This window comes from Bos grunniens, chromosome 6 (assembly GCF_055505025.1).
Source record: "Bos grunniens cultivar Pamir isolate PY7600 chromosome 6, Bosgru_T2T1.0, whole genome shotgun sequence".
Lineage (NCBI taxonomy): Eukaryota > Metazoa > Chordata > Mammalia > Artiodactyla > Bovidae > Bos > Bos grunniens.
Window position 1 is genome coordinate 57,795,014 of NC_141170.1, and position 487,587 is coordinate 58,282,600.

A 487,587-nucleotide genomic window follows, 5' to 3' on the forward strand; every position below is an offset into this window, starting at 1 on the left:
ATTGAGAGGCGAATCCTTTACCACTGAGCCACCAGGGAAGCCCTCCCCTTGCTTTTTGACATTTCCATATCTCTATCTAATGAGTTCTGAATTTTACCATGACCAAAACAGAACTCTTGATTTCCTGCCACCAGTCTTACTCCCATGACAGCGGTCTCCAACTCGATGAGTGGAACCACCATCACCCCAGCTGTTCAAGCCAAAAGTAGAGGGGTCATTCTCAATTTCTCTCTTTCCTGAAACCCCCACCTTCAGCCTCTTGAAAAGTCTGACTGATTCTAGGTTCAGAACATTCTAAACATGTCTACTTCCTGCCCTTGACGCAGATACCACCCTACTTGGAGCTATCATCATTTTTCACTTGTTCTCTCTCTCCCCCATGGCAGCCAGTGTGATATTCAAAGCATACAAATCAGATTGAGAAGCTCTTATTCTTAAAACCCTTCAGTGACTTTCCATCTCAGTCAAAATCAGATCCAGACTTGTCAGGGCTAACAAGTTTCTACATGAAGTTGGCCCCTGTCTATCTCTGACTTCATCTGATACTACTTGGCCTGCTTTATTTTCCCTCAGCCACTCTGACCTTCTCTCTGCTTCTTGACGATGCTAAATTCATTCCTGGATTAAGACATTTGCATTTGTTGTTCCCTCTGCCTGGAATACTCCTTTTCAGACATCTGTGTGGCTATAACCTTCTTGTCATTGTGGTCTCATACAAATGTCATTTTCTCGGAGAGCCCTTCCCCGAGTTCTAAATCTGAATCTCCTTCCGGTCACATCTTGTCATTTCATTCTTTTTGGTTTTCTTCAGAGCACTTACCTTCTGAAAGTATCCAGTCCGTTTATTCATTTACTTATTTATTTTCAGTCTTCTTATCCCTGGACACCCTGACCTTAACCTTAATCCTAACCCTCATCTCTCTTATTCATTACCATATGTATCCTCAGCTCCTATCACATCAGGCACATTGCAGGTATTTGCTAAATAACTGTTGAATGTATGTATGCATGAATAAATAAATGATCGGACAAAGAAAAATATACCCATTGACTTTTCCATCACCGTCTGAACTCGAGGTGGGACAGGTAAAGGGGACCTTCTCAGCTTTACCCGTCTTCACTTGCCTCTCAGCCTTTGCACCTTGACTTCACATACTTGGCTCCCTCCTTCCCTCAGATGTCTGCTCAGATGTCATCTTAAAAGGGAGGCCTACCCTGACCTCTCTTAATCAAATAGATCCCTCTGACATTAATTTCTAGAGATTTGGGGAAATAATTCATCTCCATTTTCCCCTCCAATTAAAATATTGGAATGGTTTTTCACTAAGTTGATGAAAATGTTAACTATGGTGATAACTCTTTAAACTTTGGGCTTCTCAGGTGGTGCTAGTGCTAGAGAACCCACCAGCCAATGCAGGAGATGAGAGAAGGTGGGGAAGATCCCCGCAGGAGGACTTGGCAACCCTCTCCAGTATTCTTGCCTGGAGAATCCCATGGACAGAGGAGCCTGGCGGATTACAGTCATGGGGTTGCAAATAGTCAGACATGACTCAAGTGACTTAGGACTCTTTTAAACTTAGTGCTTGAGTGAGCTTTTATTGCTTTAAAACAAAGAGCCCCGAAACATAGTGGTTTAAAACAGCAATTTATTTTCTCCTGACTCTATGGTTTGGGCCGAATGCTATGAAGTCTCCCCCAAGGGGCGGCCGTGAGCTTGATTATAAGCTGGGAGCTCAGCTGGGGCTATAAGCATGCCTTAGTTCCCCTCCACTGGCCTCTTCATGTGGTTCAGATTTTTCATAGTTTGGCAGCTGGGTTTTTAAAGGAAATAAACGAAGAAACTGCAGGTTGCTTGAGACCTAGCTTAGGAAGCTGTACTGTATCACCTGAAGTCAGTCACAGAGGCACACCTGAATCAAAGGGGATAGCAGTAGACTCTGCCTCTCAGTGGAGGAGCAGGAAAGAATTTATGATCTTCAAGCCATCATCTTTAGTCAACTCAGAAAGGCAATCATTTTTATTTCAATGTTTGTTGATGAAAATGTTTCTAAAATATATTAGTTCTGCAAGTAGATTATAATGGACATAGTCTCCTCAATGATTAAAAGTCTTTCAGAAACTCAGGGTCACTGTTCTTCATTTCCATTATTATCAAGTTTGGGTCCTAGCCCCAGCTCTGTCACAAGCTAACTAGTTTTGTTATCTTGGGGAAATCATAGAGGATTTTGGTGTTGGTTTTCTCATCCACAAAATGATGGAATAGAGTTATGGCTTCTATTTTCATTTCCACCTCTGAGACACTATGACTTTATAGTTTCATTTAAGAAGTACAGGAGGTTAGACTACATCTATAACAAATTCAATTCATATCCATTATACATAAATTTCTTGTATGAACTTGTGTTTGCTTGTGGTTATGCTGTTTCTTTTCTTTTTCTAAGAAGATATAATCCATAATTCCACCACTGAGAGTTTACCTCCCTTAACTCCCAAATTTTGGGGCCTTTATATTTGAGGTCAGCTCAAATATGGATATTTGTGTGTGGCTTTTGGACAACATTTGCATTGCCCTCTCATTTCTGAGCTTTTATAGGTGGAAAGACTAACCAACTAAAGATCAGCTAGTTAGTCAATCTTCCATGTTTAGAGAAGGGCGGGAAACCAGAGACAGAGGATGGAAGAGAAAATCCAGAGACAGAGGATGGAAGGAGAAAATCCAGAGACAGAGGATGGAAGAAAAAATCCAGAGACAGAGGATGGAAGAGAAAATCCAGAGACAGAGGATGGAGGAGAAAATCCAGAGACAGAGGATGGAGGAGAAAATCCAGAGACAGAGGATGGAGGAGAAAATCCAGAGACAGAGGATGGAGGAGAAAATCCAGAGACAGAGGATGGAAGAGAAAATCCAGAGACAGAGGATGGAGGAGAAAATCCAGAGACAGAGGATGGAGGAGAAAATCCAGAGACAGAGGATGGAAGAGAAAATCCAGAGACAGAGGATGGAGGAGAAAATCCAGAGACAGAGGATGGAAGAGAAAATCCAGAGACAGAGGATGGAAGAGAAAATCCAGAGACAGAGGATGGAAGAGAAAATCCAGAGACAGAGGATGGAAGAGAAAATCCAGAGACAGAGGATGGAGGAGAAAATCCAGAGACAGAGGATGGAAGAGAAAATCCACCTCCTTGATGTCTTTTTCCTTCACCTCAACATGCTAATTTCCCCTCATTCTTCACCTTCGAAATTTACCTTAACTCAAACTTCATCCTTCCCCTCCCTCTTCCTCAGGACACTTCCATCTTCCCTATGGGCATAGAAGAAGAGCAATAAGAACCATCCCAAGAGCTAGTATTCACTGAGATAACTTAATTCTCTCAATGATATTGAGTATTGCAATTAGCCCATATGTCAGATGAAGAAGCTGAAGTACAGAGAGTTAGTAACTTGGCCAAGATCTCTCAGATAGGAAATGGTTAGATCTTGGATATGAGTCTAGACTCTGTAATTCCAGAGTCTTGATCCAAACACTATGCCATCTGACCATGTAACTAACCAGAAAACAAAGTTCTGGATCCTACTGACTAGGTTTGTGCTGAAGCAGAGCCTGCATATACCAAAAGTATGAAAATCATAAGTATATAGATAGCTTAATGAATTATCCAAAGGGAACACACCTGATAAGCAGAACATACGAGGAATAGACCATTTCAGGATCCCTGTCATGTATCCGTTCCAAATCATTGCCCTCTCTTCCCAAAGAGTAACAATCCTTCTAACTTCTGAATTAGTTTTGCTTATTTTTAAACTTTCTATAAATTGAATCATATAGAAAGTACTCTTTTTTAAAAAAAAGTTTATTCTTTTTTAAATTGAGGTATAATTGACATATAATGTTTTCTTAGTTTCAGGTGTACAACATAATGATTTGATAGTGGCATAGTTTGTGGAATGACTATTTTAATCCTTATGGAATGAAGGAATAGAATATTTGTTAGATAGTTGAAGGAAGGTGCTTGTTAAATTCAGCTAATCAATTTATGGGAGAGACCTCTAGGTGTTCTCCAAAGCCCCTTTTCTCATCTTCCTAGAAAATAAAACTGTATTTTCCCAGCCTCCCTTGGAATTCACTGTTGCCTTGAGACTGTGCTGTCACTAACCAGCGGAAAAGTACTGTATATCCCTTTCTCCTTTCAGTAGCCTGGGTGGAGACAGCCTGCAGAGTGACTGGAAATCCCTTCTTAAAGATAGCGGAGCCTCCATCAGCATGAGTCCCTGGGTGACTGTTCACCCTATAATAAATGAACTTCACTGTGTTTGAGTCATTTTATATATATATATATATATATATATATATATATATATATACACACACACACACACACACACATACATACATATATATTATTATATATAATGTAGTTGCATATAATTATATATTGGCTAGTCTATTTACTGTGTTTTTCAAGATGCTTCAAACTAGTTTAATGCCATTCTATTAGCTATAGAAAACAACTAAGTTCTTTTCTGTTGAAACATCTTCAACATTAAGAGGATATCTGCAGTATCTTATGTGTCTGGTCCTAACCTGTCCCCAGAGTCTACCTGGATGGTTCTCTTTATATCTATCCTCGTCTCTGCCCTTAGACTTCCCATCAGCCTTCAGTTATTAATTAAACAAATATCACTTTGGGCATCAGTTATGTACCACCAGTGTCATAGGTATCACTGGAAGGCAATGTACAAGATGGAGCAAGCCCTGCCTTCACACAGCTGGGAGGAGTTAGTGGCCTCCGGAAGTCCCTAGGTCAGCCACGGTAACTCAGTGCAGGCCAGAACCTCCCATGGACAATAAACTTGTGATAACTGAGTTTACTGTATAATGGAGAAGTCCCACTGAAAGTTAAGAAAATTATTTCTCAAACGGCCTACAATGCTCCATCTTTTTCTAGACTCACAGTACAGAACACAGTTTTACCTTGTTATCATTATAACTGCATTATGTGGTCATGCAGCAGTAAGCCAAGAGCCAATGAAGTGTAGAGAACGACTTGCTGTACTCAACATGGCTTCAGGTTGTTATGCCTTTGGAATTCTCACGTTTACCTTCGATAGTTTTTCTATTTCCTTCATCCCAGACGGCTTGTTTTTACTCACCACCAGAATCCATTTTCACCTTGCAGTTTGCTCCTTGTAGCTAAGAGAACTGAGAACTCGAATTTTCTCAAACAGAGTTCTAATGAGAGGGATGAAATGAGAGGGCACACAGCCACTGGAACCTTGCTTTTGCAGTGCTATTTTGGCTGCTTAGAAACTTGACTGATCATTTGTTGCTTCCTTGCTGAGTTGTAGGTAGCTGAGGTAGATGGACATTTGATTTTTGTACCTGAGCCAAAACTTTCCCTGATGTTTCCTTCATAATTCTATTTTCATCCTTTTGTAGAAATGTTCACACTTTGGGAAAAGGGAAATAAAGAGATTAATTGCGAGAAACTCTGTTAGACCTTGGGCTTTTAATAAAAACAGATTTTGGACATATTTGGAGAGGTTTTATTGTGGGGAAAGAATAAGAGTTCTGTGCACCATGAAAGCTGGTGATCAGGGAGCTGGCCTGGGAAAGGAGGTTTAGCGGGAGAAGCCCTGGGGCTCACACAGAAGGGTTCAGGGGAGTGAGTCTCAGTTGACTCTGAGGAGGGCAGTTTCGCCTTGGATTTCTTTAAATTTAATTTTTATTGGAGTATAGCTGCTTTATCGGAGAAGGTAATGGCACCCCACTCCAGTACTCTTGCCTGGAAAATCCCATGGACGGAGGAGCCTGGTGGGCTGCAATCCATGGGGTCGCTAAGAGTCGGGCACGACTGAATGACTTCACTTTCACTTTTCACTTTCATGCATTGGAGAAGGAAATGGCAACCCACTCCAGTGTTCTTGCCTGGAGAATCCCAGGGATGGGGGAGCCTGGTGGGCTGCTGTCTATGGGGTTGCACAGAGTCGGACACAACTGAAGTGACTTAGCAGCATAGCTGCTTTACAATGTTGTAAAGTTTCTACTGTTTCTAGTTTGCTGGTTTCTACTGTACTAGCAAAGTGAATCAGATATATATATATATATATATATATATATATCTCCACTCTTTTTGGATTTCCTTCCCATTTATTGCCTTGGAACTTTAAGTGGGCTTGAAGTCCAGACAGAAAGGATTTTGCTTTCTCCAAGAAACTGTGATAAATAACCATGGAATTGACTTAGGTGGACATTAGTAGTTGAACTAGAAAGTGGAACTGCAGTTGACTCTAAAAATCTAATTTATGGATTTACTGGTACCCAGTCAAAATAACTAATAATTCTGGAACTCTAATTACCCACCTGTAGACTTTCTATTTTTTGCTCCAACTCTCTACTTTTCTGTATTTTACAAATGTTTAATAATGAGCACACATTCCTTTTATAATAAAAAATCCAATTAACTTAATTAGAAAAAAATTACCCACCAGGTGATGGGAGATTTCTCATTAATTTATCATTGGGCATCAGAGTCTGCCTTCAAGATCTTTGCTCGCTGAGGAACAGTTACTCTTGCGCTCTCAATGGCTGATTCCAGGGGTGTAGGAGAGAAGGGAGGTGATAGGAAGAGTGAAGAGAAAGACTATTTCCGAGACAGACCGTTCTGGGAAGAGAGAGCCAGGGCAGCTCCCTCTGAGTAGGAGCAGCACACATCAGTGCGTGGCTTTGGTAGTTTCAAAAGGAGGGGAGAGGGATGGAAGCAGAGGTTCCAATGAGGGTGGGAAGACCTCTCTGAGTGTCTGACTTTGTTATACTATGTCCACCATCACTGATGATGTTACATTTGGAAATCTCGGTTTGGTCCAAAGGGGGCCTAGAAGAGAAATCTGCCTCTAGGCTGAGTGGTTCTTGCAAGGGACCAGGGATGGAGTAGCCAGCTAGCCTCCCTCCTACTTGGAGCCACGACCTAGCTCCCGCTGACGCGCTGGTTAGGTAGGCTTGTTGACTGCCTCTGCATTTATACTGCCTGAAAGGTTATAAAATCATCAGCGTTTCTCTAGGTTAGATCTGAGGCTGGTGTTTGGGTGACCTATTCAGGAAACTTGGGAAGACCTGAAGTGATTTACTCAACGTAAATGGCACCATTAATTTCACTTTTATCTGAGAGAGTCAACATCATCTAATGAGCAGTCACTCTAAGCTCATTAAGGAAATAAAGGATGCAATCCTCGCTAGCTCAGGCTCCAAACTGAAGAATCTTCATTTCTCTGAAGTGCAGTGCCACCCAGAGATTCCAACATCATCATCCCCAACCCAGTCCCACTTGTGGGGAAAGCAGGAATTTAGTCACAGTTTGCAACAAGGTTCAGAGGACTGCAAACGAGAATTAAGAGCACAATAGAAAATGAAAATGTGTCATCACGAAAGAAAAAAAAAGTGCATTTGGAATTGGAAAGGATGTTTATACTCTGAAAGAAGCACTCAAGCAGTAGGTATAGTTAATGCATGACAGCTTTGTAATAATCATTCCATTATCAATTAACTTCATATTGTTCTGCTGTTACTTAATTGCAGCCTTTTCCTGTTTTTGGCTCTGGTGTTTAAAGGCAAAATAGGCTCTTTGTTACACTCTCAGAAGAACTATTTACACATTTTGATTTGGCAAAGAACAGCTCATTTTTTCTGGTCCCTTCTGGCTGTTTTATTCCACATGGAATATGCAAGCAAAACTGGCTGAACTTTCAAACATCAGCTAAATCCTAATAATCACTAGAGTGTTCCTTGCCTTGCTCTCCTCAGATGGCTATATTTATTATAAACCAAGTCAACATTCTGCAGCAGAAAGGTCAGTCTAACGGGCCCATCTGTCTGCTGTGCTAATACTTCCAGAGCCAGAGGCCCTGTGACACTGCTCGTTCAGCTTTGCAGGCAGCCGCATCTGGAATGTGGTTCTCTCCCCAGGGAGGGGTCCCGTGGCACCATGTGGGGGAGGGGAGGTTGTAAGCATAGTCCTCAGCCCCTTGGAAGACATCCTGACCTCCCTGGGACTGAACTTTCAACCTCTTGAGCTGACAGTTAGTGGTGGATGCACAAATTTTGTTTGCGACTAATTGCAGCTTATAAATGGAGCATTGTGGTCCTGGAAAAGAGTCTCTCTCCCCAGGGTCACCCAAGTGGAATCTGGACACAAGAAAGCCTGTCCCTTAATAGGCCTCCTCTCCGAGCCCTTCACAACCTCTTGGGCTCTGGTCTTGTCCCCTTCATCAAGTTGAGAGCTAGAGGGCACAGCAGGAGACTCCTCTGCAAAACTTCTCTTCCAAATGCCAGGCTATTCATAGCAACTTGCAGCTCCCTCAGGAATTCCCACAGGAATAGTAGCTGACTATTGTCTTCCCACCCAGCAGCAGCGAGGCCTCTCAAAGACCCAAGGACATACACGCCATCTCAAAGCACGTAATGCTTTGCTAACCATCCATTGGGGTTTGCCAAGGAAACTCCTGGAAGTTGAGAGGAGGCAGAAGCAAGTTGGGAGGGTAGAGGGTAGATAAGATTTTCCAGCAGATTGACTGCTTCTTGTTAGTTTCACAAGGCCGATGCAGTTTGTAAGGGACGCGAAAGTGATGGCGTGGTTTGGAACAAGAAGCCACATTTCCGTCTATTGGAGGCGGCACTAGGGATGTGCCCAGCCTCTCTCTGATAGCGCAGCTGGCTGCACGTGTGAATCACAAGCCTCATTCACCGAAACCTTCGGCCAGAAGACAAAAGGGGTAGCCAAGGGTGACGCTCTTTGTTTTCTCTGAGGGTCTCATTGGACTGAAGAAATAGCTAATATCATCCTGTATCCTTAGACCATGAAAAGAACATAAGGGACTCTGTGAAAGTGTAGACCGAGCTTCCTAGGCCAGCATCATATTGTTCTCAGTTAATCAAATTTGTCAAATTGTTCCCAGTGCCTTAGAGCTAAAGGGTGATACTTAGGACTATGGTAAACAAATCTCCAGCCATCTGCTCTGACAGCTGTTGGACCTTGAGCAAGAACTTGTACCCTTAGAGTCTTCTGAGAGCCCCAGGCATGGGGATGGACTAGAATGGTTCAATCATCAAGTGGCCAAAGGTTAAAACTACTAACGGCCCCTGGGATGTGTATACCCAGCTAGAGGTACTCCCAGGAAGGCCTCACAGGAGCAAAATTTCTCCTTTGCCCATCAACCTCCAAACACCCCAGTTTCTGTGTCCCCTGGATATTTTCTCAATACCTTTAGCCTAGCCTTAAAAATCAATGCAGTTAGTGAACTGCTTAGCTGAAACTGAACACATCTATTGATGCTGAAACAAGAGCTGTGCACTTCCAGCCAATTTAAGGAAATCTGCTCGGATGATCTGTTCGATTCTGTGGCTTTCAAGTGTGAGGGCTCAGAGAATTAGCTTGCAGTTACAGTAAATTATTTCTATGAAGGTTGCTTGTTTCTAACAAGTTAGTTTTCCTGTGCCAATTTCATTAGGCCAATTGGGTTTCATAAACGATGTTAGAATAGGATGACTAACCATCCCAGTTATTCTGAGACTTCCTTATTTTAAAACTGAAATCCCCACATCCCTGGGGGAAAATATCCCTCATTCCTGGACAAACTGGGATGGTTTGTCGTTGTACCAAGTCCTTTGCTTTCCAAGAAGTCAAGATGTCCTGCTGAGTCTGACAGTGAGGCAGTGTCATTAATGCTGAGTTTCTGTGTTTAAAATCTTAATGGGGTAACATTGGCCGGGGGGCTTCTGAAAGTGGGAGGGGCTTCTCTCCTGGAGGACTGTTTACTTTGTAATTATCCAAGAGCTAGGGGACTCTGTGACATCTGGCAAGGGGGGAGTTCAACATCCGGGCATGCCACCCTGAATTACCACATGCGGACATTTATAGGGCTGGCCAAAAAGTCGTTTTTCTGGAAAAACCCCAATGAAATTTTTGGCCAACCAATGTTGTCTAGTGTTTTAATCTTTCTTCTGCATCCTTAGTTTCTGATAAGGAAACAAAAATACATACAGATTTTTATGAATGTTTTCTTGGAACATTTTATATTTCCATCTGTATACCTTGAAGACTTGCATGAAAAAGATAGGAACAAATGTTTAAACCTCAAAAACAAGTGGTGTAAACCTTACTTTTACTGCATTCTTAGAAGATAAAGGACTTCTCTGGTGGCTCAGACAGTAAAGAATCTGCCTTCAACGCAGGAAACTCAGGTTCAATCCCTGGGTTGGGAAGATCCCTTGGAGAAAGAAATGGCTCCAGCATTCTTGCCTGGAAAATTCCATGGACAGGGGAGCTTGGCAGACTACAGTCCATGGGGTCTCAAAGACTCGGACACTACTGAGCAACTTTCACTTCACTAGGAGATCAAATTAATTTTGTGTGTTATTATCTATCCATATCTAAACTTTTATGCTTGACTTTTATTCATTCCATTAGATTTGACCTAAGTCAGTGCTTTTATTTAATTATTTAAAATTTTTACTTTTTATACAATTTTATAAAATTTTAAAAGGTTACTTTCCATTTATAGTTATTGGAAAATATTGGCTGTGTTCCCAGTGTTGTACAATATCTATCTTACACCGAATACTTTGTACTTCGCAGTCTTCCACCCCTATATTGCCCTTCCCTCCCAGTTGGTAACCATTAGTTTGTTCTCTCTTTACCTGTGAGTCTGCTTCTTTTTATTATATTCACTAGTTTGTCGCTATTTTTCAGATTCCACACGTAAGTGGATATCATCCAGTGTTTGTCTTTTTCTAAGTCAGTGCTTTTTAAACTTGAATGTGCCCACACATCTCCTTGGGGGTCCTGTTAAAAACGCAGGTTGTGGTTCAGTAGTTCTGGGATGGAGCCCAGGATTCTGCATTTCTAACAAGCTCCAGAGGTTGCTGGTGGTCTGAGGCCCCATTTTAAGCAGCAAGATCTCAGGGAACTGTACCTAAGCTTTCTTTACCTTTAGGACATTTCTAAAGAGAGAGAGGAAAGTATATTTTAAAGCGAGTAGTGGAAGAAAATTGCACTTTATACCCTCAAAAATAATGTCTGTTGAGAAAGAATCCTGTGTGCTTTAGTGTGCAACACAAATGCAATTAGAATTGAACCAAAACATCGGCGCACCTAGGAGAGGAAAGCAGATGGGAGGAAGGAGAAGGAAACAAGGAGGGGTGGCAATTACATTGTCTGTGGCTGGAGGGAAGCCACTCTTCTTCAAAGTACAAACACTTGCCTTTTTCTCCATCACTCCCTTTCCCGAATGTCAGGCCTTTCCCTTCCAAAGGTTGCCTCAAGTGGAAGCAGTACTTTGGGTGCAAGGCAAGGAAATGTTTTAGTCTCTTTTGATTGGTTGCAAGAACCCTACAAATAGACCCACTACAGATGAAAATTGAAATATGTTCTGAAAAATGCACCAATCTTTTCCTGTTGGTTATCGTTTATTGTGTTTCTGAAGACACAAAAACAGATAATGAAATGCATAAGTAAGTAGAAGAGGAAATATCATTAAGTCAAATGCCTGACAGAAAATGGATTATAATAAATCACATACAGTTCCGATATTGTTTTACAATAACAATTGTTAATGCAATTCAATGAAATGCTATTGCTCACACAGTCCTGGTTAATTGAGATGACACATTTAGGGGCAGAAAAGGAATTCTGGGATGAAAAGTTTTAATTATTTAAGAACAAAATCTATGTGCCTCAGATATGGATAGGATGTTTTTGCTTCCCAAACTGCATCAGCTATGACCTCGGAAGTGTTAACGTCCCTTTCTCTGAAGAGGAGCATCAAACGTGGCTGACTGAACTGTCACTAAGCACCAAAAAAGTCCCCCAGTGTAGGTTTATGTTCCATGAAAAATGTGCTCCATCCAGTGTGACTTTTACTTACTGCTCTTTCAGGGGCTTTGGAATCAAACAGAAAACGCTTTTTTTTTTTTTTTTTCTTTAAAGAACATCAAAGTAGAAGTGGCTCAAATTATGCTCCATACTTCTTTACATTTCCACAAAGGAGGAGGATGGAACTGGAATAAATAGATTTCATTTTCCCTCACCTAGGAGTCTGCCTCTGTTCAATTGTCTCCGGTGTTTTTGTTTTGAACAGCCAGCTGCTCATAAATGTTCCTTCTGATCTGATGTCCTCAGATGCCCTTTCAGACTGTGCCATCCTGGTGCGTGAGGCTGCCTACTGGCTGATCACCAACCCAGGTGGTTTCTCAGTCCAGGGCACAGTTCCAGTTCTTTAGAGAACGCTGGTGCTGCTCCTTTGGCTTCACATGGTTGAAGATATCTCTGTTCCTTTTCCTTGATATGGGTGTGTGTGGGGGTTGGTGGGGTGAGGGACAGAAGAGGGATAATGAAGGAGGACCAATCGTATTCTGCTTCTGCAGCCCTTCATGTCCAGGAACACAGCCTCTGCTGGGACCCATGCACAAACCCCTGGAATGTCATCCCAGTTCCTCGGGTCTCCACACCTCGGACTCTTGCCAGCGGCAAGTCACAGCTCGCAGGCAATGGTCTGTTTAAAATGTCCTTCCTTGCCTCCTTTTCTTTAATTTGCTCAGTCACTAGCACAGAGTTACACAATCATTCCATTTATATACAGTTTTGGCATTTAATCTTATAACTCTCTCTCTCTCCTGATATATATATATATATAGAGAGAGAGAGAGAGTTTAGTCATTAAGTTGTGTCCGACTGTTTGCGACCCTGTGGACTGTAGCCCACTAGGCTCCTCTGTCCATGGTATTTCCCAGGCACAAATACTGGAATGGGTTGCCATTTCCTTCACCAGAGGATCTTCCCCACTCAAGGATTGAAACTGCGTCTCTCCTGCATTGGCAGGTAGATTCTTTACCACTGAGACACCAGGGAAGCTATCAGATTCACAGAGGGTTTCGGAGCCCACTGTAGAGGCTTTGTCTTTTACTTGAGTGGAAACAGGAAGTAGGCAGAAGGTTTTGAACTGAGGAGTGATGTGACTTGATTTACATATTTCAAGAGTCACTCTGAAATGTGGAGGTTTGATATTGGGGACAAGAGCACCAGATGACAATAATGAGATTACTGCAATTCACCAGGTAAAAGAAGATGGTGGTTTGACCCAAGGTGGTGGAAGTGGAAGTGGTAGAGAATATTCATTCTGGATATGTTTTTGGAAGAAGCCTTTCATTCACATGTTATTCCTGAGATCCACTGACTTCTTACACATTGTGATGAGACTCCTTTTCTTGCACACCAGGTCTATTTCACCAGTCAATATTTTACAAAAGGTTGGGCACCCTTGGAGTTGGAAGGGTTCTTAGAGGCAGGCCGGCTAGTGGAGAAAGAATGAGAACAGAGACATTTGCCTTAGTCTTCAAGCTGGTGGGCTCTTGGATTTTGATGGAGGTGGGTTAAAATGAGATTGATGCCTCATAATAAATTGATTCATTTCCCAGTGGCCCCCACTAGTGAACTGAAGGTGGAGGCTGGATCCTACTGTAGGAAAGCACAAGATCTGAAATCTCCCAGTCTCACTGAATTTTCTTCTGAGGCTGTCTATTCTAACCTCTTTCACACAATGCAAAGACTCTTAGCTCAGAATTCCAAAGCATGTAAACCTGGCTATGTCTATACTTCCTGGCACAGTGCTTATTATTTAAAGGTGATTCACCATGCTGTGGGACATCCCCAAGGTTCTGGAAGTTTTTTCTTGTATGAGGCTGAAACCCTTCTCTTTTCTACCCTTCTGCCCTTTGAATTTATGCTGGCCAGGAAAGACAATCAGCTGTATTGGTTAAGAGCCAGGCTCTGGAGCCAGACAGTCTAGGTTAGAATCTAGGTGCTTTGTAAACTTGAGCAAGCTACCTAACCCATCTGTGTCCCAGTTTCTGTCAACAAGGTATCACATCTAAAGCACTTATAAGAGGACATGTTACAGACGCCTTATTGCCAAATTCAGACTTAAGTTGAAGAAAGTAGGGAAAACCACTAGACCATTCAGGTATGTCTTAAATAAAATCCCTTATGATTATACAGTGGAAGTGACAAATAGATCCAAGGGATTAGATCTGATAGAGAGACTGCCTAAAGAACTATGGACGGAGGTTCATGACATTGTACAGGAGGCAGTGATCAAGACCATCCCCAAGAAAAAGAAATGCAAAAAGGCAAAATGGTTGTCTGAGGAGGCTTTACAAATTACTGAGAAAAGAAAAGAAGCTAAAGCAAAGGAGAAAAGGAAAGATATACCCTTTTGAATGCAGAGTTCTAAGGAGACATAAGAAAACTTTCCTCAGTGATCAATGCAAAGAAATAGAGGAAAATGATAGAATGGGAAAAACCAGAGATCTCTTCAAGAAAATTAGAGATACCAAGGGAACATTTCATGCAAAGATGGGCTCAATAAAGGACAAAAATGGTATGGACCTAACAGAAGTAGAAGACATTAAGAAGAGATGGCAAGAATACACAGAAGAACTGTACAAAAAAGATTTTCATGACCCAGATAATCACAATGGTGTGATCACTCACCTAGAGCCAGACATCCTGGAATGTGAAGTCAAGTGAGTCTTAGGAAGCATCACTACGAACAAAGCTACTAGAGGTGATGGAATTCCAGTTGAGCTATTCCAAATCCTGAAAGATGATGCTGTGAAAGTGCTGCACTCAATATGCCAGCAAATTTGGAAAACTCAGCAGTGGCCACAGGACTGGAAAAGGTCAGTTTTCATTCTAATCCCAAAGAAGGGCAATACCAAAGAATGTTCAAACTACTCTCTAGCAAAGTAATGCTCAAAATTCTCCAAGCCAGGCTTCAACAGTATGTGAACCATGAACTTCCTGATGTTCAAGCTGGATTTAGAAGAGGCAGAGGAACCAGAGATCAAATTGTCAACATTCGTTGGATCATGGAAAAAGCAAGAGAGTTCCAGGAAAACATCTACTTCTGTTTTATTGATTACACCAAAGTCTTTGACTGTGTAGATCACAACAAACTGTGGAAAATTCTGAAAGAGACAAAAATTCCAGACCACCTGACCTGCTTCCTGAGAAATCTGTATGCAGGTCAAGAAGCAACAATTAGTACTGGACATGAAACAACAGACTGGTTCCAAAGTGGGAAAGGAACGTCAAGTTCCTTCAAGTGAGAAAGTACGTCAAGGCTGTGTATTGTCATCCTGGGTGTTTAACTTATATGCAGAGTACATCATGCAAAATGCTGGGCTGGATGAAGCACAAGCTAGAATCAAGATTGTCAGGAGAAATATCAATAACCTCAGATATGCAAATGACAACACCCTGATGGCAGAAAGTGAAGAGGAACTAAAGAACCTCTTGATGAAAGTGAAACAGGAGAGTGAAACAGCTGGCTTAAAACTCAACATTCAAAAAACAAAAATCATGGCATTGGCCCCATCACTTCATGGCAAATAGATGGGGAAACAATGGAAACAGTGACAGACTTTATTTTTTGGGCTCCAAAATCACTGTTGATGGTGACTGCAGCCATGAAATTAAAAGACGCTTATTCCTTGGAAGAAAAACTATGACCAACCTGGACTGCATATTAAAAAGCAGAGACATTACTTTGCCAACAAAGGTCCGTCTAGTCAAAGCTATGGTTTTTCCAGTAGTCATGTATGGATATGAAAGTTGGACTATGGAGAAAGCTGCTGTTGCTGCTGCTAAGTCACTTCAGTCGTGTCCAACTCTGTGCGACGCCATAGACAGCAGCCCACCAGGCTCCACCGTGCCTGGGATTCTCCAGGCAAGAACACTGGAGTGGGTTGCCATTTCCTTCTCCAATGCATGCAAGTGAGAAGTGAAAGTGAAGTCGCTCAGTCGTGTCTGACTCTTAGCGACCCCATGGACTGCAGCCTACCAGGCTCCTCCATCCATGGGATTTTCCAGGCAAGAGTACTGGAGTGGGTGCCATTGCCTTCTCCAGAGAAAGCTGAGCACCGAAGAATCAATGCTTTTGAACTGTGGTGTTGGAGAAGACTCTTGAGAGTCTCTTGGACTGCAAGGAGATCAAACAAGTCAATCCTAAAGGAAATCAGTCCTGAATATTCATTGGAAGAACTGATGCTGAAGCTGAAACTCCAATACTTTGGCCACCTGATGCAGAGAACTGACTCATTGGAAAAGACCCTGATGCTAGGAAAGATTGAAGGCAGGAGAAGGGGACGACAGAGGATGAGATGGTTGGATGGCATCATCGACTCGATGGACGTGAGTTTAAGCAAGCTCCGGGAGTTGGTGATAGACAGGGAAGCCTGGCGTGCTGTAGTCCACGGGGTCGGAAAGAGTCGGACACAACTCAGCAACTGAATTGAACTAATACAGACTATGTGCTCAAAAAAACGATTTTTTTTTTTTGGCATATTGATATGAACGTGAGAAACTGTTCCATATTTGAACATAGATCTCAAGAAGCTGTACTCCCCTGTTATTTACCAATTCTCATTAAGTTTTGTAACTCCACATGATTCCTGGTAGCAATTATCAATGTAGTCTTATAAAAGCAAAGGGTCTGGGTTTGCCTGGGGCAGCGAGGAAAGGGGACTTACTCATTACTGGTTTGAAGTTCAAGTAGCAAGAAATGTATTATTGGTTCTCCAGCATTTAGAAGTTGACTCCAACTCAAATATTGATTCCCAAACCCCATTTCACTTGGGAAGCAGTTTTTCAGGATGTGATATAGTGGTGTGGAAGAAAACCCAGGTTTTGGACTCTAATTTTTGGCATTTGAATCTGGCTCCGTTACTTCTTATTCTATAATCACGGACAACTTATTTAATGAGAATGCAAGTGAAAGTGTTACCGTTCACTCGTTCGATTCTTTGCGACACCACACGGACTGTGGTCTGCTAGGTTTCTCTGTCCATGGAATTCTCCAGGCAAGAATACTGGAGTGGGTTGCCATTCTCTTCTCCAGGGATCTTCTCGACCCAGGAATCAAACACAGGTCTCCTGCATTGCAGGCAGATTATTTACAGTCTTAGCCACCAATAATACTGCTTTACATTCCTCAGGTTTGTTGTGAAGATTAAAAGAGACATTGCATACAAAGTGCTTAGAACAATGTAGCTGATCCAGAGATGCTAGCAATAATTTTATTTATTTTTTGCTAGTAATAATTTTAAATTCTAGAAATGAATTTCTGAAATCAAGTTGCTTCTTAAAAATGACCCTGTTTGAAACTAATTTAGTGCAATTTATGTAGAGGAAGATGGGAAAAACCAAGACTTGTTCCTACCTGCCTGCCAAGTGTAGGCTCCCAGGGCTCAAGGAGGTTCCTGGTTGGAACCATATGGAGCTGAGCTCACAGTCAAAGAAATGCAGGAAATGTTGAAGCCAACTGTCTACAGCCATACCACCCTGAACCTGCACGATTTCATCTGAAGCCAACTTACCCAATACCCACCCAGCAACTGAAAATTCGAAATTTGCTTGAATTGGTTACTTGGTAGAGGGTAGTTTTTGATAGTAGGATATATATAAGTAAGTAAGGTTGCTCAGTCGTGCCCGACTCTTTGCGACCCCATGGACTGTAGTCCACCAGGCTCCTCTGTCCATGGGATTCTCCAGGCAAGAGTACTGGAGTGGGTTGCAGTTTCCTTCTCCAGGATATATATATATGCTGCTAAGTCCCTTCAGTCGTGTCCGACTCTGTATGACCCCATAGACGGCAGCCCACCAGGCTCCCCCCTCCCTGGGATTCTCCAGGCAAGAACACTGGAGTGGGTTGCCATTTCCTTCTCCAATGCATGAAAGTGAAAAGTGAAAGTGAAGTCGCTCAGTCGTGTCTGACTCTTCGAGACCCCATGGACTGCAGCCTACCAGGCTCCTCCATCCATGGGATTTTCCAGACAAGAGTACTGGAGTGGGGTCCCATTTCCTTCTCTGATATATATATATATATATATAACTATATAACTATATATATAATAACTGAGGTACCATTGATTTATAATATTGTATTAGTTTCAGATGTGTAACATAGAAGTTAAAAATTTGTGATTACATTCCATTTATAGTTATTATAAAATATTGGCTGTATTCCTGTGCTTTATAATATATTCTTGCAGCTTATTTATTTTTTAGTTTTTAATTATTATTATTTTAATTGAAGTATAGTTGATTTACAATGTGGTGTTAGTTTCAAGTGTATAGCAAAGTGATTCAGTTATATATACATACAGACACATACACACAAATATATGCACACACATATATATATTCTTTCTCAGGTTCTTTTCCATTTTAATTTATGCCAAGATATTGAATATATGTCCCTGAGTTATACAGTAGGACCTTGTTGTTTATCTAGCTTATTTATTTTATGCATAGTATTTAATATCTTTTAATCCCCTGCCCCTATTTTGCCCCTCCCCTCTCCTCACTGGTAAACACTAATTTATTCTCTATATCTGTGAATCTGTTTCTTTTTTGTTACATTCTCTATTTGGTTTTTAGATTTAGCAGGTAGATTTTTAATAACATTTCCCCCCCAAAAAAACAATACAAATTTGTAGTAGAAACATAGGAAAGCATAGAATAACCTGAAGAAGCAAAAAAAATATTTATTTCCACTGCTCAGAAGTTGCACCTTACAAGGTTTTCTGCACAGCACAGAAGGTGAGTGAGCGGCAAAAGGCAGGGCAAGTCTGACTGATCCACTTCCAAGACCTTCACAGGTAGAGTGCCTGGTACAGAAGAGTCCTAGGTAAAGGGTTGTCAGATGAATGACATATAATCTGGTGTATAGATATGTTTTGGTCCCCACTGGGGATCATCATTGTCATGTAGATTTCTTTTCATGTTTCTTCCACTCAATTGGGCCCTCTAAAATAATGAATTTAAAGCCAACAGTCCAGGTTCAGTGCACGATGCTGGATGCTTGGGGCTGGTGCACTGGGACGACCCAGAGGGATGGTAAGGGGAGGGAGGAGGGAGGAGGGTTTAGGATGGGGAACAAATTTTGAAATTATTTATTAAAAATCAAAAAAAAAAAAAAAAGAAAAAAAAATAAAGCCAACAGTGACTATAAGTGGATCCTGAATGTGTCAAGCGGAGAAGGCAATGGCACTCCACTCCAGTACTCTTGCCTGGAAAATCCCATGGATGGAGGAGCCTGGTAGGCTGTAGTCCATGGGGTCGCTAAGAGTCGGACACGACTGAGCGACTTCCCTTTCATTTTTCACTTTCATGCATTGGAGAAGGAAATGGCAACCCACTCCAGTGTTCTTGCCTGGAGAATCCCAGGGACAGGGGAGCCTGGTGGGCTTCCGTCTATGGGGTCGCACAGAGTCGGACATGACTGAAGCGACTTAGCAGCAGCAGCAGCAAATGTGTCAAGAATCATAGGCTCCTGTTTTGTCCATCTGTTGATGCACAGCCCAAGAAGTGCTCATATGAATGGATCCTAAGGCTGAGTTGGCTGATCCCAAGTGAGTAAACCCTGCCCAGGCTTCTCTTCTCTAGGCTCCAAGGGTCAGTGGGTCCCTTAGCTTGGTCCCACTCAGAAATCAATCTTCCTAAGCTTTTTCAAATTGCACTTTCAGTTATTTGGAGAACTTTGTAAACATTTTACAGGATTTCCTTCCACATCTCAATTCAACATTTCTGCTAATTACAATAGGTACCATATATTAAATGCTTACAACAGGCATGGTTCTATGCTAAGCCTCAAACAGGTGTTATCTCATTTAATCTTTAGAACAATTCTTTGTGTTGGTTATCACCACTGTTATTTTATAGCTGAAAGAATTAGAGGCTTAGGAAGGTGAAATGACTTCCCCCAAATCACACAGCTTATAAGTGGAAGATTCTAGTCAAGGTCTGTCTGACTCTGAATTCCATGCTTCAGCTACCTTGATTGTTATCATCTGAGTTTATGTGTAATTTTGCATTTTGTCCCCTATACTTAGTTTTGTTTGAAGAGCATTTACCCAAATTATTCTACTACCTTCAGCAGCACCATTTGAAATGTCAAAATAATTTTCTGAGTAGATTGTCAGAGCAGAGGTGTCCAACATTGGAAATTCAGAGAATCTGGAAGAGCATCCTGTTGTGGACCCCCAAGGAGTGAGATGGGAGCAAAACAAAAGCCTGCAAGCAGAAAGGGGTTGGGTGCTAGGAGACCCTCAGCTTGGCAGGACCCAACGTTAGACTCTCAGGAAATGATAGGAACACTGAACAAAGGGGCCGCAGAAAGGCAAAAGGAAGGTTCTAGACTTCACATGTAGCTCTATTTTTCACTGGGCTGAATTCTCATTACCCAGATTACATGAGATATTATGGGGTTTGGGGGCGGCAGGATGGGCGTAGGTGGGAAATACGCTCGAATTCTGATCTGCTGCTATGATCTCTCATTCGAGGAATCTGGAGGACGACCAGCAAAGTAAAAAATAGGCTCCTCTTCCTCTCTCCCCGCCCCTCCCGGGGCTGAGTCCTTCTGCCCTCGGAAACCTCGGCGGGCGGCGCTGTCAGTGATTGTTAGCGAGGCTCTGCTGGCGGCTTCAGACACTGCCCGGGGGCAGACCGCTGCCCCACCTCCCCACCCCCCGCAGCCCAGCCCTGCTTCCCCGCACAATGAGGACTCTTCAGCTTCTCCCCCAGCTGTCTCGGGGCCACCCCTGGTGGGGTGGTGGTGGGCGATCAAGAGAAAGAGGTGGAAGGGCACGGTTAAAATCAGTTTTTTCAAACTTTGGGTTAAAATCCCAGTTCTGCCATTAATCTGTGTGACTTCGATTTGTGTTACTTCACCTCGCGGAACCTCGGTTTTCCTGTCTATAAAATGGTGATGATGGTCCCTATCTTACAGAATTGCTGAAAGTATTAAATAAAATGGAAGAATTATGCTTGCGGACCCATACACGTTCACTGGTTGTGATGCTGTCAGCCTTAGCAGCACAAGGAACTATATTCTTCTATTTTTAAAGCACTCCTATTTTGGTGACATCTTCTACTTAGTTAAATTGTTCATTTATGCCTGGATGAATTAATTTACTAACCTTCCCTTCCCTCCCCCAAAGTTTTTGTTCTTCTAGGTTCAAGGCTTGGAGAAAGGGGGTATCAGGTCCTTTTTGTTTTGGAGGATACTGGGGCCTGAGGTGACCCTCAGGTGACCTTCTAATCTCGTCAGAGAATCTAGCTGGGAGTGGAGTGTGGCATGTGGGCGGCACAGAAACCATTTGTGATTTTTGGTTCAAGAGTATTTAAAGGCATGTGTTATACTTTGTAGGGTGTATACAGAAGTTATCCTAACATTTGTAGGTAAGATAGTAAAATACTCCTTTCTCTGGAAAAGAAATTCTGTTGATGTTATCTTTTTCCCATAATTAAAAAAATATTATTTATGTATTTTTTGAATATATTTTTTAAATTGGAGGATAATTGCCTTACAATATTGTGTTGGTATTTGCCATATATCAACATGAATCAGCCGTAAGTATACCTATGTCCCCTCCCTCTTGAAGCTCCCTCCCATCTCCCACCCCATCCCACTCCTCTAGGTAATTTTTTTTTAGCCTTGGGAACCCAGAGGAAGAAAGTGTGTGACCCTGGGAGAAAAGTGTGAGTAGCAGTTCCTGATCGGAATCAGCAGTACTCCGTGATCTGTGTGTTTGCCATTTGTAATACATTATGATTGCAGAGAGTTTAGAACAATGAGATGAAAGAAAAAAGGAAGAAAGAGAAAGAAAAGGAAGGAGGAAAGCAGTGTCTTGTCTTTCAAGAAAACATGTTATTATGGAAGAAAAAAATTTATTTTGCAAAAATAGGAAGGGATTTTAGAGTTAAATGGTGCCTGTTTACTAAGTATCTGCATCATCTTTATATTCCTTTAAGAAGTTCCTTAATTCCTAGGCACTTCTCTGTATTTCTTCCTTCAAGGGTAAACATTGTCATTTTTCCAGTGACTATAGCAAGTCATCATTTCTTCTTCTAAAATGTGGGTTTAGAAAACAATAATTGTTAACAATTCTGCCAGAGAATCTTAGCACAAAACTGAAAAAAAAAAACCCAAAAACTAAAATAATGATTATTTCTAGAAACTATTTGATTTAGGGGATTTTAATTACCAGTAATAGTCACAGTTAATTATTCTAGAAGCCACTGTATTTACCCAAATCTCAAAATTAACTGTGTGTGCTGTTTGCTTGATTGATATGTTGCTGTTGTTTACCACAAATAATCCCTCAAATTGCAGGATCTATTTTTAACTTTTCCCCCAAATTAGAATTTAGCTTTTGAACAAAACTTGTTTATAGTTACTTAAAATTCCATGTAAATATATGAACTCCAACTTGCTCTTATTTCATTTCTCTGCCATTTTCATAGGCAATTTTTATATGAAAATCATGTCATCCTTAACAACCTAGACTTATTTTCTCATTTCCCTTTAATGATTCTGTGTTCTGAGTTTAAGAATGGATTGCTTACATTTCACTTACAAATCTCCCTTCTAATCACTGTTATTAATATCACAATTTTGTTGTAATATCTATAAAAGCACAAACTGTGTCTTCTTAAAGATGCATTTACCAACCCCTGAATTGCATACATTTCAATTACAACACTCTCCCATAATTATTATTATTAATATCACAATTACCATTGTAATATCCATAAGACTGCAGAAGGTGTCCTGTCATGGGTGCCTTTACAAACAGCTTTTCCAGTTTCCTCTTAAGAAAAATGTGCCAGATTTTATCTAAATTCAACTTCCCCCTGTAATTTACATTAGACAACACACTCCATCAATAAAACCATCAAAATGATCTACTGCATTGTAGACAAAAGTTATTGTGTCAAGTTGACACTAATCAGTTAATTCCAGCAAACCTTCAGATAAACAAAAGCTTGTTGTCTATTACTGATGTGTGTGATGGGCTCCTTGTATGTCCTATGGTTCTGCCCAACTATAGAGATGTATCTGGCAGACACTTGCCCTGAGGCATCTATATGGAAACCGAGACAAGATCTATAGTTAATGATGTTGACCCTGACTCCCCCAACAGAGATTGAATTCAAGTCCTCATAATATCTCAACAGCTGATATGTATACTGTGCTAATAATATTAACAATTACTCTGCCACTGGGATTCCCCAGGCTCTGACTTTAAAAAGCAACTTTAAAGCTTCTTCCCTTATATAAACTGATTTCCCTGTTTATACCCACCATCAGCATGGTCTCCCCTTAAGATAAGGATGGGTTTCTGAATAAAGAAAGGCTTTTATTAATGTAGGTGTCCTATATTTCTAAGAAATTCTGTGGGAGTTAACTTCTGGATAAACTGATGGTAGGAGTGATGGTCTCAGGAAATGTTTTTAGTCACTATTTCCTTGGCAGGCTGGGCCAGTAGGGACTGGGGAGAGAGCCAGCTTCACATTGCTACTGTTGACGTGGTTCAGAAAGCATTCCGAATCTCCTCTGCTGTGACCCCTCCTTTGGACATGAAAGGGCAGCCTGCCAATCCCTGCTTGGTGTGGCCGGGGGGTTGAGGAGTCAGAAATCACCCTTAGGTCTCTTCAACTGACGCTGAGACTTGGAGGAAAGTGAAGGAGCTGAACCAGACCTCTCTTCCTGACCTGTTCTCTCCTTTCCTTCCTGCTTCTCTTTCTTCTGCAAAGACTGAGTGGGAAAGGCTACTGCTGGCTCCCAGGCCACAGAGAAGCTGAGGATGAATTGTTGACAGGGGGCACTGTTAGAAATTAAATTCTGCCCTATTTTGTGTACCATTCTTGTGAGTCACATTCGTGAATAGTAGCGAGAGATTTAATGATCGCATATTTTTTATCTTATTTCCCTTCGGTCGATGGCAATTTTTTTCTGTTAATGTCAACTTAGAGCTCAAAGTAATTTAGTAATTGATTCTAAGCACAGCAGTTCGCCAATGGCAGCTCTCCATTTGTGGGGAATATCTTTGCTAATTTTATCCATCAGAATGAGATTACCATGCTAATCTCTCCTATCCTTATCTCTTGGTCATTTGGGACATGCTGATGCAAATGACTTATTAGACACGGGCCTTCGTCCATCCCCGGGATCAGGGGAAGATGAAAGGGAGCCAAGATAAGGATGTTATAATACCCTAACACACACACAGATGCTACACATATCTAATACTAAAATGATAAGACCTTAAACTGGAAACTGGTGTAAAAACTGGTTTTAACAAATGAAAAATACAATGCATCACAATATATTAAATACATTGAAAAAAAAGAAAAGAAAGAAGGCAGAACAAATACATCTGGAGATACATAATTGGAAACCTAAACATTCATTGGCTCAGGGAAACCTAGAAAGTCGTAAGTCAGGTGGAAGGAGGGGGGCGCCCTTAATGAGATTAAGTGGAGAAAACCAAAATGGCTGTGTTAACAAAAAGATTGAGGCTATATCTACAGACACAATCTGTCTGACTGTTTTCAGTGAATGGTTACTGACTAAGTTAGTGATTGGTTGTTGGTCTGATTTAATTAAAATGCTCAAACCAGTGTGAGCGTGTGTGGTAAAAATAGCCTGAGACTAGTTTGGGTTACACACACACAATAGGGTATTGTATCATACAATGGGCTGAAAGGGCTTCCAGAGACATTTCTAGTAAATGGACACATTCTAAAATGCTGTGCTTTATGAAACAGCAAAATACTTAGAGGGAGTTCGGAAAAGATCTGTTTAAATAATTCAGGTAAAAGGGAATTTCAGGAAAGAAAAATTAGCTAATATAGTAGCTGGGCGAGGGTTTATGAAGGCAGAAAACCCCCCAGAGAGAGAAAAGATATTTAGCATTTAAGATGCCTGATGTGAGATCAAAAGAGGAAAATCTAGATATTAAGCAAATAAATAAATCCTGTCTTTATTTTCCTCAACAGAAGAGAGGAGAAACTGACATTATGGTCATTTTTATCTTCAAAAAGCCAAAACCTTATTACCAAAATAACAAAAATATATCATGAAAATCTAAAACAAAATGATTTCCAAGTTCCAATCATTGGCCCAATTATTTCAAATGTTTTGTGCTCTAATGCTGCTACACAACAATGTCAGTAGCCTAACAACAGGACAAAACAACTCCAGCGCTCTCTTGGCTGTCACATACCCCTAACCACGATCCCTCCCAAACCAGGATATTCTCTTGACTTCCCCATCCTGACTAAAAAGGCACAGTTCTAAAACTTCAGGGTTATCTTTAACTCCTCTAACCTATGGTGTTGTCTTAGGGTCTTTGCCCTGTTCTTCTCACAATGTAGTCAGTCGCTGAGTCATATAGACTCTAACTCTGAAAATAGTCTCACCATGTTTTCTATCTTCACTCCCAATTCCCTCATTTGGGTCTTGATTTTTATTTAAGAGATAAAGCAAATGTTTTCATCTTGGTTACTTGTAGCAGTGGATATAGCCCAGGAATTGAAACTGGGCCTCCTGCAGTAGAATCCTGGAGTCCCAACCACTGGATTACCAGGGAATTCCCATTTAATGGAGTATTTTTTTTTTAATCAAATTAATACCAAAGAAATCCAGGAGGAGCAAAATATCAAAATTTAAAATTAAGAACAGGATTCAACCCTGTACTTGCATAACCCTGTGTCCTGTGCTGTGCTTAGTTGCGTCCGACTCTTTGTGACCCTGTGGACTGTTAGCCCTCCAGGCTCCTCTGTCCATAGGGATTTTCCAGGCAAGAATACTGGAGTGGGTTGCCATGCCCTTCTCCATGGGATTGTCTCATTCCAGGGATCAAACCTAGGTCTCCCACATTGTAGGTGTATTCTTTACCTATTGAGCCACTGGGGAAGCCAGCTGCTGCTGCTGGTAAGTCGCTTCAGTCGTGTCCAACTCTGTGCGACCCCATAGACAGCAGCCCACCAGGCTCCACCGTCCCTGGGATTCTCCAGGCAAGAACAGTGGAGTGGGTTGCCATTTCCTTCTCCAATGCATGAAAGTGAAAAGTGAAAGTGAAGTCGCTCAGTCGTGTCCAACTCTTCGCCACCCCATGGACTGCAGCCCACCAGGCTCCTCCGTCCATGGGATTTTCCAGGCAAAAGCACTGGAGTGGGGTGCCATTGCCTTCTCCGGGGGAAGCCAGTGAGCTAGCCAGTCCTAAATATAACCAGAAACAAATTCTGGCTCTGATGCTCACAAGCTGTAGCCTGCTTGGGTAAGTGACTTCATCCTTTGGCCTCTTACTCTCCTCCTCTGTAAATGAGGATTAAATACTGTTTACAGAAGACATCCTATTTTCCAGGCTTACCAATCCACTGCTGCAAAAATGCACAGTTCTTTACAAAGTGTTTTGTGTAATACATTTTCTGACTTAAGTCTAATAATAACCATGTTAGTGAGCTTCCCTGATAGCTCAGTTGGTAAAGAATCCACCTGCAATGCAGGGTTCCTGGGTCAGGAAGATCCGCTGGAAGAGGTATAGGCTACCCACTCCAGTATTCTTGGACTTCCTTTGTGGCTCAGCTGGTAAAGAATCTGCTTGCAATGCAGGAGACCTGGGTTCAATCCCTGGGTTGGGAAGATCCCCTGGAGAAGGGAAAGGCTACCCACTCCAGTATTCTGGCCTGGAGAATTCCGCAGACTTTAAAGTCCATGGGGTCCCAAAAAGTGGGACGCAGCTGAGCAACTTTCACTTTCACTTCAGGGAGACTTGATGCTGCTTCCTCCAATTGAATCTCCTTCCCCATCAACTCTGCAGTTAAAAACCACAGCCCTGTAGCCAACTTTCAAAGCCAGCTTCTAAATGATCACTTGCACGAATACTTTCTAAGTCCTGCAACTGTGCAACCATAACAAACACAAATTGAGGGCCTCTGATGTGGCAGTCGTTCGGGATCAGTGCTGAATATGACAGAGATAAAGCCCATCTTCATGGAGCTGGAATCTAATGAAAATGGACAAATAAACTACCAAACAAAAAATAAATAATTTTAATAAATAAATGCACTTATCATTATAACTAATAAAATCAATGATTATTTTAAATTAAATTAAAGCAATTAAATTAATTCTAATATACTTAAAAATAATTCCAGGCAGAGGAAATAGCGATGCAAAGGTCCTGAGCCACAAGCACTCGGTTTTTGTGTTGAAAGTGCTTGAAGAACTGGAAGAAGGTTAATCCAAGCTGAAGGAGGATGGCAAGATTCAATTTTCTATAAACATTCAGGTAACTTTTAATGTATATTTCCTATAACTATTATCTCTCCCCACTTTATGTTCTGGTCAACTGTACTCTCGTATGGTTCCAGTATGTGAGAGAGTTAAAAGAGCGTGGATTTAACTAGATTGTCTGGCTTAAATCATGGCTCAATTGCTTATTAGTTGGAAGACCATGGACAAGTTTTAGTCATTCTAAACACTGTTTTCCTGATTTGTAAAATGGGAGTGGTAGTCATAGGCTTGTTGTGAGGACTGCATTCATGGAAAGCATTTAGAACACTGGTACATAGCAAGTACCATGTAGGGGTTAGTTTCTGCGATTACCTTAACTAGTCTGTAAACTCCATTAGGATTTCTTGTCTTTACATTATGCAGCAATGTTGCACACTGCTTTGCAAATATCTCAGAATATGTGTATTGAATCTAGTCATAGAGGGAAAAATGTTAATATACTGATAATTTTTTTATAAACACAAATGATGAGATGATTATAAATTGAGGCATAGATTCTTTATTTGGTATCTTCTTTTCTGTGCTTTGACTTCTTACTGACTGAAAGAAACCATCAGTCCATAAGGAGTACTCAGGCTGACACAGCATTTAGGAAGGGCCATTAGCATACCGGCTTCTAATATGTACCCAAAACCAACACTGCTCAACTTTTGCATCATTCTTTCTTTCTTCAACAGGGACTGGTTTAGAATTTAGGTTATGTCAAGTGATGAGTTTTCAAAAATTCTATGTTCAATAACACTGCTGATGAATCTGGACTGAGCTTTTTATATTCATTTCCTCTAGGAGGCTGTAAAAATTTCCCACCATCAGGAGTGGTTTTTTCTTGGCCAGGAGGGTTAATTGTTGTAGAGCAGCTCTTACCATGGCCATTGGTATAGGCATGTCGGTATATGTGATGCACTGTAGATTAAGTAGACTTGGTCAACTTCTCAGATAATTTGGGATCTTATAGAATATACCTTCAAGGGTTTTGAAATTCCTTTTATAAATAAAACTCCAATAATCGTCTAAAATTTATCCTGAAATGCTCATCCAAACTCACTTTAAGGGTATTAATGACTCCTCAGGGAGGGGGCTTGGTGGAGTGGATGGAGTACAGAGCAGGACTCAAACCCCAGTTCTGCTGTATAATTGCTGTGTGATTTCAATCTGTGTTTGTAACCTCTTTAAGCTTCTCTTCCTTCATCTGTAAACATAAAATATTTCATATTATTAGTGTGAGGAACAAAGAACACACACACACACACCTTACACAGGGCATGATACATGAATTAGTTTCTTAGGTCTGCTGTAAAAAATTACCACAAACTTGGCGTCTTGAAAAAACAGAAATTCATTCTCTCACAGTTCTGGAGGTCAGAGGTTGGGAACCATTATCATTGGGCCAAAATCAAGGTGACAGCAGAGTTGCACCCTTTCTAGGGGCTTCAGAGGAGACAGTTCCTTGCCTTTTCCAGCTCCTGGCGGCTGTTAGTGTTCTTTCTGGCTTGTGGCTGAATTATGCTAGTCTCTGCCTCCATGGTCATGTTGCCTTCTCTTCTGCCTAATTTCCCCTGCCTCTCTCCTACAGGAGTCTCTGGGACTCAGACAGAGAGAGGAAACTAGTGGTTACCAGTAGGGACAAGGAAGAGGGGAGGGGGGCGATGGAGGAGTCAGGGCTTAAGGGGCACAAATGATTAGGTATCAAGTAAGCTATATGGATATATTGTACAACATGGAGAATATAGCAAATATTGTGCAATAACTATAAATGGAGTATAACTTCTAAAAACTGTGAATCACTATATTGTACTCTTGTAACATATATATTGTACACCAACATCAAGACTCTTATCTAATCATATTTTCAAAGATACCTTTTCCATATAAATTGTTGCAGAGATTAAGATCTGATATCTTCAAAGGAAATTATTATTTTATTTTTAAAATAATTTTATTGGTATATAGTTTATTTATAATGTGTTCATTTCAGGTGTATAGCAAAGCGAATCAGTTACATATACACACACGTGTGTGTGTGTGTGTGTGTGTGTGTGTGCATGTGCGCTCAGTCATGTCTGACTCTTCGTGACCCTATGGACTGTAGCCAGGTGCCTCTGTCCATAGAATTTTAGGCAAGAATACTGGAGTGGATTACCATTTCCTTGTCCACTGTTTTTCAGATTCTTTTCCCATATAGCAAAAGCCATTTTTTTTAGACTACTTTAGTACACAGTGTATATTTAATAAATTGCCTATTATTGTGCTAATTATTAATGAATCTTTAATTTTTAAAAATAAGAATTTGATAAAAAATATATTAGTGGCACAAAATAAAAATATAAATATATTTAGAATTTCTTTTTAATCTCAAAAGGTGACCAATAGGCGAATTAAAATATTTTACTCTGCTTTGTGCAGTAAAATGTGACACCCTTAGTGACTAAACAACAGCCTAGTAAAATGTAATAGTGAGGTACTAGGCTATTAAATGCCCCCTTCCCATATGACTTTGGGATATTATATAGTCTTTCTGAGTCTCAGCTTCTTGTTTTGTTAACAAAGGACAACCAAGGCATAGAGCTGTCACAAGGATTAAATGAAGTAAGCCTGGCAAAAGGAAATACTCTCCAAATGGTAGGTTTCATCGATTCCAAAAATAAACGTACAAGCAAAAGTCTGGCCCCATCTCTCTCACTTTTCCCTGTGTCACTATGAAGATGTATTACAAGACGTAAATGTCCCCTGCCTGAGGAATCATTTCAGTTTGCATCTATATTGACCTCATTTTTAATCTCGGTTTGACCAAATTTCTCTCAGAGTTAAAATCTCAGATCCTGTTTTTAATTTGCTTGAAGACCACTGAGCTTTCAGGAGTGGAAGTGCAGCTTCCTCTTTATATGAACTATTTCAGCTTCAAACCCTTAAGGGGCTGAGTATGCTCTCAGTTCTTATAGCAAAGTGGACATCAGTTGAATGTTGGACTCTGTAATTAACTTCTGCATCCACCTGATGATGAAATAATCAGCCAATTCAAAATCAGATTGCAAAATGTTGCAACAAGAAGTCTTGGGGATCATGTGTGTGTAGATGTTCTAAGTTTCGCATTGTTAGAAGTCTTCCTGAACCAATTCATGTCTTACAAAGGAGAACTATTAGAAATGGCTGGTCCAGGGCATGCAGCTTATTGGGGGTACCCTTGTTGGGGGTACTTTAAGAATGGGGCATTTTCTACCCTCCAGGGAGCTGCCTCTAATACTTTTCTTTTTTTTTTTGTCCTTATATCATCTTTCTTTGTCGGCTCCTGGCCGTGAGCCAGATGGGTCTATGGCCTCAGCAGCCAGGTGATGGGAAAATGAATTCTCCCTACGCTGTGTCATCATATACCCAATATACAAAAGAGGGAAAGTGGGAACAAAGCAGGGTTTGAGTAGTTAATTATATAGACATCTCTTGGGTTTAGTAATATTGTTTGTACAGAGCATTCCATGTGGTATGACTACACGGAATGCTCTGTACAAACAATATTTTTTTCTCCTTTTATAAAATACTATTATTGGGTTGAATTTTTGTTCAGTCCTGATCCAGTGCATATAAAAGGACTCCTAAAGACATCCAAGAGGGAATAAATCTTCAAATAGCATTCTAAAGAGAATGGAATGGACTGATTTTATATCATGCCATACTGGTGATAAAATTTCAAAAATTCTTGGAGTGAGATTTTGGAGAATATTACAACAATAAAATGTAGCAATAAGTAATCTACAATATAAGTGTGCAAACATGTTTGTGCATGCATTTAATTTAATCTACAAGATTTCATTCTATTTATGATTTTACCCACTAACATCCTCTGAGAAGGGGCTTAAAATCAAAACAACAAATAGCTACTATTTATTAAGCACCTATCATATGCTAAGGCCTTGATTTTGTTGACTCTCACAATAATCTATGAGGCTATTTCTTTATTTTTAATAAACTTTTAGCTCCTTTTTGCAGGTGAAGAAACTGAGGCTTTGAGAGATGAAGCAACGCACTAAAAGTCCTGGTGGAACTGGAGTTCGAACCTGAGTTTGGCTTTAAAACCTGTGTTCTTGACACTGCACAGGCCACCATCCCCTGGTGGCCCCCCAAAACCAGTGTTGTTGACTCTCTCTGTTAGCCATACTTGAGTCATTCAATGTTCATTGACGTAGGCATTGGATTTTTTTAAATTTATCTCTTTATTTGCTTGTTTATTTATTTGCTGTGCTGGGTCTTCGTTGCTTCACCTGGACTTTTTCTAGTTGTGATGCAAGGGCTTCTCATCGCAGTGGCTCCTCTTGAGGAGCATGGGCTCTAGGCATGTGGGCCCAGTAGTTGTGGCAAATGGGCTTAGTTGCTCCTCGGCATGTGGGATCTTCCTGGGCCAGGGCTCGAGCCCGTGTCCTCTGCATTGGCAGGCAGATTCTTAACCACTGGACCACCAAGGAAGTCCCCAGGCACTTCTAATATACCTTCTCCAAAGTGTGTAGTGAAAACACAGCATGAGTTTCATGATGTCATGACCAAGCATTATATCAGAAGGCAAGTGGTCAAGGGCCCAGGGCAGAAGAGCAGTTCTGTTTCCTTGCACACAGGGCACTTAAGGCCTTTTCTGCTTCTGACTGGCCAGACCACATCTGCTATCATCAACTTGCCACCCTGCATAGTTCTTTCATTAAGTCTTAAAGAGCTGAGAAATCAGGGAAATTACTGATAAATATAGAAGAGGGCAGGAGGACATTTTTATTGTTATTTTAAAATGCTTTATTGAGTTCATACCAACAGAGGAATATTTTATTTATGAATTTAATATAAATGTCATGAAATATATGCAAAAATACATGAAACCTATGAACAAAACATTAACACTACTCAAGTTTAATTTTACCAATATCCCCTGGGTTCCATGGGAAGAATTTCAGCATAACCTAATTATTTTCCGCTCAATGCAAAAAAATATTGACTGAGCTTCGACTATGTGCTAGCACTGAATCTACAAGCATTCAGGAGGCTGATGCTTGCCCTCTTCTTTCTCTGAATACACATGATATGGTCCTTACTAATCTTTCTAATATGGATTGAAAGGTAGTTCTATATTTTAATAACTTTCCAGCCCAAAGTTAAGTGAAAGAGCTTTCTAAGTAACCTTGTGTACTAGATTTTATTATAGAAGAACTCAAGGGTGTAAAGGCATTCCTAATGAACATGGCACTAATTCTTGAAGGGTTAAGACTTAGCCTCAGAATCCTTCTTAACACAGCACTCCAAGTCATCACTACTGGACTTGGCATGTGAACTGCCATCCCTCTTCTAAGATTTTTCACTAAATATGTGAAAAGCCATCCATTTTGTGTTGTTACTACTGAATCTTTTCTAACATTCAACATTCATTCCACAAAGATTTATTGAGGAATATAATAGCTAATATAATAGTTAATGTTATGGAGCTCTTGCAATGTGCCAGGCACTGGGCCAGGTGCTCTCCTTGCATTATTATTTAATTCTCATAAAAACTCAATGAGGTAGAAGTAGATGTTGTTATCCACTGTAGCAGACAGTTATAGATTAGTTGTGTTTTATTTTTAGTCTTGCCTGTACTTACAGTCCCTTCATCTACAAGCAGCAACTCAATTTTTCTTCTAAGAACCGTCTAAGAACTATCTCCATCTGTGTAGTCAGGTGAGATTGATCCCACCCTCAACTCCAGCAGTAGGTTTATGACCCAAGCCTTGCTAAAGAAAACAAGCATTTTCCTGGCCACAGCGATTGGTTTAAAGATGGGCTTGGACCCAAGCTGGGCAAATCAAAGGCAATAACAGCCACTCTGGAACTATACATTGGAGGACTGATGCTGAAGCTGAAACTCCAATACTTTGGCCACCTGATGCAAAGAGCTGACTCATTGGAAAAGACCCTGATGCTGGGAAAGATTGAAGGCAGGAGGAGAAGGGAATGACAGAGGATGAGATGGTTGGATGGCATCACCAATGCGATGGACATGAGTTTGAGTCGACTCATGGAGTTGGTGATCGACAGGGAAGCCTGGTGCGCTGGTGCTGCAGTCCATGGGGTCACAAAGAGTTGGAAACAACTGAGCGACTGAACTGAACTGAACTGGGACTTCGGCTGGGACTCTTGGCAAAGAGGCATTTCCTTTACTGGATTTGTTAAAGCTGTTTCAATGGAAACTGGGAGCTATTGTGGCCATCTTACCCTTTCTATGAAGATCTTGGCTGAGAATATGGCCAACACAGAAGAAAGCAGTACTCAGATGTGGAGAAAAAGTCCCTATGCCAGAATTTGAGAACCTCAGTTGGCCACATTTGAAACAAGCTCTTCAGTTTTCTGCTTCTGCGGTTATGCTGTTATGGTCACTAATAAATCCAGTGTGTGGACATGTGTGTGTTTAATAAGCCAGCTTGATTTCCGTTTTATGTTTCTTACAATCAAAAGACTAACACCATCTCATTTTATACATGAAAATTCTTAAACTTATGGAAGCTACACAATTTGTCCATGGTTACATAACTAGTTAGTGAGGAAGTGGCCTTGGGGTCAGACTTCAAAATTGGTTCTTTAAACTGGCGTACTCTACTATTCATTCCGGTGCTAACATTGAATTCTCTGTTAGTACTCAAGACCAAAGAATAAGGCATCAAAGTGTACTGCTGGTATTGAACATGATAGCTGGTGCTGGATTTGAGGACTTATTTCTGGACAGGGCTCAGATGGTAAAGAATCTGCGTCCAATGCAGGAGACGCACGTTTGATCCAGGGGTCAGGAAGATCCCTTGGAGGAGAGAATGGCTATCCACTCCAGTATTCTTGCCTGGAGAATTCTATGGACAGAGGAGCCTAGTGGGCTACAGTCCCCTGGGTCACAAAGAGTCAGACACGACTGAGTGATTAACACTTTCACTTTCCAGACAGTAAAGGTTTAGCTGTAACTTTCAAAATTGACCATAGTGAGTGGGAATGGGGGCTGGAAAGAGATGGTCCCTGAATATCCAGGGTTTAGACAAAGATCTCTGTCATGCTAAAGGAGAGAAGGTACGTACTACCATCTTGGATGGTGGAAAAACTGTGAAAACAGAAGTGCTTTGCCTTTTTTGTGGCTTTTGGGCCAGAGCTTAATTTATAGACTATCAAAGAAGGAATTATATTGTAAGTTTCAGAGCCTGTGGAGAGCCCTCCAAAAGATCATTTTCTTATTTTGAGAGTTCTTGATAACCCAGGAACTATGATTTTAAAAAATCTCATAAAACCAAATTTCAAAGACATCATCTGACATTTGACTTTTTCGCATAAGTCATTTAATTTTAAGAGTAAGAAAATATTCAATACTACATAAATGTTTGATCATCCTAGTAATTTTCCAGGTAAGTATTAGCTAACTTATATAGTCTATTTGCATGTGTGTTCTTAGTCGTTCTGACTCTTTACAACCCCATGGACTGTAGCTCACCAGTCACTGTCCATGGAATTTTCCAGGCAAAAATAGTGGAGCGGGTGACCATTTCCTACTCCAGGGGATCTTCCCGACCCAGGGATCAAACCCTTGTCTCTTGCGTCTCCTTCACTGACAGGCAGATTTTTACCACTGTACCACCTGGGAAGACCCCTTAAACAGTCTATTCAGTTCAGTTCAGTCGCTCAGTCATGTCCAACTCTTTGCGACCCCATGGACTGCAGCACACTGGCCTCCCCGTCCATCACCAACTCCCAGAGTTTACTCAAACTCATGTCCATTGAGTTGGTGATGCCATCCAACCTTCTCCTCCAGACTTCAATCTTTCCCAGCATCAGGGTCTTCTCAAATAAGTCAGTTCTTCACATCAGGTGGCCAAAGTATTGGAGTTTCAGCTTCAGCATCAGTTCTTCCAATGAATATTCAGGACTGATTTCCTTTAGGATGGACTGGTTGGATCTCCTTGCAGTCCAAGGGACTCTCAAGAGTCTTCTCCAACCCCACAGTGCAAAAGCATCAATTCTTTGGCGCTCAGCTTTCTTTATAGTCCAGCTCTCACATTCATATATTACTACTGGAAAAACCATAGCCTTGACTAGACAGACCTTTGTTGGCAAACTAATGTCTCTGCTTTTTAATATGCTGTCTAGGCTGGTCATAACTTTCCTGCCAAGGAGTAAGTGTCTTTTAATTTCATGGTTGCAGTCACCATCTGCAGTGAGTTTGGAGCCCCCCAAAATAAAGTCTGCCACTGTTTCCACTGTTCCCAATCTATTTGCCATGAAGTGATGGGACCAGATGCCATGATCTTAATTTTCTGAATGTTGAGCTTTAAGCCAACTTTTTCACTCTCCTGTTTCACTTTCATCAAGAGGCTCCTTAGTCCTTCTTTGCTTTCTGCCATAAGGGTGGTGTCATCTGCATATCTGAGGTTATTGATATTTCTCCCAGCAATCTTGATTCCAGCATGTGCTTCATCCAGCCCAGCATTTCTCATGATGTACATTGCATATAAGTTAAATAAGCAGGGTAACAATATACAGCTTGACGTACTCCTTTTCCTATTTGGAACCAGTCTGTTGTTCCATGTCCAGTGCTAACTGTTGCTTCTTGACCTGCATTACAGATTCCCATCTCTTTCAGAATTTTCCACAGTTTGTGGTGATCCACACAGTCAAAGGCTTTGGCATAGTCAATAAAGCAGAAGTAGATGTTTTTCTGGAACTCTTGCTCTTTTGATGATCCAACAGATTTGGCAATTTGATCTCTGGTTCCTCTGCCTTTTCTAAATGCAGCTTGAACATCTGAAAGTTCATGGTTCAGGTGCTGTTGAAGCCTGGCTTGGAGAATTTTGAGCATTACTTTGCTAGCGTGTGAGATGAGTGCAATTGTGTGGTAGTTTGAGCATTCTTTGGCATTGCCTTTCTTTGGGATTGGAGTGAAAACAGACTTTTTCCAGTCCTGTGGCCACTACTGAGTTTTCCAAATTTGCTGGCATATTGAGTGCAGCACTTTCACAGCATCATCTTTTAGGATTTGAAATAGCTCAACTGGAACTCCATCACCTCCACTACCTTTGTTCGTAGTGATGCTTCCTAAAGTCCACTTGACCTCACATTGCAGGATGTCTGGCTCTAGGTGAGTGATCACACCATTGTGATTTTCTGGGTCGTGATTTTTGTACAGTTCTTCTGTGTATTCTTGCCACTTCTTAATATCATCTGCTTCTGTTGGGTCCATACCATTTCTGTCCTTTATTGTGCTCATCTTTGCATGAAATGTTCCCTTGGTATCTCCAATTTTCTTGAAGAGATCTCTAGTCTTTCCCATTTTGTTGTTTTCCTCTATTTCTTTGCACTGACCACTGAGGAAGGCTTTCTTATCTCTCCTTGCTATTCTTTGGAACTCTGCATTCAAACAGGTATATCTTTCCATTCCTCCTTTGCTTTTTGCTTCTCTTCTTTTCACAGCTATTTGTAAGGCCTCCTCAGATAGCCATTTTGCTTTTTTGCATTTCTTTTTCTTGGGGATTGTCTTGATATCTGTCTCCTGTACAGTGTCATGAACCTCCATCCATAGTTCATAAGGCACTCCGTCTATCAGATCTAGTCCCTTAAATCTATTTCTCACTTCCACTATTATATAATTGTAAAGGATTTGATTTAGGTCATACCTGAATGGTCTAGTGATTTTCCCTACTTTCTTCAATTTAAGTCTGAATTTGACAATAAGGAGTTCATGATCTGAGCCACAGTCCACTCCCAGTCTTGTTTTTGCTGACTGTATAGAGCTTCTCCATCTTTGGCTGCAAAGAATATAAATATAATCAATCTAATTTCGGTGTTGGCCATCTGGTGATGTCCATGTGTAAAGTCTTCTCTTGTGTTGTTGGAAGAGGGTGTTTGCTATGATCAGTGTGTTCTCTTGGCAAAACTCTATTAGCCTTTGCCCTGCTTTATCCTGTACACCAAGGCCAAATTTGCCTGTTACTCCAGGTGTTTCTTGACTTCCTACTTTTGCATTCCAGTCCCCTATAATGAAATGGACATCTTTTGGGGGTGTTAGTTCTAGAAGGTCTTGTAGGTCTTCATAGAACTGTTCAACTTCAGCTTCTACAGCATTACTGGTCAGGGCATGGACTTGGATTACCATGATATGGAATGGTTTGCCTTTCTGTTGTTTTTGAGATTGCATCCAAGTACTGCATTTCAGACTGTTTTGTTGACTATGATGGCTACTCCTTTTCTTCTAAGGGATTCTTGCCCACAGTAGTAGATATAATGGCCATCTGAGTTAAATTCACCCATTCCAGTCTATTTTAGTTCACTGATTCCTAAAATGTTGACATTCACTCTTTCCGTCTCCTGTTTGACCCCTTTCTACTTGCCTTGATTCATGGACCTAACATTCCAGGTTCCTATGCAATATTGCTCTTTACAGCATCAGGCTTTGCTTCCATCACCAGTCACATCCACAACTGGGTGTTGTTTTTGCTTTGGCTCTGTCTCTTCATTCTTTCTGGAGTTATTTCTCCACTGATCTCCAGTAGCATATTGGGCACCTACCAACCTGGGGAGTTCATCTTTTAGTGTCCTATCTTTTCACCTTTTCATACTGTTCATGGGGTTCTCAAGGCAAGAATACTGAAGTGGTTTGCCATTCCCTTCTCCAGTGGACCAGATTTTGTCAGAACTCTCCACCATGACCTGTCTGTCTTGGGTGGCCCCACAGAGCATGGCTCATAGTTTCACTGAGTTAGACAAGGCGGTGGTCCATGTGATTAGAATGGTTAGTGTTCTGTGATTGTGGTTTTCAGTCTGTCTGCCCTCTGATGGAGAAGAATTCAGTCTATACAGCTTTTCAAATCCCCAAACTTTTAAATGCATCAAAACATATTTGACTTCTACTGGAACTAGATGGAAAATGTTCAATTAATCATTTATTATAACTTGGTTGTTATCAATATATACAAATAAAATCCTTTAACCCAGCCCTCAAATAACTCAAATCAAATTCAATACGTACAGACTCAGTAGGTCTTACATGTAAAATATATTCATTGCCTCATTTATAGAAAAAAGGAGATCCATTAAATATTTTCCTTTGAACAAACTTGTACAGTATCTTGATCTTTTTTAATGTTTTCTGAAATAACTTGAATTAACTGACATTTTCTTTTCTGGACTAGGATATCTGAAAAAAAAATATAAAGGAGGTAGGTAGAAGTAATCCAATGTAGAACATATTTTTTGATGTTATTTCTGCTGAGACTTGATCAGATGATAAAGCATGCCTGGAGGCAGAGGGGTGGGTTTGATGCCTTCTTGGAGTCCTTGGCAACTGAGTATGTCTAGGATTATGATTATGTTTATTTATTAACATTTATACTGGGCCATTTTAGTTGATTAGCAGAATGCAATTACTAAAAATCTTCAGCTAAAAGTTCTGGGAAATGTCTACATTGCTAGGAAAGTCTAGATATGATATCATTCCTGATTTTCAATAATTTAATTAAATAAACAAGCATATTACCTCCATGTTACAGCAGTCTCTCAGCATAGTTTCCAATATGATGAAGAACTCAGTCTAATTGCTTAATGTGAGGGCAATGAGAGTTACTAATCTTAAATTCTTTGCTAATTACTCATAGAACCCTTCTCTGTCCATAAAACAAGAAACAGTCTTAAAAGAGAAGAAGCCATGGATGACCCAAACATGATTGTATACTTGCTCTCCTCTTGTCTCTGATAGATCTAGTCTTGTGGCCACGGCTTCTCCCTATCCAGGGCCAGACTCTATGGAGGCTGAGAGGGCAGAGTCCTGTGAAGTGGACAAGAACAGGGAGCCCTTAAGCAAAGACCTCTATGTTTTTGAAATGCTGCCACTAGAGATTGATTCTTCTGAGGAAGACTTCCTTCCTTGTTAAAATACAAATTACTTGAAAAATCTGAACCTGTTAAGAATTATCAGCTACAAGTAAATGAACATGGGGATTAATTTTGTACATCATTTCCTTAGAGCAGTGTTTCCCCAACATTCATTTGGTGTGTGTTGGGGTGGGTCTGTGAGGTCAAAACTATTCCCATAGAAATACTAATACATGGTCCACCTCAGGCAGGCTCATTTTCTCCCAAGTATGCAGTGAAATTTTCTAGAGGTTAAATAACATGTGATATTGCAACATCTCAGTGCCAAAGCAAATGTGAGAAACCCAGGTTGTCTTCTATAAAGCTAGGTATAAAAAAAATTTGCAAAAATGTCAAACAATGCCACTCTTTCAGTAATTTTTTTGTTTTGAAAAATATTTCATCAAAAGTATTTTGCTTGTGTTAATATTTAGTAGATTTTTTAAACATGTTTTTTATTGTGGTACAAGTCAGATAATATAAAACATACTATTTTAACCATATTTAATAGTTCAGTGGGCTTCCCAGGTGGCCCTACTAGTAAAGAACCCATCTGCCAATGCAGGAGACATAAGAGATGTGGGTTCGATCCTTGGGTTGGGAAGATCCCCTGGAGGAGGGCATGGCAACCCACTCCAGTTGTTTTGCCTGGAGAATCCCATGGACAGGGAGCCTGGCAGTCAATAGGGTCAAAGAGTCAGCACGACTAAAGCAATTTAACACACACCCAATAGTTCATTGGCACGAAGTACATTCACATTGCTGAGCAACTCTTAACCATCGTCCACCTCCTAAATTTTTCACCTTCCTAAACTGAAAGTCTGTCCCCATTAAACACTAACTCCCCATTCCTCCTCCTCATCCGCCCACCTTCCCAGCCCCTTGAAACTACCAATGTGTTTTCTGATTTTGTGAATTCGACTATTGTTGGTATCTCATATAAGTGGAATCAAACAGTATTTGTCTGCACCTAATGTATATTGAAATGCACTTTTAAGATGAATAAATTAGGCTTTTATTATTTTTGCATAAAATAATAAGTAAATATTTTGCAATTTCTCAGCTTTAATTTCCAATGTGATGAATATCAATAGGTATAACCCACATACATGAAAGTTCTTTGGGATCCTCAATGATTTTAAAGAGTGTAAAGAGTATGTCAACGATATCTCAATAAAGCTGGAAGAAAAATAAATAAAATAAGTGGTTATTAAAAACTGGGTAAAGGCATGCTGGGACCACAAAGGTTAGCTGTTGACAGTGTCAAAGTGGAAGAGGACCTTAGAAAGTATTAGGTTCTTTCACTCCATTTACACATTGAAAATTGACTTCCAAAGAATTAGGATGACTTTTAAGATATTCTGGTTACCTACTGCTGTGCTATACACCATGCCAAAGCTTAGTGTCTGAAAATATAATAATTATTCCTTTTTTCTGGAATATGAAATTTGGACTGGACTTGGAGGGATGGCATCTCTGCCCCACCTGATGTCTGAGGCTTCAACTGGGGTGGTTCCAGCATCAGAGGGCTGCAGCAACTGGGCTTGCTGGACATCTCTCTCTCTCTCTCTCCCCCTGGCCTTCCCTAGTGACAACTGGGGCTTCCTTACAGACTGAGCATTCCAAGAAGCTGGGTAACAACAGCAAGGCTTCCTGTGACCTAGCCTCAGAAGCTCCACAGTTCCCACCACATTCTATCAGTTAAGCAAGTCACTGAGACCGGCCCAAGTTCAAGTGGAGAGGAGTTGGACTCCATCTCTCAGTGGGGGAACATCAAAGACTTTTTGGTCATCTTTAACCTACCACACCTGAGGTCCTGGAATTAGCATGAGAAGAACTAAGACTAGAACCCATCTCTCCTGAGTCTTTGTGCCATACGGTGACATCTCCAGTGGTACCTTGGAGGAGGATGAAAAGATAAGACCAAAGTGTGGGGGCACCCTGTGAATGAAGAACATTTCAGGGAGGAGTCTAAGCAGCCATGTCAGCAGCATGCGCAGTTGGGAGCCTGAAAGGGACGCTGCTAAGGATAACAGGGCTCATGGATTCTCTGATATAGAAGAGAACTCAATTCCTTCTTAAGATGACTGATTTTCCTCAATGACTTCCCTGCTAATTATCTCTGTCTTTATAATGGTAGGTTTGATTTGAGGGGCAGCCTATTCTGCTTCTGAGAACTCTATTATAACGTTTTCCACAGAGCCTACATCTGTTTCCCTCTGACTTCTGCCCAATGGTTCCAGTTGTATACTTACATTGTTTTAGGGTAATAGAGCGAAAAGCTTCTCCATGCAGCTCTATGCCTATTAGAGCACTTGTAGTCCCTGTGAATTCCTTGACTCCAGGTTTCTGACACTTCATTATAATGTTTAAAATTCCTCTACCAATTGAGACACTCTGGTATAAGCTCCCCGAGTTGGCCAATGGCTCTTTCTAAGTACTCTCCAATAGGGAGCTGGGTAGCCCACTGTCAACAGGACATATACTGTGTACCCTGCTGTTATCCACACACGCTAATGATACGTGAGGCAGATCCAAATCCTTACATCTTTTCCATGTACGATCTACTAACCATGCTTCTTCCAGGAGGTTGTGTGCATGTGTGTGTCTGTGTGTGCCTATTTTGTGTGTGTGTTGTTTACTCAGCTGTGGAAATTTACATTCATCATCAGAAATTTTATCTCAATAGATCCAACCTGAGGATATATTTTTGAATTAGACTCAATCACTAAGACTACTCATTATCTCCTATAGCTCCCTATAACCTGCAGATCTGTTATGTAGTTTTTCTATTACTTTTATTTAAATCATTGATAAATCATGTTGAACTAGATTGAGCCCTATGTCACTCCGTTAGAGACCGTCCTCTATGCTGATGTCAATCCACTAATCAGCATCCTTTGGGTTCATTTATTCACCTAACTGCTGTTACTTCACCTCACCCTCCTATCAGTTAGTCTGTATTTCTCCATCTTGTCCACAATAATATCATGAGAGGCCTGGATACATGCCCTGCTGAAGTCCACACACATGTCGAATGCAGTTGGCTTCTCCCTCCATCCACTATCCCTGTCAGAGGAGATGAAGCAAATCTGACTCTTCTTCAAACACGCCATGCACTTTGTTGATTGCAGGGCTTTGCTCCTGTTCTTTTCTCTGTCCAAGTCTTCCATCCCACCTCAGCTGCCTGCCTATTCCCATTGCTCAGATATCACCTCCTCACTGTAGCTTTATTCCTTAACTCCAAGCGTAATTATTTCCCCAAAGCTCTTTATACACAGTATCATGCTCCAGTTGTTTGTTTAGGACTGTTCTCCCCTCTCTCATCTAGAATGTGCGTGTGTACGTGCTAAGTCACTTCAGTCATGTCCGACTCTTTGTGACCCCATGGACTGTAGCCCTCCAGGCTCCTCTATCCATGGGATTCTCCAGGCAAGAATACTGGAGTGGGTTGTCATGGCCTCCTCAGGGGGATCTTCCCAACCCAGGGATCAAATCCTTGTCCCTCATCTGTCTCCTGCATTGTCAGGCGGGGTTCTTGACCACTAGCGCCACCTGGGAAACGAGCTATGCCTTATTTAATAGATGTGTGACGACTTTAAGTTTACTAGACCATGGTGTCTAGTGATTATCACTTCCTTTCCAAAATACTCATAAATCACTCATGCCAGAATCCAATCTAAGAGTCTCAATACCAATTCCAATTCTCTAAATACCAATTCCCACTAAAAAGAACCATGGGTCCTTGGAAAAATAGTTGACTCCAGGTCTAGGTAAAAAGTATAAAAGAGGAGTCTGGGCTTTCTTGTTGTACCAGCTACAAGGACAATTAGGGTCCTAATCAGAAGAACTGAGAAGCCAAATGGATGAGGCTTTCATTGGTCTAATTTTGGATAATTTGAGCATAAATAAGAATAAATACTGCAATAAAAGAAAATACACAAAATATATTTACCCATGAGTTCATAACGCTGCAAAACAAAACAAACCCACAAAACAAAACACAAAAATCCACTGATGGTCTCTGAAGGACACCATGGAACAAACTCATTCTTCTGAAAACTGGTAAACAAAGAGAAAGAACTCAGCATTTTCCTTGTCACACCTCACCATACTTTAGATACCTAATAATTGATAGACGAAGTTTTTTTTCTCTTTATAGAAATATTCTAGCTAAAAAACTAACAAAAATGATGTAATTAGAATATTATCATTTGAAACCCCTAAATGAATAAAATCTTATAATCTAGGCAATGCTAATCAGAGTTTCCTGAAATCATTAGGTAAAAAGCTCATGGGGAACTTTTTAATGGATGGTTCCAGCCGATAATACCTCAACCCCGCAGATCATATCTGACATTGTAAGGAGAGAGACAGGCGGTGGTGCAACAGGAAGTACACAGACCACCTCTGATAGATCCTCGCTGGAAATAGAGCCTAAACCTGATGAAGCCTCGAAATTCAACTCCCACTTTACAGAAATAAAAAGGGTTAGGATTAAATAACATCATAGGGAGGCTATAAGCTAAATCCAGAATATGGGTACTTCTACAGTACATATGATCCATTTTCCTCTAAAATAAATTGTAAGGAGGAAAAAAAAGGTCAGGAGTTGGGGAATGGACTTGTAGAGCAGAAGAGACTTTGGAGACATGAAAACCAAATGCAAAGGGCAGAACTTGCTTGGATTCTGAGTCAAACAAAACAACCTAACAAATACTTTTTGTGAGACAATCAGGGAAAATGGAACACCAGTTATTTGAAGATATTAAGAAATTATAGTTGATATTTTGGCAGTGTGGTTAGGTATTTTTAGAGGGGAAAGTTCTTATCTATTAGGGATAATATTGAAATATTTAGGGAGGAAATTATATGATGTGTTGCTGCTGCTGCTGCTTCTAAGTCGCTTCAGTCGTGTCCGACTCTGTGCGACCCCATAGACGGAAGCCCACCAGGCTCCCCTGTCCCTGGGATTCTCCAGGCAAGAACACTGGAGTGGGTTGCCATTTCCTTCTCCAATGCATGAAAGTGAAAAGTGAAAGTGAAGTCGCTCAATTGTAGCGACCCCATGGACTGCAGCCCACCAGGCTCCCCCGTCCCTGGGATTTTCCAGGCAAGAGGACTGGAGTGGGTTTGGGTTACCTCAAAATCACCTAGTCAGGGAGTCAGTGGTGACCAGAATGGTGGGGTTGGGGATGAGTTGGGGATGGAAAAACAAGGTTGTCCATGAGTGGGTACTTGCGTCTAGATGAGAGGTTCACGGTGCTTGATTTTTTTATTTTTAAAAATTTTGGCCTCACCCCATGGCATGTGGGACCTTACTTCCTGACCAGGAATTGAATCTGTGTCCCCTGCTTTGGAAGGCAGAGTCTTAACTCCTGGACCACAGGGGAAAATGCCTATGATGGTTTCTTTATATTGTTCTCTTTCCTTCACACGTGGGGAATTTTCATAATACTGTTAAAATCCAACCTAGAATTTTATCTGAAATGGTTGTTGAGTTCACCCGTCTGTTACTTTCAGAACCTGCATTCCTTCTTTTGGTTAATATTTACGGGTTTGCCAGAAGAGCAGTCTTTTCATTCCTCTTTCATCCTTCATGATTCCACGGAAACCACCAACCACCCTTTGGTGATGCCCTCAGGACAGAGACCTTGCAGAATTCATTAAAGTGGGCAAGACCCCTCACAGTCACTCAAACCATGTGGGGCTCTGGTCCCAGTCACTAACGTTCATGCTAATCCTTTCTGTTCTGAAGCGCATTCTCTTTGACAGAAAAGATACAAATAAAAGTGGAGTTTTATTCAATTTTCTTTATAGTTTCTCAACATTAATATAAACCTAAGGGCTTCTCTGGTGGCTCAGGGGTAAAGAATCCACCTACCAATGCAGAAAACACTGGTTTGATCGCTGATCGGGGAAGATCCCACATGCCCGTACACCACAGCTATTGAACCTGTGCTCTAGAGCCCAGGAGCAGCAACTTCTGAAGCCCGTGTACCCTAGAGCCTGTGCTCCGCAGCAAGAGAAGCCACTGCAATAAGTCCAAACACAGCAACTAAGAGTAACTCCCACTGGCGGTAACTAGAGAAAAGCCCGTGAAGCAGTGAAGATAGAGCACAGCCATAAATAAATAATAAACATTAAAAACAAACAAACAAACAACTTATTCCCAAGTAGGGAATTTACCCTTTAAAAAAAATCATCTAGTTCTTTGTCATCATTAGAGTTTTATTTTTTTAAATAAAGCTAGACTTTGGCATTTTGACTCTATTCTTACAGGTCCCTATTATCCTTAAAAATGACCTCTCTCTGCTTGCCTTCTTTTGCACACAAAACAGCACAGTAAGAAAAGCGTAGGCAAAACTTTTTTTCCCCTGGGACTCCACAGCGCTGGTAAGGATTGGAAAGCAGATACTAACATATTTTGCCCTGAAAATATAAACCAATACTACCTTCCTGGAAGACACTTTCGCAATATGTGTTGAAGGCGTTCTAAATAATCTGTACTTTTTGATCCAGAAATTCCACTTTCAGGGTTTAATTCTAAGCAAGTCATGTGGATATGCACAGAGATTTAGCTACTAGAGTGTCTGGAGCAGTCCTTTTAATATAGTTTTAATAATTAGAAGCAAACTAAACATCCAGCAGGACAGAGCTGACTAAATCTATGACTTCTCATGCAGTATAGTACCACACAGCCAAAAAAATGTTAGAATGTTTCATGAAATGGGAAGGTGTTCATGATACTTAATTTACAGGGAAAAGGAAATTAAAAAGCAGTCCATAGAGAGTGCTTCTTACTTAAAAATATTTATGTTTACAGATGGGAAAAAAAAAAGACTGAAAAGTTATATTAAAAAGTTAAATTTTTTTCTCATCTTAAGAAATATATGCCATATCATTTTCTATAATGGATACTAGGTACTTTGGAATAAAAAAAAAGTCCTTAACAATAAAAAGAAGAAGAGAGCACCCAGGGCCAGCTCTGGCCACTCTGCATCCCTCTGAGGGGTGCAGTCAGCTCTGGTCTGACCATTGCCTGCGAACAGGCATGAACCTCCCTTGAAGGGTTTTTGCTGTCCCCTCCCGATGCACAGAGATGAGGGGGCAGAATCAATGACTCCCCTGGATAAAAGGTGAGAGGCTTGCTGTCCAATAACTACTAAACAAGGAATCTGCCCCAGAAACCCGGGCCTGGCCAAGGCAAGGCCAAGGAGCCCCATCTGGCCTCAGCTCGGTCTCTGGAAGGGCACGGGCTGGCCCCACCCCGGGGCTGTTCGGAGCGTTGTGGCTCACCTCTCAGCAGTTAGCACTGTTCATTCAAGAGGTTTCCCTGGGGTCTGGGTTAAAGCTGTTGGCCTCTGCTGTGTAGTCTCTTGTGTAGACTCACTGTGCTGTTTTGTCCATTATTATGTACCAGTTCCCTCCTAGCAGCCTCCCTGCCTCTTCTTTAAAATGTCTCTTCCTCCTCTTTTTCCTCAAGTCCAGTCTCAAATGGGGAAGGTTTATGAATAAGCAACTGAGTTAGCAGTCAGCTTGTGATTACAGCCCTCAGCTCCCCCACTGTAACTGAGCCCAGTAAACAAGGGAGAGAGAGAAACAATGTTGTGTGTTTTAAGAGAAAATTAATATTCTCCATTATATCTAACTGGGGAAATACTACTAACATGCATCACTTTAACCATTTTACTGTCTTCTGGCTCCTGCGGTCTAGGACACGTGGTGCCTGTCCCTGACGACTGGATTGCATTTGCTTCTAAATTCTGAATCAGCTGAAACTCACATTAAAATGTATGATGCTGCAGCATATTACTGGCAAACTCCACAAACTTTCCTAAATAAAACAAAATCACATAAACAAACAACAATAGGATCCTTGGAAAACCCACAAAGGGAAATATTTTTAGAAGTTTTAGGATTCTCAAGCATTTTTATATTTATTTCAAGGCTGAGCAGTTTAAGATAGAGAATGACTCCAGAGTTCCTGCCATGGCTCTCACGTGGCTCCCTGGATTGACTCAGGTGAAGAGTATATTGTTGACCCTAATTCTGTGTATGGCAGAGGCAGCATAGAGCCCTTTACTACCAAGTGCTAGGCAAGCTTCTTTGCGGGTGGAGGATCCGGATACCCACTAGGAGTGATAACAGTCACAGAGGGAAACGCTGCCTAAAAGAGCTGCCCCCACTTCTAGAATGCTTATTATTCCACCGTCAGTGCTTCTTTCCTCTGTGATACCTTGTTCTTGGCATCTTTATTTGAAAATACCACCAGGAGTCAACTCTTAGGAAAATACCTTGGTGCTGGGAAAGATTGAGATCGGGAGGAGAAGGGGGCAACAGAGGATGAGATGGTTGGATGACATCACTGACTCAGTGGACATAAGTTTGAACAAACTCTGGCAGATAGTGAAGGACAGGGAAGACTGGCGTGCTGCAGTCCATGGGATCACAGAGTCAGACACGACTTAGCAACCGAACTACCATCACCAGGAGAGAAACACAAAATCCTACGACCTTAACATAAAGGATGAGGAATGGAGGACAACCACTCTCCTCTCTCTCCACACTGCACCTTCACTCCACTGGGGTCTCCACCTTCACTCCACTGCCTCCACCACCACTCAGAAACTCGCAAACCTTGGGTCTGCTCCATCTTAAAAGTCTGCTTTTCAGACAATGTCGGAACCACTTCTACTCTAAAGTGCTGATTTCTACAACATAGTAGACATTTGATAAATATGGGTTGAACGAGTGAATGAGTGAATGGTTGACAGTACCACATGTTACAAAACCCAGAGAAGTAATGAGGGATTTTAGGCCTGAGTTACAGAAGTGAAGATCTTGCCAGCAGATATGGGAGAGAGGTTTTGTTCTGAGGTATGCTCTTGGACCCTCTAAAATCCTGGCATTGGGCAGAATAGTATATTCTGCCTGCCCTAAGGCTCCATGTCAGTAACCTCTCTTGAGGTCCTTTATTTCTCCTTATCCTACACTGCTATTCTCTCGGCTTAGGAAGTCATCGTTTCTTGCCTTGAAAGGAGACACAGCCTCCTAATTTATCTCTAAGCTTCCCTGTTCCTTCATTCCTTCCATCTCAAATCACACTTCACTGCATCCCTAGTGCTGCAGGACCTGATTCCAGCCTTTCTTTCCTACTTCCTCTCGTCATACCTTTCTTTGTGTGCACCCCCCTCCACCTCTCCTCTCCTAACAGAAAACTGAACTGAACTATTTCTAGATTCCCAAGCACACCATGCTCTCTCTGGCTTTGGAGTCTGACCAGCACTGATTCCTTTGCCTGCAACTGCCTCCTTTTTCACATTACTGTCATCCTCTTTACTTCCTCCTAGTCACCCTTTAGTAGCCAGCACAGAGGAATCACCTCTTCCAGAATCCTTCTCTGAGGCTTTGAGAAACTACATGTTTCCTATGTGGGTCTTCTGGGACCTCTCCTCCATGCATCCTCACCAGAACTCAGGCTGACCAAGCAGCCACCATCTGAAGCCCTGTCAGCTTCCATTAAACAGGGCAAAAGGGAGAAGGTAGAGATGTGAACACCAGCTTTTACGGCTCAGCCAGAAGTCACACTTTACACTTCCATTCAAACATTTATAGAATGGCTGTATCTAATTTCTAGGGGGCAAGGAAGTGAAGTCTTAACTATGTGCGTAGAGGTGGGGAGAATTGGAAATTTTTATTAAACAGCCTTAGCAACTAAAATATTCAAAAAAGATAAAGCTAAGAAAATACTCAGTGGATATGGTGATCTTAATAAGAAATATTCAAATTGTGTGAAGGTGATGGAAGCCAAATTAGAGGAAGCTAAGGAGTGATTGAGAAGTAATGGAATAAAGACAGTAAGAAGAGATAACTTCCTTCAAGATCTCTGGCTGTAAGGACATGGAAGCAACCTATATGTCCATCAGCAGACAAATGGATAAGAAAGCTGTGATACATATACACAATGGAGTATTACTCAGCCATTACAAAGAATACATTTGAATCAGTTCTAACGAGGTGGATGAAACTGGAGCCTATTATATAAAGTGAAATAAGCCAGAAAGAAAAACACCAATACAGTATACTAACGCATATAAATGGAATTTAGAAAGATGGTAACGATAACCCTGTATGCAAGACAGCAAAAGAGACACAGATGTATAGAACAGTCTTACGGACTCCGTGGGAGAAGGCGAAGGTGGGATGGTTTGGGAGAATGGCATTGAAACATGTATATTATCATATGTGAAACGAAACACCAGTCCAGGTTCGATGCATGAGACAGGGTGCTCAGGGCTGGTGCACTGGGATGACCCAGAGGGATGGGATGGGGAGGGAGGTGGGAGTGGGGTTCAGGATGGGGAGCACATGTACACCCATGGCGGATTCATGTCAATGTATGGCAAAACCAATACAATATTGTAAAGTAATTAGCCTCCAAAAAATTAATTAGTTAATTAAAAAGTTATAATACAGTCATTAAAAAAAAGATCTCTGGCTGTAAAGCGGAGAAGAAAGTGAAGTGGTGGTGGTAGGAAGCATAGGCAAGAAAAAAAATAGTGTTCATTGGTTGGTTATTATTATGAATGTAGTTTGAGCATGTTTAGATGACAAGGAAATGTATCCAGATGAGCATGAGAGTTTGAAGATCCAAGACAGGAAGAACTGGGTAAGGTCCTGAGCCAGCAGAAGAGATAGGACTCCAAAGCACTGTGGAGGGATTGGCTTTAGATCAGAATGGGCCTTCCTCTTGCATGCAGCAGGGACAAGAGAGGCGCAAGTGTATACAGATGTCAACTCATTTATAGACAGAGAAGTAGAAAGTTGAGGTAATCTTGTCCAGTGGTTTCTGTTATCACTGTGGAATCAATTTACATAGAGCTATTGAAATCTGTTTCACTTGGAGAAATTTAGGAGATCATTACTGGGGGGGATGCCCCTTTGTATCACTTGTGGTTTATAGGTACAGTGGTTGGGAGGGTGTGGAGTACGTTTTTTCTATACCACTCTCCTCTTCTGATTGAGTCCTATTTCAAGCGTGTATGTTTTAACGGCCAAATACAATCCTTTAAGCCCAGTAAAAAGTGGCTCATTCTTAGTTGTTGGCAGTAGTTTTAACACAGCTATCAAATGAAAATCTATTTCTCTCCAAACTTACCATGAAATATTCTGCACTATTATCAACCCAAGAGGTTTCATCCTTATCTTCTTCCTGTCTTCAACATGAAAATGATTTCTCAACCTATACTATACTCAAACAGGTCAAGACATTCTCAGCTGAAAAGGACAATCTTACCTGACTGTTTTTCTTCGGAGCATAAAAAGGTGTCTATAAGGTCTAAGGACACTGCTCCCTTAGGATGTTGCTGCTCCAGTTACTCTGACAGCTGCTGGTCCTAAAACTCATGATCCTCTCGGTAAGTGCTCTTCTGCACCCTGCAAGCCTGGTTAGGGCTCATGATTATTTTTTCCCTCCTTTTCAAATAGGTTTTTTTTTTTTTTCTTTCTTTTTTTGGTTCACAGAGGCCTCTCTGCCTAATTTAATTTTGCTTCTCCTTTCTTTGTTGCAAGCAGATGTCACTTTTACATCTGTGACTCTGATCAAATACCCCATGTCTCCTCCACCACCAGTCCAGCAGATGTTACCACTATTAGCTAAACTCCAGCCAAAAAAAAAAAAAAAAAAAAAGGTAACAGGCAGCCCCTTCTGCTAATCATAGTATGGGAGGAGGTGGAGGAGAGGAGAAGAGCTGGGCTCTTCCATGATGATGTCCTTAAAAGGATGGGTGCTGGGGATCTGTATAGAGGTAATACAGAGGGATCTGTATATAGTTACCCCATCATCTATATAGAGGACAGCACTTACACGTGGAGTGTCTCCAAAGTTAATTCAAATACAGAAACACCATCTATGAATTATTCTAACCCAAACTCACAATATTTACATACAAGAGTAAAGCACCACCTTAATCATGCACAATTAGTGTGCATAATGTAAAACAAAACACAGAATTAACTTAAATACATACATGCCTCCTGGTGAATTCCTAAAAGATGGAAGGTTTCTACCTTGTTGCCTTATTTTCTCCTATTTGATATACTAGAGCATGCTCTGTGATTTGTCCACTTTCTTCCACATACATTATAAATATACAATAGAAAAGACATTGTCCATGCACCACCTAAATCCCAAAGTCATGAATTCAATATGAAGTTCAAGGAAACTCTATCACCATCAGCATCGCAATACTGGTGGGTGACATTCATTGGATTCTTTCCAGGTGCCAGGCATTGTGTTAACTGCTTTGCACACAAGTGTTGTTAATCAGTTAATAATTGTCTTACAGTGCTAGGAGGTTAGTTACCAGAAATACAAAGAGGTTCTGTTATGAAACATGTATACTATGGCTGCTAGGCACATGGAAAATGTGGTAAAATTTCTAAAATGCTAGCAGAATATCGGTGGAGCTTCATGCTTGGGGATGCTGTGGCTGGTTTCTTTCTATATTCTGAGGAAGTAAATCCTGTCTAGGTGCAGGTGAGTGGGAAAGAATGCTGCCTGCAGAACTCTTCTTGGAGAAATCCAAAGACAAATTGGTCCTTCTATTCTCTGATTGAGAGAAGTGTTGGTTCTGAGTTGAGCCTTCGGCAGCCTCCCTGTGCTGGAATCATTTGGATGCAGCATCAAATAAAGCAATCAAAAAGAAAATTCCTCTGAAACTCTCACTGGTATTTAATATTTTATTCATCCCCATGTTATTGTGCTTCGCCTGTGGTAAAACAGCCTCCAAACAGCCTCCTAGGAGTGAAGTGTTAGAGGCTGACAAGCGTTTTCCCATGAATCGCTCCTACAATACAATGGCATTTTGTTTGCTGTTTTGTTTCCTTGTCTTCTAACATTCTTTCTGACTTTCAAGGAAAAAAAAGAAACCCTCCTATGAATGGCAAAGAAAAGGAAAGAAAAGTTCCTTTTAAACTTTCAACCTTTTTTCATTTGGCACTGGGTAGCATGTAAACATTTTTTTCTCATGGTATATATGCTCGTAGTCTCTTCCCTTTTTTGTGCTTTAAATAGCCTTTCTCCCCCCTTTTACCACATAGCATTGCCTTTCCATTATTGATTCAGAAAATCAGCAGGGGAAAAAAAAATCAACCGTGTACACATATTAAGAAAGAGAAGTCAGAGGAAGATGGATCAAACCATCCATCTATCCATGTGGCCATTTATCTATCAATCTATCTCGCTACCCACCGCCTCTATTGAAATAAATAGCGGGCACTGTACACATTGCTGGTTGGCTGAAGTTGTGATCTGGACAAAAGGTCTGTTTGGGAAAAGGATGCTGAAGCTCTAATTCTATTTGTGCCGGTTGAAAATCAGGAGGGGTTTTTCTACACTTCACTTTTATTAGATTATTTCTTATAGATGGTTTCTTTTTTCCTCCCAGACGCGTGGTGGAGGCTGCTGAAGCAGTTGGTCTATAGTTGGAATAATTAAATTAACCATTTGGTACAACTTTTAGGGGAGAGCTCGCGTGTAGAAAGCACAACTCGAACAAAACAGGGCGCTGGGGCTGGGGCTCTGGCCTGGCCCAGCCCCGAATGCCTTTCATCTTCGGAGCAGAAGCAGGGCCCCCGGGCCACAAAAGACCCGCAGAGGGGACGATGGGCCAGGGATGGTGGGGGTGGGGTGAAGAGAGGGACGGCGACACTAAACAAAATAAACCTACAAGGCCTACAAAGGGGAAAATGAAGTCAAGCGCGTTTGTTCACCGGACCGTGCGGTGCTGGCGCAGAAAGGTCTCCTGGTGTAGAGGAGGCGCACAGCTTCCCTACCCGGCGAGGCGGGCACCAGGGGGCGCCCGGAGAGAGGCCGGGGCTGGGGCCCGCACCTGGGAGAGGGCTGGCGCGGTGGGTCTGAAGAGGCGGGGAGTCGAGGCCGGTGGGAGCCTCGAACCTCAGGGCGGGGAGTGACCGGACCCGGGGCGGGCCGTGGGGCCGCGTGGAGCGCGAGCCCGTGCCCTGCTTTGGCAGCGGCTGGGCCTGGCCCTCCGCGGCTCCCTTGCGCGCCCCCCGCGGCCTCGCACGTCCCTCGCCCTCGCCCTCGTCCCTTGGCAGGGTCCTCCCCTCCCGCTCCTCGGCTTCCTCCCGGGTCACCCTCCGACTCCTCGTCAACACCCAGCTCCCCCGAGCTGCACACCGCTCTTCCCACGCCAACATCCGCGGCGCCCAGGAACTGCTTCCAGGCACCGACTAGATCCCAGAGTTCTACGTTTTCGCCGAAGAGTCATTCTCCAAAGCCGCCGAAACAACCCTGCTCCTCCCAGCTCCTCGCACACCAGGATCGCGGTTTGCCTCGGCCCCCAGTGGGGCCTGGGGCTGTCTGCAAATTAGGACCGAGGAATTGCCGGGCTTTCGGGTCAGGCGTAGGGCCGGGCCCGGGCGCGAAGCGGCGGCGTGGGGCTCGGCTGGAGCTCCCTGCTCCGAGCGCGCGCGCACTAGAGCCAGCGGAGACAAAACCCCGAGTGCACCCAGGCCCGGGTGCCAAGACGGATGTGAGCCTGGTTATTGCCAAACGTGGACTTTGGAGCCAAAAAGTATCCCCTCACGGACGCCTCATGTCACTTTCATCCACAGAAGTGCTTAAAACCCCATATAAGCGGGCTAGCTGGGTGCCACGCAGGTCTGAGCTCCCCGCATCCGCACCCCCAGAGCGTGGGCCCGGGGCGGCGGTGTGGCGTTGGGAGTGCCAGGAAGCTCCCCTGAGAAGTCCAAGGGACTCGAGAAACTTGGACAATTGCAGCCTTGTGTTTGACAACCTATCCCCCGCCTCGGAGAGGGGGTTAGTAAGTTAGGGTGGGGAAAGTCTGTGTGTAGGGTCCAAAGGCGGGTGAGCACAGCCACCTCCCGGTCCAAATGTAGATTCATATTCATGAGAGCGGGATAAATAAAGACAAATCCCCACTGTAATAACACTTGGATTCGCATCCGTCTTTGCTGGCCTTTAGGTTTAGGGGACTGGAGACAGATGTTTGCATCTCTTTTCTCCTCTTGTCTGGTGACCATAAAGGAAAACCATTTAGAGCATTGCAATTTGTTTCCCGCCGCAGTAAAACCTTGTACACATTTATTTTCATTTCACCTCCGTGCACAAAAAAGTGCACAGTGGTCACCAAGGACCCTTCTTTATCAAATACGCATTGTACAACATACAACTGCAATAAAACTATCAGCCCTCCCCATAAAACTATCACCAGGCTACTCGGCGGGTCCCGCTGCCTGCACTCTCGAGAGACTTTAGTGATTCCTCACGTCCAGAGGACGCGCCATCACCTGAAACCAGCCTGAAACTCACCCAGCGGAGAAGCAGGAGGCTGGGGGACCGCTGTCCCTGTTTAATCCATTACGGCGTCCGCTGCAGTTTAGTGCGCAATAAAACACAGTGGCAGTGGAGAGCGGGCGCCCATCCACTCCCCGGCACTAGCATCGAATTAAACCACTTAGTTTGGCAAACACTGAACGCCTAAATGCCCCTATAAAGACTTTATGAGTTTGTTACTTTAATTACTGACTTGTTACAGAGCACATAAAGGGGGTAATGAATGCAATAAAACTAATTATCTACACATTTAATTCATATAAAATATCCAGGGTTTGTTTACACCACACGGCGATTCAACTAAGCATTCCTCCTCTTGTCCACCAAGAGGAAGGATTTAATGAAATAGTTTCCCTTATTCTGCTAGAGCCTAACAAACCAAATGAAAATTACCCTCCACTTAAATCATGGGGCCACCGAGGTCCACAAATCATGGCTCATTTCTTTGTCTGTGCCTCGCTGCCAGCACCCAAGAGCCTGGGGAGCTGGACAAGAAAAGTCCCCGACCTGGAGCCTGGGCATTTTAAGAGCAAGGATTTCGTTCACTGCAATCGGCAAACCTAAAGGCCAAGCAGATAGCAATCATTTTTTGGAAGCTTCCGGTCTCTAGGGAATTGTGGGCACCTGAAAAAAGTGGAGGTGGGGAGGGGGGAAGAGGCAGAGGGAGAAGACCCAAGAGGGATGGAAGAGGAGGCACATTTGGGGACACTTCATGCCCACTTGCCAGTTACACAGCGTAATGAAAACCAACAACAACACAGACCAGCAAAATGCAAACCTCACACTACTGCAGAAACACCCAGAAGTGAGCGCAAAGAAGCCATCAGTTGAGAATCCAGATGTTTCACATTCAAGAGCTTTACTCGGATGTTCTTTTGTTTTTTAAATGGCTGTGTAAGCAGAGTCTCTAGAAAAGCACATTAAACCGCGACAAGAAATGCAATTTATAAGATGCTTTCCCCCCCTTTACCAGGTGTATTTTAAAGAAATCCACTTAGCGTTCACAGAAACCCCCTTGGCCCACTTACTCTATGTTACAGGGCGCCTGAGTCTTGCCAATGTCCCAGTCTTTTATAACATTTCATGCACTTCAGGGGGTAGACTTGTTGTTAAATTGAGCGTGTAACGCTCTTACAAAACAGGTTTTCTATGACATCAAGGTTTCTTCTCCCTAACTGAGAAAGAGAGACAGAGAGAGGGAGAAGGAAGGGGGAAAACACACACACTATCTCAATTTATGCCTAAGGTATATGATCAGTTAAAAAGGCTTAAAAGCTCGGGGAAATTGGATCAGGGAGAATCGTCACCCAACTTTCATTATTTCCAAGTAGTGTGATTGAATTAAAGGGCAGGGAGCTGGTTAGAAGGGAGGATCAGGGGCTCAGTGCGTAATGGTGTGGTATTAAATTCTAATTAGAGATGCAGGAATCAATGATAGGGAGGTTGGACAGCTCAGTTCCCCAGTGCCAGCCCAATAGACGGATGAGTTATTGTCATGTAAAAAGCGCCAGCAATAAGACCAACCGCTTTGCTATTGTCCAAGTGGAAAGAGCCAAGTTTATTATGAGGACTATATGCTCTAGAGACCTCAGACAAGGCATCTCATAGGAGGCTTTTTCATAAAACTAGGCTCTGCTGGTAGTAAGGAGGCCAGTTTGGAGGCAGGCGTTGAGCTGTGCACATCTCCCCACTCCAGCCACCTTCTCCATACCCATCTTTTATTTCATTTTTCCACTTGGCTGAGCCATCCAGAGCCTTTTCAATGTATAAAATGGAATATTCTTACCTCAATTCCTCTGCCTACGAGTCCTGTATGGCCGGGATGGACACCTCGAGCTTGGCTTCAGCCTATGCTGACTTCAGTTCCTGCAGCCAGGCCAGTGGCTTCCAGTATAACCCGATAAGGACCACTTTTGGGGCCACGTCCGGCTGCCCGTCCCTCACGCCGGGATCCTGCAGCCTGGGCACCCTCAGGGACCACCAGAGCAGTCCGTACGCCGCAGGTAAGGACCGCCAGCTTTCTCCGCGGAGGAAGCTGCCTTTCCGCTTGTATATAGGAAGCCTTGATTGCATTTGAAAATGGAAATGTGTTTAGTATTTACCAAACGAAATTTGCTTACACAAATGAAAGAATTTATCACGTTAGAAGCGATTGCAGGGAGGGGTAATTCACTTACAGGGTTACACTATCCTAGTCACACCCGAACCGCCAACAAAATTATCTTAAGCTGCCAAAATGATAGGCATAATTTATTTACTTTGCGATGAGACGTAAAGCTTAGAAAATAATTAAATAACAAAGAGTAAAGCTCATTACTGGCAGTGTCTCTCTCTCTTTTTTAAAGAACCGACAGCGGCTCACACCTCTTTGCTGGTCATTTTTCTGATGATTTCTTTAATTCATTATTATTATTATTATTATTTTGCAGCGCTTTCCCCCAACTTTTGGGCCGGGTCAACTTTTGAGAATTAAAAAGTTTCCACAGTGGGAGTGTTTGGTAACTTCATCCCTGGCTTCCTAGTATTCCGATGGATGTTTTCGGAACTTTTTGCTCTCTAGCTTTCCCTCATCACAGTATTTCCCCGTCCCCGGACCTCAGCCGTCTCCAGCGCTCTATGGCAACCCACCCAAAGGCCGCTTGTGCGCGGGGGGACCCCACCTAAGCCTGGAGTTTGTGCCCCTGTTTTGGTGTATAACTAATTTGTTCGGGTCATCTCGCCAGCTCCTCTCGGCCACTCTCCCGCCCCGGTGTCGGCGGCGGCACCAGTGCCACCTGACCTTGGAGTCCCCACATTCCGACTCCAGGGTCCGCACATTCCAGACCTTTTTGCTTATACTCTGTCCCTTTTGGTGTCCTCCAGTTCCTTACAAACTCTTCACGGACCACGGCGGCCTCAACGAGAAGCGCAAGCAGCGGCGCATCCGCACCACTTTCACGAGTGCGCAGCTCAAAGAGCTGGAGAGGGTCTTCGCGGAGACGCATTACCCTGACATCTACACCCGGGAGGAGCTAGCGCTGAAGATCGACCTCACCGAGGCGCGAGTCCAGGTACGCGCTCCCGGAAACCCACCCGGCTCTGCAGCACCGCGCGGGGCAGGGGTGCAGTGCGGGAGTGTGGGCGATCCTATTGAAGGCTTGCGTTCCCGGGCCTCCTCCGAGAGGCCAAGTTCGGAGGGTCTGTGTGCGCGAGGAAGGGCTAGGGAGCGCGTTCTTGGCTATAAATTCACGGCGTCAAAGTGTTTCTCACCCCATCTAGGGCTGTACCGGCATTCAGGAGCTATGGGAGAGGCATTTCGGGGGGTAGGAAGTGCCTTGGGGGAGGAATGCAGACTTGGCTCCGTATTATAAGTATTCCGCCCCCTTCCCCCCAAATACCTCCGAACTCAAGAGCTTTTAACGGAGAGCTGTTGGCGCATAGGTATAAATTTTCCTGTGAACTGTGATTGCAGAAGATCCGCAAAGGGACTGGGATTCCATATAGTTTAAGATCCGCGCCTTACTCTAACCTTTCAGGGACGCAGGTGCACCCAAGAGCCGGCCGTGGTGCCTCTCCTGGTGAACCTACCTCCGCCCCCGCCACGTTAGCACCTCCAGGCTCAAAGGCCAGGATGGACAGCAGGCGCCAAACCCAGAGACCCCCTCACCTGTCTACCAATCAGAGTTTAACTTGAGACCTGAGGCCTAGAGGTGATGGCGAATTTGGGATGGCTCAGAAAGTAGACTGAGCAAGGGTACTTTGCCAAAATAAGGTACCATCAAAATAAGGGCTTCTATTATAGGGCCTTTCGCGGACGTGCATCCTCTTTACCCCTCCTACAAGCTACTATTTCCAGGAAGTGCCCAAGTGGTCCTAAGAGTTTCTCGAAAGATGCACCAGTCAACCAGAGGGACAGCTTCAGTGGGCTGGATGTGCGCGGGAGTATCCACGGCGCGTGCAGTTTAAAACAATCTAGAATGGAACGTGGGCTGCCTTAACTGCTTTTCTTTTCTTCTTTTTCCCCCTGTTTCACTGTCTGTCTTCTCTTCTCGGGCCAGGTGTGGTTCCAGAACCGCCGCGCCAAGTTCCGCAAGCAAGAGCGCGCGGCAGCGGCGGCAGCGGCCGCGGCCAAGAACGGCTCTTCAGGAAAGAAGTCTGACTCTTCCCGGGACGACGAGAGCAAAGAGGCCAAGAGCACCGATCCGGACAGCACTGGGGGCCCAGGCCCCAACCCCAACCCCACTCCCAGCTGCGGGGCGAGTGGCGGCGGCGGCGGCGGCGGGCCCAGCCCCGCCGGAGCCCCGGGGGCGGCGGGACCAGGGGGTCCAGGAGGCGAGCCGGGCAAGAGCGGTGCGGCGGCGGCGGCAGCGGCGGCGGCGGCGGCAGCAGCGGCGGCGGCGGCGGCAGCGGCCGGAGGCCTGGCTGCGGCCGGGGGCCCTGGACAAGGCTGGGCTCCGGGCCCCGGCCCCATCACCTCCATCCCGGATTCGCTCGGGGGTCCCTTCGCCAGCGTCCTGTCTTCGCTCCAAAGACCCAACGGTGCCAAAGCCGCCTTAGTGAAGAGCAGTATGTTCTGATCTGGGATCTGCAGCGGCGGCGGCGGCGGGAGAGCCGGGTCCCCGCGGGCGAGTGGGTGAGCTGGGTAGGCCCAAGGCTATTGTCGCTGCTGCCGTGGCTTTTCCTTTGAGAGCCTAAAGTAATCTCGATAAAAATAAAGAGAAAACGGCGTCGCCCCCATTTCAAGCCCACTCCTACTCCCTTCCTTCACCCCCAAACAAAACGAAACACCTCCCTGGCTTCGCACCTGCCTCGGGGCTGCGCGCACGGACCAGGGGGCCCCGCTTGCTGCCCGGGAGGTGTGAGCGACGCGGCTTGGACTCGGGGAGGTGGGTGGAATCTCAGGGGGCTATGTCTGCGTGTCGGTGTGTGTCCGTCTCGGGGAGTGTGTGTCTGTGGCCCGAGCAGGTGACAGGGAGAAAGACGGCTGGGAGGCCACAACCAACTCAGTGGCTTGCTTAGGGAAAGAGAAAAGTGAACAGAATTCCCCCAAATTAAAAAAAGAACGAAACAGGGAGGCAGTGACAATTAAAACAAAAACAAAAAAACCGAAAGGCTTTAAAATCCAAGGGAAAGAATACAAGGGGGAAAAGGGAAGCGGCAGCTGGCCCCATCTGAGGGCTCTGTCTCCTGAATTCCTAAATTCATCCGCACCCTCTGGACAGCACTGACTCCCCTGGGGCTCCTCTTCAGGGAGAGTAGGAAGGCCTTCCAGTCGACCCGTTTCCCCTCTTGTCCTTGGGTTCGGGCCGCTGCGGTGACGACTCGTGCAGACTGTTCCCGCGGCCAAGGTGACTGCCTCGCGCCCGCTTGCCTGCCCCAACCTCGTCAAACACCATCCCGCCAACTGCGCATCTGAACCCCTCAGCGTTCCAGTTCTCCTGAGTCTCTGCAGCCTCTCGGCCCTGAAAGATGCCCTATCCATGAAATGCCTTTTCATCCGCGAACTCCGCAAACTTTGTCACGTATCTTTCAACTCTTCCCTTTTTTTCTCTCCTGACACCCCCGCCGGCATTTTCTTCCACCAGCTTTTACTGAACTTTTTGGCACTGCTTTGGATTGGAGTCAATTGCAGTCCACTCAGCTGGCTGCAGAGAAATCTACCCAGCAAGGAAAAGAGGCGCACACAAGTTTGCAGAAGTGTCTCTGCATTTCTGTTTGATCCGAAATGGACTCACATCCTGTATGGTGGATGGACTGTATATTGATGATTCCATTCTTCGCGCAGTTTAGACATCTCTGTTGGGATTTTTAGTTTATTTTTTAAATTTTATTTTAAAAGGCACAAACTATAGATATTAGTTGAATGTTGAGGCTTTAACTTTTTTGGTGTCTTTCTACAACTGTGTTCTGTGACTCAATTGTATCGTGTTAATATCAGTACAGCCCGTCTCCTCTATGTGACCGTATAATGTTTTTCTCTTCTTGTAGTCTCTATGGTGTGTCTTTATTGAATAATAAGGTTCTCACGGGTTCAATTCCTTTGTGTTTAGAGAGACCACGGTTCAGCCAATGGTATATATTTTTGTTATCAGGTGCATGTCTGTCTGATTTCTTTTTTCTTCTTGTTGGACTATGTTTGTGAACATAAGCGTCATAAGTTATGTTTCAGATTTTCAAATTTATTTATATGTGTTATAATGAATGCTTCTATTTAAAAGGGAAATATTTCTACATGTGCATATAGTTTTCCAAGAGTGTACCATTAACTTGATTGTTGATAATAAAAACAAAAAGCAAGTCTAGCAATTGAACTATTCTGACTTCTTCTTGATTCATTTTTGTTTGTGTTTAATTAATTTAAAATTATATTATAATGATAAGGGAGGGCAGATGAAATTGTAGAAAATATCTAGAAGCCTCTGCAGCTCTGGAAACCTAGGTAGGTTGGAGAATCTAAATTCATATGGCTAAATTCAGCCATTATAAAATTTAGTGCTTGGGATAGCAGGCAGGATTCTCCTGGTCCATTTTTCTTTCTTTCCCAGCCACAGAGCACAACAGAACAGGAGGGCATTGATAGAAGTATTCAGATTAGCGCCTGGACTGATATTCTGCGGACTCTGGTAGCAGAGAAGGCAGGGCTAAGCAGGATTCTGATTCTCAACTTTGAGAAGGACTTGAAAGCGCACTGCGCAGGCGCCTTCAGGACCAGTGGCATCTGGGGAGGGCCAGGTGGTCCCCAGGTGGCCCAGCCACCTTAAGCCCTGAAAACCAAACCACTGGCAACCAGGAATACCAGAGGGTCTTTGTGTGAGCGGGGAGAGCAGCTCTGCAATGTTAGTGTGTTTGGGGAATCTACAACAACTGGAATTAGCGAGCACTTGCCTGTACCAGATTGTGTTTTCTATGTGTTATCTCACCTACCTCTCAAAATAATATCAGGAAGCAGGTGTAACTCCTATCCTTAGTTTCTTTTAGACAGGCGAGGAAGCTGAGGTGACAGAAAGGTTAACTTGCTCACGTGGTCCTAGTATACGAGTGATGGGGCCGGTCTTTGAACCCAGGATATCTGATTCCAGAGCCTGTCCATTAAACTACACCAGTGGTTCCCAAAGTGTGGTCCCTGGACCAGCAGACTCAGCATCACCTGGGAATTTATCAGATACACAAATTCTTAGATCCTATCTGAGACCTACAGAATCAGAAACCCAGCCATCTGTATTTTACAAGCCCTATAGAGAATGTGAGAACAACTGAACTACAGTATAATAAATCCAAATGGGAAGTTTCTAGAATCAGAACTACATTGGAAACAGGCCTGTTTGTGTGTAGACACTTCAATGACTCCCTTTTGGAAGGATATAATCGTCATCACAGATTCCAGATAGAATCTTGTCTCCTCTTTGGACTGTTTGGCTGGGCCGCCTTCTTCAAGTAGATGCTTGTGTGGATTTCTGGCAATTACCTTTCTGGCTGGACTTTATCAATAGATGAGTCAGCTCCCCCACATTTGATGGGAGGCCACAGTCTGCCTTCTCTGAGGATTAGCAGCTGATCTGGTTTGAATTTATCAGGGCCTCTCACCTCAGGCATCTAAATATGGTTTGCATCAGATCAGGCAGGTTTCACTTAAAAATTTGAAACCTTTGGGTCTTACTGCACTTCTAACAGTTTTTCTAAAAGACTTTTGAATAGTCCTTTTTTTAAAATTTGAATCTTAATGACCTTCAGTAAATTCTCCTAGACATCATTACATAAACAGTGGCATTAATTTTGATGGTCTAAAATGCCAGCATTTGCCAGACGCCTTAAATCCCAGTCTTTGATTGTAAATACACCTTAGAAGTTCTGGGAGAGGCCAAAAGAAGGGCCAAAATATGCTGACAAAAACCATATTTGAGACCCAGGTAACACAGTTCTGGACTTGGCCAGAGGAAAATTGGCCTTCCTCTGGCATTGAGGGACAGCAGGTGAGCCTCTGTGAGCTGATGGGCAGATCAGTGGGACAGGCATTCTGCAGCAAGACCAGGAGGGAGGAAGAAAACAAGCAGCAGAGAGAAGAAAGAAGAGAGATAGGGAAACAAGAGAAATAACAAATAACCAAATAAGATATTTTGGAAACCCCAGGGAGGGTCCTGGAAACCATTTCAGCTTTGAATAAACTTGGTAAATTTCCCCAAATTCCCTTCTCCTGGCCTTGACCTGCTTTAAGCACCATATGTCAAGGACCAGGGAAACTTTGGAAAATGGCGAGGAGAACACGCTTCCATCTCTCCACCCCTACTCCGCACCAGTTTCCCAGAAGATTGTATTTTAAGTGTCCGGAGGCACCCAGCTTTTAGTATTTAAGATATCAGCTTCTTTTTTACTTTGGGTCACCTCTGCCTCTGGTCAAAGAAGCAGACTGTTGGGAGGCAAGTTTGTGATCAAATGCAGAATAATGCTCCTGTAATATGAAGGAGTCCAGTGGCAGGACACCGTGTCTCTTGCATTGTGTCATTTCCTTGAAGCCATGCACAGTGTGAACAAGCTCACTCTCACTTTTCCTCTCCTAAGGAATTTGCATTTTGGCTCATCAAGGCATCCTTTTTCCTGGCAACTCTGGGACCACATGTGACTTCACAAAACCTGCGTGAACCACTGCCAGACGGCCACCTCTGTGCCAAGTCTCCTTCACCATGGCCAAGTACTGGCAACCAGAGAGTGGTTTCAGAGGGGAGCCAATAACCCAGCAAAAAGTAGCTATTACCCAGATGCTTCTCTATGGCCACCTCTTGTCCTTAGGAAGATGGCCTCTGGGTAGATAGAGATGGTTCTCAATTCAGGAATTGAGGAACTCTGTGATCTTGGATAGCAAATAATTAATCCCTCTGAGTCTGATTCCTCAATCAGAAGTGTGAATAATAGTACAGATTTGTGAAGTTGTTGGGGGATTAAATAAGATAACCAATAAGTGTCTGGCATAACAGGAAGTTTTCAGTAAATGTTAGGCATTATTTTTAAAATTATTTTATTATGTAACTCCTAGATTCTGTCTTGATCTCCCTAGCTCAGGCCTTAGCAGACTAAAAAGCATTCTCTGCTGTCTCTTAATTCAATGGCCCAGAATGCGAGAGAATATGCAAAGATTGGAATTGGAGAACTTTGCTGAGGGTGACAGTTAACAGCCTAGAATCAGCCAAAGGCTGACAAGTAATAACTACTAATATTTATTGAGTGCTTATTATATGCCAGGCACTTTTAAGTTTTAAAGCACTCACTCCTCATATTCGATCCTACTGGAAAAGTGCTATTTCCATTTTTTTTCCTTAGGAGGAAACTGAGGCAAAGAGGGGTGAGGTAACATGCCCAGGTCACACAGCTGGTAGTAGCACAGCAGGAGTTCAGCCCCTCCTGAACCTTTGCAGGCTCTGCAAGGGGAAGAATTCATTTTAGCCCCAAGGTCCTATACCGCTGGAGCCAGAAGGTGATCGCCTCTTGCAAAAGACTCCAAAGGGTAGATGAGAGTTAGAAAGGACATCAGGGGGAGCAGGATTGGGAGGAGAATCCCAACCAGATTCAGAATGAAGTCCAGGGCCTAAAAGGGAGCAGGCTTTAGGATCCCCAGGAGGAGAGAGAATGTTTTCTGCAAGGCAGAATAGCTTATAGTCCCTTTCTGGTAAGTAAATAAGGCAAGGAGTGGCCAGAGGCATGGCATATGAAAGGGGAAAGAACAGTTATATTGATGAACTGGGGAATTGTTGGTCAATGGATAGAATGGATGTCAGGAATAAATGTCAACCTCTAGGCTTATTTATCACCACCATGACAGACGGATGGTAAAAGTGGTAAAAGCCCACCTGAATCCTTGATTTTTGGAAAGCAAGTACAGTGTGAAGACCTGTGACTTCCTCAGGCCAAAGGCAGGTTAGCTGAAAATAGTCTGTGACCATGTCCCCATCACCACAGTAGACATTTTGGATCATGCTGGTCTTGGCTTAACTCAGGAGTTCTTAACCTTAGGTTCATGGATAGAATTCAAGGAAGATGAGAAAGGAATACATTTATATTTTCACTAATCTCTACCTGAAATTTATCATTTTTTTGATGATGAATGTAGGCAACAAAGCCACAGTATTATCAGTAATGGTACCTATGACTGCCACCAGTGAAATCACAGGTACTTTCATTTTGCATTAGACTTTTGGAGACTATCTCAATATGTCATTTGCATTCATCATTAATTTGAAATTATGGTAATTATTAAACCAACACCTAAAACTTTGTTATTTAATGTATTAATGAAGACACACATACATGCTTATACATTTTCATAATTTTATTTTAATTGGCTTCTTTGGTAATCCTATGCATTCTATTTTTTTTTTTTTTGCATTTAAAAATGCTATCTTGAGAGGGGTTCATGGGCATCATCAGCTGCCAAGGGTTTTATGGCAAGTGCACACACATGTACACGTGCACACACATGTACACTTACACACACACAAGCCAGAAGTTCCTGGCTAATTACTGACAGCAGGGTGTCCCATCCCTCTGCAAAACTCTGACTTTAAGAACCTCTTCTCAAGACCACACTGATCATAGCACACACCCTCTTCCAACAACACAGAGATGACTCTGCAAATGGACATCACCAGATGGTCAATATCAAAATCAGATTGATTATATTCTTTGCAGCTAAAAATGGAGAAGCTCTATACAGTCAGCAAAAACATGACATGGAGGTGACTGTGACTCAGATCATGAGTTCCTTGTTGCAAAATTCAGGCTTAAATTGAAGAAAGTAGGAAGAAGAAAACACTTGACCATTTAGTTATGACCTAAATTAAATCCCTTATGATTATACAGTGGAGGTGATTAACAGATTCAAGGGATTAGATCTGGTAGACAGAGTGCCTGAAGAACTATGGACGGAAGTTCATAACATTGTACAGGAGGCAGTGACCAAAACCATCCCCAAGGAAAAGAAATGCAAGAAGGCAAAGTGGTTGTCTGAGGAGGGCTTACAAAGAGCTGAGAAAAGAAGAGAAGTAAAAGGCAAAGGAGAAAGGGAAAGACACACTCAACTGAATGCAGAATTCCAGAGAATAGCAAGGAGAGATAAGAAAGCCTTCTTAAATGAACAGTGCAAAGAAATAGAGGAAAAGAATAGAATGGGAAAGACTAGAGATCTCTTCAAGAAAATTAGAGAGACCAAGGGAACATTCATGCAAAGATGGGCACAATAAAGGACAGAAATAGCAAGGACCTAACAGAAGCAGAAGAGATTAAGAAGAGATGGCAAGACTACACAGAAAGACTGTACAAAACAGGTCTTAATGACCCGGATAACTATGGTGGTCTGGTCACTCACCTAGAGCCAGGCATTCTGGAGTGTGAAGTCAAGAGGGCCTTAGGAAGCATTACTACGAACAAAGCTAGTGGAGGTGATAGAATTCCCAATGAGCTCCTTCAAATCCTAAAAGATGATGCTGTTAGGAAAATTCAGCAGTGGCCTGAATTGGCCTAGAGGTCTAGAAAAGGTGAGTTTTCACTCCAATCTCAAAGAAAGGAAATGACAAAGAATGTTCAAGCTACCCTACAATTGGGCTTATTCCATATGCTGGCAAAGTAATGCTCAAATACCTACCAGCTAGCCTTCAACAGTGTGTGAACCAAGAGCTTCCAGATATACAAGCTGAATTTAGAAATGGCAGAGGAACCAGAGATCAAATTGCCAACATCTGTTGGATCATAGAAAAAGCAAGGAAATTCTAGAAGAAAATCTATTTCTGTTTCATTGACTATGCTAAAGCTTTTATCTGTGTGGATCACAGCAAACTCTGGAAAATTCTTAAGGAGATGGGAATAACAGACCAGCTTACCTGCCTCCTGAGAAACCTGTATGCAGGTCAAGAAGAAACAGAACTGGACATGGAACAATGGACTGGTTCAAAATTGGGAAAGGAGTATGTCAAGGCTGTATATTGTCACCCTGCTTATTTAACTTATATGCAGAGTACATCATGCAAAATGCTGGGCTGGGTGAATCTCAAGCTGGAATCAAGACTTCCAGGAGAAATATCAATAACTTCAGATATGCAGATGATGGCAGGGCTTCCCTGATGGCTCTGATGGTAAAGAATCTGCCTGCAATGCAGCATACCCGGGTTCAATCCCTAGGTCGGGAAGATCTCCTGGAGAAGGGCATGGCAACCCACTCCAGTATTCTTGCCTGGAGAATTCCATGGATAGAGGAGCCTGGCGGGCTCTAGTCCATTGGGTCACAAACAGGTGGGCATGACTGAGCAACTAAGCAGTGGCGAGCCGATGACACCACCCTTACGGCAGAAAGCGAAGAGGAACTGAAGAGCCTCTTGATGAGGGCAAAAGAGGAGAGTGAAAAAGCTGGCTTAAAACTCAACATCAAAAAATAAGATTATGGCCTCCAGTCCCATCGTGTCATGGTGAATAGATGGGATAAAAGTGAAAACTGTGGCAGATTTTATTTTCTTAGGCTCCAAAATCACTGCGGGAGCTGACTGCAGCCTTGAAATTAAAAGATGCTTGCTTCCTGGAAGGAAAGCTATGACAAACCTAGACAGCATATTGAAAAGCAGAGACATCACTTTACTAACAAAAGTCCATATAGTCCAGGCTATGGTTTTTCCAGTAGTCATGTACAGATGAGACAGTTGGATCATAAAGAAAGCTGAGAGCTTCCAATAATTGATGCTTTTGAATTGTGGTGCTGGAGAAGACTGTTGAGAATCCCTTGGACAGCAAGGAGACCAAACCAGTTATTCCTAAAGGAAATCAATCCTAAATATTCATTGGAAGGCATTGATGCTGAAGCTGAAGCTCCAATACTTTGGCCACCTGATTCGAAGAGACCCTGATGCTGGGAAAGACTGAAGGCAGGAGGAGGAAGGGCTGACAGAGGATGAAATGGTTGGATGGCATCATCGACTCGATGGACATGAGTTTGAGCAAACTCCAGGACCAGTGAAGGACAGGGATGCCTGGTATGCTGCAGCCCATGGGGTCTCAAAGAGTCAGACATGACTTAGCGGCTGAACAATAACAACCTCAAGACCAGAGCATCAGATGCCCCTTCAAGGGACAAAATAGAATAAAACAAGCCCCCAGAGCTGAACAAAGAAAGTTCCAGAATTTTACCAACCGCTGCTGGATGGGTGTGGCAGCATGAGAGAGTAGGAGGTGATTCAAAGTTTTCAGCAGGACCTGAATATCCTCATAATATGTACTATCTGCATGGGCCAGGTACTGTTCTGAGTACACCACAGAGCAGCCACCATTTTAAAAATGGTGCTTTCCTTCCATTACACTATTGAAATCCAAAGCCATTTGGTCACATGTTCAAGTCACTGGTGGCTCAGATGGTAAAGTGTCTGCCTGCAATGCAGGAGACCTGGGTTCAGTCCCTGGGTTGGGAAGATCCCCTGCAGAAGGAAATGGCAACCCACTCCAGTACTCTTGCCTGGAAAATCCCATGGACAGAGGAGCCTGGTAGGCTACAGTCCATGGGGTCACAAAGAGTGGGACACGACTAAGAGACTCCACTTTCACTTTCGCTTTCAAGTCACACTACTAATAATGGTAGAATCAGGATTCAACCCACAGACCTATCTCTTAGCCAATATGCTAAAAAAAACTCTTTAAAAAATGAGAAAAGGAATTCTTCATTTGCCCAGTTATCACTCACTGCATCTTATGTCTGAACCTGAAGCTATTTAGTTTGTTAAAATACCCCAAGGCCAAGTGATTGAACAAGGATGTTACTTTAGCCTCATGTTTTATGTCAAAGACCTCCCTCTGGGGAAAGTCAGACATCAAGGGGGAAATAAAGGTTTCTTACCTGGACATAATTTCATTAGGGAACTGGATCCTGGATGGCTGTTTGCTATTTGTTCTCCAATGATTTAAGCGGCGATTCTCAGAACAGGAAGAGCCTGAGTGTAAAACTTAATTTCTTTAAGGCCCTAGTGGCATGGCCACCTCGGGCAAAAGTGTAGTGTAAACCTGGTTTGTCTGAGACAGATGATATTGTGCTTTTGGAGTATTTAGTACGTGCTAGATATTTGGCTGTTTTGCATTTACTATGTGTTACAGTCTTTCAAAATTCCTAAGCTAGATATTATTATTCTCATTTTATAGGTAAAAAAATCCAAGTAACAGAGAGGCCAAGCAACTTGCTTAGGACCTCAGAGCTGGTAAGTGCCAGACCTGAGCTCTAAATCCATGTCTCTGATCCCAAAGCCCCAGTCTATCTCTAAGAGGTCCCAGAGTCCAGAAAAGTCACTGAGGCAACAGCCTAGAACGCAGCACTGCCCTTAGCCTGCCTGCTGACAGCCTAAGCCAATCTTAAGGATAGAGGGGGTTATGAAAATATTCTGGAATTTATAGTGGTGAGGGCTCTAGAAATTTGTGAATATACTAAACGCCACCAAATTGTATACTTTAAAAGAGTGAATTTTATATGAATCATATCTCAATTTTTTACTGAATAGATTTGACATGTAGCATTGCATTAATTTAAGGTATACAGCTGTGTTACTTTGATGCATTTATATATTGTACTATAATTGCTGATGCAGCAAAATTTATTGCTTTCTATAATTACAGTACATTATTATCTATATCCATTATACGATGCATTAGATCTCTATGACTCATTTACTATTCTTTACAAGTTTGTACACTTAAATAGTATGACTCTTATCTGCCCCCATTCCCTTGTAACCACCATTTCACTCTGTTTTTAACAGCTTTTACTTTTTTAGATTCCATATACAACACTGGAGTGGGTTGCCATTTCCTTCTCCAATGCATGAAAGTGAGAAGTGAAAGTGAAGTCGTGTCCGACTCTTAGCGACCCCATGGACTGCAGCCCACCAGGCTCCTCCGTCCATGGGATTTTCTGTTTTTTCTGTACTGGAGTGGGATGCCATTGCCTTCTCTGTGGTATCACACAGTACTTGTCTTTTTCTGTCTGACTTGTTTTGCTTAGCACAAAGTACTTAAGGTCCATCCATGTTGTCACAAATGGGGGGATATACTCTTTTCTCATAGCTGAATAATCTGTTGCATGTATGTCCCACATCTTTTTTGTACATTTACCCATTGATGGACATTTGGGTTTTTTCTTTATCATAGCTATTGTGAATAATGCTGCAATAAACATAAGAGTGCATCAGTCAGTCAGTTCAGTTGCTCAGTCGTGTCCGACTCTTTGGGACCCCATGAATCGCAGTACACCAGGCCTCCCTGTCCATCACCAACTCCCGGAGTTCACTCAAACTCACATCCATCGAGTCGGTGATGCCATCCAGCCATCTCATCCTCTGTCGTCCCCTTCTCCTCCTGCCCCCAATCTCTTCCAGCATCAGGGTCTTTTCCAATGAGTCAACTCTTCACATGAGGTGGCCAAAGTATTGGAGTTTCAGCTTCAACATCAGTCCTTCCAATGAACACCCAGGACTGATCTCCTTTAGGATGGAATGGTTGGATCTCCTTGTAGTCCAAGGGACTCTCAAGAGTCTTCTCCAGCACCACAGTTCAAAAGCATCAATTCTTTGGCGCTCAGCTTTCTTCACAGTCCAACTCTCACATCCATACATGACCACTGGAAAAACCAGAGCCTTGACTAGACGGACCTTTGTTGGCAAAGTAATGTCTCTGCTTTTTAGGAGTGCATATATCTGGTCAAAATTCTGTTTTAATTTCTTGGGTGTATGCCTAGAAGTATAACTTCTAGATCATATGGTAGACCTATTTTTAATTTTTGAGACCCCTCCATATTTTCAATGCGTCCCCACTGAACATTTTCCTTTTCACCGCATCTTTGCTAGCACTTGCTGTCTCATGTCTTCTTAATGATAGCCATTCTAACAGTATGAGGTAATATCTCATGGTGGTTTTGATTTGCATTTCTCTGATGTTTGGAGATCTTGAGCATCTTTTCACATATCTATTGTCTATTTTGATGTCTTCTTTGGGAAAAAGAAAGCATTTTTAGTTATTCTGCCCTTAGTAAAATCAGATTGTTTGGAGTTTTTTGTTTATTTGTTATTAAGTTGACTGAGTTCTTTATGTATTTTAGATAATAACCCTTTATCTGATATATGATTTACAAAAAAATTTTCCCAGTCTATTGATTGTGTTTTCATTCTGTTAACTGTTTCCTTTGCTGTGTGGAAGATTCTGAGTTTGACGTAGTCCCATTTTTTTGACTTTTGCTTTAGTTGCTTGTGCTCTGGCCATCAGGTTCACCAAAACCAGTATGGGTGAGTTTCTTTCCTACATTTTCTTCTAGGAGTTTTGTGGTATCAGGCCTTATGCTAAAGTCCTTGATCCATTTGAGTTAAGGTTTGTGAATGGTGTGAGAAAGGGATCCAGTTTCATTGTTCTGCATGTGTTTCTCCAATTTCCCCAGCACAGTTTGTTGAAGAGACTACTCTCTCTCTCAGGCATTCCTGGCTCCCTTGTCAAATATTAGTGGATTATATATGTTGAGACTTAATTCTGGTTGATGTGTCTACTTTTGTGTTGGTACCAAACTGTTTTTATTATTATGGTTTTGTAGTGTAGTTTGAAATCCTGAAGCATGATACCTCTGGCTTTTTCTTTCCTCAAAAAAAATTTTTTTTAAGCAGAGAGTAATACAGGAAACCCATGTCATGTCTCCCTCTATGATGTCCTTGATTTTTTGCAGGTATAATTCGTATACATCTTTATCATAGTATACATCATAGTCTTAAACCACATCTTTATCATAGTATACATCATAGTCTTAAACCACAGCAACATAAATTAACAGAAGAGGGGAGAGAGTGAAAAATATTGCCATTTTCTTAAGCAATTATCCTTTTTCTAGGCTAATGAATGTATGTTCTCCAATACTGATTTTAAAACAAAGTGGACAAAAGATCCTTAAGGTGAAGCTTTACATTGTAATATTTTAAAAATTGTAATTAAATTAACTTGTTATTTATTTTTGGCTGTGCTGGGTCTTTGTTGCTGAGCATGGGCTTTCTCTGGTTGCAGCAGCGGGGGCTGCTCTTCATGTGGCAGTGCACAGGCTCCAGGTGTGGGGGCTCAGTAGTTGCAGCACGCAGCTTAGTGTCCCACCACATGTGGAATTTTCCCACAACAGGAATCGAACCTGTGTCCCCTGCATTGCAGGCAACCATCCCTATATTTAACTGTTTATTCAAAAAATCATGCATGGAAAGTTCTTTCTAGGGGCACTCTTGCCTGCTATTGAAGGAAAAGAAGTCAAATATAGAGGATATTTGAAAATGTCTGAGGGCATTCATTCACTTATGCTGAGATTTTCTTCAAGTTCATGGAAACACTTTAAACAAGTAATTTCTTGAAAATTCTCAAAAGCCCAAATTTTAGGTATACATTTATTAGCAGAAGTCAGGGTAGTTCGCCTAGAAAGTTGTTTCACGTTTTGTTGTAACATCTTTTGAGAAGTATTGACAATGCTAATGTATGAGTTTGCAAGAAGACATAAGTTGCATTTTGAGGGCTTGATTTTCTGGTTTTAAGACATTTGGGTCTTTTTGTCAACCCAGGATTCTCCTGCTCAGAAAGTGTCTACTTAAAACGAAAGAACCAAATCTAGATGATAGTCTTGTAGTTACTTTTTTTTTTTTTTGGTGGGACTTCCTACAGCACTGTTAAGACTAGGATTGTCTAGGACTGGTTTCCATGTCATTCACACCTACTTGTTGAGAAAGTAGTCTGTGATAAGTAATAGAACCATATCTGAATAATTCAGTGATCTCAAAGTTTTAAAAAATTTCACAAGTAATACAACACGCACAAGGTAGAAAATCAGATGAGTTAAGCCTTAGTCAATGAAAAGTTTATCTTCTTCCTACCTCTGTCCCCTCAAAGTAACCAAACTTAGTAGTTTAATTTGTATCTTTCTTAAGAAGGTCAATATCCATAAGCACACAAAAGCTATTCCATTATACTTAATTTGTGTACTTTTTTTAAACTTAAGGTATATCCTGAAGGTCGTTCCCTATCAAACCTGTTGATCTGCTCTATTTTTAATGGCTTCATAGTATTTGATTTCCAAAAAGGAATGCAACATGGTTCCTACACTCCTAATGTCACCTTGAATGGAAAGAAAGAATGTGACAATAGACTGCTAATGGCTGCTCATAAACATTTTTCTCTTCTTCCAGTTAATGAAAGAATCCCCTTGACTTTTTGACTGGCTGGGACATGGTCATTCAGATTGAAACTCCATTTTCCAGCCCTCTTGAACTTTGGCATGGCCATATACCTAAGTTCTAGTCAATGAGATGAGATTAGAAGGGATCTGTGCCAAAGCTGCTTGCTCTCAACTTCTTTCCCTTTTGCTGTGGGGATAGAACGTAGATATGGTGGAGAAACAGAAGGTGCCTGAGCCCAAGGACCACTTCTTAGAGTAGAACCCATCCTATCATCCTCTACCAACTCTTACAGAGAAACTATTCCACCAGCTATTGTTTGATCTGTGTTAAACAACTGAACCACTCTCTTGACAAATACGAGTTGTCCTTGAAGAGTTGCTATTTTGTGCTAAATGTTGAGTAGTATAATGTAGTGTAGTGTTAGTTGCTCAGTCGTGTCCGACTCTGCGGCCCCACGGACTATAGCCCACCAAGCTCCTCTGTCCATGGGATTTCCCAGGTAAGAATACTGGAATGGGTTGCCATTCCCTTCTCCAGGGAATCTTCCAGACCCAGGGATCAAACCCAGGTCTCTTGCATAGGAGGCAGATTCTTTACCGTCTGAGCCAATAGGGAAGCCAGGATTCACCAAATGGACTGTGGTGTGAGAATGGCATTCCAGGCTGTTACATGTACAAGGTTGGAGAAATATATGCTTTTTAAAAAGAGCCAGGAAATGGCAGATGGATTAGGTAATCCAGGTTTGCTGTCATCAAAGTCCATAATTGTTTCATAGTACCATTAGTATGATATTCATTTAAGGTTTTTATCCTCCTGGAAACTGTTGATGGACTTGGGTATTATCCACATGTGTTGCCTAATTTGTCATTTGCAGGGAAGTCCAAGAACAGGTTTTTCCAATGGAATGACATGAAAACCAATCGTAACCAATCCTAGTGCTAATCGTGCTGAAGGACAGTCCTCTAAAGGGAAAGTAACCACAGGGCTATTATCTAGGTATGGTTCCCTCCTTCTATGTAGAAACATTTTGAGCAAAACGTCCTGAATTGTTTTAAGGCTAAAAATCAGTTCCTCAAAATGCAACTCGTGTCTTCTTGCAAAAACATATATACAAGCATCATCTATACATCTCAAAACATCTTACATGGAAACATGAAACTACCTTCCCAAGAACTTGATTAGGTACCCAGTAAATAACCTCCTTGCAGCAGGTCTAGAAACATGCTTTACCTTCATGAAAAAGGAACCCTACTACTAACAGCCAATAATAATAATAGTAATAATAAAACAGCTTCTATTCAGGGCTTATCATATGCAGGAAACTGTGCTAAGCACTTTACATGCATTATCTCATTTATCTTGACAATAACCTCATGAGATGAGTACTATGATTATCCACATTTTAGAGATAAGGAAACCAGGACTCAAAAGAGGTTAAATATCTTGCTCAAGTTCCCACAGCTGGTAAGCAGCAGAACTGGAATTTGATTCAAGGAAGATCCCCTGGAGAAGGAAATGACAACTCACTCCATTTGTCTTGCCTGGGAAATTTCACGGACAGAGGAGCTGGTGGGCTATAGTCCATGGGGTTGCAAAAGATTTGGACACAATTTAGCGACTAAACAACAAAATAACAGGTCAGCCTGACTCCAGAGACCACTCTGCTTTACTGCACTGGATTATGCGCAGCACGCTTGTGTTCACTCATGCAGTAGAGCATAAAAGATTCCTCTCAAAGGACCCTCCTTCTGTAACGGTCTTAGCTGGACACAAGTCTGTATTTGTGCAGTTTTCTGTGTGATTAAATATTCGAGAGCATTTTTGTCCTGTGTATTCTAAACTACATCCTTCTGCCAGCTACTGTTTACTGAGTGCTGACCTCTGCCAGGGGCCTACTGGACCCAAGGAGCTGGAGGAGGAAGGCTTCCATGATGCTCTGGAAGTGGACAAGAGCCCATGGGGTCTGCCTCGGATGCTCCTCTCCTTGACCATCACTTCTCTTTCAGGCAGCCTTCCTCAGAGTCCAATTCACAAGAGCATCACCAGAAGCAGCCATTTGAGTTTAGGAGGTGGCCCCCAAAAGACAAAGATTGCATCATTAGGTCTTCCTTTATGACTTTCTTCTAGGAGTAGAGGGTCAGTGCCTCTTCCCCAGCTCAGTGCCCGTCTTGTCATTTCATTTTGCTAAATATGCAGTGGGTTGACTCAGGGTTGCGAGTACTCTAATCTGAGCCTGAGGATGTGTTGCAGTTGATAAAGGGATTGTATTTAACCAAAGCCCAACAGTGTCCCAAGAAACTAAATGATGCCAGAATCTGCTGTTCTGCCCAATTGCATCAGAGAATGGGTTATTTCATTTAGTTCTCACAGCAACCTTAGCATGAGTGCTAAGTTGCTTCACTTGGGTCCCACTCTTTGTGACCCTATGAACTGTAGCCTGCCAGGCTCCTTTGTCCATGGGATTCTCCAGGCAAGAACACTGGAGTGGGTTGCCATGCCCTCCTCCAGGGGACCTTCTTGACCTAGGGATCGAACCAGCATCTCTTAACAGCTCCTGGATCGACAGGTCGGCTCTTACCACTAGCACCACCTTGCTGTTATTGCTCAGTTGCTCAGTCGTGTCTGACTTTGCGACCCCAGGACTCCATGCAGCACACCAGGCTTCCCTTCACTGTTTCCTGGAGTTTGCTCAGACTCATGTCCACTGAGTCGATGATGCTGTCCAATCATTTCATCCTCTGTCAACTCTCTTCTCCTCATGTGCTCAATCTTTCCCAGCATCAGGATCTTTTCCAATGAGTCAGCTCTTTGCATCAGGTGGCCAAAGCATTGGAGCTTCAGTTTCAGCATCAGTGCTTCCACTGAATATTCTGGGTTGATTTCCTTTAGGATTGCCACTTGGGGAGCCTTATAGACAGGTTTTATTACTTCCATTTTCCAGATGTATAAACACAGGCTTGGAGGGGCATGCAAATTCTGCAGAAGATTGCTTCAGGAACAAGTGGTGAAAACTTAGCATTCAAAACCCCATGCCCTTTATTCAGTGTTTCTGCTGCCTCCATTGAACCTAGGTTACTGGAGGAATATACGACATTCTTTGCCCCACTCCCTTTGACTATTTTAAGGAAAAGTGAAACTGAAAGTTGCTTAGTCCTGTCCGACTCTTTGCGACCCCGTGGACTACACAGTCCATGGAATTCTCCAGGCCAGAATACTGGAGTGGGTAGCCTTTCCTTTCTCCAGGGGATCTTCCCAACCCAGCGACTGAACCCAGGTCTCCTGCATTGCAGGTGGATTCTTTCCCAGCTGAGCCACCAGGGAAGCCCATTTTAAGGAAGGAAAACATGAAAATACCCTTGGCCTCCAGCCCCAGGTACTGCTGGGTGCAGAAACACATTCTGAGACTGGTTGTTACTGCTTGTTGCTGAACAAGAGCCCTGCAGGAGTTAAACTTCAGCTTGGAGGCTGCTCAGACCTGGAGGAGCCAGGCCAGACCCCAGAGTGTCAGAACGATCGGCCTTTTCTCTGCAGCAGGATCATTTCCAACCACAGTCAGGGGCGGCCCGGCCGAGGCATTAGCAAGCCTGCAACATCAGAATGGCCAGATCAATTCGCAGAAGCACTTCTAAGAGAAACAAATCAATAAGTTCCTTCCCCTAAAGATTGATAACATCATCAGGAAGCAACAGATGCATTTTAGGGCACAATACATGGTGCAGGGGAGGTGAGCTCCCTGTGCTACCCTTCTGTCTCTACAAGAGCAATTGTAAATCAGCAGCTGAACATCAGTGCCCGCGGCACCTGTCACAACAATAAAAGCTGACGGTCTCAATGCACTTGGCAGGTTTCAAGGTGCCATCACATGCTTTGTCTCTTTCGATTAAGACCCTATAAGGGAAATGTTACCGTCTCCATTTCACGGATGACATTCAGTAAAACTAAACTGCCTAACCGGCTTAGAACTGAGTATTTATGACCAAGCCAAGACTTGAAGAATCTTCTGCCTTGCAACCTCATGTTCTGCATATTTGCCTAATGTTCTCCAAACTTCAATCACTTTTTACCACTTTCATGATGTTTTGAAACATCAGAGAACCTCCTGTGTAATTTTTCTGTGTCTTTTCACTAACCTAGTTTTCTTTATCTAAATAAACTTATAGTAAAAGGAAATTTCCTATCACTATTTTAAATAATAACAGTATGACTTACTAGAAATAGAAATCATTAAAAACTGCAAGATTTTTAAAGGAAAAAAACCACAACTGCTTGTGTCTCAGCTTCACCAGTGGCACACAGACCTTACTTTGAGAATACAATATTATGCTTTAGACTTTTATGAGAAATATGCAGGGAATAATTTTAAGTTTGAAGGTCCTATAACATGAACTCTATTCAGATGAGCTGTGTTATTTTTTTGTCAAAATTGATAGAATAAAGTTCACTTTATCTCTAGAGTGATAAAAGATTTGAGGTTTTAGGGCAAAGAAAAGTTTTGTCTCCTCTTTCGCTTCCAGAGGGCTTACCCCTGGTCACTGACCAGGGGAATGGAGGTGTCAAAAAGGGTAAATAAACCAAGGTGGGTTTCCTGAAGCCAGAAGAATGGAGATGAAAAATTCCAAATAATACTACGTAAAGAAGTAAAAATCAGGTCAGTGTTTCAGTGTTCTGCGTATACAAAAGAGGAATTAACTAACCTTCCAATTAAAGTATCAAGAAAAGAGCAAGAATTAAATGGAAAACTATCTAACTTCTCCCCAGATATTACCCTATCATTTAAATTTGTTTAAGATCCATTTAAATCCTATTGTCTGTCCTGACTCCTAAGTGCTCTCCCCTACCTGTCCTCAGAAATGTATTAATTCCCACCCCTCGCACTATCTGGACCTGCCTTTAATTTAAAGGACCTGGCTTTAATCCTCACTGAAGTGGTTTGAGGCTCATTACCCTCCCCCAAGACCCCAGTGATGACCTGAGCCACCTAATTTGGTGCCTCCCTTCCAGGCTGGGCTTCCCTGGTGGCTCAGATGGTAAAGAATCTACCTGTAATGCGGGAGACCCAGATTTGAATCCTAGGTTTGAATCCTAGGTCAGGGAGACCCCCTGGAGAAGGGAAGGGTGACACAGTCCAGTGTGCTTACCTGGAGAATTCCATGGACAGAGGAGCCTGGAGGGCTACAGTCCATGGAGTTGTAAAGAGTTGGATATGACTCTCTTTTCCCCTAATCTTCTAAATGTTACTCCCCAAAACATCTAATTTAAGAGGACATGTTTTATTTGTAACATTAGAACTTAACACTTGATTACATCCCTCCTTTTTCTCTAATGATTTCTTTCCACCACATTAGACTTCTCTGACAAAGTCCAGAAGACACTCAATGAACACTTGCTGATGGATCTGTAGAGTAGAGGGATATTTTGCACCTCTGAGCAATACTAAAGAAATGCAGAAAAATTGTTTGCTGATTCATGAATTATGTATGGATTTCTACTTCTCTTCTGAAAGGTAATTCTTCAAAAACAAAGCTTACTCATCGATTACTTCCTTTTAGTAAGTGAGAATGTTGACTGAAATTTGGTTCTTGGTGTGAAACACAAGACTTTAGAAATTCAAATATACATTTAGGAAAGCATATATTTTCATCTATTAGCTGACAATGACTAAAGCAGAAGGCTCTTCTTAGAGCAATTACCAGTTTTGAAGAGTTTAAACTTCAGCATAATTCATGAGCAGGTTCATTTTTCTTCAAACATCAGTCTGGTTTTGGTATGAAATCAGCCCACACATGCCTTAAGTACATTCTACTTTACACTGCCTTTGCCTCACAAAGTCCGTATTTCATTGCAAATCCACTCTTTTACTCCACAAATGCTAAGTGTCGCTGACTCCACGACTCGGGGCCAGGCATATTCTGAAAGACTGGGTCATTCGACACAAATGGTTGGCATCTCCAGTATCACAGATCTTTGCTTTAATTCAGGCATAATCTGAAATGTTTAGTGTAGATGATTTTGTAAATTATATTACAGAATCTATGCAATATGCATCAAAAATTATGTACATCTGTCAGCTTTTGTTCCTCTTGACTTCAAATAGCAGTCCTCCACATCTGTATCTTGCTTCACATTAATAATTTCTTTCATGCAAGAAATCCTGCTGAATTCCTGCTTTTCGTGTGGAAAGCTGATTTGTGTATATATATATATATATATATATATATATTTACAAAATCACTGCAGATGGTGACTGCAGCCATGAAATTAAAAGACGCTTGCTCCTTGGAAGAAAAGCTGTGACCAACCTAGACAGCATACTAAAAAGAAGAGACATTACTTGACCAACAAAGGTCCATCTAGTCAAAGCTATGATTTTTCCAGTAGTCATGTATGGATGTGAAAGTGACTATGAAGAAAGCTGAGTGCCAAAGAATTGATGCTTTTGAACTGTGGTGTTGGAGAAGACTCTTGAGAGTCCCTTGGACTGCAAGGAGATCAAACCAGTCCACCCTAAAGGAAATCAGTCCTGAATATTCATTGGAAGGACTGATGCTGAAGCTGAAACTCCAATACTTTGGCCACCTGATAAAAAGAACTGACTCGTTTGGAAAGACCCTGATACTGGGAAAGATCGAAGGCGGAAGCAGAAGGGGATGACAGAGGATGAGATGGTTGGATGGCATCATCAACTCAATGGACATGAGTTTGAGTAAGTTCTGGGAGCTGGTGATGGACAGGGAGGCCTGGCATGCTGCAGTCCATGGGGTTGCAAATAGTCGGACATGACTGAGCGACTGAATTGAAATGAACTGTATATTAATATAACCTGATGGTGGTCCCACTACAAATTCCTGTGCAAGTGAGTACAGGGTTGGGGAGATGACTAGGTATAGAAGCATGGTGAAGATAGAGAACAAGAGGAGAAGAAATGAAAGAAACATGGGGACTTCCCTAATGGTGCAGTTCCTAAGACTCCACACTCCAAAGACAGAAGGCCCGGGTTTGATCCCTGGTCAGGGAACTAGTCCCACATGCTGCAACTAAAGTTCTCGAATGCCACAACTGAAAAAAAATCCCACATGTTTCACAAAGATCAAAGATCCCGCATGCTGCAATGAAGACCCAGTGCAGCCAAATAAATAAATAAATTTTTTTTTAATTAAAAAAGAAACATGAATTTGCTTTTCTTCATGCCTGCTGCATGCCTGGCATCCAGCATACCCTAGTTCACTCACCCCTCATAGTACTTTGTGGTAAATATTACCTCTCATTTTACAGCTGTGGAGATGGACTATACAGATTGTAATAAGGGAAGCAGTTTACAAACCTGTTTTTCCCACTATTCCAAGCGAGTACCAGGACCTTCTGGCCCCAAATCCAGTGTTCGTCCCACTCTTTCATACCTGTAACCCATCAGGAAAAAGGATTTGATGGTTGGAAGATGTCTTTGGGTGGGCTGTCAATTAGATGAATTCTGGCTTTTCCAGTTCTTGGTTTCTTAAAGTCTTGTCTGCATTGTTTAGGACACATAACTTGGGCCTGTCTTCCCATGAGCTCAGATTCTTTCTCCTCTGGCAAAATGATCATCGCCCACAGGAGTCATATTCACTCATATTATGGGTCATGGAAATCTGACTCAACCTCAGGTTTTCTGTCCCTAAAGCAAGATTTCCAAAGTAAAATAAAGATGAGGTTCAGTAACCTCTGTCTATTGCAGAGGTTTTTATTTTGGAGTGGATTCAGTGACTGAAAAAGGCCACTGGATGTTAGACTTCTGGTCAGGGGTAATATTCAAATTATCAACAATCAGCCTCGGTTAAATGGGTTATCCAACAGACAGGGTCCCAACACTTCATGGCAAACAAATGGAGAAAAAGTGGAAACAGTGACAGATTTTCTTTTCTTGGGCTCTAAAATCACTGCGGACAGTGACTGTAGCCATGAAAATAAAAGACGCTTGCTCCTTGGAAGAAAAGTTATGACCAACCTAGACAGCGTATTAAAAGGCAGAGATATCACTTTGCTGACAAAGGTCCATATAGTCAAAGTTACGGTTTTTCCAGCAGTCGTGTACAGATGTGAAAGTTGGACGACAGAGAAGGCTGAGTGCCAAAGAACTGTTGCTTTCAAATTGTGATGCTAAAGAAGACTCTTGGGAGTCCCATTGGACAAGAAGGAGATCAAACCAGTGAAGCCTCAAGGAATTCAACCCTGAATATGCACTGGAAGGACTGATGCTGAAGCTGAAGCTCCAGTATTTTGGCCACCTGATGCAAAAAGCCAATTCATTGGAAAATACCCTGATACTGGGAAAGACTGAAGGCAGGATGAGAAGGGGGTGACAGAGGTTGAGATGGTTGGTGACATCACGACTCAATGGACATGAGTTTGAGCAAACTCTGGGAGATAGTGTAGGACAGGGAAGCCTGGCGTGCTGCAGTCCATTGGATCATGAACAGTCAGACATGACTTAGGACTAAACAACAAAAAAAGCAGATAGAGTCTCATCTCTTGGGTCCCTCTCTGTGCCAGACATTAATCCTTTAGCTGCTGGATCATGGAAGAAGTCCGAGGGTCCCAGAAGAGGAGTTGGGATGGCCATATATGCAGGCAGGCATATAGGAGATCTTAGAGGACTGATTCTTTGCCAAATTGTACAGCTATATTTTGATACTTTAATAACCAGTGCAGACATATTGGTGCTTACTGAGTAATGGCCCTGCTTCTGGCCCTTGTCCCCACCTCAGAACTCCTGATCCCACTTCCCTCAGCAAATGACTTCACAGTACTGGGTTGGTGTTGCTTCTGAATAGAGAGAAAGAAGGGATTACATATAATCTTGAAAAGTTGTCCAGTTTTTTTAGTCAGGTATATGTCTGCCAGCTACACACTACATTTCCCATAATTCCTTGAATCTTGGTGCACTCATTTGTATTTTCTAGCCAATGGGATTGCCCCACTTCCCAGCTGTAACTTTAGAAGAAATGAGTGAGCTGTCTTTGCCCCTTTGCTCTTTCTGATGACTGCAATACATGCAAAAGAGAAAACAGCCAGAGAGGAGCTCCGGTTGAAGATGGCCGATCTGCTCTGCTAGCCTGGGCTCTTTACCTCCGGATCATTACATGGGCAAGAAATGTCAAGTCCTTCTTGTTTTAGCTTGTCAGACTCTGCCCTAACAAATTCTGCTTGTTGGTTGTATCATAAGTTGATTGCGTTTGTATAACTTGCCACGTTTGAAAACAGAGGAGGGGGAGAGTGGGTACAAGAGACACAGCTTATACAAAGGCTGTAAGGTTTAAAAAAAAAAACCCACAAAATGCAAATCACCTTAAGAGAACTGAAAGACACTCTGTGGCTAAAGGATGGATTGTACCAGGAAACTGCTAAAAGAAGAGGCTGCAGAGATCAGCCTGAGAGGCCATGTTCAGTAACTTTATTTTGAGTCCAGGCAGACTCACTGATGTTTTAAGTAAGAGGGTAATTTCTATTTTAGAAAGATTACCCTGGAGAGTTGAGAATGATTAGAGTTGTGAAGTTGGCAATGGGGAGGCAGAATTAGAGCTTGGAACACCAGGTCTGGGGCTGTGGTGGTAAACTATGTGAAAAATAATGATGGTCTAAATGAAACAAGAGACAAGTAGACCAAAGGAGAGGCATTAGGAAGTGAAATCCTTAAGATTAGAGGTAAATGATGGGGTGGGTTGGTAAGGGAGAGGAGTTTAGGATGATACCTGGTTTTCAGTCTGAGTGGTAGGTCTGAGGTGTTCAGAAGAGGGCATCCTGGCAAGCAATAGAAATGGATAAAGCTATTTTAGAAATGGAGACACCTGCAGTGTCTCCCTCATCCCTTTCCATTTATCTTATACCCTCTCCCCTTCAGTCACTTCTCCCCCATGCTCTTGGCTGTGGATCCTATCTATTTCTGCTCTTTTCCAGTCATGCCTTTCAAAAGTCGTTTTCCAGTTTTTCACTAAGGACTCCTTTGAGTCAATTCCATCTGTACCTCCCATTTGGACATACTTTTTTCTTAGAAAAAAGAGAATATCTGTTATTTGTGTCCGTCAATTTAAACCCATTTCCAAGGACAATTGTAAACCAAATACCACTATTATTTCAGAAACTGCAGCTATCAGATGAGGCTGTTTGTATTGCCCACCACCTTCAGAAATGTCCTGGTTGCTCAAAAGCCAAGGAGAGCTTTTGATTCACAATATCATCCCAATAGTTGATACAATTCAAGTGAAAAAGGGGAAGGTGACATCTTGGATAGTCTGTGTCACTGGAAGTCAGATATATGTGGGATTCTGCTGAGAGTTTTGAAATAGTAAACATTAGAGAGTGTTCATTACTAACTTTTTTACTCCTAGGACTGTGCTTTGCCATGGATTCTCAACTTTTTCCCCCCTCTCCAGTAAGGAATAAGAGTTTTAGGTCTCTTTTAACTCAAGTAATATTTTCCTTTTCCTTTGTGAAAATTCTTATTCTACCTCGTGGCATTCTGCTGGGGTTTTCATCATGGCATCCTTCTCCAGCCACAGGGTCAAACACAAAGTCCCAGACTGAACCAACTCTAGTGCCCCTTCATCTTGACAGCAGTGGTTGGTCCAAGGAGTAGGGATGTGACTCTTTGAGCCACTCATAGTTTTTCCTGGAATTGGATGCTAGATGAAAGAAGGAATCTCTCTTTTGTTGGTGTTGGTAAACTAGGATAATGCAAGTGTAGTCCTGTCCATATGGAGAAAGCTCATCTTCAGTAATAGAATATTATATCAACACCCAGAGAGAAATAGAATTGGGAGAAGGACTGAGTGAATTCTGGTGCTGTTTGAGTGGTTGGTTCCAGACCTCATGGTCTTATTCCTGAAGCTCTCCCCTGAATCCCGTCAGTTCAGTTCAGTCACTCAGTTGTGTTCAACTCTTTGTGACCCCATGGACTGCAGCATGCCAGGCATCCCTGTCCATCACCAACTCCCGGAGCCTACTCAAATCATGTCCATCGAGTAGGTGATGCCATCCAACCATCTCATCCTCTGCTGTCCCCTTCTCCTCCTGCCTTCAATCTTTCCCAGCATCAGGGTCTTTTCACATGAGTCAGTGGCCAAAGTATTGGAGTTTCAGGTTCAGCATCAGTCCTTCCAGTGAATATTCGGACTGATTTCCTTTAGGATGGATTGGTTGGATCTCCTTGCCGTCCAAGGGACTCTCAAAAGTCTTCTCCAACACCACAGTTCAAAAGCATCAATTCTTCGGCACTCAGCTTTCTTTATAGTCCAACTCTCACATCCATACATGACCAGGGGAAAAAATCATAGCTTTGACTAGATGGACCCTTGTCGGTAATGTCTCTGCTTTTTAATATGCTGTCTAGGTTGGTCATAGCTTTTCTTCCAAGGAGCAAGCATCTTTTAATTTCATCTGCAGTGATTTTGGAGCCCACCAAAATAAAATCTGTCACTGTTTCCATTGTTTCCTCATCTATTTGCCATGAAGTGATGGGACTGGAGGCCATGATTTTAGTTTTCTGAATCCCGTGGACCACCTCAGATTCCTTCTCAGCTCTGTGAACCAATGAGTTCCTTATTTGCTTAACCTAGTTTGAATTGAGCTTTTGTTACTGGCAGGGTTCTAATAATACATGGTCAGTTCCTGAAGCTTATTTACAACAAAATTACTACTTAATATACAAGCACTCACAGATTCACATGAATTATTATTAATATGCTCCTCATCTGGTTTCACATTTGCATTTAACCAAGGGCCTTCTAGAACTAATACTTTCTTGCCAAGGAGTCTTTTCTGAGGAGGGAACAAGTTTTAGGCAGTTTAGCAAGCCAAAGGGAGAGAGATTTGCTGAGGGCACCTGGGCTGTCTGTATAGTCTCAAGTCATCTGAGACCGTGAGGCAGTATTCTTCACCTGCAGCCTCTATGCCCTCTCTAGATCCACTCTGAGGTAACTGGGGGGCAGGGATTGAAGCTAATGGATGTCAAAAGTTTATTTTAGTGAGCTCTCTTCTGGGCCCTGGTCCTACCATGCCGGTCCTCCCACCATTCGTCTGCAACAAGACGTGGGTTGGTTGTCTAGTAGGCAATTCACCACCAAATAACAATTGCCACCAATATGGCCACGCTTAGGGGAAGGACAGTTTGCAACTAATTACTTCCCATAAAAATACCAAACATAATTTTGCTCATTATTAAAATTTTCCAATAATAGATTTATCTTCCCCATTAAGTAATACAGTATTCTCCTACAAAGTACAGCAAACTAGAATTACTAGGCACTGCTTATATTAAATTGTTGGTTAATAAATTAAAACTCCTATGGTTATGAATAAACTGGGTCATCTGCACATTTTGTAAATTAGTAGTTTCTTGTAGTTATTCTCTCCTGGTCAAAACCTAAAAGAGGGGGAGAGGAAAAATGATTATCATTATTACTTTATTGTTCTCAAGCAAACAACTTCTCTTTGCACTGTGGTTTAAAATAAACTGCTCAATCTAATACAGTAGAATCAATGCTGTTGAGTATCCATCAATAAGAATGGATTTTAAAGGCTATGGTCTGTAAATGTTTAAAGTCACTTTAGAAGCTATATATACCAGATATAAGACCTGATGAATATCCAACCTCAGATAATATGTGAAGATTCTTGATGCAACAGGCACTGTCCAAAGTGATTTCAATTACTGGACAAAATGTTTTCCCATTTCAATTTTTGGGTGGGTTGAGAGGTTTTTCTTTCTGATTTCACAATGTCAACTTCTCTGACATCTTTTCAATTTGAGATGATTAATAGAAATTTTCCATAATCATATCCAAAATGGTTAACACTATTAAAGAATCAGCTACAAAGACTCCTCAAGTTGTAAAATCCATACTTACAGGATTGTTTACAGCAGATAGATTGCAATTTCCTTAGCCGCTCAAAGGTTCACGAGAGACAGCAACCAAGCCATATTAAGACAATTGCTCCACCTTCTGGCTCAACTGTGGAATTGTTTGAACCTATGGGTCACCCAATCATGTTTCTTTTTTTTTTTTAATTGGAGGCTAATTACTTTACAATATTGTGGTGGTTTCTGCCATACATTCACATGAATCAGCCATGGGTGTACATGTGTTCCCCATCCTGACCCTCCCTCCCACCTCCCTCCCCATCCCATCCCTCAGGGTCATCCCAGTGCACCAGCCCTGAGCACCCTGCCTCATGCATTGAACCTGGACTGGCGATCTATTTCACATATGATAATATACATGTTTCAATGCTATTCTCTCAAATAATCCCACCCTCACCTTCTCGCACAGAATCCAACAGTCTGTTCTTTACATCTGTGTCTCTTTTGCTGTCTTGCATATAGGGTCATTGTTACCATCTTTCTAAATTCCACATATACTGTATTGGTGTTTTTATTTCTGACTTACTTTGCTCTGTATAATAGGCTCCAGTTTCATCCACCTCATTAAAACTGATTCAAATGCATTCTTTTTAATAGCTGAGTAATATTCCATTGTATATATGTACCACAGCTTTCTTATCCATTTGTCTGCCGATGGACATCTAGGTTGCTTCCATGTCCAGCTATTGTTAACAGTGCTGTGATCAACATTGGGGTACATGTGTCTCTTTCAATTCTGGTTTCCTCAATGTGTATGCCCAGCAGTGGGATTGCTGGATCATATAGCAGTCCTATTTCCAGTTTTTTAAGGCCAACCATGTTTCTTAATAATGTGAAATTAAAAGATGCTTGCTCTTTGGAAGAAAAGTTATGACCAACCTAGACAGCATATTAAAAAGGAGAGACATTACTTTGCCAACAAAGGTCCATCTAGTCAAAGCTATGGTTTTTCCAGTGGTCATGTATGGATGTGAGAGTTGGACTATAAAGAAAGCTGAGCCCCAAAGAATTGATGCTTTAGAACTGTGGTGTTGGGGAAGACTCTTGAGAGTCCTTTGGACTGCAAGGAGATACAACCAGTCCATCCTAAAGGAAATCAGTCCTGAATATTCATTGGAGGGACTGATGCTGAAGCTGAAACTCCAATACTTTGGCCACCTCATGTGAAGAGCTGACTCATTGGAAAAGACCCTGACGCTGGGAAAGATTGAAGGCGGGAGGAGAAGGGGACAACAGAGGATGAGATGGTTGGATGGCATCACTGACGCAATGGACGTGAGTTTGAGTAAACTCTGTAAGTTGGCGATGGACAGGGAAGCCTGGTGTGCTGCAGTCCATGGGGTCTCAAAGAGTTGGACACAACTGAGCGACTGAACTGAACTGAGCTGAACATAATGTACTGGGTCTGCATTGCCTCCTAATTCTTGTTTTTCTACAGCTATGGCTCAGTTATTTCTGTTGGGCTAATTTCCCCACTCAGATCTATAGACATATTCTTTATGCACATTCCTCTTTTTTGTCTCTTAAACTATTGCCAGTTACTAGGAAAATCTCTTCCCCAAGTGATTCCCACCTGCTCTTCTACATAACTTTCTCTGCTTCCTCTCTCTTTTTCTGGCAAAAAACCCCACAAAAAAACCAAAAGCTTTATCTTAACATATGTAAGAATAGTGCTGGTAGTAATAAGGAAAACTCAAGTCAAATGTTGGAACCATACATAACATAAGGAGGAATCATTGTCACCAGGCGCTTTGCTACACCAACTTCCTTCAGAATCACCACAGTAAATCCTAGGCTTCTCCACTTCTAATTATGCCACTTAAAGTTATACTTACTTCACATCCAATTTTTTTTTCCCTTGAAACATAATTTTTAAAATGAATATTTTCTTCTCTATTTAGTTCTCAATATATGTTTCTTGTCACCGTTTTAGTCGCTAAGTCATGTCTGACACTTTGCGACCCCACGGGCTGTAGCCCCTAGGCTCCTCTGTCGGTGGGAGTTCCCAGGCAAGAATACTAGAGTGGGTTGCTATTTCTTTCTCCAGGGGGCCTTCCTGACCCAGGGATCGAACTCGTATCTCCTGCATTGGCAGGAGGATTCTTTACTGCTGAGCCACCAGGGAAGACCATATGGCAGTTCAGCTATGTTAAAATAGGTTATCATTATTTCTGCGTATGCTGTGGGTTATAAACAGCTAACTTTTAGTCACAACGTTTAGGAAGTTAAAGCCATCTTGTATTGAAAAAATTTGTTTTTCTTATTTATTTATACTGAGACACAATTGGTATATAACATAGTGTACAATGCATTGATTTGATACATTTTTATATTGCGATATGATTACCGTTAGAGTGTTAGCTAACCCTTCTATCATGTCACATAATTGTCACTTCTTTTTTGTGGTGGGAACAGTTAGGATCTAGTCTCTTAGCAACTTTGAAGTTTATAATACGATATCATTGACTATGATCACTATGCTGTGCATTAGAGCTCCAGGACTTATTAATCGAATGGTTTCAAGTTTAGTTTGTCTTTCAGAGATACTTCTTCGCTGTTCCCCTGGCCTCAACTACCATGGTTAAGTATCTTTATTTAAGAAAATTAAGTGCTTAAGCCATTACCAAGGTAGTAATTCTATTCATAAGGAAAACACAAAACAGTAATAAAATGAGTAAAATAAAAAAATGAAAGTCGCATCCTTTGCACCCTTGGCCATCTCTCATCAGAAATAGTCAAGAGTGTGAAGTATTCCCTTTAGGAATCTTTTTTCTTTTTTTTCTTTTCTGAGATTTATCTGTGTATGGCTGTGATGGGTCTTTATTGCTCACGTGTGCTTTCTCTAGTGGCAGTGCACAGGCTTCTCATTGCAGTGGTTCCTCTTGTTGCAGAGCACAGACTCTAGGCAAGTGGGCTCAGTAGTTGCAGCTCACCGGCTCTAGAGTGCTGGCTCCGTAATTGTGGTGCATGGGCTCGGTTGCTCCATGGCATGTGCGATCTTCCTGGACCAGGGATTGAAACTGTGTCCTCTGCATTGGCAGGTGGATTCTTTACAACTGAGCTGCCAGGGGAGCCCCCAGGAATCTTTTTTCTATGCAGTCACAAACGTGTTTCTCTTTTTTGGAGAGAGGGAATCGATCTATCTTTTATCTATCTATACATCAATCATCTATTTAGTAACTTTTCCCCCTACTCATTTTGGCCATCTTTTGGTGTATAGAGACAACAAAAAGTTTAGAAATCTTTCCATCATGTTAACTACTTAAACAATTACTACTGCTAAAAAAAAATTAGAAGGTATATATAATGCCAGTCCCTCTGAGATCAGAAAGTGGGAGGGTAGATGAAAGTTCATTTACCTCTGCAGGCAAGAATTCACTTGTCTAGAGCAGAAGAAAGAAGCAGAAGAAAGTACTTTTCATCGTGGTTCAAAGAATTCTCTGAAGTTGGAAGGTAGGTTTCACTAAACGTTAAAGGAATAACATCTTCTTTTAAAAAGTACTTCTTTTTAACAGAAACAGACTCACGGTTTTACAGAACAGACTTGTGGTTGCCAGAGGGGGTGGGAGTGGGGTGGATTGGGAGTTTGGGATTAGCAGATGCAAACTGTTTTATATATATATATATAGAATGGATGAACAACAAGGTCCTACTATATAGCATAGGGAACAGTATTCAATATCCTATGATAAACCAAATGGAAAAGAATATATATGTATATACACACACATATATATAACTGAAACACTTTGCTTTACAGTAGAAGTGAATCAGATCAGATCAGATCAGTTGCTCAGTCATGTCTGACTCTTTGCGACCCCATGAATCGCAGCATGCCAGGCCTCCCTGTCCATCACCAACTCCTGGAGTTCACTCAGACTCACGTCCATCGACTCAGTGATGCCATCCAGCCATCTCATCCTCTGTCGTCCCCTTCTCCTCCTGCCCTCAATCCCTCCCAGCATCAGAGTCTTTTCCAATGAGTCAACTCTTCGCATGAGGTGGCCAAAGTACTGGACTTTCAGCTTTAGCATCATTCCTTCCAAAGAAATCCCAGGGTTTGATCTCCTTCAGAATGGACTGGTTGGATCTCCTTGCAGTCCAAGGGACTCTCAAGAGCCTTCTCCAACACCACAGTTCAAAAGCATCAATTCTTCGGCACTCAGCCTTCTTCACAGGCCAACTCTCACATCCATACATGACCACAGGAAAAACCATAGCCTTGACTAGACGAACCTTTGTTGGCAAAGTAATGTCTCTGCTTTTGAATATGCTATCTAGGTTGGTCATAACTTTCCTTCCAAGGAGTAAGCGTCTTTTAATTTCATGGCTGCAGTCACCATCTGTAGTGATTTTGGAGCCCAGAAAAATAAAGTCTGCCACTGTTTCCACTGTTTCCCCATCTATTTCCCATGAAGTGGTGGGACCGGATGCCATGATCTTTGTTTTCTGAATGTTGAGCTTTAAGCCAACTTTTTCACTCTCCTCTTTCACTTTCATTAAGAGGCTTTTTAGTTCCTCTTCACTTTCTGCCATAAGGGTGGTGTCATCTGCATATCTGAGGTTATTGATATTTCTCCCCGCACTCTTGATTCCAGCTTGTGCTTCTTCCAGTCCAGCATTTCTCATGATGTTAAATGTTAAATGTTAACTTATATGAGCATTTCTCATATAAGTTAAATAAGCAGGGTGACAATATACAGCCTTGACGTACTCCTTTTCCTATTTGGAACCAGTCTGTTGTTCCATGTCCAGTTCTAATTGTTGCTTCCTGACCTGCATACAGATTTCTCAAGAGGCAGATCAGGTGGTCTGGTATTCCCATCTCTTTCAGAATTTTCCACAGTTTATTGTGATCCACACAGTCAAAGGCTTTGGCATAGTCAATAAAGCAGAAATAGATGTTTTTCTGGAACTCTCTTGCTTTTTCCATGATCCAGCGGATGTTGGCAATTTGATCTCTGGTTCCTCTGCCTTTTCTAAAACCAGCTTGAACATCAGGAAGTTCACAGTTCACATATTGCTGAAGCCTGGCTTGGAGAATTTTGAGCATTACTTTACTAGCGTGTGAGATGAGTGCAATTGTGCGGTAGTTTGAGCATTCTTTGGCATTTCCTTTCTTTGGGATTGGAATGAAAACTGACGTTTTCCAGTCCTGTGGCCACTGCTGAGTTTTCCAAATTTGCTGGCATATTGAGTGCAGCACTTTCACAGCATCATCTTTCAGGATTTGGAATAGCTCAACAGAAATGCCATCACCTCCCCTAGCTTTGTTCGTAGTGATGCTTTCTAAGGCCCACTTGCCTTCACATTGCAGGATGTCTGGCTCTAGGTCAGTGATCACACCATCGTGATTATCTGGGTCATGAAGATCTTTTTTATACAGTTCTTCTGTGTATTCTTGCCATCTCTTCTTAATATGTTCTGCTTCTGTTAGGTCCATACCATTTCTGTCCTTTATCGAGCTCATCTTTGCATGAAATGTTCCTTTGGTATCTCTGATTTTCTTGAAGAGATCCCTAGTCTTTCCCATTCTGTTGTTTTCCTCTATTTCTTTGCATTGATCGCTGAAGAAGGCTTTCTTATCTCTTCTTGCTATTCTTTGGAACTCTGCATTCAGATGTTTATATCTTTCCTTTTCTCCTTTGCTTTTCGGAAATCGACTATACTTCAATAAAATAAAATTTTAAAAAGCACTTCCTTTTTTAAAGAACATAGTCAACCATGTTCATAAAATAAATAATATATGCACATTTTCATGTATACTGTGGCTTATCCTTTTGAATCCTCTGATATATTTTCACATTTTGCAAACCTACCCTCTTGAACCTCTGTCAAAGAAAGACCAAAGCAGAGGTCACAGTTGACTGTTTTCCTAAGTCAACCACTCATAGCCTTCTAACCAAAATTTAAACTCTTCTGGTTTTCCTCAAATGCTGATTCTGACCTTAAAACAAAATTTAAGCTTTCTTCCAGTTAGTGTGATCTTGCAGCTTCCTAATTAATCAGCTCAAACAAGTAGGCTCAGGTGGTGCTGTTACCCCCATGAGGAAGGTAAGTTTCTAGTAATCAATCACAGATTTTTAAAAATGAACTTTCTCATTCTTGTTTATTATCTGAGCTGACACTGCTGAAAGCCACTTGTGATTTTGAAGTCTCCCTGATCATAGTTTGTTTCTTGCAAACAAAATATTCATATCAACTAGAACTCTCTGAATTTTATTTTGACATCAGTTTATGTTAAATGTTATTCATGGGGTCTAGAAACAATGGAGACTATAGATAACTAAAGGTAGCTTTCTTGGTCATTCATACAGTCTTTTTTATGCATAAATAACAAAAGACAAATGCATTTTTCTTTTCTTTTTTTTTAAGATTTCATTGGAAGCCAAGTAAACACAATGTTGAAGAAAACCTACGTAGGACTTCCCTGGTGGCCCAGTAGTTAAGAATCTGCCTACTGATTCAGGGGACACGGGCTCGATCCCTGGTCCGGGAGGATTCCACATGCCACAGGGCAGCTAAGCCCATGCACCACAGATGATGAACCCAGCACCCTAGAGCTTGTGCTCTGTAACAAAGATGCCACCACAAGGAGAAGCCTGCCCACCGCAACCAGAGAGTAGTCGTTGCTTGCTGCAACTACAGAAAGCCTGTGCACAGCAACGATGACCCAGCGCAGCCCAAAATAGAGAAATAAATATTTTTAAAATGCTTCTAAAAAAAGACAGCCATGACTGAGTTTATTTTCCTCAAACTGAGGGAGCTGAGTTGTGGCCTGACTTTTTTGTGACATTTCTAATCATCCACCTTATCACAGAAACTGACAGTGTAAGCATGATTTTGTCAATCAGAAGAGACTCAAAAAAAAAAAAAAAAAAGTGACTCAAAACTCCAACGTACTTGTTTAGTCACCCCACCTTTGCAGATCTCTATTATACCACCAATGTCATTCTTAAGATGCTGATACATTTCTTATCCAAGAGAAAACCATTTCCTTCGTTGGTTGTTTTTTACAATTCCACTTTTATATTGCCCCAGTAATCACAAATTATGATATGCTTACAGTGATGGTTTATGACCACCAGCCGGACATCTGCAAGCCCTTTTTTTGTGGTAGCAGAGTGTCTGGATGTACCTGCCTCTCCTTGTATGCCGCTCCATATACATATATATATATATTTGCAAATAGTATGCACAGAGCATTCTGATGTTGTGTCTGTCTCTCTACAGACCCGATGAGATCCGCACAGTTTTACTGTGCGGACACTTCTCCCTTAGTTCTCATTTGCTCAGATATCTATGTCAAAGAAATTGTCATGTTTGTGAAACCATACTGTCTTTCTAAATGGGAATATATTTTCCGTGGCATTAAACAAAAATATTGGAATTGTAAGCTTTTAACTCATGTTTCTTCCTTGGAGATATGTAATGAAGGCAGCAGAAGGCATTATCCTGTTAGTGGCAATAAGTCTTAGTTACAACTATGAGGAATATGTCCTGTGAAAAGTTTCTCTGCATCGTATGCTCCTATTACTTGAACATTATCATTTTTCTAACTTAGATTGATTTTTGCCAGAGGGAGAACTGAACTGTAATTTGAAGGCATCTTTTACTCTCCACGTTAATATTTTTAAAATAATTGATTCTTTCCCATAATTAGGGGAAACGGTGCTACAAGAAAATGTGATGTTTACCCACCACCCTAAAATAGTTTTCTTGGGCTGGTTTTCTCCAGGCCTCTTTCTTTTTCATTTACTGATTATTAAAATTCTTCCTCCCTGGTGAAGGGGGTGGTTTCACCCTCGGTGCTAACTGATCATTTCTCTTTGTTGGAAACAGAATATTCTTTCTTGTTCATCACTACCTCACCTTGTTAGTTTCATGGGCTTGCCCTGTGGCTCAGGGGCTTTCCTGGTGCTTCAGATGGTAAAGAATCCACCTGCAATGTGGGAGACCTGGGTTCTGTCCCTGGGTTGGGAAGATCCCCCGGAGGAAGGCACGGCAACCCACTCCAGTATTCTTGCCTGGAGAATCCCCATGGACAGAGGAGCCTGGTGGGCTACAGTCCATAGTGTCGCAAAGAGTCGGACACCACTGAGTGACTAAGCACAGCACATCGGTGTCTCAGAGGTAAAGAATCTGCCAGCAGTGCAGGAGACACAAGAGACACTGGTTAGATCCCTGGGTCAGGAAGATCCTCTGGAGGAAGGCATGGCAACCGGCTCCAGAATTCTTGCCTGGAGAATCCCATGGACAGAGGAGCCTGGCAGGCTACAATCCATAGGGTCGCACCAGAGTTGGACTTGACTGAAGCAACTGAGCATGCAAGGAGGAGAGCTGATTTTAAAAGGAGATTTTTCTGAACATTGGCAAACCAACATTCTCAGAACTACTCCCTGAAAAACTCCAAAGTGGGATTTTCATGGAACATTTAGTCCCTCCCAATTGGCCTCTTCCTTGTGACTAAAGTTGACTCTGAAATCTGAAAAACAGCTCCTTTTTGACCACTTTCTCCAATAATTCATGTATTTTTAATAATACCACAGTCTTGCAATGCCAAGCAGCCAGTGAATGTTGAAGGGAAATAATTATCTTATAATGCAGACTGGTAGGAAACAGTCATTTCTAATTACTTGTCATAAGAGAAGACAATGCGATTAAAGATTCTGGCTTAGACTAGAGCATCCACATAGACACTGTCTCTGCTGATTCATATTTTTGACTGTCTGAAGAGAAAAGTCAGACAGATGGACCATACACTCATCCAAATTGGCTTTTACCATGATGGAAGACACCTTACAGATGTTTCATATTTTTGGTAGACTGGAAGAGCTAAGTATTGAAAGACAGGGTCTAGAAGAGTTATTAGAGATTATTTCAGAATGAGTTTGAGCACATTTAAACATGCAGTGGGTGCTTAAACATCTCAATAAACATCTTTTTTGAAGACTCATTATAGTGAGTTGGGCTTCCCTGGTGGCTCAGACGATAAAGAATCTGCCTGCAATGAGGGAGACCAGGGTTTGATCCCAGAATCAGGACTATCCCCTGGAGAAGGGCATGGCTACCCACTCAGTATTCTTGCCTGGAGAATTCCATGGACAGAGGAGCCTGGCTGGTTAGGCCCATGGGATCGCAAAGAGTGGGACACCACCGAGTGACTAACACTTTCACTTTCACTACGGTGAGTTACTTAGGGCACAAACATAATTCTGTTAGTTTATTCAAGATGCTTTTTTGTTCTCACCCTTCTTGATCTTTGCGGCAAAAACTGTATTATGCATTCACTGGATTCTATGTTATTTTCTTCTTCTTGGATGCATTTTCTTTCTTTTTAAAAAAAGTTTTATTTTTTATAATACAAATATTTGTTGACTTTTAAAAAGAATTAACTCTTACTTTTGGCTTTGCTGGGTCTTCATTGCTGCACACCGGCTTTCTCTAGTTGCGGCGAGCAGGGGCTACTCTGCAGACGCTGTGCATGGGCTTCTCATTGTGATGGCTTGTCTTGCAGAGCACAGGCTCTACGGCGTGAGGGCTTCAGTAGTTGTGGCACACAGGCTTAATTGTCCTGAGGCGTGTGGCAGTTCCCTGATCAGGTATCAAACCCATGTCCCCTGCATTGGCAGGCAGATTCTTTACCACTGGACCGCCAGGGCAGTCTCTTCTTGCATTTTCCAGTCTCCACTATAGTAAGTTTGAAACCTACCTCTGGCCAAAAGCTCTTCAGGAGACTGATGTGAGCTCTTCATGCTCTCACTCTGTTTTGACTTAACTTCAGGTGGCAGAGACTCAGGATGGAGCCAGGCTGGACCCTTGGGTCACTTCTGAGGGTGAGCTTCCTCCAAGTTCTGCAGCAGACTGAGTGTGAGGAGGCAATAAACTGATAGTGTAAAGCCTCTGTGATATGGGGGGTTAGCTTGTTACTGCAGCATCCCCTAGCTTATTCTGATAGCCTCTTTGAAGGCATCCAACTCCACCAATCTTCCTTGGATTATACCACTCATCTCTCCTGATTTTCTTGCTACACCTTTGACTTCACCTTCTCAGTCTGACTTTAAGGTTCTTCTACACAGTCCCAGTCTTTAAATGTTGAAGTTTCTTAGTTTCCTAACCTGGGGTCTCTTGTCCTGTCAATGGTCTCAGTCTTCTTGCCTTAATTACCATACGATGAGGACTCTCAAATTTATATCTGTAGCACAGTCTTCCATCCTAAGTTATAGATTCTTATAAGTGTCTGCTGACCTACTGGATATCTTAAATGCATCTCAAGCTCAGTTTACCCAAAATTCAACTTAAAAGCTCCCCTTCCCTCAAAGATATTCCTTCTCTAGTTTTTCTATCCTTAGCTAATGGTATCGGCATGTTATAGCTGTTTACCAAAGACAGCCCACTAAACCATAGCTTTTCATATTCATACTTGTATTTAGACCCTCCTACGTTGAATCTGCCTGGCTCAGTGACCCAGTGTAACCAGTAGAATATGGCAGAAGTGAGACACGACACTGGCAGCTTCCACCTTTGCACTTTTGGGAGCCTTGAACTAGGACCTAAGATATCCAGCTACCCTTCTGTAGAGTCCTTATGAGTCTACATGGAAAGAAGAGAGATGCCCAGCTGTCCCAACATTTCAACTGAGCCAGTTTCCCAGTCGTTTGCACCAAGGTCCTAGACATGTTCTTTTTTTTATTTTTATTTATTTATTTATTTTTAGACATGTTCTTGAAGACGTGTTCTTAGATGGCCTAACTCCAGCTGACTGCAAACATGTGAAAGAGCACAAGCAAGATCAGCAGAAGGACCACCGAATGGAACACCATCTACTGACAAAATCATGAGAAATAAGAAAGCAGTCATTTGTTTAGCCACTAAATGATAAGTGGTTTGCTATACCATGATGTAGATAACTAAAACATCACATCCCCAGAAACCTGAAGATGATCTTTCATTTCTCTGCCTTTTCCTCCATGTCTAGTTCCCAGTCTCTTTGACTATACCTCCTAAATATTTCTGGAAGTGAAGTGAAGTGAAGTGAAGTCGCTTAGTCGTGTCTGACTCTTTGTGACCCCGTGGACTGTAGCCTACCAGGCTCCTCCGTCCATGGGATTGTCCAGGTAAGAGTACTGGAGTGGGGTGCCATTGCCTTCTCCAATATTTCTGGAAGAGTGCCTTTATTTTCCTACATGCCATTTTCCAGTCCAGACCACTATCATTCCTTCCTCTATTATTAGATCCCTCCTGTAGCAAGAATGATCATCCAAATGCAAATTTGGTTATAATCTTGGTCAACCACCTAAAACTCTCCATGGGTCTCTGTTGTGTTTAAGATAAAATTCAATCTTCTTGACATTGCTTCCAAATCCGTGCAAGCTCTGGTCCTTGCTTATTTTCTAGACTTATCTTATGTGACTCTACATTTCAATCATCCTAGCTTTGTTTCAATTTCTCCAGGGTGGCACATTGTCTTTTTAACTCCTGCTTTTTAATTTGCTCTTCCTTCTACTTAAAATTTTTGCCTTTCATACTGTTCATGGGGTCCTCAAGGCAAGAATACTGAAGTGGTTTGCCATTCCCTTCTCCAGTTGGAAGGACTGATGCTGAAGCTGAAGCTCCAATACTTTGGCCACCTGGTGTGAAGAACTGACTCACTGGAAAAGACCCCGATGCTGGGAAAGATTGAAGGCAGGAGGAGAAGGGGATGACAGAGGATGAGATGGTTGGATGGCATCACCGACTCAATGGACTTGAGTTTGAGCAAGCTCCGGGAGTTGGTGATGGACAGGGAAGCCTGGTGTGCTGCAGTCCATGGGGTCTCAAAGAGTCAGACATGACTGAGTGACTGAACTGAACTGAATTACTTAAAATACTTTCTCCTGTGGCCATCCCTTCTCTCTCTCCATTTTAAAATTTCTACTCATTCTTCAGGTCTCAGTTTGGATATAATTTCTTCCTTGAAGGCTTCTCTGATCCTCCAAGCCTGAATTAGTTATCCTGGTCAAGCGCTCCCATGCAACTCTTTAATTCTTTCATTCATCAAAATTTTAGTGAGCTTATACTATGAGTTCATAGACTGTGTTACACTTCCCCTGTAATAACCTCATCACACTCTTCTGTAATTATATTTTGTCTAGCTCTGTTCCTAGCCTGTAGGCTCTTCAAGGAAGAAGGCTATGTTTACTAATTTCACTTTGGATCTCCAGTGTTTAGCATATGATAGATGTGCCAGCAACTTTGATTCTGGAGGAGGAAATGGCAACCCATGCCAGTATTCTTGCCTGGAGAATCCCATGGACAGAGGCAGGCTACAGTCCTTGGGGTTGCAAAGAGTCGGAGATGACTAACTTAGCACTTAGCACCTTTGATTCTGAACAGTTGCACACATCAGGTTAAAGAAGAAAGTGTGGCTCAGTGGTAGAGAATCCATCTGCAATGCAGGAGACAAGAGTTTGATCCCTAGGTGGGGAAGATCCCCTGGAGAAGGAAATGGCAGCCCACTCCAGTATTCTTCACTGGAAATCCCGTGGACAGAGGAGCCTGGTGGGCTACAGTCCATAGGGTCACAAAAGAGATGGACACGACTTAGTGACTAAACAAAAACAACACCTCAAAGTCACTACATCATTTATTTCACAGAGAGTGCTAGTAGTGTGTGAGTACTCTGAAAAGAGCTTGAATATATTTGTTTCACGGAGACACGGTGCTACGAATAACCTCATCTATTCAGGAAGACCTAATATGCCTCAAAGGTGAGTGGTTTCCAAGGTGCTGAGACCTTGTAATTGTGGTCATCTCCAGCAATGACTGCCCCTGGTTGACTGCAATAGGAAGCCTTGAAAATGGTAGGTAGATCAGTTTCCTCAAATAACTTATCATCTTCAAAGCTTTCAAATAACTGCCCCTGATTCTTGGTCCCATTTTAGGGAAATTTCTTCAAGAAACTTGGAGTGACCACCAAAGGACATAGAGGCAGACAAACAGGCAAAGTTCTGCTCTCTTGAAATACATACTGGGGATCATCCTCAGCTATTTTTTTAAAAATTATTTTTGGCTATGCTGGGTCTTCATTGCCTTGTGGGCTTTTCTCTAGTTGTGGCAAGTAGGGGCTGCTTTCCAGCTGCGGTGCACAAGCTTCTCATTGAGGTGGCATGTCTGCACGGGCCCTAGATAGAGCCCAGGCCCAAGAGTTGTGTCACATGTGCTTAGCTGCTCTGAGGCATGTAGGATCTTCCCAGACCAGGGCTTGAACCTGTGTCTTCTGCACTGGCAGGTGGATTCTTTACCACTGAGCCACCAAGGAAGCCTCTTCAGCCATTCTTGTTAGCATCCTTATATTTGGGCAAAGAGGTCCTTGTATTCATTACATAGCCCTACAACATTTAGCCTAGTATCGGTAGTCTTTTTGAATATTAGGAATTTCTGGGAAGCCACCTCAAATGCTTTTAAAAAATATGTTGAATGCAAATAAACATTTCACGCATTAGCTGTTTATTGAATTAAGATTCAGGCTATATTCCAAAGAGTGGTTTCTCTGGGAGCTGGAAATATGTGTGAACATTTTTTAAGATTTCTGATTTTTTTAATTGAGAATATTATTTTACAATAAGAAATTACATTATAATAATTAATAGGTTACAGAAGTAGAAGAGTCCTTCATAGTTATTTTGTCTAGGCCTCTCATCATACACTTGAGGAAGATACCACCCAGAGAAGACATGCTTTACTTGATATCTGAGGATATATGCAAACATTCACCACTGGTGAGGTTTTGTTCAGTATTTTCAATTAAATGTCAATGATAGCTTTATTCTCAAGAATAGAGGAGAACTTTGGCTCTCTGGCCATACTGTTTTTATCTCTTTCCTCTTCCCTAAACATGACAGATGTTTAGCTCATCACTAAAGATAAACATATCTGCCATCAGTATCTGGATGGAGTATTCATGGTTCTATTGGAGTATTTGAATGCAAGAGTTTGGGTTAGTGTAGTAATTTGCTAGGGCTGTCATAGCAAACTAGGTGGCTCAAAAAACAGAAATTTATTGTCTCACAGTTTTGGTGCCTAGGAGTCTGGGATCAAGATGGTTGGTTACATCCACTGGTTTTGAGAGAAAATCTGTTTCATACCTTTCCCCTAACTTCTGGTGGTTTGCTGACAATCTTTGGTGAAAACTTTGGCTTGTGAAAGCACCCCAGTCTCTGCCTTCATTTTCCCAAGGTGTTCTCTCTGTGTGCCTATGTCTGTGTCCAAAATTTCCCTTTTATGAGGACTTCCGGAGAAGGTGATAGCACCCCACTCCAGTGTTCTTGCCTGGAGAATCCCATGGATGGAAGAGCCTGGTAGGCTGCGGTCCATGGGGTCTTGAAGAGTCGGACACGACTGAGCGACTTCACTTTCACTTTTCACTTTCATGCATTGGAGAAGGCAATGGCACCCCACTCCAGTGTTCTTGCCTGGAGAATCCCAGGGACGGGGGAGCCTGCTGGGCTGCCATCTATGGGGTCACACAGAGTCGGACACGACGGAAGCAACTTAGTAGCAGCAGCAGCAGCATGAGGACTTCAGTCATATTGGATTGAGAGTCCGACCTACTGAAATATGACCTCATGTTAACTAACTACATCTGCCATCACCTTATTTCCAAAGACATGTACTGGGCATTAGGAATTCAACATATAAATTTGGGAGGACACAATTCAACCTATAAAAGTTAGTATTACAGAAAATGTCATGGGATAAATGGATTGCAAAAACTGTTAGTGGCTGATCTATTTTGAGGGATGAGATCTGGATCAAGATAGCTGTGAGGAGTTTGCTTGAAGTTTAGACCTAGTTCTCAGGACGCCTGGGGATCAGTTCCTACTAGAGCATCCCCAAACCTGGGCCAGTGTCTGCCTATGCATGTGTGCTCAGTCGGGTCCGACTCTGTGACCCCATGGACTGCAGCTCACCAGGCTCTTCTGTCCATGGGAATTCTCCAGGAAAGAATCCTGGAGGGGGTTACCATTTCCTCCTCTGGGGGACGTCTGTCTACGACCTCCTGGCAATTTTGTGGCCGCCATGCCTCAAGTCCAGACTACATTATTTGGGCGTCTCAAGTGAAGCACAGTATATCTGATCCCTTTAGTTTGTAAGAGGTAGATCGTGGTCATTGGTGTGCTATTTTAGGGCACCAGAATGATGAATGAATTCATATTTTATTTTGACTAATTGGAAAAGTCTAAGGGCATCACTGACTCAATGGACGTGAGTCTCAGTGAACTCCGGGAGTTGGTGATGGACACGGAGGCCTGGCGTGCTGCGATTCATGGGGTCGCAAAGAGTCGGACACGACTGAGCGACTGATCTGATCTGATCTGATCATGTCTAGAAATTTAAAAAGTAAAATGACTATTATGACAAAATGTTAATTAGTCGCAAAACTCCAAATAGCAAAATTCAAGAATATTCCTCTCCCCTGAGTCCTCTTATTTCTAGAGAACAGGTCACCCTTCAAGACTGTGGCTGTGAAACTATTCAGAATAAGGAGAAAAATGAGCTATAGAGCTTAGCCTCAAAGTTTTCTAAATGCACAAAACAAGAGAAGTAAATGAACACTTGTGTGCTAGAATTTGCTGAAATTTCCTGTTTTTCTATATTGCACCATTCATCACTCTTATTTTATAGACAAATATGAACTACCTGTAGTCAACATTGGAGACATGTACTTCCCATAAATAGATGCATAAATAAGTCTTTAAAAATGTTGTTACGAAGTTTTAAATGTTTTAGTGAATGCCTTTGAAATATTGAGATATATTTTTCCTGGCTGATTGAATATTATTCAGCTGGGAGTCATTCCTCCAACCAGATGGCTTGTGCTCCAGCCTAGCGCTAACTTGGAGATGGTGACTTCAGGCACCAACTAAGAATCTGAAACATGACATCATGTAAGAGAAATTTTTCTCAGCGTGCCTTCAAAAGAGGAAACTAAGCAGACAGCCTTGTTAATTTAGCATATAGACTTGGAATACAGTACAACATCTATCATCTCATCAAAATTCAATTAAAACGTGGCTTACTGGCCAAAGAGAAGGAGCCAGTTTTCTCTCTCTCTTTCTGGGGAAGAGTTTTTGGAACAGCACTCATCCCTTAATGGTTCTTTTATTATGGGAGCCAATTTGAAAAAATACTTTAAGTGTTTGAATGACTTCTTACATTAAAAATTAGAATTGTGCAGTTATATAATTGCTATTAATTTAAAGCATGCTGGTGTTAGCAACGGTGGGCAGGTAAGAAGGTTATTTTGAGGTTTTCTTTTTTAAAGCACTTCTAATCAATTTTAAAACTTTTTCGATCCTACAGGATCTTCTCTTATTTAGAGGGAATGTGTAGCTGCGATTATCCACTTAGCCCAGATCCATTCTATGATTTTTTTTTTTTTTTAAGTTATTTGCTAATACATACCAGACTTCACACAAGCAAACGGTAAGCCCACAGGTCAGGTAACAAGATTTGCTGTGTTAAATGCAATTGGGTCTCAAATTTTAAGCAGTTAAATTTCTTAATTTGTTCTTTTCTTCCTACCATAATATAATGAGGATAAACTTTGACACACCACAGCTCTGCAAAGACAAGATTGCTCCTTGTTCATTGTTTCTCAAACCAATCTTCTTTCCTGAAATTTGATTTCCAAAGTGCCTACAGTCCTTAAGCCAGGTGGTTGCAGTGAGTCCTCTTGGAACATCCATAATCATCTGAAATGAAAGTACTCTCTAGAAGACAGACGCACTTAAGACAATCAAATGGGGCTAGTCACCAAGCGGAAGTAACTCTTTTAACTTTGCATTAATTCTGCCCTTTAGTCTACCCACCAACTGCACCCCAGGTTGCTGAAGGGAATCACCTTGGTTCGGAACTTAATAGTATGAATATCCTCTGGGTTAAGTACTTAATGTGTCCTCTTACACACACCATTCATTTTTCTGGTGCTTGGTTCACATGTTTTCAGCTGGAGGTTTGCCTTGTGACTTAAATAGGGAAAACTGCAGTGTGCTTTCCAAAGGACCCTTGAGAAACCTGTCTATAGAGGCCTCTCAACCCCAGGCTTTAAGATTTGAGTATTAAATATTGTAATCTTTTCCCATGGCAATTAGCCTTCCATCTCCAGGGAAGGGCAACTGAGGAGGTGATGTAGTTTTTAGAACATCAAAGGAATGCAGTGTTAGATTTGGGGAGAAGGCCATGGATTTGGATTTGACTGCATCTGGCCATCCATTGGATCTTAGAAAAAACAAGGGAATTCCAGAAAAACATCTACTTCTGCTTCACTGACTATGCTAAAGCCTTTGTGTGGATCACAACAAACTACAAAAATTCTTAAAGAGATGGGAATAACAGACTACCTTACATGTCTCCTGAGAAATCTGTATGCAGGTCAAGAAGCAATAGTTAGAATCAGACATGGAACAATGGACTGTTTCTAACCTGGGAAAGGAGTATGTCAAGGCTGTATATTGTCGCCTTGCTTATTTAACTTACATCCAGAGTACATCATGCAAAATACTGGGCTAGATGAATCATAAGCTGGAGTAAAGATTACCAGGAGAATATCAACAACCTCAGATATACGGATGATACCATTCTAACGGCAGAAAGCTAAGAGGAACTAAAGAGCCTCTTGATGAAGGTGAAAGAGGAGTGTGAAAAAGCTGGCTTAAAGCACTCAAAAAGCCAAGATTATAGCATCTGGTCCCATCAGTTCATGACAAAAAGATGGAGAAAAAGTGGAATCACTTTTCTCCAGAATCACTCTGGACGGTGACCACAGCCATGAAATTAAAGGACACATGCTCCTTGGAAGAAACACTATGACAAACCTAGACAGCATATTAAAAAGCAGAGACATCACCTTGCTGACAAAGGTCTGTATAGTCAAAGCTATAGTTTTCCCAGTAGACACATACAAATGTTGGACCATAAAGAAGGCTGAGTGCTGAAGAATTGATGGTTTCGAACTGCGGTGCTGGAGAAGGCTCTTGACAAATAGCAATGCTTTCCCTTGGACTGCAAGGAAATCAAACCAGTCAATCCTGAAGGAAATCAACCCTGAATATTCATTGGAAGGTCTGATGCAGAAGCTCCAAAACTTTGGCCATCTGATGCAAATAGCCCACTCATTGGAAAAGACCCTGATGCTGAGAAAGATTGAGGGCATGAGGAGAAGGGGATGATAGAGGATTAGATGGTTGGATGGCATCACTGACTCAATGGACATGGGTTTGGGCAGACTCCGGGAGTTGGTGATGGACAGGGAGGCCTGGCGTGCTGCAGTCCATGCAGTCTCAAAGAGTTGGACCCAACTTAGTGACTGAAAAACAACACCACCTGGTCACTTTGTGTTTATTTGATTATTTTTAAACAAAATTGTGTTAGGACACGTTTTTCCCTTAATTTGGTTAACATGACTGGACTTCATTGTGCGTGTGGTCCCTTATAAGGGCTTCCCAGGTGGCTCAGTGGTAAAGAATCTGCTTGCCAATCCAGGAGACACAGGAGATGCGGGTTTAATTCTGAATTGGAAAGATCCCTGGAGAAAGAAATGACAACCTGCTCCAGTATTCTTGTCTGGGAAACCCCATGACAGAGAAGCCTGGTGGGCTACAGTCCATGGGGTCGCAAAGAGTTGGACACGGCTCAGTGACTGAGCATGAACTGATGGGTCTCTTACAAACAGGTGAGCTGCCAACCCCTGTGAATTAAGCCAAATTTCTAGAATTTCTATGAGATGATAATAACTTCATTGACTTAAAAAGAGATTCAAACTTCTTCTGCTTGTATTTGTTGTCCCCTAAGTGGGAAAGTCAGGAGATTGGTGTTGAAGAAAAATAAATAAAAAGGAAGGCAAATCAACAATATTAAAGTCAAGGAAGCTGTTACTAGGAAAAATTGTGGAATCTTTTAAAATTTTGATCTTAAAATAAGTCTCATAAAAAAGTTTTTCAACCCCAAATACTACCAGGGATAGAATTGTAAGCACCCAGACTGTGAAGAAAGCTGAGTGCCGAAGAATTGATGCTTTTGAACTGTGGTGTTGGAGAAGACTCTTGAGAGTCCCTTGGACTGCAAGGACATCCAATCAGTCCATTCTAAAGGAGATCAGTCCTGGGTGTTCTTTGGAAGGAATGATACTAAAGCTGAAACTCCAGTACTTTGGCCACCTCGTGCAAAGAGTTGACTCATTGGAAAAGACTCTGATGCTGGGAGGGATTGGGGGCAGGAGGAGAAGGGGACGACAGTGGATGAGATGGCTGGATGGCATCACCGACTTGATGGACTTGAGTTTGAGTGAACTTTGGGAGTTGGTGATGGACAAGGAGGCCTGGTGTGCTGCGGTTCATGGGGTCGCAAATAGTCGGACATGACTGAGCAACTGAACTGATGTTCATTTTAATGTGATTTTATTGCTATGTCATAGCCTAATATATCTGCCTATATTAGGAAGCTTTCCATTCCAAGAAACCTAAAAGTCAGCTACTACTGGATTATATAATAAGGAAATCTATAGGCCTTGTGAAAAGGTGGTGGAGTGAGTTTCAGAACTGGTTCATCTAGGGCTCACTGTGGACTCTGTTTCTTCTGATGTTTTTTTTCTCTACATTTGCTGTTTACCATGTGGGCTTCACCACGAGGCTGGGCCCCTTGATATTGTAAGAGAGCTGTCAGTATAATTAGGTTCACATGTTTCCTCTTTCTTATCCATAAAAAGATAGAGTCTTTCCTTAACTATCTAACAAAAGTTCTGAGATTCCTGCTGTTTGAACCATTCATTGGTTCAAACCTAGGTCACTTGAACAATATCTATGGTGAGGGAGTGGGTTATCCTGATCAATTATAACAGTAAGACTATCCTTGAAGCTGATGGAGGGGTTCACCCCAACTTAAAAACATGGCTGCTGTGGAATCCATGTTGGGAAGGAGACAGATATTTTGTTACAGATACTCTGGGAAACAGTGAATTCAAAGTGCCCATCCTTGAACTGTCTATTATGATAGGCAGTGAAGGACACAACAGGAAGTTTATTTTTTTTCTTTATAATTTTCTGTATTTTTATTTTTGGCTTCACTGGTCTTTGTTGCTGCAGGGGCTACTCTCTGGTGGCTGTGCGCAGGCTTCTCACTGGAGTGGCTTCTCTCGTTGGAGAGCTGGGGCTCTAGGGCACGTGGACTTCAGTGGTTGTGGCACGTGGGCTCCAGAGCACAGGCTCAAGAGTTGTGGCACACAGGCTTAGTTGTTCCTTGGCGTGTGGGATCTTCCTGGATCAGGGACTGAACCTGAGTCTCCTGCACTGGCTGGCAGATTCTTTAACACTGAGCCACCAGGGAAGCCCACAGCAGTGAATTGAAAGCTTGATGTTTTTTAATGAGGCCTATTTCTGAGAGATAATAGAGTGAGATTGTGAGGTTGCTCTACCGAGTCTCGTCATTTTTGTTACTCTTGCTTTCCTTCTATGAATCACTGATTCACACACTGGTTCAGGTCAAAGAGAATTCTTCAATTCTACACCAGAGGATGTAGATCAACGACACTGAAGCTGGGAACTTCCATAAGTGTTTTTCACAAACTACAAAAATGTTGTATTAAGTGATTTATTAAAGCAAAAGATACTTCCCTGTCTTACTTTTTTTTTTTCCTTTTTACAAAGATAAACTAAGTTAGACAAGGGCATGTTTATCCCACTCAAAAGATTCCCCAAACAGAAAAAAACAATGGCATATGTTGAGTACTCTTGAATTTCCAAACGAGGTCATCTTTGGGTACAGAAGAAAATCTGGTTTAGTTGGTCAAATAGACAACTGATATCAGAATTTACAAGCGTTCTTTTACCAGCTTTCTGAAAGGTGGTACATTCTTTTTTTTTTTTTAATATTTATTTATTTGGCTGCATTGGGTCTTAGTTGCTGCATTTGGGGTCTTTTTGGGCAGCACTCAAACTCTCTAGTTGTGGCTTGTAGTCTTAGTTCCTCCACGTCATGTGGGATCTTAGTTCTTTGACCAGAGATTAAGCCATGTTCCCTGCATTGGCAGGTGAGATTCTTAACCACTGACTACCGGGGAAGTCCCAAAGGCAGCAGCACAGTCTTTTTTGTTTGTTTTAATTATTTTTGGCTGTGCTGGCTCTTGGTTGCTTTGCGTGGGGCTTCCTCACCGTGCGGTGAGTGGGGTCTACTCTGCCTTGCAGTGCTTGGGCTTCCCATTGCGGTGACTTCTCTTGCTGCAGAGCATAAGCTCTAGGCACGCGGGCTCCTGTAGCTGCACCACAAAGGCTCAGTAGCTGTGGCTCGTGGGGCTAGGGCAAGGGTTCAGTGGTTTTGGTGCGTGGGCTTCGGTGCTCTGTGGCCTGTGGAATCTCTACAGACCAGGGATCGAACCCGTGTCCCCTGTATTGGCAAGGCAGGTTCTTATCCACTGCACCACCAGGGAAGTTTTGGCACATTCTTTATTTAGTCGATCAGAATAGGTTGTCTGATATGCTTTTTCAATACTAACTCGTATTAGTTGCCTAGTCTCATCAGCTTACGGTGATTATACACTTTCTAAGATTCCACCGGCCCTCTGAATGTGTGTTCATGGTGCAATGCTTCAGAACTTCGAATACTAGTTTTAGACCCTTTTTTTTTTTTTTGAAATACTAGTTTTAGAGTTTTAGAGCTTGATTGCTGGGAGACGGTAGGAGAAAGACATGGTAGATATGGACATTATTTTTCCTTTAGTATTCAACCTCTTGACACCCCACAAAATTTTAGTCTTGCCCTGAGAAATGAGTACCCCAACCATATTCTCCACAGGGCTCCTAATGACAGCATTAATTTCCATTAGACATTTCTTAGGAGGAACCTTGAATAAAGCGTGCTAATGAATTCCAGTTGTTTCCACAGTTGTCCTGGTTCTTATCTCACACAAGCCTCCACTTCGGACTCTCATAGCTCCAGGCGTTTCACACTTGGTTTTAGTGTTGTCATTCTTGTAGCTGCGTGTCATGAATTTTAAAATAGTCTAAGAATTAAAGAAAAATATCAGTATATTATCAAGATACTTGTGTGGTTTTCCAAATGTATTGCTTATTCAATCAATATTTTCCAAAGTGCCAGAGAATGTTCAGAAGAGTCTGGAATAACTTCTTGATAAAATATATTTAGGAAAATATGGGTTTTGTTGTTTGTTGTTCACTCGCTCTGAGTGAACATGTCCGACTCTTTGTGACCCCATGGACTGCAGCACGCCAGGCTTCCCTGTTCTTCACTATCTCCTGGAGTTTGCTCAAACTCATGTCCATTGAATCGACGATGCCATCCAATCAACTCATCCTCTGTCACCCACTTCTACTCCTGCCCTCAATCTTCCCAGCATCAGAGTCTTTTCCAATGAGTCAGCTCATCACATCAGGTTGCCAAAGTATTGGAGCTTCAGCTTCAGCATCAGTCCTACCAATGAATATTCAGGACTGATTTCCTTTAAGATTGACTGGTTTGATCTCCGTTCTCTCCAAGGGTGCCTCAAGAGTCTTCTCCAACACCACAATTTGAAAGCATCAATTCTTTGGTGCTCAGCCTTCTTATGGTCCAACTCTTACATCCATACATGACCACTGGAAAAGCCATAGCTTTGACCATACAGACCCTTGTCAGCAAGGTGATATCTCTGCTTTTTAATATGCTGTCTAGGTTTGTCATAACTTTTCTTCCAAGGAGCAAGTATCTTTTAATTTCGTGGCTGCAGTCACCATCCACAGTGATTTTGGAGCTCAATATAATAAAGTCTGTCACTGTTTCCACTTTTTCTCCATCTATTTGCCATGAAATGATGGGTTCAGTTCAGTTCAGTTCAGTTCAGTTGCTAGTCGTGTCCAACTCTTGTGACCCCATGGACTGCAGCACGCCAGGCTTCCCTGTCCATCGCCAACTCCCAGAGTTCACCCAAACTCATGTCCATTCAGTCAGTGATGCCATCCAACCATCTTATCCTCTGTCATCCCCTTCTCCTCCCACCTTCAATCTTTCCCAGCATCAGAGTCTTTTCAAATGAGTCAGCTCTTCGCATCAGGTGGCCAAAGTATTGGAGTTTCAGCCTCATCAGTTATTCCAATGAATATTCAGGATTGATTTCCTTTAGGATGGCCTGGTTGGATCTCCTTGCAGTCCAAGGGACTCTCAAGAGTCTTCTCCAACACCACAGTTCAAAATCATCAATTCTTCGGCACTCAGCTTTCTTTATAGTCCAACTCTCATATCCATACATGACTACTGGAAAAACCATAGCCTTGACTAGATGGACCTTTGCTGGCAAAGTAATGTCTCTGCTTTTTAATATGCTGTCTGGGTTGGTCATAACTTTTCTTCCAAGGAGTAAGTGTCTTTTTATTTCATGGCTATAGTCACCATCTGCAGTGATTTTGGAGCCCAGAAAAATAAAGTCTGCCACTGTTTCTCCATCTATTTGCCATGAAGCAATGGGACTGGATGCCATGATCTTTATTTTCTGAATGTTGAGCTTTAAGCCAACTTTTTCACTCTCCTGTTTCACTTTCATCAAGAGGCTCTTTAGTTCTTCTTCATTTTCTGCCATAAGGGTGGTGTCATCTGCATATCTGAGGTTATTGATATTTCTCCCTGCAATCTTGATTCCATCCTGAGGTTCATCTAGCCCAGTATTTTGCATGATGTACTCTGGATGTAAGTTAAATAAGCAGGGTGACAATATACAGCCTTGACATACTCCTTTCCCAACAAACCAGTTTGTTGTTCCACGTCCGGTTCTAACTGTTGCTTCTTGACCTGCATACAGGTTTCTCAGGAGACATGTCAAGTGAAAGAAAGAAAGAAAGTGAAGTTGCTCAGTCGTGTCTGACTCTTTGCGACCCTGTAGGCTGTAGCCCACCAGGCGCTTCTGTCCATGGGATTTTCCAGGCAAGAATACTGGAGTGGGTTGCCATTTCCTTCTCCAGGAGATCTTCCCGAGACAGGTCAGGTGGTCTGTTATTCCCATCTGTTGAAGAATTTTCCACAGTTTGTTGTGATCCACACAGTCAAAGGCTTTAGTGTAGTTGGTGAAGCAGAAGTAGATGTTTTTCTGTAATTCCCTTGTTTTTTTTGATGATCCACTGCATGTTGGCAATTTGAAATATGGGTTTAGCAAATTCAGATGAACTACTGTGGAACTGTTCAGGTCTTTAACACGCATTCTTGATCTCCAAGAAAAGAATATTCAGTGCTTTCCACACATGTTTGACCGTGGAATCCTTTTCCTGAAGAATATTTCATATAACACATTTCACTTTGTGAAATGCTCATCTGTGTCGAGTTACCATGTTTTCTGAGAGTCTATTATCTGATTGCCTTTGCTGGTTTTTATTATTAGTCCCTAAGATTCTATTCTATGACAAAATCCAGTAAGGAAAGCTTTTTTTTATAGTGCTAAAATTATTCAATAAGCAGAGAAGGAGGTTAAGAAAGGATTAAGAAATTAAATAACACTATGTTCTAAAACTTTTTTCAACACCATATATTTGACATTTAAATAGAGAAAATTAGGGACAGGTTGGAAGGTCATTTAATTAAGAGATTTCAGGAATGCTCAGATATTTCTTCTTTTAAAATTTTTTGTTTATTTTTTAATTGGAGGATAATTGCTTTACAACAGTAAGGAAAGCTTTGCTTTTTTTTTCCTCAAAGAGAAGTAGGATGGAAAAAGGCCCAAAAGCTATTTTTTCAAGGAGAGCTGATCTGATTCAAAATCAGGAGCCTCTGATTCATCTTAATTGTTGTATTACTGAGGGCAGAGGACATTTGCCATTAACCTCTAACTGGATCCTTTTTCCTGTCTTAAAGTACATGCTTCTGTGTAAATACGAGGTCATAATAAACTTGGAAAGCAGCAACACAATGGTTTTAAACAACTGACGTAAGTTTTACCGAAGCAGTCTTGCAACCCAGTTTAAGGCAAGAGTGAACGCTGCACACACAAACTGCAAATGGTGATGAGGATCTCGTGTCAGCTACAAGCTCCTATTAAGACTGAGCCTGCCCCAGGGAAACAGAACTCTAATTATCTAGGTTAAGGTGCTACAGCTGAAAAGCTCACTGGCCACTCCCAGAGCAGCAACACAGTCACACAGGGGTAGCCAGGCCTTGCCAAGACGCAATACTCAGATGCATTCTCTCTGTATTCAAGCCTAGACTACATTTCATTGTAGAATTTTGGTAACTGAATAAATTCTAATGAACTGTCTTATTTGGTGTGGACGGTTTTCTTTGTACATTGTCTTATTTTTTTCACATTATAAAAACAATAGATGATCAGTGTTGGCAAAACACAGAAACGAGCAGGTAGAATAAAAACCATTCATAATCCCACTAATCAAAAATAACTATTGATATTTTGGTTTATGGGCTACCCTAGTGGCTCAGCTGGTAAAGAATTCGCCTGCAGTACAGGAGACCCGGATTTGATCCCTGGATTGGGAAGATCCTCTGGAGAAGGGAACGGCTATCCACTCCAGTATTCTGGCCTGGAGAATTCCATGGACTGTATAGTCCATGGAGTAGCAAAGAGTCAGAGATGACTGAGTGAATTTATCTACTTCAATATTTTATTTCTTGAGTTGGTACATATTTCCCTTGCAGGGTGCTTTGAGGCTACTTCTGAACTCTTTGTGACTGTAATACTGTAGGCTGGACTTTATTTTGGGGGCAGACTCTTTATTCTAGGAAGAGCTATACTGGTGAGACTAGCCAAAGAAATACAAGTTTAAGAAGATTTTTTTTTCCTACTGTAACCTTGAATATTGTAGAGCAATAATTCCACTCCTACAACTTGTACTGTATTCCTCCTAACACATGGTAATCCCAGTGCTAATAGAAACTGCTAATTGAAAAGCAGAGACATTACTTTGCCAACAAAGGTCCGTCTAGTCAAGGCTATGGTTTTTCCAGTGGTCATGTATGGATGTGAGAGTTGGACTGTGAAGAAGGCTGAGCACTGAAGAATTGATGCTTTTGAACTGTGGTGTTGGAGAAGACTCTTGAGAGTCCCTTGGACTGCAAGGAGATCCAACCAGTCCATTCTGAAGGAGATCAGCCCTGGGATTTCTTTGGAGGGAGTGATGCTGAAGCTGAAACTCCAGTACTTTGGCCACCTCATGCGAAGCGTTGACTCATTGGAAAAGACTCTGATGCTGGGAGGGATTGGGGGCAGGAGGAGAAGGGGACGATAGAGGATGAGATGGCTGGATGGCATCACTGACTTGATGGACGTGAGTCTGAGTGAACTCTGGGAATTGGTGATGGACAGGGAGGCCTGGCATGCTGCGACTCATGGGGTCGCAAAGAGTTGGACACAACTGAGTGACTGAACTGAACTGAACTGAACATTTTCTATACATTAGAATATGTCCTATTATAAACACAGTATCCTATTTAATTGTCATAATAACACTATGTGTTATGTGCTATTATCATCCCTGTTGTGCAGGTAAGGAAACCAAGGCACAGAGAGGATAAACAACTTGCCCAAGATCACAAGTAGTAAGTGGTAGAGCTGGGATTTGAATGTTGTACCTCCAGAGTCTGTCTTCCTTTTTTAGACTGAGATGTGAACTGAGGTGTTTAGTGAGGGAAAGGCTGCCTTGACTGTGGACTGAGTGTAACCCTGAGAAATCATTGTGAAATTAGGTGGTTTGATCCTGATTCCTCTAGCACTTTGGGATACAATGGTGTACTCCAAGGAGAAGGAGTGGGGGTGAAGGGAGGTGAAAGCATGAGAGAATGAAAGAGCAAAGTAGTTGAGAGATTCATGGGGTCACAAAGAGTCAGACACGACTGAATGACTGAACTGAATGGACTGAAGCTTAAATTTATTAAAACATAGGTGTCTTCTGTTAGCTGGTCTCTGAAGAATGAAAGAATAATGGATTGTATTCATTCATTTGGGACTGAAGTATAGAAGAAATGATGAACCAGGCAAAAGTGGGTCGAAGAAGGCTGGGGCAGTAGTTGAGCATGGAAGGTGAAAAAGAAAAGCCAGGACACGCTGAAGGTCATCATAAATAAGTGAGGAGGGAGCCGGACTTCCTATAGTTCTGTAGGATGGGTCATGGATTTATATTTGGATATTATGGGACATCTCAATCCTGTAAGTGTCAAAAACTGGGGATATTTGAGTTACATGTACAATATAAAGCATTTGCTATATATTTTATTTATAAAACTTGAATCATAGTATATATAATTTGATATCAAGGCTTTTATATAGCATTTTATCCTGGATATTTTAATAATTTAAATTAAATGCTTTTGAAAATGCTATTTTTCAGTGGCAGAATGTCATTATAAGGATACTGTAATTTTCACAACTATTTCCCTGTTGTTAGACATCTAGGATATTTTGCAATTTTTTTTTGCCTATAAAATAGCAGTGTGCAATAAGAATGCTCATTATCACCACTTACTAGACATCTTAATAGTAAATAAGACATGAAAAAATGAAGACATAATTGGAAAGAGACGAAATTATTTTGGTGGTAGATGATTAACTACACAGAAAATCAAAGAGAAATGATAAAGTATTATAACTAATAAGAGAATGCAGGAAAACTGCTGGGCCCAAAATTAACATTAAAGAAAATCAGTGGTATTTCCGTATACTAACAATACCAATGAGAAAATTATAGTCTGTAAGTTCCATTTTGATTAAAATCCCAACAGGTACTTTACAGCTATTTCTAAAATTCATATGGAACAGTAAAGGTCCCAAAACAGCCCAAGATAATTTTGAGAGGGGAGGAGATTTTCCCTTTCAGATATCAAGGCTTGATATATAATAGTTAAAACAATGTGATTTTGGTGTAGGGATAGACAAATAGACCAAAGGGATGAAGTAAATGCCCCCAAACAGACTCTGAGTACTGCAAGACAGTCTCTCACAGAAGTAACATTACAAATCAGCAGAAAAAGGATGAGATATCTGCTAAGTTTTGTTATTGTTGTTTGGTTGCTAAGTTGTGTCTGACTCTTGTGACCCCATGGACTGTAGCCCACCAGGCTCCTTTGTCCATGGGGTTTCCCAGGCTGGAATACTGGAGTGGGTTGCCATTTCCTTCCGCAGGGAATCTTCCCAACCCAGGGATTGAACCCACATCTGCATTATAGGCAGATTCTTTACCACCGAGCCACCAGGGGGAAGCCCGTAGCTCACTTGATACAGATCTAACTGTGAAATTCAAAACTTTAAAAAATTTTGAGAGAGTACGTAGCAGAATACCTTTATAGAATTGGAGTAGAGAACGATTTCTTTTCTCTTTTACTTTTTGGCCATGCCATGCAGTACATGGTATTTTAATTCTGTGACCAGGGGTGGGACCCACACCCCCTGAAGTGGTGGAGTAGTCTTAACCACTGGACTGCAAGGGAAGTCCAAGGGAAGGATTTCTTAAACAAGACTCCAGAAGCACAAAACATACACAAATGTTCATATACGTACTGTGATAAGATTAAAAACTGAGAGTTGAAAGACAAAGTTTAAAAGACAAGCCACAGATTGAGAGAAACATTTGCAATGCATGTGATTAACAAAGGATTTAGGATCTAGAATATTTACAAAATCCTTAAGAAGCAATAAAGACAAAAAAAAAAAAAAAAAATTAACAAGGAAATTGGCAAAGGAAATGAACAGGTAATTCACGCAAGTGAAACTGGACTGTTCAATAAAGATAGGATAATATGCTCAACCTCTTCAGTAGTCTGCTGCTGCTGCTAAGTCGCTTCAGTCGTGTCCGACTCTGTGCGACCCCATAGACGGCAGCCCACCAGTAGTCAGGGGGATGCAAATGAAGGCAATGAAATACTATCTCCCTTCCCTGGTGGCTCAGACAGTAAAGAATCTGCCTGCAACACAGTAGACTAAGGTTTGATCCCTGGGTCAGGAAGATCCCCTGGAGTAGGAAATGGCAACTCACTTCAGTATTTTTGCCTGGAGAATTCCATGGACTGAGAAGGCTGGTGGGCCACAGTCCATGGGGTCAAAAAGAGTCAGACACAGCAACTAACACTTTTCATTAGAAAAGTAAAAATTGACAAGTCTGACACAGAGAATTTTGGGTGTAATGGGGGAAATAGAATCTTCTATACACTGTTGTCAGGTTATTTGGAATAATCACCTAGGAAGCAGTTTAGGAAGAAGTAATATCTTGTAAGGCTGAAGGTACTTATAACAAAACAGAACTTATGAATAGATAATTAAAAATAAAAAGGCAATCAAGTTATTACTTCTAGTATGCCCTCCCTGACAGCATTCCCTTTTGACTCCAAATCTTGAGTTTTATTTATATTATTACTTTTCTTTCTTTTTTTTTAGTCTTATGTACCTTCAGAGACTATAGTAGTAATATAGTCACTAAGTCGTGTCTGACTCTTGCAACCCCAGGGATTGTACCTGCCAGGCGCCTCTGTCCTTGGAATTTCCCAGGTGAGAATACAAGAGTGGGTTGCCGTGTCTTTCTCCAGGGGATTGAACCTAGGTCTCCTGCATTACAGGAGGTCTTCCTGCATGGCAGGCGGATTCTTTACTGGACTGAGCCACCAGGGAAGTCCCACAGAGACTATAGTCCTTAGTTGTTTTATTATCTCTGGGCTTCATAATGTACCATAATGTATGTAATCTTTGGTATCTTGCTATTTTAACTTAATGTTGTGTTTTCTCAGATTCATCCAAATACATACATGTACTCTGTGGCTTGCTTATTTTTCACTGCTAAAATGAAATACTATAATTTATACAAGCAGTGCTGTGAGGGATATCCTTGAACTTATCCCATGGACATCTGTGAGGGTTTCTTGAGCTTCTCAAGAGTTTAGGCTAAAGTGAAACTTTAAATCAATGTTCTAGGAGTGAAACTGCTACATCAATGAGCTTCATCAACTTCATTAGATAAAGCAGAATTGTTTACCAATATACATTATCATCAGCAACGTGAGTTCCCATTCCCCACATCCTCACTAATACTTGATACCATCAACGTTTAAATTTTAAATTTTTGTTAGTCTCACAGGTATACAGTGGCATCTCATAATGGTTTTAATTTGCATTTCTTTCTGAATAAAATTGAATATATTTTTGCTGTTTTTTTTCTTTGTTGTTATTCATGTTTCTTGTGAAAAGCCTATTCATGTCTTTGGTCCATTAAAAAGTTTTTTTGTTTTAATTTATTTTTAATTGAAATATAATTGCTTTACAGTATTGCATTGGATTCTACCAGTTGAATCAGTCTTATTTTGGAGTTCTTTATGTAGTTTGTATGCTAATTCTTTGTTGGTTGTATGTGTGACAAAAAGCTCCCCTTGGTTTCTAGCTTTTTTTTAAACTATTTTCTCAATACAGAAGTTTTTAATTCTTAATACAATTGAGGACTTTATTTGGGGTAGGGCTAGGGAGAGCTTCATCTTTTAAAATTTGCATTTCTTTGATCACAAAGTTGAACTGTTTTTCATGTTTATTGGCCATTTGCATTTATTTTTGGTCAGCTTTTTTATATCCTTTTGCCCATTTTCTATTGATTTGTAAATGACTTCAGATGTTAAGGATATTAATGCTTTGTCATATCTGTTGGGAATATTTTTCCTAGTTTCTTATTACTTATAGATTTTGCTTAAAATTCTCTGTCAGTCAGTTCAGTCGCTCAGTCGTGTCCAACTCTTTGCGACCCCATGAATTGCAGCACGCCAGGCCTCCCTGTCCATCACCAACTCCCAGAGTTCACTCAGACTCACATCCATCGAGTTGGTGATGCCATCCAGCCATCTCATCCTCTGTTGTCCCCTTCTCTTCCTGCCCCCAAACCCTCCCAGCATCAGTCTTTTCCAATGAGTCAACTCTTCGCATGAGGTGGCCAAAGTACTGGAGTTTCAGCTTCAGCATCATCCCTTAGGACTGATCACCCAGGACTGATCTCCTTCAGAATGGACTGGTTGGATCACCTCACAGTCCAAGGGACTCTCAAGAGTCTTCTCCAACACCACAGTTCAAAAGCATCAATTCTTCAGCGCTCAGCTGTCTTCACAGTCCAACTCTCACATCCATACATGACTGCTGGAAAAACCATAGCCTTGACTAGACGAACCTTTGTTGGCAAAGTAATGTCTCTTTTGAATGATAGCTTTTGAATATGCTATCTAGGTTGGTCATAACTTTCCTTCCAAGGAGTAAGCGTTTTTTAATTTCATAGCTGCAATCACAATCTGCGGTGATTTTGGAGCCCCCCAAAATAAAGTCTGCCACTGTTTCCACTGTTTCCCCATCTATTTCCCATGAAGTGATGGGACCAGATGCCATGATCTTAGTTTTCTGAATGTTGAGCTTTAAGCCAACTTTTTCACTCTCATCTTTCACTTTCATCAAGCAAATTCTCTGTACTGAGTATATATTTAAATATATTTAAACCTATCATTCATCCTTTTCCTATTTTTCTTTGTTTTTCACACTTGACAAAAATTAATTCATCTGGAGTTAATTTTGTTATGAAGAGATGACAAAAATCAACTGTCTCTCCTTTTTCCACTGATTTGTGATATCAGTATTATGTACTAAAATTTTTACATTTATTTGGATCTGTTTCTGGGCTGTATACTTTACTATGTTAATTACAATTAGTTTATCCATTCTTGTCCAAGATACCTACTTTGTTTATTGTTCTCTTTCTAGTAAAGTTTACCATTTGGTAAGGCAAATTTGATCCTTGAATTATCTCAGAACAGGCATTCTCCATGTTTCTGATCAAATATTTTGCTTGTTTCCCAGAGTGTTAGCATACAAATAAGATGCAACTTCTGAATTTTTAAATTGTTAGAAAACATAAAATACTTTCATCACAACTTTTCATGGATTCAGGAAAAATGTTGAAGGCTCCAAGATCAGAGCTTGGGATGGTAATTAATGCTGAACTATTGAGAGTGATCAATGCAAAGAAATAGAGGAAAACAATAGAATGGGAAAGACTAGAGATGTCTTCAAGAAAATTAGATACCAAGGGAACATTTCATGCAAAGATGAGCACAATAAAGGACAGAAATGGTATGGACCTAACAGAAGCAGAAGATATTAAGAAGAAGTGGCAAGAATACACAGAAGAACTATACAAAAAAGATCTTCATGACCCAGATAACTGCGATGATGTGGTCACTCACCGAGAGCCAGACATCTTGGAATGTGAAGTCAAGTGGGCCTTAGGAAGCATCACTATGAACAAAGCTAGTGGAAGTGATGGAATTCCAGTTGAGCTATTTCAAATCCTAAAAGATGATGCTGTGAAAGTGCTACACTCAATATGCCAGCAAATCTGGAAAATGCAGCAGTGGCCACAGAGCTGGAAAAGGTCAGTTTTCAGTCCAATCCCAAAGAAAGGCAATGCCAAAGAATGTACAAACTACTGCATAATTGCACTCATCTCACATTCTAGCAAAGTAATGCTCAGAATTCTCCAAGCCAGGTTTCAACTGTATGTGAACCATGAACTTCCTAATGTTCAAGTTGGATTTAGAAAAGGCAGAGGAACCAGAGGTCAAATTGCCAACATCTGCTGCGTCATACAAAAAGCAAGAGAGTTCCAGAAAAAAATCTACTCTTGCTTTATTGACTATGCCAAAGCCTTTGACTGTGTGGATCACAACAAACTGTGGAAAATTCTGACAGAGATGGGAATACGAGACCACCTGACCTGCCTCCTGAGAAATCTGTATGCAGGTCAAGAAGGAACAGTTAGAACTGGACATGGAACAACAGACTGATTCCAAATTGGGAAAGGAGTATGTCAAGGCTGTATATTATCACCCTGCTTATTTAACTTACATGCAGAGTACATCATGTTAAATGCCAGGCTGGATGAAGCACAAGCCAGAATCAAGATGGCCGGGAGAAATATCAATAACCTCAGATATACAGATGATACTATACTTATGGCAGAAAGCAAAGAACTAGAGAGACTCTTGACGAAAGTGAAACAGAAGAGTGAAAAAGTTGGCTTAAAACTCAACATTCAAAAAATGAAGATCATGGCATCCAGTCCCATCACTTCATGGCAAATAGATGGGAAAACAGTGGCTGAGTTTATTTTTCTGGGCTCCAAAATCACTGCAGATGGTGACTGCAGCCATGAAATTAAAAGAGGCTTACTCCTTGGAAGGAAAGTTATGACCTAGACAGCATATTAAAAAGCAGAGACATTACTTTGCCAGCAAAGGTCCATCTAGTCAAAGCTATGGTTTTTCCAGTAGTTATGTATGGATGTGAGAGTTGGACTATAAAGACAGTTGAGCACCAAAGAATTGATGCTTTTGAACTGTGGTGTTGGAGAAGACAAGCATCAGGGTCTTTTCCAATAAGTCTATTCTAGAATATCCATCCTTTTAAGAAATCACATGTTAATGAATCAGCAAGCTTTAAAAAACATTTTTTTTAATGCATCACTTACCTGTTAGACACTTGCCCTAATAAAAGTTCAATGGAGTGCCTGGAGGCTGTAACAACAGGAGACAGAAACCGGAGTCTAGCAGCCGTGCACTGCAGACAATTCCAATGCCCCTTTCCACCTTAGCAAAGTGAGGTTGAAGGCAACCAGCAAAGGCATGGAGCCCGATTCCTCTTGCCTGAGGGCCGTGGTAGCACCACTGACTTGGTTTCCCACCCCCTCCTTCACCCAACATAAGGTCCGTGCTGGCAAGGACAGCCCCTCAGTCCTGGTAGTGGAAAGGTGTGAACAATGAAGATAAGCAAACTAGGGAGCTGCAGCTTCTGAAATCCACATCATGACTCAAAAAAAAAAAAAAAAAAAAAAGACAGGGGTGGGGGGACCTCTGCACAGTCAGAGGAACAGGAAACTCAGTCCTTACAGGAATTTTCACACACGGTTCTAAACGTAGAAAACAATATAAAGGATATGAGCCTACAATTCCACTCCTGGGCATCTACCTAGAGAAAAACATATTTGAAAAGATATGTGCATCCCCAATGTTCACAGCAGTACTATCAGGCAAGATATGGAAACAGCCTAAGTGTCCATCGACAGAGGAGTGGACAAATAATATGTGTGTGCATGCATGTATATATGTACACACACACACACATATACATACACATGGTGGACTATTAGTCAGTCATAAAAAAGAATGAAATAATGCCACTTCCAGCAACATGGACGGACCTAGAAATTATCATACTAAATGAAGTAAGCCAAATAAGACATATACCATATATCACTGATATGCAGAATCTAAGCTTTTGAACTGTGGTGTTGGAGAAGACTCTTGAGAGTCCCTTGAACTGCAAGGAGATCCAACCAGTCCATCCTAAAGGAAATCAGTCCTGGGTGTTCATTGGAAGGACTGATACTGAAGCTGAAACTCCAATGCTTTGGCCACCTGATATGAAGACCTGACTCTTTTGAAAAGACCCTGATGCTGGGAAAGGTTGAGGGTGGGAGGAGAAGGGGACGACAGAGGATGAGATAGTTGAATGGCATCACCGACTCAATGGACATGAGTCTGAGTAAGCTCCGGGAGTTGGTGATGGACAGGGAAGCCTGACGTGTTGCAGTCCATGGGGTCGCAAAGAGTTGGACACGACTGAGCAAATGAACTGAACTGAACTGATTGAGTGAGGGTATAATGCCTGGTGCCATGTTTAATAGGGGCTTCCTATAGTTTTACTTCACTCACTTTCAGCCAAGATATTTTCTTTTTTTCTTTCCTTCTTTTTGGTAGCACTTTGCAGCTTGCAGTATCTTAGTTCCCCAACCAGGATCAAACCCAGGCCCCCAGCAGTGAAACCCCCATGGCCGAACCACTGGACTGTGGGAGAATTCCTCAGCCAAGATATTTTCTAAATCAACAGGGCCTGCTGTGATAATTCTCTCTCTCCTTGGTGGACAGTGAAGAAAACACGGACAATGTCACTATCCCTGCTGAAAAAATGAAGGCCTTGATTCATGTAGGAATGAATTTGTTTGTGGTGATAAAGGAATTAATGTGCTGGGCCCTCAGCATCTTCTCCCTATCAGAATGTTTAGAATGGGGCTTTTCTTTTGTTCAGGTCTTGGCTATTGGGTTTGAGAAAGTGGAAGTCCAGTTTCACAACACAAAAGTTGGGTTGGACAAACATGGTGGACAGCTTCCTGTCCAGCAAAGACTGAAGTGTCCAAGGGGACGTCAAAGGGACAGCTCTACTCTTTCACCCCAGAGTAAGAAGGCAAACTCCGAGGGTAAAAAATGGGATACTAAATCTATTTCAGTATTTTATAAGTGTAAGTTTACTGTAAAAAGATAGTTCTAGTCTCTGAGTGCACATTGAACTCTGTGAAGTCTGGCTACGTTCAGGGGTCCTCCTGCTTTGTCTCATGTGGGTCCCAGACATGACAGTCAGGCACAGTTGACTAGGAGCTTCCCCTAATCACTCCTGACTGGAGCCAGTTGGTGAAACACACAATTATGTAAAATCTTATATTCATCTAGAATAACTCACTTATTCCTCTATATGTCTATTCCTTATCTATAAACGGGGAGGCATACTTTCGTCTTCTCACATGCCAGAATTTGCTTTTTGATCAATAAAACAGTGCTTGCAAAAGTACAGTTGAGAAAATGGTGCTAAACAAGTTTTGAAAAAAATTCTACTTTGTATATTTGCACTCTTCTGTCCTTCTGAGTCATTCAGAAGGAAGGAAGGGAAGGGTATGGTTCTGCAAAATGCTGAACACGGGTGCTTGTAGCATAGCAGGCTTTGATGACAATACACGAATAATGCTGAAAGTGTCATGAATTGTAGCCATACCACCTGCTGATCAATGGATCTGTTAGCTTCTTTGAATGACTCAAGATACTCCAAAAGCAAAAACTCTGATGGCAAATCTTGATGTATAGGTCAAATGAAATGACTCACAGCAGATCAAGTTAGCAGCTGATAGAAAAGCAAAGGTTTTAGCTACATGTTGTGGACTGGTAGACTGAGAACAAAATTGAACTTGTGGGTACGGTTTGTGGAGCGACACAATTTTGGTTGGCACTGTGCTGGAAAATGTTTTGAATTGCTGTCAACATTTAAAAGGCTGGGGGTTTCACACAAAAACAATTGGGTAGAGCCCAATAACTGCTTTTTCCTTTAGACAGAACTGTTCTTTTCCCCCCACTGTGTACCAGTGCAAATGTTTATTATCATTATTTTAAAAAAAATTTATTGAAGTATAGTTAATTTACAATGCTGTGTTAATTTCAGGTATACAGCAAAGTGACTCAGTGTCGGGAGCAGGAGCTCCGCCCATGGCAAAGGTCATGAGGAAGGGGGTTCGGCATACGCAAAGGCGGGATCGAGCTTCAGGAGTCCCCCTGGAAATTCTTGAGCATCTACCCCCAAAACCAGAGTCTGCCTACTTTCTGCTTTGTGCTGTCACCTACACCTCTGACTTTACGGGGGGCTGTCCCCCACTACCTCTCTGAAAAAAGAGTTAACTTACAGCTCCAGTTAATGATTCCTGGGTGTGACAGTGTTTCAACCTACAAACTCCTTTGGAAGTCCTCTAGCCTGCCTGAACAGGTTTTTCCGGCCACATGTGATTGTTTAGAGCCTCCCAACTGTGAGAGGCATGAGATGTTCTAAACTGTCTAAATACAGATTCCTTTGAGCAGTTAAAAGATTGATTAGAAATTGTATTGGTGAAGGGTTTTTCACTTGTTGGGCCAATGTTTGTTGCTAAGTCTCCATATCCCTTACCTGCTGTGTCCCTGGCAGTGTATTGATTAATATAATTGGTGTAAGTAGTAGCTTTAATGTTTGTAACCTTGGACCCTTGAGTTAATTCTTTTTCTTGTTATAGCCCACCACATGTTTGCTCTGTAGGAATGCAACTTTATCTAATGCTTTTGGAGGGTGGCACCTGACTAATCACCTTTAGAGAAAAATAAATTTTCTGAAGAAAGGGTCTTAAAATGTTAACAGGCCTCCAGGCCAGAAGATGATGCAAATCACCTAAACTTTTGCATATGATAAGTTTGCAGGAAGAAAGCCTGGCTTGCTGCATGACTCTACCCCTTCCCCCATTATCCTCTATGCATAACTTAAGGTATAAAAACTACTTTGGAAAATCAAGTGCAGGCCTTGTTCACTGAAGCTTGGTCTCCCCGTGTCGTTCTGTCACCTGGCTGAATTATTCAGCCTCTTTTCTCCACTAAATTTTCTCACTGAGCTATCCTTATTTAACCACTCTTTATATCTTTAATTAACATTTAAATAAGCTGTTGTTTCCTGATCTCCGATGCCGTCTCCCCTTCGAATTCCCTGGATCCACCGTGGCTGGACCCCGGCAACTCAGTTATACATATATTCTTTTTTGTATTATTTTCCATTATGGTTTATCACAGGATATTGAATCTAGTTCCCTATGCTATACAGTAGGACCTTGCTGCTCATCCACCTAATATATACTAGTTTGTATTTGCTAATCTCAGTTTCCAATTCTTCGCCCTTCCACCCCGTCCCCGCCACTGACAACCACATATGTGTCCTCCAAGTCTGTGAGTCTGTTTCTGTTTGTAGATATGTTCATTTGTCAGACAGAACTGTGCATGTTTTCGGTTTGCCATAGTCTACACCACTCTCTCAATATCATCCTCTTCTGGTTCTCATTTACCATGCCTAACTGGTCCCTCCAGTCGTTTGAATTTGTAACCCCTGACTTAGATAATGCTGAAGGATGAGGAGAGATTCTCTGTGGTCCAGATTTGGACCCTAAAAAGAAGTCCTTAGGTCTTGAAGAAAGTCAATGAAAAAAAACCTAGTTCAATATTATCCTAGATAAAAATATTTTTATTTTAATAAAGACATTGCTCATAGATCATATGTTAGAATAACAGTCTTGAGAGCTTGTTTGGAGGTTCTAGCAGGGGAGCACAGCTACTCGTATACCCTTGACCAAAGACCGGTCCTCCTCTATCGGGGATGGTCGGCCTCTTCGACCCAGCGCGCAGCTTCGGGAGGGATGCACATGGAGCGGTGAGGGAGGAAGGGGACACCCGCCTAGCCAGCCAGATCAGCCGAATCAACCCTGGTGATCAATGGGGTGACAGATGTCGCAACCAGATAGCCCTCATATCCAGAATAACAGTCTTTTGTCTTGAATTGCTTTATAGCTGAATAAGCTTTCACTTACGTAACAATGGATATATTAAACTACTCTGGTAGTTGCTAAACTTCTCTTCTAAAGGCAAAGAATCCACTTTTCTATGGAAAGAGCAGCAACTACTAATTCATATCCAACTTTGCCAAAAAAAAAAAAAAAAGGCAGAATACAACTTGCAATGACAATTAGAATACTGTATCTTAAAACGATGGAAACTTTCAAGGAATTTGATTGCTATTGTCACCACCTACAGATTTAAGACATAGGGCCAGCCAAGATACATGTATATTTTGGAAAGTTAACAGTATCAGCAGAATGCCACTGTTTCAAAGCATATTCCCTGATTCAACAATGGAAAGAAACGTCCTCTGTGAACAGACTGTATGTTTACAGTGAGAGCGAGCACTGCGACAGCGCTGGAAAAAGCAGCAGAATAGAGCAACTTCAAAGGGTTTGATGTGGTTTTCTCTAGCCAGTACTGGAGGTTAACCATCATTTGGTTGTTCAGACAATTTCCACTGGCACTCACATGGCCTCTCCTGGTTATTGTTCATCTCTTCTCAAGGAGTTTGAATCCTTCAATGGAAGGCAATTCCTTAGTGACACCTACAATCAATCCCTGGGTTAGGAAGATCCCCTAGAGGAGGGAATGGCAACCCACTTCAGTATTATTGCCTGGAGAATCCCATGGACAGAGGAGCCTGGCAGGCTATAGTCCATAGGGTCACAAAGAGTCGGAACATGATGGAAGTGACTTAGCATGCACAGTCAGCTGGTAAGTTTGATTTGCCTTAAATAGCTGACCTCAAGATGCATCAATAAACATATGCAAATCTGCATCATTGCTATCATCTGACTGTGTAATTCTGGACCAAAAGCTGTAAAAGAGAGCTTGATTCTCTCTTCCCCAAGTAAGAAAATTGACTCCCCGCCCCTCAAAAAAAAAATCAGTGAAATACAAAATGAATTTGAGTATTTTATTTATAAATGTACATTTACTATAAAAGCTGTTGCGTTTTAGACAACTTTATTTTATTTTTTTACTATTTCTCAGAGTCATTTTAGAATAAATATTTTAAATGAAGGTTAGTGTAACTGATACAGAACATTGGCCCACCCAGAATAGTAACATCTTTTGGACGGACTCACATATGAGGTGGATCATTTCAGCTTGTTAAGTCTTACATTGTGTATAGATAACTATAGTAGGTATTGCATTAATAACACTACACAGAAAGAATGAACACGTCATGAAAGTTTGCACGTGAAAAACAAAGAGTTACCCACTTTTTTTTTTTTCTTAAGAAAGAAGAGACTAGCTTTCGAAGTATAAGAAAAAAAAGATATATTTCCTCAGGAACAATAAATCACTCACTTGCCTCATCTGTTTTTTAAACAAACACATTTACATTGTAGCTCAACGGAGCACAGCATTTTTTTTCCTGGGGTCTCAGAGATTATTTGAAAAGAAATAGATCATACTCATTATGCTGCATTGGAAAAAACAAGATCTAGTCTGCCCGAGCTGCCATGTAACAGACTCCAAATGAAATATAAATCAAATATAAATAGAAACAGTTGGCAATTAGAATTTAGAAAATGTTGGAGATTATTCTGTGCTGGTGACTATTGTTCATTATGGAAAAGCACATTTCGCAGTTGGAGAATGGGGCTTTATTTTTCTTGACTTGATTCTAGCTTCAATACATGTACAATGAGTCTCACTAAGAAATATGTATAAATGGGTTTGTGAAACCAGAAGAGAATGTGCAATATTCATATAATCCTTACATAACAGATGGAGTTCCACATGTAAAAAGTATTCTATAAAAATCGGTTATGAATGATTCTATTGTACATGTTTTGTGCATTATTGGTGGTAAAGTACTCTTCTAATATCATGCAAAGTGCAAACATCCATATTATCAAAATACTTAATAAAACATGCAGGTGGTTAATCAAAATATTGGACTTAATCTGTACATTTTCAAAATGTTTTCAATTCTTCTTTTTCTTTTTTTTTTAAAACTTTTTCCCCCTGTAAAGCAGCCAACACCTCCATGAGAAGTCTTGAGAACTTGGAAGTGACTTCATCTCTCTTCAATGTACTGCATCCATAATTCATCACTATGTGCAACAGCTTTGCATTTTCTAAGGCACAATTTTTAATGAAATGATGTGTAAATTTCAATCTAACAACAGCTCGCCCAAATAACAAAATGGCCAAACTATCTCCAGTGGCTGAGGAAATTTCTGCACTTACATGGAACCCGCATGCAGAGAACTGTCTAGCATGTAAATAAATAATTGCTAGCCATACTCAATAAGACAGAGAAAAAAAAAATTATTGCTTACATAACAGAAAAACATCTACTTGATCTCCTTTTATGACTACGTTAAGCTATTAGGAGTATATCCAGAGTCTACATTCACAAAACGTCATCTGTCATCTTCACTTATTTGCCATTATTTTAAGGCAGAATAAATAGTCCCCCTTTCCCCAGTCTTCAGGAAAACAGCCTGAAACTCTAAAATGGGATGCTTTTTAATAACTTGATTCCTTTTTGGCCAGATGAAACTCATCACACAGGGCAAAAAAATAAGCCAGCCCTCCACAAGAGTTCCTTGCTAAACTTCTCCATGATCAAGGTCCAGAATTCTGGGTTCTGGAGTTCCAGAAGTCGAGAGAGTTGGTGATGGATGGCGCGGAGGAGAGCAGGCAGGTATCCCGTGGGGTGGGCAGGGGACGATGTGAGCGGTAGGTGCTTGCTGATCACACACTAGTGGCTTCTCGCATTGTACGTCATTGGATTCTATTAGGATGGACTCAGTGCTTCTCTTTAGCCACCTGGGCTTCAGCCCCCAAGGAGAAGGTGCAGGCAAGGGTGAGCAGGGTCACACCTAGCAATGGACTGATTTCAACGACAGCTTCCATATGTCCCACACTGAGCCTTTTATTGAATCTAGAGCATGAAGAGAAGCAAGCCACAAAGCTCTCTTGGATATCACTGACCCACCACTCTTTGGAAGATTAAACGTCTTCACAGATTTTGGTAGTAACTTTGGAAATAATGACTGAATTATGTCCCTCTGGTTTCTTCCTACCCTTGAGCAATGTCCCAGAGTGTAAATCTAGCCAATATTACAAGGGTTCTTTCTATTCGATGGTTCAGCCTATATCAATGGCATAACTTCCAAAGGACACAGAATCTAATACTAACGGTGCAATAATTTATTGGTATGACGTCCACCTCAAAAGGTAAGTAACACAAATGTTTCAAGATTACAGTATATATTATCAGCCTAGTGACTTTGCAGTAAAAACAAGTTATAGCTCAGAGCTAGATGGTGTGATTTTTAGTTTCTGAAATGCATTAATTGTATGCTCCTGACTCAGAAGACCATGTGTCTCAAATTGGCATGTCCTGCATTTTCTGCAGCTCAATTCTGTAAACATAAAATGTTTAATTCCTAGAAATGCTAAAAAAAAAAAAAAAAAAACCCAAACAGGTTTATTGCATCATTCATCTCATTAACTCCCAAAAAAGAGAATAACATATTTTAAACCATAAGCCTGTTTGACCATGCTAAGACCTTTTCTTTTTGAACTATTCAGGATCATTACAATTCAATATTCTTTGTATATACTGTGCAAATGCCAAAAAAAAAAAAAAAAGAAAGGAAACCAGGAAAAACACGAACACTGTGCTACAATAGAACAGATACCATCTTTTCAAACAGCCTTTCAGAAATCAGATGAATGCTGTGGAGCCCCTGAACTCGGGATTTCGTTAAACGCTGCCAGGGGACACCCTCAGTAAGGAAATGGTGAGTGATCTGGAAGCTGGGAAACCACGTCACAATGTTGTGGGCTGGCCAGCACCTGGCATGAAGAAAACAGAGCAACATTTGGTTACAGAAGTCAACCATTCTGGATTTAGATGTTTAAACACTTCTGAAATTAGTAATGACCATTGCCAACATCTCTTCCTTCTAGGGAGGGGAAATCTGTCCCGCCATGCCACTTGGAGTGTGGTCCAGGGACCGGCCACATTGGCGTCACCTGGAGCTTGTTAGAAATGCAGACTCTTGAGCACTATCCTGGAGCTGAACAAGGAGCCCAGGTGGTTCCTATGCCTTGTCAAGTTTGGTTGAAGTCCTCTGGATTTCACCCTGAACCAAATGACCTCCACCAAGTTTTCTTCCTTGTTTTCTGTGGCAAATAAGCAAGAAAATAATTTCTTTTCTCTCAGTTTCCTTAGCTTGTGATTTCTCTAAGAATAAATACATTGCAACAGGAGGAATCTGACATATGATCTAGAAACAAGATTGTCAGATTTAGCAAATAAAATATAGAACACCCAATAACATTTGAATTTTAGATAATAAATACATTTTTTAGTATATATCCCATGGGATATTTGGGATACACTTGTGCTAAATCCTGAGCAGGAGATGTTTGGGACATACACGTACTAAAAATTAATTGTTTAGCTGAAACTCAAAAACGTGTAACTGGGCATCTTGTATTTTATCTGGCAACTCTATCTAGGAAGGATGGTTTGGGTTCCCTATTTCCTGCTGAAACATTCACAAAGTTTCTCCTTCATTTTAGGCACTAGAGTTATGATGAGGCAATTGCAACATTGGAAAAGACCCCGGGGATTTTGCATTAAATGCATTTCATGAAAGTGAATGATCAAACAGACACAAAGACATGGTCATCCAACACCCACACACAAATGGCACCAGTTAAACCATGTGACGGCTTGATTAGTGACAGGTAATTGGCTTTGCACTTCTCTTCCCATTTACATATGAGTTTACAAACTGTTTACATTACTTTTAGGAACTGCATTTTAATATGCTGTTATGCTATTTTTCCCCCTCCAAGAAAAAAATTTCATTTAAATGTGACCAGTTACTTGAAGAAAATAGGATTATATATTCAGGTTTTATTATTCCACACAATGAAGTTATTTCATTTCACTAAGAATACCTATGATGTAAACCACCTCTCACATCTATCCATCTCCCTTCTTCTTAACTTCAGATCAAAATCAAGTAAAAAAAGAAAAAAATGATTTTTAGCCATTTTCCCCATTCTGACTCTTTTATTGCATCTGGGGCATAGTCAATCAATTCAAGTGGATTTATACTTCTCTAACCAACTATTAGCCTCTCCCCCTATTCACTCTGAAGGTACAGTTTTTCCTTATGACACGAGGAAGGAGATGAGCAGTAGTCTCAGATGTGGTGCTCATTCTCCCTGCCATTTGTTGACCGGATTAAAGTTTAGTCTAAAATGATATTAACAATTATCTGGAAAAATAAACATGAGATTTAGGAAAACTTGGAAAAAATAATTGGAGAGAAGGTAGCCAGTCTCTCTTTCAATACTGATGCATAATATGAACCTATATTAATTAAAACTGATACTAGAGAATAAACAGGTTAACACAACACGATAAAATATCCAGAAATAGACCCAAAATATATATGTGAACTTAGCTTAGGAGAAAGTTGCATTTCAGATTCATAAGAAAAAAATGGGATTTTTCAGTAAGTTATAGTCACACAATTGGCTAATTGGAAAACAAAATAAATCTAGTATCTATCTTATTTCTTACCCCCACATACATTTCTGATTATCACATGTTTATATGCCAAAAAGAAAACAAAAAATAATTCTAGGAGAAATCACAGCTAAATTTATTTATACTCTTGGAGTAGTCAGAGCTTTTCTAAGTAGAACACAAAACCCAGAATCCAAAAAGGAAAAATGAGAGATATGTTGAACTACCTAAATTGAACATTTATTCTATGAAAAAAAATCACAAAGTGGAAAGACCAATGATAACCGCCCAAAGTAGCAAATATAAAAAAAGGGAAAATTTCCTTAATTTACAAAAAACTCATAAAAAGCAACTGATAATAGAATAATGGGAAAATGATACAGAAATATAAAAGGTTTTAGTAGAAAAAGAAGTATAAATGGTGAACAAACAAATGAAAAGATGCTTAAACTCACTTATAGTTAGTTAAAGACTACAGATTAAAGCAAAGAGGTTTTATCCCCTCCGCCTAGCAGAGTGGAAATTTTAAAAATTTGATGATATCCAGAGCTGACAAAGGCATGGAGAAAGAAAGAGGCTCTCATATACATTGCTCTTTCGGGGAATATAATTAGGCAAATAGCCTGAAGATTTAAAAGGCATATGCTTTTTAACTCAGCAGTTCTACTTCCCCTGTGGCTCAGACAGTAAACTGCCTGCCTGCAGTGTGAGAGACCTGGGTTTGATCCCTGGGTTGGGAAGATCCCCTGGAGAAGGAAATGGCAACCCACTCCAGTACTCTTGTCTGGAAAATTCCATGGACTGAGGAGCCTGGTAGGCTACATACAGTCCATGGGGTCTCAAAGAGTTGGACATGACAGAGCGACTTCACTTTCCACTGCTCAGAATCTACCCTGTGGAGATGCTTTCAGAGGTTCATCAAGACATATATAAAAGCATGTTCACTGGAGCATTTAAAAATAGTATTAAAAAAACTGGAATTAAAGGAACACTCATTCTTAGCACATTAGTTTTAAATTATGGTAAGTCCATACAGTGGGACTGTATACAGCTATAAAAGAGTCTTAAGAAGAATGAGGAGAAAGAACATGCTTTATGAAAAAATTGCCAGGATATATCATTAAGCTGGCTTCCGTGGTGGCTCAGATGGTAAAGAATCTGCCTGCAATGTGGGAGACCTGGGTTCAGTTCCTGGGTTGGGAAGATCCCCTGGAGGAGGGCATGGCAACCCACTCCAGTATTCTTGACTGGAGAATCCCATGGACAGAGGAGCCTGGTGGGCAACAGTCCATGGAGTCGCAAAGTCAGACAGGAGTGAGTGACTGACACTTTCACTTTCATCATTAAGTTAAAAACAGCAGCAACGAAAACTAAGTACCGCTGTGGTTATGCTATTACCTTTGTGAAATAAAAACCAACACAGGTAGACGTGTCACACACACATGCATCTGTGTGTTTGTGCAAACACATGTGTATATACAAACATACATTCTGCCCCTGTCCCCAAGAAATTATTAGAAAGTGATTATGTGGTTAACTTTGAAGATTTTTTCATTTTTAATTTATCTTTCTAAAAAACCCATTTTTTTCCTGAACTTTTATCATTTATACCTTCTATTTATTTCTTCTTTTGAATATAGATACTGGTTCTCTAGGCAAAAAGATAATGAACCTTTTTGCTTTTGTCTTACTTAGTACATTTGTATTCTAAAAAGTATCTAGTGAAATAGTGTATCAAAAATATTAAATAAAAAACAGTATCTTTAATCTACTTCCAATTACCTATTTTTCATCTTACAGGACAGTTTCAGGAACCCCATGGTTCTTGTCTTCAGATTTGGAATCAAAAGCACTTAACATCCTTTATATTTGTATACACAAGAGAAAAATTGCTGGCCTAGATCCTAAAAGCTAATTTCCAAAAGAAATGTCAATGCAACACCCAGATTCTCAATTAAAATAAAAATCTGGATCAAAACAGGTCACTGTTATCCAGAAGTGGGTTCGGGTTTGTTCTCTGCTGGCATCCTTCAATTGCTTTAAATTATGAAAGAAATTCAGATTTACAGCACTTTCAAATCTGGTTGAACCATCCTTCAACCTAACAGCGCCCTCTTCTGGTTCCATGGCTCACACTCAACAGGTCATTGAGGTTGCAGAAAAACTCCAATTCGCGTAAATAATAGAAAAAAAATTACTTTGAATCCTGGGACAAAAGGGTTTAGTTTTCCTTTTTAATGTATAAAAACAAACAAATACAAATATAGTTTAAATAAAATATAATTATGTATTACATACATATATATGCATTTGTATGTGTGTGCTCAGTCATTTCCGACTCTGTGGCCCCATGGACTATATGTAGCCTGCCAGGCTCCTCTGTCCATGGGATTTTCCAGGTAAGAATACTAGAGTGGGTTGCCATTTCCTGCTCCAGGGGATCTTCCTGACCCAGGGATTGAACCCTAGCTTCCTGCACTGCAGGCAGTCTCCTGCACTGCTGCTGCTGCTAAGTTGCTTCAGTTGTGTCCAACTCTGTGTGACCTCATAGATGGCAGCCCATCAGGCTCCACCATCCCTGGGATTCTCCAGGCAAGAACACTGGAGCGGGTTGCCATTTCCTTTTCCAATGCATGAAAGTGAAAAGTGAAAGTGAAGTTGCTCAGTCATGTGCGACTCTTAGCGGCCCCACAGACTGCAGCCTACCAGGCTCCTCCATCCATGGGATTTTCTAGGCAAGAGTACTGGAGTGAGGTGCCATTGCCTTCTCCGCTCTTACACTGCAGGAAGAGTCTTTTCTAACTGAGTCACTAAAGAAGCCCTATCCAGCATAAGGACTATATTTATGATGGAGACTGAGGAAAGATTCAGAGGCTAGCCACCGGCTAGTTTCATATTTTCTAAACAGCAGCTGGGCAACAGCACCCCCTCGTGGCCCCCCAAATTTATTAATACATGACCTGCCTACGTCAGGAGACCTAGGCATAAGATGGGAGAGCAGGCTGCTCAAGGAAGCTTCAAGGCAGCACACACTGGTTAAGTGCTGATTAGTATGTACTCCGGCATTTTGGAGGAGAGTGGGGATTCACAGAGAAGTAGAACACACCAATTTGTCTCTCAAAGAATTTTCAATTTAGTTGGGAACAAGCCCACATTATGCCATGAAACGTCTGAATGTAGGCATTGAGGAGCGGGTGCCTGATTTGATGAGCAGTGCAGAGTGACTCTTCACATGTGAGATACCCTCCACATGCTGCTGGAATTCTAAAGAGATACCTCAACAAATAAGTAGGGTTTTACAGACCTTATATCACCCCTGTATCTCACTGAAATCTCCATGGTGAGCTCAGGCAATGTCTCAAACTTGGTCTACATTTTCACCTGCTAGTGTATTAATGCCCTCTGGTTAAAAAGAATTACATTGTAGCAGTCATTCAAGTAAGAAACTAATAGTAAATAAGGGGTCACTTCATTATTGTTTCTTTTACCTGTGCTGTGCTTAGTCGCTCAGTCATGTCCAAATCTTTGTGTCCCCGTGGACTATAGCCCACCAGGCACCTCTGTCCATGGGGATTCTCCAGGCAAGAATACTGGAGTGGATTGCCATGCCCTCCTCCAGGGGATCTTTCCAATCCAGGGATTGAACCCAGGTCTCCCTCATTGCAGGCAGATACTTTACCATCGTTAACACATCTTTCTTTTAGTGTAGGAGTGTCAACTGATAGGCAGAAATAGTTGAATTCCTAAACTGGTCCAGGAAAGGCATGTGTTTGCACCCGTACATCTCAAGGCATTTCCCCCCAGGACTTACTTCTGGATCGCATGTAGCAGTCATTACAGTTTAGAAGACCATTTCGAATCCTAACATCCGTCCCACTCACGGCGTCTCCAAGCTGACCTTTACAAATCCCACACTACAGGGAAGAAAGAGCAGAAGTTATAAGGCACACAAGGAACTGTTTCCCTACAACGCTTGCTTACTGTCCACAAGAGTAGCACAGTAATCACCTCTCTAACCTCCACATTTGTTGAGTATCTACTATGTATGAGATGCTGCTCTGTGAGTTGATTTCCAGAAATAATATACTTTTAGCATTTTATCCCAAGTCCTAACATTTTATGGAGAAGGACACTGGTTCAGAGAGCTTAGGACAAGAGGTGGCTTGTCCAAGGTTTAGAAGTTGGTGAGCGGTTATCAGGTTGAACCCCAAAGCCTATGCACGCTGATTCTCAAGATGGAAGACTGTTTTAAACAGATTAAATCTTAGTGGTTTTAAATAAACACATGGCCAACAAATTATATATCGAAACTTGTCTCTGAATAAGGCTTTTCAGTGTTGTTGGTAAGTTCTATTAATACCTGACTATAATCACTGTGGAATAGCACCCCCATCTTATGTTTCCATGTTAGAGGCAACGATACCAAGCTAGCCTGCATGCAGGAGATGGTGGGGTACACCGTACTGGCTGAATCAGAGAAGGAGGCAGTGGGGCGTGGTTCATGCCAGCCACTTGCAGGCAGATTATGACCGAGCCCGGGAATAGAGGGTGAGTTCCAGACTGATGTTCTAAGGTCACCTGGGGCACAGGGAGGGTTCCATTCAAATTATATTACAAGCTACACCTACACAGAAGGGTAAGGGATAAATTCATATGGTGATGTGCCTTAAAGCATCAAGTCAGCTCTTGGAAGTGAATGGTAAGAGAAAATAAAGGCCTTTACAGCTAAGAAGACAAGTCCCCTTTCCACTGAGAATCTGCAAAAACTCTTTGTTACCTTGATTATTTCGAGTTCTGGTAAAGTTTCTGAGAATAAACTGTGGTGTTAGAACATGTCATCTTGATATTACCATGAAATTCTTAAAAAAGTATATATTATGAGCCTCACAATACTCCTAGATAATTTAGGACATACCTTGTTTATGTTAATTTTACAACAATAATATTGATAAATTGAGTCTAAGTATCCGTACTGTGTTTTGTTCATTATAAGTTTTGCTTTCCAGTGATTACTGACATAATTAAGCTAATAATTTCAGAACGACGTCATTCACCTTCTCTTAGCATACAGGTAAAGTGAGAGTTATTTTAAACCTGTGCAAGTTTAGTTTATAGCTGAGTGGGGTACCAAAAAGAAACAGGACAAAACCCCAGGCCACAAGAAAGCATGGTAGCATGATGAAGGGAACGAAATTATTCTTTTCCAGAGCTAGAGGGTGTAGCTTCGAAAATCATATATTATTTGAAACATGCCCATGGGTGATGAAAGGAGATGCCGATATAGTCTGACATGTAAATTTTAAAAAATAAATCAGGCAAGCATAAGTGGTTAGCTCACCTGCTAATTGGCAGGAGATCTGAGACTAGAATTTAAGCCTTCTCGTTTTCAGTTATTCATTAATTCACTCCTCTAGAAATATTTACTGATGTCATCTCCACTAGGTATACAGAGGAAATAGTGGTGAGCTAGACAGACATGGTTCCTGCCCTTATGGAGCGTGTAGTTTATGAGAGGAGATGATAATTAAACAGTTCGATAGTGAGCAATAAGGAGCGTGAACGTTTCTCTAAGGACCTGTAACAAAGGCAGCCTGACTCAGTGTGCTGAGCAGGGCAGCTCTTGGAGGGAGTAATATTCCATCTGTGATCGCAGAACACTCATGTGGAGATCTACAACTTAGCAACTAGCTGTAACCACTTAATTGAGGGAAATCTCCCATCAGGTCAAAGACCAAAAACCTCTGACTTGGGTCACAAGAGTCTAAGAAGAAGCAAAGATGTTACATTCTAAATCCTTTAAAGATTCAGAAGTATCACTGTCCTCCTGGGTGGCTTTCTTAGCTTCCTGTTAGAGTATACACTCTTTAGCAACAACAACAACAAAAAAACAGTTTTACAAAGACATGTGGCACAAATATGTCTTGCTTCCTCAAACCTGACATCCCAGAGGGATGCGTGATAGAAGAATTTTATCCTCAAAGATGGACTCCATGCCCATTTCTGTACAACGTAGAGACGGGGGGCCTCACACACAAAGGCTGTTAGGATTTCCAGGAGGTACTTACTAAGCACAGGATGAGGCCAAAACACACGACGAGACTGTACTCAGGGAGAAGAGTGATGAATACATACCTTAAAGCACTGGATGTGAAAATAGAGATTGAGGGTCTCAATGATCATCGCAGCGCCTTTACCCAGTGGAAGCCCACACGAAGAGCACAGCTTCTTCCCACTTATAGACCTAGGTTGCAAAATATATGGCATAATAAAATGTGCTGTTTAGAATCCGGAGCCTCATGCAAAGATGAAATGGAATATGGAGCCTCACGAATATGGAGCCTCATGCAAAAAAAAAAAATGAAAACATGGGTTTGTAAAACATTGATATCATGAATGAAATGACAAATACTGAAATGACAATGAGCAGGAATTAAGCATTAGCTATAAGATGGTAATAATTGAGAGATTACATACAGTAAGCCTCTACTGTGACACTGAACTCTGTATGCATGAATTATTTGTTATAAAAAGTTTGTGTTGTATTCTGTTCAGCCATGGTGATCAAATGCCTTGAAATGATTCAGTGTATTTATCATATATTTTCTTAAATCCTCAAAGACAATCAAGTTTAGTTTTACTAAGGTTTCAGTTGCGTGAAGTTTTTCTGTAATTGGTTCATTGGCCCACTGGAGCATTTCTTTTTATTTATTAAAAATTTTTTTTTGTTGCTTAGAAGTAAAGAGGAAATCGTGATCCAGTCCAACAGGTACCAGGCATATACGGGATCCAATCTCTGCCCTGACACCAAGTTCTGTGATCTGGTGTGAAGAACTCACATCGGGTTTCCATTGCATTGGCTTAGACAGGATGGCTGGGCCCTAAGTCAGTTTTCCAGCAACTAAGGTCAGATTGCAATGATGCTGACTGTGAGGAAAACTCTCGGAATTACGTAAGAAACTTTAAAATACGCAGTATCATTTGGAAGCTAACAGTATACACAGGGACAGAAGAAACAGAAAGGAAGACAAGAGAAAGAAAGTAAGAGTTGCCCTTCACAAAACTCTATTTACTAGGATTTCCCTCTTATCCCGTAGTTAAATGAAATTTATGAATCAAAGAAAACCTTGCAGTACTTAGTAATTTGTTTCTCCAGGGAATGGGAGCTCAGGCAGCTTTTAGGAATATCATGGGGCCCAATTAATGTCCTGAAGCAATTATTAGAGAGCTTGAGTGAAGTAAGAGGGAAGATGAAGTTTCGCTTCTCAGCGCCTGCCTGGACCACTGTAAGAGCCAGCAGCGGATTCCGCCTAGAAGGACCGAGCCTCATTGTGGGGAAAGGCGCCGACTTAGAAGGCTGGCAATTGTCTGGTGGGTTTTCTTATTAGATTGCAGGTTCCACACAATGTAATTAAAGCTGATGGCCACAGTCGTGCCCACGTCACACACTTGGCTCTCTTATCGAGGGCTGATAAAACCTTCAGGTGGGTGGGGTGTGTTCCTCTGGCCTGCCTCTGTGTGTGTGCAGGAAGAGACATGGGTGGACAAATCCCCATGGTCCCCCGGCAAGCACTAATTCGGTGGTGACGGTGCCCAGCAGGCTCCAGTCAAAACAGAGCAGCCTCAGAAAGGCTTGCTGACCTCTTGTACCTGTTTGGTGACTGGCCAGGAGGGGTGGGGGAGCAGGGGGACAAGCGCCCAGCCTGGAAGTTCTCTCGAGGGCTTTTCCTGCAACATGGGAAAGAGCCAAACATTATAAGTAAACAGAAGCCCAGTCCCACGAGAAAAGACATTTTAGAAGGAGGAAAAAAAAAAAAAAAAGCCCTCTTCCTTGACAACCAAATAAAAGACCATAGCACATCCTGCTGCTGCTGCTGCTAAGTCACTTCAGTCGTGTCCCACTCTGTGTGACCCCATAGATGGCAGCTCACCAGGCTCCCCCGTCCCTGGGATTCTCCAGGCAAGAACACTGGAGTGGGTTGCCATTTCCTCCTCCAATGCATGAAAGTGAAAAGTCAAAGTGAAGTCGCTCAGTTGTGTCCGACTCCTAGCGACCCCATGGACTGCAGCCCACCAGGCTCCTCCGTCCATGGGATTTTCCAGCCAAGAGTACTGGAGTGGGGTGCCATTGCCTTCTCCAATAGCACATCCTAGCGGTAATTTTTTAATAAAGAGCAAAAAAAAAATTCCATCTAGCAGGTTTGTTCAGACACTGGCTGTATCATATCAAAACCAGGCTGGCACTGTTGAACGGAAAAGACAAAACAGTTTTCTACTCTTTATTTTTGCCAGGTTCTTTGCTAGTTAAAGTTGCACGCTGAGTTAGATATAAAAACTATGAATGGGATGGAAGGGAGAGATAAGTGGGGCTATAGGGAAAAGCTCTTCAAGAGAGCCCAGAAATAAAGAGCAGTGCTTAAAGGAAATATTTTTCAGTGAGGCGGCTTCCACCAGTATTCAGAAATTCATTACAGGTCCACGTGATTAGGGGTGATGTTCAAAACAACCAATAACCACTATGTCACGGGCATCTCCAAGGCAGAATGGTTCCCAGCCAGAAGCTCCCTCAAAGGTTTCACAGGTGCGGCTGGTTACACGTGAGCCCTGCCTGTGATCAAGCCGTTCGTTCTGGGCTTTCGCTTTCAAAAGTTAATTTCACTTGTAAAGAAAGGAATAGGACACAGAAAAGAACAAGGAAAAGAGAAATGCCAGCAAAGACGTCAATAGGCCGTGAGGCCATCTGTTTTGTAACTACTCTCAGAATAACTTCTTGAGCCCCTGACCTCCCCCCTCTCTGACTCCCTCCCTAGACAGAGCTTGTCTTCTTCAAAATATCAGTTTTTCATGGAATATCCTAAAGTATAAGAACCATTGCCTTGAAAAAAGGTTGAAAATCACCACAATAATCAATAACAATAATGACTCCTTCTACGTGATTTTACCTTCTATTATTGCTGCATATGTCATCTAGACACAGAGAAATGAAATTAGATAGACAGAAAAGGGGGAAATGGTTTAAACCTGTGTTGAGAAAAAAGTGTTAACAAGAAAAATCAGATAAAAAGATGAACTTATAAGACAAGTTATCATCATCATTATCACCGACACGACCGTTATCAACATCACTGCCGACAATGTGCAGTACTTACCATCTTCTGGGCACAGGGCCCTGTGAGGCAGGCGCTTCTATTATTCCCATTTTATACATGAGCAAACTAGGGCAGAGAAAGATTAGGTATCTTGCCCAAAGTTTTATGCAGGCAAAGTGACAGAGTCAAAAGTTTGAATCCAGGTGGTCTGGCTCCTGGTAGAATGATTAGTTAAAGCATAATGTATATTATCTTTTTAAAACTGATTACAAGGAAACCGTAGGTCAAATATGACATAGTGAAATTGTGGGTTCACTTTGAATCCCTTTACCTCTACTCATTCAGACAAGTACTTTGGGTAAGTTATTTAATTTCCCTGAGCCCCAGTTTCCTTATCTGTAAAATGGGAACAATAACTCAATCATGTAATTGGGTGAGTTCAGTGAGTTAATATATGAAAAGAAGAGGAGAGAGATATATGCAAACCCTTCAACACAGTGCCTGTTTCATTGACATGCTTCAAAAATGATCAGAACTATTTTTAGTGTAAAAAATATAATTGTTACAAAATTAGACTAAAGCCTGGGGTAGATATTTAAGGAAAGAGAATGGTAAGAAGAGGAAAAGATTTTTTTCCTTGAAAGAACATTTCTCCATAGGCTCTGAGACAATTAAACTTGCTTAAATAAATTGGTAATACAACATGCCAGAAAATTCTTTTCAATGTTTGGATTTGTCAGTGAAAAACATTACTTTGTCTCTTTTAAGTTGCTAAATTCAGAGTAAATATTTACTTGCCAGGAAGATCATCCCAAACTTCATAAGTATTTGTTACCTCGACAATAGCAGTGAATGGAGAGAAAGCACAAAAATGCTGCAAACCACCTGCCATCTCACACTTTTTCATTTTTTCCCCCTTCTTAATCAGTTTAAAAAACAAGAAATTCCATATAATTAAATCCCTTTGCTGTACACTTGAAACTAACATGACACTGTAATTTAAACTTCAATAAAAAAAAATAAAATTAAAAAAAAGAAAAGAAATTCCACAATAATCTTATTTGGTTACTCACTTCCGCCTTTCACTCGGAGACTCAATCTGATGGTTAATGCTTTTGTCCAATGGAAGGGTTTTTGGCTTCACATCTTCTAAAATGTGCATTGGTGGGTTTGATACCTGCTGATTCTGGGATGGATCTGAGGCCAAAGAAAGAACATAACAGTTAGTGCTTAGTAATCACCTTTCTTTAAAGTACTAACGCCTGCAAAAGTCTCACAGTGATCTCATGGAACTTCCTGGTACACAGTGGTGGGAGTTTATTCACTGTGCTGTTTAGCATAGCAGCCAGCAGAGGCCACATCTGTCTGGACGATGGGGTGGGGAAGGGGTCTTACGATAACTGAAACATGCATGTGTGCTTGCTAAGTCGCTTCAGTTGTTTGACTCTTTGCAACCCCATGGATTCTAGCCTGCCAGTCTCCTCTGTCCATGGGATTCTCCAGGCAAGAATACTGGAGTGGGTTGCCATGCCCTTCTCTAGGGGTTATTTCCCACCCAGGGATCAAACACGCATTTCTTAAGTCTCCTGCATTGGTAGGCAAGATCTGTATCACTAGTGCCACCTGGGACGCCCAGTGAAACATGGGAGCTGGCCTTCTCCATTCTTACCCTGAGCTAGCTGTGGGTTTACCCCACACTGTGGGGCCCCAGCTTCTGTATCCAGCTGGTGGTAGATTCCTTCTGATGCCGGGTTCTCAGAATGAGTCAAGACCTCTTGAGTTAGGCTGCTAAAATAAACAAATATATTTCACAACAGGGATAAAAGCAACTGAAATGACTGATCTTATCCCTCAGGACAAGGAAGTACCAATTACAAAATGAAAAGAATGGGGATAACTAAATATTCTTTTTATTTTAAACTAGATTTAAAATGGATTTAGAATACTGTAAAATGCTTTGCATTTTCATTATCCACCAATTTAACAAATCATCATTTCTGACATTCTCTCTACCTCCTTGTCCACAAAACTCTTCATTCTAATAACTTCGAGGAATGAAAGAGCTAAGTATACTCTCCCAGATTTCCACAAGAGAGGCCTTACTGTAGAAAGCATTGAGGCCGTATGGGGCTTTGGCAGCCTATGGTAATTCACTGGTCTTTTAGGAGCAAGTTGGACATGACTTAGTGACTAAAAAAAATAACAACAATGGCAAAGAAAGGAGAGATGGAGGAGACCTTTTTAAAGTTTCTGGTGACAACAGGGACTGTCTGGAGAAATAGCAATAATTCACATAAAATGTTTACCAGCATCCCTCAAATATTCTTGACTTGTGGATTTCAAAACTGGAAACTCTCTGTAAATAATTTTAACTGGAAACAGCTATGCTGTTTCAAGGGCTCTGCAGGCTCTAGACATGAGCCCCAAACTCCAATATCCTACAATTCAGGGAGTCTTCTAGCTGATAAACCCAGAATAATTCTCAGAGCAAGTCCCACCAGAAGAGTTCAGCTCCCAAACAACCTTTCAAATTGGTCAGTATTTGAAAATAATACTTAGATAACCTGTTGTTTCTTTAGGTCCCTCTAAGGATGCTATGAGCGTGTACCCAAGTGTGTATGCACACACACGCATGCACACTTGTCAATATCTATCTGATATGTTGGAGCCCCAGGAGCAAACATTTGTATCATAAAGAACTTGCTGGTAGCAGAGCCAGCCTCCTGGGTGATCTACACAGTCTCTTCCTTGTTTAAAGAAGGTTTTACCTATTCAAAAACTAGACTATTTTTAATCAGTAGCATAAGGACACTGACTTCAGAGCTATTAGAATGTGTTCAAGCAATAATATATGGGTAATGTATTATTGGAAGATAATTTCAAAGCTGAATATGGTTTGCATTAGTGATGGAGTGAAGGGGCACAGCCCCGCTGCACACACATGGATGAACACCCTGGACCGGCTCATACCTGCCCTTCTCCTCCAGTGGATCACCTTCCCTAGTCTTCAGCAGTGAGTCACTGTTATCCTCCTGGAGTGGTCTCTTCTGTCTTGCCTCTTGTTCTTCTTCACAACAGTTTTCCAAGTCCATCTTATTCTAATGGGGAAATCAAGGATAATCTTGAATGTAATTTTTAAACATACTGGACAACACTCATGTCTGGCCATGGAATAGTTGAAACTTTTTTCAATCACTTTGTCTATAATTTAAAGAGTAGTTCCAATAATTTGAAATGAACATGTAATCTGGATCTCTCTTAAAAGTTATCACAAAAGGGATTTGGTTAGAAAATCTATCTTCCAAAATAAAACAAGATCATAGGACTGCTCATTTAGGGACAAGTGGCTTCAAGTGCCCATGGATTATTTTAAAATGTAGATTATGGAGTATAACCTTAAAAACTATACAAAAATTTTTAATTTTAAATTTTAAAAGTGTTTAAATTTCAAAAGTTTAAATAAAAAATTCAAAGTTCGGTATGTGTAAATGGCTGGCGCATATTGAAACGTTAGTTGTTGGACAGTGTAGAATTCCTTTGATTACGATTATAAACAACTTATTTTAAAGACTATACAGTGTTTCATAATTATTGCAATATATGAAAGCCTGGAGAATCCCAGGGACCGGGGAGCCTGGTGGGCTGCCATCTATGGGGTCGCACAGAGTCGGACATGACTGAAGCGACTAAGCAGCAGCATGAAAGAGATATGAAAGATTTGGCTTTTGTGATGATCTTTGTATACAACAGCAAAGATAAGCAATATTCTGAGCTTGGTGAGTAACTAGGCAATATCAAATGTAGTGACTTTCTTTTGTATAATCTGTATTAAGTTAAAATTGGACAATTAAAAAAAATAGTGTGTTGCAGCATACCTTAATTGACTACAGAAACAACAAATATGACATATACCCAACTGGTATTATGTTCATTGCAAAATGAGTGTATTCTGTTATTTATGTCACCAAAAACATCAAGTGCAGATTATGGACAAGCCAGGTCTTGCTATGACATTTGCCCACTACCTCCATGACCTTATTTAGGGGATACAGAGGTAGACTAGCCTTTCTGGACTCTCTCCAGCCCTTGAAGACACATATATATCTCATGTGGAATTTCAAGAGCTATTTAGAAGCAACTTTTGTGGAGGCTGGTGTGAGCATATTGTTGGCTTTGTTGGCATCATCCAGGGCAAAGAGATGAATGGTCTGGCAGAAACATGTCTGCTGAGTGAATGAATGATGGGCAGTGAGAAAGACATTCCAGCACATGGCATCGCTAACCAGGGTCGTGCCAACCAGTGCAGGGGCTTTGGTTGCCAGCCTGTGTGGGCAGAGCTGGCCTCAGTAATGAGTTTGCTGCTTCTTAGGGATCGACTCTAGGGTTTAGCCATGGCGGTGATGGTACCATGGGGTACAATGGCCATGTGGTAGCTGACATGATTCTATAGCAGTCCTGTATATAAACTGGTGGGAAACTTGGCCTTGTGGTCTTATATTTTTATTTTGGTTTACTTATTTCATGAATTGCTTTTAATCTATGGTCTCACCACCGTCCCACTGCCTTCTGTCACAGAGGAAGATGTAGAGAGCTGGTCTGCAGAGCTTGAAGAAACAGTAAATGGAACCACAGTATCCTCAATTATTTTCCGCTCCTAGGGGAAGGACAGGAATTAATGAAAGGGAGAAAAAGGAAAAACAGTATTTGTCAAGAGAAAAGTGTCATTAAAGGATCTGGGGGAACACATCAGAATTACGTGCAAACAAGCAGTGCATAAAAAAAGGTCTTTTAAAATCAGATAGCATTCTCTATGGGGAACGATTAAGAAATTAGCATTTAATTTAGAAAAACAGTCTTTGCAAGATAATGAGTTCATATGATTCAAGAAGCCTAATTAGAAATGCTATGGGGGAGGATTATGCATAAAAATTATTGTTGAAGATAAAATTCACAAGAATATTAATCATAAATTTTGGATAATATACATAAAGCATAGCTTCAAATTCTTGAATATGGTCTGGCTTGTTCATCAAAAAAAATGAAACAAACAAAACCAAATTCTCCTCCCTTCCAAATCTCTTTAGTATTATGGTGAATGCAGTAGTAAGGATTCACTTAGCTTTGATATCAAAATTATCCTTGCAAAATTAGTATTAATTCTCTACTACCAAACACACAAATAATTCCCTAACAAACACACAAATAAACAAATTGATACATGCCTTGTAAGACAAATAAAAAATCTGACCTCTATGACTAAACAAGAGATATACTTCTATTCCTTCCCTTGACCATGACTCAACATACCCTCACCACAAACTAAATCTGGGAGAGCAGTGGTCTTTCACAGTCTACAGGACTCTTTTAAAAGGTTGATGGGGCTCCACTGTGAGTAAAGAGAATCAAAGATAGCCCCACACCCCAGGCAGAATGGACACACAAAGTTCTGAGAGATTTTGAGGAATTAAGGCTTCAGGGTTAAATTCCTACCAGGGAATTTCCTACCTCCTCATAGTATCTGCGTTCTTCTTCTTCCACCTCCTTTTGGGCCTTTTCCCACTCTTCTTTCAGCTTGTCCTGCTCCTTCTGGTATCTCTCCTATTACGGAATTTCCATAGATTGTTCTGAATTGACCAGTGCACACAGCACTGGGACCTTCCCCCAATAAACCATCATGTACAATGTGTTGCAAAACTCCCTTCTTGTTGTAATGTTCTGAATCTAACCCATTCATGCACCCAAAGAGGAATACTATTTTGTGGTACTTCACCATGTTAAGGACATAAAAATCCAAAGGAGAACAATCTTTACTGCTGTGGGTATTTCATAGAATTGTTCCTCGGATATATGAGTAGACATTTGCTTATAAAAAGACTAAAATCTTCTTAACTTGCGTTTTAAGGGTTAGGCTAAACCAATAGTTTGCTTTTACTGGGCCCTTCAGAGGTAAGTTTTGCCATTCCGCTAATAGAAATATGTTGCTGCTGGGAGAGTTTAAGAAAAGATTTTTTAAAAATCTCACAGGTTTACAATACAGAGAAAGGTCCAAAGTGGATGAGATGATAATTAGTTGAGTGGCCATTCTACCAAAATGGAGTCTTCTTGGCTTTAAGTCCTCCTGAATTAAGAGTAGCTTTTAAACAGCCCATTAGAAGGTGTCCATATCAGAACTGCTATTATTGTTTTGAAAAATATGAAACAATGTGACACTAGTCACCTCTCCTGGAGAACAAAGCAAAATACTCTGAATTTTGGAGAGCTTTAAAAATGTGACCGGAGTCCCTGACGCTTGACTAGAAGAAATGAATACACGGAAATGAAGACGAACGCTCGAGATGAGAACTGACGCCCCGGATGCCTTGGGAAGGGCATCCCTGGCGTGACAGAGACAAAGGACTCCTGGAGCACATCGTCCCCCACACAGTCAAATACTGTAGGCTGATTACTGTCCGCACTCTCTTGGAGGCTGACAAAGTCCGTGCTTTTGTCTTCTGAGGGAAGGCCCCGAGAATTCCTCCAGGTATTACTTGTTCTGTCATTACCTTAGGAGCGAAAGAACTTGACGGAATTGCCTGGAAACTAACGTTTGTATTCATGCTCTGGCAAAAACCACTGCTGGTCAACCCACAGCAGGCTTTTAATTCAGGTCAAAATTTTATCAAAACCTAATATTGTAAAGTTCTAGAGAGAGACTCCAGGGAGCTTCAGAATAGAGGAAACAGACCTTCAAACTTTATAAAAGCTGAAAAACAAGCAAAGATTCTTAGGTTTATCGGTTCTAGGAGTTGATGTCATGTCTCCTTCACCAAGAGGATGAGTTGATGATGTCTCCCTCACTCAGCAGTGAATTTTTTCTAGAACTGAAAATTAGGAGCATTTGCTCAAAGATGGAGCAAGTACTTCTACTTAATATATAAGACCCAGGTCAAATTTTATTTCACATGTATGACATCAAATAGCTTTCTGATTTTTTCCCACCCTTAGCTGGACTGGAATTTGACTGGCAGCTAAGGAGATGATGAATGGGTCGGTGGGCCCTTAATCAATACCTGAATTTTTTTCTGAGTGAATCTTTTTTTCCCCTTATGTTCATCAGTGTAACCTTCGGTGGGAGGAATTAGACATCGGGCATTTTGTCTCATGGACACAAAACGGATGAACTTAGACTCAACGACTTCTGAGAAGAAGCTGAGTCCATGCATCTCCTGTGCTAAACAACTATTTAACACAACAGAAATTAAGAGAGCATCCCTAAAAGAAGGGAAAAAAGCAGCAAACCTACCTGGAGCAAACGCTCCTGCTCCTGTTGCCATTTTTCCTGTCGTCTGCGCTCCTCTTCTGGGTCCCACGCCCAGAACTTAAACTGCTTAGAAAATAAAACCATGATCAAAATTCAGCCACATCCTCAAGGCCAGGCTGGGACAAGGGACACAATTAGCTCCCAGTCTGATACTCAGATGGACATGCAGAAGCAGAAGTCTTCCCATTTCTAAAGGTACTCTTTGTTGGCAGAACCTACTTTTTTTTTTTTTTGGCCTTGCCACTAGGCATGCAGGATCTTAGTTCCTTGACTAGGGATTGAATTCATACCCTCTGCATTGGGAGCATGCAATCTTAACTATTGGACCATCAGGGAAGTTCCCCAGAAACCACTTTTTAGCTTTAGTCCATCTTTGGTTTACTTCCAGAATGCTAGTATGATTCTGTGAACCTTTTTGGAGCTAACAAAAACACAAAGTAATTAGCCACTGGCATGGGAAGGCTTTTGCTTCATTTCTCTTACCAGTGACTTCTTAAATGAATTCACACTCCTGAGCATAAGATACTCATTCTGTATATTGATCCTGGGTTCAAGCAAATAGGCGTGCTTATCTCAGCAGAACTGCCCGTTCAAACACAAAGACTTTTTTTTTGGTGGTCTTTTTTCCCCCCTATGTTATTTTATTTTTTTTAATGAAGGATAATTGCTTTACAGAATTTTGTTGTTTTCTGCAAACCTCAACATGAATCAGCCATAGGAATACATATATCCCCTCCCTTTGGAACCTCCCTCCCCATCTCCTGCCACATCTCACCCCTCTAGATTGATACAGAGCCCCTGTTTGAGTTTGTTTTGGTCTTTTAAACAGGTTTTTTGTGTGTGTGTGTGAGTGTGATTTGAGTGAATGGAAATAATGGGAGCAGGATGCATAACCCAAGGCAGGCACTGGGCCATGGAAGATGAATGAGATCAAGAGTCCAAGGGGGAAGAAAAATCAGAACTGGTCCCTAAAGTCAGCCAAAGTGGACGACTGCTGTATTTAAGGTTGGCCTCCCTTGTCACCCAGAATAGGCTGAGGAAAAGAAGTCTCCCCAGTAACTGCTTCTTCACTCCCCTCTGTTCTGATGGGGTGGTTTTGGGAGCCCCATAGCACTGTCTCAGAATCCTGAGAAGGAGCAGGGTAGGGGTGAGGGAGTAGGGAGGAGGGGAAAGAGTCTGGGCTGGTGGGTGGCAAGCAGACTCCACCTGCTGAGGCTGCCTGCAGAGCAGGACAGAATCAATCTCATCCAAGGTTCCAAGGGGCCTAATGACTGCCCAAGATACCTGGGTCAGCCCACCTGCCATCTTTCTCTGCCCCCAGTCGATCAGGTTACCACCCAGGAGCACAGTGTCTGGTCTGGTCATGAAGCATCTTCAGGCTGAGAATGTGAGCCAGGCCATGAGGATGGCTTGGTTTTTAACATTATAAAAATTCATAGCTTTAATGTACTTAGACATGTGAAATGTGGGCCTCAACCGATACTCATGCTTGTGGATCCTGCAAATGGTAGGGATGGCCACAAAAAGTCAAAAGAACATCAAATTTAGGTCAGCATTTTCAGGGAATTCACTTATATAGATCAGTAACTTGTCTCGTTCTTATTCTATTTTCTATACCTTAGAAATAAGAGTGTGTCTCTTTAGGACACCCTTTCTTTCCACCCCTCCCCACGGGGGGACAAGAACAATTTGACAGTGTTGTTCCCGTGTCATTAAAATGGAAATCAGTGAATTATGTGATACTGGGTGAGGCGACCCTTCTCCATCCTGCACAGGCACTTAGGAATTCCTAAGGTGAGACAATTTACCCACAGAGAAGAATCAGTTTTGGCCACGGTGGGCCTCTTGGATCAGCCATTGGGAAGGATTCGTTCATGTATCAGGCACTATGCTAGAGGTTTGTGTGTAATTATTTCAAATGAAGCTCATAATATCCTGGAAGGAAAGTATTACTACCTCATTGTGTGACCCAGGAAGACAAGTTTCAGAAAAGATATACAGCACCTTCAGGGTCATATGGTTAGCAAGTCTGTAATCAAAGGTACACCAATGACTGTGTGGTGACACCTGGGTAGCTCAAGAAATGCCACCGTTGACCCGTGGAGGAAGGCTCCAGATCCGATGGGAATTTCAGAGAGTGAGTAAGGGCGACAGGCCCAGCACCAGAAGCACTCAGCTCAGAGAAGAGTCAGGTCTACAGAGAGTGTTCAGGCATAATTTGGGAGCAGGGAATTTTTACAATGTCATGTGTCTTGACATTTTAATTAGCAAATGCTTTTTTTTATTTCATCAACATAAAAAATTGAAAACTAAATGTACAGTTAATATTATTCAAGATACTGACTGTGAGGAGTATAACTCAGACAGCTTGGGTCACCCAGACATGGTCCAGGCTGGGCCCTATATGCCAGTAGCACACTGTGTTAATGTACCGTCCCACTGAGAAAAAAAATTTTGGAAAAATAATTTTTTTTAATTAAAAAATTTAAAAATGATTTTTGAATGCCTACAGAAGTTACATATTTTATTACTTTTTACAAATCCATGTCTTTCTTCATGAGTCAACTGACAGCATTATACACGACTTACATGTATTCTTCTCGAATCAAAAGTTTGGAGCCCATTTTGGGTTGAATCCTAAGTGAATTAAATACCTTATAAATTCAAATCCACTAAATGCATGATCTTATTTCTTAACAGGAGTTACTTACAGGTGTAGTTACAGGTGACTTCTCACTACTTGGAGAATCCACTGTACAGAAAGAAAGGGAAAAAGATCACAAGGTGAGTGGCTTCTAATTGTCTTTCTCCTTTGATCCTCTTCAGTCAAGTGTGGGTCCTATGTCAGCTTCAAGCCAACTTTTCTTTGGTAAGCCAAGAGCACTAGATAATCATAATAAAGCAGGCCTCTGAAGCAGCTTGTACCCATCACCAAGAGACGTCACGACCAGTATAAAAGATTGATCACATCAATGAGCACCAGGCACTAGACTACAGGAAGCAGAATCTGTTCCTTGGAGTGCTGCTTTTAATGCACCTCGCACTCTGGCTTGACTGACAACCCCCCCATCTGACGTGGAGAAGGAGCGCGCAGAGGGGCCAGATGTCATCAGGAGGTAGAGAGGGTGACACAGTTAATAAGAGAACCATGACCAGTTCCTGCTAAGTGCTTCTAATTTTTATTAAAAAAAAAAGAGGACCATAAAGAAAGAGGTAAATATCATTTCTTTGGATTTTCAAAATCAAAATTCCATGAATTTTCCTCCTAATGTTAGTATTAACTGGTGCTGATACCAAAGAATTAACTCCGCTTAACTGTGTGCCCGAAACAAGATTCCCACGCCCCCTCTGGAGTCAGAAGTGAAGAAAAGTACCCGATAGCACTGGTTGCCCACAACACGGATTTTTGCACAGAAGAAACAGAGCTCCCCAGTACGCCTTTTACCTGACTGGGAGAAAAACTGGGAACGTCGCCAAGAGTTCTGAACTCTCAGCGGAATGCTGGCAGTGCCAGGCGACTCTAGATGAGATGGCAGAACAGAACAAACAGAAAACCGTGAAAACAGGGGTGAGACTTGCATAGAACCGCGCTCCCAAGTACTAACACAGGTCTGGCTGTTGTCAACACAAGGACTGAGGGTGAAAGAATCTAACACATCTTTATGTATCTGCAGACCCCAACCTTTTGGGCATCAAGGACGGATGCTATGGGAGACAATTCCTCCACAGACTGGGCGGGGTGGGGGTGGGTTCAGGATGATTCTCATAAGGAGTGCACAACCTAGGTCCCCCGCATGGGCAGTTCACAGTAGGGTTTGTGCTTCTATGAGAATCTAATACTGCTGCTGATCTGACAGGAGGCAGAGCTCAGGCAGTAACGCGGGCGGTGGGGAGCAGCTGGAAACACGTGAAGCTTCACCTGTTCGCCCGCTGTTCACTTCCTGCTGTGCAGCCCAGTCCCAGTTGGGGACCCCTGTTATAGATGTACTTTGTAAGTACCTGTATTTAAGAATCTATGTATCACAATAAAACAGACACAAAACCCAAAGATGTGGACAAAAGTCCATAGATGGGCAAGTTTATGCTATTGTTTTTGGTTCTGGTTTGGATTTTAGGGGCTCATACTTAAAGGTGACATTTAAGGTGCTGAATCTCAATATGGAGGGAGAATGTGCTATGCAAGGGCAAAATGCAGAGCTGACATTGCTTTTGGAGAGCACTAGAAAAAAGTATAAAAGACAGGAGAGATGAGTTCAATTATTTTTACACACTTTATAAAGGTTACTGTGGAAGTCTGTGGTGGCAGTCACATATGCGTGCAGCAAAACGATGTATATGTGTGTATCTCTAATGGGGTAGCAGCAAACAGACAGAAGCTCAAGGCAAGCATTTGCATCCTGAACGTTTGTGCTGGGCTCATCTGTCATCATTCTCGATGCAAATAAAGACATCAGTTTTTAAAATGTGCACATATTTCCCTGAAACATCCATTTGAGCTATTTTTCTACTGTTGGGAGACAGTTGAGAAAAGGAAATTGTCATCTTTAAATGCATTTTATGAATGTTTTTGGAGTATTTAAAGACTATTTATGCACTGTGTATGTTGGAGGGAAATCTGTGGAGCGCCACTAGGGCCTCCAGTAGATCTGTGGTAGCCCATCTGATCAGCCCAGAGACAGAGGACTGAGTGGTGATGGTGGTGACATCATCGTCCTGGGGACAGAATATCAGGTGTGGCTCCCAGATTCCTGATCCCAACCCGACAGGCTCCTCTGGACTTGATGTGCAGCCTCTGACTAGTCACTTAAATGTGCACTGACTTTTTATATCTGGGCAGAGCCCTATACTTGCCCCCAAATTAAAGACAAATCATGTCTTTTAAGAATACATTGATTAGAGGCCTTTTGCTTCTTGAAAGATACGAAGAAAGAACTTACCAAACAAGTATCACGTTACTTGTACATCTACCAGTGATGTCCTTGGTGCGCAACTGAAACACATACTTCAAGCCTGAGGTTTCCAGAGTATGATCCCTGTGTCTGTGGCATCAGCCTCAGCTTGGGGAACTTGTTAGAAATGCAAATATTGTGGCCCCAGGCCTGACCCGCTGCATCAGACATGGCAGGGGTGCAGCCCAGAGGTCTGTGTTTTAACCAGTCCTAGAGAGGACCCTGTCACACACTCGTGCTTGAAAATCACTGCTTAAGCTATATCTCTATAATACAAACACTGCTCTTTGAAGGAGAGCATTTGAGAAAGGTTTATTCCTGCCTGGCACCTTGCTTTACACTTCCACTCCTATTCAACTGTTCTGCAGCTCCTAGATTATATTATAGCGCTTATTCTGGGCCAGCTATTAAGCTAAATGCTTTTTATCTCTCTCTTTTTTTGTTTATCCTATCTAATTCTTCCAATGGCCCTATGAAGTTTGAACTACTATTTCCAGTTTACAGACGACAGAGATTAGAAAGAACTTAGTGGGGAAGATCACACAGATAAGAACCAGAAGAGACAGGATCTGAATGTGGGCCTTCTGTCTCCAGAGCCTGCAGCTGTACTTACAGTTCCATGAGCCAGACAAGAACTTGGAACACGTGTATGACAAATATAATCTCATCTTGAAGAATGATTTTGGAAATGCTCCAGTGCTACTGAATGTTATTTTTTAATCATTCACCTTAGATAAAGCATGAAGTCAAGTCCCTTAATTCAACAGCACATTTTATAAAACTGAAATGCCTTTCAACAGATAATGAGATGGAAAAATACATAAGACAGAAAAATTAATTAATACGGCTTAAAATGTCTATTTCCTCTTTATATTACTTATGTACAAAAAAGTGCTAGAGATAGGGCAGAATTAAAATCTAAATGTGAACAATTCCTGGCCCGGTTGGGAGAATTTATTTTTGTCCATTCCCTTCAGGACAGGAGGGCTGACAAATTTAAATCAAATGCTTTGAAGATAGTATTAAAGTTGTTTCTACATTTAGAAGAAGTTAGGGATCATCAGTACTTGTGCCAATTAATTCCCTCCTGAGTACTTCCTATTATGCAGTTAGAGCCTAACTTATTTCCCAGCCATCAACAAAGACGAATGGAAGCCAGCGCAGGTTCTGCCGAATAGCTGCCCAGCGTGGAAAAGAAAAGTAACAAATCCCCAGTCACCACGACCTGTACAATCTCTCTTTGCCTGGATCGAGAAATCTATAAAATGTACTAGGGAAAGTACATTAAAAAAAACAAAACAAGAAATCTTACAGTTTTGCCTCCTGAAGTCTAGCCACTTTCACATCACACCAGTAAAGAGAAAGAACTCACAGCAGTAAAGCCAGGGGTCTTTCTCTTGTGAAGCAGTCCCTACAAATCACGGATCCTCAGGACCCATCCCTCCACTGTTCACATCCTTAAGGCTCCTTTCTAGTGGTGTGGGAACGTGCAGTCCTTACCAAGGTAAAGGGATTCAAGCTGGGCTTCTAAAAAGCAAAGGGGGTGAATTCACAAGTAAATAGGGCCTGAAACCCTGGGGAGTTTGCAGTAGTCACTGTCATTCTAACACCTTCATAGGTCCTAAACACCCAATATTTTTTGAGGCTACCACTCTCCACATTATATAAAATCAAAAGTATTCAAATGTACCAAACAAATGATTTATATTAAGATATATCCTCAGTCTATATATATATGTACAAAAGGTATATATATGTGTGTATATATATTCTTGGCATAAAGATTTTTGAAAAGATTAAAGTTTTGGTTATGAGTAACACATTTAATCCACGATCATGAATGATTTCTCAGTAATCATCATGCATATCCAGAAACTATTACGGAGTAAGGAAATCTGACTTCCTTCCAAAACCAGGGTCAAATCATTGTCAATTGTTGTCAAATTAAATGAGTATTTTTAAGAAGACTAGAGATTAATAATTAACAAATATTGAAGCTGACATGATAAAACTATTAACGTTATTGATTTTTTATCCTGTAATTTAAAAAACATTTTAGAGGCAACACAAACTATTTTCAGGTATTAAACACTTGTGTAGGCCCTACTGCGCCTGGCTGACAAAATGGTCCCAGCAGCTGGGGTTCCTGGTTAAGCCAAACAGAGAATGTAGCCCCAGCTCTCATTCTGATGTTATTGATTCAGCCATCATGGACTCTGGGAAAACCCAATAGCTAAAGGTACATCAACATAAAAAAAGGAATCTGTCTTTATAATAAAGAGTATTTCACTACAAATGGGCCCAGCAGAACATGTAGAACTAAAACAAAACATTTCCTTCTTTTTACCTTGAGAATTGAGATTTGGCAAAGGTGACTGGTTGGTTTCAGGCATTTTGTCTAGAAATGGAAATGTCAGGGTTGCCTCTGGCTCGGGAGATTTTGGCTTTACCACCTGGAACACAGGCAACAGACACAAACATCACAGGTGCTGGCCATTAACACACGCACAGGCGGAATAAAACTTAAAAGCCCAAACATCAAAAGCATAAATAGAAAATGTTGTCCCTTCTCCAAACCCCCTTCATGCTTTCTACCTTAATACAGAGTTCAGTTTCTCATAGAAGTCAAACTACAGCATAAAAATTTGATGATCACTTTGTTTCAAATTTGATGACCACTTTTCTTCAGACTCAGAAGACAACATTCTGTCTTTGAGATTATGCATCACTCTGTCTCATTTTCTCACTGGAATTCACCACAGTTTCGTGGTACTACATAATACTGAATTTGTAATGTCAGGAAGTAAGACGTTCCACATAAGATTTAAAAAATTTTTAAACTATGTTAGTGTTAAATATTAAAGTAGTATTACCTTCTAACGGGCATTATTCTTGAGATGCTACGTAACTTCCCACAAAGTTGTGCAAAGCGCATTAAAGACAGCATACTGTGCGTGTTGACGAAGAAGCATTATTGTAAATAACTGTTATATCAAACAGTGCCACAGGGACATTGCCCTTAAGGCATTTTTGAAGCAGTTTAGCCCACATAACCTTATGGTAAATAGTTTCAAAATTACAGGCTTAAAAAACTTTTATGTTTGGTTTGTAAAAATAGATGTTTCTGGTTATTGCTATTGAATGGCCTTTGGTAGAACACCTCCTTCTGATTTGTTGCTTCTAATCAACTGATTGCTGACTGAACAGATAACCAAACTGACAACTAATATTAAGAGTCAGAGATCGGCATGAGAAGCGTGGCTGTGTCAGTTCACGTCCTTCCAGCTCTTACAGGACCTTTTCTGATTCATTGGCTGGTGGCCTTGAAGAGATTAATTTGATGGCCAGTGGGTCAATGAGGTTTTAGAGCACTTGTTTCATCATAAGCTTATCTCTTGTTTGGTCCTCAGGATGATTCAATGTCTAGAATTTCTTCTCAGTAGGATTTTATTTTTCTTGATGACTCTAATATATTCAACCCTAGTGGAATCCTGAGGAAAATACAGTGAGTCATTCTGTATTATTGGAGGTCAAGCAGGTGTCCAAATGAACTTCAGCGTTAAACATGCAGCAAAACTCAAGACCGAGACTTACCAAAGTTGACAACCCTCAAATCTTAACCTCATACCATTTTCCCCATAGTGGAGTCTTGACAGAAACCTGTGTCAGATAATGCCTGACTGTAAGTGAAACAGTTAACCATCAGCAGAAATGCTCAAAATAACCACTATGTAAAAGCTCAGCCTGTGTGCACTGATACCTGGATTTATAAAAGCAACACTCTCAAAGGAAGTCAGAAAATAAAAGCTGCTGCAACCACTGTCATCCTCTTGCCTTCTTTCTCTAAAAGATAACCATGCAATAGGGAAAGGAGAAATTCACACGGTGTGAAAAGCATTGGGTCCAAAGACCATTATGCCATTTGCTAATCAACTAGCTGAAATTCTTAAGCTGGGGTCCACAGAGAAGATTCATGTGATTATATGTACTTTGTACCACTTGATACCAAGGAAAACTTGGTAATCCTGTTCATTTTATGGTTTAAACAATATTATTCTGAGAACACTGTTTGCAGATAGACAAAGGGTCCATGGTGCGTGTATGTACACACACACAGAGTTAAGAACCCTTGAAAACAATTTTTTCATAGTCCTTATAGAAGGGACTCGAGCGCTCCTTTGCGCCTTCTGCCAAGTGAGGACACAGCAAAAGGATGGCCGCCTATGAACCGGGAAGTGGATTCTTACCAGACACCAAATCCATGGGTGCCTTGGTCTCGGATCTCCCAGCTCTAGAACTGAGAGAAAAATTTCTGTTGTTTATAAGCCACCCAGACTATGGGTTTCTGTTATAGCAGCCCAAATGTCTATACAGACATCTTTCTACATACACTTATTTTTTTTCCCAATGAACATGTATTATATTTGCTTTAGGAAAGTATACATTTTAAAGATAGGAAAAAAGATCAGGAGAGAAATTAAACCTTCATTGTGAAGTGGTGCCGCGGCAGCAGCCGGCAGCAGCGTGAAGCCGCGAGAACTGCGGGCGTAACGACTTCAGTCCACCTCACCTTTTGTGACAGCACCAGCTCCACCTTCCCACTCATTTCATTTTCTGGCTTCTTCTGCTCTTTCTCTTCTGGCACCTCATTCTTCAGCTGAGGGCTGGGTGAAAGCTCCACAAAGGCCACGGTTGGGCTGGATCTGGTCACAGTTGTTGTAAAAAGCTGTGGCTCTGAAATGGAGTTACGTTCAGAAATGTAAAGGAGATTAAAGCTGCATAAAGGCTCGGTTCTGCCATACCACAAAGCACACTGAATACATGTCTTGTCCTGGGCAACCTGGAGTTGGATCACAGTGCGGTAAGAGGCACAGAAGAGCCTCGGATGCTGGGATTCTCTAGGCTTTTTCATGGTATTGTTTAAAAAGTCAAGCAACATATATCAAAGAATACCACTATGAAAATCTAAGTTCTGAATAAGAGTCCCAGTTTACATATAAATAACAATACATGAAATAAAATGCTGACACAGAATATTAAGAGGTGGGTTGGATGGGAGAACATTTACAGATAATTTCTATCTAAATTTCTATCCAAATGAATGGCAACCTGACTCCTCCTTTTGTATTTCAATACTCCTTTTTAACACCAAGTTTTCATAACTGGAATGTGTTAAAGATTGTGTAGTTTATATAATGCAATGAAAATTGTGTTCTTGAATATATAAAGTGGGTGAAAAACTCACCATCTGAAGGGGCATATTGAAGTGTGGAGGTACAGTACAGTTTGCAAAAGTATATGCTAAAATGTTTAGTAATGACATTTCATTTAAGATGCTGTTTAAAAATAATTTGGTATTAAAGGAGGGTGAGAAGTTTTCATATTTTATCAAAAGAAAAATGTGTTTAAAATATTGAGAAATACTGCTTTAGGAAGAGTGAGTCTCTATTTGAACTTACGCTTCATATTTGCCACCTTACCTTATTCTTTCAAATTATTCACCAGTTTTGCTGTTTCAGGATCTATTTTTATGATATATTTTAAATCTGTCGTATCTATTGCTATTACTGTGTTAAATATAACATTCAGTTTTTAGCATTACTTATTTTGAGAAATATAATCTTTGTAATGATGGAGATAAACTTTCAAAAATAAAATAAGGAAGCAAAGACACTCAAAGCCTTGCTTTTTTACAAGATAAATCATATGATCAGAATTTCCCCCAGGACGCCACTAGGTGACAGCACAACCACACCAGTTAGAGACTCGCCTCATTCATTGCCTTTCTTATTTTCAATATAGTTTAAGAGTTACGATTGATCTTTAAAACTAGTCTGTTATAGAAACAAACCTGATGGGGCAACTTCTGTATTCCCTTTTTCTGCTTCTTCACCATCATTTTCATCTTCTCGACTGTTCGCTTCAGTTTCTTCAGTGGTGGCCTAAAAGAAAGATTTTCCCACCTTGAATATCCCTTTGAAGGTTCTAAAACGTGAAGGATTCCTTTCTGTTTTTTCAAGTAGTAATTTTCAGGCCAACAAGGCAGGCTGCCTGTATGAATCCAGTCTCTTCTATTCCCAAGGCAGCTTCAGGTGAAAGGCTGGTTTTGTCAGGAGACATTCCGCAAAGGAGAAGAGCAGTGCTGAAGCAGCAGCACCTCGTGCAGGCGCACCCCCCCCCACTACTCCAGCCTCCTCTGACTGCCTCCAATGCACATCCCCACTTCTTCCTTCCTTTCACCACCGAATTCTCAAAATCGTGGATTCCACCCACTCGCTCCCAAATGCCTTTAAAGTTGGCTTAGGGTCATATCACCAGTGAAAAAAACATATTTCAAGGTTGCAATTAACCTCTCAGTAGCTTGCCTTCAGCACAGACACCAGTGGCACTTAGCATTGTGCATTTTATTCCCAGAGTCCTCTCCCTTCCTGGGCTCTCAACGACTCTCTGTTACCTAAGTTCTGATCCCCATTCTCTCTCCCCTTCCTTCTCTTCCTCCCTTCCTCCTCCTCTTTTACTGGTTATTCCTTTTCTTCTCATTCAAATATGGGTCATTCCTAAAAACTTCAACTATTTTTCTCCATCAGGATCACCTTCAAATGCATCCAATTTTCCCATGAATTCATCATGGCATTCTCTACCCATTTATGACTTGTACTTTTATCTCCAGTCCCGAGCGTCCAATAGAGCTTCAGTTCAGCTGAGCTGACCATCAGCATCATGGTAAATGATGCTCCTCCTCCAAATCTGATACTTTCTGTTTATGGCATTTGTTTTCCCCAACATACAAACTAAACTTTGAAGTGTTTCTTGACTCATACCTCAGGAGGGTCCACCTTCTGTCAAGTCTAACACAACAGCCTTCATGTGCATCTCTTTCTGTTTCTACAACCAGGGCCCAAGGTTAGCCTTTCCTTCCTTGTTCTTCCACTAAGGTGACTCTGATTTGTTGTCTAACCACCTGGCACATCACCGTGATGCTCCTCTCCCTCATTAGTCCCTCAATTGTATCAGTTTTATGCTTGATGGAATTAATAACATTAAAAGAATGGGAAACAACCTAAATGACCAACAGTTGGCAAATGGTTGAATGAGTTACTGTATATCCGTAAAAGGAAACACCGTGTAGTTGTAAAAGTGCTGAGCAATAGTTAATGATATGTGAAAACACTATCTAACGTTAAGTTAAAAAAGTGTGACGTGTACATATAGTATGGTGCCTACATATATAAGATTTTATATATGCTATGTGTATGTGCAAACATACTTGCTAATAAGCATATGAAAATTATATAAAAAGACAGTAAGGAAATACACTAAAATGTTAATAGTTATTATTTTTAATGTTCTTAAATTTTGGATGACTTTTTCTTCTTTTAAAATGTATTGTCTGTATTCCAAAGTGTTCCATGATTACTGTTATATACTGCTTCTGTAATGAGAAAACAAAATCAGTGTAACTTTAAAGTACCTTCAGTTGGAAGCCAGTTGACTCTAGAGTGAATTCCAAAATTCCCCCAGTGATATTACAATAAATGAAAAATAAATAAAAGTCTGAATTAAATGTGGGCTAGAATATCCGTCAATAACCAAAGAGAATAAGTTAAAGACTACGGTGCTTTGTAGTAACAGTGTCTTATTGTAAAGGGCTAAAGTTCATTTTTACAAATTTCAAGAGGTTTTTAAGATAAAGAATAAAACTGGTTTCAGAAAAGGCATTATTAAATACTTTGTAAAATACGGCTATGGGTTCTCAAAAACCTATGAATTTATTGGTCTCTCACAAGTATACATATTTTACTCATAAATCAAAGTTTTTCTTTCAAGATACAAAAATGAAAGCCCTTTAAAGTTAATGCTTTGGTGGAAAGTGTTACTTAATTCTTTAAAAATAAAGAAAATTTATGCAAAGATGTAAGAATGGTTCAACATATGCAAGTTGATAAACGTGTATACCATGTTAATACAATGAAGATAAAAATCATATGATCATCTCAACAGAAAAAGCACTTGATAAAATTCAACATCCTTTCATGATAAAAACTCTCAACAAATTAGATATAGAAGAATGCTGTTTAGTTGCTCAGTTTATGTCTGACTTTTATGACCCCATGGACTGTAGCCTGCCAGACTCTTCTGTCCATAGGATATTTCAGGTAAGAATACTAGAGTGTGTTGCCATTTCCTTCTCCAGAGGATCTTACAGACCCAGGGTTCAAACCTGCCTCTCTTGCACTGTAGGCAGATTCTTTACCACTGAGCCACCAGGGAAGCCGATAGAAGGATGTACCTCAACACAATAAAGGCCATAACTCACAAGCTCATAACTTACATCATACTTAATGGAAAAAAGCTGAAAGCTTTTCCTCTATGATCAGAGCAAGCCAAGGCTGCCCACTCTCACCACTTCTATTCAACACAGTACTGGAAGATGTAGCCAGAACAACTAGGCAAGAAAAAGAAATAAAAGGCATGCAAATTGGAAATGAAGAAGTAAAATTGTTCCTGTTTGCAGATGAAATGATCCTGTATACCAAACACCCTAAAGACTTCCCCGCTCCCTCAGAATGTTAAAACTAAAAATGAAGTCAATAAAGCTGCAGGACACAAAATCAATACAGAACTATACAAAAATTAAATTTTAAAAAATCCTACTTACAATAGCATCAAAAAAATAAAATATTTAGGAATAAACTTAACCAAAAGGTAGAAGATATGTGTGCTGAAAATGATAAAACATTGATAAAAGAAATTGAAGACACAAATAAATGGAAAATTTTCTTGTATTCATCAATTGGAAGAATAATTGTTAAAATATCCACATTACCCAAAGCAATCTATAGATTTAATGCCATCTCTATCAAAATTCTAACAGAGTTTCGCATTTCTGTATTTTTCACAGAAATAGGAAAAAACAACTATAAAATTCATATGGAAATATGAAGGACCCAAAATAGCTAAAGCAATCTTGAATAAGAAGAAGAAAGCTGGAAGCATCACACATCTTGATTTCAAACTATATTACCAAGCTACATCAATCAAAACAGTTTGGTACTGGCCCAAAAGCAGACACACAGATCAATAGAATAGAACAGAGAGCCCAGAAATCAACCCACTCTTTTACAGTCAACTCTTTTTTGACAGAGACACCAAGAAAACAAAATGGGTAAAGAACAGTCTTTTCAATAAATGGTTTTGGAAACACTGGATATTGACATGCCAAAGAATGAAATTTTACACCATACGCCAAAATCAATGTCTAAATGGATTAAAGACTTAAAAGTAAGACCTGAAGCCACAAAACTCCTAGAAGAAAACAGGGGCAAACCTCCCTGGAACTGGTGTTGGCAATGATTTTTTAGATTTGACACCAAAAGCTCAGGCAATAAAAGCAAAAATAAAAAGTGGGACTACATCAAACTAAAACATTTCTGCACAGCAAAGGAAAGAATAAAATGAAAGGTCAATCTATAGAATGGAAGAAAATATTTACTAATCTTACATCCAATAGAGGATTGATATCCAAAATATATATGGAACTCTAACAACTCAACAGCACCCCCCCCAATAACCCAATTTAAGAAATAGGAAAAGGACCTGAATGACAGTTTTCCAAAGATATACAAATGGCCAACTGAAGTCAGGTATATGAAAAGATGCTCAGCTTCACTAATCATCAAGTCCAAACCACAGGAAGACATCACCTCACACCTATTAGGGATCATTACTATCAAAAAAGTCAAAAGATGAAAAGTGTTGTTGAGAATGTGCAGTAAAGGGAACCACTGTGCACTGATGGTGGGCATGGAAATTGGTACAGCCATTATGGAAAACATTGCGGGGGGGTGCTTTCAAAAGTAAAAATAGAACGATCCTATGATTCAGCAGTTTTACTTCTGGGTACCCAAAGGAAATGAAATCAGTATCTCAAAGATATATCCTATTCCCATGTTCACTGCAGCATTATTGACAATAATCAAGATATGGAAACAATCAAGTATAGATGGATAAATAGATAAAGAAAGCATGAGCGTCTATATATATTATTCATATATTCAGATATATAAATATGAATATTATATGCACATATAGTTTGTATATGTACACAAATACTAATATTATACACATATATATAGTGGGACATTATTGAGCCTTAAAAAAGAAGAAAATCCTGCCATTTGTGACAATATGGATGAACCTGGAGAACATTATGCTGAATGAAATAAGCCAGGCACAGAAAGACAAATATTGCATGATGTCAGTTATATGAGGAATCTAAAAAATTAGATGTATCTTACATCAATAAGACATATCCTGACTTAGAGATGCTCCAATGTGGCAAATATGCCCCTTGGAATCAATGAAATAAGATAATCCATGAAGACCTTTAGATACAATCTGTGATGCTATGATGCAAAGGAGACAAAGTCCTCAAGCACTTCTTCACTAAGGGTTATTTTACTAGCACACCTTACCCCAGTAATATTTGACTTATGCATGACTAACGCAGAACTTCGACTTTCAAGAATGCTTACGTGGGAATTCCCTGGTGATCCAGTGGCTAAGACTCTGCACTCCCAATGCAGGGGGCCCAGGTTCAACCCCTGGTCAGGGAACTAGATTCCACCCACATGCTGCAAATAAGAGCTCGCATGCTGCAGTGAAGATCAAACATCCTACATGCCACAACTAAGACCCCATGCAGCCCAGTAAATAAATAAATGTATAAAAAAGGATGCTCACACTTCTGGATGCAATTCTACGTGGCTTAACACTCAAATACTGAACTCTCAGATGACCCGGTTTATCTTCCCTTAAAATGGTGCTTTAAAGATTCCACACTTGTCACTGTAGCCACAATCAATATTTACTGGATTTTCCATGTGTCAGCACTTGACATGGATTATCTTCTTTGGTCCTCAGAGCAAGCTTATAGAGTATCTACAAGTATGATTCCCTTTATACAGGTGAGGAAGCTAAGGCCCAGGAGGCAAAGTGACTTCCCTGGAGTCACTCAGCTAGTAGGCAGGGGAGGTGGGAACCCTGCCCTGTGCTGGCCACCTCGATTCTCCGTCATCTGGGCTTGGAGTCACACCCACATCCAAGTTGTCCCCAGTATTTAGCGGATTCAATCCCTAGGTCGGGAAGATCCCCTGGAGGAGGGCATGGCAGCCTACTCCAGTATTCTTGCCTGGAGAATCCCACGGACAGAGGAGCCTGGCGGGCTACAATCCATAGGGTCGCACAGTGTCAGACATAACTGAAGTGACTTCGCGCGCTTGCACATTAAAAGGTTTTGAGCCATAAGAAGCAATCCAGAACCTGAGAGTCTCAAGTTTATTGCTGAAATGATTCAAACTGCCTTTTCCACATCTTTTCCTTCTCATCCATCCTACCTCGTTCTTTTCATTGTGCCTCTCGCCCATTTATTATGCAAAAGATGAGAACTCTCTGGAACCTCTCAGAAAAGGGGGCCAGTTTAGCCAACTCTCCACTTCCCAGGGTGGCTTGAGACTGAACCACTCCCAGCCATCACCTTGTCTCAGGGTTTTTCATTCAGTCCAGGTTCTGAAGGGGGCAGGGCCCAGTACAGTATCTGGCACACAGCAGACATGCCATCCATGTCAGGGAAGCACATGTTAGATGCATTATTTATGGGGTTTATACTCTCACGCTTGGTTTAAATGCATATTAGTCATAAAAATCAGGCTGTTACTAACAAAATACTCAGGATAAATTAAGAGAAAAAGCAAACTGCAGCACATTTTGAACTATAAGCCCCACAAAATATTTTATATACACTGAGAAAAAGAGGAGAAAGACATATTTTTGAAGAACCTTAATTTCGGAGTGGCTGGAGTAATAGGTAGTTTATATTTTCTTTACAGTTTTCCAAATTCTGCAATATATACGTTATATATATACACATGTAGACAGACTATAGGTACTCCAGATGGGTTAGTCGTTCAGTTGTGTCCGACTCTTTGTGAACACATGGACTGTAGCTCGCCAGGCTCCTCTGTCCATGGAATTCTCCAGGCAAGAATACTGAAGTGGGTTGCCATTTCCTTCTCCAGGGGATCTTCCTGACCCTGGGATCAAATCCGGGTCTCTTGCCTTACAGGCAGATTCTTTACGGCCTAAGCCACCAGGGAAGTCCTGGGTACTGAAGGGAGATCTCCAGAGCCAGTTTAACTCCTGCCAGGATACTCCATCCTAAAGGCTTGTTAATGTTGTACTCACATCATTACTTCAAAGGAAATGAGTTCAAAATTGACAGTTTTAACCAGTGCTGATAGACTCAGACTTGCCCGAAACACACCCGCCTCGCTGCAAACTGTGTTTTACGACTCACGCTTCCCTTTGGTTCCAGCTGAACAGAGGAGAAGCCTTCCCTTCTCCAATCGGTAAAACTGTCTCAAGGATGAAAACAAGTAAATAAAAACAGATTCCCTGGACACGAATGAATGAGAGCACAGAAAGGTTGCAGGAACCTAAGCCAGGAGTTGGCTTCCCCTTGACTGAGAACACCATCCAAGCTGGCTCTGGTGTCAGACGGAGCCCTGCGGCCATGGGTGGGAGGTGGCAGTTTCCTGGCTTGAGAGGGACATGGTCTGGCCACAGATTTACCTGACATCAGACTGCTTGTTTTAACAAGAAGCTTACTGGGGGACCAGCCCAGACAGCGGCTCTGTGGAACGAACTGGAAATACAAAGCAGGGGAGGAAGGATGGTCCTGAAACCCAGGGCTTGCGTGGTCCTCCTCCTAGGACGGAAGAGGTGCCAGAGCTTGGAACAACCATGCATTCTCTCTGTGTCAGAAGACGCGATGTCCGAGGTGGTCCCTCCCTGAGCTACTATTCAGTGACTCTGATGGATTTCCCGGCTCCAGTCTTGAATAATTTATCTGGACATAAGCCTGGAAAACCAGTTTATTTATGTCTTGGCACCAGGGCCCAGGTGCCACATATGCCACGCACGTGTTTTCCCCTTTTGCTTTTATGTTACCAAAGATCTATTTTCCCTGGACTAAAGAAGATCTACATGGAGAATCAGCCTTTCCATTTGTTAAGCTTTTTCTTTTTGCTTTAAACATTCCAGACCAAAAATTATCCAGGTCAGATGGGCTAGGTTTGATTTTTTTTTTTTTAATTTTCCCTAATGTATACTTTCTTGAAGCCTGGAAACACTTCTACACCCTAATAACTTTAATGACTTAAAAAGAGCATTAAATCTAATGCTCTTGCAACTACTTCTAGATGGAGAAAAACAGCTTCTGGAGAAATGTTTGTGACATTTGACATCTAAAAGGAATCTGCAGTTGGTCACAGTTTAAGGAAAACAGCACCTACTCAAATGCCTTCACCCTGCTCTCACTGCAAAATGAAACGTTTCAAGAAAGATCTGATTGTTTTCCTGGATCAGAAAACAGTAGTCAAGTACTGAATTTTCCAGAAGAAGGCCAAGAGCTTTGTCATGGTGGAAATAACAGATCTATCTCGTTTCTTAGTTTGAGAAACCCAGATGAAGTCGTTTAGATACCTGAGAGCTGAGGCTGGCAGTTGGTCCACGAGGCAGAACTGCCACAAATCTGGTGGGAGGGTGCCCGCCTGTGGGGAGGGTGTGCAGGACGTTGGTTGGGATGAGCTGTCAAGAGGGTGCTGACATGGTGGGAGTCCTGGGAGTCTCAGTGGCAGAGGAAGCCCGACTTGGGAAACAGTGAATAACAGGAGAAGCAAAAAAGAGCTGCAGGAAGAAGCCAGTGAACACCTGCCAGGGCAATCGTCTTTTGGAAAAAGCTATTCAGGTCTGCAAGTCTCCTAGAGAATTACAGCTGAAGCTACTGGCGGGCTGAGTTGGAAGCCGACAAGGAACTCGCCTCCTGTGTTTGAAATTCACATCTGTTTAAGATGGTGATTTTGATGACTTGACTTTAGCCTGAAAAACTTTGTACCTATCACCCTTCCAGGCTTATAAAAAATATATGGTAACTTTCTTTCTCCCGTTTGTTGAATGACAATGTTAAAACTAACTTAAGGGCACCTCTGTGAGTCATTGTGGCATCATGTTAAGTGCCCTATACACATGAATTCTCATCATAACCATCAGATGCCTGTACTATTACCATCCTTATTTTAAATACAAACTGAGGTTCAGGTGGGGTTTGAGCTTTGACTTAGTGCATGGGGTACTTAAGGTATTTTAAGAAAGGGTCATTTTTGGCACCATCAAGGCACGAAGAGGTTCAATTATAAGTATAATTCACAATGGATCAAGAAAACACTGAACTGTCTTTAAGGGAGACATAGAACATCTTTTGAGACATTTCTCTATAAGACCTTAGATTAGAAGATCTTCCAAATTCTTTTCCAGTCCTAGATTCTAAGAGTCTAGTATTCATGCTATGATATGATTTTCTTAGAGAAGCCAGCGTTTTTAAATTCAAAAAATAAAGTGAGAGTCAGATTTCCATTGGGAAATATCTCAGGGATAACTGGGAGGGCTCATGGGAGCCCCGACCTCTCTGGTTGCATGTACAGCACCTAGTCACTTTCATCAGCTCTTCGCCCTGTGATCCCTCTGTGGTCCTCTTATGGAGGACCATGCTGTCCATGCCTTTGCTTCTGCTTGTCCCAATATGGAGGACAGCTTGTTTCCCTCCTCAACTCCAATCCAAATCCCACCAATTTCAAAATCAAAGTCTCATATGAAACCTTCCCAGCTAGACTAACCCTGACCAATAATGATCTTACTTTTTCTCTGCCACCTTACATCCCTCTAGTCTTCTCTCCCTATTGTTGTTGTTGTATCCCTATCATCTAGCACTTCATTAAATATTATCTTCTATACTTTGGGGGCAGGAGGAGAAGGGGATGACAGAGGGTGAGATGGCTGGATAGCATCACTGACTCGATGGACGTGAGTCTGAGTGAACTCCGGGAGTTGGTGATAGACAGGGAGGCCTGGCGTGCCGCGGTTCATGGGGTCACAAAGAGGCGGACACGACTGAGCGACTGAACTGAGCTGAACTGAAACTTTCCCAGTTGCTTTATGTTAATTGCTTTCATGGTGAGTTTATGAGTTTCTTTTTCTATTTCAAAAGTTGGTCACAGGGATTTCCCTAGTGGCTCAGTGGTAAAGAATTCGCCTGCCAGTGCAGGAGACATGGATTCAATCTCTGATCTGGGAAGATCCCACATGCTGCAGAGCAATTAAGCCTGTGGACCACAATTACTGAGCCTACACTCTAGAGCCTGGTAGCCACGACGACTGAGCCCATGTGCTGCAATTACTGAAGCCCACATGACCTAGACCCTGTGCTCCGCAGTAAGAGAAGCCACCACAATGAGAAGCCTGTATCCCGCAACTAGAGAGTAGCCCCAGCTCTCTGCAACTCGAGAAAGCCCGAGCAACAACAAAGACCCAGGAGATCCAAAAATAAATAAATAAAAGTATTTTTTAAAAAGTTGGGCACAAAGCAGGTCATCCGTTCATTCATGCTTACCAGGTAACAGGCAGTCTCCGGCATGACAATGGCTATCGCAATTTCTTTACCTTAAAGGTGATTCAACTGAACGTGATCTGGAGTTTGTTGGCATCGACTGATATAACCAGAGTATTTAAAAATTAATAACAAGCCAAACTTAATTTAGGATCTATTTCTAAAGTAAGAGTCCATGGTCCTAAGAGTTTCAAACAAGAAAGATGAGGTGGAAGGAAACAGAAGAGACGACGTAATATACAAAGGTGGCCGTGCTGACCCAAGACGCACACTTGCACCCTGTCGCCCACTGGAGCCCAGCGGCCACCCTTCTCCGCTGCTTGGCCTCCTGGCCTGAATTAATGCTCCTGCCTACTACTGTGATGCCCTTTGAACGGTTCCAGCTCGCCCTGAAGGAACTGTGGCATTTTAGTGGTGGGGGAGGCTACTCCTCTGTAAAGAGTGTATCTGTGGGGAATGCAGTTTTGGGAAGAAAGACACTATTTAAAAGGAAGAACACTATTCCTTTGACAGCCCCACGGAGCAGGGCAAATGAATTAGAAACAGCACATCAAGTCCAAGCTGGTAAAAAGCCCTGGGAGGCTGTGAAGTGCAGCCCCCTGTTTTAAGCTGGTCACCATATTTTTGTCATGACCAATGAATTCTACCATCTCAGAGGGAATATACTGGCTGAAACACAGTCAAGAAGTGCTTTTCTTGGAATATGGAGAAGGAAGGGAAATGAGGAGGAGGTTTACTGGAGAAGAGATTCTTTCAAAATACCTCTTAGGATAACATATGCTGAATGGAAAACTTTATGTGTCATAAATTATAAGTCAGTATGAAGTGTGTTTTAGCCAAAATTTCATGTAGGGCAGCTAACAACTTGGCTTGTAGCCTAATAGGTATATACATGGAGTTATCTACCCAGAAAATCATGCAATACCCCTGTCATAGCTAATTCAAGAGCTTAAGTACTAGGTGGTGGTTTGGCACTAAGTCGTGTCCGACTGTCGTGACCCCATGGACTGTAGCCCTCCAGGCTCCTCTGTCCATGGGATTTTCCATGCAAGAATACTGGAGTGGGTTGTCATTTCCTTCTCCAGGGGAATCAATCAAACTCAGGTCTTATGCACTGCAGACAGAATCTTTACCGACTGAGCCACCAGGAAATAAGGTAGATAAATGCTATAACCTCTTCAGAACCACTATGGTTTAACGAACTAGAGCTCACTCCTAACTGGGCAGTTTTTTCCTGAGTAAGAGGCTCTCAGGCTCTTCCATGAGTTGAGACCTTTATCCTGAGGCTTCCCAGGATCAGGATGGTTTCCAGAAAAAAGTCCACAAGGCCACATTTTGTTGGGTACTTTCCTGGTTATACTGTATAAACTCCTGAAATAACACGATTTCTTTCAGATCATCTAATTCTGCCTCTCTTGTAACAAGATACTTTTGGGACAATGTAACCAGTTGTGACATTGTTCAATCCATCTTCTCTTTGCCATTAGCAAGTGAAGCAGGATAACTACTATTAAAGTGGAAAATGCCTGGCAGTAAGAGGGAATAGGCTATTTTCTTTTTATGTTGCTCATTGTAAAAATAAGAAAATAAGTAATTACTGAGAACGAGTAATTTTTTGAGGGAGGTTTAGTAAAACCCCAAAACCAACAAACAAAACTCCCTTCTCTTCTGTTTATGATTCCATACAGGATGGGTAAAGCTTTCTTCCCCAAAGGGTTAGATGCTTTGAACAAGAGAGATTAGTTGGTATAGGAAGTTTAGGCCTTATACTATCTGGTTTCTTCCATTTTTCCTTTACCTTCTATTGGGAAAAAATCTATCCGGTCAAGGGCAGGGTGACCTGCCAAACTGACAACAAAATGGTCAGAGGGCAGAAGTGTAAAGGTAGAAAATGTACACATGCCTGACTGTAGAACCTTGGGATTTGTTCCTATAATTAATCTACTGTGCCTGACTAAGCCCTGTGTGCCTCTGTTACGGGATCAGCGTGGCTCCCACACTGTTGCTTCTCCAAAGAACAGGAACGGAGAGCTGTTCAACAGCATGTGCAAAGGGCCTGTGGCCTGACAGACACAGTAGCCAGAATGAGTCAGGGAAGGGCATTTATGAAGGGAACTGAGAAAACAGGCCTCCCACGTGGCTCAGTGGTAAAAAATCCACCTGCCAATGCAGGAGACGTGGGTTTAATCTCTGGTGCAGGAAGATCTCTCAGAGAAGGAAACAGAAGCCCACTCCAGTATTCCTGCCTGAGAAATCCCAAGGACAGAGGAGCCTAGCAGGGTACAGTCCATGGGGTCACAAAAGAGTTGGACACAAGTGAGTGACTGAGCACTTTTAGGAAACACTCACCATTAAAAGTGCGGCAAAAGAGAAACAAGAACAGAATTATTAACTGCCCCAGAAAAGCAATCCCACCACTGTAATGTCTAATTAATCTGGGGGAACTTCTCATTTAAATTTAAGAGCACAAAGTTCATGTTATATTCGGCCAGCAAAGTTCCCACACTCCTAGCAAAACTCAACATTCCCTCTCACGATAACTTGTAAGAACTCTTCAGAGGTGGTCACATTTATGCAAATGAAAGGTGAAAATAAATTCCAGGTGGAGGGATTCAGCCTCTGCCTGGATCACAAAACCTTGCTCCTAGAGACCAGCAAACATGTTGCCATGGTGAGGAAGTTATTTTGGTCTACTCTAATTTGAATCTCTTTCTAGGGCTTGAGCACTGCAGGGAAGAATTACATCCTCTCAACTCCTCTGAGAAAACATATTTTATTCTTCAAAAGACAAATCCTGGAGATAAGAAAAATAATATCTAGTCCTCCAGGTGGGTTTAGCTAGCTGGGTTATTTAATTTAGCCCTGAAACTGGAAGACAAGTTTCCCTCTGAACCAAACCTTTCCAGGTGCTGGGGGAAGAAATTTTGACAGTTGCCTACCCATCCAACCCCCGGCACCCCTCACCTTGATAATTCCAACCCAAACACTATAAATTAAAATCTCAGAAACCAGCCTCTGGTGAGGACAAATTGAGGTTGAATAGAGTCCATATTCTATCCCAAAAGCCAGGCCGCACCACGGTAGTGACAGTTTCCGTTTGATCAGCAAAACCAGCATGAACCCTGGTGAGAGAACTCAGCAGAAAAGCGTAATCTTCTTGATGTTTTATATTCCAAAGAGGCAAATCTACTGTTATTTTGAGTTCTCTCGTCTGCTATTCTTGAATTACCCTACATTTCTCAGCTCAACCATTTGTTAGTAATTACAATTACTCTGGATTTCAGGGGCTAAACCAAGAAAAAATTAATTTGATTTTTAATGAGTTTTTTAAAAAGCTAGTAAAAAAGACCCCTTTATGCATATTGTCAAGGATGGAAAGCCACATTCTGATGGCACCAGTAATTTTCAAATTACTTTAGGAAGCCTGATGAGGTTGAATAAACAGAAAAGAAGGTATTTCAGATATTTCCTTTTCTTGTTTCATGGCTGCATTGTGTGGCAAGTGTGTGGGATGCTAGTTACCTGACCAGGGATGGAAACTGTGCCCTTTGCATTACAAGCGTGGAGTCTTAACCATGGGCTGCCAGGACAGTCCTTAGAGATTTGTTTCTTTTTCTATAACTCTGGACACCAATCACGGAGGGACAAGACAAAGCCTGTCACTCATATGATACCTTCTGCTATCCTCCTGGGCTACGGCGTGACTGTTTGTATTAGTTGCTCAGTTGTGTCTGACTCTTTGTGACCCCATGGACTGTAGTCCGCCAGGCTCCTCTGCCCATGGAATTCTCCAGGCAAGAATACTGGAGTGGGTTGCCATTCCCTTCTCCAGGGAATCTTCCCAACACAGGGATTGAACCCACATCTCCTGCTGTAGCAGGAGGATTCTCTACTGTCTGAGCCATCATGGAAGCCCAGGGGCTGATCTGTGTCCTTCTTCAAATTTATACGTGGAAGTCCTCACCTCGAGTATCTCAGAATGTGACCTTATTGGACATAGGATTTTTGTAGATGTAGTTAAGATGAGATCACACTGAAGTGGCATGGCATGTGCCTGCCCAGTCGTGTCTGACTCTTTGCAACCATGTGGACTGTAGCCCACCAGGCTCCTCTGTCCATGGGATTTCCCAGGCAAGAGTACTGGAGTGGGTTACTATTTCCTTCCCCAGGGAATCTTCCTGACCCAGGGATCGAACCTGCCTCTCTTGCATTAGCAGGCGGATTCTTTACCACTTGAATCATGCTGGAGGGGAGCCCTAAACCAGTATGACCTGTGTCCTTATAAAAAGAGGGAGATCTGGACATTGACAACATACAGGGAGAGAGTCATGTGAACACAAAGGCAGAGATTGGGGTGGTACACCTCCAGGGCAAAGAATGGCAGAGACCGCCAGCAGGCCAGCAGACGCCAGGATCAGACTCTCCCTCGCAGACCCCAGAAGGAAGCTGCCTGGACAACACCTCAACTTTGGACTTCCAGCGGCAGGACTATGCTACAACTAGCCGTACCATGTGCTGTGTAGGCCACTTAGTTTGTGATACTTCGTTATGGCAGCCCTAGCAAATGAATATACTCACCTAGAAGGAAATGATCATGATCAGGACCTACTTATTTTTTTAAAAAATAAATTATTTCAAAAAGAGGGGGAAAAAAAAAGTTTGCTTCTTACTGTCAGCTCTTGGGGAAGAGAACTTGGCTTCTTTATGTTGATTTCAATGCTGTTGCTGTCTTGTTTCAGCTCCACGGGGGACCCATGCACTCTGGCCACACCTTCAAACATCTGGGATTTGGTCAACGAGGGGGCAAGTGCCACCGTGGGACACTCTCTTTCCTTCTCCTCCTCATCACCATGAGTCGTCTCTCCATTCATGGTGACTTTCCCATCGACCTGTAAAATCCAGAACGAACAAGAACATGCTATTCCTCAGTGAAAGATTATAACAACATGTTCAGAATCATCTTAAATCATTAGCACTTACCATTCACAGTCCAACAAAGAATAAGTTCTCTTATATGCTTCCGTCAGTCTAGAAAGCAGGGCTCCCTTAAATGCCATCTTTGAGGGCTTCTTTAAAAGGTGGTCAGGTTTCTTTAAAAGGTGGTCTGCCTTCTCAGGTCACTTCGTTTAGATTACATTTCATGCTCAACTTACTGGGGGTCTGCTTTTATTTTGTAGTATAGAAAATCAAGGGATCTTAGGTATAAATACATGTCGCATATTTGGATTCCAGTAATTTTTCCTGGAAGTTCTGTGACTGCTATTTCACAATTTTGAGATTTTTTTTCCCTAATAAACATATAAACTAGGTGGACCTCATCTTAGATCAGGAATATTTCACAGGTTATCCTGTTATGGTTGAGGAAAACGAATACTTTTTGCAAGCAAGCATGGAGGGCAGGGAACCTGGTGCGTTACTATGTTACAGTAAATCCCTGTGTGCGTGCGTGCTCAGTCACTTGTCATGTCTGACTCTTTGTGACCCCGTGGACTGTAGCCCACCAGGGCTACATGGGAATTCTCCAGGCAAGAATACTGGAGTGGGTTGCCATACCCTCCTCCAGGGGATCTTCCAACCCAGGGATCGAACCCTCATCTCCTGCACTGAAGGTGGATTCCTTATCCAGAGCCACCTGGGGAGCCCCACAGTAAATTCCTGTTTCTAGTTAATTTGACCATCTCAGTTTTTTTCAAGAAAAAGAGGCCATGCACATTAAAATATCTCTGTTTTGCCCCCATGTCTAGGGATGGTGGTGGGAGCAAGAAAGGAGTGAGGGTGGTTAGTCTGACTTATTGAAGGTACCTGGAAATCTCTTTCAAGTCCGACAGTATATAGAGCGGTCATGAGAGGAAGCCCTGCAGTGAGGCAACCTGAGTTCTGGCTTCACCACTTAACAGCCATGTAATCTTCAACCTCAGTTTCCTCCTTTCTATGATAATCAGTCAGCTCAGTTCAGTTCAGTTGCTCAGTCGTGTCCGACTCTTTGCGACCCCATGAATCGCAGCACGCCAGGCCTCCCTGTCTATCACCAGCTTCTGGAGTTCACCCAGACTCACGTCCATCGAGTCAGTGACGCCATCCAGCCATCTCATCCTCTGTCGTCCCGTTCTCCTCCTGCCCCCAATCCCTCCCAGCATCAGAGTCTTTTCCAATGAGTCAACTCTTCGCATGAGGTGGCCAAAGTACTGGAGTTTCAGCTTCAGCATCAGTCCTTCCAAAGAATACCCAGGGCTGATCTCCTTTAGAGTGGACTGGTTGGATCTCCTTGCAGTCCAAGGGACTCTCAAGAGTCTTCTCCAACACCACAGTTCAAAAGCATCAATTCTTTGGCGCTCAGCCTTCTTAATAGTATCTCCTTAATGATGCTGTTATGGTATCATTTATGTATTAATATATGCACAGAACTTAGAACAGTATCTGGCATATTTATGTATATAAATGTTAGCTATTCTTATTACTAAACCTTCTAAGATCTTTTAAAAAGAATAATAGAAGGGCAGATACTAGTTATAGATTATTTACCTTAAGTCAGTGTTTTGTCTATTGTCTGTGATCCATAAAATTTAAATTACAACTGAGCACACCCACATAAAGATAACTGAAATGGAGTTTAACCATTAATATTTACCTTTTTCTATGTGATGCACTATACTGTTTTTAAACATTATATTCTAATATATATATATTATAATATATAATAATGTTTATTATTAATATATATATTAATATATCTAATTATATCTATTAGTACAATATATCTAATAATGTTGTTTTGAAAAAAGAATGCTGATTCCAAACCACTAAATTGATTTCATAACCTAGCAATAGGTGGCAACTCTCAGTTTGAAAACACTGCCTTAAACCATTTTACTGCTCCTTCATTTTATTGACACTTCTTTTACTCTTAAATCTGTTGTACTAAGAAACTGAGCCTGTATTCCCTGCCTCCCATGCCCACCTTCTCCCCACAGGAAAATACACACGCACACACACCTTAGCTCCAGTTCTAGTGTTACCTGGTAAAAACTGTCCATTTCCATGCTACCTTTGACCATGAGTGAGCTCACCCAGTCGATGGTGGGGCTGTGAACAGGGCTGACAGCCATCAGGACCTACGATGAGTTGAGGGCTCATTGGTGAGCTCCAGCTCTAAAAGGACCTCTATCCAAGTCCGTCATTCTACCTCCCCTGAAGCCTCCACACTGTCTTGCCACAGTGGTAGGAACTGGGTTTTCTCAGGGTCTCGCCATGAAGCCATCTATCCTAATTCTTTTGTTTAAACGATCACATTGTACTGTTTATATAAAGGAAAGCAAATGGACATCTAGACCAACAGATCACATTCCTTGGATACCAAGTTAAATGCATGTATTCCCTGTCCCTGTCCTGGGCCACCTCAATATCAAACCAACCTTTTCGAGAAGCTATCAGACAGTTGATGGCCGTGGGCCCCGGGTGAAGAAGAGCTGCTACGGTACTTAGGCAGCCTGCCGAGCACATGTGATTGCGTGTGTATTTGTGTGTGCACCAGTCTGCATGATAAGTATCTCATCTTCTCAGGAAAAATGCATGTGCTTATTCAACAGACACTTGTTGAGTGCCTAGGCACAGACACCAGCCTCTTAGGACGAAGCTGTGGACAAACACACAGCGATTGCCCTTGGAGGGATAAACATCTCAATCCAACCTAGATGAGACGGAAAGGACATTTTTCTTTCGTTTGATCAAGGCCTAAGACACAGATTTTAAAGATACATTCAGAGTTAAGCTAAGAAAGATGCTAAAAAAGTTAGAAATATGGCTCGGCTCCCTCTGAAACTCAATAGGAAGATACACACACACAGTGCTCAGTTAGTTTAGCTTAGCAAACATCCTTTACAGTCACATGTCTGTGTCTGCCACTGATGAATTCCACCTCTGTCTTCTATTATAAACCCATGTGGCGTGCAGGGACAAGGGAAACTGACTTTTCTTTGTCGTCTCTCTTGAGACGAAGGATGAGTACTTCCTCCTGATGCAAGGAAAAATACTAGGATTTGAGGATGAAAAAAGATGTTTGGCTGCTATAGGTTCTTTGGTTCTGGAACACTATTTTACACGTTCATTGGCACCTCCCCCCACTTCCAAAATAATATAGATTCTTCCCACCTAAAATTTTTTTTAAAAAATCTCTCATTTGAATACCAAGTATATATCATGTATTTCTTATATTATCATTTTTTTCCCCCAGTGGTAGCATCTTTTCTGAAGAAGGTGATGGCAACCCACTCCAGTACTCTTGCTTGGAAAGTCCCATGGACAGAGGAGCCTGGTAGGCTGCAGTCCATGGGGTCGTGAAGAGTTAGACACGACTGAGCAACTTCACTTTCACTTTTCACTTTCATTCATTGGAGAAGGAAATGGCAACCAGCTCCAGTGTTCTTGCCTGGAGAATCCCAGGGACGGCGGAGCCTGGTGGGCTGCCGTCTATGGGGTTGCACAGAGTCAGACACGACTGATGTGACTTAGCAGCAGCAGCAGCAGCAGCTTTTCAGTTATGATGTTTAGAAGTGTATACAGAGGTAACTGCATATACCTCTATTTACACTAAAGGTCATTAAAAGTTTGTTTTGAGGCATTTTCAATACCCCTAGATAAATGGAGATACCTAGGGTGCTGCTAAATTGGGGTTTGTTACCATTGCTATGGAGATATCATACCATCATGCATGCATGCGTGTTCAGTCGCTCAGCACATCGAACTATGAAATAGACCTTGCTCATGGAGGTGACTCAACCACCAATCTCATTCAAGCCCATCAGTATTAAAAATAGGACTTGAGAAGAATCCTAAGTTATTTGATGGCTCAGATGGTAAAGCATCTGCCTACAATGTGGGAGATCTGGGTTCAATCCCTGGGTTGGAAAGATCCTCTGGAGAAGGAAATGGCAACCTGTTCCAGTACTCTTGCCTGGAAAATCCCATGGATGGAGGAGCATGATAGGCTACAGTCCGTGGGGTTGCAAAGAGTCAGACATGACTGAACGACTTCACTTAGAGAAGAATCATCAATCCCTGAATTATTTGCAAACCAAATCTCAGAGACACATAAACTTCATAACTGTACATGTTAATGCATTTGCTTTTGTTTGATAAAAACCACTGCATCTTCCTGAGATAAAATGCTTATTTTCCCCAGGGAGTTCAGTTTTGGTTCTGCCCTTAAAGGACTCATCTTACCTTGAAGGTCTTCAGGACCTCTTGAGAGTTTTTGGGCTGGGAGTAAGGCTTGGGTGTCAGCATAGGCACTGCTTTGGGAGAGACAGTTTTGCTCGGAGACCCACTGCCTGCTGACATGCTGGCATCCAGAACGCTGGGACGAGCGATGGTGGTTTCCACAGTGGCAGTGAACTTGGGTGGAGGCAGTGACTGTTGCCGCAGATATTTCATAGGGTTGGGGTCGCTGAGGAAGGGGGATAAGTTTGGCTCTGTTGAATGGCTTCTTTCCAGGATTTTTGGCATCTCCAAACGTTCAAGAACAGCTTCACTGATGGTGAATCTCTCGATGTACTGCTGAAGGATACCCTCTGCCTCCTCCTGGGTCCGTGCATTCTTGTATGCTTCATGCAACTCCCTTTCTCTCCGCTCTCTAAAGGGTAGACATGGGAGGGGAAGCAAGAACAAAGTCAACAGTCACAGGAATTGCAATGAGGACCTTGGTAGGACCCCAAGTAGAGCTGAAGAGACCAAACAGGGTGTGTAATATTACTGTCAGAGCCTTTGTGATGACTGACAATTTTTAGAAAAAGCACATCTAACTGTACATTAAACAACAACAGAAAGAACCCACTTTTCTTGGACGATTTCTCTGTAGGTTTTTATGCTTTTCCTTCGTTCCCTTGTCCCATCCTCTCCAGCCAGCAGCTTCTCCATCTTTTTCCTTTCTTCCTCTTTTCTGATTAAGTCCTGAGAAGCACTTCTTCTACGGCTCTTCCAACGAGCCAGGTCCTATGGGGGAGGGGGAGGGAGACAGAACACTCTTCTTCAGACTTGCATGTAATTCCATTTCTACACTTAAGGGTTTAGTGAGTGCTGACTGTGGGCCAGGCTAAGACATTCCTCTACAATCCAGTTTAAGTTTGGTTGGAACAGGAATATCTTGAAGGCAGGAAACCTTCAGATATTCTACATTATCCAGAGCAGGGCAGCACATTTTGTAAAACACGGCAACGTAAAACTTGCTATTGTATCCCGAGTCGGTTGCCATAAAGTACTGTCTCACAGGTATTGTAAGAAACTTCATTCCTTGCTATTTATGACCTCTGTATTGTGAATGGACTCGCTGACAATAGAATGGTAGGAATTAACCACAGACCTACACAAATTCCCTCAGGGAAGGAAGAAAAAGCAGAAAAACAATTGGTTTTGGGGTCTTGTAGAACCAATAGTTCTGTATGCCCTAAGTCATCTGATCATGTCCTAAGTCATCTGATCCTTATGACAACTTCACCACAAATCCTATGGGCAATTAGAGCCTAATGAGAAAGAGGTAGGAGTCTGGAGTTAGGTAGGCATGTGGCTGTGGGAAAGAATCCCAGCTCCATCTCTTCCATGCTTTGGAATCTCAAGCATGCTTCTTAGCCTCTCTGTACCTCAGTTTCCGCATCTCCAAAACAGAAATGATAATGATACCTACTCTTGCAAGCTTGTTGTGAGGGTGAAATGAGGTGTTGCACTTCAGGTGCCAGGCACATAGTAAGTGCTTGATATCTCATAGACATAATCGTGACCACAATTTATCGACTTTGAAAAAGTTCACCAGTTGACTAAAGGTAGAGTCAAATCTGCAGTGACTACCTCAGAGCGCTCTGTGAGGATGAGATGAAATAGTCCACTCTCTCTCTCATTTCATACAGATCTTCAAGTTCCTCTCCTGCCCTAGCTCTCTGCTCTCAGCTCACAGACAATCCCAAGGCCCCCATTAGGCCCTGGAGCCATCCTCGATCTCTTATTCACTAGCTGTGTGACTCTGGACAAGTTACTTCACTGCTCTGGGACTCCTCTGTTGGCTGAGGACAGTAATATCTACAGTTGCTAGTATACCGAGTTACTGAGAGGATTTAAGAACGATTAACTGCAAGGCACTCAGAACAGTACCTGTTACTGGCATGCTTTCAGTGTTGACAGTTATCATTGTGGTCACCATCATCATTATTATCAATTCCAAATACACAAACTCAGAAGCCAGTGCATCCTTGATATGGCATCGCATGCTAGTTGCCTCCCACCCGCTCCCCTCTGCTTTCTGGCCAAACTTCAGCAAGGGTACTTTCCTTAATTCCCACATGGGCGGTGTTCACTGTTTGAAGTCTTCTCCAGGCCCCCCTTTCTTCTGCATGGCTTTCCAGCCCGAGGCTCCCACCCAATCTGATTTTGATTCTCTGTTCCAAAGGGCCTCTTGCCCAGCGGGCAGCGCAGTCTCCCCACTGCCCACGGCCGTGGCCCCAGCACTCACATCCTGCCATTTGTCATCCTCTTCCCGCAGCTGGCTGTTTATCAGTTGCAGCTGCTCCTGGCGGGCCCTGCTGTGCGGCTGCACCGCGGCCTCTTCCTCACACCGCATGTCAAACATACTCGTGCTCCTGCGCGTGGAGAGAGCAGACAACGAGCCAGAGATGAGCACCCCTCCTACCTCTGCGCACTTGGGGCGTCCCGCCGCGTGGGGGCGCTACCGCGTATGGAAAACAGTCCCTTTCCCTCCGCAGCCTAAGGCAGCCACGGGGTCTGCAATCTGTTCCTCCCTCAGCCGGCAGCAGCGGGCATGCTAGGAGCCTCAGCTCTTCTTTTGAAGCAGAAGCCAAAATGTGACCATCTTTGTCTTCAGTGATGGCTGAATCGGTCAATTAATTTTACATGTTGGGGCCTAGATGTGTTTAAACTAAGAGGCTTGAAAAGGTATTTGAAACTCTGAGCTGGTCTCACTTATAAATGTATTAGAAAATAAAATTAAGAGCATTAACATGTATAACTTGGAGAGAATTTGTGGGGAAGGAGGATGGCGTCCCCTGAAGTGAAAATTTAATTGCAGTAAATGCTTCTTTGTGTAGGTCTGGCTTAAATGCTTTGTTCATTAACAGGCAATTTCTCCATTTAAAAAGTGATCATACAGCCTCAATCTAAGGCACCACTTTTTCATGTCATATTTTCTGAATTTTGAATGCATCCAAGAACTATGCACAAATGATACATATGTTTGTTGTGGTTTATTTTTATGTCCTGTAAAACTGTAAATCTGTAGTATGTTGATGGCATCTTGAAATCAAGAAAATAAGGTATTTTATGGTAAGGTTAAGGGCAAAATATAAAAATCAGCGTATACTTTATATCCTAAAATTCTCACAAGGGTTTCACTTTATTTCTGACAGGATACCTCTGCATATACTCTTTTAAAAGCAAAAGGATTTGGAATCAAATTTTAAGAACCTTTAGGCTGTTCATATAATTGATATATTCTGCAGGAGCTTATTAAATGTTGGGTAAGACCATAGGGCCTTTTCTGCAATGCTTATTACAGACCTTTGTTACAGCGAAAGCTGAAGCAGAAAGATGAAAATAGAAATAAAAACCAAAGCAAAATCTTCCTTTTTTTTTTTCCTCTCAAAGAAATGACTAGCTCTGGGACCACGTGGGTTATAAAGCGCCCAACAAGTGGAGGCCCTTTAAGAACAGAAGACTGTGACAGTCCATTTTTGAAGCCAGCTTAACACAAAGAAAAAGAAGAGCCATGCACCAAGACACTAACTAATTCCAGACATCATCAGTGATGTCCAAAATAGTTATCCCCGTGGCCAGACAAAGCACAGCAGCAGCATCGCTGGATGCCAGGGGTTCCTTAGCAGGCGGCTCTCTGGAAGGAGAAGACAATCCCAAAGCAATGGCTACCCACGTTCATTTCAGTCTACTCAAATATGAATGTATGAGTGCCCCTCCCCTCTCTTTAGATGTTGGACAATTTGAGTCTTTGAAAACTGTGTGAAAAGAGAGTGAAAACTGAAGACTGTACTTTAACCTGTTTCTAATAATTCGGCTGCGTAGGACTTTCTTTGATCCAAGGCTTCTATTTGCATGGATATGACACGCTACTGTGTGGAGCTGTCCACAGATTCAGGGCACAGTGTTGCTTGTGGTAACTGTGTCTTCCTGGAAGATAAACTGTAGTCCTCTAAAGAGAGGAGGGACTGCGATGTGTTACCTATTTGATGCTACTTATTAATGTGGTTTAAGGAAAATTTAGAAATTTGCAGAGTTAGGTAGAAAAGTCTAATTCATGGGTTTTAAACTTCATGGATCATAATACCCTCAAACAACCCTTCCAGAAGGGGACCCGAATTCATCCCATCTTCCTTTCAGAGTTAAAAAAAAAAAAACAACAACTTAACTCTAAATGTATAAAATTCAGCCTGTTTCTCTTTCAAGGCAATTTATAGGCTTTGTGAAGGTCTTAGAAGACATAAACCCCTCTCAGCTGGGACTCTATTGTAATCTACTAATAGCTGGCAGATTATGGGAGAGAAAGGAGGTCCTTTCCTTCAACTTTGCCATCTGTAATTTTTAAAGGGCAGAATTTTGGTTTAGGTCACACTGATGGCCATAGGGCAAAGTCTTCTGGGACCGCAGTAAGAAAATGGCAGGCTTCTCTAGGATTTCAGACTGCTTATCTCACTTGATTGGCATGGAGAGGGTGGGAACAAGGCCTTCAGAACTGCCTTCTTCTGTCCCAGTTTCCTATTTCTGTTTCTACCATGACGTTCTAACTACCACAGCCCGAATATGGCCAAAAGCTGGTTAGTGAAATAAGAGAAACTCTTGTCTGCCTTCTCCTATACCAGGAAGTACTTTTTTTTTTTTTTTTTTGGTTAGAGCTTTTTTTTCTTTAAAAAGCAACACCAGCAAAAGAGAAATAATAAAACTATGAGCAATACCTTTAAGCCATTTCAAAAAAGGAAGCAAGCTGAGGACTGATAATAGTAGACAGAAAATGAGCTGAGTCACCATTCAGAAAATCTTCCCTCATTCAGAGATTGGACTCAGCCTCCAAAATGAAGAAGTGCATGTAGAGGGATGAGGTGGGAGGCCCTGGTGGTGCTAGTGGTAAAGAACTTGCCTGCCAATGCAGGGGACATAAAAGATGTGGGTTCAATCCCTAGGTCGGGAAGATTCCCTGGCGGAGGGCATGGCAACCCACTCCAGTATTCTTGCCTAGAAAATCCCATGGACAGAAGAGCCTGGTAGGCTATAGTCCATAGAGTCGAAAGAGTTGGACATGACTGAAGCGATTTAGTAGAGCACAGCACTTCAGGGAACCCTGGAGAAGTCTAGGTTCCACAATGTTAACAGGACTTGCACCAAATCTATGCTTCTCAGCACAACAGGCCATGCTCCTGGGCTGTTGGGAACAGGGCCCCTGGCTGTAGAGCCCAGGAGCCTCTCCCTGCAGTGGGTTGGCAGTTCTTAGGGCCAGGATTAAAGTACCTCCAGGGGAGCCTGGAAATTGTTTCTGGACCAAGTCTAAGGTAAGGGAATTAAGAGCAAAATGGCCTCTGGCTCTCACAGTTTCCAGGCTCCATGGTGGGGACCATTGGGAGAGGAGGTATGTGGAAGTGAAGAGAAGGGCAAGAAGGTGAAACTAAACCCATGGAAACATTCTTGGCTTGCCAGGAGGCGGAAATTTCTGTTTGCCTGTGTGGTAGGTCTGCCCCTGACCCGCATTCTCCTTAAAGGGCACATCTTTTTTTGATTGGGCTGCATTTTAAGAATGTGTCAATTATGAATAAATAGAGCCTGTGCCAATAGTGGTCTGTAAAGTTTTTGAAAAAGGGAGATAGTGAGAAAAGAAATGAAACATATTATAAATTTCTATTTAAAAAAAAAAACTCCTGACATAACTTTTTTTTCTTACCCACTTGATCACTTGATTTCATATAAATTATGTCTATTCCAAGAAGGAAATTCAGCCCTTTAGATGTTCCCAGATAAGACCCCTGGACAAGAAGCTCCTTATACTCTTCCTGGATCACAAGCTGCTTGCCTTTTTTTTTTTTGGTAAATTTAGAGGACTCTGCACCCCCACTTGATTTAAAAAATCATTTACTTTTCCTGTGGGTGAGGTTTCATATTCAGGTACAGGCAGCATTCAAAAGCTCTTTAATATAGCTCCTTTTCTTTCAGCTTTCAGGGTTTTTGAGAGATCTGTATTAGGCAAATTGCACAGCAGCTTTGCAATGATGAAGAGTAAATCCATTCTATCAAAATGTTTTTGCTAACCAAATCAAAGTAGTGTTTTGCCTATCAATCTTATATAATCCTCCTTTCAGTGAATGTTAAATACTGCCACTGTAGATTTTAAAAGCAATAACCAGGGCTCAGTTTTATAGACTACTTAACTCCATGCAGTCAGTCAAGCTCTGGCTGAATTTAGTTCTGAGATATGAATGTTCCGTGTGTCAGGCCACAAAGCAATCATACATCACACATCGGAAACTGATCTCCTTGGCACTCGAGTCAGACTGCTTAGAGCTAAAAGTCAGACTAAGCTGACATCTTGAACACAAACATGGAAAAAAAGCACAGTTCAAATACAGTAGATGTGTGGCCTGATTGCAGTTACTGGTGGAAATGATATTTGTTCTACACTGTTACTTGGATTCCTCACTCAGTGACTCGAAACTATGGCTCAGGCCAGGAAGACAGGCAGGGAGAATGTTGGGGTTCACTCTTAGAATGGCCTAGACTCCCACAAGGCCACAAAACACCTCTGCCAGAGGATAGACATCAGGCTTAGCGGGCCACTGGTGTTGCAGTGAGATATTGATCATGTTTCTTAAACCTGAGCAAGCCAGCCTTCTGCAAAGAAAACTTCTGATCTGGCTATCAGTTTCAGAATGCTCTGCCTATGGGGAATCTGTTTTTGAAATGGAGTCAATGCGGTCACAGATGGGAGAAAGTAGATTCATCTCAAATTCGTATGTGAGGCTGGGGATGGGCAATGTATCTCTGGGAGGAGCGGAGACCAAGGAGAGGCAACCCAAGTCATGTTGCACATCCTGACCGCTGGCTGTGCCATGGAACATGAACGAAACCCCAGCGTTCTGGGCTCAGGCATCCCACAGTTTATATTACTGCAACCTGGGAGGAACTTGGGCTTCTGAATCTATCATTAGTGATTTAGAATTTATTTTCTTAGCTTAAAAAAAATGTGTCTTTGAGAATAACTGCTGCACAGCTAAGCCTTCACCTATCAAGGATTCAATGCAAAGCGCAGAAGAGCCTTTTAACAATTCCATGGTTCAGAAGAGCTTCCAACTTCCAAACCCTAACAAGAACAACTTTCACATGCCCCATCTATGAAAAGCAAATGTTAAGTTTTAAGCAGCAGCTGCATATTAGAATCATGCTTAAGTGGCTTTTTCATTCATCTCTCCTGCACAGAACATATGTTTTGCATTCCAATTTCAAGGGCTTCTCTGAGGCTGCAGAGAAGAGTCAGTTAGCTCTTCAGTCCACTGTTACATTAACTGCGTTTCAATTAGTGGTGAGTACTGGAAGCATGCAGTTTAGGCTATAATTAATGTATTCCTATGAATACAAAACAACTTACTCTGCGTCGTCAGACACAGGAGTTCTCGGTCCGTATCTATAAGACCAAATCCAAAATTAGAGGATTGGCAAGACAGAAGGTTAACACTGTAACCAAGCTGGAAATAAAAACTACAAGTGAAATGTATACGTGCCAAACCTTTTTTGCTGATCATACTGGAAGAGAAGTGTCATTATACAATTAGCAATATTCACCAATGGCTAAAAATGAAAGCAAAGTCTTGACATTTCTGAAGAATGCGAAATTTGTAGGAAAACCCAAAGGGGAAATAAAAAATACCTCTCCATGTTACCCACAAAGAAAGAAATCGTTTCAATATAAACACAAAAAGGCTTAGGTGCAACCCACAATGTTTAGAGAAGACAGCTTTGAAAAAACCAAATGTGTATTACGGTCATTCACAAACGGTTGAACTGGTTTTTGCCTTTCTGTGTAGAGTAATGGGCTGTAATGGACACCCAGCATAGAAGCACACGCTTACTGACCCTTTCCCTGATGTGTTAATGCATTTGCACAAATAACATCAAAGAGTGTTTCTGAAGGTTTCTGAAAGCAAACCAGAACTCCAACCAGAACCCCAATCAGTGCCTTCCGCATGCATTTGACAAAAACCACAATTCCTAGAAAACTGGCAGCCTTAATCAAAACCAGACGTGGATAATATTCCATAACTTGAAAAAGCAAAGTTTTTTTTTTTTAAACAATCTTTTATATTCTTCTGATTATTTAGAGCTACAAAGTTGCACCTTCTTTAATATGGGCCTTTTAAGTTTTAATGTATCTGATAAAACAAAGAAAAAGGTCAAATTAGAAAAAAAAATTAGAATATTACAAGGGCATATTTAAGCACATTTGATAAAAGTAGCTCCCACTAGTGACTATTTCTGGAAAGGGGAATTTTAAGAGAAGGTTCTTACCTATGCCCTGAAAGGCAATTTATTCATGCATTCTGATGGTGGACAAAGACTTATTTGAGCAAAGAAAAAAAATTCCAGGCTTTCAGTCCGAAAAATTAAATTTGGGGGTTTTCAGCAAAAACTACCTGATCCTATGTTCAGTTTCATAACAATATAGGGGGAAGGGAGTAATTTCTAAAGGTCTCTTCCTATGATCTTAGAGAAAAAACCCCAAACACATTGGTGTACACACACAGACACCTTTCTCTCTGATGCCTCATTACCTTGTAACAGTTACGAATTCATTAATAACTATTTTCACGCACAGTGAGGGCAACCATACCAGTGAAAGACTAATAGGAGTTTCAGTTGAAATGGCCAAAAGCAAGAAAAGGAAAGCGTTTGTGGATGTTTTTCTTCCGGAAGTAAGACCCATTTTCTGCTTCTCTGGGGGATAGTTTTAGAAGGTGCTAAAGTTTGACTTAAGACATTTAGTTTTCCATAACCACCTCCACATGGAGGCAGATGAATTCCTTCACATCAAGAAAGAGGACAGAACAGTGTAAATTCCACCCAGAATTAACAGTGTTAATTCTGAAGCCTGGATAGATGTTTCCCAGTTCACTAGTAGGCCTACTGGAATAGACATTTGAATATATATTGTGTTTTCTAAATTATCTATGGAAATAAGCAGAGAAGTTATTCCTAATGGATGTTTAATCTAGAAATGTTCAATCGATAGTTGGTGTTTTTGTGTTGATTTGAATATTTTAATTAACGTTTTACTGAAGTAAACTATACGTACAGAAAGTGCACAGACCATACACACACACCTTGATGAGTCTTCACAAACCACAAATCAGCATTGAGCCTTGTGCTGTGTAAACAGAATCACATAGAATGTACTCTTCTGAGTCTGGCTTCCTTATTAGCACATTTCATTTATGAGGTTCAGCTGTGTTGCTGCATGCAGGATATATTAGAATTTAAATTGCTTCTACACAAAATACTCAGCAGCATTTCATGGAGACCTCTACCAACAAATGTTGATTAACCCTGCAATGCAAGGTCCATGAGAGTCGGGATTTTTTCTTTGGGGGTTCCCTGAATAGTGACCAGACCAGGCCCTCCATAAGTATTTACTAAATCCTTATTGGATACTCAGGAAATGGAAAAGACTAGTGCAGTCTCTGAAGATACCCTTCATTTATCTGTTTACTATATACTTGTGGCTTTAAGACATTTCCTCTCAGACAAATTTATTAGCTTTAAGAAGGAACCAATTTAATCAGAATTGCCTTTGCTGTTATGGAGAAGATAATTAGAGTTTGGGCTTCCAATGATTTTCTCAGTGGTTCTATGAAATATAGAAAAGAAAAGATGAGTTTTAAAAAATGACTAATAAAGAGATTTAAAAAAAAATGCAAAGTAGGTAAGTCAACAGACCTACAATACCGGCCAGACAAATCACAGTTGGTATAAGCATCCTACCAAAACCCAGCAATTAATAAAGTTCAATTGTGAGGGCAGGGGTATTTAGAAGGTAAAGAGAGTACTTTCTCCACCTGTTGATTGCATCTGTGTAGTTTTCAGCACAAATAAAGCACTTCAGGATCAATGCTCAGCAACGTTGTGAACTAGCGCGAACGCCATTTGAAGTGAGGAGGAGAAATGAGTTCACCTGTCATTTAAGACTATCCTCCAGCAGCACCCAGCACAGTATTTCACACATAGCAATTACTCAATAAACACTTGTTGAAAGGAAACACGAATTCCCAACGTGTGTGCCTGCTCCCTCACACAATTTTGTCACGCAGTTACTCTGAATATATCTCCTTATGCTCAAACCAGCCATTCCGTCCAGAGGGACAGAATACAAGTGAAAGGGAAGTCGTGAGACCTCCAGTCTCCTCTGGTAACTTGGTAGGTAATGCACTGGCATGGGATGGCAGCTCCCTCTTCAGACAGAGCTGGGTTTGGGTCTTGGATCTGTGATTGCCAGCTGTGTGGACCTGGGCTTTGGTTTCTTTCTTTTTTTTTTAATTGGAGGACAACTGCTTTACGATGTTGTGTTGGTTTCTGCCATACAACTTGGTTTCTTCCTGGAGAATACAGATACAACTTCTCACTCTCCAAGGTTGTGTGGGGAATAAATGGGCTGCCTAGAATGTATCCAGCAGGCAGCCTACAGGCCTCACTTCCTCCTCTCCTCTCTTGCTAACCGCTTCCCACCAGCCTGCTGATGCAGCGCCCATCACCACATCAGGGCATCTGGGGACTGAGTGAGTGTGCTGGGCCAGGCAGTACCTCGTCACCAGCCTGCCCTCCCAGCTGGGACCCAGGTGTAACTTCTCTACTGCAGGCTTCCCAGTTGTGAACTGGAGCCAACAGGCATTCACTTGTGAATTCCCAGGAGAAGGTGAGCTGGAGAGAGCAGAAGCACCTGGAAAGGGCGAGCACAGCTGCCACCCCTGCTCCCTGAAACCAGTGCTACAAGAAGGCTCTACTAGAAGCATTACGATTCAGAAGACTGCAAAATGTATGTTAAATCCAGGTGGTAATGACAGCTTGACTATTAACTTGAAATTTGGAGATTAAGACTCTCTCTGCTCCCCACCCTACCTTCTGTCTCACTACCACCAAAGGAAGCAGAATTCTATCACTTCCTGTCTTATAGGGGAGCTTTAATTATGCTAAACGCTTCTTGCTCCTCTGCTCTACATGGATCTGGCAGACCACACTTTTCACAAGTCTATTACTCTTTTGAAATAACAGCAGAAGCTTCAACATATAGGATTTTAAAGTAGACCATGAATCTCAGGATTATTCTTTACCTATTTTTGTTTTATTTTTTTATTTGTATTTTATATTAAAAGTATAGTTGATTTATAATATAGTGTTAGTTTCAGGTGTACCGCAGTGATTCAGTTATGCACATACATACGATCCATTTTTTTCACTCTTTTCCCATATTATTACAGAATATTGAGTAGAGTTCCCTGTACTATACTGTAGGTTCTTGTTGATTATCTTTTTTATATATTCCAGCATGTATGCTAAGTCACTTTAGTCATGTCCAACTCTTTGTGACCCTATAGACTGTAGCCCACCAGGCTCCTCTGTCCATGGGATTCTCCAGGCAAGAATACTGGAGTAGGCTGCCATGTCCTCCTCCATATATATTCCCTACTTTCATTTTAAATCAATAGAATGGAATGAAAATTCTACCTCTAGAAATCACTATTTGATAATGTTAAAATTAAATTAAATAAATTTTGTAAGTAATGTATATCTTCTTAGGACTGGAAGACCCTCCTGGAATCAGAATGAAATCAAGTAGGTCAGAAAGAAGTTCAACTCCTCTACCTGATGACTTCCGTGTGAGCTAGGAAGAAATAAGAGTTTCCCATTTAGGCTGCCCACAAGATGGTAGTCAGAAAGAATGTTTATAGGACAATCCACAACTTAACTGTTCTTTCCATACCTACTTACATGCAAGAGAGGAAAAAAAAACCTTGGTAAACTGGTCCAATCATTTAATCATTTTGTTTCTGCTAGCAATAGCAGGTAAGTGGCGCTGATAAACCGTAAAGCATTAATAACATATTCAAAGCATGTATCAAGGCTCAGACTGGAGAAACAAAGTCAAAACAGCTTGGGATAATCTTTTGACCTCTTATCTTTTATTAGCGGACCCTTGGCAGATTCCTCCCAAATATGTTGCTTTGCAAATGGAACTGGAAGGAACTGGTTTGTTGGATCCAATGTGACTACGAGACATCCCAGTTCTCCAGGTCATCATGTCATCTTTTTGTGAATTGTACAATTTTCTTTGGCCTTTCGGTCCACTGTGGCTCCAGACAGGAGCTGTCATCTTCTCTAATTTCTCTTCTCTCTCTGAAGCCTCCCATTCAGAGGTCACAGGATGTCAACTAGGGCACGTCAGTCCAGCCAGTCAAACGGCACTTACTGCTTAAGATATTTTCAGTAGCATCACTCGCTCGGCATTAACTCAAGACAGAAGAAGCCAATGTTCATGGAGGCAGCAGCTCACATAGCAACTGAGTATTAATACCAGGGACTTTCTTCATGCAACTGATACTTACACGGGAATGGGCTTCCCTTTTTGGTTTTCATGAATCCTGAGAATGAAATCTGGCCAGCACCCAACCGCGTGCAAAGGCTAAAAATCTCTACCCAGCGGGGGCGCTGAAAGCAGAACTCTGACCCTGGGGCGGGTGCATTCCTTTAAGGGACTCTGCTCCATGCCACACCACTCATCAAGTGCACGCTGTGGCTTAAGCTGTTTGGGGGGAGCCGTTTCGGGGAAGCCGGCAGCCGCACACAGCAGACGCAGCACACCCTGGAATGCAGGCAACGCTCACAGTGGCTGGCCGCCCTCCTCGGATCTTTCGGCCTTTGGCGCCATCTCAGAATCTCTTTGAGCAACTCCTTCAGGCTCTCCTTTGCGATCCTGTGGCTGCTGTTTGCGGGTAACTAAAGCCAGACAGGACAGCTTTACCACTGGGAAGGAATTCACACCAGAGGCCGTGGCCCCGTCTGTCATCTTCCACCTCCTCACCTTCCTCTGTCCTCCTGGGGCCCTCGCCCGCACTGAAGCTACGCTCCTCCTGGGACTCCGGCACGGGAGCCAGCTGAGAGACCCTTTTACAACAGTCATCTACATCAGAAGTCACTGTTCTGTTGGTGACAAGTAGCATTGGTGGCATGAGAGAAGAGGAAAAAGAGTTAGGAAAGGAGACAGTGAAAGTCTTTGAGATGGAAAGGTTAAGAGAGAAAGTTTGGTTGCTGTTCCAGAAGCTGGGTTAGTTAGGGTGACATCCTCAGAACAGGATAATAGAATATGAACCTAAGTAAGGCCCTGAGAAAGTCAAAGAAGGCTGGCCTGACTCACCATGGAGCTCAGTGACGACCCCTTAGTACTCAAGGACTCAAGGGTGCATTTCTTACTAATTTCTTACTTCCACCCCCTCCATGCCTGGTCCCCACTAGCCTCTGAATCTCCAGCAGTGACTTCTGGTGTACCCAGGTTATTTATATTTATGGTATCATCCACAAAGAAATCAAACCAAAGAAACTCCTCTGTATGTCACAGATGATCCACCATGTGCTCAAGGACAAAGCATGGAGGAGACTGTCCTGAGCATTTCCTCCTGCCATGAAGAGCTTTGCTTTGCTCCCGCCACACAGGTGGAGTGGAAGTTCCTGGGAGAATCCAGAATCTTTTTTTTTCCTAACAGAAACTCAAATTTTAATAATATGTCTACATGGAAGAAACCCAGGAAAACTGAGTGGCTTACTAAAATTGGTAAGATACCTTACCAATCTAAGGTACCTTAGATACCATCTTTAGCCAAAGACAAAAGAGGATGTGGGGACAGGGGTTTGGGACTTCAAATGGGAGGAAAGCAATTCACTTGGAGATGGCAGAGCAAATGTTTAGTAAATAAACGTTTGCTGGACCATGCAGAGACAGCGGGGTGCAGACTGGACTCTGATCTCTAAGTTACCCCTTCCTCACCTAGCATACAGAGAATCTAGAATCTTATAAATGCCCTGTGCTGTGCTTAGTCACTCAGTTGTGTCTGACTCTTTGTGACCTCATGGACTGTAGCCCATCAGGCTCCTCTGTCCATGGGGATTCTCCAGGCAAGAATACTGGAGTGGGTTGCCATGCCCTCCTCCAGGGGATCTTCCCAACCCAGGGATCGAACCCAGGTCTCCCGCATTGAGAGTGGAGTCTTTACCATCTAAGGCTATACCTGCTTAATGGAAGAAAGATCGGTCCATAGATAGAACCGAATCCCCCACAGAGGGCTTGGGAATTCACATCTGGAAGCCCTCCGGTAAGAATGAGGACTGGTGACAGGTCTACAAGGTCTTTTCCCAGTTGATCCCTCACAAATTTGAATGGTTACTCATCCAAGGAATCCTGACTCATAGGAACCCTCAAAGGAGTCTTTCCACTCGAGTTCTGTTGTATGTTTTTAAAAAGTAGAGGGGGAGAAGGTTTACTTTATTGTGTGTCTGCTTAGATATCTGAAATCTGAACTTACGATACTAATAACTATTTTTTCCTCCCTTAAGGGACAGGAAGGAGGGAGCATATAGGTAATCTAGATTTTTGTCAACATATTTTTAGGAAAAACACAAAGAGTATCATTAAAACATCCCATCTAGTCTGTTCAATGTTGCTGATGAATAAAATAGTGCTTAATGCGGCCGAGAGAAAAAGGGGCATTTGCCAAAATTATTGGCATTCCCAGGCAGTGATTCTGGTGACAACAGAATCAAAATGGATGTCTTTTAACTTCACACACACTTGCCCCCTGGGGTACTGACCTCCCTTCTCTGCCAACCAGCAAAAGAGCCTGTTAAAACTTTGTCATCTCTGGGGGTTCCTTTAACGTGAGTCAGCGAACCCTTTAAAAGCGGCAGTGATTCCCATGCAGACCTCCTTGCACGTGTAATGGTGAAAATACCTGCAGTCATTCTGTGGATTAAGCATGCGGTCTTCCTTTAAGCTGGACGTGGCCGCTGAGGCAGCAGACACAGCACATGTGTGAGTCTTGCTGTTGTGACTGATGCCTTCCTCTGCATCCTCCCTCGGCCCCGCCCTGCCAATGCTGAGCCGCTTCCACGTCTGCTGGTCTATCTCTGTCACTGGCCCAAAGTGCACGAACTTTTGCCTAGGGCTGCTGGAAGCTTTCTTATAGGCCCTTGCCTTGCGGCTGGCAAAGTCATCCCGGATGGCAGTTTCCGCTTTAATTTCTGGTGAAGGCTCAGGGGCACACGTGTGCTCCACATCTCCATCCCTAGTCAGAACCGGAAATAAGTTCCAAAGGTTTCTAAGGTGAGTACAGATCAAGGAAGAGTTTTTAAAATATAGTGGATGTATGAAAAATACTTGGATGGCTAAAGCAGAATTGCTTTTGCAGTAATTAATCAAATGAAGAAATGATCATTGCCTTGCCTGGGTAAATAGTGCTTTTCTACAGCTTTTAAAATATCACTTCCAATGCCATAAATGACAGCATAAGAAAATCTTAGGTACTATGAAATAATTAAAATGATTTACAAGTCAAGTTTAAATTCCTTACAAATAAACAAGCCTATTGAAATACGCATTCACAATAAGTCGGTTGAATTAAAAAGGATGTTTCCTTGTAATTTTTAGTATTATGAAGTTTTAACTCATGCAAAATATGCTCTGTGTTTTGAGAGGTATTTCTTTTTTTCTGGCCGTGAAAATAAAGAGTGATAGAAGGATAAGTGTTTGATTTGCTCAAAGTCAAATGATACCACTGTTAGGGGGAACCACGACACACCTCGTCTTTTCTGACACTTTCAGTCTCTCCCATGTCTCCAGGTCGGCTTCTGTTATACTGGCAACCGTGATAAAGCTTGGGGCCTCACGGTGAGGGCCGAGCCTGCCCTGAATTCTCCGCTGGGCCAGGTCATCCTTGTACAGATCCGGCACCTTCCTGAGTCCCGCTTCCGCAGGTTCACTTTCCTGGGCCCGCACAATACAGGTCACCCTTGACTTCACCTCTTCTGTCTGGCCTTGGTTTCTGTTGATTTGGTCCAGGCCCCCACATCATCAGAAAAATCAGGTTTCAGGAAGAGGAGCAGATAAACAGAATGTCAAGCACAGAAATTCAGAGGCTGAGCACAGAATGGAATGATGGAATGATGCAAGCACCTTTCCTCTCTCAAAAATATGGAATCAATTGTAGCCTGGATTACTATGCTACCCTTTTGACACTGTAACGAGACAGAGTTTTCCACCAGGTAACAGTCTCTAGCTTAGTTTAAGAAGAGAAGCCAGGGTTCGCCATAAGAATATTAGAGATGGGAATGAGATTTCAGTTTGACAGTAATGAAGCCCAATTCCCACACTATTCAAGTTACTATAATGAATTCAAGTTTTCTGATTGAATCCCTGAGCCCTCTTGGAATGTCTTTTATTGCAGCAGTAAAATGTTAGTAACACACTCTGCATGATCCAAATTCTAGGATTAGCGTGGAGATAGCTGGAACATTGCTCACATATTAAACATCTCAACCATAAACCTTCGTAGGTATGCCAGAAAGTATGATTAGGTCAATGCTTAACAGAAAGGTTCAATGTTCAAATTCAGTCTCTGACTTCCAATAGCATTCATTGCTGCTGCTGCTGCTGCTAAGTCGCTTCAGTCGTGTCTGACTCTGTGTGACCCCATAGACGTCAGCCCACCAGGCTCCCCCGTCCCTGGGATTCTCCAGGCAAGAATTCTGGAGTGGGTTGCCATTTCCTTCTCCAATTCATGAAAGTGAAAAGTGAAAGTGAAGTCGCTAAGTCGTATCTGACTCTTAGAGACCCCATGGACTGCAGCCCACCAGGCTCCTCCGTCCATGGGATTTTCCAGGCAAGAGTACTGGAGTGGGGTGCCACTGCCTTCTCTGATAGCATTAATTAGGTCTGGTTAATGTACACTTGACAAACAGAGAGCGTATCCTCTCTACTTGTATCCACAGGGGCAATACCCATTTGTTTCTTATGTCAATAACTGTTCACCTTCATTAATGATAAATCTGATACTTTCTCTTTTTTATATAGAGAGATGTTTTAATCAACTATTTCTTTAAGCTTTCTGGCAAATTTTGTTTTATTTTTTAAACTTTTTTGGCCGCAGGGCAAAGTATGTGGGATCTTAATTCCCCAATCAGGGATCGAACCTGCGTTCCCTGCATTGGAAGGTAGATTCTTAACCTCTGGACCATGAGGGAAGTGGCCTGATATTTTCAATTGTTCCCATAAGAAATGAACATTAAATGGCTAATGTTGACAATATTATAATTTAAACTAAAACTGTGGCATCTATGTGCATAAACATTCCATCGCATTAAAAGTCAGTTTCTAACTAAATATGTTCCCTGAGATAGAAGTTTTTAGAAATGTACATAAATGGGGCTATTCATTTTTTCCAAACTAAATCACCTGGATGAGTTGGTGTATTTACAGAGTCTATGCAAATAGGAAGGTTACAGAATTTTCTATTCACTTTCAATTTGGGGAAGGGGAAAGAAGGGCACAGCAAAAAGTCACCAGGGGGCTCTCTCTTTTTTTTCAGCAGTTCTATGAAGCTCTCTAGAGAGATCATGGGCTGTGTCCCCATAAACAGACACAGGTGACAACAGACACACGGGGCTGGAAATGTCAGGAATTAAAATGGCATGCAGGAGAAGGGAAAAGAGGGAGGTACAAAAGCTACTCCCTTTCCTAACTCAAATTGCTGATCCCCATCAATATGTCTTGATGCTACTCAGCTATCTAGAAGTTTTTGTTCCACCAGCAGCAACTAAATCCCTCCCACAAGGCCCTCTGAGAATGGTGTGTTACAAGGCATGCCAACAAGAACTGCAAAGACCAAGAGCCTCCTGAAGCTAGAATGTGTCCTATGAAAACTGTGCCAGGTCTTCTGTGTTCTAATCCCTGTTTATGTCCAGATCTTTATATCTGGTGCTTCCTAAATAAAATACTAAAATACAATGGAAAACATGAACAACTGCACTGATCTCAATACTCTGCCCAAAGAACCACTTTAATTGTGTAAAATACAGTTGAAGTATTTATATTCTTCGTTCAATAGATTATAAACCTCTTAAGTGATAGGCAGAAATATGGCAATTAAATAACGATGTGAACTTTGATTCTGATATAAAGGAAAAGAATGATGAACTCTGCCCATGGAAATTTAGTAGGCTGAACTGATTTTGTATCCCTCTTGGGATAAAAATCACTGGTCAAATCCATTTCATTAAATTTTCCTTTCCTTTCCTTAATTATGAAGATGGAAGAAAAGCTGGGACAAGGAAACTCACTTAAAAATAATTTCCATGACAGAATGAATAGAAGTGCGTTATATATCTGAGGACTATTTTTTAATGAGAAGTCTCCATCATCAGATGTCTAGGTGATCACGTTGCTGTGAGGGAAGAATCAGCAAGGCTCCTTTCTTTCCCCTTCCAATATCTGAAAGGCACTAATGAGATAGAAGGGTTCATAGCTAAGGGATAACTGTGATTTCTGCCTGCTGAAGGATGGAGCCGCCTGGACAGGTGGCTGTTCCCGCCCCATGTCACAGAATACCAGTCTGTGAACCAGCACCCATGTGTGGTGTGGATATAGCACACCTGCACGCTTGGGCTCCAAGTTTATTCGGTGAATTCAGCCCTGTTTTGGACATGGTCATTCTGCTCCCTGCCATGTGAACTTAGAAGAGATCAGCTATCTGGAATTCCACTTCAAAATAAACCACCATTACTGATTACATGTAATCAAGGTAGGAATTAGAGGAATGGGGGCCAGGGTAGGGGCTATAATTCAAATCACCTTCACCTAATTATATTCTCTCCCTCTTTCACATACACACGCACACAGAGTGCACACCTTTTATGTTCTAGAGTTTTCTTTTCTGAGATTCCCTTTGAGTGTTGTTTGTTGCCATCTGATTTCTCTGCCTCTTTTTTTCGGTAAGGCCCATAGAGGAGTTGGTTCAATGGCACCATTGGCTTTGTCTGGTTCATCCTTGCTCTCCTGGCAGCAAAGTCATCTTTCTCAAGATCAGGCAGTCGACATGCAACTTCATCTTCTGATTCTGAATCTCTGCCGTGTTGGTGGACCAGGAAAGGGTTTTCTTTACGAAGGATAATATTTCGAACAGCTTCTTTCTCATCATTTAATTGCTTTTGACTGATAGAGCAAAATTAAATGGAACTCCACATGTGATCAGACCAAAACAGTTTTTAAATCCCCATTGTCAGGCAGACAACTGTCTTGTTAGTGAAAGGTCTTCTCAGTATCGTTAGTCCAGATGACATCTGTTTACTACTTTAATCCAGCGTTGCAGAGAGTTAGGGTGGGTTTCAAAAGCTGGAATTTAGCCAGCTACTAGCAATACTAAGCATTCATTTAACTTGCAGCGCCCCATCAGCATGAGAAAGACAGGATCCTAAATGGCTCTGAAAGTGACAATCCAAATTCTTTCATGAAATTGAGAAAAATAAGAAGCATTTAAAAAATATTTTTATGACTTTGTGGGTTTTTTTTTTTTTTTTGGTTGCTGTTGTTGGTTTTCTTTTTCTTTTTTCTCTTTGGCTGCACTGCACAGCATGTGGAATCTTAGTTCCCTGACCAGGGGTCAAATCCACACCCCCTGCATTGGAAGCACCCAGTTTAACCACTGGACCACTAGGGAAATCCCAAGAGGCATTTTTTTGTTATGTTTTTCTTTAGCACATTAGTAATGCACCCAATAGGTACTCAATTTATTTTGACTGACAGGGCAAAAATTTGAGCCACCAAGGAACTAATCTGGGGGAATGCTAATGAATGCAGCCATGCGGCAGCACGCCTAGGATGTGTACTGGGTTGCAATGTGTAAGGATGATCTTCCTGCAAAGCTGCGCTAGACTGAAACATCTGGGATAGTCCAGGACCATTCACAGAATGGACTCAGGCACAAAAGCTTATCTTGCCCTGCTCCCTCCCACCAGCAATCCTTTCTTCAGGCTTTTACCCTCACTGTTCTCCATCTTTCAGCTCTTCTTCTTTGTCATATGCTAGATGTCAAGTGAATTGTGTTAAGGCATTCTGTCAAAATGTTTACTTAGGACTATTTTCATTTTCAAAGAAATCTTGAAGGCCCCAAATGTTAAATTCTTGGAGAAATGCAGTTTAATGGTAGACTATTAGGACTTTTTTATGCTTTTTGCTTTTGTCGGGGGCAGGCAGGGTGAGAATACAGTTGATGGTGCCTTTCTGATATTCAGACAAACTCCTTCCCCTACTCATAAGATCAGCCTTGCTTCTAAATCATAATAAAATATTAAAACTTAAAAAATGATTATCTTTTCAGTTCATAGAGATGATAAGTAAATACAATATCTTGGTTTCTAAAGGAAGTTCACCTACTTTGTATCCAATTTCTGAGAGAGGATTAACAGTAAATTTTTCATGCTCATGGGACAGGTCAACTCAAAAATAAAGACAGGAGGAATTAGGTTGGCTAAGAGCAAGGAAATACTGTCTCCACTGGGCGACCAGGTAGCCCACTGTCTGCTGCAGAGGAGGCTGTCAGCTTAAGGTGACAGCAGGTCCTCACTCCACCTGACTTCTGGAGAATCAAAATCAAAGTCATGCCCAGAAAACTCTTTCTCCCTGCTGACCACTGTTCTCAACAGAATTTTAAATCATGGAATTTAGAGGTGATGGGTGATGCTCCTTGAATAAATTTATTTCTTTAAAAATTTTTTTAATTGAAATATAGTTGATTTACAATGTTGTGTTAGCTTCAGGTGTATAGCAAAGAGATACAGTTATATATACATATTGTATATATATACATATATATACATGTTTTATATATCAATATATATATACTTTTTAAGCTTCCTTTCCATTAAAATTACTATACTGAGTATCGTTCCCTGTGCTATACAGTAGGTCCTTGTTGTCTATTTTATACATAGTGATGTGTATCTATTAATCCCAAACTCCTAATCTATCCTTCCCTCTCTTTTTTATTTGATAACTATAAGTTTGTTTTCTATGTCTGTGAGTTTCTGTTTTGTAAATGCGTTCATGTTATCATTTTTTAGATTCCACATATACATAATATCATATGATATCACATATTTCTTTTTCTCTGTATGACTTGCTTCACTTAGTATGATAATCTCTAGGTCCATCCATGTGGCTGCAAATTAAATTTATTTCTTAATATATGCAATACTGCCCTTTGAGCACCCCTGCTCTTCATCTCCCGCCTGGCCCCTCTTGGACTGTGTTGACTCTCTTCCCTGCCTCCCTAGCCAACAAGTCTGGCAAGAACCAACTGGCATTGGCTGACTGTGGCCATAAAGAATGGTCAGTGGGAAATGAGAGGCCACTGAATCAATCTCTTCGAAAACTCATTATTCAAAAAGCACAGTGATGATGATAAAGAGAGTGGCTCATTCTTATGGAGCACCCACAATGCGCTAGAATTCTTTCTAGTGTTAATTCGTTTAACTCTAATATTAGCCTTGTAATGGCAGTGGGATTAGCACCCCCATATTATAGAGGGGAAACTGAGATTATGAGAAGAAATTTGCCCAAGGTCAAAGCGCCATTGCTTAAGTTACAATTCAAACCCAGGCAGTTTGGTTCCACAGGTCCTGTTCTTAACCACTCTACTATTCATTAAACAAAAGATAACTCCAGCAACAGTTTTGAAAGTGGAGCATCATGTAAAAAATAAGGCATTATCATTACTATGGAAGTAGGAGACAGGGTATTTTGGTTACTAAATAAAGGGATCCTGTGAGTTGTGCTCAGAATGGAGTTGTGATTGGCATTGCTAGTTGCAGATGGCAATGCTCAGTCAGGATTGACAATAGAATGCTAACTAATCATACCTTACAGTGCTTGCACGGCACTTTACAGTTTACAAAGCCCTTTCAAACTCATTATCTCATCTCATCCAGAGCAGACCCTGAGCTTGAAGCTCTCAAGTCCAAAAGCAACAGTCCTTCTATTTTCTGACCATAGTCCTGGGCTTCAATCTCTCCCAACTCAGGCAGAATTTTATGGGATAAAACATATGCATTTATGCAAACAGCCGTGCCAGTTTGAGCAAGGAGAATCTACTGCCTTATGCTTCACATGAATCCAGCTAGGCTACAAATTCCCTGGGGTGTTTCTTTTTAGGCTAAATGCCCAGTGTGGCAGGACTCATTTCAAATGATCTCAGTTTAGATACGCAGGCTTAAAAAGAGGGGGTGAATAAAGCTTTCCATATCATTGGCCACTTAAAGCCACTCCCTGCCCACTTGAAAAATGATCATAATGATATTCTGCTAATTGCTTGAATCCTGTAAATTCAGAGCTTCAAGGCAGACTCAGAAAGAGAAAAAATTTAATGACATAAATTCTGGGTTGGCACTGTTGGCTATGAAGTAATAAATAATGTATATAAGGCAAATATGAAGGCTTATGCTCACAGGTATCTGGTTAGCAAAACATTTAAAGGACTTTTTATAATGTGCCCTTCTTTTCTGAAGGTCAGTTTATTGTAAACCCTCAGTATACTCTACTTTGTTTTTTAATAATTACAATAGCTCTGAAGAGCTAGTATATTCCAGATACATTAACATTCAAGACAACCCTGTAAGACTGGAATTATGATGACCACTTTGCAGAGGGGAATGTTGAGGTTTCCAGTTATGGTCATCTGAATGTAGGTAAAGTAAGTACATTTAAGTGGCAGACTTCCGCTATCTGGCTTGATATTTGTGGGGGAGGTTTGGCACTATTTTTTCAGAGTTATTCATAGATGAGTTGTGTTGAAGAAGAGGTTCCTCAGTGGGCCCAGCTCATTGCTTTACTTAGGAGGAATACAGTCCAATGTGACATGAGAAATGCCAAGCCTTGCCTCCAACCTGGCAACTCTGTCCTGAAACAAGTAAGGCTATCTTTGTAGGAGAGACTGTGGGCCCTGAGCAGGTGAGGGGGAAGAAAAGCCCTTGTCTCAAAAATTCTGAGGCTTATATATTTCAAAGTGAGTGAGATAATGATTTCAACTGAGGAAGAGCTGGCATTTTCTTTCACTCCCTTTTACTTAGTGCACAACAACCAGCTCAGACTAGCAGTCAGTTTGTTCTATTGAAAGAAACCGGGTTCTCCAGAAAAGCCTGTTAGGCCTCCTGGGAGTGTCACGGGCAATACCAGAGACCTCCCTGGTTAACGCAGTGCCCAACCAGGGCAGTTACATCCAGAGTCACAGAGGTTCACACACATCCTGTGTCTGCCTGGTCCCTGATCCCCCGGAATCTGTTCAGTGACACACAGGCATCTGGTAAGGAGGAATATGTGTCTGGCACTTAGCTGCATCTGCTCTTCCTCCGAAGACTTCTAAAATGTCTATTGTTCCTTGGAGGGCTTTTCCCCCTCTCTGTGATTAATTACTATGTGCCTGAGAAGATCCACAGACTAGTAGAAAAGACTGAGTGCTGAAACATATGAAAACAATTAGAAAAGAAGTCCAATCACGTGAAACCTATAATTCAGTTCAAAAACAAGTTTACTTCTCCAATGGGAAACACCAAGTCGGAGAATTCAAATCTCCATGGCATTTTAATTCAGGGGAAGTGAATCTTAGTTCTTATTTTATCCTCTTAAACACAAAAATCTCAGCTTCTCTGGCAGAGTCTCATATTTGGGGGGTAATTAAGCTAACTACATCATAAACTAAAATCATAAACATGGAAGGAAAAGTAGTTTATGCATTTCTGACTTCAATGGCAGACATATTTAATAAGAAAGACCTACTCTGTCCCATGGTGCTAAGATACCTCCTAACATATTCTTTGACAGGAAGCCTGGGACTTCTCGACTAGAAAACTCATGCACTTTTGCTCATTTTTATATGGTATTAAAAATAATTCAAGGAGGTGTTTGAGAATACTTGTGACACAACAACCAAAAACTGGCCTACAAAAGTCAGGCCTTCTTCTCATCTACATGTCTCCTTCTTCGCCTGTACCTCATTCTCTCCCCAGCTCTGCAAACACAGACTTTCTCAGCTCAGAAATAGGCACAAGAAGTATCTGGTGCCTCTTGTTGGGTTCCAAGATGTGGTGGCCAGAATGCATTTGGATTGCAAAGACAGGAGACTGAAGTTAAAATGCCTTAAGAGACATCAGCATATTGAAATGTTTCATAGTCTTATTTTCCAGACACCAAGAATCCTTTCTTTCTTCATGATATGCATTTCATTCCAGTTAAGCTACTTTCTGCCACATTAAAAGCAGGATCCAAAATGTGGATAAATTTAGGATGGCCGTTGACTCTGTTGTGGGCTGCAAAAAGTAAGTGACAAAGACTCAGACAGGGCAGGCTGGTGGCATGGTATATATAAAACTTTTATGAGAGAGCTAGCAGCTGAAAAATCTATCTAACAAATGAATTCTGGGTGTTTGGAGCAGCTGTGTTGTGTTGCTATTGGGAACATTCTCTGGGAATATGCATGATTTTCCTGAACTCCACTTTAAATGCTAAGTCAGTAGCTCTAAAGTATGACATTAACTGACATCTGCAGACATTAACTGACCTGCAAATTTCTGCTTAATAGAGCTAACTTGGATAAAATATGGAAAAATTATGCCAGATCCCAGGAACATGGACAGGAGCAAATATTACGACACAAATATACTATTCTTCTTCAATTTTAGAATTCATGGTTATAGACTAACTACGATTCTAGGTCTGTGCACAGGATGGGAGCTGTCATAAAAGATTGCACTGTTTTATCAGAAAATAAACTTCCAGTTACTGAAGAGGCATAGGACACTTGTGGAATCCCCAGCCTTTGCCCACTCTCTTCTCTTCTCCACGTCACCACGATTCCAGGGTGTGCCGAGTTCTCTTCCAGTCTCTGCCTACTTGTCTCCCCCTTGCTCTTTTGGATACTCTAAAGATGACATGTCCATGGGACCTCAAAGAGTTGGACATGCCCCAGCGACTGAACAACAACTGTAACAACAAAGATGACATGGGGAGGCTCCTCAAAATGTGAAAATAGAACTAGATCTAGCAATCTCATTTCTGCGTATATATGCAAAAGAACTCAAACCAGGACTCCCAAAGGGATCTTAGCACTCCCACATCATTATTCATAATATGCAAGATGTGGGATGAACAAGGCTGTGTACATGCATACAATGGAATATTATTAAGCCTTAAACAAGAATTAAATTTTGTAATATGTGACAACATGGATGAACTTCGAGGACATTAAGTGAAATAAGCCAGTCATAAAAAGAAAAAAAATGGCATGATTCCACTTACATGAAGTAGTTAAAATGGTCAAATACAGAGAATCAAAGAATGGCACGGTGGTCACGAGGGATGGAGGGAGGGTGAAATAGGGATTGCTAATCAATAGGCATAAAGTTTCAGTTAAGCAAGCTGAATACATTCTGGGAATCTGGTGTACAACATTGTACCTATAGTTAACGACTCTGTATTGGGCAGTTAAAGATTTGTTCAGAGTGTAGGTCTCATACCAAGTGTTCTTACCCCAATAAAACATTTTTTTTAAAGCACAAAAGTAAATGACAGAAGATATGAGGGACTTTATCGGAAAAAAAACAACCTGAGTAGCCAATACACATGCTATAATAGTCAATAGCATTAGTAATCATGGAAAAAAATCGATTTTTTTAAAAACGAGATTTTAAAACTCAAACATTGGCAATTTTTGAAAATAACAAGAAAAATAATAAAAAAAGATGATGGTGTCTTTGGTAACTTTTAGTTGCAGACTTCGCAGATGTAATAAAAATGAAGGTATGTGTGTCAAGGAAATTAAGATTAAAGCGTTTTTTTTTTTTTTTTAATAAATCCACTCTCTTATCTGTATCACTTATTACTTATTTCCACAGTGCCCCAGGCTTGAAGACAGAAGCAGGAAAAGCTGAAAACCGGTAAGAGGATATACTCCATTTTGATATTCTCAGCACCTAGCCTGGTCTTTGATATACATAGATGCTCAAATGATGCTGAAACAGCATGTGTCTCAAAAGGTCTCTGAATTGCAATTTAAAGAATATCTGGATTTATTTCTAAGATGTTATGACATTACCCTTTATAGTTTTAGAAACCCCGAGAGTTTCTTGTAGCACAAGCACAGTTTTATGTCAGAGTTTTCTAGAAGCACATACACATTTAGGACAGACATGTTTATCTGTGGGATACCACAGACAGGAAGAATTATATCCTTGGTGTTTTATCAATACAAAGCTACTCTAAGATTAAATCCATATAAGCCAGTTCTGGAATTTTCAGTGAAGATCTAGACCACAGCATAACCACACACGGAGTTGTACAGAGGGATGGAAAACGTTCCGTCAAATGTGTGGGAGGCAGCGGGGATGCGGTGGTCAGAGAACATCTGAAAGTGGCCACCAGGTCAGCAGTAACTGGCTCAGAGGCTGTTAAGTAACTTACTTTCACTGATCCTCAGTTTATTCTGCTTGAAAAAAATGGGCATATCACCTACCTTTCAGGATTCAATGAAAGAGCAAGTGGCAAAGGAATTTCAATTGTCAAACTGTTATGAGTTACAATTTGTCCAATAAATTTTGGTCTCACTATCATTTGTTAGGATCTTCGTGGCTATTACATGACAAAAATTAATCAGCTTCTGCAAACACCACGTGAAACTGTACAACTATACTTCTCTGTGACTTCAGCTGCTGAAGGTCTCCATCTCTCTCGTAACTCAAGGCCACCAAGACTGTATACCAGTGCCTTTGTTACAATTAAGAGAAGTAATTACTCCATCCTTCGTTTTTGAATCAACAAGTTTTAGAAATGAGTCAAATAAACCTAATTGTACTTACTACTCCCTTGGGACAAAGAAAGTAAGCAGATTTTTGTCAGCCAGCCACTCTTCCTAAAGACAGTGCTTCCCATGCCAAAGGAACTATTTTCTAGTGATGTGTAAAGGAAGATAAGAGCCATTTAGGAGTAGTGTGAAAATTAACAAGCCATAAACAATTGAAAAATAAGATGTTATTGCCAGATATATCCTGTAGCCCACAAGTGACTGACCACACATACTTGACCAGAATAAGGTCTACTCAAGCAGCATGAAGCTCACTCTTTACCTCCATTTAAAGTAACCAAAAATTCAGCAGAGACAGGCCTGAAGGCAAAGATGATTAGCTATTTCTATTTGCTCCAAGTAGGAAATAATGATGCAACGGGTAAAGCAGGAAGTGGGAAAACAAGATGGAAACTCCACCACATCAGACAGATTCCAAAGCTCCGGGCATGCACAAAGCCAGCCAGGCCAGTCTTTGGCCTGCACAGCTAACCTGGCAAAGCGCTGTGCTGCGGGCATGACCTTGATTCCGGCTTGCTCCAGCCTTCTGCGCTTTTGCATTTCAGCAGCAGCTTTCTCTTCAGACTTGGGAGCTGGTGCCACCACAGCCCCCTCTGGAGGAGGCTGCTCCTTCCCACAACTGGTGGGTAGTTCTGACCCACCATCAGGAGGCTTCCCACTGGTGTCCATTTGGCTGACGGGGTCCTCTTCACAATGAGACCCCACTTCACCTTCCTCTTCCTCTATTGTTTCAGGATAGCTAGTGAGTTGGACAACACAATTGACCAAACTAACACACTAGGCTGGGGAGCAGATCATAGATCAGCTCCTGGTCATTCCGATATTACTTCCACTTGAAAAAAAAATCATAGTATGCAATACTATTCTGGTAATGTGAAGAAAATTAAATGTAGCCATTTGTTAATTAATACAACGCATCATAATCTCTATACTGATTGAAAGCTATTTCAAACTTGATAGGCAAACACCTTTTCTGCCAGAAAGGCAAAATTCATGTTTTGTTCAATAACTACAACTTTTAATAAAATGTTTACTCAATGGAAAATCATAGATAATAAAGGTAGACTATAAGAAATAACCAAGCAATGATCAGGATGGTTTTGCTAAAAGGATTAGACCAGACTATAAGTTCGATATTTGGCAAAACTAATACAATATTGTAAACTTTAAAAATAAAATAAAAGTTAAAAAAAAAAAAAGAAAGAAAAACCATAAAAAAAAAAAAAAAAGTTTCTTTTATTAGACTGTAAAGTTCTTGAAGGCAAAGACTCTATCTTACCTTCTATTGGGTCCCCAAAGCCTAAAAGATCTACTACCTAGCACATGGTAGATGCTCAATAAATATATTCGTACTGAATAAATGAATGAAGAAGTACAAAAACATAATCAGAGATTAGGGGAAAGACTGCTTGCTTCCTTAAAGAGATGAGAAGTCCAATGCTTCTTCCATTTCATTATGACTGTTTGTTTCTACCTATGACTCAAGCATGTTCATGCATCCCTTATATAATGCTTGCGCTTATGTCCAGATAAACTTTGGTGTAGATAAAAGGTCTTATTATACCTGATCTAACAGGACTGGGAGTCAGACAGTTTCCCGAGAAGGATATGGACGACAGATCTGTTCTCAATGTCCTCATGACAGAGCTGGTTTCAAAAATCTACTCATTAGCCCAGTGTTGGTTGAATACCTACTGTGTGCCAGGCACAGTTGTAGGTGCCTTCATGAAGCTTCTATCCTATTGTGACAATCTGTCTCTGAAGGTCTGTTCTTCCCACCTCCATCTGTAATCTCACATCAATGGTCCACAGTGGCTCTTGGGGCTCATTCATATCCAGGGGCCCGTAGTTCCTATTATCACAAGCCAGGACAGGAGCAGCACAGCCCAGGTCTTACCTGAAGGGCCTCTCCCCACCCAGGGGGGAGGTGGCGGTACTCCAGCTCTTCCGATATTCCTCTCGCTCCGCCTTCTTCTTTCTCAGAGGTGCGGGGACGTAGGCTGTCTGGTTGCTCTTGTTGGGGAGGTACTGGTTAAAAGGCACTGCTGATTTCGGCTCACCGTGGGACGTCCGCCTCGCAGACATGTCATCCTTCTTCACATCAGGCAGCTTCCGATGGGGCAGGTCGGATTCAGAGTCGCTCCCCCTCCCTGGGGAGAGAGGACAGGGGCTGAGAGAGTGTGCCGGGCTAGCAATAAAATTCCAAATGGCAAATATACGGTATGGGGGATGTGGTTAAACAAATCTAGAGTATCAGTCGAAGTTAGCCCACTCTGGAAAAAGCTCTCAGTTCTAATCAGGAAAGAAAAAAAGTCAAAATTAAAAAAAAAAAAAAAGTAAGCTTAGCTGTGTCTGAGAGTTACAATTAACAACACATTTGCAATAGGACTATACGCCTGCTCAGATTCTGCAAGTCTCAGAAGAAAAAATAAATTTATGGAGTTTTTACACAGCACCTGTTGTTGCACATCTTACTCTGCACTAGATATTCTGACAAATAAGAATTATAAAAGATTTATAATCCTTTGTCTTTGAGGTATCTTTAACCAATTCATGAAACACCTGGAGAATATTAGTTATAATCAAGGGGCACAAACATATAAGAACTATAGGAATTCAGAAAAATGATCAGTATGGATTATACCAAGAGTTTGCCTTCCAGGAAATGGCTTGAGTTATAAGAAATGCATATTCCTCTATATCAGAGCCCTTTCTGGTACCCAGAGCTGGAGGCAGTTTTTTTCCTGTGAACACTACGGCCCGATGATCTGTTTTTCTTCTGGCACTTTATACTTTCTATTTTATATTTTGAGAACAGGGCTTGGTACCCTTCACAGTACTTATCACACGGTTTGTGCACACAGTGGATATACTCAAACGATCACACAAGTCAATGTATTGGTCTAGCTTAAAAAGCATTCTATACAACACAAAGGAATTCAACGTTACCAACATCAGTCTTTCACTGGGCAGTATCTAAATTATGCTGTATCCTTGCTTCCTGAGTCTCATCTCATCAGATTTCTAACATCCATTAGACTGAAACCGTCATTAAAACACGCCCTACTGTGACAGGCAGCCACCATCTGAATGCTGGTTGAAAACTCTTAATGAGTGCCGTATAAAAAGGTCCAACTCCACTGACAGCAAACAGAAATTGACCTCTTTACATCTGTGAAAAGAACCTTCAACTGAAGGTCGAGAGATGTGGCAGCCTAGCGAAGTGGGTAGCGCAGGTGGTTAAGTCAGATCCACTTCGTACTGAGCTCTGCCACTCACTAGCTATGTTATTTTGGCCTTGGTCACTGCACCACTCCAAGCCTCAGTTTTCCAGTCTATAATATAGTGAGGATAATAGTATCACCTACTTTGTAGCACTGTTGGGAGGATCAGATACGTGTGAAACTACTGCTCCTAAGTGCTTAACAAACACTGACTACTCTTGATGCTACAATAGCTTTGGATCTGTCACTGATGAGCTGTGGGCTCCCAGGCTTGTCTCTAATACACCTGCTCATCCTCTTCTGTAAAAATAGGAATGAAATAACTTGCCCTGGAGATTAAATGATTTAATGGCTTTTAAACAACGGTAAAAGTTAAAAGCATTGACCATAAACAAGTTGTTCATTGTTGCAGATGAAATGTTCCGTTTATGAATTATTCATGTCACTGGCTTTTAGCCTCCCTTCTGGAGTTTTGACCATTTCATGACTTGTTGGTTTTTGATACCTAACTTAGTTCCCTTCTCACCCCAAGTCTTTTATCACGTATATCTGTCTCAGTGTCATAATAAAATACTTGGAGCCCTCGGTGAATTGCTTTATACCAAACACTAACACTACCTTACCTTGCCAAGCACTTGGACTTGTTTCCCTATTTGATATTTTCCCCATGATACAGAGGTGAAAACAGAGGCTCAAAGAGACCCAAAGAGCCCCTTTTTCAAGGCTGGTAAGTAACAGCTCAAGACTCCAATTTCTGTTCTCCAGATTCCAGCCCAAGAAAGACCCCCGGTTGCTGAAAGGAGAGAAACACAGCCTTGGGGAAAGGAAAGATCAGAATTTGATAAAAGGATATCATCATCATCATCTGCACTATTGCAGTTTTCTAACTTTGGGCACAATGCCCTCTGCTTAAAGCATCCTGACGAGGGGAAAACCTGGACTTGGCTGAATAAATGAAGGAAATAAAAAGATTCTTCAGTCAACTATGAAGGCCTAGCACGGAATAGAGCTGCCTCTATTCACTCGGTTCTAAAACCCTATAATCTATGAAACTTATTTTGGTACAATATCTAAAAACATATTACCTATAATACACTGAGAGTCTCAAAATAGGTTGTTTAACACATAAACAGATCACCTTCCCCTTCTCTCCAATTACTCTTTGATAAATGTCTTCAACAGACACTTCAAAAAGAGTTAATTTACAAATGCCCAGAGGCAACGTGACTTAGTTGAAAGCAGTGTAACCTTCTGGACTTGGAGACCAGGGTCTAATTTCAGCTCCACCATCGCCCTGCCATGTGACTGGGGAATTTAAGCCCTCTGTTCCTCAGGGTCCTCACTGGAAATAAGGTGATAATACAGCTCTCATCAGTTGTCAGGATTACCTGAGATGTAAAGCACCCAAGTGTTAGAACTCTTCTTATCTCAGGCCAAGACTTCAAAAGATTTTGATTTAATCCCGAAAAGATGAAAATGTACTAGGGTCGCTTCTCCATCTATGCCCAACAGTGCACATGACCATGATGACATCCTTTTATCAAAGTCTGATCCTTCCTTTCTCCTGGGACTACATTTCTCTCCCTTCCGACAACTAGGAGTCTTTCATTTTTTAAATCTATGTTTACCATATATGGGCTTCCTTAGTGGCTCAGTTGGTAAAGAATCTGCCTGCTATGCAGGAGACCTGGGTTCGATCCCTTGGTAGGGATGATCGATCCCATGGAGAAGGAAATGGCAACCCACTCCAGTACTCTTGCCTAGAGAATTCCATGGACAGAGGAGCCGGGCAGGGATTGCCGAGAGTCAGACGTGACTGAGCGACTACCTTTCCCTTTTACTTTACCACATGCACCACCAACCCTTTGCTTTTTCATCTTCCTCCAGTACTTTAATTTCTCTCATTCCTTATGTCTCTCCCTTAACTAACCTTTTATATAAGAGATAAGAATATTCATTTAACAAAATGCATTATGTTTATAAAACATGTTCTTAATTTTAAAAGCACCCGAGTGGAAGATTTTGTATTTCCTCTTCAGTGGAGCTCGCCTCAGAAGGCATGTCAGTGAAAGCGAGGGAGGAACTGGGTACCTGTCAAGCAAGACAGAGTGGCTGAATTGACCCTGGTGACCCACAGCTTCCTTACCAGGTGGCTCTTGCGTCCAACCCACAGAATCACGGCACCTCTTACGTGTGTGGCTCTTGACTGTCCCTACTGAATGGGTCTGTGGGCCTCAGTAATAATAAAATGAAAACTCTCTCAACCCAATAAGGAGCTGGAAAATTTCATGGTAAGACTTTCCTTAGTTGATTATGAGTCCTAGGAAGTAAATTTTCAAGAATTAAAAAAAAAAAAGTTCTTCTAAATTTGAAAGTGTTTATTAGCACTAGCAATCTTCTTGATTACATCACTTAAAAAATATACCATAAACTCTAATGAAATACAACATCAATTTGGATAAAATTATACCACAGTTTTAAAGGCAGATAAAAAGTGTTGTTTTTCTTTAAAACCTCATTAGGTCTTGATTAGTTTACAAGAATATTAGCCTGAAGGTATCAGGCTGATTGGTGAAATCTGTGTGTTAAGATGCTCTTTCACGGACGGTGTTTTGTGAAGCTCAATTTCATGTTTTTCTCTACATGGGAAAAACTTATGAAAAGACTCTGGCTTATCAATCTTAATTGTTGCAAATGAAATTATGCCTCAGCACATATTAGTACAATATTAGTAATTACCATCTCAAATCCCTTCAAGATGTGGCCCATTATAAGCTCTGAATCCCTCAAAGCTGGTGACAGAATAAATAAAGGATCCACATTACCAGTTATTAGGAACCAGGATGAGACAATGATAATTCTTTAAAACAATCAAAATAATATGAATGCAATAGTTTAGTTATGATATGTTTCATAAAAGTAAATCTCCCTTTCAGTTATGTTAAAGTTCAATTAGATCATGCAGTTGGTATTGTAACTTCTAATACTGTGGGTGGGACTTACGATGTCATGTAAAATTGTGGAAATGTTTTTCAACCAGTTCACAATGCACCATGGAATTCTTTAGGAGTCACACACGATATGGCCCTGAGGCTAATCTATTTGCTGGCAAGTTTAAGTACTAAACAAAAGCATTAGTTCAGTCATGCTAGAATCTGAAAAATCTATTAAGCAAACAGAAAGATGTGTGAGTAAATTAAGCTTTAGGGTATAAGCTTTGGACTCACACTTCTCGAGGCTAACATTGTCACGCTACTTACAGTGATTGGGGGCACTTACAATGTTAGGATGGTTTCTTAACCTAAGATTCATCTGTAAAATATGGCTAAGGAGTGTTTCATAGCCCTGTGAGAGAACTAACTCACATACTGGGTATCTCATAATCTGTGCTAAGCATTAAATGAGATACCAGAGGTCGAGTAATGAACTCAGGACCTGGGCATATTAAATACCCAAGTACTTTGGTGACATAGAATTTTATAACTGGAAGGGGTCTTTTAGCTATAAAATAAAATTTTCATCTCAGACAGAAGACTTATAGTCTCTAGAAATATTAGCTTCAATCAGAAGCTAATTATTTCTTTTTCTAGTAAAAAGAAATAGACACAAATAAAAGAATTCCCCTGAGAGTCTTTCTCCAAGTTTATACATGCAGAGCCAAGCTATACAAGATCAGTAAGGTAAACAGCTTCTGAAAAAATATGCATTAAATTTACATCAGGTTGCATGACCATACATTTTTGTAAAGAAAAATGATCATTCCTTTCAGGTGATATAAAATCCAGGAGATTTAAATGAAACCCAGCCTCTGAAGAAACAAGCAGTCTGGGTTGTGTTCAATACATGAAGGACCACCGGCATCGCTCTAGTCAACGGTCAGGTATAAGCATCTAATATTGGCAAAACCATGCCAATTAAAGTTTCACAGTCCCAAGCTTCAGAGCTGTCATAAGTGTGTGCAGTGTGTTTCCAGTTTGCTGGAAGTTGATCCATTTTCACTTGTACAGTGTGGTACTCACTCAAGCATTTCCCTTCCTCGTACCTGAAACATATAAATCTCCAGCACACTTTATGAGCTAATGGTCTGTACAGCGTCTTGATTCACTGAGACCCAGGGAGGAATGATGTAACACATTTTCCAACAGAAGATATGCTCACTGAGGCAATGTTCAAACCAACTGCTGGCAAAGGCAAACCAAATTCTAAGGACCACCAAAAAACAACATTAAGAGATTTTTTTTTCCCTACCAGTTTAGAGTTACCGCAAGGTAAGTATGGAGTCCGCCTTCCCAGTGCCAATCTCTCGGCTGGGAACAAGGCAGCTTTTGTTAGTGTTTGATTCTAAGAAGTGCAGTTTATTAAGGCTCCAACCTACCATCACTGCTTCCCCTGAGGACTACATCTGGCGAAGGAGTCTGCCGGGAACGGGAGCCAAAGGAATCCAGGCTGTCGAAGGAATCATCTCTGCCGTGTCGAGGGGGAGAGAGGGAGTCGCTGCGCTCGGAGTCCCAGCAGTCGATGTAGCCACTGTCTCGAATACTACGTTTAGGGCTCTCAATGTCATCAGTCTCCTGTTCAAGAAGAAAACAAAAGGATTACAGACATTACTGCAACAGACATAGAGCCTATGGATATCAGGAAAATCAGTCCCCAGCAGTCTCCAAAAAATCCTGCATATAGAATCACTGTGGAAAGGCTACAGCAAGCAGTTATCACATTGATTATCATCTGCAAGTCAACATTTCATTCTTCAATCCTTCCCTGCTACAACTTTCTCAATCAGAAAATCACACATATTAAAAAAAAAATCCCCAGGCATCTCGTAGTCCACAATGTTAAAAAAAAAATTTAGAGAAATAAGAATAAAAGATCAAGTTTGGATTCACAAGAATACAATAAAAGATGAAAAGAAAAATGAAAACCTTAACCTTGACCCGTCTTTCGGGATCCATAACTGCATGTCTGTTCCGGGACCCAGCCCCAACTGCTTCTGTTTATGCTGTCTGGCTAAGGCACACAGCATTTGTTTTTGCAGCAGAATCAGTTTCATAAAATCCTGGAGCAGTATGCTCCATCTTCTGCTACCTTGAAGGGAAATTCCTGCTCTGAAAGGGAGCTGTCTTTTCTGGGGCAAAAAGTTAAAAAAAAAAAAAGCAGTGAAAAATATGCAAAATGCTTTTCCTGATGCTTCAGAAGAATCCAGGCATGCTCTCGCTCTCGGCCAGCTCTTGGCGCTGGGGGAGCTGAAAGCACTTGTGGCTGACCCACATGTTCAGAGCAGTGAAAACAATGGCTGTCTTTGACAGCCTGTGATTATAAATTCTTTCCAGCGCAAGCAGCACATACTAAAACACTGAAACTCCAGCAGAAGAAAGGTCAGTCAAAGCCATCCTCACCCTCATATTATAATAAAAGCCTTGTTCCCGCCAGTGTCTTAGCATTAATTACAAGAGTCCAAGCTGACGAAAACAGAAATAACTCCGGTCACTCAAAGATAAACCTCAGTTTAATCTCTCCCAGACTGTTGCTTAAAATCAGGGCTGTGAATGACATCCACAAAGACTGGAAGGTCCCACTGCAGATTTCCTGGGATGCTCAGGCAGGTGCCCTCCACATTCCCCACAGAAAGGAAAAAAACAAATATACTCCATGTTAGCAATTTTTAAACACTGTTTACACTGACTTATATGCACACCACAGCCAGTGTCTTTGTAGGAACTGTGTCCAGCGGCTTCTATCAGTTATAACCTCTGACTCTGACTTTAGTTAGATCCTCTGAGTCTCCCCAGTGGAGGGCCCTCTGGGGGGACAGAGTGCCTGTCATTCACAAGGCACACACACATGTTGCATCAGGACTCAGAGTGAGCAAGAGCGGAAGGGGAAGTGTGGAGAGGGGCACTGCAGCCACCACAGTGAGGACCTGAATATGGCCTGGGTGAGTTCAGCTGACACGACCCTCTGGAGGAAGGCAGAAATTCCAGTTATGGAAATGAAGGTAGTTTACTTGTAGGTCAAAAGTTAACCAGGACTTGTACAAAAGCCAGGCCTGACTTTTAGCAGGAAAAGGAAGAACTCATGACTAACTGAAAATTATATATCTAAATTGGATACGGTTTTGCATTTAATTTCTTTGGAAATGCAAGTAATTATCTTGGATTATTTATCCACTGAGAACAGGCCAAATGGCCAATGTTATTGAACACTTACTCTGTGCTTGATGCTTTTTGTAGGCTCTATTATTCAATCCACACAACCTACTCCCCAGTGATGTGGTTGGGGTTGTCCCCATTTTATAGAAAAGAATCAGAGAGTTCGAGTAACTTGACTGAGGTCACGCAGTAATCAGCCAAGTTGTGATTCTGACAAAGGACTCTGTCTCCAACTACCAAATGGCAAAAGCTGACGACAACATCTGATGAACTTCAGTAAGTGACAGCTGTCATCATCAGCATCACCTCTTCCAACTGCTGTATACTTACTGCCTGCTTACGCTGGCATGCTAAATCCCTTCAGTCGTGTCTGACTCTCTGCAACCCTATAGACTACAGACCACCAGACTCCTCTGTCCGTGGGATTCTCCCAGCAAGAATACTGGAGTGAGTTGCTGTGCCCTTCTCCAGGGGATCTTCCCAACCTAGGGATGGAACCTGTGTCTCTTATGTCTCCTGCATTGGCAGGCAGGTCTTTACCACTAGTGCCATCTGGGAAGACCCATGCTTATACTGGATGATGCTAACCTGGATAGTGCCCCTCACTAAATGCTGTTTATGCCTAGATTCCCAACCTATACCTGCTGCAAGAAACAGTTTAGAGTAGGTAAAAAGCATGGTCTTGGAAGCTCAGCTAACAGTTTAAATCCTGGCTCCACCCGTTGTCAGCTGTCTGACCTTGGGCTAGTTATTTGAACTTGGCCAATTTCAGTTTTCTCATCAGTAAAATGGAGCAAATAATATTTATCTCATAGGGTTGCTGGGAGGGTTAAATGTATTACTACATGGAAAGCATTCAGAAAAATGCCTGATGCTTAAGTGCTCAAAAAATGTTAGCTATGCATTCATTTGGCATGTAAATGTCAATATATAAATCATACACAATTTATAAGTGCAGTTAAGGACATAATCTTATATAAACTCTGATATTCTTCTATCTCCTTCTCCATTTATATCCCATAACTAGATGCCTTGGGCCCAATTTCCCATCAGGGAGGACAAACACTTAGGAAGCCCACATCTAGAAATGACACAAATTTTACAAGCTGCTTGGTACAGCATTACAAAACTGGATTTTCAAGAAAATAGTATCAGATTTTATTTTCTTGGGCTCCAAAATCACTGTGGGCAGTGACTGCAGCCATGAAATTTAAAAGACACTTGGTCTCTAGGAAAGCTATGACAAACCTAGACAGCGTATTAAAAAAGGAGACATCACATTGCCGACCAGGGTCCATATAGTCACAGCTATGGTTTTTCCAGTAGTCATGTGTGGATGTGAGAGCTGGACCATACAGGAGGCTGAGCGCCGAAGAACTGATGCTTTCAAACTGTGGTGCTGGAGAAGACTCTTGAGAGTCCCTTGGACTGCAAGGAGATCAAACCAGTCAATCCTAAAGGAAATCACCCTGAATATTCATTGGAAGGACTGATGCTGAAGCTGAAGCTCCAATACATTGGCTACCTGATGCGTAGAGCCGACTCATTGGAAAAGATTCTGATGCTGGGAAAGACTGAGGGCAGGAGGAGAAGGGGGCTACAGAGGATGAGATGGTTAGATAGCATCACTGACTCAATGGATATATTTTGAGCAAACTCGGAGATAGTGGAGGACAGAGAAGCCTGGTATGCTGTAGTGCCTGGGATCACAAAGAGTTGGACATGACTTAGTGACTGAACAACAACAAATATCAGGAAACCTTTCCCAGATACCCAAATGTCTCCCCTACCCTACCCTACAAACCACAGGAGAAAAGAAAGGAAAAAAAACCCAAAATTCAACATGCTTCTTGGAGCTTCAGTTGCTTTCTCACAGGTAGTTATGGGAAAGAAAAATAGAAAGGCCATTCTGTTCATGACTTCATAGAAAGCCAAGAGTAAAACCTTGGATCAAGTGAGAGCTGGAAGCTGAACGGCAGCTTGACAAATGTAAACCAGGCCACCTGTGGCCATCCTTGGCCATAGAAACCTCAGGGCGAAGCAAGAGATTGGAAACAAAGATGTGGATGTTAGCAGGATGAACAATTTTATTGGATTCCATCAAGTCACTCAAAGGCAAGCTTTGCGAGAGGGGTTAGAAGATATGAACAACACAAAGGCTTGCACAGTCTAAATGCTCCTTTCTTCACGTCTATTATGTTGTCTATGCTTCCCATCTAGCTGCCCAGTAGCTGCCTCCTGTCTTCTGCAGAGAGCACTCCAAGGAGAGGAGATAAGACTTAAGGCTCTCCAGTGTGCTGTCGGTTGTTCCAGTAAAAGTGTGTTAATGAATGGGGTGGGAACTACTAGCTTCCACAATATTTTTGGATTATTTCACTCATCTGTCCTCTTCTTATCCTCCTTAGTCAGAGATAATGAGAACCAGCTAGGGTTGGTGAATGACTTACGCTTTCTGAGAAACTCCAGACACCTCTGTTTTACTACTCACCATTTTCTGCTTCTTTTGATTTATAAGGCGGTTAAATTCTATTCTGGAGTGTTTTAGGTTCTACTTTTTCAGCTGTCTCCACCCACCACACTCTGGTTGGGAAGTTATTCATTCCACAGATACTGACCAAGCATCTTCTATGTGCCAAGCACTGTCTCAGTTCTGGGGACATAATGTTATGCAAATTCGAGAAACACCCTGTCCATCTTGGGCCCTACACTCTAGCAGGGAAGAAAAAAAGCAAACAGAAACACCAATAAATGAAGACAAAGTTGGACTGTATGTATTATGAAAAAATAAAGCAGATTACGGGAAGAGAAGTTGATGGTGGCTGTCTTCTAGGGCGAGGTCTTATATTTGTTGGCTTATCTAGCTCCCCCCTCCATCCCCATGTTCTGCTAATACCCCTCACTGTCTGAAACAGGAGTAGTTTAGGCCAATCATGGTATACCTTGCTCCTGGTCACACTGACTAGCTCAGAAATAGCACCCACACTGGGCCAGAGTACACCCCAGGAATTTTCAGCCGGGGCCAGAGAGGAGAATTCCTTGCCTTTCTGGGCAAGGAGCTAGAAGCAGAGAATTCTGTTTTTGGCCATAGTCTCTGCTATGGCAGAATGTCTAACTATAGGAGGAAAGGATGAATTCAAAGACAGACAGGAAGAGATGAGGGAAAGAAAGAGAGAGAAAGAACCTAGAAGGTCAACATAGTTCCAGACCCTGAGATCTCTAGGGCCACCCTCATCCCCTCGGCTCTTCCTTTAATCTCACTATTCTTGTAGGTTTAGCTTAGGCATCCCCTCCTTTGGAAGACCTCTGACATATCCAGGCCCAGTGAAAGGCCATTATCACCATGCCTTCAGAGACCTTTACTGTCTAAGGCAATAACAACCTACTATGAACACCTATGTCCACATGTAATTAGTGCACTATAGAACAAGTTGTACCGTAATCATTTTTTGCACATTTCTCCTACTAGAAAAAAATGAATATGAAGTAAAGTTCATGAATACGAATTAAATGAATATGAAATAAATAGCGTTTGTGAACGGAGAAGGCAATGGCACCCCATTCCAGTACTCTTGCCTGGAAAATCCCATGGATGGAGGAGCCTGATAGGCTGCAGTCCATGGGGTCGCTAAGAGTCGGACACGACTGAGCGACTTCACTTTCACTTTTCACTTTCATGCATTGGAGGAGGAAATGGCAACCCACTCCAGTGCTCTTGCCTGGAGAATCCCAGGGACGGGGGAGCCTGGCGGGCTGCCCTCTATGGGGTCGCACAGAGTCGGACACTACTGAAGTGACTTAGCAGCAGCAGCAGCCTTTGTGAAAGAAAAGCTTTAAATTTCAAATCTACTTCAGCTTGAGTATGTGCAGAAGAGATTCCAGTTGTCTCTCAGTATCTGTTTCCCAGTTCTCTTCCAGTGAAAATACCCATAATCTGCTTTTTATTTTTTAGTGGGAGGCAGGACATTGTAATGTTTTATTTATTGGCTGTGCTGGATCTTTGTTGCTGCGTGAGCTTTTCTCTAGTTGTGGTGAGCAGGGGCTACTCTCCAGTTGCAATGCACAGGCTTCTCATCACAGTGGCCTCTCTTGTGTGGAGCATGGCTCTAGGGCATGCGGGCTTCAGTAGCCGTGACACCTAGGCTCAGTAGTTGTAGCTCCCAGGCTTCGCAACACGTGGGATTTTCCCAGATCAGGGATCGAGCCCATGTCTTCTGCATTGGCAGGCAAATTCTTTACCCCTGAGCCACCAGGAAAGTCCACATGCAGTTTTTAGATGAAATAAAATCTACTTTCCTCAAGTCTTTCCTTACAGCTAGCAACGGATATGTGACCAAGTTTAAGTCAACAGGATGTGAGCAGAAGTGTAGTGCATGACTTCCCAGAAGTGTCTTGAAAGTAAGGCACAGAGCTTTCTTCTTCTTATCCCTGATTTTTCTTGGTTAAGAGGAGGACGTGCAGGCTAAAGCTTGCGTGGCTACCTTGGATCAAAAGGCTATGAGCTGAGGATCATGGAGTAAAAGGACAGTAGGCCCCAGCCAGTCACAGAACCTCCACACCAGTCCTGGACAGCTCATGTCCAGATCTTACTTACAGGAGTTTGATATAAGACTCTATTTAATCTAAGCCATTGGTAGAGTTTTCTGCATTTACCAGCCAAACTCTATCCTAATTGATAAAATGAGTAATACACAAAATGAGATAATACACACTATTGTTGTTTAGTCGCTAAATTGTATTCAACTCTTTGTGACCCCATGGACTGCAGCACACCAGGCTTCGCTGTCCTTCACTATCTCCCAGAGTTTTCTCAAACTCATGGGCATTGAGTCAGTGATGCTATCTAACCATCTCATCCTCTGTAGCCCTCTTCTCCTCCTGCCCTCAACTTTCCCAGCATCAGGATCTTTTCCAATGAGTCAGTTCTTCACATCAGGTGGCCAAAGGATTGGAGCTTCAGCTTCAGCATCAGTCCTTCCAATGAATATTCAGAGTTGATTTCCTTTAGGACTGACTGGTTTGATCTTGTTGTCCATGGGACTCTGAAGAGTCTTCTCCAGCACCACAGCCTGAAAGCATCAGTTCTTCTGTGTCAGCCTTCTTTACGGTCCAACTCTCACATCCATACATGACTACTGGAGAAACCAATCTAATATTTCCGGTTATCAAATAGACCAGTGAAGTTCAGGTGAGTTACTCTCTAGTTTACATAGAGATATGGGAGCATCACAGCTGGTTTTTTTTAGTTGTTACGCTTTGTCCAGTGATACTAACTACTCCCTTGTGTCCTGTGACATCTATGTTCATTAAAAAGGTAACAGCTGTTCACAATAGCAGGTCCTTTCAAGGAAGTTGTTAATAACTATCTCAAAAGAAACGGAAGTCAGGAGAGACTCTGCAGCTGCAGAGACCAATAGATGCTCAGACTTTTAAGGAGCCAGACTAGCAGTAAGAAATGTCAATAATGAGAAGAAATTATATTTCCAGAGAATCAAGCAGGGAAACTATGAGGCAGAGCTTTTAAATAGTTTAAAACAGATAATCCATCTATCATTATCCAAGTCCAAATTTAACAAAAAACAATAAACATTTAGATTTCACAAATCCAGACTAAAGCTTACCTTTGTACTTTGCCTAAGTAACTCTTTTGAGTGAGATGAAGATTAAAGGACAAATAAGAGTTAAGACTAAGAAACAATGTGTTTGAGCGGTGTGTTTATTTTTCAAGGAATTGAGCTTAAAGGACTTTGTTTATATGTGTTATGACCAATATGAAAGCTTTGTCCATTTAAACATTCATGAGCCAGCCTGTTTCTAGCCAAACACAAAGAACTGTCAGAACTATTTGCTTTAAGGAAAGAAGAATAAATTGTTAGAAAATTGCAGCAAATTCTTGCTTTCAGTATTAAAAGCAAAACTATAAAATACAGACTGTCTCTCACCGAGGTCTCATGAGTGCATTTAGTTTTCATGTTAGAGGAAAGAGGAGGAAGGCCTTAGTTATCTTGGCTGCACTACAGGTCTTATCCAAAACCCATGGGTGCTACTGATTCCAATGAGTCTTACCTACTCACTGAGGATGCTGGGTGGGGCTGCTCCCGGGTGATGCCATATCCTAGTACTTTGGGTGAGTTCTTATTTACTGCTGCATTTAACAGGCACACATAGGCAGCCACACACAAAACACACTACTTTTTCTTGGACAAATCCCTACCTTAGGTCAGTCTTTCTCATAATTAAATACACAAAGCTCTCACTATTACAATGTTTTCCCAATTTTCAGGTCATTCAAATGCAATGGTCATAAGATATACATCTTAGAAGAGTATGTTTCTAATTTTTCAGAGACCAAGGCAAGAATTTGGCCAACGTTACCTCACCCATACCAAGGCTCTGACAGGTAAGCAAAATGACCTTTAGGATCAAAGTGCAGAGCAAGTCTTCATTTTTGTGTAATACTGTGTTGTTTCATTCAGGCATTATTTCCCCAAGAAAGCAGGCACTGAGCTCTTTGGCACCCAGAGTCATATACTGACAGACTGAATTTGCTCTTTGGGAATTCAAGTTGGATAGAGATAAGCCCTCCCATTCTCAGAAGGGAATAAAATTTCAGGTAGGTGTGGGGTATAGGGGGCAAAACTGTCGTTGGTAAGACACATGACATCTTTGGCCTGTGAGATTTTATCATGCGGACCTGTAATGATCTTAAAAGCAAGCAAATGTGTTGCTTTCCCACCTTGTCTAAACCTCATGGGATGAGGAAGAAAAGCCAAGGTACCTTTCTCATCTGAGCCAGCAAGCCTTCAAACTCCTTCAGGTTCAGCGTAGTCCCACTGTACGAGGCACAGCTGTTCGCCGCTTTGCCTAGCCAGTAAATGGTCACTAGTACCTGTGATACAGAACCATGCACAAAGAATTACTTTTCAACCAAGAAGTCAGTAACGCTCCTTGAACAGGAAAGCAGGAAGAGAGAATGTGAAGCGCTAATTTACAAAAACCACCTTCCATGAGGTATCCATTCTAGGTAAAATTGTTTTACTAGGAACCCAATGCTGCGTCAGTCAACACAAACATGATTCAGTAGTGAAAATAAGACCCTAGTTTTAGGAAGAATTTGGTTGTGAGAATGTGAGCAGGAAGGAAAAATAAATCTTCCAAAACTATTTTCATGTCATGAAGGTTTCAAAACCAGGAAGCAAAAATTTTCAGAAACTCTGGAGTCTTTACCCAGACAAGCAATGAAACAGGTTGTCAATTCCTTTCAAGAGTGGTACTTTTAAAAGGCCCATAATTTCTACTTGCGGGCACAGAGGTTCTGCCAAGGCCATTAGTAAAAATTTTTCAAAGGAGTGAGAAAACATAATTAGTGGTTTCCAGAACAAGATGAACAAAATATATCTAATTAAAGTCAGAGGACAGCAATGTAATGAATACATTCTGCAGAGACCTAGCTCTGGGGTATAGTTAGTTAGATTCCTATTAATCTGAGATGGGAAATTTTGGGCTGGGCGAGACTACTGCCAATTAGCAATTGTTTGAATGTTTAAGAATGTCTATGAATATTCACTGGTCTGAAGCTTCAGTCCTAAGTTAATTCTGTCCTGTTTTTCCAAAGAAACTGTCCACAAAAGCGAATTCTCTTTACACTGATTTTCCCACAGAACCCCACAGGGGTCATCTGAAGATGAGCTCCATAAAGTTGAATGACCGGGATCTCAAGCCTATGGAAAAGCTAAGACTATGATTTTGTTTTCACATTTGGTCTTAATGCTCTAGCTAGGCTGGGAAGTATTTACTGTCCCTCCCTCTATTTGCTAGGCCAGAAAATGCTCTGGACAGCATGATATATGTACAAGCTTCCAGATGGCAACAGGCCCAAAATATGGTTATGTGCATCATTGCTAAGATGTGATTTGGTTTTCTACCTCTGTGGGAAAATGTTAGTTTAAGAATCCTTCAAAACTTCCAGAAATTCTTTTTTAAATGATTACTTACAAATAAATTTCTAGAGTACAGACAATTACAGATGTCAGGACATGAACTAGGCCCATAAAATAACTCATGTGTGCTAAGGGTATGAGGCTCTCTTGAAAAGTGTAATAGGAGAACAAAAGACAGGACTGTGTTGTGTTTTAGATTATGGGGTTTCTGTTTAAAATTGTATGATGAAAAATGCACATAACCGTGGTTTTACAGAGGAAGAAAAAGGAGGTAAGAATGAGAATGTCAGTCAAATATAATAGCACCCTGGAAATTTTTTTAAAAGTGGAGGGTCACAGCCAATTTTAAAATTTTATAGACAGAAGATCATTTCGTACACTCTTCAATTTAAACTTAAAAGAGCAGTAATGTACTTGCCCTTGGAAAATAAGATCTAACTAGAAAAAGATGATTTTGGAAAGTACTAATAAAAACCTCAAAAGATTAATAGCAAAAAAATACACAAAAGGTACAGGCCCACAATAGTCAACAGTATTTATATTATACTAATATTTTCCCAAAAACAACTTGCCCAACTGCTTAATTTAATAACCCCATCTGTGCTTACCCACGGCAAGGAAGTAATATTAGTGCTCAGACACATCATTCTGTGTTTAAGAAACCAAATTACAAATAGAGTGCAAGCTTTCATTTATTTCAGATGGAGCTCTTATCTAATTAAAGAGACATTCCCCCCAACCAGAAAAAAACTACCATTTTTATTTCTATCACTGACATTAATTTTTCTATCAGAGGCACATATACTTGTTTTCTAAGAATGATTCTTTCTAGCTAGGCATTCGAGAGGCACTGAACTTATGAGGTAAAATTTATGCCCGAACCACCAATGTTAGAAGGAGAAAAGCATTAGAAAGTGAAGCTAAAACACTTACATTTTTCAGCTTCCTACTATAGTCAAGACTCCTAATTAGGAAAAAGGAAAAGAAAATATGATCAGTTTCTTCACTGTGATCTTCATTTCAACATCTCTAAGATATATGTGAGAGCTAACAAATACAATGAAATCATCAGAATATATTATTTTTAAGGTCTACGATTAGTAATTTCAGGTACTAAATAAAATTACACAGAAAACAAAATAAGGAAGGATAAGATGGGATTAAAATTCCATAGTACACCATGGAAAGATGAATGTTTTGTAACATCTGGAAAATGAAGAATTCCATTTAAAACTAGGACTGTTTATATTTGTATACTCAAAGCTGAACTGTTCAAGTAAAATTTTGCCTAGGTTATATATCACTGTCAAACTGAAATCTGACTACACTTCCAAAATCTTCTTTATACAAGTACTTTTAACGAAGGTCTAAAACTACTTAATTAAATAGACCTGAAAAATATATGTAGAAGAGGCAATACTATCCAAATATTTGTTCTTTTCTGCTATGGACATAAATTAGTGTTGGGAATTAGCCATTAGCAGGAAAATATGCATGCTATGTTCAAATATACACACACGCATTCTTAAATATACAGAAACATTTATTCTCAAACTATAAACAAAAAAGCTACTTGGTGGTACTTTCTAAATATTCATACAGTGAAATATAAGAATTTCTTCTAAATTATTCTAAGTTTTCTTTAGCATGTCAACAAATAAACACTAGGAAAACAAATGCTACATTTCTTTTTTCCACAGAACTTCAGTTGGGGGTTGGGGAGGGGGAATGTAATTCTATTGAAAAAACTAGTCAAGAATTTCTTCAGATATTTAGATCACAATTACCTAACTGCTGCATATTCTGACCCAAAGTACAGATTAATGAACAGATGCCCAATTTTAAGCCAACTGAGATTGGAGGGAACGGAAAAAACATAGTCCAGATCCAGGATATAAACCATCAACAGACACTCACATTGCAAGAAGCAGTGGTCCAACCTGGATTGGATTAGGAGCATGTTTCATATTCCCCCCATTAACAGAAAGGATGATATGTCATTAACTGCTTAGGTGTTTGCTAGGATTTAAAAAAACTGAACAACAACAACAAAACTAGATGAAAGCAAACAAAAATCTATTAAAGATTTGAATTTTTGGTGAGAAACTTAAGAACAGGGAACATAAGACTTTCTCTGCACTGACAATGAACATTTTTTGACTAAAATTGTGACCCAGTTCTGAAAAAAAGTCACACTTGGCACACTCTAGGAGCTCACAAAACATTTGTTGAGTGACTCACACATAACAACCATGTGAAAACGCTTCTAAATTTTTCAGAGACGTCCTCGGGAGCAACCCAAAGGCTTCCTCCTTTGCATCCAGTTGCTGCAGTTCTCTAGAATGATATTTGCTGCAAGCCCTTTTGGATTATGCTTTCATTTCTCACCAAGGTTGTCTGGCACCCATTACAGGTAGAGTGCACAAAATTACACACCCAGTAATCATTTGCAGGTTCTCCCTCTTTCTTTCTTTGTCTACTCAAGTTACTTCTCAAAAAAAAAAAAAAAAAAAAAAGAGTAAGAAAAATTACCTACAAAGAAAGCTAAAGAGTACTTTGAAAAAGACAATTTGAAAAAGTATCAAAATTATCTATGTACATGTTGGCCAATTTACTTTTCTGTACAGCAGAAATTGACGCAGCAGTGTAAAGCAACTATACTCCAGTTTTTAAAAAAAGCATCAGAATTTTCTTCTTGGGATCCACCCCTCTACCTATTGCTTTCAGTACTAACTGGTGTCAACAGGGTGTTTTCCATCTCTGCGAATGCTTGGCTCAACTTTCAGAGGGGAAAGCAGAAAAATATAGCAGTTTCTACTTTCATTTACCAGAGCTATGAAATCCACATGTGTTACAAATGTCCCCAGACAGTACTAAGTTGAACCAGCATCACTTACAGAAAAGTTGTGAAGCAGATAGTTCATTCCATGCCCCAACCCTCCTTAATGCTACAGATTTTCTAAGTACCATAAATGAATTTATGGCATAATTTCAATATAAAGTTCTTTAGGTTCTAAATATTCATACAGTGAAATAAAAATTCTTTCTCTATAATTATTCCCAATTCAACCTCCTATAACGCCTGTGGACAACTCCTCAAACCACACTCATCCTTGCTCATTACCCTTCTACCACACTGGCTGGCCACTCTTCTTTCTCTTTCTAGACATCAAGTTTGCTTTTCTTTCCTGGCCTTTCTACCTACCCTTCCTCTGCCCTGAATACCATATAGATCTTTGCATGGCTGGCTCTTGCTTTCCTTTCATGCCTCAGTCCTCAGCTGAAATGCTATCCCTTCAGAGAGACTATTCTTGACACATTTTCTTTTTTATTACCCCTCAGTTTTGTTGAGCTATAATTGATATAAAACATTTTATAAGTTTAAGGTATGCAACACAATGATCTGATATATTGATATATATATATATATATATGTATATTGTAATTGTCACTATCTTTTACATCATTTATTTTATTACTATTTTCTCCTCAGCACTTACCACTCCCTGCAATTTTTAAAAATCTGCTTATTTACTTCTCATTTCTTGACACAGGGTATATAATTCCATGTGAACAGAAGGCCTATTCTCTAGTGACCAGAAAGGATCAGACATATAGGAGCTGCTCAATAAATCTGCTGAATGAATGAAAAATATCAGTCATAGGGGAAAGCGATGGGCAAGTGTTTCTTAACAAAATTAATAACCTCAAGTGAAGGAAAAACTTAAAAGGGAAGAAAATAAGAAGAAATACAAAATGGGAGATAAGTGGAAAGATATGATAAAGAAGGGAAGGGAGGCACTGGGAAGAGAAGGAGACGGAGAAAAGAAGCAAAAGCAAGAAAAGGACAGAGGAAAGAACAGGAGAAGGGGAAGATGGCCTAGTAACTGAGAAGTGAGTGTGTGCCACTGGTCTAAGAGACTTTTTTCCCTTTGGATTGCTTTCTGTGTCTTTGAATTAAAGTCTCTTTAGAAGGTGGTTGACCCACCTTCCCAGATCTGCACTGAGCAAGCTTTAGCTAGAATCATACCCATAAGAATATTCTGTCCAATTCCATTTTACATATGAAGACACAGAGCCCTACTGAAGCAAAGGCTCTTGGATTATAGACCTAAGGGTTAGCATATATAGAGGCAGACCCTGGGTTTCCTGATGCCTAGGCTTTTACAGAAAAGCAATAACGGTGATGTGAGTTCTAAATTTCTAAAACTAATCAGTCTCAGAGTTCTCCTGGTTTAGTAACATACTGGTTTAGAGTGACTTAAAAAAAAAAAAATGAATGCAGCTGCCAATATTGTTAAGTGAACTTTCCTTCACCCTCTAAGCAATGTGTGTGTGACTAATGATTACCTACCATGCCACATAAGTACTATTGTTTCTGGTCACTTGCCACCCAGGTGAAACTACAAATATGAGATGAGGCAGAACCTGAAACAATTTCCTAAGCTGAATAATGATTTATACAGGCTGGATTTAGGTGCAGAACAAATGGAGCATGTGAGCACTAAAATGAGGTTTATGGTGCTCTCCATATTCAAATATCATAACTTTTATTCTGTTATTTTTGCCCCTAACTAAAGTTTTTCCATGAGAAATATTAAAGAGAGGTCAAAAGGTACAAACCTCTAGTTATAAAATAAATAAATAGTGGGGTTGTAATGTACAGCATGACAACTATAGCTAATAAAACAATATTGCTTATTTGAAAGTTGCTAAGAGAGAAGATCTTAGAAGTACACATTGCAAGAAAAATACATTTTATATAGTGATAGATGTTAACTAGACTTACTGTGGTAAACATTTTGCAATATACACAAATACTGAATTACTATGTTGTACATATGAAACTAATATCATAGTGTATGTCAATTATGTCCAACTCTGTGTGACCCTATGGACTGTAGCCTGCCAGGCTCCTCTGTCCATGGAATTTTCCAGGTAAGAATACTGAAGTGGGTTGCCATTTCCTTCTCCAGGGGATCTTCCTGAACTGTGGTCCTGGAGGAGACTCTTGAGAGTCCCTTGGACAGCAAGGAGATCAAACCAGTCTATCCTAAAGGAAATCAACCCTGAATATTCATTGGAAGGACTGATGCTGAAGCTGAAGCTGCAATACTTTGGCCACCTGATGCGGAGAGCTGACTCATTGGAAAAGACACTGATGCTGGGAAAGATTGAGGGCAGGAGGAGAAGGGGGCAACAGAGGATGAGATGGTTAGATGGCATCACCAACTCCATGGACATGAGGTTGAGTAAACTCTGGGAGACAGTGAAGGACCGGGAAGCCTGGTGTGCTGCAGTCCATGGGGTTGCAAAGTGTCGGATATGACTGAGCGACTGAACAACAACAACACATGTCAATTATATGTAAAAAGAAGGCACACTGACAACAGAGAAGTGATTTTTATATAGTCAATCATGGATGACTCTCCCTTATTCCTAGTCATAAATCATAAAATCCAATATAAACTCCAATTTGATTTCATTTAGTAGTTTCCATATTTTCCCCCATCATTAAAAAAAAAAAGCCAGTATAAGCAGACAAATACTAAAAAATTTACAGTTCTGAATTTTGGTGTCTCTCTTTCTTCTGCCCTTCTATGGTAAAATGACCCAAAAGTAATCAAAAGGAGAAGTACATCCAACCCAAAGATGCTATGTATGTAACTAAGCTTATTATTAAAGCATATTAATGCCAAACACTGTTTGACTAACTTGGAAAATGTTTTATATGAATTTGGTAGAGTCTGAAGAACTTTTAAACTACAGAAAAGTTACCTCCACCATCTCAAAAGGACTCTTCATCTCATTACCCTGCTCACAGCTATTTCTTTACAGAGAAGCACACTTGCCTTTTCTTTTACTAAAACATTCTTTCCCAAGAATTCTTTGGCCCCAAACATGGCTCACTGAGTAGATACAGTCAACAACAGTCAAATGGCCAATGATCCATCTTCAGAGAACTTAATCACTGACACATATGAGAAAACAGTTACAAATGTAAATGGAGAAGAGATTTTTCCATAATCTATTGCCTTCTTTGCATAATAAACAGAGTTCAGAACTGTTTAGGAGTTTGCAGTCTTCCAAGAGCCTATTCATATGCCCAACTGGAGCCAATAAAAGCTTTTTGTCTAACCCAAATAGATTTTGTGCATACTTCTCCCTTGCCTCTCCCTCTGTTAAGTTTCACCTAAAAGTTTTCCTCCTTGTCTCTAAAATTCTAACTCTATATGTATGATTTTTGCATTTCAAAAAATTATGTTTGATCAGAATGAAAGTTAGGCACAAGGGAAGGCCAATGTGGCTTGTTCTGAAAGCTGGATTTTCACCTTCACATTTTTAATTTATTAGGCATGCCCAATTCTCTGCCTCTTAGACCTTACAACATCATCGCAAAACCGCAAATCAAACCGTAAATGGGTTTCCCTTGAACATAAATCGTGCAGGACTTACTTGACTGTGACTCTGTTGGACGTATCCTGCAGGTCACTCGGGTCAAAAAGCTGAGATTCTTTAAGGCCGAGCTCTTTACAACCTCTCAAGAATAATATGATATTGTCCTGGAAGAAAGAAAAGAAATCTAAGTCTACATTATTTAATATTATTTCATGAACCAATCTTTCCTCTTTAATAGTCCAAATCACTGGAGAGAAGACAATCCTTAGGGCAGTCAGAGTCAGATGTGAGTCATGGCTTGTTAGATAATAAAATCATACTTTGTTAGGAAATCCTGGAGTAAACAGACACTGCAAACTTTTGAACCCACAGCTATATCAAATTCATTGTTCTTCCCTTTACCTTTCACATTGGTGTAAAACTTTAAGTTAAATGCCACTGAAAAATAAAACTTAGGACTTCCCTGGTGGCCCAGTAGTTAAGAATCTACCTGCCAATACAAGGAACAAGGATTTGATCCCTGATCTGGGGAGATTCCACATCCTAAGAGGTAACTACTAAGCCTTCACTTTTATGCCTGTGTTCTGCAACGAGAGAGTATCCCTTGCTTGCCACAATTAGAGAAGGCCTGCTTGCAGTGCCAAAGACCCAACACAGCCAAAAATAAATAAATACATAAAAAAAATTTTTTTTTTTAAAGAAAAGTGTAACTTAAGTGATTTGAGGGGAGTAGTCCCAGGTGATAGTGATAAAGAACCTGCCTGCCAATGCAGGAGACACAGGAGACAGTGGTTTGATCTCTAGGTCAGCAAGATTCCCTGGAGGAGGGCATGGCAATCCACTCCAGTATTCTTGCCTGGAGAATCCCATGGATAGAGGAGCTTGGTGGGCTACAGTCCACAGGGTCACAAAGAGTTGGACACGACTGAAGCAACTTAATACACAGTACTTCTATTGCTTCAAAGTTTTGTCCATGTCTTATTGCCTAGAATCTGGTTCAACATTTAAAAAAAAAAAATAGGTTTTACTACCTAAGAGTCATCTTTGAGTTTTTCTTTTTAACTGATCTTCAAAAAGTACATCCTTCATCAGCGGGTTTTGATCAATAATACCTCTTTGTGGACTGTAAACTGAATTAAATTGGTGGGGGGAATCTAGACTTAACTGGAAGGGGAAAAAGAGGGGGCAAGGAAATCTTTTGGAAATAATATCAAAGACTTTCCTCATGGTGATGCATTTGTCTATCAGGTACAAGTTGACTTTGGCCCGGCAGAGTAGCAGACACATACAACAGCTGAGAAAGGCTCTGGTCTTCATCTGTTCGGAGTCATTAAGAATAAACAAATGGCTCTGGAAGGGATGGCAAATTGTGAGTCATCCTTTAGGAACTCTAGGACATTAGCTGCAGATTCATCAGTTATGTCTTCGTAAAAGACTTTGTAAAAGACGAGCTAACTGGTTCCATCAGGTAGTTCAAACTTCAGGAAAGGAATGATGAACACTGGTTTCAGGAGCTGGATCAATGTGAAATGAGAGTGAAATTTGCTCAGTCATGTCCAACGCTTTGTGACCCCATGGACTATACAGTCCGTGGAATTCTCCAGACCAGAATACTGGAGTGGGTAGCTATTCCCTTTTCCAGGGAATCTTCCCAACCCAGGGACTGAACCCAGGTCTCCCACATTGCAGGCGGATTCTTTACTGGCTGAGTCACCAGGGAAGCAAATGCTATCTAAATGCTCTAAGACAGATGCTACAAAAATCTGAAGTCATGGTGGTGGTAAATAAATCATATATTCAGAGTGCAATTTAACAAAGTGAACAAAAATCATTGTATTTCCCAATGACCAGTGTGTAGGCAGGATTCTGCTAATAAGATGGCCCCCAAGAATCTCACCCTCTGGGGGACACACTCTATACAATCTCCTTCCCTTGAGTGCCAGTGGAGCCTGTGCATATGGTAGATTACCACTTTGTGATTATGTCATTAACCACTTGGCTTTCAGTTGATCAAAAGAAAGATGGCCTGATTGTGCCTGACCTAATCATGGGAGCTTTACAAAGTAGGTGAAGTCAGAGTTTCTGCTGGCCATAGGTTCTATAGCTGCAAAGAGATGCATTCTGTCAACAACCACATGAGCTAGGAAGAGGCCTGGAAGAAGCTCAGCTTGGACTTCAGCCCCTGCCAACACCTCAATTTCAGCACTGTGAGACCCTGAGCAAAGAATTTAGTCACACCATGTCAATATTCTGATTATAGAAACTAAGACAGTCAGTGGATATTGACTGAAGATGCTAAGTTTATAGTAATTTTTATGCAGCAATAAAAATTAATACATCTAGGCTCAAAATAACAAGAGCAATAGCAATAAATTGCTAACCTTTGTATAGCCTTTACTAACTGCCAAGCATACTTTTAAGAACTTTACATATGTTAGCTCACTTAATTCCTGCACAACCTTATGAGGTAGGTACGATGATCATCCTCATTTATAGATAAGCAGTGTGAGGCATGGAACAATTAAGCATCATTAAGGCTACCCTAATAGTTCAGTTGATAAAGAATCTGCCTGCAATGCAGGAGACCCTCGTTCTATTCTTGGGTCAGGAAGATCCCCTGGAGAAGGGATAGGCTACCCACCCCAGTACTCTTGTGCTTCCCTTGTGGCTCAGCTGGTAAAGAACTGGCCCACAACGTGGGAGACCTGTGTTTGATCCCTGGGTTGGGAAGATCCCCTGGAGAAGGGAAAGGCTACCCGCTCCAGTATTCTGGCCTGGAGAATTCCATGGACTGTATAGACCGTGGGGTTGCAAAGAGTCAGACATGACCAGTGACTTTCACTTCACTCCAACCAGTGAGTGGTGAAGGAATGAAGGCTGCACAGCCAGGAAAGAATGGAGGTGCAAAAAAACATGGCAGACATGAGGAAATCAAGCATCAAATCTGAGGCTGGTACCAAAGGAAGAGGAGGCTTTGGAGTCAGGGGCTGATCAAAGGGGCCCTTGAAGGCCATGGAGGGCAGAGGGGTGGTAATGTGAGAAGTAAATGCCCAGGTCTGCAGCAGAAGTAGATTGTTGGGGGTAGGCCTTGGGGAGGAGGTGTGCAAAGGAAGGACTTAAGAGGAACAAGGCAGGAGACAGGGAAACCAACGAGGAGATACTCCAATCTCACTTCCCTCCAGCGGAGTCTGGCCCACCCCAGTATGTTGTCGCTCCTGTGTCCCCGGATTTTTTTCAGTGGGTAAGAAGTACCATCATTCATAAGACCTGTGTCATGTACAAGACATATTGTAGACTGACAATGAGCTGGTTATAGTCTGAAGTTATCCATACCCTTCACAGTCTCTTCTCCAATCACTTTACATGTTTTAAAATTATCCAATTTCTCTTTGGAGTTTTTCTATTTTGCTTCCAGAGGTTTGTAGATGTTCAGGTGAGTCTTTTGCAGGGCATGCAACAATCTTTCTGGCCTATGAGCTCCGAGGGCTTCTAACCCAGAGGAAATTAAAGGATGGGTCTCAGAACTCTCTAGGAATCATCTGGGACCCCAATAATAGGAACAGACCAGTGACCCCCACGTGGTCCCATCAGAGGCGCATGACTGTGGCACATGAGATTTTCAAGGAAGGCGCGAAAGTGTTCTTCCCACGTGAACTAGCAGAAGTGCCCCTGAGCACTGCTCTATCTTCAGTACACAGACCGCAAACACAGAAGCGCTGTGTTGCCAGTTGGGCTGAACATTTTGGGCTGTGAGATTTAAATAATGGCAGGTCTCCTTCCAGTTTCGTGCTGCAACCTGATGATGCTGGAAGGGAGCCAGACCCCAGTCAGGAGAAAAGCCAGAAGGAAGAGCCCCCTCAGCCAAGAGCTAACAAGGGCAGCGACCAGAGCGGGCAGGGAGGGCTGTGCCTTTAATTACTTAAAATGCATCCCGCAAATTCCCATCTGCCTTGCTCTTCACGCTGAGTTTTTTCCACATTTACAACTCCAAGCAAAACTAACAACCTAGTGTCTTAGCTTCTGAAGCCAAGCAACACAACTGTGTCTCAATCCTGGGAAAGACATGGAGACACTGATTTACCGCAATGACTATTCTATTTAGCTCTTACTAGTATAGTATTGCAAACTCATTAGTTCTTAGGCTTCAAAAGAAGTTTTTAAAAATCTCTTCAAAAATGTCAATGTCATGATAAAAAAAAAAATTGGAGACTGAAGAGACATGATGACCAAATGTATCATATGACCTCTGGATCTTAGATCCAGAAAGGAAAAGTATAATAAAGACTATAAAAGTTCAATTTAAAAGTGGACTGTTGTTGGATAACATTATTGGATGAATGTTAATTTTCTTAGGCATGACGATGGTGTTGTGGTTATATGAAAGAATACCTTTATTTTTAGGCAAACATATGGATTTTTCAAGGACAAGTTATCATGTCTATAACATAATTTCAAATGGTTCAAGCAAATAAAATGTGTGTGTGTGCATGCATGGCTTCCCCAGCGATTTGGTGGTATAGAATCTGCCTGCAATGCAGGAGGCTCAGGAGATGCAGGTTCAATCCCTGTTCGGGAAGATCCCCTGGAGGAGGGCGTGGCAATCCGCTCCAGTATTCTTGCCTGGAGAATCCCATGGACAGGAAGAGCCTGGCAGGTTATGGTCCATAGGGTTGCACAGAGTCGTACACAGTTGAACTGACTTAGGATGTACACACGTGTATGGATAGGAGAGATGGAAATAGATAGGGAGAGAGAGGATGCTATCTGTCGATTATAGAGAAAGACATAAAGCAAGTATGGCAAAAAACTAATAATTGGCAAATACAGATCTCAAAACTTGGCCTTTTTTTTTTTTTTTAAAGCCTGGTGGGCTATAGTCCAAAGGGTGGCAAAGATGTAAATGTGGCATTGTGGGCATATGGTGGTCTCTGTCAAAATGACTTAACTCTACCTTGCGTGCATGATTAGTTGCTCACTAATGTCTGACTCTTTGCGACCCCATGGACTGTAGCCTTCCAGGCTCCTCTGTCCATGGGATTTTCCAGGCAAGAATACTGGAGTGGGCTGCCATTTCTTTCTCCAGGGGATCTTCCTGACTCAGGGATCAAAACTTCATCTCCTGTGTCTCTGGCATTGCAAGCAGATTCTTTATCTGCTGAGCCATCGATGAAGCCCCAACTCTGTCACTGTAGCCAGACAAATACACAAACGAGTGGAAGTGTCAGCCTCCCCACACACTTCACTCGCACAAGCAGGCCTCGGGCTGGATTTGGCCCACAGGCTGTAGTCCACTGGCCTTGTTCTAGGTAACCAGTATTCCAGTACCGATTATGCCATCTATACATTTGAAAACTTTCCCAAAAAGTTTAGAGAAAAGGTTTTTAAATGTGTAGAAATGTATTCAACTCCATAGGGTTGTGAGTTCACTGGCAAAACCAGTTTCCTATAACTGAAGGGAAAAATAACAGTTGCCTCGGAGACAACTGTTGCAAAGTCTCTGAGGTAAAGGCTCCAGCACTACTGATGGAAAGTTTTCTATTTCTGGCTAATGGGAAAGTGCAGTAACATGAGTCTCAATTCAACACAGATGCGGAACATAAAGTTCCTGAAAGAGGCCATTTTGTGCTCAACCAATAGTAATGTATAGGTTTATACCTCTGTTTACCTAAGGATTATGCATTCACTCCTGGTTCTTGGCCCAGGGGTTTCCCATGTCACTAATCTGTGGGCCTGGGTTGAGGCCTGAGCTTTCAGCCCTCCTCAAGGCCTCTTCTCTGAGGAAACTCTGATGCTTCTCTCCCTTCCCTTCTTGCTCCAAATTCAAGATAAAGGAAGGCCAGGATGGTCTCCACCTCCAGAGTTTCCCCAGCATATAGTAGGTACTTCCCCTGGTGGCTCAGAGGGTAAAGTGTCTGCCTACAATGCCGGAGACCCGAGTTCAATCCCTGGGTTGGGAAGATCCCCTGGAGAAGGAAATGGCAACCCACTCCAGTACTCTTGCTGGAAAATCCCATGGACGGAGGAGCCTGGTAGACTATAATCCATAGGGTCACAAAGAGTTGGACACGAGTAAGCGACTTCACGTCACTAAATATTTAAAACAAATTAAGCACTACATTCTAGGTACTTAGAAGAATAAAAAAAAAACCTACAAAATTCTGGTAGATGAAATGAGAAGGACTTAGAAGTATCTTATCTTTAGGATTAATTTTCATGATCTATCCTATAGCTGGATTTGTTCAAGATATACGTAAAGAGAGGTTTAAGAAAAATTGTCTCTTTAGACAATGGAAACGAGGGAACAAATGCACCATGGAACACAGCATACCAGTTTTGGGAGTCAGAAGGACTCCAGTTAGAATCCCAGCCTCATCCACATACTAGTTACATGGCCCTGGGCGTGGTCCCTAATATTTCTGATCTTTGGATTTCTAATCTGTGAAGTGGGGGATGCCATTAATCTTATACGGAGGACAGAATTATGAGAGTTGGACCGTAAAAAAAGGCTGAGTGCCAAAGAATTGATGCTTTTGAACTGTGGTGATGGACAAGACTCTTGAGAGTCCCTTGGACTGCAAGGAGATCAAGCCAGTCCATCCTAAAGGAGATCAGTGTGTTCATTGGAAGGACTGATGCTGAAGTTGAAGCTCCAATACTTTGGCCACCTGATGCAAAGAGCTGACGCACTGGAAAAGACCCTGATGCTGGGAAAGATTGAGGGCAGGAGGAGAAGGGGACGACAGAGGATGAGATGGTTGGATGGCATCACCAACTCAATGGACATGAGTCTGAGCAAGTTCAGGGAGTTGGTGATGGACAGGGAAGCCTTGGGTGCTCCAGTCAGTAGGGTTGCAGGGTAAGATGCAATTTGGTGACTGAACAACAACAAACATATTGAGAACATAGTCCATTGTCTCTAGTGTTTCCAGACACTCATTATATGGATGTTATGTATTATTATGGCTTTATTGTCAACTCAGGTTAAGAAGGGACCAGAGAAAGTGAGAAAACTCTATCCATCCACAAAAACCAGTATTTATAGCCCTTGCCGGTTACATGGGAGATTTTTTTTTTTTCTTTTTTAAAAGGGTAGTTGCAATTACTGTTTAGTTAGTTTTATAAATAGCCAACTTGACTTACACAGGCTGCCTTAAACCCAGGTGTAAGCTATGTACCAAAAGTCCATTTCTAAGAAGATGGCTTGTAGGTTATCATTTGTAATTAACTCACAGAATTAGTCTTTGCATGGTGGTTGCCAGTTCAGGCCAGAAAAACCTATTTAATCCAAAATGTAACTGAGGAGGGGTCTTAATTACACTATGGAACCTAAGGGCTGAGTAGGACACTGTCTCAGTTGGAAAGCTTATTCAGAAAGGCCTGCCTGTGCTCTAGGCTGTAGTCAGATGGAAGAGTCCAAAGGCCATAGAAGAGGCTTCCATGGCCCAAGGAGGCACCTCAGGAGGGAGGGGCAAGAGTGAGAGGGAAGAAAGGCAAGCCTGCAATTCATTCCCGTGCACCCCTGAGACACATCACTGTCTCACCTAGGGTCTCCCTACTATCTTCAGAAGGCAGCAAGGACCTTGCTACCTTTCGCTTTCTCAGCTGTCATTTCCAACTGGCAAGGGGTTTCTCCTTTCCCTTGATCCATTGCGGAGCAACGTGTAGCCCTCTGGCTCTGAGGAAGGCACCAGCCCTTAGTGGATCTCTAGAGAAACCAGACAGGGATTGAGAAGCCTCCTGCTCTACCCAATCTCCTTGGCTTTATTTCCTTTATAGCCAACAGGGAAAGGGCAACATGATGATGGATTTGGAGTTCACAGAAAATGGATGTAACGCTCATTTGGGTTTCAAATGAACCCAGACGTCTATATTGCTAGGTATTTAAAATACAATATATATTTTCAGAATTGGATTAGAAGTTTCAAGCCTCAATTTTTTTTTTAAAGATCAGTAAAATAAGCAGCTTTCTAGACTTTTAGCAGTAATACTAGATGCTACAATAAATCGAACTATGTCAAAGTTTTGAGTGAATATAAATTAGAAATCTAGCATTCTATTCATTCTAAGTCAAACAAGTGGAATCAAAATGTCATAAATATTTTAGCTAGGCAAAAATATTAAGTTTTCTAAAACATGTATTCTATTATACATACTGTATACAAAAGCTTTTCTGCTGTGCTTGATAAAGGCTTGGGAAAGAACTTTAAAAGAAAAAGAGAAAGAGAAATTGGAAAACAAACTAAATGGGAGCACTGAATATGAAACAGAAAAAGTGAAACAAGCTAGATAAAAGTAAAAGATCATCACATAGTCCAGTTTTTAAACATGGCCGCTCATTAGAATCACATCTGGAGCTCTGGAGAAAAAACAATACCTGGGCTTCTTAGATACACCTATCATTTAAAAGTGTACACTTAATTTCCAAATACATGGGGGTTTTAAAGTCTCTTTGATATTAATTTCTCACATAAATGCTTTCTTCTCTGCAATCATCCTCTGGTTTTTCAGTCTTGTAACCTTGAGGCTACAAGGTTAGACAGAGTCAAAGATCTCTCTTGGTAAATGTCACACTGCACTTGAAAATGTGTGGATTATTTTCAAATATCTTTTCATATTGATTTCTGACATAATTCCACAGTAATAAGAGAACAGACTCTGTATGATTTCAATACTTTAAGCCATGAAATTTTTCACCTTGTTTTATGTCCCTGGATATGTTCCAGTGTCTCCTGGTTTATAATCTTTGGGAACTTGAATAGAATTTGTACCCTGCTGTTGTGTAAACATTGTATGCATCTTAATTATGTTGAGTTGATTCATAGGACTTTTCAGGTCTACTATATCCTTCTACTTTTCTGACTATTCATTCTATTAGTTTTTGAGAGTTTGATATTGAAACTCCAGCTAAAAATCTTAATTTATGTACTTGAAAAATAATTGTAATATACAGTGGAACTATATGTAACTTTGTTCTGTATTTTCCAAGTCGCTTATAGATGTGTTATGATATTTTCATAATTAAAAAATTTAAATGCTATATATATATAAAGCCTCTGTATAATTTTCCATTTCTATAAAGGAGAAGACTAGGCGGAGGGAGTACAATGTAAACTGACGTTACATCTGGTGAATTTATTATCTTAACCCATTTTCTATAGTAAATATTTGCTTCAAAAATCTTAATAAGGATTACGGTAGCTCAGAAAGATTTGCAAGCATATCAGAGAAGATCCAGACTTTTCTTGAAAATCAATAACTAATAGCAATGTTACTTTTCCATTCTATCTCTAAGGCTTTTTTTTTTTTTTTTAATGGTTTTTGCTAGGTTTCCTGCATTTGAAGCAAACAAATTCCCTCTAACAGAACTTAAGGAATACATTACCAAAATATCTGCAGGAACTTACCCCACAATTATTAGAATCTGGGGATTTCCTGTACCTGCCGTGAGTTCATGGTCACTCTCCTAACCTGCATGGGTTCCAGCCTGGCTCCATTAATTGGCAGATGTCCAGCCACAATCAGTACTCGCCAGACTTTCAACACACTTGAGTTTGCCAGGAGCACTTAATGAGGATACCAGGCCTTCCACTGAGAGGCAAAGGCAGCTCACTCTGCCTGGGGGAATTCTGGGGAAGTCTGACCCAGAAGGTGGCCGCTGGGTTGCTGCTTGCAGAAGAAGAAAAAATGTTATGGATGGGAAGTGAGCAGAAGCACAGTGAGTTGCAAGGAGAGAATGGGGAGGGGAAGAGAGCTCTGCAAGGTAAGCTTGGGAGAGTTCGTGAGAGCCTTGTGAAGGATTTGTGAAGGCTTGTGAAGCACTCTTCTCTAGGCACTGGGGAATCAAGTCCAGATAATAAGGACAGAAAGAGTCCTGTGATCGACCTCTATTTTAGGAGAATACGTTGGGTGGCAGCAGGAGAGAGCCCCTGGGTGGAGGAGAGGGTCCGTTCAAAACTATAAGAGCTCTGGGAAATGTGGAAAAGCCTGAACTCATTCCGAAGTACTGAGTTAGCCAAAAAATTCATTTGGGATTTTCCATAGGATGAAATGGAAAAACCCAAATGAACTTTTTGGCCAACCCAACAGTAAGGGCAGAAAAGGGGAAGAGTACAAGCACCCACGTTGGCTTGGCAGTTAAGTGGATTCAGGAATAGAGAGTGAGGAGCAGAAGAGGGGTTTGGAGTGATGAAGTTTTCAGCCATTAAGACCATCTTAAAAAATAGAGGAAGGGGGGAGATTTGTGAGAAACAGAAATCATAAATGAAGCTTGGAACATTCCATATTCCAAGAGCCACAGTTCATCAGGAGCTTGTATTTGGGTTGGCTACTCAGAGGCTGAACGACCTTGGGCAAGTTGCTTACATAATCTCTGCCTCAGCTTGCTCTTGAAAGCCCAGGTCCTTACAAAGACTTACCAGGCCCTACAGGAGCCGCGGCCCACTACCTCTCTGACCCACCCCCACCTTGCTCCCCTCCCCTGAAGCCAGGCATAGCTCCTCCCCTGCTGATCCTCAACCAACCAAGAAGATCCCTGCCAGGGCCTATGCACTGCTCCTTTTCTTACCTAGGTATTATCTAGAATGATCCTTTCTTTTTTTAAAACATAATTAAGATTTATACAATTTCCACATAACAGAAGGATACAAATTTCATTCAAGTTCCCATAGATTATAAACTAGGAGACACTGGAACATACCCAGGGACATAAAACAAGGTGCAGAAATTTCAGGGTCTAAAGGTATTGAAATCATACAGCATCTGTTATCACTGTGGATGTTAGAAATCAATATAGAATGATCTCTTATATACAAAAACTAAACAGTCAAGATATATGCATGGAATGAATGAATGACCATAATTGTGGGGATACATATAATGTCATAAAGATGTTGTGGAGTTAAATAAGAAAATATATGTAAAGTGCTTAAAATAGAACAATGCTCGACACAATAAATGTTTTCCATTGTGATATTTATTTCTATTATTAGAATAAAACCGTTAAGTAATCAATGAATGGAATTTCTGATTAGAAGGACATTACTGACATTGGGGACAACATCAATGGAATGAGAGAGTAAAAAGCAGATTGCAGGAAGTTAGGAAATTAGAATAAAAACAATAGAGAAAACACAAAGAGACACTTCTGGGAAGTTTAGCAGAGAAGAGATTAAGAAAAGGTATGATGGGTCAAAGGAAGGCTGGCTGATTGTTTATTTTAGGGAAGTGGCAGGTAAGGAGAGACATGGAACACTGCTTGCCCCAGACCTGCTTTGCCCTCCCAGACCACTGACGTTACCCTCCTCATGAGGAATCCTCGTTGAGAGTAAGGTCTGAGCCATCAGTTTTCGCTATAATGATCTTCCATCCTGCTCACCATTTCCATCAGTTGTGGGGAACTCTGGTCCTGTGTTGACTACAGTCAGCACTCTAGGTGACTTTACGTTCTACACAGCAACCTGTTTGACAGCCTGGCTTTGTAGTCTGGCTGCCTCAGTTCCAGTAGTTTTTACTCATACACTCTATTTTAGGATCCTAATTACCACCCACACCTGCCCGGTTGGAATCCCAATTTCCAATATCCTGCTCCTGGGCCGGAGTGCCTCTCCTCCCAGGTTTCTCATTCCTTCTCTCCCACACACCTGCTCTTTCATCTCTGCTGCTGCTGCTGCTAAGTCACTTCAGTCGTGTCCAGCTCTGTGCGACCCCATAGACAGCAGCCCACCAGGCTCCTCCGTCCCTGGGATTCTCCAGGCAAGAGTACTGGAGTGGGGTGCCATTGCCTTCTCCGCTCTTTCATCTCTAGACCCTGTCTTTTCCTTTCAGTTCATTTCCCTCTCCTCTCGTTCCCTTATTTCCTTCCTGATCCAGTCCAAACCAGGGTGACTATTCAGCTGCTCCACTGCCTGGACCTTCAACAGCCCCTGCTCTCCGCCTTTCCCCTCGGGAGCAATGACCAGGAAAAGGAAATGCAGAGGTGGGACAGTTCACCTTGGACATGAGCCTTGGAGGCTCAGCCAACCACCTTTGTCTCTGCTTGAGGCAGGGAACAGGTATGCCCACTCCTCATGTTTCTCCATGGAGGAAGAACACTCCTGGCCCCTCACTCTTCCTCCCCTAGGTTGGTTTGGGAGAAGGAATGGGAGGGCATGCTTGGTTCAGCTAGCTTGGGATTTCCTCTCTGTGGCAGACGGCCTGTCCATAGGACACATATGTCCTGTCTGTCTCTGCTGTGTGGGAAGGGGCCTCTCTCTGCGGGGTGAAGCCTGTGGTTGTCCAGCTGTGCTGGGAATGGGTGAATAAATTTGTTTAATTCAGGAGCAAGGATTAGCAAACCCACTTGGTTGCAGCTCTAAACCCACGCTCTCCTATTTGTTTCATAAGAAGTAAAGCTGATGTTTTCATCTCTATCTGACTCCTCGGTTTATGTCTCAGTTGGGAGGGAAAGAGAGGAGTGTTATTTACTGATCACCCTAAATCCCTAGCTCTCTGCTCCTGGTGCTACTGGAAATGATGGAGCTTTGCTGGGTCTGGAACTGCTACACCTTTTCAAGCTCCTGCCTCAGTGGGCCCACTTGGTCATCCTTCTGGGGCTCCTGGCCAGCCCTTCTCCCATCCTTGCAGAGGGTTTCACAAACCTCCTCTGCTTTCTAAAAGCTCTCTGCCATGACCTCACCTTCTTCTCCCATCAACAGATAGATGTCATTAGCTCCCAAGAGTTAAACCCTTTGCATCACCCTTCCCACATTCTGCATCTAAACACTTTAAAAAAAAGAATATAAAGTTGACAACTGCAGACATTTGCAAGCAATCTGTTAACATGTTTTCATCAATGAGAGTGAAATGTGGGTCAGTGTAAGAGTGAAGAGCAAATAGCCAGCAGTTAGGCTCTATTATCTTTAATTTTTATACTTATTCAAAAATATTAATTGCATACGTATAGTATGAAAGGGCTTCCTAGGTGGCTCAGTGCTAAAGAATCTGCCTGCCAAACAAGAGATGTGGGTTTGAGCCCTGGGTTGGGAATATCCCCTGAGGAAATGGTAACCCACTCCAGTATTCTTGCCTGGAAAAGGAAACGTCAACCCATTCCAGTATTCTTGCGTATCTCCCATGGAAAGGAGCTTGGTGGGCTACAGTCCATGGGGTCGCAAAGAGTTGGACACAACTTAGCAACTAAACAACAACAAAAAGTATGAAAGGCAATGTGCTAAATGCTTTGGGCAGGAAAGGGTCTTGATGAGAACTGGGACTCTTATTCGTAAGTGAGAGAGGCCCAGATGGATGCAGGCTTTTATGGGATGCCCAGTGCATCCCAGCTACAAGGAGGTACAGGGGCAGCTGACTGTTTGAAACAACAGGAAACCAGGGCTTCATCTATTGGGAACCTGGCATTGCTTCATCTCCCATCCACTTGCTCTGCACACTGGCTGGCTTGCTTTCACCACACACAGGTTTCCTTCACATGGATCCCCTAGTTTCCAATCTCATACATGAATATTGTCACCACCTGAGAGCACTGACTTTTTCATTTGCAGTTTGAAAAAATAGCAGGAAAAGGAAAAGACCCTTATTGGTGTGCCTGGGGTCAGGTCCCCTCCCACAGTGACGAATGGGACAAGTTAAAAGAGATCATGAATCATTTAAATCAATGGTGGGGAGGAAGAGGAGCCAGAACAGCTTCCCAAAGGAGACTGTGATCCCCTAGGAATGTGTGTCCCCTAGGAAGGGGACCTGGGGCAGACAAAACCAGCAACACTGGCTACCTTCACAAAAGCAGACCAGATGTGGATTTTTATCTCAGAGTTCTTATAGAGTAGAAGATGGAACTACCACTACCATCTTTCACAGTCCAAATATAACAGATCAAATTTAGTTTTTCTCTAAAGATGTTCTTTTCAAAGGGTCTCTGCACTAAGTCACCATGCTGCCTCAGTTTCCCAGAGGTAACAGGCTTGATGCCAAAGATGGCCAACCACAGAACGAGGCATGCTCATGTTGCTTAACTAACTCTGCTGGAAGAGTTTTTATAAGCACAATTCCTCATCAATACAGCAATTGGAGCCTAGCTCTTCTTGTGTCAGAACACTTAAGAAATAGAGTTCCCAAACCCAAAAGCTCCAGCACCTTGATTCTCTCTCTTTCTGGATTCTGACTGTCCACACGGCAGCTGGTTCTCCTTTCAAGGACTTAATATTCAAGCCTACTTAAGGGTCAATGTCACAGTGCTATCTCAGGAGAACTCAGATGCCAGCCTATCAAAGAAACTGTCCAGATTTCAAGGCTGTTTACCCACCAAAAAGTGACCAAACTCTCTCCAGACCAAAACCAACTTTATTATGTTCTACGGCCAGCTGGTTTTTCAGCATAATTTATGAATTGTATTTGGTAATTGAATAAAAAATAGTCTTAAGTTATGTAAGAATAAAACTGCTTAAATTATCTACCATACTTCATTAAGTAATACGCATGTATTTGACACGTAATGTAACTTCAGCATTTCTTACAGCAGTGATGGTCAAACAGTGATCTGTGGACCACCGTGTGCTTGGTACTGGTTCATGATGAGAAAAAGGAAGAACTGGAAAACAGCATTTAGAAACGTCTGTAACAACTTGGCATTCTAACCACATCCAAGTCTGTGACCCCTGGACACATCTCACTGAACAGAGTACACACCATTTTGGATGTTGTCCAACCTGAATATTGTGTGACCTGTGCAGTTAATGGCACTAGGATCACTGCTGCTGCTGCTGATCACACATCAGCCCAAACTGAATCACAAATTAAACACACAAAAACAAAACGCAAATAAAAACCACCATGAAATACCACCCTCCTGCAATGCGGGAGGCCCTGGTTCAATTCCTGGGTCGGGAAGATCCCCTGGAGAAGGGATAGGCTGCCCACTCCAGTATTCTTGGGCTTCCCTGGTGGCTCAGCTGGTAAAGAATCTGCCTGCAATGCGGGAGACCCGAGTTCGATCACTGGGTTGGGAAGATCCCCTGGAGAAGGGAAAGGCTACCTACTCCAATATTCTGGCCTGGAGAATTCCATGGATTGTATAGTCCATTGGGTCATAAAGAGTCGGACGCGACTTTCACTTTCACTTTTTTCAAGATGACTACTAAAAAAAAAAAAACCCACAGAAAATAACAAGTGTTGGCAAGAATGTGGAACAACTAGAACCCTTGTGCATTGCTGGTGGGAACGTAAAATAGTGTAGCTTCTATGGGAAACAGTTTGGCAGTTTCTCAGAAAGTTAAACACAAAGTTAGGCATGATCCAGCAATTCCACTTGTAGGTATATAAGTGAAAGAAGTGAAAACAGGGACTCAGATATCCATACATCAAAGCTCAAACTGTCTGTCCATAAACAAATGAATGGATAAACAAAATGTGGACTATGCGTATAATGGAACATTATCCAGCCTTAAAGAGGAAGGAAATTCTGACATGCAGTGCAACATGCATGAACCCTGAAGACATTATGCTAAGTGAAATTAGCGAGACACCAAAACACAAATACTATATGATTCCACTTATATGAGGTACCCGGAATAGGGAAATTCATAGAGACATAAAGACTCCCAGACTTCATAGAGACTCCCAGGCTAGGGGCTGGGAGTTCTGAGGCATGGAGAGATGTTCTTTAACAGGCACAGAATTATAGTTTGGGACGACGAAAAAATTCTGAAAATGGTTAGTGGTGATTTTGCACCAACAGTGTTAATGCACTTAATGCCACTAGATTGTACACCTGAAAAAGGTAAAAATGGTCAATTTAATGTATTCTATATTTTACTACAACAAAAAAACCCAACAATAATAAACCCTGTTCTTTAACACAATAGTATGAGAATCTTTGTCCTAGAGTGTATGTCCAAAGAGGTTCTGGATCAAATAAAACTTGGAAAATGCTACATAAAATAGCCCCAGTTGGAGTTCATAAAGCTCAGGCTAACAGTTGTGAGAAATTCCTCACTAAGAAACTTCTTTAATTTTAACTCAGCATTTCCAAAACATATGGACTTCAGAACCTTTTTGTCACCAGACATCTTTTAATATCTCACAAAACGTGGTTTAAGAAATGCTGAGCCAGATGAACTACCAAAACATGGTTTGTACTTTCAGATCACACACAAATAAGAGTGCAACAGCCATCACACTTAGGTTGTAGCCTGTAGTCCAAAATGATCAACCTTTGGTTAGACCCTCCCATCAGTACCTACATTGGCCATGTGAACCCCCCAGGCATGCCAGGCTAGCAAGACTCAAAGAGCCAGGGTCGGCTTCGTCTGTGTCCCCTTTAAGCTCCACAATAAGGATACATTTCACATTTGTCTTTATAGGGCTGCAAGTTAAGCAACGATTTACTAGTTAGGAGTGACCCGAAGAACAAAGTACTTCATAGACTAGGTCAGACATGTGGATGACATTAGAAAAAGAAACAGGCTTTTAGAGTGCAAATGAGTGTGCAAAGCAGGGGTTATACCAGTAGATACAAATACCATTCCCCCCTATCATATTTAAAGGTCACAACCTTTCTGCTGAGAAGGTGAAAAAGTCAGCAAGAAAGGAAATACCAAAAGGTAAAAAACTAAAAGCAACCTTTGCACTCATCAAAATATAGCATGTCCTAAAGGAGTTTTAGTATTTTTAATTCTTTGGCTGGGGAAAAGCTCACTTAAAATGTTCCACTGACATTAAAACATACGTGCAAAGGAAGAAGAGGTATGCAGAATAGGCTTTTGAAGCACAAAAGAGAAATCTGGTGAAAACATCACAGCCACTCTTTTTATTCTTTCAAGTTTATCAGGTTCTTAGCCCAAGTTGGAGCTGCCTGTACTATTCCAAATTTTGTCTCTGTAATTCAAAAAAGGTGTGGAGAAAAGATTGTCTTCGAATAACTCTAGATTCTTGACTTTATAATCATGCACAAGTGGAAACCACATTTCATCTTCAAGGAACATTTTTAAAAAAGGATATTCAAAATAATAAATTTTCCATGGATACTAGTTTCCTCTTTCCAAGTTAGTGTTGGGCTTAATTTATACAATAAATCTAATGGGCAAGTTATCTCTTGCAAACAGTACCTAGCACATTCTTGGCATCTGAAAAGAGTTAACATGTTGCATATGCTCTTAATGTTCACAAAACAAGGTACCTGAGGAAAAATAACACTGGGTGGGAGGGTGAGTATAGAAATGTGGAGACTACCAATCGGCTGCAAAGGACCCTCTTCTATGCACTTGGGTTTTGAAAGTGTATCAATGGGGCTAGAACTCCCCTGGTGGTCCAGTGGTTAAGACTTCACCTTTCAATGCAGGGGGTGCAGGTTTGATCCCTGGTTGTAGAGCTAAGATCCCACATGCCTCATAGCCAAAAGCTCAGAAAAACATAAAACAGAAAGAGTACTGAAATAAATTCAATAAAGACTTATTAAAAAAAAAAAAAGTACTGAGGCCCTGTAAGGTGTCTGGGACTTTGAAATTTATAACATCTTTAATTCTAGCAACCTAGTTCTAAGTATGTCTACCTTAACAGATGTGGGGAAATACGATGTCTAAAATAAGTTCAGTTGAGTTCACTGTTTAAGTGGTATTTAATTTGGGGATATCAATGTTCTGGAGATGAATGGTGGTAATGATCGTGCAATAATGTGAATGTATTTAGTGCTATTGAATTGTACACTTAAAAATGGTTAAGATGGTAAATTTTGTGTCATGTGTATTTTGCCACAAGGAAACAAAAGGTAAGTGAGTGTGTCCATGACAAAGCTAAGAGGTAAATTGGTCTGATTCAAAGCCCATAGTCTTTCCTGATAGCTCTCAAAAATAACAATACAGATGATGGTGGTATTATAAATTAATTACAAACATCATCATTTCCATTCTCATTTTTATCATTGGCTTGATAAGTGCTTATTTTGTGCCAAACACTATTCTAAGCAATTTGTATGTATTCATATGCTTATTCGTCACAACAACCCTACAAGGGAGGTACTATTATTATTCCTATTTTCTAGATGAGAAAGTGAAGTACAGAGAGGTAACATAGCTTCCCCAAGGGCACACAGCTAATAAATCCAAGTAGTCAGAGCCTAGATCCTCTGTTCTTTACCTCTTATCGCATTGCCTCTTGGTATATAAAGACATGGCTTCCCAGGTGGCTCAGTGGTAAAGAATCCGCCTCCCAATGCAGAAGACTCAGGTTTGATCCCTGAGTCAGGAAGATCCTCTAGAAAAGGAAACGGCAACCACTCCAGTATTCTTGCCTGGGAAATCCCATGGACATAGGAGCCTGAAGGGCTACAGTTTATGGGGTCACAAAGAGTTGGACATGATTGAGCTACTGAGCATGCATATAAAGACATAAACCTCGTTAGTTTATGACGATTCACAAACCAAAAATGTCAATCAGTTATAAGTAATGTTTAGACAAGTTAAAATTCTAGTTCACGCCTAGTCTTTGAAGTTATCTATTTTAAAGATAGCTTAAATACCATCATTCGTTAAATTTTCCCCATGACTCTGGGCCACATTCCTTTGGCACTGCCTGGACCATGATGTTTGGCAACATGCACACTCCGCTGTGTATTACGGTCAGAGTCTACGACTTCCCCACTGTGTATGCCATGAGTTTTCACGCGTAAATTCACCCCCATGTGTAATCCACTATTTTAGGATTAGCACTGTGACTAGTACTCCTCATGTCTGCAGTAAATTTTCCTTAATTCACTTGGAATAGTTTAAATACTGTTACTATCTATTCTTTAAGCGTCAGCTCTGTAACCATCTGGTTTCTAGGGTTCTTATCAATGGTAGTTTTTAACTACCTTTCTAGTCCCTTTATGATAATCCAGTATCTTCAAGGTTTCCACTGCTCCCGGGGTCAATTTTGATCATTTGCATTTTGCTAAGAAATCATCCTTTTCCATTAGTTTTCACAGCTCTTACTAAACGGTTGTGTATACACATCTCAACATGATTGTAACTTTCCTTGGATTTATTGCTTTGTCATTTGTATTTATTTCATCTGTTTTTGCTATCATGTTTTTCCCTTAATTGGGCTTTTGAGGGGTTATCTATTTCACTGATCTTTTCAAAGAATGAGCTTTTGGATTTATTCATCCATTATTCTCTCTCTTTAATTTCAGCTTTCATCTATTAATCCTCTCTTACAAATTTTTTAGGGTTTTTTGTTCCTTTTTATTTTGTAAGTAATAAGTTGAACTATTTTTCCTTTATTCTTTACAAAAGAATAAAACGTTTCCTCTGCATACAGTTTTTACTATGCTTAGAAGTTTTGATAAAGAAATATTCTTTTTTTTTTTTCATTTCTTTCCCAGTAACTTTAACTTCCTCATTGATTTCCTTCTGCTCCCAGGGTTATCAAAGAGTGTGTTTTATAATTTGCAAGTGGATAAGGTTTTTAAAATTATCTTCTTGCTTTTTCTTTCTGCTCTCACTACATCATAATCAAGAAGCATACCTTCATAAATCTCTCTCCTCTCTTTCAGTTTTTGAAGGCTTTCTTTGTGATCAAGTATGTGATTCAAGGGAATGAGATGGCATTAAATAATTCAAGGACATTTACCTATTTTTATCTATTTGACTATGATCTTTGAAAGCTGACATGAAATTTGTTCACTTAACAATTGTTCTACAGGACACCGATATGACATGATGAGAAAAGCAAGAGATTTGGAATTAAAAACTACTCTCTCCTTCTTTCATAGGACTGGGTCTCAGTTCAGTTCAGTCGCTCAGTCGCGTCCGACTCTTTGCGACCCCATGAATCGCAGCACGCCAGGCCTCCCTGTCCATCACCAACTCCCGGAGTTCACCCAGACTCACGTCCATCGAGTCAGTGATGCCATCCAGCCATCTCATCCTCTGTCGCCCCTTCTCCTCCTTCCCCCAATCCCTCCCAGCATCAGAGTCTTTTCCAATGAGTCAACTCTTCGCATCCAGTGGCCAAAGTACTGGAGTTTCAGCTTTAGCAGGGTCTCAGTTACCTGATCTGTAAAATATAAATCACACCTACCTGCTTTGCAGTGTTACCAGTGAGGAAATTAAATGAGCCTGGTGTGCTTTCCCTTCCTACACAATGCCTTCCTAAAAATGTCAGGTCGTTCATCAAATACTGCCCTTAAGAAGCAGCTCTCTGTAGCCCTACTAGATAAGAACATCCCAGTGAGATCTTGTTCCTTGGACCATACAGCGGTAAAGAAATGGACACATGGGGACTACCCTGGCAGTCCAGTGGTTAAGGCTCCGGATGTGGGTTCAATTTCTGTTTGGGGAATGAAGATCCCGCAAGCTATGTTGCATGGCTTTAAAGAAAGAAATGGACGTACTGCTGTGTGTACATTGCACAGGCTCTTGTGTGTTGCACAGAGAGGATCCTAGAGAAAGGCAGCCATCCCAGGCCATGTCTTTTGAAGTCAAGTGCTTTAATTCCCTTAAAACACTGTGAGTGTGTGCAATGGTGGTGGGGTGGGGGGTGGCAGTGGGGAGGAGAAGGGGGACTTAAAGCAACTTTGCTGTTCTGTTGAGCAGTTTTGAGAATATCTTTGAAACTAAAGACTGATTGAGAAAGACATCAAAAGAGTTTGATTTGTTTGATGTTTGGACATATATACATGATGCAGATAACTGCTGGATTAATGGTGACCGTCTGTACACCAGATGGACCGTGTGACTGTGTTGAGACATCTGACTCAGTGGCATTAGAAAATCAGATTAAGGTAAAACCATCCTAGCACAAAAGATTCTCCCACCCCATGTTTAAGGGCACAATGTTCTGTGGTTTGTTAAAAAAACTTCCGCAAAATATCACTGTGTAAGAACCAGAAGTGAACTATGATTATGTCTATCGCCTTCTGTAACTGGACAAGACTCCTACAGGACAGGTATCAGGATGTGGTGAACTGGTCTGGCACTGAGAAATGCATCACTGGGTGTAACAAAGTAGCTGCCTGTAGACTTACATAATCATTTTAGATTGGATATTTCTAAAAGCAGCGTTAACTCTAAGTAGCTGAATTAGCAAAAAGGAAAAAAAAATACAAAAATCCTATCCTTCCAGAGCATTCTCTTAAGGTTTTTGTCCCACTAAAAGAACTGTTTACTTTTCTTTTGTGAGTTTTACTTGTAAGAAATACAAAGGGCCAATATGTGGGGGAAATTTTAACCTAATTTTTTTTTAATGCATGTTAAAACAGCATAAAAGCCAATTTTACCCTAGGATTGTCCAAGAAGAATAGAAATGCTAAGATCTGGTGCAGGGGAAGGTAAGAAGGAACTGTCAGTCTCTTATTCAGCTGGCAAGAGTGTGAACCAGTTACCCGCTACCCGTCAGAAAGGCAATTTAGAAATAAGTGCCAAAAGCCTTAGGATTTTGCACTTCTCAGATTCAGCAAGCCACCTTTCAGGAATATGCTCTAAAGACATAAAGGTGAATCATTCACAAAAAACTTTGTAAAAGAAAGCTCACTGAAACACTGTTTAAAATGAAAAACGAAGCAACATAAATGTTCAACAACAGGGGACTGCTTCAATAGAACTGTGGTGTGTACTCATGCTGGAAACTGTCGTGGTATATGCTTATGGGAGGCATTTAAATGATTCAAAGAATCTAGGCAGTATAATGTTGAAGTCCACATTACACAGATATTTTAAAAGATGACAGAAAATGACTTGCAGGGGAACTACTCAGAATAAACATTGTTAGCATCAGGATGTGTGATTTCTGTAGAAATTTTCCTATAGAAATAGACACATAATATTTCCTCCCTTCTAAAATTCTTCTTCTGAGTGTTTTGAGTAGATGCTTTATTCACATGATTTAAAAATACACAAAAGGGTATGTAGTTTCCTACTTATTTCTGTCCTCCAGTCACCCAGATTTCCACTCCCAAGGCAACTGATATTCCAGTTTCTCATATATTTTTCCAGAAGTATTTTGTGTGTATACAAATCTATGCACATATGTTTTACATCCTCTCCCACCTTTTTGTTAACTCAAAGTAGGTGTGCTTTGGTTTTTAAAAATTATTATTAATTAATAGATGAAGAGTGTCATCCCTTTTTTTTATGACTACATGGTATTCCATGACATGAGCAAATTAGGATAAACATATAATTTGCTATCCAAATTAAGACACTTTTTTAAAAGGGATGCTATGAGAGTGGAACCACAGACATAAAGCAGGACTATCTCAGACAAACCTAGATGCAGGGTCATCCTAACCATAAATGACCACAACTTATTAACCAGTCCTTTTTGATGGAACTAAGGTTATTTCTAATCACTTCTGGGAACAAAAAATACTGCATTGAAAAACTTTATATATGTGTCATTTCACACAAGTGGGAGTGCATCTGTAGGCTATAATACTTAGGAGTGAAATTGCTTAGTCAAAGGAATCTGCATATTTTTATTTGATAGATATTTCCAGATTGTCATCCAGAAAGGTTGTAATTATTTTCCCTTTTTTTTTCTGAAAACAAAACCAAAAACAAAACAAAAAACCCAGGTATTGCTTTCACAGTAAGATGAAATAATAAGTTGATTTAAAATTAAAAGTAATATGAAAAATACAGATTTAGTAAGTTTAAAGCATTCTTAATCATAAAAACATACAGAAACGTGAGACTGGAAAGAATTAAGGTTGAGCATATTCAGATTATATGGAAGTTTCAGAAATACACATAAATCCCACCAGAACTGTTGTAAATGAATAGAGTATGCAGTCAGAACTAAAAAGCACTTTGTAAATACAATACTTATTAAAGTCAAGGTGCATCTCCTACCCTCCTTTGATTTTGTACCTTAATCATTCTCTTTTTGTCCAACTAGGCAAGTGAGTTTTCATTTAAAGTCAGTAAGTGACAACAAATGGCTGAAAGAAGCCTGTTTCCCTCCCCCCGCAATCCCCCCGTCAGAGAACAAACAGTTGCAGAAAGGCGGTCCTACTACTTAGGGGCAGCTATCGTAATATCAACAGTATCAGTTACAGTGGCTGGACCTGAAACCCAAAAGTTTAGTAGGGAAATCTCCTGTGAGGGCCAACAGCCTGGGAATATTTGCTAAAACTGGGCCATCTCATCACTGCAAGAAGCAAATATCCCCTACCTCCAAGATAGACTCATTCTTGATTCATGTATATAAACTCTGGGACAAAAGCCACAAATTATTTCACTTATGAAATGAAATCCACACTTGCCAAAATACGTTTTAATAATCTCATATATTCAGGCCTTAACCTTAAACATCTTCCTGCTACTAACAAGACATCCCCAATATGAGCTTTGTATTTATCATATAAAGTTGCATGTCAAGAAATTATAAGACCAAGAATGTGGTGTTCTCAAATGCATAAGGCAGAATTTCATATCCATGTGATGAAACAACATTTGAAAATTATTTCCAAGAGACTATATGCCAAAATGAATACCCTTTAAAAATTCTGAACCTCTAATGAGTATGTGAAACCATGGCATAATGCTGGCATATAATAACTACTTCCTGATTAACTGAATTTGGAATGAGACAGATATTTACCTAGTAAATCCAATTTAATGACACAGTTTCAAGCTAACAGGCAAAACTTCACTTTTTCATCACGATGCCTTTAAAAATTAGAAATGTTAAAGAAACACTAATTTTGTTAGTGTCTTCACACTTAAAGCGGTAACAACAGCTACAGAATAGTCTTCTACTGGTGTTCATTTAGGCTGGTTCCAATCTTTTGCTACTTTAAAATATGCAGCAATAAATAATATATGTGATTTCACACATATGGGAGTGCATCTGCAAGATAAAAAAAAATTTAGAAGCAAAATTGTGCGAAGTATTTCAAGGATATTATTCTTATTCTCACTACAGCCCTACAAGGTGACTCATTTTTCTCCTAATTTACAGTCAAGGAAATTAAAGGTAAGACCCAGAATGGTGGAATGACTCCCCCACTGTCTTACAGCCACAGTGGTAGAGCTGGGACTCAAACCTCTTCGCAAATGCCCTTTTTCCTCCCTTATACAGTCTCACAGATATTTTCTCATAAAGCCCCAAGGAAATAGCATATTAGAGATCTAAAGCCACACTTGAAGTCTTGATAACTTAAATTCAATGAATTAAAGCAATGACAGTTCTTATGGATAAACAGATAGGATTATGGCTTGTACTATTCTCCCAGAGATGTACTACTCTACCTACAGTATGAATGTAGACCCTCACGGGTGAAAGTGAAAGTGTTAGTTACTCAGTTGTGTTTGACTCTTTGTGACCCCATAGACTGTAGCCTGCCAGGCTCCTCTGTCCATGGGATTCTCCAGGCAAGAATACTGGAGTGGGTAGCTATTCCCTTCTCCAAGGGATCTTCCCGACCCAGGGATTGAACCTGTGTGTCTCCTGCACTGCAGGCAAATACTTTGCTGTCTGAGCCACCAGGGAAGCCCAAACCCTCATGGGTACTACTGAAATCTAGATACGTCCCCTGACACAGTCTAAAAAAATTTGCCTTTTTAAAATTTTCAGTCAATGGTCCTTGCCAGATCACACCTGATACTGTATTTAAGACCTGCCTGGAATAAAACTAGGTCAATGAAATGAAACCTATGTAATTCCTACCTCCTGGGTTTGCATTCTAAAAAGAGGTGTGTTTGTTTAATTTGGCACAAATCCCTCACAGATGGCACATAGGAGAGATTTGTCTTAATTATATTATGTATGGGAATTTATAGCAAAGGTCCAGGGCCTAAAAAATTTTAAGTCATTCTTAGCATTAATGACTGAATAGCCATCAGCCTTTGCAGGGGACTTGACAATATGTTTCCAAAATCTTAAAAAGTGGGTTTTCTTTGATCTAACAATTTTACTATTGGAATTTGTTCTTCAAAGAGGCCAGGAAAAAAGACATATACACTACTGTTCATCACAAGTTTATTTATAATAACTTACAAGTGGAATATGCCTGCCAATACAGGAGATGCAGGTTCGAACCCTGGGTGAGGAAGATCCCCTGGAGAAGGAAATGGCAACCTACTAAAGCATTCTAGGGCTGAAGAACTGATGCTTTTGAACTGTGGTGTTGGAGAAGACTCCCTTGGACAGTAAGGAGATCCAACCAGTCCATCCTAAAGGAAATCAGTCCTGAATGTTCATTGGAAGGACTGATGCTGAAGCTGAAACTCCAATACTTAGGCTACCTGATGCGAAGAACTGATTCATTGGAAAAGACCCTGATGCTGGGAAAGATTGAAGGCAGGAGGAAAAGGGGATGACAGAGGATGAGATGGTTGGATGTCATTACTGACTCAATGGACATGAGTTTGAGTAAGCTCCAGAAGTTGTTGATGGACAGGGAAGCCTGGCATGCTGCAATCCATGGGGTTACAAAAAGTCAGACACAACTGAGCAACTGAACTGAACTGAAAGCATTCTTGCCTGGGAAATCCCATGGACAGAGGAGCCTGACAGGTTATAGGCCATGAGGTCACAAAAGAGTCAGATATGACTTGGCAACTAAACAACAACAAAAATGGAAATAACCCAAATACACAACAAAGAGAGTATACTTAATTTGTTGTATATTCATATGGGGAAAAATATACAGCCATCATATACATATAAAAACATACATCAAAATGGTTTTCAAAGAACACTTAACAACATAGAAATCTTCATGATCAAGGACAAGGGAAAACACAGGATAGAAAATGGACGTGCAGTAATAACTTTAACTATATCACTTGTAGACAAACTCATGTACAGAGAAAAAAACAGAAGACTGTAACCCAGAACACTAAAGTCTCTGAGTGGACTATTATGTATAATTCGTATAATCTTCCATATATTTTTTTATTTTTATGTTCTTATAGTGATTATATATTATAGTTAAATCCAGAAAAAGATCACAAATAGTACTTTTTTAAAAAGATTCTTTAAATTGATTGTTGATGCTGTTGACTTTTCAGCAACGGGGTTTCTCCAGTTACAGCTGAGCCAATTCAACATGGGCTATTCCTCTTTTGCCGTCTGCAATCTGACCGATTCACTGGTTACTGGTATCACCACTGGCGTAGAAAGAGGGGATGCGATAGTGAAACTCAAAGCCATCTTTTTGTAGCAGAGACTGACTGCCATATATTTGTTTGGAGGAGATCTGAAAGCCCAGCACAGGCTAAAGTTACTTAGAGATTTCCTTTATCTGCACTACTGCTGATGTAGAAATTGTTCCGTTACTGTAGACAACCCTATCTTGGTCTGAGGGAAAAAGAACCTCTCAACTAAGACTTTCCATGATGTCAGTGAGTGGCAATAACCCATGTGAAGTGCCTGAATCCTACTATTTGAACACATGTCTGCCTCTTCCTTCAAGTTCCATGCTCCTGATGCCTCATGATTGCAAAGTCTTAACCAACCAAAGATTCATTAACTAGGTCCTTCCCCAGTTCTAAGCCAAAGCCCTATCCAACTGTCAAGATACTGAAATCAAAACACAAAATCTGTGTGGCAGTATTCTGATTATACACTGTCACAACTCTAACTTCAGTTCATTTCCATCTGACCTTGCATTATTTGTTTCTATGTTTTCTCTTTCTTGCCTATTAAAGAATCTGTTTCATGTTATTTTTCTTAACGGTGCTCATTTAAAATCTATTAAAAGTCTTGCCTTCTTTTGCCAGAATGTTTTATTCACAGACCCTCTTTTATTTACTTCTCTGTCAAGGTCTATATCATTCAAACTCCACTCCTATTTTCTCTCCAGGAATTAAGGTGTCTCATATTTTCCTTCTTTAAGTAAAAAAAAAATGGGATTGTAAAAAGTTGTGATTTTTAAGCTGGGGCATCGAGATGTAGTATAAAGCCAACTCCAGTGGTAATCTACTTGATCCAATGTATTGCTAAATGCCAAATCTTTGTTTCTTCGTGATTCTAAAACTGCATGCATTTCTATACTATTTATAGTAATTTGAGTGGGGCATTTGCAAGACCATATTCTTGCATCTGTGAGGATGTTGTCTATTGTGTTACATTTACAGATGGAAAAGGAAAAGTTTGAGGAAGCTGACTCAGTTCAGCAGCTAAAGTTTCTCTCTTTCTCTCACGGTCAGAGCTTACACTCATTCTCTCCACTTGCTCCTACCCATATCAGCAAACCAACCAATAAATATTTCTGAGAACTGTCCTGTTCATTTTTCATTCACGTTCCAGTAGAAATTATGCATTAAAATATTACCAGGCTCATTCTATTTTTGGCTTTATTATAAAGGCAGGTATAAAGCAGGTATATAGACATTCAGGCTTCTATAAATACTCAGGGTAAGGGTGAATGTTTGAGGTGATTTGGCTTTTCAACATCCTTGACATCAAACCACACAGGAGTCATCCACTTTGCCTTCCTGAAGGCCAGGCTCCACTTCAGAGATGTGAACTTTGTCATTATCTATGGTGATTATCTTGGAAAATCCAGTACCACATTCCATGGTCAAACACAGTATCCATCAAATTCTATTTTATATTCAGAATGCACTAGATCTTAGACCACATCACCAACTTCTCAGCCCTGAACACTTATTGAAACATGTTGGCTCTATTATAAATTCAGGATTCGCAAACTTATCAGAGTCCTCATTGAGATCAGTCCTTTTCCATTCCCCGCAACAACTGACTCAATCTCCCACTTCTCTCTCTGTGCTTTCTAAAACACTCCTCTCACTTGTTTTTAGATGTCTTTGCCTCCTGCTGCACCAAAATGACACCATCACACCCCATTCCTCATTTACACACCCATGCTCACCTCCTTTCCCCTGGTCTGGGGCCATGAGAGGTCTCTCCTTCCTTATCAAGGTCATCCCTTCCTATCTTCCAAGACTTCATCCTACCTATTGTATCCTCTCTTATTTCTTCTTTTTCTCGCTAATCTTCTCTTTGTAATATAAACAAGACAAAAAACTTTCCTACTCTACAGATAAATCCTGCAAGGACTTTGTGTCTCCCTCGGTTAACACTCATTCTCTCCCCTCCTTCTCAGTCTCACAAGAGTCAGCCCCAGTCGCAGTCTTAACTTCTCTTGTTTGATTCTCTTCATAATTGACTTCAATTCTCACCATCTGGTACAAATGTTCTTAAGATCAACAATCCTCCTCTGCTTTTTAATTCAAGAGAGACTTTCCAGTTCTTACAATGGGTTACTTCTCTCCCTGCATTTGACACAGCTCATCACCTTTTCTTCCTTGAGACATTTTCCTTCCCGTTGATGCTTATTATGTCCACTTTCCAATACTTCTCTGCTCTTTTTTCTCAGTCTTTTTTCTGAGTTCCTTTCTCTACCATTTATTTTATTTTTATTGAAGTCTTGGCTGTGCCACTCCACTTGTGGGATCTCAGTTCCCCCACCAGGGACTGAACCCAGGGCCACAGCAGTCAAAGAGCCAAGTACTAACTACTGGATCACCAGGGAACTTCCTCTCTACTATTTTTTAAATGACAGTTGATTAGTTTTCTGTCTATTCCTGGGCAATATCATTCATCATTTTGGCTTTAACCTTTGCCTAAACATTTGTGATCCTTGAACCTTTTAGATTGTTCAGAACTCCCTATAGGACATCTTTATGCTACAAGATGCCCAGAGAATGGACATGTTCTGGACAGTGCTAAGCGAAAATTCCTCCTTTCTGCGGTGCTTAGGTTCAAAATCATGACTCATTCTGTCTCCAGAACTATTGCCTCTGCCTAAATGCATGCATGAAACAGGAATTCAGTGGGTCTCTATCTGCTCCACTGCAACACTAATGCAAACCATATCACCTGAGAAGAGAAGAGAATGGGCTAAAGAGAATGAAAGCAAGGCTTAAATTTCAGATCAACAGCTTCAGTTAAAACTGTAGAATCTCTGCAGCAATTAAGCAGAGGCAAGTCTTTGAGAACATTTACCTAAACCCCTTGGGAGACAAAGTTCTGTTAGAGTTATATTCAGAATGCCTCAGGTAGGAGCTTCGCTTTAGGACTACCGTTTAAAGCACGCAATGGCTATAGAACTGAGTCCCAGGCAGGATTACCATTTTCCAGTGTTCAAGGTGATGTAGCTGAAACTAACATTTCCTGGAGGATCACAGAGTATGTTGTCAAGGATATGGCTGTGGTACTGAGACACTGGGACACCCACACGTGACATCCCACATGGGCACCGGACGCCACACCCACCATTGTGCATACAGAGGGGCTCACACTGTGCTCAGTCATGTGCTATGCCTGCTGCTTTTTCGTCTTCTCTTTTCCTCCTTGAGGAGAAATTCATTCACAAAAACCAGAGAAATGCTGGAGAGATTAAGTAGTGTAGGGACTTTTCTGCATAAAACCTTTCCTGGTGAGGAGGAAGAAGACTGCTCTCATCAACAGGTTCCTTCTCAGAGGTGACTCTGACGCACAGGCAGAATTGGGAATCTGCTTTTCAGTAGCATTTCTGGAGTCCTTCTCATGTAGCATTATCTCTGAAACTGTCCCCAGTATTGAATATGGCTCTGGACTTTATTACCATGACAACCCATCTCTAGTAATCTGGGTATGTAGGATACATTACTCATACTAGTAGATAAGCACAACATACTGGAGCTAATGTGTGCAGCCAGGGTTGAAAATAGAAGTTCTAGATTTTGGCTGCATCTCATTTCACAGTTTAACACTGATGGCAGACCTTTTATTCCTGTAGTTCAGGTTTTCAGGTCGGGGAAGCTCCATTAGACTAACACTCCTGGGCATTTACTGTCACCCTGCTTGTGAGTTATCGGAGTGCTGACTGTGGGAGAGACAGCATTTTCAGCCACGCCTTTTCCTGCAGGCAAGAAGCATGCTTTCTCTCCCACTCCACACTGTACGTTTTACAGGCACAGCTCCTACAGGGGGGATCTGCATTGCGAGTTCTGCCTGGGTGAGTTTAGCGTACTCAGTGCTGAAGCACACTTGCCAGCCCCAAGTCAGTCTTCAACTCAGCTCTTATCAGTAAGAAAGTGAGCCTGTGATCTTTATCTGTCTCACTCCTACGTTTCTCAAGCAGACTAAGAGGTGATATGGCATTATTATGAGAAACAAAACCAGCTATTAAACCAGCTATCTCCCTTGGACTGCAAGGAGATCAAACCAGTCAATCCTAAAGGAAATCAACCCTGAGTATTCATTGGAAGGACTGATGCTGAAGCTGAAGCTCCAATACTTTGGCCACCTTATGGCAAGAGCTGACTCATTAGAAAAGACCTTGAGGCTGCAAAAGATTGAGGGCAGGAGGAGAAGGGGAAGACAGAGGACGAGACAGTTGGAGGGCATCACTGACTCAATGCACATGACTTTGAGCAAGCTCCGATTGAGGGTAGGAGGAGAAGGGGAAGACAGAGGATGAGACAGTTGGAGGGCATCACTGACTCAATGCACATGACTTTGAGCAAGCTCGGAAGATGGTGAAGGACAGGGAAGCCTGGCATACTGCAGTCCACGCGGTCACAAAGTGTTGAACATGACTGAGCAACTGAACAACATGCTGGTTTGAGTTTAGACATTTACATAGTCAATTCTTCTCTCTTTCCCTGGGTGGATAATTCCTTTTTTAGTACAATGTTAAGAAGTACAATTTTCTGTTTTTAAAAAGCTACTTAGCACATTTCTCTATTACATTCAGTTTGTATTTCCATTATACCCTTATCTGTAAAGTTAACAGGATGAATAGCTGGAAATACAAACACAAATAGAGAAAAGAGAAGAAAAATTTAGTGAGATTGCCAGTGAGCAAAGACAAGCAAGGTAACCTGGCTAGGGAAGTAAATAACATGTCTCAAAGACCTAGAATTTGGGAAAATACTTTTAAATGCTTATTCCTGCAGTCAGTTTCAAAGTCAAGCATCCCTTTTCAACAGTTCTTGCTCTTCACCAGATACACCAACACCTAGCCTTGTAGCCTGGCTCTAATTTATGACAAAGAAGACAATTTACATTCAATCACAAATCCTACAACATCCAAAGGCATTTCATCAACATTTTGGCCCATTTTAGCAGCATCATATTTTTCTTAGTCTTTCTGAAGGAAAGCCAGAAGAACTAAACCATTTTAGGGTACTTTTCTAGCACTGGTCTTTGAAGAAATTTAGATCTAAAAATAAGTAGAACATTATGTCACCAGTTTTAAATACACAAACTCGAGTGTCCATATGGGTCGAATTCCATGACACCCCATTCCGTGGGACTGTGGAATTCTTCTTATCCTGCAATTCTGGTGTTTCAAATAGTGTGTAACATAAGCAGGCCAAGGCTGGGTCTTGATCATCTTTTAAAAAATTATTTTCAGATCACATGACATTGTACAGCAATAGGGAAGAATTCGTTGTGGTGAGTCTGTAATTTCACTGTCACTGTTAGTTATAAATATGGGAACCTATTGACCATTTATTCTCAAGTGCCATTTGACAGCCTGATGAGTAAATGTCAGAGTTGCAAATCTTAAAGGCATCATCTATGAAGTGAAACCAACCTGTAATCATTTCTGATGCCACTTAATTATGGAGCTTTTTTGAAGGGTTATTACTAACTCATTGGGGCAGAAATATATCCAAAGACAAATATAGAAAGACCTGGTTTCTCATCATGTCTTACTGGCTAACTGGTGATGCTGGGTGAGCTACACAACCTAAGTTCCAGGTTCCTCACCTGTAAAATGCAATCAAATGTACCTACCAGGTTTTCCTGAGGGGTAAATGAGATAATTTAGGTACAGTTCTTCAGCTAGCACCTAGCACCAAGTAAGGAGTTAAAAGTGTGGGCTCTGGAATTTAATTCTGGCTTATAATGTATAATTATTATTGCTGCTACTATTAAGCTTATTATGGTTACGACTGAATGAATGTTTCACTTATTTGGCAGAGAGCGAGTCAAAAGCATATCACCTTTATAAAACTAGCCATTAACACTGATGACCCAAAACATGCCAGGCACTGTTCTGTGGGCTTTAAATGTGTTAACTCATTAATCCTAAAAACACTTCTGTTTTAATATCATCCTATTTAAGGTATAATACATGAGGAAACCAAAGCACAGAGAGGTTTGGTAACCACCAGAACACAGTAGGTGGTTGAGCCAGGGTCCAAACCCAGGCCAGCTTCACCTTTCCCTTCCAGGTTCTGTCTTCGCCTCCCTGAGCACACCCGTCAGGCTTATACTGATTGTGCACAAAGGACCCTTTGGCAGAGACCCTGGTAGTTCCCTGAACTTGTTAAAAGGGAGAACAAGTTTAAAATCAGAGAAGTCTGAGAAGGTGGAAGGTTCTGCAACTATTCTGATGGGTACTTTGGGGGCACTTTGAAGAACATTCCTGGTGTCAAAGCAGTGTAGGAGTGGCAATGGTCGTATCCTCCCCAGGGAGCTGTCCAGCCCGCGTGTGAAAGGCTTCAGTGATGGGCGAGGGACTGAATTCGGATGCATTTCAGCCCATTGTGGGGGACTCTGTGATAGAAAACACTTATGCTGTACTAACATGCTGTTCCCAACCATTTCTCCTCATGGGTTCTAATTCTACCCCCATGAAACCGTCTACATCAAGCTCAGGGTGTCTTCCACACGACTGTCCTTCAGCATTGTGCTATTTCCTCACATCTCTGCTCAGTCTTCCCTTCCCCACTCAAAACCTCACAATTGCATCCATCCATATGGCATGACCTCAGTGCTCTCTTCCACCAGGGATCCCCACTTCAGTGGTTAAGAGTTCAGGGATGGGGTGAAACAGACATTGGTTGAGCCCTGGCTCCGTCCTACTAATGTTGTGACCTTAGACAAGTTTCCTTATCTGTGTAATAGGAATAAGAGTATCTACATATATTCTTGTGAGGATTAAATAGGAAATTCCCAAGAATACAGTGTTGTGCCTGGCACCCAGTAAATGTCCCCAAACAGAGTTCCTTGTAGCTGTTGTCATCCCCATCTCGGATGCTGTGACAGTATAGGGACACAAATGGGAATGTGACGCCTACTCTGGTCCAGATTCGGGACAGCACAGGCAGCGCTGGGAAGACGCTGAGTCCTAAGCTCCCCCTGCACGGGTCACAACTCCAGTCCCAGCAATGAGAGCCAAGAGGCTTGCTTCTCCCTTTCTCAACATTGCTTGTCTGGGATTTAGAGATTTAACTGTTTACCACTCTAGTGGTAACAGGTACATGGGCCTTCTAAAACATCACGGAATTCTTTTTAGTGAAAGATGTAAAGGCTAAGTGGTATTTTTCACTATGAGACAAGGGGAATTCTGAAAACCATAAGACTCTTTGGAACAATAAAAACTGACACAAGACAGATACCAGCTTGAAAAAAAAAATACTGAAGTAGCTAAATCTCTCCTGGGAGTTGTCACTTCCAATCTTCTTTCCTGCAATGTCAATCCCTGATGGAGAACAATCAAACCACCAGGCATAAATCAAGGAAATCTTGACTTAGATGGCTGATTCTCCCTGAGAACAGAATGGTGACAACTTGGAAACAAAATCATTGCAAACTCACGCGAGCTTTTAGGCACACTTCAGTTGCTTTCCCTAGAGAAGGGAATGGCAACCCACTCCAGTATTCTTGCCTGGGAAATCCCATGCAAGAGGAGCCTGGCGGGCTATAGTCCATAGGGTCACAAAGAGCTGGGCATAACTGAGCTCGCAGCCAGTTGCTTTCACCGTTTCCCCAAGATCTAATTTGACATTCTTTACTCACATATTATTCTTTATTCATTACTTATTCATATATTATTCTCTTATTTTTAAAATATTTACTAATTTGGCTGTACCAGGTATTAGTGGCAGCACACAGGATCTTCACTGGGGCACGTGGATATTTAATTGTGGCATGTAGGATCTAGTTCCTTGACCAGGGACTGAACCTGGGTCCCCTGCATTGGGAGCACGGAATCTTAGTCACTGGACCACCAGGGAAGTCCTGTTTTTCATAGAAACAATTTGCCTTTCAAGTTATTCAGATTTTTCTAAGGACTCAGTGGTTTACAGTGAAAACTGACATCAGTCATGCTAACTCTATTCAAGTAACTGTGAAGTTTCTGGAACAGAATATATTAATTTCTTTGAGGACAAAGCAGAAACCATCTGTCTCTTTGGTACACACAATCTAGCACAGACTTTTAATCAGATTATGTACTCAATAAACATTTTCTGAATAAATGCTCCTGAATTACAAAAAAGCAGACCTTTATATTTTATTGTAATGACCTTGAGCAACAAGACTTACGTGGGAACCAGGAGTCCTCTCTATAGAAACTGGAAATAGCCTTGATCTGAGTTCTCTCCCCAGATCTGGCAGCAGAACAGAAAAGTGAGAGAAGCCTCTGGAGTCAGCTGTCTGAGTTTTAACTTGAGGTCTACCATCTTGGAGAAGTTACCCACCTCTCTGCGCTTCTTTTCTCATCTGTAAAGTGGGGATAATGATCTTATCTGTAATATTATTAGAGATAATAGGCTTGTCATGGGGCTTCGCTGGTGGCTCAGATGGTAAAGAATCTGCCTGCAATGCGGGAGACCTGGGTTTCATCCCTGGGTTGGGAAGATCCCCTGGAAAAGGGAAAGGCTACCCATTCCAATATTCTGGAGAATTTCTAAGGACTATATAGTCCATGAGGTCACAAAGAGTTGGACACGACTGAGCGACTTTTACTTTCACTTTCAGGCTTGTCATGAGAAGTAAGTATAACATATAAAGTACTTAAGGCCAGTTTTTGGCCAGTGAATGATCACTCAGTACAATGTGAGCTTGTTGTTGTTCAGTCACTAAATCACATCCAACTCTTTGCGACCACATGGACTGCAGCACATCAGGCTTCTCTGTCCTTCATTATCTCCTGGAGCTTACTCAAACTCATGTCCATTGAGTTGGTGATGCCATCCAACCACTTCATCCTCAGTCGCCCCTTCTCCTCTTGCCTTCAATCCTTCCCAGCATTAGGGTCTTTTCCAATGAGTGAGTTCTTCACATTGGTGGCCAAAGTATTGGAGTTTTAGCTTCAACATCAGTCCTTCCAAGGAATATTCAGGGTTGATTTCCTTTAGGATTGACTGGTTTGATCTCCTTGCAGTTCAACGGACTCTCAAGAGTCTTCTCCAGCACCACAATTTGAAAGCATTGATTCTTTGGTGCTCAGCCTTTTTTATGGTCTAACCCTCACATCCATAATGTGAGCTATTGCTTTACTGTTTGCTAGTTGAAGGGCCTGGAGTAAGTTACTTAGTTGCCTTGCTCTACCATTTCCTCGTGTATAGAGCAAAGATTGTGAACACAGTCCCCAAGGTCCTCCTGTTCTTGAGTGAAGGGGATTGCCAAGGGGGTCCAGCACTCCTGACCTAGAGGGAATTGGCAAGAGTACCTTGATGAAAAAGTTTCTGATTGTTGGTTCAAGAATGAGGAAGGAGGCAAAACATGATGGTCCTCTGTTTCCATCTCCAACATAGATATCCTATGACTTAAGAAAGAAAACCTGATGATCCTGCTAGTGTGAGGAAAGCTGTTATGTATTAAACCTGACTTGGAGATGGGCGGTTTCTAGGGAGGGAAGTTGGAGCACAGCCGTGTTCGGCATTCACAGGCAGTGTTCATGTATCTCTGCAGGATGGCAAGAAGGAGAAACTATTCTCCAAAGCATGGCTGATTTCAAGACATTGGCTCATTGGATTTGCCAGAATGTCCCCAGAATTTCTCAGTCATATTGATTCAGGACAATGGAGAGAAGAAATTAGCTCTGTTTCTTGATATCTATCACTAAGAGCAATTTAGTTCTGCCCCTCTGTATAGGAAAAATATTAAAATCCATCAAAAAACATCTGGGCTGGTGGTTTGCATTTGGAAGACGCTCCTCTCACTTTACAAGCTATTTGTAGGGCTCTGATTGTCTGTGCTCTGGGTTTATCTCTGGAGGAGGATAATATTCATGGAGAATGGATACCAGGATACCAAGGGCTTACTGTGTACCCACATGGCGCTGGTTACTTTATGTATGTCATCTTTTATTCACATAAGTGTCTGTTGAATATATGACCACTAAGTTTCACAGATCAAAGACACCAAGGGTTTAGCAAAGTATGTGACTTTCACCTTGTCACAGGTGACAGCCCTGGATTTGATCTTAAGTCTCTACAATCCATAGCTCATGCTAAGAACCTTCAACTTCAAAAGGCAGAAGATGAACCTTCCCAGTTGAAATACACTGAGCTTTACAAGACAGTCCTTCCCAGTGTTTCATTTGGAGAGGAAAATAATCCATCCTCGGTAGAACTGGTGATGCTCAATTTAGAAAACAATGCTACAATTGGGGAATTAAATCCTTTCACAATATTCTGCCAGTGTTTATCACAACCCATATCATTTTGAACATCTTTTCTAGAAAATGTCTATCAGTTCTGGTAAAAGGGAAAGAAAAAAACCCTCCCAGTGGCCCATTGAGAACAGTATTTTCTCCTTGGCTGTTGTTACTTAGTTGCTAAGTAGTGTCAGACTGTTTTTCGACTCCATGGACTGTAGCCCTCCTCTGTCCATGAAATTCCCAAGGCAAGAATACTGGAGTGGGGTGCCATTTCCTTCTTCAGGGGATCTTCCCAACCCAGGGATCAAACACACATCTCCTGCATTGGCAGACAGATTCTTCACCACTGAATGACCTGGAAAGCCCTTTCTCTGTGGTAGAGATATTCAAGCATGTATCTAATAATAAGTTCATTCTGTCAAACCCTTGGCCTCACAGAAGAGATCAACATATCTTTGCAGACTCTAGTCTGAACATTATCATTTAAAATGTTTCCACATCAAAAATCATGACTGTGGTTCAATACCCCTAGTCTAGATACTAAGGTAATAACCTTAAATTTTGCTGGAGATTTTGTTATCTGATTGCACAATTTATTTAACAGCTAAATTTATTTCTTTTAGGACAGAATGATTGACTCCATACTAATTTTCAAGGCAGGTCAAAAAATACTTTCTTTTTATTTAGACATTTCATCAAAACTGTCTTATTGACAATTTCTCTTTCCCTTTCACCTCTTGGTAGGAATTTTACTAATTGACATACTCTCTGACTTCTTTGAATGGGGACAGAGGATAGCTAAAATAACAACTCAGAAAGCCTGGCTCTCCTCACCATGTTGAGAAGCAGAAAACTTTCTGTACATGCTGACCACATGGTAAGATTAGAACACTTTTATTTATTTATCATTTTTTGGCCACGTTGTGCAGCATGCAGGACCTTAGTTCCCTGACCAGGGATTGAACCCGTGCCCCCTTCAGTGGAAGCATACAATCTTAACCACTGGAATGCCAGGGAGGTCCCAATAAGAACATTTTCAGAGGGAAGCAAAGCACTTGCAGAAAGTTGCAACCAAAAAGTGAGGAAGTGGTTTATTAATCACTATGCCAAGCGGAGAGGAGATCTGAGAGCCTATTTTTCAATAGACGTGAGGCTGGCCTCTGCCTTGCCCCGGGCCTGGACCCGGTGCTGACAGCACCTGGAAGAGGCAAGTTCACTCCAGTGACTTTTCAAGCTGTTCAGAGGCTCCCAACAGAAGCAAAAGAGAAGTAAAACCCCAAACCCACAGCAATTGTGACACTGCCTGTAAAAGCGAGTGAGACGTGCAGAAAGTGTTTTATCATCAGAATTTTTTCTAGACAGATGCTTTTTAGAGGCCTTCGGGGAGATTTCTGAGGATTCTCAAATACCCCATTTCAAGCAAATGTTTATTGAAGTGCATGCTCTTGTGACATCCTTCTGTTTCTTCACTGTATAATTAGGAGGCATCAAGGACAGAATTGTTGGGTACGTTTCCCAGCCTGCTATGGCTTCAGTCTCTTGTTGATCAAATTCCTGGTAGGAGTTTAGTTAGTCAATGTCAGTGCAATTTTTGAAGAGTATCCATTTCTCTTTCTTTTTCTCATGATGCTTGTTCCATATTTTAATGCTCAAAAATATGAATTGAAGATTAAGAGAGATTTAGAAAATGGTATAGAATAGCTCGGCACACAAGATAGGGCACACAAACTCCCACTTGAAAACCGTAAACAAGGCTTGAAAGCCCCATATTTATTTACAGGCTTCCTCTCAAAACCACACATACAAGTGCAGCGACTATACATCCTAATTAGTTTATCTGCATTCTGCTCATGCATCACCACGCTCAAAGAACTTTAAAATTTTCATCAACTTTGACGAACTAGCCCTGACTCACCAAGATTTACAAAGCAATCAGTGGCAAAGTTGATTGGAATCTAGACTTTCTAACACCTAATGAAAAATCCATGCAGTTATGAAAAATAGAAAATACAACCAAGGAAACAAGACTGGATTTCAGTATGGCATTTCTAAACCAGAGAGAGAGAGAGAGACAGGAAGAAAGAGTAATTTACAATGGATTTAACTCCATGAAATGTCAGTTACTCAGTCGTGTTCAAGTTTTTGTGACCCCATAGACTGTAGCCCAGCAGGCTTCTCTGTTCATGGGATTCTCCAGGCAAGAATACTGGAGTGGGTTGCCATTCCCTTCTCCAGGGGATCTTTCCAACCCAGGGATCGAACCTGGGTCTCCCACATTGCAGGTAGATTCTTTACCATCTAAGCCACACAGAAGCTATCTGTACTAAGACATTATTTATTTCCTTTTATCTTTAGGCTGGCTGGACTAAGCAATTTAGGGTCTGGAAGACCCTGACAAATTCTATAGATTCAGCTCACCACTTGGGTCTTCTCATGGATCTGAAATATCCTGGTCAGGAAAAGAATGCAAGTCGCTTTGTACCCAAACTCTTCTGTAACCAGCAAAGTCAGTAAAGAGGGGAGTAATGAGGATGAGGCTTAGGGAAAGGAACTAGATTTGAGGGAGGGGAAGCCTGAGGCTTTTGTTCATGTGTATATGCCTCAGAAGCCTGGACTTTTATCCTCAACAGAGTGTTGCCTTCACTTGTGCCCTTATAATTACACAAGATAAATTATAGTCAGACCCGTGTGGTCTTGGAAGCGTAAAGGAATTTAAGGAATTTGAAGTCTTTCAATGTTGTTCTGAAGGGGCAAGAGAGTAACATAATCCCCCTGTGTGACAGGAGCTTTGACAAAGGCCAGAAGGAATAGAAAGGAAGAGATGATGGATGTGAGAGAGAGAGGACTTGGGTGGTATGTGCAGGACCGTGGAATGATTGGATGTAGGGGTGAGTACTGGGAATGCCTTCAAGCAAAATGGATGAAAAGTTGGTGTTGCCAGAAAGGGAAATTGGTTATTAAGGGAAGAAAGGGATGCTGATGTGGAGACCAGTTATGTTTCCGATGGAATGAAAGTGAGGAACTGTCAGTAAAATAGGGGAAAAAGGAGACAAAGCCCTGGACAGAGGTTGGTACTGCCTATACTTGGGAGGCCCTGACACAGGAACTGTGTCCTCAGCACATAGACAATGGTTGAAATGAAGGGAGTAAGCAAGATTGTCAAGGGGAATGAGGTTGTGCATGCGTGCTCAGTCACTTCAGTTGTGTCTGACTCTGCTCCTCTGTTCATGGGATTCTCCAGGCAAGAATACTGGAGTGAGTTGCCTTGCCCTCCCCAGGGGATCTTCCCGACCCAGGGACTGAACCCGGTGGCTCCTGCACGGCAGGCAGATTCTTCACCGCTGAGCCAGGAGATGAATCACCTATATGTTTACATATATCTCCTCTGTTTTTGGATTTTCTTCCCATTTAGGTCACCACAGACCATTGAGTAGAGTTCCTGGTGCTATACAGTAGCTTCTCAACTGGTTATCTACATGTTTCAATTCCAATCTCGCACTTCATCCCATAAACCTCCCTTACCCCTTGGTGTCCATACATTTGTTCTCTACATCTGCATCAGAAAGGAAGGAAATGGAAGGTACTTCTGTAAGAGGACTTGAAGCTAGACTTGTGATTTATTTTCATTGTTTTAGTGGCAATGACACCTACTATTCTCAGAGTACTGTGTTTAACACAAATGTTTAAAACCCTACCTTCCAGAACATACTGCCATAACCGTCATAACTCTCTCCTTGCTCTGCAGAACTGCTAAACTAGACAAGATTTACCTCTCTTCAGCTACAAAATGATGGTGCTTTTAAGGGATAATATGAAATAAATCAACCAACCAAAATAACTATGTGCATTTGACAAACCTAATTTTCTGCATTAGTAAATCAATGTTTATCATAACTCTAGATGGTGAAGACATGTTTGTTGAAATGAAGGTTAACAATCAAAAATCAAGTAATTTTAATAAGGAAAGAAGTGCTGCTTGCATCAAGATGATATACAGGACACTGCTTCTTCACAGCATTTGTAACATTAATTCAATCATTCATGAGCTATAATTATGCCACACACTGAAGGAATTGATAAAAAACGGTGCCTAAATTTCATAGAATTTAGTGCCTCAAGGAGGAGAAATACAAACACAACTTTCCTAAATAGAACGTAGTTGACATTCTTGTGGGCTTCCCGAGTGGCTCAGATGGTAAAGAATCTGCATGCAATGCAGGAGACCCCAGTTCGACCCCCTAGGTTGGGAAGATTCCCTGCGGAAGGAAATAGCTATCCACTCCAGTATTCTGGCCTGGAGAATTCCATAAACAGAGGAGCCTGGTAGGCTACAGTCCATGGGGTCACAAAGAGTCAGACACAACTGAGCGACTAACACTTTCACTTTGAAGTTCTTGCAGAGAACTTGTGAACGTGGAAGGGGTGTGGACACTCGGAAGTGCCTAGCAGGGGCTTCAGAGAAGTGATGTGAGCTGGATTTCCAATGGGGGCTTCACACTTGCCTCTTCTCTGAAAAGAGAAGGGCACTGGATGGTAGGGGATCAGAACGAGGGGGGAGGAAATGGGTTGGGAAAAGACTGCGAAAGAGAATATGGACTGTATCTTGCTGGAACTGGAACCAGTACAAGAATTTGAACTGCAAAGGAACATAATCAGAAATCACTGCCTAATTTGTTGCAAGGCATTGACTTAGCCAAAGGCTCAGGCCCTCCCCCTCCTTTCTTTAGGAAATTCCCATAAGATGAAAGGAAGGACAATGCTGTCTCATTCCTGCCTTTACAACCCTGAGACATGAGTTTTGAAGTTCTGTTATCTTTTGAAAGTGAAAGTCACTCAGTTGTGTCCAACTTATTGCAACCCCATGGACTATACAGTCCATGGAATTCTCCAGGCCAGAATACTGGAGTGGGTAGCCTTTCCCTTCTCCAGGGGATCTTCCCAACCCAGGGATCGAACCCAGGTCTCCTGCATTGTAGGCAGATTTTGTACCAACTGAGCTATCAGGGAAGCCCTTTAAAATGTTTGTATTCATTTTCTATGACTCTTCAAAGAAGAGTGAAATGGTGTAAGAGTTGTCACCCAAGTGTCATAGTGCCCTTCATGCACGTACTGTTTCTGGATGGCTTTTTCTTTTTTTTTTTTTTGTTCATGTGTATATAGTAGCTAGGAGATCCAACCAGTCCATTCTGAAGGAGATCAGCCCTGGGATTTCTTTAGAAGGAATGATGCTAAAGCTGAAACTCCAGTACTTTGGCCACCTCATGCGAAGAGTTGACTCATTGGAAAAGATGCTGATGCTGGGAGGGATTGGGGGCAGGAGGAGAAGGGGATGACAGAGGATGAGATGGCTGGATGGCATCACTGAGTGTACTCTGGGAGTTGGTGATGGACAAGGAGGCCTGGTGTGCTGCGATTCATGGGGTTGCAAAGAGTCGGACACGACTGAGCAACTGAACTGATATAGTAGCTAATCTTAAAGCTTTAAATAAACTCGATGGCCTTGAGGTATCCTTAAGGAACTCAAACCACCAGGCTGCACATGTGGGCACCACAGTCAGGTTAAGTAAGAATCTGTAAGCTGAAAACCTATCATCTGTTGGACATCAATTTTTAGGAAAGGTTGAGTTCAGCACGGGGTGGGTTAGAAAAACAGAATATGTTGGTGCCAAGCAAGTTCAGCTCTTCCGTATTTCTATTCAGATCTTAAACTCACCATTGAAGCCCCCATAAAAGCCTCACACTGATGGACTCATCTTCTTTAGGGTATAGTTTAGAACCTCCCCTGGGGGTTTCATTTTGTCACACCACCTTCACCCAACAGGGCATACCCAAGGATCTCTTCCAATCACGTAGTGCCTGGAGAGAATTCCACTAAATCAAATTTTCCTCAACATTTTAAATTTATTTCCAGTAATGTTTCAGCACCTTAGTGACTAAATTGTACTGGTTCTGCCCAGTCAGTCACACCTTATTAAGGATTCAAACCATTATTTGATACACACAGAGCAGCTGTAATTTTTTTTTTTTTAGGTACATGCTTTATTTAATGCCTCTGTCTGATTTAGGGCTACTTATTGAAAGAAAAAGCATCAGTTTAAGTTTCCTTGGATATCTTTTTAAAAAGAGATCTGAGTTTTCCAAATCACCTCTCCTTGGTATTCAGTCGCTCAGTCCTGTCCAACTCTTTGCGACCCCATGGGCTGCAGCATGCCAGTCTTCCCTGTTCTTCACTATCTCCTAGAGTTTGCTCAAACTCATGTCCATTATAAATTCTAAATGTTATGAGAGAATGAAGCTGAACTTTTTTTTAATGTGCTACCTGTACACTGAATAGTACCTGGAACTCCTACATATAACCCTTTTTATAGGCTTGGAACATAATTTTACATTTATCCTTGCTTTTATGACATCATAGTTCATGGTGACTACTCAATGCCTAGTCCTTATAAAGGCAGGCAACTCCTTCACCCTCATATTGTTGCTATGGAAAAAATGAGCACCACTTCCCAACAGCCCACATGATGATACACTTGCAATATTAGAGCACAAGGAAGTTCTGTGTTTATTATGTGTCAAGCCATCACTAATCAGAGATAAACGCCAACTACCGTCACTAATGACAGTTAAGATAAACACAATTCCATGCGAGAGGGCTGCTTTAAAGTAAATAGGTTCTTCAAAGAGCTCTATTACCCTAGCTGGATAATCAGACCAAATACTTTTGTTGTTTAGGAGAAGTTTCCTAGAAAAAGTGGCTCCTAACTAAGGTAGATTTTGCACAGTGTGTGAATGATATGACTTTATCTCTCAGAAACCTGATCTCTCAGTTCCAAGGCCACTCCCCAAATTGCTTGACCTGAAGGGTAATTCCCCAGTCTATTCTCACCAAGGTCACATACATAAGGGAAACTGCAGGGCAAGAGGGGAAATGCTAGGGCTTTGGGAGTTAAGAGTTCAAAGTCATGTGAATTCAAATCCCATTTCAGCTGAGACTTAAGATCTGGGACTTCATTTAATTCATCTGAGTCTCTGATTCCTCACCTTTTAACAGGGATTGATAGCTTAAACTACCTCCTAAGCAGATTCCCAACAATATATGTAAAGTATCCAAAGCTTGAGCAGATTGTGGGCACTCAAAAAGTGCCAGTGAACTTTATCAGCTAGCTGATAGAAGAGTTAGTGATTTAAAAAAAAAAAAAAAAGACCCAGGAATTTGAATACTGGCTATGATCTTTGCATGTTATGATATTTTCCCAGTAGCTGCACAACTAACTTCTCATTTATTTCAAATCTTTGCTCAAATATTATCTTCTCAACAAGGCCTACCCTGACCACCCACTCTGTCTCACATGACAACCTACAGCCATTCCTCCCAATCTTTTATGGTCAATTAACATATACTATAATTTTCTTATTTATTAGTTTTATTAGTAGTAGCATTTGTTTACTCATTAGAACATAAGATCATCAAGGGCAGGAGTTTTGTCTGTTTTGCCTACTAATGCATTCCTAGCATTTGGTGAACTCTTGATATTTGCTGAATGAATGAAAGAAGATGGCTTGTTTTGCATTTGAATACCGAGTCAGTTGAAAAGGGGCAATGCTTCCTCACAGTCCTTACAGATCAGCGTTAGAGTCAGGACAAGATAGAGGGCAAGAGTAACTGGGCACCCAGAACCATCGGAGGGTGTTTAATTGGCTCTGGCATAGGCATACCCAGCAGTGTGGGTGACAGGAGGCTCCTCTGAGATAGGCTTATGTATTCACAACACATTTCCTTGCCTAAAATTCTTCACACATTACGCCCATCAAGCGGCACAAGGGGAAGACGTTTGAGCTTTCCTTGAAAACAGTAGGGATCTCTTGCTAAATCAACATCACCATGCGTGTGATGTCGATCAAGTTCACAATGTCCAACAGAAACCTGCTCTTTGAAATTTGTGAACAGCTCCACATCCGCTAACTATTCATGCCTCGTTCAAGCAGATGTGTCAACATCTCACCAAAATATCAATCAAATGGCAGTCACTGGAATTTTAATCAACCACAGGAACTCTCAAATAGAAAGGAGATGCTTCCATAGCAAAAAAATGCTACGACGTTGATAAAGCTTGTTAATCCTGACTGCTAAATCTTCAGCCTCTGCCCTACCCTGCTGCCGTTACAGCATCAATTCCACAGGAGCAAGGACTATGGCACTGTCTTGTTCCCTGCACAGTGCCTGGCACCTCATAGGCACATGAGAAATATGTATTGAGTGAATGAATCAACTTAATTAATTCAATACATATTTCAAAGACCCTTTATGAACCTCAACTGACAGTTCAAGGACTGAAGATTTTGTTCAACAGGATGGATGAGACTTGGCAACAGTATATATGGAAAAAGATCTGAGAGGTTTGCTTTTTTTCAAGGCTGACATGAGATGACAGCCAACTGTGCAATTCTTCGGCCAAATAAGCTCATTCCATCTGAGCCCAAATGAACAATTAACAGAAGCAATATGTCTGGAGGATAAGTTACAATGATACCTCTGTATTTTCAGCTGGTCAAACCACATCTAAAAGAGAGTTGTCCAGATGTGGGTGTGCATTTTAAGAAAAATTCTGACATAATGGTGGATAGTCCAGAAACTTAAGTCTCAGAGGTAACAGAACGAACTAGGTAGCCTGAGTACATGCCTAGGATAGCTAACAGGAACGAGGAAGACAAGTGCAGCACCATCATCATCTTGGCTGACAGCCAGGCCACCCCCTCACATATAAGAGGGCCCCACCAACCTTGGCAAGCCCACCAAGTCCATCATCCCAGATGTGTGAGCAACAAATACTTGTTCTACACCCCTCAGGTTTTGTGCTTGTTTGTTACACAGCTTAATTGAAACAATAGCTAGCTGATACAAAGAGAACTGTGGAAAGTTGAAAGTGCTAGCTGCTTAGTCGTGTCTGACTCTTTGCAACTCCATGGACTGTAGCCTACCAGGCTCCTCTGGAGTTCTCCAGGCACGAATACTGGAGCAGGTTGCCATTCCCTTCTCCAGGGGATCTTCCTGACCCAGGGATCATACCTGGGTCTCCTGTGTTGCAGGAAAATTCTTTACCATCTGAGTTACCACAGAAGCCCTACAGGGAAATAGCGGAAGGTCTATCACTTATAAGAGGAAGCAAAATTGTTCTGTGTCCTTAGAAGATGAGAATAGAAGAGTCTATTTAAATCCTTAGAGTGTCTTTCAAGAAGAAAACTTTGGCTCTTAGAAAGTTAGAGTTTTCCAAAGATTGGAGCCATCCATCAAATGAGTGGGCTTTACTGAATGTGAGCTTGGAAGCTAGCAAAGTCAAGCACCCCATCAGTTTTACCAGGCTCAGGCTGCTGGATTGGGCCTGCCCTGGCTTAATACTAAAGAACTTGAGAATTCACTGAAGTCAGGGACCTTATCTGGTTCATTTTTTCATCCTTATACATTTGGATAATAACACAGGATCTAGCACATAGTAGGTATTCAATAAATATTTGTTAAACCAAAAATGAATGGAAGATGGCAAGGCTAGTACCTAGTCCCTGAATCCAAGAGAGCAACTTATTGAAACTGGGTCTATAAAGCCACACAGATCTAACCAAATATTTAGAGAAATATTTAGAAAAGCTGTTTTCCAAGTTCCTGGAAAAGGACCAGGAGTAATAAAGAACAGACTGAGGAGAAGTAGAACTGGGGAAATTTGAATATTTTATGCACAAAACTCTAAAATACTCATGTTTATAATTTTTATGAATTAGTGAGAAGCAGCCTAGGGGGATGAGAAGCAAAGAACAGGAAAAGGCACTGATTCCACAAGAACAAAACTGGTAAAGGCTTCAGGAGCAAGGGGATGCTGTTGATAAATCCTTAAGCTCATGATTGCAGTCTTCTGGAACATTCTTCCTCTCAGGTGGATCCTGATGCACATGCAGAATTAGCAGATGCTATGTTCTGGGCTCTAAAATCACTACAGATGGTGACTGCAGCCATGAAATTAAAAGACACTTACTCCTTGGAAGGAAAGTTATGACCAACCTAGATAGCATATTCAAAAGCAGAGACATTACTTTGCCAACAAAGGTTCGTCTAATCAAGGCTATGGTTTTCCCTGTGGTCATGTATGGATGTGAGAGTTGGACTGTGAAGAAGGCTGAGCGCCGAAGAATTTATGCTTTTGAACTGTGGTGTTGGAGAAGACTCTTGAGAGTCCCTTGGACTGCAAGGAGATTCAACCAGTCCATTCTGAAGATCAGCCCTGGGATTTCTTTGGAAGGAATGATGCTAAAGCTGAAACTCCAGTACTTTGGCCACCTCATGCGAAGAGCTGATTCATTGGAAAAGACCCTGATGCTGGGAGGGATTGGGGACAGGAGGAGAAGGGAACAACAGAGGATGAGATGGCTGGGGTGTCACTGACTCGATGGACGTGAGTCTCAGTGAACTTCGGGAGTTGGTGATGGACAGGGAGGCCTGGTGTGCTGTGATTCATGGGGTCGCAAAGAGTCGGACACAACTGAGCGACTGATCTGATCTGATCAGATGTCTTAAAGATCAATGCATGAGGACATAAGGGATGAACCACACAGACGCCCCTGGCCCTTAGAGAGGACAGCTCTTCTTCTTTCAGACTGTTAACACAGCTCATGAACACATGGAAGGTACTCCCTCCACCATAACAGGGGTCAGCAAACTTTTTATTAAAGTTGCATATTCTAGGCTTTGTGGACTTTGTAGACATAGATGTTATATAAATCAACAAGCATAGCTGTATTCCATTATACCTTTACTTATAGACACTGAAATTAGAATTTCGTTTAATTTTCATGTTACAAAATATTACTTTTTAAACATCTTTCAACCATGTTAAAGACATTAAAAAAACCATTCTTTGCTTGCAGGTATTCTATATCTATCCTAAAGGAAATCAACTCTGAATATTCACTGGTAGGACTCATGGTGAAGCTGAAGCTCTAATACTTTGGCCACCTTATGTGAACAGCTGACTTATTAGAAAAGACCCTAATGATGGAAAGATTGAGGGCAGGAGAAAAAGGAGACAACAGAGGATTAGATGGCTGGATGGCATCACGGACTCAAAGGATATGAATTTGAGCAAGCTCCGGGAGATGGTGAAGGACAGGGAAGCCTGGCATGCTACAGTCCATGGGGTTGCAAAGAGTCAGACACGACTGAGCAACTGAAAGCAATAAAACAGTTAGCTAGTGGGCAGTTACTGTACAACATAGGGAGTTCAGCCCAGTGCTCTGTGACAACCTAGAGGGGTGGGATGGGGGGATGGGAAGGAGTTTCAGAGGGAGGGGATATATGTACACTTAAGGCTGATTCACATTCTTATATTGCAGAAACCAACACAACAATGCAAAACAATTATCCTCCAACAAAAAAATAAATTAAAAAAAAAAAAGGCAGCAGGCTGCTGCTGGCTGATAGGCCATCATGTGCTGACCCCTGCTCCATATGAGCCCCCCAGTTTTTTCTCATATTTGTGTCCTCCTACTGCCCAGTGCTATCCAAACAGATTGTCCCTAGAAGATTCTCAGTTGTGATCATTTTGATTCGATAGGAGTAACTATTACTTTTATGATACAATTGCATAAAGAAAAGTATATCTTAAGTGTTTCAAGGAACCTCCATACTGTTCTTGTGGTTGTACCAATTTACATTCCCACCAACTCTGTAGGAGGGTTCTCTTTTATCCACACCTCTCCAGCATTTATTGTTTGTATACATTTTGATGATGGCCATCCTGACCAACGTGAGGTGACATCTCATTGCAGTTTTGCTTTTTTGTTTCTCTGATAATTAGTGATGTTAAGCATCTTTTCATGTGCCTTTTGGCCATCTGTATGTCTTCTTTGGAGAACTTATTTACAAAACATAAACAGAATTACAGATATCAGAAACAAATTTATGGTTACCAAAGGGGAAATGGGGGGTGGGTAGAGGTATAAATCAGGAGCTTGGGATGAACATATTGTAGTATGTAGCACATACTACAATATATGCTCACCAGGCTTTCCTGGTGATTCAGTAGTAAAGAATTTGCCTGCAATGTAGGATAAACAGGTTTGATCCCTGGGTCAGGAAGACTCCCCTGGAGGAGGAAATGGCAATCCACTCTAGTATGCTTGCTTGGGAATTCCCATGGACAGAGGAGCCTGGTGGGCTATAGTCCATGGGGTCACAAAAGTCAGACATCACGTGGCAACACAAACAACAACAATATATACATGATAGGTAACCAACAAGGATTTACTGTATAGCACAGAGAACTCTACTCAATATTCTGTGATAACCTATATGAGAAAAGAATCTAAAAAGGATGACCCTATGGATATGTATAACTGAATCACTTTGCTGTACACCTGAAACTAACACATTATATAACACAATGTCATATAAGCTAACACAACCAACTATAATCCAATAAAATTAAAATATTAAAAAAAAGAAAAGTAGATCTTACTAGGATGACTTTGTCCCAAATGATTCCTTTAGGAAATTTCAAGGATCAAGCACTGTTTTGCATGGTCTCTAATGAGCCTGGCAATGTAAGGGTGAGCTATTATATATACTCATGATTCAAGATACAACTAAACTCATGAACCCTACTAACAGTGCCAGAGAGATAAAAGACACACATCCCACCCCCACCAACCACAGATCATCTGTATTTTTATCTAATTATACAACTAACCCAACAAGGACTTTGAAAATTTGATTCTCATCTTGAAGGCTGTCAATTTCCTCTCATGTAGGCAGAAAGATAGGAGAAACACTCTTTTGGAAACAAAGAGTTATTAGTCTCCTACAGAAAGACTTGTAAAAAAGAATTTTATCTTCTAACCTTAGATGTGAAGAATAGGCTTTTTCCTCAAAATATATTATTTTGACTGTATTTCACAGAAGTGAAAACCTTATAATCACATTTTCCTTTTTACTGTGGCTGCCAGGAAACTCAGAGACAAGTTTGTGCCCCAGTTATAGAAATTAAATAAGATATTTATTCTTTGGTTATACTGATATTTTTTATACAGAGCTTTTATTTTTCCCCCAGTGATATCTTTATTTTCCCTCAGGAACAGAATAAATCATATTCTCAATACACTCATATCAAGATAAGCCAAATGAAGCATTTCTTTCAAATATCTTTTTCAAAATAGGCTTCCACTTCTCCATATGTTTCTGTTCTTCATCTGGCTGTTAGTTTTTTGTTGCCATGGCACCTAATATTTATACAAACAATAAAAAGCAAAGCAACAATTCCTGCCCACTTCCTGTCAACTCCTAGTTAGAATTTCAGACCAAGTGGTGAGTGACTGATTCCAACTCAATGCACCCAGAGATAGTGAGATGAGAAAGCTTTGAGCCACTGACTCCAGGTCATTTAGAAAGTTAGTCATATTTTTTAATGCCTAGAAGAGTAAAATGAGGCAAGGGTATAAATTATTTTTCCTTATTGAGTCAGTCAACAGGCATTAATTGAGCTCTCACTATATGTCAGACATACAAAAAAAATTAACCAGATTCTATATCAATTTTTGGGTCTCATCCTCCTATAAACAGAAAATAGATGTTTAAGCAGCTAAGAAAGAATCGAGGACATAAGTAATCAGAGTTGCACTGAGGGTGTTGTGGGTGAAGTCTTCAATCTTCAGCAATTCGGGTACATGATGAGGTTTCATTAATTCAGATAGCATTATTTGGAATAAAGACAAATCAGACAGGAACTATATTAAACTAGCTAGTGCTAAGTCACTTCAGTTGTGTCTGACTCTTTGTGATCCTATGGACCATAGCCTGCCAGTTTCTTCTGTCCATGGGATTCTCCAGGCAAGAATACTGGAGGGGGTTGCCATTTCCTTCTCCAGGGGAATCTTCTCAACCCAGGGATCAAACCCACGTCTCTGAAGTCTCCTGCATCGGAAGGCAGGTTCTTTACCACTAGTTCCACCTGGGAAGATTAAACTAATATCTCACTAAATAAAAAGACTATTTGCAAATAAATAATGTGTTGATTACAAAGTGATTTATACCTACTCTTCAAGCAAGTCTGACCTCTCATGTGCTTAAAAGCCTCTATCTGATGTGCTTAAAAAAAGAAGTATTTTCCTTTCAAAAATGTATCATAACTTAGCTTTTCACTAATCTTGAAGATACCTGTGGGAATAGTGAGAAATCCACTAAGGCCATGGGATGTGGCGGTTAAGGGCTGGGCTTAGATTTGAATCCCAGTTCTGTCTAGCCAGCTAACTAGCTGGGTCACTTTGTCTAACCAGCTGTATACTTTGGTCAAATGTTTCACTTCCCTGAGCTTAGTTTCTTCATTTAATAAATAAGGGCACTATTCTATCCTTCCTTGCTTTGTTGTAGGAAGGAAAAGGGGGAGAAACTAATTGCTTAGGGATGTTGTGTAATAAAACAAGGTGTGGCAAGGGTGTGGTTGTGTAATAAAACAAGGTGTGGCAAGGGTGTGGCACCAGACTCCTGGATTCAAATACCAACCTGCCCCCTCATTCACCTAATCCATTATTTACCTGCTTCCTCATTCACTCTGAGCACATACCTAGCACCCCAGGATCTCAGTTTCCTTATCCATAAGAGGATACTAGCTGTATCTACTTTGTTGGGTTACTATGCGGCTAAGTCACTTCAGTCGTGTCCGACTCTGTGCGACCCCATAGACGGCAGCCCACCAGGCTCCCCTGTCCCTGGGATTCTCCAGGCAAGAATGCTGGAGTGGGTTGCCATTTCCTTCTCCAATGCATGAAAGTGAAAAGTGAAAGTGAAGTCATTCAGTCGTGTCCGACTCTGCAGCCCCACGGATTGCAGACCACCAGGCTCCTCCGCCCATGGGATTTTCCAGGCAAGAGTACTGGAGTGGGGTGCCATTGCCTTCTCCATGGGCTACTATGGGGAGATGTAAAATTTTTAGATGTTATTTATAGATGTAAATTGCTTAGCACATAATAAGCACTCAATTAATGTTAACCTGTTAACGTCTGACATATTGTAAGTACTAAATAAGTGGTGGTTACGGTTAACAGTAATGAAAAAGATGATAGCCTTAATCATCAGGGAAATGCAAATCAAAACCCCAATGAGTTATCATCTCACACATTTTAGAATGACCACGATCAAAAAGACCACAGAGCACAAGGGTTGGTTTGGATATGGAGGAAACCAAGCCCTCACACACTATTGGTAGAATTGCAAAGCAGCGCAGCCACTATGGAAACCAGTACGGAGGTTGCTCAAAAAGAGAAAAGTAGAATTACCATATGACGTAACAATTCTACTTCTGGGTATTTAGCCAAAGAAAATTAAACACTAACTACAGATAAATGTACCCCTAGGTTCACTGTAGCATTATTTACAATGGCCAAGATACAGAAACAACTGAAGTGTCCATCAGTAGATGAATGATACAGCAACTGTGGCATATGTACACAATGGAATATTACTCAGCCATAAGGAGAGTGGAATCCTGCCGCCTGTGACATCCTGGATGGACCTTGAGGGCTCTCTGCTAAGCGAAAAAAATCAGGGCAAAATGGGTGAAGGGCACCAAAAGGGTCAAACCTACAGTTTCAAAATAAGTCATGGGGTTATCACGTACAACATGGTGACGACAGCTAATAACACTGTCTGGCATATTTGAAAGTTGCTAGAAGAGTAGATGTTAAAAGTTCTTATCACAAGAAAAAAAATCTATCACTATATGTGGTAACACACGTTAACTAGACATTGTGGTGATCACTTTGCAAAATATACACATATCAAAACATTATATTGTATACCTGAAACAAATATAATGCTGCATGGCAATTATACCTCAACAACAACAACAAAAATAAATACAAATAAAATAAGCCAAAAACAAACAAACATCCCAGTATGGGACAAAATGGGAAGGGATAGGGACCATAAGTCTTCATAGGTAGAAAACTCTCAGGAACCATTCTGTCCTATCTATCAACACCGAGGACAAAAGCTACAGTAAGTATACTGTCCAAAGTCCCTCTGCTTTGGGGGCAGAGCCGAGACTGTAACCCAAGTCTTTGGGCTTCCAGTCTAATGCTCCTGGCCTGAAATCCCACAGCATACTTAGTCTTCCTGTCACAAGGATGATGAGATTGTAATGGAAACTAGTTTTTTTCAAGTCTATTCTTCAAATGGAAAAGAACTGGATGAGGATTTGGGAGCAGAGCAAAGTAAAAGCAGCTACTGGCAAAGAGACAAAATTGAACAATATTCTTCAATATGGGGTAGATCTGCAAGGCATCAGGATTTAATTTTTGTGAAACTGGACAAGGGTTTTTAGACTAAAACTATAACCATGAGAAATAAGATGGCTTTGGTGAATTATAGGCTGGTTAGTTACATTTTTGGAAGGGGCCAGTTGATGAAGTCATTAATCATATAAACAAAACAATCTGGGTTTTTAAGTGAGAGAAAATTTACTAAGGGACTAAGGAGATTAATTTAGTAAGGTCTTTCTTCAGTAGTAGAGGGCAAAGTTCTTTTGGATGAGTTTCTCATTAACAGGTATTTTCAAAATTGAGTGCAGTGATGAAGTGAACATTGCTAACATACTCTAAGGGAAGAAACTATTCAGAGCATTGAGTTTAACACTGTCATTTTACAACGAGAAATTGGAAACAGAGCAAATGAACTTGTTCAGAGTGACTTGGTTAGTTTAGTTTCAGGTCCTCGTGGATGGATTTATGGCTTAAAGTATAAGCCTTAAACAAAGAGCAGAGATAAACAGAAGTATAAGGAATGTACATTATTGCAGAAGTCTCCACCTCCACTCATTGAGAGTTTACAAGATGTCAGGCAAGACACAGACTTGATCCACATACTTCCTCACAAATCAATGAGTTAGGTGCTATTATTATGCCATTTTACAGATGAGAAAGTAGACGTTTAGGGAAGGTTGAGTGGCATTAGCACTTGCATCAGCACCACTACCACCAATACGTTTTTCTGAGCACACACCTACCTAGCATGCACCAGGTAAACGTTCTAATTTTACCTGCATACGTTCATTTAAGCCTTATAACAGTCTTAGGAGGTCAGTACTACAGTTAGTCCTCATTTTACCGATGAGAAAGCTGAGGCTTAGAAAAGATTAAATAACTGGCCCAAAGTTACCTACCTAGAAAGTGGCTGAACTAGGAGAAAAATCTGGGCCTCTCTAACACCTCTAAGAATAATAGGATTGGTGGTTGCCAGAGGAAAGGGGGTGGGGGTGGGCAAAATGAGTGAAGGGGTCAAAGGGCCCAAATTTCCAGCTATAAGAGACATAAGTCATGGGGATGTAATACACAACATGGTGACTATAGTTAATGTAATATACAGCATGTATGGCATATTTAAAAATTGCTAAGATCTTAAAAGTACTCATCACAAGGAAAAAAAGTTCTGTAGCTATGTGTGGCGATGGATGGTAACTAGACTTATTGTGGAGATCATTTCTCAATATATACAAGTGTTGAATCATTTTGCTGTATACCTGAAATGAATATAATGTTATATGTCAACTACCCCAAAAAAATTTTAAAAGAATATAATAGGAAGGAGAAAATGCAAACCAAAAAGGAGATATAAATAGGCCTTAAATAATTCCTATAGATGGGGGAAGGGGAAATCCTTGGTGTTTCTGTGGTTAACAGAACATGCTGTTGAGTAGAGGAAGAATGGGGCTGACCCAAGAGAGCAATTTTTGCTCCAGTTATACTAAAGCTCACTCCTATTTCAGTGCCATCATCTATCACAGTAGAAGCAGTTGTCCATTGCCTGGAATGCCAAGTGGTGGAACAGTGAATCAGGCACGGGAAGAGCACGCTGAAAGTGCCTGAAGACTCAGGAGTGAGGAAACTGAGAGGAGGGGAAGGGTTAGAGCAGGAAGCATGAAGCTGAAAATTAAAACCAACATGCTGATTTCATCCCATGGACAGAGAAGTGTAAGAGAACAGCATAAACAATCTCTCAAAGGCATTTTTAATTAAAAAAAATAGAGATGAGCAAGGACATCTTTCTACTCTACATAGCAGGCAGTCTTCTAAGCATTGATAACAATGTGTCACCATATATCTGCACAGAAATCTATTGACAAAGTCTGGGAAATCTTGGTGAATGAATAAAAAAGGTAAACCAAATAGTAATAATTCCTTATTTTTTGTAACACAGTCAGTCCATTGCTAATACTTTGTGTCAGCAAATTTGACCAAGATAACAGTTGGGTCACCTACACACTATGGTCAAAAAATTAAAACACCAAATAAGTATGAAATGAAATGGATATTCTTGACTAAATGGTTATTTTGTCTTCCAACTGATTATGTACACAAGCTCTGTGTGTTTACTTAACTTTTTGAAGAGTCAAACCTGTGACTTTTTAAATTAACATTTTCTGATCTTCCAGAAGAAACTATCAGCCACTCATTTATTGATCAAATAGCCACTTAATAAAACACAGCGTAGCTCTAATACCCTTCAACTCAAATTGCAACTATTTCTTTTCAGAAATATAGATGAGTAAAGGAGCCTTTGAACTGATCTGGGGAGGGAAAGTTAGAGCCATCAGTCAAGGCCAATGTCAAGTTTAGAGCCAGATGATACTGTAGCTCCCCAATCTCTCTGGCTATGATTCTCCCAGTAAAACTCTTTGTTTTCCTTTCCTGCTGACGATTGCCCCTCACTTTCCACAGTAACTCTCCTCTCATATTGACAAACAGGAAAAAACCACTCAAGTTCTTTCTTACATAATGGTTTGGGGTTTTTTGTTTTTGTTTTTCTAGTGGGAGACCCAGAACTCAAAGAGCCTTGATGCTTTTTATCAATTCCACTAACCGTCAAGGGCAGGAAATAAAAATATTTTTCTCTTCCGACTCAAATACAATACCCCTTTGTGAAGCTGTTAAGAAGCTAGAAATAGCAAATCTGGGGAAAATTTCAGGTGAGAGATATGCATCAAAATATTTCATTTTGCTAAAAATACCTCTATGTTGGTTTCAGCATTCCAACTCATATCACGCTGCCATTCAGGATGACGACCAAAAAGTTTCGCCCTTATAGTGGCAATAACTCTGAGGTTATACAGAGAAGTAAAGTAAACTGTCCCCATAGGCATTTGCCATTTCAGAGAAGTTGCTGGCAGAATGGAAACAAGAAAGAAGAGGGAAGAAAGATCAGTGCAAATGACTGCATCTTCATCATCTGGTGACTAGAGTTTAGATCAAGAACCCAAGAGGTAACAGGCAAGTTGGGGAGTCCCACAAAGCTGAACCCATGAGAGCAAAGTGTGTGGGGTCCCATTTAGCTGGCCCAGCACATATAGACGAGGCTCCCTAGGAAGCAGCACAATCTCAAAGGCAGTAGGGCTCATCTAGTGTCTAGAGATGAATCTGGTGACTACAGGAGATGTGTGTGGTCCAGGGTAGGCCCCAGTGTTCCAGCCCCACAGCAATGGGGACGCATGAGAAAATAGAAAAGAAAAGAAAGATGCACTATTAGGGAGCAGGGTGAGTGCTGTGGAATAACTAGAACTAGGTAAGCCCTTGGCACCCAGCAAGCCCAGGGCTCCTCTCTCCTCTGTGGGCTTCTCCCTGTCACCCCAGAGTCTCTCAGCCCCAACCGCTCCCCTCAACAGGAGCAGAAAGTAGATGACAGCTGTTTTCTTCAAGTCCTGCCAAGAAAAACACTGCAAGGTTAAGAACAAAAAAGTCTTCAAATGTCTTGCTACTGAAGCTCTTTTCTTTTCTTTTTTAATAAATTTCAGTATCTATATACACAGAGAAGAAAATTCACTTTCAGTCAAAGGGTTCAAGAATGTTGACAATCTTTCAAGGAGTCACTATGTTCTTAAACTCTTTCAACAGCTCTATTTGTTCTAAAAAGGGTCATAGATTTATTTAATAGCTGTTTATCTTTCAGCTGGCCCGCTGCAAGCCGAAGCATAACAGAAAGCATCCAGCATAATCACAGGTTTGGAGCTGAGGGGGCTGGAAAGGCAAGGATGGGGAGTCAGAAGTACAGTATCAAGAGTTCATCGTGCTGTTTGTTGGAGGAAAGCATGCTCAAAGATGAAAAGACTGAATTTCAGATAAACATGCAGAAGTAAACGACTGGAGAAGGAATATTTCCTTGGCAGTCTTGTCACCACGTCCCCTCAATCCATCACCCATGCAAAAGAAAAACAATGAGGATCTGTGAAATGGTGGAGTAAGCATTCACTCAAGACACAGTAACATCTTTCTACCAAGGAATAAAAACCTATCATAAAACAAGTACACACCACATGCTCTCTGTAAAAATATGGCACAGAACTTCCTTTTTTTTTTTTTTTTTAAAATCAGAAACCTAGCCGAGATGTCAGGACCTTACAGTATTAACACTGCTTTGGACTCAGAGGCCTGTCAAGGGAGCTGAGACCTCGAGAGAAGAGAAAACGGTAAGTTTCCTTTGTATGCCATCCTATGAATCGGGCTCATAAAGCAGACAGAATGACCATGAGGACACATTTCAGTTTACTGTCGAGTATGCCAACCTGATCCCTCGGCTCGGGAAAAAAAAGGAAAGCTTCAATTTGGGACAAAATAAATCTAGGGTTTAAGTGTCATATATAATAAACCTGACTTGTCATCTTGCTTGAGTAAATTTCATGAAAAATACAACTTTCTTAAATACTAGGATTTTTTAGGGATAAAACACTCCCTATGCAGTAGTTCAAAAATGTCCCTAATACCACACTCAAATGTATTTCATGTGTTTTATGCCTTTATATTTCAATCTATTAAACAAACATAGGTTAACATATTTCTACTAAAATACACAATATGTATATTTATAGTAAAAACTAAATGCCTTTAGCCAAGTTAGACACTCTTTGCCTTGAAAGATACCACTTGTCTTAGGGACAAATACTCCTTGCTGGGGAAAGAGATGCTGAATCCACCTACAGAATTATCCCCAGAATCTCAGACACAGCTGCACAGGTTACGCTCTCCCTCACAAATCACAAACTTTCTGCCATTAGCTTTCTTTGAATCAATGTATTATTTGCCCAAAAGAGATAGTGAAGTTGCTCAGTTGTGTCTGACTCTTTGGGACTCCAAGGACTGTAGCCTACCAGGCTCCTCTGTCCATGGGATTTTTCAGGCAAGAATACTGGAGTGGGTTGCCATTTCCTTCTCCAGGGGATCTTCCTGAGCCAGGGATTGAACCCAGGTCTCCCGCATTGTAGGCAGACGCTTTACCGTCTGAGCCACTGGGGAAGTCGCCAGTTAATTATTTATTGAAGGTCAACTGACCCCTTGACCATTGTATTTAGTAACCAGTTTTGTTATCATCAAAATAGATAATCCTTTAAGCATGATGTGAGGAATATTTTATAATTTATTTAGTTCTTATTGTCAATGTGTTAATTCATATAAACACATTATAGTAAGTTTCTCTCCTAACTGTTGATACCTGCACTGATGGAAGACGCTCCTCTGACTTAAGACAGTATCTGTATCAGATTTGCTCACAGTGTAATGGAATGTATTAGATGGGATGGATTTCTGGATGCCACTGAAATACCAATGTGGCAATAAACTGTATAAATACTTGTTTTATGGCAATGGAAGAAGAGAGGAACAGGGAGAATAGGTCAACTTCAGGAAGCAGCACGTGCTATTTAAGGTAAAAGAGAGACAGAGTTGTAAATAAAGGGATGCTCAGTTGCTAGACAATCAGATTTCTCTTTCCTTCCTTCTTTTTGTCTTTTAACAAATCTACTTAAATCTGTTGTTCTCTTAGGACTTCTTTTTTTGTATGAATTTTTACTGCTTAACTCACATATATAAATGTTTCTATCTTCAATTACTTTGGTTGAATAGTTTAAGAGCAAAACCCTCCTATCATTAGAACTTTATCAGGAAAAATAAATATATATACACATATTGACATCTGTAGAATATATATATCCATATTCATTTATATCAAATAATTGACTAAGCTTGTTCATATTCCTAAAAGCAGAATGTAGCAGCAACAGCCTGAATAAAATAAATAAATTGAGAATTTCAAGACTGGTTATTCTGGGAGTGAAGAACTGAAACAGAAATGACAAAGATGAAATGAGATTCTATCAAAAAGACTCCAACAGATTCAGGACTAGATTGAAAATCCCAAGATGTGTATTAAGAGGAGAGGGAAACTCAACACAGTTGGAGCTCCACTCGCCCACAGGGCAGCCGAGAAATAGACAGCAAACAGACCAGTCTCCCTACTGCTGCTCACAGCACAGTGAGGCTGGAGCAGCTCTAGGAAGGACAGGGGAGCATCAGTGACTTCTCAAGTTGTATCCTTTATGGTGTCTGTAGGGATCCAGCCAACAGCAGCCAGGGGGCTGTTTACCAAAGTCATTCTCTGGCACCACCCACAGAAAAACTGTGGAAATCCCTGCCAAAGCTGACATGGGAATCAAACAGAAGGAGCTGAATACAGCCATGTAAAACATACCCCAGTCATTTCGTAACCTCGGTTTCTTCACAGACGTCTGCTGTGGAAGAAATGACTGTGTCCAGAAGACAGAGACCCCAGGAATTAATCCAGCCACACAGATGAAAGCAGAATGAAAAATTACTTATCATCGCATTCCACAATCCACACTGGTAACTCACTGGGTTTTGGCCGTAAGGCACCTAAGGTTAAAACTGCTCCTCAAAAATATATGTGACAATGGTGAATGAATGGTGTAAGGAAGGGGCAGGTCTCCAAACACTGTTGTTCTCCAAAGGGGAAAAAAAGGAGGGGTATCCACTAAATTAAAATATCAGAATATTCTACAGACCAGCAAAACCACATGCAGCTTAGTAGCTCACACACATCCTTGTATTTCCAAGACATGTGAAACTCCAGGTTCTGAAGATGACCAAACAGAAGCCCACCTGCCAGGTGCCGAAAAGAGAAGATACTCTCAAAGAAATCCAGTCTTCGTTCTACTTATGGCTCTTACCATTGTTATAACTGCTTTGGTTCTCTTACTGTTTTACCCCTTACCTGTGCTCCTTTATATTTTAGAGGTTGAGTGGCTCAGACAGTAAAGCGTCTGTCTGCAATGCAAGAGACGAGGGTTCGATTCCTGGGTTGGGAAGATACCCTGGAGAAAGGAATAGCTACCCACTCCAGTATTCTTGCCTGGAGAATCCCATGGACAGAGGAGCCTGGTAGGCTGTGGTCCATGGGGTCACAAAGAGTAGGACACGACTGAGCAACTTCACTTTCACTTTTCATACATACCACTACTTTGGATGTTGCTCCAGTTTCGTGGGTCAATCCAATGCCCATGCTACATATCTTGCCTATGTATCATGGGCATATATCTACCTTTATACTACCTTTGAGTTGGGCTCTGAACACCATTCCAAACACACACTGTGTGTGAGTGCTCAGTCATGTCCAACTCTTTGTGACTACATGGACTGTAGCACCCCATGGACTGTAGCCTACCAGGCCCCTTTGTCCATGGAATTTTCCAGGCAAGAATTCTGGAGTGGGTTGCCATTTCCCATTCCAGGAGATCTTCCTGACCCAGAGATTGAACCCGAGTCTCTGGTGTCTCCTGCATAGGCAGAAGGGTTTTTTACCACTAGCGCCACCTGGGAAGCCGCACATTACTCTCTGGCTACTTCCTCACCCTCACTCACTACTGGGAGCTAAGTTTGATGGTCCTTTTACATCTACTCAACATATCTTTTGAACAGAGAAAAAGAAACACAGCAGCTGAGTCAATAAGTTCATAATGCCCAAAAGAGCCTAGACTGTAGCATCCATGCGAGCAAGGACAGTGATGATTAGTTTCAACACTCGGTAATCCAACGTTTAGCACCTTGCACAGAGTAGGGGGAGCTCAATAACTATTTATTGAGAGATTGGAAGTAATGTTTTTTCTCTAAATTTTATTTTATTCTTATTCCCAAATTATTTTCTCTACTGAACAAAGGAAGGTTTATAAATCACTGGCATCATGATTTAAGGGAATGAATGAACCAAAAAGGGTCAAAATCTCAAAGATTCCCCAACTCATTCCAATAACCAATCCTCCTCAACCACCTCCTCCTGCTTTTTTTTTCCTCTTCACATCTTGAACCATCTTACAGGAAAAATTCTAGACTTTTATATTGGCTTATTTACTGAAAACCATATAAGGTAGTCGCTGTATTATTCCCATTTTACAGACAAGGAAACAAAGGCTTCAAATGACTGAGTAACCTGCCACAGAGCACAGCTAAGAAGTTGCAAATCTGGGAGTTGAATTTAGGCCATCTGCCTCCAGAACGCCAGTTCCTAATGACCACTCTGCACTGTCTCCTGAAGGACAGCTGTTAGGAAGGCTAAGGGCAAGGTTAAGGAAGCTGAGAAGGCTGTGAGGAATGGTATCCTTCCATTCACTCTGTAAAATATGCATTGAGTGCCTACTCTGCCAGATGCCAAAATCCCATCCCCATACAGCTACAAACACTGTTCATATAATAGTCGATTTCTAACCGCCCTTTGCCACTTCTTCCAAACAGTAAGCTGGCAGACTTAGTTAGACAAGGAAACTTAGTAAGAATCGGTTCTTTTCCTTCATCTTTGTCTTTTAAACTTCATTATTGTAAACAATCATCAATCTTCTTAGCATTACATGGGACTCTTGCAAGAGCCGGTGAAATGTGCAGCAACTTGAAATGGCATAGATAGAAACCTAAACCGAGACAGGGAAATGAGTAGAACGGTGTTTCCATTCTATTATTAGACTGAGGGTATTGACAACCTTTTCATGCTTGCTTCACAGCGTAAGGGCAAACCACATGGAGGTGCTGGGTTTCTGCCCTTCTTCCCAGCCTTGGAAAGGTCTTCTCAGCAAGAATTACGGGCACCCAATCACCCTCCGGGCTTCCCTGGGGGCTCAGATGGTAAACAATCTGTCTCCAAGGCGGGAGATCTGGGTTCGATTCCTGGGTCAGGAAGATCCCCTGAAGAAGGGCATGGCAACCCACTCTAGTACTCTTGCTTGGGAAATCCCATGGACAGAGGAGTCTGGTGGGCTACAGTCCGTGCGGTCACAAAGAGTGGAACACGACTGAGTGGCTAACAACCACCCTCCACACAACCTGATGCAAAAGGCAGGAGAGTGCAGTGGCGTGCACCCTGAGCCAAAGCGTGCGGCTCGGTGTGACCTGACCTTTACACGGCTCTGCACCCACCCACGCCACGCAGAACAACCTGCTTCTCCTCAGGCTGCTGAATCAGCCCGGCTGGGAAGAGCCCGAAGAGGAGCTCAGACTCCGACACATTTGGGCTATTCAGCACCATGAAGGAAATAGCAGGCATTCAGCGAGGGAATAAAATTAAGGAGTTGGCTGAATAAAGGTGATAAAAATAGATTTTCCAACTCCACGAAGATGAATCATTTTGCCATGGGGATTCGCCAGGCTCTGTTTCAGCTTTGTTTTCAACCCAGCCTCATAAATTTGACTGAGGAAAATTTCCTTCCCCTAGATAACCAGTGCCATGAAGCGTTTAGTATTCAGACAGTTCTGACAGGATTTTATTAGAGAATTGTCCAGAAATAACCTCCATCCCTTCTCTATCCTGCAGTAAATATTGACTCTGAAGGACAAGAGTGGGCTGGGCTGAAATGAGTAGCCTTTGACCCCAGACTCACCATCCTCTACTCCCCCCTCAATTTTCTCCTCAATTCTTTCCCTCCTCATTTTAAGAAATAGACATTTTCAGAAAGCAAAGAGGACAGTGGAAGAAAGCAGAATGTGAGGGGAACTCAGGTGAAACAACACCTCACAGGTATGCCATCACATCTTCCCCAGTTCACCGCGTGCTACTGAGGAACACATCTCTTAAGATGTAGCCGAGTTGCTTTTAATTCACAAAAATTCTTGAGAAATCCTCTTTATTTTGACTTTTTATCTATATGCCTTCCATGACACACCCCAAAAGGAAAAAAATAATGCTTTCCTTAGACAGTAAGAAAACTTCATTAAAAGCAACAGGTGGTAAAAATATCAGGGGACAAGGTAAGCTCCATAGGAAAGCAATTCTGGTGTATTCTAGCCATATCATGAATGTATACAAAGGAACGTTTTTTAAAAAACTAAAAGTGATAAAATCTAAATAGCTTCCTTCCTTCACTCATGGACACCCATCGTCGTGTATTTTTCTCATAATGGATTTTACTTACCCCTCCACGGCCTCATAGTCCACATACAACTCCAGCATACCCACACTCGGGAGGCGGGTAGGACATCTGTCCTGGGTGCTCCAGTCAGCCCCCACACAGCAGCCAAAATGCCCTTACATCTCCTTTCTGAAAACAGTCCTCAGCGCAGCAAACCCTGCTCTGCCCCGAGCAGGCTGCTGCAGCTGAAATGCTGATGCAGTGAAAGAGAACTAACTGGAAGAGAGCATGATTGCCACACCTATTGGGGAGGGAGGCGGAGAGTTCTGCTCCCACTGAGGAAGGGGGACAGAATTCCCTAGACGTAGAGATGCCCCGGGCGATCCTGCAGGAGAGCTTTGTGGCAGCAGCTGCTGCAGAGTCAGCACTCAGCGCAATGGGTAAACCTGGATCTGCAGTAGGGCCCTAGGACCTGAGGGAGGGGAGTTCGTGTCCCAGCTCTGGAAGGAAGCAGCCTCACGACCCCAGGCAAGTCACTGCCCTCTGAATCTCAGTTTCCTCATTTGGAACAATATTCTGTGACAGCGGGGCTTCCCTGGTAGCTCTGATGGTAACGAACCTGCCTGCAATGCAAGAGATGCAGAGATTTGGGTTCGATCCCCGGATTGGGAAGATCCCTTCTAGAAGGGAATGGCTACCCATTCCAGTATTCTTGCCTGGAGAATTCCATGGCAGAGGGGCCTGGCAGGCAGGCTACAGTCCATGGGGTCACAAAGAATCCGACACGACTGAGTGGCTAACACTTTCACTTTCTGTGATAACTTATGTGACGAAAAGAGTCTAGAAAAGAATGAATATATGAATATGTATAAATGAAGCACCTTGCTGCGTATCTGAAACTAACACAACATTGTACTCCAACTATACTCCAATTAAAGTAAAATATAAGATAAAAAACTTAAAAAAGCCCTTTAAATAGCTTCTAGTTATGAAAATTTAAGGCTATCAGAAAAATCATGAATATAATAAATAATAAACACAGCTACAATATATTGAAAATAGACGAGGTACCATCCACCATGTTAGGCATTTTACATGTATCATCTTATTTAATCCCACCATCCTGAGATGAGATTTATCAATCCCATTTTATAGATGAGGACACTGGGGAACTCACGCCATGATTCCCCATGAAAATAAAGGATCATCATATCCATTCAGGGTTTTGAATTTAAATGGAAGCATTTCATCTTTGTGCCTGAAACTGAGATGACATCTGAGGATGGAATTTCTGTACTGTCGAGTGATTAATGTGTTTACAATCCTCTGCTGGGGTAATTCTCAGGTACTAGTATTTATGGTTACGGCCATTCATGCTACTGCAAAACCCATTTCCCACCTGTTGTTTTTTATTAAACCTCCCTAAAGGGCATGAAATATTTCTTTGTGCAGATTCTAAAAAACAGGAATCATGAAATATGTGAGCAGAAACATCGTGTGTGGATTTACTATTTGGAATTTTCAAACGCTATAAAACACTGTTTACAGCACATTCATCATTTATAAAAGTTTATTAGATTGATATGCCCACTGACTCACTGGTATCCTGCCATTTATTGATACCAATACATCAACTGGTGGGCTGACATTTAATATTTATTAATAACTTCTGTGTTTCATTGCCTGTTTTATAGAATCCTTGCATTATGTTTTATGTTTATCATCAATCAGTCTAGGTTTTCGGCAAACTTCTTACTTTAAAATAGTTTTTAGATTTACAGAAAATTGCAAAGATAGTCCATTGTAACTTGTGTTCTGGTATTTGCTATTACTCAACAGTGGTGAGTACCATTTATCGCAACTGATGAACAAACACTGCTACACTGCCACTAACTAAGCTTCAGGTTTTATTTGGGTTTCATCAGTTTTCCACTAATGTACTTCTTCTGTTCCAAGATCCATCAAAGGCACCATACTATAATCATCATTTCTCTTAAGCTTCTTCTGGACTTTCCTTGTTTCTCAGACTTTCCTTCACAGTTTTGAGAAGTGCTGGTCAAGGATTCTGCTCCTCCATTTGGGTTTGTCTGATATTCTTCTCACTGTTAGATTGGCATTACGGGTTTTGGGGAGGAAGACCGCTGAGATAAACACCATTGCCATAACATCATATCAATCATCCTCTTATTAAATATAGGGAAAATAAGTAAAATCAAAACTTTAAACTGAATAAAGTTAATTTTCAAAAATAAAAACAACAAATTATTTACTCAGAAAGACCATATTTTATTTTGTGGAGAGAATGACAGAGAGGGAAACTAATTTTTACATCCATTTTGAGATGAAGGCAGACCTAAGATTTTAGCAGGAAGCCAGCTAATTACAAAAGAGCTGTCCAGCAAGCTCTTTTGAGGTGCTTGCCAACACAAACTTCCTACAAAACAATCTCAGATGATGGCATATTTGAAGAGAATTTGTTTCAACCTAGCAGGATCTTACTCTACCATACAATACCTTCAGGTATTTCAAGTTTTTTTCCTGTTGTCAAACCACAGAATCCCTATGAATCTGGGTTTGAAGAATTTGCTTTAAATTAGTTCCACAGAAATTCCTTCTTTAGGAAAGTTATGACTATGAAAAAAAGAAGTAAGACTTAGGCTGAAATATGTATTTCCTGCTATTATGTATATTTTTTCCTCACAGTTCCTAATTGAAGGTCTGTTCCTCAAGGGAAAAAAAGTAAGGAACTGATGTAATGTCACAAACTTTGCTAAATGCTGTTCAATGAATGATAAGGGAGAATAAGTGGTTTCTTTTTTCAAAGAATGTGTCCCCCCAACCCCCGGATAGGAAGTGGGGGTGGGGGGGACAGGAAAAAAGAGTTTTACAGCACTTCTATATATAACCTTCCACCTCTGCAGAGACATAAAATAATTATGGAAACAAGTGTGGAAAAATAATTTGTGGTGTATAAAGGGATATTAGACTTCAACTAGCATGTCTAGGCATTCATAACCATGTGAATAAGAATTTCATTCCTTGACTGGCTCACTCACTGCTATGGACTAAACTGTGTCCCCTTTTTAAATTGATATGTTGAAGTCAGAACCCCCAGTAACTCAGAACTGTGACTGTATTTGGAGGTAGTGACTTCAAAGAAGGGATTATGTTCAATTGGGTCATTTAAAGCAGGCCCTAATCCAGTATGATTGGTGTCATTATTTTAAAAAATGAGATTAGGATACAGAGGAAGACCAAGTGAAGACCCATGGAGACGACCGCCATTTTCAAGCTAAGGAGAGAGGCAACCAACCCCGCCTCTGCTTGACTTCATTTCTCTCCTTTAAGGCACCCAATCTGCTATACTTTGTTATGGCGGCAAATTAATCTGCTTATCGAGCATTAAGAGTGAAGAATCAAGGGTATAAGAAAGGCTAGAGGGTATGAGACTGGTTGGATATTACATCTCAATAAACCATTAATTATGTGAAGATCTAAGTTACTATCTCTCATGATTTCCATATCTAAGTGCAACTGCTAATGACTCCTCCTGTGGTCTCAAACTTCTTTCATCATCCCAACCTCCCCCACCTCCCCTTCCAATGAAAGTCAAACACTACAAAGAGCAGACTATAATTTGTGTGTGTGGCGGGGGAGGGACACTTCAAAGTTTGTGTTTATAGAAAAAGAAATAATGTGTCTTCATATATACTTCAGCATAAGGATTTAAATTTAAAATCAGCCATTCATTAACCTAGTCCAATTTCTTATACGTTTTTCCATGAGTTCCAAACCAACATTTTCCAACTGTCTGCCAGACATCTGTACATGAATATCTCTTAAAGGTAGCCAACTCAATACATCCAAAAGAGAATTCATCTTTTCTCTTGGAATCCATTTCTCATCCCCTGTTCCCATGATGTCTATTACTGGCATCACAATTCGCCAAGTTGCTGAAATCCAAAATGTAGATGTCATTTTCCTAAGATTATTTATTATATTTCATTAATTCCAAGTCGTACAATTTTTTTACCTCTAAAATAATGATGCATCTTTCCATTGCTGGTATGTTAACATTGTGTTATAATTTAATTAATGAATTTAAAAAATTAGTTATGTAATTTTTAAGTGGTATGTCTTAAAATTAAGGGCACGTTACTGTCAGTGCAAAACATAGAACCATACATCCTGTGTCCTCATGTCCACTCTCACTGCTTCTACTAAGGTTAAGTAGGAGACATTACCTCTTGTTTGGACTACTTGTCTCCTAACTGACTTTGGTTGCTGGTCTCTTCCCACAATCTACTTTCCACATGGCCACCAAAGTTATCTGGAACACAAGATTCCTTTGTTTGCAGTGGTTCTTACTGTAGATGAGCCCAAACACTTGCAGATAGCATTTCTGTCTCAACCTACTATTCCTGGTCCACTTTTCACAATATTGATTTCTTTCAGGGACCCTGGGCTCCAGCTGCAGCCACATACAAAAAGCCACTTGCAGACAAGACCCAGGTTCCTGTGCTCAAAGCCTTTCTCATTCCATCCTCTCAGGCCAGACCGTTCTTCTCCAACCCCAATGCTGGCTGCTGCTGCTAAATCGCTTCGGTAGTGTCCGACTCTGTGCGACCCCATAGACGGCAGCCCACCAGGCTCCCCTGTCCCTGGTCTTCTCTAATTGTAGATACGTCTTTAGATCCCAGGCTTCCCAGGTGGTACTAGTGCCAAAGAACCTGCCTGCCAATGAAGGAGACATAAGAGATGTGGGTTCAATCCTTGGGTTGGGAAGATCTCTTGAGGAGGGCATGGCAACCCACTCTAGTATGCTTGCCTGGAGAATCCCATGGTCAGAGGAGCCTGGAGGGTTACCCTACAGTCCACAGGGTCGCACAGAGTCGGACGTGGCTGAAGCGACTTCGCAGTATATTCAGAATCCATACCTCTCAAAGTTCTTACTCTCAAACAGAAACTTATTCCTTGTTCTTCCTTGCATATTAACATTTCATTACTATTTCATAGTCTCCCTCTAGTAGACCTTATTTGCCTCTAGAAGGGGATTCCCCCGGAAGGCTGGAATTATGGAATTATGTCTTGAGTCATGGTGGATGTTCACTTGGAAGGCAAGAGAGAACATACCATCTCTTTCTAGTGTATATGTGTAGATGAAAACTGGGAAACAGAGCTTAGATGTCATGTGAGGGAGGTGGTCCAAGGAAAACTGTATTATTGTTAAAGTACTATAACTATAAAGGATGCTTTTTCAGGAAAATAAGAAATCCATGCCCTCCATTTCTCAGCAGATTAGGACAATCATTTCATTCACTGTGGAGGCAGTTTTTAAATACCTCCGAGTGATCCCTTCTTCCTGTACACAGGTCTTTGCGCAGTCTCCTCCCCTTGAGTGTGGGCTAGACCTGGTGACTTGTTTTTGATCAATAGAATATGGCCAAGGTGAGGAAATGTGACTTCTAAGATTAGATTATACATAATTGTGATGTCCATCTTGTTTGTTCTCTCTCAGTATCTTTCTCTCTCTCTCTCTCTTTCTGGTTCTTCTTGCTTGCTTATTCTCATGAAGCAAGCTGTCACATTGTGAGTTGTTCTATGTAAATAGGCCATTATGGCAAAGAACTGAAGATGGTTTTGGCCAACATCCTGCAACAAAACAAATCTTGTTGCTATCTACCTGAGTGTGCTTAGAATCAGATCCTTCCCTAGTCAAGTCGTAAAATGACAGCAGCCAATACCTGATGGCAGCTTTGTGGGACATCCTAAAACTAACCCAACTAAGCCAAGCCCAGATTCTAGATCCACAGGAACTTTGGAATAGTAAATGTTTTGGACTACTAACTTCAGTTCAGTTGCTCAGTCATGTCTGACTCTTTGCAACCCATGGACTGCAGCACGGCAGGCTTCCCTGTCCATCACCAAATCCCAGAGCCTGCTCAAACTCACGTTCATTGAGTCAGTGATGCCATCCAAACATCTCATCCTTTGTCATCTCCTTCTCCTTCTGCCTTCAATCTTTTCCAGCATCAAGGTCTTTTCAAATGAGTCAGTTCTTCACATCAGGTGGCCAAAGTATTGGAGTTTCAACTTTAGCATCAGTCCTTCCAATGAATATTCAGGACTGATTTCCTTTAGGATTGACTGGTTTGATCTCCTTGCAGTCCAAGGGACTGTCAAGAGTCTTCTCCAACACAGTTCTAAAGCATAAATTCTTCATCACTCAGCTTGCTTTAGAGTCCAACTCTCACATCCATACATGACTACTGGAAAAACCATAGCTTTGACTAGACAGAACTTCGTTGGCAAAGTAACATCTCTGCTTTTTAATATGCTGTCAAGGTTGGTCACGGCTTTTCTTCCAAGGAGCAAGCGTCTTTTAATTTCATCACTGCAATCACCATCTGTAGTGATTTTGGAGCCCAGGAAAATAAAGTCTCTTATTGTTTCTAGTGTTTCCCCATCTATTTGCCATGAAGCGATAGGACCAGATGCCATGATCTTTGTTTTCTGAATGTTGAGGTTTAAGCCAGCTGTTTCACTCTCCTCTTTCACTACCATCTAGAGGCTCTTTAGTTCTGCTTTGCTTTCTGCCATGAGGGTGGTGTCTTCTGATATCTGAGGTTATTGATATTGCTTCTGGCAATCTTGATTTCAGCTTGTACTTCATTCAGCCTGGCATTTCACATGATATACTCTGCATATAAGTTAAATAAGCAAGGTGAAAATACACAGCCTTGATGTACCCTTTTCCCAATTTGGAACCAGTTCTTTGTTCCATGTCTGGTTCTAACCGTTGCTTCTTGACCTGTATCAGATTTCTCAGGAGGCAGGTCAGGTGGTCTGGTATTCCCATCTCTTTCAGAATTTTCCACTGTTTGTTGTGATCTACACAGTCAAAGGCGTTGGCATAGTCAATAAAGCAAAAGTAGATGTTTTTCTGGAACTGTCTTGCTTTTTTTATGATCCAAAGGATGTTGGCAATTTGATCTCTAGTTACTCTGCCTTTTCTAAATCCAGCTTGAACATCTGAAAGTTCTCAGTTCACATACTATTGAAGCCAACTTGGAGAATTTTGAGCATTACTTTGCTAGCGTGTGAGATGAATGCAATTGTGCAGTAGTTTGAACATTCTTTGGCATTGCCTTTCTTTGGGATTGGAATGAAAACTGATCTTTTTAGTCCTGTGGCCACTGCTGCATTTTCCAGATTTGCCGGCATATTGAGTGTAGCACTTTCACAGCATCATCTTTTAGGATTTGAAATAGCTCAACTGTAATTCCATCACCTCCACTAGCTTTGTTCCTAGTGATGCTTCCTAAGGTCCACTTCACTTCATATTCCAGGGTGTCTGGTTCAAGGTGAGTGGTCATTACCATCGTGATTATCTGACATTTCTGTGTATTCTTGTCACCTCTTCTTAATCTCTTCTGTGTCTGTTAGGTCCAAACTGTTTCTGTCCTTTGTTTTTGTGCCCATCTTTGCATGAAATGTCCCCTTGGATCTCTAATTTTCTTGAAGAGATGTCTAGTTTTTCCCATTCTACTGTTTCCTCTATTTTTCTTTTTTTTTTGCATTGATCACTTGGGAAGGCTTTCTTACCTCTCCTTGCTATTTTTTGGAACTCTGCATTCAGATGGATATATCTTTCCTTTTCTCCTTTGCTTTTCTCGTCTCTTCTTTCCTCAGCTATTAGTAAGGCCTCCTTGGACAACCATTATATACTCATAAGGGATTTGATTTAGGTCATACCTGAATGGTCTAGTGGTTTTCCCTACTTTCTTCAATTTAAGTCTGAATATGGCAATAAGGAGTTCATGATCTGAGCCACAGTCAGCCCCCAGTTTTGTTTTTGCTGACTGTATAGAGCTTCTCCATCTTTGGCTGCAAAAAATATAATCAATCTGATTTTGGCATTGACCATTTGGTGATGTCCATGTGTAGAATCATCTCTTGTGTTGTTGGAAGAGGGTATTTGCTATGACCAGTGCATTCTCTTGGCAAAACTCTGTTAGCTTGCCCTGCTTCATTTTGTACTCCAAGGCCAATCTTGCCTATTACTCCAGAGATCTCTTGACTTCTTACTTTTGCATTCCAGTCCCCTATGATGAAAAGGACATCTTTTTTGGTGTTAGTTCTAGACCACTAAATTCAGATGTAGTTTGTTATACAGCATGTGTGTGTGCATGCTAAGTGGCTTCAGTCACGTCTGACTCTTTGCAACCCTATGGATTGTAGGCCGCCAGGCTCCTCTGTCAATGGAATTTTCCAAGCAAGAATACTGGAGTGGATATCTCCTACATTGGCAGGTGGGCTCTTCACAGCAGTGGATAACTGATATACACTCACCAAATAAGAAAATCAGAAAACAGATAATAAACACAGGATGAGTGGAAAGAACCAAAAACAAAAACAAAAAAACCTCTTACTGAGTCTTCCCAAGTACTCAAACAATATGGAAAAGGAGACTAACTTATTGGTCCAAGCACTCAGCAGATAACCACAAGCTAGCCTGTTCCAGTGGCCATCAGCATTCTCCTGGTCCAGCTCACTGTGGAGAATGGCTCTTACCAGCTGATACACTTTTATTTCTGTACTCACTGTGTGCCAAGTCTTTTGGTTTAGGTAGTAAGTTAACTGTAATCCTGGTTCCTAAGAGTGATAATACGTAGGGGGCAATATACCTAGAACATTCCTTTAGCTCAGGGAAAGCCATAAATGGCTTTCTGAGCTGTTTGAATTTTATTCCTTATATGCAGTGGGCAGCTATAGAAGGTTGTATGTGTGCATGCTCAGTCACTTAGTTGTGTCCAACTCTTTGTAACCCGTGGACTGTAGCCTGCCAGGCTCCACTGTCCACGGGATTTTCCAGGCATGAATACAGGGGTGGGTGTCTTTTCCAGGGGATCTTCCTGGCCCAGGGGTCAAACCCACATCTCCTGCATTGCAGGCAGATTCTTTACTACTGCAGCACCTGGGAAGCCCTTTTATAAAGTTATCTGACAAGTTATCTGAGAAACCTGTATGCAGGTCAGGAAGCAAGTTAGAACTGGACATGGAACAGCAGACTGGTTCCAAATAGGAAAAGGAGTATGTCAAGGCTACATATTGTCTCCCTGCTATTTAACTTCTATTCAGAGTACATCACGAGAAACTCTGAGCTGGATGAAGCACATGCTGGAATCAAGATTGCCGGGAGAAATATCAATAACAAAAGATATGCAGATGACACCACCTTTACGGCAGAAAGTGAAGAACTAAAGAGCCTCTTGGTGAAAGTTAAAGAGGAGGGTGAAAAAGTTGGCTTAAAGCTCAACATTCAGAAAACTAAGATTATGAATCTGGTCCCATCACTTCATGGCAAATAGATGGGGAAACAGCGGAAACAGTGGCTGACTTTATTTTGGGGGGCTCCAAAATCAACTGCAGATGGTGACTGTAGCCATGAAATTAAAAGACACTTACTCCTTGGAAAGAAAGTTATAACCAACCTAGACAGCATATTAAAAACCAGAGACATTACTTTGCCAACAAAGGTCTGTTTAGTCAAGGCTATGGTTTTTCCAGTGGTCATGTATGGGTGTGAGCCCAAGCAGGACTACAAAGCAAGCTGAGCACCAAAGAACTGATGCTTTTGAACTGTGGTGTTGGAGAAGACTCTTGAGAGCCCCTTGGACTGCAAGGAGATCCAACCAGTCCATTCTAAAGGAGATCAGTCCTGGGTGTTCATTGGAAGGACTGATTTTGAAGCTAAAACTACAATACTTTGGCCACCTGATGCGGAGAGCTGGCTCATTTGAAAAGACCCTGATGCTGGGAAAGATTGAGGGCAGGAGGAGAAGGGGACACCAGGGGATAAGATGGCTGGATGGCATCACAGATTCAATGGACATGAGTTTGGGTAGGCTCCGGGAGTTGGGGATGGACAGGGAGGCCTAGCGTGCTGCAGTTCATGGGGTCACAAAGAGTCGGACACAATTGAGCCACTGAACTGAACTGAACTGAAGGGACCTGAAACAATCAATACTTTTAGAAGGTACCTGTGGAAACTGTTACCCCTGGCAGCATACAAGCCATGCTGACTTGGGAGGCACTGAACAAAGAAAACCCCCCTAGGTTCACAGTCCACCATTTAACTGAATGCAGGATCAAGTGTACCAAGGAGCGCATGGGTTTTATTGTTGTTTTCCCCTCCAGTTTGCACTTTTTTATGTCTAAAGCTACTAAAAGGCTAACCACCACTCTTGCTTGGGCTTGGTTTGGGCATCCAACCTGAGAGCAGCAAATTGAGCATTCCTTCTGTGTGTGGTGTGGGAACACAACTGAGATTTCTCTTACTGTGCCAGGGATGAGGATAAAGGAACGTGTGTCATTAAATTCAATTTTGGCTGAGATTCTTTACAAGGTCTCTTCATTTCCCTCAGTGAAATGTACCTCCTATGTACAGAGCATCACTCAAACACCAGTTTCCACTTGGCTCCCAAGGAAGAGCAAGACCACCTCCAGAGACACCCTCCCCCCACCCCTCCCCACATCACACCATGCAACTGCCTTAGGAAAAACACACAGGGTGGGTGTGTTCCAAGTCTCTGGTCTCTGCCTGCCTATGAATGAGAACTGCATCTGCATCTTCCCGAACGTTTGTTGTCCTGAATCAGAATCATGATTCTGGGGAGGCATTGAAAGGTGCTGAGCCTAGCTGGATTGATTTGCACCTGAAAAGGCGGAGGGTAGTAGAGGCAGAGAAAAGGTTGAGTAGAGAGACAAGAGCCAGCAGAGTGTGAGTCTGGACAACCTCAGGTGGTTGGTATGGGAAAGATTTGTAGGAGGTGCTGGCAAGAATGAGAGGGGTGTGTGTGTGTGTGTGTGCACACGTGCGCACAGAAAGACAGTGAGAGGAGACCAAGAGGAGGGTATTTTAGCAGGTTTTATCGAATGTTAGAATGGAATCACCGACATTTTTTGGAAAGACCCTCAATGGACATGAATTTGAGGAAACCCTGGGAGATAATGAAGGACGGGGAAGCTTGCATGCTGCAGTCCACAGAGTTGCAAAGAGTCAGACACGACTTAGTGACTGAACAACAACAGTAAAGATGTCTAAAGATCGCCTATTAACATCAGTTGTTGAACTGGTACTTCACTGACTATGATGCTGGAGGTGCAGCCACATGGAAATTGCTTTCATAGGATAGTGGAAATTTTACATTTACAGGGCTCTTTAAAACACGCCACTGCTTCAGTCTGATGAAATTAATAGATCTTAAATGAGAGGGATGAGAGGTGGTCTTCTGAAAACATGACATCTCTTTAGAGACTGTTGCTTCCAAACAGATATTCAGGAATGCTGAGGTTTAGCGGACTATTGTAAGGCCTCATGGAGATAGTGTAACACAGTAGAAAAGACAGAGTCTAGAGCTGGATGAATCAGGGTCCAAATCTCCATATCACCTCTTTTTTTATTGGAAAGCTGGTAACCCACCTCTTAGCACCCTTGTCTCCTGAGATTATAGCTAAGGCATAGCACTAACTGCATCACAGGGCAACTGTAAAGATCAAGAAGGATACACCTTGCACTTTGTACACAGGTGGGTTTTAATATATTAATATGATGGTTATCATTATGGGGACTCACACCCCTGGCCTCCCTCTTTGCTTCTCTGCTTCCTTCCTGGCCTGAGACAATCATTTGACTGGAAGAGAAACAGAGGCAGAGATGAGAACCCTGGCCAGCTTCTTCTGGGGGGACCCATAATAAAACTGTTACAGGGATGGAAAACACGCTAGAATTTCTAAATGAAACTATAAAATTGAAACCTAAAATATAAGACATTGACAAGGGTGAACTGAAACAGACAAGGGCTAATCTCCAGTCAGGATTTGCAGGAAACCACTTCTTGGCAGGTAGACACTCAAAATATCTGGGACTCAAATTTACTGCATTGTCATCTTCTGAAAATCATGAAGTTTGAATAAGGCCTTTCACTCAGACTACTCAGTTTTCAATAGCTTCCTATGTTTACCTTTGTCCAAAACAATACTTTTTTAATCTTCTCATAATGTGGAAATTGCCACTGCCTTTTCATCATTCCTCCTTTTCTGATCTCTCTCAAACAATGAAACATCAACTGCTCTGGTATCGCTTTCATAAAATAAAGCAGATATCTTATGAAAGCCTCCTAAAGTCCACAAAGTTTATGGGAACTTACATTTTTATCCATTTGAGAAAACTCAGCTCTAAGCATATTTGAAATCTTATCTTTTGATTAGAAAAAATACCTGTTTTTCCTAAAGAATAAATTTTTGAGTGGATCAGAGTAACTAAATGGTAGGATAATTCTACCAGTTACCTTCCTGCTAGAACCTACTGAGCTTCACTGAGTGCAAATTCCCAGCATTTATCAGGTGAAGTGAGCCCTTTCACAGAACTTGGAAAGATATTTTGAAGATGTTGGACAGCAGAAACCCCAAAAAAGAGATGAGCTGAAAAAGTGAGTCTTTGCTGTCTGTCCCGTCTTTCTCACAAGACGTAAAATAGTTGTCATTTACATGTGTCATTTACAAATACTCCCATTTTCAACTGGGAGAATTTGTGAGTAATATAACCACGGAGAAAGGTGGTCTGTGCTTCGGACTCATCTCAGCTTTTACTGTTGTGTGATCGTCCCCTCTATGGACCCCTGTTCCTCTATAAAACAAATATACCTAAGATGCCCTTCCTGCAGTAAAATTCTTTCTCTTCTCCGATTGCTTCTCTTGGATTCACATGCAAGATCAAGCAAATATTTCATGACAGCCCTAGGAGGGTTCAGCACCTAAGGGCGAATCCTCAAATACCTATTTCCAATTACACACACACACACCAACAACACACAAATACCTATTTCCAATTACATACACACACACCAACAACACACAAATACCTATTTCCAATTACACACACGCACACACATACACCAACAACACACAAATACCTATTTCCAATTACACACACACACACCAACAACACACAAATACCTATTTCCAATTACACACATACACACACACACACTGGCTGTTACAACTAAAATCCGGGTGAGAAAAGACTTAATGTCCAAATTCCTATTGCAAGCAAGGATTTCATACATATATGTCTCCTGCACAAAGTCTGATGTTTCTGGATGAAACAGAATTTACCATGATCTCTAACCACCATTAAACTGAGTTTCAGGATGTGGCTTGATTACACAATACTGTCAAACTGGCTAAATAAAGGGCAGCGTTTTTAAAAGTTGTTGCTATGCCAAAGACCTAAATTTGAGGTCTTTCTCTCTGGCAACAGCTAACAGTGTCACTCACACCTAAAAAAGAATGCAAGCATCTGCAGGCAGTCACCATGCGGCCGTGCATGTCAGCGATCGCTACAGAAGAAACACAGACCCAGATCCAGGGTCTTTGCATTCTTGCCAGGAAATGATTTTCAGCTACTTTGTTTTAACACCTTCACCCCTGAATTCTTTGTAACCACAGCTCAACTCAGGGGATAAAATACACCTATTCATGCCTTTGTAAATCTACACATGTTTATAATTTGGGATTGCTATGTGAAAACACACTTTTCTATTTATCTTCAAGTCAAGCAGCTGGGCCATCTTAATGGATTTTTCTCAGCACCAGGCCATTAAGTCACACAGGCATGGGTTCCAGGCATGGAGATCCCCCTGGCCATACTTCTTAGATCTCCATGGCCCCTGCTACTAAGGACTGATTAACGGGTAGATGGTCAGTGACCTGTCAACTCCCTGACAAAGTACAAACCAACCTAGAAGTCTGCAGATGCATTTGAGGAATGCTGTTTGTTCTTTCCCGAGTGTCACAAATATGGGTGGAAGAAATGTCATGTGAAGAATATATTCATACAAAAGGTTGCAGCTCTACACATCCAAGATAGTCTCTGCTACCTTCAAATCTACTGCTCACCTGCAGTCCCCTTTCCTTCTCCAAACAGGTAAGAGAATTAATGTTTCAATCTCCAATGTTTTATGTTGTAAATTTTCAAGCCTAACAAAATCCTGCAAGAAGGGTACCATGACAACTGCATATCCTTTATCTAGATACAAAATTTTACATTTCCCTCCTTCCCTGCCCCGCTTCCTGCCCCCCTCTCTCCCCCTTCCCTCCATCTCTCCATGTGTATATGTATATAAAATGATACATTATATGCACAAACCTCTTTTTGCTGAACATCTTGAGGATTAGTTGTACATGTTGTGACATTTCATGTCTAAAGACTCTAGCTTTTGTTCATCTAACATTAAGAATATTCCCCTGTATCCACCACTGTCTTTGACAAGATAGTTAACATGTAAAAGAAATTCAACATTGGGGAAACACTGTTATCTAATATTCAATCTGCACTCAAATTTCCCCACTGTCCCAATATGTCTAATACAGTTGCTCATTCTCAATCAAGGATCAGACATGGCATTTGGCTGTCATACCTTCTTAGCCACCTTTCATCTGCAACAGTTGGGGGGCGGGCCACTGACAGAGTTAAGGAATGTACACCAGTTGTTTTATGGAATGTCCCTCAATTTGGACTGGTCTGATTTGTTTCCTCAGAATTGGATGTAGGCTAAAGATTTTGGTAAACACTTCCTCAGGGTGATGCTGTGACTTCTTTGTGCATCCCTAGGACACCTGTTATCCCTGCACCCATTATAGGCATTGGTAAGTAAGAGCATGGGCTTTGGATCCATCTTAGTTTTTACTCGGAGAAGGCAATGGCACCCCACTCCAGTACTCTTGCCTGGAAAATCCCATGGACGGAGGAGCCTGGTAGGCTGCAGTCCATGGGGTCGCGAAGAGTTGGACACGACTGAGCGACTTCACTTTCACTTTCATGCATTGGAGAAGGAAATGGCAACCCACTCCGGTGTTCTTGCCTGGAGAATCCCAGGGACGGGGGAGCCTGGTGGGCTGCCGTCTATGGGGTCACACAGAGTCGGACACGACTGAGGTGACTTAGCAGCAGCAGCAGTTTTTACTGTTTGTGTGATCTTAAAGCTAGCTACAGTGCTTAAACATGAATACTAAATCATTTACACACCTTGAATTGCAAACTAATAACAATAGTTATTCAAAAATCTTACTGCCCAGATCATATTTCAATACAGCTGTCTTTTTTGTCTCTATTAACTCATTTTCTCATAAACCAGGAGATGCTAACAGTATTCTATAAAAGAGATCATATGGACCATAAACACCAAAGGCTTCACAAAGGAGGTGATTTTGCACTGGCTCTTGATAAGTAAATAAGATTTAGTCAAGAAGAGCAGAGAGAGATATATTCATAAGAAGTGTCATGAGCAAAGGCTTCATACATAACAGTGAATAACATCTGAGGACCTATGAGTTGATGGTAATAATCTAGGTAAGAGATGAGGAAGACCTGCTCTAGGCCTTATCGAGTGGCCAACGAAATGCAAACAAGTAGACAGACTGAAGACAGTTGCCATATTCTAAAACCAATACAATATTGTAAAGTAAAAAATAATAATAATAAAGAAATGATAAATGGTTTAAAAAAATAATTAAAAAAAGTAAAAAAAAAAAGAAAGTTGCCGTATTATTTAATAGCTCAACGACGGCAACTGCATGTTTCTGATGCCTTCCTGACATCGGTGGGCAGCAGTGGTCATTTAAGTCTAATTTGAATATGAACAGTGTGAGATGTTCAGTAGGACATCCAGACCGAGCTGTCCAATACACAGAACAAGAGACCTGGAGATCAGGAGAAAAAACCTGGTAAGAAGTGATGACTTGGGGCAATGCTACGAAGAGTTGAGGTCACGAAGACAGACAGGAACATCAGTGTAGAAAGGAAGCAGATGACAGATCTGAAGAGCAAACTCTGGAAGAACCTTAACAGGATGGGGAAAGGGCACAGAAGGGTAGCAGTTCTGTTTCTTGTTGGTACCCCAACTTGTGCACTGGGTTTTGGAGATGTTGATCTGGTGGTAATTGGAGAAGAGGGAAAAAAAAAAAGAGAGAGCTTGACCAGATTTGTAGATTAAGGAATCATGAGTGAATGGGCAAAAATTAATTATACATAAATAAGTATTTTTTTTGGACTAAAGATAACTCCGCTGTGTGTTTTTTCCAACACCAGCAAGCAATTAACTCAGTTCTGACACTCTTCACCTGGGGATAGTGTCAGATGTCCCAGGTCAAGGCTCAGTCCCATTAAGACTGTCCCCACAAAAAAATTAATAAAAAAAGGACTGCCCCCATTTCAGATATCAGTCTCAAGTCCAGGTGGTCAGCTGGGCTTCTGAACAATGAGCTATAAACCACAGGTTCTCAAGATCTCCTTCTTGGGTTTGATTAATTTGCTAAAGTGGCTCAAAGAACACAAAGAAACACTTACTTAGGCCTATCAATTTATTACAAAGAATATTATAAAGGATTCAGAACAGCTAGATTAAGAAGTACATAGAGCAAGGTATGTGGGGAGGCACATAGAGCTTCCATGCCGTCTGGGTATGCCACTCTCCTGGGATCTCCATGTGTTCACCAATCTGAAAACTCTCCGAATCACGTCCTTTTGGTTTTTTATGGAGGCCTCATTACATAGGCAAGACTGATTAAATCACTGACACGGGTAACTCAACCAACCTCCAACCCCTCTCCCCTCTCTGGAAGTCAGTGGGGTGGGACTTTAAGTTCCAACTCTCTCATCATGAGGTTGGTTCCCCTGGCAACCAGCCCCCGTCTTTGGGACTTTCCAAAAGTTACCTCATTCAGGTGGGGCTGAAAGGAGCTTGTTATAAAGAACAAGATACTCCTTCACCTTTATAGAACTGGAGCCATTTCAGGAACTGATGACAGAAGACCGAGTATTACAACAAAAGATGTTTCCATTGTTCTCATGGCTTAGGAAATTCCAAGGGTTTTAGGTGCTCTGTGCCAGAAACAGACAAAGTCCAAATACATATTGCTTATTACAAATCACAGTATCACAATAACAAATCAGTCAAGAAAATATAAGTGATATAGGATGGGATAAAATGGAAAACCATTACTTGGAAAAGACCAAGGAAACAGAAATGATGGAAAGGATAAAATGGAAAGGAAATTCAAATGAAAAAAAAGAAGAAGGACAAGTTAGGGGTGTAAAAAAGCAGCAGAGGTGCCCTGGTTCTCTCGAATCACACGGCCTGCCTGTTCCAAAGCAGAGGCAACAGGTAAAGAACAATGCTTGATCTGCTAGAAGAAACCAACATAAACATCAATGCATGTGTCTCAAACCCTTAATTTTGCTCCAATTATTTACGATTCAGTTTAAATTAATATTTATAAAACCCTTCTCTCCTTAGCTTCTGGACTGAGAGCTGCTTCCTGCAGCCATGTGGGTTTCACTGGTGCCTTCCTTGACTTCTTGCTATAAGTTTTGCTCCTATAATATTATATATTAGACTTCCAAGGTCTGGAGATGCCACATGCTTGGGGCCAAACAGATATCTGTCAGCTTCATTAAAGCAATGGCCTTAACATTTGAAAGAGATGGATTTAATAAAAAGTTTTAAAATAACTAATACATGTACACATTAATGAATATATTAAAGTGTGATTTGTAATAAGCAATATGTATTTGGACTTTGTTTCTGGCATATATTAATACATGTACACATTAATGCATAATATTAATATACATAATATACAGATTTTTAATTAGATTATTTAAATCCATTTCTTCCAAATTTAACTATCTATGTATTGACTTACTTGGCTACCTGATTCTGATGAATGAAATTAGAAAGATTTTTAATAACTAATTACCAATGTACTACTAACCAGAATGGGAAATAAAATGCACTGGCAGAAATAGCAATTCTTACAATTTAAAAAAATCCATTTCATTCAACTTGCTTAAACCATGTACCTAATTAATGACCCCCACAGTTCTCAAACATAATTTTGTTGGTGTTGTTGCATCAAATTTCAATTAGTCATTGTCATATGACTGTGAAGCAAATCATCAAGTCTAAGTAGGAGCCTGCTTAAATTCTTGACATTTTTCTAATTGTTTTTTGCAAGACCACAGGCACAGAAGGCACCACAATGAAAACAGTCGAAGCATTGTTACTAAGCCACACATACCCTCAGCTTCCTGTGCACACATGTACCTGTACACGTACACGTGTGTGTGTGAGGGCGCATGTGTGAGCCCAGACATATGCACCGTGTTGCTTCTAGAGCTAAGGTTTGTTCGTCCTTTTGACCTTTCACCTTTTTCTTATTAGCAAAAGGTAACAACAATTAAGCAATAAAAATTAGTTGCCAAGAATTATGAAACATATCAATGCATGAAGAAGAATCCTGCATCTGACTACATGTGAACATTTGAGTTTTACTGGTTTTAGCTGGGTAGGTTCAGAAGAACCAGGGGTTTGCTTAACAGTTCTCCAGACAATAGAATCACCTCAGTGACTGTTATGTCTTTAGAAAGTTGGTCTACAAATGTGGTACTTAAACGCAAGTAGATTTATAAGACTGAAAACAGCAATTTATCATGAAAATGCTGCTTGTTCATCATGAAATTCTTTTTCTCACTACCCTTTCTCTTCTTCATTCCAGGGGAATGCAGAGAACTGAAATGAGAAAACCATAATTACCATCGCATTCCTCCCCTCAGGTCAATTTAATTACCAGCTTCTCACCCCAAAACAAATTTAACTCCTTAAGAATGAACGTTATTCTTATCACTCATGGGAAAAACATAAAGATTAAAATGACATTTAGGCATAACTGCAATCTTTCATTTTTAAGTGACCTCACAGTTTAATGGCTTCAATGCATTCTCATTCATGTGGAATATATACTGCAGGAAAGAACTGTAATAAATGGCATTGTCATGACCCGTAGGTTAGAGCAAAGGAATATTGGAAGATAAATCTCAATTCTGGATACTCACCAATCCTGCAATGGGGGTAGGCAATCTATTGATCTTTTTAACAAGTCCTGGCTTTATAGCATTCAGCAACCTGTCATGAAAAAGACAGAAAGTTAAGCGAGACATAAAGCAAGATGGATCACACAAATCACCTTTATCCGGGGCTACAACTAAATTGCTGAATAGGAAAAGCAGTGAATTTAAAGCATGTAGTAAATCTCAATAATCTGTGAGCCTTTGTGCATCCCAGTGAAGAACTTTGCCAACATCAAGTTTGTCCATGGCAGGTGAAGTTTTAGAATTTGGAAATAATGAGAGAAAAGAAAGGATGGAAATTCAGGGGAAAAGACAAAGATGTGAGCTGGACTGAGCCTGGGAGGGAATTGTCTAGGATGGGAGCCAGGTACTGCTACACACCAAGGCTGCTTCCCAGTCTCCTGGCTAAGGCAGAGGTCTCTCCAGGGATGCACTGAGTTCAGAGACCAACATCTATCTTTGCAAATAATTTGCCAAGATTAATTCTTCCTCCAGACTTTCTTGGTCTTTGAAGAGAGTGGCTTGTTAAATGTGGTGAGCTTTGCTTAAGAGAGGAAAGAATATGTTTAGCAAGAGGTTAGCCAATTATATCCTGCAGATCTGAAACAACGCTGGCCACAATTCCCTAGGTATAAAAGATATGTGACCCAAACATTTTGGGGGTAAAGGTTGAAATCATGTAAAAATGGTAATACAAAGGAATGCAAGAGAAGCAACCATAACTGTTTATCTTCAGGAAATTTCAATTCAGAGTGAAAAGAAATAAGGAAGGCAACTTGTAAAACTAAAATAGGGTTGGCATCAGGGTAACGTGGTAGAATTGTAGCATTTGCCAACTAGGGTTATTCATAAGGGAATTAATGAAGGTATGGTACTGTAGAATGGAGGCATTTATTTTTACACTCAGGAATCAGAGGAGAGGCAATAAGGTAATTTATCTCAGGACACAGGGCAAAGAGAACGTTAGGACAGGGGTTTGTTTTCTACAATTCAGGGGTAAGCAAACTATAAATCATGGGCCAAATCTGGCCCAATGCCCTTTTTTGTAAACAAGTTTTACTGGAACACAGCCTTGCCCATTCATTTACGTTTTATTTACTCCTGCTTTTGTGCTGTGACAGCAGAGCTGAGTGGTTACAACAGAGAAGCTAGAGCCCATAAATCAAACAATTTTTACTATATGGCCCTTTACCAAAAACTTTTGCCAAACTCTGTTATCATTCATGCAGTCAAAGATTATAGTAAATTATGAAGAACCTATGCTTAATAGATTTCCACAAACCAGTAACAAAAGATGCTTTGAAAGAGTCCGATAATTAGTCTTGAATTCAGCCTCTGTTTGACCTTGACACCGCCATGCATTGACAGATGGAGAAATGTTGCTACAGTGGTTATGATAGGATATTCTGGTTTTACACCAAGAATTGCCTGTTCTTGGAAACTTTCACCCCAGTTCTTAAGCGTTGCCACCAAGAGGCAATGCCCAGAGCAGCCACAAAAGAGTAGTGCCTTTTGGCCCACTGAGAACCAAGATGGCACGCCTTTCATGAATGCACTTAATTTTAACCATGAATTTAATCTTCTTAAAAAGTGTGTTTTTTATTTTATAGCTTCAGTCAGTTCAGTTCAGTTCAGTCGCTCAGTCGTGTCCGACTCTTTGCGACCCTATGAATTGCAGCACGCTAGGCCTCCCTGTCCATCACCAACTCCCGGAATTCACTCTGACTCACATCCATCGAGGCGGTGATGCCATCCAGCCATCTCATCCTCTGTTGTCCCCTTCTCCTCCTGCCCCCAATCCCTCCCAGCATCAGAGTCTTGTCCAATGAGTCGACTCTTCGCATGAGGTGGCCAAAGTACTGGAGTTTCAGCTTTAGCATCATTCCTTCCAAAGAAATCCCAGGGCTCATCTCCTTCAGAATGGACTGGTTGGATCTCCTTGCAGTCCAAGGGACTCTCAAGAGTCTTCTCCAACACCACAGTTCAAAGCATCAATTCTTCGGCACTCAGCTTTCTTCACAGTCCAACTCTCACACCCATACATGACTGCTGGAAAAACCATAGCCTTGACTAGACAGACCTTCGTTGGCAAAGTAATATCTCTGTTTTTTAATATGCTATCTAGGTTGGTCATAACTTTCCTTCCAAGGAGTGTCTTTTAATTTCATGGCTGCAGTCACCATCTGTAGTGATTTTGGAGCCCCCCAAAATAAAATCTGACACTGTTTCCACGTCTATTTGCCATGCAGTGATGGGACCAGATGCCATGATCTTCGTTTTCTGAATGTTGAGTTTTAAGCCAACTTTTTCACTCTCCTGTTTCACTTTTAACAAGAGGCTTTTTAGTTCCTCTTCACTTTCCACCATAAGGGTGGTGCCATCTGCATATCTGAGGTTATTGATATTTCTCCCGGCAATCTTGATTCCAGCTTGTGTTTCTTCCAGTCCAGCATTTCTCATGATGTATTCTGCATAGAAGTTAAATAAGCAGGGTGACAATATACAGCCTTGACATACTCCTTTTCCTATTTGGAACCAGTCTGTTGTTCCATGTCCAGTTCTAACTGTTGCTTCCTGACCTGCATACAAATTTCTCAAGAGGCAGATCAGATGGTCTGGTATTCCCATCTCTTTCAGAATTTTCCACAGTTGATTGTGATCCACACAGTCAAAGGCTTTGGCATAGTCAATAAAGCAGAAATAGATGTTTTTCTGGAACTCTCTTGCTTTTTCCATGATCCAGCGGATGTTGGCAATTTGGTCTCTGGTTCCTCTGCCTTTTCTAAAACCAGCTTGAACATCTGGAAGTTCACAGTTCACATATTGCTGAAGCCTGGCTTGGAGAATTTTGAGCATTACTTTACTAGTGTGTGAGATGAGTGCAATTGTGTGGGAGTTTGAGCATTCTTTGGCATTGCCTTTCTTTGGGATTGGAATAAAAACTGATGTTTTCCAGTCCTGTGGCCACTGCTGAGTTTTCCAAATTTGCTGGCATATTGAGTGCAGCACTTTCACAGCATCATCTTTCAGGATTTGAAATAGCTCAACTGGAATTCTATCACCTCCACTAGCTTTGTCTGTAGTGATGCTTTCTAAGGCCCACTTGACTTCACATTCCAGGATGTCTGGCTCTACTGGTTTTTCAAGTTGGAAGGCAACTTGTTCACTCTTCTCATGTTTCAGTTTAGAAAACTGAGGCCTGACAATGATGACCTGACTAAGTGGTACAGTCAGGCTTGGCATCTGAGTTCCCTGGATCAACACGTTCTCTTGGGTAGAGCTAACATCCCATAGCTTGTGATTCAAAATATACAGATAGGATGCCTGAAAAGCAGATTTCAAATGTACAAAATTCTTAAGATATATTAATTTTCTTACAGTTCGTAACACTGTCATTTTAAAATGGAGTTTTAAATAGTAGTCATATGCAGTTGTTGAAAAAGGTCATTGACTGGACATGAGTGTCGGCTAACCCAAGCTGGCCCCACCATTGGCCTGTATGTTCTGCCCACCATTCCCACAGTGGGAACCATCTTCCAGCACTCGGCCTTGAGATAAGAGCGTGTTACTGAGACTACCTGGACTGAATACGTGACTGAACCCAGTTAAAGCATCTATATAAACTCAAGATTCTGGCAAGGTTTTCCTCGTCTTTCAGCCGCCCAAGGCAAGCATCATATGTAAGTTCCTTGCTTATTAACCCTGCCACCTACAAGTCTGGTGCTACCTGCCTCTTGTGGGGGGCTCTCCTTGCCTTCTTTGTCAAGCAGACCAGGGGACCAGGTTTCAGTCTCACTTTGGGAAATCCCAAGGTTGCCAACCACCAACAGTGCTGCAATTCAAAAGGAACCCAAGGGATATCCAGTCAAACTTAAGTCTCATTGTCACTGGGATCCCACGGGGCCCCAGGCTAATCTCTGAAGTAACCTTAAAGACTTTCCAAAGAAAATATATAAAGACAGTTATAATTTTTCTAAAAAGACAGGTGTAGTATATAACATGCACCGTTCTCCACCTTATTTCTCCACTTAGCAACGTATATTGGAGGCTGAATAATTTACTCTGGAGAGCAGGCCTTGTCAATATGTTTGGACCTGTGTCCCATTTAATACCTGTGGACAGACTGATGCGGAGCAGTGGGGTGGGGCTGAAAGCCCTGGCCCTGAAGTCCAGCTGACTGACTCCAAAGTCTGGCTTGGTCACTCACTGGGGGTGTTACTATGGGCAAGCCCATGAACACCAGTTTCTTCAACTACTATAGAGAAACAACGGCAGCAGTTGCATAGGTGTCAGTGAGGCCTAAATGTGACAGAATATGTGAGAAGCTAGCACAGAGCCTTGTGCATAAGAAGCTCTCTATAAATGGTTCTCCACACTTGGCATGTAAGTATTTATTTATACTAATTCCATTCACAGCATTCTAGATCAACTACTTTCTCTAATACTTTAAAATTTTTCTAATGGAACAAAGTACCATTGTATCAGGTCCCATGTTCCTAATTAGTCAAAGTAGAAAAAAATAACAGATATCCTACCAAAAAAATCATAAATTACAAGTCCTTGTTTAACAAGGTACCCATTTTGTCTTCTATATCTAAGAGTTGTATTATTTTTAGTAATGATGGATCCACCAACTCCTCTTCTATACATGTTTAGAGTTTTAAAGTCTTAAATATTTTATTTATCCTTTGTAGAATTACACTTATTGGCAGAAATCTTTCCTGTTACATGAAGTTGTAAAAAAAAAAAAACAAAAAACAGCATTAAAATGACAGACCTTAATTAAAAGACCAAAAAACCTCCACTGTGATGTCTATCAAAATGTTTCACAGCAAATTAAAAAATAAAAAGCCACAGTGCTCTTAAATATTTGGGATATTTTCAAGATCAAGGCAGCTGTGGGTTTTTTTTTTTTTCATGTAAACATTGCCCCAGTTCCATACACAATTTACAGTACACAACAATAAAAGATAACATTGAATTCACATTGCAGAAATGCCCGTCACCTGCTTATCTTGTATTTTGCATTAAACTGAGGACATTTTCTGTATTTATTAGAATCAGATGAGAAGTTTAGCAAAACAGCTATGAGTCAAGCATATTATTCACTTGCAATTGTATTAAAAACCACTGTTGTCCCCCAACATATTAAATATAAGCATTTTTGGAAATATTTATTGATAACACGCTTTAAAGTTATGATGATGATATTTTATATTTATGAACCATCTGAGATATATTGTTCCCCAACTGTCGTGTTCTGCAGAGACAGGTCATGTATTCACTCCACCATTTTTACAGAAGAAAAGTCTGAGCCTCAAACAGGTGCGAAGGCTTCCCCAGAGATATGCACACAGAACGCAGCCAGAGGGCAAAGCCTACCACAATAAAGTTCAACTTCGGTATTTGTTATCAAAGCACAAAACAAAAACAACAAACCAAAAAAACACAAAAAACCCTCAGAGAAAACAAACAAAAACCAAAAACCCCAATAAACACTATCTAAATACAATGGGAGAATATCAACACGAGGTGGGAACACAAGGGAAAAAGAAGGGGGTATCTGCCGAGAGATGGTCAAGTGTAAGACACACGGGATCCAAGTTTCATTTACGCGTATATACAACATCCTCAGGAGCAACTGCAGAGAAAAGGAGGTGGTCATTTACTTGTGGCAACTCCCCATTCAGTGGAGTCCCACACAAGTTTCCCACCTGTGAGCCCCAAAAGCTGCAACTAGAACAGTCTGCCCTCTCTATCTGGTAACAGATTATCTTCGTACTCATCTAAAGACATTTCTGGGGCTGTGGCATAATTTTATATAACAAAAATTTAAACTTTGGTATTATTCCACATCTCCTGCATAAAATGTACCCACAACTACCATGGAGATGCAGACACAGAGAACAGACTTGCAGACACAGCGTGGGAGGGCAAAGGGAGGGCGAACTGAGAGAGTAAAGATGGAAACATATACACCACCGTATGTAAAACAGATGGCCAGTGGGGCTTTGGTGCATGACACAGAGAGCACAAACCAGTGCTCTGTGACAGCCTAGAGGGGTGGGATGGGGTGGGAGACGGGAGGGAGGTTCAAGAGGGAAGGGAAATATGTATACCTGCGGCTGATTCATGCTGATGGCAGAAACCAACACAATATTGTAAAGCAATTATCTTCCAGTAAAAAAAAAATTAAAAAAAAAAATCACATCTGGAGATTTGGCGGAAAAAACAAAAAGATTAAAAAAACTGGAGATATGGGTGCTGACTAGGATGAACTAATATTCAGATATTTATTGATGCAGCAATTATTAATCAAGTGCTTGCCACGTGTGGCACACTGTTCTAGGCCCAGGGAAGGCAGGACTGGAGCAGACAGACAAAAGAATTTGCCCTTTAGAACTTCTCTTCTTGGAGCAAGTGAAGTGTGGGGGGAAGTAGGAAGAACATATTATAAACAAGTAAATAAATGAGAGGAAAATTTCAGATCACATAAGCCCTGGGAAGACAAGCATAGGAGTAACCCATGCAGGTAGCATTTAAATCAGCTGATCAGAAGGCTGCCTTGGGGAGGTAACACTGGGGAGAAAATGGGATGATAAATGTATGTTTTACCTGTTAAAACCTACAGCCAAAGAGGAACTGCAGACAAGAGTTTTAGGTGGACTGCACAGTAAGTAGCAAGGCCTGGAGGCAGGAGCGGGCTTAGTATATTCAAAGCCAGTGTGACAAGCAGAGTGAGTGGAAGGAGAAACACAGGGCCTGATAGCCAAGGTGTAAGCAACATTCAGGCCCAGGTAAGCTGTCTGAGTGTTCTCTGGAAGGAATGATGATAAAGCTGAAACTCCAGTACTTTGGCCACCTCATGTGAAGAGTTGACTCATTGGAAAAGACTCTGATGCTGGGAGGGATTGGGGGCAGGAGGAGAAGGGGACAACAAAGGATGAGATGGCTGGATGGCATTGCTGACTCTATGGACGTGAGTCTCAGTGAACTCTGGGAGTTGGTGATGGACAGGGAGGCCTGGCGTGCTGCGATTAATTCATGGGGTCGCAAAGAGTTGGACATGACTGAGCGACTGAACTGAACTGAAGCTGTCTGGATGTTTCCTAAGTGCAGTGTACTTAGAAGTATGTCACATTTTTTAGGTGAAGACTGAAATGATCTGATTTGTACTTTTAAAACATCACCATATGCAGGTAGTATTAAAATCAATTTATAACTATAGGTATATAGAAATCTTTTATTTCTTAAAAATCATGAGTATCAGATAGATGAATAAAACACTATAAAAAAACTTACAGCACTCAGCAGTGTTATCATGAGGAAAGTGCAATGAATTTGGAGGAAGCTGTCTAGGTTTTAACAGGTAAAACATACATTTAGCTATGAGCTCCTGGAAAGTCCCTTGATCACAGTCTCAGTTTTCCCCTTAATAAAATGGAGATCTTGAAAACCTGACGTTCCATCCAAGACTGGTGAGGAGCCAGAGGGACAACATGTGTTGCTAGAATTTGGTAAGTGGAAACTTGCATATTCACATTCATTTGGTATACTGAGCATGTCCCTTTCTGCTAAGTAAGTGCAAGTTACTCTAGTTTCAACTTTTCCATAAAGCCAGCTGCCAAAGACTAAAATAAGCTTTACTTCTTTTCTGGCCACCTCTGGACATAAACCTCACATAAAGAAATCAAGTCAACAGATGTGTACAGCTTGCCTAACATATATATATATATATATATATATATCTGGTAAGAAACAAATAAAAATAGGAAGAAAAGTTTTAATCTTGGATAATCCTCAATTACGAAAAAATGCAATGATATTGAAAGGAAAAGGAAAGTGAAGTCACTCAGTTGTGTCCAACTCTTTGCGACCCCATGGACTGTAGCCTTCCAGGCTCCTCCGTTCATGGGATTTTCCAGGCAAGGGTACTGGAATGGGTTGCCATTTCCTTCTTCATTGAAGGTAAGCAAAAATACATGTGTTTCTTATATGAAAGGAATGAATCGGTGTCTACTAAACTCTTACATTCTAAATCTAAAACACACTGTGACCTATTTCAAGTAAGGCTGCTCACGTGTTCTTTCACAGACTCAACAAATATTTATTGGGCGTGCATGATGTCCCACCCTGGAGCTGGGCACGGGGACGCAAAGACCCCAGGTCTTTCCCTCATGGGGTGTGCTCGCTAAGAGATTTAAAACCTACAGGAAGACCCGAACGAGGCACATACATGGTTCACTGTCACGCTACCTAATGCTTGGCCATCTTGAGTTCTTGAGAAGGTGAATTAAAGACATTCAGCACACATTCTGTGGAATCCAGTTCTTAAAAGATTAAAGACTATATTCCTTAAAGAAACACTGCTGAGACATCCAGGAATGATGCAAATGTTCTGATTCAAGATACAACCACAGGATGTGTTTTTATAACTCTTTGTAACACTATATCCAGCTTATGATAGCCTCTCAATGATGGGTTAATGGTTATAAAATACAAACTGAAGAAATCTGTGTATATCTGAAATTAAAAAAAAAAAACAAACTCAAATCCCAACTGTGGGACAGAGAGGTTCTGTTTCATACTGACACATCCAACAGCTGGTATAGTCACTCTTCAAGAGGCACAATACTGAGAATACTGCAACAAAGGGTATCAGATCATCCTAATGTCAGGAAATACACCAACGGGCAGTTTATTTTTTACTGGACTGTGATAAACATTAAAGGTAACATTTTTAAAGGGTTGCAAAATTCAGCTTACTCTATACGTCATTCAAGTCAGAAATTCAAGTCTAATAACTATCCTGGAGTTTGGGAGAGAGCAGAGATGCAGTCTAGACCTTCAACACAGGGTTGGAAAGTTCAGGTTTAATCTCATGGGAAATCACTTTATTCTTTGCAGCAAGAGATTACATCATCTCATGTAGCTGGGTTTGTACAGCTGCAACAGGCAACTATGGTCACAAAATTACCTACTTTGTGTCCCTTTTCATTTGGTTCTATAGTGTTTTTCTTTGTGGTTTCCTTGATCACTTTCTGGTTTGACTACATACCCTGGTTGAAGGTGTGTGCACTTTCATTTTATCTAACATGGCAACTGCTTTTGAACCTAAGCATGAGATCAATTTAACCTTGACTATAAACCTGTTACAGATGCCATTTTTAGAGATTTCTTCTTTGCCAAGAGTTGCCTTGGCAAAAGCAGGAAAGTTAATAAACCTTCTGAGGTCAAGAAAAATTGACTAAAATATGGGGTAAGGTGAAACCTGAACCAAAGGAGAGTTTCATATGAACAAAATAGTATTGGAATGCAAATTACTACCATTAGTATCTACCAAATTTTTTGGGGGGTGCTATACATCGTCAAGACTGTGTGAAGTATGAGTCTTTTTGATCATAAGAATTTTAGAAGGTCTTTGTTGACTTGAAATTCCAAGAAATTAGACCTAACTGTGAATTCTAGGGCAGGCTTTCCTGGTGGCTCAGCTGGTAAAGTGTCTGCCTGCAATGCAGGAGATCCAGGTTCAATCCCTGGGTTAGGAAGATCCCCTGGAGAAGGAAATGGCAACCCTGAATTCTAGGACTAAACAGTGCTATTACTATTCTGAAACAGCTGCTCCCCAAACTCATCTCCTTTCTCCCTAAGACACCCAGCTAAGCAACATCTCTCAGATGCCTTTGCAATTTTCTGTAGTAATATAACAGAATTCTGGCCAATGGAGTGTGGGCAGAGTAATATATGTCACACTCAAGCCTGCTCCCAAATCTCTCGGAAACAATTTTCCATTCTCCCTCTTGCCTCCCCCACTTACTAGTTAGATGTTTACACCAAGTAAGACCTTAGAAGTCATGTGTTGAGGACGGAGCTTCTGTGAGCTGGGGTCCCTGGACAACTACCTGACTCACTGTCATCTCCACCCTCCCCTGTTGCCAAACCTGGGCTACACAAGAGTGAGAAGGACATTTCTGTTGCATTAAACCACTGAGAGAGGAGTTTATTAGTTACAGCAGCCAGCAGTACTTTAACTATTACAGCTCTCCAGGAGGTCTTTTCTCAATAAATAGGGGCCTTACTTGGGCAAAGTGTATCCAAGAAATCCTGCAAAATTAAACACCTGGGCACGTCCTTTCCCCTGGGTCTCGTTGGGAGGCAGCAGGATAGAGAAGAGCTAAAATTGGGGCTACTCTAAACAAATGGACCTATTTTCCTACATTTGCTAGGGATAAAATGTCGTCTTGCCTATCACTTCTGCTCTCAATTCTAAAAACAAAAACCAGACAAACGTTAAAAAAAAACCCTACAGTAATGAAATAATCTATAAACATAGAAAGGAACCTCCAGCACTTATCTGAGTATCTTGTAGGTTCTGATTCATTTGCAATCTCTCTCACAATCTATCCTTTGCATAACCATTCTTGTTGTCTAGAAATTACAAAATTTTTGGATTAGAAAAGATCTAAAAATCATTGAAAAATCTAGGAATGGAAAGTGTCACCAGGCACTTATCTGAGGTCAGAGCTCCTAAGTGGTAGACTCAGGATTACAAACTCATGCTTGTCTGCTAAGTCGTTTCAGTTACATCCTACTCTGTGTGATCCTATGGACCGTAGCCCGCCCAGCTCTTCTGTCCGTGGGATTCTCCAGGCAAGAATACTGGACTGGGCTGCCACTCCTCCAGGGCATCTTCCCAACCCAGGGATCAAACCCTGGGTTTGATCTTACATCTCCTGCACTGGCAGGTGGTTTCTTTACCACAGGTGTCTACATTGAGAAGAGTGCTTTATTTCTTGCATTTCAACAACTAATCTCCAGGCACCAATCTCTGCCATCTTAATCTGCCCAATGTCTCCAAACCAATCTCATTTAAACCCTGACCTTGGCCACACTGCTTCCCTCCTCCAATGACTCCCAGGCTCCCGAGTGCCCACAGGATGCCCTCTTAATGCCTTCGCCTGGGAATCAAGCCCCTTCACAACCAAGCTGCCTTTGCCACTGTGCCTCCCATTGGCTCAGCGATAGAATCTGCCTGCAATGCAGAAGACCCGGGTTCGATCACTTAGTTGAGAAGATTCCCTGGAGGAGGGCATGGCAATCCATTCTAAGTACACTTGCCTAGAGAATCCCATGGACAGAGGAGCCTGGCAGGCTGCAGTCCACAGGGTCCCACAGAGTCAGATATAATAGCAGCTCCCATTCAAAATCCTCCCCACTTTTATGAGCTACAAGTTTAAGATGACATACGTGATCAATGAACCAGGAAAGCTGGCAATACATGAAGAGAATTTAGTGTAACCAAATAAAGTGGGAGACTGAAGTTACTCCAACACAGGCACTGATATGTGTAATCATCACTGCGCTATGTAGTAATTATGTATAAATGATTGTAATTAGTATTTCTTTTGCACAGCTAACACCCGGTATTGCTGGGTTTACTGTCAGGAGGGTGGGAGAAAACTTGGAATGTGAAAGTGCTGGAACATGGCTCTGAAAGCTTCGGTACCCAGGCTTGAGTGGGACAAGCAGCCAGCTCCTTGCTCTCCACACTTCTTCAGCAGGAAGAGCTCAAAATCAAGAGTTCCAGGATTGAGACCCATACAATTCCAACAGTAATAGGAGCCTCCGGAGACAGAAAGACCTGACGTTCAAATGGCAACTCACTATGCAAGTTATTTGGGCTTCCCTGGTGACTCAGATGGTAAAGAGTCTGCCTGCAGTGTGGGAGACCCAGGTTTGATCCCTGGGTCAGAAAGAACCCATAGTGAAGGAAATGGAAACCCACTCCAGTATCCTTGCATGGAAAATCCCATGCATGGAGGAGCCTGGCAGGCTACAGTCCATGGGGTCACAAAAAATCAGACATGACTGAGCAACTTCACTCACTCACAGGCAAATTATGTAAGTATTCAATATCGAGTCTCAGTCTCCTACTCTGCAAAATGGGCACAATAATACCTATTAGTCATGGCATGAGAGTGTGAAATACTGCATGTAATACATTTGGCACAGGCCTGGTGTACAGCGTGCACCTCACCAATGTTAGTTACTACCATCATCTCTTCCCTGCCCCCGCAACCCCTCTCCACCCTCAACCAGCTTACCAAGTAGGTTTGGATCCCAACCCTGCCTAAAGATGGAAATCTATGCACTAATTATTGGCTCACGTCTCCTCCCAAGCATCCTGCCTGTGGCTCACGCTAGGTTGGGAGTTGGGAGAGATGAAAGCACTGAGGTGAGGGAATGAGATAATGTTAGTCCTTTCAGAGGGCAGGATGGCAAGGGAGTGGTCGCTAACGCTGGGAGTGGGGAGGAAGGAAGGGTGGGAGCCAACAGAGCAAAGGCAGTAAGAAACCCAAGGACAATCTCGGCTGCACTGCAGCTGTGCGCACAGCTGCCTCTAGCCCTGCTTCCCCGCCAAGTCCTAGCTATGCTTTAACTCTTGCCAAGGCTCCTGGTCCCCATTCTCACTTGCCATCCTGAGAGTGATGGCAAAAAGCCAAGGTCCTTTGCTATCCTAGAAATGGAAGGTCAGCCCCTAATGTGGCTAGTTAGAATTCTGAATTGATTTCCTATTCATTCCATATGCTGTTATCAAATGCCCCATGCCAGGTGCCAAGTTAAGCCCAGACGACACCCTCCCCGACCAGACACTGGGTTCTACAGTGAGACTGACACTAACTCAGATGTGCCACGGGTCACGTAAGACTTTTCCCCCATTGGAACTAGTGTTCCAAGTTCTAAATTAATGACTTAGAAAAGAACTTCGGGAACATAAAATGTACATAGTAAGGTTATAAATTAAGGATGGACATAGCAAGACAAGTGTAGGATGTAGTTCTGCTTCTCTTTGGGAAGCATGACATTTTCCCCCAAATATTCGTGTTTGGTGAACAGCAGAAAGTAATTAAAAGTCTCTACTGCCAACAGATGTAATTTCCTAAAAAGCAACCTAATGTCATTGTTCCTCTGAACAGAGACTGTGCTGGCTGTCTACTGCTCACTGGATGCTGTTTAAAGTCCTTTTCTTGCTATTCACGGACCTGATACTGACCTTTCATCTCCAGCCTGTCCCATTTCTTTCTAAGTTCTGACCACAGTTTCACCCTTGGGCAAGCAATACCCCTTCATATTGCAGAGCATTTTCACATGCTTGCTGCTCCCTCTGTCTGACATGTCTTTCCCACAGGTCTCTGCTACCCTGCTTTGTGGGCCAGTAAACTCCTACTCATCCTTCAAAACCCAGATTAAATGTTACTTCTTCTTCAAATCATTTCCTCAGTAGAAACTGTATCTCCCACCTCTAGGTTCCAACACTCTCTGGCTATTAATCTATTTATCACACATCATAGAATCTGTCCAACCTCCCCACTAGGCAAAGGGTTATTCCTCATTGTAACTTTCAGCTCTACTATAAGGGTCAGTCATTGGTAAGGCCTCAATTTGTGTTTGGAGAAGGCAATGGCACCCCACTCCAGTACTCTTGCCTGGAAAATCCCATGGAAGGAGGAGCCTGGTGGGCTGCAGTCCATGGGGTTGAGAAGAGTCGGACATGACTGAGCACCTTCACTTTCACTTTTCACTTGCATGCATTGGAGAAGGAAATGGCAACCCACTCCAGTGTTCTTGCCTGGAGAATCCCAGGGATGGGGGAGCCTGGTGGGCTGCCGTCTATGGGGCTGCACAGAGTCAGACATGACTGAAGCGACTTAGCAGCAGCAGCAGCATGGGATAATTATAACTATGTTAACAATTTTAAAATGCTATTTTTGCAATAATCCCTCCTCTTCCCATTTTCCCAAAACCTACTGCATTCTTGCCATGTGCCAGCATCATTATATATGGAAAGATGGGACATTATATATGTCAAGGAATTTATAATCTAATAGAAAGTTAACACATACAATCTCATGAGTAGTGCCATGTCTAAGACAAGTTACTTGCTCTAGGCAAAGCCAAAATACTTTTCAAACCAGAAACAAGAAAGAGATCACTTGAAATCAGAGTTTTCATCGCCACTACAGGATGTATGGTTGTCAACATAGCCACGGACTCTGAGTGAGAAGGGAATACAGAATTGAGGGCACAGCCAGGGGGACATCTTAATGGACAGAAAAGTGCATATTGTGTGGGTTTAGGAATTAAGGAGATAGACATGGACAGGCAAGTGAGTACCCCAAGTGGCTGGAATAAAATGCAGCCAAGGCATGGAGCTAGGGGAGCACAAAAAGAATCATGGGAATGATGGTAATTCTCTATGGCCAGTGCAAAGGGCTGATTAAGATTAGCCAAATAGAAAAACCATCCCCAGACAGTGAAGGACACCAGGTTTTAGGCAAAGGAACCTGAATTTCGTGCTGCCCTGCAGAAAGAAGTACTGGGCATGATGAAGCCATGCTTCGGAATGTCAGCCTCATGGCAGCGTTCATAGTGACAGAAGAAAACGGAGGCGCTGGAGCTAATCATTGCCTTAACTTTAACTTCCCATTTGTCCTTTCATTCACTCTTTCTTCTTCTCCTTAAAATACAGAGGAAAGTCCATTTCTGTATAGTTGACTTTACAAAGGAATCATTTATAAATTTGGTCCTTGGTGGGCTATTTAAGAAAAGGTCCTCTTCTGCGGGTAACCAAAGGAAACATTTAGAATGGCATGCTTCAGGCAGAAATTCTGCAAACTTCACTGTGGGAGGCCAGCCCACCCAGCCTGACAGGCCAGTAGAGACAATCAAAAAATGGATTATTAAGGAAATACAATTAGGGAGCTACTAAATCCTCTCAAATGCAAGTAAAGCCTAAACCAGCATGTAAGCCCACAGGCAGCCAATGGGAGAGGTCATTTTCTCCTCTACCACACAAGCAGCCCATATTTAAACCTACTGGTTTTATATATCTACATATATATATATTTTTAAGCCAATTAATCATTCCAATAAATATGCAATAAATTTGTTCACAAGGAAAGAGATTAAGCCTATGATTTCCATGAATGGAAGTTTGACATTTATCAAGGTACAGATTAATTGTTGTTTAGTCACTAAATCATTTCCAACTCTTTTGAGACCCTATGGACTGTAGCCCACTAGGTTCCTCTGTCCATGAGATTTCCCAGGCAAGAATACTGGAACAGGTTGCCATTTCCTCCTTCAAGGTATATTCCCGACCCAGGGATCAAACCCATGTCTCCTACATTGTCGGGCAGATTCTTTATCACTGAGCCACCAGAGAAGCCCAGGGTGAAGGAAGTCATATTTTGAGGGTAGTGGTTTCAGAATGATAATTATGCTAAAAGAAGTTTAAAATACATTTTCTGAAGCATGAAAACAAAATATACTTGCCCTATATATTAAGAGAAAAGAAGTTGTGACAAGGATTATATACTTTTAAATGGAAAAGCTATGTGCAAAGATGGATGAACTTGAGAACATTTCAGATGCACACAAAGAGTGCCCCCTTCCACTAGAAGACTCTTGTAATTGATGCTAAAGCATAATTTGGATGTGAACAGTTGAATTTCCCCCTACACACTGTGCAAAGAGCCCCTCTTTTAAATAGAAACCAAAGTCTGTTTATTTGGTGAGGATTCAAAGAGGAAAGAAAGGCAATACTGGGAGTCTGTTTTGCTCATCATGAATCCTACAAATTCGCCTTCCATGGCCTTCATCTGTTTTCATCTTTCCTAACAGAAGGCTGTCAGGGATACTCCGTTCTTGCCTAAGTCCCCACCTAAGCCAAGCCAATCTTCAAACAAAAAGCTGCTTTTCACTGGAGATCTTTACAAAAAGAGTGGGTTGAAATGTCCTTACTTGAACCTAAAAGCTTAATGGGTCTTGGTGCCAAAGGGCTGGAATCAGGCCAAGTCAATGAGGCCAACTGTGATTTGGCAGAAAGACAAGGGAGAACCCTACATAGGAGGCCTATCAAATTCTCACCAGTCTGCTAAAATCAAAATCAGTTAGGGCAAAAGGACCCAAATTTGCTGAGATTGGAGTGAGTATCTGGTTTAGTGAAAGAGCTCCAGACAAAGATTGGGAGACGCACTGTCCTCTAGCACCCTGGGTCTCCATCTTGTCATCTGCAAAGGATGGTGGGACAATCTGATCCAGGCTGTTTACCTACCGTAGTCACTGAGAGGATAAAATAAGGGAAGGGTTCGTGAATACTGACCAAGGTAATGGTCACTGGAAGAGACCAGTCTGGAATGGCCAACCACTGGGGTGACCATGCACACACACATACACCTATGTACATACACACACATATTATATACAGACATACGTACCTATGTACTTGCCAAGGACAGTCCCAGGTTCCAGCAGCACAGCTGGTTAACACCCCTTTTCACTCTCAAAAGCATTTTGTCTGATATGTGGTCACTTCACTGCTAAGCCATTGAGTCAAGCTAATCTCATTTCCTTATCAAATAGTGGAGGAAAATACTGCATGTGAAGTTTATATTAGATATAAGGTCACTAACAATAATAGCCTGTTGAAATGATGCAAAAGCATGTGCAAGAGCTAAGACCATTAGGTGGAATCATGGTCAGTTGACTGGCAGTTCCCAGAGATGGCCATTAACTGACAAAGTTTCTAGTGCCTCCCTCTACCAGTGAGACCTCTGCCAGGGCCATGCAATGCAGGAGACCTCAGCTCCTTAGAAGTCTTCTTAGCTCCTCTGGATTCCATGACACCATGCTTGTGAGTTTCCTCTCGTCCCTCTGATAGCCTCTGTGTGAGTTTCTCTTTTTCTCATCCTGACCAGGGAGGAGGCGTCCTCAAACTGAGACCTTGCTCTGCTGCTCTTTCTTGAGGTGCTCTTTCCCTCAGAGAGACTGTCATATATCACGGCTTAACCCTAATGTCCAACAATGGCTGCCAAGTCCGATTTAAATCAGTTAAATCTATCATCTAACCACTAAGTTCTGCCCTTGTCCCCGATGGCCTACAGGACTCTCTGCCTGAGTGGATGGTCTGGACCCCAAACTCAGTCTGCCCAAACTGAAATTATGGCCTCTCCCACCAAACGGAGGACCCCTTCTAGCTCACACCAAAGGTCCACCCTGCTTGTCATTAACAACTGAAATGTTTAAGTGATTTTTCAGTCTTCTCTTTCATTCATCTATCCCTATACCCTACCAAGTCTTGTTGATCTCTCTCTTTTTAAAAAATATTTATTTATTTAATTTTGGCTGCATCGTGTCTTCATTGCGGCCCATGGGCTTCTCTCTAATAGTGGTGCACAGGTTCCAGAGCGTGTGGGCTCCGTAGTTGCAACATGTGGGCTTGGTGGCTTGGCAGCATGCGGGATCTTAGTTCCCCAACCAGGGAATCAAACCTGAGTTCCCATCAAATCGCACTAGAAGGCAATTCTTAACCCCTGGACTGCCAGGGAAGTTCCCTGTTGATCTCTTTTAAATTCCTCTCATTTCCACTGCTCTGGAAATCACACCCCAAAACTCCTCCTACAGTTTACAAAGGCCCCGTGCAATCTTGACCCTGCCTACTTTTCTTCACCCACCCTCCTCTCATATCATTATCCTCCCTGTTTTCTACCTTTTCGCCAAACTTCTTGCAACTCCTCTGATACATGGAGCTTCTATCTTAAGCATTGGTAAGATGATGTCTTAACATCTCAAACATGTTATTCTCTTGGGTTAAAACATGACTTCTCCCTACTTTCACCTCTCCTCTCTCTTTCCTGGCTAATTCTGCTCTTCATTTAGGACTCCACCTAAATGTCACTTCCTCTAGGAAACCTTAGGTTAACATCACACAAGAGACTAGGGTTCAGATTCTGGAGCTCATTTTGGCACTCGTTATATTATGTTATGGCTTAGTTTACTAGTCTCTATGGTAACTGGCCACACCTGTAAGCAGGTTCTTAAAAAGGTTAGTTGGATGAAGGAAGTCCCTCCAGGCAGACTTCCACCATTTGCTAAACACAGCATCCTCATTCCTGTCCCCAGACCTTTCCTCTGCTTCTGTTCCTGTGTAGTATGCCCTTGTCATTCCCTCACCTTTTCTCATCTTAAGTAAAAGGCACTTGGTATAACGTCTCCCAAACTCAACCATCTTCCCTTGTTTAACTTATTAAACCTGGTGGATTAAGTCTTAGTTACCTGTGCATTTACTCACATACTGGTTTACACAGTAACAACTGCTTTGTGTGTATGTCAATCTCCAAGCACATTATAAAACTCTTGAAGACCATGGATCGAGCCTTATACATCCTTTTTATGCACTTCAGTGCCTAATGTGGGACTGTACAGAACACAAGTCGATGTCCAGTAAGTCCTCCATATGACAAAATGGCTCCATGAAAAGCTACGCCATCAACTCCCCAACTGTCCTAGTATATGAGTCCATATTCTTGGCACCCCACAGTTTATGCTGAAATCAGGACAAGAATCAAAGACAAGTCCTTCTTCTCAGAATAAGTAGTTCATTCATCAGTTATGATATAAACAAGTATTTGCCAGCAGATTTCTTATCTTCAGAAAACTATTTTGGCAATATAAGAACTGAGACAAAAATCCACTAAGACATTTTTTTACTGGTAACTTATTTGCAGACCAACATACTTGGACTTTGCATTCCATCAAAATGTGTCTGTAGAACAAACCCCAGAAGTTTACCTCCGTGACTCCTAAGAAGACATGGAGAATCTTACAGGTAGAGTACAGACAGTTCCATCCTTTGAACTCCAAGTCCTCAGGGGTGGGTTCATTCTTTATATAAAACTGTATGTGTATGTGTGTAGGCAAGGGAGGAGTTGAGTGGGGAGGGAAAGAGAGAAGAGGAGAACGGAGATAATACTGATGATGACAGCAAAAACTGGGAGAAAGTTAATGATGATTAGATCTAATCTAATCATGACTAGATTGCCTACTACTGGACTCAATTTATCCAACAGCTGTTTGTAACAGATGTATTATGTACCAAACCAGTGTCCAAGGGGAAATCCAAAGATAAATAAAAGAGGTCTTCAGGAAGCTTTTAGTCTGGTACAGGAAGCAAACATGGGATAAAGAGGTCGAGCACTGTGATAAGGACTAGCAGGACTGTACAGGTAGACAGATGCCAGAGAAGAGCCCATCAGCTCTGCCTGGAGGGTCCTGGAATAGCTTCCGAGAGAAAGAAACCACAACAGACTGGAGGGAGCTGGAGGAAATGACGTCACCACAGAGGTCAAGGCCACTGTTTTCAAAACAATCGCTCTTGGCCTCGAGCTCTGCCAGCCAAAATTCATTATTCACAGATGATCAAGTTTGTAAGGGACCCAAATGTTCTTGCCTGGTTTGATCACAAGTTGAGCAAGAGAAACTAGGAAAGCAGGCCCCCCATTGGTCCTTCCTGTGGCTTGCTGACAGCCCAGGGAGAGAGCTGATGTGTGCACAGTGACACAGAGTTGCATTGGCTATGTCATATTTATAATTGACTTTGGGCCTATTTCCAACAATAATAATGGAAACGGCGAGTGATTCAGAGTGCCAGCCCAGGCCAGACACTGCCGAGCGCTTCATGCATTCTCTCACTGGAATCTCTCAGGGATCTGATGAGATAGGAATTTCCCCCATTTCATGGATGAGAGGAGAAAAGCTAACACTTAAGTGCCTGCTATGTTTCAAGCACGAAAGAGTTTTATATCCATTATCAAATCATTTACTTCTCTGAAAAACTCAATGAATTAGGTACAATTATGGCTGTTTTCGGAGAAGGCAATGGCACCCCACTCCAGTACTCTTGCCTGGAAAATCCCATGGATGGAGGAGCCTGGTAGGCTGCAGTCCATGGGGTCGCTAAGAGTCGGACACGACTGAGTGACTTCACTTTCACTTTTCACTTTCATGCACTGGAGAAGGAAATGGCAACCCACTCCAGTGTTCTTGCCTGGAGAATCCCAGGGACGGGGAAGCCTGGTGGGCTGCCGTCTCTGGGGTCACACAGAGTCGGACACAACTGAAGTGACTTAGCAGCAGCAGCAGTAGCATGGCTGTTTTTATAGATAAGGAAACTGGGGTTCAGGGAGGTGAGCTAACTTGCCTAAGCACACACAGGGGGTGAATCTAGGATCTGGACCATCCACTAGGTTGAAGCAAATGAAATTACATTATCTGCCTGATTGTGGTCTACGGATACAACAGTTTCACAGGATTCAGCCTAGGAGTTCCCAAATCCATTCACTTTTCACCATGCTCCCCATAAAAAGATATGAACTGGCTTTTGTTGAATATCTATCTTTGGATAGTAACTAAAAAGAAAGAAAAGTGTGAGGTGAGGATGAGAAAGCAAACCACAGAGAAGAGAGAAGAAACACACCCTGCAACTGCATGCCATTATTATCATCATTTTGCTGTGCTAGCTTTAGCTCTTTCTGTATATGCCTCTTGCTCCCTGAACTATTTGCATATAGTTGTAGGGCATATGGATAATCATTATGTTATTCTTCTAACTTTTCCATAAGTTAAAAAAATTTCAAAATAACAAGTTGTTGGGGGAACTTATAAAGAAACTCCTGAAAAACCCTTCTTTGAAAAGGCATTTGATTTACGCAAATAGCACTTTGCACTGAAAACTCAACTTTATGAAGGTAAGCAATTCACAACCAAAATTAAGTCCACAGTCCTCACAGACTGACAAACTTTCTGTAAAGGACCAGGTAGGAAACATTTTAGGCTCTGTGAGCTCCACACAAACTCTTGCTTTGTTTTGATTTGTCTTTTATTTACAACTCTTTCAAAATGTAAAAACCATTCTTAGCAAGCAGGAAGGCCTGCACAAAAACAGGCCGAGGGCCAGAATTTGCCAACTCCTGATATAGATGGAATTCCACAGTGTTAGCTGTTCAGTCATGTTCGGCTCCGCAACCCCACAAACTATATAACCCACCAGGCTCCTCTGTCCATGGAATTCTCTAGGCAAGAATACTGGAGTGGGTAGCCATTCCCTTCTCCAGGGGAATCTTCCCAGTTCTATTTAACAATAAAGTCTCAGGAAAACAAGTCAGAACCATTCCTTTCTGGAATATTTCATAATATGTCTGAGCTGCATGCAGGGAACTAGATGGCAGTCAAGAGTGGTTCTGTACTGGGAGCAGCTTCCTCAGGGAATGGTCTTTGTAGCTTTCCTTTTAAAATCTCTGAAGTCCCCAAGGATACAATGTGGTATTCATTTAACATTTCTAACAGCATGACACTTGTCACACGTTTGCGGCTTTGTCACACTTTGACCCTAGGCCTTTTATATAACGCTCCGGGGAGAGCTCACATCATTGGAGTATTTAACCTCCAAACTTCAACGACACACTTGGCAAAAACAACAGAGAAAGTTAGAGCAAAAATACATCTACAGTACTATAATTCTATTTGGCACCTGCACTTTATTTTATTCTTGCTTTTACTGTAAGTTATACATTTATGCATAAGGATACTATATCTGGGGATACATATGCAAAGGCAAGTGTATTGCATTTCACAGGCAGAGTAAAAGAGCTCCTGGGGTGATTCTGAAGCTACTCAATTTCCATCTTATATGTTGCCTGTAGGTGCCAGTCTTTTCCCTCTCCCATCTCTGTGGTCTTCAGGATATGCCTGCAGTACAGGAGACCCTGATTCGATTCCTAGGTCTGGAAGATCCCCTGGAGAAGGGATAGGCTACCTGCTCCAGTATTCTTGGGCTTCCCTTGTGGCTCAGCTGGTAAAGAATCCACTTGCAATGTGGGAGACCTGGGTTTGATCCCTGAGAAGGGAAAGGCTACCCACTTGAGTTTTCTGGCGTGGAGAATTTCATGGACTGTACAGTCCATGGGGTTGCAAAGAATTGGACATGACAAAGTGACTTTGACTTCACTACACTGTCCACTGACCACAGCCTCAGCTCTCTCATGTCCTCCTTTTCACTGGACTGGACTTCTTATCTTAAGAGGGACCACCAGGCCCTTGATGCTTACATGTTTCCAAGACTACTAACCCCAAACAGTCCTTCTTCTTCTGTTCAGCTGAGACCCGCCAGGCATCCTCTGTAATGCCCTCTCCCCATATTCTGGGTTTTCTGGCACCAATTCCATTTCCCCCCGCCTCCGCCCCCAACCTCTTGCTTTTCTCTCTCATTAAAATCCCAGCTCTAGACACGGGACAGTGATTAAGAACAAAAGCAAAGGAATGAGACTTCTGAATTTAAATCTTTCTCATCTGGTATAACCGTGTGCCGTGCTTAGTCGCTTAGTCGTGTCTGACTCTTTGCAACCCCATGAACTGTTGTCTGCCAGGCTCCTCTGTCCATGGGATTTCCCAGAAAAGGATACTAGAGTGGGTTGCCATGCTCTCCTCTAGGGTGAAATCTTAGCCTAGTGATTTAGTCCACTGTGCCTCAGCTACCTGCTCTGTAAACTGGGTATCATAGTAGTTCTTGCGGGCCACAGGTAAATCTAGAACCAGGCTGGCAAGAGGAAAACCAGACCCAGGCCCCGAAGACACCTTTCCATTTGAGAAGAACTGTGAGGTTTAATTTTTCAGACTCACAAACCACCCACGAAATTTTTAGTGAACAGAGAGCATGGTGTCTCTCTATGTTAAAAGATTTGGAGCCAGTCCACCTTAGAAGAGCTGAACTGCTGGCTTTCAAAATTTGAAATTACAGCAGGTTCTCATATTTTCAAGGGTTGCTACCTGGGTGGTAGTGGTAAGTAGAACTGCTTAATCACCAGCATCCCCAGAACTCTCTCTGGTTCTAGAGAGTGGCACAGTCATGGGTATCCTCATCTACTCTCCAAAGACAGGCTGTATAGATCTATTATCTGAGAACCCTCACTTTCCTGAGACTCTCTAAACTGAGCCCCCTGACTTTCAAGCCCTACCATCAACCAGCTCCATGCCTGGAACGGGGCAAGTCCCCCTCCTTGCCAGACTGGTCTCTGCATACAAGTCCCAGAAAAATACACTTGCTAATCTCAGTCTGCAGCAGCCCAACACTTCTATTCAGATCATACCTAACCATGCCCCCACCCCTGACCAACAAGGAGAGGGGGGCCTTCTTCCTCCATTGCTACCAACGGTTAGGACATCCAGCCCTGAGTCCTACTTCTGTCTCTCGTTGGTCCGTAGGCCCTGCACTTAGAACTTTGTCTGCATCCTGTGTGTCTGGCTACTGCCTCAGCTTTCTCTCCAAGGCTCTGGCTGGGGCTGCACTCATGGTTTTTAGACCGCCACTGCAGTTCATTCCACAATCACACACTCTGCTCCAGAGCTGCCAGATGGAGTCCCATGGGGAAGCCTGACCCTAATCGTCAGACTCCTTCAAATTTACCAGTGGGTCTAATCCCCTGTGGTCAGAGAAGTTAGACAATAACTCGCTTGTCTTGGGTTTTCATCCTACCTACCCAGAGAGAAACATTTGTCCACATTCTCCATGTTAGCCATTTCCCTCAGCTCACCCCATAGGCTGTCAGCACTCAAAACCCTTTATTTATTTAAAGATGTTCCTGGCCATAATCTGTGCCTCTATGCTGTCTAACCATACTCTTTCCCAACCATGGCTCAGATATAGTCTCCACCTCTCCACCTCTAAACAACCCTAACATTCATTAATGTGTTTGTAATGGGTCAACGGTTGGTGCCACTCCACACATGAGACTCCAACATCTAACTCAACATCTTCATCCAGGTAAGAAACAAAGTCCACGCATGCAGATGTCTCTGGGTCCAGAGTCTTGTCTTCAGGTGAGCCCAGCTAATCCAACGGCAGGCAAGAGACATCACTCCATGACAGACTCCCTCACATGGTGGAGAGGTGGATGCCTGTAGGAATCTTTGGAGCTGATGTTAGGCAAACAAAAGCTGGTTCCAAAGACCCACTTCAACAGACTTCAGAGAGCATGATGCACATAAATTAGACTGGATTCTGGTGAATCTGTTAACATCAGGAGAGGGTCAAGCCTAGACTCATTGGAGAAGCAGGTGCTAGAACACAAGGGAAGTGTTTGGAGCCTGTTTGAGCTTGTCTCTGTGAGATGCTGAACTAATTGTGGTTTACTTAACGGATGAGCTCTGATTTAGACTTTATAAAGAGAAAAACACGTGGTAATGCAAGTTAAGTGTGAGAAGAGGGAAGAGACTCCACAGGAAGGAAGGTATAGAAACAGCAATCAGAGGATATAAATTATTCTTCGAAGAAAGAAGAGCAGTGGAAGGCAGGAAATATCAACACCGACGTGAACTGTGTTGAAACCTACTGCATAATAAATCTACATTTGTATAGTAAATGTAATTTTTTAAAGCACTTTATCTACATTATCCTGTTGAAATTTACAAAAAGCTTATGAAACGTGCAAGAGCTGTAAAATTTTTACTACCCTTTTAAAGAGAAGCAAATGAGACGCAAGGAGATTAAATAATTTAAGGTGTGAAGAAAGGACTTGAATCTTTAATTCTCAGGCTCCAACACCCCTGCTCTGTTAACTGTATCACTGGGTCTCAAACAATATTCTCCAAGTCACCAAGAAAAACATTCTGTGTGATTCTATTTACATAAAGTTCAAGAGAAGGCAAGATAGATAATATGGTGATAGAAATCAGAACAGTGCTTTTGGCACCCCACTCCAGTACTCTTGCCTGGAAAATCCCATGGATGGAGGAGCCTGGTGGGCTGCAGTCCATGGGGTCGCTAAGAGTCGGATACAACTGAGCGACTTCACTTTCACTTTTCACTTTCATGCATTGGAGAAGGAAATGGCAACCCATTCCAGTGTTCTTGCCTAGAGAATTCTAGGGACAGGGGAGCCTGGTGGGCTGCCATCTATGGGGTCTCACAGAGTTGGACACGACTGAGGTGACTTAGCGGCATAGGTAGTCGAGATTGACTGGGAAGAGACATGAGAGAGCTTTCTGATCTATATTTTGATCAGGGTGTAGGTTACATGCATGTACATGTACACTGTTCCCAAAACCCATAAGATTGTATATTTAGGAGTTCTGCATTTCATGCATATACATTTCAACTCAATAAAATAAAAATAAATATCCTAATCACAGAACCTATTAAATCAATTCAAAACTCTGAAATCTTGATTTGATATTTATGTTCATCCATCTCTAAGTATTAAGGCTACAGTTAATTTCATGTTTAGAATCACTACACAGAAAGTTCTTGACTACATCATCACAAGAGCACTCTATAACAAAGCCCAAATGCAAAGCATAAAAACTGAACACCACAGTTATTTTGTCAACAGCATGAATTAAATATAGTCAAAATACCTCAGGGAAGTAGGTCTACAGAGGAACATCACCTGGCAAGTTTCAAGAGATTGTCAGTAAATAGAAGCACTGCCTTTATTTGGCACAAACTGTTCTTGTTTAGAGGGAATAAGGAGGAGAAAAGCTGCTACTGTTACCACAATTTGGTCTACATCCTTCCAATCACTTAGGCCCAAATTGCTACACTGTAGAAGTTGGTTGGAGCTGAGGAGCAGCTGTCAGATACTCCTTTATCTAGTCTGAAATTGTCATAGTCCCCACCACTCCCTATTACACCAATATGTTATATTTACTGCCTAAGAAGGCAATGGCACTCCACTCCAGTACTCTTGCCTGGAAAATCCCATGGACGGAGGAGCTTGGTAGGCTGCAGTCCATGGGGTCACTAAGAGTCGGACACGATTGAGTGACTTCACTTTCACTTTTCACTTTCATGCATTGGAGAAGGAAATGGCAACCCACTCCAGTGTTCTTGCCTGGAGAATCTCAGGGACGGGGGAGCCTGGTGAGCTGCCATCTATGGGGTCGCACAGAGTCGGACACAACTGAAGTGACTTAGCAGCAGCAGCAGCAGCAACCCACTTAAGTGATTTTTTTTTCCAGATTCAAACTGTGAATGCATTCAAACCTATAGAAGTTTTGCAGATAAACTGAACAGCAATAATGATTTTTCTTGAATAAAACCAACTGAATATAGGCTGTACTTACTCGCAGAGAAGGATTCCATTTTCTAATCCTGTCCGAAAATCTTTATCACCAAAACTTCTGCCGGTTACTTGCTGGAAAAGAAAAGCAGAGAATAATTTTTTTTTTTTCTTTTTCAATCAGGAAGCTCAATGATTCTTTTTCAAGATATTTCAAGAGACTTTAAATAACTGGTGGCATTCCAGGAATGGGAAAAATCTGTTAGGTCTGAATTTCCTTTCCATGTGTAACTTTGCTTAGCTCAGCTAATCTTAAATAGACCATTTCTTTGAAGTTTTTTCTTATTCAAAACTTTAAAAATATCTGTTCTTCCTGATAAGGATATTACTTTGGCGGTTTGGCCATGATAAGTCAAGGTCACAGCCTCTTTCCTCTTCACCCAACCTACACTTTCAATAAAGCCTGCAGAAAGTACTACATAGGGCTAAAGAATCCATTTGTTAAAACATTAAGAGGCAGAGAGGAGGATCCAGAACTTCTAACCTTGAGAGACTAACATCAAGACAGTATGAAAAAAGCCAATATCCATGCTAACATGGTGTGAAAAAGCAAAATAAAAGCTGGGAAAGAGTGAACCGTGTTGAGTACTGATGGCTTTTCTTGATGCCTCTGACACTCAGTAGCCCTTTGGTCTGGGCACCAAGGCATTCATTTTTTTACTCAGTAAATATTTACTGAGCATCTACAATATGCCAGGGAAATATGCATGCTGTAAATCCTAAAGCAACCTCTAAAATAGCAAAAATTTTAAAACAAAGCTAATAAGTCAAGAAAGGAGATTAAATGGAATTATTTAAAAAAAAAATACCCTAACAATAATAAATAAAAAAGGGAAAGGGAATACAGAAAAGATGGAATAAATAGAAAACAAATATCAATATTATAGACTTAAACCTAACCATATCAATCAGAGCATTAAATGTAAATGGTATAAACACCCCCAAGTAAAAGAAAGATTGCATTAATAAAGCAAGACCCAACTATGTGATGCCTACAAGTAACACACTTGAAATAGAAAGATGTGAATAGGTTAAAAAAGGGATAGAATAAGATATACCATGCTAACACTAATCAAAAGAAAGCAATAGTGGTTATATCAACTTCTAAAACAAAGAATGGGCTTCCCTGGTGGCTCAGAGGTTAAAGAGTCCACCTGCCAATGCAGGAGATGCAGGTTCGATCCCTGGGTCTGGAAGATCCCCTAGGGAAGGAAATGGCAACCCACTCCAGTATTCTTGCCTGGGAAATCCAATGGACAGAGGAGCCTGGTGGACTCCAGTCCATGGGGTCACAAAGAGTCAGACACAACTTAGCAACTAAATAACAACAGAATAAAGAATAATACCAGAACAGAGAAAGTCATTTTATAGGGACAAAATGTTTAGGTCATCAGAGAGATAATTCTAAACATTTTTACACCAAATTAAAAAATAAAAAAGCTTCAAGATAGACACAAACCAAATCAGATAGATCTACAAGGAGAAATAAATAAAGTCACAACTAGAGTCAGAGATTTAATATCTGTCTTCAATAATTGATAGAATAAGCAGACAGGAAATCAATAAGGATATAGAAGGCTTAAACAACACTATCAACCAAATTGACTTAATTGACATTTCTAAAATATTCCACCCTACAACAGCAGAATAAACATTATTCCTCTTAAGTTCACAATAAACATGTATTGAAGTAGACCAAATTTTGTGTCAGAAAACAATTCCCCACAAACTTAAAATGAATTAATTAGAAATTAATAACAAACATCTTTAACCCCAATATTTTAAACTAAGTAATACAATTCTAAACAACCTATTGTTCAAAGAAGAAATACAAAGAAATTAGAATGTATTTTGTAGTGAAAGAATATGGCAAAATAAAAAATGTATGGAAAGACTCCAAGGCAGTATATGGGGAAAATATATTTTAAAAAAGATCTCAAATCATTGACTTCTGCTCCTACCTCTTGAAAATTGAGCCCAAATTAAGTAGAAAAAAGGAAAAATTCTATCAAAGTTGAAATCAATCAAGTAGAAAACCAAAAAGTAATAGAGGAAAAAATCAGTGAAATAAAAAGTTGGTTATTTGAGATCAACAAAATTGATAAAACTTTAGCTAATAAAATTGATAACCTTTGGTATTTAGCCAAAAAAGAAAGACACAAATTACCAACATCAGAAATGACATGATATCATTACAGATTCTATAGACACTAAAAGGATAACTAAGAAATATTATAAATCTGTGCCAATAAGTTCACCAACTTAGATGAATTGGATAAATACATTCTTTGACACAAACAACCCTAGACCAGTCCAAAAAAAAATAAAATAAAATAACCCTCCCAAACAAAAATGCCAGGTCCAGAAGGCTTAACTGGTAAATTACAGCAAACACTTAAGAAAGAAGTAATGCAACTCTATATACACTCTTGGAGACAACTGAAAAGGAAATAATACTTTCCAATATGGGTGGCTCATAAACCATCTAAAAATTCCTATGTACTACTTAAAATTATTTTGCATGTGATGCACAGCCACTAAAAAATTTCAAGTAGAGTTGGTTTAATAGTCTAACGTCAGCCTGCTAATCAAGATGTAGTCTGAGTAAATTCAATTTCCTAGACTCCTAATTGTAAAAGAAAGAGTAGGCACCATGCATTTGGAGGAAGGTGCTCATTTCCACTTCTGTTCCTTCTCCTCTGCCTCCTTCCCCCATCTACTGTGTCCATTAGGTCCCCGTATAACTGTGACACTGCTCTCCACTGGTCCAAATGCCATCCATTCTTCCAAGTCCAGGTTATTTAGTGTAGAGGCACCTGGACCTTTGTTAGGAGGGTCAACAGCTGAATAGACTCCAGAAATTCAACAAGGTTGTGCCACTGAAAAGTCTGGTCCTGAGACCAGTAGGGACAGCAGCATCTTCATTTGGAATTACAGGCTCTCAGTTCTTCCCCTGTCTCCAAGACCTACTTAACAAGCATTTAAAAAACATCCCCATGTGACTCATATGTAAAGTAATTTTTACAAAGCCCTGACCTTGTATATTAAGTAAGTCTGAAGTTCATACTCAGAAATGGAGGACATCTCATTGGAATCAGGATTTTGGATGACCTGTCTCAATGACCCATCTTAGCAACATCTTTATGATGCATTTACAATGTCACACATTGCATATTTTAACAATAAAGACTACCAATTACCATTCTCTTTGTAATAGCATAAGCCATTGCTTTTTTTTTTTTTTTTTTTTCAAAAAAGCAAAATAACTACCAAGAATCAGCCACCAATACCAACAGACCATGAGCAGGGGAAATGAAAAGTGACTGCCAAACTCTTCACTAATCTCCCCACCTGGACCCTGACTGACAGGGGACTCTCAGTAACCTTGCAGACAAGGCACTGGCCAAGCCATCAGCCTGTGATCACTCTCCAAGGACACATAACAGTATGGGAAGATTAATAGAGCCCTTAAAAGATGGAGATCTGGGACATGTAGTGGGTGAGAAGAGAGCCCAGGTTCAGAAGCTTTCAGGGGCTAAGAGGGGAAAAGAAGCATGCAATGTCAACAGTACTTTCCCACCCCACCAAATCTTGCTCTTCACACCTTGCTGATCCTCACTGACCTACCAATTAGTCCTTGCAACTCTACCCTTGCAGTTGTTCAGCTTAGTCATACGTGACCCCAATCTTTCATACCCAATCATACCCAGTAGCAAACCCTGTTGATTCACCCTTCAGAATTTAGCCAGAATCCAACCATGTCTACCACCTTACTCTGAGTCATCATCATCTTACACCTCGATGAGAGTCTCAATTGGCTCACTGCTTCCATCCTTGCCTTCTTCCATCTATTCTCAACCCAGCAGCCAGAGTAATCCTGTCAAGTTAGGGCATGTCACTACTCCATTCAACCTCCACTCCATATTTTGCCATCTCACTCACAGTAAAAGCCAAAGTTTCTACAGTTTTCTCTGAAGGTATTCAACATGAAAACAAACAAAGGGGAGAAAAACCCTAAAAAGGGAGCATGGACGAAGCTATTGAACACTACCATTATTTTAAGGGTGGATATAATGAACTTGCATACATCTCCCTCATTCATGGGGGTCCTCAGAAGTACTTATGGTGACAATTACATCACCAACTAAGCCCAGTAAGCCTTTCAGTTCAGTTCAGTCGCTCAGTTGTGTCCAACTCTTTGCGACCCCATGAATCGCAGCACGCCAGGCCTCCCTGTCTATCACCAACTCCCGGAGTTCACTGAGACTCACGTCCATCGAGTCAGTGATACCATCCAGCCATCTCATCCTCTGTTGTCCCCTTCTCCTCCTGCCCCTAAACCCTCCCAGCATCAGAGTCTTTTCCAATGAGTCAACTCTTCACATGAGGTGGCCAAAGTACTGGAGTTTCAGCTTTAGCATCATTCCTTCCAAAGAAATCCCAGGGCTGATCTCCTTCAGAATGGACTGGTTGGATCTCCTTGCAGTCCAAGAGACTCTCAAGAGTCTTTTCAGGAGAACCCAATGCCAGATTTTTCCCTACTTTATGGTTTAGAATTAATTCACTTTCATCACTAACCAAAATATTTGTTGGATGGACATGCTTTGTCAGACTGAAATAGTCTATGAATGGATAACATACCAAAACCTTGATACTTTTAGAGGATAAGAATCACTTTCTTCTACCAAAAGCAGAAGCAAGAGGATTTCGTGACATATCAGCACACTATTTTATGCAAGTAATTATTGGTAATAAGCTCATCTGTATTCAATTTCCTTCCCATACAACTAAAAGGTAATTACATCTCTGAGTTTGTCCATGTCAATGCTCTAAACCATTCAAATAACTAAAATTTGGAGGAGTTCAAAATAAACAGTCTAATACAGAAAACCACATGATTTTATAGTAACATTTTTATGATGTGTTTATAATTTAACACACTATATGTCATAAAGCCATATTTTGTTAGTTACTTTGTTTCCATCATTATTAAGCAGTTGCCACGAACAATCAAAGACTGCCGAGAATCAGTCTTTCATCTTGATCATTACCATTTATACAAATTGTATTACTGAAATATTAAATATTCAGGATTTTTGAAAGCAATCTGGTGGACAAACTGTAGTCCACTAATAAATTGCAGGTCTGATTTTAAATAAATGCTGAAAACCCTATTATGGTAATCTTAAGAAGAGATTCTATTGGCTGGCAAAGTAATGGTGCCTGAATTAAAGAAATGGGAGAAAAATACAAAATTTACTATATTTGGACTTAATCTTTGGAAGACAGGGACATTTTATCTAAATTATTGTACAAGAACAGGTTTGATTTCCTCCTACTAATGGTAAATGAAAATCACATCTCTTTAATTCACTGGAGATTATTTGCAGTTCATTATGCTCACTTCCCTTCTGAGAATATTTGACATATTTAACAAAAAGAGTATCTCATTTTAAACCTAAAAAAACAAAGCAGAATAGAATTGCTCTTATTTTTCACATTTACTGAGAAATAAATCCACTGCTATTTCTGTTACCTTAATAGGGTTGCTAGAAAAATCAAATAAAAATCCTATGGAAACTCTTTGTAAACCTTCTCAAGTCATTCTTATCTCAGCCAGAATTAGCAATCAACTGACAATCATCTACCAAATACCTACCTCAGGCTAGATAATATAAGAGGTGTGAGTGAGATCAAAATAACAAGATTTGGACCCTATTCAGTAAGAAGCCACAGTCCACAAGGAAAGATAAAGCGTTACAAAACAGTAGCTGGTATTAGAGGGAAAATATGGGCAAGAGCATGGAGCAAGCAATTAACACGAACTGCACAACTAAAGAAAATTATTTATGAAGTTATGAATGCTAATAGTTCACACTCAAATAGCAATTTCCTTAGGCTCTCTCTGTTCTAAATGTGTGCCACATATGAATTTCTTTAATCCTTATAATAGCCCTATGAGGTAGATCTGATTATTATCACTTCCATCTTAAAGTCAAGGAAACCTAGACACAGAGGTTAAGTAACTTGGCCAAGGACACAAAATTAGTAACTAGCAGAGCCAAGATTTAACCTCAGATAGTGCCTGCAGAGTTCACACTCCTACACACAGCTGATTCTGTACAGAGTCTGAGCAAAGAGAGGAACTCTGTCTGCCTGAGACAGTCCAGGAAAGCCTTTTAGGAGCTGGCACATGAGAAGGTCCCAGCGCAGGAGAAAGGATCCCTCAGAGGAAGGAGATGAATAGGGCATCCCAGGCAAACACAAAGACCTGTACAAAGGTTTATTTGAACAAAGAGGAAAAGTCCTGAGGGCTGAGACCAGGGGCAGGAAGGTAGGGAGGGGAGGGTGGTACGAGATGAGGTGCCACAATAGACATAGCCCAGGTGGTAAAGGACCTGCATGTCAGAACTATGGGTTGAACTTGAACCTGAAACAACAAAGGCATCCGAGAAGATGTGGGGAGGGAAAGGTACTCTGGCAGTCAGTCTCCCTACTTCCCACTAGTTCCCCATTCCTAAGGAGACAGTACAAGAGTGACCTCCTTGTGGACTCTCCCACCTGCATTTTACAGTTTATGACCTTGTTTGTTGAATCACAGTGAGGTTAAGACCATCTAGCCAGACTTTCCTTTAGGACCACCACCCCTTACCGCCCCCCTCCACAACATTTCTTTATAGACCATATCTATTCATATCATTTCATCTTTTTCTGCCCTCTCAAAAGAAACAAATACACTTTCTCTTTCCTCTGTGAAAGATCTGAATCCCCTTTCTTCCTATCCGTAGGTGCTACCTTTACCCGTCAGTCCACAGCATCTTTCATCTCTGTGCTAATAGCATAATGATTTCCCACTTCTCCTAAAACACCTAATTTAATGCAGCTTCATTTTTCCCCTTCCTTTCACTGTGCAAACCCCTACATGAGTATCCTGTTCCTATTACTCTTGTCATCATAGCTCATCCACCTGTCCTCTCTGAATTCACTGAGAATTCTTAAAGGGTTAAGAGAGGAAATCTGCAAATTTAACTGAGCTCCACTAGTACAAGCTAAATCATAAGGAGATTAATGAACTTCCGCCAACCCTCAGCTTCCCTACCTACAAAGTGATAATTATACCTCCTCCAAATGCATGAAGAGTAAATGAATTACGTAAGAGTAGATAAATGAGTGTATGCCAAACCCTTCCCACAGTGCCTAATCCATAAAAAGAGTTCAAGAAACTTCATTGTCAATATTGGCCACAATATTGGAATCACCATAGATCTCATTTATGATTTCTCTCTTTCCAGTGCTTTTTTGCAGATCTTTCCTCCCTGATCTTAAATGATGCCATGCTTTACTGGTTCTCCTCTTAAATTCTAATATCACCATACTGTCTAATCCAACAGACATTGTCTCCTCTGATCTGAATCAAGGTCTCAGCATCATGGCAGTCAACCATTCCTTCCTTTTGAGATCACTTGCCTCTCCTAGGACTGCCCCACTACCAGATACTCCTGATTTTCCTCCTGACTCTTTCAATAAACATTCCTTTCTCTGTTGCCTTAAGTCATTCTACTTCATTCATTTACTAAGTGTAAAACATGGTTCTTTTTTTCCTTTCTTCACCTTTCCTTTGTTCTCTCTATAGCCACAAAAGCTTCTTTTCCCTGGGCAGCCCCAGGTCTTTAAATATCTCACATATGGTAACTCTTTCACTTTTATGAGCTTAAATATCTTGCCTCTAAGCATCTTGCATATGATAACACGTTTTTATGTGTAGCATTCACCCTTCTCCTCTAAAGCTCAGAATCAAACATCCAATTTCTTACTTAACATATCCACTTGGGTACGTAATAAATATTTCACACTTAACAAGACCAAAACAAAATTCATGACATCTGTCCTCTGATCCAACCTGTTCCACCTCTGGTTTCCTACATATCAATGAATGGCACCACTATTTCCCATCACCAGGAACTTACAGACACATTCAAACCATCAAGAAGAGCAATGTTTCTCTCTCCAAAATGCACTTGAGATCTATCCTTTACCCTCCATCTCTACACTACACACTAGCATAAGCCTCCATCACCTCTCAGCAAACAAACACCAGCTTCCTTTCTAGCCTTCCCACACAGCACCCAGAAATCTTCTTATAGATCAATCCCATGTGCCTTTTTTCTACACCAGAATAAGTCCAAGTTATATACATAAGCTCTTCATTTTAAAGATGAGAAAAAATAAAGTCCTGCAAATTAAATGACTTGCTCAAGGTCAGAAGCTAGCTATCAGTAAGGATGAAGCTAGAACCATACCTCCCTTCACCCAGGCCAGGGCTTCACTACCCCACACCACTGCCTTCTGAAGGCATATATTCTAATGACAATGACATTGCTACACTCTCTTTAATAACAATAATGCCTGACATCTATTCAGCTTGGGTTGGCAACAAACCAGCACAGAAGTCCAGGCCTGAGGTTATTTAATCAACATTATCAGACTGTGATCCTCTCCAGCACTAGCTCTGAGTGTTTAATGTTGAGGATAATAAAATGCAATCTGCAGAATCCATTTATATTTTCATCATGTCATCAGAAACCCAGAAGGCACTGTTTATAGCCACAGATTGACAGACTCCACTAAAAAAATCTAATTAAGAATACAAGAAATGCTCCAAAGCACTCTGGGAGCATTAAATCCTCCGATCTCGCCATTGTGCGCTCTCAACACAGAAAATGGGTCAGTCCAGGAACATGTGAGTGGGTTAGGTAGTAAGTGTCTCTGCACATCCTCAGGCTGTTCTTACCTTCCAAGGAAACGGAACAGATACTGCAAAGAAAAACAAACAACCCAGGTGCTTTAACACAACAGAAAGGATTAGCAATCAAAATGAGAACAAAGAAAGAGTCCTGAAAACTATGGGCAAGTGGAGTGCTTCTGGGCTATCTGTGTTGTTTCCATTTCAAGGAGCAGAGACAAGCTTCAGCCACAGGGTGGTTTTTACCTGGGTATCAACATGCTCCTTAAATAAACACTTCAATTCTTGGCTAATTTTGACAGATCTGTATATGGAACTGCCATCTGGTCCTCAGCACAGGCAAATCTGTGTTTGGCAAGTATTGTATTAGTTGGTCAGTTGTGTCTGACTCTTTGTGACCCTGTGGAGTGTAGCCCACCAGGCTCCTCTGTCCATTGAATTCTCCAGGTAAAAATGCAGGCAGATTCTTCACTGTCTGAGCCACCGGGGAAGGTCTGGGTCTCAAACTCAGGTCTGACAGTTTGGAGCTATGTGACACTGGGCACATGGCTCCATTTCCCTGAGCTTGCTCCATCATCTTTAAACGACTGCTGTAGAAATCTGTTTTACACAGTTGTTAGAAATCATGATTAGAAACCGTCTAATAGGACATTTACTACTGACTGGAAGTTCTGGTACATTTGTTCCCCCTAAGTGATGAGAAAAAAATCCATGCTGGAGAGCATAAACCAGGTGGTTGCAATTTTTTTTCAGAAATCCTGCTCAAGAGAAAGTTGAGTATCGTTGAGGCAGACTTGCTGGTTCACAGATGGATCTGGGTTTGTGAGTGCTGGGTACAAAATCCCACAATGTGACCGATGCTTACAGACACCACTGGATTAAATGAGACCATGAGGAAACAACTGGGCAAATCCAGAAAAAATGACACATTAGATAAGAAAACCGACCCTCGAAAAGTCAACGTCTCGAAGAAGAGGGGAGAGTTGAGACTGAAGAAACATGACAACCAACTGTATGCATCTTAATGAAATTCTAGTTTAGAAAAAGATTTTTAGGTGATATTTTGGGCACAATTGGGGAAATCTGAGTATATATTAGTCATTTGACATTAGTCGTTTGGCATTATTTCACAGGATTAAGAGTGACAATGGCATGTTGGTTCTGTAGAACGCTCTTATACTTCGGAGAAGTGCACTAAAGGATTCAGAGGGAAAGGGGTCTGATGTCTACAATTTATTTTGAAAAGGCTGAAAAAATACTAGGAGGATGTATGAACTGTGTGTGTGTAAGAAGTAAATATAGGACCTCCCTGGTGGTCCACAGGTTAAGAATCCACCTGCCAATTCAGGGGTCACAGATGGGTTCCATCCCTGGTCCAGGAAGATCCTGCACGCTGCAGGGTAACTGAGCCCATGTGCCACATCTACTGAAGCCCACACACCCAAGAGCTCATGCTTTGTAACAAGAGAAACCACTGCAACGAGAAGCCTGCACCCCACAACTAGAGAGGAGCCCCTGCTCACCACAGCTAGAGAAAGCCCATGCAGTAACAAAGACCCAATGCAACCAAAAATAAATGAATAAATTACAAAATTATAAAAAAGGAGTAAATATAGAAAATGTTAACAATTACTGAAGCTGGGTAGTGGGTACATGGTCTCTTTAACCAAACAACTTTCCTTCCTTCCTTCTTTCCTTCCTTTCCCTCTCTCTCTCATGTTTCAAAATATTCATAATAAAATGTTATCTGGAGCTAGGGCTGAAAGCCATTCAGCAGTCCAAGGAAAGTACTCAAGTCAAAAACCTATCTGGTACCTCCTCGTTTGTTACTTGGAACACTTTTCCATATTTGTTTTCACTGATGACAGTCACTTATCAGTTCACTATCAGTCACTTCATATCTGTCCAGTCCACTGCCTCACCTGCTCACTAACTCAGAAATGGTTCTTGCCAGTCTTCAAACCAACATGACGTTCGTACTGAGGATGGGAAGGAAGAGGGGTCAAGCCCCTGGGCTTCCTGATTTGGGGCAAAGAATGGAACTATAGGCTCTGCCAAGTACACACAGTCCTGTGACAGTTGTAGAGCTGTCTGAAGAACTGATCACTTTCACCACTTGATATTCTAATAACTGAATAATTTTTAGCTAAGAATCCAAAGTAACCACAAAGCTGTTGTGTTTCAACAGTACTTGGTATTTTAAAACACATCAAAGTCAAGTTAGCAAACTACTAGAATTCACCCAAACAAGTTATTCGATTACCAAAGGAAAATAAAACATGGTGAAATGCTCATTACGCAGACAGAATGATCACATTTCAAACAGCCTGTCCTTTTAAAAGTTGGCATGACCTGGGCAACACAACTGTTAAAAAAAAAAAAAAAGCAAGGAAGAATAAAATGAGAAAGTGACTTTCAGAAGGAAAGAAGGAATTACCAATGGGAGGGAGTCCAGGAGGGGCTTCCAGGGTGACAAAATTCTACTTCTTGATTTGGCTCTCCTTGATACAGTGATTCCAAGACTGTCCACTTCAATAACAAAGGAAGCCATGAATTCATGAGGTTTTCTGTAATTGTGTTATACTTTACAATTACAAAGATTTTAAAGGGAGGACTGGGGATAGAGGTGCTGACCTCCACAGTGGCTCAATCTCTCTTTCTTTTTTTTCTTTTGTTAGAAACAAAATCCACTTTCCATTTTGTTAAACTCAGAAAAGTCTCTGTAGTCAGAAAATGCCACTTGTAAAAGGTGGTATTTTCATTCAAATATAATAGAAATACACCTCTATTTAACACTATTCCTCAGGCCCACTTATTAAAATGGTGGCTGGCACCATGAAAACCAGCACAGAGTTCCTGAAGAAAACAAAAAATCAAGTTACCATATGATCCAGCAATCCTACTCCTAGGCATATATCCAGAAAAGATGAACACTCCAACCTGAAGAGATATATGCACCCTAATGTTTACAGAAGCACCATTTACAACAGCCGAGACGTGGAAGCAAACTAAACGTTCATTGACAGAGGAATGGATAAGGAAGACGTCACACACACACACACACACACACACACACACACACACACACACTGGACTGTTACTCATCCATAAAAGAATGAAATTCTGCAACTAGGAGTAACATGGATGAACCTAGAGATTATTGACTGAGTGAAGTAAGCCAAATAGAGAAGAGACAAATATCATATGGTGTCATTTATACATGGAATCTAAAAAATAATGCAAATGGACTTATTTAAAAAACACAAACAGACTTGCAGAACTAGATAACAAACTTATGGTCACCAAAGGTGGTAAGGTGGAGAACGAATAAATTAGGAGTACAGGGTTAATGGCACCCCACTCCAGTACTCTCGCCTGGAAAATCCCATGGATGGAAGAGCCTGGTGGGCTGCAGTCCATGGGGTCGCTAAGAGTCGGACACAACTGAGCGATTTCATTTTCACTTTTCACTTTCATGCATTGGAGAAGGAAATGGCAACCCACTCCAGTGTTCTTGCCTGGAGAATCCCAGGGACGGGGGAGCCTGGTGGGCTGCTGTCTCTGGGGCCGCACAGAGTCGGCCACGACTGAAGCGACTTAGCAGCACAGGGTTAACAGACACACACCACTACATAAAAAATAGATGAACAAGGATTTACTGTATAGCACAGGGAACTGTACTCAACATCTTGTAATAACCTATAATGGAAAAGAATCAGAAAATGTAGATATGTATAACTGAATCACTTTGCTGTAAACCTGAGACTAACACAATGTTGTAAATAACTCTAGTTCAACAACAACAAAAAAAGTGGTGGCTGAGATCCACACATGCCTAACATAGCATATTTTAAAAACAAACATTTGAATATCAGACAAAGGAGTCAGTATACTATTGAGCTTTGGAAAATAAAGAATGCATCATCTTCTGAGATTTTACAATTTGAATAGTTCTAGGCAGACACGTGAGGCTAGGAACAGCCACACTGCCCCCGTCCCTATCTTCCATCAATAGTTCTACTATTTAAATCCCATGGTCGTCTAGAGACACCTAGTCAGGATTGGTAGGAGGCTGAAAGTCCAGACAACTGGGTTCTAGTCACAGCTCTTTAATAACCAAGGGCTTCCAGCGAATCTCCAAGTCTAAGATAAGTCTGCACAAATCTACAGATTCTCTGAACCCTCTTCCACCCTAACCACTCTACCTAGAAGTTTTGTTTGCTTGTTTGTTTTGGAGTATGATGCAGAATTCAACTTTATTATACATGTTACAGAATAAAACAGAAATGTGCAGGTATTTTTTACACTGAAATCATTTGTTACCTTAGATGTCCTTTAACATAAAAATATGAGGGTGATGTGTCATGATTATAAGATAAAACCCACATTTTAAAATCGTTACTGTGCCACCAATCATTCATTCACCTTTTGGCATTAATTTGGTAAATTTAATGCTTAATGCTAAGTGTGCAACTCCCTGCCACTGATATTCATGTATTTTTCGGTTTGGGGTGGTTTTTTTAATATATTTTTAAATTAATTTTATTAGATAGAGTTGCTTACAATGTTGTGTTAGTTTCTACCATACAGCAAAGTACATCAATTATAGATATATATATATATATGCACACACCTGTGTGTGTGTGTGTGTGTGTGTGTGTGTATATACACACCTCCCCTCTTTTTTGGATTTCCTTTCCATTTAGGTCACCACAGAGCACTGAGTAGGGTTCCCTGAGCTATATAGTAGGTCCTCACCTTGAAGGTTTGATGATAATAGTAACAGCAGCTTTTATTGAACCTTAATTGACTCACTCACTTCTCAGTTCCCTGCTGTGGTTATAAGAGACACGGCGGCTGGTTTCACAGTTGTGCCCTGAACAAAGGTGCCCAGCTGAGGAGACAAGTTGGGGCTAAAAGCCAGCCTGAGTTCTCTCTGTCAAACTACACAAACTCTCGTCATGGAAAAGTCCTGTTTTCCTAATTCATATAAAGCCACTGTCTGTACTCAAGCTCAAAGAGTCCACCCATGATATCTTTTTGAGTTTATACAAAGGTGTTCAATGGGCTATCAGAGGCCCCAATAGAAGTATTATTATTAGCTCTGTTTTCCAGATGGAGAAATTCAAGTACAGACCATGAAGTAACTGGCCTAATTTCACATTGGTGGCGGAGCCAGGACTCTAAGCTGGGCAATCTGGTTCCCAACCCACGTTCCTAAACAGAAGGCTATGCTGCCCAAATATGCCTGTGTCCATTGAGCTATAAATAAAGATCTAACTTCCTACTGCCTATGCAATCTCTTCTCTTCAATGTGATTTTTCCTCAAAAAATGGAAAAAGAACATAAACCCTCAAAACCACAGAAATGCCCAAATGTCTGCCCACATATTGTCGATTCATTTGACACCATGGGGCGAAATCATAGAAATCTCTGTGATGTCACTGGACTTTAATCTCTGTATTTAAAAAATCATCACACATAGCCAAAGAATCCAACTGGAAAGAACCCTATATACAACTTGATCCTCTATGGGATAAAAAACAAACACCCACTGATGGGGAGTGAACGGGACTAGAAGGAAGACAAGATGCTTCATTTGAGACCATGAGGCATTTCAGAACAAAATATTTCCCTACCTATCTCCCTCTGGTTCTTTAAACTTACACATAATGTATTATGGCAGGAAATCTGTTCTTTTGGCTGCTTTGTGATGAAGACAGCAGGTGGTAATCCCAGCCAACTGAAGTATTGTTCATTGCTGGGCCTCACTGACACTTCAGTGTGGCGGCTGACCTCACTGAGGGAGCAGTGCCATATTGGTTTCTACTGGAGTGAATACAGCTCAGAATCTGTATTTAGCTCTCCTTACACAATTTTTCCTCCATAAACACTGCACATCAACAAAGAAGGAGTCCGGTCTTCCAGGTGTTACAAAGAGCACAAGAAAACAGTACACTGCCATATCACTCTAGGTAACTTACAGCAAAAACAAGGCTATTTGTTATACAGCTAGTAGGTGAGATCCACATTTAACCAAAAACAAAACCAAACAGAACCCTCTGCCCACACATCATCTTGAAAAACTTCACTAATCAAAAGTGAAGAAAGAGGGAAAAAAGGGAAAACGGCATACAAAAGTAACTGTGTGGTTGTTAGAACAGGCAATCTGCTCTAGGAAAGTCCTTAGTTATATTTTTCAAACTCCTTATAATTAAGTCGTCCTGCGAGATGGCCTAGAACCAATGGTATTCTACTAAATGCTTAACAACTGGTTCTCAGGAGATGGGGAGGAGAGAAGAGCTGATCTCCATGGTGTAAACATTCCCACCCTTGCGGATTTCCAGCTCAGTTGATGTTACTAAACACACAGTGAGGAGGAAATGGACACAGTCTTCTCTCTTGAGCCATATGAGCTGGCTCCTGAATACCACCATGAACTCACATTCTGCATCATATACACATCATGAGGCTAATTGCTAACTTAATTGTGGTGTTTTACATGTATCACTATTTCTATGACATTGGAAAATTAACAAGTAACAATGGAAAGCAAAACATATAACTGTATCAATGTTCCTAAACTTTCTCACACCCTTGTTCATAAACAGTCAACATCTTACAGAAAGATACAACTATTCAATGCCAAGATGATATAAATCTATTGTCCTTTCAGAGAGCTGTTTCTGATTTCTGGCTATAGGTAGGCAATCAGAAAGCAAAAGGAATTCACTGAATTCCCAAAAATTGGAGCAGTAATAATAATCCAAAGAATAGGCCTTTCCCAATATAAAATGAAATATAAAAAGTTTACCTTTGCCCTAAATATGTCCTGGCTGTGGAACATACTCATGTTCCTGAAAGCCTGTATTCTCTCGAGTCCTGTATTTACAGACATACTTCCTTCCCCTACCTATCAGTGCTATGCTCAGTCGCTCAGTTGTGTCTGACTCTTTGCAACACCATGGACTGTAGCCCGCCAGGCTCCTCTGTCCATGGAATTTTCCAAGCAAGAAGACTGGAGCAGGTGGCCATTTCCTCCTCCAGGGGCTCTTCCTGACTCAGGGATCAAGCCTGCGTCTCCTGCGTCTTCTGCATTGAAGGCAGATTCTTTACTGCTGAACCACCAGGGAAACCCCTCCACCCTTCTAAGAGGACCAACAATAATATTTAATAGTATAGCTAATAACTACCTCCAAGATACAATGTTTAATAAATTTGTGGACAGTTATCTAGATTGGAGCAACCCTTTAGAAGACAAAGGGGAAAATACACTCCACACTCTGCTTCTAATCTAAGGACACAAACTATCCAGACAGGAGTGTTGACCACACTGCTCTGGAGAACTAGCAAAGCAGACCCGCTGCCATTCAGCCACTGACTGACACAGAGAGCTGTTGTTTGTACAAGGAAGAGAGGGAGGACTGGTGCTGTTGGCCACAATCAACAGCTCTGTTCTTTCTTTTTTTAAATTGCTAGAACACCTGCTGCCTCACTCTCTTCAGCCTCATCCATTATGCAGCATGTTGATGGTGACGGGACCAGGACACGCCACTGCACACAATGACTGACCTGAGAAGGACACACCATGACAGCCCACACACCTCCTCTTCCCGCTCTCAATTTAAAACAAAAAGTCCACTTACACCACAAATTACTGACTTGTCATTTTACGGCAGTGGGAAGAATCAAAATGCAAAGACAATACTTGTTTCCCACACTGTGTGTTAGGGAGATTAAATTATTATTTCGTGGGGACTGACCTTCACATTTACTCTCTGGCCTACCTAAGAGAGGAAATACTTAAGCATTTCCCAAAGTATGTCCACCTAGTTCTGCAGGAAATTAAGAGTGTGTTTGGGGAATGCTGAGTTTTTGTTTTGTTTTCAACTTTGAGCTTCTCAGAGCCAATAACACGCTAATGGGCACTGAGATCCTCCAGTGGGAGATAAAATAGTGTTTCTTAAACTATTTATCAAGATATCAAGAGTTTATCAAGTTTACAAAGTTTATCAAGAATCTTTGTCAAGAAAAGTCTAGGAAGTGGAACTGGTGTTCTGTAGAATGTGTATCAGGAAACTGACTTTCCAGGGTACTGGGAAGGCATAGCGTGGTGGCACCAGTGAGTCCTTCACACAAGTTGTTTGTTCTTTACTATATTGGACACCTTGGTACTTTAGAAAGTTTGAATAAGCTACTAAAATTTAAAAGCAGAAGAGCTAATATTTTAGCACAACAACAAAGGTCTTTTTTCTTGCTTCTCTAGAAAAAAACAGTGGTGGGGGGAACTCATGAGGCACTCCTTGCCCACAGAGTTGCCTTTTCTGTGCAGATTATTTTAAACCATAAAGGAATTTTAAAAACAAAGTATAAAATGTACCCAGTTTATAGTGAGGTTAATGAAAGAAAAACAAGTGCACTGCATACAGGTGTTCAGAGAAGTGAAACAAAGGTTAAGTGAGAGTGAGGTATTGAAGAGGAAAGACTTCCCCCGAAAGTGGGGATGAGCTGAGACAGTAAGAAGAAAGGAGGGACGTGCACAGAGCTAAAGGAAATGTCAAGAACAAAAGCATAAGCCTAAAATCAGTAAGTCATAAAAAAAGCTCACAGACTCCTTCAAAATATAGATATGAAACACGTTTCACTTTAAATTTGTAATTTAACTGAGGAAAACAGTGGTCAAGAATTTTAACAATTAAATGGCTCTGAACCATAGATAGGGTCAAGTCAAGCCATTTGGCCATTAAGTCCAATCTCTAAGAGGATAAACACTAGATATTTCTTAGTTATATGACTAAGTAATTTCCAAAACAATCCCCATCAAATGCCAGGTGCAAAAGCAATTACATCAAATTCCTTGCCAGTTCCACAGACCTGGGACAGCGGGGCCTCCAAGAACCAGTGAACCAGTTTGAAAAAAATTCTGGAACCTCAGGGATCTTATTACTAAGAAGCAGAAATAGATTTTCAAGTGGTCACTTTGAAATATTAAGCATTGTTCCGCTCAGATCTTTCCGCCAAGGACTGCCCTAGAACATTTATTACAAAACCAGTGTGAAGTAAGTCAGCATCTAAAATAAAGCTGCACCTTGCTTGAAGTCATGGAGCATAACGGCGTAAGTTCACCACAGCATGCCCGGCACAATCTAAACCAACAATAACAGCAACAACAAAAAGCTACAGAAACATTTTCATATTAAGAAGTTAGATCTAACACATGATAGAAGCTCAAAATGTACTTTTAAATCAGAGTTAAGATCTAACTGTTGCTGTTCTACAATTTCTGTTATTTTTTACATGACCCTTCCAAGATTTTTACTAACAACTCAAAACCCCAGCCTTCAGACTTGACTAGTTTTCAACCTTTATTTTCAAAACAATGTCTTGTTTTAGAAAGATTAGCAACCGCAGACACACGAAAAAGATCACCCTCCAAAATCTTGGGAGCTACCAGAATCTTCCGTAACCTTGGCACCTTTTTTTCCTACCTCTAAGCAATGAATTGCCTCTCTTGCTTTCTGAGCAAGTCCTTCCAACCGAGGCCCTTGTTCCCATTCCCTTTCCTCTGATTTCCTCTCCTCTTCTCAGCAAACCTCTCTGCATGTGGCAGTCTTGATTCAAATATTTCTAAGTGCTTCCTACTGCCTAAAGCTCAAGCACTAACTTCAATCTGCAACATACATCTATTCCTTGTGTGTATTCACCACACATATCCACGTCCCCCTGTATTTACTTCTGCCATGACCATGTCTGGAATGCCATATCTTTATTTAACTATATATAATCCCATGTTCAAATCTCAAGATACAAATACTCTAAAATTTCCCACTAACTCCCATATCCTTCAATAAACCAAATTTATCTCCAACTCCCAAAGCACCTACTGTCTTTTATACATGAAATAGGGCTTCCCTGGTAGCTCAGCTGGTAAAGAATCCACCTGCAATGCAGGAAATCCTGGTTCCATTCCTAGGTTAGGAGGATCCCTTGGAGAAGGAATAGGCTACCCACTCCAGTATTCATGGACTTCCCATGGCTCAGACAGTAAAGAATCTGCCCACAATGCAGGAGACCTGGGTTCAATCCCTGAGTTGGGAAGATCCCCTGGAAGAGGGCATGGCAACCCACTCCAGTATTCTTACCTGGAGAATCCCCAAGGACAGAGGAGCCGGGTGGGCTACAGTCCATGGTGTTGCAAAGAGTCAGACTAAGCAACTAAGCACAGCACAGCACATCCATGAAATAAGACAGGGTTTACAATCCCACCTCCACCAATCTAGCTATGTGATTTGGGGTGAATGCATCTGCACTGTAGCTATTTCCTTAACTATAAAATAGGAAAATGACAACACTGATCTTACAAGTAAGGATTAAATGAGATTATGTGTATGAGAGCATGTGAATACCATTAATGAAAAAAATGTAGATTTTGAAATGTAATTTACCTTAAATTATCATTAATACTTGTATGTTTTGTCCCTGTGTTCCTGAGTAGGTTCATTCACTGAACAATTATTTACAGAGCACATCTTCTCTGCCTCAACTCTGGGGATGTGTTCCCTGAATTCATGGCATTGTTTAGTAGATAGAAGATAATATAGCATGTAATACAGTATCAGGTAATAGTATGAGCTAAGAAGAAAAACAAAGCAAAATAAAGGGATTAAAAAGCGGCCAAAAAATGGATTATTACTTGATTTATTTTAAAGTGAAAGGCAACACATAATCAGAGACTTTAAGATGGAGGCAGTGAGCAGTGCTCATTTCTGTGGGAAAAGCATCCAAAGGAGAGACATGTTAAGTTCAAGGCCCAAAGCTGGGTGTGAGCATCAAGTCCCTGGTAAAGAAAAAGTCAAGCTATTGCTAATTCTATTGCTAGAATGGAGGTAATAAGGTGGTGAAATGACAAGATGAGGACAGATAGGAAGCTAATAGCCTTACAGGCAACAATAAGGACCCTGGAACTTATCTCAGTGCTGTTCAAGTTCAGTTCAGTCATGCAGTCATGTCCTACTCTTTGCAACCCCATGGACTGCAGCATGCCAGGCCTCACTGTCCATCACCAACTCGAGGAGTTTATTCAAACTCATATCCATTGAGTCGGTAATGCCATCCATACATCTCATCCTCTGTTGTCCCCTTCTCCTCCTGCCTTCAATCTTTCCCAGCATCAGGGTCTCTTCCAATGAGTCCGTTTTTCACAGCAGGTGGCCTAAGTACTGAAATTTCAGGTTCAGCATCAGTCCTTCCAAAGAATATTCAGGATTGATTTCCTTTAGAATGGACTGGTTGGATCTCCTTGCAGTCCAAGGGACTCTCAACAGTCTTCTCCAACACCACAGTTCAAAGGCATCAATTCTTCGGCGCTCAGCTTTCTTCACAGTCCAACTCTCACATCCATACATGACTACTGGAAAAACCATAGCTTTGACTAGACGGACCTTTGTTGGCAAAGTAATGTCTCAGTTCGTCTAGTCAAGGCTATGGTTTTTCCAGTGGTCATGTATGGATGTGAGAGTTGGACTGTGAAGAAGGCTGAGCGCCGAAGAATTGATGCCTTTGAACTGTGGTGTTGGAGAAGACTCTTGAGCGTCCCTTGGACTGCAAGGAGATCCAACCAGTCCATTCTGAAGGAGATCAGCCCTGGGATTTCTTTGAAAGGAATGATGCTAAAGCTGAAACTCCAGTACTTTGGCCACCTCATGCAAAGAGTTGACTCATTGGAAAAGACTCTGATGCTGGGAGGGATTGGGGGCAGGAGGAGAAGGGGACGACAGAGGATGAGATGGCTGGTTGGCATCACTGATTTGATGGATGTGAGTCTGGGTGAACTCTGGGAATTGGTGATGGACAGGGAGGCTTGGCGTGCTGCGATTCATGGGGTCACAAAGAGTCGGACACGACTGAGCGACTGAAATGAACTGAACTGAACTAGGTTGGTCATAGCTTTTCTTCCAAGAAGCAAGCATCATTTAATTTCATGGCTGCAGTCACCATCTGCAGTGATTTAGGAGCCCCCCCAAAATAAAGTCTGTCACTGTTTCCATTGTTTCCCCATCTATTTGACATGAAGTAATGGGAGCTTCCCTGGTGGCTCAGAGGGTAAAGCGTCTACTTGCAATGCGGAGACCTGGGTTCAATCCCTGGGTCGGGAAGATCCCCTGGAGAAGGAAATGGCAACCCACTCCAGTACTCTTGCCTGGAAAATCCCATGGACAGAGAAGCCTGGTAGGCTACAGTCCATGGGGTTGCAAAGAGTCGGACACGACTGAGCGACTTCACTTTACCTTTTTAACAGGATCAGATGCCATGATCTTAGTTTTCAGAATGTTGAGTTTTAAGCCAACTTTCCCACTCTCCTCTTTCACTTTCATTTTAATGGGATCAGATGCCATGATCTTAATTTTCTGAATGTTGAGTTTTAAGCCAACTTTTCACTCTCCTCTTTTACTTGCGTCAAGAGATTCTTTAGTTCTTCTTCGCTTTCTGCCATAAGGGTGGTGTCATCTGCATATATGAGATTATTGATATTTCTCCTGGCAATCTTGATTCCTGCTTGTGCTTTACCCAGCCTGGCATTTTGTATGATATACTCTGCATGGAAGTTAAGTAACCAGGGTGACAATGTACAGGCTTGACATATTCCTTTCCCGATTTGGAACCAGTCTGTTGTTCCATGTCCAATTCTAACTGTTGCTTCTTGACCTGCATACAGATTTCTCAAGAGGCATGGTCTGGTCTTTCCACCTATTGAAGAATTTTCCACAGTTTGTTGTGATCCACAGTCAAGGGCTTTGGCATAGTACAAAAGTAAACAGGACTCCAAAAGGTAGCTGGCGTGTCAACACCAACTTTGATCTTCTCTGAAGGACAGAAAAAAAAATACCTGGCAGCACAGAGTAACACGTGTGCTCAGTCGCTCAGTCGCGTCTGACTCTTTGCGACCCCATGGCTACTCTGTCCCTGGAATTCTCCAGGCATGAATACTGGAGTGGGTTACCATTTCCTTCTCCAGAGGATCTTCCCAACCCAGAGAAAGAACCCATGTCTCTTGTATCTCCTGCATTGGCAGGCAGATTCTTTACCACTAAGCCACCAGGGAAGCTCCCAATTCAGTAGTATGTATACCAAATTTACCACTATTATTTGAGATATTGTTCTCATTTACATGGCTTTACCACAAGTTTTTTACTTTCCTTTTGTTAAAAGAAGCAAATTTAAGTTACTCAAGTGTTCAGAATATATGTGAACTAAAGGCAAAATTCAAGTGATAACCAGAAAATGTGTTGTACACCCCATCAGAAAATAAACCCACTTTTTATTATTTCAATATGTCATAATGAGAATCCTTGAAGAATGTGGTAGAAATTGCTGCAAACTCTTCCATCAGCAGCATGAGACTTTACCCAGTAGGATATGTTAAGACTGCAGGAATAAGGCAAAGAAATTCTCCACCAGGCGCAGTTTTTCAGGGTAGAAGAAGTTCCTTGTGAAATCCCAGCAGTGGAAGGAAATGAGGAACGACGGTTAATAACACTTTGATTCATGGCTGGGGGATCATAAATGGTGTCCTCTCTGAAATAGGATACGTCTGTTCCACTTGGGATCCCTCATATTTGAACATTCATCTTTCTTGTTCATAGAAGGCCCTTTTTCTTACTAGGTTTTTTTCTGGTGGCCATAGCAGTCTAGAGATGTTCCTGTTTCTTCCAAGGTCAGTATATTCAATTTTAAGCTGTCCTTGCAGGACCAGCAGCGGGAGAGTAGAACCACCAGTGTCATGAAACGTGCTTTGAAATCCATCCACCATGCTCTTAGAAAGTGCAAACCGGTCGATGTGAAAATATCATACGGAGTTGCTCAGCATCCATCAGCATCAACTGCTCAACTTGTGAGCAGACAAGCCTTCAGATGATCACAGACTCAGTCTTCAAGTCTTCCAGCTGAGGCCTCAGACAAACAAAACTAGGCTCAATCTAGGTGCCAAAGACCCCTGGCCCCACAACTCCTGCCTGAACCCCTGGGGGCGAGCGCCCTGCCATATATATATATATATACATTACACTGTTATGTAACACTTTCAGGGGGTCTAGGGAAGTACCCTGTAATCAAACACAATATTTTTGTGGTGAAATGTTTGAATGGTCACATTAAAGGGAACAAATAAAAATAATGACTAGCCTGAAGTCATTTACCATCAAGTCAGAGTTCTGTTACTACATGAATTACAAAAGGAAGGAAGGGAGGGAAGAAGGGGGCAGGGAGGGATAGAAGAAGGGAAATTTTCAAAAACAAAAACAATGTTTTAAAGTAGCCTTCTCAACTTAGTTCTGGGTTGCCAGGAGTGTATTAGTCCAAAAGGAAAGTCTGAGATTTTAAACGCACAGAATATGTGCCCAACAGTAGAGAGGCATCCCAGGAAACACAGAGAGATGAGAGGCACCACCACTGCATGTTTCTACATTCTGCATGTAGACAGGTATGCTTCTGGCCACTGTGATTCAGGAATAGATCTACCCTGCAGAATATTCAGTGATTCAACAAGTACTGATGTGTATTACTAGAAGACAGTGTGCTGGATACAAGAAACAAAATGAGGTATGTAGAGGGGAGAAAGTCATTAAATTATACACATGCAAAAATATAACCGCTCTAGTTTCCAGAAAGGAAAAATACATGGAAGCCACACCACAATCAACCAGTAATGGTAGATTTCTACCAATTTAGAATGCCTCGGTCCTGGATTCAAGCTATTAAACATTTGTCACAGATTTACTGGCAAAGGTAAAACCATGAAGCATCTCTCATCTTCTCCTGTTCTGTCTGAGCCCAAAAAACAGATAATAGAGCCTCTGCTCTAGGCCATGACTGATAACATAAATGGGGGGTTATTAAAAAAAGAAAAAGTGACCTTTAGGAAGTCAATTGTGCCTAGATCTTAAACAGCTGATACTTGGGTCATCCTCTCCAAGCTCTGAAGGGGGCCTTTGGGGTTGTAGAAAAGAAATTCATAGTTAAAAAAACACAAGAAATGTATTCAACTGGTTCTCTATATATATGTCTCTTTGAGACCTTCCTGGGAATAAATGATTATAGCAGCACAGAAGACAATATCTGGGTGATATAATATTTTGTTCAGTTTTCAGGTGGTTCAAGACCCTGGATCCACTCCAAGTAGCTTCATCCTGAGAATGGAGAGTTCTGCCATGTTGGTGCTAAAAATTGCTCTGGCCTTTCACATAATATAAACTACACATGAGAGATCAATGTGTGCTATTAAACCTATGTTGACTGACTCATATGAAGATGGAATTCTAATATAAACTCTGAAAAAGTAAAAGGTCTATTTTAAATTTCCGGGCAATTACCCATGAGGCAAAATGTTGCCTTTTGCCAGCTGTTAGTTTTTTGGGGGGAAAGAACCAAACAGATTTTTCCTCTTTTATGTTTCATATCCAAGCCACAAGCCAGCAAACACTGGTATTTACTCCAATGTTAATAAAAGTAAATGACTTTGTGGTTTCGGGTCACTGATATAAAACTTGTGCTCTTTTTAGTTTACATTATGTACAATGGTTCAAAATTTCAAGATGCATCCAGAACTAACTGATGACTTACTTATGCTTGTCTATGGTAATTCAAAGCATTTTTTTCAGTTTATGTTTGAATTACTTCTGCTTTTCTATGCCAAATGCGCTCACGATTGTTGTGGGATTCTTTTTCTCTCTTCTATCTTGTTTTACCTTTATGATGCTAGAACTTTTTTTCTGCTTGAGCCATCTTCTTGCTATAATCTACTCAAGGAGGAAGTCAAACCCACAAGGAGCTATATGACCAATGAAACTCTCGTCTTAAACTGTAAGTTACCAATAAAGATTTTTTTCCCAGAGAAATGGAATTTAATTAATCCTTTTTGCAGTTGCCTTTTTATTTCCTAAAGGATACAAGTCAACTGGGGCCAGTACAAACAACTCGAAAAAAACATTCTAGGACCTAATACACAGATGCCAAACATACTGCCTCCCTCCCGAATCCATCAGGTCCCCACACCAGATGTTGGGGCCGCATACACCCAAAGTTCAGCATGCTTTCAAGTCAGTCTTTCCATCGGCCAGATGCTCAAGTCGACAGTTTCCTTTATAACTATTTATCACACAAAGAGAATTGCACAGACCTGAAGCAGGAGCCCACCCCACCCCCGCCTCCTTGGCAACGCTGGCCAAAATGTTAAATAGATTTGTCTTCTGCATGCTGTCCAAAAACATGCTACTGATTTAGACAGATCTGCAGAACAATCAATCATGGTCTCAGCCCTGATGAACGGCCAGGGGCTGTACACGTTCATTTCATTAGGATCTTACTTAGGTCTGAGGACTACTCTGCTTTATGTTTTCAAACTATGGTAATCATTTCCATGCAAAGCAAAGGGACAGCCTGTGAGGGGGAAATGCCACTTGGGCTAGTGCTTTGCTGCTGGCTTTCATAAGTCCTCAAAAGAAAATATTCCAGATTATGTTGAGGGCCTCCCAGCCCTTCCGAAACTGCCAAGCTTTTCAGAACCTAACAGAAATCAGGCACCAGCCCCAAGCGCAACCCTGCTAAGGTCTGCCTCCCCTTTCTGCTAGTTTTGTACTGCCTGTCATAGACATCCTAAGGGAATAAATATATAAGCTAAGACTATATGTTTGTCTCACGTGATTAGATAACAATATAATGAAATAGGACCACAGACCCTCAGATTCTTAAAAACCATCTGTAATTTTATGTTTTTTCTTCTCTTTTCCCCCATTTTTTAAAGCAAAAGACAGTGAAAATTGTGCAACTCACAATAGGACTATGCATCAGATGAGGTGAAATCTCTTTGGTCATTTTAAGCAGACAAAGAAATAAGTCCAAACTGCATCTCGCGTTGCTAGGCCCCAAGCGAGGGAAACGCAGTCAAGAGCATGGAAGCTGAAGTCAGACTGCCAGGGGCTGAAACCCTGTTCCTCCACTTCCCATCCACGAGCGAGTGATACTTCAACACTGTCTGCCTCCATTTCCTCGTTTGTGAGTTACAGATAACAACCGTGCCCAATTCATAATGATTTTTCCTGAAGAGTCGATGAATCTGTAAATGCTTAGGAAGCACTCGTGTTTAGGAGAGGGCCTGGCAGACAGTAATCACCATATAAATGTTCACCATTACTATTTCCACAAAATGATAAACAAACCAGATTACTGCATCTTGTTCATTAAACAAACAAAAAGAAATTAGGAACAAGAGGGCCATTCAGAAATGATTTGTTTGGAAGAAAAACAAAACAAAACCTAGCAATTTCCAAATAGCCAATGGCAGTGTCTGCTGCATCCAGGTCCTCAGGGAGCTCAGAAGAGCAGGAAGGTCATCTGGGCAGGCATTTCCTCACCACCCTGCGAGTCACTTTAGCTGTAAACATCAACTACACAAAGTGAAATAAAAAGCTTACCTACAAAGGAAAAGACCAAAGGACACACCTTCTCAGCCACTCACAACAGCACACAAGTGAACCAAGAGAGGGCCAACAGGCAGAAAAACTTGTGACCAAGGCACGTCACTCTTTTCAAAGACTGAGTTGAACTAGAGTGTATGGTGAGCAGTGCTCCAACAAAGCTGGGGCTCCCGGAAGCTGGCAGCTGCTCCAAGAAGCACAGAGCTTGCTGGGAATAGCTCTCACATCACCACAAATCTGAAGTGATAACCATCTAATGTTTTGAATGCCATGATCAAGTCACCTTAAGTCCACCCTGTAGACTGAAATATTTACCTTTACTAAACATTAACTCTAAGGTATAGATAGTCATTCTTGGACAGGTATCTAGAAAGAAACCTTGTTTGATAGTATACATGTACCCCAATATTCACTGCAGCACCATTTACAATAGCCAAGACATGGAAGTAGCCTACATATCCACTGACGGATGAATGGATAAAGAAGATGTGGTACATGTATACGATGGAATAGTATTCAGCAATGAAAAAGAATAAAATAATGCCATTTGCAGCAAGATGGATGGACTTCAAGATTATCATACTAAGTAAGACAGACAGAGAAAGAAAGACATATGCTATCACCTATATGTGTAATCCCCCCAAAAAATGATACACATCAGATCAGGTCAGATCAGTCGCTCAGTCGTGTCCGACTCTTTGCAACCCCATGAATCGCAGCACGCCAGGCCTCCCTGTCCATCACCAACTCCTGGAGTTCACTGAGACTCACGTCCATAGAGTCAGCGATGCCATCCAGCCATCCCATCCTCTGTCGTCCCCTTCTCCTCCTGCCCCCAATCCCTCCCAGCATCAGAGTCTTGTCCAATGAGTCAACTCTTCGCATGAGGTGGCCAAAGTACTGGAGTTTCAGCTTTAGCATCATTCCTTCCAAAGAAATCCCAGGGCTGATCTCCTTCAGAATGCACTGGTTGGATCTCCTTGCAGTCCAAGGGACTCTCAAGAGTTTTCTCCAACACCACAGTTAAAAAGCATCAATTCTTTGGCACTCAGCCTTCTTCACAGGCCAACTCTCACATCCATATATGACTACTGGAAAAACCATAGCCTTGACTAGACGAACCTTTGTTGGCAAAGTAATGTCTCTGCTTTTGAACATGCTATCTAGGTTGGTCATAACTTTCCTTCCAAGGAGTAAGTGTCTTTTAATTTCATGGCTGCAGTCACCGTCTGCAGTGATTTTGGAGCCTAAAAAAATAAAGTCTGACACTGTTTCCACTGTTTCCCCATCTATTTCCCATGAAGTGATGGGACTGGATGCCATGATCTTCGTTTTCTGAATGTTGAGATTAGAGCCTACTTTTTCACTCTCCACTTTCACTTTCATCAAGAGGCTTTTGAGTTCCTCTTCACTTTCTGCCATAAGGGTGGTGTCATCTGCATATCTGAGGTTATTGATATTTCTCCCGGCAATCTTGATTCCAGCTTGTGTTTCTTCCAGTCCAGCATTTCTCATGATGTACTCTGCATATAGGTTAAATAAACAGGGTGACAATATACAGCCTTGATGTACTCCTTTTCCTATTTGGAACCAGTCTGTTGTTCCATGTCCAGTTCTAACTGTTGCTTCCTGACCTGCATATAAATTTCTCAAGAGGCAGGTCAGGTGGTCTGGTATTCCCATCTCTTTCAGAATTTTCCACAGTTTATTGTGATCCACACAGTCAAAGGCTTTGGCATAGTCAATAAAACAGAAATAGATGTGTTTCTGGAACTCTCTTGCTTTTTCCATGATCCAGAGGATGTTGGCAATTTGATTTCTGGTTCCTTTGCCTTTTCTAAAACCAGCTTGAACATCAGGAAGTTCACGGTTCACATATTGCTGAAGCCTTGCTTGGAGAATTTTGAGCATTACTTTACTAGTGTCTGAGATGAGTGCAATTGTGCGGTAGTTTGAGCATTCTTTGGCATTGCCTTTCTTTGGGATTGGAATGAAAACTGACCTTTTCCAGTCCTGTGGCCACTGCTGAGTTTTCCAAATTTGCTGGCATATTGAGTGCAACACTTTCACATCATCATCTTTCAGGATTTGGAATAGCTCAACTGGAATTCCATCACCTCCACTAGCTTTGTTCATAGTGATGCTTTCTAAGGCCCACTTGACTTCACATTCCAGGATGTCTGGTTCTAGGTCAGTGATCACACCATCGTGATTATCTGGGTCATGAAGATCTTTTTTGTACAGTTCTTCTGTGTATTCTTGCCACCTCTTCTTAATATCTTCTGCTTCTGTTAGGTCCATACCATTTCTGTCCTATATCGAGCCCATCTTTGCATGAAATGTTTCTTTGGTATCTCTAATTTTCTTGAAGAGATCTCTAGTCTTTCCCATTCTGTTGTTTTCCTCTATTTCTTTGCATTGATCGCTGAAGAAGGCTTTCTTATCTCTTCTTGCTATTCTTTGGAACTCTGCATTCAGATGTTTATATCTTTCCTTTTCTCCTTTGCTTTTCACTTCTCTTCTTTTCACAGCTATTTGTAAGGCATCAACTTATCTACAAAATGGAAATAAACTCACAGACTTGGATAATGAACTCACAGGGAGGGGGAAGGTGGGGGTGAAGGACAGTCTGGGAATTTGGGGTTGACATATGTCAATGTCTAACTCTAGACACAATGCAAGTCATGTCTAACTCTCTGCAACCGGCATGGACTGCAGCATGCCAGGCTTCTCTGTCCCTCACCATCTCTCAGAGTTTGCCCAAATTCATGTCCACTGAATCGGTGATGCCATCCAGCCATCTCATCTTCTGTCACCCTCTCCTCCTTCTGCCTTCAATTTTTCCCATCATCAGGGTCTTTTTCCAATGACCCAGTTGTTCATATCAGGTGGCCAAAGCATTAGAGCTTCAGCTTCAACATCAGTCCTTCCATGATTATTCAGGGTTGATTTCCTTTAAGACTGACTGGCTTGAACTCCTTGCTGTCCAAGGGACTCTCAAGAGTCTTCTCCAGCACCAAAGTTCGAAAGCATCAGTTTTTTGGCACTCTGCCGTCTTTATGGTCCTGCTCTCACAACTGTACATGACTACTGGAATGACCACAGCTTTGACTATACATATGTCAGTAAAGTGATGTCTTTGTTTTTCAACACACTGTCTAGGTTTGCATAACTTTCCTGCCAAGAAGAAGTTGTCTTCTGATTTCATAGCTGCAGTCACCATCCACAGTGATTTCAGAGCCCAAGAGGAGGAAATCTGTTACTGCTTCCACATTTTCCCTTCTATTTGCCATGAAGTGATGGGACCGGATGCCATGATCTTAGATTTTTTAATATTGAGTTTTAAGTCAGCTTTTTCAATCTCCTATTTCACCCTCATCACCCGTTTCTGTCATTAAAGTGGTATCATCTGCCATTATGAGGTTGTTAATATTTCTCCTGGCAATCTTGATTTCAGCTTGTAACTCATCCAGCCCAGCATTTCTCATGATGTGCTCTGCATATAAGTTAAATAAGCAGGGTGACAATATACAGCCTTGTCATACTCCCTTCTCAATCCTAAACCAGTCAGTTGTTCCATATAAGATTCTAAATGTTGCTTCTTGACCCACAAACAGGTTTCTCAGGAGACAGGTAAGATGGCCTGGTAGTCCCATCTCTTTAAGAGTTTTCCACAGTTTGTTATGATCCACACAGTCAAAGGCTTTAGCACAGTCAATGAAACAGAGGTAGGTGTTTTTTCTGGAATTCCCTTGCTTTCTCTATGATCCAGAAAATGTTGGCAATTTGATCTCCGGTTTCGCTGCCCTTTCTAAACCCAGCTTGAACATCTGGAATTTCTCAGTTCATGTAATGCTGAAGCCTAGGCTTGAAAGATTTCGAGCATAACCTTACTAGCATGGGAGATGAGCGTAACTGTCTGGTAATTTGAACATTCTTTAGCTCTTCTTGGGAACTGGGGTGAAGATTGACCTTTTCCAGTCCTGTGGCCACTGCTGAGTTTTCCAAATTTGCTGACAAACTGAGTGCAGCACTTTAATAGCATCATCTTTTAGGATTTTAAACAGCTCTGCTGGAATTCCATCACCTCCACTAGCTTTACTAGCAACAGTGCTTGACTTGGCTCACTTGACGTCACACTCAAGAATGTCTGGCTCTGGGTGACTGACCACACCAACATGGTTATCCGGGCCATTAAGACCTTTTTTGTATAGTTTGTCTGTGGATTCTTGTAACCTCTTTTTGATCTCTTTTGCTTTTGTTAGGTCTTTACCATTTCTGTCCTTTATTGTGCCCATCTTTGACAGTTCCTTTGAACATCCAAACATTTCTTTGATATTTACTTTGATATTTGAAATGTTCCTTTGATATTTCCAAGTTTCTTGAGGACATCTCTAGTCTTTCCCCTTCTGTCGTTTTCCTCTATTTCTTTGCATTGTTCATTGAAGAAGGCCTTCTTGTCTCTTCTTGCTATTCTCTGGGACTCTGCATTTAGTTGGGTGTACCTTTCCCTTTTCCCCTTGCTTTTTGCCTCTCTTCTTTCCTCAGCTATTTGTAGAGCCTCCTCAGAGTTTGGGATTGACTTGTACACACTACTATATTGAAAAGAAAACCAATAAGGACTACCTGTAATAAATTAATTAATTAAAACAAAATCTTACAGGTATGGATAGAAAAATTACTCACAGAATTTTAGGGCTGGATGGAGAAGACTCTTGAGAGTCCCTTGGACTGCAAGGAGATCCCTGGTGTCTCAGAGATTAAAGCGTTTGCCTCCAATGTGGGAGACCTGGGTTCAATCCCTGGGTTGGGAAGATCCCCTGGAGAAGGAAATGGCAACCCATTCCAGTATTCTTGCCTGGAGAATCCCATGGTCGGAGGAGCCTGGTAGGCTACAGTCCACAGGGTCACAAAGAGTTGGACATGACTGAGCACCTTCACTTCACTTCACTTCACTTCTCTTGAGAGTCCCTTGGACTGCAAGGAGATCAAACTAGTCTATTCTAAAGGAAATCAATCCTGAATATTCACTGGAAAGATTGATGCTGAAGCTGAAACTCCAATACTTTGGCCACCTGATGCGAACAGCTGACTCATTGGATAAGACCCTGATGCTGGGAAAGACTGAAGGCAAAAGAAGAGGGCAGCAGAGGATGAGACAGTTGGCTGGAATCACTGACTCAATGGACATGAATTTGAGCAGACTCCGGGAGACAGTGGAGGATAGAGGAAACTGGCGAGCTGCAGTCCATGGGGTCGCAAAGAGTCAGACATGACTGAGCAACTGAAATACAACAACCAAGCTCTGCAAACTCCTCCAGAAACAAAAGCCTGCCTCTCTGGCCTTCTTCCTGCCTCAATGTGGGTCAACAACCTGCCTTCTGTCTCTGTCCTACCTCTTTCTTGGAAGGCTTTGTGGCCTAGACCTGAGTTTGTGACAATCTTCCCTGCAGGACCAGAATCACCTCTGCTCTCTCAGTTCTGCTGCCTCACAGCCCACCCTCTATTTCCTCTGTCTCCAAACCCTGAATCTCTCAGACCCTCTAGGGGTAGACCCAGCACCAGCGTTTTAAACAAGATCCACCCCACCCCACCCCAAAGAGACTCTACTCTAGTTTAGACTATGCATGCCTTTAAGAGGCAGGGCTGGAACTGTCATTCGCTATGCCCAGTGCCTGCTGCAGGGCTGGTCACACAGCAGATGCTCAAAAATATTTATTTAATGAAAGAATCCATAGTAATTTCAACTTCAAAAAGGATGTAAGTCTTTAAATCTCTTCTTTTGCAAATGAGAGACTCCTCCATTCCATGTCTCCCTCACCTCAAACCTCATCTGCACCCCACCCTGGGTAGCATCTCCAAACAGATCCCTAACTCAGAATGTTTCCTAATGGCAGCATCTGCTCCCCTGCTTTCCATTTATCCTTGACACTACCTCCCACCTACTGGATCAACTTTTTGTTTCCGTTGAGATCTCCAATTGCCCTGTTCTCCTAACCCATCACTACTGTTTCAGCTTCGCTAACCTTTCTTTGCAGTCAGGTTGCATGATTGACAATTTTAGATGGAATCACCATCTCCTGATTTGCCAAGGCTTGGACCACAGGTACTCTGTCTGCACCTATACCCTTAAACAACTCCATTTAGTGGGTGGCTCTCTTCCCAAAACTTCAACCACCACTTCAATGAGAACAACTTTCAAATTTACATTACTAGTCCAGTCTCTAACAAGATCCCAATATGACACCTAGATAGCTTCACATACATAGCTTTCTGGATAGCAACAAGTTTAGTATCTCTCCTTCCAAAGCAGATCCTTCTCCTGGTTTTCCTGTCACTTCTAAAACTACTAGTAGTAGCTGTGCCACAGAGATAAATGTCAGTACCTGTCTTCTCTCTGCACCCCCCACCCCACCCCGGTTCATCATTCCATTATTTTATAAGTCTGTTCAATTTATTCCTTCACTGCCTCTCAAATCTAAATTTACCTTTCTATTTGCACTACCCTAATACATCCTGAACTCCGGGAGTTGGTGATGGACAGGGAGGCCTGGCATACTGCGATTCATGGGGTCGCAAAGAGTCGGACACGACTGAGCGACTGATCTGATCTGATCTGATCTGAATACATCCTAATGACAGCTTATATACCAGCAATGCCCAATAGAGCCCTCTGCAATGATGGAGATATTCTATATTTGTACTGTCCAATATGGTAGCCACTAGCCCCATGTGACTATTAAGCACCTGAAATACAGCTAGTGCACCTAAGAACGGGAATTTTAAATCTCATTTCATGTAAACAGTTACATGTGGCTCGTGGCGACCATACTGGACACTGTTAATTACTCCCCATTGTCTCAGCATAGATATAGCCAATTATAATACCACATACGCCAGTCATTTGTTGCCTCTCAGATCCATTCCCTGCTGCCCAGCCCCATCTCTGTTTTACATCACAGGGGACTTCTAGTTCCCAGCTGCCTCTGACAATGGGCTTCCAGGCAAGTTGTCAGTGAGAGGCTTTGGTAAAGGTTGGGCAGGAGCAGGAGAAAAATCAGGGAGCTTCTCCATCCCTAGCGTTGCCTCGGGTGGCATTTCTAGCAGTAGTCCCCTCCCTTCCAGAGTCCCAGCTCTCACTGGCAGTCTTCATCACACTTCTATCTCCCACTGAGCAGCCTCACTCTCTGGGCTCAGGTCACCCTCTTTTCTCCCTGGATCCTTTCAGCTCTAGGAATAGTAGCACCTTCCTACCATTACTAATCTCTGGGTTGGCTCACTGTCAGTTTAGGCTTCTTAGCCCTTAAACCATTACCTATCCATCTATTAAATTCTCTCTGTTAAAATATCCATTGGTTTTTGTTTTCCTTAGTAAAGACTGATACTCCATCCAAACGAGTCTCCTCTTTAATTTATCCTGATAATTGTTATCATGAAACCAGCCATAATCATCTTCACCATCAAAACAATATGTGATATAAAAGTACACCAGAAATCATCATTTAAACAGTGCTTATGTCAAGCATTGGGGTTTTGACATATCATAGTTCATTTTTTCCTTATAAAACCCTAGGAAGTCAATATTTTTATCCCCATTTTATAACTGAGTCCAGTGAGGCTTAGAGAGCGGCTTATACAGGTTAAATAGCAACTAAGTGACTCAGCATGTCTCAAGAGTGCATATCAGGTCACACAAATTCCTTCCTCTCTAGTACACTATTCAGACATTGTCAATTACTCCCCATTGTCTCAGGAAAAAGTTCAACTTCCTCAGCCTGCTCTTCAAAAGAGAGTCTCAGCCATCCAGCTTTAATCACCCTTCCAGTCACAGCTCTACTTTCTCCTTATTCATATCCAGACTGACAACATGCAGCTTTCCCTACATATGTGATTAGTGTTTTCCCACCCCTATTCTATCCCTTAGGTACCTGTCAAGGCCTATTCAAAATTCAATTTGACTTCAGCATAATAATTATAATTATTGGTGCTTTGGAAACAGCATTATAATTCCATCTGTGCCAGTCATTTGTTACTCATTCCTTGTTACTCCATTCCTTGCTGCCCAAACCCCCTCTCTGTTTTACATCACAGAGAGGTGATGGCTACTGTTTCCAAAGCACCATCATCTCACCTTTCTCTGAAATTTCCCACTTAATAAATTCTATTTCTCCAATGTTTAGCTTATATTCTAGCCGTGTTCTTATCTTAATACTACCTTTATAAAATGGCAAAGTCTTCGGAGAGAAAAGATGATGTTTTAAAGATTTTTTAAAAAATCTCTTATCAGCATCTAAGAGTGACATTTACAAATGAACTTTTAGATGATCTGAAAAATATTTGTTTAGGTCATTTACACAAGCCTTCACAGATGCAGCATCACGTGATTTCTCAGGAAAAAATGAAGTCAAAGACCTAGGTTCTATCCAAATTCCTACCTTCACCACATTAGAGGCATAGACTCTACAGTCAAAGTGCCTATGTTTTAACTCAGCTGCAGCTCCTAACATCTGTATAATCTGGGACGAGCTACTTAATGAGCTTCCCTTGTGGCTCAGCTGGTAAAGAATCTGCCTGCAATGTGGGAGACCTGGATTCGATCCCTGGGTTGGGAAGGTCCCCTGGAGAAGGGAAAGGCTACCCACTCCAGTATTCTGGCCTGGAGAATTCCATGGACTGTATAGCCTATGGAGTCACAAAGAGCTGGACATTGACTGAGCGACTTGCACTTTTACTTAACTACTAAGGCTACTGTTTTCTCACCTTTAAAATGAAAATAATAAAACAACTTCATAGTTCTACCAGGAGAAATAAATGAGCTATTTATACCAAGTGCTTACTTATAATAGTGCCTGAAATATACTAAGTGCTCAATAAATGTTAGTTCTTACTAATATGACATCACCTCCCAAACCAGTGGTATGGTGGAGCTGGTTAAAATGCACCTAATTTCCGTAAGTCATGGAGGTAAAGATCTCAGATCCCATAATCTCCCTATAGGTTTTATCATGGCCTTCAGAAAACAGATAGTCTATACCTATAAAACAATAATCAAATTTATTATAAGTAGAATAATGTCAATGAGACTGTGAAAGCAAGATAAAATTGACTGTTGAAAAGCTAAAATATTTCAAAAAGCTTGTGTAAATTGAGTTATGTATCCAATAAATCCACTATATCTGATATAGCATGCCTCCTGTAGAGAAGACACATTTTCCCTGTATTTAACTAATGTATAAATTCTGGATTTTTAGGTTTGCTGTGCCCAGTTTCCAAATGGTGTGTGCTCTAGCTCTGATGGTCTGAGCATCAGTGACAGAGTACTGGTTGGCATCTCCTTCTCACATAGTAACAGAACATTGTCCTGTCCTTGAAATCCAGCTCCCATATAGTGGGGAAGTCTAGGCCACACGGAGAGGCCACAACTAGGTACTATGGTGTTAGTCCTACCCAAGGTCTCATTGACCTCCAGCATCATCCGCGAAGCATGTGAGTAAGCGAGCCACAGATCATTCCAGCCCCCAGGCCTTAAGCTGACCCAGCAGATGCTGAATGGAACAAAGACAAGCTACCCCTGCAGAACTCTGACCCAATTGCAGGTCTATGAGTGAAATAAAGTCTGTCATTGTTTTCAGCCACTACAGTTTGGGGTAATTAGTGAAGGAGGCACAGTAACTAGAGCAGATGGTATGTTATGTGGCAACAGCTAAGCGATAAAGGCAGTGTCTTCTACCTGCTCCTGCCTTAGTGTATCTTCCTCAAAACCGCCACATTGGTCAAGAAAGGTGGTCCAGGGCACAGTAGCATTTTCAATTTAAATCTGATCATTTTTCATTTGTTTAATTAGTTAAGACAACGTGTATTACTTGCTGCACCTGGGAAATTTGTGGTTACTCTTTTGGGCAAGAAAACATCATCCCTCTCTCCCCAAATCAAATGAATATAATAAGAGAAATTAGAAAAAATGCATCAGAGTAGTACAGATTTCTGAAAACTTCAAAAACAGAGAATCCAATTGGATTGTTCATTTTCTCTGTTAATAAAATGATATGGTATGAGCCCTAAAACAAACATTAATAATAAGCTGTATGAAAAATATAAACATAGTAATGTTCCATAATAATACCTGATAAAGCTATGCTGCTACTGAGTCATAAGTTTTATAACTCTGATGGATCAAATATTTTTATTGAAAAAATCATTACTGTAATAAAAGATACTGAGCTAGCTATTCCATCAATATCATAAAAACCCAAACTCATGCAGGCAAAAAAAAGACAGGTGTCTCAGATCCCAGAACTAAACAAAAACAGAAATAAAGGAATGTTTAAAAAACAAAAGGACGTACTGCATAGCACAGGGAACCCTGCTTAATATTATGTGGCAGCCTGGATGGGAGAGGAGTTTAGGGAAGAATGGATACATGTATATGTATGGCTGAATCCCCTTGCTGTCTACCTAAAACTATCACAACATTGTTAATTGACTATACTCCAATACAAAATAAAAAGTCTTTTAAAAAGTAATAAGTTTTGAATATTGGGAACATATTCAATATGCTATGATAAACCAGAATGGAAATGAATGTGAAAAATACACACACACACACACACACACACACGGTGGTGATTTAGTCGCTAAGTCACGTCCGACTCTTGCGACCCCATGGACTGTAGCCTGACAGGCTCCTCTGCCCATGGGATTCTCCAGACAAGAATACCGGAGTGGGTTGCCATTTCCTTCTCCAATATATATACATATATATGTATAATTGAGTCACTTTGCTGTATAGCAGAAATTAAACATAGCATTGTAAATCAAAATAAAAAGGAATGTTAAAATATGAACTCACCAACTGGATAAGTGATTATATTAATATTATATTAGTAGGTATAAATGAACAAGGACTTTCTAAATCTTTAGGGTCAAGTCAAAAACCACCACCATTGGATATGGTGTCTGAAGCCCGAGTCTGTCCTTAGGAACAGGTTAACGTAGCCAAAATGATCAATTAACAAAACTCTTGGCATTCTAGAGTAACCACAGCAGTTAACAATGTAGGGCTTAAATAATTCATCAAACTTGGAGCGTTAAATGTGTCTGTGTACTGAGTCAAAGCAACCAAATGCAGAAGTCCTCACCAGCATGTGTGCAGGATGGCTGTTTGCTTGCTTGCTAAAAATCATTTTGGGCAGGGTATGAAATAAATCTAAAAGAAGGCTACATAGACAATGCCAACCACCTGGAAATGCATGCGAGTTTAAGCTACTTTCTCAGAAGGTGATTTAAAATAATAACTAAAGACCACGTGCAGCTGACCTCGCACACAACTGGATTAAAGCCATGTCCTCCCCAAGTCCCCAGGCTCAGTTCTAAGGACCAATTCTAGCAGTCTCTCTCTCCAATCCACACAGTCCACTGGTTCCAACCTCCTCATTCCTGGCTCACCCCTCTCCTTTTAGGGTCAAAGGGGACACACCCAGATGTGGTCAACTAGAATTTGCTCACAATATTGTTTGTGAGCAACATTAAATAACAAGTCATCCTTTTTTCTAAAGCCATACTTTTAAACATTATAATTGATAGCAGCCTCCCCTTTGTTCATCTCAGAATAGTCAGCTATTGTTTGCCTTCAAAATTGGGAAAATTGTATTCTAGAAAAGCACGTAAATATTACAATAGTAAAGCCCACGGAGAAATACAGTACATTTAATGGCTATATCTATAGTATTCACGTCAAATAATCCCAAACTAACCAGTTAAAGGAATGCGTTTGCATTAAATTTGACAACGCCCTTGAATGTGCACTCATGCACACACATACACACTCATGCACAGGCACACACACAGCTGTAAAACCATCAGGAATAGGTTTTCTGTGCTATCAGAACATCTGATGCAGAATTAGAGAAGGTCAGGACTTCGATCTCCCATTTTCTCACCACTGAGCATAGAATTGCCCTTAAAGCACACCTACCATGTGTGAAAATAGCCTAATAATCAGATCAGATTCACAAACACTCCCTAGAAGATTGCCTGCTGGGAATGCGGACGTGCCTGGCATAGCTTACGTCTCGGCTTTATCTTTTAGAAATATCTGTAAAATGTGCCCTGCCACTAGACACACCACCTAGAGTCACACTCAGAGGGCTATTCAAATGCGACAGATTTCTGAGGAGCCTCCTGGGCAAACATGCCAGGAGGGGCGCGGCATGCTCAGCGCAGAGCGAACAGCTGGCCACGCCCACTCCCAGACACACGGCTGCTCTGCTTCCAGATGGACATTCTCTCCCTCCTGATCATTCGCCCATTGGAAAAAGCTTCATTTTTATTAGTTTCCATTTAGCAAACGTTTCCATTTTTTAAGAATGCAAGTGGAAGTCTTTAACAACTTCTCTACCATCTGATGAAATAGAAATTTAATTTTGGTTTAACTGAATAAAGGAGGGATTAAAGAGAACCAGTTAGCTGTTAAATGGACTCACTCTCTTATTTACCAAGCAGCTTCTGTCCCAGACCTTGAAGGGGTTTATATTGTAGCGGCGAATAAAAACATTAAGCGTGCATAAATTGCAAATAGCAGTCAGGCCATGAAGGGGGCATGAAGGCAATTATGGAAGAGGACAGTGGGGGAAGAGGGTGATTTCCATGAGCTGGGAGGACAGGACTGGACAAGCCTCTCCAAAGCAATGGTATTTAAACTTAGCTCTGAAGGATGAGTAGGAGATGACCAGGTTTAGAGTGTCAGAAGGGACTGGGGCAAGAAGAAAGTGGGTGACTATCAACAGTCATTGGTGACTCACGTAGCACTGAAGTGTTGTCCAGGGTCAGAAGGGATGGTTCAGAATGTGTCATACTATGATATTGTGATTAATAATAAAAAGTATATACTTGGGAAAAAGTACTCAACAATTACACAAATAAACCTAGAAAAAGGCATACAAACAATAAGACACTCTAAAAGAGAAAAGAACAAAGGACATGAACAGAAATCTTACAAAGGGAAAAAAAAAATATATATATATATGCGCTAATATTCATAAGATGTCCAACTTAACTAATGTTCAAAGCAAATTAAAGCAAAGAGATACCATTTTCTCCGTTTTACTGCCAAAGATAAAGAGACTAGTAACCTCAGCACTGGGGCAGGTGTGGCGTGAGAAGTCCTCTTGTCTCTGCAGTCCTTCTAGAACACCACCTGGCCACCGATCAACAGCCCACAATGAGTGCATATCTTTTGTTGGCACCCCCAAACCCAATACAGTGAAGTAGGAAGGGTGTGAATGATTTCCCAGAACATAGCAGGCACTGAAGTACATGCACAAATATTTACCAAGCACCTAGAACATACAAGCAAGGCACAGGTACTGTGGATGCTGCAAAGATGAGGAAGATCTTCTCTATCCCCAAGAGCTAGTTTATCAATTAGGGGCAACAGAAAAGTACACATTTAGGTATAAGTCGGGTCAGACTATGCTAAACATAAAAGAGGTGCAAATAAAATGCTTCAGGCTCATCCCCAAAGAAGGAAGAGCCATCTTATTTTGAGGGCTCAAGGAAGACATGGCATGTAAAATCGGGCTTGTGGTACAAGAGAGGGATGAAGGAGTCGGATTTAGATAACTCCTGGGGGTGCGAGGGTGAACACACAGGTGCTGTCCCTGCCTCTTAAGAGTCTACAGTCTGGCAAGGACAAGTGTGATGAGAAGACAAAAGTTCAGGGAGCTATGAGAATATCATAAAGGCAAGCATTAAAAAAGACAACAGACTCCATCGTTAATGAAAATATACAGAACTGAAACTCACATTCAGTGCTGGTGGGAGAGTCAGTTGGCATAATCAGTCTGAGAAGCAACGAACTGATGAAAATCTAGAAAGCCTGGAGATAACACAGCTCACGTGACTCAACAATTACACAAACAAATCTAGAGAAACTTTGTACTGAGACATGTGCAAATTGTTCCCTCCAGTAAGACTGGCCACAGTGAAAAACTGACAAATCCTAAGTGTTTACTGGGCTTCCCTCGTAGCTCAGTCAGTAAAGAATCTGCCTGCAATGCAGGAGACCGGGTTCCAATCTCTGGGTCAGCAAGATCCCCTAGAGAAAGAAATAGCAATCCACTTCAGTATTCTTGCCTGGAGAATCCCCATGGACAGAGGAGCCTGGCGGGGTACAGTCCATAGGGTCGCAAAAGTCGAACATGACTTAGTGACTAAAGCAATACCACCAAGTGTTTATTGACAGATGGTATGAACAAACAATGCTTTTTTCATATGAGAAAACTCAGGAGCAAAAATGATGAATTAGAATTACACAAATAAATCTCAAGGCAAAGAAAACTGGTTACAGAATAATTCAATCAGTATGTTACTATTTCTATAAAGTTCAAAACCATGCAAAACAATATTATACATAGTTTATGGATACACATATACAGTAAACATATAAAAGTGTGCTTGGGAATGATAAAAAACCAAAATCAGGCTACTGGTTGCTTCCAAATATGCAAAGAGTATAACTGGGGAGAGGTATAGAATGGGCTTTAGATATATAAACTCCCTTCCCTGCTCTTGAAACCAGGACAACACCTATCATCTCTAAGCCCTCAGCATCTACACTATGCCCCACAACTTATCAGTCCTCAAAAGTCTGTTGAATGAGTCAGCAAATCAACATTTTATATGAGTGTTGCTTTCCTTCATGGCTTTGTTTGAGCACATCACTCCTTTCTACTACTGTCTCCTAACTGTGCAACAGATGCAAATGTTTATATACAATCCAGGGAGTCTAAATGGTTGGAAAACCCAGTGATAAGCTGACATAATGGCTGCCCTTAGAAAGGCAGTCTCAATATGAAAAAGCTACTGAAGTAGGAGATGGGTAAGGTTGAAATGGTATTCCCAAAACAGTAACTTTCCCAAACAACCCTGAAGATAGTAAAGTGAGAAATCTACTTGGGGCAAAACTTAGGAAAGGGATTCAGGAACCACATCACCTCAAAGACTTAAGGATTCTTGCTCAATGACCACCCAAGATTCCACCTCAAATTCCTAGTCACATCACTAGAAGCCATCTGTGTGCTCCCCTTCATTGCCTGTACTCGATTCTGTTTTCCCACGGTCTTCTGGACATCTCCATCCATACTAATGGTAGGAATTCAAGCAGTCCCTGAGAGCTGTTTGTAGGTCAACCATTGTTAGGAGGAGTAAGGAATTTTTGCCTTCACAATGGCCCAAAGTGAGCTACCATGTGTTAAGTCTGAACTCTGGAAGATAATACCCTATTTCAGATTCACAGCCAATTCATCATCCAAGACATATTTTCAAACTGAGAGTCAGCATAGCAAGCTGATGCACCACCTCACATGGAGGGACTTATAAGTCTGTCTATGAAATGCTCTAGAGGGCATTGGCAGGGGAAATATTCTAGGTTATCTGCAGTGAAGAAATCTATGCACCAAACAGCTATAGTAAAGGTTCTGAAAGGAAGCAAGAGAAGCCTTCAAATGAAGACTGGGAACAGTGAAGGCATTGAGCCCAGCTATTTGATAACTTGATGCAAATTAGCCTTCACAACAAGGAAATAACTTCAAAAAGGAGCTAAGAAGTAGCAGGCGGTGGTTGCCATGGCAGCAAAAGCACATTTTGCCTCTTTGCAGTTTTTTCTGTACTGAAGGGATGGGGGTTCTGTAGCTGAGATCTTGAGCCTAGAGGAGGAGCCAGGCAGGGGCTGGGTTGTCTGATGGTGAAAGTAAAAGACTTTGTCCAGAAAGCCTGTCCTAGGGCTTATGAGGAGGCATAGTGGAAGTGAAGACTCCCTCAAGGAACATGCCCTAAGCCAAAGGAAGAGGATGGGGTGGGTGGAGCTTAGCTCAAGAGATGAATCTTTGTGCATCATAAAAAGAAGACAGAAAAGCCAACAGTGTAATAATTGAATGTGTGGTGCCACCCAAAATGTAGAAGCTCGAACTGAGCACTGTCATAAGGTAGCCAATTTCAAGGCAATTCTTTGAAACCAGGAACTGCAGATCTGTGCCATGCAAAGGATTTTCAAGCTTTCAAAACTTAAAATATTTCTGCTTTCAGCTATAGGATTTGAGATGAAATGTGAAGTGTCACAAGCTGATACAATAGGCCAATCTTCAAATATTCCTGAACCAGCACTTGACTGGGAAGGGAAAGACCCAGGAGGGAGAAAAACTCCCAGGCCTTGGAAAGACAATAGGGTATAGAACAGGAAGTTTTCTTTTGACCATGAAAACAAATGTTCTAAAAATACCTTTTGAAACTATTTCTTTTTTCCCCATGTAATATAAATAATTTTCAGTTACCTGTACTTCTAAAGACTAACATGAGAAGGGAAAGGAGACCTTAAGTGGTAATGAGTTTATGCAAACTCTTTCCTCATAACAGTATTTCACCTCCTATACTATGATAAACTAGTATTCTACTAGTATACTACTAGCTTATTCTATGATAAACTATACATACAAAGTAAATTGCCTCATTTAAATCTCAGCCTATTCTGATAAAGGACAATTTTAGACTATTTCAAATATGTAAGTACCCCTAGATTATACAGCAACATTTCCCACAATTTTTACATTGCAAAATTAAATTTTCTGCCTTATGATTTTACTCCCTCCAGCAAATTTGTTCCATGGACATTTATGGAGTGCCAACATTATACAGCAACATTTCCCACAATTTTTACATTGCAAAATTAAATTTTCTGCCTTATGATTTTACTCCCTCCAGCAAATTTGTTCCATGGACATTTATGGAGTGCCAACAATCTGCTAGGTACCTCACTTCATTCTCATATCTACCTAATTTTCCTAACACAGTTCACCCAGTATTCGTATCCTGATGTTACTTCCCAAATACTGTAATTTTCTAAGTGCCTCAAGTCCAATAAATCTACAGAATGTAATTCATACAACATGTTAACAGGACTTTAATAAAAAGAGCAATACATCTTGTTCCTGATTAGAAAAATTCCAGTATTATAAATATATCACACTTCCCCAAACAAAATATAAATTCAATTTTGTATCAATGTATGAGCTGAACTGTGTTTCCCCTCTTTCTAATTCAAATGTTGAAATCCTAACCCCATAGAACCTCAGAATGTGACCTTATTCAGAAATAAGGTCATTACAGGTGTAATTAATTAAGCTGGGTCATCCTAGAGTACAGAGAACCCCCTAATCCAATTTGACTGCTGTCTCTACAAAAGGGGAAATTGGGGGGATTGTTTTGTTTTATTTTAACTTATTTTATATTGAAGTACAGTCAGTTAACAAGTGTTGTGATAGTTTCAGGTATACAGCGAAGTGGTTCACTTATACATACACATGTATCTATTCTTTCTCAAATTCTTTCCCCATTTAGGTTGCTACATAATATTGCGCAGAGTTCCCTGTGCTATATAGTAGGTCTCTGCTGGTTATCCATTTTAAGTACAGCAGTGTATGTATGTCAGTCCCAAATTCTCTCACTGTCCCTTCCTCCCACCAAAAGGGGACATTACAGACACAGGCACACATATGGGAGAATGCCATGAAGCAGCCCAGGAGAGAGGCCCAGAACAGACCTTTCTCTTGAAGTCCTCAAAAGGAACCAACCAGGCTAACACCCAGATGTTGGACTTCTTTCCTCCAGAGCCCTGAGACAATCACTTGTTTTTTAAGCCATCTGGTTGGTGACACTTTGTAACAGAAGCCTTAGCAAACTGGCATAGTAACATCCCCATAAACAAACTTTAATGCTTGAAATTACTTCAATCTGATATTCAAGCCACTCCACAATCTTGATCCCAACCTACTTTTCTGGATATTTTTTTAAGTATGATAAAAAAAAAATGACACGGACATTCTAGGAATCTAGCCTAAGGAGACAGGTGGAAATGTACAGACATTCATGTACAAGGGAAAATGTTCTTCACAACACTGTTTCTAATAGGACATGGACATGTATTGATGGACATGAGCCTGAGCAAGCTCCGGGAGTCAGTGATGGATAGGGAAGCCTGGCGTGCCGCAGTCCATGGGATCACAGTCGGACATGACTGTGCGACTGAACTGAACTGAAAAAAGAAAGCAATCTACAAGTTTATTCCTTGCCATCTAGCATGGGACGCCAACAAATACATTTATTCAGTTATAATAAATTGGTATGAATTGTTAAGGGAAGAGAGAGGTAGGAACACCTAACTGTGGTTAGGAGATTGAAGAAGACTAGCATAGGTGGTGAGCCTGGAATTCTCTTAGAGAACAGTCCTTCAGAAGGACGAGACAGAGAGCATTCCAGGCACAGGGAGCAGCTAAGAGACAGTGGGGGCAAAAAAAAACTTGGAATCTAAAAAAGCCGCCTGGAGTTTGTGAGAAGTGGGTTGGAGGGTGCAGGGGCAGGAAGAGAGACTAAGAGGTTTCAGGGCCCTAACTGAAGTGGGCTGTCTATGATACACCAAGGGCATTAAAAAAAAAAAAAAAAGAGGAGGAGGAGAGTGGGGTATACGAGATGACCACAGAGGAGTGTGGGGAAAATATGTTTCCCACTTCATCAGTCTGTGTTTGATAATACAATAATACATTAGCATAGTGACATATATGGTTTATAAATGTATTTCTATCCAATAAACTGAGTCAACCTAGATATAGAAGCTCAGCTTGTTCCTCAAAGCTTTTGCTGAGTCAGGAACATCAACCCAAGAGAAGAAAGACTGGGGAACCCATGATAGCTAGAGGATACGGGGCTTCCTTTTGAGATGGTAAAAATGTTCCAAAATTGATTGTGGTGATGCTTGCACAACTCTGTGAATATCCTAAAGACACGATTTTCATACCTTAAGTGGGTGAATTATATGGTATTGTATATGAACTATTTCTCCAAAAAGCTATCCAAAAACTAAAAAGAAAAACGAACTAGAGAATTGTGCTTCTTTATACATGACAACTCCTGGAGTAGGAAATGGCGACCCACTCCAGTATTCTTGCCTGGAGAATCCCATTGACAGAGGGGCCTGGTGGGCTGCAGTCTATGGGGTCACAAGGAGTCGGACACAATTGAGCGACTGAACACACATACACACACACACACACACATACATGACAAACATATCTAGTTCCTGGGTCAGTGCAGGTCAAGGGGAGAGCAGGAAACACTTAGGAGCACTGTGACAAATGAAAGCATTTCTTCACCTGTGGGGGGACAGACAAGTGCAGGCAGCTGAACCTGCAGGTATAATGTAGCTTCCAAATAAGGGGTCAGAAAGCCGTGGTGGTGTGGAAGCCCTCTGAGTCAGACCCAGGACCCTACCCTGGACTAGTCAGCCTTACTTCTCCAAACAGTGGTAGGGTTTTCTGGCCTACCCAAGCCTAAAGCAGCCTCCAAAGCTGAGGCTCTAGAATACAGAAAAAACCTGTCTTCCATCATGACTACTTACACCTGGGTGGACACACGCATAGAGCTAATACAAGGTGTGCAGAACAGTACTGACCTTTCACTAGAGTCGACGTGCTGTGGTATTTTCTATTCCATTTCATCTTTTAAAATGCTAGTCACAACCCACTAGCTTGATTTGATTATCCTCGAAAGGGTCACAACCAGCAGTTTAGAAATCACTGTTCTGTGGGTAAGAGGTGAGACACACAGGCATCTGTCTCAATCTGCTCTTCTCCACTGTTCCACATTCCTGGGATCTAGAATTAATCCACTGGACAAGAATTTTCCCTCAGTTTAATAAAAGATGGAGTGATTAACATATGTTCCATATTATAAAAAACAGATTTTTAAGAACAGATGTACAAATCCTAACTCCATTACTTTATTTAAAAAAACATTTGGTTTTCCTTGAAGATTCCATGGATCATAGTCATCTAGTTTGGACTGACATCACGGCAATAATAATAAAAACAGCATTTTGCTGCCTAACAATCATATTACTTATTTCCAGACATAGATGCAAATGGTGATCTTGTTAAAGAAGCAAAAATCAGTATTTAGTCCTGCTTACCCAAAGCGCCTGAGCCTTCTCACACAACACTTGCTCCTCTTGTAATGAAATAGATTAATTTAACCTTCAAATTTGTCTCTGATGCTTCCATTACACTGATCCACATCAGAACCTTCAACTCAGAAACACACACTAACATCATTCTTCCTTTTCCTCTCACGCTAATTCAATTTCTGAAGTCATTTTCCATTTTAAAGACAGTTTGAGAGATCAAGGAAAACATTAGGGATTTTATCACTTCTCTTTAGATAAAGCATTACCAATTAGATTTACACACAGGCTTTTACTAGTTTAATCATAAACACATGGTTTATTCCTTTAAATTCCAGCTAATTGCCTTCGGGCTCATGTTGTCTTCCACCACTTACTCAGCACATCTCTCCATTTGTTCACCATTCCAGAAAGGTTAGAGGATGTGAGGCACATTAACTCATTAGCTGGTATGAAAATAAAGCAGTTGTCGGCATTCAAAACTCACTTTATTCCAGCTATTTCCATGCTGAGCTCTGAATACTGCACTTCTAAAAGTTATGGTTCCACTACCTTCTGTGTTTGTGAATCTCTTAGGATAATGTTCCCTTTCTGATTGGTTAGGGATCTAGTTGTTCATCTATTTTATAACATACACTTGTACGAGGCAGTCATAGACTCAGAGGTTTCAAAAGTGCAACAGGAATAGGATGGCTACTCTAAATGCCCTAGATCCTACTGCATACTCCACCCCACGCCATGCTGCCCGTAAATGCCCTAGATCCTACTGCATACTCCACCCCACGCCATGCTGCCCGTAAATGCCCTAGATCCTACTGCATACTCCACCCCACGCCATGCTGCCCGTAAATGCCCTAGATCCTACTGCATACTCCACCCCGCGCCATGCTGCCCGTAAATGCCCTAGATCCTACTGCATACTCCACCCCACGCCATGCTGCCCGTAAATGCCCTAGATCCTACTGCATACTCCACCCCACGCCATGCTGCCCGCATCTAATAGCTCCCATCTGCACTTCAAACAAGGGACGAGGGCCAGAATGGAGACTTTTCCCCCACTATGTTCCAACTGAACCTGCAGTTTACAACTGCTCCCCTCACCTTCAGCTTGGATATGAACCAGTAGCAACCCTCAAACCCTTTGACAAGAAGGACCTGTTTTAGAACAATCACTCAATGTACTGAGGCTTCAAACCGTAACCGTTTAGGGAAACTTCATTCTATCACACTTCAACTTCTCAGTTCTTTTCACAATGGCAATTCTCTAAGAATTCATTCATGGAGGGAAACAAAACCCACTTTAAGTTGACATATATTTATCTCAGCCACAAGGAACCAACGTTCTCCAAAGATTGCATTTGTTTTACTGAACCATTCTGGGAAAGTGCTGTGGAAGAGAAAGGTGCTACCAAGACCAACAGATAACAAAGCAAGATGTCAGTCAGTAGCTACCCCATCTCCAGAACAGACAGAAACTCAAGCTATCGTGCAAAATTAGTTTCCATTTTTAGGCTAAATAAACTCCATTTGAAAAGGACTGTGGAAAGATACAAGTCAGCAAACAGGTAACACTTCATTTATTTTTATGCTTTCTTTGAATATCTAATTGGAAGAACTAATTGTCACAGTCTACTCTGACTGTTTTTCTGGAAAATACTAAGAGTGCTTCAATTGCAACACTCATTGCTGAAAAACTTAAGGACGAAAATTCCACAGGTGCCTCTGATCCTTCCCACTTTATGGTTACTTTACATGGGCTCTCATTTCAGAGGGCTGCTGTCGTTCTCCACCTAAACTAACATTGAGGAACAGAGGACGGGTTGAGTTCACCTCTCACAGGCAATCAATGAACCAATCATCAATCAGAGGCTTAAGATCCTAATATGATTCCTACAGGTTAATAGAGAAAGGGGAAACAGTGAAGAGTCTCTTACTCTGTACCTACGAAAGCACATACTGGTTATTCAGCAAGACCATCTGAACCAGTAGAAGTTGGCAACATCACCAATAAATCACCCAGCACTGTGACCTCAGTCTGATGAGCTAGTCATTAAACAGAGACTGTGGATGCACAGATTTAGGCAAAATATAGTCCACAAGAAGATTTCTTTTATGAGTATGATATCCATAACCACTTGGGAAGGGAAGATTGTCCTAAGAGATATTCAAATCCCCAACGTTGAGCAAGAGTGAAAATCCCATTGCTCTGAGGGTCAACCCAGGGGTCTCTGAGGTTTCTAGGGATGGTCTTCCTTAGGGCAGATGGTACCTCATGTTGTTGTACTTGGCGAGGGTTGATGGTTGTGTCAGCGTCTCTGTTCCAGGGTTATTTGGGGAGGGAAGCACTGCTGTGATATGCTGACTGCCTAATGAGAGGTAGAGATGCCAGGCAAAGAGGCCACTGTGTTGAGCAATGAAGAGTCACCACAAACACAAATGATGTACTGGCCTGAAACCCACCAAACAGTTCCAGGACCAGTGACTTATCTTGAAGGTCAAGCTCGTGTATTGGTATGGATTTTTCCCCCAGAGTCTATAACTGTATAACATCCTTATCACTTCTAAAAAAACTACAAAAATAAACTAACGCTATGCCCTGAACAACAGAGAGAAAAAATACACACACATATGGCACTGAAAAGTTACCAAGTGACTGTTTAGGAGTATCAAAAATAGAATTTTGTACAAAGGAAACCTGCCAGATCTTAAACTCAAGCCAAACGAATGTCTTAAGTTTTGGGAACTATTCAGACTCAGGCAAACTGGAAGAGCTCTTCTGTTTGTGAGCCATTTCTACATGCATTTCAACTCCCTTCAGTCCCATTGACAATACCTACCCGGATTGAAACAGCTGCACGGTCATAGCTTTCTCTGAAGGATACATGCAGCCTTTTCTACCAATCACAGTTTTACATAGGTCTAGGTCAGCCTGCATTTCCTTGAGCCAATGGATTTTATGTGGGTACATCCTTCAAAACAAAGCCAGCAACACAGAAGGAAGTTTGCTGAGTTGCTTATATTAATAGTTCTCAACCCCTGAGGCCAGAGAGATCTGCTCATATCCTTTGCACGCTGGAACTGGAGACCCGGCAGCACCTGCTCCGTGAGTCTCTTTCCCAGCCAAGCTGCTCCCTTGGTTAACTGAGAACACTCCCTTTTATCTGGCAGGAGAGCTTTCCGTCACCAGGTGTATGTTTGAGGTTTTTAGAAAAGAGGTTAGGCATTGTTTACAAATACTGTTTATCCACAGAACTTGATTTCTCCTAGAAAATGGTGCTTTTGGATCACACGTGAGGTTTTGAAAAATACAGCTGCCCCGACTTCCTGTAATCTGGAAAGCTTTACAAGATGAAAGAATGGTTTCATTGGATAATAATCCATTTGCATTAAGAGTAAGGTCCATACTACTATTAAATGTGTTTATCCACTGATTCATCTGAATATTCCTTGATTTGCTTTAAATACTATAATCAACTGTTACTTAATTCAACATAGATTCAAGAAAGCAATTTGGAGTCTCACAGGTGGTCTGAACTCACAACATTGCTCACATTTGCTGCACTCCCAGAGCAGAAAAAAAAAGACACACAATATGATTTTTTTTCTCTCTCTTTACGTTGGAGCATGGAGACACAAAGCTTTTATGCAGGAACTCATTCCCCAAATTTGAGACTGATGCTTGCTAGCTTATGTTTCCATTTAAACAAATCTCTAACTAAGCGCACGTGAAAAACGATATGACCTTTCCTTCGATAAAAATCTAGCATCAAACATTGGCAGGCAAAATTTAAGTCACTTTCTGAATTGCTAAACAGTTACACAAAAAGAGGCACCAAAAACAACACATTCATACTTCTCCCTTCCATTTACATATCATTCCTCTCTCCAAATTAAAAACCATAGTTTCCCAGCAATTACTGTTTATTGTGGTTAAGCTACCGATGCCTAATAATGTAATTACATGTGATAAAAAGGAGTGAGGAGGGAGAGGAGACATGTGCCGCTGAAATGATTAAAACTCAACCTGTTATTATTTCCATATTGCATCACTGTAACACAAATGCTTTTGTGAGAAGCTGTGCTCGGACTTCTGAGCGTTAGAAAGTTTCTGCCTTCAACCAAGTCAACCAAAATGAGCACACACAGTTTGTTTTGAAAATACAGGTGATTTCAGCCCACAATGGAGACCCACACTAGTGAAGGTCTCATTATCGAAATCAATTATTCTGATTTCACCCATTGGCTCCACAAAAAAAGACTGAGAGCCGTGTATGCCAGGGGACACGCTAAACATTTGTACAACACTGAATCTATTTTAGACACGGCTCTAAATGGCCAAACTTGTGTCTTCTGTAAAATGCATTTTTGGTGGGCTGTTCTGGCCCACCTGTCCTCTTTAATTTTAAAATTAACGTCTAAGAGAAGAAATCACAACCCCTGTTTCCTGTGCCATCTCCAGCTTCCCACTAACCCAAGAGTTTAGGGGCAGAAAGAGACAAAGAAACAAACCTGATTCTAATCACTCTCTCTTTCCTTAGCAGAGGTCCACTCTCCAAAATGTAAAATTAATATATTTTTAGCCTGCACTATTGTTAGTTTATACCAGCAAAAGAGTTATGTGAGCAAAGTAGACATTTAAAATTAATTTTTTAATAAAAGATCTTTCATTTTGTAGGAAGTTAAAATAAAACTCAAGGAGAAAAAAATAGAGATTATTACATACCACTTAGCAACCTAAGATCCTAAACGAAATAGCACTATTCAGAAATCTGAACTCGTCACCATTAAGAAGAGCATTTTTTAAATATCTGTGAAAGATTCTCTTTCTAATTCATTTTCCAAATCCCATGCATATTTTAGATGTTGGGGGGGGACAAAAATTCCAAATATTTAATAGAAATTCCACTCCCACCTTCATTTTCCCTCATATTAAAACTAAAGTACAATGATGCCTTTACCAGAGAGAAAAAAAAATCACAAATTTGCGAAACATTCTAAGTATTGAAGTTTCTCTTTAGAAACTTAAAAACAGAGCAAGAGAGTATCAAGCCAACAAATCTAAAACAAATAGTATTTTTTAATACATATAAATTAGGTCTTTTGGATGGACTGGTTGGATCTCCTTGCAGTCCAAGGGACTCTCAACAGTCTTCTCCAACACCACAGTTCAAAAGCATCAATTCTTCAGTGCTCAGCTTTCTTTATAGTCCAACTCTCACATCCATAAATGACTACTGGAAAAAACACAGCTTTGACTAGACAGACCTTTGTTGGCAAATAATGTCTCTGCTTTTTAATATGCTGTCTAGGTTGGTCATAACTTTCCTTCCAAGGAGCAAGCATCTTTTAATTTCATGGCTGCAATCACCATCTGCAATGATTTTAGAGCCCCCAAAAGTAAAGTCTATCACTGTTTCCATTGTTTCCCCATCTATTTGCCATGAAGTGATGGGACCGTTTCTTAGTTTTCTGAGTGGTGAGTCTTAAGCCAACTTTTTCACTCTCCTCTTTCACTTTCATCAAGAGGCTCTTTAGTTCTTCTTTAGTTGTGCAAGGAGATCCAACTAAAGGAAATCAGTCCTGAATATTCATTGGAAGGACTGATGTTGAAACTGAAACTCTAATGCTTTGGCCACCTGATGTGAAGAACTGACTCACTGGAAAAGACCCTGATGCTGGGAAAGATTGAAGGCAGTAGGAGAAGAGGACAACAGAGGATGAGATGGTTGGATGGCATCACTTACTCAATGGAGATGAGTTTGAGTAAGCTCCGGGATGATGGACAGGGTGATGGACAGGGAAGCCTGGCATGCTGCAGTCCACAGGGTTGCAAAGAGTCAGACATGACTGAGCGACTGAAGTGAACTGAAATTAGGTCTTTACTCAAGTTATTACTAATAGATTTTATTTATAAAGAAGCTATTAGATTTTCATTTTTCATTAAAACTGAACTAAATTTTATTTTGCCGATCTCTATCATAAATTTTAGATATGCATTTTCATATTTTCTCCAAGTTATCTCCATGCAAGAGATGAAATGCAATGCAAGTTGAATCAAGAATCCCCAGCAATCCACGACATCCTTGGTAGGAAGAAAGATTGAAGTCACTGCCGCCTGTACATGTAGCACCAAGTGAAACGGACTCCAAGTGAGAGAGCACCAGATGGCATGTGCGTGCCTGCTACGTCACTTCAGTCATGTCCGACTCTCTGCCCGCCAGGCTCCTCTGTCCATGGGATTATCCGGCAAGAATACTGGAGAGGGTTGCCATGCCTCCTCCAGGGGATCGTCCCGACCCAGGGACAGAACCTGCGTCTCGTGTGTCTCCTGCATTGTCGGGCACTACCACGAGCACCACGTGGGAAGCCCAACAAGACTGCACGAACAGCACTAAATGCAATATTGAATGAGACAGGGGTGAAATCAAACATGGAGAATAGAATCTGTGAACAGTGGGAGTCTAAGACTTGAGATCTTTGACTTAAGATCTTCTTATTCTGCTACTTCATAACTGGAGTCATTGTAAAGACTTTTGAGAGTGTCACTAATCTTTTTTATATGTGGTCACCAAAGAATTAGGTCTGCCCATATTACCAGAAACAGACAGTGATATTTTGTTCTTCATTCTGTAGATCCTAAAATTCTAGAAGATTATTTATGCTATCTTGGGCCAATGAACCCAAATGGTACCATACCGCACCATTTAACCAGTACTGTCTCACATAATAAATTCTTCTGCTAACCACAGGCAGTTTTCACACTTCTTTCTGACACGTTTTATTCTTGAGAAAAGTGTTAAAGTAAAAGAACATTTCAGGAAGATCTGATTTTTCCTATAAAAACACTGTTCTAACTAAATGCTATTTCCCTGATTCAGTGTAGTTCAGTTGCTCAGTCGTGTCCAACTCTTTGCAACCCCATGGACTGCGGTATGCCAGGCTTCCCTGTCCATCACCAACACCCGGAGCTTTCTTACTCAAACTCATGTCCATTGAGTCAGTGATGCCACCCAACCATCTCATCCTCTGCTGTCCCATTCTCCTACCGCCTTCAATCTTTCCCAGCATCAGGGTCTTTTCCAGTAAGTCAGTTCTTTGGATCAGGTGGCCAAACTATTAGAGTTTCAGCTTCAACATCAGTCCCTCCCATGGATATTCAGGACTGATTTCCTTTAGGATGGACTGGGTGGATCTCCTTGCAGTCCAAGGGACTCTCAACAGTCTTCTCCAACACCACAGTTCAAAAGCATCAATTCTTCAGTGCTCAGCTTGCTTTATAGTCCAACTCTCACATCCATAAATGACTACTGGAAAAAAACATAGCTTTGACTAGACAGACCTTTGTTGGCAAATAATGTCTCTGCTTTTTAATATGCTGTCTAAGTTGGTCATAACTTTCCTTCCAAGGAGCAAGCGTCTTTTAATTTCATGGCTGTAATCACCATCTGCAGTGATGTTGGAGCCCCCCAAAATACAGTCTGTCACTGTTTCCATTGTTTCCCCATCTATTTGCCATGAAGTGATGGGCCGTTTCTTAGTTTTCTGAGTGGTGAGTCTTAAGCCAACTTTTTCACTCTCCTCTTTCATTTTCATCAAGAGGTGCTTTAGTTGTTCTTCGCTTTCTGCCACAAGGGTGGTATCATCTGCATATCTGAGGTTATTGATATTTTCCCCAGCAATCTTGATTCCAGCTTGTGCTTCATCCAGCCCGGAATTTCTCATGATGTACTCAACATATAAGTTAAATAAGCAGGGTGACAATATACAGCCTTGATGTACTATTTTCCTGATTTGGAAACAGTCTGTTGTTCCATGTCCAGTTCTAACTGTTGCTTCTTAACCTGCTAACAGATTTTTCAGGAGGCAGGTCAGGTGCTCTGGTATTCCCATCTCTTTCATAATTTTCCAGTTTGTTGTGACCCACACAGTCAAAGGCTTTGGCATAGTCAATAAAGCAGAAATAGATGTTTTTCTGGAACTCTCTTGCTTTTTCAATGATCCAACGGATGTTGGCAATTTGATCTCTGGTTCCTCTGCCTTTTCTAAATCCAGCTTGAACATCTGAAAGTTCACGATTCATGTACATTATTGAAGCCTGGCTTGGAGAATTTTGAGCATTACAGCATGTGAGATGAGTGCAACTGTGTAGTAGTTTGAACATTTTTTGGGAATGGAATGAAAATTGACCTTTTCCAGGCCTGTGGCCACTGCTGCATTTTCTAAATTTGCTGGCATATTGAGTGCAGCACTTTCACAGCATCATCTTTCAGGATTTGAAATAGCTCTACTGGAATTCCGTCATCTCCACTAGCTTTGTTTGTAGTGATGCTTCCTAAGGCACACTTGACTTTGCATTCCAGGATGTCTGGCTCTAGGTGAGTGATCACACCATTGTGGTTATCTGGGTCGTGAAGATCTTTTTTGTATAGTTTTTCTATGTATTCTTGCCACCTCTTAATATCTCCTGCTTCTGTTAGGTCCATACCATTTCTGTCCTTTATCGAGCCCATCTTTGCATGAAATGTTCCCTTGGTATCTCTCATTTTCCTGAAGAGATCTCTAGTCTTTCCTTATTCTATTATTTTCCTCTCTTTGCACTGATCACTGAAGAAGGCTTTCTTATCTTTCTTTGCTATTCTTTGGAATTCTGCATTCAAACGAGTATCTTTCCTTTTCTCCTTTGCCTTTAGCTTCTCTTCTTTTCTCAGCTATTTGTAAGGCCTCATTGTCCTGATTAATATCCTTTAAAAAATAAAATTACTACAAATACCATATTTAATCACATACAAAGGATGTAATTAAGCATTAAACATTTCTTAAAACTGTTACTTACAGAAGAGCAATTAATAACAAAACTAATTCTAAAGTTTATTTAATGATATTTTAAGTGTCTTCTTACTGCTTCCCTCCCTCCAGCAGCAGTAAACTGCAATGTGCATAAACACTACCTCAATCATGAAACGTCTACCAAGAGGCAAGTGTACAAGTGACGCTCAATACGTGAGTTGAACACATTTCCAAGTGATTAAAACGTACTTTGGGAAAAACAACGGCAAGACGGGTACTTTGTTACCCTCCCCTTTATGAATCTCCTTGCCCCTCATCCCCACGTCAATTTTTTTATAGGTGTTAGAAATCTCCTGGGGTTTCTCCTGCAGAGGGGGTTGCAATAGGTTCCCATCTGACTTGACAGCAATAACCTGGGTAGACAGGCTACAAACATAATCATCCAGAATTCAGGACTGTCCTGGCGAGAGTAGGAAAACCACATCTTCCAGCTGGAAGGGTCTATCTTCCACATATTCACCTTCACTCCCAATGTTTCCTCCTGAGTCAGAGTTTATCTTTTCCCATACATACAGCTCCCTTCAACCGCACACCCAAGGGGCACCACTCAAAGTGCCATCTGTGGGTCCATCCTTACCAGTCTATGATGTCACCATGGACTCGAAGATTAGCATCCAGAAACTTTCACAACAGTCTGGCACGACCACCCCACCCAAGCACGTACGTCATTAGAGGACCTGTCCTGATGAGTGGCATCTCAGCTGGTTTAGGTGCTGGCGAGGTGGCTGGGTTAGCTGCATGTGATGCAAGTTGGGTACTAATCACAACAAAATACTATGTGTACAGTATTAACAGTGGACTGGAAATTTTAGAGAGAAAACAAAAGCTTAGTCCATCCCCACCGATATCTGAGAAGCCCTGTGATAAAGAGCACAGGCACTGGAGTCCGACAGACCCAGCAGTGTGTCCTCTTGTTCCTGTGCCCTGAGCAAGTTACTTAACCTCTCTGAACCTCCATCCTCTTATTTGAGCAGATTAGGATGCAGGAGGCTGTGTCTCTGTTAAATAACCTACTTTCTCCCCATGTGATGGGTGACAATTTCAATATGTGTTCAATACAAGGGTCAATCGCACACTGAATGTGCTTCAGACATATGAACAAACTGATAGCTGTTTTGGGCAACAGCTTGCCTGCAATAATACAGTGAGTGTCTTAGCATCTTCCCATATCCCAGGTGGAAAATCTTTTGGCAACAAATTCCGTGTACAATGGGCTGCACAGGACTAGATCCTGTGGTCACTGCGGTGTTCAGACTTAACCACATGCGACAATTCACTTTGGGCCATTGTGAAAGTAAAAATTTCTCAACACCATCCAACAACAGCTGAAGACCTAAAAACAGCTTTCCAGATGCCTTTGATGACTTACAGTCATAAACATGGAAGAAGATGTCTGGGAGAACAAGAGGGAAAAAATGAATCTATGTGGAAAATAGAGGGAAATACAGAGACCTAACTGGCATGCATTAGGCCATTCTGATCACTCTGTAAACGAAAAACAAAAACAAAACCCTTTTCTCATTATTGCCAAGCCCATCTGCAACACCCCGAGCACAATATCTGGAAAGGCAGATAGCAAAGAAAGATTCCCCTTTGATCCTCCTCTGCTGTTCTTGCCTGTAAAATTGGGCTTTAATGCTTCCTTCCTTCATGTCAGTTAATTACATTACAGAGTTTCCTTTCTATTAGTTATAAATGCCATCTGGGTGGAAACCTCACAGCACATTAGTGACACTAGTCACACTGGTTCCAAAGCTTTTTCACCCTCAATCTGTAGGGCGATCAGCAATCGTCTTTAAGAGGCTCCAAACAGGAAAGCTCCATAATGCCAGGTCTGCTTTATAATAGCAGTCGTCAAGCTCTTTACACACTCTGGTTCCTGTTACACTAGTTGAGTGAGAGGTCTCTCGGGTCACATGGGATCTTACAAGGTTTCTGGGGAGAATAATAGTTTTTCTGTATCCCTTCCTTATGAAAAACAAGTGATCAGCACTACTGTCTAGACAGGCAAAGATATTTTTCATGAACACAAATTAGGTTTTGTGTGTGTGTGTTTTTTTAAGTGAAAAGCGGATTCACTTTTATTCTAAAGCATGCACACAGCTACAGTAGCCCTTCTGGAAATCCTTCTTAGAAGATTTTTGTGTCAGGGTCACGTTCAGAAATAACAAAGAGCGTAACTAAAGGGATCCGAGCTCCATGACAGTGTTTGACACGTTACCTAGGGGACTGTAGAGATGGATTTCATTTTTAAAGAATTCACCTTTCAGTAGGAGGTGTGGAAGAGCAGCTAGAAGCCACGTCTTTCTACCCCAGTGTGGCACTTTTTAATGCATCTCCTTAGTATATTTATTTCTACCAGTGCCACACTTCCAATACATACCTGGACATTCACCAAATCCACGTTTCCCATCCTTTGCAAACAAAGCAATGAAAAACATATTAAAGCTCCTTGGGTATGACCAAAGAGCATGCACAGAAAATTAGAAATGTCTGAATTCCATGCCCTGTCCTGACAGCATCTCTCACACAGGTTGCCCTGGTGCCATTGTTCAATTGCTTTACATGCTGCCTCCACAATCCTGATGATAAAATGGAAAAGCTGTTTTGCTGGAACTTGTGCTGCAAATAGCACAGTGACAATGTTAGGAAAAAATCTTCCACGGTATTAACTGGCTCACAAAGCTTATTCTTAACACAAGCTGTCCCCAACATATGGATATTATTTCTGAGTGACCCAGATTGGTGAGCAGGCCATGACTAAGCCTGTGTCCCAATCCTCCAATGGGGGCAAGAACCCACCTCCTGCAGGTCCGGACCACTCAAGGAGAAGTAACGCGGAGGTGAGCCCACTCACAATCCAGTGGTACCACAGTGATGGACAAGCACAAAGAAGGAAGGAGCCTGGTGTCCAGAAGCCTAGATGAAGATGAGGAAACAGGAGGTTCAACCCTCCCCCACCACCATTACCTCCAACAATAGAACAAGGACTCCTGGCATCCTAATGTAGAAATTGGAAGGATTTTTTTTAAATTAAAAAGCCAGAGGACTTTCCTGTGGTTCTGTGACCGTTCCCATCAAAAGTAACTAGAACTCAATTTTGTCAAAAACTGTAAACAACTGAAGGCTGCCTACACCATTTAAAGTAGAATATAGTACCTTGGTTATTTCTTAAGGAATTGAAATATTTGAAAGTCAGGATGTGTGGATCATTTAGTCATGTAGCGGCAATTGTTGTTATATTATTTCTAGGAAGCATCATGCCAGTAAGTTGCTACCACATAGAACTTTTTCTTTCTTTTTTTTGGCTACGTCAGGTCTTGGTTGTGGCATGTGGGCTCTTTATCACTACACGCGGGCTTCTCTCTAATTGTGGTGCGTGGGTTCCAGAGCATGGGCTCAGCTGCCTCATGGCACACAGGATTTTAATTCCCAGACCAGGGATTGAACCCAAGTCCTCTGTACTGAAAGGCAGATTCTTAACCACTGGACCCACCAGGGAAGTCCCTCAGTACAGGACTTGTAAGATAGGATTTTTGAGATCCTGAAAGTGTACTGTGTATATAGATTTCTACTTTGGCACAAGACCATGCTCTTGCATGATGTCCCCAGAGAGCTTCTCTGTGGTTCAGAAAGAACTGAGCTCTAGACCTGGCTCAATCATTAACCATTCAGTCTGGACAAAGCTACTGAACTTTACTCCCTACTCTTCAGTGTTCTTATTTATCAAATAGAAAAAATACCTTACTAGGAAAATGAATGTGGAAAAAAAATAAAGCTGATTCTAGCTCTGTTCTGCACCCAGATGAACAATAAAATTGTAGCTTCAGTGTTTCCAAGTGACTTTATTTAGTTTTCTACTGCTGCTGTAACAAACTGCCACATTAATTTTAGTTGATTGAAACAATACAAATTTATCCTCTTACAGTTCTGAAGGTCAGAAGTCTCTTGCCAAGGTGCTGGCAGGGCTACTTTCCTTTTTAAAGCTTCAGAGGAGCTTTTCTTTTCCGGCTTCTAGAGGCTTCTGCGTTCCTTAGCTCATGGCCCCTTGCCCCATCTTCAGAGCATCAAGACATCACTCCAACATCTGGCTTGGTTGTCACGTCTCACTCTTCAAAGACTTCTGTGATTATACTGGGCCCACTCAGATAATCTAGGATAATCTTTTCATCGAATGATCCTTAATTTAATTGCAACTACAAAGTTTCTTTTGCCGTGTATGATAAGATACTCAGAGGTTACAAGGTTTAGGACATGAACATATTTGGGAGCCATCATTCCGACTACCAGAAGAAAAGAGACCTAATTATAGACAAATGTGGCAAATACTGAGTCCAATGCAATCAATTAAACAGTTCCATTAAGTTCAGTCTTTTTAGGCATCATGATCGGTTGCTCCAATTTCTTGCTTATCTCCAGGATAGTAACTAGGCGTATAGAGAGAAGGTGATGTATCTCCATTATTACAGTGACATGGGAGATGGGGAATGCAAATCAGATGGTATCCTCTGAATCCTGTCTAGCCCCTGCTGCCTTGCCTAGGGACCACAGAAGTGAGTTTGGCTCTCTCTCTCACCCTTGATATTCCATGGGCATCTGCTCCTGACATCCATGGACGGTAGTCAGGGCCTTGGGTACCACCAGCCAGCCTCCAGTAGGACTGCAGTCAGCCTGGGTCTCAGGCTCCACCCAGTTCCTGCCCGAAGCCCACCGTTTTTTAATTCCACGATCTTGTGAGTTCTCCTTTGAAGAAATGAGGAACTTCGGGTGCCTTCCGCCACCACACAGAAGCTGAGAAAGGACTGTGAGTGCAGCTGAGACCTCCTTCTACCTGACTTCACCACGGTGTCCTCCTCTTACACTGCTGTTCACTATGTTTCAGGTTGGCATAAGGATACTCCATGAAGCAGTCTCCACCCAGAACCCTACACAGGAAGTGGGACAAAATGTGTCTCTGCCTTTGGCATTTTCATCAGCCAGGATAAGGCTCTCTACCCTCAAGACTGCCTCTACCTGTCTAGTTTGGCCATCAATCCTTCCATCCCTTTAGGCACACACCTCTCCATCCATCAAGAGGTGGGGTCTATTCCCTTCCCCTTGAATCTAAACTCTAACTTTTTTGACCAGTAGGATATGGTGAAAGTATATGGTCTGGATGCTTTTGAACTTTGGGGTTGATGCTTTTGAACTGTGGTGTTGGGGGAGACTCTAGAGAGTCCCTTGAACTCCAAGTAGATCAAGCCAGTGAATTCTAAAGGAAATCAGTCCTGAATATTCACTGGAAGGACTGATGCTGAAGCTGAAGGTCCAATATTTTATTTAGCCACCTGATGTGAAGAACTGACTCACTGGAAAAGATCCTGATGCTGGGAAAGACTGAAGGTGGAAGGAGAAGGGGACAACAGAGGATGAGAAGGTTGGATGGCATCACCAACTCTTTGGACATGAGTTTGAGCAAGCTCAGGGAGTTGGTGATGGACAGGGAAGCCAGGGGTGCTGCAGTCTGTGGGGTTGCAAAGCGTCAGACACGATGGAGCAATTGGACTGAACTGAATATGGTCTGGAATTAGCCTTAAGAGGATGAACAGCTTCTGCTTTCTGTCTCTTGGAATCCAGCTACCTGAGGCAGTTCAACTGCCCGGAGATCACCATGTTATAAGAGGACACTGAGATACCAGACATGGGAGAGAAGACTTCTCTGACCTTTCAACCTGGCCTCTCAACACCAGCTGAATACAATGGCCTGCCAACATCACCTGGAAGAGGACCGCACAGCTGAGCGAGTCAACTCAGAAAATCTTGAGAAATAATAAACTGCTGTATTTTAAGCCAATAAGTTGGGACGGTTTCTTACCCAGCTAATAGGTAACTAAGACCAATCAGATAATAGAAAAATAAGATATAAATACAGTAAAGGGTTTCCTCAAAGGTAATCACAGCAGCACAGTAGTAAGACACAAAGTGATAAAAATGTGAGAAGCAGCCATTTCAACAGAATGCCCACTCATTTTCAAGACTTCAGTTGTGCTTTATTTTTTTTTTTAACTAAATGCACTCACACATTTAATTCACCTGTAGCCAAGGAACCACTTACACCACCTTTTTCCTTCCCCAATTAGCATGCAGGGATTTCCATCCAGATTAAGAGAATGTGATATGCAAAGTCAGAGGACCACTGTCTTGCATAACAAACCAGAATCTTTTGACATCAGTGAGAAAATTCCTCAAGAATGCAGAGGACATAATGCCAATTGTTAAGTGTGAAATTCCAGGGTATTAACCCTTTGAGAGAAGCTGTCACATTCAGTCTTATTTGAGGTTGATCAAAAGGACCATGAAACTAGATTGGAAAATTATGCACCAGCGCGCACTGTCAACTTAAAAAAACAAAATGTAATAGAAACTCGATCATTTTAAGAGCTCCCAAGTGTCCCACATTTTAGCCATCAGGTTTTCAGTCATGAGAGATTACTATCATTTAAGAATAGTGTCCAGCCAAGTAAGCCTCTTAACTCAAAGTAAAAGTCTCAATCAGTAGCTGTCCCCTAGGCCTTAACATTGATTTTAGGAAACATTTTTAAATGGAAAACTGACCACAAAACCATGCACAAATAATATTATTAAAAACAAGGACAGAGGGCCCCTGGATTGACTTACTAGGCCAATCTGTTTAGAAAGTTGTCAGAGGTGAGAGAAATGGGGGAGTCTTTCAGACAGGAAGGTATAGGCTGTTTGCTTTTTCAAATCTTCTCATTCCTAACCCATATAGATACGGACAAGAGGCCATGTGTACACAAAACATGAAATTACAAACGGAGAGTCACCCCCAAAACGGGATTCCAGGTCTCAAAAATCCCTCGGGGGCATCCAGAGCAGAGCCACACTTTATATTTTAAAGTCACTCAGACAAGCAAGTTTAGATTGTCCAGAAGGCAACAATACACCGTTATTTTTAGTTGCCATGATTAATCTACTCAAGCGGTGTTCACACAGCATTCATTAGCCAAGAACATAACCTCCCTATTTTGAACTCAAACTTGTCTGTACAATAGGGCTCAGAGGGGAAAAACAAGCTATTAATATTTTGAAGTCAAGGGGTCTGGATTCAAATTCCAGAAACAGCGCTTGTTAGCATTTACTAAGTATGTTGCCCAGGGCAGATTACTTAACGTCCTGGCCTGAATTTCTTCATCTGTGGCTCTTACAGGATTGAGGCAACAATGATTTTATATGAGAAAAGAAAACTCCAGTTACTAGCTAGACACAGACTCTATTACTGTTAGCTATTATCATTAAAATTATTGAAATTTCTGTTTTCTTTACCTATAGTATTGGTACCCAGTTCCTCAGCCCTTAATCACTATTCACTAAGGCGCACGTGTGCACGTGTGCTAAGCTGCTTCAGTAGTGTCTACCTCTTTGCAACTCCATGGATTGTAGCCCTCCAGGCTTCTCTGTCCATAGGATTCTCCAAGCAAGAATACTAGAGTGGGTTGTCATGCCCTCCTCTAGGGGATCTTCCTGACCCAGGGATTGAACCTGTGTCTCTTAAGTCTCCTGCATTGGCAAGCGGGTTCCTTACCACTAGCGCCACCTGAGAAGCCCTTACTAAGGTAATCACTCAAAACTCAAAAAAGTATCAGAAAAGATTTAGAAGTGAACAGATGTGCTTGGAGAGACTCCATGTATATGGAATCTAACACAATGATGAGTGAGAAGAAATGTGAATATAGGAGAAAAGAGAGACCCGTCATAATTAAATTGGAGCTTCACTAAGTCAGCTGTGATTGTAATGTCAAAAGAATTAGAAGTCTTTTTTTTATCTTTGTCAAATTAATGGAAATCCACTTCAATATGCCTTTTACCTCCTTGATTTATTCCTATGAGCTAAAATCTGACGAAACCCTTTGAAAACCAGTAAGTACCTTGACAATAGCGAATATTTCTTGGGTGCTTAGTACACATCAGACGTTGCTGGCATTTTATATAAACCATATACTGAACTCTCACAACAACATTCTGAAACAGTTATGTTCCTCATTTTACTGAGAAGGAAACTGAGACTTAAAGAAATTAAGCAGCTTGCCCAAGGTTGTCTAGGTAGCAGGAGGCCAGCCAAGACTTCCGCTTATGTCCATAAAACCCAAGCATCTGTTCTTTCTACCAAAAAGGAGGTGTATGTCTCCAAGATTTGAGACCTTCCTCTGAATTTTGCATGGACGAACAGGAAATGGATTACATAATCATTTTTCATTTCATGTCTAGACTCTAGGAAACAACCCATAACCAGCTAGGAAGCAGACAAGAATCATGAGGCTGTGAACCCAGGACTGAAATGCCTCCGAGGAGGATGAAGAAATAACAATCTGGACATTCAGCTGCAGTTTAGAAGGTCAGCACCAACTTCAGACAGATGTCTGATATTTTAAATGGCAAATTTGCTTGTATATTGTACAGAATTGCTACACTTTCAGTTGTGAAGCCATAATGCTGGTTTATTTCCAATTTCAGCGCTGAAGGACACATTGGAAAAAAATAGAAAACCAACTGGCTTTCAATGGAATTTTGTCTGAGTTTTCAGCCAGCCTGTAATAAAGAAGTTATTCTCCTTAGGCACATTCAATTTTTAGACTGCTAAAGCATGGCAAAAACACAAAAACTGTTTCATAATGATTCAAAAAGGGACCTAAAAATTATGTGAAATTAAGTAAAGCCAATTTTTCTTAACAAGATTTAAGTTCTGAAGATTATTTCATAGCTATTTGCAGCTCATGGAAAATAATTACAAAAACTGGAGAAATGGGATGATAAGGAAACGGTCCCCTTCTCTTAATAAAGAGATAATTTTTAAACCAACTTTGCTTCATCATTATTTTTGAAATTCCTATATAAAGCTTTTCCCCCAAAATTTAATTTCTCCAGGCCTAGGACATACTCTGTTCATTTTTGTGTCCACAGCATCCATTACAGTATCTGGCTTATGTAAAGCCTATGGTAGGTATTTAGTGCTATTTACTGAATATTTCTGATTCTCCTCCCTCCATAACATGATAAGATTGTGCTTTTCTGCCCATTTGAAGTTAAGTATGGCCATTTGACTTGCTTCAAGTTGCCTTTTATTTACTGAGCAGTAAAATGTGAGTAGAAATAACATAGGGAGAAGGCAATGGCACCCCACTCCAGTACTGTTGCCTGGAAAATCCCATAGATGGAGGAGCCTGGTAGGCTGCAGTCCATGGGGTCGCTAAGAGTCAGACATGACTGAGCGACTTCACTTCACTTTCCACTTTCATTCATTGGAGAAGGAAATGGCAACCCACTCCAGTGTTCTTGCCTGGAGAATCCCAGGGACGGAGGAGCCTGGTGGGCTGCCGTCTATGGGGTCGCACAGAGTCGGACATGACTGAAGCGACTTAGCAGCAGCAGCAGCAGCAGCAGAAATAATATCACCTCCAGAACAAATCCCATAATAGGTGGTGCATGATTCACCGGGTTTCTTTCCCTCCACCACGGTTACCAGGAACATTCCAGGTGAGGAAACGCCATCGGCCTACATGCCACCAGAAGCCAGCCCTCCACAGACGTGCAACATAAACAGAGGGACACAGGCTGGAAGCACAAGCTGGAATCAAGACTGTCGGGAGAGATGTCAATAACCTCAGATATGCAGATGACAATACCCTTATGGCAGAAAGAGAAGAGGAACTAAGGAGCCTCTTGATGAAGGTGAAAGAGGAGAGTGAAAAAGCTGGCTTACAGCTCAACATTCAGAAAACTAAGATCATGGCACCTGGTCCCATCACTTCATGGCAAATAGATGGGGAAACAGTGGAAACAGTGACAGACTTTTATTTTCTTGGGCTCCAAAATCACTGTGGACAGTGACTGCAGCCATGAAATTAAAAGACACTTGCTTCTTGGAAGAAAAGCTATGACAAACCTAGACAGCATATAAAAAGCAGAGACATCACTTTGCTGACTAAGGTCCGTTTACTCAAAGCCATGGTTTTTCCAGTGGTCATGTGCGAATGTGAGAGTTGAACCATAAAGAAGATTGAGTGGTAAAGAATTGATGCTTTTGAACTGTGGTGTTGGAGAAAACTCTTGAGAGTCCCTTGGACTGCAAGGAGATCAAACCAGTCAATCCTAAAGAAAATCAACCCTGAATATTCATTGGAAGGACTGATGCTGAAGCTGAAGCTCCAATAGCTTGGCCACCTGATGGGAAGAACCGACTCACTGGAAAAGACCCTGATGCTGGGAAAGATAGAAGGCAGGAGGAGAAGGGAACGACAGAGAACGAGATGGTTGGACAACATGATCCACTCATTGGACATGAGTTTGAACAACCAGGAGATGGTGAAGGACAGGGAAGCCTGGCGTGCTGCAGTCCATGGGGTCACAAAGAGTCAGACACAACTGAGTGACTGAAGAACAACAACATAAACAATAACAAAAACTCTGTTGTCTTAAGCAGCTGAGATTTGAGTGTTTTTTGTTACTATAGCATAACCTAGCACAACCTAATAAAAAATATTCCAAATGAAACTTCAATGAAGAAAAGCCAAGAAAGGAAAACCTGAAGTCTATAGGCAGACAACCACTGCCACTGAACTCACTGTTCTTTTTTCATAATTCCTTCCAGGTTCAAATCCAGGAACACTGTGCTTACCACAGCCTGATTCAAACATTAATATGACCAAGGTGAGTATTTGTTTATATCAGATTGCCAAAGACCCATGCAGTCAGCATCACCTCTCAAAGATACTAAAATTTGTGGAGACCCATCTGTTTGCATATCTTAAGCCAGAACAACAGGTTTGTTCCTCAGAAACAAGTACCCTTCACTCGGTAGCTAAACACAATAAACTTATATTCAAATAACCCAGAGTCAGAGCACTAGAAGCAAACAAAAACAAACAAACAAAAGCCAAATGCTGCTTCGTAAAACAGGAATATTTAAAGAGCCCAAGGGAAAAATGAGAACAATAAAGCAACTCAAAAAAAAATACACGTAAGAAAATGGCATGCAGATGGACTGTAATATCAAAAATATGCTATCAAGTTAGGCAGAAAGAATTCAGCCCAGCCAGTTAAGCATGTTCCCTGTGCCGGAACTCAACTGGAGTAATGGCACCTGCTCTTTATGCTGCTGCTGGAGTCTCAAGCACACTCTTCCTTCCTAAGGAGACAGATTTCAAACAATGAGTCCCTTTCACATGCAACTTAACAAGGGAAAAGGTCAAAAAATAAGAAATGCTTGAGAGGAGAAGAGGAAAATGCATTCAAGAAACCCATGAAAGTTTTATGGTGGTAGAGAGCCACTATCTTCATGAAGCAATCCAGCCCCGTACCTCCCAGCCTCAGCCTTGCCCCTCCTGATGCTCTTTTCTCATTCAAGCTCAGGAAATGGCTTCGATACCAGATGTGAATACTATCATCTTTCCTTAACCCTACCTGAAACAACAGTCCAGCTTCCGCTCCTAGCACATCCTTAAAAATGGAAGCTAGGTCCATGGATTTCTGGAGTTGGAACAGACCTAAAAGAACATCTAGCCAGCTGATTTGTAACTTGTGGGGAGGTTATGTGACTTGCTTAAGGTCACACATCTGAATAGTTAGAAGCCACATAATACCTTCAAATACTCACCTTATTGTCTATCTTTTGATCCTCACCTACTTGCTTTCTCTGCCATTTTTATGTCCACTGATTACCTCTTCTCGTTTGAAATCAATCTCTGCCCTTGGAGGGTTTTTGTTTTTGTTTTGAGACATTTGCCTCCTAAGAGAACTTTCTGTTGTTGTTATTTATTTTTATTGGAATATAGTTGCTTTACAATGTTGTGTTAGTTTCTTGCTGTACAGCAAAGTGAATCAGCTGTATGTATACAAACATTCTCTGGTTTTTTCGGTTTCCCTCCCATTTAGGTCACCACAGAGCACTGAGTAGAGTTTCCTGTGCAATACAGCAGGTTCTCATTAGTTATCTTGACACTAATCTCTCCTGTCATTTTCCCACCTCTTATTGTTGTTCAGTCACTAAGCACGTCTGACTCTTCGAGACCCCATGGACTGCAGCACGCCAGGCTTCTCTGACCTCCACTGTCTCCTAGAGTTTGCTCAAATTCATGTCCATTTAGTCAGTGATGCTATCTAACCATCTCATCCTCTGTCGCTCCCTTCTCCTCCTGCCCTCAATCTTTCCCAGCATCAGGGTCTTTTCCAATGAGTCGGCTCTTCTCATCAGGTGGCCAAAGTATTGAGGCTTCAGCTTTAGCATCAGTCCTTCCAGTGAATATTCAGGGGTGATTTCCTTTAGGATGGACTGGTTTGACCTCCTTGCTGTCCAGGGAACTCTCAAGAGTCTTCTCCAGCACCACAGTTTGAAAGCATCAGTTCTTTAGCACTCAGACTTCTTTATGGTCCAACTCTCACATCCATAGACGACTCCCAGAAAACCCATAGCTTTGACTAGACGGACCTTTGTTGGCAAAGTGTTGTCTCTGCTTTTTAATACCCACTACTAATTCTTTTTAATTCCCACCTCTAGTTCTTTTTAATTAATTTAACCAACAAGTGGCATTTACTAAGTGTCAGGCTCTGCTCTAAGTGCCTTAGGAATATTGAGTTCTTTAATCACTATAACATGGGGTAAGTACTATTCTCTCCATTATACAGGTAAGACCCAAAAAGGTTAAGTGACTGCCCATGGTCACTGCGAGGAAGAGGCAAGAGGCAGGATTCAAAACCAAGTAGCCTGGCCTCAGTTCTGCTCTTCACCACTCCTCCATGCTGTCTCTCTCCACGGCTGCATCCCCTTCTCTTCCAAACAAGAGGAAGTCAGCGCTCCCCCAGCCCCATCAAGAGGTCACCTTTGAGAATCTCAATTGCAGAGCAATCTAGCCATTGAGCTACTAAGACCACCCAAGGAAAATCACTTATTATTCCCCAGCACACACTTCGGAAAAAATTTTTTTTCTAATTGCTGAACACTTGGAGAGTGAAAAACAAAACAGCAAACGACTCTCTTTTTTTGTTTTTTTCCAAATACATTCACCATTTGGTGGGCAAACAAGGTGAGGAAACATAACTAAGCCCCAAGGACTAGACAAAGTGGTATGAGTTCAAGATAAAGCAAAACCTGCACTGAATTCATCAGGAATGATTGATTGAAACTTAACTGGGGAACTCATTTGTTCTAAAGAAGAAAGGAGTCCTGTTTTGGTAAGATAACCCTAAGTCTGGCTTCTGTTTTATTTTTGTTATGTATTTTTGTAACTTGGGGGTGGGGGTTGCATGAGCAGAAGTGCAAAGGTCTTCTGGCAAAAAGTTAACACTCAGAAAAACAAACAACCAACACTGATGTTTTAAAACAGCCCACAGCTGCCCTGCTTTCAAACATTTTACCTTCCACTTATTTAAGGAAATGAACATACAAAGGCTTCCAGAATTGTGCCTGACCTGGTGGAGGTCACTGTATGGACCCACTGATTTCTTGCGTAAGAAGGTAGCAGGGTAGGAGGGAGGAAATGGCCATGTGGACTGATAAATACAGATCTGCCCACTCTCTTGACCCTCAGGCAGAAGGAAAACCCGAATCTATCATTCGTGGGCTGTCAAAGGCAGCTTTACTTTGAGGACAAACTTCATGTGGGCCTGGAAACACATGACATGGCCTGCCCTTGAGTCAGCAGAAATGAAGAGTGCCTACAGGAAGACCCTCGACAGCTCATGGAAGGAAAAGGAAGAGAGTAGGAATAGCCATGGAAATTCTCCAAAAACTCAACAGTATCTCAAGACACCAGTTTGAAAACCTCTCTCTCCAAACTACCCAAGAAATGCTCTGATGTAAAATAATTTAGGTCTGGCCACTTTGTCTGATCATCAGGAGGCACCAATGATCATGCCTTCACTGATTCCCCCAGTGTGAACTGAACACCTCCTTCTGTGCCCAGGAATTGTGCAAGGCACAGAGGAAGGACAGAGACTAACACCCCACATCTTCATCTGCAGGGTTTTGCAAGTTAACTGGAATTTTGCAGAAAACATCAAGCAGGTGTGTTTTTATGTAACAAGAGTATAAATGAATGCTTTATTTACCTAGTATCTTACCTGTAATGATTATTTTAGATGAAAGGGAGCCAACAATAATTGCTCAATAACTGTGAAATGTAAATGTGAGGGCTGAAATCTTCCCTAATTTCAACAAGGCTAAAGAAATTTCTTTCCAAAGACCTGTCAAGCTGCACTAAAGAATGAGGTGGCTCTTTTAAGCAATAATATTCCATGTCAACCCTTAGTCTAAAGGGGACAGTCCCTGTTAAGAAATACATATCTGTGCAGAACCAGTTGTCATACATATTAGACTCTTTACATCCAGGGAACAACCCTTTCCAAACCTCTCCTCAAATGTGAAAGGCAGTAATATGCAGAGAACTTTCAAAAGACTGAGTTATCTGAATTACTCTAAGCCTACAATATTTCTAAAGTGAAATTTCCAGGATATGGTTATGACTCATAAATTTCACTTAAGTTTCTTACGAAACATCTATGTAGAATAAATCTTTCATCATTATAAAGAATATAGAAAAATTCTTCTTATATACACACCATGAAAAAAACGAAGACTCACCTGGAATTTTATAGGAATCTTTTCACTCTCTCAGATTTCATAGTTAGCCTCAGTTTCAGATCTAAAGTATTCACATGCATGTCAATAAATGTTTCTAAAAACAGCAGCACCTCAGACATTTAGCTCTCAGCTGTCCAGAAACCCCAGTTCCCTAAAACAGCCAGGAAACTAGACATTTAAGCGTCTGCATATCCTAGCAGAATCCCAGAAAAGCCTCTGACATGAACAGTGAATAACAGTCAGTGTGCTTATTAGGTAACTGTTTTCAGAGACTGGCAGTTGGTTGTCCAAGCCAGTGCCCACAGACACCCAGTGTGCAGAGATAAAGAACTGAGTCTTTATAACTGGTATGCAAAACAGCAGGTAACAAAAATAGAGATGGGGTGGTAGGAAAGAGATGCCCTGAGAGTACTGAGAAGTAAGGGTGGAAACTGTGCCAATGGGAAGGGAAATTAGGCAAAAACAGATGAGGCTGGAACCATTCATGGCATCCCAACTCTTTACAGACATGAAGCCATTAGAAGGTATTATCTTTCTGTATTAAAACAAGTGAATTACTCTTTACAGTCTGTTTAATGTTCAAAATCGTTTCAAGCGTTCAGAAGAACAGATACGCTTGTCTCGATTTAAGAATCCATGTATACTAGGCCAAACCAAGGTTGTTAACAAAAGCAGTGAACAACGTCATCGTATTCTTCAAGCAGGGACCAGCAGAGGGACTAAGAGACTTGGTGGCTGAGAGGAATGTTGGGATCACTGAGAAACAGAGTTAATCAGCATCCAGACAGATACCCAGAGGGAAGACCAAAGATGAATTTTCCTCTGATTCTCTTTGACTGTGGAGGATAAAAGAAACACAGATTTCCTGCAGGAAAGAGAGGACAAATGATATGGACAGCCACTCTGTCTGACCCAGAGGAACATGATTTTTTTAAAGGTGGACTGGACAACATCTAGCATCAGCATAAGCAGCGGTTGCAGAGAGCTGCTATGGTCCACAATGCCCTTATCCACAATTCTAAAATTCCAAAAGCTCTGAAAACCAAAAGTATGTAAGTTTGGTGAAAACTCTAGTTAGTGATAAAACCTGGCCTGAATTTACTTGAAATCCTGTATTATCTTTATTTATCCAATATAAACATTCATATAATCGTAATGCCTTTGACTACAGGGTGTTGCAACTGGAGATGTTACAAAATATGTGTGATATGCACTGTACTAACCCCTTGACATCAAAAAATTCTAAAATATGAATGTATTTGGCCCCAAGAATTTCCAAGTGTCTGTGGATCTTTACACGGGCAAGATTACTTGAGGTTGCAAACAAGAATTTATGAAACAGCTTTTAATTTTCACCTAGGTTCTTTCATTAAACCAACACTTTCAGTGCATTCACTATGTGCCTGAAATCCGGCTAGGTATTGGTGTGTTTATTTCTGAAAGGTCTCAGTTTTATTTTTGCCTTGTATGTAAAGCAAGATCAGGAATAAGAATCACTGTAGCTACAGAGATTAACAGAGAAGGGAAGGAGGGCTTTTGAACTTGCTCAGTGGTAAAGAACCCACCTGCCAATACAGGACTCGGGAGACGCGGGTTCCATCTCTGGGTCGGACAATCCCATGGAGAAGAGAGTGGCTACCCACTCTGGGAGAACTCCATGGACAGAGGAGACTGGCGGGCTACAGTCCATGGGGTCACAAAGAGCTGGACACGTCTTAGGGACTCAGCATGAGCACAAGAAGGGAAAGAAGGATGCAAGGAAAGAAGGGAGGGAGGGAGGAGAGAGAGGAAGGTACTCTGTCATATGCATAGGGCTGGATGTGAGTGGAGAAAAATTCATCAAAGTCTTAGTTGATCATATCAAAATGAGAGGGAGAGAAAGAGATAAAGAACAGAGCTATTGGCAGGATCTTATCTAATTTTTCTGAGGCTCAGAACATCACTCACTGGCAAAGAGTAATCCGCACAATGGTGCTACCCACTGGAAATACCACTGTGCTTCTCTAGTTTTTCCCCAGCCACCACCTTCTCTCCATCACATGCCTCCTTTCCCCTAAGTCCCTGCCTTCACTTCAGCTTAAACTTAACTTCTCAATTCTCAGCCTTCAACTAAGACTTCTCCTAGCCTGGGATGATCATAGCAAAGACCAGTATATATTAAAATATATCTGTTTATAAGACACACCCACACACAGAGGATGTAAGCTTTGAGAAGGTAGGAACTTTGGACCTATATGTCTAACATGGTGGGGCTTTTTAAAAATGTTGGTTAACTAAAAGTGCATAAACAAATGAACAGATAAAGAAGATGCAGTATAGATATATAATGGAATACTTACTACTCAACCATAAAAAGAATGAAACTGCCATTTGCAGCAATATGGACAGACCTAGAGAATATCACAGGAAGTGAAGTCAGACAAAAGCAAATGTCATACAGTATCAGTTACATGTGGAATCTTAATAAACAGAAATAGACTCACAGACATCAAAATCAAACTTATGGCTACCAAAGGGGAAAGTGAAAGGAGGGATAAAATGGGAATTAACAGATACACACTACTATACATAAAACAAATAAACAACAAGGACCTACTGAATAGCCCAGAGAACTATATTTGATACCTTATAATAACCTATAATGGAAAAGAATCTGAAAAAGCATAGATACAACTGAATCACTTTGCTGTACACCTTAAACACGGTAAATTATACTTCAATTTTAAAAACATTTTCATTAAAATACTAGTTGAATGAATAAGAGGAAAGTGAGATAGTATCCCAGCAAACTTGACTATTGCTCAACCAAGCATTGTTTTTATTTTATATTTAACAACTGTGTCCATATAAAATATCCTGAGTCCTGGTTCAAAGATTCTTATTGATTGTGTAAAGTAATCTTACCATGTAAAGATCCACACAGAGCCTTATTTGAAAGTCTTGGGGCCAGATACATTTTATGTGTTAGAATTCTCTAGATATTAGACAGTTAACACAGCATATATACCCTATCTTTTATAAATGAATATGCTGACCTGTTCTGAACAAGGGCTTCCCAGGTGGCACCAGCAGTAAAGAATCTGCCCGCCAATGAAGGAGACATAAGAGACACTGGTTCAATCCCTGGGTTGGAAAGATCCCCTGAAAGAGGGCATGGCAACCCACTCCAGTATTCTTGCCTGGAGAATCCCATGGACAGAGGAGTCCGCTGGGACATGACTGAAGTCACTTAGCATGCACACACACTCTTAACAAACAGTCTCCAATTCTGGTGGCTGATGGCAGAGAAAGGGGCATGCCTGGAGGGGGCGTGCTAGACCCACTGTCTCTGCCAAGGAAGAAATCAAACAGTGCGCTAAAACCCGACACTGAAAGCCTAGCCCATGAACCAACACAGAACCAATGATGTTGACAGTGCTAGGAATAAAACTGATAATCACCAACACTTCTTGAGCATATACAATGTGCCAGGCCCTGTGGTAAGAGCTTTATGTGTTTCAATTCACTGAAGGTTCAGACAATCCCATATATAGATGCCAGTCTTAATCCTATTTTATAGATGAGGAAACTGAGGTCCAGAAAGGTGAAATAACGTAAGCTTGTTCTGCTAAGATACAGCGGACCCAGAGCGTGATATTTGCTAATAGAATTAATGAATCTCCTATCCACTCATTTATATAACATAGGTTAATCAGAAAAAGTAAGTGCAATGGGAAGAATATGAACTTCTACATTCAGAAGGAATTCAGTTTGAATTCAGCCCCACCATGACGTGAATACGTGGCCATGAGGACAGGACTCAACTCTATGACTCTTTCGCTCCCCAGCATAGAGTGACTGCGACTTATCTCACTGAATGACGACAGTACTTCACATAACTTTTTTGTTATATTCACATATACTTATACGCCAGACACTATATATGTTTTGTTTCAGTCTCAGGAAATGTAGACACTATTATGAACATTATTTTTGACAAGAGGAAGCTGAAGCTTAGAGAGACTTATCCAAGGTCAGAGAAAGGCAGGCTTTCCTTTCCCTTTCCCAGCTAAGGCTTCGATCTAAACGAAAAAGGAAACTGCACGTGCTTCCTTTCCTGGGTGAAGGAATTCTCTTCTTGAACAGGTACCTGGAAGGGTCTTTTCAATGTAGATGTTTGCGTAACACTTTCCTGGCCTATATTCTTCATGACGATGTCAGCCTTGAAACAGAAACTTATTCTCATCTCAAACCAAGTTAAATCATCTCCCAATGCTTAAATTCCCTGAACACGATCATGCATTCACATAGTTGATGTTTGCAAAGATTACTGTCTCAGACTCAATTTAAAGTACAAGTGAAATAAGTTGTGAAAGTTAACACCCAGTGTCACAGCTGCAATTGGAAATCCTAGATTCAATCAGCTGTAAAACAAACATCTGGCTATTATACGTCTGATATAAAAGTTTTAGGAGAAAGAACAAGTGTCACGTTCCAAGACATTTGCTACATCCACAGTGCCATGCCTCAGGCGAATGAAGTGATCGCTTTCAGTGCTGAATGGCTGATGAAAAACCGTGGTTTTGTATGGGTTTTTCTGAAGCAGGGACGTGCCTGGGCTTATATTCTCTCATCTATAACTCCAAGCAGACACCAACTATGCGTGCCTGGTGCAATATGGTAATCATGACAAGTTGGTCTGGGGGCACGCTCGGGACATTCCCCCCTTGGCTAACTCTACATCCCCTCTCCTTCAGGAAATTTTCCAGAAGCCCACAATTTACCAATTTCTCTGCCTTTCCCAACAGATCACCATAATTTCTCACATCTCCTCCCACCTCCACTCCCAAATCAATACCCTTGTGCTCTCCTCGGAGATCTGAGGGATTCATTCTTACCCCAAGACAACAGACTTCTAGTTAATGAAAATCATTTTTCAACTCATTTGCAAAATTCATTTGAACATTTGGGTGTGCGTCCCACCCAAAACTCTCTCCCAGGCTTCATGAAATTCACATGTTTCCATTTGTCGATGGCTGTAATCAAAGCCAAAAGGCATTCCCTTAAGCAATAACCCTTGGAAAGAAAAGTAATGACTTCAACCCAGTTCATAAATTTACTGACTCTTCATGACTTCTTCACATCACTGAAGGTTTCTGGCAATGTTTCTGAAGGACACTATGAATGCCGGCCTTCAGAGCTGTCTTCCAGGAGGGCATGCACTTCCTGCATTGAGGCAGCCATGGATGACAGAGGATGCCACTTGAAATCTTCCGTCGATCTTCCGGAATCACATGGGAAAAGTCACAAGCTGCCACACCTTTGGCGTTTTAATCCCAAACTGATGACTCATCGACCATTTTCATGTGTTACTTTTGAACCCACTTTCTGTTTCTGAATAAACCTCAAGTGATTTTCTCCATATTTTTTTTTTTTTTTTACAAAATGTGTCCTCAAATGTTTTATTTTTAAAAATTAATATTAAAATAATATAGTGCTGAGTTTTCAGGCCATTTCCAAGGAGAAAAATTCTGGTATATTTACAGAATGATGGTATCAGTAGAAAAAGTCTGCAACTTCATTTCAGAAGGGAAACTGTTCATTGTGATACATACATTTCTAGTTCATTTTTTTAAATTGTATTCTTTTATAGTTTTGTCTCAAGGGAAAGTTGATTTTAGTTAATACTGTAAATACCATTTTCAGTGTTAGGCTTTACACACATTATAAAATTACAAAGCAGATATACAAAGACCAGTGGCATGCTAAAAAAAAAATCAACAAAGTAACATTAAGAGTCATTTCAAAGTAACCACTATGAACCTTAGTTTCCCTGTATGTAAAGTAGCATTAATAGCACAAGTACTAATGTGCTATTTTATCACTATAATCTGCATTTACATTTTAAAATCATAACTAATAACTGTTCAGCACAAGAAAAAGTAGGATTACTAGATTTAGAATCAAGAGATTCATGCTGGGTCTCTGCTCTGTAAATGTGCTCACTCAAGCCAGCAATGTGACCTCTGGAGCTTCCATCTCCCCCCACATAAAGTCTTGGTTCAGACCCAGGCACTACTCGAAGGGGCTTACATATATTAACTCCATCCTCACATCTCTCCTCTGAGATAAGGGCTGTGAGCCTCACTTTACCATGAGGAACCAAGTCACAGAGTAGTTAAATATCAACGAGTAGCTCACAACTAGTGGTCGAACCCAGGTTCAACCCCAGAAAGGCCAACATTACAGCATTCATAGCCTTATTGATATTCTGCCACACTACTGGCGAGGCCATTCCTGGGACGACCCTAACCACCACCAGGGTTGTTGGAAGGCACAAAGGTCAAGGTATAAATGTTATCCAGATGTGAGCATTAATTACTGTTATTGTATTACTTCAGTAAACCTTGAATATAGCTTGCGGAATAAAGTCTACACCAGTTACATATAGTAAAAGTCAAATTGGCCTACGCACAGTAAAACACGCTTTCTGCAGCATTCTTGCAATGAGGAATCTCTGTCCTCTAGTGCTTGGAAGCCACAAGTTAACACCTGCCATCAAATCTTCCCAAACCAATGCCAGCTCTTGAGGCTCTGCCCTGTAGAACTTGGGGATTTCAGCAGAGGACCTGCCAAGAGTTGAGCACGCTCACGAGGCTCCTGAGGTCAGCGTGTTGGCCCTGCCTTCAGGGCTTCCTGCAGCTCAGCTCCTTGGGGAGCAGGAATCAAGTTAAGTGAATCTAAGGCATGGCTGACATGGTGAAGTCCTATGTCCAACTCTTCTATCAAATAACTCAGTTGTAGCCAACTCTTGAAATAAAGCTGGTAAATAACAGAAGAAAACGGACCCCTCTAGTGATATCAAGGAGTCTGGCTAGATCCTGACATCATCTTGTTCACTCCTACAATGTAAATCCAAAGCATAACTCCAGTAGACCTTCTGGCCTCTACTGCCAACAGATTTTTATATATTAATAGATGACATGATGACTAATTCAACTAAAGGACATACAAAATTGTGGTGGCAACAGTTTTTTTTAAAGCCCTTCTATTATTATAATTTAAGGCTTCTATATGACAAAGCATTATGGCAGCCAAGTTACTTTAGTTAATCCCAACCAATCTAGGAGATAGGTATCACTGTCCCACCCCATCTGCCACCATTTACACTGAGGAAAAATGATATTCCCAGGTTCTAGCCATGAGTCCATCCCATAATTTCTCATCATTCAGGTCTCAGCTGAAAGGTCAGTTCCACAAAGAATCATGACCAAAGCACACAACAGAAAGCAAGAAGAAAAAAAAAGGGGGTTTGAAATAAGGACCACAGACTGCTCAAATTGTTGGTTTAATAAAAAGAAATGGAATGAGAAAAAGAGAGCAACAATAAATCTCCCCCCTCCACTTCCCAGACCCCTCTCCCTCACATGATCTTGTTTAGTTTTACCCACACTGCTTAATACTATCTGAAATTCTTATTTATTTATTGTCTGTCCCCAGCAGAATGCCAGTTTCCGACAGCAAGGGAACTTGTCTGTCTAGTTCAAAGCTCCAGCACCAATAATAATGTCTGGTATAGTTCCAATGCCAGTAACAATGCCTGTCAAAGGACAGACACGTAGGTATGAGAGGAAGGAAGGGAGGTGGGGGGAGGGAAGGACGGAGGGAGGAAATGTCTCCATAAGTCTTAGAGGGAGAAAGGCTTATTTTAGACATTGGAGAGAAAGAACTTTGTGGCTTAGAAATGATGTCAAATTCTGAGATGCATTACTAAAGGAAGCTATAAATTGGCTGGAAATTCAGAGGTGAATTAAGCACTGTCTTTCTGGTGACGGAGGGGGGGAAGGTTAGTGCAATCCTTTTGAGATGTGACTTAAAATTCCAGGGCCATTTGACCCTATGGACAACTTCGTTTGCTCATTGCTAACATTCAAAACCTCTTGAGAAGCATATATGTTTGTTCTCTGGTTGGGAATTGCTGGTTGATTGCTTTTCATTACTGTCCCATCCCCAACACACCACACACACAGTCAGCCTTCTAAAAGCCTGAGTTAACAGAGATTCTCAGTCACAAGCAGTATTCTAAAATTGGAATTTGGCTGCCTGACCACACACACTAGCCCTGGAATTCAGCAAACATCTGGGCCAGTGAGTGTGAGAAAGTTCTGTGGTAACAAAAGTTCCTGAGGAAACAATGAGAGCTGGAATCCCACCGGCAGCAAGGCGCAGGTGCCAGTGAGGCTGGCCAACCAGACGACAGGGCTGCAGCCTCACTGCCTGGGTGTGGCTCGGGGCAGCCTGGCGACTTGGCTGGTACCTCGGCACTTACTGAGGGACTCCTCAAGCAGCCCCACAAGGTTCCATTGTCTGCATAAGCACGAGGGTGACCAGGGGATTCCTATGCCAGCTGCTCAATAGCAGCTTTCCCAGGTTGAGGACCTTCTCATACCTGGTGAATGGAGCAGGCAGATTTAATTAAGTTTTACAACTTCCCTGTCATCTACCATAGAGTCATTTGGCATATTAAATTTTTGGAAGTTAGAGACTTTGCTCCCTAATGGAAAAGAAGTGTCTGCTGGCTAGAAGGCTATACTCTTATTCACAGTCACTGAGGTTTCATACTATCTTATTCATTAGCTAAAGCTTCACTCACCCTCACATAGATGGCAAATGAGAATCAAATGCAAGTGAAGTGCTGGGGCCCAGGAGATGAAAAATGATGGGCAGAAAGAGAAAAAAGAAGAAATCTTGGGTATCTTTTGTTTTAAATATGAAAATAAATGTTTCTTTTCTTGAGAACTATCCTTTACTAGCTTTATTTTATTGACTATAAACTAATACTTGCTCACTGTAAAAAGAAAAAAAAATTTTTTTCAAACCTACACAGAGCAAAAGCTTCCTCATAAATCCAGTCCCCAGAGGCAACCACTATTCATTTTGGGTGGATGGCCTATCACAGGTGTTTCTTTTCTGTTTAATAAGTATATGCAACACTCTGCATGCTGCTCTCTGATCTGCTTTTTATCCATGTCCAAGATGTTCTGTATCTCTTTCGATGCTAGTCAATGTAGTTCTGCTTCATCTGTAAATTGAGGATAATGGCATCCAGATTTGACAGCAACATTGTAAGGGCTAAATATTTGTTAGATGCTTAGAACAGGACCTGAAACATGGCAAAAATGCTAGTTAATATTCTCAGCTGCCCAGTATTAAATGTTATAATATCATAAGTTATTTAGCAAATGCCCCAGTGGTAGACATTTCCAATTCTCGCTATTATAAATTATATCACAATAAAAAGCATAGCTTAGGTTTCAATATTATGACTTTTCATTACCTTCTATTGCCCAGAATTTTGCAATGTACATAAACTATTCACATTCATTCATTCGAGCTCACGGGCAAATCAGGTGTGACACTCATTTGAGAGACAAAGAAACTGTGGGTTTAAAAAAAGTAAGTTGCTCAAGACCACCCAGCCAGGAAGCCTGAAGTTATGCTTTGATTCTGGCCATGCAATCATTTGACAAGTGTTTACTAAGTCGGTATTCAACACCAGGCTCTCTGCTGGGCACTGGAAATACAAAGATACATAAAACACCCTCAAAGAACTCTCAGTCTTGTGGGTAGGCAACTCCAATTTTTTAAATAACCATATGGTGTTCCAAGCGTAATAGCAGCATGTACACAAATAGCAATACCAGATGTAGACAAAGAAAGCAATGACTAACTAGAGCAACAGAAGTAGCAAAAAGCTGGTGATAATTCCAAAATCTGTCCTCTAAAGCTGAAGACAGATTCATGGGCAAGAGTGGTTTCAGACTCCTGACTTCCTGTCCTGTTCTTTTTCTACTGCAACATGCTATTTCATATACTCGAAGAATTTAGATCATTTATGTCTGCAAAAAAAAAAAAATCATACACACTTTATTCTACCCAAGCTCTCTTTAAGGCAGGAAGGGGACAAGAGAGAAGATGGAAAACTTAATGAACATTTCACTTTAATTGGATATTTTTAAAAAGTCACTATCACATCATAAACCTTGGAGACACAGTATTGGTATTTCCACACTGCTTTAAAGGGCACTAAAGGAAAAAATAAATATGCATCCCAGGTGGCGCTAATGGTAAAGAACCCACCTGCCAATGCAGGAGACATAAGAGACTCGGGTTCGATCCCTGGATTGGGAAGATTCTCTGGAGGAGGGCATGGCAACCCACTCCAGTATTCTTGTCTGGAGAATCCCATGGACAGAGGAGGCTGGCAGGCTACAGCCCATAGGGTCACAAAGAGTCGTACACAACGAAGTGATTTAACATGCACATACAATATCAATAACAACAAAAGGCACGAATAGCTCTCCATATTGAAGAAGCTACTAAAAATCCAAAACGTTAAGAGTGGTAACTTTATTTCTATCATTACTATTAACTCTAGTTACCATTTCTTGAGTACTCACAATATGCTTAGTTAAAGTCCTTACATCTGTTATCTCATCGACACAACATCTCTATGAAGCAGGTATCATTGTATACATGGGGGAAAAAGAGGTTGAAAGAGATTAAAGGATTAGTAAGCACCAGGACCAAGCCTCAAACTAAGGTTTAATTTCAAATCCCATGCTCCTGATGCTAAAGCTGAAGTCCCAATACTCTGGGCCACCTGATGCAAAGAGCTGACTCATTAGAAAAGACCCTGATGCTGGGAAAGATTAAAGGCAGGAGGAGAAGGGGACGACAGAGGATGAGATGGTTGGATGGCATCACCAACTCAATGGACAGGAGTTTGAGCAAGCTCTGGGAGATAGTGAAGGACAGGGAAGCTTGGCGTGCTGCAGTCCATGGGGTCACAAAGAGTTGTACATAACTTAGCGACTTCACAACAACCCACGCTCCTAATCATTGTATCATGCTTCCCATTCTATCAGTAACACTTGCTTTTTTGAATACTTTAAGTGCAATAATGTGCACGATACTTTAAAAGCATTGAATGATTTTATTCTTTTTATATTGAGAACCACCTATGAGACTTACATTGTTTTAAATCACAAATTTAGGAAACTTTATCATTGTAGCTGGCTGACATCTGAGTTGGAAACTGGCACCTTCTATTGCATTTCATTCTCCAAAATTAGACAATCAGGACCCATATCAAACAAAAGCTCCCATGATGATGAGCTGACACTGCAACACAAAGCACAAGTTTACATCATGCGCCAGGTCTGACGTAGTTTATGTTCAAAACAAAAATGGCAGGTCACCCAGTATCTGTCATGTGGAATTATGGGCTCAGCTATGGCCGAGTCAAAGCACATTCACCTAGTGTGTCTAAACATCTGACTCTAATCATTACAGCAGGGATCAAGTCAGGCATTGAGGCTTATAAGTGTATTTCTCCAGCTGTGGGAAGTTGAGAGGAAAACAGTTTTTAGGGAGGGGATGTTGGGGTGATTTAAGATCATCAACAGTCAATAGAATGTGTTTTCTCTTTCTCCCCATCTCCTTTTCTCATGCTAAAGATCTGGCTGTGTCCAGTGTTGTCCAGCCAAGAAGGTCAGGCAGAAGACAGGGAAGATTCTGTGGGTGTCTGTCAGCCCTCATCTTATTCATTGTTCTATATCATCCACACACACACCCTCTTCCTGCCTCCTCCATCCTGTTAATATGAATAACAGAGGATTACTCAGCTTTTTATTCACTCCCAGATATTTGGGGGAATCAGTTATAATAAATCTGCAATCTAGTCCTTTCTTCTGTAAACATAAAGAATCAAAGTTTCAACTAAATATATTTATTATCCTCTAATGATATTTCCCATTCTACCCGGCTCCAGGCTTCCAGGGAAGCATGGCCCCACCACCCTTACTCTTAAGGTCTGCATGGAAACCCTGCACCAGCTACCCATGGTCTATTAATCCTCAGTCATCAATCTATTCCCCAACAACTTCCTTTTTACAAACCACAGCAATCTCCACTAGTCTTTTTTTTTTTTCTTTTCTTAACACATCTATCCTCCTCCTACTTGAGGTCAGCTTTCCATTATGTGGAGTTGATCTGGACGTTAACCACTCCAGAACAGAAATCACAACCAGGCCAAATAAATATTCGCAGCCACAGGATAAATGGGATAAGATGAGAACGTCTCACTGTTCCTCTTGGTGTTTATGTTACATCTTTGCTAGTTCTGTGAAAGTTAAATTGGAGACAGAATCTTCCTGGCCGCACAAAGTCTCAAACCGTGTGGCCAGATAACCTCCAGGAAGGTTTTGTATGTTTTAAACATACAAAAGCTCTGTTTTGTTTTACTTATTAAGTCTACATGCTAGCATATAATGGGGCTTCCCAGGTGGTGCTAGTGGTAAAGAACTCGCCTGCCAATGCAGGAGACATAAGAGATGCCGGTTTGATCCCTGGGTTGAGAAGATCCTCTGGAGGAGGGCAAGGCAACTCACTCCAGTATTCTTGCCTGGAGAATTCCCATAGACAGAGAAGCCTGGTGGGCTACAGTCCACAGGGTCATAAAGACTTGGACACGACTGAAGCACCTGAGCACACATGCACACTGCATATAATAAAGTGGTTCTTTATGAGGTTTTATAAGACAAATCAGACTCATCAGAAAACAATGTCATAAGGAAAAATTTAGAAAACTTATAGATCAGTGTATAAAGGAAGGAGAAGGGAATGTCACATTTGTCAAGCACCAGATACTGTCATGTACATGATTTCAGTTAATCTCAGAATGGGTAGGTAAACTCAATCCCCCCAACACCTTTTGGGTTAGATATAAATAGGATCTTCCAACTTGAGGTCCCAGGTCTAGTAACGCACAGTTACAAATCTGATAAGCCCAGAACTGCACTAAACATTTTTTGTTAATATTTTATTTACTTATTTAGCTGCACTGGGTCTTAGTTGTGGCACACAGGCTCTTCATTGCATCAGGTGGAATCTTCACTGTGGCTCATTGACCCTCTAGTTGTGGTGTGTGGGTTCAGTCGCCGAAGCACAGGCTTAGTTGCTTCGCGCCATGTGGGTTCTTCGTTCCCTTACCAGGGATCGAACCTGCATCCCCTGTATTTCAAGATGGATTCTTAATCACTGGACCACCAAGGAAGTTTCAACCTTTTTTTTTTTTTTTAAATCCAGACTCAAGTATACCACATTAGTCCCCAAGATGAACACCTTGTCTTTCCATTTTTCTCTCTTGACATAGTAGATCCTTCTCACCATTTGTTTGGCCTGAAGGCAAAGCTCAAGTGTAGCTGAAGCCAGAATTGTGTGTTTCAATCCTGGCTCTGTCCTCACTCCCCAGAGCCTCTCGGTCGTCCCGTTTAACCTCCTAAGGCTCATTTGTCCTCTATGAAGCACTATTTAAATATGTGACAGTATTAGAATATAATGCAAAAAAAGTTTTCCTTTTTCCAATGCATGTGTCATTCTCATACACATTCATACATATATAAACTGACCCAATTACCATATTCTTTTTTTAAATACTGCCCTAAATATTAATATTGTAGAGCTTCCCATTTTACCTCTAGTTCCCCCTATGACTATAAAACCTCAAGTCATTTAGTATCCTTAAGTAACCTCTACAGATACTGGAATTATCTAAAAGTTTTCAGATCTGAAAAGTGAAGGAAAAAATATGAGTTGAGATATGCAATTCAGCACCTAAAACTCCAGCTGTCAGATATCTTCAATACATAACTATATTTCACTTAATAATTTTATATTCTAATTTTCAACTGGACCGTTTCTTAGACACACTTAAAAATATTTGGCTGCAAGAGGCATGAGAAAACCAAGCTGCATATGAAATCTTCAATTTGTACCTAATAACTCACTGTTGAATTGCACCAACTCCAATGCATGATTCTAAGGATAAGAGTTGTAGATTGCAGCCTCAAGGAAGAAAACATTTTCTAAAAGAACTTAATTTAAATGAGACATAGTAGGACACAGCTAATAGCCTCTGCTAATGGAGCTGGTCTTTTACAATGTACATTCTCTGCAATCTTTTTGTTTATTTTTATTGTGTTTTGGGTTTTTTCTCTGCAGTCAATTTTAAACAGGCATTCTTGACCTGTGTCTAAGCTATCTTTTCTTTCTCTAGGAGCTGAGTTCATTGGCAAGTGACGGATCACAGAAGTGGGTGGTGAAAGCACCAACCAGGCAATGAATCACATTAGGGCCAAACCAGAGAGGAACCCGTGAGGTCTGAAGATCTCTTAAGCCTTCAGGGAAACTCACTGAGAAAACGCAAAACAGTCACACAGTCTTTTTGGCTGAAAAGTTGTGATAACTTTGGCCATGATGAGTTAGAAAACCATGTAAACAAAAGAATGGGTTATATTATTATATAAAGAAGTATGTGCAAATTCTTATCCCCATTTATCCCAAGTATAAAACTTAGTAATTTAAGAAAATAGGGTCTGGAGCCAAACTACCTGGGTTGAAATCTCAGCCTGAGTGTGTCCTAAATACATTTTATAATTTCAGAGCACTCCACCTCTATGCACTTCCATAATATTCTCTATCTCAGAGGAATGTCGGAGAAGGCAATGGCATCCCACTCCAGTACTCTTGCCTGGAAAATCCCATGGATGGAGGAGCCTGGTAGGCTGCAGTCCATGGGGTCGCTAAGAATCGGACACGACTGAGCGACTTCACTTTCACTTTTCACTTTCATGCATCGGAGAAGGAAATGGCAACCCACTCCAGTGTTCTTGCCTGGAGAATCCCAGGGACGGTGGAGCCTGGTGGGCTGCCGTCTATGGGGTCGCACAGAGTTGGACACAACTGAAGTCACTTAGCAGTAGCAGAGGAATGTTCTGAGGATTAAGTGAATGAATATGTATAAAGTATATAGAAGACTTCCTGGTACACAGGGAAGTCTACATGCTGGTGCTATATTAACATTTCATGTCATCATCATCATCATTATCATGTAATATAAAATCTGTCCTGGGTACCAATCAAATTCACAGAATTTTAACTGACACCACAGTTAAACACACACATACACACACACACACACACACACACACACATTTCCTCAATGAATATCCAACTTGAGAAGATGAGAAACACACGTGTCAGACTGGCTATTTCCACATGTAGTGATAAACTGAAATAGTCAACAGAAGCAAAATACTGCAGAGGATCATGTAATTTCTAACCCTGGAGTGCACAGAGCAAAGCAAAACAATTCCCATGTTCCTGGTTGTGTGGAACCCTCCATTTCCTCACACCCAACCTTCTTTCACCAAATCTTACAGTTCATATTTTTAGTCTCACAGCCTCTGGCTATCCCTGATCCCTAAGGTTAACTCGGTATTCATGCTGCATACTCACATGGCATTTCTCCACCATGTCCTATGTGTCTAGATCTATAACTGGCACCAAGTTGACTCTCAATAAATAATGGATAAATAGATGGATGGATGGACTAGATAATAATGCATATCCTTCTTGTCTCTTAAGACCAAGTGAGACATCTAGGTGAAAATGCACACCATAAAAATGCTTACAAATGTAGGCTATTATATCAGGATTGAGTTTGAGAGGACTGAGAATCTTAACATTCTAACAGAAAGGGAAAAAACAACCTGATGATGGTGAAGATTTTCTTGGGCTGTATAAACATCTACAAACACAATGCACAAGCCTACAGAATGGGGTTAGTTCACCAGATCCCAGGGTCAGGACTGCTGCAGCTAAGTTGCTTCAGTTGTGTCTGACTCTGTGCGACCCCATAGACGGCAGCCCACCAGGCTCCCCCGTCCCTGGGATTCTCCAGGCAAGAACACTGGAGTGGGTTGCCATTTCCTTCTCCCATGCATGAAAGTGAAAAGTGAAAGTGAATTCGCTCAGTCGTGTCCGATTCTTAGCAACCCCATGGACTGCAGCCTACCAGGCTCCTCGGTCCATGGGATTTTCCAGGCAAGAGTACTGGAGTGAGATGCCATTGCCTTCTCCGATATATTACTGTATCATAAATTTAATATTTTCACAATTTATTCCAACATAACTGGCTTCCTTTATAGTACCATGTATCTATATTATTTGATACATTTAAAACATTATTCTGAGAGAGGGTCCATAGGCTTGACCAGACAATCAAGGGGTCTATAGCACAAAAATAGGTTAAAAGCCCTTGGTTATAAGAAGGGTCCCAGAGAACAGAGAGAAATCAAGTGAGTTTTTAAAAATTCTTCTAATCCAACAAAAAGATACTAATAATTCTCTTCAGTTTTGCAATAAGTATGGGGAAAAATCAGAGGAACCACTCACTAATCCAATGTGAGCTGACTAACATGGCATTAGGCTAAATGAACCAATTATGTAGCAGAAACAGAAGTAGATAATGCAACCCACAAACGTCTGGGCCCCAAATACTTCTCACTGAATCTGAAGAACGAGGAAGGGGCTGCTGGCCGTGACTAACACGGGGAGAGAGCTGTCTGACAGGGAATGCAGGGAGTTCTATTTTTCATCACATGTTATTTACGTGCACCCAAGCAGGGCTATCACAACCAGGTCAAGAGGTAAAGTGCTTTGAAGGCAATAAGGACCACTGAAAAGCAACAGTAATGGCAACAGGAGGAAGCCTCTCTCTCTTGTAGCACCAACAGCACAGGCTCTGATGGAAGAGCAGAAGTGAACTGAGATGACTGCAAGGGTTAATCGAACCAAAAGAAACTGTAGTGAGAATGTGAAGACTGAGTTAACCAAGACAGGAGGGCAGAATCAAGTATTGCCTAAGAGCTACAGGCCCTAGGAACCCTAAGCACAGCCTCCCAGGAAAGTATAAGGTATCAATCAGGCCTTGAATCATGACCTCTTGTTTCTGGAAGGCAGGACAGTCAAAATGCATATATCCTCTGAGGCTACTTGGCTAAAATCATTCCTGACTTTTTCTCCCCTGTGTTTTCATTCCGAATCTGATGGGGTTTTTTCTTTTATTTGTTGGTTTGTTTTCCTGTCTACTCTAAAGGATTTTGGTAATGTAAGATATAAAGCTCTTCTATGACTCCATTTTCAGGACTTCCTAACACAACACTCATACTCTTTCTCTTAGCTATTCTAAAGCATATTAAAGAAACACCTTGGTTTTCTTTTTCATTCTTAAAGAATTTAAATAAAAATGCTTGTATTGGAGGAAAGGCTTTAATTAAAAGGACCGGAATTTCCAACTAAAAAAGAAATCAGTCACAGGAATGAAATTCACAGCATAAAGAATATATAGTAATAATCTTATAATAACTTTGTATGGTGACAGATGGTAACTAGACTTAATAGTAATCATTTTGTAATATATAAAAATATTGAATCACTATGCTGTACATCTGAAACTAATATAATGTTTTAAACCAATTATACTTCAATTTTTAAAAAAATTAAAGTAAGTAAAATCCAAGATAAATCCTTGTTGAGTTCAGGACAAACAATTGTACACAAACTTTATAACGTTCAGAATAATAAAAAAAAAACACTACCAGAGAAGAGTAAATAAAGTTGGCTATTACTCAGCTCAATCAACTTGTAACAAAAAACTAATTTAGCATTAGCCCTCTTGCTGGGAATGAGTAAACAGGGCAATTTTCACATTGTTTCAAATTACACTGCAGCTGTAAAATCTGGCAACATTATTAGAGTAAAAGAGCCAAGAATGGACTTCTAAAGGATTAATACAGTCTTACTGTATTGTTACATCATTTATAGGAACCACCTATAAGTTAATTTCAACACAATTTCTGAATAAACTCCATGGCTTACAGCTCTCAAATCATTACCCTTCTTCACTTAGGTACATATGACAGCTTTTTAATTATAGCAAGGATATCTAAATTTTAAAAGATTAATCAAATCAGTTAATATTTACCCAATATCAAGCTACTACTGGTTATCACTGGATATATTTTTTGATCCACCTAAATGGTGTTTTGTTCAATGGAAATAGTCTATTAGTTGCATTAATCCCCTTGACCCTCTAGACCCAAAGGAGCCTCAAGGAATGTTGTTTGCTGAATATTTCCAAATGAACTGACTCAAAATTCAAGTTGCTGACTTCAGGTGCTCATGAGTAATAATGAGTCAAATGTCATCGCTAACAATGTTTTTATTTTTAATTTGGCATGAACAATAAGTCAAGCCCTGGTGTTACTACAGGAATAAGAGTCATATCACAGAATTGTAAGACAAGTTTACATAACCCAAGCACTGACCAAGACAGGGCTAGTACATGTCATAAAATACTTTTAATCGAGATACAGATGCCAACAAATTATTCTGGGTCATTGGTTCCTGCAGCTAAAGTGAAAAGCCTTAATTCCAAGACCAAATTGCTGATCATCCTTGGAATTTATCAGAAACATCAGAGCCAATTCAACTGCTAGAAGATTCCATGGCAATAACTGTTGGGACGAATAATTGTTCCATCTTGGAAGTTTACCTCAGTGAACTCCCAAATGTTCAAACCATCACAGATGTTTTTAAAAGGCCTAAACAAAGTGAAGATGTTATTTCAGGCAAAAGCAACACCTGCTGATTCAACAACTCTTTTTGATTCCATAAAATCACACAGGAAACAACCTTACTTAGTTCTTTCACCCATTCCCTACTTTTACTCAGGGCAAAAACGGTATATAGTTTGCTGCAGTAGGAAAAAACAATGGAAAACTCAACCATTTTAAGATGAAAACCAGTTATGAGAATCTGGACGAGTTCTTGACTATTCTGAGTTTCCCATTTTCTAAAACGAGATAGTAACAGATGCTGTGCAGCTTGCTGTAAGCATAAAAACACACACAGTAGTCATGTTATGGGCTTCCCTGGTGGCTCAGCTGGTAAAGAATCCACATGCAATGCAGGAGACCTGGATTCGATCCCTGGGTTGGGAAGATCCCCTGCAGGAGGGCATGGCAACCCACTCCAGTATTCTTACCTGGAGAATCCCATGGACAGAGAGGAGCCTGGTGGGCTACAGTCCATAGGGTCACAAAGAGTCGCACAGGACTGAGCAACTAAACACAGCACAGCACAGTCATATTTGCATCAAATTAAAGAAATCCAACTACACAGATTCCACACAGGGAGTTCTCATGAGGATATCTTAGGATGAGCCTTTTACTGTACTGAGTGGGATGCTGGCATTAAAACCTATCTCCTTTTCACATAATTGGTCCCTCAATGCAAATCAACTATTAATTCATTCAACAAATATGTACTGATCACTCTTCCAGGTCCTATATGCAGCAGTGAAGGAAAGAAACAAAATCCTTGGAGTTAACATTCTAAAGCTCAGCTGAGGAAGAATTAAGAACATTTAGATATTTTAAGGATAATTTTCATACATATATTTTCTGAAAATTATATTTTCATACATATATTTTCTGAAAATTATATTTTCATACATTTAATTTTCATACATATATATATTTTAACCTGTGTAAAATAAGACTTGAAAATGAATTTAAAATATCATAGGTACTTAAGGATATCATTGATGCTTAACAAATATTAGCCAAAGTAATTATTTCTTATATGTTATCACTGACATTTGGTCAAGACCAATACATTAAATATTGTGACCAATGACCCCAGTTCTATGATGCCTTACAGTCTGCTGTTTTCATTCCAGTCTCTTATTTGCATATTCCAGCAATCTGAAGAGATATACAGTGTTTCTATTTTACTGTTGAAGATAAGGGCCAAGTGACTTATGTAGTAATGTTAAGTAGTAAATACTAAAACTCCAACCCCCAAAATCGCTCCAAGTATTTTTTTAAAGGGGATGGGGGATAGGAGAAATGGTGACTTTGACTAAAATGAAAGTAATACAGTGACTATCTGCCGTATTTTCACTGCAGAGTCTAACCAACCTGATGTGTGTGGGAGGAAGTCCAATTGACCTTGTAGCTCTAAGCACCTAGAGGATGGTTCATCTTAGACCACTGAGCTCCACTGCCCAGCTCTACTGCCCACTATGGGTACCTGAATTTCCCCATCTGAAAAACAAGAGTAATACTAACCTAATGTGTTGCTGTGAGGATTAAACAAATTAATATGAATACTTGGAAAGCGCTGAGAATACTGTAGTAGTGTAAGTAGTAAATACTAAAACTAAAAAATTAAGCAGCACTTGATAAATCAGAAAGCGAAATTTTATATATGCACAGGCATACATATACACACAAGTGGTTAGCCACCTTCACATGTATTAATCATCCCAATTGCTAGCTAGCTGGCTAGCTAGCTAAGTCACTTCAGTCATGTCCGACTCTGTGCGACCCCACAGACGGCAGCCCACCAGGCTCCCCCGTCCCTGGGATTCTCCAGGCAAGAACACTGGAGTGAGTTGCCATTTCCTTCTTTGATGCATGAAAGTGAAAAGTGAAAGTGAAGTCGCTCAGTCATGTCCGACTCTTAGCAACCCCATGGACTGCAGCCTACCAGGCTCCTCCATCCATGGGATTTTCCAGGCAAGAGGACCGGAGTGGGGTGTCATTGACATGTACCAAAGGCCCAAAGACATATTATGGCCAGCGTAAGGTCATAGCCAATATGTGACAGAGCCTGGACAAGAGCCCAACTCTAACTCCAAACCTTGTCCTTTCCACGATCATTTCTGTGTTCTGAAGAACATTTCACAGACTGACAGCTTCAAGAAAGTGAGTCTTCTTTCTGTGCTGCAACCCAGCCATCTCTTCTCTGACTTCAACAGCCCAGAGAGCATTTTCTTTTCCTTAACTCCTTTAGGCACGCCCAGCCTACTCCTCTTACCCCTGCCCAATTACTTCATTCTCTGTATCAATAAACCTACCTGGTACTCATTCCTCATCCATTCAACCTGGTATTTTGAGCACCAATTACGGATGCTGCACTGAGCAAGGTGAAGCATGAAATAAGGCCAGGCCAATAACTTTATGTGGAAAATTCTGAAAGAGATGGGAACACCAAAGCACCTGACCTGCCTCTTGAGAAACCTATATGCAGGTCAGGAAGCAACAGTTAGAACTGGACACGGAACAACAGACTGGTTCCAAATAGGAAAAGGAGTACGTCAAGGCTGTATATTGTCACCCTGCTTATTTAACTTATATGCAGAGTACATCGTGGGAAATGCTGGGTTGGAAGAAGCACAAGCTGGAATCAAGATTGCCGGGAGAAATCTCAATAACCTCAGATATGCAGATGACACCACCCTTATGGCAGAAAGTAAAAAGGAACTCAAAAGCCTCTTGATGAAAGTGAAAGTGGAGAGTGAAGAGTTGGCTTAAAGCTCAACATTCAGAAAACGAAGATCATGGCATCTGGTCCCATCACTTCATGGGAAATAGATGGGGAAACAGTGGAAACAGTGTCAGACTTTATTTTTCTGGGCTCCAAAATCACTGCAGATGGTGACTGCAGCCATGAAATTTAAAGACGCTTACTCCTTGGAAAGAAAGTTATGACCAACCTAGATAGCATATTCAAAAGCAGAGACATTACTTTGCCAACAAAGGTTCGTCTAGTCAAGGCTATGGTTTTTCCTGTGGTCATGTATGGATGTGAGAGTTGGACTGTGAAGAAAGCTGAGCGCCGAAGAACTGATGCTTTTGAACTATGGTGTTGGAAAAGATTCTTGAGAGTCCCTTGGACTGCAAGGAGATCCAACCAGTCCATTCTGAAGGACATCAGCCCTGGGATTTCTTTGGAGGGAATCATGCTGAAGCTGAAACTCCAGTACTTTGGCCACTTCATGCGAAGAGTTGACTCACTGGAAAAGACTGTGATGCTGGGAGGGATTGGGGGCAGGAGGAGAAGGGGACAACAGAGGATGAGATGGCTGGATGGCGTCACTGACTCGATGGAGGTGAGTCTGAGTGAACTCCGGGAGTTGGTAATGGACAGGGAAGCCTGGCGTGCTGGGATTCATGGGGTCGCAAAGAGTCGGACACGACTGAGCGTCTGAACTGAACTGAACTGAATAACTATATATAAATGGTTTCTGGGTATATTGTTCCCAGGAACTCTTTTTAATAATACTCACAAAACTCAGTCCAGCGAAATGCACTTAGTAGGTCTCTTGAGCAACAAACTGAAACATCCGGAGCGCTTATAGCCTGGACTTTGAGTCACGAGAACCTGGGAATGTAGAGAGCTATAAGGAAAACAGCTTCAAGTGCTCAGATATTCAAGTCTAGACTTGGGATGTCTGGCTTTGTCTTGTTTATTTGTTTGCTTCTCTTACTCTTCCCCAGAGGGTACAGGCAGGCCAAGTGACAGCACCCATGCAGCTCACCAATGGACACTGACCGCTACCCCTAGGGCTCCTTTCAGGGAAGGTGAAGATGAGGGGAAGACGCAGGGTGGAGTCTGGACTCACAAAGGAACAAGGATCAGCACAGAGCCTCTTTGTTAGGAAACTGGAGACATCCACTGTCACGAAAGCAGGGCCGGGCTCCACTGAAGCGGCTGAAAGCCGTGAGGCACATGGACTTGAAGTGATGCAGCAGACCCTTAGAAAAGCTTAGAACACTCAGCGATGATAGTCAAGTATGCCTGGAAGGGTGGCGATCACACACAAACCAGTGTTCTCAAACTGCCAAGGATGCCTGTGGCTTGTGAACAAATGTCACCAACTCTTCATTACATTTCGTGAAGGATGGTGACTTTGGGAGAATCTTTTCTTTGAAACTTTAAATAGTATTCTTGTTGGGATCTTTTCTAATGAATATATACCCTGCCTCAGTTCACTTGAATAAAAATTATTATCATACACACTGAAGGAAGGTATGACTATCCAGTATTTTGTTGCAATTTTTTTTTATTTAATGAAAAAAAACTTGTTAAGTGTCTTTAGACACTGTAATCCATTGTTGGGCTCTTTTAGTGAAGGTCTTCAGAAAGTCCAGAGTCACAAAACAAAATCCTTGACATTTCAATATTCTTTGCTCAATAATATTCAAACCCTTGGTTCCCACAGAAAGAGGGAAATCAATTCATGTTAGCTCTCATCCCCAGTTACCTTCTCATGCACAGATGCTAAGCTTCCCCACTCACTGTGCAACAGATATTTCCCTGTGCTTCCACCTTCCAAGCAGAGAAGTAAAAGTCAAGCTTCTGATGACATCATACAGCTATTTTAAATAATTTACTGAATAAAAATGAAAGCAATCAATTATAAGAGCTACCATAAAACATACCCAAATTCTGAAAGTAGGCTTTTCATAACTATATATCAAGTAATATTCTTTTCCCAGGGTCAGAACAGGCCTATAAAGTACCTTTAAAATGTCAGTTAATTATGTTTCTTCAAGGCAGAAACACTGGATTTTGTCCCAGAAGAATTTACTTCAACCACGCTCCTGAAAGGAAGATACTGAAGTTTCCAAGAAGAAAGGATAAGTGATTGATGGAGGCTTCACTGTGTCAGAAAGTTCACTTTTTTTTCCCAACTTCAAGAACATTAATTGTATATAGGCCGTGTGAAGCAAACTGTTCTCTTTGAAACACATGGAGACAATCTGAACAGGCTAGAATGCTCCACACAGAAAAACTTCAAGGTGGTCTCTCTGGTCCCATCTTCTCTCAGACTTAGCTTTACAACTGTCTTCTGTATTAAATAATTATGGTTGTGCTTTCAGCATTGCATGACTTCCAAAGTTCAACCACTCCATACAAGGAAAATCAAATCCGTTTAACAAGCTTATATTTAACAGCTGCTGTGTACAAGGTATTGTGTGAGGCTTGAGGGATGGTAGGCTACAAAGATAAGTTACGTACTTTCTGTGCTCACCAGTGCTGAGGAAGACAAAATTAGAGAACCATGTTACAAGTTCACCTGTACACTGAAAATGCAGAAGACAAAGCAAAGATGAACCAAGGGTAGAGTGATTACTGAAAAGAAATGTTCAGTTGAACTCAAGAACCACACTATTTTTCAATGCTTAAATGATATCCCTCTCCTAGAACAATTTCACTCATTATTCAGAGGTCTTTTGAGTCACTTGAATGACATGTAATAGAGTCATTTGATCCTTCAAATAAAACTGCAAGGGAAAAATTAACTCAATGTTATATAGATGAAATTTTAAAATATTAAATAAAATTTTAATTAACTAAAGTTTTTAAACTGAAATTGCTTTACAGAAATATTAAGAAAAACACAACAAAAGCACTATGCTTACTCCTTGGTTATCAAATATTTAGCAAGAACACATCTGGATACTCCAGTAAAGAAAATAGGTCAGGCCCATAACCTGAAGGAAGTTAAAAATAATAGATTCAAAATAAACACACACACACACAAGACTGACAAAGCAATAAAAATGTGTTAAAAAAAATAAACACCAAAGATTATGCAAGGAAAATAAAAATCAAGAAAATAAATGTCAAAGCTTACATTAGCTACTTGATATATGATAGTTCAATAAATATTTGTTGAAGGAATAAAGGAATGAAGAAAAGAATGAATAGACAAACATGCCCTGGGATCACTTATTTGGCCAATGCTTCCTTATGCCATTTTTGGTTTACTGAATTCTGTTCATAGATTTTTAAAAAGAAGACATTCTCAGAGAGATGGCACTGGACTCAAGGAGTTAGCCCTGCACCCACCTTAACCTTTATAGATACTGCTCTTTGCCTAGGAAAGACATGGAATAGCACTAGCTGCCATTGGTTTCTGGCTTTCCTGTTCAGACACAGGGTCGGATGGCTCTTATCTGTCCCCTCTATAGTCGGGCACCCTGTAGAACTTGCTCTGGCCAGCGAAGCACCTTCCAGCAAAAAGTTACTTTCCCTTCCCATTGCAAGAGTGACTGTGGGACTAGATATTACGAAGGACACCTCTGTTAGTCTGGGAACTAACCCGTACTGGATACATCACATGAATGAAAAAAAAAAAAACCAAACCTGCCATTGTGCCAACCACTGAGATATTGGGTTGTTTGTTACTGATGCAAAATCTAGCCGCCCAGGCACAGAGTGTTAAACATATAAAACCACCTCTATCCCGTATCAAACACTCCTCAGTTGCCCCAGTACACTACATCTCAAATACTTGAAATCAATTTGTTTTTATAATTTTCTTTTAAAGCAAAGTATCTGGACAGAAAAAAAAAGAGAAGGGGAGGAAGGTGGGGAGGAAGGAAGGAAAGGAAATAATGTCTCCACCATTCTATTTTTTCATCCAACAGAATCCATCTCAATTCCAAATTTTCTTCTTAGTACTTGATAAGAGCATGGAATTAATGAGATTAATGAAGCTTGCCATGGGAATTCAACATACAAGTAGGTCAACTGAAATATTTCAAGTTGAAAAATATACACGATCAATGAAGGAGCTAGGTGAGAATTAGTGGGTTACTAATGGAGAAGAGGGTTCCCAGGTGGCTGAGTGCTAAAGAATCTGCCTGCAATGCAGGAGACACAGGAGATGTGGGTTTGATCCCTCATCCAGAAAGATCCCTCAGAGAAGGAAATGGCAACCTACTCCAGTATTCGTGCCTGCAAAATCCCATGATCAGAGGAGTTTGGTGGGCTACACAGTCCATGGGGTCAGACAGGACTGAGCAACTGAACACACATACAGTGGAGGAGAAGCAAAAGAACTCTGGTGGGTTCCTTAAAATAGAAAGAGCAACACAGTTTCTTACAGCTTAAATTTCATGTTATAAATCAAGTAAGAAATTCCATTTCCCACCCTCACCCCAGGAGAAAGCTGAGTAATAAATTGTCTAATAGACAATTGGGACGTTTTTATGGCATTCAGTCTCCTTTCCTAGATTTGATTCACTAGGCTTATTAATTTTTTGGACATGGAAAATATTAAGGCCATGATAACTACATAGAATTGTCAACATGAAATATTTCATCCTCATTGAATTCCTACTCATTTCACTTTCAGCATTTGGATAGGTCTTTTTTTTTTTTTTTTTTAACAAAACAAGAAAAGCGGGCTCAAAGAACACTTATACATATTTAGTTTTGAAATTTGTTGCAAATTTCCAGGGCCTAAGTGTGAATTTTGGCTAATTTCTCACTTTCTCACTGAAATATGTCCTAGAATTAACATTCTAGGATCCAGCTGAGTGCTGAAGAATCGATGCTTTTGAACTGTAGTGTTGGAGAAGACTCTTGAGAATCCCTTGGACTGCAAGGAGATCCAACCAGTCCATCCTAAAGGAGATCAGTCCTGGGTGTTCATTGGAAGGACTGATGCTAAAGCTGAAACTCCAATACTTTGGCCACTTCATGCGAAGAGTTGACTCATTGGAAAAGACTCTGATGCTGGGAGGGATTAGGGGCAGGAGGAGAAGGGGACGACAGAGGATGAGACGGCTGGATGGCATCACCGACTCGATGGACGTGAGTTTGAGTGAATTCTGGGAGTTGGTAATGGACAGGGAGGCCTGGTGTGCTGCAATTCATGGGGTCCCAAAGAGTTGGACACAACTGAGTGACTGAACTTAACTGAAGGTTGTTTTATATTGATTTGTTTTAAGATCTATCTAGAAAACACCAAATAACATTTAAACCATATTCTAGAGCCCTTGGCATTACAGCATAATAATAATTTTAATTACTGTTGGCATTCTACACTTCCTAAATAAACTGCGTTAGAGATCTATTCTTCCAATTCTACATGTAATGAGATAGTACAAGATAGAAAATTTTCCTGTGTTTCAGTTTTACATTCAGTATGAACTACAAAAGTATATGTAATTCTTCAAGCATGTGACAAGGTCCAATTTTAAATAGATATCTTCTCTGACATTTAATGAATAACAAGCTGGGGGGAAAATGACAGGATAGAATATGCATTTTATCCTTTTTGCAAAGTTTGAATGCAAGGGTGGAAATTCTTCGAAGGTGTCATATGACCAGTTACAAACGTTAAGACACTCTCCCTGGACTATAGCTTTCTCTTCTGTGACGTGACCTCTAAAGACCATTTAAACTATAAAATGCTGTGCTTCAGTTGCTACTGTTTAAAAAACAGTACAAAGTAATTTCATTTGTATATTTTATTTTATTTCCTCAAGTATTCAAACACAGTCTAGGATAGCCATTAGGGGCACAGCCTTGGTATAAATTCTAGTTTTATTATCAATTGAGGCTTTCGGAAGAAAAGTTAATCTCTCTAAGCTTCAATTCTCTCCTCAAAAGTAAAAAAAAAAAAAAAAAGGAAATGAAAATCACACCCACCTCATATGAGAGATAAAACTAAAATTAGTTGCTGCTACTGCTACTGCTAAGTCACTCCACTCGTGTCCAACTCTGTGCAACCCCATAGACGGAAGCCCACCAGGCTCCCCCATCCCTGGGATTCTCCAGGCAAGAACACTGAAGTGGGTTGCCATTTTCTTCTCCAATGCATGAAAGTGAAAAGTGAAAGTGAAGTTGCTCAGTTGTGTGCGACTCTTAGTGACCCCATGGACTACAACCTACCAGGCTCCTCCATCCATGGGATTTTCCAGGCAAGAGTACTGGAGTGGGGTGCCATTGCCTTCTTCAAAATTAGTTGAATTACATGCAAAAAGTCTTGGTTCCCACTAGTATGAGCACATACATTATGTTGTTGTTGTTCAGTCACTAAGCCATATCCAACTCTTTGCGACCCCATGGACTGCAGTACTCCAGGCTTTCCTGTCCTTCACCATCTCCCAGAGCTTGCTCAACTTCATGTCCATTGAGTCTGTGATGCCATCCAACCATCTCATCCTCTGTCGCCCCCTTCTCCTCCTACCCTCAATCTTTCCCAGCATCAGGGTCTTTTCCAATGAGTTGGCTCTTCACATCAGGTGGCCAAAGTACTGAGGCTTCAGCTTCAGCATCAGTCTTTCTAATGAATATTCAGGACTGATTTCCTTTAAGGTTGACTGGTTTGATCTGCTTGCAGTCCAAGGGACTCTCAAGAGTCTCCTCCAGCACCACAATTTGAAGGCATCAATTCTTTGGTACTCAGCCTTCTCTACAGTCCAACTCTCACATCCATACATGACTATTGGAAAAACCATAGCTTTGATGATATGGACCTTTGTCAGCAAATTGATGTCTCTGCTGTTCAATGCACTGTCTAGGTTTGTCATAGCTTTCCTTCTAAGGAGCAAGCACCTTTTTAATTTCATGACTGCAGTCACCATATGCAGTGATTTTGGAGCCCAAGAAAATAAAATTTGTCACTGCATACATACATATATGATGTATGTTATAATGTATAACATTATAAACATTCATAAACCATTAGCCAATGTTCTTATTATAATTAACGCTTCTCCTGAAAGGTACATCTATAACCTGCCGTATTTCACCAGCTATATGCAAGATTTTGTCATAGGGAATCTTACTTCTCTCAGTCAAGAACTGCCCTCATTTATTTTAATTGAATGCAATCTCAACTCCCTCCATTGCCTCAGTTCCTGGCTTCCTTCAGGCAAATCATTTTATTTCTTCTCCCCCTCAGTTTCTTCCTCTCCCCGCACCCTCCTCATCCTTTCTAATTTTGCAGGATTTTTTTTTTCCATCTTATTTGTCCTACTGGGCAGTCTTATACAAGAAACAAGCAAATAAATAAAGAAATGTGTATTGTGTGAAACAGCAGATTTTCAGAATAAACAATGAGACAAAGGAATGAGGCTGATTTGTACTAAGCCTCACATGAAAATCAACCTCCTTACTTTATAATAACACCTCCTGTTCTGCTTTCCCCTTTAAGCAGGCAAGGAGACAAAGGCAAATTTTGATTTCTCTCTACAAAGCTTAAACAACACATCAGACAATGGCAGAGCAATGGGCACCCTGTAAAAATATTAATTAGCTGAAATCTTTTCATAGCAATCTCCTTTTATGTTTCTAGACACCATAACACAAGGAGTTCCTAGATTTTACCAAAATAAAAAAAGAACTCTCTTCCTGCTAGACATCTGGGTTGTTTGCCTGTTGTTGTATTCAGGGGTGAAGCAGGCAAGAGAGATGACTATTTTTAAGTCTTTGTCAGTATTCTGCAGCGATGCGAGACTTAGGATGGGGGCACTTGGGAAGAGAATACTTATTTCACACTGTTTTGTCCACCTTTCCCTACACAATTTTGAATGAGAACAGAGTCCTTTGACATCGATTATCAGAGGCCTGTCAGGTAGCTCATGGCAGGCTCAACAATGAGAGAAATATGCACAGAGCTGCCTTGAGCAGAACCTCTGAACTGCTCAGATTTCAGGTCAGATGGAGAAAAGACTCTCACTGTTAGCATTTTCCCAGGGTCTTGGCCAAACTTTTCATTTTATCTGCTCACTTGCCTTTGAGAAGGTTCCACTGCAAACTTTATAACTACTAAGAGAGATATGTGGGTTAGGACAAAATGCCAAAAATATTATGTCAAATAAAGCAATAAGGTTCCTAATTCATTAAACTCTGCCAGATGATAAAAAAAAAAAAAAAAGTACAGAAATTGATGAGACTCCAGTTCTGGCCTACTTGAAACCCTTGTATACTGGTGTCACCATTTGCTACTATCACCTGTGCTTACGTCTAGTGAATGAACAGGATATAAAGCAATAACCAAAAATCTTGAACAATTTTTTTAAGTTTTTGAAGTATCTGGGCATATGCAAGAGAAGTCTCAAAAAACTCAGGCATGTGGACACAGGTTTGTATCTTAAAATTTACCTTTTTTTCTACTATTGTCAGTTCAGATGTTGTTAAAGAGCAGAGTATGGTCATTCGAATCAATTAGTATTGTCTAAAGGGTCGTTCCAGCTCTTTAAACACACAAAATTATCAGTCACTTCACATACACAAAACTCTAGATATTATACAAGGCAATTTAATGTAACAACATTTCTATTTTAATCTTCTAAATCATTTCAGTAACTTGGGAGTCCATGAGGCTAAATATTACTAGAAAATACTAAATGTCAATCCATATAATGTATTCTGAGAAGAGCTGCAGGAAGGGAACTAACAAATCTCTGTCAATCAGGATCCTTTCAGCTATAAAGAAATAAACCAACTGGCTTTGAATAATACGGTTATGTATTATATATCTCACACCATAAAAGCCCATAGCAGTGGGCTCCTGAGCAGGATGACTCCACAGCTCAGAAGGTACTGACTTCATTCTCAGGTTGGTAGCAAGATGGCTGCTGTGGTTCCAGGCATTACTTACAGACCCAGCAAGAGCAAAGGAAAAAAGACAACCTTCTCTTCCTGTGCTTTTTAGAAGCCAGAAACCCTTCACAGATGTTCCCGCCAACTTTGGCCACGACTGAGTTACCAGCCCATTTCTTATCCAATCCCTGGCTGCTGCTGCTAAGTTGCTTCAGTCGTGTCCGACTCTGTGCAACCCCATAGACGGCAGCCCACCAGGCCCCGCCGTCCCCTAGCTAGGATCCATGAAACCCATGACTAGCTCACTAGGAGGGGCTGGGCATAGGGTGTCAACCATAGTGACCATGGTGGGTGGCCTGGATGACCAGGAGTCAAACACGATCACCACTATTTAAAAAATATACCTGTCTTCTCAAAGCTTACCTTCTACAAATACCATGATGCAGGTAAACAGCAAAGCCAGACACACAACCAAAAAAAAACCACATGATGCAATCCTGAAACAATTTATCAACCTTCCTGGTAGCTCAGTTGGTAAAGAATCCACCTGCAATGCAGGAGACCCCAGTTCAATTCCTGGGTTGGGAAGATCCCCTGGAGAAGGGATAGGCTACCCACTCCAATATTTTTGGTCCCTGGTGGTTCAGATGGTAAAGAATCCACCTGCAGTGCAGGAGACCTGGGTTTGATCCCCAGGGGAGTGGGGGGTGGGAAGATCCCCTGGAGGAGGGCAGGGCAATTCACTTCAGTATTCTTGCCTGAAGAATCCTCATGGACAGGGGTGCCTGGCGGGCTACAGTCCATGGGGTGACAAAGAGTCAGACACAACTGAGTGACTAAGCACAGCATTCCTGCAGAGGGTTAAGTACATTCTGTTGGACGGGGAAGAGCACTGAGCTCAGAAAATGTAAATAGGTCAGGAGCAAGTGTTGCTTTCCCCAGCAAATGACACATATAAAGAAGAGTGTTTAAATAGAAAGAGACATCCAGATTTCAATTGTTTGCACTCTGGGTTGTTTTCTGTTATTCTTTTTTTTAAACAACTGGGCATAGTATAGGAAGAAGATGAAAGCTGAGCAGAAGAGCTAAGTCACCTTAGAATACAACTCACACAGAAAAAAAAAAATCAAAAATCTTTCCTTTGGCCTGCGAGATCCTACAGATCTGGTCCCATGGTCTCTTCGAGGGAATCTCCTATTTCTGTCCCTTCCTCTCCCTCCACTCCACCACTTCCTTCTCATTCCCACTGACAAAAGGGCTCTCTTCCCCAGTGTTCCTACAGCTTCCTCCCTTGTGCCTTTCAAGTCTCAGGTCAGACATCATCTTCCCAGGGAGACCACCTCTGACCACCTTATACACAGCATATTTCTCTCTCAAGTATTTCATTATCCTGCTTTATTTTTCTCCATAGCACTTATCACTACTTGATAGATATATATTTACCTTTTATGTCTTTACTCTCTAGAATATATGCTTCCTGAAGGCAGGGACCCCCACGAGCTAGAAAAGTTCCTAACACATAATAGGTGCTCAAAAAACATCTGCTGAATGAATGAATGGGGTAAGATGAAAGCACAACAGGAAAAAAATACACTTTTATAAACGTATAAATTGAAACCTAGCCTCCAAGAAGTATTTTCATAGTATAGTCTATTTTCTCTTCTTTCTTAAGTTCAAAAATAATTATGTCACCAATGAGTATATTCACTTCTACTAATCTAACTGATAAAATCCATTTTAAAAGTATAAAGTAGTGTATCAAATTACTCTTTCCCAAGGTAAGCTGCCAGGAATCAAACAAAATTATTTTGCTAAAATTAACATTTGATGTCCAACAATCATACAACAATAGGCAAACTTTTCCTCTTCCCTCTCCCCTTATGAGAAACTAGTTGAGCGACAAAGGTACTAGAACTGTAAAGAACGGAGTCCTGGTGCTCCCTGTTTTGGCTTCCCTGGTGGCCCAGTGGTAAAGAACCCGCTTGCGGGGAGGAGACATGGGTTGGATCACTGGGTCGGGAAGGTCCCCAGAGAAGGAAATGGCAGCCCACTCCAATATTCTTGCCTGAGAAATCCCATGGACAGAGGAGTCTGGTGGGCCACAGTCCATGGTGTCCCAGAAGAGTCAGACATGACTTAGCAACTAAACAACAACTCCCTGTCTTACTTACGCTGTCAGCATCAAATACTGTCTTTAAATGATGCGTAGTTCAGTTTCTCAGACATCCAGCAGCACATCTAGTCCTTCTGTCCAAGGTGGAAGTGAGGCTGTTCACTGAGATTTAATGACTACGCAGATTTTAAGGAGAACTCATGCCAGGTCCTTAGTTTCTGATCTGACCTGGATCCAGCAGTGCCTTGTCCTGAGCATGGCATATAAATGCCACAGTGTTCTGCCAGGTCTCCAGGCATGCAGACTCCTGCAGCCACAAAAGATGCTCTCTGAATCATCTGTGCTGCCCTAAATACTTCCCAATTACAGAATCAGGAGAAAGCTATTTAGGTGCTCTGCAACACATGTGATTTCCAGGGGAACATGAAGGTGACTCACAATAAAGAATCTGAATTAAAGGTCACAGAAGCCCTTGCAATCCCAGATCAAGAAGAGCAGTAATTTCCTCGGCATTTTCACTTCCACTCCCTTCCACTCCCAATCTCAGGAAATCCAAAGGTTTTAAATACCAAGACCAAGAGTGCAGCCGCCCAGCTTTCCCAGCTTGCAGAGAAGTATGATAGAGATTTTCAGATTAGGTTTAGTCCACAATAGGTCTTTATTCTGTACCTCCTATATGAAATTTAAGAATTTAACAGATTCTGAGCAAGTGAATATTTCATTCTTGTTTCATAGCATAATAAACAAAAAAAGTCCTTTTCATTGGGAGGGCTTAAATGTAACCCAAGAATCCAACTTCTGATTCTATCAGTCTGCCATTACCAGGGTCCTATTGAAAGCATTCATTTCTTAATGCACTCAGCAATCCTTTCCTGGCAGTGCAGATGTGCTCAATCACAAACTGTCAATAATACATAAAACAGGACAATTTTGGCATAGCACCCTTTGGAAATGGAGGGAAAATTCTTTATGTAGTTACTTTAAAATGACGTGAACTAAGTTTACACAGACAAAGAATTCAGTCCTCAAAGCAAGGTTAAAAATCTGCCCTCAGATATAAAGTTTCTACTTAAACCCATATACTTCAGACCTGGGGACATTTTCTGTTATTCCAAAACCCTTGTTATTTTTCCTAATGACACAGTAAAAATAGTTGCTGAGATAACTCAGCTGAAAGGGTTCCATTTTATACATCTCCTAAAAATGAAAAAGCCTGAGCCAGACAATAAAAATACATTTTAAAGAAAAGGAAAGTTTCTTTCTTTTTGTACAAGCATCTTCTGGTCTTTCCAATTTTACAGTTTATATTCATACCTACAAGTCCAGATGACTAAGAAAGAGGGCCATTTTTAGAGGCTGAAGAGGTCAAGTTGAGCGTCTTTTTCCTTTTGTTACATGGTTTTAAAGCTCTAAATGAAACTGTGGTTCTGTATTCCATAGGAGCAACTCTCATTTTCTTTTACACCCTACAGAGCCTTCAGCTGCTCAGCTTCTCTCATAGGACTATCTAGCTACAAATGAGTGAGTAACTAGAACACACATCTGTGTAACGGGCCCAGTCCTTCTCGCCAGGTATGTTTAAAGAGGCTGCCTTTTAGGGCCCTATAATAAAGGAATCTTTTATCAAAGCGCATGCCAAAGCCAGGTGCAACAGCCCCACATATTCTACAAATGCACACTTTATTGCCATGAGAGTGACATTCAGACAGCAGAGCATAATCACCCTAATTTACAACCTGCAGCAGCTGCCACATTCTCATCTTCAACCAAAGGGAATAAACGCAGAGCATTCTCCTCCTGCACTTCCCTCTGCAAGCTGGCAGGAGAGTGGGCACTAAATGGGGAAAGTCAGAGAAGAACGGCAGCCATCAAAGAGGAAGCCAGCCTTTTCTGGGAAGTCAGCCTTTTCCAATCACAAATGTACTACGGAGTCCCATCCAACTGGCCTTGAACAAATTCAATATAAACCATATGTGCTTGACCAAAAACAAAAAAAACAACATTTTGAATAGCATGGACATTTTATTGGAGAAGTGTATGGCACTGGATGAGATGGGACAAGGCTGCCCCTTCAATCAGGCTGAGTTCCTATATGCTGCTCATAGTATAAGCACCCCACGTTGAGTGTGATTCCAGGAGTTAAGGATACAGATTTTCTTATAACATAACCCCCAATGAAAACTATCTACTCTGAAACTCAAACAAGCACATAGGGAGAGGGTGGGATGATTTGGGAGAATGGCATTGAAACATGTATAATATCATATAAGAAACGAATCACCAGTCCAGGTTTGATGCAAGATACAGGATGCTTGGGGCTGGTGCACTGGGATGACCCAGAGGGATGGTACAGGGAAGGAGGGGGGAGGGGGGTTCAGGATGGGGAGCACGTGTACACCCGTGGCAGATTCATGTTGATGTATGGCAAAACCAATACAATATTGTAAAGTAATTAGCCTCCAATTAAAATAAATAAATTTAAATTAAAAAAAAAAAAAAACAAGTACAAGTATCCTAAGTATGCCAGTAAGGATGTCACCCCTTGTACATGCTGTTTACTCTGTCTGGGAGGCTTTCCCCCAGAATAACTATATAGTCCACATGGCTCATTTCCTCACTCTCCTCATATATTTACATTAAAGTCACCTTCTCAGTGCAGTCTTCTTTGATCCTTCAATCTAAATGCTGACCAATCCTCCAACACTTTGTTTCTTCCTTCTCTGCTTTATTTTTCCCAATACCACTTCACACTATTTAACACACACTTGTGTTGTTATCTCCTCCTTCTAGAATGTAAGCTTCATCAGGGCAGAGGTTTTTTGTGTTTTTTTTTGTTTTGTTCACTGCTGTGTCACCAACTAGAACTCATGTTAAGTACCTATGGGAATAAAATCTGAAAAAGAGTGGCTATGGGATATCCCTGGTGGTCCAGTGGCTAAAACTGTACACCCCCAATGCAGGGGGCCTGGTCAGGGAACTAGGTCCCACATGATGCAATTAAGAGTTCCCATGCTACAACTAAAAAAAGAAAAAAGATCCTGCATGCCCCAACTAAGACGCTGTGCAGACAAACAATAAATGTTTTTTCAAAATAGAGTAGATATATGTATATATATAACTGATTTACTTTGCTGTAGAAACTAACACAACGTTGTAAAGCAACTATACTCCAGTAAAAATTAATTTAAAATATCTATTGGTAAAACTGTAATCTGCTCTAACACAGGGAGGAACACAGACACACTATTCTTCTTTCAAGGTAGCACATGGTTCTCATTCACAACATAGGACATTCTCAAGAGAATTTAGGAAGTACTTTTTAAAAAAAGAACCTTCAAAAAGTAACTTCACGTTTAAGAAGAGTTACAAAGAGTTCCCATGTGCCTTTCACCCAGCTTCCCCTAATGTAAACATACCTAACCACGTGCATTTCTTCAAACTAAGAAATTAACATTGACCTGATACTGTTAACTACAAAGTTTATTCAGATTTCTCCAGTTTTTCCACTAATGTCCTTATTGGGTTTCGTCTCCTCCAACCACTGACAGCTTCTTTATCTTCCCTTGATTTTCACGATCTTGACACTTTTGAAAAGTACTTGGTCGGATATTTTGTAGAATGTCCCTCAGTTTGGGTTTGTCTGATGCTTTCTCATGACTAGACTGGGGTATGGACTGTGGAGAAGAATAACAAAGGGATAAAGCACCCTTCTCATTGCACCATATCAGAAGGCAGATGAGGCTTATTATTGTTGTTATTATTGACATTAGCTTTGAATATTTGGGAAAGGTGGTACTGCCACATTCCTCCACTGTAAAGATACTGCTTTTCCATATTCTATTTGTTAGAAGTGAGTCACTGCATCAGCCCACACTCAGGAGTACTTTTAACTACACATGATATTTGCTTTGTGTGCTGACTTTAGAACATAATGCCTGCAAAGCTGCACCTCTACGTGCACATAGTCACTAAGAGAAGATAATATAAGAGGTATATAAAATGTGGGTGCCTTGACAAATGTGGGATCAATACTCAGTCATATCATAGGATTACTTCCGTGGACTCAATCAACACAGACCCCTTCTTTTTTCAGTAGAGTCTGACCACAGTCAGTTCAGTCGCTCAGTCATGTCCAACTCTTTGAGACCCCATGGACTGCAGCATGCCAGGCTTCCCTGTCCATCAGGCACAACTCCCGAGCTTGCTCAAATTCATGTCCATGGAGTCAGTGATAACCATCCAACCATCTCATCCTCTGAGTTTGACCACATAAATGGAAAAAGTAGAGCATGGACATATTAAAATATTTTCCCAATATGACAGGATAAAACAACAAATGAGATGAGTCCCAGAATAATCCCCCTTGCTGTATCCTTGGTAACAAGCCAAACAATTTCTTGATTGTTGCAACTGGGTAATACCCTTTGTTTTATTAACTGTGTTTCAACAATAGCATTTATTTAACAGTACTGTTGAGAGAAAATAAAATATGTAAAGACTATTAATTGTTCCAAAATTCTTCCCATATAATAGAACCTTCAATTTGTCGCTTAGACACTAAGTTACCCAGAATAAAAACTATATCCAAGCCACTCTGGGAGCTAGCTGGAGCCACAGGATTGAAGCCCAGACAATAAAATGTAAGCAGAAGTTCTAAACTCAGCATATAAGGCTACTCACCCTCATGACCTTAGAGTCCACTGAGGAGGAGGGGAGCCCATCTTACAGGTAATATTTACCTTAATTTTCAGATTGAGATGGTTGGATGGCATTATCAATTCAGTGGACAGGAGTCTGAGCAAACTCCGGAGATAATGAAGGACAGGGAAGTCTGGCATGCTGCAGTCCATGGGGTCACAAAGAGTCAGACATGACTAAGCAAATGAACAAGATTAAAAAAAAAAAAACAGGTTCAGAGATGTTATCTGTTGAATTCCTAACCAGTGCAGTGGAGAAGCCAAAAGTGAAGGCAGTTAGGTAAAAACTTCACAATTGCCCAATAAATTACAGGATACAAAATTAGATCTGAATTTTCAGACAAAGGGACATAGAGATGCTAAAACTGGTGTCATTTATTCAAAACTCAAATCTAACTGGGCACCACGTATTTTTGTGTCCTGTATCTTACAACCCTAGTCAGATGGCAAAGCCTAGACACCTTGATGCCATTTGATAATCCATGCGTGGTAACATCACACACCATACACAGCAGACCCTCCAACACATCACTACCTCTGAAGCTCTTGGATGACCCGCAAGGAACTAAGCAGGACATGAACGCAACCACCAGTCAACAGAAGGAAGAAAACTGCGGTCCTCAGAAATCCAGGGAGGCAGAGAGGCTCAGTTTGAAGAGCATCCCCTCTCTGGGAAAAACAGGTGGAACACGACTACATGGGGTCACCCAAGCTTTGGAAAGCACAAGAGGGAGAAGCATGAGGCAAAGAGTTGGCAGAATGGTCATAGAGAGAGGACACCCAGGATTTAGGGGAAAGAAGAACGTTGTTTGTTCTGTGGCTAATGCTTCTTTTCAGCTCTATATGGTGTTGATGCTTTCATGGTGTCAATTCCCCACGGTGAATGCAAAGAAGCACCAAGTCTAGCTTTAAATACAGGAAGAAAGGCTTCCATGAAGAAGGGAAACCATAAGGAGCTGGGGAAGGGGAGTTCTGACATTTAACACAGACTGGAAGGGAAGGTGAAACCTGCATTATTGACCACACAGGTCTTTGATTTTTAACAGTTCCAAATCTAAAGTCACAAAGCAGTGGGTTCCAACCCAGCTGGCCATGACAACCTCCTAGGAAAGTCACTGAAATCAGAGACCCCAAGGCTGTGGGCAGGCCCAGCACAATTTTTATTTTATATTGGAGTATCACTGATTAACAATGTAGTGCTGGTTTCAGGTATACAGCAAAATGATTCAGTTATACATATACATGTATCTGCTGCTGCTACTGCTAAGTCACTTCAGTCATGTCCGACTCCGTGCAATCCCATAGACGGCAGCCCACCAGGCTCCCCCGTCCCTGGGATTCTCCAGGCAAGAACATGGAGTGGGTTGCCATTTCCTTCTCCAGTGCATGAAAATGAAAAGTGAAAGTGCAATCGCTCAGTCGTGTCCAACTCCTAGCGACCCCATAGACTGCAGCCCACCAGGCTCCTCCGTCCATGGGACCTTCCAGGCAAGAGCACTGGAGTGGGGGTGCCATTGCCTTCTCCGATACATGTATCTATTCTTTTATAAATTCTTTTCGCATTTAGGTTATTAAAGAGTATTGAGCAGAGTTTCCTGTGCTATACAACAATAGGTCCTTGTTGGTCATCTATTTTAAATTTAGCAGTGTGTCTATGTTAATCCCGAACTCCCAATCAACTCCCAATCTATCCCCTCGCCCCCTTCCCCTGCAGTTAACCATAAATTCATTCTCTGTGAGTCTGTTTCTGTTTTGTAAATAAGTCCATTTGTATCATTTTTTTTAGATTCCACATATAAGTGATATTGATATTTGTCTTTCTCTGTCTGACTTACTTCATTTAGTATGACAAAGATTCTTTTTTTAAAATTTCCCAAATGATTCTGATGAGCAGACAGGTTGGAAAATTCTGCTGCAGATGTCTTATCAGTTTCCTTTTTCGTGTACTGACAATCAAGCACAGAGCATCAAGGTTTTTTTAAAATAGATTTATGGATGTGTGATTTACACACTATAAAATTCACCCATTGTAAATAACTAATTCAGTAATTTTTAGTAAATCTATAGAGTTGTGCAGCCATCACCACAAACCAGTTTTAGAACATTTCCATCACCTCAAAAAGCCTCCAGATGCCTGCCTCCAGAGTTCATGCCTGCTCTCACCTCCAGCCCCAATTGCCAATCTGATTTCTGTCTCTATAGATCTGCCTTTTGGGGACATTTCATATAAATGGAGTAATACGGTGCATGTCTTTGGCATTTGGTTTCCTTCATTTACATAATGTTCTTGAGGTTCATCCATGTTGTAGGATAGAGCAGTAATTCATTCCTTTATATTTCTAAGTAGCATCAGTTCAGTTCAGTTCAGTTCAGTCGCTCAGTCATGTCCAACTCTTTGCAACCCCATGAATCGCAGCACGCCAGGCCTCCCTGTCCATCACCAACTCCCAGCGTTTACTCAAACTCATGTCCATCGAGTCAGTGATGCCATCCAGCCATCTCATCCTCTGTCATCCCCTTCTCCTGCCCCCAATCCCTCCCAGTATCAGGGTCTTTTCCAATGAGTCAACTCTTATTCCATTATATGCATAGACCGCCTTTTGCAATACATTGTCCTGTTCATAGAGACTTGGGCTGATTCCACCTACTGGCTATTATGAATAATACTGCTATGAACCATCATGCACAAGTTTTTATATAAATATTAATACATGTTTTCAATTCTCTTATAGAAATACCTAGAAGTAGGATTGCTGTGACTATTGTAAGTTAAGTTTTTAAGAAACTGAATATCAAGTTTTAATTGGCAATTGTTGTGAAACAGTTGCCAAATGCAGATTTCTAAGGTAATTACCTACTGTTTCTTTGCTCATCACTCAGGTCCTCGCTGAATACTACTATAACTCCTGCATAAAACTGATATAGATTTTTCATCAAATGAAATACCTTTATCAAGAAATGTCCCCCACTGTGTACATCTGCAGAGAGTACCTGATTCTTTGGCTGTTAAATAATCTTTTAAATTAAAGAAATTTCATTGTTATGCACAGTTGGCAAGTGGCCAGTCCTGGTTAGTTAACAACAGATTTACAAAAATTGTAAAACCTTACATGTTGATTAGAGTAATGATTCAATACTTTTTTATTAGTCTATCTTTTAAACTAAGTTGCTCAATTATATATTCATTGTAAAGGAAATCTGTTTATATTTTAAAATAGGACTTCTATGATTCCCTTGTATATAAAAATGTGTTTATGTACCTAGATAATGTTCAGATGGTAGATTTCCAAGTGAAAGGATTTATGAACATCTTTCTTTGTACTTATATTTTCTGATTTGCTGTATTTTCTCTGATCTGTTGTATTTCCATATCTTTATAATAAGAAAATGAAAGAAAGGTTTGCTTAATTAAAAAAAATACAACATGCATGAGTATTTACTTAATTATTATCATCAATAAGAATTTGTGTCTAAGAAGTAAAACTGTTTCATTTTTTGCGCTTTCTGGTAGCCAATTCTTCATCACTCTTCAGAATGAGAAAAGGCTAGCCTAGATAATCAAAAAGACTTCTTTGGACCAAAAGCTGCAGCATCCACCACAGCATACAGGTATGAGGCTGCTTAACTAAAAACAAGAAACAAAAGAGAAGTATGCAATGTGTTTTCCTATATTTCATACCAGAAAAGTCACCCCTGAGTTTGGTGCACATCACAAACCCCCCCTTGAACTGATCTAATGGTTATCCAGGCTGCCCTTTTGATATACCTTTGCTAAAGAGCCGCACTTTCCTAAATGCTTCAGACTAGACTGTTTCGTCAGCTGTCTTCCAATATTGCACATGCTACCACATGATTGAAAAGTGAGTTTCAATCTCTCTCCTCCCTGTTTATATTTACCCCATTTTAATTCATCAAAACTAATTGCTTTTAAAAAAAAAAAAAAAGCAATTGCTAAAGCACAACAACAGAAAGTAACTGCTTGGCTGGTCATTTTGTCAACATCCAATTCAGAGAAAGTCGCAGCCAAAATAGCTTTGTTCATAGATTCTTGAATACCCAGAGTTAATAATTGGTGCTTTCTATGTTTCCGACATTTCTTTTATATATTACCTCATTTATTCCTCAAAACAGCTCTATGAGATAGGTGCTATTATGGTAATCATTTCATAGATAAGGAAATGGAAATTGGGAGAGATTAGGCAACCTTCCTAAGCTGCTAAAGGTGTAGCTGGAACTCCAACCTGGTCCGTTAGGTTCTATGCCTAAGCGCTCCCTCCCTCCCCTACTGAATACATGTAATGGTGTCCCTGTAAGTCTGATGGTGCTTCTCCAAGACGGGGCACAGAAGTTCTACCTTTTGGAGGTCAGACACTGAGTTCCAGATGACCACTTTGGTACTACAACTCGATGTCCTGTTGACAACTGGCTTGTCTGCCAGTCCGTCCACAAAAACGGTGGTGGATTTGATTCCACTTATTAGTTCTTACTGATCAGTCCATCAATTCATTGACTATGTATTATATCTTTTTTGATATTTATCTTCCCCTTCTCAAAACTGTTATAATCAAGTCATTCCAGTAACACTATTCCAGTGGTCAAGATGATGTCTAATGGAACCTCAAGGGTCTTCCTCTACCAACTCTTATAGTTCGCCATTCATCCTTGCCCCTTTGCAAGTGTCTCTAAAAAGGTTCTACTACAAAGAAAAACTCAACAGGCTATTTGTTGGACCTTTTTAGAGCCTTTTTTCATGAGAAAAGGGAAATGAGATCATAAATAACACTGACCCACACAGGGCATCAAATCCATTCTTTTTTGAGTTCACTTCCTGGAAGCCAGCTACATGGTCTGCATTGCTCTTTTATACTTCATTATCTAGTTTTAGAATTTTCCTTTCAGAAAAACAAATGAGCACATTCTACCAAGTTTCCATGGTGATTTTTTTTTGCTCTCCTTTCTGGAACACTGTTTATAGGCAGAATAAAATGTGTTACAGCACTCTGACAATTTTGAACACCCATAGATTACTCTTGGGAGTCATTATCCACAAAATTATGTTTCCTTAATTTATCGCAACATTTAGGGAACCCATGACAATGATTTCTGCATCACCTGAAATATCAGTAAAAGATCTGAATTATCAATTTAATCCATATAAGGTGCTCTCAATCTAAAGTGGCTTTACATAAGACAGGACTTCCTTATCTGCATTAATTTCCTAGCAAAGAAGGCTAGCTGAAACAGTAGAACAGAAACAGATGTTCAATCCATATATGCAGATAAGAATTCTTCACTTGCCTTATCACTAACAGATGAAGGAAGTGCATTCATTAAGGAAACAAAGCCTGCCCAAGTGGAACACAGCCAGATCACAATTCTACATTGGTCCAGAATACAACCGAATTTTCCCAACTTCAAAGAACAGAGACATTAAATACATTGAAAGTCACATTTTCAACTTGAAAATACCATAACAGGAGTAGTCCTACCTGCTCATCCAAAGAAGATGTGTTCTCCCTTGCATCAATTCTAGTTCACTTACACCTAGGAAGATATTTTTTATTACTTTTATCTTAAATTCCTATATTTTTTATTGTTTTTTAATGTAAGTTCTATTACATTCCCCCAAGCTTATAAAGTTAAGGGAAAATCTAATTTTGGTTATCTGCCAAGTTAACCAATATCCCTGGTTGTATTTAAACTGGATTTTGAAGATAATGTTCTACTCACAGAATAATCAGAAAAAGAGCATCATAATTCAACACCTAAATCCACCATCCAAAATCCAAAATCCACCAACCTAAATCCAAAATCCCACCTAGGATCTACCCCTGGCACACCTAAAACACAAAACCCAACTCAGGCTGTTCTTCCTGCTTTGCTGCAAATCTCAACAAATGCCATTACCATGTGATCAATCAACCAAGCTAAAAATTTTGCATCACCTTAGCCCCTTCCTCCACCATTATCCATTCTTCCACCTATTTAAAATTATAGTGCAAAGGACTCCATGAGAACCAAGAAAGCAGAACCTAATGTGAAGGCCCTTTCACTGTCCACACTTTCTTACCTCCCTTTCACTGCTCACCCCCCGCAGTCTGGTTTCTACCCCACCACTCCACTGAACCGGCTCCAGCCAAGATCGCCAACAGCCTTCAGCAGCCAAAGCCAGTGGTCAGTTTTCAGTTCATTTTCTGCCTTCTTGGCAGCATTTGACAACGGTGTTCATCCCTTCCTTCTTGAAAACTTGTCTTCCATGAACACCCAAGACTCCAGCCTCTTAGCTGTCCACCAACATTCCTTACTTTCCTATCTGTTTTTTAGTAGGTTCCTTTTCTACTCATCTCTTAAATACTGCAGTTCTTCCCAGTTCCCTTTTTCCTTCTCACATACTCCCTAGTCAATTTCACCCACTGTCATAAGGCTCCAATGATGTAGATCATCAGACAGTGATGACCTACTGTTCTTTCATCTCCAGGCTAGTTGTTTCTCCTGAACTCCAGATTCTCATAACCAATTATCTAGTGGACAATGCTATGTGGAAGTTTTACTGAGCATCTCAAACTCAAATAAAGCTAAAAGCCTTATCTTCTTTATGAAACCTGTTCCTCCAACATTTCCTATATCAGTAAAACACACTACCTACGTCTCCATGATCATGCTAGAGGCCTGGGAGTCATCCTTGAACCAAACTCCTCCATCCCTCAACAACCAATCAATCTTAAGTTCTATTGGTTTAATTCCTCAATATTTCTTACTCTGTACATGTCTTCTTCAATCCCATTCACACCATTATTACCCGCCAAGATCCCTTGATACCTCCTTGTTTTCCCTGACCCAATCATGCCCTTCCTCCAGTCCTTTCTCTCTACTGTAGGCCTAGAGTAATCAAGGCTGCCCACATATCAGGGAGCTTTAAATATATATGCAGACACATATAAGCCACATACTCTGGTCATAATGATTCAGTGGTTTGGAGTAAGATTCAGGTACCCATGTTATTAAAAGTTCCATTAAGTGGTTCTCATCTACAGCCAGGGTTAAAAATCAATCAATGGTTCTGATGTACAGTTCAGTTCAGTTTAGTCGCTCAGTCGTGTCCGACTTTTTGCGACCCTATGAATCACAGCACGCCAGGCCTCCCAGCCCATCACCGACTCCCGGAGTTCACCCAGACTCACATCCATCGAGTCAGCGATGCCATCCAGCCATCTCATCCTCTGTCATCCCCTTCTCCTCCTGCCCCCAATCCCTCCCAGCATCAGAGTCTTTTCCAATGAGTCCACTCTTCGCATGAGGTGGCCAAAGTACTGGAGTTTCAGCTTTAGCATCATTCCTTCCAAAGAAAGGGCTGATCTCCTTGAGATGGACTGGTTGGATCTCCTTGCAGTCCGAGGGACTCTCAAGAGTCTTCTCCAACACCACAGTTCAAAGGCATCAATTCTTTGGCGCTCAGCCTTCTTCACAGTCCAACTCTCACATCCATACATGACCACAGGAAAAACCGTAGCCTTGACTAGACGGACCTTTGTTGGCAAAGTAATGTCTCTGCTTTTCAATATGCTATCTAGGTTGGTCATAACTTTCCTTCCAAGGAGTAAGCATCTTTTAATTTCATGGCTGCAGTCACCATCTGCAGTGATTTTGGAGCCCCAAAAAATAAAGTCTGACACTGTTTCCACTGTTTCCCCATCTATTTCCCATGAAGTGATGGGACCAGATGCCATGATCTTCGTTTTCTGAATGTTGAGCTTTAAGCCAACTTTTTCACTCTCCACTTTCACTTTCATCAAGAGGCTTTTGAGTTCCTCTTTACTTTCTGCCATAAGGGTGGTATCATCTGCATATCTGAGGTTATTGATATTTCTCCTGGCAATCTTGATTCCAGCTTGTGTTTCTTCCAGTCCAGCGTTTCTCATGATGTACTCTGCATATAAGTTAAATAAGCAGGGTGACAATATACAGCCTTGACGTACTCCTTTTCCTATCTGGAACCAGTCTGTTGTTCCATGTCCAGTTCTAACTGTTGCTTCCTGACCTGCATATAAATTTCTCAAGAGGCAGGTCAGGTGGTCTGGGATTCCCATCTCTTGAAGAATTTTCCACAGTTGATTGTGATCCACACAGTCAAAGGCTTTGGCATAGTCAATAAAACAGAAATAGATGTTTTTCTGGAACTCTCTTGCTTTTTCCATGATCCAGTGGATATTGGCAATTTGATCTCTGGTTCCTCTGCCTTTTCTAAAACCAGCTTGCGCATCAGGAAGTTCACAGTTCACATATTGCTGAAGCCTGGCTTGGAGAATTTTGAGCATTACTTTACTAGCGTGTGAGATAAGTGCAATTGTGAGGTAGTTTGAGCATTCTTTGGCACTGCCTTTCTTTGGGATTGGAATGAAAACGGACCTTTTCCAGTCCTGTGGCCACTGCTGAGTTTTCCAAATTTGCTGGCATATTGAGTGCAACACTTTTATAGCATCATCTTTTAGGATTTGAAATAACTCAACTGGAATTCCATCACCTCCACTAGCTTTGTTCGTAGTGATGCTTTCTAAGGCTCACTTGACTTCACATTCCAGGATGTCTGGCTCTAGGTCAGTGATCATACCATCATGATTATCTGGGTAGTGAAGATCTTTTTTGTACAGTTCTTCTGTGTATTCTTGCCATCTCTTCTTAATATCTTCTGCTTCTGTTAGGTCCATACCATTTCTGTCCTTTATTGTGCCCATCTTTGCATGAAATGTTCCCTTGGTATCTCTAATTTTCTTGAAGAGATCTCTAGTCTTTCCCATTCTGTTGTTTTCCTCTATTTCTTTGCATTGATCGCTGAGGAAGGCTTTCTTATCTCTTCTTGCTATTCTTTGGAACTCTGCATTCAGATGCTTATATCTTTCCTTTGCTCCTTTGCTTTTCGCTTCTTTTCTTTTCACAGCTATTTGTAAGGCCTCCCCAGACAGCCATTTTGCTTTTTTGCATTTCTTTTCCACGGAGATGGTCTTGATCCCTGTCTCCTGTAAAATGTCACGAACCTCATTCCATAGTTCATCAGGCACTCTATCTATCAGATCTAGGCCCTTAAATCTATTTCTCACTTCCACTATATAATCATAAGGGATTTGATTTAGGTCTGATGTACAGCCAGGGTTAAAAATCAATCAATGTCATTTTTGCCCAGCACATCTCTGATCATAACTGACAAGACCCTTCATGGTGAAGCTTTGCTGAGTTTTCTTCTGTTTCTCATATGTGCTATGTTTCCTCTCAACCTAGGGCTATAAAAACCACAGTTTTCTGGTTTAACTCTTCCTCTACCAAATTCTACCTCTTTGCCATTTCTTTCATCCAGGAGGCCTTCACTGGCACCCTTTGTTCCGGATTAAGTTCCCCCACACTCTTCCTTACTCCCCTCATCACAGCACATACTATGATTGCTTGTTCATCTGTGTATTGCTCCACTGGACAGACTATAAGCTCCAGGAAAGTATACACCTCTTGAATTCACAGCTGTCTCCCAAGATCCTACCACGGTGCCAAATAAAAAGCAGGTGCTTAATAAAGGAATTATTAAGGACTTCCCTGTAGCTCAAATGGTAAAGAATCTGCCTGCAAAGCAGGAGACCAGGGTCAATTCCTGGGTCGGGAAGATCCTCTGGAGAAGGGAATGGCAAGCCCCTCCAGTATTCTTACTGGAGAACCCCATGGACAGAGGAGGCTGGCGGGCTACAGTCTGTGGGGTTGCAAAGAGTTGGACACGACTGAGTAACTCACACACACACAATGAGGGAATTAGCAGTTGATAATATTCAAGAAACAGACTTACAACTACTTTGTTTGAAAGATGAAAAATTCAATGCTAAAAAGGTTAACACAGTCCTACGACGGGAAGGAAACAGTGGTAAGAGATAGAAAAGCACTACCTTCATGAAACATGGAAGATGTCACTAAAAAGACTTTCTTGCTGAATCCTGAATATTGAGTAGAGGATCCCCAGAGGAAAGGGGACATTTCACATGAAGGAAACCAAATGTGCAAAGGCAGCAATGTACTGGTTCCCAAACTGTATCAATTATGTCTCTGGCAACCATCCTTTTCAAACCTACAATTATTCCCTAATTCAGGCCTTCTATACCCATCATTGAACTACTGCAAAACCTTCCCTCCCACCTCCAATTCACTCTACCTATGACTGCCTAAAGTACAGACAAATTATTCTGTTCTCTTCATTCAGCATTATGAATAAATAATGCTGTTCTTTAGTTACTAAGTCATGTCTGACTCTATAATCCCATGGACTATAGCCCGCCAGGCTCCTCTGTCCATGGGATTTCCCAGGCAAGAATCCTGGAGTGGGTGGCCATTTCTCTATCCAGGGGATCTTCCCAACTCAGGGATCAAACCCAAGTTTCCCATATCTCCTGAATTAGCAGGTGGATTCTTTACCTCTGAGCCACCAGGGAAGCCCCAAAATAAATAATACATACATACATAAAACTCAATATGTCAGCAAATTTGGACTCAGCAGTGGCCATAGGACTGGAAAAGGTCAGTTTTCATTCCAATTGCAAAGAAGGGCAATGCCAAAGAATATTCAAACTACCACACAACTGCGCTCATTTCACATGCTAGCAAATTCATGCTCAAAATCGTCCAAGCTAGGTTTCAACAGCACGTGAATTGACAACTTCCAGCTGTACAAGCTGGATTTAGAAAAGGCAGAGGAAACAGAGATCAAATTGCCAACATCCACTGAATCACAGAAAAAGCAAGAGAATTCCAGAAAAACATCTACTTCTGCTTCACTGACTATGCTAAATAAAGCCTTTGACTTTGTGGATCACAACAAACTGGAAAATTCTTACAGAGATAGGAATACCAGACCACTTTACCTGCCTCCTGAGAAATCTGTATGCAGATCAAGAAGAAACAGTTAGAACTGGACATGGAATGACTGACTAGTTCAAAATTGGGAAAGGAGCACATTAAGGCTGCATATTGTCACCCTGTTTATTTAACTTATATACAGAGTATATCATGAGAAATGCTAGCCTGGATGAAGCACGAGCTGGAATCAAGATTGAGGGAGAAATGTCAATAACCTCAGATATGCAGATGACACCACCCTTATGGCAGAAAGCGAAGAGGAATTAAAGAGCCTCTTAATGAAGATGAAAGAGGACAGTGAAAAAGCTGGCTTAAAACTCAACATTCAAAAAACTAAGATCATGGCATCTGGTCCCATCACTTTATGGCATACAGATGGGGAAACAATGGAAACAGGGAAAGACTTTATTTTCTTGGGCTCCAAAATCACTATGAACAGTGACTGCAGCCAGGAAATTAAAAGACGCTTGCTCCTTGGAAGAAAACCTATCACCAACCTAGTCAGCGTATTAAAAAGCAGAGACATTACTTTACCAACAAAGGTCTGTGTAGTCAAAGCTATGGTTTTTTCCAGTAGTCATGCATGGATGTGAGAGTTGGACCATAAAGAAGGCTGAGCACCAAAGAACTGATGCTTGTGAATTGTGGTGTTGGAGAAGACTATTGAAAGCTCCTTGGACTGCAAAGAAATCAAACCAGCCAATCCTAAAGGAAATTAATGCTGAATATTCTTTGAAAGAACTGGTGCTAAAGCTGAAGCTCCAATACTTCAGCCATCTGATGGGAAGAGCCAATTCACTGGAAAAGACCCTGATCCTGAGAAAGATTGAAGGCAGGAGAAGGGGATGACAGAGGATGAGATGGTTGGATGGCATGACTGACTCAATGGACATGAGTTTGAGCAAGCTCTGGGAGTTGGTGAAGGACAGAGAAGCCTGGTGTGCTGCAGTTCATGGAGTCACAAAGAGCTAGACACGACTGAGCAACTGAACAACAACAACATAAAATTTCTCACAGCTCTTCCTTGCCCATGAATAATCATGTTCACATTTCACACCAAGGCGCCTAAAGTCTCTATGGATACAACCCCTAACCCAGGTTTTCAGTCTTGCATGTACCTCACACTAACCCATTCTACTACAAACCCATTCTTCATGCTTTCACCACTTTGGACTACTTGTTATTATCCAGTTCTACCTCCCATTTTCATGTTTCCATGTTTTCACTCATTGTATTAGCTACCTAGTTCACAATAATACTATATAACAACCACAAATCTCAGTGGCAAACAACAATAAGCATTTATTGCTCATGTACCTGGGGTCACCATCTAGGTAGTTCTGCAGATCTTGGATGGACACCCTCATAAGTCTAGGGCAGTGGTTCTCAATCAGGGGTAGTTTTCTCTCCTAGGGGGATACCTGGAACGTCTGGAGACATTTTTGCTTGTCACAACTGGAGGGAGGTGGGTGTTACCAGCATCTAGTGGGTAGAGGCCCGGCAAGATGTTAAACATCCTAAAATGGACATGCCCCGACAACAAAAAATTAGCTCCAAATGCCAACAGTGCCGCTGCTGAGGAACCCTGCTAGAGGTGCTGGCTGTTTGCTGACCGAGGATATAGCCACGTCTGGGACAACTGGGGCAACTTGGCTGTGTCTGTGGTCATTCATCTTCTTGCAGGCTGCCTCAGGCATCTAGTCACAGCAATGGCAGAGGAGCAAGAGCAAGTTGAGTTCCTCAAGGCATTTTACAGCTAAGCTTGGAACTGATACATCACTTCTGCCACATTCTAGTCCCCAAAGCAAGTCAAAGGCCTTCCCCAATCCACAGGGTAGGGAAATAGACTCCACCTCTTTAGTAAGAAGAAGCGCACTCACTTGGCAAAGGGTGCATACTGGACAGGATGAAGGTGGGTGCCACCAACCATACTCGTTCTCTTTCCTCTATGAGGGAAATCGCAATGTGGAATTATAAAAGTGTTCCATTCTCTCTGCTCCCTCTTGTTTGCATTTGTCTTTGGGTATTTAAAGTATTACAGGCTTCCCTAATGGCCTGGATGGTAAAGAATCTACCTGTACTGCAGGAGACTGAGGTTCGTTCCCTGGGTCGGGAAGATCCCCTGGAGAAGGGAATGGCTACCCACTCTAGCATTCTTGCCTGGAGAATTCCATGGCCAGAGAAGCCTGGAGGGCTACAGTCCATAGGGTTGCAGAGTCAGACATGATCAGGTGCCTTTCACTTTTATTTAAAATATTCTACTTTCTGTTACCTATATTCAGGGCAGCCAGGAGGCACTGAAGCAACGATCTGTGACCGGCATCACTGTAACTGGGCTGTACTGACTGGTTGGTGCTATGGTGTTTTAGAAACAGTTAACTTTTCTTACCTTTGTTTCCTCTTATTTGCAGACCTGCATATTTCCTACACTGAGAGGAAGAGTCACTCATTTGAAGTAAGAATCTATGTCTTATTCTTCCTTGGGCATTCAGTGCCTGGGAATACCTAGCACATTGTAGGTGCTCAAAATTTTTTATTAATGAATGTATTCACATAAAGAAGACTATAATATGAGCTTACACTCTCGGACATCTGTGCTTTGATGCAGAAAAAACAAAGATTCTCCTAAAAGAAACCGTTGTCAAATGTGCTCGGGTACCTGGAATTTCATACTCTTCTTTAGAGTCCATCATGAAATACTGATTATTTTATTCCATCACACGAACTAGGAATGATGTTGTTGGCAGAAACTATAACTATATTCCCCGGATGCACATCCCTTCACACACCCCCACAGAAATAATGATTAAAATATGCTTGAAATCTTACATCTGCCAATATTGCCCTGTGCAACCGACTCTTGCTTGTTTTGTCATCTGCTAGGTTCTCCACCCTGGCTGCACACTGGAGTTACTCGGGGGAAACGTTTATGAAATAACAGTGCCCAGGCCCTGATCCAGATTATTTTAAATCAAAAGCTCCCAAGTGATTCCAATGTGCAGCCAGAGCTGAGAACTGCTGAGTTCAAGCTCTCTGCTAACAGGGAGGCAGTAATTATTATTGCATGCTGATTTAAAAAAAAAAAACAATTTGAGAAAACCAAAAATCTCTGGAAGATTTTGTTGGAACAAAAAGCTTCAAATCAAGCAAAATTTTGAGCAACATGGGTTTAGGTATAAATGGTCCATATCATGAGTAATCATCTGTAAAAGGTGAGAGTCTTGGCTCAGAGGCTCCTTTATCCCTGTATTGTTTATTGTTGCTATTGTTTACACTTTTATAGTTTAAAAGACTTGATCCATTTTGGAAAATATATCTAGAGAGACCATCTTATACTCACTGTCTATCCAAATAGATTGGATTAGGTTAAATGATTATATGTCAGAATACCTCCTACTGAATTCCTTATATATAAATCATGATACATGATCAATTACAGTTGGAAGTACATGTCGATTCTATAACAACTTACGGTGGTTAAAAATTCTTTGATGCTCCTCCCTTCAAAAAGTGAAGCCTAATTCCCCTCCATTTGAGTGTGGGTTACACTTACTGACTCACTCCTAAGGAATACAATTTGGCAGATATGGAAACCTGTGAAGTCTATGGCCAGGTCACAATAGGATTATGGCATCATGCTGACTCTCTTAAATCGCTCACTCAGGGAGGATGTGAGGTGTCACAAGGACACTCAAGCGGCCCTACAGAGAGGCCTGCCTGGCAAGGAACTAAGACTTCCTGCCTACAGCCAGCAAAGACCTAAAGCTCCTGCTCACATAAATGGACTGTCTTAGAAGAGAATCTTTGGGGATCTCCTGGTGGTTAAGGTGGTTAATCCAGTGGTTAAGATTTCACTTTCCAATGCAGGGGGAGCAGGTTCAATCCCTGGTCAGGGAACTAAGGTCCCACATGCCCCAGGGTCAAAAAAAAAAAAAACCATAAAAAAAAAAAACAGAAGCAATACTGTAGCAAACTCAATAAAGACCTAAAAAAAAGAAGAGGATCTTCTAGCCCCAGGCAAGCCTTCAGATGATTACACCCCAAGCCAACATCTGGTTTGTAACCTCAAAAGAGACCGTGAGACCACCCACCTGCTGCTGCTGCTAAGTCGCTTCAGTCGTGTCCAACTCTGTGCGACCCCAGAGACGGCAACCCACCAGGCTCCCCCGTCCCTGGGATTCTCCAGGCAAGTACACTGGAATGGGTTGCCATTTCCTTCTCCAATGAACCACCCACCTAACCTTCCTAAATTTCTGACTCACAGAAACTGGAGAAATGATAAATATTTGTTGACTTAAACTGTGAAGTTCGGAGTTAATTTGTTATGCAGCAATAAATAACTAATACATCATCACAAAACTTTGAACAGTTTTCTTGACAAGTATCTAGAAGTGTCTTTATCCTACCTACATCTCATCTAAATTTCCTTCCTTCTCAGGAATCTTGTTTTCTCAGTCATTCCTTCTCACTGTGATATAATCAATATCTCCCCTCCACCTCTCTCAAAGTCATTTAATATGTTCAAGTCTCTCCCATCCTCACATACAGAACAAAACAAATCCTACTAGAATCTTGTATGCCTCTCCCCCTGCTGTTTACAGCTGTCTCCTTTCTTCACCATCAAGCACCACAAAATTACCATCTACGCTCCCTCTCCCAGCTTTTATACTTCTCACTAAGCCTTAGATCACTGCAGTCACTTAAAATAATTCACACTATCCTCTTACAGCCAAAGAACACTGTTCCTTAAACATTCTTGACTATCTTATAGGCTCTTCCAATAACACATTAAAGCTTGAGCTCATCCTTTCTCCTCACATCTCTCTTCTTCCTGTGCTCCCTGTCTACCACACAGTTGATCAAGCCATAAATTTGGGAGTTGCTCTCAAGTTCTCCATTTCTCTCATCTAATCTCATCCATGTTACATCCTTAATGTCTCTCATATTCACACCCACTTTGCTGCCATGATCACTTATCTGTATTCCTGCAACAACCCTCTGGATTCCCTGCTTCAGTACCAATCACCGTGATCATTCCCTTCCTTGCCACCAAACTTATCCTCCCACTCGCTCAGAACTATCTGACTCTTTTGCAACCCCATGAACTGTAGCCTGCCAGGCTCCTCTGTCCAGGAATTCTCCAGGAAAGAATACAAGAGTGGGTTGCCATTCCCTTTCCCACGTGATCTTTCCAACCCAGGGATCAAACCTGGGTCTCCTGCATATTCTTTATGCAGGAGATTATAAAGGCAGATTCTTTACCATCTGAGCCACCAGCTGTCTCTTCCTTACTTTTGGTTATTCCTCCTTGCTTACAGACAAAATCTAAACTCCACTTTAAAATACTAATAGCTGCCAACATCTATTAAGCACTCGATTAAATGCCAAGCACTTTTGCAGGTGCTTATGTGTTAACTTTTTAAGCCTAACAGTTCATGAGGCAGGCACTGAAAACAGTCTTTACCATTTTACAGATGATGAACTAAGGCCCAGAGATGCTAAGTAAGTTCCCCACAGTCACAGAGCTAGCAAAATGGAATGGCCAAGTGTTGAACTCAGGCTGTGATTCCAGAGTCCAGCCCTTTTAATTCCAACACCAAACCCTTAGGCATGGCACACAGGTCTTCATGGGTAGGACCCAGTATTTTCTCCCAGAAGTCCTTTCCAAATGCTGTTCTCTGGGGCCCTGCTGCTTCCTGGACATACCCTGCTCCTGCAAACCTCCATGCCTCTGCTCAAGCTGTTCTCGTGATCTAAACGACCCTTCTGCAGCCCTTGCTCTCATCTCTCCTCACCCTCACCTTCCCCATCCAGTTGACAACACAGGCTCACTTATCAAGACTCAACCCTATGCTCATCTTCTCAAAGAACTGATCCTGATCCAGGGAGAAATGTTCTCTTCTTCTTTTGCAGCTACCAGGAACCACAAACACTTCATGACCGACTGGAGTATTGCTTGAAGAATACTCCCTTCCCTCCCCTCCCTTCCTCTCCCCTCCCCTTGTGAGAAGAATGCCTTGCCCTGTCCTACTGCCTTGGCCACATCACTTGCTTTGGCAGGGGAATGTGAGTAGATGTGATGCAAGTGGAGACTTTAAATCTGCTGCATGATTTGGCTGCGCCCTGGTGCACCTGTCACTCACTTGCCATGGAGGCATCTCCCGGGTAGCCTCTGGGCCAAGGAGAACACACACACACGAAGCAGATCTGAACCCAATCCACAGGCTGGACTCAAGTGCAGTCAACCCAGAGCCTCAAGCAGAACTAATCCAGTACACCCTTGGGTCCATAAGCTGGAAAAAACAAAAACTACTGCTCTCTGCCTCTGTGAGTTTTGGTGGGTGATTCATGTGTCACACTGCACTATTGTACCAAGAGTAAACTAATATATACCTGAATTTCATGTGTCTTTTTACATGTCTTGAGGACTGGGAACATTATGAGCTCTTAACAGATTTAATATAAAACTCTCTCTTTTAATGTATGTATAATGTATAATTCAGAATTTTTTAGTATTTTCACTAAGTATTATAAATAAATGGGCAACCATCACCACCATCTAATTCTAGAATATTTCTACCACTCCCAAAAGATACTCATAGGCATTATTAGTCTCTTAGATTTTAAAATAATTATTAACTTAATAAATGATATGTAAGAAAATTCTTAGAACTCTTATTCCAAACTAGCATCATGATATAAACATTGCCAAAATTAAAAAAAAATTTTTTTTTTTGGAAATATGTCTCTATTAGGTTATGAGATTATTTTTTATTTTTGAAATAGTTTATACTCACATTCTCCATATATTTTAAATATCAATATTTAATACTCATATATTGCATTACAAAACAATGCTCATTGGGGGATTTAATTTTCAATCTGTAGATCACAAAGAGATGCTTACATAAAAAAACAAAGCATTCAGGAGAGAAAAAAAATATCACACAGTTCAAAGCTATCAGTAACTGATGAAAATGTGACATAGAAACTGCTTCTGCACTTTAAAAAATCATCTTGGTCAAATGCCAAAAATAAAAAACTCAAAATTTCCACTAATGAGGACCAGAGCTTCAAAAATTAGCAAATCCACACTTTAAAATAGAAATGTCAAAATCCAAAAAAATGACAGGATTGAAAAATTATTCTCACTGAATAATTGACACCATACATAAACACTTACTCTTCATAACAAAGAAAATCATGTGTAAAACAAAACCCTACATGACAAGCTCATTTCACTCAATTATCAAAGAGGGAAAGACAGAGGTCTTATTTCAGAGAGAAATTCCATAAAAGAGATGCCTTTGGAAATAAGGTTTATTAAAGACTTGAATGTGCTTAGTCACTCAATCATGCCCGACTCTTTGCGACCCCATGGACAATAGCCCGCCAGGCTCCTCTGTCCACGGAATTCTCCAGGCAAGAATACTGGAATGGGTTGCCATGCCCTCCTCCAGGGGATCTTCCTGACCCAGGAATCAAACCCATGTCTCCCACATCACGGGCAGATTCTTTACTGTCTGAGCCACCATGGAAGTGGAATAAATAAAAATCTCATGTTACAGGTAAGACATTCTAAACTCAAAAAATGTATTTTCTACATATAGAAAAAGCATCTTAGACTGTGTTTTGCTGTGCTATATGAAACTATTTTACTATTTAAGAAACCTAGAAAACCATCCCTGTGACCACTGCTATTCCTCAAAAAAAAAAAAAAAGAAAATCTAACCAAGGTGGAGCAAAGTAACCAGTGAACTTCAAGCATCCTGACTCCACCTACACTGTCCAAGTGGTTTTTATTTTTACCCTCCTCTTTCCCGTACAGGCTCTGCCCAGGATCCAGTTGCGCTGTGCCAATCTGGGTCACTCAGCCAGAGGATCAGTGGGCGACAGCCGCCAGACCCGCTTTTAGAAGCCCACATGCCTGGGGAGTGCGTGCACAGGCACAGGCGAGCATTCTCTGGCAAGCAGCAACTGTGTGGTTTTGCTATTTCTAGGCTTCAGGCTCCACAGAATACAGCCTTACCTGAGGAATATGAAATTGAGATCAGCTTACGGTGTTGGATGATCTCATTTCTAAAATTTGTTAAAAGCGCCTCTTTTATATAATTCAGTAAAATAGTCAGTGTTTACTGAATGGAAAGGAGAACTGAAGGACCCAGGTTGGACCGTTTTATGTTATTTTTTTTCAGCTTTCTTAAGGCATAATTGACAAAATGACAAGATATTTTCAATGTCTGTCATGATGATCTCATACATATACATATTATAAGAGGATTCCATCTAGTTCATTAACACATTCTGTCACCTCATATATTTATATATATATATGTTTATGTATAGTATATATATAGGATTTTTTTCTGGTGAGAACATTAAGTTCTCTCTTAGCAAATCTTAACAACACAGCGTTATCAACTACAGTCACTATGTCACACAGTAGACATTCATCTTACACCTGAAGGTTTGTGCCCTGTTACCAACCTCTCCATATTTTCCCCACCCTCAACCCCTGGCAACCACTTTTCTAGTCTCCATTGTTATCAGTTCAACTTTTTTTTAAGATGCCACATATAAGTTAGATCATACAAGATTTGTCTGTCTCTGACTTATTTCACTTGGCATAATACCTGCAAGTTTCCTTCATGGTTGTCACAAATGGAGAGATTTTCTTTTTTTAATGGCTGATTAGAATTCGCTGTGTGTGTGTGTGTGCGTGTGTCTGTGTGTGTGTGTATAGATCACATCTTTTTTATTCATTCATCTCTTGACAGACACTTATTAATAGGTTGTTTCCATATCTTAGCTACTGTAAATAATGCTGTAATGCACATACAGGTGTATATATCTTTTTGAATCAGAGTTCTTATTTTCTTTGGAAAAGTACCCAGAAGTGGAATTGCTAAATCATATGGTATCTCTATGTTTAATTTTTTGAGGAACCTCCATACTGTTTTCCATAGCTGCTACACCAATGTACATGCCTGCCCACAGTGCGTAAGGGATCCCTTTTCCCTACGTCCTCACCAACACATTCTTTACCATCTTTTTGAGGACAGCCATCTAACAAGCATGAGGTGATGTCTCATGGTGGTTTTGACACATTTCCCTAACAGTGAGGGATGCTGAGCATCTTTGCATGTACTTGTTGGCCATCTCTATGTCCTCTTTAGAAAAATGGAAAAACGTCTATTCGGTTCCTCTGCCCATTTTTTAATCAGATTGTTTGTGGTTTTACTATTGAGTTGCATGAGTTACATTACTTTTTAATCAACACTTCAAAACCAGTGTTTCACTCAATCACATCTTTACACCGCATAGAACCAACTAGGTGCTGAGCTGGCCACCTGACAGTGATATCTCTAAAACTGACCCTAATCTAGTCTTCTAAACAATCTGTTAATGCCTTTTTTAACCAATGTAGATTATAATCCCAAGCTCAGCTCCAAGAAGGAGCCACTGTTCTGAGTGTTTTTTAACTATTTCCTTGCTTTTCTCTAGTCTTGCTCCCATGAATGCACTCCTATATACTACTGAATTTTAATTAAAATGTTGGTAACATTTGTCAGTTACCAAAATGTTGGTAACATTTGTTGGCTTCCCTGTCCTTCACTATCTCCCAGAGCTTGCTCAAACTCACATCTACCTTCTTATCATCTACTTCCCCCAGATTTTCCTTTAGGGAATTCACCACTTCAATGCTGGGTAGCAGCCAGTGGTGGGGATGGACATACCATCCCTTAGTAGGGATGGGCCAAGGTGGACCCTGATTGGCTTAAGCTAATCAATTTATCTATTCCCCAGGTGATTATGAAAGAGGGACGTGTCTCCGCTCTCTGCCCAGAGGGTGTAAATAGAACAGGAGGACTGGAATTGCTCTTGCCCAGCCAAGCCCGCAAGGAGAAAAACCTGGACTTTTTGGGATGGAGGAGAGCAGGCATAGATACTTACACAAAACCTGAGCATAAAGCCATGCAATGTACAGCACAGTTGAAAGCTGAGAGAATCCTTGTCCTTACTGATACCATAGAGCCACTGAATCAACCTCGTGTGAAGTAGGAATCTACCTCCAGGCTGTCAGTAGGTCAACAAACCATCTTTTTTTTCCCTAAAGCCACTTTAGGTTGAATTTCTGTTGGTTGCAACAGATAGTTAGTTTCATTTTACGAACTAAAACACAAAAGAATGAATGAAAAAAATTACTAAACACACTCATAAAAAGAACACATGAATAAGAAAATTTTTTGACACATTATACAATTCACAACTCCTGGTGGAAGTTAAAAGTCAGTGGTTTATCAGGGTCCGTCAGGCCACCTAGGAACCAAGACCACAAAAAAATGCATTAGAATGTAGGGTTGGGGAGATGCCTGAGGCCTCATCTGGATAAAATAACTCTCCCTTCCAGGTGGCAGCAACTATCAGGCAGTATATTAGATGAAGAGATTCACTTGGCAAGTTTCTTTAAAATTACTGAAAACATGTTCAAAGCCAACACAGGCCTCCAGCATTGAGTCATCATCCACACTCCCACTTGCCCCACCTCTTCACTACTGCCCCTAACCACCAGTATCCCTTAAGGTTGCCCTTGGTGAAGAGACTGGATCACAGCCCATTGCGTGGTGCTTACAAGCACAGATAAAGCAGTCAGACTGCCTGGGTTTGAAGATCAGCCCCACCATCTAATGAGTGTGTGATCTTCAACAATTTACTTATTTCTCTATAAAGTAAGAGGAAAAAGAGTTTGCACCTAGCTTACGGGATGGTTGAGAAGCTAAATGCTCAGAATAGGGCCAGTCAGCAGTAAGTATAAATTACTGTCATGAACTATGATAATTTGAGGATGTTTACAGAAAATCTGATCCCTGGCCTCCAAGAGAGAGGCAGCAGCCCTGAGGAGCCCACATTCTGTGCCAGGTTGAGCGGCCCTACCCCCACGGCCTTCATCCTGCACCTCCCGGCTCCCCATACTCCCGCCTCCCAGGGCTCTTTCTTTGGAGTCTTCTCCATCCCCCAGCCTCCACCTGGAACACAGTCTCCTGCACCTTGTTGTCTGGTCAGTCCCTACTCATCCTTTAGGTCTCAGCTTAGCAGCACTTCCTCACAGAAGCAGGCCGAGGTCCCATACACTGGAGGAGGCCCAGCCCTCTCTATGTCCACACGACCTCCTGTTCCTTTTCTGAACACACACACACACACACTCTCCAGGGGATCTTCTCGACTCAGGGATCGAACCCACATCTCCTGCATCTCCCACATTGGCAGGTGGATTCTTCACCAGTGAGCCACCTGGAAAGGCACCTGAAGTACTACGAACACACAAAATCTCAAAGAAAGAGCCTCAGGGGAAAAACTGCACTATTTCACCCCTTCTCCAAAAACAGGAGGAGCTTCTCTGGGGAATGTTGTCTAAGGTTGTCTGATGGTAGGTAGGAAATGTAAAACCCCTTTAAAAGTTTCCTTATGACCCAAGATTCTAAATTCCAGCATCAAGAATCGTCCAGCTGTTGTTTTACACATTTCTGTCTCTGATCTGAGCATGTGAGTAGAGAAAGTAAGACTGCACAAAACATTAAAATCCAAATATTTCCACTATAAAACAAAGTAATTCCTGAAAATGAATGAATAATGTCCCAAAGTAAGACAAACAACCAAAAACCTCATATATTGCAAAATCACACAGTAAAAAAATAACAAGGCTGATGGAAAATTTAGAGTTGGGGCAGAAGGCTCAAGTCCCATTCAACTTTGTAACCAGACTAACAAAAACAATAAGAAGCTGAGAATTACTAGCACATATAAAAAGATGTTTTCTACTTCCTGTTATAGAATAAATGTGGGACTTGTACCAGAAAGGAGGATGGGGTCAAGAGGCAGGATGGAAAGGGTGTGAGCAAAGACTGAAGCTACTGCATTATGAAGATAAGATAAAACACAGAAAGGTCTGGGAAAATCAAATGTTTTAATAAACGCAAAGCCAAATGGAGCCCAGAGAACAAGGTACCATTGCCTCCCTGGTTCACTTAACACTAGTCTTCTTTGCTTTCAATTACTGCTAACGGGTAATGCCAAATACTAAGGTGCTAGGAAAATCTCACATGAACCGTTGCAACCTGTATCTTGTAAGCATCGCTTCCTATTTCCCAACTGCATATGCAGTAATTCACACATATAAACTATAGCACAGCCAATTGTATTTGCTCAGAACACCAGGGCCCCATGCCGGGTAAGAGGGCTGAGAGTGGAGCTGCACCCAGGAAGTACCAAAAGGCTGAGCCAAGAGAAGTACCACTGCAACGGGCGTTGTTTGAGGGCCCTGGAGCCACATCAGATCAGCGTCCTGACCCATTCGCCTGCCAGCCTTAACACTAATGAAACATACTGGAAGAGTCACAGCAGACACCCTTGAACTGAGTCGGCGGGCAATGGCTATCTGTGTTACCCAAGGACTAAATACAATGACAAATATAGAATACCCAGCACAATGCCTGGCAGAGATACATACTAACCACACATGCTTTTCTTCCTCCTGTTAATAATAATTTCTGATCTAGGACCACTAAATATAGACAGGGAGCCAGATCTCAACCAAGGGAAAAGAGACTGGTAAAGAGAAAGGAAGTAAAAATAGTTCCACCCGTCGGACATGGTTTATTCTGCTCCTGTAATGGTTTTTCATCACAGTCCTAACCACTCTACTGCCAAAATTTATCTTTTTAAAAGCAATGAAAGGGCTCCAGTTTCACAGAATGCGCTTGGGAGTCACAGAGGTGGACCTGTTTCCTAGCAACCAACAGTATGATGCACACAGAAAATGCTCACTAAACAGCTGCTAAGGGAATGAGGAAGACAGGGGAGGGCAGGTCATCTGCTTGCTTAGATGGTTGGGATCTAAGCAAGCAGATGGTTGCTTTTACTTCTAAAGCACAGCAGTCACCAGCCCAAGCTCAAGCTCTGGAACAAAACTGCCTGGGCTCAAATCCCAGCTCTGCCACTTATTAACTATGTGACTTCAGGCAAGTCAGTAACATTCCTGTGTTCCAGTTTTCCTGTCATGTAAAATGGGCATAAAATGGTGCTTACCTGAGAAGCCCCTTATGTGCCAGGCACAGTGCTAGGTTATATGTTATATTATATTATGCTATATCATATTACATTATATATTATAACCCAAGCACCCAGACGAGCACTGCCCTATGATGTGCTGTACAAGTGTGTTATATTAACTATTATATTTATTTGGCACTGAACTATCTACTTTATCACTTTACATTATCATATTCCGTCAACTCTTGCAACATGATGAATCAGGCCTCTACTTGTCACCCACCCCTCCGATTTATGACATCTTGCAAGGTTCCTGAGGAAACAGGCGGCAACCACATCTGTTGGTTGATAACATTCAGCTCCACAAGCTCCTTTTTTCATTTTCTGTAGGAAAGGCAGAGAGGATGCCATTTCTCAGTGTTTCCATTGGGTCATGACAATGAATGCTCACAGTCATAGTCACTGATTAGTGTCAGCTGCTGGTCATTCGTTTCTGTGGGGGGCATGCTCCATTTAAAATACCTATCCAATAGGAACTTAACCAGATGACCACTATCATAAAATTCCTCCATGCTGTTTCTCTACCTAGATCCTACAACAGGGGAAAGAGAGGAGGCTGCCTGACTGGTTGAGGTGGGGACACGAGGAGGAGGTGAGAGTCCTGGGACAGAATGCTGGGAAGCAAGCATGTTTATTTCAAGAAAGGAGACAGCCGTTTGCTCTCCAGCCCCGCCGACAGGAATGCCAAGTGCAATGAGCACAGCCCTGCCCTGGTCCAACCTGAGGGGAAGGGTGGCCTCCTAAATAATTCCTTCAACTGATATCACCTACCCAAGAGCCAAGAGTGGAATCACTTTTCCAAGTGTCCAATCACTGACTGTCTCCAGGCAACTATTGGGTAAACGGCTTTTTTTAATCAGTCTTTTTTAAAAAAAACAACACTTTGCTTCCCATCAGGGCAGCAACAGCGTCTATTTTCTCTGCCACAGCAGAGTCCAAGTGCCAATCAGGCAATCATAGCTGGGCACAGACTCACTGAGAAATCTCTCGGGCAGTGGCGAATGTGGCTCTGGGGCCCTATCAGGGAGCAGAGCGGATAAACCAAGGAGGAATGGAATGGTCACCAGGACCCACACCATGGCCACAAGAGCTCTGGGGTTTAGCAAAGTAGGCAGACCCCAAGCAACAAGACATTTGTTATAATGAAATATGACAACGTTTCTAACAGAGGTGAATTCTAAATGTCAGGTATGCACAGAGGATTAGTGGGCTTAGAGGAATCAGGGAGTCTGTCTCAGAAGCAGTCATAGTTAAGCCCTGTCTTAGAAGGATTTGTCCCTGGAGAAGTGGAGAAGGGGCATTCCAGGGTTCCCCTACCTGAACCACCATTCTCCCCTTTCTCCTGAGGAAGAGAACCCAGATTATTACCTGGGAATACCCACCTTCCCCAGCAATCAAGAGAGGACATATTACTGAAATCCCAGGCAATAAAATGGAAGTAGAAGTGTCGGAAAGAATTGTCGGAAAGGCACCTTATATGGGAAGGATGCGCTCTTCATTCTCCCTTTCTCCACCCTGCTTCCTGGAAAGGTGCTGTGATGGTGCATCTCCAGCAGCCAGGCTGGACCACATGGAAGGAGGAGGGGCAGGGTCTGGAGATGATGGGTTTGAGTGTTAAAAGAAATCTAAGTCACAGGGTTTACAACTACTGGGGCTCCCAGATGACATGCAACTTTATTAGTTTATAAAGCACCTTCTTTGAGAGGAATTTCGGGGACAAGTTCCCAAAACAGAGGACATCTGTGGGCCACCGCCCAAAGTCTCACGCAGAATTGCTCTGCTTACTCACTAAAAGTAGGCAGGTTTCCTCCAGTCCCTTCTCATCTCAGACCAGAGTGCAGGTTCTACAGACCCTATTCTGTGGAAGAATTTTAATCCCAGAGTCCACGTTCAAATGCAAATCCCAAAGTTCTCTCTGCCATTTCTTCTAGAAGAGGGTCTCCTGATTTACTGTGCCTTGATCCTAAGCGCTCCAGTCGACCATCATGCAAACCCTATTCTGAGTGGCCTGCAAGAATATTCAAGCACTTATGACTCAGCTCCCTTCTCCACCTGCTCTCCTGCACACAAGCCTTCAACACACTTGGAGAACTGTAAGAGCATAAAAGCATGTAAGCCCTTATCTCAATAAATTAGCATCAATCTAATTCCCCTCTAAGCATCCATCGATGGTCATAGCTTAAACATTACTTTCACTATGAGCCCTTGCCTGCTTAAAGTTATTTTCTCTTAAATCCCTCATTCTTTGCTGTCATAACAATTATCCCAATTTGTTGTTATGAATTTACTGTTAAGCTCAATGCCCACCACGTCTACTACAATGGGTATTTCCTGTGGACAGGAATCATGCTTACTTCGTCCACCATCTAACCTTGGTTCTCAGCATGACGCCTGGTGCATGGTTAAAGCTTAGCTAATACTTTTCAGGAAATGAATTTTAAAATCCGCTTAAAACACTTTCACACATTAATGCTTATCTTCACCATTAATGCTTATTTTTAGTATTCACACTGAAGCAAACTTACAAGTGAAGGGCTTCCCTGGTGACTCAGTGGTAAAGTATCCACCTGCCAATGCAGGGAATGGGGGTTGAATCCCTGGGTCGGGAGGATTCCCCTGGAGAAGGAAATGGCAACCCACTCCAGTATTCTTGCCTGGGAAATCCCATGGAGAGAGGAGCCTGGTGAGCTACAGTCCTTGAGGGGGGTCTCAACAAGTTGGACACGACTGAGCTCACACGCACCAACTTATGAGTGACCACCATGTATCCCAAATAATTATGTTCATATTTTAAACCATCTGACTGAACCTATCCCAGCCTTCATTCAAGTTTCCTATTAGAATAAAATAATTCTTTGAATACTATTTTTAAAAATACTTCTTAGGAGAGGAAAAGAGAGCCATCTACTCCACAATAAATAAATTCAATTCCTCACTTAGTGTCCCACTAGGTAAAAAATAAGGCTGAGGACTTTTTTATAACAGTATTGGGATGTAAAAATAAAAAAGCCACAAGCCCGTCTGCCCTTGACCTTTATTAAAAAGAAAAACAAGTGCAGGTCTATTCTTGCATGGTCTCCTAATGGGCTATTTAGGGATAGATGGGTGGGGTACATCCCTAACTGCTAAGGTTGACCAGGAGACTGAGTTGCCTCCGACAATGGCTGTAAATGTCACAGTCAGAATGCAGAGCCATGGAAACACGGAGCTTTCTCAGTCTAACCAATATTTTATCCTTAAGGTCCCAGCATAGATAAAAGGATACAGTTTTGTTGATAGTATAAGTTTAGTGTGAAAAGGTATCAGCCAAGATATTCCTTAGGTGCATGTTGTATGACTACTTCCCCTTGGTTTTTCCCCTTATGCCAAACATAATTCTCCAAGATTCTATGGCCACACCATCAGGGTTAGCTAGCTGCATGAGGACATCTCTTTGGGAGTGTTGTTTTCAACACTGCAAACATGGAATTTTACCACAGCAGAACTGAACTCCATGACATCATTCTGCCTTGCAGAGAGAGATATGACATCTCCCCGTGTCCAGGCAGAAGTCTTTCCAATGTTCCATTAATTTTTTTTTAAGGACTATTTTTTTTCCTGTATCATCTAGTAACCCTCTAATTGAGGCTATTTTTATATTTCTGAATTACTTAAAAACAAAGTTCTATTATCCCTTCCTCATTTGACTGCATTGAAGTCATCCTTTTTCCCTCTTATCCTCCCCCCACCAAAAGACCCTGATACCTTTCATTTGCTTCAAAAGTAAACACACACACACATCCTTAGGAACAGATGCGGGGAAGTACTATAAATTGTATTGCATGGTTTTCTAAATCACAAAAGAGTGAACTGACCTTGAAAAAAAAAAAATCTAAGTCCAATGAGAGTAGTTTAGTCAAAAATCAACCACTGTTAAGTGATCCAGTCCTCAATCAGGAAAATAAAGGCCAAAATGACCTGGGTTAAAATGGAATGTAGGTGACAAGCCAAGACGCCCAGAAGTCACAGAACTGCTTAGTCAGACCCTTCAGTTCTTGAGAATTGTCTGGGACAGCTGCAGGAGAGGTTGCCACGCTCCTCTCTTGGAAGCTCCTGCCTCTTGGCTGAACTCAACAACAAAACTGCTCCCAGGTGAGCTCCTGTCCAGATGGAAGAACTCTCAGGTGAGAGTGAAGGAGCCTGGTAAAGCCTCAGACAGACACGCCAATGGTGCTTCAACACATCAGCACGGTGAAGAGAGAGCCCTTTGTGCCCGTATTTGGAGCACAGAACAGATCCCATGAGTATCAGGTCTTTACTCCAACTCTCTGGGGAAGGGAAAGTATGGAATAATGCACCTGCTCACCTGCTCCATTAGAATACGCTAAAGCACACATGGACTATGCATTCATCGCCAGATGGAACAGCCATTGGAGGTAAAAACCGTAACAAGACAGCCATGGTCCCTAACATCATGTTACTGTTCAGTCACTCAGTCGTGTCCGACTCTCTGCAACCCCAGGGACTGCAGCACACCAGGCTTCCCCGTCCTTCACTATCTCCCAGAGTTTGCTCAAACTTATTTCCATCGAGTCAGTGGTGCCATCCAACCATCTCATCCCCTGTCGCCCCCTTCTCTTCTTGCTCTCAATCTTCCCCAGCATCAGGTCTTTTCCAATAAGTCTATTCTAGAATATCTATCCTCTTAAGAAATCACATGTTAATGAATCAGCAAGCTTTAAAAAAAAGAATTTAAATACATCACTTACCTATTAGCCACTTGCCCTAATAAAAGTTCAATGGAGTGCCTGGAGGCTGTAAAAACAGGAGACAGAAACCAGAGTCTAGCAGCCGTGCACTGCAGACAATTCCAACGCCCTTTTCCACCTTAGCAAAGTGAGGTTGAAGGCAGCCAGCAAAGGCATGGAGCCTGATTCCTTTTGCCCGAGGGCTGTAGTAGCACCACCGACTTGGTTTCCCACCCCCTCCTTCACCCAACATAAGGTCCGAGCCAGCAAGGACAGCCCCTCAGTCCTGGTAGTGGAAAGGTGTGAACAATGAAGATAAGCAAACTAGGGAGCTGCAGTTTCTGAAATCCACATCATGACTCAAAAAAAAAAAAAAAATAACAGGGGTGGGAGGACCTCTGCACAGTCAGAGGAACAGGAAACTCAGTCCTTACAGGAATTTTCACACATGGTCCTAAACGTAGAAAGCAATATAAAGGATATGAGCCTACAATCCCACTCCTGGGCATCTACCTAGAGAAAAACATATTTGAAAAGATACGTGCATCCCCAGTGTTCACAGCAGTACTATTTATAACAGGCAAGACATGGAAACAGCCTAAGTGTCCATCGATAGAGAAGACAAATAATATGTGTGCATGCATGTATATATGTATACACACACATACTTATATATACATACACATGGTGGACTATTAGTCAGTCATAAAAAGAATGAAATAATGCCACTTTTAGCAACATGGACGGACCCAGAAATTATCATACTAAGTGAAGTAAGCCAAATAAGACATATACCATATATCACTGATATGTAGAATCTAAGCTTTAGAACTGTGGTGTTGGAGAAGATGCTTGAGAATCCCTTGGACTGCAAGGAGATCCAACCAGTGCATCCTAAAGGAGACCAGTCCTGGGTGTTCATTGGAAGGACTGATGTTGAAACTCCAATACTTTGGCCACCTCATGTGAAGAGTTGACTCATTGAAAAAGACCCTGATGCTAGGAGGGATTAGGGGCAGGAGGAGAAGGGGATGACAGAGGATGAGATGCTTGGATGACATCACCGACTTGATGGACATGAGTTTAGGTAAACTCCAGGAGTTGGTGATGGACAGGGAGGCCTTGCATGCTGCGATTCATGGGGTCACAAAGAGTCGGACACGACTGAGCGACTGAACTGAACTGAACTGAAAGAAAGGATACAAATGAAATTATTTACTAAACAGAAATAGACTCACAGACACAGAAAACAAACTTACGGTTATCAAAGTGGGAGAGAAGGGTAAATTAGGAGTTTGGGATTAAAATATATACCTGCTACATATAAACTAGATAACCAACAAGGACCTGTACAGCACAGGCAACTATACTCAATATCTTGTAATAACCAATAATAGAAGAGAATGTAAAAAAAGAACATGCATATGTATAACTGAAACATGTTACTGTACAACTGAAACACATTGTAAATCAACCATATTTCAATTAAAAAATATTTTAGAAAGAGAATAAGGACTACAATGTCAGACAGCCTGAGTTTTGAATCCTAACTCTAACCAGAACTTCCTGAAGAGGTGAACCTAGGCAAGACAAGGCAATTCCTGGAAGCCTCAATGTCTTCAACTGCAGATTTTGGGTATCTGGGTGCATATACTTGTAGATATTAAAAAAAGATGCTTCAATTAAAGTTCTAGTTTGCCACTTACTTGTTACTTTGGGCAAGATATTTTCTCACCTTTAAGTGGGGATAATAACAGTACTTACTTAGAAGAGACTAATGCCTACCTTGACTTTTTTACCCTGTCCCTGACATAGAGTAAGCACTCAAAAAATATCAACTTTTATCATCATGAGCATCGGTTTCACCACCATCATTATCATGTTAGCCCTAGCTATGACATTTTTAAGTTTCAGAATAGTCCAAAGCAAAAAGAGAAGCTGCCAGGCCAATTTCCAGGGGCTGCCTGGCCCCACCTGGCACTGACTGCCACAGAATCACTGGCCAGATGTCTGCATCATGGTTCCATTGTCATACATCAGTAGAGAGCCGCAGGCCCAGAGAACCAGTTCCTGGGGACACAGGCCCCATCCTACCCCTTCTTGGTGGCCAGAGCTCAGTCTGCTCATTCGGAGCTTGCCTGATACAAACTTGGTTTCCAGGGAGATGCTGGGGCCAGAAAAGCCAGCTCCGCCTCCCACTCCACTTCCCCCTTCCCCAAATCTGTGGGACCTCACTGTTCCCCTGCCATGTGACAGCACTGTGTCATAGCAGCCCTTGTATACAAACAGGCCAGACTATTTAAATGTCATTGTGACAATGATGCTGCCTGCTCTCATTTCCATATCTATTCCAACCACTACTCTTTTCCTGATCTAGCCAGAAAAGTTTTCCTTCCTCTTACCTAGCTCTCCGGGCCAAGTAGAGAACCATATGCCATGTTAAATCTTTGTTGTAGTAAATGGATGTAAGAGTCATCAAGTCCCAACAGAGAAGGAGAATTAGAAGCACTGTATAACTTGTGACATATGTTCATTGGTCATCACATCCCAAATGTCATGTTGCTGCTGCTGCTAAGCTGCTAAGTCGCTTCAGTTGTGTCCGACTCTGTGCGACCCCATAGATGGCAGCCCACCAGGCTCCTCCGTCCCTGAGATTCTCCAGGTAAGAACACTGGAGTGGGTTGCCATTTCCTTCTCCAATGCATGAAAGTGAAAAGTGAAAGGGAAGTCGCTCAGTCGTGTCCAACTCTTAGCGACCCCATGGACTACAGCCTACCAGGCTCCTCCATCCGTGGGATTTTCCAGGCAAGAGTACTGGAGTGGGGTGCCATTTACTTATGCAGCACTTCCTAAAAGCCGGGTACTAGTCTAAGCATCTTAAATGTTATTAACTTACTTCATTCTCACAGCACTCCTTTCAGATAGGTAATCTATTATTAGTATCCCTGTTTTACAGCCGCTTTCAACAATATGTCTGTTATTTTTCTAGAGCTAGCTTTCAAAGAAACGATTTAGAACCAAAAGGAGAGGAAACACAGCCTTGTCCAATGTCACACAGCTGGAAGGCAGTACACCCAGGATGCTAACCTAGGCTGCCCAGCCCCAGAGCCTGACCTCTGACCACTGTGCTGCATTTGCTGCCGCTTTGCTTAGGACGCTCTGCTAGAAAAGGAATGTGCAAGGAATTTAGACCCCTGCCTGCTGGTAGCCAGAGTTAATGCTTGAAGTTTGCTGTTTCCTTCAGGAGTCTCCCCATTGCCACATTAAGACACGTAGCCTGCTCCGACAGCTATAAAAAGTCACTGGAAGTGTTAGGGAACTATTCCCACTTCCCACCACCCCACCCCCACCCCACCCCACCCCACCCCACCCCTCCCCCGGGCCTATGACCTCCATCGAGGCCTTCACCTTTGCCAGCCAAGGCAGAGGCTAGGGGTGGGGTGAGGTTGGGGCATGGTTCCCAGGCCACCGTTTCCTGCCCAGTAACACAGCCCTCAAATAGCCAAGGCTGCAGGCCGAGAAATTCCTCACTAACAAGTTATCTCCTGGAGCTTGTTCCCTGAGCCTTTATTAAGAATGAACAGTTTTCAAGCCAATCCTTGACTTACGGAAGACCAGGGACTGAAGAGAAGAGACAAGCTGCAAAGTTTGTTTATTAACCTGCTACACCCAAGGGAACATTTTTTTGAAAAGGTGAAATTCCTGACTACTCAAAAGAAAAAAAAAAAAAGCCTGTGGGAAATTTAATCACCAGCTGAACAAAAGTGAAAAACAAAGCCCTACCAATGAGGGTGTTGCCAAAGACAATGGGGCCCCTAAAGGAGATGCAATTGTCTCGAGATAACAGTCCCCCTGGGAATTCAGCTCACACTAAGTACTACATTATTGCTATATTAGCTGAGGAATCTTTGTTCACTGGGCAACTGGGCGCAGAACCATCTGTTACTGCCGCTGGGTTCCCCCAGCTTTGCAGACAGGGCATTTACATTTAAAGAGGAACCTCCGGGAAGGAAGAAGGGCGGTCTCTACCTCTCTGGAGCAAACACCTTTTTATACAGCCTGGGAGGGGAAGCTCTCCTTTCCTTGAAACCCAACTCCGCGATTGAAAGGAGATAGGCCACTTCAATAATGCACATGCACAGAGCCACGGCTGCTTCATCCTAAAGCCACGCACTGCCTGCTGTGGCTTTCACATTCTTGAGTTGGTAGATCTGGTAAAGCATCAAGAACAATGCCCAACTGTCTATAGGGCCCAATGGGGCTCAGCTTTCTTAAGGAAGCCCTTCTTTTTAAAAAATCTATGGAACCAGGACAAAAGCAGATATTCTGCACTGCATAATATTTAGCTTGAAATATACCACCACTTAAAAACAGACTGTGACCTGGACGGAAAATGTTTTAGATCATGACCTAGGTGAGGGGCTATAGTACTATATGGGCTTCCCTGGTGGCTCGGTGGTAAAGAATATTTGGCAAAACTAATACAATATTGTAAAGTTTAAAAATAAAATAAAATTGGAAGAATAAAAAAAAAATAAAAATAAAAAATAAAATAAAATAAAATTTAAAAAAATAATAAATAGTACTCTTTAAAAAAAAAAAAGAATCCACCTGCCGATGCAGCGCAGGTTCGATCCCTGGGTCAGGAAGATTTCCTGGAGAAGGAAATGACAACCCACTCCAGTATTCCTGCCTGGGAAATCCCATGGACAGAGGAGCCTGGTAGGCTAGAGTCCATGGGGTTGCAAAGAGATGGACATGACTGAGCAACTAAACAACAGCATAGTACTACTATATACCTAGGTCAAAATTCACGGAGGTGTGCACTTAAGAAGTATACACTCTCCTGTGTGTAACTATACCAAAATACATTTTTTTTTTCAAGTACAGTACGTCCGTGTTACAATCAAGGAAATTGGGCATAAACCACTTGCCTTCAAGTACTGTAAAGTGTTCTGCTCTTATCCTTCCCTTCATCACCATCCACATCAAAAATCTCTCCTGAGAATTTTAAAGTTCAAGAACAAGAAAAACACAATTCTCCAACTCTCAACCAAGCCCGTGACTACAAATGCTTCCTGGATGTCCTATGAATCCAAGTATGAAGCACAGAGAAAGCACCTGTCACAGGCCAAGCCGTGCCAGCCACATATCACAGACAAAAGTCACAGTCTTTTTCTCATCTGGTCATGAGCCATCAAATTATGAGAGACATGATTGGGGCTTATAGCAACAGAGCTTTGAGTTTATTCTTCTGTTTTTGTTTGTTTGTTTTAACCCTATTTTTAAATAGGTCTTTCTAAACTCTGACCGAAGCGACTTAGCAGCTGCAGCAGCAAACTCTGCCTAACACTCTTGCTTCCTTGAAGCAGGTTAACCTGGTAAGGTGCAGGCCTCTAGCTGGGGCATTAGAGCAGCATTAAGTGGTTTCCCCAGGCAGTTCAGCAGATTTCAATTTGTACAACAGCATCGAGACGTGCGTGCCACAGGGGGGGTGTCTCTAAGTGACCGTTTGAGTAATAACAGGCTTCACCATTACCGGATCATGACTTAGCGGTACAGTTCTTCCTTTGAACTACCAGGGAGGGTGAGCTGCCCGTCCCTGAGGAAAACAGGGTCAAATTAGCCTCCCACTAAGCTTCAAGAAAGGCTGCCTGCCGAAACAGAGGCTCACTGCATAGATCATAGGGGGTCACCTTTTCCCCCTCGCGCCCTCCAAGCGTCCTAAGCCCCGCAGACACGGCATTTCGGGAGCGCGGGGCCACCAAGCTGCGTCTACAGATAGACATCGAGAATCAGGATCGCCCAGCGAGCGCTTCCTGGACTGAGCCAGCCGAGAGCTCCAGTGATTTCCCTGGCCTGCCACCGAGACATTTAAGAAGTGAAATATGCCAACGGGGCCAGGAACCGGCACCTCTGGGATGGAGAGGGGACTGCCAATGAATGGGCAACGTCTATGCAAATGGTGCATTCGCAGGTGGGTCTTGCAGGCTCCCGGGCCCTCTGTGCTGTGCCAGCCTCACACCTGACCCGGTGCCAGGAATACAACCAGAGGCTCCGGTGGGTGTGCGATTCCGTGAGACATTAACAACTCCGCTCCGGAAGAACGGGGAGGGGGGCTCGGGGCGGATGTAGGACGCGGAGCAGGACTCCCGAAATGCGACGTCCACAAGGACTCCGGGGGCTCCCGCCTGCCGCGCCTCTGCGGCGCTTCTGCTCTCACTGCGCTTCCCCGGGCAGCGCCTGGAAGCGGCAGGAGCTGAGATTTGCGCGACAGGCGGGATGGAAGCGCAGGGCACCGCTTCCCGCCCCCGACACGCACAGCTAGACCGCAGTGTCCTCCCTACGCGCCCACCCTCGCCCGAGACTCCAGCGCCAAAGCGTCCGGGGGTCGCAGCTCGCTTGAGGCCCTGCCGGCTGACCGGGAGCAGCCGGCAAAAGAAAGCGAGGGGTGGGGGAGGCGAGACCAGACCTGTCGTCCTGGCGTGTGCGGGTCGGCGGCTCCGGGCTGCCCATACCAGGCCGCCCGCCCGCCCGCCCCGGAGTACCTACCTCGATCCACTTCTGCGCCTCGGAGAAGGCGGGCTCGGGGGGCGGCTCGGGCTGCAGGGGCTGGAGGGCTTCCAGACCGAGAACGGGACAAGCCATTTGCGAAGCCCCGCGTCCACTCGAGCGCCGGGCCGCCGGGATGAGGACGGCCGCCGCCGCCGCCGCCGCCGCCGCCGCAGGAGCGCGCTCCCCGCCCCTTCCCGCCCGCCCGCTCTCCTCCCCGGCCCGCCCCGCCCCCGCGCGGCGCAGGTCCCGGAGGAGTGCCGCGCTGCCGCCGACCACGCCGCCGCAGCTGTTCCCCGCGCCGCCCGGCTCGGCAGCGCTGTGTGTCCCCGCGAGAGCGAGCGCCCGGGTGCTGGGAGCTCCCTCTCCACCCCACCCCACCCCCACCTCTGCGGGCTCCGCACCACCCCCTCCCGGGCGGGGGTGTCAGCCACCGACTAAAAATAACCGAGAGTGAGCGCTGAGTATCTCCCTCCCCTGCCCGCAACGCGACCAGGAGAGAGATTCGGCCAGCCGCCCCGCACGTCCCCGCGCCCCGCCGGCTGCGGAGGGGCCAGCAAGTCGGGCGGCACCTGGCAGACGCGCGGGCAGCGCGGCGCACGCGTCCCCGGGGGAGCCCGCGCTGCCGCAGCCGGGCAGTGGCCGCCCGCACCTGCCGCACCCCGCGCCAACCCTAGCTACGGAAGTGGGGGGAAAGAGGGGCAGCCCTCTGACCCCGTGCCAGGGATGTTCAGTCGCCTGATCTTTCTGTAAGATAAAGAAGAATAACGACCCTTTATAAACCTTTGTCTCTCTAGGCGAGCTACCTATGTTGATTGATTTAACTCATCTTTATTGTGCACCTACTATGTGTCGGGACCACAAAGATGAAAAAAGAGAAGGGAAGGGAGGGGAGAGGTGGGGAGAGGAAGAACTGAGAAGTCTTGGCGCTCAAAATAATTACGTTCTACAGGAAATTGGATAAAAAAGAAGATAATGGTGGAGAGTAATACATGCTAAACAGATAGGAGAAGATAAACTATGACCTGGGAAGAGGATATTGCTAACTTCAGATTGCCTCTCCACCTTCACCTGGGAGGCTGGCCTGTGGGTCCAGGCTCTGATAATGGGAGGGAGGGCAGGAGGTCAGCAGGCTGGAGGAGAGGGCCGTGGGGATGTTTTAGGTACCTCTTACTGCAGAAGGCTAGGGGATTGGCTGCTCTGCTCCACTCTGAGGAAGGTTGCAAGGCTGGGGCCCCTCCTTGAGTTCTCTGACAGTCCCCTGTCTCCTTTTGTTGCACCGCACTTCCCCAGGCCCACTCCCCATTTCATTCTGGTGTCTGGCCTGCCCGCTCCCTGATAATTGTCTCTTTTACTTATTTAGCTGAGTGGGGGTCTTAGTTCCAGCAGGCAAGATCTTCGATCTTCTTGGTTGGGGTCATGTGAGCTCTTTAGTTGCAGTATATGGGATCTAGTTCCCTGACCAGGGATGAAACCCTGGCCCCTTGCATTTGGAGCACGAAGTCTTAGCCACTGGACCACCAGGGAAGTCCCTGGTGGTCTCAATAAACTCTTCTCAGCCACCTTTGTTTGAGCATGCCTTCTGTTATGCAAGAGAACCCGACTGATGACCAAGGAAAGTTTTTCTGTCAAGATGACATGATGAGGTGACATGAATGAGAAAGATGTTAGCCATGCAAAAAACTGGAAAAACATTTCCAGATAGGTGCAAAGGCCTTCAGATAGAAATAAGTTTGGTGGAGGTCATAGGCCTACAGAAGACAGTGTGACTGGAGTGTGTTGAGGAAAGAATCAGGTGGAAAAAACAGCATGGGAGAGACGGGTGAGAAGCAGGGTGTCAGACCACAGTGGACAGAGCAAGAAGTCCATGGGTGTCTCAGCAGCTAAGTGTCTTCCCTGTTCAGAGTCCCAAGTTTCATCTTTGTCCAATTCTGCTGTTGTAATAGGGGGATGAAACAAAAAAGCAGGCCTGAAATTCCACTGTTACTGGCTTTGGAGTCAGACAGGCTTCAGTTTATTTACTTTTAGAACACTTATATGGTGCTTGAATTGTGCCAGGCACTGTTTTAAGTGCATTACAAATAATTGACTAATTCATTCCCTATTCCAACCCTGTGAGATAGACTATTACCATTCCTAGGAAAAAAACAGGGGACAGAGAGGGGTGCCGCACAGCTGGTGAGCAGTGAAGCCCTGATTCAAGCCCAGACAGCCTGGCGCCAGATCTACTCTTAACTGCACACCAAGCCGCCTTACCAGTCCCAGTCCAGGCTCTGCCGCTTACAATACGTGCCTCAGTTTCCTCATCTCAAATGAGGTTGACATGGCAACATTTCAGCAAATCATTGTGAGGAGCAAACAGGAGTTCTGAATGTGAAAGAACCAAAACCGTGCCTGGCATGTAATTAGTGCTCAGCACAAGCCAGCTAAGCAGAAAGAATGAGAGGGAGGAGAAATTATAAAAAAGAGTGAAGATGGCAAGCAGAGGAAAAGGGTTAGTAAAATACAGTCAGAAGGTGACCTTGTCTCCATGAAGAAACATGGTGAAGTGAATAATTGAGAAAATGATCCAGCACATTGCTACGAAATGCCCCTTTAGGCAGTTGCCACTGCATGGAGTGACTAGGAGTTGGGAAAGCCCGATGACCCAAATGACGTAGCTGAATCCATGGAAAACAAGCATTAGGAGTAAACCCACCATATGTCTGAAGTATCTGCTATCACAATTGGTATTCAAACTAAAGCGTATTTTTTTTTCTTTCAGTGCAAATACTTTTTAAGTCTTTTAAGGTTTATAATCACAAAGTAACATTTGTTTTTCCTGAACTCTATTACCAAAAACAAAGTCACATAAGTTACCAAAGGACTTTAAGGACTTAAAACTATAATAGAATTCAAACCTAGTTCCATTATCAATAATACTTAAAAATCATTGCTAAGCACCTATTATGTGTAAGAGATTGTACTAGCATCAAATGAATCCACAAAGGGATTTCATTTCTGTATAGTCTATTTTTCATATATAAAAGTAATATGTTCCAGTCAAAAAAAAAATCTGAAAAATATAATGAAGAAAACTAATCTGGAAGAAACCCTACAATTCAGAAATCATTGCCACTATTTTGGGGATGTGAAGCAACATTTGATCATAAAAAAAACTGTAAGAAAATATACTGTATAATAAATGCCAAATTAGGGATATAAGGTATTTGAAGAGCATGGATTTTGATGGGGGAACAGATTTCTTAAAGTATCATTCACATACAATCCACCCACTTAGAGTGTATAGTTCAATGTTTTTTAGGTATATTCACAGAGTTGTGCAACCATCACCACATTAATTTTGGAGCATTTTAATCCCTCCAAAAAGAAACTGCATACCCTTTAGCAGTCATATCCCTAACCTCTCATGTTCCCAAGACATGGCAACCACTAATCCACTTTCTGTCCCTATAATATAGATTATTCTGGAAATTTCAAATAAATGGAATCATACATTATGTGGTCCTCTATGTGTGGCTTCTTTCACTTGGCAGAATGTTTTCAGGGTTCATCCATGTGGCAGCATGTATCAGTACTTCATTCCTTTATACGGACAAATATTAGGTTGATGAAAAAGTTGGGGTTTCAGACCATGAATTTTAAATCATTATAACTAGGCTAAAACACATCTTTATTAATCAAAATGGGAATGATTACAATCGACACATTTTTGCCAACAAGAAATAAGTTGTTTTATTCCCGTACCATAAAAAGTTCGTGTTTCAGGATTCCAGGAACTCTTGGAAAGCATTTTCTGCCTCCTGTTGGTTGTGGAAGCATTTTCCCTGCAAAAAGTTGCTGAGATGCTTGAAGTAGTAATAGTCAGTTAACAAGAAGCCAGGTGAATATGGCAGATGAGGCAAAACTTCATTGCCCAATTGGTTCAACTTTCGAAGCATTGGTTGTGCGACATGTGGTTAGTCGTTGTCACGGAAAAGAATAGAGCTCTTTCTGTTGACCAATGCTGGCTGCAAGCATTGCAGTTTTTGGTGTATCTTTTCAATTTGCTGAGCATACTTCTCAGATGTAATGGTTTCGCCAGGATTCAGAAAGCTGTAGAGGATCAGATGGGTACTAGACCACCAGCGACCTTGACCTTTTTTTGGTGCAAGTTCGGCTTTGGGAAGTGCTTTGGAGCTTCTTCTTGGTCCAACCGCTAAGCTGGTGGTCACCAGTTGTATAAAATACACTTTTTGTCACACTTCACAATCTAATGATGAAATGGTTTGTTGTTGTTGCATAGAATAAGAGAAGACGACACTTCAAAACTGTGATTTTTTTTGATTTGCAGTCAGCTCATGAGGCACCCACTTATCAAGCTTTTTCACCTTTCCAGTTTACCTCAAATGCCGAACAACCATGGAATGGTCAATGTTGAGTTCTTTGACAACTTTTCATGTAGTTGCAAGAGGATCAGCTTGGATGATCAGCTCAATTAATTGGTCATTGTCAACTTCCCATGGCTGACCACTGCACTCCTCATCTTCAAGGCTCTCACCTCCTTGGCAAGACTTCTGGAACCACTGCTTGTTAACAGTTGCTGGGCCAAATGCGTTGTTGATGTTGCAAGTTGTATCTGCTGCTTTATGACCTATTTGGAAATTGAATAAAAAGATTACTCAAATTCGCTTTTTGTCTAACATCCTCTCCATAGTCTAAAATAAATATAAAATAAACAGCAAGTAATGTCATTAGCCAAAAAAAAAAAAAAAAAACATAATGCAAGAAAGTGAAAGTTGCTCAGTCGTGTCTGACTCTTTGGGACCCCATGGACTATACAGTCCATGGAATTCTCCAGGCCAGAATACTGGAGTGGGTGGCCTTTCCCTTCTCCAGGGGATCTTCCCAAGGGATCTTCTCAGGGATCAAACTCAGGTCTTCCACATTGCAAGTGGATTCTTTACCACCTGAGCCACAAAGGAAGCCCATAATGCAAGAAATGCACATTAAAATTATGTATAACATAATCACATTTAGTCAAGAAGGTATTACAATGTCAAACGGCAAAGTTCAACAATGCAAAACTGCAATTACTTTTGCACCAACCTAATAATATGCCATTGTATGGCTATACCATATTTTGTATATCCATTCATCAGTTGATAGGCCCTTGGGTTGTTTCCATGTTTTGGTTATTATTAATAATGCTTCTATAAACATTCATGTACGAGTTTTTGTGTGGACATATGTTTTCATTTCTCTTGGGCATACGCCAGGAAGCAGAATTGCTGGGTTATTTGATAACTCTGTGTTTAAACTTTTTGGTAAACTACTGACTGTTTTCCAAAGTAGCTGCACCATTTTACATTCCCACCAGAAGTGTAAAAAAGGGTTGCACTTTTTCTACCTCCTTGCTAACACTTGTCATTTTCCAACTTTTTGATTACAGAGACTCTAGAGGGTGTGAAGTGGTATCTCACTGTGGTTTTAATTTGCATTTCCCTGATGACTAAATCACGACCAAGATAATCATGATGATGTAATCACTCACCTAGAGCCAGACATCCTGGAATGTGAAGTCAAGTGGGCCTTAGAAAGAATCACTATGAACAAAGCTAGTGGAGGTGATGGAATTCCAGTTGAGCTATTGCAAATCCTGGAAGATGATGCTGTGAAAGTGCTGCACTCAATATGCCAACAAATTTGGAAAACTCAGCAGTGGCCACAGGACTGGAAGAGGTCAGTTTTCATTCCAATCCCAAAGCAAGGCAATGCCAAAGAATGCTCAAACTACCACACAATTGCACTCATCTCACACACTAGTAAAGTAATGCTCAAAATTCTCCAAGCTAGGCTTCAGCCATACGTGAACCGTGAACTTCCAGATGTTCAAGCTGGTTTTAGAAAAGGCAGAGGAACCAGAGATCAAATTGCCAACATCCGCTGGATCATGGAAAAAGCAAGAGAATTCCAGAAAAACATCTATTTCTGCTTTATTGACTATGCCAAAGCCTTTGACTGTGTGGATCACAATAAACTGTGGACAATTTTCTGAAAGAGATGGGAATCCAGACCACCTGACCTACAATCTGTATGCAGGTCAGGAAGCAACAGTTAGAACTGGACATGGAACAACAGATGGTTCCAAATAGGAAAAGGAGTACATCAAGGCTGTATATTGTCACCCTGCTTATTTAACTTCTATTTGGAGTACATCATGAGAAACGCTGGACTGGAAGAAACACAAGCTGGAATCAAGATTGCCGGGAGAAATATCAATAACCTCAGATATGCAGATGACACCACCCTTATGGCAGAAAGTGAAGAGGAACTGAAAGCTTCTTGATGAAAGTGAAAAAGGAGAGTGAAAAAGTTGCCTTAAAGCTCAACATTCAGAAAACGAAGATCATGGCATCTGGTCCCATCACTTCATGGGAAATAGATGGGGAAACAGTGGAAACAGTGTCAGACTTTATTTTTTGGGGCTCCAAAATCACTGCAGATGGTGATAGCAGCCATGAAATTAAAAGACGCTTACGCCTTGGAAGGAAAGTTATGACCAACCTTGATAGCATATTAAAAAGCAGAGACATTACTTTGCCAACAAAGGTCCATCTAGTCAAGTCTATGGTTTTTCCAGTGGTCATGTATGGATGTGAGTGTTGGACTGTGAAGAAAGCTGAGTGCCGAAGATTGATGCTTTTGAACTGTGGTGTTGGAGAAGACTCTTGAGAGTCCCTTGGACTGCAAGGAGATCTAACCAGTCCATTCTGAAGGAGATCAGTCTTCAGTGTTCTTTGGAAGGACTGATGCTGAAGCTGAAACTCCTGTGCTTTGGCCACCTCATGTGAAGAGCTGACTCATTGGACAAGAGCCTGATGCTGGGAGGGATTGAGGACAGGAGGAAAAGGGGACAGAGGATGAGATGGCTGGATGGCATCACCGACTCGATGAATGTGAGTTTGAGTGAACTCCAGGAGTTGGTGATAGACAGGGAGGCCTGGCATGCTGTGATTCATGGGGTCTGGCATGCTGTGATTCATGGGGTCTCGAAAAGTTGGACAGGACTGAGTGACTCAACTGAACTGATGACTAATGATGTTAAGCATCTTTTCTTGTACATAATGGCCATTTGGACATCTTCTCAGAAGAAATGTCTATTCAGATCTTTGTCCTTTTGTAAATTGAGTCATTTCTCTTTTTACTATTGAGTTATGAGCTCCTTATATATTTTAAGTAGGAGCCCCTTATTAGCCATATGATTTGCAAATATTTTCTTCCATTCTGTGTGTTAATATTTCACTTTCTTGAAGCTGTCCTTGAAAGCACAAAATTTTTTTAAATTTTGACAAAGGCCAATGCATCTATTTTTTCTCTTTGGTTGTTTGTGCTTTTAGTGTCATATCTAAGAAGCATTGCCTAATCCAAGGTCACAAAGATTTATGCCTGTGTTTTCTCCTAATAGTTTTATAGTCGTCATTCTTACATTTAGATACTTAATGCATTTTTAGTTATTCTTTGTAAGAGCATGGGTTTTGAGGTTGACCTTAGTATGACAGTCTGGGTCTTCTGAGAAGCAGACACTAAGATGGAATTAAAAGTACAAGAATTTTATTAGGGAAATGACTGTGAGAGAAAATGATAGAAAAGCAGTCAGAGCACAGTGCAAGTCTGACCTTAGAGAAGAGAGGGAAAGGAAGGTCAGGTAGAAGCATTGTCATAGCTGCCTTTCAGCGAGGCCATTGGAAGATTCATGAACCAAAGTCAGCTTCCAAAAGAGTCATGGGTGCCCCAGAACAAGCCTGCCTTAGAGTCCCAGCTGTATCCCTGCTGAATTTAGTAATTGGCTGGGGGCAGCCCAGTGGGACGTGCTGTTGAATGCTAATATGGCGGTGGACTTCAGAGCACAGCAACTGGGGCCCTTGGTCAGTTTAGCTCCCTGAAGGGCACATTTCATAGATGCCACATGTTATGTAGGTGAAAATGCTATTTCACTTCCTGGAGTCTCAGTTTTCTTGATAAAGCATCTGTTTCTTTGCTTAGCACTTAGTAACCAGGGGTTAATAATAGCTTTGATAATACTATGTATTAAAAAATATACCTATAAATATAAGCGCATTTGCATACTCAGTCACTTCAGCCATGTTCAACTCTTTGCAACCCTATGGACTGTAGCCTGCCAGACTCCTCTGTCCATGGGATCCTCCATGCAAGTATACTGGAGTGGGTTGCCATTTCCTATCCTTATTAATATATATAATATGATCAATCAATTGGACAAAGACTAACTCTAAATTTCATTGTGAATAATACTTTGAACTATGGTTGGTGGTAAATAAATGTACTAAACGTCTCATCCTCCAAGATCTGACTTAAGTGTCACCTTTTTGATGACTTTCTTAGCCACCACGTCAAAAACTAGTCATCTCTTCTTCTGTGTTCCCATAATGTAGTGATTCTCAATGTAATAAAATAGATATGAGAATCTTTATGAAGGGTTTTGAAAAATAGTCCAAATTCATCATAGTTTGATTTTGAAAGCCATTTAAAAATAATGTGAATAACAATTTTAATTTTTCAGACTATGACAGGCTAACTTTCTCGCTCATTACAAAACTCATATAAATGCCACACAAAATATTTTTTTAATTTTTTACATGAATGGTTGAGCTCAAAAGAAGTTCTCAGGGATGCAAAATGGAGAAGAAGCAGAAAACTAGAGCAGTGAGCTTGTGAATTAGCTCTCAACTGTTCTGTGGAGAGACCTAGTAACTGTGGTTTCCAGCGGTTGCTAGACTAGTCTAGTGGCTTGCTAGACTCAGAATCCTAGGGCTGGGGTTTTACTCCTATATTTCCAGGCCCTGGATCTATGCTATGTAAAAAAAAAAAAAAAAAAAATGAAACTGAGTAGCAACACACACATTCTCACATACACACACACACACGTGAAATACTCCTGCAGAGGAAATACAGACCAGAAAATATTCCACTATCACCATCGCCATAGAAGGAGACAATAAGGAAGCTCCTTTGTCTTGACCTCGCCTCTGAGTGGGAGGTGGATGAACCTCCCCTGAGAATGTGTAAACAAAGACCTGATCCACTTTTTGGACAACTTACACATGATCTGTGACCTCCCATGCTTAGAAATTAACTGAGAATTAGGTCCAGGACCTTTTGGGTACCTAGAAGATGCAAATGTAAAATCCTTCCAGAAGATATGCCCTCCTTCCAAGGCTCACAGGATCCCCCAGACAAACTCTGCTGAAATGGAGCTTACCATCTAAAAGTACAAAATGCATGCAAAAACCATGCAATCTAAACGAAACTCAAGAGACTCAACAAAGAACTGATTAGGCTCCCCAGAACAACCAGAAAAATAAAGTTGTAAATGTAAAACTCAAAAGATGTGTTACAGTACAGATGAGACACAGTGAAAAGAGAATTTGTGAACTAGAATATGGATCTTTAGGGGAATTCCCTGGTGGTCCAGCAGTTTAGACTCTGTGCTTCGAATGCAGGGGACACAGATTCAGTCCCTGGTTGGGGAACTAAATCCCACATGCCTCGAGGCAGCTTAGCCAAAAAAAAAAAAAAAAGTGTAGAAGAAGAATCTTTAGGAATTATACGGAACGAAATGTAGGAAAATAGGAAAAGGTGCTAAGAGAATATGAATATTCCATAAAACAGTTCCTAGAAGAACAGAATGGAGGAGAGCCAAAAGAGAATGGCTAGAATCCTATAGAAGTAATGAAGTATGTGAATCATCAGATCCAGAAAGTATAATGTGTCCAGGATAAAGTAGTATATTTCTTTTAAAAATACATTATTTAATGATGATGGAAAAACACTGAAATAGCTGCTTCTTTATACCTCTGCATAGCTCTACATATATAATGTTGTCCTGTGGTTAGATGTATTGTAGGAATCAGCTCTTTGAAACTGGCACTGTTGTGGCTTAGTATCAAGTGAGTGCTGAGTAAATGAATGAATGGCAATGGATAAATGTTATCTAGGACAAATAGTTTAAACCAATCCATAGTGAAGTCAAATACTTTTCTAACATATTCTTTTTTAATTTTTCAGGAGCACTTGTTTCACAAAATTCTAAGGGGATGTCATAAGAGAAATGTGAGTTAAAAAAAAAGTGCTAGTGACCTAGCACTTCTGAACTGTTGATTTTCTGGGTACTGGATAACTCTCCAAAATCTGGGGTCATGACATCCTTCTAATCTAAACTTTCTCATTTCTTTTAAAGTTTCTTCCCTTCCATTTTCTTCTTCGAGGACTTTTGTTGGAGTTGTTTCTCTTAGTGGTCCTCCATGTCTCATCTTTTCTCTTGTATTTTCCATCTCTTTGTCTTTGTGACTGATGTTCTGGGTGACTTCCTACCTTTTTTCTCATCTTTGTATTGAATTTTTAATTTTAGTAAAGATAATTTTATCGCTAAGAGTTTACTTGTGTTGAACATTGCTTTCTTTTAGCAAAATATTCTTGTTTGTAGCTATATTAATGTCTTAAACATGAATATATTAGAAATTAAATTTTTCTTTTGGGGTGATGGAAATGTTTTGCATCTTCATGGGTGGTGGTTATAAAGTTACCTAAACAGAAGTGAATGAGGTAAACACTTCAGATTTGTGCATTCTATTCTGTAAATTTTGCCTTTAAAAATAAAATGACTTAAATACTCTTCCAATTGACAGTTCTTATTAACAATTTTCCCATCAACATTCCTGTGGTAGCTATATATTGAGTTTTATATTACATTTGTCATCAGTATTTCATGTTAATTCAGCTGGAAATTTTAATCATAGAGATTCTGGTAATGCTATAATTGAAATGATAACCAAAAAGGACCTACTATATAACACATGGAACTCTTCTCAATGTTATGGGGCGGCCTGGATGGGATGGGAGTTTGGGGGGAAATAGATACATGTATATGTATGGCAGAGTCCCTTCACTGCTCACCTGAAATTATCACAACATTGTTAATCAGCTATACCCCAATACAAAATAAAAAAGTTTTTTTTTTTTTTTTTTTAAAGAATAAAGGTGTGGAAGTCTCTGTTCTCAAAAAAAAAAAAAAAAAAAAGAAGAAGAAGAAGAAGAAAAATGTACCGTGTAGGGGCTTCCCAAGTGGCTCAGTGGTAAAGAATCCATCTGCCAATGCAGGAGTAATGGGTTTGATCCCCGATCCAGAAAAATCCCACATGGCAGGGAGCAACTAAGCCCAAGTGCCACAACTACTGAGCCTGTGCTCTAAAGCCCACAAGCCGAACTACTGAAGCCCATGCACCCTAGAGCCCATGCTCCACAGGAGAAGGCACGGCAATGAGAAGCCTGAGCACTGCAAGCAGAGAGTAGCCCCACTTGCTGCAACCAGATAAAGCCCACACAGCAACAAAGACCCAGCACAGCCAAAAATAAAAAATAACAACTCTAAAAAAATGTACAGTGTGTTTATAATTGTATATGCTGCATTAGCAAAACTACTTCTGATAGGTTAGAACATCCAGTTTGACTAGAAGTCATTGAGAACCAAATCCTCCATCTATAACTTTATGAGTCTGATGATGGAAAGAATTTTCCACAGACTAACTCCTAGCTCCGTTTCCATCTTGTTTCTCCCCTACACCCACATCCCAGGGTGGCAGGCACCACGGGACGTGTCATCTCTCTCTCAATCCCTTTGTATCACAATGCTGAGTAATTGGCAGAGTGGGCGGCAGAAATATTACTGGAAGTTGTCCCTATCCCAGAACAACTGCCCACCCACATAAACATATCCCACTAAATCCATATTTAGTGTACCCCCAACTCAACTGCTCTTTACCCAGATCCCCAAATACCTGCAGCCATTTCCTTAGCACTCAATGGAGGGGAAGTCTCCGTGGAAAGTGACACAAGCCCTAACTATTGCAGTTAAAATCTCTTTTATAAATGTTACAAAAATATATGACCATGTAAACATTCTGAAGGCTCATCTCAGGGTCTTGGAAGAGGCCAATGTGAAAGAGGGAACACAAAGCTTAAACTCCCTCAGCCTCCCAGTTAATCCACTTCTGGATGTGAGACAGACGGAAGTGAAATGAACTCTCTTCAGTCATTAATTCCAAAATGCATAGTACTCTCCAGAGTTACTTATTCCTCACATATTAATTGAGTGCCTGGAAGTTCAGACAAAATATGTATTAATGATATTTTGTGTCCCTAAAAGAAAACATTGACAGAAAAATCACATTGATTTGAACATCTATTCTTTATAGGAAATGAAGATGGAAACAGTGATTTCTGCTTGTGATGGGCTCACTTAGCAAAGAATATAGTTTTTGTGCTGGAGAATGCCAACGCTTTTAATGGTTTTCAGATTTCAGCAGTTAAATCCTTATACTGTCTTTCTCAGATCTGATACTCACAGACACTTAAGTGTATTTAAGCATGTACCTGAGT

The 487,587-nt window shown here is 41.4% G+C and overlaps 2 protein-coding genes and 2 long non-coding RNA genes across 54 annotated transcripts; 2 read left to right on the top strand and 2 right to left on the bottom strand.

Moving 5' to 3' along the window:
* Window positions 1-54,664: 54,664 nt before the first annotated feature.
* On the bottom strand, window positions 54,665-56,378 carry LOC147370761 (uncharacterized). Its single transcript, XR_015166183.1, has 2 exons — window positions 56,245-56,378; window positions 54,665-55,633 (listed from the first exon to the last, which is right to left on the bottom strand). It is a non-coding gene; the product is annotated as an uncharacterized LOC147370761 (long non-coding RNA).
* PHOX2B (paired like homeobox 2B) lies at window positions 55,633-60,761 on the top strand. The gene is made up of 3 exons (XM_086407741.1): window positions 55,633-56,461; window positions 57,321-57,508; window positions 58,496-60,761. The coding sequence occupies exons 1-3, from the start codon at window positions 56,221-56,223 to the stop codon at window positions 59,012-59,014; spliced, it is 948 nt and encodes a 315-aa protein (XP_086263867.1). The 5' UTR covers window positions 55,633-56,220; the 3' UTR covers window positions 59,015-60,761.
* Window positions 60,762-124,678: 63,917 nt separating this feature from the next.
* Window positions 124,679-475,323, bottom strand: LIMCH1 (LIM and calponin homology domains 1). Of its 50 annotated transcripts, none has more exons than XM_086405925.1 (34): window positions 475,150-475,323; window positions 333,289-333,359; window positions 307,315-307,384; window positions 225,879-225,985; window positions 220,356-220,386; window positions 218,261-218,371; window positions 209,712-209,907; window positions 204,010-204,262; window positions 202,585-202,851; window positions 194,114-194,416; window positions 191,010-191,252; window positions 190,164-190,496; window positions 188,243-188,361; window positions 188,046-188,157; window positions 182,765-182,800; window positions 177,623-177,749; window positions 175,958-176,115; window positions 175,348-175,756; window positions 170,799-171,017; window positions 156,478-156,568; window positions 155,197-155,360; window positions 152,974-153,079; window positions 149,123-149,197; window positions 148,389-148,429; window positions 145,660-145,740; window positions 143,883-143,975; window positions 142,927-143,031; window positions 141,348-141,475; window positions 140,047-140,165; window positions 139,451-139,574; window positions 136,939-137,016; window positions 135,424-135,532; window positions 133,103-133,205; window positions 124,679-127,598 (listed from the first exon to the last, which is right to left on the bottom strand). In XM_086405925.1, exons 1-34 carry the CDS (start codon window positions 475,243-475,245, stop codon window positions 127,573-127,575), a joined length of 4,704 nt encoding a protein of 1,567 aa, XP_086262051.1. In that variant the 5' UTR covers window positions 475,246-475,323; the 3' UTR covers window positions 124,679-127,572. The 50 variants fall into 50 exon arrangements, with proteins under 50 accessions (XP_086262051.1, XP_086262052.1, XP_086262050.1 ...); XM_086405926.1 differs by having other exon boundaries at window positions 140,047-140,162; window positions 145,660-145,743; XM_086405924.1 differs by having other exon boundaries at window positions 145,660-145,743.
* On the top strand, window positions 473,745-486,585 carry LOC147370764 (uncharacterized). 2 transcript variants are annotated; one of them, XR_015165446.1, is made up of 3 exons: window positions 473,986-474,574; window positions 485,218-485,262; window positions 486,183-486,585. It is a non-coding gene; the product is annotated as an uncharacterized LOC147370764 (long non-coding RNA). The 2 variants fall into 2 exon arrangements; XR_015165445.1 differs by lacking the exons at window positions 485,218-485,262; window positions 486,183-486,585 and adding an exon at window positions 479,528-479,815 and having other exon boundaries at window positions 473,745-474,574.
* Window positions 486,586-487,587: the final 1,002 nt, after the last annotated feature.

Coding starts and splice junctions, on each gene's coding strand:
- PHOX2B (XM_086407741.1), top strand. CDS start 56,221: ATGTATAAAATGGAATATTCTTACCTCAATTCCTCTGCCTACGAGTCC. Junction 56,462..57,320: donor GAGCAGTCCGTACGCCGCAG/GTAAGGACCGCC, acceptor GGTGTCCTCCAG/TTCCTTACAAACTCTTCACG. Junction 57,509..58,495: donor TCACCGAGGCGCGAGTCCAG/GTACGCGCTCCC, acceptor TTCTCGGGCCAG/GTGTGGTTCCAGAACCGCCG.
- LIMCH1 (XM_086405924.1), bottom strand. CDS start 475,245: ATGGCTTGTCCCGTTCTCGGTCTGGAAGCCCTCCAGCCCCTGCAGCCC. Junction 225,986..307,314: donor CTACCCCCATTGCAGGATTG/GTGAGTATCCAG, acceptor TCTTTCTTCCAG/GACAATATCATATTATTCTT. Junction 149,198..152,973: donor GCCAAATCTCAATTCTCAAG/GTAAAAAGAAGG, acceptor CATCTCATCTAG/AGTCGCCTGGCACTGCCAGC.